We start from the raw sequence: 541,696 nt of genomic DNA on the forward strand, positions 1-541,696 counted from the left end.
AAGCAATGACCCAGGAAAGTTCTAAAGGATTAAACAAAATGGAGGAAGGTGAGGGTCCAGACAGAGACGAGCAGCATATCATCACATGTAACATGCAATGGCCAGTGGCATGAAGGGATGGAGGTAAACCAGGTTCCTTCAGGAACCAGGAGGCTGGAGTGGAGAGTGGGAGAAAGTGTTTGATGTTGAGAGAGGGTGTGAGAAGCATGCAGGTCCCTCAAGCATGGGGCATAGTTGGTCACTGAGGATTTTAAGGAGATGTGACGGCTTTGCATCTTGGGATCCAGATGATGTACATCCAGCACTGTACATCAGTGGGAGTCAAGTTCTTGACAGCAGAGAGAGAGAAAACCGTGACTGGGAAAGCAATGATGGCAACTTGATAAAATTACAGGCTAATGTGTGTTTGAGGTAATAAGTCTGGACAGGTATGAGTTTATTTGATGGATGTTAAAGGTAAGTATGACATCATTTGACAACAAACACAATATGGGCAGAGGAGAGCAGAGGCGTGGGCTGTCAAGGGAGACAATGAGGATTCTAATTCAGGGATGACAGATGTTTGCACTGTAAAAGTGCTGGTTATGTGGGTGCACCCCTCGCGGTCCTGAGTTCCTTGCTCGTGCTCTCTCTCCTTCTGCTCCTCCTTTGGATCGTGAGACTTCAGTCCAGTGCTCCAATGTTGGTCTCTGTCTCTGTCTTCTTTCATCGCCTGATGAAGGTTAATATTCAGGAGGATGCTTATATGTTTTTCTTTGGGCTCACCTTCTTATTTAGCTTCTCTAGAATCACGAATTATAGTCTCAATGTCCTTTATTTATGGCTAGAAACCAAATATGAGTGAGTACATCCCATGTTCCTCTTTTGGGGTCTGGCTTAACTCACTCAGGATAGTGCTTTCAATTTCCGTCCATTGGTATGCAAAATTCAAGAAGTCATTGTTTTTTACTGCTAAGTAGTACTCTAATATGTATATATTCCATACTTTCTTCATCCATTCTTCCATTGAAGGGCATCTAGGTTGTTTCCAGGTTCTGGCTATTACAAACAATGCTGCTATGAACATAGTTGAGCATATACTTTTGTTGTATGTTAGGGCATCTCTTGGGAATACACTGAGGCAATGGGGATGTTCTATCGGGAACTCACCAAGGCCAGCTGGCCTGGGTCTGAAAAAGCATGGGACAAAACCGGTCTCGCTGAACATAACGGACAATGAGGACTACTGAGAACTGAAGAACAATGGCAATGGGTTCTTGATCCTATTGCACGTAATGGCTTTGTGGGAGCCTAGGTAGTTTGGATGCTCACCTTACTAGACCTGGATGGAGGTGGGTGGTCCTTGGACCTCCCACAGGGCAGGGAAACCTGCTTGCTCTTTGGGCTGAGGAGGGAGGAAGACTTGATTGGGGGAGGGGGAGGGAATGGGAGGTGGTGGCGGGGAAGAGGCAGAAATCTTTAATAATTAAATAAATTAATTAATAAAAATAAGTGCTTGTTATGAAAACACGAGGAACTGAGTTCAAATCTCCAGCACTAATGTAAAAACCCAGACCTGGCTGAATACTTCTACAATTTTCATTAGGGAATGGAGACAGGCAGCCACCAGGAGCCCACTGAATGATGAGTCTAGGCAAAATAGCAGGCTCCTAGTTTAGTGGTAGATCCTGTCTCAAGGAAATAAAAAAAAAAGAGTCCAACAGCAGCAAACACTCCATAGCCTCCTTGGTCCTCCAAAGGAATGTACAATGGCACAGAGATGTACTCACGCAAAAGCATGCTTCACTTACACACACAAATTGCAATTCATGCCACACAGTAGATTATTAGGTCATTCTCTGATGCCAGAATCTTGGAATAAGACCACAAGTCAAGCAAAGGTCATGAACTCTTGTATGGTTCACCTAAATTTGACTGGTTTTGCAACTTACCATAGGACATATAATGCAGATTCTTAAATATGGAAGGCTAGAAGTCAAATGCAAGGTCTCAACCATATCGGAATAGATATGTAATTTGCTTATTAATTATAAAAAGTAGTCACTGGAACAAACACCTTGCTTGGACACAAAGAGACGGCAGCATCATGAATATGATGTGAATGGAACTAAATACTAATTCTGAGGATTACTAGTAATAAATTGCAGCAAAGAGGAGACTGCAAAGATGACCTAGAAAGAAATATTTCAGAGGCATAGTCAAATGTTTAGATATCTGTTGTAGAGTATGTATACTTCTGTTAATAAGTAGATTGTATAATGTAGAGAGATAGACAGAGAGCTACATAAATACACAGATATATAGAAAGAGAGAGATATGGACCATTAAGTCAGAAGACAGAGATTTCTATCCCATAATATCAAAACAGGAACATATGGCAGTAAGCCAAACACTGATATCAAATGCTGAGAACTTGTGTCTGGGAAAATGATTAAATCTGAAGAAAGAAGGGATGGCTGTGGCCCAGGATCCATAAGAATCACTTGGTAAGGAATGAAAGCATGGTCTCTTAACTCACTCAGTTACTGGATGTTTGCAGAGCCTTGTGGAGCATCACTCATTACCACATGCCATAGCTGCCCAGAGTGTACTCAAGTGTATCCAAAGCAGGTCCTCACTTCCTGGTAGTGTTCCTGAGGAAACTAATTCAACCATGATGGCATGGCGTATTGAGTGTGTCAACAGTAGCAGAAAAACTTCCCTGATGGCTTTAAGTACTAGAAGCCAGGGGATAAAAGTTTGAAAGAAAAGACTCTCTTCTCTCTCTCTCTCTCCCTCTCTCTCTCCCTCTCTCTCTCTCTCTCTCTCTCTCTCTCTCTCTCTCTCTCTCTCTCTCTCTCTCTCTCTCTCTCCCACATACAAGAAGAATATTACAAGCTATCTTGACTTGTGGCCTTATGAAAAGAATTGATACTAATTCCTGTGAAAACTTGTTACTCTTCTCCTACCAAGGTCAAAGTGGTTAAAAATTTTGATTCTGACAATCCCTGTACCCCTGTTCTCGCCTTTGGACAATTTTCTCTGAAGATATTGCTGATTGACCATCTGAAAGTTTCATTCCCACTGTCCATGATACTGCGATGACATCAGTCCTGGTTTGTTTGACCTAATACCACTTTGGCAGTAGGGGGAAGATTCTGACAAATGTTGAGAAGTCAGTACTAACAAAATCCCTTTTCTGTTTTTCTTTTTTTTGTTGTTGTTGTTTGTTTATTTATTTTTTAGTTGTTGAAAAAAATTTCCGCCTCCTCCCCATTTCCCATTTCCCTCCCCCTCCTCCCACAGAATGCCCCCTCCTTCCACTCCCCTCCCCCTCTCCCCACTCCTCTCCCCCCCCACACTCCATTCCCCCTCCTCTTGAGACTGAAGAGCAGTCCAGATTCCCTGCCCTGCGGGAAGACCAAGGTCCTCCTACTTCTATCCAGGTCCAGGAAGGTGATCGTCCAAACAGGTTAGGCTCCCACAAAGCCAGTTCATGTATTAGGATCGAAACCTAGTGCCATTGTCCTTGGCTTCTCATCAGCTCTCATTGTCTGCCATGTTCAGAGAGTCCAGTTTCATTCCATGCTTATTCAGCTGGCCTTGGTGAGCTACTAATAGATCAGTTCCACTGTCACAGTGGGTGGGTGCACCCCTCATGGTCCTGACTTCCTTGCTCATGTTCTCCCTCCTTCTGCTTCTCATTTGGACCCTGTTTTTCAAATTATAACAACTAAAAAGCGTGGATAGCTTTGGCTATCCACCAGGACTGAGATCCCAAGTTTAATTCTCTCTGTCCTAAGGTTCTTCACACAGGGGTGGAATTCTATGGAAAGTCAACAGACAGCTATTTCAAAGATTGAAAAGAAGAATACAAAATAAACCAATAAGGTGAAGCATTTTGTAAAAACTAATTTGGAAAAGAAATACATACTAGAATATACTTGCTTGTTTGTTGTTTGTTTATGTGCAGTATTTATTTATATATGGTGATGATCAAAACTGTTTAATGACAAAAGACTTAGATCAGCCGTTAGAGTTGTGCAGGAAGCTTAGTAACTTAAAAAACAAAATAGAAGAATCAAACTAAAGTCGTTGTCTATAAAATTGCATTTAAAAGATATTCAGTTTTAGTTCGTTTTGAGTATGTGCACATATGTCTACAGACAAATGTAGAGGTCAGAGGACAATGTGTGGAGACCGCTATCACCTCCTACCAAGTGGATCCTGAGATGGAGCTCATGTTCTCACACTTGGTAGCTAGTGCCCTTATCTGCTGTGTCACTTCATTGGCCCCATTTTAAAGATTTTAAGAACAGACACTTAAATAAACTTGACTTCTTTAATGTCTCTTTCCTAAAGTGTCTGACAACAAAACATGATAACATCTCGATTAACCATAAAATCTGATTTTTTAAATGTCTTCTTAGCAGAGAAGATCAATAACCTAATTTTTAAAAGAGGACTGGTTTCAAGCTTTATAAAAACAAACCAAAATTTGACTTTAGGAATTTCATCCTCCACAAAGTCTTTGCGACTTTGTTGGTTCTCCTGTCAAGTCAAAAGAACCTCCCGATATTGCCCTCAGCTCTCCTCTTCCATCTTGGAATACTCTAGTCTTTACCCAAGGGCAAAATGGTATTTTCCTCTGTGACAAAATCCCTATCGATTTTTAAAGAAATCCTCTTTTATTTTGAGCTATCATTTTAGTGAAAAATGCATCCTCTTCACATTCACATTCTATCCTACTTACTGACTTTTTTTTTATTTTACGTGCTCATGAGAAAGAACATCATAACAAGCAAATTTACCAAATGTTTTGAGAAAAAAGAAAATCCAAATCTCACTTAGAACATAATGCAACAAATTAATAATAACCCACAGTCAGCAGCACACCACAGCTGTTGTTATCCCTATGAAGAGCTTCTGGGTTTTAAGATTCTAACATATTTTCTCCCCCTGGGTCTCACATGACTCTGAGTGCTGTAGAATGTTGCACTTCTGCAACAGCAGGCCAAGATAGCAAAGATTCTGATGACCTTGTACAGGGAGGTGAGAAGGGAAAGAAACACCCAGAGAACCAAAAAAAAAAAAAAATTGTGTTAACCTTGTAGTTCCTCTGAAGACCTGGAGGAAACAGCAAACTCTTTTCTAGACCAAAGAAAAGAAAATAAATGTGTATCCAGTACAAGTACAAGATGGGCAGGAAGTTCACTTTTGGGCTCTGATCTGTAACATCAGGATATTGATTTTAAAAAATACTATATACAGCTATGCTAGACAAGGAAGCAGCTATGAAATCTTCAGACCTTCACTCTCATTTCTTTGTTCCAATTCTAATTCCCCAGTCTCAGCCCCAGCTCTGTAGCAGACTGCAAGATGTTACCTGTCTCCCCCGCTGCACCATTCCCAGAGCACTGAGCAGATCTGCGTGGCATACTGCTTTCCTTCCTCCTGTGGACTCCACTAGCCCATTCCCAAGCCCACTTTCATCCCTAAATGTCAGTTCACAAAACCAAGATACTCATTCTAGCTTGAACCTCCAGTGGCCACACCAGGCAGGATCTCAGAATTTCTTATCAGGCAACACACAGCCTCCACCTGGAGAGGGCGACAGGATGCAAGGAATGGAACAACCACTCGAAAAATACAAGATCACATATCAGTAGCTAGAATTACAGTCACCCAAAACTGGCCTAGAAGCCAGTGTAAAAGTAAAGACAATATGTGTCTACTAGAGTCTGACAACCCTACTAGAACAGGTCCTGAGAAATGCAATGTAACAGAAGCACAAGTCAAGGACTTAAAAATAGGTCTAATGAATATGTTAGAGGTCCTTAAAGAGGAAATGAGTAGATTGATTAAAGAAATCTATGAAAACATAGACAGTAAAAGGAAATGGAAAAAAGAAATCAAGACATGCAAGTGGAAATAGAATCAATAAGGAAACCCAAACTAAGGAAAAATTGGAACTAAGAGATTTAGGAACACAAAGAGGAAACTCAGAGGGCTGGAGAGATGGCTCAGTGGTTAAGAGCATTGCCTGCTCTTCCAGAGGTCCTGAGTTCAATTCCCAGCAACCACATGGTGGCTCACAACCATCTGTAAAGAGGTCTGGCGCCCTCTTCTGGCCTTCTGGCATACACACAGACAGAATATTGTATACATAATAAATAAATATTTAAAAAAAAAAGAGGAACCTCAGAGGCAAGCTTACTGACAGAATGCAAGAGAGGGAAAAGAATTTCTCTTTGAAGTCAAGACAGAAGAAATGGGTACTAGGTCGAAGAAACGCTAAATCTACAAGAATCTAGGCATAAAACATCCAGAAATCTGGAACTCTATAAAAACTCAAAATACATGAACTATAGGAACAGAGGAAGAAGCGGAAATCTAGGTCTGTGGTACAGACAATACTAACAACAAAATCATAGAAGAAAATTTCCCCAACCTAAAAAAGGAAGTCCCTATCAAGGTACAAGAAGCTTACAGAACAGCAAATAGACTGAACCAAGAAAGAAATTTTCATTGTCACATAATCAAAAGACTAAACATACAGAACTAAGAAAGAAAATTAAAAGTTGAAAGGGCAAAAGACCAAATAATAGATAACGACAGACCTATTAGGACAATGCCTAACTTCTCAATGAAGACTCTTCAAGGGAGAGCAGCCTGGACAGGTGGTCTACAAACTCTAAGACACCACAGATGCCAGCCCAAACTTCACTCAACAAAACATTCAGTCAGAATACATGAAGAAAGAATGACATTCCAGGAAAAAAAAATTAAGAATATCTATCTACAGAGTCAGACCTAAAAAGGGTCTAGAAAGAAAAATTCAACCTGAAAAGACTAACTACATTCAAGAAAATATAAGGAATAAATAATGTAAGATCAAAAGAAGGAGAAAAATAAAATGCCTGGCAGTGGTGGCACAAGCCTTCAATCCCAGCACTTAGGAGGCAGAGGAAGGTCAGGCTCCAAAGCCACAGAGAAACCTAGTCTTAGAGAAGCTAAATAAGAAGGTGAACCCAAAGAAAAACTTCATCAGGCGATGAAAGGAGACAGAGACAGAGACCCACATTGGAGCACCGGACTGAAATCTCAAGGTCCAAATCAGGAGCAGAAGGAGAGAGAGCACAAGCAAGAAACTCAGGACTGCGAGGGGTGCACCCACACACTGAGACAATGGGAATGTTCTATCGGGAACTCACCAAGGCCAGCTGGCCTGGGTCTGAAAAAGCATGGGATAAAACCGGACTCGCTGAACATAGCGGACAATGAGGACTACTGAGAACTCAAGAACAATGGCAATGTGTTTTTGATCCTAATGCACGTACTGGTTTTGTGGGAGCCTAGGCAGTTTGGATGCTCACCTTACTAGACCAGGATGGAAGTGGGTGGTCCTTGGACTTCCCACAGGGCAGGGAACCCTGATTGCTCTTTGGGCTGACGAGGGAGGGGGACTTGATTGGGGGAGGGGGAGGGAAATGGGAGGTGGTGGTGGGGAGGAGGCAGAAATCTTTAATAAATAAATAAATAAAACAAAAAAAGAACAAAGAAAAGAAAATTAAAATAAAACCCACACCACACCAACAAAGTAACTGAAATAAACAAGCATAAATCACTGATAATTCGCAAAATCAGTGGTCTCAATTACCCAGAAAAAGACAGAAATTGGCATCAAAGTCAGGGCTGAAATCAAAACAAAATAAATAAATAAATAAATAAATAAATAAGTATCTTCAACAAATAATGCTGGTCAAATTGTATGGCTGCATGATGAAGAATCCTAATAGTTCCATACGTATTACCATACACAAAACTCAGTTCAAATGGATCAAAGATCTCAACATAAGGCCAGACAACCTGAATCTGATAGAGAGAGCATAAGGAAGAGTCTTAAACTCATTGGCACAGGAAGACAAAAATACTGATAACACAGAAATTAAGAACAACAATTAATAAATGGAACCTCATAAAACTGAAAGGTTTCTTTTGGGCAAAGCACACCACCATTTAAACAAAGAGGAGGCCTACAGAATGAAAAAATGTTTTTTACATCTTCACTAAAGAGCATTAGCTCATATTAATCATATTAATCCAATTTCATAGAGACACAAAACATACTGACCATCAAGAAAACAAAGAACAAAAATTAAATATGAGCATAGATCTAAACAAAATTTACAAAAAGCAGAAATTCAAATGACTAAGAAGCATTAAAGAGTGTAAGAGTCAGAGGGGACAGAGGACACCAAGGAGCCAAGGCCTTCTAGACACAACAGGACTGGTGCACACATAAACTCAGAGACTGTGGCAGCGTGCAAAAGGGTCTGCATGAGTCAGCACCATGTAGGGTCATAGAGCTGAAAGAAGAGAACACAGGTCCCCATCTCTAACCTCAAAGCAACTCCTAATAGGTAGAAACTTGCGAATGAAATTAATTTTCTTCAAGGGAGTCAAGTGGGGAGACGATCCATTCTTAAGGCTAAGCTCATGTCCAGCAGTAGACAGCCAACAGAAACTCAAGGCATCTTTGGGGCTCTTTGTCTCATGGTGTTGAGTCAGAGCATTTTATTTCCTATTGTACAGGTCCTTAGCATATGTAATATGGCTTCTGGATTTGTATTTTATGGGATTCCTGTGTACATAAACATGTATATCTCTGCAGTTTGCTGAGCTGGTGATAGGAAAGGCAGCTGCTTACCACCCTAAAAGCAAACTGATTTATATGTCATCTCCAGCCAGCAGGCCTCATAGATACAGACCTCAGTCTAAGGCAGAAAGTCATCTCAGAGCTCACTCTAGCCCCACTACTACAGACCCTCTTGGAACACTGAATCTAGTTAGTGTCTACAAGAATCAACTCTGTAGTCCTTCAGGAATTTCCTGGGTTAGAGCGTTCACTCACACCGTGCAAGCCTTTAACAGTAATTTGTACATGGAAAGCTGCCAGTAACATGCATGTGTATATTTTCTTCAACAACATGGGATACAAAAGAACCTCCAATAAAAGAAACATAAAAGTGGCCATCGCCAGAGTTAAACTTCTGGGGATTAAAATATGGACAATTCTTAGATAGAAGTGAAAAACAGACATAAAAATAAAGAAAAATCCTAAGAAAACAAATGTCAGATTAGGAAACTAAAGTGGATGTAAATAAAATTGATCAAGTATGTAGTTTCAAAGAAATATTCATACTTAGAACCGAGCTTTAAAACAATCAGTTGGAAAGCTTCTCCAAGTATTGAGGAAAAAAGACAAACAACCAACAAAATAACAAGAAAAATTAAAACAAAAAACAACAACAAAAATGAAGAGGACGGAGATAACCATATTGCTGATAGAACACCTAGGTTTAAGTCCCTTTTTTTTTAAAGAATTATTTAATTATGTATACAGTGTTCTGTATACATACAAGTCAGAAGAGGGCACCAGATCTTATTACAGATGGTTGTGAGCCACCATGTGGTTGCCTGGGAATTGAACTTAGGTCCTCTGGAAGGACAGCCAGTGTTTTTAACCTCGAAGCCATCTCTCCAGCCCCAGGTTTGTCTTATTGACAAACATCCTATACTGCTTTAAGTTACACAATTTATTTCCTTTCTCTACGTAGCAACCTATAGAAATATATGGACAGGTAGCCAGGCAGCAGTAGTACATGGCTTTAAAACCCAGCACAAGGTTGGCAGATCTCTGCGAGTTTGAGGCCAGCCTGGTGTATAGGAGCTAGTTCTAGGCAGGCTCCAAAGCTACAGAGAATATCTATCTTGAAAAAACAAATGCCTATATATTTGTATAAACAGGTATAAAAATATTTGTTTTAAGTGTGCGTGGTAGGCCACTCAAAAGAATAAAAGTAAGCAATATTGGTGGATATTTTGAGAAATGTATTTTGAGAAAAAAATACATTTTCTAATTTTTAAAGAAAATGTCATAAAGCCAGAATTCTGCATCAAGTTCTTTAAGTTCGTTGAGAATGAAATAAGATATAATTTGTCATTAAAAACTAAGAAATTTCAGCAACTTCATATCTTCAATCGTATTTTTTAAAGGAAGTATGGAAATGGACAGGAGAATACTCAGGAAAAAAAAAACATACAAGATAAAAGATTCAGTGGAGCTATGCACATAGTTTAAATGCAGCAAGTCAATTTCCAGTGGTAGCCACAAGGATACAAACTCCATTTTCCAGTCAAACAAGAAGATTGCATCTATAATGAATAATATTTCCATAATTGGGTCAATAAAAATTGCTTAGTGGGTGAAGGTGCATGCCTGGAACACAGCCCTATGATCTGTGCTCCATCCTTGAGACCTGCAGGATACAGGAAGAGAAAACGTCCTGCAATTTGTCCTCTGATCCCCACAGGCACACTGTGCCTTTGAAAAATAAGTACGTAGGGGCTAGAAAGACAGATGACATGATAATCAAAACTGTGCACTGCTGTTGTAGAGAAACCGAGTTTTGTTCCTCAGCACAGATGCTGACAAGTGCCTGTAACTCCAGCTCGTGGGGATCCAATTCCTCTGACATTTGCACTAACATGCTCAGTTCCATATACCACACATACACACATACACACAAACACACACCATGCACACACACACCATGCACACACACACCATGCACACACACATCATACACACACACAAACACACACCATGCACACACACACACCATGCACACAATTTCAAAAAAATCTAAAAACTATATACTGGTTTTTCACTTTTAACTCACTCTGGAAACAAAGCACAAGAATTGTCACAAAATCCTTCAAAACATCCTAGATCTTGATTTACTGTAGACAGAGCAACCAAATCGAGAGGACTGTTAAAGGACACTAAAAGAAATGGGAGGAAGGATGCTGAATGTCTTCTCTTCCACAAAGTAGAGACAGTATCTAAAGATAATGTATCAAAATCAATTTCTAAAACTAAGTTGTTCAGCTGTCTTCCTGAAAAGAATTATATCAAGTCACTAAGCACTCTAAGGGACAGTCTCTTCCCTAGAAGCAATGCAGCTAATAAACGGTGAGGGGTGGGGGGGGAATCAGTAGTGTGCCACCATTTTACAACTCCCAGGGCAAGAACAGATCCTGATAACAATAGAACACATATAGAGGCCAATGTCTGCTCCCAGACGGATGTGAGTAACCTATCCACCCTTTCTCCCCCAGAAAGCCAACCCAGAATTTGATCAGAACTCTAGCCATAATGACAATTTACAGGTCATGAAGAGAACAGAGACATATTAATGACACTACAAAAATTGGAGGTGTCTACAGGACACTACACATGTAACTCCTCTCCTATAAATTATAGTGGGAGAGAAGAAATTCAAAAGGCATATCATCTAAACTCAGCATTGTCACAATTATATTTGTATTATGCTTGGAGAAATCTTGAATAAAATAATAAGAGGAAGAAAGTGGGGGAGAATGAGGAGAAGAGAGAATGGGAGGAGAGGAAGAGATGCAGAAAAGTAAAGGAAATCATGAGTATTGGAACAGAATGTTGGAGCTGCTGACAGAAGAGGTTTAGAGTCAGGTGATGGTGGTGCAGGCCTTTTAATCCCAGTCCTCAGCCTCAGGAGGCAGAGGCAAAAGAATCTCTGTGAGTTCAAGGATCTCCTGGTCTACAGAACAAGTTTCAGGATAGTCATGTTTCAAAACACCAAAAAAACAAAACAAAATAAAACAACAAACAACTTCCTAGTTATTGATTCCTCCCCAAGATCCCCATTATGACGAAGAGAGCTTAAGAGTCTGGGCCCCATGTCTTCTTCTTCCCTCCTAGCTCACCACTGGCTCACCACTATCTGCCCAGCTCTGGCTTCTGGGGTAGGCGGGTCCTAGTTCTGTCCCCTTCAGCCTCCAGCAGCCCCTCCTTCCAAACACAGCTAACCTCAAGAGCTGCCAGCCACTGGCCCTCCCAGAATCATATCCGCACCCCACCCCACCCCACCCCACCCCACCCCACCTCACCCCACACCATCCGCCAGGAAACCCAGACCCCCACACCAGGTACCTGGACCTGCTGCTTGCTGAGAGCAGCAGGACTGCTCTGCAGGAGCCCAGAAAGCACAATGGAGAGAGAGGATGGATGCTCCAGGGAGACCTGGGCTATGCTACCTCCTCAAAGAGGAAGCTTCCAAGCCACCCAGGCTGCCTTTTATGCCTGAAGAATAGTTTCAGTTTCCAGTCTCCGCCCAGAAGCCTAAAGTTTCGATTTCCACTCATTGACAATCCAATTGGAAAAGCCAACTTGGGAAATGTAGCTTTTAGCATCCTTCTATAAAGCCAGGACTGTCAGACTGGGTAAAGTGAGGCTTTGGGATTCTTGAAGTAAGTGTGGAGGGTACCCTGACAGATAAATCTGAGGATGTCTAGGCAAGGCAACAGTGGAGAGGCCAAAGAAGCAGAACACCAGGTGTGGTGGGTGCCCTCTGCCCCCACAGGTATGCTAAAGACATTAAAGCGGGAGCAGGAAGGAACTTGAGAACAGTTGAGTTTATTACTGAAGCCTGTGATTAATCTATGTGGGATCTTCTTCAACCAATAAACACCACTAAACAAACTGAAATTGGAATCTAGTTATTTTTATTTCTACCTTGATTTTTTTCCCTCCTTCTGTACCTTAGTCCTTCTCTCCCTCCCTCCCTCCCTGTAAGCTAATGTAGTAAGAAATACATAACTTACTTGCTAGTCACAAAACTAACACACTCTTACAACGAAGGAGGCTACTATGAGCTCAGTGATCTGAGGATATCCTTATATTTGTTAGATTGTTACCACAACTTTACAAGATGGATGAGTACTTTTGGGTTACTTTATAGATGAGACAAATGAGAAATAAAGTGATATAGAGGCAATAAATGGTGCCAAGATTCCAAACTTGACATAACTCAGAACTTTGTTTACAGGATTTGCAATTACCTGAACTGACAAATGCTTTTCATTCTAGAACTGAAATTTCTTCAAGCTAATAGAGCAATTATTTTATTTTTATTTATTTTTCGATTAAACTTGTATGCTGTTGCTATCCTTCCGAGTTTTCTTCGTGGACATTTGGGGGTAAGCAAGTGCTGTTCTATCCCATGGTTGTTTTGACTTTTAGTGACTTCAGATTTGTCAGGTGGGAACTTAATAAACGTTTATTCATCCCCTTTGATTTCCTGGTCCTAGTCTGCTTTTTGTTACTTTAATGACATGTCATAACCTGGGAAATCTAAAAGAAATTAACTGTATTTATAATAGTTTTGCAAACTTTGAAATCCAGTTTCACTGTGCCAGCATCTGCCAAAACGTAATACTGGGCAGGGGTTCACAACACTCCTAAGGCTGCAACCCCTAAATATAGTTCCTCATGGTGTGGTGATCCCCAACAATAAAATTATTTCCCTTTCTACTTTATAACTGCAGTTTTGCTACTGTTGTGATTAATAACTTAAACATATGATATGCAAGATATCTGATAGGAGCCGTGGGAGAGGGTTGTTTTACCCACAGGTTGAAAACTGCTGATGGTCAGGTGATTCACAATCCTTTAATTGCTACTAATCAATCTATGAAGGTGGAGCCTTTATAATCAACAGGCAATTCCATTGAAAACCTGTACTCCAACTTCAATACATTGCTGAATGTGTTTACAGCACATAATTCTGGGTGACACATTGAAATCATAACAAACCCCAAAGTATATAAACACCCCAAAGCTGATGGTTCCACTTGGTGTTAGGGTTTCTGGGGTTTCTATTTACTTTTCTCTGCCTCCATTATCTGCTCCCGTGCCACACCCTGTACTTTCTCCTGAGATTTGAGAACCACATGTTGCATTTCCACTTTACTTTATGCTTGTACTTTAGCCTCTTTGAATTCTTGAGTGTTTGTCTAGTCAGGGTGAACTTCCTTAGCTAACATTTCAACCTTCCTGTACTTAACAGAGTCAACCATTTGTGCAATATGTCTTCTCTCTATAACTACCTACATTTTGATACTCTGAATAAGTCATTTTTCAAAACCTGACTATTAAGGGAAATGACTGGATTTGTATGCCATCAAATTAATTATTCATAAATACCACAAACAAGTGGCTAAGAAAGCTTCCAGATTTGTGATCTGCAAAACATTTGTCCAGGGACATCTAGGATTTAGGCAATCGATGTCCCTCAAGAAGGTGTAGCACTTGGCTGACAAAGGTCCTATTTTGTATCAGAAATCCATGACCAAGTTCTGTTGTATTTCAGTGAGTCCTCAGAGCATTTCCATGACAGATTCTCTGAAAGCACTAACTGCAGTGCTCACTGGTTCCAGTTTAGTCATTTTTCATTACATTTGATTGGACGGGGCCTCATGTAAGGTGAACTGATTTACAATTAGTGTCAATAAAATATAATAAGATTTGCAAAGATGGAGCATAATTTCTCCAAGCTTAAAACAACTAGACAGTGCTTGACTTTTGTACTGTGGGTGCCAAGACAGACAACAGTTAGATCTTGAGGACGGCAGAAATGAAACTGCCCTTCTCGTCAGCAAATGACCCTCGGGGATGTACCTAGTGTGACAGGACCTTGCACCTATGTGTTGTGCTGGTTAGTTTTATATCAACTTGACACAATCTGAGAGGAGGGAACTTCAACTGAGAAAATGCCCCCAGAAGACCTGGCTCCAGGAAAACTTACAGGACATGTTCTAAATCAGAGATGGATGGGGGAGGGCCCAACCCATTATGGGTAGTGCCGCCCCTGGGCTGGAATTACTGGGTCTTATAAGAAAGCAGGCTGAGCAAGCCATGAGGAGGAGGCCAGTCAGTCAAACTCTTTCATCACCTCTGCATCAGCTCCTGTCTCCAGGTTCCTACTCTGACTGCCTTTGATAATAACTTGCTTTAAGACAAAGTGAAATAAACCCTTTTTCTCTCGAAGTTGTTTTGCTCAGACTGTTTCATCACAGCAGCTGAAACCACAGCTAAGACATGTGTGAAACTATAGACTCTATTAAGTGTGTTTGTAGATACTCATGTGTTCTCTAAGGGTGTTTCCAACTAATGCTGTTAAACGAGGCAGTCATTAGGGGCAATATCGATATGCGCGCATACAGAGAAGGGATACGATGATTTTGCCTGAGCATCCGTGTATGGTAACAGGTTGCTGAGTATCTGCTAAAGATGCTTTGTGTTCCTTCAAAGGTATCAGACCCCATCCTGGTTGGTTCCGGAAGACCAACTAGAAATGGCAAGTGAATGAAACAGGTGCAGAATCCCGAATACACAATGTTTATTAGGTGTATTACAGGGTTATTCCTCTGTCTTAGTGGGTTGGTAGGAGGTCTCTGAAGGTGAGCAAGCTCGGCTGTATACTAGGAGGAGGAAACTGAAGATGTGAATTTTGCACTCATCAATTGTTTGTCAACACCACTACTTGCACACACTGTCGACATTGCCACTCAGACCAGAGGAAGGTACTGTCATCCCTCTGAGCCTGAGCGAATCAGTGCTTTGCCATTCTCTTGGGTCTGAGACAGTGGTCTTTGATATGATTGTACCAATGTGAGCATAACACATTCACTCAAGACTCTATACCCATTTAATCAAGGCTTCCTTAGCTCCCTATACAGATAAGATAAACTGAAACAGAGATACAGTTAATAATGTGTTAGTCAAATCTACAATAGCAAGTTTCTCATAGTTTTGAAGGCCTTATAGTCAGCATCTGGCAAGAGATCGGATCATACAGAATATTTTAAGAACATTGAGTATTAGACATAAAGACTTGTGGTCCATGCTAAGTTAAAGTGGTAACAATGCATTGTGAAGAGCAACTGTTCTCTTCATATTTCAGAGCACGGCAAATTAAACCATTGAATAAAGATACTGTGAGGCCAACCACCTCTGATCACTAGATCTGTAATCCTTGAGCCTAAAAACATCCTACCATATTGTTTTGCATTTGCATGTTTTCTGACTCTGAACTGATTGTCATTTCAGGAGCTTATCCTGAGTGTGCTGTTATTAAAATAAAAAGATTGATATTATTTAATCTGCATCTGTAACAAGGTTGGGGAAAGTCAAGTAGTCACGTGTGTGGTTCAAATGAATATATTCCAACATCTTTTCTTCCACAGAGACCCCATGTTGTACAAAATTTGTGTGGATTCAACTTCAATATTCAACTTAAAAATCAGAAACAAAAGCCCCAGTATACTCGTATGTGTTCCTAAGGAGAGGCTGTTGTGTGGACACTTTATTTGCCTTCCTTTCTTCCTGCAGAAACAAATAAAATGCTTCCTTGTTTAAGAAGCAATGCATTTAAACTATGCCACCCAAGCGTGTGTAAAGTTAGAACAGTGACAGTGGGTCTGGAATGTTTCTGCCACAGGCTCTTCTGACACCTGTTGACCAGTTACTCAGAGGAAATCTTGGGGACTGAAGATGCTTACATTCTGTGGACATTCCTTCCCAAAATAGTTTTTATCAAATCACTATTCCCAAAGAAGCAGCAGGATGGGCTGACTCCCAACTGGAAGGCTCAGCAACTATCCCTCATGGATGGCATTGTCAGTGATTAAATCCTCTTTGGGTCCAACAGCTGATATTCCCCTTTGTTCTACTCTTCCTTTCTGCTTTTTTTTTTTTTTTTTTTTTTTTTTTTTTTGGTTTTTTGAGACAGGGTTTCTCTGTGGTTTTGGAGCCTGTCCTGGAACTAGCTCTTGTAGACCAGGCTGGTCTCGAACTCACAGAGATCCACCTGCCTCTGCCTCCCGAGTGCTGGGATTAAAGGCGTGTGCCACCACCGCCCGGCTCCTTTCTGCTTTTTTAAGGAATAGCAGTCCATCCATCCCAGGCCACTTCTTTGAAGCAGTCACCGAGTGACCACACAGCTGTCTGCAGTTGTCTGATAGAGACCACGATGTTCAAGCATTCCCTCATCAAGTCCATCCATGAGGTGGTAGAAAGCAAACTGAAAAAGAAGAAAACTGTCAGATTTAAGTTAAATAAGTATCAAAGCCTCTTCTAAATATCAATTTTTCTTTGTAGATTTATTCTTCTTCTCTACTAAAAAAGAAATAAAGAAAAAGAAAATCAAAGTATCTCATTCAATCATTCATTACTTTTATATCCACTCAATTCTAAATGTTAAAACTTCAGCCATATAAATGATGCCTCCCTGACCCTTCCCTAATCACCTGGTAGGTGACCATATGATTTTTTAAAGATATTTTTTATTTTCTTATTGCTTCATATTGTCTCCCTGTGTAAGACTACTCAGGATTTTACTTCTTATAATATAGGGGCCAGAGATGGATTCAGAACTGCTCTCTTTAACCTGATTAGGAGGCAGCAGCAGGGCAGCACTGAGTTGAACCCCAATAAAAATCAAAATTGCTGAAAATTCACTAAAATTGCACTAGTAGTCTTCTTCCCATCATTGGAATTACCAAGCCTCTTTGTGTGTGTCTTGGCCTGTGAGCTTCCAATAAATTATTCTCTCTCCACTTCCTATCTTGCTGTGGGGGTGCTGAAGAGTATGTCCCGTCTTGTCTGGCTTTTACATGGGTTCTGGGAACCTAAACTCTACAGAGGTCATGTTAATCCCACTGGACAAGGATAAGACCACTACCACAATGTGAGCCAAATTTGAATCAAGTTTGACTTTCGATGGGGTGTACCTGAGAGCTGGTTAGCCACTGCCTCCTAAGTCTGGGTCTCATTCATGGGGACCTTTTAAGGAGTAAAATCATGAGTAGTTGTAAAGCAGGTTTATAGAAGATAATGGAATAGTAAGTAAAGAAAATCCTCAAAAAACAAAGCAAAACAAACAAGCACTCAAAAAAAAAAAACCTAAATAACACCCATCAACCTATGGTCATATGTAATTAGGGAATTGGGAGAGAGATGTTAGATTCTTATTATATAGAAAATCACCCTCTCCATAGGTTTACCTGGTTATTGTCAGAACATGGTTCATGATTGAAACTGTGTGAAAATTTCTGAGAGACCATAAGAAAAGCCATCGTGTAAATGCACCACGTCTTCTCTGTTCATTCTTTGGCTATTTCCATGTTCTGGTTATTATGAATAAGGCTGCTATGAACACAGCTGAGCACAACTGGGGAGCCTACACGGGACCAAACAAGGCCCTCTGCATATAAGTAACAGTTGTTTAACCTAGTCTGTTTCTGGGGCCCCTGACAGGGTGACCAAGATCTATCCTGGTGCATGAGCTGGCTTATTAGAGCCCATTCCGTATGCTTGAATGTCTTGTTCATCCTTGATGTGGGGAGACAAGGGGGAGGGAGCTTCGTCCTCCCTTAACTGAATGTGCAAGTCTTTGTTGACTCCCCATGGAACACCTTACTTTTTGGAAGGAGGGTATAGAAGGCAGGGAGATATGAGAGGAGATGGGGGAAATGGAAGAAGGAGGAGGGGAAATGGTGGTTGCTATAAAAAATAAATAAAAAATGTTTTAAAAGAAGTGTATATCACTTAAAATAAATAAACAGAAAGAAAACTCCAAGTAAACAAGCAAGAGTCTTGTAATGTCTGTTCCATATAACTTGGGTTGTTTTTGGAAAGTGCTTCTGTGCTCCTTTCGGGTGTAAATAGGGTAGGGTTTGCTTTATAGTACCCATCATCATACTGTCGTTGTTCAAAGATGTTTCCAAGCATGAGTTGTCCTCCCAAGTGTGTGCAGATTAAACTCCTGTGAACCAGTCCTTGTAACTGTATACAACTCGAACTCACTCAAGTGAACTTTGCTCATATGATTTAGCCTAACCCTCAGAATATTCTCAGAATGTAAATTGTCTGGTTCCCTGAATACAGATGGCTATTGCATGAGACTTTAGTCTACCTCATCTTTAGGCTCCATTGTCCCAGGTTCAGGATAACTATATCAGTAACAGGGTAGAAAACAAAAGGAAATAAAATGATTCCTAATGATATTCTATTCTTCTTATAAATCAGTGCTTAGCCCAATCGTCATCAAAGAGGCTTCCCCCAGCAGTTGATGAGAACAGATGCAGAGACCCACAGACAAACATTAGGCAGAGAGAGGACCCAAGTTGGAGACCTCCATCAGCCCCCCCCCCCCCTTTGAGCTCAGGGAATCAGAAGGAAGGGAGGAAGAATTATAGGAGGGGTCAAAGACAGCAGAAGAACACAGCTCACAAAATCAACTAAACAGGGCTCAAGGGCATCACAGAGACTGAGGCTCCAGCCATGGAGCCTGCATGGGTTTGTATTGGGTTCTCTGCAAATATGTTATGGCTGCTAGCTTGGTGTTTTCATAGGGATGCTAACAGTGGGAATGAGGTTATCTCTGACTCTTTTGCCTGCTCTTGGGACTTTTCCGCCTACCATGTTACCTGGCCTAGTCCTGATATGAGGGTTGTACTTTGTCTTATTGTATCTTATTATGGTGTATTTGGTTGATATCTCCATGAGGCCTGCTCTTTTCTAAAGGGAACCAGAGAAGGCATAGATCTGGGGAAGAGTGGGAGGAGTATATGTTTTGGGGTGGGGACTGGAAGGAGTAGAGGGAGGGGAACATATAGTAGAGATGTATTGTATGAAAGAAGAATAAATAATGAATAAGAAAAAATAATTTTAAAAAATCCCCAAAAGTTAAAGAATGAACTCTTTTTGTCAAATATCCACTGATAAAATTATTGAAAATCTTTCCAAACTATTTCAATTGTAAATGAAGAGGAAAAAATTATTCAGTCAATAAATGTTTGTTCACATTTCCTAGAAACAGGGATTTCTTACCTAACACCAAAACCAGCTCAAATTCAAATTTAGAAAATGAAAAATTAATAAATCCAACTTTATGTAGTAATCTTTTCAGTTCTCCAGTCATTTACTAGGTGTCTTCAAATAAATCATTTAAAATAAAACAAAATACAACAACAAAAACCAATAGGCCAGAAAGATGACTTGATAGGTAAAAATACTTGAGACCAAGTCTGACAACTGAACTCAATCTACAAGTTCCACGTGGTAGAGGAAGAAAACTGACTCCTGCAAATTATGCTCTTACCACCAGTGTGCAAGCACAAATGGAAATATAATAAATTTTGAAGCAATAAGGACTCACATTTTTGTCTGTGGATGTGACTCAGATATAAAAGTGTTCCTAACACCACAAGGCCAAAGTTCAATATCAAATCACACTTCAACTGCTCAAGTAGAGGCAGAATAGCAGGTGCACCAAAGGCCAAACTAACCTCTAGAAGGCCACTCTCAATTAAACCAGGGGTTACACCAGGCCACAAAGATTAGAAAACCAAAGAGGAAACAGAAGTAAGCAACAAAACACCCATCCAACAAACACAAACTCAGAAATAGAGGACTAGAATTAATCATCTCAAACCTATATGTCTAAATGCCAGTGAAAAAATACAATTAATATCAGCCATAGTGATATAGTACACCAGAGCCCAACTATACTTCGACGGTAAGGTATGAACACCCCAACACGTTGAAGCACAAGAAAATGACTTTAAAAACAACTTTAGGAAGATGAGATAGGTCCTAAAAGAGGAAATGAAAAACTTCCCTAAGGAAATTGAGAAGACAAAAAAATAGAGGAAATTAACAAATCCCTTAAAATTGCCAAGAAAGGCAAGAAAAAAATGAACAAATAAGTGAAGAAAACTGTTCATGACAAGAAACTCTAAATAGAGACTAAAAGAAAACACCGCTGGGAGAATTCAGGAAATGTAAACTCTGAGTAAGCTACAGGAACCACAGACACAAGCATCACCAACAGAATACAAGAGGTGGAAGAGAAAAATCTCAGGAGTTGAAGATACAATAAAAAATAATTTTTTTTTTGGCCAAAGAAAATGTTAAATCTAAAAATAAAAAAATCTTAACACAAAACATCCAGGAAATCTGAGACACCATGAGATTATCAAACCTAAGAATAATTGGAATAGAAGAAAAAGAATCTCAGCTAGAAAACCTTGAAAATATATTTAACAAAATCATAGAAGAAAATTTACCTAACTTAAAGGAGGACATGCTTATAAAGGTACAAGATGTTTACAGAGCACCAAATAGTTTGGATCAGATAAAAATCAAAACACTAAACATGCAGAACAAAAAAATAATATTAGAAGTTGCAAGGGGAAAATACAAAGTAACATACAACAACAGACCTACAGCAACATGTCCTTAGACCCAAATTTTGAAATCAAGATACATTTAAAGTCTATATGTTTCCTTGGCTTAGCAGTCCCCAAAATCTAATGTCTCTCTGCAGTCAAAAAATTCAAAGAAAACATAATAATATACATAATTCAGACTCTCTGTGTATTTTTCATCCTTATGTGACTTATTTATCTTACTCCTTTTAATCTATGATTGTCTGCATTCTGTCTCTTTAAAGACTTTGTTTTATTTTTCAAAACTCATTTACTTCTTTTTATAATTGTCTATACTTATTTCTTCTCTCTTTCAAGCCTCTGTACATTTATCTAACATTGTGACCCATTTAGAGGTCTTTTCCATCTGAATTTGTCTTTAATGCATATCTGTAATCATTTTCTGACCAACAGCTCCTCTTCTTTTTCTTTTTTTAATGTGGGCATGGTTAGGATCGACTCTGTGGTCCTGCCTGTTGGCTCTGCCCCATCTAAAATGGCATGTTTGCTGCCTCTGAGAGCCATTCTCTCCACTCCAGATACAGGGTCACAGCAGGTCTGTGTCACCATTAAGCAATTTCTAGTACTCTGATCACAAACCCCATTTAAATTCTCCATAGCTAGACCTCCTGAAAAAGTCAGAGCCCAGTGTGCTGGCAAACCAAGAAGCCACCATTTTTAAAGAAGCTGAACAGTTTTTACTGCACCTCTCTTAAAGCAGTTGTAGCATCCTTCCTCACCGCAAGCCCAACTAGAAAAAAAATTTGTAGCTACCAAGAAACTGTGCTAAACTCTGTTCTTTTGTGTCTGACTAGAATTCCTTTTCAAGCTCTCTCAGGTTTTAAGTGGCTTTAGTTGGCCACGTTGGTGCACTAATTTGTTGTAAGGGGTCTCTTGCTTGTTTTCCAGGTCCCAGGAGCTCAAACCTGAAATAATCACACAGAAACTCTATTGCTTAATATAGTTTCACTGCTTTGCCCATTAGCTCTAGCTTCTTATTTGCTAACTCTTACATCTTAATTTAACCTATCTCCATTAATCTATGTATCACAAGGTTGTGGCCTACCAACAAAGTTTAAGCATGTCTGTCTTCAGTGGCAGCTCCATGGTTTCTCTCTGATTCCCAACATTCCTCTTTCTCCCAACATTCAGCCTAGCTTTCCCCATTTAACTAAGTTCTACCTTGCTATAGGCCAAACCAGTTTCTTTACTCATTAACCAATAAAAGCAACACATAGACAGAAGAACCTCCCTCACCAAAGTACTAACAGGAAAATTGACATTACTAAGTGTTTGTATAAAAAAATTAGAGATTCTCACGCTAAAGACTTAATAGCACACCCAAAAGCTCTAGAACCTAAAAAAAAAGCAAACACACCCAAGAGTAGCCAACAGGAAATAATCAAATTGAGGGCTGAAATCAATAAAATAGAAACAAAGAGAATGATACAAAGAAGCAATAAAACAACAAGTTGGTTCTTTGAGAAAATCAACAAGATAGACAAACACTTATCCAAACTAAAAGGCAGAGAGACAATATCCAAATTAACAAAATCAGAATCAAAAGGGGAGACATAAGAGTAGAAACTGAGTAAATCAAACAATCATTAGATCAAACTTTAGAAAAGTGTACTCCACAAAATTGGTAAATCTAAAAGAAATAGACAATTTTCTCAATAGACACCACTTACCAAAATAAAATCATGATCAGATAAACAATTTAAATAGACTTATAATAACCCCCAAGAAAATAAAAACGGTCATTAACAGTCTCCCAATAAAAAAGGCTTAAGGGTTACTTGTTTTAGGGCAGAATTCTACCAGACCTTAAAAAGAAGAGCTAATACCAATATTCCTTGAGTTATCCCACAAAATAGAAACAGAAGGAATGTTGTCAAATTCATTTTATGAGGCCACAGTCATCCTGGTACCTAAACTGCACAAAGACTCAACAAAAAAAAAAAAGAGAGAGAGAGAGACAATTACAGACCAATTTCCCTCATGAACATAAATGCAAAAATACTCAATAAAATATGGCAAACTGAATCCAAGAACACATCAAAAAGATCATTCACCATGATCAAATAGGCTTCCTCAAAGAGATGCAAGCATAGTTCAACATATCTGTTAATGTAATCCACCATATAAACAAACGGAAAGAAAAAACACACAATCATATCACTATTGCTAAAAAGCCTTTGACAAATTCCAACACCCCTTCAGTATAAAATTCTTGGAGATATCAGAAATACAAGTCACGTACTTAAATGTAATAAAGGCAATATATAGCAAGTAGATTGCCAACACCAAATTAAATGGAGATAAATTTAAAACAATTCCACTAAAACCCGCAACAAGAAAAGGCTGTCTACTCTCTCCCTATCTATCTAACATAGTATTTGAAATTCTAGCTAGAACAAAGAGACAACTTAAGAAGATTAAGTGGATACAAATTGGAAAGGAAGAAGTAAAAATATTACAATTTGTAAATAATATGATGGCATACATAAGCAACCCAAAAAATTCTACCAGGGATTCCTACAGCTGACGAACACCTTCACAGTAGTGGCCGAATACAAAGTTAATTTTTAAAAAAATCAGTAGCCCTCCTATATACAAATGATAGTCAGATTGAGAAAGAATTCAGGGAAACAACACCCTTCACAATAGCCTCAAATAATATAAAATACTCTGGTGTAACTCTAAACAATGAAGTAAAAGACCTGTATGACAAGAACGTCAAGTCTTTGAAGAAAGAAACTGTAGCAGAAGATATCGTTTGGAAAGGTCTCCCATGCTCATGGATCTGTAGGATCAGCATAGTAAAAATGGCCATCTTATCAAAAGTTATCTACGGAGTCAATGCAATCCCTAACAAAATTCCAAGATAATTCTTTACAGATCATGAAAGAACAATATTCAACTTCATATGGAAAAATATAAAAATCCAAGATAGCTAAAATAATCCTACACAATAAAAGAACTTCTGATGATATGACTATCCCTAATTTTAATATGTACTATAGAGCTATAGTAATAAAAAACATGGTATTGGCATTTAAAAAGGAGAGGAGGAGCAATGGAATCAAATCAAAGACACAAGCATAAATTATTCACACACCTATAGATACCTTATTTTTGACAAAGAAGCCAAAATTATACAATGGAAGTAAGAAAACATCTTCAACAAACAGTGCTGGTCTAACTGGGTGTTGGCATGTAGAAGAATACAGATAGATCCATATCTATCAACCTTCACAAAACTCAAGTCCTAAACTCAGATACAATGTACAAGATAAAAAAGAAAGTGGGGAATAGCCTTCAACACATAGGCACAGGAGGCAGCTTTCCGAATAGAATACCAGTAGTGCAGACACTAAGATTAACAATTAACAAATGGGACTTCAAGAAACTTATAAGTTTCTGCAAGACAAAGGACATTGTCTAGGACAAAATGACTGCCCACAGAATGGGAAAACATCTTTAGGAAACCCACATCAAAGGCTGATTTCTAGACTATATATAAAAAAAAAAACTCAAAGAATTGGACATAAAAAAAAAGCCAATTTAAAAATGGGGTACAGATCTAAACAGAAAATTCTAGGCAGAGTAACCTCAAATGGCTGACAATCACTTAAAGAAGTGTTCAGAATCCTTATTCATCTTGGAAATGAAAATCAAAATGACACTGAGAGTCCATTTTACAACTGCCAGAATGGCTAAGATCAAAAACACAAGTGACAACTTATACTGACGAGGATGTGCAGCAAGAGGAGTTCTTCTCCACTAGTGGTGGGAATGCCACTTGTAGAGCTACTTTGGAAATCAATATGTCAGGTTCTAGAAAATTATAAGTCACTATACCTCCAGACCAATCTATATGACTCCTGGGCCTGTGCCTGTTATAATGCGAATGGCAGGTTGCATCCCGCCACTCGGCTAGCTTAACCAATGAAATAATTACACAGAAACTGTATTCATTTCAACACTGCCTGGCCCATTACATCTAGCCTCTTATTGGCTAACTCTCACATCTTGATTAACCCATTTCTATTAATGTGTATCGTCACTTGACTGTGGCTTACCAGCATGAGTCTAACCAGCGTCTGTCTCAGGCAGGAGAATCATGACGTCTGCCACACTTCCCTTCTTCCCAGCATTCTGTTCTCTCTACTCTGCCCACCTAAGGGCTACCCTATCAAAAGGCCAAGGCAGCTTCTTTATTCAACCAATGAAATCAACACCAATACAGAAGGACCTCCTACACCATGTACCTAAAGGATACTCGACCATACCCCAAGAACACTTGCACAACTATGTTCAGAACAACTTTATTTGTAATAGTCAGAATCTGGAAACAATCTTAATGTCCCTTAACAAAATATTGGATAAAGAAAATAGGGTACATTTATACAATGGAGTATTACTCAGCTGTTAAATGGTATCAGAAAATTTGCTGGCAAATGCATGGAACTAGAAAAGATCATCCCAAGTGATGTAACCCAGACCCACAGAGACAAACATGGTATGTACCCACTCATAAGTTAATATTAACCATAAAGTAAGAGAACCAAGCTACAATATGCAGACCCAGAGAAGCTAAGTAACAAGGTGGACTCAAGGAAGTGATGTATGAATCTCACTGTGAAGGGGGAAAAGAATGGACATTGCTAGTTGAAGGGGAAGGGGCCGGAGAGGGGAAATGGAAATGGAAACAGAAAGGACCAGGTTGGGGGAAGACATAGAGAAGGAATACTATGAAAGATGACTGGAATCTGGGCATCTCTGGGATGAAGTAGAAATGCAGAACAATGGAAACTCCCAGGAATCTATGGGATGGTTCTAGCAAAGACTCCTAGCAATAGGAGATATGGAGCCTGGACCAGCCTTCTCCTGTAACCAGGCAAGACTTCCAGGGGAGGCACTAGGACACCAATACTGTCACAAACATTTTGACTTACATAATGTTTTGATGTAGAGATGACGTAGAAATTGTGCCCAGTTGGAGACCCATACCCTGAAAGGCAGCTCAACACTGAGGGTCAGGATCCATAGAGGAGAGATAAGCCATAGATCTAGGATAGAACCAAACACAAATGGCAAGAAAAAAAGTCAAAGATATGATTTCTAATGATATTCTACTATGCTCATATGCTGATATGCTCATAGATTGATTGATGCCTAGCCCAACTGTCATCAGAGAGGCTTCATCCAGCATCTAATAGAAACAGATGCAGAGACCCACAGCCAAACATTAAGCAGATCTAGGGGGAGTCCTGCAGAAGAAGGGGAGGAAGGATTTTAGGATTCAGTGGTGTTGAGGGTTTGACAAAAAAAATACCATAGAACAACCAACCTGGGTTCATAGGGACTCACACAGACTAACTGTCAACCACAGACCTTGCATGTGACTGACCCTCTGCATATATGTTATAGTTGTGTAACTTGGTTTTCTTGTGTGAGTCCTAAAAGTAGGAGCAGGGACTGCCTCTGACTCTGTTGCTGGTTTCTGAGACACATTCCTCCTACCCGGATTGTTTCATCCAGCCTTAGTAGGAGAGGAAGTGACTAGTCTCACTGCAACTTGATACACCATATCTAGCAGATATCCATGGGAGGCCTGACTTTATCTGAAAAAAAAAAAGAAACAATGGAGGAGGAGTCAATGTGGGGGAGGTACTGGGAAAAGGGGAAGGAGGGGAAACTTTGATTGGGACTTTAAATCAATGAATGAATACGTTTTAATTTGACCTGAGTAAATTTCTTCTAGAACACGTTGCATTTGCTTCTTTAAGCGACACATGTGGAGGTCTTCAGGAAATGCATACCTCATAACTTTAGTTGTATAAACCTTTTTTAAAAATCTTGCCCTGGTGTCTAACTACAGGCACACAGGAGCAGAGATGTAACTAGGATCACAGAAATGTAGCTGTGGATGTCATTCCGGGTCAGGACACCCTGAGTGGCTTTGCTGCTTTCCAGTTTCTCCATTAATAGCTCCTGGAAATAGGCAAGGCACATGACCCAAAATGGTGATCTCATCAAGTACTCCGCACTACTGTACTCACACTGCTTAAAGATAACTTGTCCACAGGCGCCCTAAGCAGAGCAAACCACTAAAGGAATCTACCATCTGACACAGTAGAACTCCCTGGACACGCTGAACTAAACCCGTCAGAATATAACTGAAAGACCTAAAGCTACAGTAGTGTTTGCCCTATCGATATTTTAGGCATGTCATTGAGAATGAACAGAGACTAGGGTAATATGTTTTATTTCATGGGGTATGTATCGGTTATTAAGAACATAACGGACAATGAGGACTACTGAGAACTGATGAACAATGGCAATGGGTTCTTGATCCTATTGCACGTAATGGCTTTGTGGGAGCCCAGGTAGTTTGGATGCTCACTTTAATAGACCTGGATGGAGGTAGGTGGTCCTTGGACCTCCCACAGGGCAGGGAAACCTGCTTGCTCTTTGGGCTGAGGAGGGAGGAAGACTTGATTGGGGGAGGGGGAGGGAATGGGAGGTGGTGGCGGGGAAGAGGCAGAAATCTTTAATAATTAAATAAATTAATTAATAAAAAAAAGAAGCAAAGAAAAGGCTACTTAATAAAATAGTGTTTGAGGACTTCGGAAGAATCACTTCTTTATGAGTTTTCTGTATCTTTAATCATCACAGTTCCACATCTGTGATGCCATCGCGATTCAGCCCTTCAGCCAGGCATTCAGTCCACAAACAATTCCGTATTAACCCTGGGTTGAACAGCATCAGGATTCACTTCTAGAATGATTTCTCTCACGCAGAGAATCTAGATTTATGTGCAATTTAAGACATGAAAGATGACTATGAGGTGAGATAAAGAACTCTATATATAGGAATGACAGTAGGTGACAACAGGAGAAAGAAGGACAAATACTGATGTCAAGTTTTCTTTCATATGCAGACTGCTACTGAGAGAGTGAAGGAAACCATTAAGAGGGAGGGAGGAGGGACAAGGGGCAGCAGGGGTGAACAAGAATAAGATAAAGTGATTTTTGAATTTGAGAATATCACATTAAACCCATTATTTTCCATTATAATGATAATAGCAAGAACAGCAACAAAGAACATTAGGTTCTGATATCAGGCCATCTGAATTTGTATCTTAGCCTGAAAGTGACTAATGACTCCTTTAGGGGAACTAAGATAACTTTCTTATGCCTTTCCTCATCCATAGACTAGGAATGATCACAATATATCTATTAGATAGTTGTTGTAATGATTAAACTAAAATATATACAAATAATTAATAATTGTCCATGATGTAGATAGCTTGACATGTTTTCATTCCACATATGCTTATGAAGCAGCATTTAGATATGCAGCAATCCAGAACTCAAAAACACACACACACACAAAGCTATTTATGATTTTAACAGGCAATGCAGAAGAAAACCTGCAAACAAAACATTATGACAGGTAGATGGCCAGGGTGTCATAGAAACCATAAGTGATAGGCAGTACATTATCAGACCAGAAGATGGGCTTCACGTGGAATTCACAGAGTGGTTTATGAACAAAGTTCTATGTCATCAGGCTCATGGAAGGTTAATGGAACCTGGGAATCTAGGGTTTGGCGTCTAGAAGAAAGTATTCGTGGGACAACATTCAGCACTTGGAAAGAAGAGTAAGCCTGGATTATGAGAGAGCCTGAATACCAAACTCAGAAGTCGAAATTTGCCTGTTTCCAATGAGGAGCCTTTGAAGCAGAAGCCAGAGAGGGTGAATATATATGATATATAATTATATGTAAAATATACATGATACATTATATTATATATTATATATAATCATAATCATATTATGATTAATGCATGAACAGAATTTTGAAGATAACACTCAAAGAAGACCAGCTCCTGGCTATATGCCTTTGAGGAGCTTGGAGACTTGGTCATGAAGATAGGGTAGAAAGAGGAGAGATAAGCAAGAGAGCTCCATGTGTCATTCCACAGTCACTGCCCATTCCCTACTGCAATCTAAATCTACTGGGTCAACAGGGGGTGGGGGATCAGACTTTCCTGTTAGTTAAAAGATGCTTCTTCCTTAAGAGCTCAGACCGTTGCTCCAAATTGAATCTCTGTCTCTATCTGGATCCATCGCCAGATGAAGGTTCTAAGGTGATATGCAAAATATTCATCAGTATAGGATAGGGTCATTTCAGGTTCCCTCTCCTCAGTTGCCCAAGGTACCAGCTGGGGACATCTCCCTGGACACCTGCGAGCCCCTCTAGAGTCAAGTCTCTTGCCAACCCCAAGATGGCTCCCTTAGTTAGGATAAATACTTCTCTGCTCCCGTATCCACCCTTCCTATATCCCAACCATCCCATTCCCCCAAGCTCCTCCCATCCTCCCCTTCTCACGTTTCTCACCCCATTTTCTCTTAGCCCCATGCCACCTCACCCGCAAGTTCCCAGTTTTTGCCCTGCAATCTTGTCTACTTCCCCTCTCCAGGCGGATGACTATACGATATTCTTTGGGTTCATTTTCTTATTTAGCTTCTCTAGGATCACAAATTATATGCTCAATGTCTTTTATTTATGGCTAGAAACCAATTATGAGTGAGTACATCCCATGTTCCTCTTTTTGGGTCTGGAATACCTCACTCAAAATAGTGTTTTCTATTTCCATCCATTTGCATGCAAAATTCGAGAAGTCATTGTTTTTTACCGCTGAGTAGTACTCTAATGTGTATATATTCCACACTTTCTTCATGAGCTCTTAAGGTCCAAATGAGGAGCAGAAGAAGGGAGAACATGAGCAAGGAAATCAGGACCACGAGTGTTGCACCCACCCACTGTGACAGTGGAACTGATTTATTGGGAGCCCACCAAAGCCAGCTGGACTGGGACTGAATAAGCATGGGTTGAAACTGGACTCTCTGAACATGGCGGACAATGAAGGCTGATGAGAATCCAAGGACAAGGGCACTAGGTTTCGATCCTAATACATGAACTGGTTTTGTGGGAGCTTAGCCTGTTTGGATGCTCACCTTCCTGGACCTAGATAGAAGTGGGAGGACCTTGGTCTTCCCGCAGGGCAGGGAATTTGGACTGCTCTTCAGTATTGAGAGGGAGGGGGAATGGAGTGAGGGGAGGAGAAGAGGATTGGGGATAGGGGGAGGGGCGTGGGGGGAGGAGGCAATATATGGGAGGAGGGGGAGGGAAATGGGAAACGGGGAACAGGTGGAAATTTCAATTAAAAAAGAATAAAAAAAAGATGCTTCTTCCTTAATCAGACCATTTTCTGGCAAGCGAATTCTGACAGGAGCAAAGGATGTCTATGTAGTGGTAGCTGCCTCATTAGTACCAGGGAAATGGAGCAGAGAAATGACGCTGAGAAGCATCTCTGTAGGGGAATAAAGGCTTTGAAAACAAAAGAAAAAGATAAACACACTAGAAAACTCAAATGAGATTTCTCCATCACTTCTTCTCATGGGTTGTTGTATGTTAAGATAAATAATACGATTTTCACCTTTGATGTTTGAGACAGGGTCTCATTATGTAGTCCTAGCTGGCCTGGAATCTCTATGTAGACTAAACCCTCCTTTTGCCCAGAGGTATACCTACCTATGCCTCTCAGTCTATTTCTCTTCTTAGTGGTATTTGACATATCCTATTTGAAAACTCTTTCTATTGTAGGCTTAACTCCTCCTCTTCCAGTTTCACCGATTCTTCTTCTTCCATCTGGACCCTAAAGGTTATTTTTACTGAGGTGGCAAAAATGCATGGTGAAATATGAACCTTGTGAAAAAAAATAGTATGGTTTAGGGGGTGCTCAGAAGAGTATAGCGTCCCGGGGAAATAAACATAGTGAACAGTGGCTTCTACCACCCCCCTCCCAAAGAAAAACCATTGTCCATGAGAAGCATGTCCAAAACAAAGACTTGAGTTTTTGCTTTGAAGTCTTCCATGAGACTCTGATAAGCAGACTGAAGAGAGGTTAGGAAAGGGAAAGAATAAATGGAAATATAAGTCAGCCAGTAAGTACAGCTGAATCAGGCCAGTACCCTCTAGAAACTGGTATGGTCCATGCACTTCATGATCCTTTTCCCTTGGAGAAGCACTGGGTTATTGACACATGCAAACCAACCAAGGTTTCTTAAGAGTGTGCAAATGTCAGTAATCCATTCCTTGGGTAACTCTGAGCAAGTGATGAAGGGAAGAATACCCAGGGGCAAGGCTCCAGCAGCAACCTGAGCATCTGTTGGATTTGCAGGAGGAGTAGGAAAACGTGAAGATATTCACAGACAACTGAGCAGCAGTCCATGATAGATAGATAGATAGATAGATAGATAGATAGATAGATAGATAGATAGATAGATGATAGATAAAATAAAGTTAGTTCTCAAAAATGATGCAAGATTGTAAGAAAGGGAAGAAAGTAGACAATCAACAGCTATTGTGCACTATTGTGCATCTGCTGCCACGATCAGAGGTTGTGCTTGATGAACGTACATCAAGAGGACAAGGATAGTCTGCTGATAATGGAAATACCAGGAGAAGAGATCCTAAACCAAGTTTTACAAGCTATGCTTAGTGTTAAGAAAACAGAAGTGTTATAAAGGATCTTAACTAAAAAGAAGGTACCCCCAAAAGAGATCTTTCAGATTAAGCCCATGCAGTAAGAACAGAACAGCTTTGCAAAAAACCTAAAATATAAATATAAAAAGCACTGAAGCAGACAAAGACTTGGTGGGCTCTAGGCAAGGTGTGCTGTGGATTACAGACGGTGGTCAACAGTAGTCATAGTTTCGGTTTTGAATGAGCGAGCTTACTGAGTATATAACAAACCAAAGTGTAAGTAGCAGATAGGTAGAAAGATGGAACATGTTATCAAAGTAAGAAGAGGAAGCATCCAGCAAAAGTCAACTGGAGGAATCCCTATAAAGCAAACAGGTAGAGTTCCCAACAGAAGAAGTCCTTAGGCAGAGCAGAGTGTCCACTGGGGTGAGTTTTGAAATGAAAATAACAAATAGTCCTAAGTAGAGATCTCATCATCTAACTGGGTGCTCACACATGAGATAGAAATAGTGACCGGAGTTCCCAGGTGACCTTTGCCTCCGTGACTGAGCCTCCCAAAGCTGAATGTCCTACAGCTGAACTTCCCACTCCTCTCACACGTCGTAATTTTTTAATTCCTTTGTGTGTGTGTGTGTGTGTGTGTGTGTGTGTGTGTGTGTATGCATGTGTATATAGGTCTCCATGCTTGTGTGTTTATCATGTGCATACAGTGCCTAATTAGGGAAGTCATAGAGGGTGCCCAATTTAGAACTGGAGTTAAAATTGTTTGTGAGAGTCCCGGTGTTGGTGGTGAGAATCAAGCTGGGTCCTCTGTGAGAGCAGCAAGTGCTCTTACTGCTGGGCCGTCTCTCTGGCCCCACGCCGGTGCTTCTATTGCGTGCAATAAGCAATGGTCACACCCGCTATAAACAATCTACCTTCTAACTGTTCTAAAGGCATAGCATTTTTACTGTTAGGCTTTTTCCCCCTCCCTGTCACAGAGTTGGGGGAACCGGTTCAGCCTCAGACCGAGAGGTGTAGAGGACACCTTGGGATGAACATAGTTGGGTTTGAAATGGGGACTGGCCGTAGCTTCACTTGCAAGGTTAGCTTCTCAGCACATATCACACATGGCCATTGGGCAACATATATTGATATACATTCCTGCGAATTGAGAATAGAAACAAAAAATGTAAAAGCTAGAGAGTTGACTTGAGAGTTAAGAGAACTCGATGCCCTTCCAGAGGACCTGGGTTCTGTACCAATACCAGACAGTTCCTGTAGCTCCAGCTCCAGGAGGGTCCAATGCCTCTAGCCTCCACAAGTACCTACATTTAAATGCACAGACCCAATCTAATACAGACACACACACATACATATACTTTAAAATAATTTTATATTTTATTTTTAACACATTCTAAATCATTGCAAGTGAAACGTGTCATGAAGCATGGCACCAACTAGAACAGAGAAGGTCAGGTGTCAGTAATCTTTAAAGAATAGTATTTCCTGATAAACCATAAGCTACCCTAAAAGGAATTGTGCCCACAAAATGAACCTGTAATCTCTATCCTCAGAGGAACAGGAATGAGTCTGCAGCAGGAAGAAGGATAAACTTTGATCTATCCTGACAAGCACACTATAGCATAATGAATAAAAATTACTGCATTGGTAAAATCCAGAAGGCCAACCTTGGGAAGAATTCTGTAAATGTGTAACCAGTATCAGAAGAGGAAATTTAGAGATTTCAGAGCTAGAAGTCAATGACTTTTTCTAAAACAGTAAACCAATAAATAAGATTGTAAGTATATAATATATGAGCAATCAAGAAATAAAATTATCAGAGCTGGAGAGATAGCTCAGTGGTTAAGAAATAAAATTATCAGTATATATTTGTATGATGATCCTCGGGAAAACTTAAAGCTCACATGCTTTTTAAAAGGGAAGTAGAGAAGAGTGTTTATTTTGGCTTATTGCCCTCTTTTCTGCTTGAAATAAAAAGTAATCATTTATGATATCATATACAAACAAATAACATCCAATGACTGCTAAATGAGACTGGTGTGTACCAATGAATCAAGTGTGGAAAGCATGTTGTACACCATCACAAAATCCATATGTCTAAAAGGTATATAATTTACATATGCACAGATGAGGGAAGATTGATGAACAGATATGGAGGTAGACAATGGACAAAATGACAATTTTTGGAGATATTTTAGATGATATGGATGTGTATAAATAGATGATAAACAATAAATATAAGGAGACAAACGTGATAGATAGATAGATGATAGATAGATAGATAGATAGATAGATAGATAGATAGATAGATAGATAGATAATTGATAGAGAGAAGATAAAAGTTAGAGAAAGAAATATTTTAAGGTCTCTCTTTGCAGCCCAAGCTAGCTTAGAACTCTCAATTCTCCACCCTCAGCATTTCTAGTGCTTGCATTACAGACTTACTGCACCACACCCAGCTCTTTTTATGCTTTTTTTCATAAAAAAAAATAAGAAAGGATGCACACCAGAGTACTGCCCATATCATTTTTTTAAATTTTCTTTTATTTTTGGGGCAGGGTTTCTCTGTGTAACAGCTCTGGCTTCCCAATATCTTTTGGATAGAGTTGGTCAGACAGGAGCCTGCAAAAACTCGTCTTCAATTATTTTTGCATGTGCAACAACTGTTGTTAACATGCCAACTTCTGATTCATTGGATGGCACACCACTGCTTGCAGGAAGTATATCTGAGTCCCCAAAGATCCGTGTTACATAGAAGTGATTCTCTGAATGGAGGCGGTAGCGGACCCCTTTTTCTCATTTTCTAGTCTGACCTATAAAGACAGACAGCTCCATTCTAGGCCTCAGCCTAAGGACACTCCTCACTGTACACACCCTGAAAAGTGCCTTGTAATTACCAGTTCACAAATGCATCCCCCATCCTCATTGGGAGCTCCGATCCTGGACACACACATGGGCACGGAGGGGAGAGAAGGGACCAAGTACAGCACTCAAGTAAGAGCTTCTGGGAGACACTGGACCTTGGACTCCAGAGGTCTGGGCACTGCCAGCACCTCAGCTTCTACACACATAGGAAGAACTTCGGTTTCGTTTCTCCTCCAAGGAGCCATCCTGGTTTCGCTTTCCCAGCGAGTAGGAGACAGAAGATCAATTCAGAGCAATTGTGCCTGACAATTTTAATGGGTATTAGATGCGCTGATGGGAATAGCACGGAGTGGAAGGGGAGAGTGTAGAACTCCAGAGAAGAGAAGAGCAGAAACTAATCCAGGATACCACCTATTGGGACATTCTAAGGTGAGATGAGTTTCCTTTTGTCTGAAAGGCATTGGGACACATAAAAACAGAGTAAAACAGGACACGGGCTTAAATTCATTTTTGTAAAAAACTCCCAACAGTAATTCCATGCAGTGTGATGATATGAAACACCGACCATCTGCCTCAAAGTGCTTCTTTTGAGAGGAAAACTGATCTCCGTTTTTCACTGCTCCTGCTAATGTTTTCATTTAGACTCCAGTTGTATAATCCCAGTGCAATATTCAATTTATAAAGAAAAATAATGTACACTATTACCAAATGCAAAGGGATATATACAGAACAGCAGCGGCCAGTAGAGCTTGAAGTGATAAATTTAGCCCTTATTCCCCAGAACGGCTCCTTGATTAAGAAATGACCCCGCCCAGTGACACTACAGTCACAGCCACAGATGTCAAACGAGCTCACTGGGTCTGCGATATTTCTGCCACAGCCTTTTTCGACACCTGTTGATCATTCAATCAGAGGAAACCTCAGAGCTGAAGATAAGCCAACTCTGTGGAAATTCCTTCCCAAAATAGCAAGAGCTGAGCAAATTGCTGGGCCTGCAAGTGGTGGTGGGTGGGGCTCAGGGCTGTTTGTGGCTCAGCAACTGTCTTTCATGGTTGGCATTTATTTCACTGTCTAAATCCTCCTTTGGTCCAACAGCTGATTTCCTCCTTTGTCCCCCTCTTCCTTTCTGATTTCCTAGGGAGTGACAGCCACATCCTTCAGCGGGGTACTTCTCTGGGAGCAGCTGCTGAAAAGCCCACACAGCTGTCTGCAGTTGTCTGACAGTGACCTCCGCACTCACAAGTTTGCTGTTCCCTTACCAAGTCCTTCCGTGAGCGGTGAAAAATGCAAACTTCAGAAGAAACAAAACACTGAGGTTTTGCCTTTAAGTCAAATGACTTGCTAAGGCCATTTCTAAACTTCTAGCTAGGCTTGCCTTTCTCCTCCAATGAATAAAACTGGAGAGAGGGGGCAGGAACTCATACAACTTAGGGAAGTCTTATTTTTAAAAAAAAAAAAAAGTCATATTTTATTAAGTTTCATACTCAGACCACAGTTTTTTCTTTGTCTTACTTTTTCTTTGTGATATAAACAGCTCCATAAAAAATTACATCTTATGGTTACTTAAAAATTCAGTGTGTTTACTAAGTCATTCCATAAATTACATGTGCATTGGGGGGGTGCTCTTATAAATAATGTAGAACTGCATATTTTCATATGACATGCCTCTTTTAATTAGGGCTATGTCCTCAGTAGATCTAGGATAGAGTAGGTCAAAGGATATGACATTTCAAAGGAAGCCAGATGAAGATGGATGTTCATATTGCAGACTGTAGTCCAGTGGTAATTTGCAAACCAGCAGTCAGGAGCCAAGTAGCAAGAGAGGGAACCTCATTTAAGCTATTTGAAATCAGCAAAGTTTGTTTTTAATCCCCAAACCAAAACTCGCAAAAGTCATAGTTTCTTTAAATAATTAGTCTCTACTTTACGGCCAAAGAACTTGAAGAATTATGATTCGCTAATCGGTTAACCCATGACAAACCATGGTTGGCATGATGTATACTTACTGAGTAGATGGACTCTTTTCTTGTCGTGCTTTCTTTAGTAAGCAATCAGATATGGATTTCAAAAAAAAAATAGGTGGGGGGATAGGTAGATTCCTCAAATTTTACTTTCCAGCAATAACAACTGGCAAAATAAGTTTTCTTATTAGATGGTAAATTAAAGCTATCCTTTACGTATCACTTTTTCTATTTTCAAATGCACTTTAAAAATATTTCATATTAATAAAGATATCATGCGGAGTAAGAAACAACAACACTCAAGATAAATTATGATGATATATCAAGAAGTAATTGCATGGTATGCACACTGCAGTAAAGTTTTCTATCCATTCTGACCCAGTTAATGCATTTTTTTCCTCAAACATGAACCACTGTGGAGACTCAGTGGACCGTATACCAGGAGAGGAATAGGAATTGTAATTATAGATACGTATACTTATTTTTGCAATCACTCCATTTCTCCCATAGAGCATTTGCTGAATAAAGTGAAATATAAATACAGTTCATTTTCAGATTGTATGTACTTACTTTTATTTATTTGTGTATGTGTCTTTGTGTGTGTGTGTGTGTGTGTGTGTGTGTGTGAGAGAGAGAGAGAGAGAGAGAGAGAGAGAGAACGTGCATTCACATATGCCTGTGCATACCTACGGAGGCCAAAAGAGGGCATTGGAGTCCCTAGAGGCAGAGACACACATAGCTGTGAGCCACTCAACCTGGGTGCTAAGAACTGAACTCTAGTCCTCTCCAAGTGTTAATGTGTGAACCAACTTTTCAGACCTCATGCCCAGTTCTTTAATCTACAATAAAAGAGAGATCAATGGAATTGCACAAAACAGAAAAAAGAAAAAAAAAAAAAACCTGCCATTTCAAGGGACTATTCACACATCAGCATCCAAAGGCATCTGTTGCTCCAGCCTACTTCAGGTATCCCTTTTACACAGTCTTCCTGTATATTTGGCTTTGGACATTCATCTGGAGGAAACTTTGTTTTGCTTTTTGTATTGCTTTTCTAACTCCACATGACCAAGTGCCTTTGGGATTGAGTCTATGCTGGTCGCAGAATATTTTTTTCTTATGAAAACCAACTTGTCCCCAAATCAATTCTTCCTGGGATAGGAATGGGATAGACTGCTCCATTACTTCTGGTCCTGCATCCCCATCTTATCTTCCACATTTGTTGAGACTTGCTTGGAGGAGCTGGAGACATGCCTCAATGACTAAAAGTACTCGCTGCTCCACAGAGGACCTGCGCTCAGTTCTCAGCCCTTGTATCGGAGGTTCACAACCACCTGTAACTCCGACTTCCAGCCTCTGAAGGCTCATGCACACATGTGCATATACACCCCCACACAGATACACATACAGACACATAAATAAAAGAAAATATGTTTTAAAAAAGACTTACATAGGGACTAGAGGGATGGCTAAAGATGGCTCACTGCCCGCTCTTCCAAAGGACCCATCATTAACTCTTAGCACTCATATGTCAACTCACAACTGTCTATAACTCCAGTTGTAGGGGATCTGACACCCTCATACAGACATGCATATAAGCAAAACCCCAATGTATATTAAATAAATAAATCTTAGAAAAAGACTTGTATATTCATTGGTACTATTTGTTGATGTTTTATGTCTAGGTACTATGGGACATGACATAAGCACATGATTAAATGTGTACATATGTACCATATACAATCATACAAACACATGTGCATATATACTTTAAAAATGTAATAAGTTAGAACCATTTCCTCGCCCTCCAAAATTATATTTCAAATGAAAATGGATGATGAATTTTGTTCAAAAACTTGTTAAAAATCTATAGAATTAGCCATATTACTTTTCCCTTTCAACTTATTAATGTATTGAATTAAAATCTTTATCATTGCATGGTAAGGCAACTTTTAAATTGGATAAATTTAAGTTGTAGCATATTTTAGTTTATTATACAACTTCTTTCTTCGGTTAATAATCCATCAAATATTACCTATTACTCTTCAAGACACTGCTGTGTGCCTTTACTATTTGATATTACTCAGCAAATGATGATGTGATTATAATAGAATACATCATTTTATTTTGGCCTCATTTTTCTTAAATGGTGTTTATTTTTCTTAAATTAAGTAAATTAATAGAGATTATTTTGACTCTCTATAGAACTTTTCTATATACTTACCCTATTTATACAAATTTGAAATGAGATTTCTGGTACTAGAAATATATCTTTGTGTTAGAGTGCTAGGTTCAATTCCCAGCTCTGAGGGGGGAAGCATAAAATACCCAACAGTGACCAATACTAACATGTGAACATAAAATATGGAATCTGTTCTCACTTTTCACATACAATTTTCGTTCTTTGTTTGTGCGTTTGTTTTTTTGTTTGTTTGTTTGTTTTACTTTTTCAAGACATGGTTTCTCTGTAGCTTTGGAGCCTGTCCTGGAACTTGCTCTTGTTGACCAGGCTGGTCTCGAACTCACAGAGATCCTCTTGCCTCTCCCTCCCAAATGCTGGGATTAAAAGCATGCCGTTCCACTGCCTGGCTCAATTCTGTTTTATTACTTTGGGGTTGGGTCCTTTTGCTTTAATCATTTTGTGCACATACACAAACTTTCAAGTGTCCTGTACCCAGAAGACTGCCCACACGATCAGGCTGCGTATGTGTGGTAGATTAACCAAGTCCTCAGGAAACCGAATCGATGGGCGACAACTCTGAAGTTCACTAACGAGCAGATGATGATAATCTCAATGGATGCCATACTTGATTCTGGGAAGTGCATCTAAGACAGATACAATGTCAGAGGAAGATGTCAAAAGACTGGCCAGCCTTGAAGGATTCATTTCTAGGCCAATTAATAGATCACTGACTACAACAGTTGTGCAAGAACCTCATGTCTCTATTTTTACTGTTTTTTTTTTGATAAGATTTATCCAATCATCTATTTCTGTTGCTGTTGTACCATGCCTGTTTACTGATGCAGTTTTCCTAGAATGAAGTGAGAAAAAAATGTGTGTTCAATAAAGAGCATAAATTGACCAACTCCTAGAGATGAGAGGAGACAAAAAGACACTAAGTGAGAAAATAGTACATTTCTCCCATGGTCTCTTTATTGACATCTTCTATGCTTTGCATCTCTGTACCAGAATCTTCTGTAAAGTCCCAGAGGAGCAGCGTCCTGCCTTCTCCGGGCATGAGAAGGAGCCTACTAGCTGTCTGAAGCAGGAATGGAAAATGGGCATCTAATGCAGATTCTCACAGACAATCCAGATCCTAGGTCCTGCGCCAATACTATTAACAATAATCGAGTTCTCGACTAACGTTATGTACAAGGGAAGGTCTGAAGCCTCCCACTGTTGGATTCCTCTGGGATCCCAGAGCAAACCACTCCTTTTCCATCACCACTTAGTTCCTTCTGTAAGTACTAAAGATTTGTAACTTGAACCGGTCCTCATACTTACCACTTTCCACCACTTTTAGGTTTCTTCTATCTTCTCCCTCTCCATTTCTGCCCTCTCCAGTTTTGTCTTTCCTTAGAGGATAAAAAGCATATTAAACAAGTGTTTACCTGTTTAATCAATGTTAAGGTTTGAACGTTTTGTTCCTTCCAAAATTCGTGTTGAAGCGGGCACCTCGGGCTGAGGAACTCTCCCTCCTATGATCCGTAAAAGCAATTATTCCTTTGTATGTTCATCTGGCAGGCATGCTGACTGGTGTACTGGGGTAAAAATCAAAAGTGTTAAAATGTATTTCCGATGCAACAATATTGACACTGTGACCTTTAGAAGCGAAATTTAGGGTTCTGACATTTTGGATAGGATTAGATGTCCTTATAAAAACACCCTTATCTTCCACTTTGTACTGTGTAATGAAGTGTCTCTGCCAGAGGACACAGAAATCAAGCGACAGCTTAGGAACAGTAAAAGGACCTTCACTGTCAATGACCTCCGCCTTCCCAGCCTTGAGAAGCAAAGTCAATTTCTGTTCTATGTAGATTATCCCATTTGTACTGCTCTCCGGCACCAGCAAAGGTAAGCTGAGACAGCTGGACTTTAGAAAGGGTACCACTCTTGTGCTATGAAGAGTAAGCTGTAAAATCACTAAGTGATGAATGGAACGGGACATGGGCTATGGAAGCAATGGTGTCAAGGATCAGAGCAGAACAAAAGCCAAACTCCTCAGGTATCAGGATTGGCCTTCTTCAGAAATGAAACTAGACCAAAGGTTATGGCAGCCAAATAAAGAATCCAATACTTTCTGAATTTCCCGGGACCTTTCATATGCCTCGACCCACACGCTAGTCGACAATCTTGGTTAGATCTTGCTCTAGAAGATGATCTTGGGTAAGAGAAGCTGTTGGCTCTCCCTGACTCACTTTGTTATTAGTGAGCGAACAATACAGCTTAGGTCATAGAGAGCTGCTGCACAATAGTGAACAAAGGGATTTGTGAAGTATTTTTCACAGTTAGGAAAGCTTCACACTTGTTTTAGACAAATGTTCACTCACCATTTGCTTGATTTTTCCAGGGAACTATTTGCTAAATGATCCTGATGTGTCAGCTCAGTGTCTATTGCTATACATTTGTTATATTTAGTCTCCATTTCATTACGCCTTGGACTATATCTTTAATACACACCGTAGGCACATGGCAATTTTTAATTATGGAGTAAGAAAGCAGTTATGATCTCCACTCAATTTGGCAGAAGTTTTAATTTTTAAATAGTTACTGGATTTCCTATTTTAGGAGAACCCACCACATGACAAACGTTAAACACACAAGGAGATTATCCTTGGAGTCTTCCTTCCACGTTCTACTTCTTTTATTGGGAATCATAAAATATACCAGCAAACAATTAAGAGCTTGTGAAAAGGCCAGGTGGTGACTTCTAGCTACAAAGTCAGAGTGTAATATGTTTAAATGCCAGGCTTATTGGATTCGTAACTACGGTTTCTTCTACACTAAGTAGCGTTAATTTCTAAGAACCCAATCTCAGATCTGGGGCTGCCTCCCAAGCCACTCCTGGGATTCCTGATTGTGGCATTCAGATGAAACATGAGTTCAGTTACCAAATATAGCCGAGTAGAGTAAGAGAAGGGACGAGTGTCTCAGGCCACAGTTGTCTCAGTACCACAGACCAGGCAGTCCTTAATGGACAGGCAAGACCAGCCTCCTCTCACCAGGGGAAGGAAGAAAAGCTCCTGTGAAATCCATCGCCTTGCGGAGGCTTCAAACTGACCAAGCATCAGAAAGGTCTGTACGGTCCCCTTAACGCACTTACTAGTAGGACAACATTTTCAGAACTTTTATAGTTGGAAATATTTCAGTAGCTTTGCCTGGCATTGTGTTACCATTTGGAAAATGTTTGGTTTTTCTTTTACAAGGATAAGAAATGTAACGTTAAATTTGTATTTTATTTCCCAAAGCAGGTAACACATAAACTTGGCTGGATTTCTCTTTGCCCACACTGTCACAATCTACCTTTTTGTTATAATGTTAGATGTGTTAAATCACTGTGATAAATTCCATAAGGGTTAAATATGTTTCTGAATGGAGTCAAATTTGTCAAGAGTGTACATATGTTATATTTAATAGTCAATGAAACTAGCTATCTTGACCCTCATCCATAGTTGAACCAAAATCTGATGGATTAAAATAATAGACTTTAGGTTTAAATAACATTCTGAATTATTAGTCATCTTCTGAGAGATTTTTTTAAAATAACTCACAGGACATAATCAAGTTAGTTGGAATAATAATACCAGGTAATACAAAATAATTTTAATATACATATGAATAAAATACTTCTGACTGTGGTCATCCACGGTGCATTCTGTCAGATATAAAGATTGGAACACAGTCCTGTATCATGCTGCTGTTAAGCTACGGAGAAAACTGTCTTGAATCCAAAATATGATGCCGGTCAGAATTATTTCAGGCTCAGATTACGTTTTAGCATTTTCTAAAAATACTGGCTACCTTCTAGCGTAAATACTATGGTCAAATGCAAAGTTTATTATCTGGCAATAGAAAACTATTCAAAATCTGTTCAATTGATGTGTATACCAAAATCAAGTCCTTTTTACATGATAAGGATACTGTTCAACTATTTCTCAAAGGAACTGAATAGTCTGCTCAAATGTTCAGAACTTTGAAGTCACTAACTGGAGAGGAGGTCTGGGGGTCCTATCCAACCACGACAGCTTTATAACATGTGGTTACACATCCCTAGTCCTATTGTTCTGGCATCCAGCATAGGTTGGGCCCCTTTATCTCTCTGTCTAAGCTTCTTTGTTCTGCAGCCTAAAGTAGATATTTAAATTGCCACTGATCACACTTGACAAGATAGTGAGGCTCCTGATTACCCTGGGGCCATTGTGACTTTTTGTTTTGTTTTATTTTATTTTGTTTTTCTTCTTCTTCCTAAAATGATGTGAAGAGGAAATATTTGTATTCACAAAATAGTGTGACATAATTCTTTAAGATATACCAACTGGTACACCTGCAAGGCCAAGACAAGGGTCCCCAGTGTTTCAACAGGGTGGTCAGGAGCCTTTGAAGGACACTGCAATTCTGAACTCCATCTAGGGATCAAGGACATGGAGAGTGAATTCCTGGGCCCTGGTGAAATTCAAGCAAAGAAAACAAACACTTAACAAAGCATTCTGACTATCATTTACAATTGGCAAATCATCATAGTGGAGAACATAGGAACATAGTAAATTCATCTCGAATTTAAATGAGAAATGGATGGATAAGAAATAAAATATATAGTTCTCAATAGGTTCAATATAAAGAAGATAAAATAAAGAGTGCAAGGGGGAACCCAAATCCTTCTATTAACATGTTATTTGTGTTGGAAATGATAGAACTGTCAGATTTTATCCCTGGAGTTAAAATAATGTCTTACTTTGGGAGGGAGATTGTATTTAAAACCATGAGGCAAATTTGAGATATCTTCCTGTCACGACAGTGTATCCAGTAATGAAGAAAATGAGCTTGTGTGTTTATTAAATGATTATACAGTTAAGGTCATTTTGCATCAGACAAGATCTTATGACTATTTTCCTATTTGGCTTTTTCCCTGCTGGGCTCTTTGCAACAAAAATATTACAGAAAGGAGGAGAGAGAAAAGAGAGACAAAAAATATAGGAAGAAGGAAATAAATAAGAAATTAGTCTAAGGATTCGCCATGGTTCTAACATAACAAAGATAAACCAGAGCTTTTGTTCTTAAGTGACCTTCAGAGATAGGTTTTATTAATAATGACAGCAACATTGAATTGTCTAATCAAAAATTACCATTTCTTTCTGGTGCTTACAAACAAATGAATGAGGAAGCTTACTTCAAATGTCAAAATCATTTACAATAGAATTTATTCCCTACGATTAAGACTTGAATTTTCCATCTCCATCCAAATGCCATCATAGAGCTAAGAAGAATTTATTGATTAGTTTTCATTCTCCCAAACCCCAGCTATTTATTCTTATGCTTATGCACATTTTATGTGATTATTGAAACATCTCTGTCCCTCTCTGAAGGCTCCAAAGCACCTGGTGACAGTAGACAAGACTAAATTATCTAGGAGTCAGTCAGTCTCTTTTCTAACATCGGCTATTCTTTCCGGATTCGAGCAACTCTCTGGCTTCTCTTGGATAACAGTCATTCTCCTCCTTAACTAAATTCCTGAGATAATTATGCATGCTGTCTCCAATGGGCAGAGAGGACTGTGCCGTTACATGCGAGTTCAGTGCTAAGTCTGCCATTTCCTAGAGCTACCTACATATTGGATCAAATATTCGGACTTTTTGTTTCAGCTTTGAGTAATAAAAATACTAAAGTAGAAAGATGATGCATATTCCACCAGTTGTCTATAGAGTTAGAAGATTTACTAGGAAATGTCTAACTCAGAAGCAGTCATGGGAAGCCGTGTTTCTATTGTTTGTTAAGGAAATCCTATTTGTTCTACTCTACACTGGCTGTGTGTGTCTAACTTGTCTTTCCGGCATTCTTTTAAATGTGAGATATGTTTTTTAAATCAACAGTCATTACTGCCTGTGCCAACAGAATTATTCCAGAAAGTTTTCTGCAAATACACACACACACATAATACATATAGTGTACATATATCATATAATATGTAATATATGTTCGTATATTTTACTCACAATACAGAGAATTCTCCCAAGTGTTGTGAATATAATTTTTAGATAAATTTGCACAAAGTCATCAACTCTAAAGTCCAGGGGTATTTAAAACTTACAGATGTGTCTAATTTTTCTGCTATTTGCATATTCATATATATAATATGCCATCCATGCATATGTACAAATATACTGCACATTCCAGATCTCAGAAATAAATGTTTTCCCAAATACTAGAACTGTAACACTAAGATTTCGTATGTTGGGATGTATGATTCATGTGCCAAATACAAAATCTTAAATATAAACACCATATGTTCTATATTTTGTAGCATAGTACAGTATATATACATAATTCCACAGACTTCTGCTGATAATGATTCAAAGAAAAAATGTGAGCCATAGAATTACCTATATAAATATTCTTCAAATTAAGTGCTATAATATTCACAAAATGAGTGGAAGATGCACAGGAAATTAATACCATATGTGATCCTAGGAGTTTACATTTGGAAGCAATATCTGTTAAGAATACGCAAGAAATCTGAGAACTTGCCTGCTCATATCAGAGGCAGAGGAGTGTCTTCAATACCTTGTGGTACTGGCTAGCCCTCCCAAGGCTCTGCAGCACCAAATGCTCGCTGAGAGCAGAAAATTGACAGCATGATTACACGTCAAAATTCACCTGCAAGTGCTTTGCCTGCGAAGCACTGTGAGGTGACAGCAGTAGCTACTGCATCTGTGGTACAGTTTGAGGGAGACTAAGCCTGAGCCCCACCTTTGCGATGGCAGTCACCACCCTTTCCTCCAACGGTGGTGTTTCCCATCCGTCATGGTCTACAGCTACTGCTGCTGAAACGGAAAAGCCCATTTTATCTTCTCGCATTTCATGTCAGTTACAGCTGTCTGCCATAAACACAGAGCATATTTGTCCAAAGTCAATCCAGAAAAACACATAAAAGCATATTTAAGTATAAGAAATTCAGAGCCTGGCAATTTTTTCTTAATTCACTTCTCTTGTGTCTTCTATTACAATGTTAGATCACGGTCATGTAGCTTAGTGGTGGGAGACTCAGTATGCCTGAATCCCTGCACCCCAATTCCCAAGATCAGCAGTGGGGAAACAGATAAAGGGATATTAGGATGTTACTCCTTCAGAAAGCCATTTCCTTAGCCTAGAAAGAGAAATGTCACTCATGGTAGGCACTTTATTAACTAGATAGTGAAGTATTAAACTCAAGATTTAATTCTAACTTTGCTAGTGTGCATGTCACATATATCACAAAGAGTTACCATTTTTACACAATTCTCACTGTCTCATACACACTGAATATCCTTAACGTGAAATGTTTAGAACCAGAAATAGCTCAGCTATTACATTTCTTTCAATTTTTGAAATAGTTGTGTATGCATAATGTGGCACTTGGGCGATGGACCACAAATCTAAATGCAAAACCATCTATGGGTTATATACACTTTGCATATGTAGCCTGAAAGTATGATCCTAACTACCATTTTAAACAATTTTATGCATACAACAGAATTGCACAGTGGGGAATTTTCTACTTGTGATGTCAGGTCAGCACTTAAAAGATTCTAGACTTTCCTACTATTTGGGGTTTCAGATTTACAGGTAGAACTGCTCAGCACACGCTGATTGCTGGAAAACAGAATGAGTAATTTTCTGCTTCTGAGGCTTCCTTGGATGTTGATAAGAATCATAAAAGTCAGTCATTAGAGATAAATGTTTAGTGTGCTATCTTATACATTTCTGAGTGAACGAGTGGTGTGCATCTTACATGCAAATGCCGGCAGTTCTGCCATAATCAAGCTCTGACAGTGACATAGGTGGATACATTTTTGTCTTTTCAAAATGTTGGACTTTAATAAACAACAATAAATTTACAAGTCAAACCAACTTCTTTGACTTAAACTGAGGAAGTACTCCTGTTTTGCATTGATGGTCATTATCAAACACAGGTACCCCAATCTTTTTTCCCTTAATCTTTGTTTCTCTGTTTACTTATTGGGAGGGAGGTCTTGTGTGTACCATGGCATACGTGTGAAAGACAGCGTAGCTTTCAAAAGTTGGGTCTCGTTTTCCGCCTTGCTAAGGCCTCCCTCGTTTCCTCTACTGCACTATGTATTCTAGGCTAGCTGAGCTGCAAGCTTTCTGATGATTCTCCAGGCTCTGTCTTCCATCTAGACACAGTGCGGGCATTGTAATGTGCAGCACTGCAGCCAGCTCTTTGTGTGATTTCCAGGGATCAAAGTCATCTAATTTGCACCGTTACCCTCTGCATCCCTCCCCCAGCCTCTCTGCTCCCCGGTGTTAATTGCTACAATACCTGTTAGATCACGTGTTATACTACATATGTGTTTATCTTTACATGTGCCCTGCAAAGTGTATATGACAAAATGACTCTTATAAGAGGCTAAAGAGGCTAACTGCTCAATGGAATAACACTGAAAGTCAAGGCAGAGAGCTGATACAGATGCGGTGAGAATTTTCTGTTGCAAACTAGATATGAACCACGGGCACAGAGATTTTAGACAGTGCAGTGTTGTCAGTGCGGGACTGGGTGACAGGCGACTTGAATGTCAGCTTCAAGTGTTCCATGTGTGTCAGAGGCAAGAGAAACTATTTGAATTGGAGTCTGGAAAGGAGTAAAGGTCTATTTCGGTGCTAATTTTCCTGAGTGAGGCAGCTCATTATGAGTGACCAGGACATGGGTTCACCTGCCATATCTCTGTCTTGCATATATCACATCTTTTACAGTCCCTGGATCTGTGGGAAGAGGGGCTTCTGTACGTATTGCTAGAGGAAGAAATACCATGCCAGCCTGCTGAGCTTCTCTTCCAATGAACATCTCCTGTGACTGGTGACAACAATCTTGGGCCAGGAGCTGACCTCAAAAACAGTCAGCCCACGGCAGTGTGGGACTTGGTCCCACCAGAGTGTTGTACTGCTTGCTTTTGGAAAACTGTTTCTTCAGGGATGAACATAGTTGAGTGGTTTTGATGGTAATGTATATGACACAAGAACTTGGACGTGGTCCATGTACAGGGAGACTGCCCAAAGCTGAACAGAATCTTATAGTGTCTGACCGCAGAGGTGTAACCACGGATACATCTGGATTTACCTTGAGATGAGGTGGAAAGGGGAAGCTCTTGAAGTACCAGTTACTCTATCTGGGTACTCCCCTGTTTCTTACTGAACTGTATTTCAGCAATGTATTAGGAAGCCTTTTGTTCTGAAACTGTGGCAACACACCCCTGAAAATTCTGGAGCTCGGTGCCATCCAGTGGTGAAACACAGAAGTAATTACAGAAGCATGGAAAATAAGCAGTTGACTTGGAATTTTTGGACAGACAAATGGCAGGTTAGGAAGACAGAAGTAAAGACATAGCATTCAGACAAAATTACATGACAATGTGCATCTTGAGGTTTTTAAAAGAAAACCTTTCTCTCACTGAATAATCAAAATAAAGCCAGAAAACACATAAAATGAGATACCAATCAGTAACCAGTAGGGGAGATGTCTCAACTAGTTAAAAGCAGCGTCTATGGAGCTCAGGGAGCTTGAAAAAAAATAGACAAATGTTCAATACTCTAAAAAAAACATAAAGTACAGAAGAATATTTTAAAACTCAAGTAGTAACTTTTTAGTTTTAAAATACACTCAGTAAAATTTGAAGGGCAAAGTGGCTTCCATGGCAGGGAGCTCAAACAGAAGTTAAAATAAATGGCATGAGGCAGGCTCCAAAACACTTATGATTAGAAAAAAGAAAAGTGGGGGGAGGGCGGGCAATAAGGACCCATGGCTTCAGGGACAATGTGAAGACAGCGATGATCAGTTCTGTGAGTTTAAAGAGGACTTGAGAACACCAAAGAGAGGAAATAGAAATAATAAAAGAACACTTCTCAAATGATACAAATACACACATGTAGTGGGAGCTGCGGGGCTGCGTTCCTGCCACCCAGCTCCCGGCCGCCTGGCTAGCTTATGCCCCAAAATAACAACACACAAACTGTATTCATATAAACACTACTTGGCCCATTTTCTATTAATGTGTGTAGCACCACAAGGTGGTGACTTACCAGGGAGATTCTAGCCTACGTCCATCTTAGGCTGGTGCCTCAGAGAGGAGAGCTATGGAGTCTGCTCTGGAGAGGGGAGGCATGGCGTCTGAGCTCACTTCCTCTTCCTCCCAGCATTCTGTTCTGTTTACTCCACCCACCTATGTTCTAACCTATCAGGCCAAGCAGTTTCTTTATTAATTAACCAATGACCTTCCTCCATCACACACATATACACATACACACATACACAGACACACACACACTCACACACATACACACACACACATATAGACATACACACACACACACACATACACAAAAGCCAGGGGTCACAGGTCAAATGTAACTCAATGAGTTCTACCCCAAGACATCTTATCATGAAGGTCTCAAGGATGAAAAGGACTGAAAAAAACAAGGCTATGAGAGAAGAGAAGCAAGTTAATTATGTGAGTGAGTGTGTCCCAGTTTACCTTGACAGCCGATTTCCGAACAGAAACCTAATAGTCTAGAACAAAGCAACAGCGTAAGATTCTTCAGTGCCAAAGAAAAAGCTATCAACAAAGAATTCACTACTCAGCAAAACTATTATTTAGGGGGTGCTAGAAAGATGGCTCAGAGGTTAAGAGTACTGTCAGCTCTTCTAGAGGAAAAGAGTTCAATTCCCAGCAACCTCATGGTGGCTTACAACCATTTGTAATGAGGTCTGGTGCCCTCTTCTGGCCTACAGGCATACATGCAGGCAGAACACTGTATAGATGATAAATTTTCCAAAAAAAAAAAAAACCCAACTATCCTTTAGGAATGAAAAAGGCATTTCCCGATAAACAAAAGCTGAGAATATATGTGTGGGTGGGTGTGTACAGATATATATACACAAGTATTCATATACATATATATGTACACAGACATATATATTCAAAACATGTATCCTCAAGGCACACTAAAGAATTTTAAATGGGAAGAAAAACGTGATAATGACTAACAAGAGGGAATAGGAAATTCACTGATAGAATAATTTTTCCTTTCTTTCTTTCTTTTTTTTTTTTTTTTTTTTTTTTGGTTTTTTGAGACAGGGTTTCTCTATAGCTTTGGAGCCTGTCCTGGAACTAGCTCTTGTAGACTAGGCTGGCCTCAAACTCACAGAGATCTGCCTGCCTCTGCCTCCTGAGTGCTGGGATTAAAGATGTGCACCACCACAGCCCAGCTTTAATAGAGTAATCTTAAAAATTTGGAATATGCTAATGTTGAAATGAGATACATAAGCCATCCCTAATATGGAGCCTAAAATATAATTAAAACAATAACTATGCTAATACATGACAGGCAACATAGAAACGTAAGGTGGGAACCAGAGGGATATATCAATCACAAAGCGCTTGCCTCAAAAGCTTGAGGACATGAGCTCAGATCCTCAGAACCTTTGTAAAACAGTAGGCCCAAGGCCAACACCTGGAATCTCTATAGGCAGAGTTTTCCTGTCCTGAATACCCTCTCCCAAATACATTCAGAGTCTTAATATTAATTGCAAATGCTTGGCCCATAGCTCAGCCTTGTTACTAGATAACTCCTACATTTTAAATTAAATTGTATTTCTTATCTTTGCTTTGCCATTGGTTTGGTACCTTTCCTGAGTTCAGCATGTCCCTCTTGTTTCTCTCTGCATCTCTGATGATTTTCCTGCCTCCGCCCTTCCTCCTCCCGGCATTCTCTCGGTGCCAGCCTGCCTCTCCCAATCTCTTCTTGCCCAGCTATGGGAAAATCTGTTTTTTATTAACAGTGAGAACAACACATTTTCCCAGTGTACAGAATTATTCCACAGCAAATCTCAGTGACTGGTAGTTAGCAAGGAGAGACAGATAGACCACTGGAAACTTGGGAGCCAGCTTGCCTGGCCTATGTGGTTCAGTTCCAAGCCAGTGAGAGACCTATCTCAAAGGGAAGGAAGTCCATAATCTACACCACACATGCTCATGCACACGCTCTCACATGCGCACACACACACATATACACACTGCTTAGCTTGCCAACAACCACAACACACATGGAGAAAAAATGCAAAATGGGACACTAAAATTCAAAATGTAGCAGAAATGAATAATATCAGGTAATCATTTTCTGTTACATGAATAAGGTCATGTAATCATTTATTGCCTCTTGTTCTTTATTTCTGTCTGTATCTCAATAAGCATCTTAGGCTACTGTTATTTAAAAAGAGGTCTCTATGAGCAAAATATTTTATGTAGTAGTATGTTCACTTGTATGTGGGAGCACAGTGAATGCTGGTGTGCCCTTGTGTTCATAGCATTGTGTGTGTGTGTGCTTGTGGTGTGTGGTGTATGTGTGTGTGTGTATACATGTGTGCATGTGTGTATGTGTATATATGTGTGTGTGTGGTATACATGTATATATGTGGGTATGTGTGTGTATGTGTGTATATGTACATATGTGTGTGCATGTGTATGTCTATGTGTGCAGTGTGTGTATGTGTGTATGTCTGTGTGTGTGTGTTTTGCTGTGTGTGTCTGTGAGGGGAGGGTCTGAAGCTGATGTGGATTGTCTTTCTCCATCTATATTGCTTTTATTGATTGAGACTGGGGTATCTTAACTGAACCCAGAACTCATTGATCAGCTAGTATAACAAACCAATTGCTTCAGGAATTACCCTATCTCTGGATCTTAAGTGCTGGCTTGTAGATGACAGTCACCAGACCTTCCCCAGGCACTTTTGACCTGGGTCCTGGGAGCCTAAACTCCTGTCCTCACATGTACATGGCAACTGCTCTATTCACTGAGCTCGCTCCTCGGTCCCAGAATGGCGTATTTGGTAAGAGTTGGGTGATGACAAAATTGAAGTTTATATTAGAAAAATTCCAAGAATCAAAGCACACTACCACAGTAACTACTGTGAGTACCGAGGAAGAATACGGAGGGGGGAGAAAGAAACTATGACAATATTAGTAAAGAAGTTTAGCCTGATTAAAACCTGAATCAATGCATGAATATATCAAATATTACTTGTATCCTTTAAATGGACATTTTTGTTTTGTTTTGGCTTGGTTTGGTTTTTAAGATAAAATTTCTCTGAGTAGCCCTGGCTGTTGCAGAGAACTCACTCTGTAGACCAGCTTGGCCTTGAACTCAGAGATCCACTTGCCTCTGCCTCCCAAGTGCTGGGATTAAAGACATGGGTGCCACCCATCACCCAGCAACATGTGTTGTAATAAGAGCGGCGGGGCTGGGCCCATTAGTTCCAGCCTCTTATTGGCTAGCTCTTACATATTGATCTAACCCATTTCTAATATTCTGTGTAGTACCACGAGCTGGCTTACCAGGGAGGATCTTAACCTGCGTCTGTCTGGAGTGGGAGAATCATGGCGGCTCCTGACTTGGCTTCTTTCTCCCAGCATTCTCTTCTGTTTACTCCACCCACCTAAGGGTTGGCCTATCAAATGGGCCTAGGCAGTTTCTTTATTATTTAACCAATGACCTTCCTCCATCAAACATGGACATTTTAATGTCTATATGTGACACTTGAAATGAGTTTTTAGGGTCAGGGAATGGCTCAGGGTTCCAAGCCTACCAACCTCAGTTTGATCTCCAGGAGCTACGTAGGGAAAGAAAGAACTGGCTCTCTGTAGCTGTCCTCTGACCTCCACACGTGCATACTATGGCACAAAAAAAGTAAATGGAGATAACATCTTAGAGAAGTTTTAAAATTCAGGGACAACGTAAAAGACCACTTAATGAAGAAGATACATTTGACACGCTACAGTGGGGCTCTGGTCCTGAGAGCAGGGGAGACAACAACAGAGCTCTGGTTTCCTGCCTTTGTGTCTCCCTCTTTCTCCCCACAATCCCCAAACAAAGCTCAAAACGTGTTTGCAATACCAGAGATTCCTGAGGTTTTCCTCATTGCAGACTGTGATCCAGTGTGGTAGGCGCTAGCCATGGGAAGACTCCAGTCCCATCCCTGCCTTCATGGTGTTCATCCCTCAGGGAGGAAAGGGTCTCCAACATCTCTATACATTTATTTGGAACTAGAGGTGTAACTCAGTGATAGGATGCTTGCCTAGCACACTCAAGCCCTAGACTCAATGCCTGGGCATGAAAGGAAAAAAAAGAAAGAAATATATACTCATAATAAGACAAATGCAATGATAAAATATGCTTCAATGTACCCAGAATCAAACCGTACTAACCAAAGAATTCTAGAAATTCTTCAAAGGAAACAGAATTTAAGCAAATCCTTTGAACAGGTGAACTGGGTAGAAAAGCAGAAGTGAGAGATAGAAGAGAGGGCATTTTAAGCAAAATGGATCGTGTATAAAAGTTCATGAAAATGTAAGTCTGTGGATTTTCAGGGTCCAGTCTTGATAGGTCCGTATGTTCCAGGGTAGAGATGTGTGGATTAGAAAAATTAGGTAGGAAGAACAGAGAAATGAAAAAAAACACAAAAACATGGAATAGTACTGGGAGGACAACTCAGTGAATATTGAATCCAACCGTGTTTATTGTTTATATGTGTGTGTGTATATATATACCAAAGGCTGGGAGAGAAGGCAAAAGACTGCTTTACCATGACACAGAGGACAACCATACAGTGACTTGCTTCAATGTTTGAGACATCAAGCCCACTATTTCCTGAGTTAAGCATTCTGATGTCCTGAGCAGAATATGCAGTGAATACACCTTAGCCCAAGTATCCTGTAGGCAGCCACTCCCTATGTCAAACCTCCTGTTTTAAAATGAAGTGGCAGGAATAGGCTTGAGTTCTCTGATCTTTGGTCAGGGTGAGGGAATCTACCTCTATGGGACATCCTTAATGTTCAAAACACCAAATAACCACACCCAAGGTGTCTGTGACCACACACCTGTTGTCAACAGCTTTGAAAGAGAAAAAAATAAGCTCAAACTCACTTACCTTTAGTCCAGGCGGAACAGGACTCACAATGTGGGCCCCCACAGTGGACTGCCCAAGGGATGGAGAGGCAGACTGGGCAGAAAGCAGGCTGTGCGAGGTTGATACAGCATGTGCTGGAGAATCTTCATCCTGCAGCTTGTTTGTCAGCACTTTTAACCCAGATAGGCTTTGAGGCTTCTCACACAGGCCAAGGAGTACCACAGGAACTGAAGGCATTGACAAGACAGGCTTTGTCAACATGGTTTCACTCATGATCTCTTTTCTCTGTTGCAAATTGCTTAACCCATTGCAGTAGCTGCCAGTTGTCCTGCTCCTATGTATGGTTATTTTTTTATATTTGCTTAATCCCTAATGCTGTACTGTTAAAAATCCCTGAAGAAGAACTTCCTGACACACGTCATCCTCCTTAGAGCTTCTGTGGCACCCGTACAGAACTGGCATCGACTCCATGTTCTACCATCTATGACAGGAAATGGAAGAGAGGACCTTGATGAGATGAGTAACGTGGACAGGGCCATTGAGCAGTCATTTTCCCTGTGGGGAAGAACCTAGAACTGCACATATTCCAAGAGATCAGAGAAGAATTATGGTTTGGGGGAGTTTTAGGAGAGATGACAGTTAAGATAAAGAGAACGAGAGTAGATGGAGAGAAGGAAGGCATTCCAGGCAACTTAAACCCCTAAAAAGGAAGCAGCTGGAGGAAGAAAAGGTCACAAGCTACAGAGGATCCCTCTTTTCCCCAAGACTCTGTGCTGCTCACTGAAGGAAAAATGCTTGACTGTTGCTTTTTGCTGTTTCTCTCCTCTCTTTACTGAACAAAAGTAACAGAGGTGGATTTTCTCAGATTGCCTCCTAGCCTGCCTCTCTCATCACAGCCCTGGATTGAAAAGAACATGTCTCAGCATCCAACAGAGGCCTGAGGGAATGAGGGAGACGTTTGCAGCCGTGTATCTCTCCTTTTGAAGACGCCCTTCTTATTCTGGGGTGTTGACTGACACAAAAAGTCCCTGAAGCACAATTTTCCAGGGAACTCGAGCCATCTGGAAATCTCTCTTGCTCTTCCATGTTGAGCGAGCATTTTCCTAGACCGTGTACATGCTCCAGCAGCAACAACAGTGCTGGAAATGAAATATGGAGCCGGTATGCAATCATGCTATTATTTCACTTTTCACTGTGTAAGCAGTTTTTAAATGGCACCTAATCCTGACAACTGCGGCCCATCAGGTGATGCCTCCTTAAAACCAAAACACGAGTCAGTAAGCAGGTGAGATCATGTGCGCCTGCAGCAAACACTCCCCATTTGACAATGAGAATCTGCTGCTTCTCATCATTCAGTTGGCTTTAAGCTTCCTTATATAATATTTCCCTGAAGCTTTAAAACGCATTACAGTATGCTCCTCTTATACTAAATTGTAAGGGGCTTAGTAATGGATGGAACTTGTTGTATTAATATGATACGTGTTTTATCTCGCCTGCAAAACTATAATGTAGTCTTGCTAAAGTACATGGTGAACACGGAGCTCTGGACTCTTGGTTCTCTTTTGAGAAGGATGTTGAGACAGAGGATCTCAGTGTGGATCCTTGGATAGCCTGGACTTTATCTGTAGTGCAGGCTGGGCTTGCACTTGCTGTGTTCCTCCTGCCACCGCCTCCCACCTCCCGGATGCGGGATTACAGGCATGCACAACCATGCAGGACTGAGTGTTGGCTCTCTTATGCAGATCTGCCTGTCTTCTTCTTTCAAACCTGGTGCTTGTTGTGAGAATCATAAGCAAAATAGTCTACACACTGATTCTTGGTGCAATGCCTGTTTCCAGGTGAGTGGTACACCATTAGTCATGACTATTATTAGTAAGGTCACCATTGACTGTTATTAGTCTTTATGTATGAATTCATTATGTAGCTAATGTTCTTAGTGGTGGACAATTTTTAAAAACAAAAATCTAGATAAACTTCTACCTTTTATGGAATATACATGCATGTGTGTGTGTGTGTGTGTATACACATGTATATGCCACTGTTTCAACTACTTAACACTGACACTATTCCAAAAAAGGCTGTATGTAACATAGCCCAAGACTACCTTCAGCAGAGTGAGTAAATTTAAGTGTTCTCAGCAAGAAGGAAAGAAAATAGAACTGCACAAGATGATAAGTCTATTATAATGCTTGGTCATTATAGGAATTCCACCATATATATCCCTGCCACATCTCCAATCCCACACTTTAAACAAAGGCGACTGTAACTGTCACATCATACACCTTGTTTTTATTAACTTAAAAAGAAATAGCACTATTATTTTAAAAATTGAAACCAAGATTCAGTTTAAAAAGCTCTCTCTCTAAGATATAGTATGGGGGGGGGGAGCAGGTCGCATCCCACCACCTGGCTAGCTTAGCCCCTGAAATAACAACACAGAAACTGTATTAATTTAAACACTGCCTTGGCTAACTCTCACATCTTGATTCAACACATTTCTAATAATCTGTATGTTACCATGAGGTCGTGACTTACGAGGAAAGATTTAGCATGTCTGACCTGGCAGCTTCATGGTGGGTGGCTCTCTGACTCTGCTCTTCTTCCCAGCATCCAGTTCTGTCTTCCCCACGTACCTAAGTTTCTGCCCTATCAAAAGGCCAAGACAGTTTTTTTTTTTATTCAACCAATAAAAGCAACATAAATTTAAAAGGACCTTTTACACCATTTCCCCTTTTTCTGTTTAAGCAAAAAAGAAAGGCTTTCACTTTAACGTAGTAAAATTACATATAACAAAACAGTTATCAAGCAAGAATTACAATTACAATATTTATATCTATTTTATCTTTTATCATAACAAAGGAAAACTATAATTATAACTAACCTTTCTTCAACTCTATCAAAGACTCCAGAAGGACATAATATTACCTAAGTAAACAAGAAGTAAGCAACTTCCAAAACTCTAGAAATGACAGAGACATCTCACTGTCTGGACAATCACCCAAAGTTTTTTTATACTGTTGGGGCATCCATCTTCAGCCTACTGGCCCATAGTATCCAGCAGACATTTTCATGAAGCAGGAAAATTCAAAGACAGTTCAGTCACCTTCTTCTGTATCCTGCAGAATGTATCACAGACTCTTTCATGAAACAGGAACCCTGAAGAATCATCTCACTTTAGGCAAGTTCAGTAGTCCTCTCTCTCTCTGTGGGTTCTTTGTGTCCAGTTTATGCATCAGTCCAGGCAAGAACATTTTCTTGCCCAGATGGCTAGCAAACTCTATAAGGAGACTCTTCGATGCCCGTCTTCCTCAGGAAGTAGATTGGTGCTGCCAGGAACAGAAGTGCCTCATTGTCATAAAAAAACCCTAAGTTATTAAAACATTAAATGAGGGTGTTTACGGCAACCTTTCAGGAGGATGTGGTCTATCATACCATATTGGTCTAGAATCAATTCACAGGGTCTCATCTTCTGTGAAAACAAAAGTACCTCTTTTCCAAAGCATCATATTCTTAGGCCCAAATTCTGAAGTTATGATACCGTTAGAACATATATGCTGGTTTAGCTTGGCAGACCACACAATGAAATGTCTCTCTGTACTTAGCTCCTTCACAATCAAAAAATTGAAAGAAAATACAATAATACACATAATCCAGAATCTCTGTGAATTATCCATTTTTATGTGGCTTAATTCTTTTTACTCTATTACTTTACTCTGTCTCTTTAAAGACTTTACCCATTTTTTAAACGACTAACTTTATTCCATGACTTTCTATACTCCTTTTATTTTCTTTCAAGCCTACATACATTTATTTAACACCGTGACCCATTTAGAGGTCTTTTATGTCTGAATCTGTCCTATTGTGAATCTGTAATTCTTTACTATCCAGGAGCACTCCTTAAAATACTAAGTGCTTCTTAAAAACTTATGTTGTACCATGTAGGGGTAATACAGTACCACCTGTTTCCTGCCCAATCTAAACCTTAACTGCGCTGTTATTATGATAATTATGATAGTCCTGCCTGAGTCAGTACAGTTCAGCAGGGCAGAGCAGAACCAGAGCTGCTCCTGTCTCAGAGCTATTTGGTGCCCCTGAGCCGCATACAGTTCCAAGAACACAGCAGTACACATTGCCATCAAGCAAGCTGTAGCATTTCACTCACAAAACCCCATCCAAATTCTCTGTCTCCTGCAAGAGACAGAGGTCGCACTAGGAACATAGCTCAGAAAGCCAACGTTTCAAAATTGTGCAGCTTTTTTTTTTCCACCTACAGGTAGGAGCCACAGTCAGCACTTTAACTCTGAGAATGAGCTTTTTATCTGAGTTACAGCCAAATCTGCCAGGCAGAGCACTGTGCAGCCTGGAAACATCTCTCTGTATGGTGGCAGAAATCCACCATGCTCTCCTGCTCATGTATGGGGGCCAGTAAACCTGATCCCGCTTCCTGCCCAGGCAGGGAGCGGTGAGCCACAGGCATGGTCTCAGCCACTTTCCTCCCAACCCTGAGTGGGCACACAAACACCCAGGCCCACAAAGGCTCCATATCCAGAGTTTACACTGGCTGCAGGGCCCAGGAAGCCACGTTTTAAAACAGTGCAGCTTTTTTTCCTGCTGATATTGCTGAGTCAGGAAGTCTCTCTGCTGCATGCCCCAGCAAACAGCAAAAAGCTGTGTTCAACTCAATTTTTTCTGTGTGTCTAGAATTTGTTTTCAAGCCCTCTCAGGTTTTATGTAAAGTTAGTCGACAACGTTGGAGCACCACTCTGTAGTATGGAGGCGGAGCAGGTCACATCTCACCACCTGGCTAGCTTAGCCCCCAAAATAACAACACAGAAACTGTATTAATTTAAACACTGCCTGGCCCATTAGATCTAACCTCTTCTTGGCTAGCTCTCACACCAGTTCTGTCTTCCCCGCCTACCTAAGTTTCTGCCCAATCAAAAGGCCAAGGCAGTTTTCTTTATTCAACCAATGAAAGTAACATAAATATAGAAGGGCCTCCTACACCACTAAGATAAGGAACAGCACCACCCTGCCCCATACCTCATCCTGAGCTCCTCTCTTCATTATTCCCACTGCACACTTACTTTATCCCACTGGGCCTGTAGACCCTTAGTCTTAAAATCAAACTTCTGCCCAGGAATCCCAATGCAATACCGATTTCTCAGTGGCTGTGCCCACTCTCCTTCCATGTCACCTGAATGTTAAGACCTGGGTCTTCTGTCCCTACACCTGTCCCTGGATTGCCGAGCTCTGTTAGAGAGAATATCCTGGTCACTCCAATTAATGACACCATAAATACATCACATCCAACTTCAGTTAAGACCCCACCCCTGCTAGTAAATCATCCTCCCAGGACCTCCTTCCTTTCCTGACCAATATTTCAAGAATCTCCTGTCCATGTAAATTCTCAACTGCATAGCAATTTCAAGCTAAGGGCCATTTTTTTAAGGTTACAATATACAGATATTCATTCTCTCATTCGCTCTCTCCAGTTCTCTCTCTTCTCTCCTTTCCTCTCCTCTCCAGTCTTCTCCTTTGAAGCTGAGTATCCCCTTTGTATTATAATCTTCTCAAATCTTTAAACACAATGGCATCTTCACTTCTTAACACACATGCTTCATGTACCCCTGCGAGCTCAACAATTCCATTAACATTTAAACACATTTAATGCTATATGCTAAAAAAAAAAAAAAAAAAAAAAAAAAAAAAAAAAGAGAGAGAGAGAGAGAGAGAGAGAGAGATACAAACACTTCTCCCTCCTCACTGGAGTCTACCTTTAGGTTCTGGGACTACCTTCTTGATGTCTTTTCTCTTCTCTATAAATCTCCAAGCCACTGAGGGCAGGTACAATCTGTACTTTCTATATTTTCTAGGAGTCTTGGCTTCAGTCACTGTTGCAGACACCCAAACTGTTTCTAGCACTGCTAATGTTCCCAGTTGCTATAGCCAAAAGGTCACTGTCTCTTCCAAGAGATACCTTCTTTTCCAGTTTCCAGGGTTCCCGGTTCTTCTGTTTTCTACAAGAGCTCTGGGGAATTTTTTTTCTTTCCTCTTTTTTTTCTTGACAGCATTTTTCATCCTATGACTGAAGGATTCCCAGTCAAGCTCTGTTCCTTCCCTGAGCTCTAGACCAGTATCTGATATTGTCTTTAAGGAAGACCAGAGACTCCTCAAGTACAAAAGGCTCAAATCAAAACAGAACTTGTTTCTTAAAATATATTTCTCTGCACACATCTTAAAATAATTTAATGAATTGACCCATGCTATTGTAAAAGCCTGCAATCCTGTGTGTATCATCTCTGTGCTCAGTCACCATGTGTCATTCTTTCGGCTTCATTTCTCCCATGAAACATTCTTTTCCTTCTAGATGGTATTATAATAGTTTATTTTTCTTTTATCATGTACTTGGTACATTAAATATATGTTTTTATTACTGAATCATATCTGCTGAATTTATGAAAGCAAAAGCTTGTCCTTTGCAAAGAAACATATGTGCATGTGTGTGTTCCTCGGCAGGTGTTGATGTTCACTAAACACATTTTAAATTAAACACAGATAGTTATATCTATGAAAACACCCAGTTCAAATCTCAAGTGTGTCACTTCAAGAATCAAAATTTTATTTTACTGATCTACATGGATTTTTATCTTACCTTGTTCTAGATGTGGCAGACAATCTCTTTTGGCCCTGAGTTCAATAACTTAAATAAAACCTTATTTTTTTTTTTACAGACCATAGCCATATTGGCTTCTCTTTCAAGGAAAAAGAAAATTTCAAACAAGTGAAAATACAATCAGTTTGGCCTTTGTACATGTCTTAGATCCTGTTCTACGGCTATCATGAAACACCATGACCAAGTGCAACTTGGGAAGGAAAACATTTATTCCTCTTACATTTTCAGGTGATAGCCCATCACTGCGGAAAGTCAGTACAGGAGCTCCAACAGGGCAGGGACCTGGAGGCAGGAGCTGATGCAGAGACTAAAGAGGAGTATTGCTTACTGGCTTGTTCCTCGTGGCTTGCTCAGCCTGCTTTCTTATAGAACCCACAGCCACTGATAGGCTCAACCCTCCCACATCAATTACTAATCTAGAAAATACTCTACAAGCTTGCCTACAGCTAGATCCTAGGGAGGCATTTTCTCAAATGAGGCTCTCTCCTCGCCCATAATTCTAATTACATGTATCGAAGATGCATAAACCTAAACAACACAGTACCCAAGCATACATTTAGCGCAATATTCCTCTCCCTTCCAATCTTCTTGAATTTTCTAAGTTCACACTGCTTTTGATATTGCTCCTCCTCACATTAAGAGCTGAGTGTGCCCAAATGTTATCAATAATACTCAATGATCGTATTTAGGAGCTTTGGGCTGAGCAAACCAACCTGCTTTCTCAGGACAAATGATAACTGGTTCTTAAATAGGTATTTAATAAATACTTTCAATAAAATACTGGGTGGGCTCTGCTGCTAGATATTTGATTCTACAAGGATGTTTATGCCTTGCATATCTATGCTTTGCATTATCTTTAGGCAATCTTATAAATCTAAACATTGTAGAAATCTGTTGGCAATGAAGATTACACTTGTTCACAGATACACATTTTTTATGGTGAAAATAGTACTGAATTGCTTTCTGTATGACTCCAAACATTGTATTTTATTGATCTGTAGACATTATCTAGTTGGAAGTCCACCAACAAATCTAAGTATTCATAATCACTTGCATATATCTAGTCTTCAGCACCTTCTTTGAAATGGTTGTAAACTCTTCATTGTCATATCATTAATTTGCTAAATAAAATCTTACATGCATCTTTGTTTTATATTTGATTATTTTGCCTGGATGTTAGTGAGCATCTGTTAGAATTGCATTGAATGAACACATATGAATGAAGATGACAGCACACAAAGAAAGGCTGAGATAGCTTATTAAGACATAAATAGGGGCTGGTGAGATGGCTCAGTGGTTAAGAGCACTGGCTGCTCTTCCAGAGGTCATGAGTTCAATTCCCAGCAACCACATGGTGGCTCACAACCACCTGTAATGAGATCTGGCGCCCTCTTCTAGCGCGTGGGCATAAGTTGTATACACAATAAATAAATTTTAAAAAAGACATAAATAAATACATTATAAATATAAAAACACTTGGTCTTTCTATTTATAGTTATTAAATGGATAAAAATTGAAATTACTCAATTGTCCTTTGTGGATGGGGCCATATGAGTAAAGTCAGTGTGCTGATTAACTTTGTCATCTTGACATAATCAGAGCAACCTCAATTGAGGAAATAACTCCATCAGATTGGCCTGTGGTCATTTTCTTGTTTTATGATTAATGTGAAAGACTTAGCCCACTGTGGGTGGAACTGGCAGGTGGTCCTGTACTGTATAAGAAAGTGAGCAGAGCAAGCCATGGAGAACAAGTCAGAAAGCAGAGTGCCTTCATGGTCTCTGCTTTAGTTCCTGTTTCCAGGTTCCTGCTTAAGGCTCTGCCCTGGTTTTCCACCATGATGGTTTTGACCCATTAGCCAAATAAACCTTTTCCTCCCCACGTTGTTTCTGCTCATAGGGATTATTAAGCTACAGAAATCAAATTAGGACAGTCAGAGTTACTAATATTATCAAGTACTTATCTGAAAGCATTGTTGAAATGAGCCCCCTGAGGAGGTATGTGATGAGGGAAGGGCCCAGAAAACAGCCCCCTACATGTGTACATGTGTAAGCTGTGTGCCTGCTGAAGACCTCATCTTCCTGGAATCATTAGTTAGTAGTTACTGTGATGCTTTGTGCTCCTTACAGGGTGTATGTTAACCTGGAATTACAAACCATGCCAGGCATTGTAACCCTCACCTGTAGGCCTCAGACCTGGCAATCGAGACAAGATTATGTGTTCAAAGCCAAGCTAGCTGCATAGCAAGATACTATCTTAAAAACCGAAAATAAATACTGGGCGGTGGTGGCGCACGCCTTTAACCCCAGCACTGGGGAGGCAGAGGCGGATGGATCTCTGTGAGTTTGAAGCCAACGTGGTCAACAAGGCTCCAAAGCTACAGAGAAATCCTGTCTCGGGGGGGGGGGGGCACTAAAATAAATAATTAATTAATCTTAAATTGTGAACACATGAATATTTGAGCTTTCTTTCCCTTTACAGAATAAAAAAGATTGTTTTATTGGCTTACCCTCGTGTTTCTTTCAATAGGTTGTTACTAGGGATATAAAACAAATCAGGATTATTAGCACTGATAAAGATTCTATGTTGTTTTTCAGAAAACAAGACCGCAGGTTTCCTGTGTCTCCCTCCAGCCCTCCTTCTACAAGCTACGTGTGTGAAGGCTGCTCAAAAATGTCAGAGACTTCCTCCCATGACTCCTTCTATGATTCCTTATCAGACATGCAGGAAGAGGGCAAAAGTGCTGACTTCTTCCCAGGGCTCTCTGCATTTCTCAGCCAGGAAGAAATAAACAAAAGTCTCGACCTGGCCCGCAGAGCTATAGACAACTCTGAAACTGAAGACTTTGACTCCGAAAAGGAGATCTCGCAGATTTTCAGCAAATCTCCTAAAAGCCTCTGCAAACCTCCTTCCCACGAGGAGACCAAATCCAGCGAGCAGACTCCCTCAGAAGGGCCTCAGCACAAGAGGACAGCACCTGCCCAGCCTCTGGCAGGGGAGCATACTGAAAAGATCGCTTCCCCAGCTTCAAGGAGAAAACCTGGGGTATCACCCCTGCTGGCCAGCCCCAGCTACATCCGGAGCCTCCGCAAGGCTGAAAAACGAGGTGCAAAAATTCCCAATCCAAGTGCAAAGCCCAAAGCTGCCCCACAAAGCAAAGACGGCTCCCAGAACCAACTTTGCGACAAGGCGGCTAGTTTCATTGAGGAGCTGACTTCCATATTTAGAGAGGCAGCCAAGCCAAGAAACAGAAGCCCAAACGGTGAGTCCTCATCACCAGACAGTGGGTATCTGTCTCCTAAAAATCAGCCTTCAACTCTGACGAGTCCCTCGGCCAGTCAGAGCCCCACTGGAGACCAGCTAGACCAACAGGAGATGGAAGCAGAGGTGAAGCTAGCCCAGGGCAGCCTTTGCTACCAGGCCCAACAAGCCCCAGAAGAGGCCTTGGCACACACCCACATCCCTCACCCACAGCCCCAGAAAGCCCGTCACTTGCCTTCTGCACCTCGTTTCATCCAGAAGCTGAGGAGCCAAGAAGTCGCTGAAGGAAGCAGAGTTTATTTGGAGTGTAGGGTCACCGGAAACCCAACGCCCCGAGTCAGGTAAGAACTCTTTTATTATGAAGGTCTAGTGATTTTTGTTGACTTCCGGTGCTACTTCAGGGAGAAGAAGAGCGGATTCTTGGATGGCTAGCCTTCTAGTTTCTGTAGTAGAATTTCCCAAAAACCTGCCAGACCAAAAGAAAAAAAAAAAAAAAAAAAAAACTTGCCAAGCAACCAGCACTACCAGGTACCAGGTGTCCCAAGTAGGACGCGTTGACGAGGCAATGAGAAGTACTAGCAGGCTGTTATAGAGGAGTCCATATTTTTCAGAACCTAGAGGGTGTAAAATGTGAAAATGATTTATCAAAAGTATGAATAAAAGTGTTTTTGGTCATGAGTCACTGAAGAAGGTAAAAATTATTCCAAAATTATAAGTTACTCAGAGGTGCAGAGTGGAAAGTATATGGACATCAAGCACAGATGAACCCCAAGTAGACATCAGTCCGAGGCATCGACCAAATTGCCGTATTAACTATGGACAAACACAACACCTCCATCTCCAAAGCGATGCAACCAGAGTAGGGAGACTTTCTGTAAGGAAGAACAATAAGCCAAGTCCAGAACACAGCTGCGCTTAGTCCTGGACACCAGAGCAGGGCTCAGTCAAAGATAGCAGTGCAGACCTAGGGTCAAAAAAGCCTCAACCATGACTGTTACGATTTCTATAAACTCTTCCTTCTAAATTATAGGATGTATACCTTCTCCTGTGCACGGAAAGTTTAGGAGAGGAACCTTCGACAATACTGCAGGGCTTGCAATCAGAAGTCTTCCTTGGACTTGTTCTGTCCTTTAAATGAGGACATTTGGTACTTAGTGTCTTTATCCTTGAGATGGAAAGTGTAATAAGAAATCACATTCTATTTTTTGATGATTGAATTAAACCATATGTAAAACAACAATGAATTACTATGACCTTGCGCCTCGTGTTACCAGATCTCTTTATTATATCTCGTTTCTTAATTGCAAGTCAGGATTAAACTATAAAAATAAGTATTCATTGATTTATTTGAATGTCTTTTGTATAATTTGTTTAACTTTATTTTATGTACATTGGTATGAAGGGATCAGATCCCCTGGGACTGGAGTTACAGACAGTTGTGAGCTGCCATGTGGGTGCTGGGATTTGAACCTAGGTCTTCTGGAAGAACAGCCAGTGCTCAAACCGTGTAAATGTGTAAAAACAAATTCAAATAATTTAATTTAGAAAATAATGAGGTAGACAAGGGTGTCAGCAAGTCAAGACAGACTTCATCCTTTGGGTCTTCCTGTGTGTGCTCATGCACAGATTGTCAGCTGCGATCCTTCCCTCACCACCATTGCTCAGAACTCAACATGAGTGCTGTTTCCCTGCTCCTCAGTGTCGATTTTTACTGGAATTTTTGATATATTTAAGAAACTGACAGCAGGGGGCAGTAGAAACCTTCTTAAAGCATTTACTGGGCTGTTCTGTAATCTGCATTTATGCATTTTCCAAAGCAATTTGTTTCTTTCAGATTCTAGTCGAGCTTTAAAAAAAAAAAACTATCGATTTTAGGAACAAATAATCGGTGAGAAATATATTCATATGCAATTCAAAACAGTGCTACTGGTTTTGAAACTATGTGGTTCAATTTACATGTATGCCCAAAAGAGCATCTTGCAACAGCAATATAGAGCAAATACATCACTTTTCAAAACTGACCAAAAGCACTCTACTTAGCACCAAAGAACTCAATCAAATAAGAAGGCCGTGATTTCATGTTAAAGTTTACTTGGTCGTTTGGTAACTCTCACAGTACAAGAAAATCATGCCTGGGATTCATGGGATGGGGGCTGGACTTTCTGGGTTTAGACATTAATTTAGTTAGTCGAACAGTATTATTAACGATTGTCTCATGCCATCCCCAGTGTACCAAAACCAACGACTAATGCTCATTAGATATGGCAAATTGTCTCCTGCAGTCATTAAATCTTGGTGCTTCATGGTCCATTGTCTAGTTAACTGAACATTTTGTATCTTTGAGAGTTCATTTTTGTTTTATTTATAAGGTGGGGTGTTTTGTTTTAATTTCTGTTCTATGAACCTTGGTCATCTTGATCGTGCATTTGGAAGCACACCAAACTCCAAGATCGTTAAACTTTATTGACCACAAAAGACATGCAATGGTCTTAGTGGAAAATCTTCTGTGAAGGCCATTGTGTATAAGGAAGAAAACCTTTAGTAAAAAGTGCTCGCACGGGGGCACTGGAGCTCGCCTCAACCTGAATCAGTCTGGGGACACTGACCTACATATTAATGAGACCTAATGGGTTGACAGAGCGTCTTCTCCAGGATCCAGAAGTAGCTGATTGTCTTGGGAAACGGAAGGGAGTGTCAAGCAGTCTGAAGCAATCAATGGGCAAAAGTCCAAAAGAGACTGATTGATGAATGCGCGGGCCCATTGTATTGAGAAGTTGGCAGGTATCCTGGGAAGGGACAGGGTGTGGCTGGGTGGCAGACCAGAGGAAAGTATGCACCCTTTGGCAGGTATGACAGCAGGTGCCAGAATGCAGAGGTTGGGGCTAGAGCTCAGTAAGAAACTGGACTTTTCAATCGTATAAGTAAATGAATAGTAAGACCACAGCTTCAGAAGGACATAGGAGTGCAAGGAATATCTATTCAGTTCTGAAGAAATGAGGCAGAAATTTAGTGCTGTATTTTACTGTAGTCAAGATAAGGAAACAGTTTGATACAATGACATAGCTAGCCTACAGACCTGCTAGAGAGCCTCATTAGAGACCCTAAAATAGGGCCTGAATAGAGACTGCTTCAAAACCCTGAGCTCGATGTGGCAGCAGTGCCTGTAATCCCAGCACTGGGAATCAGAGAACTCTTTTGAGTTCAAAGCCAGACTGACGTAAATAGTGAATTTCAGGCCAGTCGGGACTATATGGTAAAACTCTGTATTAGAATACAAAACAGAAGGAAAACCCTGAGAATTATCATCCTAATAAATTAGGTGAAGGAGCCCCAGCTAAGAGGGGTTAGGGGAACAACAGTGAGAAGCCAGGCTACTCGTAAACACTAACACCCTCCACCACCACACATGTCACAAATAAGACATGGAAGTGGTGCCCTTTCTCTCCTTTATTCTTCCACAGCCAGAAAAATCTCCACAAGTAAAGGAAAGAGAAAATATGTCTAAATTGTATTCAAATGCTATGTAAGTCATTTGTTAGCAATTTTAATTTAAAATTTTTAAAGATTTTATTTGTTTATATGTGGGTGATTATGGCTCAGTGTATTCGTCTGTGTGCATGTATGTGCGTGTGAGTGTGTGTGTGAGTGTGTGTGTGTGTGTGTGTTGCCCATAGAGGTCAAAAGAGGGCATTGAAGACTTCTGTGAGCATCTGATAGGTTCTGAATTCTGGTTCTCCTGATTGAGCAACAAGCACCCTTAACCTCTGAGCTGTTTCTCTGGCCTCATACAAGTTGAACTGTTACATCGTCGGTTTCTCCATTTACATCCTGTACTAATGTTCCTCCTTTTTCAGCCTTCACAGGAATGTAGGGACACGGCACCCAACACCAACCACTTTCCATGGTTCTCTGCTCTCAACTTTTGAGTGGATAAGTAACTCATGGAAGCAGGTTGTGGTCTGTGCTTATTATATAAACACTGGGAAGAAAGAGACAGAGCTCTCTGGAGTCTTAGGTCAGCCTGAGCTACATAGCAAAATATGGTCTCAAAACAAACACGATGACTTTTAGTATTCTCAAAGAGCATCCTCCTCTTTCTCCTCATCCTCTTTCTTCTTCTTCTGAAACAGGGCCACACTATGTAGCCTTGGTTGGCATGAAACTCACTATGTAGGACTACATAGGACAAGACTGGCCTCAAACTCACCGAGATCCTTCTCCTTCTGCTTCTGTAGTGCTGGAATTAAAGACATGAGCCACTGTGCCTGACCCACTTTCTGCTTTTAAAAATATGTTAAAGGACAATTGTATTTTTTAGACTGCTTAAATTTAAGAGGCCTAAGAAACAAAACTATACAATAATGCATCAAGTAATAAAAAATGGTTAATTAATCTCAGAGTCTGCAATGCAAGTCAGGTGGTGTTATTCCCTATCCTGTGGTCTGGGTCCACAGGAAGGCCTCACCACTAAATGGCAGTTTCTGGCTCACTGACAGCCTCAGAGGCAGAAGTGAGGGCAACTACCATGCTTAAAAATCAAGGAAAATCACAATAAAACATAGCATGGATCTTTATCTTAGGAAGAGAATTTGGATGGGGTACAAGCACATCTGTGGACTGTGATGGTTTGGGAAAATATGACAATAACACCATTAGCCAGTAGGTTGTAAATGTGAAGATACAGGTTGAGACAGCAATATATTATCAGATTAATAAAATAAAAATAACTGACAATTATATTTGCTGTTACTACAACATGAAACATAGTTACAAATAATTTGGAGCACAGTTTTGAAATAACCAGTGAGTTTAGGAAGTACATATAAAACCTCTATATAACATCTCTGTGGATGTTTAGTTATATCAACTATAAAATGTCCAAACTTCCTTTCTGGAAGTCAGGGGAAATTATTGCAGTCACCCTTGACCCCTCATGTTCTCACACCCCATCTCTGGTCCATCCAACAACCCAGTTCTTTCTCCCCTTCCAATCACCAAAGTCCGATTCTTCTCTCCATCGCTTCCAGTTCTCTAGCCCAAGCCGTCATCTTTCCTGGGATACTTGTATGGCCGGGTCTACATTGGTTCACCACCGTCACATGATACCCACCACAGCTCTTTTTAGTGGGGTTGTCATCACAGCGTTGCCTACAGTGACTTCATATCTCACAGGGATTGAATGCACTGGCCCGGCAGGTACAATAGAGCATCTCCTCTCTGATTTATCCCCTACTTCTGCCACCATGGGATCTTACCTCCCTCATTGCGGGCCTTTGTGCCTTCTGCTCCTGCTGCTAGGAATGCTCTTTCTTCATATTTTTTTCTGACATTGTCTTTAGGGTATGACCTATAACTATCCTATGTTAAAAGGGGGAGTGTCCTGCCCATACCACAAAAATCCACTCTCTGGTATTTTCCTCCATAAGCTCTTATGCCATACTATGGTTTCTAGTTTAATTTTTCTATACATTTTCTTCAATAGAATAAAAGAGAATCTTTGAGTCTCTGAGGTCTAAAACAGTATCTGGCATATACCAGGTGATCAACAAATATATTTTGAATAACTATAAATTCCACTCCTAGGCATACATCTGGAAGAAAATTTTGTCCATGTATTCCAAACATCATTGTTTTAATACAACTGAAAAAGCTAAAAAGCAAATGAATAAATTAAATTGTGATATATCTATAATGAATCAACTACAGGTGAATTTGTCAGATCTGAAACTCAAAAAAAAAAAATCAAGATTACACAAGTTAAAAAGAAGTTGTCTTAGGTAGGGTTTTATTGCTGTGAAAAAGATATCATGACCACAGCAGCTTTTATAAAGGAAGACATTTAATTGGGACTGGCTTACAGTTCAGGGGTTCAGTCAGTTATCTCATGGTAGGAAGCATGGCGGCCTGCAGGCAGATGTGATGCTGGACAGGTAGCTGGGAGTTCTACCTCTGAATCTGTAGGCATAAGACACTCTGGCCAGGCTGGAGCTTCTGAGACCTCAAGACTCACCCCCTAGGTACACACATACTCCAGCAGGCCTGATAGTACACTACCTCCTGAGTACCACTCCTTACGTGACTATGGGAGCCATTTGTATTCAAACCATGACAGAAGTACACAGTGGCTCAGTTAGCAGAGTACTTCATTAACAGTCACAAAACCCAGGATTGCTCCTCAGAAGTGGAAGAAAAACAAAAACAACAAGAACAACAACAAAAAATAACAACTATAATCCAGACACTAGGGCAGTGGAAGCAGGAAGGAGGCTTATAAATTCAAAGTCATCTTGGCTACAAAAGGAGACTGAGGCCAGCCTGGGCTTTATCAGTATATAAAACTAGCATTAATAGTGTTAATATTATTAACATTATTAATTAATAATAATGAATAAATATTTTCTTAAAGTTACTGCTTAAGACATCTTAGGCTTACTGAAGTAATAAGAACACAGAATAGTGTACAAGAATGTCGAATGCTACATTAAAGATGACTTTATCAACAGAGACAAAAAGAAAGAGGCTTCGCTTGTGTCTGCAATATTTTGTATTTAAGATGTGTGAGCCAAAATTTTTATGCATAAGGTTGAAAACCCCTGACTTTTATTTTCCTTTACTATCTATACTATTTATACACTGATACTGTGCATGATTTAGTCCAGAAAAACTACCCAAGAGAGCCAGGTGCATATAGTTCAGTGATAAAGTATCTATCTACACTACACATTCAAGGCCCTGGGTTCAATCTCAGTACCAGAAGAAAATCGTCAAGAAAATGTTTTGGTGTCTTGCAAAATGAATTGGAAAGACTGGATCATAGTCATTTTCCATTATAAATTATTTGTTAACCAATTTTCTTGGCTGCATTAGTCATATTTTGGGTCTTTTAAAACCGTATTACATGGGATAAAACCGGATTCGCTGAACATAGTGGACAATGAGGACTGCTGAGAAGTGAAGAACAATGGCACTGAGTTTTGATCCTACTGCACGTACTGGCTTTGTGGGAGCTTAGGCAGTTTGGATGCTCACCTTACTAGACCTGGATTGAGGTGGGTGGTCCTTGGACTTCCCACAGGGCAGGGAACCCTGATTGCTCTTAGGGCTGACGAGGGAGGGGGACTTGAATGGGGGAGGGGGAGGGAAATGGGAGGCGGTGGCGGGGAGGAGGCAGAAATCTTTAATAAAGAAATAAATTAATTAATTTAAAAAAATAAAACCATATTTTGTTTTTCTATTTTATCATGTTCCAATAAAATATTATGTATTCAGTCTCATGCCAAAGACATTTTATGGTATAGTCTACCCAGGTTATAGCTACAGAATTCAAAGAAAAAATCTACGTTAAGACATTTGCATTTATGTATGTGTATGTGCATATATATACACATACACACACATAACTTTTCACAACCAGCCAAATTAAATCTAAAGTCTGATAAGACTTACCCATCACCATCCCCGCAGTTCAAATGCTTCCCATTCATCCTGTCATTCGGATTAGAGCAGGCATAAACCAGGGCAGAATCCACAAGAAAACAAAAGCCGGTGTTGTGCCTCTTCTACCCAGTTAATCCTAAATTTCTTATTCCTTTGTCATTATTTTAAATCTTGTCTTCCTTCTCCATATATTTTCATCGATTGAAGATAATGAGGTCTTTCCGTGTTGCGGAAGTCAATAAATGTTCCACAGAGCATCAACTTACTGTTGAACTAGAAATCAAAAGATGTAAGCAACAGAATAGTGTCTTTCAGATGCAGAAATTGAGGCTTTTCTCTGCTTTCTTCACATACTGTTTCAGTGTCCAAAAGGTGCATGGTCTGCTTGCTGCTTTGTCCTCTCTCCTATCCCTCTGTTCTTTCTCAACCCACTTCTGTCTAAATACCTGCCCACCTGGAATTGTCCCTTTAGAACGCTGGCTAATTTCTCTATAAACAGAAGGCTCTCATTGATGAAATGGTTGAATCTTTCACTTTAGAGCTTAAGAAAATAGAATAACTTGGTACCACTGACCCCGGCCCCACCTCCACTGCTTGCCAGAACTGCTGTTGCTGCCTTTTCTAAGTCTTACTTCCTCTTCTTGGGCAGCACTAGAATATGTGACAAGCACATTCATGGAGTCCATGATAAGGCTGCTCAGGCTGCTATTTCAGTAAATCAAGAAGCAAGCTTCAGGGCCTGCAAGATGGCTCAGCAGTCATGGACATTTGATGTCAGGATTGATGAGATCTAAAGTAGTTCTGAGAACCCAGATGGTAAAGGGGAGAACCAATGGCTACAGTTTGTGCGCTGGCCATCATATGTACACTGTGGAAGATGCACAGGCATGCATTCCCAAATACACATACAACACTGATGATGGTGGTGGATGGATGGATAGATAGATAGATAATAGATAGATAGATAGATAGATAGATAGATAGATAGATAGATAGATAGATGGGAATATATGATAGATAGTTCCAAAAAAAATTAAATAAACGAAAGAGCAAGCTATGTCCAAGAAAAATAAGTATTATTGTAGTTGTGGTGGTTTGAAAGAAAATGGTCCCAAAGGGAGTGACACTGTTAGGAGGTGTGGCCTCGTTGGGGGAGTCTGTCACTGAAGGGGTGGGATCTGAGGTCATTTCTCAGCTCTACTCAGTGTGTCAGCCAACTTCTTGTTGCCCCTGAGTCAAGATGTAGCACTCTGAATTCCAACACCGTGTCTGCCTGCATGCTGCCATGCTCCCCATCATGATGATAATAGACTGAACCTCTGAAACTGTAAGCGAGCCACCCCAATTGAGTGTTTTCTTTATAAGACTTGTCATTGTCATGGTGCCTCTTCACAGCAATAGGAACCTGAACTAAGTTGTAGTCAAGAATTTGTTGGTGAGAACTGTCAGTGGTGTCGCTCATAAATAGTAGGAGCCAAATCGGGCATGGTCATCAATTTATCTCTCAGTGCTGAAGCTTCTCCATTTAACAAGAAAGCTAATAAGCAAACATTTTAATAAAATTACTTAAAAATAAGGCATTCATAGATAATCCCTTCAGAATTAGAAGTTGACTTCCAAAAAAATTAAAAAATTCATCGACTGTGGATTCTAAAGCAAGAGAGAAATGTGGCTGCACAAAGTATCAGATAGATCACTCAGTAAGTTGAAGGTTTCATTCCTCAGTGGACTTCCCAGCAATAGAAATGATGAACTGCATTGGACATGTAGACATATGTTAACACATATTAGCGTCTCACTTATAAAGTTATTTCTTATGGTTTCTTTTGGAACTGGAGAGACGACTCGGTGGTTGACAGTGCTTGCTGTATAATCATGAGGGCCAGAGTTTGGGTTCCAGAACCCTTATAACAAGTCAGGAGTCCTACCAACACCTGTAAGTCCCATTCTGATCGATTCAACACAGTCTTCTGGCCTCTGGGTATGTGCACAGTGCATGCTCACACATGTACACCCCATCCCACCCCACACCACACACACACACACAATTAATTTATTAATTGCATCTTTTTAAAGTGCTTGCTTTTACTGCTGTTGATTTGGTATAAACTCCCCCATATTCTGTCTGCTCAAAAATCATGGAACTTCTTTCCTTTGTTTCAAATCTCTGCACTGCTGTTCCCTTTTTACCACCATTCGATGCCGGAAAGAGGATGCTTCAACATCACAAGACAAACACATAGCTGGGAAGAAAGGCAAATGGGTGCAGAAAGGCATTTCTGTGCCTACTTTCCCAGAGTCCTAGATTGGAGTGTCAGGATCAGAATCCAGTCCTTCCCTGGGGCCATGTCCCCTGCTCCCTGTACATTGCTACTTTCTAGCAACTTTTGCCCTCTTGACCTTCTGTCTCTTAATGGCTGTGGGGGATGGGAATAAAGCGACGAAAAAGTGATTTCTTCCACTCACCCTCCCCCATGCTCCTAATGCCTCCCCATCCTCTCCCTAACCTCGGTGCTGTGAAGGTCTGTCATGGATTGTGACTTTCTGTCAACTTGGAAAGCTTTCCAAACCCAGGCCTCTTGACTATTGTGTTCTGGAGGCTCGTTAAATTGTTTCCCCAGCTTGTTTCATAGTACCTGTTAAATATTTACTAATGTCAATTGAAGGTGGTTTCCCAACACTTTAACCACTCCTTGTTTTTGTATTCCAATAATTTTAGCAGGAAAAAAAAACTCTAAAAAGAATGTGAGTAGCAAATACAGACTTCCCCCCAGCTAGAGAGATTGGCTTTGGTTTTGTACTGTCTCGCTAAGTATTATACCATGCTGCAAAGCGCTCAGAAGGAAGAAAAGGAGCCTTTGGATACTTACCCGCTTGAAACTACTGTTTAACAAGAAGCTGACTGTCAAGTTTCAGATGCCTTCACAGCCAGAGCTGCTCAAGCTTTCCAATCTTTCTGATTTAATTTCTTCGTGACCCTCTTCTTCATTTGCCTGGGGCGATACCTCACTTCAGAGCAGAGTTCGGTACAGGTATAATTACAGCAATTACAAGCTCTCCGTAAACACCGCATTCTTTTGTCTGTTAGGAGTTACCTTATAAATGTAACTGTGACAAACATAATGATGTCTAAAATCCGGTGTAGCTTACTACATAAAGCAAGATGCAAAACTCTTCTCCTTGGCATGTTCCAGTGACATGTAGCCATGGAAATACTTCTTTTCCTCTTGTTTTTAGGTCTTTGTGCCACAAAACAGTAATATATTTAATAATCTGCTGTGACGAGAGTGAACGACTAGCCACATAGTAGTTCAATGATAGAGAAACATAATTGCTCGCCTTCCCTGGGGAAAAGCTACTGAACACAGGTGGGAACTCACTTCCTTCTCTAGTTTATGAGTTCCAACAGCAAAAGCTGGCTACACATGGTCCCAGCAACCTGTTTCCACTGATGCTGCAACCTTCAGCCACAAAGCATGCATAAGGATACACTAGGAACTGAGGCATTTTCCCCTAAGGGGATAGAGAGCATTTAACCTTGGCTGCTGGAGTTGGAGAACTGTTTCTAGAGAGAAGGATAGAAGTTTGGGGAAAGGATCTCCCAGTAATAGAGGAGAGTCTTCCAAAAGGAAGGGTGAAGGAGAGAAAAGAAAAAAAAACAATAATAAAAAGAAAACTCATGTTGGAAGAAAATGGAATCTTTCTTTAATAGGAAGATCTTCAAAATCATTTTTACCAGCAAAGAGGTTGTCCCAGTTCATGTATATCCACAGAGATGGTTCCAACTGTTTTTCTGCAGAGAAGGCAATAGATGTGTAGTTAAAGGAAGTCTACGGAGATGAAGCGGGAAGCGCTTCTGATTCAGTATGATCTCTAAACAAACACAGGTAAAGATGAAAAGTTCTCCACAGCTTTTCATGAATTTGATTATGGTTAAGGAACCAGTAAAAGACACTCAGCTTTCTAGATAGATAATCATGTGATGACATTAGTCAAAAATGAGATCTGTTCAAGGTAAGATATAGTTAGATATAATTAATCCCATCTCGGGGCTTTGTCATCCCCTAGGGAACACCGCGGGACTGTGACCAGCAGAAACATAGAACATTGTCCCATCACTATTGGACACCACAGTGATGTCAGATGAAGACTAACATGTACCATAAACTGATAGGAAATTCTTCTTAGACCTTTGACCATCATCCTAACACCGTATCTTAAAATGACTCCTTTTATATTTCTTATGAACCTACTGTAGTTAAAACTTTATGAGGATGGTGATCCTTCTCCCAGCAATCTAAATGGATACAATAATATTAATAGGCAGTATTGCGTGAGTACTTACATATGTCAGACTATCATTTAAGTCTTCATATGCACCGGTTCACTAGTTTCTATAAACTAGATACCACGAAGTTATGGACTCTGAGATGTGTGTTTTGCTACAGCTAGCCTGTAGATAATCAAAGTGCATGTTAAAGAAGATATTTTATAAACACTGTCAAATAACAATCAGGATATGGCTTCAATGGCTTAGGCACAGACAAGCTTGCTCAGAACTGCCTTTGATCATTTTAGTTACTAGCCTGCTTGATGCTTATGTGGTTTGGAGCTGATGTACCGATGGAGGCTCACTAGACAAAGGCTTGTTTGTCAGTCTGTGGTGTTATTGTTGATGCCGTGGAACCTTTAGGAGGCGGATGGCAGTGGGAAGAAATTAGATCATTGGATGTGCTCTTGAAAAGTCTCTCTCTGGTTCCCACTCACCATGAACAGTTTGCTGTATTTATCGCCTCTATAATTTTTGGGAGAATCACTGCAAATCCAAAGTAACTATGGATCGAAATCTCTGAAACTCTGATCCCAAATATATGTTCCCTCCTTTAAAATTTATTGATCTCCGGAAATTTGTCACCATGAAATACAACTGACTAATACAGCACCGTATGTTGCTTTTGTATTTATTTCTCGACGGCATCCTACAGTAGTTGGAGTATGTTAGATTCGACCTTTATCTATGTTAAAGATAAATAGGACAGGAATAGTTTAAGGAAATTACCCAATTACCCAGTATTAGTAGAACCCATCCAGATTTCTTGCTTTGGATAGCTACCCGATACTGTCAAATAAAGCAGAGTGGCATGTACAGTGTTCTCAGAGGTTGGTACCCTGACAGAGTTTGGGTTAGCCCCCATTCACATTAGAAACATCTCATTGAGCTGTCGATTATTTCTCTAAAACCAATGCCTATGCATGGCTTCTTTCCATTACCCCAGACAACATCAAGAAAACCCAGAAAAGAAAAGGCACTATGATCTGTGATTTCATGGTCCTCCCAAGAAAACGTTACACTGTGTGCATTTCCAGCACACCTAGTAGTGTTGACATGGGGGGGGGGGCGCTCAGCATCTTTATGGTAGAATAAGCACTGTGGATACACCCTGAGAAAGCAGAGCAATAGAGCCGTGTGTCAGATCTCTTTCTCTCATAAACAGAGCAGTAATGCCAAGAACAGAATAAATATGATTTGTAATCCAGCATGGCACTATTTGACTCTTATGTTTCATTGCCAGCATTTTAATTAGGAATGTATTGGCATATGTTGGCCACAATCCTGCTATATGGAATTATATTGTGTGCCAAGGATAAGGGCAAATCATGGCTGCCTGGAATAGAGCAGGGAAGGACTACAGCAACAAGAACAGCATTTCGTTCAATGATTGTTAATGGAGTTTTGTTACAAAAGACCATTGCAAAATCCAACGCAAGATGGCAAATTTATGGAACAAATAATTTTAACCTTGAAGTGGTAGCTGTTGGAAGGAAGCGTCGAGATAAATGAAATCATTGGCTTTTCCACTCTGCAGGAGCTACCACATAAGAAGTCACTGAGCGTATCAAGTTAGCAGAAAGATCATCAGGGGTCATGTGGTAGTGGTCAGGCAAGCAAGGAGACTCTACAAATGCTGTCGTCTCCCTCTTGAATCAGTTTCACGTGCTAGAAATAGGCACTAATCCTTTGTACACACTCGGTTTTGTAATATCCCAATCAAATCACTTCTACCCTAGATTTTAGCATTTGGGTAAAATTTTAATGGAAGTAGATTGAGCCTATGTTGTAAGAGACTCATTTGTTTCACTATGTCTTAATGGAGCATGCCGATGAGCCATGTTCAAATTAGGAAGCCATCGGTCTGTTAATTATAGGAAAATAATAGTTTAAACAGCAGGTATTCCACAGAAGAGCAACTAGTTAGCATCGTCTGTGTGAGAGCTGTTGTGTTTGGATTGAGCTTTTTTTCCAAACCCTAACAGGCCTTTGAAAGACAAATAATGAATCCACTAACAAGGTGTATCTATTTCCCTCCAAATCAAAGCGACTTTATAACCACTATATCATCTATAATATATACCTGCAAGACTTAGGCTGCCAATTAAGAAAAACTTAATACACCCCTAGTCCCTTTCATCTGAGAGTCTTAAACTCCGAGCATTGATCCAGCTGATGTACCATTGCACAATATCTTTGGTTCTTTGGCATTTGAAGGCGTGTTCCTAATAAGGCCTAAGAACAGCTCTCTGCCTTCCAGCTGCTTCTTCCCACACACACCTCAGGTGTCCAGAGGACAAGGCTAGCCCTTAGCCGCTGGCGGTGTTCCCTGTGCCCAGCTTCTGGCCTCTGTGTGGGGTCTTCCTTAAATTCTCATCTGTCACACATGCTGTTCTTCTCTTTATTTTGATAGGTCTGGTTTTCGATTCTAACAAATCAGGAAAAGATTAAGCCCAACTAAAACCTGTCCTTCATTACAGTTGGCTCTGACTGAATGTTCAATTTTCTCACTCACGCCCTTGGAATTAGAATAAAATATGAGCCAATCTGAAAGAGGTGTTGGTTTTATCTTCCCTGTCCCTCATATTAGCATTGCAAACAAGTCCTGTTTTTTCTTTTGTCTTCTTGCCTTGCTTTCCTCTGCCAGGCCTGCTCACCCTCCAGGTAGGTTTATAGAAAGAAAACTTGGATTTCTTCTCATTATTCCAACATAACATATACCTGAACTGATTACCTGTGCTTTGTGCTCATGGGATTATGTAAAGCAGGGGTTAGGATTCTGGCACCTCAGTGTTTTCTCAGGGTCTCCCCTATATAGATATACTTCATCAGTCAGATGGAGCAAGTGGATCTCACATGGTCAGAGTGGTAAGGGGGGTGCAAGTCACAAGTTATACAACTATGGGCGACCAATGAAGGTTCCAAGGAGGGACTCAGAAAGACTCAAGGTGGAGGATTAGAAGCGATAGCGTGACAAACCATTCCAAGAAGAAATGAAAAAGGCTGAGTCGGAGATGTTGAGTGCTAGAGACCACGATGACATCTATATCCCAAGTGTTTCCAGACCAAACATGTAAGGAAAAGAAATGAACAAGCGAGAGCTTCCCCCTTTGCCAGCCAGTCCTGGCATTAGTCTGAGCTATTCCAGAACATGCGGTTATGTGGTCATGATAACAAACATTTAACACTGATGTGACAGCAATTATTCTGAAGGGCCATGAGTCAGTCTTGAAAAGATGCTAATAGGATTAGGGTAATGAATTTGGGATTGCTTCCTTATGACTCTGAAGATGGGTAGAGGAGGGGATGCAGACACTGTGGTGTGAAGATGTGAAGCCTTGTCATGTCTCTCTCCCTATGACATCATAACGCCTTTCATAATGGATCAGAAATGAAATTTAAAAAACACCCCTTGGATCAAGCTGATACAACGTTGTGTTAAGATTATTAAATCCGAATTCAGCCCCGTATTATTTAATAATGGGGACGTACCCTAAGAGACATATGTTTTTTGTCATTGTGTAAACATCTCAGTGTGTGTTTGCGAACCTCAGAAGACATAGGTCAGTGACTTAATATGGACCTGTTCTGCAGGGTCCAGAGAATGGCCTACAAAAGTTCTCAACTACGTATTGAGCTAAAGTGAAAGAATTTTTTGCCCATCTTTCCTTCTCTATTGGGACTCTGTGTCTACTGTTCTGCTTCTGCACTGCAATGAGTGGACTGAGATACAAAAATCAGCATCTCATTGACTTCTGTGTTTAAATCCCTTTATTCACATTTATGGGCTGAATAAACTTCACAAAAGAGTAGAAGAGACAGATGAGAAGTTCCCATCACAAAAATCCCTGGGGTGTAAGTGCACTCGAAGGCTAGGGAATCATAGGGTTTGCATGACATTTTCAGACATTAATGTCACATAAAACAGTAAGTGGCCACCATGACAGGTGGGATTTCACCAGATTTTTCTGCTCCTAACTTCAACCAGGTTCTGTTCGTCCCTCTCTCTCCAAATCCTCTGCTTCTCAACTTTCACCTTCCTCCGAATTTTCAGTAGAAATTTCAAATTGTTTGACCACTGATGGTTAAGGGGATGTTCCCCCTTCTAGAATCTTGGCATCAATTGACCCTAGATGTTTCCAGAAGAAAACACTTCTGGAAGAAATTCTTGTGCAAACTACCATCATATCTTTTAAACATTCTTCTAACGTGAGTCATGAATTAAAAGTACTGGCAAGTAACAATGTCATAATTTTTATTAGCAATTGCTTATACAGAAAGAGGATACATGTGTAGATAAATGTAATTGCAGAGCTCTATGATGAATTATCTTTCCTTTTTCTCATATTTGTTAGGGTCTTTGAAACAAGATCACCTTAAAGTAATTTAAAGAAATCTAAAGTGACTAGATGTAATTTTTAAACTAATGATGAATTCAGAGTAGATAACCAAGCCAAGAACTTTGTGATTATTTTGCTCAGATGAATCATGGGACTTCAAGATTTTGGAGAGAATGTACTGGAATTTATCCTAAGGCAGAGGAGTGTTATAGAACCAAAGTTCTGAGCTGGAGCAAAGCTTAAAAGTCAGTATGTAGGTAACTGTCAGGGAGGGACCATGGTGATGCCACCTACCTTTCTCTGTCCGAAGAGTGAACTGAATGTATGTTGGCCTATGTATGTTAACTCAAACTTGAGCTCACAGATGAAGCAAAAAGATTGGGGATACACTTCAGAAATACTCATTTAAACATTGATACAACTGCTGGAAGTCTGTCCCTAACGTCAATGGTCACACAAATCATTTAATGCTCATTCAAACATTCATGAGATGTTAGACCTGAGGCCGACAAGATTATATTGTTGAGGATGTGTCCAACACTTCATGATCTCTGGAGGAATGAATGCTTTTCCTTCCTTGGCAGTTTTGGTTTGGCTCTGACAGGTAAATCTTTCATCTGCAAGCCCTACTCTCATAACGAGACAACCACAGGGAAATATAACAGGCTTTATTTGGGGGCCACCAACCAGCTCCCAATTCATGATATGGAGACTGCTTATTAGTTATGAGTGTTTGGCCTTCGCTTAGCTCTTATTTTAATGTTTCTCTTGATCTATGTTTAGCCTTGGAGCTTTTTACCTTTCTTTCTGTATGTCCTATTGGAACTGCCTCTCATGTCTGACTGGCTGGTGACTACCTGGCTGTGACCTGTCCAGGGCCTGTCCCTTTCTTTCTCCCTCAATCTCTTCCCCCTTTCTTGTTCTTTTCCTTCACCTAGATTTCTCCTTCTACTTATTATCTCTGCCCACCAGCACCCACTATCCCTCTTCTGCTATTGAACTTTTTATTAGACCAATCAGGTGCCTTAGGCAAGGTAAAACCAATGAAACACATATTTACATAATTAAACAAATGCAGCACAAATGTAACCCATCTTAACATTATTAACAAAGGCAAAAACAAAGTTAACACGCCTTCACAGAGTTAAAGTAATATCCCACAACATAAACAAATGTAACACGTGTTTAAATAGATAAATAATATTCTACATCAGAAAAATATGCTATTTACTGCCACCAAGCGTGCAGAATGTGTTATTATACAAGCCATGCTAGGTCATCATGTATAAATGTGATGCAGACACCAAAGATCTTGAAGACTTAAAGGAAAGTAAGCAACTTAAAGGAAAGAGAAGAACTCTGCTTCTCCATATGTATCAAGATAAACAGGACAAATCTCAAGAGAAAAGGAAGAGAGTTCAAGAAAAAAAAATGTGAAAAGAAAAGTCACCTATCAAAATCCCATTTAAAAACAAGTAAAACCAGTGCTGATAAAAATAAGAATATGTAATTTAATGGGTGTAACAGGTCATAAAGAAATTTAAGGCAGAACTACAAAAAAACAACTAATTCCAAGTTTGGGAAATGGTTCAGCTGTAAAAGCACTTGCTGCTATAGATAATAGGACTTGGCTTTTTTCCCCTAGCATCCACAGAGAAAGCTGTCAGGAGTGCAGGCCTGTAACCCAGTGCTGGGGGAAGGGGTGGAGAGAGAGGATCATTGGGATTGCTGACAATCAGTCTAGGGAAAAAATGACAAGGTTCAGCTTCAGAGAGAGACCCTGTCTCAAAGGAATAAGACAGAATTTTAACAGAGCAGGACATGTGACATTCTTTGGCCTCTGTACACTGTACACATACATGAATACACACACACACTAAAAATTTTTAAAATTCAGAGGACAGTCTGGAAAAAAAATCAAAGAATATATTTAATTATTTCATATGGGGCACCATGTTCTCCTTAGCCAGTGGATCACACACACACACTCAAAGATGATAATGTGGGGAAAACAGAGACTGGAGGGAAGTTTGTGAGGTCACAGTCCAGAAGCAGAAAACAGAGCTACCGAGGAGGGGTGCTCTTACAGAGAAATATTTGACCACCGTTAGCCTTTGCCGGAGGACGACTGGAGTCCTCAGGAAGAAAATCATATCGATCAAACACTGCACGCAGTGAGTGTACAAAGACAGAGTTCTTGATTCCTCCTCCAGATGAATCAGCACCTGCCAAACTTCTAAAGAATCAACGCCTTTGTGTGGAGATAGCCAAGGATGGACGAGAGATTTGGAGAGTTCTATGGTGTTGCTGGTAGTTCTATGGTGTTGGTGGGATCTCACGGGGTAGAACGCTGACGATTTTGTAGACCTGGGAACAGCAAGGTGAGAACTGTTCTATCAGAACCAGTGTGCTCATTGCTCCTATTGAAAAACCTCAGCAAGTTTAGGCAAACAAAGGAAATTATGTCACCTCTTCAAGTATTCCTCACCTAATCTTTCCATGTGATATCTATATTAAAACATCTATGAAATGAAAGTTCCAACTTTTCACCCACTATTTCTTAAAGAGAAAGAAGATGGGCATATGAATGGCAAGGCTCTAAACATTCTCAGAGCAAAAGCAGGGATTTAGGACGCCAACCCAGGTTCGTGTTCTCTTATAAAAATGCAACTATTATAACTCCAAGAGAAGAGATCACATAAGCAAGATGGTGTGTAATTTCCACAATCATGTGAGGCACCTCAATGTCAGAGGTTTCGTCCGGGTTTTAACTTTCACTAGCTTGTCTTACAGAACAGGAGAGGTCAATAAAGCTACTCTGAATCTTGTCTTAAGTTTTAAACCTTCTGTTACACTTTCTTCAACCATTCTTTTTTAATAATATATTACCTTAGACCATGACTCTTTCCTGCTACTCGGGGCTCTCCCCAAAGACCTCATTGTGCATTTCTCTCATTGATTCATTTTGCCCTAAGAACGCAACAAAATAAAAGCAAGTTCCATACTTTAAAAGTCTTGTTTCCCTCTGCCTGTAATAAACACTCTGAGGGGTCTGCTTCTGCCTTAGCTGTACTCCTGCTTTCTAGAGACCTGAGGTCTTCTGTCACTCTGGATCTTTCACCACTGCTATCATTACCTTCTTGGATTACTTTTCACAGTATTTTAGAATTGTCATTTTTCTTCAGCTCGCCTATCGTCTTTCCTACAGACTTATATTGGGACGATACTGCCCTTGGAATTTTATGATGTTTAGGTGGAGAATGTGCAGCTGACTGAAGGGGTATTTCAGACATTAGAAATCAAAGTCTTCGCCCCTTGCCTTTTAAAGTGCTAAACCAGACACATATGTTTTACTCCACCCCTAAACAGCAACGTCTTCCCGATGGCGGAAGCTACAGCAATCATTCTACATAACTATCAGTTAGCACATCTAAGACGGCTCGATTTGTTCTCTTCTCATCTGCTACAGAGCAAATTGTTTAGCTGTGATGTTTTACGTCTCAAATTAACTTCCAATTAAAGGGCCTTTTAATTATTTTATATCAACCAGCCAAGAACAGAAATCCCCCATATTGAATCATCCTTACACTAATAATGACTCTCAAGGTTTGGCATTAACATTTATCTCAGATAGGCTTCCAAATCCATGATGATGATCCCGACTCTCCAAACATCTTGAGTCTGCAAATGTTGGCTGGAAATTTGTGAGAACAAGATTTTTTTTTCAAGAGCTACAATGTCTGCCTCCAGACCTGGCTCAAAATCAGACTTCAAAGGCAGATGAAATGAGTGGAGAATTTTTATCTAAATATTTCAACGCATCAAAATTGGGTGAAGGTTCATAGAAAGGAAGAGTTTATTTTCTTTCGAACCAGTTTATACCTATCTACATTTATGTTTAGCCTGTTATTACAGTAATAAATTGGACCCTTCATCCCTTAATGTGAGAATAACCATTCAAGGAACCTTCTGTGATACAGTTTATATTCTTGGTTGCTTTCCCTGTTTTAACACACCAGAATGGCAATACCAAAACAAGCTGTATTCTTATTGAAAGTGTTTTAATATATAGGAAGCATAACTAAATACTTACTGGTGTTTAAGTAGGGTATTATAGCTGAAGGGGGAAAAGCAAAACAAAGCAACAGCAACAAAAAGAAGCTGAGGAAAATGGACATAATTCTGGATAGTGTCTATGATTGCTCACAGTTCTCAAGATTAGAAATGCAGATTTAGTCAGTTATCCTAAGCACGTTAGCCATCACTTCTTGTTTATCTGCAGCATAGTGGAATGTTTCCAATCCATTACCATAAAAAGGAAAGAAAGAAAGAAAGAAAGAAAGAAAGAAAGAAAGAAAGAAAGAAAGAAAGAAGGAGGGAGGGAGGGAGGGAGGGAGGGAGGGAGGGAGGGAGGGAGGAAGGAAGGAAGGAAGGAAGGAAGGAAGGAAGGAAGGAAGGAAGGAAGGAAGGAAGGAAGGAAGGACAGACGGAGTGAGGGAAAGAGGGAGGGAGGGAGGGAGGGAGGGAGGGAGGGAGGGAGGGAGGGAGGGAGGGAGAGAAAAGAAGGAAGAAAGGAAAGAAGAAAGGAAATGGTGAAGGTTGGTGAGATAACTCAGCGGGAAAAGGGGCCTGCCAATAGGCCTGATGACCTGAGTTCAGTTTGCCAGCCCCACTAGTAAAAGGAGAAAACGGGCTCCTGAAATTTGGTGTCTTCATACAGACATGTAAACATATAAATAAACATAATAACTTTGAATTAAAAAATAAAACGGTGAGCATACCAAAAGAATCCAAAGACTTAACAGAATAAGGCGTTTCTGAATGTAAATGGGAAGGCCTGACAATGCAGGTTCAGACTCAGTTTGCTTTAAAGTTAGACAAACTTACAGAATTTATTTTAAACCCTACATTTTTCTTTAAAGAATGCCCTGCACCCATTTCATGTATCTCTCATCCCCACTCCCCAGAATGCAAGCAGCATGCAAAGTTGAACACATAATAAATCTTAGGGGTTTTTAATTGAATTTCAAATTACGCTGGGAATACTTTGGGAATACATCCAGGTCTTTGGGGGAAACTGTCTCCACACTGAACTTCCTTTCTGTCTTGGAAGTCATCGTCCAAGCCTTGGATGCTATGACCTCATGGTCACATTAGCCTGAATTTAAGTCTTTCCTCCACCCGTCCCTAGAAAGAAAATGGATCTTATGATCCTTGGAAAATAGTCTTTCACAGATTTGGGTAAATCTATAACATATAGTAAAGTTTGCTTATAGATTCATAATTTGACATTTGAAAAACCCAGCGAGTACCTGCTGCATGAGGAATTGATTTTATCATTATCTTCCACTTCCTATAATCCTCAGAGCAATGGAGGAAAGCGGATAGAGAAAATTCAAATAACATTTCCAGTGTGCTAGGTGGGAAATGGGGTGGTCTAAGTGCCCAACAAGTCAGGTTCTCCTAAAAGCCTAAAGATTATATAGAAACCTCACACTTCTTCCCTTCCCTTTCCTTGTTCTTTGGAGAGGTGGTGTGCAGCCAGATTGGCACACACACTAAACTCCCATCCTGACACACAGCTGCCTGTCCAGCTGCCTCACGGTTTCACCTAACCAATTCCCCTGAAACACAGCAATCACCCTCATAATCAGATGGCTCTAAATGACCTCTGTCATTTCTATTCATTTTTCCCAGTGGAGACACAGCTGCCAATGGACAGAGACAGTCAAGTTTACCATGTAGTCAGGGGTAAAGAGCACACTTTGCTCTGGAGAAGAATAGAGTTCACTTCCCAGGAGCCATGCGGGCATCTCAGGCATCTATAACTTCAGCTCTAGAGTAGCTAACACCCTCTGTCTGACATCCTCATGCACACATTCTCTCTCTCTCTCTCTTTCTCTCTCTCTCTCTCTCTCTCTCTCTCTCTATATATATATATATATATATATATATATATATATATATATATATCGTACATACACACATGTATATATGCACACGTGTATGTACACATGTGTATATATACACATATATATTAAAATTAAATTTAAAAAGTAAAAACTTAAAATCATGAACTGTGACCTGTTCTACTAACAGGTCATTGTCAGTACGTGGCTGGGGACAGGACCGGTCTCCGATTTGCTTTACTCAGCTTCCGTGGAGGCTTTGCAGAGTTCCTGACCACAGAGTTCCTGCAGCGATCGGATTCCTTCTCAGCTTTTCACATTCCCAGGCAGAGGCTCCAGAGATAACTGCAAGCAAGCTTAAAAGATCAGGAAGGCTTTTCCTTGGTGTGAAGGGCGATTATGTTTGATCTGTGTCTGCTGCAGTCATTTTCTTTCTCCAGGCTTCCTTCTCTGCTTTTGAAACCTAAAACTGCAGAGAGCCTCTCACACTGCTCAGGGCCCTAGGGACTGCCCTAAGTATGTTTTCATCCTGACACAGGCTTGCGCAGTGAAGGGTGTGCCAATGGTGACAATTCTACTTCAGTTAGACAGCCTGAGTTCTGCCTGGAAAGAGGAAAACTATTTGAAATTAGTTTCAATTCCTTCATCTATTTTCTTAAAAAAAAAATTCAGAAGATATGTTTGAGTATGTATGTGTATGCTGTTTTGTTTGTTTGTTTTTTCAATGTTTCTCTTTCTGGCTCTTTATTTTACTGATTAAAGAGTTAACTGGGCAATGGGAAGTGATTTTCTCTGCGTGAGAAAGCCTGCAGGTACATTCTCTCACACTGAACCAGAGCCCAAGGCACCCTCTCTGAACCAGAAGAGCTTTCAACAGAGAAGGATACCAGCCCACCTGCCTGCTGCTTGTGTTTTCTTCATCCCTGTGACAAACACCCCAGAAAAAGTTTCTAAAAGGAGCTCTAGCTGACATTTTCAGTGTTTTTAGCTCACGCTCCATTAGCTCTCTAGTTTCAGGACCTGAGGTGAGGCCAAGTCTCAAGGCAGAGAAGACTAGTGACAAACAGAGATGCTCACTGCATGGTAGACAGAGAACAGAGCCAGGCAGGAAGCCATGTGGCAGGAAGCATGATAAACCCCTCTGAAACGTTCTCCAACTCAACTCTACCTCATAATGACACTATCAGATATGAAATCCATCAGTGGGGTTAATTCAGTCATTAGATCAAGTCACCCCTCAGTGATGGGGTTTACCCACTGGGAGCCAAGCCTTCAGCAAGGGTTTGAGAGTTTCATAATCACACCATAGCACTGCTGGGATGAGAAAGGTTTTGCTTCACAGTGCTATCAAATTAGCAGCCAAGTGATGAAGCTTTTATCAGGTGTGACTTCTCATCCCACCCCTCCCTCCTCCTTCCTTCCCGCACCCCCCATACAAGAGCAAAATTATTCCAAGCTGCTGACTGCTTGTGCAGGGAATAGCTGCTTTCAGAATTCCTCCTGTCAAAGATGAGTGCACTGTCTCCCTGGCTAATGAGGGCAGTTCCTTCCAGTGAAATTTATTTTGGAAAGGAACAGTGGGAAATGTGACACAGTCGCTCTTCGGGGCCTGTGCAACTATGTGGCCTCCTTGTTACTTAGCATCCAGCAAGCTGGGGAGGGCGTTCCCTTTTTCTACTGGGCTCAAACTGAGAGGATATTCAGGGAGGTTACTGTCCTCCCTCATCTATTTCTGTTGTTTAGGGTTTATTTTTTTTCATTTTTAATCTTTTAAAATGTTTATTTGTTTATTTATTTATTACACCCCAGTCACAGTTTCTCCTCCCTTCTCTCCTCATAATCTCTCCCCCTACTCCTCCTCTGTTTCTGTTTAGAAAATGGCAGGACTCCCATGGATAGCAACAACACATGGCATAGCAAGTTACAAAAAGAGTAACCACTTTTCCTTGTGTTAAGGCTGGACGAGGCAACTCAGGATGATGACTAGGTTCCTAGGTTCTGGTACTCCAGGCAATGTCGGAGGTGGACTCACTGTCCCGGCATGGGCCTCCAGCTGAAGCTGTCATTTGTTGGCCACTCCCACAATTTCTTTTTTTTTTCTTTTTCTTTTTTATTGAAAAAAAATTTCCGCCTCCTCCCAGCCTCCCATTTCCCTCCCCCTCCTCCCCAGCTCCCAAGGTCCCAATGAGGAGCAGAAGGAGGGAGAACATGAACAAGGAAGTCAGGACCACGAGGGGTGCACCCACCCATCGAGACAGAGGGACTGATCTATTGGGAGCTCACCAAGGCCAGCTGGACTGGGACTGAAAAAGCATGGAATAAAACCGGACTCTCTGAACACGGCGGACAATGAGGGCTGATGAGAAGCCAAGGACAATGGCACTGGGTTTTGATCCTACTGCATGTTCTAGGGTTTATTTTTTTATTTGGTTTTTTCTCTCTCCTGTGAACTGTTCAGATGATGCCATTTCTAACAACAAAATTCAGACTCCTGACTAATAAAAATAATCCTTCTGATCTGACATAATCATATTAATCAAATTAAGCTAACTCAGAAAGATGGATATCATGTGCTATTCTCTCCTTTGTGGTTCCTAGATTTTGTACAGTCAAATAAAAACCTGTATTTGATATATGATGGAACAGTAGAAGTGAACAGTTGAGAAGAAAAAAGGGAATAGTTAGGAGAAAAAGGGAAGAGTAGAGTGGTATGAAATATAACTTGCATAATATATGTTGTGTACTTATAGGAAAATGCCCTACAGAATATGGTGTTGTCATTTTATAAATATATGGTGGTGGGGGACCTATCCCACAAGGGGAAACAGTCCCACGAGAAGTAGGTCACACCAGGCTTTGTTGGGTCCCTTGGAAGGGGAGAGACAGACAGATACACCATTCAGAGAGAGTTTGGGTATAGAGTTTATTTAGTGGGTTATGGAGGAGGAAGGGAAGGGGAGAAAAGGGGGAGAAGGGAGAGAGGCAGAAGCTGCCTCTCCAGAAGAAAGGTGGTGGAAGGGGAGTCTGTTCAGTCCCCTCAGCAGTAGTTGGAAGTGGGAAGAGTTTGTCTCTTAAAGGGACAGAGTACCCAGGTGACAGACCAAGCCAGCAGATAATAACACATGGTACCATGAATGTATGCTGTCTTAGTCAATATTCTATTGTTGTAGCTGTAACAATTCTTATAAAAGAAAGCATTTCATTGGGCCTGGCTTACATTCAGAGGTCTAATCCACTAACATCATGGGAGAACATATAGCAACATGCAGGCAGATGTGATGCTGGAGAAGTATTGAGGGTTCTACATCTTGACAGGCAGCAGAAAAAAAGAGAGAGACTCTGGGCCTGACTTTAGCATTTGAAATCCCAAAGACCTCCTCCAGTCACATGCCTCCTCCCACAAGGCCACACCGGTCACACTTCCCAATAGTGCCACTATGAATGAACCTACAGGGCACGTTTTCATTCAAACCACCACATTCACAAAGAAAAATGTTTTCAAAATCTTTTCTATGTTGTCTTCATGAAACCTATTTTATTGCAAAATAAATGTGACCAAGAACTGGATTCTCTCTCTCTCTCTCTCTCTCTCTCTCTCTCTCTCTCTCTCTCTCACACACACACACACACACACACACACACATCTCTCATCTCTCTCTCATACACACACACACATACACACATATGTACACACACACCTTAATACAGATACATTCTTTTATATCTAAGTATATGTCTAAGTCATATACTACCCATCCCAATTGTTGAAAAAAATTGATAGTGTCCACCACAATAAACTGACAATTATTGAACACCTACTAAATGTTAGCTCTGATCAGGAATGCAGGAGGAACAAAACAGAAAGAATATTCTGCCCTCTGGAGATGACATTTTAGTAGTAGGGGTGAGAGAAAGGAAGTGATGAATGTCTTGTATAGCATCTCTCTCCCATGGATGTGTTCAAACTCTTAGGTCTACATCTTAAAATCTCTTTACCATGGATGTGTTCAAACTCTTAGGTTTGCATCTTAACATCTCTCTCCCATGGATGTGTTCAAACTCTTAGGTTTGCATCTTAACTTCTCTCTCCCATGGATGTGTTCAAACTCTTAGGTTTACATCTTGAATTTGTCTAATAATCTCTCCCAGATTATACTGTTTCTACACAACATAATCACATAGGGAAACTGAGGCACAGGACATACACTATGCCCAGGATCCCCAATGGAATGACTCCCATGTCTGGAATAACTGTTTTGCATTTGGCCCTGGAATCTGTGTTTTCTTATTTAAAAGTATTGCCCTTCTGTTACCTGGCAAAGTTTTTATAAAATATCTAAGAGAATCATGAAACAAAAAGAATAATTTAGTTTATACTTGTTTATAGCATTTATATTTTTCTTGATAACTATTTTTCCACAATATATTTTGAGAATTCCAAGGGTGGTCACTGAAATATCTTACTGACTTTACAGGTGAGCTCATGAGTCCGTTCAAGCTAATTATCTGAGGGATTCTCATTGTTAGTCCAGGATCGTGTTTCTATGGCTAACCCTTTTGCTGAAGCTTGTTTGTGATAACTCCATGAAGTAGACAGCAAGCACCATGCATGTGCCTCTAGTGAGCAGCAGGCAGTGGAGAAGTTAGCCTTGTCCAGATGAACGCAAGGCTGACTGCAGATCCGGCTACTTTAGTCTCTAGATAATCAGCTTTGCAGCATCAATCCTGGTTTGGAGTGGCACTGTTTCCCCGGGAGCTTTTCTGTTTTCATCTCCTCTTGTTTTCAAAACGCAAATTTCATACACCTACTCTCTCTAAAGTCTGAGGCCCAGCCTTAAACAAACACTTCCTTGCTTTCTTTGACGAAAAGCAGAGACCTTCTCTTCCACTTCCGCTGGCTAAGGCTGAACGTAGGAAGCGAGATCTCTATCTTAATTTAAGCTTTTATTTATCATCCATTTACAATGTCTGATCTACATCCAGCCCACATGATACCATCCCATCAGTCTCTCCCTGGCTCAGAGATGACATTGTTGTGACTGCGGGTGTCTGTGGGTTAATCTAAGACAGCAGCTGAGATTATCCAATGGGAACTTTCCACAGCCGAGAAGAGTTTCCATCATGTATGTTTATGATGGAGATGAGATGGTAGAATGATGGCTTGTGCAACCATTTGCAGTAACTTAGCTATGCCAGTTTGCTTAAACAAGCGCTGAGGAGCTGCATTGCCAACCCTGCTTTTCCCAGTTTAACACCAGATAAAAATGCCACTCAGCTGCACAAATCCAACCTAAGAAGAACAGATCCTGTGAGGGAAGAAATTGTAGGGTGGCCCTCTTGCTAAACCCAGCATCTTAGTGGCTTTTCTAGGTATATGGCTGGTTCAAAACTGACTTTGGGCAAATGCTACACATAGTAATCTGAGAAACGTGGAATTCCTGGAGGATACCTGAAAGGAAGTAAATGAGGAGGGAAAATAAGAGGGAGGGGAAACTGCCAGCAAGATCAGAGCACTAAAAGCATATCAGAAGTTGTTCAAAAATCCCCAGGAGCAAGAATGGCTAACAAGAAAAACAAAATTTTTTAGAAAGGCGGATGTCTGCTTTTCAAGTTAAGATTTCTACTGTCCCTGCTCCGTAAACCTTCCTTGTCTCCTTGTATGCATAGCAAAATTCCTTAGCATATGGAAAACACATTCTCTGCAAATTAGAGGAAGAAGGTGAAGTAGCCATGTACACAGAATATCCATAAGGCACCGTTAATGTAGGGTACTCTCTGGTACCCCACTTGTCCACAGAGAATACATCCTAAGATTTCCCACAGGATACCTGAAGTGACAGGCAATATCAATCCTATATACACTACTTTTTCCACATATATAATTTGCCAATTATAAATTAAATTTATACATTAAATGCAAAAGGCAATTAATAACCATGACAATCTCCAGTAATTCAAAAAATATTTCCTAGTCCAAATCTTTCCCTGAATCTGTGTGGCTACCCCCTTGCAGTAAATGGCTCAGTGTCACTTTCAGGGGACCCTTGCTCAACACGGTCTCGATGCTCCCTGGTACTATGAGTTAGAGCAGGTCTTGTGTCTTCCACCCACAGATGTGATGCCTTTGCCATCCTGTGCCCTATCACATGCTGTAGCTGTAACTTTTTATGTCTTACTATCATTGGGTGTGAGCTGAAGCCCTTTTGATCTTGTACCTCGAGGCTGTCCGTAATGAGTAAGGGCTACTTGAACACAAGCGCTGCTGTCACACATCTAGCTGACCCCATCACTGAGGCTAATGGGGTTGACATAGACAGCGTGAACTCTTTGGATACATGATGATTTGTCTCACGGGTAGGATAGAATGAGAAAAGGATTTCATCACACTATGCAGAATAGCATGTGACTTAAAACTTATTTGACTTTTTTAATTTCTGGCATTTTTCTTAAAAATATCTTTGGAATCCTGTAGACCACAGCTAATCGAAATCACAGAGGGCAAAACCAACTGAAGCTAAGAGGTCCTGTGTGTACTGCTGGCCTGCGTTTTCAAATAGCATACCATAGGCCACATTTTATTTGATATAAGTAGAGCACAGCACATATAAAGGATGCCAAGCAGGCATTCCCAGGTCCACACATATGAAACTTCAGACAGGAAAACCTTGGATGAGGAGGAACTACTATCATTTTCATTCAATGAGCAGGGTCTTAGAGCCAGACGTTGTCATGAGAATTTAAGCCTCTGGAGATTCACTGAAGTATCTCACAGGCATTGCAGCTTCCACAGGTCTGGGAATTATTAGGTCTAGGATGATGGACACCCCAGCTGACAGATGGGGAATACTGGTGAGCTTTGTAAAAATCAAAGTGTAAGCGTGTTGTTGTCCCATTTAACATATGATGATTGCAGGACAGAACTGCTAATGGTTTACCTCCAGCACAGAGAGGAACAGGTGATCTCTCTCATCTCCTGAGATGCATTGTTCTTCCTGCAGCCCTGTGAAAGTCGTTTCAATTTGCATTTTGTAACTGCATCATTCAGTGCTGACTATCATCACAGACTGTGCTCTTCATATGAATAAACAATGCCCCTTTCCCTGTCCACTCCCAGTCTTTTTTTTTTTTTTTTTTGGTTTTTCGAGACAGGGTTTCTCTGTGGTTTTGGAGCCTGTCCTGGAACTAGCTCTTGTAGACCAGGCTGGTCTCGAACTCACAGAGATCCACCTGCCTCTGCCTCCCGAGTGTTGGGATTAAAGGCGTGCGCCACCACCGCCCGGCCTATCCACTCCCAGTCTTTACTTTACTTCAAACTGGTAGAAATGGGCAGCCACTAAGGGAGTCTTAAGCTTTGGGTGTGAAAGTGGTAGAATTCTTGAATGCTTTACGTATTTATTGTTAGGGAATTTAATTAAAAATAATAATGATGACAAACTAATTTATTCTCTACTCTTTATGGAGGGTGAAAACAAACCCAGAGACACATTTATGAAGACATTCAAAAGCCCCAGACAGTAATTCGAAATAATTTCATTTTGTTTTAATTAGGTTAGGAAGTGATTAGCCACATTCCATAACCTCTTGAAAGAACAGTAACAGCAGCAACAACCACAAAAGGCAGAGAATCATGGATGTAGAGCTGCCTATCAGGGGATGGGACCCCCAAGAGCAAACCCATATTTAATAAAGTAGAATTAACGGCGGTGTCCTTGGGACTAGTGGAAACATCTGACTGTAATATCGTGGTGTGATTGTAAAGAGGAAATAGGGAATGACAATGCCAATTCACAGATCACTCCAACTTTTTTGAAGTCATAAAAAATGAAATCAAACTGGGGGAGAAAAGACAGAGGAAACCCCAAGAGTTTTCTTTTAGACAGGGGAAGAAGAGGATAAATACAATCTAAGTATGAGGTAATATGTTTGAATAAGTCTGGCACTCTAGGATTATGAAGCCCTGGACCCTGCGAGCTTCATATACCACCCATTGGGTCTCTGGGCTCTGAATTCTAACCGGCCAGAAGAAACCAATCATGGCCTTGGTTTAAGTTTGCCTGGTTGGAAGCAGAATGGCAAGCACCCTCCTACTTGGTACAAACTCACAATGCACTTATAGTAAGAAGGATGCGGAGATCTTGAAAGATACATTAAATGGAAACATTCATTGTGTACTAGGCAGACAGCACCCTTATAGAGCGAGTTTCTGGTACAATTGGTTCATCTTAAAGATGTGAAAACCAGCCTCAGAGATGTTCAGGAACTCATCCAAGCTTATCCAGCAGGTAAAGAATTATCTACTTGACAGCCTGTGCCTTTCTGCCCATGTGAAGAAAGAAAGAACCACGTCTGAGAAAAACTCTCAGAGTCTTTGAGAAGATGATCCAGTCTGGAAAGAGAGAGCCTCATGATGCTGCAAAGGAAGTCTCCAGAAGACAGCCATGGACAAGGAGACCCGGTGTGCTGAGGGAGGAAGAAACTCACTTATGAGCATCATTAATGCGTGTGATGGAACAACTGAAAATGTTGAAAATGCACCCAACAGGTTACGTGTGTGAAAGAGCAGACAAGGGAAAAGCAGGCTACTTGAGAGAACGCCAGCGTTGACACCAAGGAAAAATGGCATCAGCCCATGCAAGAACTTTTGATGTTGCCGTATAAAGAAGACTCTATGTTTCTGCATAGCCGTTCCTAATGTGCACTTAAGTATGCTAACCCAGTGTGTTGCTGTTGTTTGTTTGGTTTGGTTTTAAGAGTTGGCCTGCTTCGTTTAGGGGGATTGTTCTTATTTTCCCGAATCCAATGTGGGCTTCCTTACACACCAAATTGCTTCCCTACTTGGGTATCTTGACTTGCCAAGTCAGAAGCCTAACATTTTGAGAATTCCCCGTTGAAGGAACTGCTATTATTTATGACAGTGGTAACTGGGACTACTGTTTATTTCCGTTATATCCTTTCCCCTCACTCCCAGCACAGTGCCTGGCACATGGTCCACCATCACTAGGTCTTTGGCCAATGCAGAAAACGGCCCAGCCTGCAGAGGAAGCCAACTGGCTCCTTTTTATGGGTATAGGAAACATCTGGCCATTGATCTTTGTGAAGCATTTGATGTGTGAGAGACTGTTGTTATTAGACCGTTTCTTCCACCTTGTGTTTGTTTTGTGTGACTTCTTCTTTCCATTAAGAACATAATGCTAATACTTTTATTTTTAATTATTAAAAACACAGGCTCACTTTTCACATTTTCCTTTCCCTATTATACTTCTTAGTCTTCAGGTCACACTCTAGGGGTGGCAGTAGTACCCATCACAGTGACGATAGTTTACATCTATTTTAATATGGAGATACCTGCAGAGTCATAAAGCCACAGCAAGAGACTCTCTGTTGCTACAGATGGTCAGGCCTCATAGGAATGACAGTTATTTATAAAAATTCTCTTTAATTTTTTAAAATAAAAGTAACAATATTATGAAGTAAGCCATAATGCTGACCTAGTAAGTACATTGAATTGCATACGGTTAAGTAAATTTTTATTTAAAAATTGATTAATTTTATTTTATATGTATGGCTGTTTTGCCTGCAAATATGTCTATATATTACATGCCTGCCTGGTGTTCGTGAAGACCAGGAGATGGTGTCTGATCCCCTGGAACTAGAGTTATACATGATTGTGAGCTGTCATGTGGCGCTGGAAACCAACCCCAGGTCTTCTGGAAGTGCAGTCAGTACTGATTACCACTGAGCCATCACTCCAGTCCATTTTATTAAAATGTAAAGGAATTTTAACTGAGAAGCAAGCAATTTAAACGTCCTCAAAATCCCATATGTAAAGAAACCTTTCTCCCATATTGCCTTCCTCTCTCTCAAGTAGAAAATTTGACTTGAGAAAAACACTGGAATTTAATCTTTGAGCTCCCTCAACATAAGCTACCAGCTTTCGGTTTATGTGAAGAGCTTTGGAGGTCTTTAAAGGATAAACACATCAAATTGCTATATTATTGATCAGTATGATTTCAGTGGAGTAAAATACACTTTGTACAATGTGGAAGAAAATGCACCAAAATGAAACAGCCTTTGCCTTTAAACAGCAGAGTTTTGAGAAACTCTCCTCCATGTCTGTATTTTAATTATTTAATAAGAAGTAAAACATTTATTATTTTAATTTGTTTTACTGAGACAGAGTCTGTTAATGAAGTTTGAAATAAAAATATGGAATATAAATCTACCTTTACTTAGGCCGTTTTCTACTTTTTTTTAAGAAATAAAATGTGTTTGTTTATGAGTTTCAAATACTATCAATATAAACTAAAAGGGCTTATGTTGACATGTTGGGAACACAATGTAGAATAAAGAACTATAGAAATCAAGGCCATCTGCAATCATTAGGGAGCTCCAAAGACTGAAAAAATCCACACCCACTTCCAGCTTTTCCTTATGTAGAGAGGGGAAGGATGCCTGGATTTGCCTACAGGGAGAGGCATGGGTGACGAGTGAGGGACCACTGTATGCAGCCCTAAGGGCTACTGGGGAAATGTGTTATTCTCTTGGTTTCTTCAAAAGCAGCTTTGAAGGTATTTCTTTGAGAAATCTGACTCAGGGTGATTATTAGAAGAATCTAAAATTAGCAGATCAATCATCCATGTCTCTGCATTGTCATACAATTAAACCAGAGGGTGAGGGAGTGGCCATAGTGACCAGCTGTTCCCTTTCTGAATGAACTTGCTTTGCCCAGTGTACCAGACTCAGACAAGAGAAGCAGCTCATTCCAAGGCAATTGCTTTAATCGTTTATTATCCAACTGTGTCTTGTAGCATCATGGCCTAGCTGGACATTTCATTCATTGTTTATCCAAAAGTTGTTATAAGGTATGGATCTTGTTTGGTTAATACTCAGATGCAAGTGGTCGCCTAAGGTGTATTTCAGCATGCTAAAAATCTATTTCATGTTTATAAAATGTATTTAGGAAAATCTTAAAAGATAACACTATGGATCAGGAAAATGCTTAACCTCTCAGTATATATATATATATATATATATATATATATATATATATATATTTAATTTTCAGCTGTATTTATGTGTGTGTGTGTGTGTGTGTGTGTGTGTGTGTAGAGGTATGTGTGACATTGCGTACATATGACAGTCAGGGGAAAACTTGAGAGTCAGTTCTCTCCTTCTTCCATGTGGGTCCCAGGGGTCAGACTCAAGCATCAGGTTTAGTGGGTAGTAAGTGCTTTTTCTGAGTGAACCTTCCTGTCGGCCCCTCAGCACAGTTCCTAACACACGCTGTGCACTTGCAAACAGTAGTTCGTGACATGAGTACCTTTCTAAATGGGAAACAGAATCAGGGAATAAAAACTGACTTTCCTTTTCTCCTTATAAGTCACAGTTTTATTTTTTGATTTTTCAAAAATGGGACTTTGGAAGTAAAATTCCAGATAATGAAACAGAATACAGGAAGGTATTTTCAAGTATGTGAATTAATACCTGAATTAAAAAATAAATTAATATCTGAATTTTTTTTAAAAATAGAAAAGACCAGAGATATGTCGCACTAAACCCAGCAACCTGAGTGCAGTGTCTGGTACCCATGTGATGGAAGGAGAAAACTGACTCCCACAAATTTTCCTCTGACCTCCACACCCATGCCGCATTTTATTTATTTTAATTTATTTTTTTTTAAAGCAAAAATACTCGTTCCCTATGCCAGGCTTAAGATCTTTATCTAATCCTGTTCTTTAAGCCATTCAGTCCTATTTCTGAGAAATATCAGTTAATATCTGTGTTAGTATTCTACTTTAAACTAACTTAGCAACAATAAAATAAAGAGAAAGTACAAAAGTTTATGCTGAGAAAGACACCAGGAGTGGTATCAAATCTTCAGGGCACCAGCCAGATTCCATCAAGCCAATGGTATGCTGAGGATTCCCTTGTGTCTGATATATGAAGCCTGAAGGAAGTGAGTCTGTCCCCGCTAAAGCTTGTGGCTCTGTTTATTCTCTGCGTGCCTACCATGTGCAGATTAGCCAACAGCCGAGCAGTGGGCCTGCAGTCTCTCCCTCCCGAGGAGCATCAAAACCCATTTGATTTGCCAGGTCCAGCACCTAGGAGGCAGAAGCAGGCAGATCTCTGTGACTTGGAAGCCCATAGTGAGTTCCAGGACAGCAGCAGAAGAACTCTGTCTTGAAAAAACAGTAAACAAACAGACCACTGACCATCCACTCATGTTCCCACTTACCATTCATTCAGTCTCTGCTCATCCTGTAGACTCCCACATATCCAAAGGCGTTCCAGTGGGTGTGAATCTATTCCAAGGCAAAAGTACCCTGTGCTCCTCGGGTGCCAGCATCTCTCTGTATAAATGCTTATTAGAATTGTTGTCATAACCTTTAACTCACTCTAGACATAAAGAAGTAGGACAACTCAAGGAGGAAACCAATCCCAGCCTATTGTCCTCCTCTGCTGTCCCCTTCAGGTAGCTAGGATATATTGATGTTTTCTTTCCTCCTTGCATGGTGTTGCTATAAGGTTAGCAGTTTTGTAAGGAAGCTGAGTTCTCTTCCGGGAACTTCACTGGAAGAGTGACAGCCTTACAGCATTGGCAGACATATGGGACCCTTGAAGGAGAAATAGAGAGTCAGATACAAAGAAGTTTCTGTCTTATCTTTGGGGTGCAGGGAGAGTTCATATCCCAAGGCTGGAAGGCACTGTATAAGAGTTAAGCTATAATTCAGGGTTAATTGGGGACCTGGGCATCAGTGGGGTTGAGCTAGTAGCTGCAAATGGAGAAAGAACAGAGGCCACACCACATTTTGCTGGCAACTTTATGGAGAGAGAGTACAAGGATGTGTGGTCTGATTTCTGGGAGAGGGAAGAACCCAGGGTCTGTGATCTAACAAGCAAAATCACCATACACACAAGAGCCTCTTGAATAAGATGCCCATGTGCACTGAAACTCAGTAGCAACCTTCTTTAATAATGAGAAGGTCTGGTCCCGTGTAATTTTAGAAATCTATCATTTTGAGATTGGTGCTCCTGCCTCCCTTCCCCCGGTGAGAACGTGGTGGAGGCTGTGAGCCAGCACAGGGCAAGGAGACTCATTCTTTTAGCCTCTTCCCTTCTGTCCACACATTTCCTGCTCGCAAGGAAGTGCGTTGGGGAAGAAAGGTGAGGGGACAGAATAGTGTTTGAGTGGGTGCCTTTGCTTTCTCTGAGCTCACGATGGCTCACGCTAGCTCGGTGTCTCATTGAGTGCTTTTGTAAGCTCCTTGGCGTCTCAGTCCTCAAGTGCCCCTTAGTCTGGCAGAAGCACTCTGAGTAGGCATTTGAGAGTCCTTTACCATTGGCAAGTCAGTTATTCCTTGCCAGCCTTTCCTTTCTAAGTCACTCTCTTCTTACCCCCTCCAAGGTGCCCTGTCGTGTCTACCCTAACAATTCTACATAATCCTACACTTAAATGTCATCTTCCCTGGCCCCATATAATGGAAATAAATGTTTATTCCTGGAAATTCGTGCTCTGACTTCCATCTGGAAATTTCTGAAATAGTTAGAATTTAGTCATAATTATTCTTCAGCTTTCTCAGGCACAGATCAGCCACCCACCATCTGTGTATGGCAAATGCAGATCTCTATACTTGGTCCTTCCCGCATCCTTAGGCTAGTAGCTGGGAGGCAGCACCCATTCCTCATTCCTTGCATGGGAGATCTTACTGGTGATAGGATGATGGCAAGCAATTCTTTTCACCAGTTTTTCTTCCCCGTTTTGTTTACGACCTCTGTTTCCATCCTGATTTCTCTAAAGGGCTCATGAGTCTCGAAACCAATTTTCATGACTTTTTAAATGCTCTCATCTGCGACTCTATTTCAAACCTTCATGGTTGCCTGGTCCCGACCATATTTGTGCTTCAGTTGACACAGAGGCCAGAGGAGCCCACACTCTAGCTAGCATCCTGTTACATAAGTGAAAATGGAATTCCTCTGGCATGGTATTTATTGTCACGATGCCAGGACCTCATCATAATCAACACTGCAAAGGAAATACCAAAGGAAGCAATAATGATGCGCCATTTGCTGGAAAGCCCTAGCTAAGGTGTGTCTTTGTTCTATGTTTACATAATGGCAAGGCTCACTTTATAATGTAACTTTCCACATGGCAATTGAAATAGCAGACTCGGAGGTTATTACAGGGCTAGGTCAGAACATATGAACTACCCATATGGTTTTATGTGCTTTAAAATACCTTCTTAGAGATCTGATGTGGTACTAGAAATTTCCCCTTTGACTCACAGGGAACTGCAAAGTCTTTATCAGAAATACTTTCCAGGGAAGAAAATAGCAACGTGCAGAAAGAACCCTGAGACTTTTCGGCATACCAAGCCTTTCACGCTACATTGGCTTTGATTTTGTCTGGTAGGGCTCTTAGCTTATGCAGTCTCTAAAGAGGAAAGCATGTGTAACAACTGGGCAGTGCCAATAGCAAGAGTACGGAGGGTAAATTTCAGTAGTTTTGCTGAAGGGGAAGCAAGCTGTCACTGAAAGTTTAGAGCATGTGATATTGACCCCACCTTTCTGATACATAAGGCAGGAACTATTTGTTCTTGAACTGGGTAAATGACAGCTGCACCTTGACACTGGATTTCACCACCCGAAGACAGACTTAAATCAAACTTCAAACACTGCTAAACTATTTCAAGATAACAAGTTCAAATATTCATATTTGAAATGGAAAAACATTATTGCAGTGCTGATATAGGAGCAACTTATGAGAAATATGGAGCCTCAGGGAGAAGGTAAAGTCTCTCACCCAACTGTCACTGAAACGTGCTTGTGTCTGTATAATAGCTAAACTGTACCACTTATTCATCTCACCACTGATTTCATAGGATTGCTTAAAGGAACCCTGTTTAGTGAAATGAAGGGAGTGTGATAACACAGGGGTAATTTCACAGCAAATGTGGACTGCAGCAGGTAATGAGGTCTGAATGATAAAACTTCTAGCTTGTGAAACAAAATAGTCAGATCTACAGAATCGAGCTCATGACCTCGAAGAGAAACGGCGCACATTCATTGAGGGCACGAGCTCTCCACACCGACAGCCATCACCTTACTCAATCCTTTAAGAATGGAGTGGCTCATTCAGGAACACCGCCAGCTAAGAAGGAAGCAGACCTTAGAAAGTGCTAGAAGGGAGCTCCGTGTTGACATTGCAATCCGAAACCACCCCTCAGCCGCTGGTATCAGGTTCACACATAATCTGAACCAGACAGGTTTCTTTTGAAACTTTGCTTAAAAGTAGCTTCAGTTGGAGCATGAACACTGCAAACAGCAGGAAAGTGATCATTCTCAGCAGTCCAAAGGAGTTTAGATACTTATTAAAATGAAGTGACTCCACCAGCCAACCACCTTCACAAATACTGTCAGCTCCATGGAGCCTATTTCTGGGATCATATTATTGGGGAACAAGATAAGAAACTCACTGATTCATTATGATGAATGTTTAACTACCTGTTCTTGTAAGCACTGGGTACTGTAGTAAGAATATGAGTTTATGGAAGATAGACCCAACTGCATTGCCCTAAAGATTTAACCTGTAAATAATTTTTTTTTTTTTACAAAAACTGAGTTTGTGTTTTCATTTGTTTTCATATTTGCCACTTGGATAACCTTCATGGAAACAAGTGTAGGTTTATTTAGTTTAAAAATACAAATGCACGCATACAGATATGCTGGTATAACTAAGGGGTTTTTCTATTAGTCATTGACTCTGCAAAGCAGAATGACCTAGAATAACAGAGGATGCACTTTCAGTGGAAACAGATAAAGCACATCTATCTTGAAGAGAAAACTGTCTTGCGTGCCTGCTACTATACCTGAAGCTAGGAAAATGACAGGCATATACAGCCCCATCCAAAGACCAGATCCCGCGCAGTCCTTTGCACTCAAGACCTCTCTGGATGGCGTGAAGACCACAGAGGCCCGTGGAGACCCTACGACAGCTACTATAAGGGGCTTCATTAGAACATCTCTGGAATTAAAGACAAAGCACACCTGAGAACTCCAGAAAACCGCACCTAAAACTGCTTGCCAATTTCCTTCCTTGAGTTTTCCTTCTGTTAACTATTTTAACATGTCTATTAAACTAATGTTCAGGGGTACAGACACCTCAAGGACCAAGGACAAACTGCATTTTTCAGCAGGAGAAGACACTTGCTCAGGAATTGCGTGGAGGAAAGAAAGAGTGGATTCATGCAAGTTTTCTTCTCCTTTCTGCACTACCTGCAAGCGAGCTCATGCTCATACACATGTCAGTACCCCACCATAAGTAAGCAAATAATAGTCTAAAATATTCATTGTCTGAGGCAATGTAAGTTCCAGGAGATCTAATACTCTCTTGTGTCCTTATTTGTCACCAGACACACTCATAGTGCGCAGACACACATGCAGGCAAAACACCAAAATACATTTCAATAGATAGATTAATTTAAAATTTCTTGACTGGGACTAGTGACAAAAATCCATCAAGGAATTAAAAGTTTGGGGAATGAGCCTTAGAATGCAAATAAATATAAACAACATCAGACTAGATAGAAATATGTAATACATATAGATGACATTAAATTCTCCAGGATCCAAGGACATGCATGTACTTATCAATCTTTAGTTCATATCTTCGTGGTTGGAGAAAAACTTCATTTCAGCTTGAGTTCTAGATCTTCAGTTTGATCACGAGTTGATGCAGTCTCACCACCTTGTTCCCTTTAAAAGCCCGTCTGTTTTCCTGAACTCATTTCTCCTTTGCCCTTGAGGACACCAGTTCTTTACGTTTTGGATTTTGGTTTTTGGTTTTTTGTTCTCTGATGAAGACCACAATCATCAGCGACTATTCCTACCTATGGTCTTTCCACAAATATCCCCCAAGTGCTTACTGTGAGTCAACCAGATATGTAGAGCCTGAGAGTAAGGCGGGAACACCCAGAGACTATTCCTGCCCTGCCTGCATAAATGATTCCACTCAGGTGGGGCGGGGCTGACAATATGAGCCATCTTTGACTGAGACCTGGAAGAGGCCAACAGATGGGTCAGGAGACAGGGCCAAGAAAGCACACAAGTGGGAGAACATGGACTGTTTCTTCAGGAAAAGTTGTCCAGAGCTAGGCAGTGGTGGCGCACACCTTTAATCCCACCACTCAGGAGGCAGAGGCAGGCAGATCTCTGTGGATTTGAGGACAGTCTGGTCTACAGAGTGATTTCTCTGACAGCCAGGGCTGTGACACAAGAAATCCTGTCTCAAAATAAACCAAAAAGAAAACAGAAAGAAGGAAGGAAGGAAGGAAGGAAGGAAGGAAGGAAGGAAGGAAGGAAGGAAGGAAGGAAGGAAGTTGTCCAGAGTGTCTGAAGCATGAGAAAATTTAGGATAAGAATGCACACCATGGTCACAGGACCAGGACAAGAACTCTGGGGCTTCAGTCAGGAGAGTCCATCTTCACTTCATCCCAGCTTACTATTTATTTTCAATCAGTTAAACACAGCGTCTCATGTACTCTAGGCCGACCTCACAGTTGCACTGCAGGAGGGTGATACTGACTGAATGGTCTTTTTCATCTCCACTCCCCAAGTGCTATAATCACAGCAGAGCACGGCCAGAGCGGGTCTGGAGATTCTGGAAGGGAACCCTGATTTGTGCGTGCTGGACGAGCCCTCTACCAGCTGAGCCCCAGCTCAGGCTCTGCAGCGCCCACTCCCTACACACACTCGGGAAAGACACGTCCTAGAAGCCAGATTCTGACGTTCCCAACATTTCTGCTTTGTGAGTGAGCAATGGATTTGAGCTGGTTGCTTCCCTAAAATATCCAAAAATAAAAAGGAAGGTTCGCAGAAGAATGTCTGGTTTTAATCAAAAGGAAAAGCTATCATAATCAAAAAGCTTTCTTTTCTGTATTTTTAAAAATGCACCATGAAATTTTATAGCCTTGAGAAAACCTTGTCCTCCGAATCTAGCCAACTAATACCCCTGTCTTTTGTAGGATGAAAGTGTTTCGTGCCACATAAATGTTTTATTTCCCTTCCTCAAAACTTCTATAGAACTTTCAACCCGAGACCATACTCAGGACAGAAAGTGGGTGTCCAAACTGCTAGAGTGTGAACTGGGTCAGAAAGTGCAGGAGGAAGACAGAGTCTTATACCATTCAGCTAATTGTGTTGGCCATCATCCAACAAAAAATTTTTTCTGGGATGGCTCCAGTCTAGTCCCTAAAAGGGAATACATTTTTAAAGGTATCAAATTCAGCTTATTCTCTTCTAGATTTGAACATTGTTATAAAGAATAAAAACTCTTCCTCTTTTCCATAGACATTTATCTACAAATCTCAGTCTTAAGTATTTAGGCTCGGGAAACAGAGTCCATGAAGATAGAAGCAATATTCTATTTAATAAGCCTATTAGTCATTGGTGTGTTTCTTCACAGAGTGATATGGAAATTATCAGTCCCATTCTTTTCTTGTAGAGCTAAGAAAAAAAAAACTGAGTATAGTTGTTAAACATTAGTCCCATGCCTGGCTATATTTTGTCACAATTCATGTGTGAAGAGGGATCTTCAGATAGGAACTGTCTCTATCAGATTGGCCAGTGACATTTTGATTGCTATTTGGTGTGGGAATGCCCAACCCACTGTGAGCAGTGTCACCCATGGTCTGGGGGTTCTGGATTGTAGAAGAAAATTTAGTGAGCATGCGCCAGAGAACACACCTGTAAGCTTTGTTCCCCTGTGGCTTCTGTTTCTGTTTCCACCTGAGCTCCTACCCTAATTTCCCTCAATGGATTGTGACCTGAGTAAATACAAGCTAAATGAATCCTCCTTTTCTTTAGTTTCTTCTGTTCATGATGTTTGCTACAAAAACAGACAGGAAACTAGAATAATTTATGTTTCTGTGTACACACGATATGGGGTATAGGTAACATAGGTTGTCCACACTCAACAGAGATGAACAAATACAGGGTGGCTAAGGATATGCACATAGCTGAGCCTTCAAGACTCATACAAACATCCTTTTCTTTATTGAGGAAGCAGGATAGAACGAGTGTGGTCTCATTCTGTAGCACTCTTGTAGTGGTGAGTGTAGAGTCCCTATCTTGGCCAGTGAGTGAACGCTGGAAGAGCCAAGTCTCATGACTAAGTTGAAGAAATGGAGTGATGTTCAGACAACAGAAACTTAACCTGTTGAGTCATTCATTCAGAATCACCTCAATTCTTTAAGACCATTTAAAAGGGAAGTGGGGGATACTCAAGCAATAGCCACTGGTTGCATGAGAAGTTCTATAACTCTATTGTCGTGAATGTGTTGTTTCATTTGTTTTGATTTCTAGTATTAGCCAATAACCAAATATAGACCAGAACATTAACTACCTAGTGACAAAGAAAAAATCTGGGGTACAGAGAAAGTTTGAGTCGTAGTTAATCATCTTAAAATGCAATGAATGACCACTAAAAACATTCTACTTGTTAAGCAGTTCCTGACATTTTTTGTACTGGTAGACACAGTTTGCTTATTATGGAAAATGTATTATTTCTTTTAATTTTTAAACTATATTTTACTTATTTATCGTGGGTGTAGTTGCATGCATGTCATGGCACCCATGTGAAAGTCAAAGATCATCTTCCAGGAGTCAGTTCTCTCCTTCCATCATGTGGACCCCAAGGACTAAAGTCGGATGGTTAAGACTTGCTAGGAAACATTTTACCCACTGAACCATCATGCAGCCCCTAAAATGTAACTAAAGATACATTGGATGTGCTTCTTTTCATGTCCAGAGTGTCATATCAAGCTCAGAATCCAAATTGCTCTCCATTCACACAATCCGAAAAAACACATCCACGTGAAGTACACATTGGAAAAATACGAGTGTTTCTCTAAATACAAAAGGGAAAACATCTGCCTTTGAATTAAAAAAAAAAAAAAAAAAAAAAAAAAAAAAAAAAAAAAAAAAAAAAACACTGCCTAAATTGGCATATGCTTTACATTATTCCTCTAGCGTTCTAGCTTGCATACACATGTGGACATTATGTGGGTTCACACAGAGCTTAGTGGTGGCTTGTGTGTATGTCTACCTATCGGACCCAAGCTACTTCCTTTTCAAATTTGCATGAGCTGTCTTAAAGCAAACCTCCATTTATTTGGCTATTTGGAGTATTTTAATTGAATCACATAATGGGATTTAGAATCACAGTCTGTATAAAGAAGACATTTAAATATGATCTTTATAGACTTACATTCTTGAAGAGGAGAGTCTAATTAAAATAATGATATAGTAAAAATCATGCCCCATTCTTCCTTTTGCGACCATGATTTAAATTCAGGTGGCAGTAGGGAAATATCGGCAGCCATTCTGCGGCTGTCATAAAGATCTCTTGGGTACCTGCTCTGGCAATTGCCTTATCAGCCAGCACAGCAACACAAACAATAGTGGATCCTTATCTGCAAACGCCAGGTTCAGGCTTATTAGTGGAGGGATTTGGCAGCCACCTCTGTCCGCATAGCAACTGGGTAAATATTGTTCCAGTGCCCCGAGTGACCAATGAGAATCCAGACAATGCTTTCGAATCTTCTCAATACAAGTAGTGTTAGTGTGAACAGCCTCTCTGTCACTCTCGTTCCTTTCTCATTTAATCTTTCCGCGGTCAAGAATGTGAGCTCATCTACAGACTGTAAATACTTGGGGACTTTTATGAAGGGAAAATATTACAAAGTTTGCTTCGAGAACAACTTAGGTAGGCATTTCTGTTTAATTACTAGCTATTTGATCATGTTGTGGGGCTTGAAGAGTGCTGTTGTGCTTGTATTATGTCCGTCATGGGTATCTCTGAATTCCAGTGTGTCAATCAACAATCATGATGTTTTTTTATTATTCTATAGAGACCTAGAATGACTAAAATTAAGCAGGAAGTAGATTCCTAATCACTTAATGAATGACCCAGGATCCTTGTTCCGAAATGCTGGCAGAAAATGTTCTGGAACGGGTTACCGTGATGTATAGTAAATCAGAATCAGACTTGACCCCACTCGTTTGTTATTGAAACTTTGCTGTGTGGACCTCAGCCTCCGTTAACTCCTCAGCTGCCTTAATGCTCTAATGTGGAAGGGACAGGGCTAAGAACTGTGACATGAGGGCGGTGGCAGAGAGGATGCTAGAAAAAAACTCTGAGATCAAGTAGCAGGGACCGCGTTCTCTTGCAGCTGCAAAGGAAGGGACGTGGATTTAAATCCACAGACTGTGGCCCTCACTGTCTTCTACTTGAGCTTTTCCCCTTGTTTATGACAGTGGCTGGTGTGTAAGCCATGGTGTTCTGTAGGGCCGGATATTGCTATTATTTAACAGGAACTTAGGTTTCAAATTACCTCTGCAGATGCAATAACCTTGGTTATTAACTAATTGCAAAACACTCGATTTAGCTTAACAAGTGCCATGCACTGCAAGCTTTACTAATGAGAGAGACAGAGAGAGAGACAGAGAGACAGAGAGAGACAAAGAGAGAGACAGAGACAGAGAGAGACAGAGACAGAGAAAAACAGAGAGGGAGAGAAAGAGACAGAGAGAGACAGAGACAGAAAGACACAGAGGGGGGAGGGAAAGGGAAAGAAAGAAATGTTAGAAACTGTCTGTCAGTGGATATGTTTCCTTTTAAACCAAATTGATACTGTTTTTGTAGATGTCTAATTGTGTTTTTAGCTCAAATGAAAACTCCCATAATTCAGACTCACTCTGGCCACCTAAGAATTCTGTCATAGAAGGAACATGCTTTCCCTCCCTTGTGAGTTTTCAAACTTGGCCACATGGTATTTTCAAATTGGCAGAATAATACCTTCTAGACAGGGCTTTAAGGCTCTGCTTAATTGAGTACAGCAGGTTAATAAAAGTGCCAGTATTCCTCAAAAATAAAAACCCAAGTGCTCTGTGGACCTGAAGCAAATGCTAAATATCAGATTAAGCTGCCAGTTGCAGTTTTTCATGTTTATCTTCTGAGATAGGAATAAAATTAAAGTGTGTTACCATAGCAGCATCTGTAACATTTTATGAGACAAAGGATCCTTTTTTCCACATGAAGATCCAAGCCAGAAGCATTATCCATTAAAGAAAGCAAATAAGGCTAGAGGGACATAATTTTTTTTACAGTTGTATTATGGAAATCCAAAAGTTCCAGCGTCCTGAGGTCAGATTGCGAAACGCAGATGTTCACATTCGCTTTTGGCCTGGATTGACACCGGTGGGTCGTTCCTGAATATTGATCAGCCCTCAGTCTTCAACACCCTAAAAGTGGGAACACTGCCTTCCCCTCCCCGCTATTTTTCTCAAAGCACATTTTAGGAATAGTGGCTATAACCCTATGCTTTGTGAGGTGCCTGCCCAGCTCCATTTTGTAATCTTGATTTGATTCTCTGGAGCTTATTTCTCTGGCTTCCCTACTTTGAAACTAATGGCAGGGTTCTTGCCATCTGAAGAAAGAGGCGCTGGGACGCTTTGAGGCTGCGAGTATCTCCCATCGTGCTCCTTTAAATCTCTCCTCCCTCATCTCCTCAGGGTGGTTGCTACCCCCTTCCTTCTCCTCAGCCTCTTGCTCAGTCTCTTTGCGTCTTTAGTCTACAGGGAACTGTGAACACTTGGTAAAAGACTCTTACGTGGATTTACTTATCATTTAAAAAAAAAAAAAAAAAAAAAAAACTTTCTCCCTAAATAGCACTCTGCATGTTGTCAATCAAATCTATCCATCTCAGTTGCCGTCTGGCTACCATTAACCTTGGACTTTCCTTGTCATAACTTATCAATCTATTAGCAGTTGATCAAAGAAGATTTTGGTGTCAGTTCTTGAACTTATCTAAACATCAGTCAAGTCCCCAAGTGTAAATTACTTTTACTAAGGTTTGACTTTTGAAAACTGCACAGACCATGCCACTGAGTTCTCTTTATGTGTTTTAACTATCAAATGAAAGATTCTAGTATTCCTTCACAAATTATTATTTTATTGGATTTTATTAATTATTTTTATCAGTGGGGGGAGGGTTGGTGTATGGGTATGCAAACCACAGTGCAAGTCAGAATTCTCTGTGAAGCTGCTACTTCCACCTCTGTGGAGCTCCAGGTATATCATAATGCTATGGTGGCAACCACCTCTACCCAATGGGCCATCTTCTTGAAGCAAGATTTTCCTATGTTTTCTAACACTGATTTTCCTGAGTGGAACACAAGATTAGCGCACAAATTTCATGCTGTGTGCACAGCAGTCTTCCTGAGTTGCTTGCTGACTGGATCACTAGACTTTAAGGTCCTAAAATTTCCTCTTCAGATTTCCTACCTGTCGGTAAATTAATGCTCTGGATAATTGCACTGCCTGTCAGCTGCTGTGTTCCAGTTCTTTTCCTTATTCCTTAGCTATATGCCCTTCAGTGCGAGCCTAAGTAAGTGTTTGGGACATACTGCCAAGGGAGAAAATGAGTGGATGGAGTAACGAGTCAGCAAATATTTGTACTCATACAGAAAACCTCCATATAATGCATTCATCAGGAGTTTCATTCTCAATAATCAAAATGTGGATTAAAGCCTGGTATCTATTGGTGGGTTAATGGGTAAACAAAAACAAAATATTGTATGTACATATCATGGAATAGCATTCAGTCTTACACATGAAGGATATTCTGGCATGACTCTGGCTGCAATGGTAAGTGAAATAAGCCAGCCACCGAAAGTAGAACTCATGTAAGAGTCCTCCTCTATGAAGTACTTGGAGTGGCCAGTTCTGAGGAAGAGCAATGATTGTGGGGTCGAGTTCGGGAATTAGTGGTGGTTACAGCAGTGCAGTGGTATAAACATGCAGAGTATCATTGAACTGCACATCTAAACACGGATAAAGTGGAAATTTTGCATTATGCACATTTACCACCATGAATCAAACTCTATCAAAAGAGATTATTCATTTTTTATGGGTCTATCAGTCAACTTGGGAATTTGGGCCTTTGTTCTACATGTAAATAAGCTAAAACCATGAGAAAAAAAAGGATATGCTCACTCCTGTGTGTGTGTGTGTGTGTGTGTGTGCGTGCTGCACATGTGAACACTTGTGTGAGAGAGAGCATTTTCTACCTGTATAGACCAGAGAAGGATGTTGGCTAACCTGCTTGACCATTTTTATTACCTGGATATAAAGTCTGTTGTCTATTTTTTTTTTCTGACCTGGAGCTCACCATTTCTGCTTGACAGACTAGCCAGGCAGTTCCTGTCTCAGCCACAAGTACTAGGACACACAAGCCACCTCTGACGTTTACATAGGTGCTGAAGACAGAATTTCAAATCTTTGTTCTCAGACGAACATTGTTCCTATCCACTGAGCCAACCACCCAGTCCCTCTACATCCTTCTTGATAGGGTCCCCAACACAGTGGACACCCTGGCTTTGCTTGCCAATAAAGTCTCTGATACTCCTTGACCCACCTTGTCAGTATCTCCATTGTAATTATCAACTTAGGCTGTCATTGTTCAACACGAGGCCCAACCCAGGCATTAGTTGTCATGGCAATCACATGTGGCTTTTAGGGTTAGAAAATAGGGGGACTAAGGCTTAGAGAAGATATAACTCTAATGGCATGCTGCCTTAGGTCAGAAAATGAGGGTATAAGCCAGGCGGTGGTGGCTCACGCCTTTAATCCCAGCACTCGGGAGGCAGAGGCAGGTGGATCTCTGTGAGTTCGAGGCCAGCCTGGTCTACAAGAGCTAGTTCCAGGACAGGCTCCAAAGCTACAAAGAAACCTCGTCTCAAAAAAACTTAAAATAAATAAATGAATAAAAAGAAAATGAGGGTATAGACACAAATCTTTCTCCATCCGAAGACTGGGATCTCACCTTCTTTTCTGCAGTAGCAAAAAGGAAAAAAAAATTACTAAGGGGACCCTCCATCACTTGATTTACTACAGGCTAATAAACCTGTCCAGCAGGAGTTGATGTTTCCCAGGCCTCTCACAGTTAGTATATTCAAAATTGAACACTGACTATGTCATCCAATGCCCAGCGTGTTCCTTATATGCTCTGTCTCTGTTTATGGTACCAGCAGCATCCTCCCCACTTACCTGTGGTCAGTGCCTAGAGGCCTTACATCCAGAGCCTACTTCGTCCACATATCCTACACTTTCTGACATCCCCCACTGCCCAACATTGATTCTGATCATCTTTTCTCACACGTCAGCCACCGCCTTCTAAATACTATTCTTCCTTGTGCTCTCTACATAATAAAATAAACCCATGGAGCCAACTTTCTCCCATACTGTCTATGAGGTAAAGCCTCATACTTCCCCACAAGGCCTCCTCTCCAACCTTGTTGTGCCCCCTCTCCTCATCTGGCCTACAGCTATACTCCATAGATGAACCACCTAGCTGGCTTCTCCTTGCATTCTATTTTTTCAGATTTCACAATAAGAGTCACTTCCAAACCCTTTTTCTTTCCAGCTCATTACCTTCTTTTCATGAATGTCTAGCCCTGGCCACGATGTGCAATCATTTCTTCACCTGCAGCTGTGCTGAGCAAGCCACTTCCTTCATTTCTTTAATTCCTTAACAACAGGGAGTTTAGTTGCTTTCCCAACTCAGGCCCTTTAATGCCTAAAATTAGTACCCAACAGACTGAACAAACAGCTAAGGGGATGGACAGCCATATGGTACTCAAACAGCCTTCTGGCTTTTATTGGTAGAGCAAAGGGTCATATGGTCATAACTAGAATTCTGGGGGATGAGTGCCATGATTAAAGGATGCAAAGAATTTGAAAGGCATACAGGAAGTGGGAAAGAAGCTAACTAAGGCTTGGAAGGTCAGAGAGAGTTTCTGGGGGAGAATCATTCCCATAGGGGGTTCAGTTTCCTAAGGATTGCTCATTTGAAGGGGAAAGGCCTACAGGCACCCTTGCTCAACAGTAGGAAGCCATGCAGGGCTGGGGTAAGGTGGCTGCCCCACTGTTGGGGTTGGAAATGCTGGAGACCGCTAGCATTCAGGATCACCCCCTCTCGTCTAACCTTGGAAAATAGCCTCTTAGGTTTGCGTCTTGAGGGTGAAAGGGGAAAAAGTGTCTGGGAAGTTTCTCTCTCTTCTGAAAGGTTTATCCGTAGCTTGCCAGGATAGCTGCATTTTTTGGACAATATGGGCCACATCTGGCTTTCAGACTCTCATTGAGATTGCCATGGTTCTTAATTAAGCATAATACTGGCATAAACAATATAGTCACGGAATGCTGGTGATAATAGGAAGGGCATGCTGGGAAGCATCAGGCATGGACTGTATAGTTTTAAAGGATGATTTTTATCAAAATGCGGAGCTGGAGGTTCTTTCCGTTATTTGTTTCTTTAGTTATTCTGAATCACTGGTGTCATTGCCGGAGCAGACGACGGGGCTGCGGTTGGTTAGAAACCGCTGTTTTCAGACGCGCCTCTTCTGCATTTTGGCCCTGTCCAGCCTCATTAACGGTAACTACTCACCGGCTTTTTTTCATTGCTTTTCTGTTCCTTGAATCCATCTTTCAGCTGTGTTAGCCAGTGTTTCTAACAAATGACTATAGCATGCCTGCAGCACGAGAGATACAGATCTACTTACTGTGTTATCTCACCAAGAGGCTCCTGGGGGGGATGGGGGAGAACCACCTTTTCACCGCTAGATTATTTGTATCCAGTAACATCTGATTCTCTCGTAAATGCTCAACAACCAGTAGAATGAATGAACGCAGGAGAGACAAACAATTCTCACCCTTTCACCCTGGATGTGAGGTGGAGGGTGTTAGTTTCAGAAACTTGTTAGGCAACACCCGGAACTAACTAATGGAATAATGAATGTTGCAGATGCTCTGAAGAATCAGGGCTGGGGGTGGAGTTAGAGTAAGAGATTAAAGGTAGAGACATTCCTCAGGCTTAGATTGTACCACTCTCTGCCTCCTTCAAAACTGAGGAATTATCATTAGCCAGCGTTTTGTTACCTGTTTCCTTAATTGTTATAGCTGTTATTATTTCAAATCTGGGATTAAAAGCTTATTAGCCCTTAAGACACTAGTTAAGGCTCATTAGTCATGTTAATGGCAAGCAGGTACCTGCCTGTGTCCCGTCTCTTTGCATTGCCTTATATGGTCCATGCTCGTCATCAGATGTGCAAAAAAAAAAAAAAAGTGGGCCGCGAAGGTGGCTTTCTCACCGGAGATATTGTCAAAACCCAGAGAAGCTGGGTTCCACCCTGCTGTCTCCTGTGGTTCTGATTGACTATCTCTGGGTTGAGCCTTTAGAATTTGTAAATTCAGAATTTTTAATGAGTTGTTACAGAGTCCTGCTGCCCAGTGAGCTGGTCCAAACTGCCTCACTAAATTAAAAGTGCCGGGGAAATTGCCTTGGCATCTTAAAATGCACATTCTGCTTCAGTGGGCCTGGCCTAGGTACTCATTTCTTTCTTCTTTTGTTGTTTCTGGGTATGTACTTGTGCGTGAGTGTGCACAGATCTATGTGCACATATGTGGGCATGCATGGAGGTTTTGAGGTACTGCATTCATGTCTCCTTTTGTGTTTCTGTGTGTACTTGTGTGTGGGTGTGCATGGGCATATGTGTACATGCGAGGGTATGCATGGATATACATGCACATGTGTGTGTGCATGCAAACATGTGCATACGTGTGCATATAAGCATGATTGTTCATGTGTATATGTGTGTGCGTGCATATATGTGCATGTGAGTGTGGATATGTGTATGTGCACTGTATGGGCGTGTGTGCATACATGTTCACATGAGTGTGGATGCTGGAGGTTGGTGTCAGGTGGCTTCCTCCACAGCCCTCCACTTCATTCACTGAAGCACGGTCTCTCGCTAAACTTGTAGCTTACTAATTTGATTATTTATCAAGCCTAACTTGCTGCAGGAATCCCTTGGATTCACCTTGCACACTCACCCTGTCTCTATATGTGGATGCTGGGCACCTCAACTCTGGTCCTCTTCCTCAAGCTGCAGACACTTTAGCCATGGAAACATCTTTCCAGCCCTGACATTCTACATTACTAAGAAGTTCCTAAGCAACGCCACTAATGTTGGTCTGATGGTCACCGTTGAGAAGTTCACCTCTCTGGTGAAATCTGAAATCACTGTAAATGCTTAAAACCATTGCTACCCTAAGGTCAGGCCCCAAGCTTCTTGTTCAGTCAACTATGGAGAGAGGCTAGAAATGCGTATTTTTTATGAGCTGTCCCATAAGCAATTAGTGCTACAACCATGTTACATGCTTAGAAAGAAACTGAAGTTGAGAGAACTAATTTGTAGGCTCTTCATGTGGATACTGAAAAACTAGAGAATACACAGGACAGTATCATTCTCTTTTTCTGTTTCAATTTCACTGTTTGAAAGATAAAATACATATATGTGTGTGTTTATGAAACCTTTTAGTAATTTGTGGGGTTTATATTTATATTGTCTGTGGCATATAACATGGCAGACAGAGCAGGGTGGTTCTTGTATTCTGCAAGATGTATTACATTAACTAATAAAAAACATAGAGAAACACAATGAAGCCCTATTTATGATTCAGAAATAATTTTTAATTGTTTAGTGTGTGTGTCTGTCTGTCTTTATGGAAGGTTGCGCAAGTGTGTTCATGTACTTCCATGTACCGTTCAGAACTTAAGCTCAGGTGTGATTTTCTGCAATACAGGAAACATGAACTTTATTTCTGAGATGCAATCTCTCGATAGCACTTGGAGCTGACATATTAAAGTAGAGCAGCAAGCCCCAGGGTCAGCCTCTTTTCTCCCCCAGTGCTGAGGTCACAAGAATGCACCACCCTTTTAAATGAGTCCTGGGGATCAAATTTGCACCCTCACGCTTGCGCACAGGCACTGTCTTCGCTGGGCTATCCATCTCCACAGCCCATGCCAAGTTTAGACTTTTTAAAAAGTAGACTGGAAAGATATAAAATGCATAAAAATTATGTGTGATTTTCTTCTTTTTCTGAGGAAGATACCTGTTTTGTTAGGAGTCAAGAGGGAATTTGATATGTGGTTGGGGGAGTGACTAATTTCATCCTGAAGAAAAAAAGAACGTGGGGGGAGCTCTTAAAGGAGCCTAGGCACGGAGGAGGAGTCTGCACTGGGGAGTAGATGGGGAGCGAGAGAGGACAACTGATCACACCACTTAAGGAAGCGAGAGAGAAGAGAAAGGACATATGGGAAGGATGTTTCTTCATGCAGAACAACACATACACACACACGCACACACACATACAAACATACACACACATGCACATAAACACACACACATATGCATGCACGCATGCACGTGCACACACCCACATACACACACGCACAAACACACATGCACACACACATACACACACACGCACACACGCGCGCGTGCACACACACACCATACTCTGATCATTTCCAAGAACTCACAGAAATCCAGGCTATTTTCCAGTGTTCTCTGACCTTAACATGTACTTAGTCTGGAGGCAGCACATACTGACTCAAGATGGCCTGGAATCCAACGACAACCCGTTAGCTTGACATTTATTTCCCCTCCATTATCTTCTGACGTCAGTGGTTCCCTTGAGCATATATCTTCTGTCCATTTCGGCCTTTGAAATAAATATCCAACTGGGAATCAAATGCCCTTCACAAAGTATTCCCAAAATGGGTGCTCTGAACTGCGAGAGTAGGGAGGCTGTTCGTGTAAGTGGTAGGTAAAGTGTGCGCGTAGAAATTCTTACTGCTAACAAACAAAAAAGAAAGTGGGGGCTTTGACTCTTTTATATCAAAGATCTCCAGACTCATTCAGTCAGGAAACAGGGAAGCCAACTAGTAACTGCCAGTGAGTGGAGGTATCGGTGCATGCCAGTAATCCTAGCACTGCAGAGTCTGCGGCAGGAGGCTCAAGACAAGCCTCAACTACATAGTGAGACCCTGTCTCCAAAAGCCATATTTAACCCCAAATTCAGCCTTGGAACAGTTTTACAGACAGTTTCAGTTGCTGCCTTGTGTAGTAGTTCAATGGCAAGTTTTTCTCATTTCTAGTCATTTTCTACTACAACTTGGAAAGAGGGTTTTCATAGCAAAAGAAAAAAGCATGTGGGGACCAGAAGAGGGGATCAAGGAGAAAATCTAAAATTAAACCCCAGCTGTGTACTGTAGCCTTAGGCAGACCTTTCTTTCAATCCCTAGGAAGTCCCATTAAGTCTCCAGCAGAGTGGGTCACCATAATGGGTAATAGCTCAGGGCTTCCTTCTACCCTGTAAAGTCCAGCAACTGGGAAGGTACACAGTCTCCCCAAACCTAGGCTGCACCTTCATCTGATGCAATAAGAAAGCTCTTCCCTACAGGGCATGGTGAAGAGTAAGGGGACAAGGATAACCAAAGGCAGCTGTCATCATTAAAGCATCTGCTGGCCAAGCTTCAGAGTATGAATGTTTGAGAAAGTTTACTTGGAAAGCACGGGAATTCCGAGATATTGCAATAATGCCACTGACATTTTGCAGTATATGTGTACACGTGTAGATACAACTCAGATCTCGATGTTGGCAATTATTCATATTTTACTGAGCAGTGAAAGATGGGGAAGGGCTTGGCGGGTGATGTGTCTACTGCACAAGTGTGAGAACCTGTGTGCAGGTACTGAATGCTCACATCGCGAGAACCTGAGGGCATGCGCCAGATGTTCACTGCTCACGTAAAAAGCTGGGCAGGGCAGCATGCACCTGTCACCCCAGCAGAGAAAGGCTGGTGTTGGTGCTCCCTAGCCAGCACATCTAGCCTTAATAAGAAATTCCAGGTTCAGTGATGGACTCTGCCTTACAGAATAAAGTAGAAGGTGGTGAGTTGGCAAGATGGCTCAGTGGGTAAAGGTACTTCTGCCCAAGCCCGGCGATCCCAAGTTTGGTTTACGGAACCTATTGTGAGAGGAGAGTAAAGACTCTTGATAGATGACCTCTGACCTTCACATATATAGCATGGCACAGACGTGCCCACACTCAGATACACGGGTCTTACACACTCTCATGTGCATTCACATATACTCACAATAATATTAATAGTAATAAAATAATAGAATAGTAATAGAAGAGGAAGAAGAGAGAGAGGGTGAGGGGGATGGGGAAGGAAGTTGTTTAAAAGAAAGCTGTGTGTGGTTTTAAAGAGAGCTGGATGTTGTGCCGCACGCACGCCTTTAATCCCAGCACTTTGGAGGCAGAGGCAGGCTGCTCTTTGAGAGTGCAAGACCAGCCTGATCTATATGGAGGGGTAAATTGTCCTTATATATGGATAATAGCATCTTCCTATTTCTGTTGAGAGTGCCATGGGTATTTTGAATGGGATTGTACTGACTGTCGATTTAGGTAGGACGGTCACTTTCACATTAGCCCTACCAATCTTTGAGCAAAGGAGGTCTTTTCATTCAGTATCTTTCTCAATTGATTTCTCTAGAGATTAAAATTTTGCTTGGAGAGACATTTCATCATCTCGGTTGTTTATTCCCAGGCTCTTCTTGTTTCCATGATCTCATTTACAGCATGTTTGTTGTTGGGATATAAAAATGCTATGGGTTAATTTTGTACCCTGCTGCCTTGTTGAAAGTTTGAGTCATTTCTAGTAGTTTTCTGGTGGAATTTTTGGATCCTCACATACAAAGACTGTATAATCTGCAAATAAGGGTAACCTGACTTCTTTTGGTTGTGTATTCTTATGGTTTTTCTCCTCTTGTCTTATGGCTCGAGCTACTGCTTCAAGCACTATATTGGAAAGGCGTGGGATTATGAGCCATCCTTTCTTATTTTAAACTTTAAATTTGAATTTAAGCTTAAAAATTAATTTTTTTTTATTTTCAAGACAGGGTTTCTCTGTAGTTTTTAGTGCCTTTCCTGGTACTAGCTCCTGTAGACCAGGCTGGCCTCGAACTCACGGATATCCACCTGCCTCTGCCTCCCGAGTGCTGGGATTAAAGCATGTGCCACCACCACCCGGCTAAAAATTAAAATTTAAAAAGTTTGCTTTGATTTTTTTCTACATTTAGGATGATGTTGGCCATGGATTTGTCAAGTAAACCCTTTAGTGCAGGGAGGTGCTTTCCCTTCTGTATTCTCTCCAGAAACTTCCATCACAAAGACTTATTGGCTTTTGTGAAAAGCCTTTATGGCATCTACTGAGGTGATAAAGTGATTTTTGCCTCTAACTCTGCTTATATGGTTTATTACATTTATTAATTTACATCTATTTAACCATTCTTACATGTCCAAGACAAAACCAACCTGATACTGGTGGATGATCAATTTGATGTAGGCCTATGCTATCTTTGTAAGTATTTTATTAATAACTTTTCTCATCTGTGTCTATCAGGGATATCGACTTGTAGTTGTTGTAATTGTTGTATCTTTACACTGGCTTCATAAAGGGAACTGGGAAGCACACTTCTGTTTCTTTCCTTAAAAAATGTAATATGAGAAGTATTGGGTATAGACCTTCTTTGAAAATCAAGAATAACTCTTCTGTGAATCTATCTGAACCTGGCATATTTTTCAGTTGTAAATCTCTTATGTTTTACTGTACATCAATCTTTGTTTTCTACATGTGCATGTACAGTGCACCCCCACACATCTACTCTCCCTCTACACACACACACACGATAGGAAAGAACTAGACTAATATTTCTAAAATAAATATTTAGAGAAAAATAATTACAACAATAGATTTTGTTTATAACTTTATAGAAAAAATAATCTTTGTTGCCTTAGTGGCAACAAGCATAGTGCAAAATTTCTTCCTAACTAATATATTAAGAATAGTGCTAAGAATATGTTCAGAATTCTATTTTGACAGATGTATATGTTTAAAGCACACAATGTGATTTTTCTGATATATCTGTTAATTCTGACATGATTGCCATGGTCAAGTTATTAACATAATCATTACATACCACAACTATGACTTTCATTGTGTGGTAAGAACATGTAAGAGTTATTCTCTTTGCAGGTTCCAAGTGCACAGCCCAGTGCTGTTGACCACGGCCACCATTTTGTGTATTAGATCTCTGGAAATTTTTCATCCTGGTTATTTGAAATGTTGTCCTTTTTGACCAACATTTCCTCATCATCCTTATCTCTCTGGTAACCACCATTCTCCTCTCTGCTTTTATCAGTTTGACATTTTCAAATTGCATGCATTAGTCAGATATCACAGTACTTGTCCTTGATTATTTCCCTAGGCATACTGACCAATCTAGGAGGCTGCAAATGACCATCTTCTCTCTTTTTACACAGTGTGTATAATAAACTGCTTCTCAGTCTAACATGAGATTGCATCCCAATAAACCCGTCATAAATTGAAAGTATCCTAAGTCAAACATTCAGCTAATATACCTGGACCACAGAAGGCCACAGCTCAGCAATAAAAAGACCTATGGTATATGGGCTGTTTATTCATGTGCTTGAGAGACGGCCCGAGTGCTGCAGCTTGTTGCTGCTGCCAGACACCAAGGGAGAGTGCTGTCATATGTCACAATGCCAGGGAAAGATCAAAATTCAAGCTTCAAAGAATGATTAATACCGAGTGCATGTTGTTTATGCAAATTTATAAGGTCAAAAAGGGATAAGTGAAACCACTGTAATTCAGGAACATATGTATTCTCTTGTGTGTGTAAAATCATACCTCCCGTAATGATAGGGTGTATGTTCTGAGACCTGTGCCATTCAGTGATTTCATCATCTTCTGAACACCAACAGTTGTGTGTGCACAAAATAAGACTGTGATAAAGTCACTAGGAAATATAATCTTACAGGACCACCGCTGGAGTGCAACATACACACTTCTGTAAATATAGCTCATTTTCTTTATATATCCATTCACAGGAACTTTGGTCATTTTCAGATCATTGCTACTGTGAATGCTTCTGCATGAGCATGTGATCTTGGATAGTCTTCAGAATACTGCTTTCATTTCCTTATGAATCCTGGGTCTTTATATACCCAAAAAGAGAACTATGAGATGATGTGGTAATCCTGTTCTGAATATTTAAAGACCTTCCACACTGTTATCCCTGATCTGCTTACATTGCTGTCAACACTGGACAGGGTTCCTTTGTGCCCATGCAATCACCAACACATGCCTTGCTTCTCTGATCACCCCAGAGGTGGTAGGGAGGGTGATGTGTCCTTGTCACATTTATCAACATTTTTATGATAATTGGTGAAGTCGGGCACTTATACACATTTTGGGCATTTGTTCATCTTTTTGGAGAAATGACTACTTAAATCCTTTGTTTATATTTTAGATTTGGAGTTGGTTTTTTGTCTTATATTTTATCTGGTTTTTATTGATTTTTACTTTCTTGATATTGAGTTGTTTAGAAGTCTTCATATGTTACAAATATTAATTTATTAACAAATATATGGTTTATAAATATTGTCTTCTTATTGTTTAGGCTGTCTCTTGTTGTTGGAGGCTGCTTGTTTGCTCCTAGTTGCCCAAACCATAAAATAATCATACAGAAACTGTATTATTTAATTCGCTGCTTGGCCAATCACTTAAGCATATTTCTGGCTAACTCATATCTTAAATTAACCCATTTCTATTAATCTGTGTATCTCCATGTGTCTGTGGCTTACAGGCAAGGTTTCAGCGAATCTGTCTCCAGCGGTGGCTACATGGCTTCTCCCTGACTTCACCTACTTTCTCTCTATATATCTTTTCCAGCCTGTCTATGTTCTGTTAAGTCATTGGCCAAAAGCAGCTTCTTTATTAATTAATCAACAAAAGCAACATATAGACAAAAGACTTCCCACACCGGTCTCTCACTCTTATAGACTCTTTTCCTTCTTTTCCAGAAGATTTTAATTTATTGCAATCCCTTTTTTTTCTACTTGCGATGTTGTTGTCTATGCTTTCTGACTCATAAGAAAATCATTACCCAGGTGGCATATATCCTCAAAAGGATATATGGAGGTGCAAATATGAGCAAAGTACAATGATCATATGTGCAAACACTAAATCAATTGGTGAAGCAATCATTGTCTAGACAACCATCAGTTGTCTGGTTTTAACCTATAGTTTCCTTTTAATGGTGTTATTCTTCCGTATCTTACATCATACCAGTAATCCATTTGACGTGGCATTTTGTATTTTGTGCAAAGCAAGTGTCTTTTATTCTTTTGAATGTGGGTGGATATCCAGTGTTCCAAGCACCATTTGTTAAAACAGTGTCCTTTCCGCGTGTGCAGTCTTCATCCTTTGGCAGCATGGGGGCTGTCACTCCTGGCTCTGCACATCTATCTCCATGCCTGCACCATGTTCTTTGAGTTATTGCAGATTTGTAGTACATTGTAAGTTAAGTAGTTTCAGTACATCTACTTTTATTATTCTTGATCAAACTTGTTTGTACAGGACCTTTATGGCTTTAAGGAAATTCAATTTGGTCATATTGGACCTGTAGAAATGTATTAAGTAGTTTGAACATTTTAATAATCTTGTGTTTTCAAATCCACTTATTTGTGTCTTCTTCAATTTCTTTTAATTATTGTTTTATATTTTTCTACTTTTCATGTTTTTGTTCTTTGGTTTTTTTTCTTTTGTTTTGTTTTTCAAGATAAGGTTTCTCTTTGTAGCTTTGGCTATCCTGGAACTCACTATTTCACCTCTGTAGACCAGGCTGCCCTTGAACTCAGAGATCACCTGCCTCTGTCTCCGGAGTTCTGAGATTAAAGGTGTGCTCCACCATCGCCTGGCTCATTTTATATTTTTCAGTGTATAGATCTTTGACCATTGTTAAATTTATTTGTAAGTATTTTATTCATTTGAATGTTTTTGTGAATGATTTTATTAATCCTTTAGACAACTTATTGCTAACATAAAGAAGCAAAACTGGTTTTTATGTGTTAATTTTATTTACTGAAACTTTTCTATATGTATTGGTTCTGTCTATATGAGTCTGTGTGTGCTCATGTGTGCATGTTTATATGTATTTGTAATTGTGTGCACATACATGTATATGCAAACATGTGTGCTCATTGTGTGGTCATGTGTGATCATGTATGTAGACATCTATATACAGTCTTTAGAGTTGTAATCTCACAGATTGAATAATACGTTAGATCACATCACCTGAAAATAGATGACTTTCTGAGTGGAGAAGCTTATATTAATTTTTTTTGTCTGATTTCTGTAGCTAAGACTTCCAACACAGTGCTTGACAAAAGTGGCCATAGTGGTCAAAATTACTTTTTTGTCCCAGTCTTGGATGAAAATACTTTCAGCTTATTATTAAATGTTAGTTGTGAGCTTGGCTTGCATTCCCTTCATTGTGTTAAAGTGCAGTCCTCGTATACCTGATGTGAATGTCATTATCACAAAATGTTAAATTTTGTCAAGTGCCTTTTCTACATTCAGTGAGAAGATTATATGGTTTTTGGTCTTCATTATACCACTGTAGTATGTGACATGAATTGATTTTTAAGTTGAGTTGCTCTTAACTAATAAACCAATACTATTTAATTGTGCACTGTTGAATTTGGCTTGATCATATTTTGTTTATGAAAATTTGTCATATTCATTTTTGCCATAAACCTAAGCTAGTTTCTGGTGCCTGAAAGACTCCCTCATTTCACTTGAACAAAATCATACTTCTTGATCAAAGTACTTTAACTTTCAGTAATGCTGTAAGAAACTGGGGCCAACAAATGATATTAATAACTCTATATTATACACATTAGTATGCATTTTTATGTTGATAAGACTATAACTCTCTTCTTTGTATTTTGACCCTATGGTAAGCTGTCCTAACTGGACAAGCAGGACACAAAAGAGAGTGACTGTCAAATCTTATCAAGACAAGGCAAGACAGTCTTTCAGAAATCCTGCTTCATAGAAAAGTCTGTAGAATATTCTAGGCCTTGAGGCTGAAGATAGATGCCCTAATGTTGTAGAAGAACCTTGGGTTGTTGTCCAGGCAGCCAGCTGTTTTGGTCATTTCTCACATTTTTAATGGTATTTTCAGGCAAGCTGTATTTATTAAAACACAAATAAATATCACTATACTTCCTCTGTTGGTCTAAAATAAAAAAGAAGACTATAACTAATATAAGAACAATGATATACAATAAGTACAATAACTATATACAATACATACAGGTAATAAGCACATCAATAAGGTCTAATCCATTTGCATTTGACAAATTCAGAGAAAATACTCTTTTATCTATCCTACCTTGGTGAGTCCAAAATCTTGTACCTACCTAATTTACTTTCTATCATAACTTGCATTACCATCCCAAACTATCTTTTGATATCTCTCAATCATACACACTTTACACTTCTTTAGTGAATTTCTTTTCTAAGTATCACAAACAAGGAAAACTGTAACCATAACTATCTAGTCTTCAACTCCCTTAGAGACCTGGAAAGGAAATACTATCAACGGAGTAAGCAGGAAGTGCAAGCAAGTGACTTCCAACAAATGTGAGAAATGGCAGAAACAGCTGGCTGCCTGGAGTATTTTGATCAGGATATGCTGTGAATGAATGAAACAAGATTTCCTTTAAAGTTATTTTAAGAGGGGACAGAAGTGAGCAGAAGATGCTGCACCTGAAGAGTTGCCTCCTAGATCAGTTCTCAGACTGACTGGGTGCTCAGATCTCCTGAGGCTCTTGTTAGAAGCAGACTCAGAGGAGATGCAGACTGGGGCTCAATGCACATTCCTCAGGCTCTCCGCAGTGACCGATGCTGCTCTCCGCAGTGACAGATGCCACTACTGCTCGTCTGCACACCTTGAGTTGTGTGATCATAGATTACATGAGCTGCCACATTTTGTCCACCAAGCTAATTTCCTTTTCTGATTTCACCCCAGAATATCTACAATCCTCCTATCCATCTAAATGTGTTAAGAGAACCATGACAGAATTCACTTGAAATATTTTCCTAAATAAGACTGTGTTGGTTAAACGTTCCTCTGTTATTGAGGCATCTGTGTGATCTGTTCATCTTTTGCCACAAATGTGTTTTGTTACATTTCTACTTTGATCCAGGGGTCACAGAGACCTCATTAGTTTACCAAACCTATTCTTTATGTCTATGGTCTTCAACTTCTCTTTGCCCAAAGCTTTCGTAGTCAAAGGCAGTGTGGTTCCCACAGCTGAGGAGGACCATAATTTCCATCTTTACTCCACCAGTCCCAGTAAGCACACAATTTTTGGAGCCTCAGGATTTTCATCACTGAAATAAGAAGTGTGAAATGCTGTGTGTGGGAGTCTAGGAAGTAACGAGAAGACATGTAGCATGGCTAACAATGTGTCTGGCACAAAGTTAGTGCCAATAAATATCAGATTCCATGATCATCTCGCTGATCTTGTTCCAATCCTGTGTGGTTTTCCAGAATCCAAGGCTATTGCATGCCAAATTGACATAGCATCCTGCTGTAGCCTGCACAGGGCCCAAGACCCTCAACTTTTTCCCTCCTTGATCAAGTTTAATTTAAAGTAATTAAAATCAATAAATTCTGGTTGTTGCAAAGCATCAACCTCCTCCTGATGAGCATATTATTTGTGTAGTGAAGATTGCATGGGAACACCACCACTCACAGAACTAATGTGTCATGGGAGAGGGGCCACTCTATTGTATTGGTCTTTAAACGTACATAATTTTAAGGAAATATTTTTCATGAATCATTTTATTGAACTTCAACCAAAAGCAATTATTTTTTAATTTGGATTTTTTGCTTAATCCTTCATTATGATGTGTGTTAACACTCTTAATTTGTGTGATTTGCATAATGAGAAATGGTGTCCATGTACGTGTTGCCTTTAAAACATCTAAAGAATTGTTTGCTGCTTAATCACCAAGCATGTCAGACGCATTGTTTCAGTGTCCTCTATTGCAATCTGTGGTTTGTGTCTGCCATCCAAAAATGAGGGGACTTCAGTTTCAGCCAGCTGTGTTTCTGAATCTGAGCATTCAAATGTGAACCATGTGTCATAGGAGAACCTCTGGTGGCTGAGAACATGGATAGACTTGAAGATGATCGTTTAATAGGTAGTTGTTATATAACGTGTCTTCATTTTTTCCTTAACAAACCCATATTCTAGGCCAGGTTCTAAGAGTACAGTGTTGAGGGAAATACTCCTGCAGCAAAATACCCATGGAAATGTACAAAGGAAATGCAGGTTGATCTGGTGTGCATGCTGAAACACCCTTCAACCATTAGCTATGCTATACTAGTCCCAGTAAGATCATAAACAGATTTCTATGATAAATATTCAACTTAGCTAAGGTGAACAAAAGAAGATAGGTGCTTTTTTTAAAAAAAAATACATTTCTATTGGTGTCAACAAAGCATGAACAAAATAGAAGAGAAATGGGTGAGGGCAGAGGAGGGAAAGGAGGGGAGACAGGAAGAGAGGGGCAACTGAGGTAGAGATGTAAAATAAATGAAAATATTTAGTTAATAAAAAGAAAAAGTACATCCCTATTTATCAATACATTCCAAGTTTATTCAGAGGCCTCTTATTAAATGTGTATGAAACACAGAACTTGCTGTCTATGATGCATAATTAAAATAATAGTTTTGAGTCCATAACATGTGACCATTTTCCAAGTAATCCATGGCCACCATCTTGCTTGGTTATCACAGTATCCTGTTACTGACATGGTTGGGCATGTGTTTACATATGCATGTCGGTACAGGAGGAAAAAGGGACCTGAGACAGTATTGATGCAGTTAGCAGATGAGGACATCAGCGATGTGACATCAAATCATGTCTTCAGCTGTACTGTGGTTGACTTCTGCTCTCCGCAAGAGACTTGATTTCTGCTGTCCCAACAATGAGATTTGAAATTGCTCCCCCTCTCCGTTAACCCAACATCACAAAGATTCCTTGTGAACAACCAGTAAAAGCCCTTGCATAGCTTACCTGCAACGTAATAATTACACACAACAGAACTCTTCAATGAAAGTGGAAAGACTGCAAGCCTGGGAACCGTGTTCCTAGTTCAGCATGTGACACTAGGCACGCAGAGCCGTAGGGACCAAGCTGTGGTTTTTCTGAGACACCAGCTGAGGGAACATGTGAACACAGGCCTGCTGAACCACTCCTTAGCCTGGGGCGGAACTGGTGGCCTATGCACTCTAGTAATCCAAGTTTTCAGAGCGATGCTAAAGGGCATTGTAAAGAAGTCCCCTCTGGGTTCCTGATAGTGGATTTGCCATTTTCTCATGGCGGCATATCATTTGAAAGCGCTGGCTGTAGCATCTTTCTGCTGAAAGTTCAGGAAGACATCCTTGACTAGATAAATCCCTTTCCCTGGAGCTCAGTGCTGTCATGTCCGTGTAGATCTCTCTATATAAAAACTATCGTGTAAGTACTGGCTTGTTGACTTCTGTTCTATCATTTTCTCTGAGACTCTTTAAAAATGAGTTAGTCAGAGTTTTAAGCACTTGAACTAAGCTACAGTGTAGCCCGTCATTTCTCCTGATTCTCAAGAGACTGTGGTTATGGGGAATGGGGTGGTGGTGCGGGGGAGGCTTTCAACCCAAATAGGGCCCATCACGGTATTATTTTCAACCCTGGAAGAAAAGAAAGCTGAGATCCTTCTCTACCCACTGATTTTAATATTCTCCAAAGTCATGGTAAACCATTAGGGGCTGGAAATGGCCCAGACTTGCACAACTCTTGCCTTAAGAACACAGAGAATATGTATATGAGCGTCACAGCTGAGGCCCAGATTGAGATTTCTTTCCCTAGCATAGTCCAGAGTTGACCATTGCCTGCTACTCTTGATCTCCTAAGAATTTAGGAAAGAGAATAGAGGCTCAAATCTCTACATTTACTTGACATCTAGTAAAACTGAGATAGCCAGAGATTTATGGGTTTGCCAAGCTAAAAATGTAACCTGAATCAATTTCAAGATATGGATTAAAATACAATCCCAACCAAACACCCCAATGATCCTAACAGTCGTTTATTGATTCCTAGGGTTTTTGCTTCCTGGGATCAAGGAACAGGCCTAATTTAAACACCAGGGGCTGTTAAAAATTCTTCCTATTATTATAAGAATTAGTTACCACTAATTCTCTTGTGGCATTTTAAAATGTTTCTTCCTAGATTTCCTTAAGAAAAATCAAACGTTGCCTCAAGGCAAAGACCAGGAGCAACTTGTCCCCTGAGGCGATTGTTTATCAAATCTGTAACAACACAGCCATGGAGTGATTGGTTATCAACATCGATGACAGAGACAGAGCATCTCATCGCCATGCCCCAAGGCATTTGTCAATGTTTAGGGACATTCTGGTTGTCAATATCTGGAGAAACTACTGGTATGTAGCAGGCGGACAACAGCAAGGCGACTATAGATACCACACTGGACTGGAAACTCCACCATCACTCAGTCCCAACCGCAGACGGAGACTGTTCACCTCAGATGTCAGGAGCGCTGCAGTTAGGAGACACTGGTATGTCCTTATGAGCTGCAATACATTAAGTTTGCAGATACCAGCAGCTGGAAAGGTATCGAGGTTATAGGAATCTGGGGGTTACAGGTGAGATTTATATGGTAGAATGTGCACCTAACATGTTCAAAGCCCTGGGTTCGGTTCTTTCCTGAACCAGGTATTCCTTGGTTGGAATGCTTGCCTGAGGTGGGGGCAAGAACAACAGAGTTGCAAGATTATCCTGAACTTCATAAGGTGCCTGTACTACGTGAGCACCATCTAAAAGGGATGGTGGTACACAAGCAACTGCATTCAAACTGCAATGCTCTCCTCCTTTGACTTGGTTTGCTAGGATACATCAAGTTGCTTTTGCTCTTGAAGGAAAGCAACCGCTTACATCATTCAGTAGCAGCCCTGCTTGGCTACAGCAGCAGACGGCTCACCAGATTTCTCTAGAAAGACTGTCCAGCATAGGCTTTGCCAGGAACTCAAAAGCTTCAAGAGGCTCCAGAGCCCAGGGGTTAGGTGTCACAGCGGTTATGAAGGAAAGCGATGCCAACATCTCCCGACTTTGCCATCTTTTTCCAACCATATTGCCCCAGGAATGGTTAAGGCTATCCCCTGGCAGCAGCTTTTTTCTGTACTCCATCATTCATGTATGCCAATTCTCTTAGCCAGCTCTCCTGAGGAGTAAGAATTTCCCTGTCTCCCCCGTCCCAAACAAGAGCTTACAACACTGCCTGGTAAAGTTCTCAAGAGCGAAGGCACATCTTCCAGATGACCTAGCAACGCTCCCATGACTCATTAAGTAGAGAACACAGAAAGGACACATAGGCTGGGGTCAAGTGGTCAGTTCAGATGGCAAGGGGGAAAGAATTGTAGGTGGGAGATAAGACCCCCAGGACTGTCCTGGGAGGCTCATTTTTGATGCCTCTTCCAGGACCAGTCATTTAGACAGAAATAGAATTGAGTCATCCCTAAGGTGAATCTGATGCTGACAGAATTGGGTCGGTCTCCATGTGGTCTGGGAATGCCTGTGGAGTATCCATTCCTATCAACAGTGATCTCAGACACTTGCACAATTCTGAGTCATCGATTTGCTTTTCTTCCCTACTGAGTCTGTGCCCAGATTCCTCCCAGGACATTGGTATCCCTGGGAGTTTAGATTTGCAGAAAAATCCCTGTGGGGTTAAATTCCTGGAGCTACAAACAGAATCATGATGCTGAGAGTTCACAGAAAGTCAGAGCATCCTAAAGCCAGCTACCCAGGCAACCCCAGGTGGGATGTCTGCTGATGTTAAGGGAAGAAAGAAAGAACTTTAGAAACATTTGGGGCAGGCTCTAGTTACAATATAAAGAAATAACTTGAGAAACTTTTGGGGCAGCCATACAATACTTCTCAAGTTACTTCACAAAATTGTTTTTTGAGCATAAAAACTGGAAGCCATGTTTTGAGAATAGCATGCTATAATTCTACCAGAAATTTCTTCAAGTAAAATGATTTTCCTTCAGCCAATTTTTTTCCTTCAGGCATTCCCTTCCACAAAACACAAAATCTTCAACCTAAAGCAAGGTGACTATTGTAATTTTCTGCCACTTCATCTGCTCCTTAACAATGAGATTTTGCATTTGGGCCAAAATTCAAACTTAAAGCAAAGGTTTCTTGAAACAACTGTAGGCGACGGGATGTTTCTAGTGGAACAGGCAACTGTGAAGCAGAAGAGTCCTGTTCCATAAAAGCTCACCTCAACTGGCAAAGTCTGGATTCCTTTTACAGGGCTTAACTGTGCCAGGATTTGTTATTCCTGATTGAAAGTGTGATAAAGGAGTTATCGGGCTGATCCCCTGTCTGATCTGAGGGGAACAGCTGCGCTCCACTGCAGGTAGAGTTCTCACTTCTCAGCTTATCCCCTCTGGGCCAGACAGGTGTGCCCTAAACTCAGACTAGATAGGAGAACTCTAAGGAAAGCCCAGGTGTTGTCCCACTCCAGGATGAGATCAGAAATTGGCCCAAATCCCTCTGAGTCAGAATTCTGAGTCACCACTTTTTTTTTAAAGCTATTCCGTATCCATTTCCTCCTGTGACTACTGATGCATCTGGTCTTCAACAAGGGCCTTGCAGCCTTGAGACCTTTCCTAAGAGTATCTCAATCCTCTGGACCCACTGACACCTCCCACCAGTGTGTGGGGTGGGGGGCTGTAAAGCCCATATCTTTGTTTTCAAAAGCTGGAGAGAAGGAGAACCAAGTTGTAATATCTACTGCAGAGATGAGAGCCTGCTATGGTGACAAAAGGAAAGGCTGAAGGTTCTGAAGGACCAGAGGTCTGCAACTAAATTCTCCTGAGATCCAGACACCATCTGAGACACTTGAAACCATGATGATAAAGCCTGCTAGGCCTCTGTACAGCGCCAAGTATTCAAAAGGCTAAAGTTCTTGAAGGAGTCTGAGAATCCCAGCCAGCACTTTTTCTCTGACCATCCATTTTCCTTCTTTTAAGCATCTATGATCTGCTTTGTGCCATGTCAACCTGAATCTAAAACCAGCCCTTCATTGGGTTTTACAAGGAAGACTATTTAAGGTCTGGGAGAATTTGCCAGATCCTCCAAAACTGGCACACTTAACTCTGAATTCTTTCCCCAAGTTGACCAGCAGTCTTAACTGCTCCATAAAAGTCCTAATGTCAGCTGGTCTCCAATGAATATCTAAGTATTTTTTTCCAACCAAAAAAAAAAAAAAAATGCTTTTCCTCGGAAAAAAATTCCAAGACCAGTTAATACCATGCCATTAGAGTAACATGAGAAATCCATTAGGGTAGAACTTTCTTTGTGTATAATAATAGAACAATAACATGCTTTTATTTATATCATTTGTCAAATGTTTGGTGTATTTTAAGTAGCAGGCCATATGGCTTTGAATTTTGTTATTCTAGTAAAAATAGAGTCTTTGTGATAACACTGCAGTGCTATGGCCTGTGTGTATAGACCAGCTGAACTTCTAAGTCATGTCTGTGCTGTGCATTAGTCTTGGTAACAGCTAACCTGATGTACACTAAGCAAGTCTATGCTTTGCCTCAAATGGACAGAACATTATGGAGGAGAGAATGAATTGGAATAGGTGGGGAAGAGCACGTGTGTTTACACAGAAGGAGACTCTATGAAGTGTGTGCTGTCTATCCATCTATCGTCTTTACCTGTCCATTTTCTTGCCAGGAAAGATACCGCAACAGTCCCCTTCCACACACGGGCATCAGAAATATTTCAGTAACACATCAAGTGAGTAACAAGGTGGACACAAAGCAAGGGTAGGTTCCCAACCCGGTGACCCAGATAAAAAGGAGATCATAACACTTTCCGAAACCTTTGGTTGTAGGAATCAGAGGAATGGAAATATAATCAAGCTGGCGTATAGGAGATATTCAATAAAAAGAAAAAAAAACTAAACAGTCACCAACTTTATTACTATACCATCTCCCTAAATACCACAGCAAACTGAGCTTCAAGGACACTTCACCTACATCCCCAAGAATAAGCTTGGAAATTCACTGAACTTAGTTTTAATGTATTATTAATTCTATTTGTATATAACATTATTATAGTCTTTAAACTGTGCCTGACAAGTTCACCTTAGGCAGAATTTTTGCTGAAAATTCCTTACTTGAAATCTTTTATTTCATTTCCTAAAAGAATATCTTAATGAGACTCCCCTTTTATTTTTTTTGATGATGACTGAATACGCAATTGATAATTAGCTTCTGATACTGAAAGTTTTCTTTGGAGAAAGGGGAACAAGAGAAGCCTTTAAAGTAATTAAAGTCACTTGTTTGAGAAGGGATTTCCAACATATGGGTGTAAACTAAGAAATGAGAAGGTTGCTCTTGTGATATTAAAAATTTTGTATGGACTCAAAAAGTTCATGAGGGGAGTTTTTATTAACATATAACAAACACATATAAAAGAACTGAGTTTTCAGGGGGGAATATCATCAAATCAGAAGAAATTCTACCTTGAATAAGAAGTGTTTTCATTTTTAGTCTCAAAAGAATACTGGTTAAGTTGTATTAAAATGTGCCTTTAAAAGCAATTGTTAAGAACTAATATAAAAATTAACAATGAATCTGCTTCTAACGTTCAAGAATTCTCAAATCTGCAGATCAAGTTTTAGAAAGTAAATCAAGGTAAAGTGTCATACTTGATTTTTTTATTTGATACTAACTCTTCTTTATTATGATTTATTGCTTAGATTCCATATCGCTCTTTCAAAGGTAGCAACTTGAAGTATTAAATTAAGAAAAAAAAACTCCTCTTAGCCTGATCTGTCTAAAAGCCAAGATAAAAAAAATAGTGTCATGATATTTCATGGGGCAACATGTCCTATAGGACCAAACTTGAAGAGGAACCTAGGTCATTTTCCTGACAGATATGTGCTATACAATTCTGAAGAGGCCAACATGTCTAGGACCATGATAATTGCCTGAATCAGGCTTTGCTTCTGAGATTTACATGAGAACAAAATGCAGTTGGCCCCCTTCCTTTGAAAAAAATATCAACTCTACAAAAAAATGTTAGGATAAACCAAATGAATTACCACCAGGATTGAAATGACTATCTCACCGTCTCCCTTATCATTTTCTCTTTTATTGATCGCTATTGGGTTTTTGAAAATCACTATAGGATATTTTAAAGTGTTTGAGGTTAATCTTACCTCTTATTTTCATGTGGATCCCCTGTCCATTCTTCTAAGTTTTCACCTTTCCTTCTAAGCTTTAACACACACACACACACACACACAGTTAAAGGCTACTCTTTGTAGCCTCTCTCTAATTAAAGAGAGTAAGAGAAATCCTCTATGCTCTGGCTCTTTTCTTTCTATTCAACGTGTCTGCTCAACTCAAAATAGACATTTATTTAATGAAGAGATTACCAGTTACCAGGATAAAAGGGAAGACATGGTGCTGACGAAATTATGGTCAGTCAATAACTTGGCTTTGAAATCTAGATCAATAACAGAAATATCAAGCTTTCCTACTCTTAAGATTGTAACCATTAAATTTTAAGGTATCAACAGACATCATTCTTTTTACTTTTAGATAGTACTATGTGATTGAGAAAACATTTTATAAGCAAACTTACTGGAAGTTGATAAAGGAAAAATATTCTGAGAATTTCAGAGCTTTGCACATTAATCTCATCAAAGACCTCACAGTTAACATCACAGTTGTCAATCATGACAAGGAAAACTCTTGACACAAATTAGAAGAAGCAGAAGTTAAAAGGGGAAAAAATCAGTTCTTTGCTTATTTTGAAATTTGATTTTTATCAGAAAACTTTATACATGTATATAAAGTAGCTTGATCTTATCCATTCCCCACATTCTCCCTCCACCCTTTCCTGTTCCCGCCAACATATCTCCCATCTTGCTCCCAATTTCATATGTTTAATTAACTTACGTTCATAAGTTCAGTTTGGTCTTTTGATATGTATGCATATGCTGTTATATACTGTGGCACGGGCAGCCTTTCTATGGCTGCCTCCCCCCCCCCCTGAAATTGACTCGGTTATTCGTTTTTGTAAAGAACAGCGCAGCATTTGACAAAGGAAAGAGAAGGTAAAGAAATAATCATACAAATAGAAATAAAGAAGACTTGTGAAATTCACCTATGGGTTACTAGTGAGGTCCTGAGTGAAGGAACAAAGATGGATAACGACACCGCATGTGAAAGCTTAGCAAAAGTATGGAGACAATTTGAAGACTAGTCCCCAGATGCATTAGTTATTTTTTTTCTCATACATGTGAGAATCACTCTCAGAAGGAACCAGTGGAGGAATGAATGATCTACTTTGCGTCACTTGGAGAGGGTACAGTCCTATGATGGGCAGCAGAGAGTATCCTGATGGTGACAGGGAGAGCATGAGAAGAATGGCCACATTGCCATCACAGACAGGAAGCAGAGAGCTCATACTGGAAGTATAGCCTGACTAGAACTCTCAAATGCCAGACCCCAGTGACTCCCTTCCACTGGCTATTGTTCTATGACACCACTTCTACAACCTCTGAAAACAGCACCATCAAGCTAGAGCCAAATATTCAAATACATGAACCTGGGATTGAAAAATTATGTTCAAACCATCCCAGTAGCTGGTGCTGCCATTCCTAACTAGACAGAGGAAGTAGAGATGGTGTTTGCAAAGTTCCCTCAAAATAACAAGAATAATGAAATGCCTGAGGGAAGGCAAAGTCCTATAAAATATTTGTAAATGTAATGTTGTAACATAAGAATAAGAGAGAGAGAAAAAACTTTGTGTAGAGTTAAATAAAGGCATTAGTAATACTAGAAAAGCCATATATGTATAGTCAGACTACCTTGACTTGAACTCTAGGTCTGGTAAATGATCTTGGAGAAGAAGAAACAGGAGAGGAGGAGGGAGAGGAAGAAGAAGAGGAGGAGGAGGAAGGAAAAAGAGAAGGAGAAGAAGAAGAAGAAGAAGAGGAAGAGGAAGAGGAAGAGGAAGAGGAAGAAGAGGAGGAGGAGGAGGAGGAGGAAGAAGGAGGAGGAAAAAGAGAAAAAGGAGGAAGACTGGCTTCTAGTCCTCAATTGAAATATTTTAAATACAGTGCACAACCAATAACAATACATTCAATAACTGACCTTTTTTTTTTTTTTGAAGTTTCTGAAATCCACTAGTCAGGCCTTACAGCTGTTGTCCACAGTGATATCCCTCTGGTGTGTGAACCTGAACAGCGTTTTGCTTTAACAATAGTGTGTTCAGGAAATATATGTAACTCTATATAGAAGTATCAGAAATGCAAAACATGAATCCCAAGAAAGAAAAATCTTCACAGTGAGGCTTCCATTCCAAATGAATAAGTTGTCTATTTTACAACTTGGGGTCAAACACATTTAAGCAAGTTATGATGGGCTTTTTTCCCAAGGCAATGATAAATGAGCAAAAGACTATAAAATGGGAGTACTGACTAGGTCATTCAAGACCCAAGATGCGTGTCTACCTGTCACTGACCTCCGTCAGTGGGCAAGGCCTCAAGTTGTTTGCCTTTCCTATTGAATCAAAAGCTTGGTCTCTGTCACAACGCCAAATATTATGTTAACAATGCAGCATTAGTGTGCATGTCTAAAACTCAAGAGCCAGACGGTTTTAGCTTCCTCTCCATTGCTGTGTTGTGGAATGTATAAATGAGACACCATTGCATAGCACAATGATTTATGGAGAAGATCTTGGCTACATAATGAGCAGATGGGAGGATGCCAGAAGCACATGGGATACTGGTCCCTCCGGGATCTGCTTTCCTCCAGCAGATCGCATCATTCGCTATAAATGCCTAAGCTACTTTGAAGCTTTTGTCCAAAATGCTTATTATGTATAATTATGTGAGCAAGTGTTTATTAAAGTGTGCGCACTGTCATTTTAGAGCCCAACTCCTGCCTCTCTATAAATGTTAGCAGTTTTCACTTTGTAAAGTGTGTTTATACAGAGCAAATGTGTGAACTCTCAGCAAGGCAAGGCGGTGTCTTTCCAGCATGCAGTAACAGCACGCCCAGATTTTGAAAGGAAACGTGGCCAAGGACTCGGTTGTGAAGGTGCCAGATCCAAGGAACCCGAGGATAAGACTGGGTCCCACTGTAAATTAATTGTGCTTACCCAATGGAATACACTACTTTCAGTAACCATCAAAGCCATTCATGCTGCCCTCCTGATATCGTAGGTCTACCTCTAATAGGTGTTTTTTAGTACTTTGGAAACACGCTATTTTCTTCTTCGTTTCAATCATGATGGGCTCTGTGCATACTTCCAAACAGCTCTGTAACATACCTACCATGGGACAAACTCTATGTGAGCTCTGTGTATTTCAAGGTGAACAAAGCAAGTTCCTACCTACAAGAAATCCACGGTTTAAATGGAGAAGTAAGCCCAGAAATCTGTATACTTGAGTGCTGTGGAAATGCTGTAAAGTGCCCCGAAAACACTGAGGAGGTGTCCTTGAGGCTCCAAACATGGGCTTTGTTGGGGTAACATTTGTAGTGGGTCTTAAAGGTGAGGAGCAGCTGCAAGGAAAGTAAGTGCCTAAAGGGGGGAGTGAAGCAAATGTGTTCCTACACGTGTCGTCTTCAGGGGATGGCTTCAGTCATTCATCGAGATGCACCCAGCACTCCGTGCCCGGGACGGCGCTAAGCACAGGGCAAGTCCTCCCAGGACATAGCATGGCTAGTTTGTCTTTCCTCCCCGAGTCTCTTCTAACGTTAAAAATGCCAGTCTTGTCGATTGACCTTATTCTCTTACCCTTTCCAAATACAGAATAACTTGATTCTGAAATAGAAAGAGAAAATAGCGAAAATAATAATTTAAAAAGGTATTTCACTGTTCCTCTGACTTGGAGATGGTGAGCCAAAGGGTTCAGAATTTTGATATTTCTTAAATTACATTTATCTTATTTAAATTAGGTAATGGAGTCAACTCTCGTGTAGCATCAATCTATTTTACATAAACCTTTTACTTTTTGCAAAAATCCTGCCATGACCAGGTATGATAGCAGATGCCTATAACCCCATCCATCAGGAAGCTGAGGCAGGGGGCTTCAAAACTACTCTGAGCACCACAGCTAGAATCTGACTCATAAATCAAACAAATAACCAAAAACCTGTCTGTGAATTTGTAAATTTAAAGAAGTTATGGTTTCAAAATAAAGAGAAATATATTTCATAATCAAAATGAACTGAATAACAAATGACTGGGGACAGTATTTCAAAGACAATTCACAGGCAGAAGATAAATGCTATTAACTAGAACTGTCTCAGATAAATTGTATATGTGTGAGTGAGCGTGCATATATGTATGCATGTGTGTGCATGTGTGGGAGTGTACATGCGTGTGTGCGTGCGTGTGTGTATGCTTAAGCTAACTGATAGGCAAACATAATGAGAGGAAGAGCTACAGAAATAATCACATGAAAAATTTTCAGTGTGATTCCTAATTAAGGAAATATAACTAAAACAGCTAAGATATGCCATGCATTATCAGATTGGCAAGTACAGAAAATGTTTTACTACTACCCAGTGTTGGCAAGAATGTGTGCAAAGAGACACCCTCATAAACTCGCTCAGGCCTGGACCTGACTTCTGTGCCTGAAACTCATGCAATTTTACAGACTTATTTTTTGAGAAGGTGCAAGATTAAGTGTTATCATTCTATTTTGAATCTTTATTTAGATTGGGGAAAAGTATATTTAATTATAAATATTTTAAAGATGACAAATATCCCCAAACACTTTTCAAAAATTCAGAAAAATATCATAATTTGTAATAGCAAGCCATAATCCATGAATATAGTCTCTACTGTCTTTTCTCTGTCTTTTGTAGCATGCCTCCTGATTATCACCATACTCTATGACAATTTTACATAGAGCAGAAACCAAAGTCATTTTTCTCTTGTTTACATCATGATTTTACTTTTCTTAATTGAGAAAACTTTTCTTTCACAAGTCCTTGATGTGCCATCTAATTTTCTAGAACAGCTGATAATTCATAGAAACCTCTAATGGGCTCTTTTCCCACATGATGTCACAGTTCACAGGGTTGCAGACCTTGTACAGAAGGGACACCCCAATGTCAAAGACCGTGGATTGATAGTGCCTTTGTCACTGACGTCCTCTTTCATGAACTTTGTGTTATTGTTGCCCCAACGGTATTTCCTGACAAATAACAAGAAATTCAATTATTTTCAATGTACGTATATAGTTTGTTCTTAAGAAATGTTATTATTCAGTAATCCGGAACCCTGTTCAATACTTTTTATCTAAAATATATTATGTCTTTGATTTACTACTTTTGGAATGAGTTGAATTTGTTTGTTGGTTTGTTTTGTAATTCTTTTTTTTTTATCCAAGTAACTTCTATGGATTTTACTGGCCGTCCTTATTGCCTTTTATACTCTACCAACTTTTTGTTTTAATTTTGCTTTGATCAGTTTTTTTGAGGGTGAATTCCTATGTCTGTTTCAGGAGTTAGCCATTTCTCACTTATTATACCAAAACCTTCTGGGAGGTTTTTATGTAATTCTCATTTCAGATTCCCTAACCCTGATTCCCAGCATACCCAACAGCTGCTCCAACCTCACTTGACATATGACGTGTAATACACTGTAGAAGAACAAAGACTTAGCCATCACTGCTGATAATAGTTACAAATATTTTTTAATCAATTTTATAAAAATATTAGAAATGTTTATATATTCGAGCTGCAAGGTCTTAAAAACCATGAAAGTGAAAAGATTAAACTCATAGTTAATTAGCTCACTGGAAATTATCTCAACACATTTGTATGATGATAACTGAAAGTCTAAGGATACATGATTCTAAGTTCTGCTAGATACAGAATTTAGAATCAAGTGTCCTCTAATCCAACACTTAGTTTCTTACTACCCACTGTACAAGCAGATTCTCATGAATGAGCAAAGCTTTACGTACAAGAATATCCCGTGAAGTATTACTTTTAATAAAGCAAACACACAGAGAATTAACAGAGAATCAACACAATTAGTTATGGATATTTACCCTATAATATACTGAATAGTTATTTAAAAGAGTAAATTGCATTTATGTCACTATAAAAGATACCTAATTTATATTTTAAAGGGAAAAGAGTACATTGTAAAATAGTATGCATAATTCAACCATTGTTGAAATCACATAGAAAATTTTTAGAGTTATGTACTATACCATATAAATTTTAGGTTACATAGAGAGAGAATGTTTTGAGCAAAATAAATGAATTCACACAAATGGTATAACGTGCATAGTATGCAATGTCTTCCAGTGGCTGATTTTAGAGAATGAACAGAAATAAAAGAAGGTTTCTACTTACAAAACTGTTTGGTGTTTATGCTGCCCCTCTCTTTGTGGATAAAAATACCTTTATAATTATAGAAATATAACTTCTGTCCAAAAGTAATTTCGATAACTTCCTGTATATAATTTTTTCACCTATCTTTTTTAAAACAGAAAGAGGGACACTTGTAGAGAATCTCAGCTTGCAAGTCTCCTGCGTCACCTTCAGTTCATTTTTCTTTTCCAGCATCAGGGTCAAACCTGTGCCCGTAACTTTATGGCAAAAGTCAAGTCAGAGCCAACTGGGCTTCCTTGGACGGCACTTGCCAATGATGGCTGGATGACCAGGATGGTCTCACAGTGCTTTGCTTAGATACAACCTCGCTGTCACAAGGACAGGTGTTGCAATTAAATGGCGAATACAGGAAAGGTCTGGCCTGCAAGTTATTCTAGAAAGATCAGAGGCTTCTAGCTGCCCTGGAAGAGGGATAGGTGTGGCCTTGAGTATTTGAAGGAACATTTCCCTTCAAAAGAGAAAAGAAATCCTATAGAAGACCAGATCTCTGTGATGCAATGTCAGCCTTGCCTGGGGAGAAGGGGATGTGTAGGCTTGCCTGTGAGCCGTCTTTAGCATAATTTTCTTAATGATGCAAGGAGGTTAAGAAATCAATGATTTATCACTATTTCCTTGTTTCTCAATAATTTCTCTTCTGCAAGTCTGGATTTGCCTTGCGATTTTTGTTTTGTTTTAATAATCTTGGTTACAGCATGGGTCTAAAATTACTAGTATTTTGAAAAACTAATTCTTTTAAAAGAGCCTGTGAATACTCTTCCTGCAGGCACAGTACATGACACGTCACATTACATAGAGAGTGAAAAAGTCATCTCTCCCATCCCAGGAGAAAGAGAGAGAGAGGAGAGAGAGACAGAGAGAGAGAGAGAGAGAGAGAGAGAGAGAGAGAGGCAGGAGAGACACACATAGAAAGACAGAGAGATATAGTTTGTACTACAAGGACCTCTGAGTCTAGTGATAAACAGATAAATTAGTAAATAGCACCCGAAGTGGCAGCTATCGCAATGAACCAGTATTCTGGTCTTCAGGAACAAAGATAAATGGGGACATCAAAAACTTTCTGTAAGCTGTGAAGCTTGTACTATGTTCCTTTGGCTAGGTGAAGTCAAACGGGAAGGGAACCCATGTAGAAGTGTACTGGGCAGAAAATGCATTTGCTTCTGTTCAGTGGGCAGAGTCCTGGCTATGTGGCTCAGCTATCTTCAACCTGACTTTCCTGTGCTCCATGTCCAAATTGTTTGTTAGGTATTTCAAACCCAGTATGGAAAATACAAGCTATTAACCTTGACAAAGAGGGGAGTATAAGCATCTAGGAACTTCAAAAAGATGATTCTTGGAAGGCGACTTTGGAGCAAAGCATACCCCACCAAGGCATTAAAATTATATAGTCATACCCCAGACATAGATTAGCCACCCTAAAGAGAAATCTGTTGCTATCAAGTGTGTGTTTATCTTTAATTTATGGACTGACTGTGAAGGCCCTTGAAAGATCCTGAGCAAGCCATGCCATCTGGAAACTCACAGTGTTTATCAACATTTTAATAGACCAGTTAAACATTCTTGACCCACTAGTTAGAATTCAAAGTGTCTCAGGATTTATTTTCCCAAGAAAAAATTTTTAAAAGTTTCCTTGTTGCTTATTTACCCCTCTAGAGACTTTTATTTTGTAAGTTTGTGTTCTAAAGTCTTGTTTAAGCTGCTGTTTTGCTCCTAAATGACTTTCAAAATAACCCAAGGTCCTGAATGTGAAAATGAAGGCAGTTAATTATGAACACACAACGTGATATTCTAAAGTATATCATCCAAACTCAAGGGAACAATTGTTTTTCACAAAGGCCAAACCAAACCAAAGAAACAACAAAAGAACCCCGGTCTTTTCCATATATTGGGCTCAAGAAAATGAGGACTTTTCATAGCTTACAAAACATACAATCTTTTCTGTGACTTGGGTACAATGGTTTCAGTTTGTTTCGTATGTTTTGCTTGGGTTGTTTCTCATGGTTTTTATGTAACCCTCAGGTTATAGTTGGTTTTTAGGAGGTGGTAGGGACAAGTGTAACTCCTCCTTTATAAATGAGACCATTTAAAAAACATAAGTGATTTGACTGAGCTTGCTAGTGCATGTCTAAAATCTTAGGTCTTGTGGGATTTGAGGCCAATCTGGGTATCATAATGAGTTCTAAGCCAGCTTGGGTTACAACATGAGACCATATTGCAATCAATCCATCACTAAATTAAGCCTCTACCCAGGGGAAAAAGTTAAACTAGGCCATGTTTTCCACATTACTCCAAATGTCCACAGGGCAGAAAAGAGATCTGTGGTCAAAGCAGATAAGGAAGGCTGGTTTTCAAGAAGAAGAACAACAAAATCGCAAAACTAAAAAGTTATTATTTTCATTGCAGACATCCCATAGTCTAGACATGTGCTTTGCATGTCTCCGCTAGTCTACAGCAGTCCTCAAACACGCATATAAAACCTTCCCGTATCCAGAAATATCTCATGGCCTGAGTTCATAGGATAGGCTCCTTATCATATCATAATTCAAAAGAATGACTCCAAAAATGATCTCTTAAAAACCTAGTTTATGAGAGCTGTCATGAAATCCAAGAGAGAGAAGAAAGCAGCATTCCTGGCGCATTCTAGCAGAACTGAAGGGTCAGACAGGCGCGTCAGGGGTATGCATCAGCCGACGACACTGATCTAATTGCCCTCTTCATCAAGCCCCGCTGTCAGATACAGAACACACCATGCTTCCTTCCCCTACATTTTCCTTCACTTTTGCTTCAAACGAGGAAGGAGGCTCAACACACGAACATTCTCAGTTCACCTTACACCCAACACCCGGAGATGTCTAAAAACGTCTCATAGGCTGAAAATTTAACCCAACTGTGTTGGTTTGAATAAGAATGGCCGCCGTAGATCCTTGGTTTTGGATGCTTGGCCCATAGAAAGCGGCACTATTGGGAGGTGTGGCCTTGTTCGATTAGGAAGTGTGTCACTGTGGGGACAGGCTTTGAAATCTCATATGTATGTTCAAGCTATACCCAATACCTAGTCTCCCCTTCTGTTTCCTGTGGATCAAGATGTAGAACTCTCAGCTCTTTCTCCATCACCATATTCACCTGCACGCCACCATGTCCTGCCATGATGATAACGAACTAAACCTCCAAAACTGTAAGCCAGCCCAATTAAATGTTTTCCTTTACAAGAGTTACCGTGATCATGGCGTCTCTTCACAGCCATAGAAACCCTAACCAAGACACCAACCATTGCATCATCCCACCAGTCTGCAAAAGTGATGTCATATGGACCTATTGTGAACTCTGGACATAATGCATAAAACATAGTTGCTTAAGCTACTGGAGAAAACAGCGTATTTTATACAGTTTAAAATTATTATGTTGCAATATCATTATTAATATTCATATTTGTGAATATCAATTTACCATGAATAGTAATAACCATGTGATTTAAGAGCAAAGGAGAAAAACCCACCATCTGAGCATTCCTACTGTTAGTGATTGGAAGGGAGTTTACTAAGGACACACCCCCATCTGACAATGCCATTGGTGCTAACAAATCTGAAGTTCCAGCTCAGTGCTGAGACTCTGAGAGAATGCCTGAAATACTCAGTCCTATTTAATGTGGTGGATAAATTGAGGAGGGGAAATTCCAGCATTTTCTATTGACAGAATTTTCTGTTGTTTCTCCAAGTCAAGCTTTAGTATAGCATCACTCACAGGCTAGCCAATATATATCTACTAACTAGGTCAAATGAGAAAGAAGCCACCACAATGTGAGTTAACCTTTATTCTTAGTCAAAACCCAGGTACTCTGAAGACTTCTTTGAAAAAAAAAGTGTTTCTGTTGTTAATATATCTCCAGTTCAGAACAGGTACAGATCTTAAATGAGCTATTTCTATGTGCATTTGGTGGCACATAGTTAAATCCCAATACTTTAGAGAGAAGGCAAGAAGATTACTGCAAGTTCAAGGCCATCTTGGGCTTCACATTGAGACTCTTTCTCAAAAAAAAAAAAATAAGAAAAAAATTCATGTGGTAGTTTGAATGAGAATTACCTCCCCCATAGGTTTATATTTTTGAATACTTGATCCCAAGTTGGTGAAACTATTTGGGAAGGTTTAGGATATGTGGCCTTGTTAGAGGAGATGTGTCACAGGATAGATTCTGAGGCCTCAAGAGTCTCCTGCCATCCACAATACCCTCTTCTGTCTCCTGTTGCCAGTTCAAGATGTGAGCTTTTAGTGGCTGCAGGGATTCTCAGACCTGAATTCCTGAGAAATAAATTTTTTAATTGAAGATACCTAGAGCTAGGAAGATGGCTCATTTGATAAAGTGCTTGCCCCACACTCAAGCATGGCGAACTGCATGGTTCACTAACACCAATGTTTAAAAAGAAAAATAAGCCAAACATGGCAGCCCCTACCTGTAATCCCAGTACTGGGAAAGCAAAGATAAGAGGATCACTGAGGTGCGCTGGTCAATCAGCCTAGCCTAGTAGTTATTCAGTGAGAGGCTCTGCCTCAAAAAATAAGATGGAGAATGATAAAAAAAAAAAAGATGTAGGACCTCAACCTCTGACCTACACATGCACACACACACACACACACACACACACGCATACCCGTACCCCATACTTGACCTAATAAATGGATTTCTTGGAATGTAACATGTATATTTGTTCAAAATTTTCTACATGGCTCTAAATAAATGCCAAAGCTATTGTTCCATCCATGGCTAGCTGAGTAACTAGTCTCTGATAAATGAGCGGGAGAGGAAAATCATGAATACCTCCCTCCCCGGTGACCACCATGGAGTCAGTTGCATAAGACGGTTTCAAAGGCCACGAGAAGGCAGGTCAATGTGGAGACAGGGAACATGAAGCCATGATCCCCATGTCAGTCAGTAGCATTCAGGGAAAAGACCCGTAGACTGGGCAAAGGAGTCTGGACCAAGGTTCAGCTTGGCCCAGCTGTCTGGAGATTGAACTTCAAACATGAAGGTCCTCAGAAGACTGCTTTGACCTCTGGTCTCACTACAGTCCCTTACTGTGTCACCACCACCACTGCCCAATAAATAAGTAAAATCGTTTTTCCTCATAAAATTTGTACACAGTATAATAAATAGTTTTATAAAAAAAGACTGCGTGTCACCAGAAGAATTTGCTGTTCATATTTTGGCAATCTGACTTTGTGCTAGGCACACACAATCATGCATTTAGATGTTTTGTGGAGTCTGTCTAATTTTAGTAGGAAAAAAGTTCTATTTTTTAACTTAAAGAGTCAAATACATGTTAATTTCTATAACCACTGCTCAAGTGTCTTCCATAACGATGTATTAACTTATTACTCTTATAACTGGATGATCCTTCTCCATGAGTTTGGTTATAAAATAAAATATAAGTGATTCTCATCTTTGCCACTGTGAGATATATAGAAATATATAGAAATACATCATTGTTTTAACGCATAGTATTGTTTGGTTTGGGATAGGTTTTTTGCTTTGTTTTGTTTATTTGTTTGCTTTGTTTGGCTCTGTTTGGGCAGCGCTGTGTACTGAACCCAGGGCCAGAAGCATGCTGGGCAAGCATTCTACCACTGAGACATGCTCTCGGCTCCATATCCCTTTCATTATCAGGAGATAGGACAATGCTTTGAGGTGGTCTTTCCTTTTAAAGTGATTAATTCTTTTTTTTTTAAATATTTATTTATTTATTTATTATGTATACAATATTCTGCCTCCATGTATGCCTGAAGGCCAGAAGAGGGCACCAGACCTCTTTACAGATGGTTGTGAGCCACCATGTGGTTGCTGGGAATTGAACTCAGGACCTTTGGAAGAGCAGGCAATGCTCTTAACCACTGAGCCATCTCTCCAGCCCCCTAAAGTGATTAATTCTTATAGCAACTTTATTGGAATTAACTCACTCAATTGGGGAAAATACTAAGAATTGAACTCTGGGCCTCAAGAACTAATTTTTAAACAGTCCAGTGTTTTACATATATTTAGTTCATATTTCCATTGAGAAAGATTGACCCCATGGTCAATCTTTTTTAATTTTAATTGCATTTGGAATGATACTACTCTAAGATAACATTTGAGGGTATGTGGGAAATTAATGCATGAAAAGAAGATTTGGCTCATTCATTAAAATTACAAACGTAAGACCCTGTATTATCTAAGACATTTTTCTAATTTTATCTTATTTCTGGTCTGAGAGATTACTCATAGATTCTGTTTTACTGCTTGTATTCCTAAAGATTTGGGAAATAAAAAGATCAGAGGTGCCAAACGATTGAATGAAAGTTAAGGAGAAACATAGGAATCATAGCTGAACGGATTAAACTAACCTGTGATAAGGGCCTAATATTCAACAAAAGGCACAGGAGCTGGGAGGCGGGGAGTTAAAATGGAAGCGGCTGACAGATGTTTGCCGAGATCTGTCTGAGAAAAGACAAAGCCTAATAACACGAGAGAGTAAACGGAAGGACAGAGAGTGCAGAGTGTAAATCATGTCCCTGGGAGGCTGAAAGATAGTTGTCTCCTCCGTATCCTTTGGGGAGTCAGCCTGTCTCCCCTTTTATTTCCACCATATTTAATGTGGTTTATTTTAAAATAAACAGCAGCAGAGGGACGGGGAAAGCACAAGACACATAGTGACTGGAACCGCAGTTGGCTGATGGCTGTTCTGACTCAGCATTCGCTGGACCCGGCACTCGGCGAGCCGAGTTCTGTAAGAACTGACTAATCAGCCGCAGCAGGCCCTTGGCCGGCCAAAGCCGAAGAGATGCATCGCTGGGTCTGATCTGATAATAGACCATATTTCCTAAGGGCTAGACACTGTTCTGAGCGCATTGTCTGTATGTTTGACTCATCTGATGAAGACAAATCTGCAAAGCTGGTAAAAATTAGTATTGCCACTTAACAATCGAGAAAACAAAAAGTGAAAAATGGAACTTCCCTCAGACACCAGAGCTCTGGTAATTCAGAGCCAAATGATGCAGAGGTTGAATCATGTGATTGTTTATTTCTCGATAATGCTAATTATCTGTGAGTACTTGTTTTCGGTGCTTAAATTTGGCCCCAAGAAACAGAAAATCAACCGGACTCTGACCTTTGGGGAACAGTCTAGGCAATGCAGAGCCTATAATATGTGGTCTGGATGGAGATTCTCGGAAAGGCAAGGACAGGCCGTGAGTGTGGCTAGCTCTGGGGACTGGGTCCCAGGAAATCCTACAGATTCAAAATCTACATATACTCAGTTCTCAAATAGAAAACATATACTTTGCTTAGAGCCTATACAGATACCCTGTATACTTCAGGACTGTGTGAGCTTTGGGCACCTATATTTCTGTTTCGGCACATCCTCAGCATCCTTGAGCATGTACAGCCTGTCATGGGGCTATATGGCTGTGTGATCACCCTAGAGATTACTTAAAGACCCTAATACCATATGACTGCTATGCGAATTGCTGGTTTACCATAGTGGTTAGGGAGCAATGAAAAGGAAACGGATCTATCATATGATCGGTACAGATACAATGTGTTTTGAGATTTTTTTTGTTTTGTTTTGATCTCCAGTTGGTTGAATCAGGGCCATGTAGGACTGAAGGATACAGAGAGCTGATGGCACCCTTTATAACTAACGGGGTCGCCAGTCTTGGAGAGGCACACACAGGAAGCCTGCCCACAGTGCCCACGGCAAGCTCACCACGTATTTATGGGCACTTCACCTGCATCTCAAGATGGCTTTTAGTTTCTTCAGGATTACTGCAACTGTCGTGAAATACTCCAGAGTCAGCCTGGGTAAGGCTGAAAGAGCATAAGCAAGGTTAGGAGGATGAGTACCCACAGTCCTGAAATATAAAATGTAAGCACTGGTTTCTTGTCCTAAATCTAAGAATGACCTCTCGTAAGAGATATCAGGTGTTCTTTATATTTAGCAATTCTTATTATAGATATTCTCTCCTCCATTCCTCCAACCCCCAATTGTCTTCATTCTTCCCTCATATCTAAAGCTATTTGCTGTTGTTGCTTTTGGTTTTCTCCTTTATTTGTTTGTTTGGTCAATATCCCCAACTTATATTAATTCCCCTGGCATGTTTAGTGTCCTTCATTTGTGTTTTCCACAATTATTCTGATCATCTGAACAGCTGTGGGATATTAGAAGACAAGGGAGGATAAAAGATGGAACTAGCTTTGCCTCGCCAAGTTTTGTCTTCCTGAAGTCATTACAGTTTTCACACAAAAAGAGAGACATCCTCTTGGAACACCTGAGGTTTGGTCAAGGCTGTGCCAGCGCCGCCCCCCCCCCCCCCCCCCCGCTTCCTTCCTGTCTCCTACTGAGTAGAGGTCTCTCCAAGGAGCTTAGAGTATTTTTCTCCATTGAACTGGGGAATCTAGGATTATGGTGAAGTTAAAAAACACTCGGCAGCAGGCTTCAGACTGCCTCCAACCAGGCTCTGCAGCTCAGACCAAACTGTATCCGAGCCAAAACTATGTCCATGTGTGAATAACAGGCAGGGTGATTTAATGGGACTTGAGTCCGCAGGGGTTTGTGTTTTCCTGTAATACGAAGCCTGACCTTAGGGAGACGGTGCTGGTGTTAGCTCTTCAGTTGATCTTTCAGAGCAGTGGTCCAGGAATCCATGTACAATGGGGTTCAGGAGTGGGAGCTAATTATGTCAACTTCTTGGTCTCTGCAGAAGTGATCATGCATTAATGGCATTCTTTTAATCAGGGGGCACGGAGTGACCTTCTTTACCACAACATATAAGGCTGTATGTGACTCTGCTTTTCAAAATCTTGCTCACTTTCAGGTTTATTGTCAAATTTGCCTCCTACAGACTTATGTCTAGAGTTTGATCCCTGGTAGAACAACTGACTAGTGTAAAGAATCATGGGGCCTAATCTTACCTGCCAGGAACTCTAGCTGGACTGTTGGTCCCCAGTGACCAGGCCCTTGCTGAACTGGTCTGACCATCAGCAAACTGAGTAAATTATTTTCTCTCTGAAGTCTATGTTAAAATCCTTATTTAGACTCTGGTACTTGCTTCTGTGTCTGAGAGTTGATGCTGTTGGCGGTTTCCCTTCCTTCCCATGACTTCCACCAACAACGAAAATCGAGGCCATTCCACCACTTTGCTGGGACATGTAAGCTTCCTAAGAATTTCTGTTATAAATCACTCCATCACCATCTTGAATTGGTTGCCTGAGATCTTCTGAGCTGAATTCTGTCCCACCTTGCCAGGTGGACAGATGCCAGAGTTCCTACAGCCCCAGTACAGCAGCTAACTGCCTCCTTGTTAGCGCATGCTGAAACAAACAGCAAAACTCATAACAAAAATCCATCAACGTAAGATCCTATCAATCTTTCCATTTGACAGGTGCATGTTTTACAAGACCGTCAGTTTTTGTATCACCAAAACTGAGGTCTTTCAAGTCTTATTCCATGACCAAGTTCTAACAGCAAATTCTGTGCGTTGAATTTAATTTCTCATGTGTTCTGTTTTGAGGTTCTGCATGTCCAGCACCATTTTAAAGCATGATTCACCAGATAGACTTTTCTGGTTTGGGGTAGTTTATGTAGACTTCTCCAGCTGTTTGAAGGCTGCTGGTTTTTCTCTCATCATAAGCCCTCACTGGCTGCGTTCTCCATGAATGCAGTTAGTTCCACAAGTTTGAGTATATTGGACACATTCCGCTTTCCATCTTTCCCCAAAGAGATGCAGGTGTAAGACCTAAGGTGCTTTTGAAATCTGAGTTTGCGCATCCTGTCACATCCACAAATTATCCCTCCAGCTCCCTCTAGAGAAGTGACTTGCCATCATCTCCCTGTGATGGTTTTCATGATCCATCTGTCCCCAACACATGGATTCTCCTACAGCGGTAATCCTGGTTTTAGAGAACTCTCCACATGTTCTCCTGATTTGAGCTTGACCCTCCAATAGCCTTGAAAAGCCTCTGTCAAATGGTCCCCAACTCCATATGTCACACAGATGAACGCTAATCAAAGTACTTCTTGGTGACATTATAGCCCAGTGATTTTCTCCAAACTGTGGATGTGCATTGCTCTTTGGGTACAAAATCTAACCTCAATATAAGGTAAATCAAACAAGACAATTCATACCTGCTTTCCAGTATATCTCAATATGGCAGACCAGCCAAGAGAAACAGAGATATGTCTCCAAAAATAGCTCTTAATAGCTCTCTGATTTATTATATAATGGTCCATATTGTGCTGAGTAGAAGGGTCTTCCTGCCAATATTCTAACACTCTCAAATAAGTAGCAACACAGAACTGTCCCTGGGTGAGAGTGAGGAAGGGAAACCAGTCCTCCTGGAGCATGGGTGTCTCTGAAACCATAAAGTTCAAAAGCTCTCTAGAGTGTCCCCTCGCTGTGTTCAGAACTGTCTCCGTTACAAGAAACCTAGTGTTTCTTATAACACTAGAAAGCTAGAGTGGCGCTGCCAAGTCCACCTTCTGGATGCCTTTTCCTTGTTGCCTTTCTTCTGTAGCAAGTAGAGAAAGTGAAAATATTCCTGGAGCTGGCATGTGAGGAAAACTGAGCTTTGGATGGTGTTCTTCTAGATGCCCTTGTTCATTTCTGTATCTCAGAAACAGATGTCACAGTGCCTTGTAGGCCACCACACAGCCTGGTCATGAGGACACATAGACAATGAGTGGTCAGTACTGCAGTCAGGAACACTTTGGACAAACTCAAATGAATTGGCCATGTGAGTTCTTTGTTACTAATGAACGGTGACAGGGAAATGTTCCTGAAGTGTCTGGCCTGCCTTAGCCCCCATACTTTTCATAGCTATGCCTCATCAACAGACATAGACCAGAGTCTTTTTCAGACCTGTCTCATCTTTGCATGCTGCCCCCAACCCTCAGCATTCCCTACTGGCACCACCCTTTCCTCATCTTCTGTATGTGTGTCGACACTCACTAATCGTGCTGAATCCCGTATTCCAGATAACAGCACCAGAAACAGATGCAGGTCTCAGGCCCTGGCTGAAAGGGCGAGGTTGGGAAATACACAGATTTATATTTGAGAGGAAAGTCATGGAGAGATGAGTGCTGCCTCCTTTGGCTGCTGTGCGGGGTGAGCTCAGCACTATACTTTCAGATATGGGGTAATTAGCAATAATGAGTCGCTGGGATCACCCCCAAGTTCTCTGAAGACCTGGAGTGTGCCCCAATCATTTTGGCTTTGAAGACTAGTGTTCATTATGGATAAAAGTGAGAGAATTATATTATACTAATTCATGGGTACATATCCAAAGATAATCTAAAAAGATGGTAGTGATACCACATAAGTAATATGTGCATAATAAAAAATAATGATAGGTCATAAATAATAATGGGTACCGGAGAGTCATGCCAACAACTGTGTAAAAAACCTGCACTGTAGAACTCTACATGTGTGCAATGGCCCTAACATAGCACTGCTATCCTTCTGCTGAGAGCTGAGGATTCATTAAAATGTTGGCAAATTTGGTATCAGCTGATCTCTCTCTCTCTCTCTCTCTCTCTCTCTCTCTGTGTGTGTGTGTGTGTGTGTGTGTGTGTGTGTGTGTGTGTGTGTGTGTCATAAGCAATGACCATCATATGTAACTCTGTCTGTTTAGATGGCACCTTAACTCTGGCAAAGAATCTACAGTCCCTTTACCTCTTGCCTTACTTCTGGTCTTCTCATCAACACATATCGGTCTTCTTTGGTACGTCTTAAATATTAAGAACTGTCTTGGAATTCTTACAAAGATGCTGAGAACTCTACGGCTCATATTTTTAAAACAACAATAATACTGTATTATTGGAAGATTTCACGGCCTAACTGTTATGCTCTGGGAAAGCTCTCCAAAGTCCCAAATCGCTGCCTATAAATGAAAAGAAGGGGAAAAACAGCTACCCCGACTGAGTGTGTTCTGCCAAAGATTCCCTTTTATCTGAAATGTGCTCGTGTGTGTGTCGCCCATGTTTGAAATAACTCTCTCCGGTTAGGAAAATCATAAAGCAGCCATAAACAAATGGGACTCTGAGGACAAGCCCGCGAAAGCATCATTTGCACTTCAACAAGTGTTTGTGAAATGGTCTCATTTCGTCTTTGTTTTTGGGCGAGAAGCTCCTGCTGCTGGTCCACAGGTCCAGGCACAGTTGTAGCCGTGTTCTGTGTGTTTTTGACCACTAACATTTTAAGAAACCATAAGAATGGATCTTAGAGCCGGAAAGAAAAAAAGCAGCAGCAGCCAGAGCACACTGACATGAGAACAATTGCAGTAACAAAGGTTTGTCTTGTTTCCGAAAATGCATGTTCCTCCATCACCGTCCAGAGAAAACCCCATTTGTCCCGTGCGGGAAAACGGCATGTCAATGAGCCATATGAATTGCCCAAAAACAAATACAGAATAAAGGGCAAGAGCAACCATGTTGGCAAGAGGCTGCAGGTATTTAAAACAATGGGTTTTGGATTCTCATATTGCGGGGAGCAGAGCCAATAAGCAGTAGTGCGTGGATGTGGTGGGCTGATTGATTAGGAGCCCATGATTAAAGGGAGAGAGGAAGACCATGAACTGCTATCTGTCGGGCTTGGCTTGGAGCCCTTGCAATGCAGCTTTTGGATACTTCTGCCCGTATCTCCTGTGAAAGATGCTTAGTGTGTTGGGGTAGGTGGAGGACTTTTCCAAAGCTTACTTTAGAACATTCCTATAAAGAAAAGCACAGAGGATGGAAGTTATATCCCTACTTCAGGTTCTAGCCCTCTTTGTCACAAACACGATATAAATAAATACGCACTGGCTTTCTCTTCCCCCAAGGCTACATGTGGCATTTACCACAGAGGGCTTGAGTATCAGGGAAGGGAAAATGATTTATCTTCATTATTGTCTCTCCACACATGCGTTTTGTAATCATGAAGACATTTCTCCTCACAGCTTCCCAAGGAGAATAGGCAGAGCCTGGGGGCTCAGTGTCAGAATCTGGCCCGGGTCCATTTGGTGGCAAAAGGAATTCTTAAGTACTGACATTACATTTCAACAGGGCATGAAGAAGAGATTTACATTCCTTCTTGGATTAAGTTTTGCTCTTTATAGTCAATCTCTTTCCATAATCAAAAGCACGTGTCCCACACCTTGCCAGCTCTGCCAATGGAACACTGCCTGAGAGAAAGCATGGGAATAGCCCTCAGGGCAGAGCTTTGAGAGGTCTTGGGTCTGAAAGACCAATTTCTGCAATGCCAGACTGAGGTGGACTTGGGATTCTTTCAGTACTATGGCTGAGGTATCATTCTAGAAAGCAACAGATGTCAACTTTCCTGAATCCCATCGGTGGCTCTCTTAGAAAAACAGACCTGCCAAAACCTGCAGCTTTTAATAACCATTGCCTTGTGGTCAAAGGGAAGAATCTACAGATAATTTATGGGGTCTTTGGCATCATCTTATGGATAAAGAAGTTTATTGCTAGCTGGAGAAAGTAGTTTATTCTCTCTCTCTCTCTCTCTCTCTCTCTCTCTCTCTCTCTCTCTCTCTCTCTCCTTCCTCCCTCCAACTCCCTCTCTTCTCCTTCCCAATCTCACCCTCCCTCTTTCCGCCACCACTTAGATCTCTGTTCTTGGCTTTCATTTTCAAGACTGCTATAGTATTTTTTATACCTAATTCATACATACTTTTTGTGGCTTTGAGTTTAAACTGGGTTGTATTTCAAGAAGTCAACTTTAATTTTGTGACAAAGGAAGCCGTACTCGGCCTGGGAAGGTAGCTCAGTTTCTCCAATGCTTGCTAGCATACAAAAAGCCATAGACTTGCTCTTCACTGCTGCATAATCCGGGAGTAATAGTGTATGCCTATGGTCTCAGCAGCTGGAAACAGAAGAACCGGAAGTCTAAAGTCGTCCACAGTTACACAGCAAGTTTGAGGCCGAATTAGACTACACGTGATGCTGTCTTATAAATAAGAAAAGAATCTGTCCTCAGAGATCCCCCTTCAGTATATACCCCCTCCCCTATCTTTTTCTCACTCTTGACTGGCTGTGCATATGTTTGAGATGGCTAAGCCCTTCTCTCATTTCAGGTCTTAAGGCCTTAAAAAAAACATCTATACTGGGAAATTTTGGAGAATAAACTCTAAATTCTAAAACTGTAAGAAAATTCATGCAGAAGAGGGCAGTTAGTTCACTGAATTAAATGACTCTTCTGTGACATTCAACCTTTAATTGCAAGGGAGAAGTAACCTACGTCTTTTTCAGTCAAGGGACTCCACTGTGAATCCTGGGAAAGGAGGCCTCTTTTCAGGTAATTCTTAAAACCCTAAGTCTGGGATAAGAAGTTCAATGGAATGGTCAACAAATTGCCCAAGTACTTCAAAACTCAGGGCCCTGCAGTATAAAATGGGAATACTACAGAACTCTCTTATAAGGTTATTATTATTATTATACCACACATATACACACACACGACATGCTATATACTACACACACACATACACATGTTACATACGTGGTAGTTTGAATGTAATTGGCCCCCATAATCTCATAGGGAGGTAGCACCATTAAGAGATGTGGAGTAGGTCGGTCTTGTTGGAGGAAGTGTGTCTCTGTGGAGGGGGGCTTTGAGGTCTCATGTATGCTCAAGATACCGCCCAGTGTCTCAGACAACCACTTCCTTTTGCCTGCAAGATGTAGCATTCTCAGATACTTCTACTTCTCCAGGACTATGTGTGACTGCATGCCACCATGTCCCACCATGAAGATGATGGACTGAACCTCTGAACTCTGAGAGAGACACCTTAATGAAATGTTTTCTTTTTTAAGAGTTGCTGTGGTCATGGTGTCTCTTCACAGCTATATAAACCCTAAGATATCGCATATGTATGTGTATGTGTGTATGTGTATACTTATTATATATTGTGGCTTATTAGTAGTAATTTCTCTCGATAAGTGATAACTGCTGTGATTTTACTTCTGGAAATAATAAGCATCAGGAAGCATGGTCACATTGCTTACTCTATTTGCTTTATTATTGCCTGACTTCTGACGATAAAGGGGGGAACAGGAAGGCTTAAATAGGATTTTTAAATCCCTGTTATTGCTTTGCAATGAAATCAGCATTGAAGTTCTATATCTTTCTTAATGAAGAAGAAAACATAGCACTCATGAGATCATAGAAGAGAAAGGATGAAAGGTGTGTGGCAGTGGATCATTCCAGTCCAAGAAATTCTGGTTGCTCTCAATCAAGTCTCTTTCATTCCATGTCTCAGTTTCCCTTTCTGTAAGATGAGGGTCACAACAACTACCCAGATGGGACAAGTAGGTGAAATACCATGCCAATGGACTTTGGAAACAGTGAAGAACAGTGTGAGCCTAGAACATATGGAAATACCATGTGCATTCTGGGAGCCAGTAGGAGATTCTCAGGAACTTCTGCTCTGTACCAGTTCATCCCTACTTTGGGAGGCGCTAGGGACAGAAACTGCTGACTTTCCTCCCAGGGACATAAGGTTTATTCTTTTATAGACAACGTACCATGAAAACACATCAAAGTGTCTTAATTAATCCTTCCCTTTCAGACTGAGTCTCTATTTAACCCTTTCAGTGTACAAAAAGTGTGTGGAAAAGTCAGCCACCTTCAGATATTAGGAATAAATGCAAAATCTCTTCTACGTGGCTATGCATGACATGGGGGTTAGCCTCATTCCATTCCTGTTGAAGCTCTTGGATGACATCAGAGGTCAAAAATGCCACTTGTCACCTCTGCAAAACCATAAGAATGAATCTTGTCTTCCAAAGAAAATACTAGCCACAGTAAAAATATGTACTTATTTATTTATTCACGAGCTTCCTTCCAGCTTAAGACATCACTTGCATCATCTGATAGGTTGTTCTAAATCCTCCTGAGCATTTGATTTTTCACATAGATGTTTTCTTACATTTATGGATGGGTTTCCAGAAGGCAATAACAATCACCTTTTTATTCAATACCTAACATTTCTGAATGGTCAGTATGCTATGTGTAGCTTTTAGGGATATGGACGCCTACCCAAGAGTATCCTGAGCCTTTGTTTTTGAACATCTATTATATGCCAGGTGTACACAAGGCACTGAGCTATGGGTGCGGGTGCAATCAGAGCTTTTTAAGCACCCTGCAGCAAAGGGAGCACATAACAGAAACACATGTATTCGATAGATGATGAAGAATCACAACCTAAAGGTGGAAGAAAACTATCCAAGGACACAGACAAGGAACACTGATTTCAAGGATGAGTCTAGAGAGTTACAAAGGGCCTGGTTAGTAAAGGGGCTGATACGAATGAGGAGCTGAAAGAAACCCTGTAGGCTGACGGGAAGGGAGTTGGCGGAGTAAGCATAGGACAAATCCTACATGTCTTGTTTGACATTTCAATGACTCTAACTCTTAATCTAATTGCAGCAGGCAGCCACTTAGTCGTTTTCGGATGGGACATGACCTAATCCAGTCTGCACATGAACATGCTGCTGTGGAGAAGATCAGTCAGGAGGCTTTTCCGTTGTCTGGGTTGGAAAGTCTGGTGGCTTAGGGTGGGCTGCTATCAGCAGAGATGGGATGAACTGTTCTTCACACTGTGTGGAGAGTCTTTCATCAGAACCCCTGGAGAGAGCTGGCTTCTTACAACAAGGAGATCAAGCTGGTGGAGGAGCAGCTAAGAACAACTTCCAAGAACTTGGGTCCGCTTGGGTTCTTGCCTTTCGCAAACCTTCTAAACCACCAGACTTAACTGTCACCAAACTTAATCTTAAACAGAAACACGATTCCCTATAATGAGAAACATGGTTCTCCTAACCAAAGGAGGTAGAGTATGTTCCTTAAGACCTTTCCAGTAGGCGTGATGAAACTACACAAATCCATCCACTCATTTTCTCAACCCAGAGCACAAATGTTTAAGATCAGTGCACAGCGTGCTGACATGGAACAGAACAAATGAACCGAATGCAAGCCACAAACCACGCTGGCTCCATCCTAGCGATGCAGTCAACAGACTTGATTAATGATATTTATTTCATTTTTACTTTAATGATATGTTATGGTTTGACTCTGGAATGTTCCCCTCAGGCGCATGCCTTGAAAATTTGATCCCCAACTGATGGCACTGTTTTGCAAGGCTGTGGAATTTTTTAAAAACAAAAGGCCCTACTCTTTTGTCATCTTCTCTCCTTCCAGTTGCCCCCATCACCATGAAGGTGAAGCTGAGCATTTGCAGCAGGTCCAAGATCTACACTAGATACCTGTGGCACCACACTAGGACCCATGGGAAGGTTTTCCAGGTTCTTAATGCAAAATGCAAGTACACTCTCCTTGCCAGGAGAGATCCTCAGCAGACAAACTGGACTGTCCTCTACCGATGAAAGCACACAGAAAGGGCAGCCACAGAAATTTCAAAAGAAAATAACCCCGTGCACAGTCAGTTCCAACAGGCATCGCAGGTACATCCCTTGCTGAAATAATGGCCAAGAGGAATCAGAAACAAGATGTTAGAAAAGCTGTCACACTTTCAGGTTGTCAGGGCTCTCCAGGAAGCAGAAAGGGCTAATCAGGACTTTAAGAAGACAGCCATGGCTGCTGCTGAGTCTCCCACAGAGGCAGGACCTAAACAAAGACTGTGAAGTCTGTGAAGGTCAGTGCTCCCCTAGTTGGTAGGAAACACTAACTTGGTAGATCAGATTCAAAACAAAAATTCAACTGAATTCAAAAATTCAGAAGAGGCATAAGTGGAAGCAGAAGCGGAAGGGGAAGGAAAGGGAAAGGAGAGAAAAGAATGAAGAAAGAAATAAAGGGGAAAAATAGGGCAGTAGGGGCAGACCTCTGAAGGTGATAGCCTAGCCTTACCTGGTCTACTCTCAGCTTCCTAATCAGCTGGCATATGAGCAAGCCATATAGAGACTATAACATACCATAATCTTTTCTTTTTGTGGTTGTTCTGTTAGATGTTTTGTCAAAACAATGAGAAAATAACTACTACATAACGTGTTTAAAAAAAAAAAAAAGAACATTGCCTTGGGTGGGAGTATGGCTGTCCGGGCAAACTTGTCACACAAGCGAGAGGACCAGAGCCCATCTAAAAAGCTGGAGACGCGGATCAAGTCTCTGCAGTCCTAGGGCCCCTATGGAGAGAGGGGAACTGTAGCTAGACAAATCCCCCAGAAGCTTATGGATCAGTTCGCCTGGTGTGAACAGTGGAAAGGAAGTAGAGACCCTGTCTCAGAACAAGAGAAAAGTGAGTATGGACTCCCTCGGCTGTCCTCTGATCTCTGCTTGTGTGTTACAGCAACCACCCACCTGCAGTCACACACGCAAATGTGCAAGCCAGCACCCCCCCACACACACACACTCACAGTCTTATAGTGGAAAGAAAAAAAGTAAAACCCAAACATAAAGATGTTCAAATTAGACGACTCAATTAAAAGACTAAATCAGAATAAAAGAATATAATGCTTTGCTATGCTGAGATCTGGGTCCCATGTGGAGGCTGACTCAAGCAAGACTTCCTGGAGAACAGTCTGTTTTACATCTAGTCTGCGACACATCCTTGCATACCCTGTCAGTCACACACTTGTCCAGAGAAGATCCTAGGTTTGAGATTAAGACATCATTGAATTTCTGGATAACTTGTGGCACAGTCTATGGAAAATCTATGGGTGATTATAACTCAACATGTGTGATTTCGCTCTCAACTCTTTTTAAGCGGGATAATAGAAATCCTCTAGGTTAGCAAGTCTCAAAGTGGGCTCTTAAGTTCATGAATTAATTACTTTTCTTATTGCTGTGATAAAATTCCTGTCAAAATAAGCTCCTAGTTCAAGGCTACCGTCTGACATGGTGATGCAGGCACGGTGACAGGAGTGTGAGGCAGCTGGTCCCAATACACGGGCAGGCCGAGAGTAGAAAGAGAGGAGGACACGCGTGTGCCACGTGACTCCCTCAGCTTCGTTTGTTCTGGAATCCTGGCCTATTGGAACTTGCTTCCCACATCCTAGAGGATCTTCTCTCCTCAGTTAACCCTTTTTGGAAACATTCTCATAGACACACCCTATAGATGTGTCTCCATGCTGAGTCTAAATCTCGACAAGATGGCAGTGAAGCTTGAATATCACAGTCCATTTCCATCAAAGAACTTAGAATATTTGACTGACGTACAGATGCCTTAGTCCAACCCTGGTCCTCTGAATCTGTGCTGGGCTTACCAGGGAATCAGCATTTTGTCTAGACCCATTTAATTCTGATGCATGCAACCACATTTCCAGACCAGCCGATGCACATCTGATTCTTCAATGGCCTCAAGCATATATGTTTTGCTTCAGTTTTATATATGGTTTGCTTCAGTCTTTCTTGCTGGCAGCTACTGAATACCCTTTGAAAAGGAAGTCGAGATTTCTCCCACAGAACCCCCGAGGGGCAGGCTCAGTAAACAGTGAGAAGTGGCCAACATGAAGCAACACCTTTCAGGGCATACAGTATTCCCTATTGCCATCGCCTTACAGACCTTTGTCTGAAGTTTGCATGTAGGGAGAGGGTGAATGTTGCCAGCCTCTAGGTGTGGATCTCTATCTGAGAGCAACTGCATCACCCAAAGAGCTCCTTTCTCCTTCCACCCCAACCCCAGCCTGGCCTTCAGAGTTGGTACTAAAAAGTTTTGTCTTGTTTACTTACTTTTTTGCTATTCTGTTTATGGAAACTTATGGCTTTCTATCTGGAATTCGGGTCCAATTTCAGCAATTATGCAAAGACCATATTTCCATATTTCCTTGTTTTGATGTGTAAATCCCTCTCCCAAATACTTAAGAATCCCATGACAAGTGGTGAAAGGAATTTTTACTACATAGCTCAATTGCTGGTTACCAACCTCTCTCCTGGCAAGTGTGACCCCAGGGTTCCATCACTCCATTAGGTGGCAGATGAACTGCTCAGACTGTGAAGTCCAGCGACCTGTGACCCACCTTTGCTTCCCAGAAGCTTCCTCCTAGATTTATTGAGGATGAGATGCTATGTAAATCCATCACAAAAGTCCCGGGCCTCCAGGAAAGGGTGATGCTTCAGGTCTGGGAACACATGCTTCATCTGTTTGACTTATATGGGCACCCTAGGGTTTTTATTTGTGCCAAAAAGTGGAAGCCAAGCTTTCATTGTAAACAGATGGAGCTGCAAGCAAGGGAAGCAGAAAATTCTTACAGCTACTCTCCGGCACTAGAGACTCAAAGGAGAGTCTGCTTCAAAAGCAAATGAACGAAACAAATGGGAATGAAGATGATGATAGTAAACACTCTCCCTCTCCCTCAATCCCATAGTGCCTAGGTATATACACACACACACACACACACACACGTCTGCTCTCTATTCTTTCCTTCATTCCTTCCCCATGCTCTTCTCAATGCCAAATTCTACATTCCTTCAGTGATGAAACTATAAATATAAAACGAACAAACTCAGTCCCAAATCACAAGGGGGGGCTTCTCTTTCCATGACTACAACATAGGCATTTGTCCATCAGTTGGGGGATTTTTTATGAAGCCTTGAAGAATGTTCAGCATTCCAGTCTTGCTCAGACCCACTAACTGGCACAATTCAGATGTTGAGTTTCTGGACAACCTGAGAATTTCATTGTAGAAGAAAATGTGGCCCTAAAGCATCTCCACTTGAAATTTTTCTACATATTTTTCCTGTTTCTTTTCCCCACTTCTTTCAGTAGAAAAGACATGTGGGCACTCACTCCTCTTATGTTTCCTTTAACTGGAAGCAACAGGAAGTTGATTATGATCTTCTAGTCTCTAGACCACAAAGAGAGCCAGCGTTATTAGCTGTAATTTGGTCCATGCTTAAGTTTCTCCATCAAGTAGCATCCTGTTACATAACCACTTTATGCTTCTGAACCCCAATGCCACCGATACCAATCTCTTGACTGATCATCCTCTGGGGCCTATGTTTGAAAATGAGTCACTCTGACGCTCCGGCATGCACTTTTTGCATGGTTGGAGGAAGGGGGCCCCAGAGGTGGGGCAGTCACCCCTGCCTTGGGGCAGGACCACACTCAAACTGTCCAAAGAGATCTCTTTATTTATGAAGCTTCTACAGAAAGGGGATTCTGTGACCTCCAGAAGTCAAGCATCCAGCGTTTCAGTGATGCTAGCGTTTCCTGAGGAAAGCAGAGCTCATTAATTGCACACTTCTTTGGTACACTGTCCTCTCTGAGCCTTAGAAAATGCATCTCTCTGCATCAAGGCTTCTTTGTGGGAGAACAGAAAGCTAAGTTGCATGTTTACTCATGTAAAGATAATGAGCAAACACCTATTTTCAAAAGTTTCTCTCCGTCTGCCCCAGCTGTACAGTGGGAACAACTCTCTCTTGGGCTTACAGTAATGCTGGAAGGAGCAGAAGAGCTCAAATCAAATGTATCCTCACCGAAATAACCATTCCATGCTGTTGTTGTTGTTGTTGTTGTTGTTGTTGTTGTTCTTCTTCTTCTTCTTCTTCTTCTTCTTCTTCTTCTTCTTCTTCTTCTTCTTCTTCTTCTTCTTCTTCTGTGTGTGTGTGTGTGTGTGTTGTGCGTGCTTCTGGTTATCCATCTGTATGGTAGGTGGGCACATGTGGACACACAGGAGCAGGTGCCCACGACTGTGCGTGTGGAGGCCAGGGGTTGACAGTGAGCATCTTTCTCATTGGCTCTCCAGTCAAGGTTCCCTAATTTTAACCAATTCACACAAACTAGATTAGCTGGCCATCTTGCTGTGGGGATTATAGATAGGCCTCCATACCTGCCTAGATGCTGGGAATCCAAAATCTTGCTCTCAACATGGGTATGGCAAGCTCTTTGTCACCTGTCCCTGGAAGTAGCTTTTAAATTTGCATCATTATAGAACTAATTGGAACTTCTGAAAAAAAAATACCATAAATACACAAACTTATGTACATGAGATGATAGTTTAGTATTCATGCAAGCAGATTGTATGTTAGGAGCTCAGGCTGTACCCGTAAACATTCCTCTTCATACAACTGGGGCTAATACTCTGAGGATCCATGGCAGAAGGCTGGAAATACAGCACAGTGCAGGGGGCCAGAACGGCAGCCATGGACCCTAAGTTCAAAAACCAAGGGGGAAGGGAGGGGGAGAGCAGAGGAGAGGAAGGGAAAGGACGCGAGGGAGAGAGGGCTAGAGCAGAGCAATGCAGAGCTTATCAGTGTGAAGGGATGAGGGAGACATGGTGGGCAAAAACATCGTGCTAGAATCAAGTTAGGACATCAGAGGAGGTCGATGGAGGCCAGCAGAGAAACAGGATGAGAAGAGGTGCTGGGTGGTGCTGCATGGGAAGAGTGGTTAATACACTTTCATTAAATAACATGGCAGCCACCCTGTAAAATAAAAATTACAGAGATTATGAGAGAAAGCTTTCGGTCAATGGTGTATCTGTGAACTTCCAAAATATATATAACTAGAACATAATAAACTATAAGACACTTGTTATGAAATTTATCCTACACATAATTAGTTTTTAACTGACCAAAGAAACATACACAGAATTGACCATACCCCCTCCCTTTCCTATTTTGTTTTATGGCACTGGAATGTAGATCCAGGTCGTCTCTCCTGGTAGGATATACATCCTCTCCCATGCTAGGCAAGCATTCCACTACTGAGCTGAAGTCCCGGCAAAACTTCATTCTTTGATCACAAGGCAGAAATAAAAATGATTGAAGTTCCAGTTGTGAGCTGTGCGGCAGTTAAAAACACTTGTGCCACCAGGCCTACCTGATGACTCAAGTTCAATACCAGAGCCCACATGGTGCAAAGGATTCTTTGATCTCTATGTGTGCACCATGGTGTATACAATGACATTCGCATACAACAAATAGATAAATAACTCTCTGAATTAAAGAAAAAATTTAATTGCCAAAACAAGTGTAAAAACGCCAAATAAATTGCTAGCAAACAACACCTGTCAGCACATTAAATATTAAATCTCCTTAGTCATGTAGTTTTATGATAATAACACAGGGATAGCTCATTATTAGGAAATCTGTTACTACCCTCTAATTAACATATTTAAATGGAAAGGTTTTGTGATAGCTTCTAAGGACAGCCTCCCAAAGCATTTGGGCAAAAGATAATTACCATTTGACTACCAAAACAATACCTTTTTAGTAAAATCAGATCAAATTAATATGTCTGTCCTTAATACGATAGTTTATCATTCTATGTCCATCATGAATGGGGAAAATAATCTCTGTAATATAATGCTGAGCTCACGTTCAAGAGGCCCTGAGTTAAATCCAGAGCACAGCATAAACCAGTTCTGATGGCACATGTCTATAATCCCGGCACTTAGGAGGGGAAAGAGTTTCCAGTTATCTTTGGCTATATAGCGAGTTCAAGAGGAGCCTGGTATCCACAATGCACTGTCTCAAAAAAAAATGCCATATACAAAATATTTTCAGAGCCCTACTAGATATTAAAACAAACAGCCTCGATATTTTAAAATAGTGTCGATATGACAACTAAGAAAAAGAATGGAAGTCCAGTAATACTACCTGCCTCAGGGTAAACACAGCATCTCACATATGAGGAGTTGTTGAGGCAAAGCACGGCCATCAAAGCATCCATTCAGACTTGGCTCTGTGACCAATGCACAGAGCAAGAAGCACATCAGTAGAATTTGAGGAAGCTATTTCCAAATCATGGAATCTAATAAGCACTTAGTATCTATAATATATAAAGACCATCTGTAGTTCAACAACAAAAAGACAATCCACTTGAAATATAGACCTAAGTATAGAGCTTTCTATAGATAGGACTCAAGTAAGACACAAATGAAAAGGTGCCCGCTATCAAAATTAAACAAATGAAACTCCAAACCACAGTGTTTGAGTTCTGAGCTCTGGGTTCCACTGAGAGACTTAGCCTCAATATATAAGGTAGAGAGCAATTGGGAAAGTCTCCAGATATCAACTTCTGGTGTCCACACATACATGATACAAGTGAACGCATATGTATAGGCAATCATATCACACAAACAAAAATAAATAAATAAAAGGATAAGAGTCAAAAATTCTTACGCTGCTTGCAGTTCCTATATAGTCTGGATTGCCCAGTGCCTCAGTATCTCATACCCAGTGGCATAGTCAACAACAAAAGCACAGAGAGCAAGTGGCCATGAGGATCTGGAGAATCAGAACTCGCATCTACTGCTGGTGGGAATGGAAGATAGTACAACTATGAAAAATCCTTAAAAGATTAAAAAATAAAATTAAAATGCCACATCCCGCTCACAGGAACCAAAAGCAGGATCTTGAAGAATCATTTGCTCATCCATGTTCGCAGCAGGATTATTAACAATAGCCAAGAGCACTTGATTCAGATGTGTACCAACAGATGCACAAATAAAGACTGTGTATGCTTGTGTGGAATATTATTTAACCACGAAGAAGAAGTAGTCAGTCGTGTGCTATATGTCCAGTACATATGAACTTTGAGGGCATTGCACTATGACAAAACCTGTCACAGGATGAAAAATGCTGTATGGTTCACCTCTATATAGTCTATAAAGCAGTTAAATTTACTAAATCAGAGGCAAAAACTGTGACTGAAGGCTGGAAGGGGGTGGATTATGAGTTGTTCAATTGATGTGAAGATTCAGTTTGAAAGGCAGTATTGTCCAGGAAAAATATTGGTCAATATTATGGACATTGTATAAAGCTTCATGCTGAAAAATGATTGAGGTGACAAATTGTCTGATGCGGGTTTTTAAGTGTAAATGAAATATTTTTTCATTGTTTCTGTGAAAAGTGGTAGTAGGATATGGTCATTATTTGAAATAAAATAAAACAGAGTCCCTTCTTAATACCTTATAAACTAAGCAGGGATAAAGTACATACTGTCTTAGTTTCCATCACTGTGAAGAGAGGCCATGACCACAACGACTATTTTAAAGGAAAACATTTACTTGGGGTGGCTTGTAGTTCAGGAGTTTAGTCCATTGTCAGCATGGTGTGAAGTGTGGAAGAATGTAGGCAGACATGGTGCTGGAGAAGGAGCTGAGATTTCCACATCCAGATTGGAAAGCAGCAAAAAGAGGGGGGTCATATTGGGCATGGCTTCAGCATCTGAAACCCTCAAAGTCCATCCCCAGTGATACTTCTCATCCAACAAGGCCACACCTACTCCAACAGGGGTACACCTTCTAGAAAAGCCATTCTCTGTGGACCTATGGGGGTCATTTTCATTCAAACCACCCCACATACTAAAATATTTCAGTGTTAAAGATGAAACATGAGGACTGGAGAGACAGCTTGGCATGGAAGTGTGTTATCCTCCAGCCTGATGGCCTGAGGACCTGAATTCCATTCCCCAAACCCATATAGTAGAAGTTATCCTTTGACCTGCATACTAGACCCCTGATACCATGCACCCACATCCCCACACATGTAAGAAATTAATTTATTAGTTAATTAATCAATGACAAGAATATAGATAGGAAGGATCTTTCTAACTGTGTGTATGTTTTTAAATGGGTAAATAATTCAAAAACTGTAGAATAATTCAAACTTAGAACTATCACAGGATATTATCAACCAAGTCTATAGACAGGAGGTAAAATAGCTCTCATAAGACAGAGTGATATCTCCTTAATGACATTTGGTTATTAGAAACTGCAGAGAAATATTCGAAGACTACAGAAGAAAATGGGAAGGGCACATCAATAGGCCACTAGGCCACTACAAAACAAAAAAACAAAACAACAAAAAAAAAATATATGGTACAAAGAAAGCTATATGGGTGCCAAGTGTATGAAAAGTTACTCAGACTCACTCAAAATCAAAAATGCAAATCAGAATTATCCTGAGACATCACTTTTCACCTATCAGATTGACCAGAGTCCAGAAGTTTAATTGCATACTCTGTTGGGAAGGCTACAGCACTCTTGAAGATGGCAAGAATATTACTAATGGGAGTGTAAATTGGTTCTGCCCTCTGAAGGGCAATTTGGCTGCATCTATCAAAATCTGAAATGGAAAATGTAGTAATCCCATTTGTGGGAATCAGTACCACAGATTTACTTGCACAAGTGTAAAATATCATCCATGGGTGTCTACCACATTGTCTAATGTTTGGAAACAACTCAGATGTCTATCATTGGGATCCTTACTAAATACATCGTACTGCATTTATAAAAGGAAATATGCAACATTAAACATGAACATGTTCTCTAGGCAGTGTGTGTGTGTGTGTGTCTGTATGTGTGTCATGCTGAAGACTCTCCAATGTCTCCCTAGTGCTCTAAGAAAAAATCAAGGGGCTACGGAACTAGCTTGCTGGGTAAAGAGTTTGCAACTCAACCACAAGGTCCAGAATTCAGATCTCCAGGATCCATGAGTAGATGCCAGGTGGGAGTGGAAGCCAGCTTGTAATCAAAGTGCCCCAGAGGTAGGCAAAGGAGTCCCAGATCAAACAGGCCAGCTAGACCATTAATCACAGAGTTATGGGTTCTGGGAAGAGACTCAATACAGAAGGGAGAGAATAGTCGGAGAAGACTCCAGACACCAACCTGTCCTCCACACATACATCCTCACATATATACATGCATACATGACACATGCACATACACATGCAAAAAGTTAAAAGAATAAAAGTTAAAGTTTTCTTTTTTTATTGGTTTTTATTGAGCTCTACATTTTTTCTCTGCTCTCCTCTCTTCCTCTCCCCTCCCCTTCAACCCTCTCCCAAGGTCCCCATGCCCCAGATTCACTCAGGAGATCTTGTCTTTTTCTACTTCCCATGTAGATTAAGATTATGTATGTCTCCCTTAGGATCCTTACTGTTGTCTAGGTTCTCTGGGATTGTGAATTGTAGGCTGGTTTTCTTTGCTTTATGTTTAAAAACCACTTATGAGTGAATACATTGTCTTTCTGTGTCTGGGTTACTCCACTCAAAATGATGTTTCCTAGCTCCATCCATTTTCCTGCAAAATTCAAGATGTCATTATTTTTTTCTGCTGTATAGTACTCCATTGTGTAAGTGTACCACATTTTCCTTATCCATTCTTCAGGTGAGGGGCATTTAGATTGTCTCCAGGTTCTGGCTATGACAAACAATGCTGCTATGAACACAGTTGAGCACATGTCCTTTGTGGCATGATTGAGCATCCTTTGGATATATACCCAAAAGTGGTATTACTGGGTCTTGAGGAAGGTTATTTTCTAATTTTCTGAGAAATTGCCACACTGACATCCAAAGGGGCTGTACCAGCTTGAATTCCCACCAGCAATGAAGAAATGTTCCCTTTACCCCCACAACCTCTCCAGCATAAGTTGTCATCAGTCAAAACTTTCTTGCGCTAGCTTTCACAACCCTCTGAATTGCCCACTGTCTGTCTGACTTCCAGTGGCATTCTGCTTCAAGTTTCCTGCTCCACCACCCTCTCCACTGTCCTCCACCTGTAGTCTACATACCACCCCTCAGACCTGTGCACTACCTGACCCCTCCTTCACCAAACAATCCTGAAGCTCACCTATTCACCGCCATCATGTCTTTGCTCAAAGGTCACTTTCTCAGCTAAGCGACATTCACCATGCCATCCCAAATCATAAATCTCCCACATTCTAGACCTCCTCATAATCTTGCTATACTTTTCTCAGATGCTCCTATTATGCTTTAGTATAATATATTATTTCCTTGCAGATGTTCGTGCTGGCTAGTTTAATGTCAGCTTGACACAGGCCCGAGTCATTGGAGAAATGGGAACCTCAATTGAAAAATGCCTCTGTAAGATCAGGCTGTAGGCAAGCCTGTGGTTCTCAACCTTTGTAATGTTGCATCACTTTAAATACAGTTCCTCATGTCGTGATGACCCCCTACTATAAAATTATTTTGCTACTACCTCATAAATATAATTTTTCTGCTGTTATGAGTCAGAATGCAAATATCTGATATGCAGGAAGCTGATGGGTTGAGAACCACTGCCGGAGGGCACTTTCTTTTTCTCTTTATTTACTCTTATCTCATATAATAGATCCTGACCAAAGCCTCCTCTCCCTCGACTCCTCCCAGTTCCCACACACACCTCCCCTCATCCCCAGATCCACTGCTCCTCTGTTTCCCTTCAATGAAGAGCAGACCTCCCAGGGATATCAACAGAACACAGTATAATAAAATGCAGTAAGAGCCTGGCAGTGGTGGTGCACACCTTTAATCCCAGCACTCAGGAGGCAGAGGAAGGCAGATCTCTGTGAGTTCGAGGACAGCCTGGTCTACAAAAGTGAGTTCCAGGACAGGCTCCAAAACTACAGAGACACTTTGTCTCAAAAACAAACAAACAAACAAAAAGGATGCACTCCCACTATTGGGAGTCCCATAAACACCCCAAGCTAGACAACCTCAACGTCTATCCAGAGGACCCAGCACAGACCTGTGCAGGCTCCATGATTGCTGCTTCAGTTTCTAAGTCTCCATGAGCCCTCCTTAGTTGATGCTGTCGACTGGGTTCTCCTGGTGTCCTGGAGCCCTCTGGCTCCTACAATTCTTCCTCTCCCTCTTCTGTGATGCTCCCCAGCTCCAAGGGGGAAGGAACCCAATGGAGATCTCTTTCAGCCTAGTGTTTGTCTGTGGGTCTCTGCATCTGCTCCCATTAGCTGCTGGAGGAAGTCTCTCTGATGGCGATTGGGCTAGGTGCCAATCTATGAGTAGTGTAGATGTCCTTAGAAATCATTTCATTGCTTTGTTGTTGTTGCTGTTTTAGTTTAGGCATGTCTAATTCTATCCTAGGTCTCTGGGTCCACCCATTTCTGGTTTCTGGCCATCCAGGCAGTGTGGAGCTTGGGTTCCCTCTCGTAGTGTGGGCCTCAAGTTAGACCACTCATTGATTGGCCACTCCCACAAGCTCTGAGCCACCATGGCCCCAGCACTTCCTGTAGGCAGGGCAGCTTGTAGGTCGAAGGTTTTGTGGCTGGGTTGGTGTTCCCGTCCCACCCCTGAAGCCTTAGCTGCTTACAGAAGATGGCTGGTTCAGGCTCCGTATCTTCCTTGGTTACAGAAGAAGGCTGGTTCAGGCTCCGTATCCTCCCTGGTTACAGAAGATGGCTGGTTCAGGCTCTGTATCCCCCATCACAGAAGATGGCTGGTTCAGGCTCTGTATCCCCCATCACAGAAGATTGCTGGTTCAGGTTCCCTATCCCCCATCACAGAAGATGGCTGGTTCAGGCTCTGTATCCCCCATCACAGAAGATTGCTGGTTCAGGTTCCCTATCCCCCATCACAGAAGATGGCTGGTCCAGGCTCTGTATCCCCCATCACAGAAGATGGCTGGTCCAGGCTCCCTATCCTCCATCACAGAAGATGGCTGGTCCAGGCTCCATACCCTCCATTACTAGAAGTCCTCACTTGTGTCTCCCTCACAGGGTCCAGGGAATTTCCACATCACCCTCCAATTCTAGTAGTCTTTCCTTCCACCCCTCCCTCCCTGAGTCCACACAGATTGCCTCTATTCCCATCCCTCCCACCCCCAGTCTACATGCAAATCTATTATAATTCCCTTCCCAGAGAGATCCCCAGAGCCCTCCTTGTTACCAGCCTCTCTGGATCTGTGGATTATAGCATGGTTACATGCTACTTAACAGCTAATATCCACTTGCACATGAATACATACCATATTTATCTTTCTGGATCTGAGTTGCCTCACTCAGGATGATTTTTTTTTCTAGTTTTATCCATCTGGTAGAACATTTTCTTAATTAGTGATTGGTGAGGGAGGAATCAGCTCATTGTGGGTAATGCCATCCCTGGGCTAGCGGTCCTAGAAAGCAGGCTCAGCCAGTAAGCAGGATTCCTCCACGGCCTCTGCCTCAGTTCCTGCCTTTGGGTCCCTGCTCTGTTTGAGTTCCTGTACCGAGTTCCTTAATTGATGAACAGCGATATGGAAGTGTAAGCCAAATAAACACTTTCCTCCCCAAATTGTGATGCTTCATCACAGCAACAGTGACCCTGACAAAGACAATGTCTATCATGTGTTTTATGTCCCTCCCCCAGATACAGATGCCATAGAGGGACAAAAGCCAATTTCTCCAATTCCTTGTCACTAACATATACAGAAGTAGGTGGGTACTAGATGCTGAGCTAGGTTTATTTTGAACTGAATGGTGGCGGGGAGACAGAGAAGCATATAATAGAAAAGAATCGATAGTAAAAAGGGGGGATAAAGTCCAGTAATAATTCTGAATATTTTATTTTCCAAAGAAAACGGAAAGTGTTTTCTGTATCCATGTACTTAAAGAAATTGGGAGGCCTACAGGGAAAACGAATATTACCATTAACCCACTGAAGGGTGTAGGCAAGAGTGCAGTGCCTTTGTTTTTGTTTAAATTATATGAATTGTTGCTTATTCAAAAAAACGGTTTTTTCAGTCTTTGGAGACTGGGTCTCTATGTAGTCCTGGTTGCCCTAGAACTTGCTATGTGATCAGGCTAGCCTTGAACTCACAGAGATCCACCTGCCTCTGCCTCCAGAGTGCTGGACTAATCATGTGCTTCCCCTGCTGGTTATTCATTTCTTTTGTAAGAAGCCATTATCTTAGCAGTAGCTGTGAAGAGAGCTCAGGACTTCGTAGTTTGAGCAGCTCCCCGCCCCTCCTTGAACCACACAGGAAGAAATTTGTCACCCTCTCTTTCCTGGTCTGGGAAACTCTGAAGAATGTTTAGCAGTGACAACACTTCCAATTGAAGCTTAAACAATTGGCTGATTGTGGAGATCAAGGGCAGAACTTCCACGAACATTGGGCACCTGATAGCTGCACCCAAAGGTAGCTCCTTGGGTCCAGAAAATGGGGAACCGATTCCACCCAACTTTCGTTCTCATCCACACTCACACAAGGGAGCCCAGAAAGGCCCCCATCTTTGAGACTGCATTTCAGAAGCCTAAAATGTTTACCTTTTCAGCAAGTGTGGACTCAGGGGCTACTCAAGTTTCTCTGTTTAGGGGAACCACGTGCCAAGATCCCTTTGTTTTAGCCTGTGCCTTCAATCAGCAGAATGGCTTCTGACTCACAGAAGAAAGGCTCTTCTTCTGACTCCTCCCAGAGATGAGAGAGGAACAAATGAAACTCAAAACTCCTCTGTTCCCTCTGCTGCCGTTCAGAGGAACAACATTTGACTCTGTAACCCCATGAAAACTGACGTGCAGAGACAAAAAGTAAAAAGATATGCGAGAAGAGACTGGACTTGCCAAACCCGGAATATCTTCCCATTGGAAGCAACCTCAACCTTATTAGCTCGGCAATGATTCCCAAAAGAAGGGGAAAATTTAATAAGGAAGGGGAAAATATCCAATATTTCATGAGCCATCCCGTCCTCAGGATAATAAATGTGAGCTAGAGATGGACCAGCGCTCTTTCGATGTGTTTACTTCCAAACATGCCTCTTGTTATCTCTGCTTGGACCTCTCAGGATGACTCTATTTTTGGAGCCCATGCTCTGATAAGGCTCCTAATTGACTTCAAGAATCTGTCATGCCTTTGACATTTTATGGACTCTATTTAAATTAATAGCTTCATTGGTCCCTCATGGGTTTCTTCTCCAAGTTACCAAATCCAATCCTGGGTTTCTGTGTCTCGGGCAGGCTAATTCTGGAATGCAAAGATGGGAAATACAGCCCATGGTGAGGTCAGCGCTCCCAGTGTCTTAAGGCAAGTCTGCCAGGGGGTGAGAGCTGGCAGGTAGGAAGGCTTTAAGAGGTCCCTCGAGTTTTCCTATTGCTTCTCGGTCATGGCCATCTGGACAGTGACTGAGTCACTGCGACACGATGCAGCGGGGGCACAACTGCAAGAGAACTGCACATGTCCACTCAGTGCATCGCAACTTGGATGCTGAGGAAAAGAGTTGATTAATGGCAGGCTTGTTCAACATCAAAAGAGAACAAAGACCAGATTTATTTTCCGCATTCCCTTTCATAAGGGCTCCTTGTGTGACATGGTGATTAATTTATAGACTGGCAGGAGAGATTTAACTTAGGAGGAGGGACATCCACGTGATCGTCATGGACGGGGATATAAAGGAGGTGAAGGTGAGAATTGGTGTCGCCTAATTGCTCTCCCAGGTGTGTAAAGACTTGCCATCCGTGTGAAATGAGCTGAGGTGTCTAGGAAGGGCTTCAAGCTGAGGCTGAGCTGGCTGGTGGCTTCGGAACTTGTCTGGGACTGGCACTAGCTTGTCACTTCAGTGGTGGTTGATTGTGATCCTCCCACCCCTGGCTAAACAAAAACCTTTGGACGTGTAAGCAGGGCAGGATAGAGGGGCGTTATTTCTGGACATTAACAACATTCCTGCCCAGGACACACCCTCGCTCTCTCCCCCTCCCCAGCAGCGGCTGGATCCTTTTCTACCTCTCTCTCTTCCTCTCGCTCACTCGCTCACACCCGGCGCACACGCGCCCCTCTGCAGACGCGGTTCACTCGCGCGGCTGCAGTCCAGCTGCCTGGCTCGGACGGCGGGACTGGGGAGACCACGTCCTCACTGTGACTCCACCACAGGCTGCTGGGAGCCCAGCACTAGGCGACCCCGCTGCCTGTGTGTTCCTCTGCTCCGATATCTCAAGTCCTCAAATTGCACGAGGAGAGCGAGCGGGATCCGAAGGAGCCCAGAGGAGCTGCTTCGGCGGGTGTGCAGAGAGTGTTCGGTGCCCAACTGGTAAGTGGCAGCGTTTGATCCGTGCAGAGCCGCGAAGTTGCACAAGGTTCCCCGATCCTTTAAAACCCTTACAGAGAGCAGGCAGAGAGTCCTACTCCACCAGACTTCTCTGTTGTTAGGGTTGGGTGGGGGAGGGGAGAAGGGCGTGAGGTTACATCTCTGCCCTCTTTGTCCACCCCCACCCCGGTCTTAACGTGCTACTTTCTTCCACTGCACGCCCCTGAAGCAAAACTTTGGGATGGGTTTTCATCTAATTTCTCATCTGCGGCACCCCTGCCTGCACCAGAAGGAAACTTTGACAAGGCGAGCCGCTTCTGACAGCCTGAACCACTCGGTGGCTGAATGAGTTCTAGCTGGAAACGCTTTATCTCAGGGAAAGTTTGAGGTTGATCTTTTTGTTTGGAGAGTTTTTATTGTTGTTTTTCCGGTTCTTTTTTTTCCCCCTCTTAGAAAACTCGGGCGGTTTTCACCTCTGCTGTCCTTCAGTGTCCTATAAGTTGTTTGTTTTCTTGGGTCTCGCTCGATTGCAGTCCTTTGTCTAACAAAATCTACAGCTCCTTTCCCAGCTCCCCTTTTCTCTTGGAAGCCCTTTGGACTGAGTCCCTCTCTCATTAGTTAGCATGCAGTTGGCTGTGGCTCTAGGAACAAGTGGCAAGCAGAATACAATAGCGAGGAGTGCATTCCTGATGACTTCTCTACCATGGAAAGACTGGGAGCAGAAGACGGAACTCCCCCATGTCCTGCTCCCCCCCGGCCCGGTCCCCTGTGCCCCCATCTGATGCATTACTTGACAAGGATTCCATTTGGGGGGAGTTCTAGAAATGACCGATTCTAGAAGCAACCAGTATTTCTTTGGGGGAGATGTCCCACAGTGTGCCTACACCAAAAGCCTGTATTCAGATTCTGGTGCTTGATGAGCCCAATTCAGAAGTCACCTCAAATTCAGAAGTGGTAGGCTTCCGATGAAGGGGAAGGGTAGTACTGTCTTGTGCAGAAGGCAGAAAGAGGGAGGGCCATCTGAGAAAGGAGCTGTTCTCCAAGGATAGCTGGTTTTTGCTCCCCCCTTCTATGATTGACAGAATCATCAGGATACTGGAATGTAGCTTAACATCCTAGCAAGTTCACGTGGAATTCCTAACCGCGGGATGAAAACAGACTTTGAATAGCCCTTCCTAACACTTCCAAGTAGAGCTCAGCTAAATGCATGTTTATTTCTGCTGCTGATAAATCCATGGGAAATCTCTGCTGAACCCAGCAATTAGAAAGAGAGGGAGGGAGAGTCCTAGGCTTATAACAGTATAAGTAATAGCAAACAGGTTATTTTCAGTAGCCTGGGAGTCTTGCATTTTTCTCCCCACCATTGTTTTAGAGCTTACAGAAAGATATGACCAGCATGCATTTGGGCTGTTCCCACCCCCAGCTGAAATGAACAGTTATTCCCCAGTGTATCTGATGAAAAAGACGGTTGCCACACACACATTACCGGGATGTAAAATAACATGTCTCAGAAAAGATTATAGCTAGCAGACATAGATGTCTACAGTTGCTGTACAGTTTTTTTTTTCTTTGTCGCCTAAGGTATGAGACCTACTTTGAACATTACAGTGTTTACGTTTGCAGCTTGATATTTTGGTTTTATGATTTTGCTGGGTCCCCTGCTCCTTTCACCACAAATCTCCTTTTACTAGAATCAGCAGTGACGATTCTAGAGGGTGAAAACTGGGAAGTTTGGGGGCCATTTAGACATATCCTTCTTGTCTCCTAGCTCTTCAGGGTCTCCTTTTAAATGCTCGCTCTAGCAATTGCTGTAAGATGATAGCTGGGTACTCAAAAATAGTGCTTTTATTTGGAACATGTTTTCCCCTCAAGCCTTCATCATGCTGTGCCAATGAGTGTTGGACTTCGTTTCCCAGAAGTGCCTACAGGCACACCCAATGCATTCACCGTCTCTTCAAAGACTGTATACTTAACTCTTTGGAGAGTTCCTTTAAAAAATAAAAATAAACAAACAAAAGATCCAGTTGCACTTGCAAAGCAAAAGGCTGGATCCTCAGATGTGACAGCAGATGGCAATCGCAAGAGTTTTGTTTGTGCCTGGGACCGCTTAGCTAGGTGTCTCGTCAATTAGTCATGAATTGAATAATTGATTTCTAGCACCTTGGGCCTCTCCTAACTCTGCAACTACACACACAAAGACAGATACTGCAGAGGGTCGAGCTCTCTTGGAAATTCAGTCAAGCATCATCAGCCGATTTCACAGTTTCACATGCTCTATGATACCTGGACGTAACTTCAGGATCTCCTGGCTGCCCCATCTCCAGGACAGCCTCAGTGGGTGACCTTCCTACTAGCTGGTCAGCTCTGAAATTGGTGGGGCTGATGGATACAATGGGTTTCTGTAAATGTAATTAAATGTCCCTCTGTCTGCCTGCCTGTGGTATTTGTGAGTGTTTTCTTAAGGAAAGCGGTTCTTGGGCTCTATTTGCCCACCGTGGCTTGTGTCACGTTGCACTGCCTACCATTCTGCAGCCCTTGCAGTTGTGTGTGTGTGTGTGTGTGTGTGTGTGTTGTGTTTTCTGGAATGATTGAGCCATGATGTCATGTGCTATCTCAGTGCAGAACTTTCAAGGCTCTTGCTGGGGTCTGTGCGCCTTGGGGGGCAGGGGTGGGGTGGAAGCTCCCTCTGAGCGCACTTGGTAGCGACTCCCCGTCTGCTCCAGCACATTCCATTGCCTGGAGACCAAAGCCACCAAATGATTTGCGGTCAGGGTGATTTGGGACTGGTTAGAGATGATTTAAAAGGAAGGTTATGGGCACATGAAGTGTAGGGTAAGAAAATATATTTTACTACTTTATTGAGACCACATGGCTCCGACTTCAACTTCTTTTTAACATGGAAACTGTTGAGTGAACTGGCTCGCAGTGGTCCCTCCCCCGTTTCATTTTTTTTTCCCCCATTTTTATGGCAAAAAGCAGTCCTCCCTATTTATCGTAATCTTGACCCTCCTCTTTCTGGAAACTGGAAAAACTTTTCATGCTCAAGAAAACGGTGGGAAATGGATCAAATGGTGGCACTCTTGGGATCACTGGTGAAGAAGTGGCCCCGCTCTTCTCAATCAGTTGAAGAAGGATGTCCAACACTGAGCTGAGAAGAGCATCAGTGACACAAGAAGCCAGTGCCAGCTTGAACAAAGGGTCACAAAATGTCAGTTCAGGAGGTACATAATACTTGATAAGTGGAAGAAATGATTTGGGGTAACCTCCTGAGGTTTCAATATATCCTGTGATTGATAATGGAGTCAAACAAAGCGTACAATCTTTCCTAATGCACAGATAATGGTGAATGAGCTCAGAGACCAGTGTGCTCTTCTCGTCAGTGGTCTTTGGAAACATACCACCCTTGGACCCATGGTTCACTTGTGAGATCAATCTACCACCACCTTCTACCTCAGCAGATCACTGTAGGTTGGCACTGTCAACCGCCTCTCGCCACCAAACAAGTCAGCAAATCTCTATCTGTTATTGCTTCATTCTGTGGCTTACACCCATCCTATCACAACCAAAGTATGTGTGTGCCGCAACCTGGGAGTCCAAAGGCTACTCAAAAGCCATCTCTCAAGTTCTGGTCTGATGTTACAGATCTGCTTAGAGAAGCTATGCCGCTTCGGAAGTTGGCTCCAGAACATGACCTGACTGCTAGCCGCTGTCAGCTTGGCATCTGAGAGCCATCACTATGATATTATGGAAGGGTGCTTGCATGTCGCTAACAAGACATCATAGTTGCGGCTCTGCAGCTCTGCAGTCCATCAAAGTCAATCTGAATTCCCACGACTGGAGCATAGAGAGGTCAGACTAGTGTGGTGGCTTATGAGAAAACCTAACCACGGAAGGGGTGGACGAGGAGACAGTACCGGATGATGGAAATCAAATGGCCCTGGAATTGAAGATGCTGGTTTTGTTTGTAACCTTGGAGAAATCAAATAAAAATGCAACACATGGGCCAGGCTCAGACTGTGTTTTGTCAATTATTGTGCTCTTCATAGATGGTGTATCCTCAGGCTGATATTAGACAGTAAACAAAATAGGTAACTGTAGTTATGGGGGTTACTGATGTTTTCAAGGTCACACGGCAAGTCTGTGCTGGAATTTGATCCCAAATTCATAACTTTTAAAACTTCAAATCCCATCTTTTTTTTTTTCCACTGTAGCAGGCAGCCCCCACAACTCTTAACCTCTATGGACCTCACTCTCCTCATTTGCAAAAATGAGACATTTGGCTCACAATAGGGTAGACCATTCCAAGTTCCAATTCTGTGTCTGATGAATCACTGGCTGGAAAGGACTTTAAGAAATCACTTAGTCATATTCCTCACTTTCCAGAAGAACTCTATCTATTTTGAAAGGAAAATACAGATTCATTTTTTACATCCCAATGCAGAAAGGGGGCTGGCCCGGGAAGAGTGTCTGAGCACACACTGCGGTGAGAAAGGGAGAGAGAAATGAGAAATTTCAGTGCCCAGTGGGACCTCTGGGCTTGCTTGCTTTGAAGTTTAGGTCTTGCCTTAATAGAAATGGATGTTGAGGGACTAAGGACCTAACATGCCCGAAGCCCTGGGCTCCATAAACCAGGTGTGGTGTATGCACCTATAATCTTAGCATTTAGGGGGTGGAAGAAGGTCAGATATCCAAGGTCATCCTCGGCTATATGGAGAATTCAAGACCAGCCTGAGATGCACACATTACTGTCTTAAGATAATAATAATAATAATAATTAGCACTGTGTCAAGATTTACAGTAAAAGTGTCACTAGCCTACTTTGCTGGGTAGGAAGGAATTGTCTTAAGAGATAAGAAAAAGAGTTAGGAGCCATACTATTGCTCGGGGCTCCTGGAGGAGGCCATGAAACAGCAGTGGGAACGTTGCTATTTAAAGAAGCAAGCCTAACCCTCTTTATCTGGAGGGAGTGGCAAGCAGACTACCGTGCTCCCCTGGCTCTTGGTTGGTTTGTGGGTGGTACAGGCACAGTGGCAATGAGAAGGGGTTCCGGTCTGGTCTGCTGCCTATGAGCAGAGGAGTTGGAACCTTAAATTTTCTTTTTTGTCTGCCAGCATTGTTTTGGTGACAAAACTACCCACTAGATTCCACCAACCACTTTGGAAAATGGCCAGCAATCAGACTTAGCCTCACCTTGCTCAGCTACCTTGGCTATAATTTTTAAAACATTAATCACTTGTCCATGTTTCATTTCCAGGAAGTTGATGTTGTAACCAAGACAGTGACTTTGGAGAGAGTTGTGAGGAACTGTTACAAGTCTTCAGCTTACTTAGATCAGGCTCAACTGCTTGCCTGCGAAATGGACAAACTGTGCCCATGTAAATGTGATACTCCTTAGAAATTAACCCTGGAACACAGGTCAATGGACTATGTAAAAATTAGTTTGCATCATTAGGAATAGTCCAGATTCAGGCCCTTCCTTTAAACTGTGAAATCACTGCTAATCTCCTCTTACTTTGTCTCAAGTGCATTTGCCACCAGAGCTCAGTTTTCTTCATGTTTGCTATGAGTCAGGCACATAAGCTGCCTTAATCTTCAAAAAATGTTACACAGTAGATGTTTCCATTTTAGTATCCTGAGTGAGAACCTGTGTTCCTGCTCATTGGGTGCTGTTTCTCGTTGTGTTACACACAGAGGAAAGATTAACAAGGTCCCCTGAACTTCTCTCAGAAGCTCCTCCGTCCTAATGACATCATCTCAAAGGTAAAAGACTTCAACATATGAGCTCGGCAGTCACACCAACACTCACACCCATCAGTGTGTTCCGGAATGAGCCCATAGTCTCTTCTATCCCAATCCTCATTCCTAGCTGGCTTCCTGGTGCCCCTCACACTCCACTCTGGCTCCCACATCCCTGTCTCTGGAATAGCCTGCAATCTCTCTTTTGCCTCTCTCAAAGACATACTCCTTCATAAGACCTTGTAGCTCTCCGCAATTTACCCACCTCATGACATCAACCCATGAAACGGGTGTCATATTATTTATGGCACACTGGAATCAGTGCCAAATCCCCCAGGACATTTATTATTTTCTTTGCTATGGTCAGACAACTTTGGCATGTTAACTACAGCTGCCATGCTGCTCTCACTTGGCACAAAGCATGAATATGCAGAATTGTGAAAGACCGTGGACTTCACCTGGTCAGTTATATTTATTTCACACCTGAAGAAACTGACTTACAAGGTAGCTGATTCCTAGCCCCAAACCACAACTCTGTCTCAGACCAGGGGTAGGTTCCAAATCCAGTTGCTATTGCTTCTCAAATAATCCCAATCTATCATTTTTTTCTTGATCTCCATATTCTGCTCTAATAAGCCCCTGCTAGAGTTTGAATGTAGAATATTCACCACTGGCTTGACTTTTGAGGACTTGGTCCCCAACATGTGGTACTGTTTTAAAGACACCAAGAGCCCTTAGGATATGCAGGGTACCTGGTAGAAGTGGGTCCATGGAAGGTTCTGCTTACTCCTGGTCACAGCCCCACCCCTTTACACCCTGGCCCACGGTCATGTGAGCAGCAACTCTGTTCCTCCTGCCTCAGCAGGATATGTTCTGCACCGTCTCCCACTACAACGGACAGAAACCACAAGTCAAAATCAATCTTCGCTCTCGTGTATTGTTTCCAATACATATTTTGGTTACAACAATGCAATCGCTGAATGCATATTATCTGACAAGCGTTTGGAAAGGTGTTTGTCTCTCTTTGTATGAGCAAAATCAGAGGACAGATTTGAGGAGAAAGATTTTTGTTTTGCTACACATGTAACCCCTCTGCTAGACGTAAGCATGGTTCTTCCTCAAGAACATCTGGCAATTGTCAACTTTAACTCCTGGAATAGAAGAGTCTGGTCACCGTAGCTTTCTTCTCTTTAGATTAAATAACCCTGGCTCCTTTTGCTTTCCAATGGTGTTTCTTCTCCAGAATGTTCATCATCTTTATTTCTATCTGTTGAACTAAGTCCAAGGAGGTCTGAAATTGGGAAGTCTAGCACTGGACAAAGAAGGCCCATAAAGGTATTACAAAGTGACAATGACCTCACGGTTTCTTCACACTGTGCTTCAGTCAGGGCAGCCAATGCTCACATTCGTGTCTGGTTCTGGCCGGACTTTGTGGGCTCGTTTTCAGCTTCTTATCCTTGTTTGGCGAGACACTGCTTATGTGTTCGTGATAATGCTCATTTCCTCCAGGATCATCAAGAACTGTTCCTCTTGAGTTGTTTTTTGCTTTGTCTCCCACTGTTTCTGTAATTCATCAACTCAGTGGGGATTCTAATATGACTCGGTTTGCCCTTCTATTTCTTAATTGTTAACAACAGCTACTGTCATGGGTAGACGGCAGAAGTTTGCAAGACTCCACGGTGGCCCAGAAACCTAATAATTGCACTTACAAATGGCATCTACCTTCCTTCTCTTCAACAATCCATGCACAGACATTTACTGTCCCCAGGTTTGAGGTGAAGAATTCAAAGTCATGAAGTAAAGTGACTCACAAGACTACACAGAGACAGAATGTGTGCTGTCATTACATTCCTAATACGTTTCTGGATTCCCATTTTCTAAAATTTTAGAAATTCAAAATACAAACAACCCCCTCCGCCCCCCCAAAAACACCCAATACCCAACAAAGTGAGATACTTACCAATAATACAGATTCTAGGCCCAATTCTTCAAGACGCACTGATCTATTAGCCTGAGTGGAACTCTGAAATATACAGTTCGTTTTATTTTATCTCTCTTTTTGCAAAGTAATGGGTACAGCTTCGTTAACCAGTATTTGAGAAGGTCTCTCTTCACATGAGCCCAGGCCTGCCTCGAGGTTGCTATGTAGCAATGACCTTGAACTTCTAATCCTTCTAACTTCCAGAGTGCTGGGTACATTATGTACTGCCATGATGGTAGTATGCAATATTGTGGATCAACCCCAACGTTTCCTACATCCTAGACAAGCACTCTACCAAGCAAGCTTATTTAGCCTGGAGCAGCATCTCAGCTTGGATCTGCATTTTGTCAAGCTCTTTAGAAGGTCTGGAAGAGCCAGTACACATAATTGAGAATCCCTTTTCCAGACCATACCCATTAAATATAACAGATTTGCCTCTGTACATGACAATCAGCAGGGGAAAAAATTCTGAATCCAGACAGGAAGGTTCCCTGGCTCCTCTGCATCCATGGCTATTAATCTCAGAGCCAGTCACCTGCTTTTGGTCCCTATTGCTTTTTCTCTTTCTATGTGTATATGTGAGTATGTGTGTGTGTTGCATATGTTTGTGTATGCATGTTTTCAGGCACAGGTGTACATGTGTGTGAGAGAGTTCGTGTGTGTGAACATTGGGAACCACAGGTGGATGATAGAATTATTTTCAATTGTTCCTTTTCTTACTCATTGAGGTAGAGTCTCTCAGTCAAGCCTGGAGCTCATCTATATGGCTAGTCTCGCTAACCACCTTGCTCTAGGGATCCCGTCTCCACCTTCCCGTGTTGAAATTACAGATGATTTGCCACACTTCAGTAGATTCTGGTCAATACGCTTGCATGGCAAGTGTTTAAACTGCTGACGGCCCTATCCCTGTTAGTCTTACCAACATGTCTTACATCTCGCTCTTGAGTCCTCTGCCTTGACTTCCCATTTGGGATGTAGATAAATAATAGTACCCGATTCTGTCCACTGTAGGTCCAGATCAGAAGACATTTCCAACCGTGCCTTAGAGTAGACCCTAATTCTGAATGATGAGCAGTCTGGTGGCCTTCATGAAGCCTTTCATTGGTATCCTTTGAAGTGTACACACACACCCTGTCCTAGTCGGGCATCCATTACTGTGATTAAACCCTGCCCTACTCAGAGCTGCTATTGCTGTGATGAAACACCACGACTAGAGCAAGTTGGGGAGGAAAGAGTTTATTTGGCTTTACTTCCACAGCACTGTTCATCACTGAAGGGAATCAGGACACGAATGCAAACAGGGCAGAAACCTGGAGACAAAAGCTGATACGGAGGCCATCGCGGGGTTTGATCTTCCTGACTTATTCAGTCTGCTTTCTTATAGAACCCAGGACCGCTCAGCCAGGGATGGCACCAACTACAGTACGCTGGGCACTCCCCATAAATCACTTAGAAAATGCCCTACAAGCTTGCCTCTTATGGAGGTATTTTCTCAGTTGAGCATCCCTTCTTTCAGATGTTCCTAGCCTGTGTCAAGTTGACATAAAGCTAGCCAGCATGCCAACCTTAGCATCCCTTACAAAGCATGAAGAAAGCTGCATAACCAATTCCCTCAAAGGGGAAGCCTTACCCCTCAGCTAAGCTCAGAATCCATTGTTCTTTACAATCCAGGTGCTTTCGTAGACAAATAGAAGACTAAGGTCTGGACAGTGTCGTGAGCATTACCTGGGTACCAACCATACACCAGTCACTGTGCAGACTCCTCTCATGAACTCTGTCTGTTTACCTCCTTGCTGATAAGGTGCACATTTAAGGTGGTTCTCTGTGATGCTCTCAAGGCACCTAGAAACCAGGTGTCTGGTGAAATATGAAAGATGACAGAGACCCACTATCTATCAGAGAAACGTGGGTCTTCCCAGCACAAAAACAAGAAGTGTCAGGCCACAGTCATTTATTGGTGTTTCATAGGAGAAGAGAAGCCAGGCTGTGGTGGTGCACACCTTTAATCCCAGCACTCAGGAGGCAGAGACAGGTGTATCTCTGTGAGTTCGAGGCCAGCCTGGTCTGCAAAGTGAGTTTCAGGGCTACCAGGGCTACACACACACACACACACATACCCGGGGGGGGGGGAGTAATTATCTGAGCTCAAAGTAAACAAACAGTGTTTGAAAATTTATATGGAAACACATTTGAACAGAAACACAGTTTCTGTTGTCAAGCCCCATGGGTGCCATTTTTGCATTCCTTTTCTCAAGTGTGGGGTGTCTGTTTACAGCACACTTGACACTTCCTGTTCTTCGTCAGAAATATCCAGATTGTGACAGTTGGTCAGGAGACAAAATTACGCTTTGACAGCAATATCACTGTCAAGAGTCACCCTCTCTCCTCGTCTCTATTATCTTGTGACATCCCAAAGAGAAATTTCCTAGAATAAGTGTCCTGAGAGGTTGTCAGATGTGTACCTTGACTTGACAGCTTTGCAGGAAGACAGAAAAGTGCTTGGGACTGAAGAGAACGGTGTGTTTTGAGCCTTGTGAGGATCAGCCTCAGAGTCTCAGAATACTGTTAATGTACAAAACCTTAAGAGTGCTTGTTTGGTTGGTGTGTGTGTGTGTGTGTGTGTGTATGTGTGTGTGTTTGTTTGTATTGTTTTGTCTTTTTGTTGCTGGTTTTTTGTTTTGTTTTGTTTTGATTTTTTGCTTGTTTTGTTTTTTCAAGACAGGGTTTCTCTGTGTAGCTTTGGAGCTGTCCTGGAACTTGTTCCTTATAGACCAGACTGGACTCAAACTCACAGAGATCCTCCTACCTCTGCCTCCCAAGTGTTGGGATTAAAGGCTTGCCCCACCATCACCTGGCCTGTTGTTGTTTTTAAAGACACAGTTACCTGTTGAATTGTAACTTGAAAGGCTATGAAACAATACTAATGCTAAATGGCTTATTAAAGAATCTCAGGGCATTAGGAAAATTCTACAGACAGGTAGACAGGTAGAGTGTAGAATTTCCCTAATGCCCTGAGATTCAACCAAAAAAAGGAAGGAAGGAAAGAAGGAAGGAAAAAAAGAGAAGAAAAGAAGAAGCTGGTTTACTAACCACAATGGAAGAATTTCATTTGGGTGGAATTCTTATCTGGATTGCATTGTCTGACTTGAGGATAGTATACAGGAAATAATGGGTCTTTTTTCTTTCTTTCTTTTGGTTTTTCTATTAAGCTACAGGGAACTTACCATCCCAAAACTGGCCTTGTAGTGTTAACAGTTATTGTACCCAGCTGGCCATGGTGGCCTGCTGTAAGGTCTTGCTACTGCTGCTAAGGATAATGTGAGGAACGCAGTATGGCCTGCGTGACTTCCTTATGTCACTAGCATGCATGCGCACCAGGCTACACATTGAGGCACCCAATATGTCCTGGCAGTGTACTCCGAAATGTTATCTGCTGAAAAAGACAAAAGTCTTCTGTGTCAACAAGCCTGGCTAGGAGTTCAGGCGTGGTAAAACTGTCCGAAGCATCGAACTGAAACCACTGCTTAGTTCCAGTACAGCAGTTCTCAGAGGTCCAGCAAAACCTTGAAAGTAGAAGCACAGATTGCCAGTCCAGTTTCGCATGAAGATTTTCGCTTCACGGATGTTGGTTAGCCTGTACTGTGCTCTGATGGGGAGTGTCTTCATACTTAATTCCTTCTTTGTTCTACTAATCCGAGGACAGAAGCACTTGGTATCCCCATTTCCTGATTAAGAAACTGAAGCGAAGGGAGGCTTGAGCGACTCACTCTCCCAAGCTTCCATAGGAGGAAATGACAGAACTAGGGTCTCAGCCTAGGTGTGTCTGAGGCCAAAGCCTGTGCTTCCTGGATGTCATTCTTCTTTCCAAACCGTCTGGTGTCTGCAGAGAGTGGAAGAGTTGCTCAATAGTCCCATTGGCTTCAAATGTCAGACGGGTGCTCGTTAAGTATCTGTTCAAGTGTTTGTGGTGCGCTGACTTCATCCCAAAGGGTTGTAGGCTTGAATCCCACAGTAAACAAATAAGGTAGAATCAGCATCCTGCTTTCCTGGTACCCTAGTGTTGTCACCAATACTCATCCCTGTGGTCCAAAGACTGACTTGGTTTCTGTTTGACTCTGATGAGTGAACAGAGTCAAAAAGTCATGCGGCCATTGTAAGAAAAAGGATTCAGTAATGGAAGCCCAGGAGTGTGGGTCTAGACCTGGACCCCATCCTACTTGGTAACTCAACTTGTGGCCTCTGTACTTGTTTCTCGTTTTTGTATCTACATTGTTCCTTTCAGTAAAGTGGGGTGCCATCTGGTTTGCATGTACTTGGGAAGTAGATTTTCTCTCTACTTTTCCAACACTGAAATTACTTAGCCTTTCTGACCCTCAGTATCCCAATCAGGGAAATGAAGCCATAGTCTCCTTCCAAGAGTCAGTATAAAGATTAAGTAGGATAGTGCCTATGGCAGTAGTACAGTAGTCTGAATTGTTAGCTTCATCCTTTAAAAACTAATTGTGTTTCTCTTAATTCTCAGTTCATCTCACTCATTTGTGCTTAATGCACAGATATGATTCTGGATCTGTGAATCAAGTCACTGTATCCCAAGTGTCCCCTGGTAGGGGGCCCTACTGAGTAATGGACAAGACTTCAGTCTCTTTAAGTAGACTGGTTGATAAGAGTGGATGGCTCTGTTTCACCACTCCTGATGGGACTTCGAGTTGTTACTGAATTTCATTGGGTCTCTTCTTTAAAATGGGTGTGAATAATCTGTCTTTCTTCGAGTCTGGGGAGGGTTGACTTCACTCATAGCCAACTAGTGCTTAGGAAATGCATGGCACACAGAGCCAGCACTCGATAAATAGTAGAAGCTGTTGTTCAGCCGTCCATCATGGATGTCAGATTGTCTGTGATCGTAGTGGCTTCTTCCAAGCTCTCTAAAATAACGGGATAAGGTTAGCTTGCAGACGGGGGCCTTGTGGGAGGCTGAGTGCCGACCCCATCTGCACCATTCTCTAACCAGCCCGGGCAAGGGGCCGTAATGAGAATTATTGAAGTAACATATGGAAAACTCTTTTAGTTAGCTCCTGGGAGAGAGTAACGGCACTAAGTAAATATAAGGAATTATTAAAAACTAGGAGACGACCTCACAGGGATGCTGAGCTTTGTATGTTATTTGCTGTTTTAAGAAGGAACGGGCAAGAAGCCAACTTTATCACCAGGTGACAAAGTGGCCTGCTGGCTGCTGTTCAAGGGACGGCAATGTGTTCCCTCACCTCGCCAGATGTAGGCCCTCTGGTCTCCAGTTGTGTTCAGGGCAGCTCACTGCCCACAAAGAAGGGTCCAGATCTCCCATTAGCTGCTCTGTCTGCCCCCTGCTTTCATCTCACCCCCCAGACTCTCCTTTGAGTAGCACTGTCGGAGGCAATGCTAAGCATTCTGGGACAGAAACCACCAAGTAGAACTCCCGTGGGTGCCAGTGCATATGACTTAGAGGCCACCAGCAATCACAGGAGGATTCCCATGTTAGACTGGAACAAGCCCCAGGCCTCTCTGCCAAGCCTTGACAAGTACGTGGAGTGACTGAGTTCTGTAATTTTGGAGCTAGCAGCCCCTATTTACAGCTTTACCACCCACCCCTGAAGCATTCCACTCTCCAGAATCAGTCCACACACTGCAGTGAAATACACTAAAGTAGTCTCCAGCCATCACTTGTGAAGTGGCGGGCAGGACGCATCCAAGAATGGATCAAGATGGGGCACAGTGCCAGCGCATGCGAGTGGCCTCTGCCTTCCCCTGCGATATCAGGGGCATCGAATTTCATTGCACAGTTCCAAGCAACAAGGATAGAAACAGCCTTTTTCTCGTTGCCTTGAAAGAAATAGCATCTTTACCAAGAAATCCGGTGGTATGAAGTGCTAGGAGCTAAGCGTAATCGCTATTTAAGTCTTATCAGTCAAGAATTAGCACTTCGTGACACAGAAACTTTCTGCTTCTCTGGTAAGAATACAATTTTTAAACTACTGATGGCTTCTCCAAATCCTGATGTAACCAGATTCCAAAACTTGAATGCAAGTATTTTAATAGTATATATTAATAGTATATAAAACTGGTATTTGTGTGCAAGCATCATGAAACTATAGGATGATTTTTGCTTGTTTGTTTTTGTTTCCCAACAAATTTAGCCAGAACAGTTTGGAACAAAAAAATAAAATTGAAAAGTCCACCAATCCAAAGATAGTAATTATCTCCCTTCCTTTTTTTAAAAGTTTCAAAGATGCTGTGTTACTCATTAAAGATGTATAAATGTTAGAATTAAATTAAATAAATAATAGTTTCTCTTAAATTTTTATAAGGACCAGGCTAGTTTAATTCATTAGAATCATCCATCTGATTGCATTTAATCACAATACAAAATGCATGAGAAAAACTAATTCATTTATTATAGTCTAATGTATTTTTCTTGCTCATTTGGCTTCTGTAGAAGAGATCAGGATTAATGCTTATTATTTTTAAGGAAATGGCTTTCCTAAGGCTGCTGGAAGCATAACATAAACCATAACAGTACAACCCGGAAATAAATCTACAAACAACATAACCCCTTACCCAGTGGACAACAGGCACTATACATTTAGAAGGACAACTGTCCCTGGCAGGCTTTTGTTGTTTAAGCCCCTCCTTATAATCATTTGATTGCAGTGTAGACCTCAGGTGAGAGAACTCCTGGACAGGGGCTGTAACTTGACTGAGTGCTGGCCTGGCACGCACAAGGCACAGCCTCCAACCTGGAAACGGTGATGCACACCTGAATCTCAGCACTTGGGAAGTGAGGAAGAAGGATCAGATGGCCTTTAACTATATAGTGTAGTTGAGGCTAACCTGGGCTAGATGAGACCCTGGAAGAGGAGGAGGAGGAGGAGGAGGAGGAGAGGGAACTTGCATGCATTTGCCTTTTAAAAACATCCTTAGCCTTTCCCTGCTTATTGACTTTAATCTATACTGTACACTGGAACAAGACCATGTCATTGTGTGCCTTCTCCCGTCAACCCTCTGGAGGCCACTGAACCAACCTCATAAGCTCTTTTCATCTTCCTTCCTGCTCACTAGAGATCCCTGGATTGTTGATACGGAGGAAGAGACCGAGCCCTCCCCAGTAGCTGATAGAGAGTTGTTCATCACGACATAGCAAGTTCAAGTTCAGCATGTAAATTTCCCCATATTCATTAGAAACAGCTGGCTTACCACTTAGAGTGAAAAAAAATTAGAAACCCATGTTATAAAGAAGAAAATGAACCTTCTTATTGTGGAGAAACACTTGAATGCAATATTGTCACAAGGGAACGTGGTTTTGGTCCTTGCAAGTACATTAAGGTGAGGGAATGCCCCCAGGAAAGGAAACAGATACCATTTGCCTGAAGGGAAGAGACTGGTCAGTTATTACTCAGTCTAAGGAGGGACTGGGCAAATCTTTATACAGGTAGGTAATGCTGTTGCTTATTGCCGGCCGGTCTCTTGGTATGCATCTAGAGCCCTGAGCATCTGCATTCAGAATGTCCTCATGCATATTCATGAGAATTCTGTCAGATGCTGATGTCATGATTTTTTAATAGAGATTTAGGGAAACAAATCAGGATTGCAGTGTTTAAATGAGCTCACCATATTTCATAGCTCCTTAACCCTGACACCTGTCAGCTCTGGACGGCACCTTGTTCTCTTCAAGGCCGTGGGAGGGAAGAACTAGAAACTTGGGGTTGCTTGTGTGTCTTCCCTGTGCAGTCACCCCACTGGAGGACATGCTGCTGTGAGCACACTCCTTGTGCTCTCCTGCATCTTCAAGGTTTCCTTTGGTTTCATAACTAGCTTCTCTTTGTCAAGCAGATTGTTAAGGTCCATTCCCAGGCTGCTCGGGAGGATGGGAGTGAGATTCCTCTGTCCTCTGTGAGATTCATTTTAGGGAGAAAAGGCTGGGGCAGTGTTCCTGGGACACTGACTCCACACAGAGCCAACCACTTTTTCCAAAGTCGTTGCTTAGTTGTTGAGGACACAAGAGAATTCTGCTCTAAAGTGCTACATTCTACAAGGCCTCATTTATGACCTAGTGTGGCATTTTGCACATTCTCTGCAGCAGGATATGCTTTCTTTTTTTAAAATCCCTTTGAGGGGCTGGAGAGATGGCTCAGCAGTTAAGAGCACACTCACATGGCAGCTCATAACTGTCTGTAACTCCAGTTCCTGGGGATCTGATGCCTTCACACCAATGCAAATTAAATAAATTTTAAAAAGTCTCTAAGAATCTGTAGATCAGACCCTTGGGTTGTGTATGTAAGTGTGTGGAATGCTGTCTTCAGTCGGGTCCTGTGTGATTCGTACAGTGACTATGTGCAGTGACTTGCATGACAAGGGAAAGCTTCATGGGCAGAATACAATATTATAAATACATTAATATACCACGTCATCGGGGTGATAGTGGAAATAACACAGAAAACTAATATTTCCATACCTCCAAAGTCAGGGACATACCTTCTTAACATGTTTTCTGTGTTTCTTCCGTTAGCCAAGATAAACATAGCCACAGCTAGATCACGTGACTCTGTAAACTTGATCAAGCTCACACCAAACATTAAGCACACATGGTCCTCTTTAATTCTCATTACCATTGGATGGATCTGCAGATAAAAAACGTGGCTTTGAGAGAACACAGCAGGGATGGAGGGGGCTCAGTTGGTCAAATACCTGCTGTGCAAGCCTGGGGATCTGAGTTTGAATCCCAGGACTCCCTCAAAGCTAGGTGTGGTAGTGCCCACCTGCAGTCCTAGAACTTCGGCATCACGATAGAAGCAATCACACCCACACTCACAGGAATGCACATACACAAACGTGCAAAGCTTTTAAAGAAGAGATCGCAAGAGTTATAAAAGGTCGAAAAAGTATGTTTCTTGGGCAGTGAGAAAGTTCAGCCCGTTAAGGCAGTTGCCAACAACCTGACGACCCAAGCTCATTCCCTGAAACCCACGTGATAAGAACAGCCTCTCTAGCTGTCCTCTGACTGTAGCGCGCGTGTGTGAGTAGTGTTAAAATTATTATTTGTCTTTCTTTTTGTGTCTTTGTGTCCTGTGAGTATCTCAAAGCCTTACTTTCTGGAAATGAAACAAATGACATAAGTTCTTGGAGCTGCATTCTTCTCTGAAGAGCTTACAGGGACCCCAAATCCATGTAAGCCAGCAGCAGTTTTCACATATTTTAAATATGTTCATTTCCCTCGTGTAGGGCCACACAGCTCCCAAGCAGAAACCTATGTCCCCCCCCCCCCGCCACCACCTACATGAGGAGCACAGGCTGGGTTTGTGTTACCGTATTACAAAGTCCAGTAATATATCTTTATTGCCTTCTTTATGGAAAGGAGCCCTGAATATCCTATCTTCCTTTGTGCTTTGCTCTTTTAAAGTCATTACATGTATTCATTTGTTGGGAGTGGGTTTGTGCATCCATCGCACAAAGCAGGTGTGGATTCAGAGCCCAGATTGCAGAGGGCAGATCTCTCCCTTTACCGTATAAGTCCTAGGGATCCAACTCGGGTCCTCAGACTTGGCAGTAAGCACCTTCACCTACTGAGCCATCTCAGTGCCTTCCCCCTTTCCCATGGCCTTTTTACACGTGGCCTGTGTGTTCTGATGGTTCCAATGCGCTTACGAATGCCTTTCTAATCAGTAGATATATGGGCCAAAGTTTGGAAAATCAGATCCTATGCACAAGGGTGGGAAGGCCTTTGGAGGGTCGTGTTTGAACTTCGCTAATTGTGATCGGAAGACTGATGCAAACGGCAAAGAATGAAGTCCATATTTGCTGATTTAGGAATGAAGCCGTAACTCTTGGTTATATGATCGCTGAAAAGTTATTGTGCAGGGATCAATAAACCCCTTTCAAGAACGGCGTTAGGAGGCTGTTCCATCATCTCCTCCACACACCAGCTACAATTACATTATTAGGCCCCAGCAAGCTGGGCCGAGTCATTTCTGCAGCTCTTCACGTTGCAGTAAATGACCTGGCAACAGATTTAACGTTTTCTCTGTAATGTTCAATGCTAACTCTTTAGTCACTGGCCAGAACAATTTCTAATCCCACCAGAATTTTAGAGGTATTAAAGGCTTTGGCTCCAATTCACTCAGAAAACATAATGATGTTTCCCAGGGAAAAGATGAGGGGGAAGGGGAGGTATTGCCACTCTCCTTGGTGACGGGTGTCTCAGAGTCAGAGCCCCAGGAGGTAAACCTGGGTGTGATGGCTCCGCCTGCACCTGCATCTCACACTAGAAAGGTGTGAGCCAGAGTGAGCGGAGTGAACGAGCAAGCATTTGAAGGCGGCGGGCCTCCACAGCGCTTCCCAGGCCAAACTGGACTACAAAAATGCCAACCTTGCCTCTTACTCAGAAGGGTTTGCACAGATCCCAACAAGTGGACTTTCGACCTCCACACACACTCAAATACACACAAAATAAAGAAACAAACTGAGGCTGGAGAGATGGCTCAACAGTAAAGAGCATGGGCCGCACTACTCTTCTGGAGGTCCGGAGTTCAATTCCAAGCAACCATACGGTGGCTCACAGTCATCTCTACTGGGACCTAATGCCCTCTTCTGGTGTGCAGGTGTACATGCAGACAAAGTACTCGTGCATCAAACAAAACTAGGTACGTGTCAAGTAACAAAACAAAGTGCAGTAACAAAGAAGACCAGTCATCTGGTGACAGAGACTGTAATGCCAGCCCTTAAAAAGTGGAGATGGGGGCTGGAGAGATGGCTCAGAGGTTAAGAGCATTGCTTGCTCTTCCAAAGGTCCTGAGTTCAATTCCCAGCAACCACATAGTGGCTTACAACCATCTGTAATGGGGTCTGGTGCCCTCTTCTGGCCTGCAGGCATACACACAGACATAATAAATAAATAAATAAATAAATAAATAAATAAATATTAAAAAAAAAAGAAATAGTGTGAGTCCAAACACAATAAAATTAAAAAAAAAAAAAAAAGTGGAGATGGGCGCATCACGGGCCCCTCTCGACAAGCAGTCAGCCTAGCCCGTTGTGAGTTCTAGGCCAAGGAGAGACATTGTCTCAAAAAAAAAAAAAAAAAAAAAAGGTAAGAGGCTCCTAAGAACCAATCCCAGGGCTATCCTATGACTTCTACACACTTGCACAGATGGAAACAAACACACACAAGCACACAAAATCTTACACCACCCATGATCATAAATTAGCTAGAAGCACTTTCCCAACGGTGTACCACTAGTGTTCTTGACTTCTCAGCACTGAGAATAGATGGTGCCCGGGACTGGGTGGCGGTAGATATGATATACCTGATGTTTCTATTTAGAAGGGTCTGGGATTCCAAAGTTGAGAGACAGCTTTCCACACAGACACTGTAACCACAGTAGCAAGTTCGTCCTGTAGAGAAAAAGCACGCTTGTGTCTCATAGACACACTTACGAGTGACGGCTCCACTGTCTTTGGTTGATGTATATGAGAAGAATATTTACGGAAAATCTAAAACAGATATCGGCAAATGGGTGAAATGCGGGCCAGAAAGCTATCGAAACACATGGGCAAAATACATTTCTCTGAATTATTCTCTGGTCTGACAGCGGCGTTTTGCAAGTTTCTTTAATGCTCTCAGGTGTGCTGTTAAAAAATTAAATTACACCTCGCTGGATCTGAACGTAGCATGTGATTTCCTAGCAGAAGGATTTGTAAACGCTAGGGGCTCTGTGTTCATGAGTTGAAGCTAAATATGGGCCCCAGGAACAAAAATGGAAACACACATACAGACAGTGTTCTTACTGAAAATTATTAAATACAGAAGTCTTTTTTTTTTGGAAAACAGTCTGGGTGTCACGTGTTAATTTATGTGTTAGATTGTTTTTTCCAAACTATGAAATCACTTTTAAAGATATATTTTCACAACATAATCTGTTTATTAAAGGGAAAATAATGAGGTGTGTGTATTGAATTGTGTGTGTTGGATGTGTGGGTATGTGTGCATGTGTGTGTATGTGCGGGTTGAATGTAAGTTCCATTCAACAACTAACACATTTCCAATAAACAACCTTATTAATGGGTCCCTGGAAATCTGCTTCACTATCTTGATTAAACAAGGACAATCTATGAATGGGGTACATCATAATTTAGAAAGCTCTGGTATTTCTGAGTATCCAGCCCACCAGGCATTTGATGCGTCATACAAATTTAATACATCTGTCATCAACCATCTACCACAAGAAAGGGAACAGCATAGTATCTGAAGCAATTCTCCACCTAACTCTTAAATTCTCTCTCTACAGCATCCCTGGCAATTATCTCCCACCTTCAGCTCTCCAGTAACTCACTAACTTATTCCACATAATTCCAATCCGTTTCATCTTTGGCCATATAGAATAATTTGAGCCATTAAAAATCTGAGGGATTTTCTAGATCTTTGAAAATCAACCTAATAGTTTTTAAAATTAATTTATCTATGTATTTTATATGTGTGTGAGTGTAAACACTCAAGTGCCATAGGCTGTACATAGAAGTCAAGAGGACGGTTTGACAGAAGCAATCGTCTCCCTTCATCTTGTTTCTGAGGCAGGATCCCTCTTCTTTCTGCCACTGCTCTAAGCAAGCACAGCTCTGACCACTTCTCCTAACCCCACATCCCACTGAGCCTTGGGGATGCTGGGGTTCCAGGCTCAGCCACGCAGCCAGCTTTTTGTGTGGGTTCCAGGGCTCACACTCAGGTTGTCAAGCTTTTACGTGCTAAGCCATCTCTCTGCCTGACCCGAGAAACAATTTTAAGATCAAGTCCCAATAATCCACCAACAGTGGGACAATGCAACCCTAAAGTTTTGGGGAGTCTGGGGTCAGGCTTGGGCGAAGATATTAAGCAACGGCTCATATGTGTGTAACATGCATGTGCACCAGCAGACACTCACAACACACTGCCTTCCGCTTTTATCTAGTACCAAGTGAGATGCTTTGAAATTTTCCCTGAAGTGGAACTCATCAAAATGATAAGATCATAAGAAAATGCTTTCTCCTCATAGACGCAAACTTGAAACTCCAGGAGAGACGTGGCGGGTGCAGAGACCAGAGATGTTCAGCTTTGCATTTAACTTAGCGTCCTCCTTCCCAGGACCAACTCTAGGGACTTACATTGTCCTTTGCTGCAAAACAAACAGGCACAGATACTATCATCAGTCACATTTTAAAATACCCGAACGCATCTATGTTATTTGCTATCCAAGTACAGGAATATCATAATTTCTTTCAGGAAATGGACACCATATGTCAAGGCCGTTCCCCCAGCCCCCACTCTCTCAGTATCACACAGGACTCAAAGATGCTGTAATCTATGGTAAGAGTCACTTGTGTATTTTTTTTTAATTAGTGACTATATTTATTCCTTTATTTTTGCCCTTTGCCAAGTCCATATATGCTTCTAAAGCCAATTTTTACAGTTCGTATATTGTAACATCCCTGGACCTCTGGGACACATAACATGGAAACACTCTATGGTGGTGCCCTGCCAGGTAAAGGCAGGCGTTCTCATGGAGTCACAAAGGAGAATACTTTCATCATGACATAATTTAAAAAAACACACATCTTTTTTTTCCCCAAAGACAAAATTTTAAGTCTGCTTTTGATCGTAATCCAAAGTCTCACATTTAAAATATCTGACCAATTAGAATGAAATGTCAGCCTGAGGTGGTTTGCCCGGAGCAAGCAACTGAAAGTGAAAATGCCATTTTATTCGTTATTCAAATGGCCAGCTACACCAAGGTATAATTAATTCCGACTTCCTGTTCTTCCTCACACACCTGAGGCTCCTCCCTGCTCCGGCAGTAGCTACACCCGGGAGATCTGAAGAGATGCACTGGGGAGGCAGCTTTCTTGGAAAACGCCTCACCTGTCTACAAATTTGAAAGTATGTACTTGATCCAAATGGCGGGTAAGGAGACAGATGTGGTGTGGAGAATGACCTGAATGACCGGCGTGGCTAGAACCACAGGAACAGCTTTTGCAAGGTGTCTGAGAATCTATTAGGGAGTTGCTTCAAGGACTGTGTTAGATGTTTAATCGAGATAGTTGGGTACATAGGTATGTGGTACTATGGTGTGTGTGCATGTGTATGTGTGTGCATGTGTGTGTGTGTGTGTGTGAGTGTGTGTGTGTGTGAGTGTGTGTGTGTGTTGTTGCTGCATGCGTTTTATGAAGCCATTTGCTATCCCAGGCAGAAGAGATGCTGCAGAGCCCCTGAGTGCTGTCTGTTAGCACTTCCTTCTACCCCTTATTTTCCCTCTTGAGTTGAAAGCATGCTCTCCTCAGCGGTTACCTCATTTATTATGGCTCTCCTTGGAAAGCGACCTGCTCTACATATGGACTTGTAGAAGGAGCACAAAATAAGAACACAGGGAAACAGACAGGAGAGAGGGAGGCTCTGAAAGAAGTTAGCTGGAGAAATAAAAGCCTTCGCTTGGAAGGAAACCATTCTGGACATAGAGTTTCTGACTGCAGGGCTGGTTTAATTGTGCATGCTCGGCTTGCCTTAGGTGCTTGTTCTGTGGTTCCTGAGACACCTGACTGACCACACTGGAATGACATTAGACTAGTGTAGACCCAGTATACTGTGAGAGGAGGCCATGGCCTCTCGCCAGTCTCTGACAGGACAGTCACCAATCTAAGCAGCGGAAGAAGCCACTGTCCTTGCTCCTTCCCTCATCTGGTTGAAGCCTCCACCAACTGAAGCTCACTTAGAGACATGAAAGGTAGGAAGAAAGACCCCTTGAGAGGCGAAAGGACTGCTTTTGAAAAGCAGTGTCAATGGTCCTTGCTTCTTGGCCCTTAATGCTTATTCTGCTTCTTCTTCCCTTACCCCTGGTCGTGAGCAGCTAGCAGCAGCACCATTCATGCGAGAAACTAAGCTAGAAGAATTTAAGACAGAAGCACCCTTAACTTTGATTGTGGAGAAAGATGTTCTCTCACGCGGGAAAGAAGTTGGGCTCACTGCTGTTGCTTATCGTTAGACATAGACCATACTTGGGCTTTTTGAGGGTTCAGAAGTGAACTGCATTTTGGTTTCTTGCAATTCCAGCACTGGAGACATCAAGTCGAACCACTGTCCCTCTCCCAGTTTTGGCTTTGGGCTCTTAAGCTTTCGTAATTCTGAGGTAATCGCTGTATTTCAATGGACAAGTTCCAAGAGCGCAAATGATTGACAGCAGCGTCTAATAAAACATCTCCCATTTTATCCCCTGCGGAATGTCGTCCAAATTACAACAATAGCTAATAAGTACCTGCCATAGCTACAGCAAGAGAATAGCTGACTCTGCACCTCGTGCAGTGTTTATGCGTGCGATGTCTCATTCCCAGGCTCTGTAATCCATTCCTTCCCCGCTTTGAAGGCTTGGAAGCATTTTGTACAAATTTTCAGTGTAGGTGGCTTTGAAGCACAGCCTGTTGGGTCATGCCAACTTATTTGTGTGCTCGCATAGAGAAGCGGTGGGAATGAACCGATTTTTAAGATAACAGGTGTAGCTCGAAAAGTCTGTGATGGAATGACATGGGGGTTGAGAACCTTACACATCCTCCACCGCACACCCTTATATTTAAAACTTATGCCAGTATATTTAAAAAACTAAATACCATTATCACAGTGTAAGAGGGGATCTTAGCTATTGCTCAGTTTATTTGCCAAAATGTGTCTCACACTGCCCTGGTCCTTCAACGTAATTCTCAAAACACATGTTCCTCAGGCAAAGGTGATTGAGAATGACGCCTGCGTATTTCCCTCCTAGAGAGATTGCACACTGGCACCGTTCCAGCTCTAGAAAATCCCCGAGTGGAAATAGATGTGTAGTTTTTGTTGAATCCAGTGTTTTGTAAATCTCGCTGGCCAGAGGACTTTCCAGCATCATCTGTTAACCCGTAGCAAAACCAGTTTCTTGGGGCCCAGTGGAGGACACACTAGTCAAATTCATTGCTCAGGATTCACAAGGTGTTAAAGTCAACCCCCAAACTGGAGAACCACAGGATCACAGTAGCCTGAGTGGCTCCACAGGACAGACACGGTAAGAGAACTAAGGCGGCTAACACCCATACCAGGGCCTATCTACCGCACCACTGGTATGGAAAATGTTAAGAGCAATCTAAGATTTTTAACAGCTTCTGGCAGCATAAATATTTGGTGTAGATTTAACTTGAGTATTTTTATAGTTGTTTTGTAAGGACAGCAATGAAATAACTCTGTGTTCATAATCTGCAGCCACAAAACCCATTATTCATGGGCAAAACAAAATAAAATCTTCTCCAAGTTTCATCTTATCTCGGTTGCTCCAATCCTCTTTTGTTGTTGTTTGTTTGTTTGTTTTGTTTTGTTTTCAGTTTTTTCTTTTTCCCCCTAAGGAGATAAAGTGAATATTGAGGAAAAGAATCGCCAGTCATGACTTTTGAGGTTCATAATCTATCTTATCTGATTTTCCTGGGCCTTGAATTTCAAAAAGCCAGTTTGTTTATTGGTCCTTTTTGGACGGTCAGGTTAAAGTACATCTGTTGACCACAATGATTTAGCTATTGGCCTTCAAGCTAAGCAATCATGAAATTATAGCCATAGTAAATTTAAACAAGAACTCATTTCAGTCCGGTCAGCCCATAAATCCACATAGCAGAATAAACAGGGTACAACTTGTGGTTAATATGAGCACATGTAAAAAATTAAGAAATCTTTGGTGACAAGACAAAAATTACTCCATAAAAATTAATTGGTGTTTAACTGAGGTTGTACAAAATGCAGAGCTTACATGTGGCAATGGCCTAACAGCGAGGTCAGGCATAAACAAAGCCTGTGCGGGGCCTAACTTGCTTCTTGGTTTTGTGGGTCTCCAGTTCATGGCAGAGCCCTACCATTCCCGAAGGTGAACAGGCCACCTGGACATTATAAGCTGAGCTGGTTATGATTTCCTGCATCTTTCTGAGGTTTCCCGTCCCCTTATTTTATTTCCATTATAATGATGATGGAGAAGCGGTTGCTGTAGTTTTCTACAGACATGGGCTTCAACAAAGCAGGTGGAGCTAGAGAGAACGCAGCGCCCCCTGAGGTTAGCATCGACATGCCTTGGAAGAGAAATTATTTCAGGAACCAATGAAGTCGCAAAGAAAGAGAATTTGAAAAAGAAAAAAATCCAGAGAGACATCTTTTCCAAATAACTTTCCTTTCCCATGAACCCAAAGAAAGTGGCGCAAATGAAAACATAAACTCCCAACTGTTTTCAGAAGGTTTTATTCAGTACGCATCTTCTTGTTTCCATTAACTGGTTTGATTCTTTGATTCTTACCACTTTGTTTAGCAGCATTGGAGAGCCTTAGCTAAGATTCACTAGTGAAGCTTTTTGCCTTCTGTGAATCAAATTTGTTTCATCTTAAAAGCCATGTGTTTAATTTGTGGCACACAAAATATTTTTGAGATGCGTAGTTGTGGTTCCATAAAATAAAAATGGTCAGAAGAAACGGCTGCTCATAAAATCGATATTTCTTGCTAAATGGTATAGCATTAGAATGGGATTACCCATCAACTCATAGCCAAGTGATGCGGTATGCAAGTTTAAAGTGTAAACCATTGGAGGTTACAACCAGGAAGTGTCTATTTCGCTTTATTGGTGTGTTTGCTGGTTCCTCTCATTTTATCAGTTAGTTTATCCTCATGAAAGTCAATCTTCCAAGCTCTGTTTAGGAGCATCTGAGTGTTCTGAGCATTTGCTCCAACATGACACTCTGAACCCCCAGTGCCAGTTGCCAGAGCAAAAAAAGGAAGACTATTTATGGAGGTAAATGTTTAAATTGTCTTCTCCACCCAAGAATGGAGAAGACGAGCGGTTTTCAGGGACAGCCACTTGCTCAGAAGCAGCTGCAGCCCCCTGACTTTATTCCACCTCTCACCCTCTCTGACCTCTACCTGAGCACAAGCCCAGAGCTGTAGAAAGATAGTTTTGAGTTCACAGAAAACCAGTTGTCCCCTAAACCTCACTTTGCGATGCAGAAAGTAAATAATGAAATAGGTGAAATAGGAAACTGTCCTATGTAAAACATCTTAGATTTCAGTCCAACCATTTCGTGCTGCTGCCATCATATGAACCTTGGGTGTTGGGCATAGTCGCAATTTTAGGTTAGAATGTGTGGAAGATCCTAGGTACCAAGGGACACTGTGCAGCAGAAAGGAAATATATACATAAAAACTTCACTCAGAACCCAACACAGAATAGAATAAATATTGAATACACTTTCTATAAACCTTTAATGCTCCAGTTCTTTTTCCTCCTACGTTCCCTTGTGATTAAAAGAGAGCATTGTGAATTGTGTCCCCGTTATCCTCTCCAGAAAGTTGGTCTTGACCAAAACCCTCTCTCCAAAGCAGGATTTTCATCTGTAAGTATAAATCCATAACCATTTTTTGGAAAGAATTTTGAAGGTGTTTGTGTGTCCTTACAACCTAGAAGGAACCCAGACTCCTTAAATGCTGCGTTTTGTTTGTTTGTTTGTTTTACGCCTTTAGCTGTCATTTCCACTCTGTTGGCCTTTAGGCAGGTTAGTAGATACCAGCGGTTCCTAGGCATTTCTCAATGGAAGTGCAGGTAAATAAGCCCCTTGGTGAACAAATAAAGAGCTGGCAGGCAAACTACTGAATAAATAAATGACTATGACTATAGAACCTAACGCTAAACATTTTATTTCCAATAATGAAAAGTTATTCTCACATCCTGTGCATGGCCTTGGAGTCTGACAACCCCTCACCAGGTTAGCTCCTACATTCACACCCCTTTATTCTTTTGCAGGGGGATTTAGCACACATACTAATTTTTCAAGGTTGGCTTCTCCAGTTCCTTTGGGCTTTCTATTGTGCACCAGTTGGGCCAGAGCTTAGAAAGTTGAAATCAGGAAACTTTGTTAAAACACGTTTATATTCAGAGTTGAAAACTTGATGAAAGGTGGGGATAAGGGCAAGGAGGGAAATGGAGATTATCTAGATTTAATTGTCCATGATCCTCTTTCTCATTACTGTAGATAAATGAGAGTCACTTGTAACTAAAAATACAACCACAATAAATGAGACTAGCGTAAGTTCGTATATGCAATGAGTTCCTACCTGCAGTGAGGTCTTACATACATAGCACACAATGTGTAATAGTTATTTGACATATATTAACTTTTCCTGTAATTTGACTATATTACTTTCAAATATTCTCATTTAAAAACAACTATATCACCACTTTCCTGCAACTACAAGATTTTACTTATATATTTTAATGATTTTTCTTTATTTAAAGAAAATTTTCAGTGTGGCCAGGCATGTTGGGGACATCTGTAACCTCAGAAACAAGGAGCCTGAGACCAGCCTGGGCTACCCACAAAACTGTGTCTCAAAAGCAGAGTGGGTGGTTCCGTGGGTAAATGTGCCTGGTGCACAACCATGAGGACCTGGGTTTGAATCTGTGCACTTGTGTGAAAAGCTGGCGCAGCAGAATGCAGCTGTGATACCCATGCTGCAGCCATGGAGACAGACAGATCCGCAAAGCTCATTGGCCAACCAGTGTAGCCAATCAGCCTGCTACAGATTCAGGGAGAGACCCTGCCTCAGAAACTAGAGAGCTGTAGGAAAGATGCCCAGTGTTAACCTCTAGTCTATATGAGCAGGCATTTGCACAAGGACAAGGACATATATGAACACATGTACAACATACACAAGAAAAGGATTTGTGGGCTGAAGAGAACGTCTGAGTGTGGTTGAAGCTGGCAATGCCAAGACTCTAGTTTTCCAATGTGCCATCTAGTATGTTACTCACTAGATAAATGAACTCTTAGAATGCAAGTTTGGAAGAAGAAAAAAGTAGTATTTTAACCCAGTTGACTCTCGGTTAGCTGCATGTTTCCATCCACCTCCCCCTCACTCAGTCCCCCACGTTGGCCTTACCTCATCACGAACAGAGTGGGCTTTGAAGATCCAGAGGAATGGGAGGCCATGCTCTCTAGAATGAGACCACGCTTAGGATGGCAGGCATGTGTCACTCTAAGCTTTGACTTCATGTGCTTTGTAGTCTGCCCAAACAGCTTTGCTGGGGCTTCTGATCCCTTACATCATACTGATTGATTAGTGATGTCTGCCAAAGAACGGGCGGAGGAGGTGTGGCAATGTCACCGCTGCAGCAGTGTCTTTCAAGGTAGTTTACTACGCCAGCATTGGTTTTCTTAAACTCCTCTAGCAATGAGAATTTAATGTGGGAGAAAACTTAGGAGGTCAGCATTTGGTCAACAGACCCGGCTTTCACCTCCTCTCTACATACTGAATGTGCTGAGTCTTTGCCAGGAAGCTGTTAGAATTATGACTTTGTGCAAACTTAACTAAACAAACATGGCTATAGCACACATCCCATCTAATGTGGGTTGTCAGGATGTCAAAAATCAAAGGTTCTTTTAGCTCAGCAAAGAAGGTCGTTTACGTCTGCTACAAGCTACATGAAGCCTGGACAAGGCTGGTCTCCTTTCCCAATGCATGCACGCACGCACTAACTACACTGTTTTAAGTTTATGCTTGTAAAGTACACTTCAGATTGACTTGGTCAGAGTGCATGAACTTCTTGACATAAACATTCTAAAGCAAAATCTAGGACATTGGTATGATTTAAACTATCCGTTTAGACCTTTCATCTTTTATATACTTGTTATTTTATTAATGGGCTAAGTTTTGAAATGTCAGCTATTGTGAGGTCAACCAGCCAGGAACTTATAGCGGTTAGAAGGTAGTTTATTACTAAGGAAGCTGAGGTAGGAGATCTCTTGGTTAAAGGCCAGCCAGGGCAGTATAGTGAGACCCTGTAGGAAAGAAGTGAGAAGGGAGAGGGGAGAGAAGGAGATCATTCATACTTAGTTCACAAAAGGAGGATACAACACCATGCCACAGGAAGAAGAACCAAGTCAACTCCAAGGCCAAAAGAGGACAGAGAAACTGTGGGTAGAAGCCACTGTGACAGTTTCTATAGTAAGGATGGAAATCAGTGGCAGGATGAGTTAGTGGGTTCCTAGGAACAGGGTCCTTCCCTACTTTTCAGTGTAAGCCCCATGGAAAGGAAACTGGAACAGGTGCTCTTGGTTGGCTCATTTGCATATTAAAGACAAGCTTGCAGGCCAGTTTCAGATCTCTAGGTACTGGTTGACCCTAGGAAGGACAGTCTCTCCATAGCCATAAGACTCCAGATGCCATAGCAACAGAAGCACAGAAAATAGAATATGTGCATAATACACTCTGCACACCGAACATTCTGCCACTGAAGCCCAGTGAATATGTTTAAAAGACCAAATCATAAACCCAGAAGAAACTTGCATTTAATATGATAGGAAAACACAGGAATAACTGATTTCAATATGAGTGTGAGGGAGGGCACGTGCCTGTGGCATCAGCACTTGGGAAGCAGAGAGGGGAAGATCAGGAGCCAGTCTTGGAAAGGACTGAACTGAGAGATTAAGTTGAGGCTAGCCTGGACTACAACAGAGCCTGTCTCAAAGCTCTCACCTCCTAAAAAATAGTGTGTGTGTGTGTGTGTGTGTGTGTGCATGTCTGTGTTTGTGTGTAATATCACATGCCTTTAATATTAAATACTAAGTACAATAGTCTTGATGAACACAAGGTATTAAGTCTATTCTGTGGCAAAGACACACCTATCTGGCTCTGACATCTTTGACATATGAACTATATTCTCTTTAAGGTATATTTCAGGTATTGTGTATTGTGCTTGGCAGATTTTTTCTTTTACTCTTACACTTATCATTATTACCTTATAATTAGTCTTTTAAAACTATAAGTTCTGTGGAACCTAGTATTCTAGAAAACCATCCTATAATACGCACATGGGATTTTAGTAGGTATTGATGAGAATCCCATGGTTTGTTAAATTTAGGAAATGCTAGATCAGACAACATTATGGAGGATTTTTCTGAAGGCCTTCTCAGAGCATTTGACAAGAAACATGGATAGCAAATTTTGAAGGTTGAGTGAGTATAGAGTAATGTGTGACCCGTGACTGTGCTGGACACTGTGGATCAAAAAGAAATTGTTCTAATTTCATTTAATTTTGCAGTCAAGAAGAAGTTTGTGTAAGGAAGGTGGATAAGAACTGGGAGGGAGAATAAATTAATCCAGGCATAGTGACTTAGTCCTCTTATCCTGACACACTCAGCAGGCTGAAGCAGGACGATCACTCTAAGTTCCAGGCCAACCTGAACTATTTATTTATTTATTTATTTATTTATTTAAGACCCTATCTCAAAAAATAATCATCAAAGAAAGGGAGCTAAGAGGGCATATGGTCAAAATATGTTGTAATATATTCTGAAAGTACACATTATACATATTATGAAATTACAATGTAGTATGAAATTATCCAATAAAACCCATTATTTTATACTAATAAAAAAGTATTCCATTTTCTAGGTAGAAAAAAATGAGATATAAATATATTAAACTTTGGATATTGATAGAAGAAATAACACAGAAGATATAAAAACATAGGAGTAGGTGGGGCTGCAGAGATTTCTCTGCGGTTTGGAGCATTTGTTGCTCTTGCAGAGGACAATTCCCCGCTGTGCATGGTGCCTTACAACCATTCATGACTCCAGTTCCAGGGGATCTGACATTCCTTTCTGGCCACCGTACGCACCAAGCATGCATGTGGTACATACATACATGCAGGCTAAACACTCATACATATAAAATAAAAAAATCTTTTCAAAAGTAGTAGTGATCAGTTGTCAAATAAGTGAATGATATTCAGAGGTTTAAAGGACCCATGGGAAGAGCAGAACTGTGAATGTACCTACATGCCAGAGACCTGAGATGTGAAGTACAGTGACTTTAGGATGGAGAATCAGGACAAGTTAGCATGACCAGCGCATCTTAGATCCAGACTTAAAGGTGCATTCACACGGAAACACTCAGGGACCCTCAGTGATGGAGTAGACTTAGGAAGAGGGTCATGATTCTGTGTGTCTAACAAACTCCCAGGTAGTGCTGTGGCAGGTGTCCCCAGGTCTACAGTATGAGAAACTATAATTAGGCACCAATAGACATTTCCTAGAAAGTAAAGAACATGAGTTTCAGCACTGTAGAGTCAAGTGCAACTCCTTCCTGACTCCACTGTCATATAACAAACGCAGCCACAAGGAAATGTGTGATTGGATGAAAAATTAAAAGAAAAAAATATCTTGACTACAAAGTTTTAGGTTATTGTCATTTTCAGTATCTTCTGATTTTCCCTCTCAGCCAGCTCTAAAGTGTGAAAGGTAAGATTTGGGGGCAGCCATGCTAAAACAGGCTTACAGGCCCTCCATGTGCAGAGTTAGAGGGTGAGGTTCTGCACGCACACACTCCTGTAGCTGTCAAAGGCCTCCTGTTGAGGCCCATCCATCCCATGGACATCATCATCGTCTTCTTAAAGCTCCCCTACCTTCCCACTTTTTTTTTTCCCTTAATGCTATGTTTATTTCTTTTTCTTGGAAACCAAAACCAACTAATGCCAAAACAGATAGACAAACTCTACAATTAGTTTCAGAGTTTATCAAACATGGTTCCATGCTTTTCTCATAAACAACACTCAATAGTTCTATGCTCAGTGGAGGTTTCGTATGCAAGCTTCTGGGTGTTGTTTGTCACAAGAATTAATGCAGAGGACCAGAAAAGAATTCCAAAGACGAAAAGGTGTGGGTAAAAATGATCAGAGAGTAACCCTTGAGGGCTATGTAGCAGTGAGCCCCTGGAATATTAGACAGAAACAGAAGTTTATCATAAAACAAAACAATAGAAAATAAAACTAAGGGAAAGTCACTATGAAGCCATCAATAACAGATCAAAAATATGTAGATCCATATTAATTTGAAAACCAAGTTAGTGAAGCAGATCAAAAGTTTTGAACAGATCAAAAGTTCAAGGAGTAACTAGTGGAAGAAATTCAGGAGAATTATTAGTCTGATGACAGACACGGAATTTACCATTGATCAGAAATAGAACTAGTGTGATCAACGAGAGCCAACACCACACTAATGCACTAATGCTTGTAGGTAGCAAGCTGGACTACGGTTGTAAAAAGAGAAAAGGAAGGGGATGTGACGTGGCTTTAATCTGGATGAATCTCTAAGACTTCATGCAAACAAGAACAATCACACAGTGCCCCAGAATTAAGAAAGACTGCCCCAAAATGATATGAGCCTCACTACATAAAATGGTGCGTGGTGTCGGCTCATTCTGTTCTATTTTTTAATTCCCACAGCCATGACTGTTACGTAAGTATCAGTGTGTGGCTTTTGATATGGCCTCTGAGTTTGTGCTCTGAGAGTTCACAAGAACTTTGCTTCACTAACTTGGTTTTCAAATTAAATATGGACCTACATCCCGTAACTCCAGATAAAAAAAAATTAGTCCCCAGTGTTGTCATATTTTCATAGTTTTATAGACAATCAGACTCAGAACAGATTTCTTAGTGTTATTAAGAGCTGAACTAAAATCATACTTCCAGAATCTCCGGGCTTCTTAGTTTAAACAAGCATGTTTCCGTGGTTCTTTAGGAATGCATCACACTAGCAGGTTTGAGGGAAAGGTGTTTGTTGCTTTGTCTGCTTCGTTTTATGTAAAAGCAGCCAGATGCTACTGAGTGTGAGGAGGTAGGGAAATAGAAGAAAGACCATGGGAAGGAGCCTGCGTAATCAGCCGCAGCCTCCTGCCGCACCATCTTGGCCTAGAACAGAAGTGCCGGCTGGCAAGAATGAATTGCAGCTCACTTCTCTTTCTCTCTCCATTGTGGAAAACAAAAAAGCCAGCTTGAAACTGCTATGAAAATCAGGAGTGTGAAGGCATTCGATCCTGGGCTGCTCAGCGCTCAGAGGTCTTGCTAGTCAATTCACATTGCTTTAATGACCGTATTTCCTGAGCACTGCAGATAGTTTGAACATAAAGTTTATATTCCTTTTATGCTCTTCCTTAGATAAGAGTAATAGGTAAGACTGTAATGATCATGGAAGTCCTACATTATAAAACATGTTATAAGACGCTTTGGGTTTTAGTTCCTTAAGATTATAATCAAAACAGTCTTTACAAATTCAACAAGGTCACTTATTTTGAGGCTACTATAATGTGCAAGATGCCTGACAAAGAACATCTTCGTGGGGCAGGTGTGTCTAGTCATTGATTTCACGGTCTAGGTTTACCGAGCAAACATCTTCCGGCATAGCATGAGAGCCTTGCTTCCTTAGCACGCGGCTGCTGCCTTGTTCTGTGCCTCACCCACCCTGCTGTCATCTGTTTGTCCTGCAGATGGTTCTGTGAGGGGAAGGAGCTGTTCAACAGTCCTGACATTCAGATCCAGGGCGACGGTGCGGAACTCCACACCTTGGTCATTGCTGAGGCCTTTGAGGACGACACAGGTCGCTACTCGTGTCTGGCTACAAACCCCAGCGGCTCAGACACCACCTCCGCAGAGGTGTTCATCGAAGGCAAGTCGGGTGTGGCGGGGTGAAGTGGGAGTGGTCCTCTGGCTGTCTTCCAGGCATCCCTGCAGTCCCGTGGGTGTAATTTCCCAGGGCAAACAGCACTGTGGTGGTGTGGGTCAAGCCCAACCTCATTTCTCCCGAACAACTCTTGAATTACATTTCGTTCTCACCTGACTGGTTCTGACACCTAGGCAGGCATCAGGTGGTTCCTTTTCATCTCTGCCACATTTACCGTGAATTTATTGACAACATAAAGCCCCCAATTTAGTTCTTCTCTCCTCAAGTAAATGAAGTATGAAAATGTAATTGAAACACTGTGTCATCCAAGGTTATAAAAGATTTAGGGAGTTATTTACTCATGGGAATTAGAAGAGATGAGTTTTTTGAAATGTTTTCATTTTTACTAAATTTGAGCACTGTGCTTTTTTGTTGTTGTTGTTGTTGTTGTTAAGACTCCCTTATTTCCACTAATTAAGTAAGAACATGAATGAATTGGTACGGATGATTTCAAAAACGGATGCTGTAAGAGCAGTTTGAGAGAATGGAATAATTCTATTGTCCAGTCATTAATCGTTTTTTTTATAAATAAAACCATGCCTTGTGAAATTGGAAAACTTGATTACCAAAATATCATAGTTTAAATAATATTTTTGGATCAGTACCAATAGTTCTAAATAATTGGAAGTGCTTTAAGCACCACACTTCTCAGATTGCCTTTAAATCCACGATTTCATGACTATCCCATAAATCAGTTGCTTCTTAAAATAATAGCTACAGTTTCAAACAAGCATGGAAATACTTGAGGTCTCTCCTATGTTGATCTTCAGTTTTCAGCTATTTTGTCTAATTCCATTATCAGTCTTCATTGCTAAAGCTAAAGGAAACAAGGTCTGAACTCTTGTCTAGAGCTCCTTCAAGAACCAGCAAAAGAGTTTTAAAAGCAACAGTAAGGCTGACTACAAACTGGTGCCTTTGCTTTTGAAAGGACTTTCCACTTTGCATGAGTGTTTGCGGGGACTTCTGGCAACCTTGTCCTCTTAAGGAAAGCAAACAGTGTGTGGCTGATGCCTATGACCTGTCTTGTAAAGCACACGCGTGCGCGCACGCACACATACATACACACACACACACACGCACACATGCACACACATACACACACAGGCATGCAGATAAATTTCTTTAAGCTTCACTGTCAGTCCTTGGAGGCATTTCTCCAATTTTCCATTTTACAAATGAGAAACAGACCCAGAAAAGTTGAGAGGGTTCCTCCAATTTAAAGGGCTCGCTCTTAGCCACGCCACCGTAAATATTTATAAGTGCTTCATTAATGAAAAATTAATGACAAAGAGAATTCTTCTTTCATAATGAGTTATTAGCAGGTGTCACTAATGAGCGGGGCGTTATAGTGAACTTCTCGTGGCATTTTAGAGCACAACAAGGGAACTGAAAGAAATCTGCTTGCATGTTCTGATCTCTGTTTGTTCCAAACTCTTTAAAATGTGATGCCTGGTTTGCTTGGAGACTTGCTAGAAATAAATTAATTTTTTTCCTATGTGCAATTTTCCCAGGATACTCACTATACTCTCTGGTCACCAGTTTTTGTGCGTTTAGATAGTGTGTGACCTTAGGTAAATTGCAGGAGGATAAAGGAGCTGGGTAAAACAAGGTAAACAGCCAGTAAGATTCATCTTCCTAAGAATAGCATAAACTGCTACAGAAACTGGCTTAACATTGACTTGTTAAATGAGGATAAATATTAAAGTTTCAAGTGAAGTTTTCAGTATATATTTATCCCTGAGAACAGTGACATGAAATCGGAGCCAAACACAGACACGTTCTTTGTCTCACCAAGAGTCTCAGAAAGAAATGTTTGCAGGGCAGTGGTGGCGCATGCCTTTAATCCCAGCACTCGGGAGGCAGAGGCAGGCGGATCTCTGTGAGCTCGAGACCAGCCTGGTCTACAAGAGCTAGTTCCAGGACAGGCTCCAAAACCACAGAGAAACCCTGTCTCGAAAAACCAAAAAAAAAAAAAAAAAAAATGTTTGTTTTGCCTTCACTGATTCCAGCACTGATTAGATGCAGGCCTTGCTAACTCCACAGGAACAAGGAACTGCTAGAGGGCTACGAGAAGTAGAGAAGTTGTGGCGTTTTTAGTATCAACAAAATCTTTCTATGAATATTTCAAAATCTATTAGCTGGAAATTATCTATGTCCCACTGATTGGGCCCACAGAACAGCAGACTAGGTAGATAGGTCCACTTGCTGCCAAGCCTGAATCTATATAGCAGAAGAGAAGGGAAACCCAAGAGTTTTCCCGCAAGCTCCACACACGTGCTACGGCATGTGAGCACATGAATAGTGATAGCAACATTAACAACAGAATAGTAAAATTATGGGTCTATAGTTAAGGAAACAAATTTAAGAGATTAAATAATGAATGTGTGTGTGTGCGCGCGCGCGAGCAAGTATGTGCTTCCATGCTCACCTGTGAGTCAGAGATTCAAACCCAAACAAATATGCCTCTTCTTCACTGCTCCAGAAAAAAATGAAGAAGAAATTCTTATTATCCCTGGGGCTGCTATGATCCCTGCCTAGCTCTACTTTCACAGATTTTCAGGACAAAGTACTTTTGTTGGCCGTCCTTACTTGTATGTTTAATAACTGTTATGAAACAGGTACTGGTCCCAACCTGAAGCTCATATTAATGAATACATAGCTATTCTGAAGCTCACACTCAAGAAGGAGGAGGAGAAGGGAGCGAAGGAGGGAGGGAGGAAGGGAGGGAAGGAAGGAGGGGGGAGGAGGGAAGGAAAGATGGAAGGAAGGAAGAAGGAAGAACAAGAACAAAAAGAATGAGGAGGAGAATGAGGAGCAGGAGAATAAGAAGGACCCAAGTCCTCAAAACTCCAAGCCTTAGCAAGACTGAAGGAAATAAGAATAACTGATAGGATGGCAGGGTGAAAAGCCACTCTGGAGAGGTGACATTTGACCTAAAGCCAGAAGAGAAGAGCAGAAAAACTGGGGAAAATCCAGGGAGAGGGAACAAAGATCCTGGGTGGGGAAAACCCGAAGGACAGAAGGAACCAAGGGAAATCCAAGACCACTGGACATCATCAGTCAGGTGACAGGGACAAATGTGACTTAGAGGGGAAAGAGTTTGCTGTAGCTCAAAATTCCAGGTTTCATCCCATTATTCCAGAAAGTCAAGGTAGCCAGAACTTGAAGCAGCTAGGCACATGACATCATAGTTAAAAGCAGAGAGAAATGGATGTTTGCAAGTTTTTTATTGTTTAATTTTCTCTTTACACTTAGGTGGTCTAAGATCCCCTGGCTAGGGAATAGTGCCACCCACAGTGGGCTAGGTCTTGTCACATCTATTAGCATAATCAAGACAATACCCCACAGACCTGTCTTCCCACCCACTGTCTGCCAGATGATATATTGTATCAGTTTGACAATTCAAACTAGCCATCACCTGAGGAGAAGGGAGTCGCATCAGGAAGGAGGGACTTGTCAGCAGCGTCCACTCTGCTGAGGAATCAGATGACGTCCAGGAGCAAGCCACTGCCTTTAGCAATGCTGGGCATGGTTGGTGATTGTAACAAGAGGCACGTGGGGGCAGAGTGTCAAAAGTTGAAATGAATTTGAAAAGTTTACCACCTATGGAATCTGTAGCAAATATTGGGTGCTTGTTCGGGAAGTTTTGCCAAGTTACCAGCAGGAACATTGTCAGTATCTATCTGGAAAGAAGTAAGATGCCACAAAGGACAGTTTGTTGGCAGTCTGCTTACAGGCAGGAGTTCCTGGAATATGTTCATATGCCATAGAAAAGACACAGTACAGGGAGAATTAGATTATGCCGAAGAGAGGGCGAGTAAGATATAAGTCTTTAAATGGGAGGAGAATGTAGCACCCCTGTGTGCAGGATGGGGAAGAGATACCCTCCTGGGCTAGAAAGGAAAGGAATAGCTCAGGGATATGTAAATAGGAAAAATAAACAGCATGTGAAATAAATTCATCGCAACTTTCCGCCTCTCCCTCCTCTTGCCATTGTAAAATGGATTGGTATAGCTTTAAGAACTCCGAAGAAAGCAGGGTGGTAGCTCTTAACAGGGATGAAAGAAACTGGATTGAACTTGACCTTGTGGGCTTGACGAATGTGCATCTGGAGGAGAGGACGGGAAGTCAGTGCTGAAGACAGGGAGGTTGGGCAGGAATGCAGAAGACAGACACGAGCAAGCAGGTACTGCCTGACATTAGTCTCTGCTCACTCAGTGCTAAGTAACCAGGTTGCTGAGATTTTGAAGTAAGCCAAGATGTGGCGTGGGCAAGGGTTTCTTCTGCTCCTCCGAGGTCAACCCCAAATGCCAAACCACTGTGGTGCACCCATGTCTGACATCAAATAGATTTCCAGCCATACGTTCCTTCTGCTAGATTTGAAAATTTATGAAGAGAACATGAAAAAGCCTAAGAATACATTAGGCTGTTCTTCATATTATATTCTTCATTTTTATTAATTTTTTTCATTTATTTTACATACCAACCACAGTTACCCCTCTTTCTTCTCTTCCAGTTCCCTCCCACACCTCTTGTCTTCTCCCCAACCACTCCTCCTCCATTCAGAAAGGGACAGAACTCCCATGGGAGTCAACAAAACATAGCATATCAAGTTGAGTCAGGAACAAGCTCTCCGCACCTGCATCAAGGCTGGGTGACTTGTCCCAGCACGGGGAATAGGTTCCAAAAATACCAGCTCATGTGTCTTGATCCCCTTGACCATGACCAACCAAATCCCTCGTGTTTCCATTCCCCCAACCCCTCACATACCCCTCCTATTACCCCCACCTATAGTTTATCCAAGAGATCTCATTTATTTCCCCTTCCCAGGGAAGTCCATGCATCCCTCTTCGGGTTTCCCAGTTCCCTAGCTTCTCTGGGGCTGTGGATTGTAGCCTGGTTATCCTTTGCTTTACATCTAGAATCCACTTATGAGTGAGTATGTACCATGTTTGTACATCCACGTACATACTCACTTGGGATGATGTTTTTTTCTACTTCCATCCATTTGCCTGCAGATTTCATGATGTCATCATTTTCTTTTTTACCAGCTGAGTAATACTCCTTTGCATAAATATACCACATTTTCTTTATCCATTCTTCAGTTTAGAGGCATCTAGGTTATTTCCAGGTTCTCGCTATTACAAATAACACTGCCATAGATTGATATTGCTAAGTCTTGGGATATATTGATTCCCAATTTTCTGAGAAATTGGTAGACTGACTTCCAAAGTGGCTATACAAGTTTGCATCCCACTAGCAAGGAAGAATGTTCCCCTAAATTCATATCCTCTCCAACATATGCTGTCAGTGTTTTTTATTTTAACCATTCTTACAGGTGTAAGATGATATCCAAGAGTTGTTTTGATTTGCAGTTCCCTGATAGCTGAGGATATTGAGCAATTCTTTTTTTATTTATTTTTTATTAATTAATTTATTTAATTATTAAAGATTTCTGCCTCTTCCCTGCCACCGCCTCCCATTCCTCCCCTCCCCCAATCAAGTCTTCCTCCCTCCTCAGCCCAAAGAGCAAGCAGGTTTCCCTGCCCTGTGGGATGTCCAAGGACCACCCACCTCCATCCTGGTCTATTAAGGTGAGCATCCAAACTGCCTAGGCTCCCACAAAGCCATTACGTGCAATAGGATCAAGAACCCATTGCCATTGTTCTTCAGTTCTCAGTAGTCCTCATTGTCCATTATGTTCAGCGAGACCGGTTTTGTCCCATGCTTTTTCAGACCCCAGCCAGCTGGCCTTGGTGAGTTCCCGATAAGTAAATATATCTCAATCATTTGAGATTCTTCTGCTGAGATATCCGTTTAGATTTGTACCCCATTTTTAATTGGATTATTTAGTATTTTGATATTTTCTTGACTTCTTTTTATATTTTGGAGGCAGCCTCTGTCAGGTGTGGGGTTGGTGAAGATCCCATTCTGTATGCTGCCCTTTTGTCTTATTGACAGGGTCCTTTGCCTTACAGAAGCTTTTCAGTTTCAGGAGGTCCCATTTATTAATTGTCGATCTCAGTGTCTGTGCTTCTGGTGTCATATTCAGGAAGTTGTCTCCTATGCCCATACATGTAGATGGAAACTGCTTGTTCATTTCCCAGCTGCCCAGGCCTGAATAATCAATCACACAGAAACTATATTAATTGCAACACTGCTTGGCCTGTTAGCTCAGGCTTCTTGTTACCTAACTTTCACTTCTTAAATTAACCCATTTCTATTAATCTGTGTTTTGCCATGAGGTTGTGGCTTACTGGGTAAGGTTGTGTTTTGTTGTCTTTCTCCTTCGGCATCTACATGGCATCTCTTTGACTCCGCCTGCTTTCTCTCGTTCTGATTTCCTGCCTGACTATATTCTGTCCTGCCATAGGCCCAAATCAGCTTCTTTTTTAACCAATGATAATAAAACACATTCACAACATACAGAGGGGAATCCCACATCACATGCAGTCAGGGTTACCTCCCACTTTCTCTTCTATTTGGTTCAGTTTATCTGTATTTATGTTGAGGTCTTTGATCCAATTGCCCTTGAATTTTGTGCAGGACAATATAAATGAAACTATTTTCATTCTTCTGCTCATGAACATCCAGTCAAGCCAACACCATTTGTTGAAGATGCTTTATTTTTTCCATTGTGTAATTTTGGCTTCCTTGTCAAAAATCAGGTGTTCATAGGTGTGTGGATTTACATCAGGGTCTTCGATTCAATTCCATAGATTTGCTTGTCTATTTTTATGCCAGTACCATGCTGTTTTTATTACTATATCTCTAAAGCATGAAGTCAGGGATGGTGATGCCTCCAGAAATTCCTTTTTTTTTTTTTTGTAAATCACATTTTTATTACTGGCCTGCTGGACACAGGTGCGGGTGTAAGTATCATTACCCCAGAATCTTGACATCCGTATTGGCCTCTTCAGAATGTAAATGTTCAGCTCCTGGGAATTGGAACCCTATCTCGAGTAAGGCAGAGCATGAGATGGGTTGAATGTATAGGACTAGAGGGACAAATGGGAAATTTAAGGCCATATGTAGCCAATATTGCAATGAATTTATGGGGTCGTGACCTATTACAACAATGGAATACCCAAATTAACATTCCTGCTACTTCTAGAGCCTATATTTCTGAGAATAATATTAAAAGATATTACAATTGGAGAAAGCCGGCCATTCGGGCTGTACAAGAACAAGCAATTGATGTCCCTTCAGAGATACCAACAGCCTTGCCTCTAAAATGGTTGACTGAGAAACCAATATGGACAAAGCAATGGCCTTTAGCTGAGGAAAGGTTACAGGCTTTAGAACAGTTGGTAAAAGAGCAATTAGATGCTGGGCATACAGAAGAATCTACCAGCCCTTGGAATTCTCCTGTATTTGTGGTTAAGAAAAAATCAGGTAAATGGAGAATGGTGACAGATCTCAGGGCTATCAACAAGGTTATTCAACCTATGGGCCCTCTGCAATCTGGAATTCCTTTGCCCTCTTTATTGCCAAAAGGATGGCCTCTCATAGTTAAGATGGCTCGGAGGTTAAGAGCATTGCCTGCTCTTCCAAAGGTCCTGAGTTCAATTCCCAGCAACCACATGGTGGCTGACAACCATCTGTAATGGGGTCTGGTGCCCTCTTCTGGTCTGCAGGCATACATACAGACAGAATATTGTATACATAATAAATAAATAAATAAATATTTTTTTAAAAAAAAAAGTACCTCCTCGAAGGTTGAGAATTATTATAAGTAGGCACTGTGAAGGCAAATTTTTTTCTATCTTGTTTTTGTAAAGGTATAGTGAAAAATCAATCCTTTAAATCAATAACTAACAGAAATTCCTTTTTTGTACAGGATTGTTTTAGCCGTCCTGTTTTTTCTTTTTGTTATTGTTGTTGTTGTTGTTGGGTTTTTTTTTTTTTTTGTCTTTATACATGAAGTTGAGTATTGTTCTTTCAAGAGCTAGAAAGTTGGCTCCCCTATTAAAGGCTAGGCTTACAACCAAAAATATATTATATGTTTTAGAATAATTTTTCCTAACATTTTATGAAAAGCCAGTAGTTTGCCCTACCTTTAACAGTGGCTGTGTGCTTTGAAATTAGATCATTATCAGAATCTAAGCGGTTGGACCTGGAGTGGTGCCTGGCACGTGGTGCTGGCTGCGCTGAAGATCACAAAAATAGTATTTGCCTAAAAAATAAATCTAAAGCATGTACGCGTGCACACACACACACACATGAAAATATAAAATAAAATTATGCATAGCCTAACTAAAACAGCCCTGTGATTTTTCTCTGTGTGTATGCTTGTGTTGCCGGGAACTGAAGCAAGGGCTTCCCACAGGCTAAGCATACACTGTACCACTAACTCAATAGTCACTTCTGGTATGTTGCCTTTTTTTAAACAGCGTTCACACCTGGTCTGTTTGTATTTAGTTTGAATTATTCTCTCCCAAGCATTTACTCACACCATAAACATCCCTTTTTCTAAACAGCGGATAGCACACAGGGGCCCAACTTGAGGGGGGTGGGGGAGAGGGAGGAATTGCCCTGAGGAGAGGGAAGGGAAGTGACTGACACCTTGAGGATTTGGTCTGTTCTGTCCTGCCACAGCTGTGTTGACACCTGAGACAGAAGGTGACATTGGTATTCCACAGGGGCTGGGCAGGTACAGAAAGCACTGCACAGCACTGTTATTTTCACGTTTTAACTGTCTTTCTCAGAATATCAAATCCGGGGTCCTCCGTGTGCTAGTCGGGTATTCTGCATCAGTGCTATAGCCCAGTCCAAGAAAATCTGTCTGTCTGTCTGTCTGTCTGTCTCTCTCTCTCTCTCTCTCTCTCTCTCTGTGTCTGTCTGTCTGTGTTTTATTTAAGACAAGATTTCCTTTAGCAGTCCCTGCTGGCGTTGAACTCACTAGGATCCTCCTGTGCTAGGATTCAAGTCCAGTCCTAGATCCCAATGCCTGGCTCCTAGAATAAGTCTTTTGTTGTTGGTCCTGAAGTAGGATTGTTGTTGTTATTGCTGTTATTGTTATTGTTCTAGAGACAGGGTCAGACTAGATGAAGCTAGTCTAGGACTCAACTCCTTAAGTAGTCCAGATTAACCTTAAATTGATGGTTATCCTCCCGCCTCAGTCTCTCAAGTGCTGGAAATAGAGGTGTAAGCCTCCACACCCAGGAAGAAGGACTTATTATTAGCGCCAGCAAGATGGCTCAACAGGTAAAGGTATTTGCCTCAAAAAGCTGGCAATATGAGTTCGATCGCCAGAACCTACATAAAAGAGCGGATGTGGAGAGCTGACCCTGTAGGGTTGTCCCCTGATCTGCATGTGAGTACTGATATTTGTGCTACACACACACACAATTATTTTAAAAAAGAATGACTTAAAATACAAATCATCAGAGGAGAATTACCATATACTAGGAATGTTTGGAGTCAGGTGAGAATAGCCACTTGTCTCCCATATTTCTGGCCACTCTGCGTCTATAGCCTCAGGACTTTGCTCCCCGCACAGCCAATTTTATGATTCCAATTAAGCTGGTATCTCAGAATAGCCCAGCCCATACTGATAACAGTCTTTCTTGCTACTTCCTGCTTAGCCCTTCCCACCTCCGCATGGCGGTGAAAGCTTCCTTCTTTTTGAAAGCCTGCTTCTTCTGCTCCCGTGCGTGTGCTTTGTCTGCTTTTTCTGTGTAAACCCCGGCCCCAATCCCCCTCTTCTAGCTAATCCTGCAATTTGGTCCCCATTGCCACCCTCAGTGTCCTGCCAACGAACTATAGGCCCTTCAGCTCTAGCCTCAAAACCTGCCCCGCGTATCTAACTGGTCTCAACTGCTGCTTCTCCCGCTTGCAGCCACAGGCTCCACTCCCTGTCCCCAAACACGTCCTGCAATTCCCTAACTTCTTGTACTCCTTCCAGCAGAGGCTAAAGGCCAGCTCTGGGCAAGCGTGGAACTACCGCGCTGGGGAATACAGATATGCACAACTTGAAGGTCATGGTCGTGAGTGGAAGGCAATTCAGAATAAGAGTGTAGGGCCATCACCACCTCAGGGAACTTACCTACCAGCTTGGTTCTTCCATTTTCCTGCCTATAAGTTGAATACAGCTTACTTTTGGGGGAAGTTCTAATGGTGTCTAATAGTCCAATAATGCTATGGCAGAGTCGATATTAAATATTCACAGTTTGGTACTTCCTTTCTTAGCCTCAGTTCTCAGAGGACCGGTAATTCGCCTGCAGAAAGGACAGAACAGGTGCTATGCAGGGTGTAAACAAGAGCCCTGAGAATCCCAAGGAGATGATGACCTTAAAAGACAGAATAGCATGTGCGTGTCAGAGGAAAGTGAGTTGCCAAAGTGCAGACGCAAACAAGGAAACTGAAACCTGGCAAGGCAGACCTCCCTCTCCCTCCCCTTCATCCTTTGGAGCCTTCCTTGCTCCCTGCTTGGGCCCACAAGCCCACTCCATTCCTCTCATTGCCCACACCCCTCTCCTGCTTTGTCTTTTCCTGATTTTGCCATATAAGGCATTTAGTTCTCACTCCACTCTCTGCTCACAAGAACCAGACTCTCCAAGGGTTTGTGTACATGCTGAATTTCTCTGAGACCACAGCCTAGCTCCCTAAGCAGTGTTCCCCCTAAGCATACATTTAATTCTGGGGATCAGAATCTGGTGACTTGCAAATGCTGAAACTTCTGGCAAAGAAATCGTGAAATCGGTTGCATGTCAGATAGGAGGACTTCTCATGTAGACTGAGGCATCTTCTTGTGCCTTAACAGGGAAGGTGTATGCTAGAAAAAATTAATCTCAGGTAAGAGAAGGATGGATTAGGGAGGGAAAGAAGTGGAAAGACATGAGCCTTCGTGGCAGTCCAGGAGCCAGGTGAACAACGCCCACACTGAAATAGGAAGGGACAGAACAAACATTCCAACAGAGTTACCTCAGCATGACTCTTTCAAGGTCAACAAAAGACCTGAGAGACTTAAGCCAAGGCAGGGGAGGGAATTCAAGTGGCCGTCCAAGAGAACTGGGTGTTCATAGATATTCTATATGCACTGATGAGCAAAAGTACTGTGTGCAAAGTTTATTGACTATGAACCATTTGTCTGCCTGTGTACACGAATGTATGTGTGTCAATATGTCCATATATTAAACGGAAGACATATGCCAAGTATATATCAAATTGTGTTGAGGAGGTCACGCACTAATCTTACCTAATTTACATAATTCTGTGCCTCGTGATCATTTTTTAAATATATTTTCATTAATTATTTGACAACTCTGTACATGCATGAAATCTATTTTGGTCATATAAGCATGTACTGTAAGATAATTTGAATACCCCAAATGAAATTTTTTTTATAAAAGAAACATCAGAAATTTAAGTCTGTTGCTTACAATCTTCTGATACCAAATAGGTACACACTGAAATTTGAAGGTGGTGAGATGTTTTAGTACACTGGCAGAGACGCTTGGACTCAGGTTTGAGTTCAACCCCTGGATCCAATAAGATGTCAAGACACAACTAATTCTGAAAGTTGTCCTCTGACCTCCACGTGTGCAGGTACATGTGCAATGCACATGAGCACACATGTGTAAACTCAGACACACACACTCATGATAAGAATAACTATTTAAATATTTTGAGTGCAAGGGCTAGAGAGATGGCTCGTTGGAGAAGAATGCTTGCTGTGTAGATATCAGGACCTGAGTCTGTGTCTACTACCCATGTAAAACACCATAAATGGCTGCATGTATCAGCAACCCTAGCATTGAGGGGTGGAGACAAGTGGCCTGACGTGTTGAGAGCAGCCTGCTTATCTGAAACAGTGAGCATCCAGGCCAGGAAGAAACCCTGTCTCGAGGCACTAAGGCAGACAGCAGCAGAAGGGGAGTCACAACATCCGTCTCTGGTCTCCACACTCACTCATGGACATGAATGCACACACACACACACACACACACACACACACACTCATGTGCATGGACATGACTGTACTCACACTCACACAAAACAAATTTTTAAAAATCAGGTACAGTTTACCGATACCCGAAAATAAAACAAGTTGACCCTTAATTCAGGAACGAGATGAGTTTGGGAGGATGTGTTCCAAAATCAGAGAGTGTATTAATTGAGTAGTGAAGCCATTATCACACACAAAGAGTCAGGAGGCTACGTCTGATTAATGGGTGGTGAAGACATCAGCAGCCTCCACCACGTGATCTCCCAGGGTTAAAGGTTAAAACCACGGGCATTTTTCCACAAAGACACTCACATTTGTCTCGTAGCTTTCTAGCCACGTGAAAGGATGGCCAAGATGGCCAAAGTGATAAAAACGGAGCTAATAATAAACCCAGCACGGCAAGCACAGTGGTCTCAAGCAAGCTATTAATAGTACTTTTCAAAGATTATTTTCTGAAGAAACAATAAAAAGTGATTCGACAGCGAATCGCCCTCGATTTCCATCGGTATTTGGAGCACAAATGAGACTCGGCATGTTAGTATTTCCAGACGAAGACCATTATTATTCGGAATTCTTCCAGATGCTGATACCGCCCGCGATCTAACTGTGTCGTGATTTTTAATGTCTTCCCAGGAGCCAGTTCAACGGACTCTGACAGTGAAAGCTTACCTTTCCTATCAAAAGCTGGAGCTATGCCACAGTGAGTGTCTTTGAGTCCCCCGATAGTCCCTGTGACAAGGAAGGGTAGCAGCTGCTGGGGTTTGAAGCCAGGTGTGCTGGGCTGGGAGAGGTCGAGCTATGCACGTCAGAGATTGAGCGCTTGCCACTAGGGCACGATTTTTGATGTCACGTGAGCTGAAATGGTGGGAGTCTGTATTTCATCATGAGTATGCCAAAATCAGGCCAGCCGCTGCGTTAGCTTCGGAGGCAGACAGGTCACACTGAAGGTAAAACCAGTTAGGCTACTGAGAAGGTGTGAATGAGGATCGGCAATGCCTTAATTAGGCCAGAAAGTGGTTTTCTTTCATGCAAAGATCTTTTGCTAGTTAGATCCGAAAAGGCCAGAATTTGTTTATCCCTGCAGAGACATGGGTTACTAATGAAATGTTACTGTCCCCTTTTTTTGCCAAAGCATATTCAAGTCTACCTGAGTTTGGGAGAAAGCTCTATTAATGCTGAGATGTGCTAACAAGTGTTTCAATTTCCTAGTAAATACATAACAATTCTATGCAATAAAAACCAATCCCCCTGATTAGATCCCTACACATTAATGCACTACTTTACTGTATTGTAAGACTATTGCAATAATAAAATAGTCATATATAGTTCGAAAAGTCAGGTCCATTCAGCATCAGATAGTCACAGATATTAAATGAGCTTCTGCTGTGTCCACTTTGCCTGTTCTGATTTAACTTAGAATTCAAATCAAGACCTACACCCTCTAGGCCAACATGAGCCTGGAATTTGACTCCTCTAAATCCTTCCCTTCCACCGCACTAAAACTCTGAGCACGAAGACAAAAATTCCAAGCTCCTCTCAACAAAATTAGAAGCCAGCACAAAGGACAGCTGCTAGCCCTAAAATAAACACTAAAACCGAGTCAACTATAGGACCCTAACCATAAAGATGTCAAATATTTGCCTACTGATAAAGACTCGAGAGCTTTCCCTGTTTTTATTTTCTCTTGAGATTTTTTTTAAGGATAATACCTTAAAAATCTTTATGAGTGTAAGATGCCTCTGGCTACTTTTCTTTCATCTGTGTGTTTATTACAATCTATTCTGTCTATGCACTGACCCTGACCATGCAACTCTTTTAGCTATCTCTTTTAACAAATTCCAACTTCTGAAACAAATTTTAATAGAAACAGACTGAGTCTACAAAAAAAAGGAAAATGAAAAAGGAAGAGAGAGAGAGAGAGAGAGAGAGAGAGAGAGAGAGAGAGAGAGTAAACCCAGGCCTTTTGTAAGATTGTTTTAAAGAAAAATTGCTGATTAAAAAAAAACCAACTAACTAACTAACACGTGATTCTTCATTTTCCAGAGCTCAAAAGAAAACAACTTCTGTTTCCTTGACGATAGGATCCTCATCCCCCAAGACAGGAGTGACCACAGCTGTGATTCAGCCCTTATCTGTGCCTGTGCAACAGGTAATTGTGCCTCCAGCCTGCAAGGAGCTGAGTTCGGGAGCAGGCTGCGTTCTTTTAGGCGTAGTATTCAGTTCTAACTGACACACTCCCTTGAAGTATTTTCTAAGTAAAAACAGTGGTCGAAGGAAGGAAGCCCCATGGCTAACGGTCTCATTTTAGTTCATGAAGAAGAGTCTGTAATCAAAAGCACACAGTACGTCAACAGCTGCATTCGTATAGCCCTGAGAGGATAATGGTATCTGCCTTAGCCCTGTGTGGACTCCAGTGTGCCTGTCCTCTCTGTTCTTTCATCCAGTTAGCCTGTCTCATTAGCTTATCTAGAGAGACCAGGAAAGTTCACACACCAACAGGAACTCTTTCAGCCTCTTCAGCCTCTGAAGGCCAAACAGTATGCCTTAGTAAAAGACAATTCCAATTCTTTGACTTCACTATGCTGTTTTAAAATACTGGTTTAAGGTCAGCGCGAGACGGCTGGGAAGTAACTGTAAGGAACTGAATTTGCAAACATCATCAGCATGATTATTTAAAAAAATAAAATAAAATAGATGTAAATAATTGATGTGACATAAATCTTTAAGTGCAACACTTGTAGAAGGCTTTTCTGACACTCTTGATAGATACATCCATCCCTAGTGAAGAGCATTGTCTCCTGTGTATCCCCATGTTTTCCATCAGCTTTTATTACCCATAATATTCCCCATAATCACTACAGTAACTACTGCATGCCATTCATACTTTGTAACATGTAGAAGATGGAATCAGTAGAGAAAAGACGTGTGTCTTCATAAACTTGAGAAGAATCCACAAGGAGAAGTGACCCAGAAATGGCAGATACAGTAAATAGTTCCTTCAAACAACTGAACCAGGGTCACGTTTGTAAAACTATCTCTGATCAAATAAATCCACAGGTAGTTTTTGTTCAAGAGGTTGACTTCTAAATATTGACATGAAACTGTTTGATTTTAAGCACTGTGCTAGACACTTTACAGTAGAGAGAAGTTATCAGCCCCATTCCTTCCCAGTTTACACACTAGTTTGGGGGAGAACTTAAGATACTTCCTAACACGGCTGAACGTACTGTGAAATACAGAAAAAAAAAGATATACATTGACATACAGACGCAAGCACTAACTCGCATGTGCACAGTGTGTTTCACATGGTTTTATTTCTACAGGAACACTGAGTTATACGTCCTAGTTTGCTGCTGTGAGGTGGAGGTGCCCATCATTTCTTCCCGGCAGGCAATGAGACAGAAAGTTTAACACTGGGGAGTCGGAGAGCCTGGGTTCGAATCCCAGCTCTTACTAAAGGGACTTTTGAGCAAACAGCATAACATCTCTGGGCCTAATTCCTTCATCTGCAGAATAGAGACTGTAGTACCAGCGGTCTCTCATTGGTGGTATGAAGTCTATGAACTGGTCTTCGTATGACGTTAAAACGATATCTGTCATGGATATAGAATGTCTATATGTTCTTTGGATGTCAAAGACTGTGAAAAGTGAGACACAGACCTCCCAAATGACAAGCCATAAAAAGTCTTTCAGTGAATAAGGTCTGTCACGGCTGTAGTATCCTCATGGCACTGTAGTGTCCGGGGTGTATTAAGACACATAGTATCAGATCGCTATCGATTTACAAGTGAATAAATCCAGATTACTTGCAAGTAAGCAATTTAATGCACACAAAAATTGTCATTCACTACTTTTTATTTTCCATTCACAACTCTGGAACCTTTTCCTTCCCCTGAGATGAACACTATTCAGTAATCTTTTCGGGGCCTTGGGCTTCTGATACATCAGTCAGTGAGTTTCATTTCTTTCCCTCATATTTTCTATTCTCCTTTATTCAAAGTGTTCACGTGAAAAATAAGATCGGCAGATGTTTCCATAATTTACTTTTCCCTTCATTGCCCAATCACTTATCCTTTTGATTCAATGAATCCAGACTGTATTTTAAAATAAAATATAGCATCTGTGAGAACTTCTAAACAGACCCCTGTGGAAGTCCCACACACAGAAATCCATTTGGTAATAGCATTTAAAAGCTCTCAGATTCCCCCAGGAGCCGGGGAACTCTTACCTCCAATACCCTTTTGAACAGAGAAGAGTAACAGATGTGAAATGAGGGAGCAGAACAATGTCTGTGCTGTAAGAGTAGACTCGCGGGTGATGTATGGTGCTACCTTCATACACGCGGTTCATTCAAGTGGAGCAATCCCCATAATGAAAGGTTTCTTTAGCCCATCTTTTCAAAGATTTATACATCGAGAATCCGATCCATGTGTCTCTCCTCTTTCAGGTTCACAGTCCGACTTCATATCTCTGCCGACCTGATGGAGCCACCATGGGCTGTCTTCTTCCTGTTTTCACTAAGGTCTGACATCTGGAACTCTCATTCTCCATGTTTGCTTTAGTTCTTAAATTTCGTTCACATGTGACTCTATGTAGCAGCCTTTAAGATTTGAAATGAAGATATTAATAGGCAGGTCATCGTGGTTACCTTAGGGGATAGGTAGGTATTCGTTGAATAATGACTGTGTGGCTATTTTCTTATGCAAGGTTTGAGAAAGATGACTGTGAGCAGGTAAAGCCAGATGTCTGATCTAATAGGAAAGCCAAGAGAGGTATAAATAACAAGATAGAATTTGGTATTTAAATCTTTTATTTCTTTATAGCTGGGCTTGGTAGCATATGACTGTAGTCCCAAAAGTTGGAGGCAGAGGTGGGAGGATATTTAGGAATTTGAGGCCAGGGTTGGTCTGTACAATGAATCCCAAGAATTAATTCATCTTCTTTTTTTACTCCCAATGAAATCTCTTAAAAGATCTAGGAAGCTTTATAGAAAAAAAATACAAGCAAGCAAACAAATAAACAAAAAAAACCTAATTTTCCATTTGGTTTAAGTTGGTAATTTACATTGCCATGTTGAGTGAGCCTCATGTCGTTGGGTGGCTGCGGGGTTAGAAACCAGTCCACACAGATTCTCTTTCTTTCTTTTTGTTTTTAGAGAAAAGTCTAAAGCTTAATTGAAAGGCATTTTAAAAGGTCAAATAAGAGGAAAGACAGGCCGTTTTCATGTCAAAAGACTAATGAAGTCATTAGTTCTCAGATATATCTAATGCAAATTTAGCTGAATTCCCAACAAGTTTCTTGTTTCTATCCATTTGTTTGATATAGAATTTAGCAACCTGGTTCTAAGAGTTACATTATAAAAATAAAAATATATGTATATATAGAGAGAGAGCTACAAATAGGGTCCGACTGAGGAAATAAAAAGGGCAGTGTTAGGGAAGAAGCAAATTTATCTTAGAAAATGTCAAGGCTTCCTAAATGTATGATAGTTATAATAAAAGTTGAGCACTCCTAATCTGAAATGTTTTAAAAACTAAAACTTAAAACATTGACTGCAGTCTTTAGTGGAAAATCCTATAGGTGACAAGACTCAGTCAATACACAGTTGTACTAAAACCACTGTCTAAATTTTTCTTGGAACATGCATGTGTGGTATTTAGAAAACATTAAGGAATTTCATGTTTGCTTGTGTCCAGTCTTAGTGTGCTTTCTGTTGTTGTGATAAACAACATGATCAAAAACAACCTGGGGAGGAAAAGGTTTATTTGGCCTTCATTTCCAGGTCTTGATTGAGGGAAGTGAGGGCAAAGACTCAAAGCAGAAATCAAGGGATTATTTCTGCTTACTGACTAGCTCCCTAGCTTCTGCTCAGACAGTTTTCTTATACAGTCCAAGACCCCTTGCAGGGAGGATGGTATCACCCACCGTGGCCTGTATCCCATCCTGCGTCAATTAGTAATCAAGAATGCCACACTAGCCTGCCCACAGGACCCTCTGAAGGAGGCAATCCCTCAACCGAAACTCATTGAGGTAATTCTAGGCCATGCCAAGTTGATAGCAGATGCTAACTGGGAAAGGTCCTGTGCCCAAGATAGCCCCATGCATTGCAAACATCCCAATAAAAAAAAAATCCAAAACACGTTCAGACAAAGGCGCAAATTTCATCAAGTTGTCGAGGAGACAGAACAGTACCCACAGAGATATTCCAGTAACTGCAGGCGCAGAGAGATCACTTAGGGACACAATGAATCCTTCAGTAGGGTTCAAAGGAATTTTCTTTTTAAATTGGACTCCACACTTATCACAAGAATAAATCCCAAGTAAGCTGTAGATAAGTGAGTAAACAAATCTATAAAACTTCTGGGAGGATGCCTGAGTGATCCACTCCTGTCATCCCTGCCCTCAGGAGGCTGCAAAGGGTTGCTGTGAGTTCAAAGCCAGCAAGGGTTATGCTCTGAGTTCCAGGTGAAGCTAGATTGTGGAGTGTGAACCTTCATCAAGAAAGAAAGAGACAGGGAGAAGGAATGTCTATCAGGGGACAGCAAAGGCAGCTTTATTATCTTCGTGTAGGGAATGCTTTTATTTTGACGTCTAAGCCTGACTTCGTGAATTCCAAGCTTAATACAAACTTCTTCCAGAGCTCCCCTATCTCCAGTGAGCACAGAGAACACATTCGAATGGCTGGGAGCCCCTCCAAAAACATCTAGCAACAATAAAAGCAAAGGAAGTCTTTTAAGTCCCTAAGAAACCTAAGTCTGTAACGTCAGTGGCATTTTCCTCAGATACTCTGAGCACGGACCACTTAGACATGAGGCCTTCACAGCCAATATGAAGTGTAAGAGTTTTCACGGCCAACACATCAGGGGCATCTCTGGAAGATCGTGTTCCATCATGCTTGAGTTGGGGGAAACCGAGGCCAAACATGCCTCTTTTCTGCCCTTATCTTTGCTGTGTTTTATTTTGTTTTCTTGGAGACATCACTACATAGCCCAGGCTAGCCTCCTACTCACACTCTTCCTGCCTCAATTTTCTCAATGCTGGGGCTCCAAACATGCACCGCCGTGCCCAGCCTTCACATGACTCCTATGCCCATGCTGGGGGCACAGGAGAAGGAAACATGGATGTGTCCTTTGTTGTCCCTCACCACAAGGTCAAAGGGTCCTGGCATCCATAATGTGGCCCATTCCTCCTGGACACCAAGAGGGTCCTCACCTCAAAATCTAGAACTGAAACCTCAATTCCTCCCTTGTTGTACAACTGCTAGAGCACAGACACTGTCAACGGTCATTCTTTCACCACCACCTCCACCACCACCTCCACTACCACCTCCACCACCTCTACCACCACCTCCACCATCTCCACCATCTCCACCTCCACCTCCACCACCTCTACCACCACCTTCACCATCTCCACCTCCACCTCCACGTCCACCTCCACCACCACCTTCACCACCACCACCACCACCTCCACCACCACCTCCACCACCACCACCACCTCCACCACCTCCACCACCACCTCCATCTCCATCTCCACCACCTCCACCACCACCACCTCCACCACCACCTTCACCTCCACCACCACCACCTCCACCACCACCTCCACCACCACCTCCACCACCACCTCCACCACCACCTCCATCTCCATCTCCACCACCTCCACCACCTCCACCACCACCTCCACCACCACCTCCACCACCACCTCCATCTCCATCTCCATCTCTACCACCTCCACCACCTCCACCTCCACCACCACCACCTCCACCACCACCTCCATCTCCACCTCCACCACCACCTCCACCTCCACCATTACCACCACCTCCACCTCCACCACCACCTCCACCACCTCCACCATCATCACCACCTACACCTCCACCACCTCCACTACCACCTCTACCACCTCCACCATCACCTCCACCACCTCCACCATCATCACCACCTACACCTCCACCACCTCCACCTCCACCATCATTACCACGTCCACCACCACTACCTCCACCACCTCCACCACTACCACCACCTTCACCTCCACCTCCACCACCTCCACCACCACCACCACCTCCACCACCACCTCCATCTCCACCTCCACCTCCACCTCCACCACCACCTCCACGTCCATCTCCACTACCTCCACCTCCACCACCTCCACCACCACCTCCACCACCACCACCACCTCCACCTCCACCTCCACCACCACCTCCACCTCCACCACCACCTCCACCACCACCTCCATCTCCACCTCCACCACCACCTCCACCACCTCCACTACCACCTCCACCACCTCCACCATCACCTCCACCACCTCCACCATCATCACCACCTACACCTCCACCACCTCCACCTCCACCATCATTACCACGTCCACCACCACTACCTCCACCACCTCCACCACTACCACCACCTTCACCTCCACCTCCACCACCACCTCCACCACCACCACCTCCACGCAAATCAGATCACAAAGTGTTCTAAGTACTAAAACATGACTAAAAACTAGTTTCTACTGTATTTTGGTTTTTAAAAAATCAAAGAGATAGTGTGTGAAAGTAGTGTGCGCATCTCTGCCCTCTGCCCTGGTATGTGGTGTAATGTGCCTGCATTCTGCCCTTCCCTTTGTATGCTTTTTCCTTTTCCCACTAGGCAGCTTCTCTCTGGCTTGCAGCATCCTCTTTAGACCAGGATTAGTGGATCAGGTTTAGACGATGATCCTGTATCAGCTCCTGACTCGGATGACCCTTGGACTCATTGCCCTGATTCTTTCCTCTGGCATTCCTCTTGTGCATGGCGGTGACAGGGCATGACAAGGTGGACTTTTCCTGTCCGGGGAGTGCATCCACCTATATCCTCATGTTCCTCTAAAGATTCCCAACACACTGTATGCATGGGAATACTACAGGAGCCTGCTTGGCTCCCACAGCAGAGTTGGTAAAGACTGTGAGACTGTGGGCAACCAGGATGTTCACGGCTACTCCAGAGGACTTTTCTTTCCTCGGACCCTTCCGAGGAATCACAATGCCAAGTCAGCATTATCTGTGATGAAAGGTCTTTATATGGATCCTGAAGCATCCAGCGTTCCCAGATGTGACTCCGAATGATGATGCAGATGACTAAGCAAGCCGCTGAACCTCTGAACATTGATCCTCATTATTTTGAGGGTTTCTACCTATGCTCCTGAAGGTTGTCTCAATGAGTTACTGGGCTTGATCATCCATCATACACATGGGGGTGTGTGTACATTTGTACATGCATGTGTATGTGTGTGTGTGTTGTTACAGGAGAGGCTAAACTGTAAGGAAAATCTAGGAGCAACTAGATTTCTGACTTTGTCTCCAGGCATCCACTCATTTGCTACACTCTTGTTTTCAAACACGACAACAGGAAAAAAATAGCCACATAATTTTAGGAATAAATCTAATCTCCTTTGATGCCTAAAAGCCCAAACAGGAAAAATATTTGGGTGTCATGTACCAGAAATGGCTTCCTGGAACCATTTCATAGATTGGCCCATAGAAGCTGGACCTCACACTGTGCTTTTGAAACACTAAATTAACTCATCTCTTACTACAATCATAAACTACAAAACATTTACTTAAGAGCCAGAGACTGTCTAGGGCCAGCAAGATGTCTCATCTGATAAAGGCACTTTCACCAAGCCTGAGTTCATTCCCTGGGACCCACAGGGTAGAAGGAGAGAACCAGCTCCTGAGAATTGTCCTCTGGCGTGTGTGTACCACGATCCCACACACAGTGAACAAACAAATACAGTAAAAAATGAAGAAAGACATTTAAAGCCATCCATTTTCCACAATTACGAATATAAATGGAGAAAGGAAGGCAATCATTAGTTGATTTTTTTTTTTTGAGAGTCTCACCTAGCTCAGGCTAGTCTCAATATAGCTAAGGATGACTTTAAATTTCTGATTGTCCAGTATCTACTTCTGTCTGAGTTGTTAGGATTAAAATCATGAGCAACTACCCCTAGATGTTTTGGTGCTGGGATTTCATGCATAGTGAGTAAGCTCTCTACCACCTAAGCTACATCTCCAACACCAGTAGTTGATAACCTTAAACTTTTCATATATATTTCTTATTATTTCATATATATATATATATATATATATATATATATATATATATATATTCTTGTTCACTGCCAAATAAGATATTTTCCTTCCACCTTTATAATTCATTGGCAACCACAATAGGCTTTTAGAATAGCCACAGCGCTTTAACACATATCCTAAGGACATATACTGAAGCATTTTTTCTCCATTTGCTGTAAGATTTGCGACTAGCTATTATTACTCCCCAGACCTTTAAAACAAAACAAAACAAACCTGTTCAAAGTCTACACACTTCCTAATGAATTCTGTGTGCTCTAGCTTGTTTATAACTACTTTTTTAAAATCATGACTTAATTATTCCAAAACACACACACACACTTCCTAAGTTATCTAATGGTCTAGTCAAATTCTCAAATGATCTGAAAGTATCAATAGCCCCCATTACTAGTTAATCTTGGAGGAGGGACATAGAGCCAAGGCATATGTAAGGGAATTTTTTTTAACATTCTGGCATTTAATAACAAGCATCAAAACTTCACTTCTTTGCATCCATCCCATTAAATTAATTTATCTTTGGCATCATAAGCATTTATTAGTGTGCGTTTGGAGAGGGTAAGGCAATGATGCAGTTACAAGGGAAGCAGAAACGAAGGTCAATAAGGAAGACAAGCAGCCAGTTTTATCATTTGACTCAAAATCTTGAAAATGCCAAACTGCTTAACTTCATAAACTGGACGTAGAAAACTGGCCAGGCAGAGGTGGGGGGTCCATGGATGGGTGGGTACCTGCCGAAACACTTGAGTGCCTTTTTTTCTCTTATCTGGTTTCTCTAAGCAACTGCAGTCATTTGGAATAGAATTGTCTGCAAGCCTTGCATTCCACCAGTTTACCATTAAATGTAGCCAGAGGAAAGTGGCAGCTGTTACATCAAATGCCACAAATAATAAGGGTCGGTGCAAATCTGCAAACAGGGGCCGGACAGGCCTTATGGTAAACTGTCCGAATCTCACGGCCGGGAGATCTTGAAAAGCTGGCGGCCGGTGGTACTCATCCTCACCTGAGTTCATGCTGATTATTTTCTGACAACCCTCTCACCGTGGAGGTTTTGTTACCTCTGTGTTTGGGGTTTTGTCTAAGGTTTGGCGTCTTTCTCCTCTGTTGTGAGACTGTTTACAGAGGTGGGAAGTCTGAGGTGGGCCGTTTGCTTCTTGAATTTCAGGAACTACAGAACATAGTAGCCTCCGAGGGCCAGGTGGTGGTTCTGGAATGCCGGGTCAGAGGAGCACCCCCGATGCAGGTCCAGTGGTTCCGGCAAGGGAGTGAAATCCACGACTCTCCAGACTTCAGAATTCTCCAGAAAAGTAAGAAGAGGTGTCGGTTCTCCCGAATTTAGTTTGATTTCCTCTGGTTTCACAAGAACTGGGAAAGACTTAGATGAGCTGTTTTATATTCTCTAAGCTGGATGAGACTAATATAGTCTGTAACGTGCAGGGTGTAAATGAATCTGCGTAACTCAGCCCCTCTCTTTCCCCTCCCCTGTTTCTCACAACACCTTGTAAATGTGGGATCCAGCGGACCACTGTGATTGTCCAGCTACAGATGAAAACACCCGTGTGAATGCCGATTTTCTAGTTCCAGCCTTCTGTACCGACTTCGTTCTACGACTGCTGTTGACCACACAGTGTTATGCTGTATATCAACAGGACTGCCTAAAAGAAAATGCCGATTTCCTTAAAATAATGCCTTCAAACTGCCCCTTCCTTGCTTGTTATATGGCAAGACACTGCCCGCATTAAAGAGGCCAGGAGTAGATGCTCTTTTTTTTGTTCAAGGTGTTTGTAGAGTTGACAGTTAATGATGGAACTTTTCCCACAACTCCTTCCAAAATGTTACTTGTGAAATAAACCAAAGAATTAGTCTACCTCATTTTTATGGGGCAAAACCCACAGTGGCCCCTTTGAAGTGGACGAAATCTATCTATCTTTCCTTTAGAACAAAAATTCCCACATACTCGCTTATCTGGCAAATCATTTTAAGAGACTCGGAAGTTGGAAGTCTGTCTGGAACTACAGTGTCTTACACTTCCTAGGGCCCAGTGTTTCTGTATTATGGAAATGTAAACCGAGTGGCTGCCGGCTTAACCCTGTCCTGTGCAGAGGTGGCCCTCACCACGTCCACACACACGGCCTAGCCAAAAGCCATGGGAGCAAAGCGGTAGGTTAATTAACCCCAGACCCTGTTCTAATGCTTGTTCCATTTTTTTTTTTTCTTTTCTCATGCTAACAGAACCTAGATCGGCATCTGAGCCCGGTAAGCATTTTCTCCTGCTGGGGGTAATGTATCTCTGGGGTTTCAGTAGGTCTTTGTTTCTATTTTAAAACCACACACCACATAGAGCGATGTTTTTGCAATTCCTTAGAAACATAAAACCGGCTTCAAAACAATGTCTTCTTTATCATGGGGTCTGTGCACTGCAATCCTCGTCATCTTTATTAGTAAAACATGCTGCTCAGACCAGAAAGCTGGGCTTGTTGACTAGGCTTCTTCAAATACAGCGTTTTATACTCAGAAGGCTAAACTAGACTTGTGACTCAAAAGAAAACCTTTCTAAAATACCAGTAGAAAAGATAAATTTATTGCAGGTGTTTACTGACCAAAACACACTGCAAGACAGTCCCGCAGCTCAGAAAGTACCCAAGAGCCCAAAGACTTGACAGAGTGAGCCCTCAGGCATCTCTCATCTGTGTGTGTGTGTGTGTGTGTGTGTGTGTGTGTGTGTGAATGTCTGTGTGTGTGCGCGCGCTAGAGCTGTAAACTTTTACTGTTCCACAAGCATGAAGAATGTCACCATGCCCTAGGATCGCTCTTCATTACTGGGTCATCTGACCTCACCCAAGTGCTCTGTGATCCAGGAGTGTGGGGGATGACTGTTCTCTGCCTTTGACCTCTTGTATATTTATGACTTCCCATGAACCCAAAAATTGTACGTCCAGGTATTTCATAGTACGCCCCCCACCTGAAGATTGTTTTCTTTTGTATTTTTCCCATCAGAAAAGACATGGTTCCACTATTTCTTCACAAAGGTTAAAAAAACATGGCATTTTCCTGTTTCTCCTGTTTACGCTTCTGCTACAGCAGCAAGCAGATCCTGCCAAATGTGCCTTGGGAATCATGGCCCTACCCTGACCTTTGCCTGGGAATTCCAAGGTCCCTGTTGGCTCTAGCAGGTCATGGTACTAGGCTCTGCCCCTGAGCCTGTCACATCTGAGTATCAGGTCATTAAAAGCAAAGTTAAAAGGATGCTTCTTAACGTCCTTCGGAAATGACTGGAATTGATCTGGTGGCTTCTGAGTTACAACTAGAGCATTCGTTGTACGAGTCACCACATCAAACACCGCAGCCACTTTCCAGGCTGTGGAAACAGACCACTTTATGCTTTGTTTGTGATAGGTCTTTGTATACGCGTGAATAATCCTAGGTCCCCAACGTACGGAATGTCTACGTCTATGGATAAATCCTTTGTATGAGCACATATGGAAATCATATAGGTGGTAAGGGTGCATCTTTTGCATTTACTGTTTCAAATAGTAGCAGGTAGCTAGATGATGGATGAACAGACATATTTTTATAAAGGGCAAACTGGATATTTCATTTGGTCACTGTGTACATGTGCAAGTTATTTCTTTCAGTGGTTTAAATACAAATGCACTAAAATCCTGGGCTAAAATTTCCAAAATTGGGATGGGTTTGAGCTTATTTTGGTATTGTACTTCGTACTTGGGATAATATATACAGCTTTCTCTGTTGTCTTCATCTACTGAGGTTCATGATGATTTTATCAGATATCTCCTATAACCAAGGTTGGAAAATCATAAGTTAGCTACCATCTTAATTTTCAGATTATTCGTTTGCTATTGCATGGTTTAGTTTTGAGTACATGTGTCTTTGAGTATTGAAAACATTCAGAGTAAGGTTGGGAGGTGAAGTGCCTGTTGTGGTAAATGTGAGGACCTGAGCTCTAATCTCGTGAATCCGTGCAAAAAGAAAAAGGTGGACATGGTAACAGTAACTCCAATGATGGGCAGAGCAGGAAAAAAAAAAAAAAAGCATGGAGTCCTGAACTTCATTGATCAACTAGCCTAGCCAAGTTCATGAGATTTATATTCAGGGAGAGATTCTATCTCAAAAAGTAAAGGAAGGCAGAGGGCTCGTTGATCCTGGTTTGGCTCCTAGCAACCACATGGTGGCTCATACCATTTATAGCTTCTACTCCAGGGGTTACAATGCCCTCTGCTGGTTCCTGCAGTCATTCTACACACGTGGTGCAAGCAAAACACTAAGACATATAAAATTAAGATAAATAAATCTTTAAAAAGATATTAATAAATAGATAGTGTGAAGAGAAATCAAGGAAAGACACCCAATGCCAAGTTCTGTTTTCTACAACATGCACACACAGGTGCACACACCACACTAACAAACTCATAGATGCACACACACGCACACATCAAAAAGGAAAAAACATTCCCAATATAGTGAGGACGGTATTGGGTGAGGAAGGTAACGACAACAGCCCCCACCCTGCCTCCATTCTCTCCCCACTCCTACTGTTTACAGTCTTTGTGTCCCAGTTACGGCTTGTTTTGCTTTTAGCAAATATACGTTTGATCATGAGCTACTTAATAAAATTTGTTCTGGATGCTCCAGACCTGTTGGATTCACTTAAATGTCTTCTGGGTGAGCACAGAGATGTCATGGCTGAAAGCTGAAGGCACAGAAGGCACTCCTCCTCCGAAAATCACCCGAGCAGTGTATACAAGATTTTCCTTACCATGTTTGCTGAATTCCCTTATTTTTCTCTTCCCTTTAATTATGTCTGAAAGTATTTTAAGAAACCAGAACCCCCCATCACAACCAAAATAACAAGGAAGTGTACCTTGGCAGAGAAATCTTTCAAGGAAATATGTCACTATAAGAAAATAATGTAGGCAGGATCTATTAGAAAGAAGACGAACTCTCCTCACCATCGTACTTATCATACCTACTAGAGTAGCTCCTTTCATTTTCCCAAAGGGACGATAACACACTCCACTTTGGGAAGCCCATACTTGACATACAGTGTTAAATAAAATCTGTGGTCATAGTTTTTAACATAAATTTGAAAAATTAACACAAGACTGTGACTGCTTGTGCGAGTTGAATGGACCATAAACCCAAACGAGCCTATTTGTGTTTAAACAAAGTGTAGTGTGCCTAACAAAAGTAGGTGTGATTTATTTCCTAATTTCCAAACGTTTCCCTGGTGGTGACCTTGAAATTTCCATATTGAGAGAGAGAGAGAGAGCACTTGCGTGTGGGGGGAAGCGTGTGTGTATATTCAGACAACTTACTTCTCTTACATGACCTGACTGATTCCTAGATCTAAGCAGCCACTGGTATATTCATCTACATAGAATGGATGTGGGGTCTGGCTTCTCTGATATCTGAGTTTTAGCCGCCGTTAGATTGAAACAGAGAAACACACGTGGCTACAGCGCATCCGAGGCAAGAGATAAATTTTACAGGACTCGGTCGGTGATGGTTTCCAAGTGCTGAAACATAAATAGCCTTTGAAATTTGGGACAATATCTAAACAGATTTTTATTGCTCTCTTGTCTCTTCCTCTGACATAGTTCCTCTGTCCTGGTCTCTCGTCTGTCTGTCTCTGTCTACATCCTTTTTTCCCTCCCTTTCTCATTCCCCACCAGCTCCCCCGTTCTTCTTATCTATTTTTCATGTTCAGCCTCCTTATTACTGATGGGTAAGATGCTTCAAGGCTCTGAAAATAAAGTGGAAATTCCCTAGGATCTAGATATGGGCCCATTAGGATTCGATGTTTAGATAAAGAAGGGACTAGCTGGGTCCTTCCCCCGTGCCTTGTGCAGCTGGAGCAGGCTTTCCTCGTCACGACTGCTCTGCGCTGGTCTAATGTGTTTTGCACTCCCCTCTCTGTCTAGACAGGAGTCGGCTTCATCACAAATCTTTTCAGACTATTTTGTGAATTAATAGCGAGTCAGCTTACTTAGGAACAACATTGGTTTGTCATACTACCTGCCTTGCCTCCTTTTTTTGACATTCTAACTCTACCCTGACTGAATCCTTCAAAGACTAATCTGGTGTAAGAGGATGAAGATTCATTCGCAGAGGTTAATTCTCGGGCTGTTACTCAGCTGTCTGGAAATAGCCACAAACTGTCTTGGATGGCTTCTATTGCATTGTCTGATGGTCTAATTAGACATTTGAAACCAAAGCCACAAAAAAGTGAGTTGGGAAACACACACACAGAAAGAATGGGGGGTGCGCGCGCGCGCACACACACACACACACACACGGTTCTCCTTTCTTTTAAAAGATTTATGTGAATGTATCTATGTACATGTATTATGCACATGTGTATGCAGGAGTCCAGAAGGGACCATAGGTTGCCCTGAAGGTGTAGTTTCAGGCTGTTGTGAGCTGCCTGATGTAGGTGCTAAGGACTGAACCCCAGTCCTCTCTAAGAGAAGCATAGGCTCTTAACCACGGAGATACCTCTCCCATCCCCTTTTTAGAAAGTTAAGACTTCTCATCCCTCTTGCCAGTGTGACTCTCTACTTAGCTATGTGACCTTTCCTGAGTCTTTGTCCATATGCTGACTCTGTGCTTAAGAATGTCAGGGAGACTCCACTGGCTGGATGTCCTGAGGGCTGAGTCGGGAAAGAACAGCTATGTAGATGCTTGTTCTCAGGCCAGTGGGGTGTGCACACGGAAGATTAAGTTTTAGGTGAGAAAAAGTACCTGTGTGGACAAAACTAGCCTGAAACTTTTGCATCCCTCACTCTGTGACAGAGCACCCAGGGTGACTCTCCACACGGTCAGAGATGTGTCACAGGCTTGAAATACATGATGTCCGGCAGATATAATGCACCGACTAGCTAAAATTATTCATAGTTTTAACACTGGGTCACCATTCTTTTTGATAGGTATGTGACAAAAACCACTGACTTCTGAAAACCTGTATGGAAATGAGCCTTTCTATAGCCAGTCTCATACAAAGGGGTTATACAGCCTCCAGCAAATGCTCACACCCATTAAAAAGGCAACTGTGGTTATTGAAGAACAAGGGGGTAATTTTTCTTTTAATGCATGTATGTTTTGCCAGCAGTAATTAAGTTGTCCTGATGTAAGTTATAACGTTCCATGGGAATAACTACCTAACTCGTGGAGCTGTTAGGCTTATCTGTAGGCTTAAATAACTCTAAGAATATGCTAATATACATAAAGTCTCATAGCCCAAGACTTTAATCTTTGAGAGGAAAGGGGAAGTTTGAAAGTACTTTTGAGTGTGCACTGAAAAAAAGATTTTAAAAAAAGCTGAGGAGTGAGATTATAAGTTCTAGGCCAGACTAAAGTAGAGGGAGGAAGGAAGGAAGGAAGGAAGGAAGGAAGGAAGGAAGGAAGGAAGGAAGGAAGGAAGGACGGAAGGAAGGACGGAAGGAAGGAAGGAAGGAAGGAAGGAAGGAAGGAAGGAAGGAAGGAAGGAAGGAAGGAAGGAAGGAAGGAAGGGAGTTGAGGAAGTGGCTCGTTCATCAATAAAATGCCCCCATGTTGCACAAGCCTGAAGTCCTGAGTTTGGATCCCTAGAACCACATAAAAATATAGCCATCATGGCACACCTGTTACCCTGCTGCTAGGAAGGCAGAGAGAGATAAATCCTTATGTCTCATTGACCAGATAGCCTAGTCGAGTGGACGTGCTTTGGGTTGAGTGAGAGACTTTATGTTTAAAAATTGAGATAAAGAACTATTGAGCAAAGTCTGGGCATTGCCCTCTGGCCGATATATGCAGGAGAGGAAGAAAGGGGGATGGAGAAAGGGAAGGAAGGGGAAGGAGGAGAGAAGGAAGGGGAAGGAGGAAGGAAGGAGGAGGGAAGGAAGGGGAAGGAGGGCAGACCTCAACCTCTTCTTTTAGTCACCTTCTCGAATATTTGCTTGTGGGCTTTGCCTTTCTCGGCAGAGACAAAAAGACCCTTCTGTGGACAATTTAAACACCTCAAGAGGAAAAAAGTAGACAATGGTGTGGGATATTTTCTCCAAAGGTTGATACCTAAATTAAACAACAGGGAAAGGTAAAATTTCTAGTCAGCTCAAGGAGGGAGGAAAGGAGGGAAGGAGGGAGGAAGGGAGGAGGGAGAAAGAGAGAAAAATCATAAACAGAAGTTGAGGGAATAGCCCAAGGAGCACAGAAAAAAGAAATCTAACAGCAGGGTAGAAAGATAGAGAAGGCAGAGAAGCTGAAAGAGACACTATAGAATTGAGATTCCAGGAAGAGAACAGCATTATCAAATAAGTGACTCAGAACCTTCCCCTGATGCTCGGGCAGTAAAGCACTTTTTGCACAAGCCTGAATTCTGGCCTAGTTCAGATTCCCCAGCACCCACATAGCAGCCAGGCTTGGCAGTGCCTGTCTGTAACCTCAAGGCTGGGCAGTGGAGGAGCTAGGTGAATGCCTGGGGTTCGTTGGCCAGCCCATCTAGCCAATCAGAGACCTGTAGATTCAGTGAAAGACCATGTCTCAAAAAATAAGTGAAGAGCAACTGAGGAGGATGTCTAATGTCCACCCCTGACCCCAATATATACCAGCACATGCAAAAGCATGCACACACACACACACACACACACACACTACATGTATACACAGATTCTCTAAGTTTTAAGCCATTCACTTCTAGACTGAAAATGCACACCAAGTGTGCAATATGTGGAATGAATTCAGAGCTGTGCATATCTCTGGGGAGTTCAGAATATCCAGGATAATAGACCACTGAATGAACACATTCCCAGGGACCTCGGAGAGGCTCAGGCCTTCTCAGCAGCCACATTAGACACCAAGAGACCATGAAGCAAAGGCTGCAAATGCAAAAATTACCTCAAACTGGGAATTATCCCCAGAGCTCCAGGTCTGTGTGAAGATCTAGTAAAAATACTTCCAGATTTGCAAGGTCTCAGAAGTGTTCTTCCACAGTCTCTCAAGGATGGTGTTCTCCACCACAACCAGAGAGCTGAACCAGAAAGAGCAAAATGCAGATGTGCAGAACAGGAAGCGGTGATCAAAGGGAACCTCCATCAGTGTACCAGCTGTGCACCACGAAGGAGGGCAGGTCCCCAGTCGCAGATTGCAGGGTGTGCGTCAGGAGCAAAACCCACTGTGGCTGTCTGCACTACGAACTCCACTCCCTGGCTCCTTCCCATCTTTTGCCTTGATAACGGGCTGGCTGGATGGCAGAGCCAGTTTTCCCGGTTTTGTTGTCCTGATCTCTCATCCATAGACTGACACCTGGAGCAGCAGGAGAGACTTGCGTAGCCCCAAAGAAGTTGTGCATTTTTGTCCTAGTCCTGAGATCTGGTATTTGGCCATGTTGAATTGAGAAACATGAAATTTGATGGTGCCGAGTCCATCCAAAGTAACTGTTAGGCGTCCAGTTCTTGTCCACGCTTAGTCCCACTGGATGAGTATCACATTTTCCAAGATTCAGAATGTTGCCTGGATCTTGTACCTTTGTGGCTTTTTTGATTGTTTTTTTGTTTGTTTGTTTGTTTGTTTTGTTTTGTTTTGAAACATTCAGGAAAGATGATATTAGTTTATGGCCTAAGATAGTAGTGAAGGGTTTTGTTTATTTTTTTTTAACAGTGACAAGGTGGGACTTACTGTCCAGTTCTTTAAATGACATAAATATATACTTGATACCCATTTTTTAAAGGATGCATATATAGACCATCAAAGGAAATATTATCTTAAGATAAAGAGGATTAAGTTGGGAAAAATCTACAAGTCAATTTTAATGTGCTAACTTTTTGTTTTATTTCCTCCATTTGATAAATACACAGGGGTCCATTTCATTAGCAATCCTTACCCTGCACATTTTCAATGTCCCTCTCTCTATGTGTAGAACTGACTGTCTTTAAAGATCCTTAGAATGTACTGATACCTGCACTGATTTTAACCTCACTGGATTTCTTCTTCATTGAGTTTAGCCAGAGCCTTTTTTTAAAATTAGTTGTGTTTGCCAAACCATGTAGTTTGAAAAGTAAAAGCTGTTAGTGACTCCAGATAAAATTTTAAAAGGCTATAAATGGAGATATGTATGAAACAGTACCTGGGAACTGCCAGGGGATCAAATGGCTTCACCCTTGCTGCCTCTTCATTTGTATGAGTTTCTGTAAATTTTGGCTTTTTTTGTCTGTGTTTCACCAAGTGTTAAATACATCCAAGAACCTTGAGTGATATTCAGGGCTGCCTTCTGCTGCAGTTGAGCAATTTTTAGGTAATTTAAAAAAGTATTTATTGCCAGTAAAAATAATTTCTGACTTAGTAATTTATTATATGCCTTCAAATCACAACCTCAGGAAGTCAAATTTGGGGAAACTGGGTTTAAAAAGGATCACAGTTAAAGTTATTAACAACCATGGACTTCTCCATTTATACTGGAGACGGTTTTCTGGTACAGACCAGCGAGCCTCTAATCCCTTCACTCGACATGACCGACATTTTCTGACTTCAGTTCTTACCAGAATTTCTTTTACAGATGCTGTAGGGTTGAGTTGCAATCAGATAAAAATTTCATGTTACAACCTGGGGCATCTCGTTTCCGTGTGGCTTGCTTTATATTTAATGATGTCCAAATTATGCAAGCTACAAACTTGTCCCCACTGGGAGACTCTTTCAAAAGGAAGCCAAGAAAGGAACCTTGGGTACATGGAATTGGCCAAATGTTAAAATCATTGCGGTGTCACAAAATGACATCCCAATGCTATTCGGGTTTTGTTTTCTAAGTCATAACTTTTCTAGATATCTAGTTGGTTGCAACATATGCAGGTCTGTATCTTATTTTATACACAGTATTTCTGAAAATTCATATAAAATAAGTCCTGTTTGATCATATTGGACTTTTAAAGGAAATTTGTAAGAAAATCAACCCATTTGTTTTGTTTGTTTGTTTGTTTGTTTTATGGAGCAAATATCCTTCTTTCTATCTACATGAACCTATGCATTTATTAAAAATCAGTTCTGAGGAGGCTGCCATGTACTGAGTGTTGGAAACATGAGCCATAAACAAAACAAAAGAAGGTAATAAAGCAATACTGGATAAATTATTTCACTTTAGTTATAACATGTTCTCACTGGAAACCTGCCCTCCTAAAATCTCAGTAGGGAAAACTCCGACCAAGTCTAATTTTTAATGGAGGGAAGTGGATTCTAGGACAGACCTTAAGGATAAAAGAAAAGCAGACTCGAAAAGTGCTGCTTAAGGACAAGAACTGAACGAGCAGGAGGCGAAACATCAAACCCCAGACCAGCCTGGCAGAAGCAGGACCTCGACTGCCACATTCCAGGTCTTGACCTCATATTCAAATCACACAAGGACCAGGAAGTCATGTGGATTTCTTCCTCCTTAGCTACCCGGCTAGGAAGAGGCAGTTGTGTATACAACCTCATGTTTCCTTAAGGAGGTGTAACTTAGAAGAGCCCAAAGTCTGAGAAGGGATGCAGAAGAAGCATCACCTTTGTTAGGAGTCATCAGGACACTGAGAGATGGTTCATGGGGTGAGCACTTGCTTCACAAACATGAGGGCCTGAGTTTGTGCTCGAAGGATCCACATAAGAAGCTGGATGTGGTCGTGCACACACCTATAACTTCAGCACTGTGAGCACTGTGATTGGCAGGGCAGAAGCCATGCTTCAGATTACTGTGCCCAACAGCTCCAGTTTCAGTGAGACACTCGATCTCAATGGAACAAGGAAGAGGACAGGGATAGAGCTGAATACCTGGAGTCCTTTTCTAGCCTCTATGCACACACATGGGTGACCTTATTTCTGTGTGTGTGCACGTGCACACTTACACGCACATGCATGTGCTCGCTTGCGCGCGCGCGCTCACACACACACACACACAGAGCTGCTGGAAGCCCATATCTCAGAGGTAGCCACTGCCTGAGGATGTTTTCCACAAATTCAAAGGGATACCTGCTCATTTTTTCTAATGCCAGTATATTCAAATTATAATGTACTCATGACTGATTCAAGGGATCTGATGTCTGATCAGGGGGCATTCAGCTATCTCCTTGTGCATTTGAGAACCATGAGTTTATTAGAATATTGAGAAAGCTAATTTTAAGCATCAAGAAACTCTGTTTCCAGACTTAACATTTTCATTGTCTTCCTTTGCACCAGGCTTCCTATATCATTAACGTGGAAAACACACACATAACAACAACAACAACAGCTATAGAGGCTTTGTACTTTAGAACCAGGCAGTGCACCTGGTGCCTGGCCGGTAGCCTACCCTGAGAATTTGGACTGCAATACTAATTAGCCATATTCTAGAGATCAAACGTGAAGGAAGTAGAGTTTTGGACTAGTTATCCAAAATCTCTTAGAACACAAATGTTCTAGGTTTTCTTTATCTTTATATGCTTATGCTCATAACCGCATACATTCAATTAAAAGAAGACAAAACAGAAATAAGAAAACAAAGCAAAACTGCCAGGCCTTGTACCTTTCCAGTAGTTTCTCACTTCCAGCATGGCAAGTTGTACTGATGTGGAGGCCCCAGCTTGAATTATTGCCACACTTTCTATCTGCTTCACCTGGAACACCAAGACTGCCCAATGTTATAAAACCCACAAGGCAACCTCACAACCTCTGCCATTCTATTGTCTTCTTTCTATTCACTGACCTTTTTAATCAAATGATTGTATCCTTTGAATATGTCAGAAACCCAAGTCTCAAGCTCTCCCCTTAGTATCTCAAACATTCAGGACTGATGGATATTAAGTAGCATGGGAATGGGGCTCAGGGTTATGGAACAGTGTTTATTTACTTTCACATTTTACAATTTTTTTGGGGAGGGGGGGTGAGTGAGACCACAGTTGTGAACTTCAGAGCACACTTGAAGAGATGGTTTTCTTTTTCTTTCATGTGGGTTAAAGGATTGAATGCATGTCGTCGGGCTTTCCACCAGGCGCCTTTACACTCTGAGCCATCTTGTCAACCTCAGGAGGCATTGCTTTTCAACCACTTCTCTAATCATGGTTCCAAATGAGTCATCAAAGTGGATGGTGACCTTCTTTCATTTTTCAGTGCTGGGAATCGAACCCAGACCCTTGTTCATGCTGAGTAAAAGTGCTCTACCATGGAGCTGCATTCCCAGCCTTCCTCTGCAACTCCCATGTTTTAAAATAAGCAAAGCCAGGTATAGTAGTTCATACCTATAATCGCAGAACTAGCAAAACTGAGGAAGCAGGGCCATGGCTTCAGCTACATAGAAAACCCATCTCAACAATACAAAAGGAAAAATGAATGAAGGACATGGCCAATGAGATGACTTGGTTGGTAGAGGTTCATGCTGTCAGGACTGACAACTGTATTTGGTTCCTAGACTCCACAGTATGAAAGAAGGAATCGACTCTAGAAAGTTGTCCTCTGACACCCACATATGACCTGTGGTGTGGGTGTGGTGTGGGTGTGCACACACATACAAGCACACACAAACACACACACAGTCACACACAATAAATACAATAAAATTTTTCAGACAAAAAGTAGGTGAATTAAAAAAAATAGTAGTGTACCTGTTTAGAGTTTTCTGTATATTTGCTATCACTATGTGTGTGTGGTCATGTTCATACGTGTGTGTGTGTTTGTGTCTGTGTGTGTGTGTGTGTGTATTTGTGTACATTGTTTGCATACACCCATGTGACCAGGTCGAACACAAAGTGTTTCGCCTTCTGTTCATTCTAATAAATGTTTGAAATTCACTCTTTTAGAACTTACCTCAATGCAAAAAGCATCTGGCAAGCATATTTTTAAGAAGTCCCTCGGCTCCATCCCAAGCCTGGCCTTGATCTCCTGTTCCTCCTGCTATACTTCCCAAACATTGAGATTATACATGTGCCCAACATATAAATTCACAATATTTAAATATACAGAGAGTACTTTTTAAAAAGAAAAAAGAAAGATAATTCAGGAAACCTTGTTTAGATTTGTCTTTATGGACTGAGTTAGAAGAATTGTAAAGCTACTAAAAACTATGGAGAAAAGAATGAAAAGAATCTTGTCCTTGTGATTATGGAATAATTATAGAGTATCTAATATCTGGAAGGATTTAAAAGGTATTACATGGTCAACCTGCAGTTTGATTTCTCCAGCCATCTGAAACAAATATAAAAGCTGAAATGTTTTCTTTTTCTCGTTTCTATTTTTAAATTGCCTAAAATTTTTAATTCTTTCCTATTTCCACCTTATATTTAAATGACTATTTGTCTTTAGCAAACTGGAGCTTTCTGCTAAGTCTTCCCACTTGCACCTGCCTTGCCTACCTTTAAAGGTGGCCCAGCTTTGAGGGAAGGGAGAAGGGCACTGGGCCTGTAGACTCTGGAGTTGAGATCCATCTAGAGATTGTCTACCTCAAGTTCTTCCTTTCATGCTGCTGTATCTCACCCCCTGAACATTACAAAGAACTTGAGGCTAGAAACCCTGCAGCACACTCGGCAACTAACTGGGTGGACTGTGAGCGTCTAGGCTCTGTGATGGAAGAGGTTCCAGGCTTTCTCTCGGAAGTCTTTCTTCATATCATACAACACTTTGTTATTCAGGCTGTTGGTTCTTTTAATCTATTTCTTCCCTCTTGCTGAAATTGCAACTCATTTTCTCTTACTCTTCAAAAAGAAGAAGAGGTGGAGGAGAAGGAGAAGAGCAAGAAGAACAAAAAGAACAAGAAGAGGAAGAGGAAGAAGAAGAGGAGGAGAAAGGGGAGGAAGAACAACAAAAAGAACAAGAAGAAGAGCAAGAAGAAAACTGCCTAAGCATCTTCACTAGAAGAATTTCTTTATATTTTGGAGAATCTCACTTGTTTACCTTGCTTAGTATTTAAATAGATAAGCAACAGACATCCATTACTCTCCTCTTTTGTCTACAAATGCACCATGTGTGTGCCTAGTGCTCACAGAAGCCAGAAGGGAGCACTGAGTCCCCTGAAGCCAGAGTTACAGGTTGTGAGCTGTGTGGGTGCTGGGACTGGAGTTTGGAACTCGGAAGAGAAGCGCTGGTCCTAACCACTGCACCATTTCTCCAGCCCCTACTCTGATCTTTTCATCTTCTTTACCGAAGCAAAAGAAAGAAGTTCATGACAGGAAATACGCTTTCTTTAAGTGCACAGTGGGCCACTGTGACACAGCCCTGCGTGGCAGATCCTTCAGCACTTCCTCCCGGACATGTTGGCAACCTGCTCCACTCCAAGCAGCAGCTTCCCATGTCCTGGCCACAGCAGCCACTCAACTCCTGTAGGAGGTTTGACCTGTTTACACACCATATGAATGGAAACCTGTGATGCTTGCGCTGTCGCTTTTTTCTACATTTGACTAATGATGTCAGTTCCCCACTGCCCTATTTAAGCTCTGTCATTGATTCAGCTTGTGCTGTACAGTGAATCTAGTTTGGCACACCCCGTCCCGCCTTGACATCAAATTGAATACTACTGTTAAAAGAATTAAGTTGTGTCGTTTTGTAGCTTGGAGATTTACGTATGTTTCACTGTGGTAGCAGCATGGTCGCCATGAGCTTTGCCTGTTGCTGAAATTTCAACAGCTCTTAGTCAACAGTGGTCCCCGGATCTGCCCAGGAGCAGAGGAATTTCACATCAAGGAATGGTGCATTTCCAGCTCTAAGGAAAATCTCCAGCAGCCTGCTAGCCGAACTGTCATCAGCATCATCGGATCGTCGGGAGTGGGGGGTGGCATAAGTGTCGGGAATGGAACAAATGCAGGATTGGAGGACAGCTATAATGCTCGCAGATGGCCACAGACCTCGGCACTTGATAACAAAAAATAAAAAACAAAAGAAAAAGGTGTACACTGAATTCTGAAATACTACCTCAAAAAATATTTTGGTAATATTTATATGTTTATAAAGCTGTCATAATTATTCTGTAGAGCTAAATACAATAAATTCTTTGTGTTTACCCCTGGAGACATATTAAGGAGCATTAGCTATAGAAATAGTCAGACTGTAAAAAGAGATTGAACATTTGTTTGAGATTGTTTATCTTAGTACTTGCTGCTTGTGTGTGTGCATGTGTGCGTGTGTGTAACTACTTTAATAAACAAAAAGAATTCTTGTGAGGTAACACTTTGACCATAGTCAATACTTCCCCACTGTGTTTGACAGATATGTTTTGAGACAGACTGGCTCCCATTCATTGGTGCTGGTTTAATTGAAGAAAGAGTCACTAAACCCTGAGGAGTTGGGGAAACTAGAGGAGGTTGGGGCTCACTTCTCGTGACTTCTCTGATAGTTTCCCTCTAACAGATTGTCTTGGTCATTTTGCTTCCAGAGGAGATCTGCACCCTTGTCATTGCTGAGAGCTTTCCTGAAGATGCGGGCATCTTTACCTGCTCAGCCAGAAATGACTATGGATCAGTGACAAGCACTGCGCAGCTTCTCGTCACCTCAGGTACGTGGGCATCAAAAGCACCTGGTTCCTCCTACTCAGTCTTTGTGCAAGTAGTTCCCCAAGACAGGCAGCCACTGTCCCAGGGGCAGAGCTCAGCTCCTAGGAATGTTCGTGACCCCTCCAAGGTCCTCCTAACAATAGAATGTCTCATCTTGGAGGCACGGAGCTGCGGAGGTGGTGATGACAAACACAGTAACTAGTACTCACTGTTGGGCCAATTTTTTTAAAAATCGTGCAATTGTGGTTTCAGAAACAATGGAAGTGATAATCTTCATGCTAAGCTAGGATTCCTCACCTCAGAACGCCACCTTTAAGTGAGGGGAGCAGTCACAGTCTTCAGCAGTGAAAAAACCTGCAGAAACCTGCCCAAATGTGTCACTCTGTAAATCATAGTGGGAACTTCTGAGAAAGGAATACAAGCTAGTAAAACAGAGAGAAACTGTAAAGACGTTAGAAATCAAATTTCCCCTCACTATATATCCATGTGAGTAAGTAGCTCTGACACGAAAGATAAAATATTGTACTGCTTAATCCAGTGCTCAAAAATACACAGACATCCAAACTCTGAAACAAATCACTAGGGAAAACCATAAGAAGAAACAGATCTTTACTTTTATTTGTATGTCTAGGTGAGTTTTCTACTTATGGACTTTACCTCGGCTTGTATTAGCTTTCTCATCTTTCAAGCCCATTGTATAGAAAGTTTAAACTGATCATTTTGACGAAGCCGAGAGGCATAACGAAACACACAGCAGGACATCAGTAAGTGGATGGCTATCCAATGGCCCTGGTTTCTAGAAGAGCAAGAACTTGGGGGCTAGGTGGCAGCAGAGGCACAACCAGAACAAGCTTGGGGAATGTCAAGGCTTTTGTATGCTCAGTAAAATAAGTAGGGAAAGGAAGGCTAGCCTTACTGGGACCTGGTTGACGTGCACGACCATGGTGAGCATCAGTTGGGAACCACACATTGCTGTCTTCGGAGTCCCATAGGAGGCAGCATCACGGCATGTCAGTTTCCAGTCAGCTTGAAGAGTGTCGCATCAAATGACCACAGCCAACTCCAAACAGTAACAGCAAAAACGAGACTCGGTTTGAGCAGTAAAACCTGATAATGCAATATCTTTCATGACTGTGTGCCAAACATAACCAATAAATTGCTTGGTTCTCTGTGTACCTCAATAATCACTGGTTGGTGCATTCTGAAAGGTCTGCCAGGCTCTTAGAAAACTGAGTGATTCAGAAAGGGTATGACCTCAAGATACTTCCAGTCTATTGAGAGACATTTTCAAACCTGTTGTCTACCACGCTGTCATCGAGACAACATAATTTCCTAACTGGCATGGAAATTTTTATGTACTCATGAGAATTTCAAGAATTTTGCTTGGGCTCAGAACTTCTCTTCCCCAGCTTCAGAAAGGATGCGCATAAACCCTTCTGAACTTAAGGGCTGTCAGTGAGGATGGGTCTGATGTCCAATGGGAGATCAGAAGATAAAGCATTAAGATCGATATTGTACGCAATGTCATGTTTAATGACACCTTATCTTACACTCTTAAGGCGATTTGTTAATGAATTAGCAGTTAGTTTTTCTATAGGTGTGTTCAGTAGGGGAATGAGACAATAGTCACCCCTCAGAACAAGGCCACCAGGCGACATGCTCCCTCATCCCATGACAGCAGGGTAGCTCTTCCTCCCTAATGACATGCAAGGGTACCTACCAGGTCTGTGAGTATGAAATCATTTGTTGAACAGGTAGCATCTTACTACTTTCTTCCTCTTTTGTCCCCTTCTTTAGCCAACTCTGAGAACTGTAGCTATGACTCAATGGGAGAACCCAACAGTGATCATGACCACCACTTCCCACCTCCCCCTCCAATCCTGGAGACAGGTTCCTATGAGCTGTCGTCGCAGAAACCACCCGAAACCCAGCAGGTGAACAGCCCCGACTTAGGGCTTAACATGGCGGCCCTTCAAATGCAATTCAACTCGGCAGAGAGGGAAACCAATGGAGTTCATCCCGGCCACGGAGTCAACGGACTGATTAATGGCAAAGCTTACAGCAATAAATCTCCTCCGACACCAGCTGCCCTGCTTTCGCCCACTAAGGAACCACCACCTCTGCTTGCCAAACCCAAACTGTGAGTATTTATGCATGGTTTTATAATACTTTCCATATTCCTGTGCAATTTCCTTTCTGGTTAGAAAAAAAAAAGCATTCTCCTAGACTGGTCTGCAGGCAAGCTGTCCTTGACTGAGGTGAGCTGGCTGGCAAGTGAGGTCCTTCAAAAATACGAAGTAAAGGAGATAAATACGAAGCATGGTTAAATCTCTTTGCTGTAACTGGTGGTGGCTGTGAAAGCATCTGTAGGGATGCTGACTTCCAGTTTGTGGTACGGTACAACTGCTCTCCAGACAAAACGGAGAAGCGAACTCCTTTCTAACTGGAGGACTCAGTCAGAAGCACTGACGAGAACAGCAGGAGGAAGCAGGGAAGAGGGGGAACCCAGTGGTTATCCTGACCAGGAAGGTAAACCAGAGACAGGCTTGTCACGTGGAGGACAGCCCATGACAACGCAGTCCCTGCAACTGCATGTTTCCACTACTCACATTTGATTTCTATTATTTTCTCAGGGTGATAAATCTTGCATGAACTGTTTCCAATGGCACCATGCAGCGAAGCATTGTCATGAATGGGGCCATTACAGTGTTGAGAGAGAGAAATAGAATTAAAAAGATTCTCTATCATAGCAGAACAGTTCTTAATTGTTCCCTGACATAGGTCAGTGGAAACACATACATTCTCTCCTGGTTCACAACTCCATGAGAATGAAACCGCTCCATCTAGGAAAGGCTCTGGATTTCTTATGATGTCTTTTGTCTTAGGAGTTCTTTGGTTCCTTAGCATGCTTACATTCTTCAACCTGTTATCGGCTTGTGTGTTAGCCATATTAGAATTGATTAGAAATGTGAACTGGAATGACACCTTACTCTTACACATCACTTCATTGTTTATCAAGGGATTTCACGGACCTCAGCCCAATGCAAACCAACTCTAAGAACACTTTAACAAATGGGGAGGTGGCTTTATAGGAAGAAACTTCTGGCGAATCATATAAGATGACTTCAGAAATCCACCCATTGCTTCCCAGTCTGTCATTTTGCATTGTACTGGCTCCCATGTTCTAGGTGGTAGAGCTACTGATCAGGTTTATGTATAGCAGTATGAGAGACCTACATTCTCATAGAGAAGATAAAGTGAGGTTACAAAAAGAAGAAAGGCATCCATAAAAGAGATTTACATTCTTACAGCACAGCCATAAAATTAATTGCTCCTACTGACTTGCTTCATGTTTGCATTTTAATTATGTATTTCTAGTGCTTTTACTGAAACAGGGACCACTTCTCTGGGGAAGGGCAGATGTGTTTAATGAGGAGGTCTTGACTGTGCTCTTGATCCACTGAAGTGTTTCTCTCCTAATAGCCATCATAAATTCAGCATAAATCACAGGAGAGTAAACACGGGGCGCTGTTAGCCGGCATTTACAGCCCTCCTTATCTCTGGCATTTCAGCAGCCCCTCAGCTTTCAGCTGTGTCACTGTGCTTGTGTGCATGGCGGAGGCCTTGTCTACACAAAAACAAATAATGCTGCGGTTATTAAAAGGTGCAGGAGCTTAAGAACAAGTTTCAAAGGTGATGACATAATTTGCTTAAATTGCACCTTTTCAGAGGAAAACAGGAAGAAAAGACCATAAACTCAACTTAGTGACAGTTTGTTTTACTCCCTCTTTGCACCACATAAGTCTGTTACTGGGTCTTTTCTCCATAACAACAACAACAACAAAAATGCCTGGAGATTCAAAAGAAATGTATAGCTCACAGAGAAAATTGTGGATTCTCTGTATGTCATAAAATCATCCTCCAAAGCCATGGCTCTGCCTGGAATTTTTAAGAAGAAATTTTGGAGAGGACTTTTTAACTAGCAAACTCTGCAAGTGATTGACAGAGCATCTAGAGAAGTGTGATCTTGTGTGTCCTTGTGCTTAACTCCTGGATTCAACTGAATGATTCAGAAATCACGATGTGATTTCAGCTTCTATTCCTCTCCTTTTCTGTCTTCCTCTTCTGCCTTGTGGATAGGAGGTACAATCTACATGTGCACTGCCTGCAAAATGAGGGGGAGTTAGTGAAGGGTGACCCTTACACCCAGAAACAAGTGGGTCAACAGATAAAATTCTTACTTTCCACTGGAGTTCCAAAAATACACACATGGCCATAAAAGTCCATGCCCTTTAGATAATGAAATGGTTGAAAAGATTTTTTTCCATGTTAACTCAACAGCTCTCTTTGCTCCTCTTCTTCCTGTTTGCTCTTCCTCTAGTCTCTGAAGAAAAAAAAAAAAGCAGGATTGGTGTTTCCTATGTTGAAGTAAAATGAATTCAGGTTGAGTCAGTCTCTCTGTGTAGTTTTATTTATTGTGTTTGCTTCTGTCTTTCTTGCTCTACCTACACGCACCCTTAGACACCCAATTGTCTCTGAAAATCTTGTCTCAAGGGAGGGAGGGACATATCCTAAATACTCTTTCACAGCAAGTGTTCTCATTGGCTCTATCAACTTGACATAGCCTAGATTCATCAAAGAAAGAAATTGCCTGGATCACGTTGGCCTATCAATATGTCTGTAAGGGATTATCTTGAATTCTCATTGCCTTAAGAGGCTGATACCATCCACTGAGCAGGAAGTCCTGGGTCTAGACGAAAGCCAGCTAAGCATGAGCCAGAGAGAACCAGCAAGCAGCTTTTTCTATCATTTCTGCTCCATACTCCTGCTTGAGTTCCAACCCTGACCTGTAAACCTGTTCTCCTAAGGAGTGTCTGGTCATGGTGTTTGTCTCAGAAACAGACTACAACAGGAAGGTTGCTAGGACTTTAAGGCTGAGTAACCGAAGCTACGTCTAAGCAACAGTCAGCAATTTCTTAAAATAGTAAATCGTCCCTTTGCTGCATATACAGGAATTGGAGATGGTGTGTGTGAGAGGCAGAGGGAAAGAGAGGCCAGTGTCACTCTACCAGCTTTCTATGTTTGGAAGCGCCTTATGGGACCCCCACACTCCTAGGCACATGTTGAAGCACAAGTTGCTCCTCTGCCTGGAATGTTCTATGCTTGGACTGTGATAAAAGCTGGCCTCTTCTGGGCTACCAAATCCCAACTTGATGCTATCCCTTTCCCCAGCCACCTAATCTAAAGCAGCCACACAACCACTCTCCCCTTCAACCCATACCCGGTACATAATTACCTCTGATGGTTACTTACTTGTTATTGACTTTATATATTGCTATCCCTCTGGGAACAGAGACCTTCACTGTCTTTATTGGGTCTCCTGTAGTAGATGTCCATACGTATTTTTGAATGAATGAAGCAAGAGTAAAGTAACAAAGAAGAGAAAGAGCTCCCACCTGTAGAGCAACTTCATGTGCTCTGCTGAATTTTCCCCTGAATACTTCCAGGACTTCATCTTCAAAGCCCACCAGTTCCAGTGTTGCCCTCCTTTATAAGACGATTCCAATTGATGTTGCTTGTCTCTACACCTGGTGATAATAAATGCATATGAAGAACTCAGCCGTAGTCCCACCTGAAGACCTAGAGCTGCCCCTCACTTAATGGAGTACTTGACTGTCATGCACTAAGCCTGAATTCCATCCACAGCACCAGCATAAAACTGGGCAAAAAGAGCCGAGCGATGGTGGCTCATGCCTTTAATCCCAGCACTGCAGAGACAGAACTCTGTAAGTTCAAGACCAGCCTGGTCTACAGAGAGAGTGCTAGGACACGCTCCAAAACTACACAGAGAAACCCTGTCTCAAAAAACAAAACAAAACAAAAAAACTGGGCAAAAAGGTCTGTGCCTGCAATCACAGCACTTAGTGGGGAGAGGCAGGAGGATCAAAAGCTCAAGATCACCTGCAGCTACGTAGTGAGTTCGAGGCTAGCTTGGGCTAGATCTGACTACATGAGACCTTATCTTGAAAAATAAATAGAGCTACCTGCTATGCATATCTGAGTTCACACCTCCATGCAAAATGCCAGACATGTCGATACTCTCCTGTAACCATAGAAATGCAGAGGGGAATGGAGACAGGTGGATCCCTGATGCTCATTGGCCAGAAAGCATGGCTGAATAAATGAGCTTTGGGTTCCCTGTAAGACCGTGTCTCAAAAATAAATACGGAGAGCAATCAGGAAAAAACTCCCACCATCTACCTACTCCTCTGGCCTCTACATATAGGTCCACACATATGACACATCCATATTAACATGTACATAACACAACAGGGGGCACAGGGTAAAAATAAACACATATCCCACAGCAGAGAATCACAGTATAAAGAAAATCGTCCAGTTGCTTAGCTCCCCTCCTCCATTTCTCCAGAGCCCCCGTTTGACCCAGGCCTTGCTTTAACACTGTCGAGAAACGGAACGTCTGAAATGAGTAGTGGGACAGGTCCAGTCTCCAGCAGACGCTTGCCGTGGGAGTTGCCCTTTCAAGGTGTGTGCGCTTGCCGTGTTAACACCCCCATCAGATCGCAGACTCTGATGAAGGCTTGCAGCCTTCGGTGCTACTCCCTTCCTGTCCTGTTTATGTTGGACCAAAACTCCAACTCCAATGTGTAGCTTGGGCGGCACAGCTTAAAAAGCTGAACATTTTTCCATCCTTTAACTCCTGCTAGTTAAAGTTCAAGATCTCACTCTATCACCCTTTAATGAGAGAATGGAAATGGTTTCCAGATTCTGTTTCACATACGCTTTACCTGGTAGGTTCAAAAGCAAAAGAGGCCATGAAAGGCAAGGAGAATGAAGGAAAGCAAAAGCAACGTAGGGGGAAGGGTGTGTCGCCTGTAATTGTCAGGTGACAGTGAAAAGATGCTTAAATACTCACAAATATATATATATATATATATATATATATATATATATATATATATATATATATATATTGGTTTTTCAAGGCAGGGTTTCTCCATAGCTTTGGAGCCTGTCCCGGAACTAGCTCTTGTACACCAGGCTGGCCTCAAACTCACAGAGACCCATCTGCTTCTGCCTCCTGAGTGCTGGGATTAAAGGCATGTGCCACCACCGCCTGGCCACAGATACACTTTAAACTCATAAAACTTTCATTCCCTCACTATTTTGAGTGCCTAAAAAATTCTGGGAAATTCTAGACTCAAATATGAGAGAGGTAATAGCATTACCTTTCAATAATCTACAGCCTAGTGATTGCCAGGATGATTTTGGGAAGAACTTCACCCCCCCACACACACACTTAGAGAGAGAGAGAGAGAGAGAGAGAGAGAGAGAGAGAGAGAGAGAGAGAGAATCTTTTAACATGACACAAATTTTCTTTAAGGAAAAAAAAAATCTGTGAATTTGATTTAGTGCAATCCAAATAACCTTTACTTTTTGGTGTTTTCAAGGTGAATCATTTTACCTTTGACTTTGAAGATTTAATGTGCACTGCTTAAGCAATTTTTGTTGTCTTCAAAGAATAGTCAAAGAATGACATAGTAACAGTAAAAATACGAAGCGTAGAACCAAAGGGTCCTTCAGAATAATGTAAGAGGGGAGATGGGGCAGAAACACTAGACGCAGAAATGAGACTCTTGTGTTTTTATAAAATCACACATACACAGTCACCCGACAGGACCAGGAGTGAATGCAGCAGAGATGGTGGCCCCCACAAAGACTGGTGGGTCTCTAGAAATAGATGGTGACCCCAGGTAGACTAGAAGGCATCTGGATATAGATTGTGGCCCCAGGTAGACTGGTGGGCATCTAGACATAGATGGTGGCCCCATGTAGACTGGCGGTCATCTGGACATAGATGGTGGTCCTGGGTAGACTAGCAGGCATCTGGACATAGATGGTGGCCCCATGTAGACTGGCGTTCATCTGGACATAGATGGTGGTCCCAGGTAGACACATAGCCTCTTATAAACACCCTGTGGTGACAGCTTTACATTAACGGTGTTAGTGTTGGATCTCCTCTAAAACAACCCCTCCCTGAGGTGGGAAGTCTAATCAAGGAACTTCCTGAAGTATGAACTTTTAACTGAGAAATAACATTTTGATATAGTCTTTCTCCTAATTTTTTCATGGAAATACTGGCTCCCACTCAGCATCACATTCTTAGCACACAGATCATGCTGCTCCGCTAGGCGAGACTCTTGCTGATTTCAGTGTTTAAGTGAATTTCCATGAACCAGAATGCTTATTTTGTAGCTCAAAATCCTACTTGGTGTGTATTGTATAAATGGGAACACTTGCAGGGCTTCTGTGTTCGAAGTACTACTCTAACACTCCCTCCCAAAAAACACAACATGTTCAGTCTCAAATATTTGATGCTTAGCATGAAAGAACACAGGATAATAATATTTAGTCAACATTCCCATTTCATCTTGAGTTCCCTTGAGAATTATGAAGTTGAAAATATAGTCCCTTCCTGATGAAGACCATTTTAAAGGGGAGACAGATACAATAAAGCTACACAGAAATATGGTCAAGCATTGGGTGGGACAGTGCCTTAGCAATTCAGAGCACTTGTTGCTGCTGCTCACAGCTATTCATAGCTCTAGATCCAGGCGATCTGGCCACTTTGGGCACCAGGCACACTCAGGGTACATATGCACACATGCGGGCAAAAGTTCACGTACAAAAATTGAATAATAAGTCTGTTGAATTACGAAGACTAAATTAGGCTAGTGAGGACAACAAGTAAAGTTGAAGAATAGAGGTGAGGGAATCCTTATTTCCCAGCAATGATGACACCATATTTGAGAGTAATGGAAACCCACATTAGATTCGGTGCAAACTTTTAGTGGCTTTATATCAGCCAGCCTTAGCATTTAGAGGGCAAGAACTGAGAGTGTGTATAGCTGGCAAGCCTGGAACTATAAGGATACTGCTATATTTAATTTGAATATCATTTTAAAATATCATTAAAAACATCATACTTGCAGTGCACAGTGTCAAAGAAGACCCAAAGTGGAAGGGCAAAGTCTCCCAAAAAGAAAGAGACTGAGGTACCAAGATAGTGAATGCTGTACAAGGAACAAAAATGTCTCCGGACCAAGTCAGATTAGAAATTATGGAGGAATAACCCATGATGACCAAAGAAGGGACCAGCAAAGTTCACACTCTGAGATAAGCACCTTCCAACTGATAAGAGCGTTTAAGACACATCAGTTTGAGTGGGTAGTTCAAGTGGAAATGGAGGTCGCGGGCGTAGGGGAAATAGTCCAGCAGATCAAGGTGCTAGAGAGAACACTGGCATGGATGCTGGCCAAAGACAATGGTACAAGCCGAAAGGCTGAATAGCAAAGTCATTGAGAAAAGTGAGGAAATGGCCAAGGCCGCTGGTGACAGCAGGAAAGGGAATGATTACAGGTGGAGTGCAGGCCTTCACAGGAGAAGCAGACACTGAGTGATGGTCCCAAATCATTCTAAGAGGCTGTGGGGAGCCCCGGGCAGGCAGAAACCTCCGGCTCAGGGCAACATAAGGGCTAGTAGCAACCCTGGGGAAAGCTTGGTTTCAATGGAGACAAAGCAGACTAGAAGCAGTCCAGACAGACATCCCAAGTGCAATGGAAGGCTCTAAAGAAAAGGCTCCAAAGGATGGCGTAGAATGAAGAACAGTAAGAAAGAAGAGAGAGAATCATGGGGATGGGAGTTGTTCCTGGGGGGTGTGCCAGGCACAATTTCGCAGTTACCTTCCCTCAAACAATGAATGACTAAGACTGTCCCCAGTGAGGCACTCCTAGAGTCTTAGCCAAGAGAATTTCCACTTCTTTTGCACACCTATTTATTACATTCATTACATTTCAGTACCATGAACCATCTTGACATGACTGACCTCTTCTGTCCAAGCAAGATCCTTGGTTGAGCTTTTAGCAAATGAGCTTATTTCCTATTTTTGGCTATTTTAAGATAATTATTCTTGCCGGGCGGTGGTGGCGCACGCCTTTAATCCCAGTGCTCGGGAGGCAGAGGCAGGCGGATCTCTGTGAGTTTGAGGCCAGCCTGGTCTACAAGAGCTAGTTCCAGGACAGGAACCAAAAGCTACGGAGGAACCCTGTCTCGAAAAATAAAAAACAATAAAAAAATAAAAAAAGATAATTATTCTTAATTAATTTCTCCCTACTTCATATTTATTGAATTCCTTTCCGTGTCTATAACTGTTACTATGAGAATTCATTCCTGTATGCTGTAGACTGAACTCTATTAGGTTGCTATTTATTTTTTTTTTAATTCTGTGAACATGTAAGTTTTTCATTTAAGCTAATATATCATCCAGTGGTGAGAACATTAGTAACAGTCGCGTTTGTTTTAGTTGGTTCCTATTACGTGTGTAAAAGCAGTTTGTTTCCTGAGCGAGCCCATGAATGACAGTTTCCTTCCTTGACTGAACTTAGAATTACATGAACCTTGTGGGTAACACTGGGATTGATATATATATGTTTATATATACATATATGCATATATGTATATATATTCTTTCATTTGATTTTAAAGAATAATGCGCATATTAAACCTATTTGATGAAATATATAAGTCTCATGAAACAGAGTTACTGGACAGGTCCCATTTAAATTTAAGCATTCATTTGCTTCATTACTCAAAAGGAAACTATAAATCATTTGCAACCAGAAGTTCAGTCGTTGTTGCTAGAGCATGTCGGGTTCATGCCTTCTGACCATTGTGAGGCTGCATGCAGGTGAGAAGGCTCTGAAGGATGTGTCCTGCATCCTCTAGGATAGCTCTAAACAGCCTCCTGATTTGGTACCTTCACTGAAACACTGACCAATGTCTGTTACACATCTTGCTGCATCTCCACAATGTTCTTCTGATCCATTGTTATTTAAATGCAGTGATGTACGCATCCACAGTAGGTGGTTCTCAAGGACTGTGCACCCCCGAATGATGTTAGTGAGGCAAATGAATGACTTACACAGTCTCCAAATAGAGTAGGTGCAGTGATATGGTATTCGCTTTGCTCAAACAAGTTTATAAATAGGTCCGATCCGGGTAATCACATGCCTCAGCTTCAGTTTGAAAAGTACTGCTTTCCTGGCGTCACCATGAAATGTGAAGGCTGGGAGAAACTTTTGGAAAGACCACAAATATGTTCTTGCCCTTGTTTCTGTCTTGGTTGAAACAGTTCATATGCCATCTGGTTTCAAGGATAAACCATAATGCTCGATAATGTCTGTAGCAAAAGTGTGTGTGTGTGTGTGTGCGCGCGCGCGCGCGCGCAAAGCCAGAAAAGGTGGCTTCCTTACAAAGCCACAGTATGAAATAAATAATGTCTTTGTCCTGTGCAACTTCTAAAATGAAGTTTATAGTTTAAACTTTCAGATAGTTTTAACTTGTGGGTAAATTCAGGCCTCATATGATTGTGTTTCCGTGTCTGCTCCTTCCTTTCCTTAATAGCCATTGCATTACATTATTTTGGTTAAATAAGCAATCTCTCAGTGAAATATGAAATAGTCATGTTTATTTCACCCTTCTTATTATTCTATCACAAAGCAATTTTACACATCAAGAAAATTATTTGTGATAGACCTTTCTGGAATAATAGTGAGAGCTTTTACCCCCTATTTTTTCTACTTATTCTATCCTTGAAAGCAGGATTTTATTTGGTAACTGTTGTTATAAAGACTTTCTGGATGTCTGTGGTAAAAACTCTGGAGACTGAGGCTGGGGTCTTGCTAGGGATTCAAGGACAGTCTGGACCACGTAGCAAGTTCCAGATCAAAGAATTTATGATGCTAAATATTGCTTCACTTAAGAGAAATAATTATTTTCCCAAAAAGTGGCAGAGATGGGTTTGTAAAAAGCATCCTGGAAGTTTTTTCAAAAAGTGGCAGAGATGGGTTTGTAAAAAGCATCCTGGAAGTTCCCCTAGTAGAGAATTTGGTTTATCCTTAGGGCCAATGCCCCATTTCACCATGACATCAGCTGGGGGGTGGGGGCTGCAGTCACTCTGGTCTGTGTGGCCTAAAGCCCCGATGATGATGTGCGATCTTACACCTTGCTGTGGTGCTGACTGATTGTGTCAAGACTGGGTTCCAATAACAACTGGAAGTGAAGTGGAATGAAGCACTCCTTCAACCGTTGTCCTAAGTTCCTGGTCATTTTAGAGACAGCAACTGTGAACAGCAGCTGGATTTAGGCCGGAGTTCTGCCGGGTGCAACACTGAGAGCAAGTGGTGTGCTTTCGCTTTTATTTTAGCTTCTTTGTCAAAAATCGGGCGTTCGTGGACGTGTGAATAGATATTCCAGTCTTCAGTTCAGTCCCATTGGTCCTCCTGTCTGTTCTTATGCCAATACCAGGCTGTTTTCAGTACTGTAGCTCTGTAGTAGCGTTTAAAGTCAGGGATTGTGATGCCTCCAGAAGTTCTTTTATTGTACAGGATTTTTGGCTATCCTAGGTTTTTTGTTTTTTCCATGTGAAGTATTGTTCTTTTGAGATCTGTGAAGAATTTTGCTGGGATTTTGATGGGCATTGCATTGAATCTGTAGATTGCTTTTGGTAAGATTGCCATTTTTACCAAGTTAATTCTATCAACCCAAGAGCACGGGCAATCTTTCCATTTTCTGGTGTCTTCTTCAATTTCTTTCTTCAAAGTTTTAAAGTTCTTGTCATACGGGTCTTTCACTTGTTTGGTTAGCATTACCCCAAAGTTTTTTATGTTATGCGTGGCTATTGTCAAAGGTGATGTTTCTCTGATTTCTTTTTCAGCCTGTTTATCATTTCTATAAAGGAGGAATACCGATTTTTTTTTTTTAGTTAATCTTGTATCCTGCTACATTACTGAAGGTGTTTATGAGTTGTAGGAGTTCCCTGGTAGAATTTTGGGGGATAACTTAGCAAACTCTCATATCACCAGCATATAGTGAGAGTTTGACTTCTTTTTTAATTTGTATCAACTTGATCTCCTTTCCTCTCTTATTGCTCTAGCCAGAACTTCAAGTATTGTATAGATTGAATAGATATGAAGAAAGTGGACAACCTTGTCTTGTTCCTGATTTTAGTGGAATCGCTTTGAGTTTCTCTCCATTTAGTTTGATGTTGGTTGTTGACTTGCTGTTTATTGCCTTTGTTATGTTTAGGTTTGTTCCTTGTATCCCTGCTCTCTCTAAGACTTTTATCATGATGAGGTGTTAAATTTTGTCAAAGGCTTATTTAGCATCTAATGAGATCATCATGTGGTTTTTATTTTTCAGTTTGTTGATATGATGTATTACACTGACAGATTCTTGTATGTTTAACCATCCCTGCATCTCTGGGATGAAGCCTACTTGGTCATTGTGGATGATTTTTCTGATGTGTTCTTGGATTCAGTTTGTCATTATTTTATTGAGTATTTTTGCATCAATGTTCATGAGTGAGATTAGTCCGTGATTCCCTTTTTTAGTAGTGCCTTTGTGTGGTTTGGGTTTCAGGGTAACTGTAGCCTCATAAAAAGAGTTTGGCAATGTACCTTCAGGTTCTGTCATGTGGGACAATTTTAGGAGTGTTGATATTAGTTCTTCTTTGAAAATCTTGTAGAATTCTGCACCAAAAGCATCTGGTTCTGGACTGTTTTTGGTTGGGAGACTGTTGGTGACTGTTTCTATTTCCTAAGCGGTTATAGGTTATAGGTCTATTTAATTTGTTTATCTGGTCTTGATTTAATTTTGGTAAGTGGTATTTATGCAGAAAATTGTTCATTTCCTTTAAGTTTTCCAATTTTGTGGAGTACAGGTTTTTGAAGTATGACCTGATGATTCTCTGGATTTCCTCCATGTCTGTTGTTATGTCCCCCTTTTCATTTCTGATGTTGTTAATTTGGATATTCTCCCCCGCCTTTTGATTAGTTTAAATAAAGGTTTGTCTATTTTGTTGATTTTCTTTATCTCATAGATTCTTTGTATTTTTTTCTTTGTTTCTATTTTGTTGTTTTCAGCTCTCAGTTTGATTATTTTTTGTCATCTAGTCCTCCTGGGTCAGTTTGCTTCTTTTAGTTCTAGAGATTTCAAATGTTCTTTTAACTCGCTAGTGTGGGATTTTTCCAGCTTTTTTATGTAGGCCTTTGGTGCTCTGAATTTCCTCTTAACACTGTTTCCATTGTGTCCCATAAGTTTGGGTATGTTGTGTGGTCATTTTCACTGAATTTGAGGACATCTTTAATCAGAGAATATTGACTTTCCACCCTAACTCATCTGAAAAATGTCTTTTTTTTTAATCGACATCTCAGCTGGGTTGTGAATTACAGGTTTTCCCTACCAATGTTGAGGGAATTACTTCTGGTTCTATCTTCTTGTGCTACTATAGCAAAGCATCTATATGGGTTCATCTAGCTTCTGTTCTTTGCTGTATGACTTTTTCTTTGTTCTTTTCTGGAAGGAAGAAACTCTCTTGTCGTCTTCTGTCTGTAGTAGGGACTGAATCTAGGCCCTCCCACATGCTCTAGTCGGCTGTACATCCCCTTTCCCCTTTCATTTCTCATCTTCAGACCGAGTCTCACTAGGTTGGCCAGTTTGGATTTATAGATCTATGGGTCTATAGCCCAGACAGACCTCTGGTGATCCATCCTCCTGCCTCAAACATTACAGACCTGTGTGACCAGAGTTCTTCTATTTTAACAATTTGTTTTCTAATATCTCTATTTGAAACTTATAATAAGGTAATGTTAAAACTCTTAAGTCGCCCCGGTAGTGGCAGAGGTGCACGCCTTAATCCCAGCAGTCTAGAGGCAGAGGCAGGCAGATCTCTGTGAGTTCAAGGCCAGCCTGGTCTACATAGTGAGTTCCAGGACACTCAGGGCTACACAAAGAAACCCTGTCTCAAAAGAAACAAACAAACCTCTCAAATGGAGCTGAAGAAATTGTTCAGCCAGTAATCTGTTTGTGCACAAACTCAGGGACCTGAGCTCAGCCCCCATAACCTAAGTGAGAAAGCCAAGAAGAGGCACATGCTGTAGTCAACCAATCTAATTCATAATCATATGAATAATTATTATTCTCTCCTCCCTCCCTCTCTCTCTGTCCCATTCTCTCTCTGCCTCTCACTTCCTCTCTCCCCTTCCCCTCTTTCTTTCTCTCTCTAATTTTCTTATGACATTTACTTATTTCTCTCTCTCTCTCTCTCTCTCTCTCTCTCTCTCTCTCTCTCTCTCTCTCTCTCTCTGTCTCTCTCTCTGTGTGTGTGTGTGTGTAAGGGGGTGAGGGGTTGCCCTTCAGCCACGGCGTACATGTGGTAGTCAGAGGACAACTTGTAGGAGTCTGTCTTCTCCTTCCACTGTACAGGTCTCAGAGCTCAAACTCAGGTTGACAGGCTTGGCAAGCAAACACCGTTACTCTCCAAATCACCTTACCAGCCCTTCGCTGGTTTGCATGTTTCTAATTTGGGTGGCTTTCTTCGCTCCAGTCTTCGAATTCCATAATCCCCCTGCTGAGCTCCAGTGATATTTTCATGTATTTAATTTACAAATTTTCCTTCTCATTCCATTTTTTCTGCCACTCTGTCATTTTCACGGCTACAGTGTAGGGTATCCCTTTATCTCATTACAGATAAAAATCCCTGGGATTTTTTTTTTTCTTTAGAAGACAGGCAGTTGTGCTGTGGTCATTTTGCCCCCTTTTCTACCCTCTCCCTTGTATAATCTCTATTCCTTGAAGTTCCTTTTTCTCTGTGTTTATTTAAAGAAAATACCATGTTCAAAGCTTTCCAAAACCATTCCATGACCTTTGGCACCAAAATCCTGACAGGAACTACATGCTTCACTGGAATTCGTGACCTGGTCATGTGTACACTAGGAAAGGCAAAGGGTGGGGCTTGATAGACAGCATTTGGAAGCTCATCCATAGAAAGGGGTCAGCTTTCATCGTTTAGCATGAAAATTAAATGCACATCCATTTAATGCTTTTCCTTTTTTTTCTTTTTTCTTTTTCTTTTTTTTTTTTTTTTTTTTTTTTTGTTTGTGAGAGAATCTCTCATATCAGGACTAGTCTTGAACTAACTGTGTAACTGAGGATAATACTGAATTTCTGGTGGTTCTGAGTTCGCTTCCCAGTGCTGTGTGTGATTTCAGACATGCATTACCATGGACAACTTATGTGGCTATCAAACCCAAGGCTTGGTACACCCTAGGCCAGCATTCTGCCAACTGAGTAACATCCATATGCTGTTGTGCCAAACGATTCCAAAGTTGTCTGTCTGTGCAGCTCCATGATGTGAATTTGCTGCCTCCTCAAACAGTAGAAGACGGACAGCTGACTAACTGCCAGGCATGGGGAATAGGGCTGGTTCTTCCCCAAACTGTCAGCTAATCCTCTTGGCTTCAGCCCCATCCCTTTTCTCCACAGTGGGGGGTACCCAGAGATCAAGGTTTTCCTTGCTCAAATTAGTGTCAGTGTTGCCTTGCCCTCTGGGCACTCCTGGATCTCCTCTTTCCTCTCCTCCATTGGGAGTTCAACCACACACTCTTAATCCCAGGGAGCATATGTGTTTTCGGTACTCTCTTTCTTTTAGGTATTAAAGAAGAAATAAAAGCAAACATATGCACTCAATCCACTGTTTAGGTATGAGTCCATTTATGTCTTTAGGATTTGTTTTAGATTCCTTCCAGCCAAAGACAACAGTGTAGGACAGAAACAGACTCCCACCATCTCCAGAAGTGACCTTGGGTAAACTGCTCACTAATCCCAAGACGTGGTGTCTTGGTCAGCAAGAGGGATTTGCAACAGTGCCAACTTCACAGGATTGTGGTCAAATGAAATAATGTACAGCACAGGACATGCCACAGGGCCAGACAATGTTTGTGTTATTACAAGAATGTTGACAATGAATCCTTTGTTGCTTGGGCATAAATCAGGGTTTGGGGCTAGACAACTTATAACCTTTGCAAAAAGCCGCCAGTGAGTTCTTCCCGTGTTGTACTTTTTTTTTCTCTCACTATCTTAAAGTGAGGAAGGGAGAAAATGAATAGAAAATCATTTACCAAGTAGGGGAAAGTTCTTTTTCTTTTAATTCAAATCAGTCACCCTAGAGTTACTGGAAATTATGCAGATACCTGAGAAGTCTAGTAAATGAAATATGGAAAGGGGGACATGCTGGCATTGGGCTGCAGAAGGTGAGTTGGAAAGCTGATAGACAGTGTATTCTCATGTATAAGTTTAGATATGAAGTCATGCAGAAAACAGTTAACATACTACGAGGAAAAAAGATTTGGTGAGGCACGCCGCACTAAAGACTGACCATTAGTACTTGCTGGTCTGCACTCTTTGCAAGGCTGGGGCTCTCCAAGCGTTTTAAAAACCGGACTAGACACCCTTAGGATGATTCATCCAATTTTGCTGCATCTCATCCCGCAACAGAGCGGCAAAGCAGTATCCAAGATGACATACTTTGTCTCATCCAAATCGCTGGTGTTAGAGAAACTCTTCCGCTGTGTTGTGCCCACGGAGAGATGGCTTGCAAGTAAAGAGCTTTGCCTAGAAAGCTGTGTGGCCTGAGTTTGATTTCTGGAGCCCATGTAAAGGGGAAGAAGAAGATGGATTCTCATGGATTCTGTAAAGTCCTGCGATCTCCATAAGCATTCTTTGGCATGCCTAAGTGCATGCATGTGCGCGCGCGCGCACATACACACACAAAGTAAAAAAAAAAAAAAACAAAAACAGCCTTAAGAAAGTTGGGTATGGCTTCTTTTTCTTCTGGAAAACACAAAATGGTGGATGACGCTGGTGCAGCGGGAGGGCCCGGAGGACCCGGAGACCCAGGATTAGGAGGCCGTGGCGGCTTCCGCGGAAGATTGAGCAGAGGTCTGAGAGGTCTGAGGGTCCGCGACCGTGGTCGAGGCCGAGGACGAGGCCGCGGGGCTCGCGGAGGTAAAGCTGAAGACAAGGAATGGATTCTCGTCACCAAGCTGGGCCGCCTGGTTAAGGACATGAAAATCAAGTCCCTAGAGGAGATCTACCTGTTCTCCCTGCCCATTAAGGAGTCTGATATTATTGACTTTTTCCTGGGAGCTTCCCTAAAGGATGAGGTTCTGAATATCATGCCCGTGCAGAAGCAGACTAGGCCAGGCCAGCGGACCAGGTTCAAGGCTTTTGTCACTATTGGGGACTACAATGGTCACGCAGGTCTCCGTGTCAAGTGCTCCAAGGAGATAGCCACTGCCATCCGAGGGGCCATCATCTTGGCCAAGCTTTCCGTTGTCCCTGTGCGGAGAGGCTACTGGGGGAACAAGATTGGCAAGCCCTACTCTGTTCCATGCAGTGACAGGTCGCTGTGGTTCTGTGCTGGTGCATCTTATCCCTGCCCCCAGAGGCACTGGCATAGTTTCCGCTCCTGTGTCCAAGAAGCTACTGATGATGGCCGGCATTGATGACTACTACATATCAGTCAGGGGCTGCACTGCCACCCTGGGCAACTTTGCCAAGGCCACCTTTGATGACATCTCTAAGACCTACAGCTACCTGACCCCCGACCTCTGGAAAGAGACTGTGTTCACCAAGTCTCCTTATCAGGAATTCACTGACCATCTTGGGAAAACCCACACCAGAGTCTCTGTTCAGAGGACCCAGGCTCCAGCTGTGGCCACCACATAAGGGTTTTTATACAAGGAAAATAAAAGTGAATTAAGTCTGTGAAAGAAAGAAAGAAAGAAAGAAAGAAAGAAAGAAAGAAAGAAAGAAAGAAAGAAAGAAAGAAAGAAAGAAGAAAGAAAGAAGAAAGAAAGAAAGAAAGAAAGAAAGAAAGAAAGAAAGAAAGAAAGAAAGAAAGAAAGTTGGGTATGGTGCTAATTCCTATAATTCCAGCACCTGAGACACTGAAACAGGTGAATTATCATGAGTCCCAGGACAACCTGGGTGAAGAGCAAGAGATTGCTCTAAAAACAAAATAAAGAACAAAACTTAAAAAACTTTTTCTTGTAATAATTTTGACGTTCCCACTTTTTATTTTCCTCACATATATTAAGATAATCAACTGATTTATATTTAGCTATAAAAAGTGTTTTTTTTTTTTATTCCCCAGTGCTAGGCTTGGAACTCAGGACCTGTGTGTGCTCAGCAAGCACTGAGCTACAGGCCAAAATCTGAAAATAAAATTTTAAAGGTGGTCCAAAAATGACTTGAATTATTATAGCAGAATAAATTAACACATTCTATACATATTGCTTGAGGTGAGTGACCTCAGCCTGAAGCCACCTGAACAACGAAGCCCAGCTGTCATTTATTTATTTACTGAGAAACAAGTCATCCCTCTGTTTCTACTTGTCCCCATGTCAAATAGCATCACTGAGGGCAGAAAATGCAGGGTCAGCAGGACTTCGTTTTGAAGAGGAAAAGTGATCACAATGTTCTTTTGGGACACAAGTGGTGGATTTGGGGGAGCTTGGAAGAGCATGGGGCAGTTAGAGATAGTTGCAGAAATCAAAATGACATCCTTGCGTCGTTCTTTCCCTCTCCTCTTCGCCCTCATTTTCTTACTGAAGTTCAGATGACCAAGGGCAATGAATGTCTTAACCTGACTTAATCTGTGTTTTAGCTTAGCGTTAAAACAACAGTAAACGAAGCTAGGCTTAAGGACGACAGGATCACAATCTTGTCTGACAGATGAGATGGCGGGGTGTATGCTTGGTTATCAAAATCCTCATGTAGCACGGGGTTTCAGGCTGGTGAATATTCACAATGTGGAGGAAAGTGTGGTCCACAGTGTATAATCTCAGTTACCAGAATGTGTGTACACTTGTGGGATCTTGAAGCACACATCAAGCTGAGCTGCTTGCCAATGGCTAACTTTGCTCCTGGCTTCTTGTGTTTTGTTTCCTGGCATGCACATATTAAGAAACAAATAAAAGCTTTTTTAAAAAAAAAAAACAAAAAAACAAAAAACAAAACAAAACAAAAAAAAACAGAAACAAAAAACTAAGCTTGATGGCTCACACTTGTGGGCCCAGCAGTAAAGATGCTGAGGCAGTTACTTTGTCGACTCCCATGGGAGGCCTTACTCATTCTGAATGGAGAGGGAGGAGGAGTGGATGGGGGGGGGGTTCAAGGGAGGTGGAGGGAGGGAACAGGAAGAGAGGAGGGAAGGGAAGCTCTGGTTGGTATGTCAAATAACTAAATTAATTAGTTATTTTTTTTAAAAAGAGGCTGAGACAGAAGATTATCCAGTCTGGAAGTCAGCCTGGGCTACATAGCAAAACTCTGTCGGACACAATAAATTAGTTAATTAATTAATACACGAATATATAAATACATCAACAAGCAAACAAACTAGTGTGGTTGTTCACACCTGCATCCCCAGCAGTTGGGAGGCTGAGGCAAAAAGATCTCTGTTAGTTCCAGGCCAGCCTTACCTAAAGAGGACAACTGTCTCAAAACAAATGCAAAAGAAAAAAAAAAAAGATGTATAAACCATAGGTATAAAATGAGAGTATATGCATTTCAATTTTAATTTTATTTTATGTGTATGGATGTTTGCTTACCACCTGTGTGCCTAGTTCCTTCAGAGGCCAGCAAAGGGCATCAGATCTCCTGAAATCAGACTTTATAGAAGGTTGTAAGCTACCATGCGGGTGATGATGTGGAATACAGGTCCTCTGGAAGAGCAGCCAGTGCTCTTAACCACCGAGTCATGTCTCCAGCCCAAGAGCATATTCTGAAGTTGTGATTCCACACACACTCTCACAGAAAGTCCTATTAACCATCCAACTAACCTCATTGTCTTCCCTGAAAATTTGAGAAGTGTCGAAAATTACCACCAGTATGATGAGTAGAATATGCTCTTCTTAATTATAAAATATTAGCTTGACATAGATGTTAGCAATCAAGGAAAAGTAAAATGTTTTAAACAGTGACATCAACAAAACTATGAACCATAATGACCTATTATGTGGTCCCAGAGTTCTAAAATCATGAGCTCTGGAGATATCTTGCAAACCTGTACTGAGGAGCCTGGCTGGATGACTCAGCAGTTAAGAACACTGACCATTCTTCTAAAGAACCAGCATTGGAGTCCTAGTACCCTACCCACATGGCAGTTCACACTGTCTGCAACTTCAGTTCCAGGTGGTCTGGCCCCCTCTTCTAGCCTCCTCAGGTACCAGGCACACACAGGGGATGCACAGACAAAAAGGCAGGCGAAACTCCCAAACACGTAAAATAACAAAATAATGGCAGAGCCCTCAGAAGGTTCGCAGCATCAGCAGGGTCTTAGCCGTGGTCTCTCCGTGTTACCTGTACTGCTTTTGTCTTCAGAGGGCCGGGATGTAGGGTGTTCAGAGGGCTGGAATGTGGGGTGTACTGGAAGAATAGTACCATTTGTGATGTCGTTGTTGCCTGCTCTCTCTATTCCAGCTTGAATGTCTTTCAATTTGGAGCTTTGTCAAGGTCCAAGGATGCCATTTTCTCACACTGTTCCACGTGTCACTACCCTCTGCAGCCGATCAGCTTCTGTAGATGTTTCTAAATGTCAACTTTCCAAGAGGGAAGAATTCTATTAAAACAGAGAAGCAACAGTATTAAAAAACAAATGCTATCACCATCCTATTAAGCACCAAATTAAAAAGACATGTCAGGGAGAGGAAACAGGAGTGACAGGAACATTCTGGTTAAACAACGAGGATAGAGATGTTCTGGTGTCTGTCTCTAGCGTGATAACAGAACGTTTCTTGGAAGTCAAGATGATTTTTCTTGAACATCAAAGAGAGAGCTGAAGAGCTCTTGCAGTGTGGCATGTAGGCCCACTGCCTCGAAACTACATCTTTCTTCCACATGATCAGCACAGACCCTGAGTGAGTTCAAAAGATGGGGTCAAGGTAGCTATTGCATTTTCTTTTACAGAGAGCCCATTGCTCAGCCAGCACTCTCCTTTCTCTCTCCCCTCTCCTCCTCAGGGTCCAGGTTCTCACTCTATCAGTTTCATCGAGTGTGCACAACCCAGTACGTCCACCCAGGCTGCTGTGGGGAAGGAAGGATGGTGAATTGCCCCATGACCACAGGGGATTGAGTCCATGTACTTCTCAGAGTCTAAAACCTACAAAGGTTCGGGGCCTTGTAAACATGTAAGGGTATGGTGTCCACATATGCCCTCTGTGCATCCTCCTGTCTGGTTTCCTGCCTCTCCAGATGCCTTCCAGCACTGAGGAGGGCTCGGCTGCTTTGTAAGTGGGCGCTAGTGGTGTTATTTAGGGACTAATCACCATTAGCACGGCCTCTAGTTGTCCGATTCAGGTATGGCTACTTTCCCCCCAGGTAGTTTTGATCTATGCTTTGCTGAATATGAAGATGACCCTGCAAGTGCAGAAGTCTGACTCCATCTAGGGAGCTCGTTCACTTTCCTGTGGGGAAACATCAAGAGAGAGAGAGAAAACAAAGAAGGCCCTTCCTCTCTCTCTATTCAGATGAACCACTGTGAAAGCACAATGACAATTCAAAGAATATGTATGGTTCTTGTGCTTTCTGCCATTCTGTTCTCTTCCGCTAAGCATCATGTTTCTACTGGGCTGGGCCTGAATCATGGTGCTATATATACTGTCTGTAGCTTAGGCTAGCCCCACACTCATGATCCTCTTCCTTCAGCCTCCAGAATACTGTGACCGTGTATGAGTAACAGCACATCCTGCCCCCGTTCAGACCTTAAAACTCCTCTTCTGTAGTTGTGAAGCTCTGCCTCTCACTTCCTTCCCTAGAGCAGGGTGCCTTCCCTGCCCAGTGAGCAGCGCTGATGAAGAGAACCCCCTTCTGGAATCTCTGGGAGCAGGGGTCTGGGAACTGTAACTTTCAGGTTGGGGTTTGGCCCCTAACTGCTGCTGCAAGTGTGTCATCTAGGAAAGTGGGGAACAGTTGCATCCATTTTAATCTGACTTTCTCCTCCTGTCCTCTGCTGCCTCCCAGGTTTGTAATCCACTTTTATAAGCGCCCTGTGAATATCAGAGCCCCTGCTATGCGTAGCAGGTATTCTGCAGCTTAACCCAGCATTTATGAGAAGGAAGCAAGAGAGTAAGGCCAGGGCGTTATCCCCTGATATGGAATGAGTCCTGCCATGGGACGTCTACTCTGAACACACCTTTACTTTGATTTAAGTCTGCTTTGATGTTTCCATCCTTAAAAATGGTTTCATTTTGTGAGCACGAAATGTGAGGGGCGATTAACCCGCCTCAGTTTTGCTATGCGTTAAGTCTGAAGGTAAATATCACACACACACACACACACACACACACACACACACACACACACACACACACGGTGAATGTGTATGGTTAGCTGTGCTTGCTCTAGTAGTCCAGAGATGTCAGGGAGCTTTCGAGGTCTCATGGTCTTTCTTTCTCGGTTATAAAGTGACTGTAGTCTCTCAGATACCACGATTTTCCACCACTCTTCCAAGCAAGGAGGACGAGGGCAGAGACAGTTGATTTTGTCAGGTTCTGTTCGTTTTAAGCAGAGAGCCCCTCATCTGTTTTGGACCATAACGAAATCCTAGGACCAATTTTAGTTCTCAGAAAGGCTGGGGAAGTTGGTCTCTGGCAAAGCAGAATGAAACCACCGTGACTAGCAGCAACCAGTCGTAACTCATTCCTGGGCTTGCGAAGGAGCTTTGTCTTATTTTATCTGTAAAAATCAGGACTAAACTTGGGTGGAGCCAGACGGCTGTGAGAGAGAGCTCACCAACGGTGGAACGGTATCTGCCACAACATGTTTAAAAACAGCCAGAGAGATCGGCCCTCAAGTGTGTACTTCCAATTGCATGTGACCTCAGTGTCAAAAATGTGCTGACAAGTGAGATGGAGAGACAGGGAGAGAAAAACAGAGCATTGGGAGAAAGCACAGTGGGGGAGGGGTGCTGATGAGCAGGACCCGGCAGAGACAGGAAGCAAGACTCTTCATCCACTTGTGTACCACACACGGAAGAATGTCTGTGTGTATTCCGTCTAAATGCTCAGACTTTATAAGGAGACCACCGGTATTTGTGATGGCTGGCTTTAATTGCCAACTTCTCAACCTAAAATCACCTGGGAAAAAAAGCCTCAATGAAGGACTGTCTGCATTGGATTGGCCCCATGGGCATGTCTGTGAGGAGGTGTCTTAATGAACTGATGTGGGAAGACCCAGCCCACAGTGGGTGGCAGCATTCCCTTGGTGAGAGTGGGGATAAAGAGGTCCTGCATAAGAATGGAGAAATCCAGCAGGGCATGGGCAAGTGAATGCTTCTGCATCCATTTCTCTCATGCGTGAAAGCTTCTTGATGTTCCTACACAATTTCCCCACCACCATGATGAGCTATAACCTGGAAGGATATGCTAAAACAAGTCCTTTTTCATCCGTGTTTTGTTGGTTGGTTAGTTGGTTGTTTCTTTGTTTTGCCCAGGGCATTTTATCACATCTGAAGCCAATCTAGGGCAGTGCCGTCTGTCACACAACTGGGATGTGCAAACTGGTGAGTGCCTTTGCTGCACAGCCCTTTGTGCATGCCAACCGAAGAGCCATGTTTTGTTCCACCTCTCTTAAATTTACAGACTCCATCTGACCCCCAGAATGAGCAGGGCTCAAACATGGAGCATGCTCCTCACAAAACCTCAAAAGTATGCAACGGAAGCCAACGAACAACAAGCTCTGATCTCTGGCACAGCTCAGAGTCTCTTCCTGTGACACATATTTGGAATCAGCATTTTTTAAAAGTAAAATTATATACAAGTTACAATATGTTTGAGTGCCAGATGGAGAAGACATCTGGAGAGGGGGAAAGTAAGGCAAACACACTTTCCAGACGAAGGAGGAAATGCGGTCGCATGAGTGATGAAGGGCGGAAAACATTTCCGCAGTGGACAGCATGCCAGGCTCTTAATGAGGGACACAAATGGCAGGTGCCAAAGGTATTGTGCAAGACAATGTTCTTAACAAGGTGTGCTGAAGAGAAAGAAAACAAAACAAAAATAAAGAAAGGAAAGTGGGGGGGGGAGAATGTAACTTTGCCTTCTTCCATGGCCTTCTTCGCCATTCCTTAGATTTGAGTTCTTTCCACCAAGGTGTGACCAGTCTGTCAATTCCTGGATGTATGCCTAGCTTTACAGAGTCTGTGTGGCAGGATTCTGTATTCTAGAGTGTGTGGTGAGCCTGGGTTAATCAGATCAAGATGGACTAAAAGAAATCGGGAATTTCTTAGCAGGCCAAGTGCTTGACTTGTATGCTGCGTCAATTCCAAGCATAGCATAATCTAGTCATGGTGGTTTGTACCTGTAAACCTAGTTCTTAGCCCCAAGCGTAGTATGATCTAGTCATGGTAGTGTGTACCTCAGAAGAGGGAGGCAAGAGGATCAGAATACAAGGTAACATAACAGCAGAGAAATTAAGGCCAGTGTGAGCTACACCTTGTCTTAAAAAAAAAAAAAAAAAAAAAAAAAGGCGGGGAAGAAGAAAAGAAAAAGAGCCCAGCCACATAGCACAGGGGATAAAGGAACTTGCCACTAAACGTAGCAACTTCGGAGTTACGTGGAAGAAGGAGACCAACTCCTACAAATTGTTCTCTGATGTCCTCTCAGGAACTGTCACACACACTACACACAGTGAAAACAATTAAGGAAAAGAAATGAATTTAGGACTAACTCCACCCCATCCCCAACCCGGCCAAGAAGCATGGCTCCTTGGCTGTTTAGTTGTCTCACTTCAAAGCCCAAGGACAGGATGAACCTCTGCCAGCTGTGGCTTCAAGCTGTTGAGAACATGCGGAGCTGCTGGTGGAGAGGAGCAGCTGCTTCCCCCATCTGTCCCCGGAGCACTTTCTGAGCTGTGCAGTCTCAGGACAGGGCTCTAGGCCTTGAGTTCCAGGCATGGGAGGAATCTGAGCAAGCTTTCATTTTAAAGTCACGATACCTTTGTGATTTCTCCTCCAGCTTCAAGGCCATTTTACTTGGCATTTTGCATTGATTTGTGGTCAGAAACTAGTTTGGAGAAAAACCTTAAAACTTTTTATTATAGTCGGGGTTTGGAATCAATTATGCTTCAAGTCATTTTCTATAACCAAGATCTTATGCAAAAAAAAAAAAAAAACTACCACCACCACACTTAAACTGGGCATGGTGGCTCAGACTTGTGATGCTAGCACTAAAAAAGGCAAGGCAGGATTACCACAAACTCAAGGCCAGCCTTGGCTACATAGGAGTTCTAGACCAGGCTGAGCAGCAATCTAACATGTTTTCTCAAAGACAGGAACACACAAAAATCAGTTGATCTTGGCTTGGTGGTAAGGCATTGAAGAAAGTGTGATACCGGGAGAGTCCACATACATGGCGTATACTGTAATGAAAAATCATGTCATCTAGGCTTGGTGGTAAGGAGCTAAAGAATGCATGGTACCTGGAGACTCCACATCCATGGTGTATACAGTAATGAAATGTAGCAAGTGTCACCAATGGTCTCTTTATTTTGTATGTTTAATGCTTTTTTCTATGTTTCCTTTGCTTCTGGCTTCTCCAGCTCTAACCTGGGGCATCTCGTTCTCAAGGATTCCCAATCTTCTTTAAACTCACATACACCTACCTTCCCTGGTGGCAAACAAATTGCTTTGATCTTCAGTGTTTTGTTTCTATTGTCCTTTATTTTTTTCTGCCTGAGAATTTCATATAGATGTGTATTGCCTTTTGAATCATTCCCACCTGCTCCTCTCCTGAAGTTCCTCCCCGATCTCTCATTGCTTTCCCTCTCAGGTTCATGCACTCTCTCTTTTTTAAGACCTACTGACTTCGCTTAGTGATTCCTACATGTGCACTGGTGTGGAACCATTGAGTGAGCATGGGGAGCCTTTCAGGAGCTACTTCGGAGTGGGGGAACCTTATTCTCACTCCCCCAGAAGCCAGTAGCCATCAGCTCCCCCTAACTTCTCAGCTACTGGTAGGAGTTATGAGTCACTCACCCCCTACCTATACTAGGATGCTGATTGACTTGACCTTGGGCGGCTCTTACACAGACAGTCACTGCTGCTGCTCCTGTACAACGGCTCCGCCAAGACCTGCAGATAGTCTCGTGGCACACGGACATTACTTCCTCTGACCTTTAAGATTCAGAGATGATCCTAAGCCATCTTGGTGGGGATACAATGTATGATATCACTGTCCCATTTTTATGCTATCAGGTTTTACGGTTTCGATATGATCGGTACATAAAAGGGTACAGTTGGCTCATGTGTCAAATGCTTGATTCCTCAGTTGGGGGAGCTATCAAGAGGAATAATTTATCATCTATTGATAAACTCATAGCTGATAGTCTATTAGAAACAGGGCTGTAGGCTAAGGAAGAGGGTCCGTGATGCATGCCTCTAAAGGACATGCCTGCATCCAGATCCTTTCTTTCTCTTCATCTCTTGCCCTCCACGAAAGAGCAGCTTTTCTCATTCGTGCCCTTTCACCCTGATAATCCTGTCTCACCACAGGCCCCAAAGCACCAAAGCCTACCAACCATAGGAGAGTGCTTTTGAGGCTCTGAGCCAAAGTCAATCTGTCCACTGTCAACCCCTTCTCAAGTATCTTATAACAGAAATGCAGAGGTGGCTGGGAGCTAGCTTCTGGCACTTTTATAGGAACTATGCAAGTGTGTTGCATTAAGCAGCTGACTCTTAGTGCAACACACTCTTCTCTCTTCTCCCCTTTGTTCAAGCTCAAGACATTTCTTTCTATGGCCTCTTCCTCATTTCAAAGAGGGGATTGTTTCGGTCTAAAGCCGCCCGTGATTAGGTGGTTACATGGAGGCTGCCTATGTAAACAGGCAGGAGGCTCATTCTTGCTTCCTCTGACATTCCATGCCAAATGCCATGGGAACATGGGGGGAGATGGTGCCTGCTGTTTAGAACCAATTACAGAAAAAACATTTGCTTTTATAACTTTCATGATGGTTTCAAACACTGGGAAACATAAAAGACGAACTAGAGAAGAAAGTTCATGGCAGGTTCTTCTTCTCCTGTGTGGTCACTTTTCGACCACGAGTCTATAATGTCCGTGTGTCAGTGTGCTTTTGAAGAGAGCAGACTTGTGTAATTGCTTCTCTTTGATCCAATATTTTAATTCTTTAAAGTGCTCTTGTGTGTCAGAATCTCGGACCAAGCATTCCACATTGACAGTCTAACCACAGATGCCTGTTCTCTAGTTAGCTAGGACTTTCGCATCATGCTACATGGTTACCTTTGCTTTGCTGGCTGAACTGACATGTTATTTCTTACCCAATCTATCAAGTACTTTCAGGGTAATTGAAAATTAGACTGCCAGAAAAGACCACAAAAACGAGAGTCAGAGTTGGTGGTGTGTGATGTTCTTTTGGAACATGGAAAACGTTAATTTAAAACAGTTCAGCTGCTTAAGTCAAAAGAGACTATTGGGTTGTGTTTTTAAAAAAGAAGAGAAAGACAAGAAGAAAAAGAAAGAGATGAGGAGGAAAGAGAAACTGAAAAAAGAAGACTCCCAAGAATGTTCTTTGATTTGGATAACTTCTCTTATATTAATTAGATGAAATGATATAAATCTTCCTATTCTGGAATCTCATGAACTTATGCTCAGGGTATAATAGCAACTTCAAAATGAATTTTAAAAAATGGGCTGAATATCATTAAAGATTGAATTATTCAGTGACATCAATTTTCCATTTTGCTACTCTGTTTCACTAACTTTTGTCTTATAGAACTGCAGAAATCTTACTCACCCCAAATGGTATCTAAAGGAAATGACCCACATGAAATAGAGAACAATGCTGAGAGTGCAATGGGCTTGGTTAACTTCATGCTAAGTTGTATGCTTTCCCCATTGTCTTCAGGAGTTATTGTTCTATATCTCTGATTTCCATACAGCCAAATCCAACTTGAGGCAGCAGATAGCAGAGATACCCTTGGTGCTTCTATCTTGTATCCAAAAAAGCAAAATTAGAGGTAAAAGGAAAACGGACAGTATAGAAAGTTACTGGGTTTTTTTCCAAGCTTTATTTATTTTTAATTAATTAATTTATTTATTTATTAAAGATTTCTGCCTCCTCCCTGCCACCACCTCCCATTTCCCTCCCCCTCCCCCAATCAAGTCCCCCTCCATCGTCAGCCTGAAGAGCAATCAGGGTTCCCTGCCCTGTGGGAAGTCCAAGGACCACCCACCTCCATTCCGGTCTAGTAAGGTGAGCATCCAAACTGCCTAGGCTCTTTTGTGAGGCAGAGTCTTCCTGTGGCCCAGGCTGACCTAGAACTCACCATTTAGTCCTGGAAATCTTAAACTCTTATCTCTGCCTCCAAAATGCATGAGCCACAACTCCTGACTTAGGGTATTATTCTTCCCTGTCTTCATTTCTATAATTTGAGCTTTTTGGCATCTGACCTTGTGAAAAGTTCAAGTTCTGAATAAGATTCCATTCTTATATTTGTTGTGGTGTGTGTGTTATAATATATCATGCTTGGAAGCCAGCTAGATCAGTGGAGAAAAGCATCACTCATGGTGACCTAAGTTCTATCCCAAGAACCTACATGGTAGAGAGAACCAGCTCCTGCAAGTTGTCCTCTGATATCTACACATGGATCGTCTCTCTCTCTCTCTCTCTCTCTCTCTCTCTCTCTCTCTCTCACACACACACACACACACACACACACCAAAAAAAAAAAAAAAAAGGAAATTCAAGCACCCTTTACCCTTTCAACTGAGGTTTCATGGTCCCAGAAAGCTCAACTCAGACAAATTTTGGCAACAGAACGGAAACGTGGTGAAGGAGAAGGGTGGTAGGAACTGGACTCAGATGACAGCTGACTTTATTTTTCCACTGGACAGAGCACAAAAGTCTTGTGTCCTAAGAGCAGGGCTTAGAGGGTCATAGCTGCTTTTCAAAATGCTGTGGCTACATTAGGAAAATCTTGGTGAGTTTCCAAAGTGGACCACGAGGAGATTGTCTAAGTTTTCATTGTGTAGGAGCCTAATCTACGGGGCTACTGTGGGTGCATCCCAAGGAAGCAAGTAGATGGCCTTGGGCATACATTTTTAGAACTCTTAAGTTTTCATGCAGAGGGAAGGACTTCCTCTGTCCCAGCCTAATACAGTTACCATCTTTCCACCTTGTTCAATGTCTACACCCAGAATCTCTAAAATAAATCCATCCTCTTTATCCAGCCTGGGATTCAGACTGGTTCCCTTCTCCCAGATCCTGTTTACAATCCTCAGAGATGACTTTAACTCTTCTTCCTCTCGCTCAATGTGTAAGCCAAGTTTTGTTCAAAAAAAAAAAAGAATAAAAATATTCGACACCAATTTCCTGAAACAGAAACCATGCATTTTAAAGTCAGATTTAGAGCCAGGTGTGGTGGCACAGACCTTTGGTCCCAGCACTCAGGAGATAGAGACAAGTGGAGCTCTATGTGTTCAAGGTCAACCTCATCTACAAAGTGAGTTTCAGAACAACTAGGGCTGCACAGAGAAAAACTGTCTCTAAAGAACCAAAATAAATAAATAAATAAGTCAGATTTGGTTAAAGTATTACATTAGCATTAAGAATTCCTATTATTACCTTAAAAGTAATTCAGCTGACTTATCACTCAAATGCATGATGATATAGTGATTTGAATAAGAATGGCCCAAATAGACTCATATATTTGAATGCTTAGTGAACAGAGAATGGAACTGTTTGGAAGGATTAGAAGGATGGGATGGTGTTCTGTAGTGGGAGCTGCAGGCTGTGTTCCTGCCGCTCCAGCTCCTGGTAGCCTGGCTAGCTTATGCCCCAAAATAACAACACACATACTCTATTCATTTAAACACTGCTTGACCCATTTCTGTTCATGTGTGTAGCACCCCAAGGTGCGCTTACCGGGAAGATTTTAGCCTACGTCCATCCTGGGTCAGAGCTTCATCGCATCTGCTCTGGAGAGGAGAGCATGGCGGCTGTCTCTCAGAGGAGCTGCCCTGCATCTGAGCTCACTTTCTCTTCCTCCCAGCATTCTGTTCTGTTTACTCCACCCACCTATGTTCTAACCTATGAGGGCCAAGCAGTTTCTTTATTTTTAACCAATGACCTTCCTCCATCAGTGTTCTTAGAGTACTTACAGTCTTACTGGAGGAAGTGTGTCACGAGGAGTGGACTTTGAGGTTTCAAAAGCCCCTGCCACGCCCCTACCCCCTGCTTTTGGACCAGGATATAGCTCTCAGCTACTGCTCCAACACCATGAGTGTCACCATGCTCCTATCACCCCCCATGATGATAATGAACAAACCCTCTGACGCTGTAGGCAAGCCCCCGCTTTCTTGTATAAGCACTGCTTTGTCTCTTCACAGCAATAGAATGGTGAGTAAGACAAAATCTTGAGGAAAAGAGCAGTTTCTGTCCTGTTCCACACTCAACTCAAGTTCTATTTTCACCCTAAGGTCATGATGTCAATGAAACAGAACACTGTTTCCCAGCCATTGTTTCAGGAACTCAATAGTAGAGTTTCTGAGTACTTTTCAGTATTTAAAAATACCCAGTATCTTGCATAGGTCAACTGAAATGACTAGAGGTCTTACCTTTAGCTGCAATCATATATATAAATTCATATATATGTTGTTAAGTTCTTATTGTCAGTCTTAGTGTATATTTAGCACTAAATTAAAAGACAATTTTAATAATCAGGGCTACTTGAAACAATAAAGCATACTTTGGTGACCTTATTCTGCCCTCTTTCTTTTCTATGATTCAAATTTGTTTTCTGAAATCTTATCTTTCTTTTCTATTTTTTCTCCTCTATTCTCCTTTATCTCAAACAGTTCCTGTCTACATCTAAGTTTAGACATCAGACTCAGCTTTCCAGGAGGAATAACTAGAAGAGACTCTCCTCTGGGTCTTTTCTTGGCCCTAAGGACTTTCTCCACATTAACCTTCATGAAAATGCTCTATAATGGCTACAAGACTGCAGGATCTCCCACTGCAGGCCTGTCTCTGTCCTAGCTATTGTCCCAGTGTCTGGCAAAGAATAGTACATAGTTGACATGTACCATTGTCAGACTCAGAGGCATTTAACCATTTGGATGCTTGGTTTTACCACTAGGTTTGAACCAAGGCTGAAAGCTAGAGGGATATTATACCATTGTACCCATGAAGACATCATCATTTTAAATATCCGACAATAAGAACAGGGGCTGGACTAGAAATATCTTTTAGTTCAATTATATCTGAGATTTCTTTTAAAATGTAGGCATTTATATATTCTCATAAATATATAAAGACTTGAATGGTGACCTTTTAAAAAAATTCTCATTTAGTTCTTGATGAGAAATCTATTGTTTACTCAATAACCAATAGTTTGACATGTACTAATTAGCTTTTTTTTTATCATTGTGACTAAATAAATCAAATAAATGGAAAAGAGATTCTCATACTCATCTAAATGAATTTCAGAGGCTTGGTGCATAATCACTTGGCTCCATGTTTCTTGTCCATATGAGAGGCAATACAGTATGGAAGATGCATATAGTGGAAAGGGACTGTTTATGTCCTGGCAATCAGCAAGCAAAGGAAGACAGAAAGTATTCCCCCCCCCCCCCCCAGCAAGATGCAGCTTTCAGAGACACCCTCCAGTGAGTGATGTATGTCTTCCAACCAGGCCTCACCTCTAATAATTTATTCAGTATGAGTTCACCAGTAGATTAACCTAATGGTATCCTCATGATCCAATTACCAGCCAGTGACTGGATCCGCCAGCTGGAGATGATCCCTTCAACACATGAGCCTCTGGGATGGAGAGGTGGTTTGACATATGAGCACTAATGGGCAGCGCCACCATTCTAGGTCTGTGCGCCGCTCACTGGTAAACTTGGGACTTCGAAGATATTTATCCCCTTCTCTGCTCTCCTAGGAGGTTTTTCTAGGTTGCTGACCTGGTCTTTTAACTTGCTGCTCTTGTTTATTTTCTGATTGTTTTGTTTGGTTAGGTCTGGCATGGCGCTTAAAAATAAGAGCTTGCTTGCTTGCAGTCTGACTTTCACTGCTATTCGGTTTTGCAATCTTTTCAAAACATCCTTCAGGAGCCTGCCATTTATCCATCTGTGGACATCTCCCAGGCCTTTCCAAACAAGCATAACATAAATGAGGGGTATTTACAAGTTTCCAAACTGTACCAGATGGGAATTTGCTTCTCCGGCCTGAGAGGTCTTTGCTCTAGCCGGAGCATACCACAAGCCTAAGAGCTCTCTTAGGTATACTCTATCTTTGCATCTGAGCTGAGGGAAGAGGACTAGCAGACCTATGTCAGATGTCACAGCCTGTCCCCTCACCAGAGCTCTGAACTCAGAGGATAGTACTCAGGGCAGTTACCTTAGACATCGGATATTTCCCTTAGTCAGAAAATTGTTTCCTTTCCAAATAATCAGGAGAAAGACCGACCTCCAGGGTGAGTGAGATGATTAATTCCTATGTGTGATTGACAGCCCTGTATACCAGGTGAGAGGGCTGCAGAGCAAAGGCTCCTGGAGGCCTGATTTTCCCTGTTCTGAGCACTGCTTGCTTTTAGTAACTGGGATGAGTGGGACCAAAGGAACCCTGAGAGGGCAAATGTTTTTCTGGCACTCACCTATAGAACAAGGGTCAACCTCTGAAATGTTTCAGGCCCATTATCTCCTGAGTATAAAACAGAATAAGACAGACACAGGATTAGGTACTAGCGAGACACAGAAGTCTTTTAACGGTGGCTCAAAGAATTATATTTAAAGTTGAAGGGTATCTCGGAGGTTTCATGGTCTAGACTCCCTATTACTTCTGAGTGAGAGGACAACATAGCACTTGTATGATGTCAGATGGCAGATGTCTTCTAGGGGTAATGAAGGGGCAAGCTGTCGTCTTTGGGGCCAGGCACTTTTAATCCTGGCTCTGTCATCTTTCATTTGGCTATGACATTGAATATATCATTTACTGTCTATAAGCTTCAGTGTTGTCATCTAGGAAATGAGAATGATGATAGAATACGTGGGGTGGTGAAATGATTACATTAAATAAGTTTGGGGAAGGCACTTAGACTGTCTAGCACTCGATCAGTACCTAAAATGTTTATCAATTATAGATATTCATCATCGTGATGTTGTCATTAATATTGCCATCACCACCACTGTCATTATTAAAGCCAGGACGCGCATTTCCTGGTTCAACACATCATTTGTTATTCATCTTTGAATCACCTTTCCATATTATTAATGCTACACTGGAAACTCCATAGTTAAAGTATGATTAGTCCATCACGAGTTACAGACTGTGAGATGATGTCCTTTAAATGTTTTCTGAAAAGTAAAGATGTAGCACTTTAAAAGAGAATGTCTCATAAAGTGTATGGTAATTTTGTTTCTATACAGTTGAATTTCCATTATATTCTAGTGGTTTCCTACAAAACATATTTTCTTCTGTGTTAACATGTATGACTAAAAAAGAGTTCTTTCTTACTTATTATTTTCATTCCCTTTTCACTTCAATATAGTTGTAGTAAATTTTTACAACTGAAGATATACTACTTATAAATGGCCATTTTATTTTATTGTTTTGGTTCTCTCTACGCCTTTAAGTATAAAATTTGTATTCATAAATTTTTGAGTGGATTAAATAATCAGATTATCCTGGTCAAAATGTTCTTTTTGTCAGAGAAAGGATTTAAAATTAGCCGTGGTAGTGAAAGCTAAGATTAAATATTCCCGTGACACAAAAACATAAGACTTGAGGGGCAAGAACAGTGACTCATCCATTTCAGTGCTACCACTGTGCTTAGCACATAACACAGTCAGCAAATGTTTCAGTGAACAACAAGTCTGTCCCCACTCTACTCAGTGGATGGGTATGGTAGCATTTCTTTTTCTAAAACATAAAAATGTGTTAATTCAGGTTTTATGAAAGTTGTTTTTATTATAATATATATCAATTAATTTTTTGAGATGGAGTTTCATGTAGCTCAGGCTGTCCTCACATTCACTGAATAACCTAGAAAGATCTTGCACTTCTGATCCTCTTACCTCTACTACCTGAGTTCTGGGATTGCAGGTATGACCAACACACTTGGTGGTTTGCTTGATGATGAGGATTGAAGCTGATGTCTTACGTATACAAGGCAGGCATTGCATTAACTGTACCATAACCTGAGTTCCCAGAATTATTACTACTTTTAATTGCAGAGACATTCCCTTCCAAAGTAAGAACCATAAGAAACAAATTGACAACAACATCAAAAAGCCATTATATGTGAGCAATAACAATGTGGAAAGAGGAGCATTGTGAAGATCCTTCTGGAAAATGGAAACAAGAAGAAAGATAGAGGCAGCATTAGTGTAACTATTTAAAATTAAACTCTCTCAGGTTTTACATGGATCCAGTTTACCACGTTGGGCGCCACTCTGTAGTGTGAGGAGCGGCGGGCTGCTTCCTGCCACCGGGCTAGCTTTACCCAAAATAATTACACGGAAACTGTATTCTTTTAAACACTGCTTGGCCATTAGTTCCAGCCTCGTATTGGCTAACTCTCACATCTTGACTAACCCATTTCTAATAATCTGTGTAGCACCACGAGGTGGAGTCTTACCATGAAGGATTCTAGCCTGCTTCCATCTCGGAGAGGGGAGCTATGGCGACTGACTGAATCTGCTTCTTTCTCCCAGCATTCTGTTCTGTCTACTCCACCCACCTAAGGGCTGACCTATCAAAGGTCAAGCAGTTTCTTTATTAATTAACCAATGAAAGCAACAGATAGATAAATGACCCTCCTCCATCAGAGATATAACTAAAAATTATATTGGAATACAGTCTAAGGAAAGGAACTTGACATTTTTCTAGGTGATAAGTCTCCATGAGATAAATTTCAAGAGAAATTAATTTATACCTGAAGCCTTAAAATACCAGAACTAAAATGGAGTTCATCTGATAAATGGAGACATGGAACTAAGCTCTAAAATTAAATGTATTTCAAATTAAGGTAGACTCACACAGTACATCAATCTACAGGGAGAAGGAGGCACATAATGCTTAGTAACAGATGGTTTTCTAATCGTAGGCTACACTGTCCTTAGCTGGCCAAATGGGCAGCTAATGTCCCCGCTCAGATGAGTATGTGAGCAGACTGCTTGTCTGGGACACTACTCTGAGATCAAAGCTTTGAATGAAGCTATCCAACATTCAGCTTATGCATCAATTTTCACTCTTGTAGAAAAGCATACCCACTTCCACCAAAAGTACAAAGACCAAGGAAGGACAAGTGATGATGGAAGTTTCTGTCCTGCCCAGTCCCACAGTCATTTAGTCCCAAATAAACACAGGAAGGCTTATATTAATTATAAACTGTTTATCCTATTGCCCAGGCTTATTACTAAGTAGCTCTTATAACTTAAATTAGCCCATAATTCTTGTCTATGTTTAGCCATGGGCCTTGATGACTTTTCTCAGTAAGGCACTATCATCTTACTTCCTGTGTCTGACTTGTGACTGTGTCTCTGCGTTTCCTCTTCCCAGAATTCTCCTAGTCCGGTCATCCCACCTGTACTTCTTGCTTAGCTATTGGCCAATCAGGATTTTATTAAACCAGTATGAGTGACAACTCTTTACAACATACAAGATTATCCCACAGCAAACAAGAGAGTATATAGCCAATTCCACCTACAATTGTTATCCACAACTTACACATGAAAATATAACTATCTCCAGAGTCAGACTTCAAATACTGACGCTGAAGGTGTAGTTCGGTGGAAGAATTACTTGCTAGCATGATTGAAGCCCTGGGTTCCATCCCTGGCACTATGAAGAAAAAGGCAGACACGCTTTGAAAGATTGACAGCTTATGCTTATTTGAGATGGAAATTGTCCAAAGGAATTCAGTTTATATGGTCACCATGTACAGGGAAGACAGGAAACCTTGGTTGTATATAGAGAAAGAGACCCAATAGGAAAGTAAGGTAACTTATGCTGGCTCAGCATACCAGGAAAGAAAGGCTTGAGCCAGAAACAGGGTTAGGCTCTAACTCTCAAGAATAGCACCCACCCACCCAGTGACTCATTTCATCCAGCTGGGCACAATCTCCTAAAGGCTCCACTGCCTCCCCAAACAGTACCACCAGCTATAGACCAAGTGTTCAAACAGATAAGCCTATCGGAGACCTTTCTCGTTCAAATCACAGCAGCCTAGTCAAGTGAGTGACCTCTGTCACCTTCATATTCTTTTGTTCAGAAACAAGATACAGATTCTTCCGACACTTAAGGATAGGGGATAATACAAAGGTGTGGCTTGTGGTTTAGGTCATGTTCACTGAATACAACAATTATCGTCATTATTATATTCACAAAACTAACCATAATTTATTTAGGGTATTTTTCTTTTAAAACAAAGCACACACACACTAAGATTTACCTTAGAAAAATTATAACCCTAGCAAAACAAGATCAAGACTGGGTTTTTTCTAACTACAAGGGTTGCTCCAGGAGATTAAGAAGAGGAGCCTCCATCCTGGTCCAGGTTTGACATAGGCCCATTATTCCTAGCCTCTTCTGTCCATCCCTTAGACTGAGAGGGGAACAGCAGACAGGGGAGGAGGAGGCTTGCTTCAAGGCCTCACCCAGACAACTTTGAAGTCTTTCCTGGGGCTTCTAGCTGAAACTCTCCACTTCTCTAATGCCCATAGTACTACTGTGATTTTCTGATCTACTTTATATTCGCCTGGGTAAATGATTAACCACTCTACCTAGATGTTAAGTTTCTCCTATGTGGATCTTTTTTCTTTTTCTTTTTTTTTTTTATGGTGAAAAAGTGTATATTTAGAATTAGCCAGCTGGGCTCAGTTTAGATGATTCCAATTTTGTTGGCAACATCCAGAGCATCATAATCAGGAGCCAACCGAACATATGCCTTCTTCTCTCTGTCAGGCCTTATGAGGGTGTTGACTTTGACCACATTGATGTCATAGAGTTTCTTCACAGCCTGTTTGATCTGGTGCTTGTTGGCCTTGACATCCACAATGAACACAAGCGTGTTGTTGTCTTCTATCTTCTTCATGGCTGACTCGGTGGTCAGGGGGAATTTGATGATGGCATAGTGGTCAAGCTTGTTCCTCCTGGGCGCGCTCTTCCAGGGGTATTTAGGCTGCCTTCGTAGCCGCAGGGTCTTGGGCTGCCAAAAGGTGGGCGATGTGCGGATCTTCTTCTTTTTGTGGCTGTGGACGCCTTTCAGCACTGCCTTCTTGGCTTTCAAGGCCTTCGCTTTAGCTTCGGCTTTGGGAGGGGCAGGAGCTTCCTTCTTCACTTTCAGCGCCATCTTGACGTGGATTTTTTTTTTCTATAGAATTAAAACATCTGTCAACCCTGACAGTGAGAAAGACTTCCTAAATATATGCCCATTGCATTGATTAAATCTAAAATATTATTAAGGCTGGTTGCTATTAGATGTTGGATATACATGTTACTGAAACCTACTCTATGTAGATGACCAAGTGAGGGAAACAATAGTTTATTGTGACAACTTTGAACTAGGTACCCTGGGTTCCAATCCCCAAATCCCCAGTTGATAGCTTTACGGTTTCTTTACCTCTCTTTCCTTAATAGTCACTTCATAAATATTAAGCCTCATTATCATCAAGCTGGAAGTACGAAATCTTCTTATCATGGTCCATACCAGGGCAAAGACTGTCCAATTTAGACGTGGCTCAAGAACGTCAGCATGCCCATGGTTCATGTTCTTTTGACAGCATAGTCACTTACTAGCAAACACAGACTAAATAAATATTGCATCACGCTGACTACTTACAAATAGTCTCCATCTTTGCTTTCAATATTAGTGGCTAGAATACTGGAGAAAGAGTGGGTTGGTTAACAGGACATGAGGAATTCCTTTGGAATTAGTGGTATGGAAAGGTCATTCCATGTTAACCAACTGAAGGAGGTGGAATCAGCAAATTTCCCCAAGCACAGCATTAAGAATCACACAGAACATGTGGAGTCCATTCGGTGGACCAGGACAGGATGTTATTAGGACCAGAATCCTGCCCAACACTAGGCTGCCTACCTTATGCAAGAATCCCAAAGTCAGGTTCACGCCTATTAGTTTCTGACAATATGCTGGTGTTTTCACTCCCTATGGTAATCTAACATTTCTTTTTTTTTTTTTTTTTTTTTTTTTTATTTTCGAGACAGGGTTTCTCCATAGCTTTTTGATTCCTGTCCTGGAACTAGATCTTGTAGACCAGGCTGGCCTCAAACTCACAGAGATCTGCCTGCCTCTGCCTCCCGAGTGCTGGGATTAAAGGCGTGTGCCACCACCGCCCGGTTAATCTAACATTTCTTAATAAGAAAGCAAATGTGACTGCTTTTCCAAACTAGGATGGAGAGAGAGAAAGAAAGAAAGAGAGAGAGGACTTTGGGTTTGTAGGTTTTGTTCTGGGATCTGAGATTATGTATGATTTTGCTTCTGTTTTAATTTTTTTGAAAGATAACCCTATTTAAACACTTCTCAATGATTCTGTGGTGTAGATAAGCTAGAACTCACAACTATATGTTTTGCTTTCTATTATTATTTTGTTGTTCTATTTTTTTTGCCCCTTATACTGAGCTGGTAATACCAGACATGTTCTTATAACCAAACCCCAGAACTCTCTAGGTAGAGGCAGGAAGATCAGAAGACAAAGACCCTCCTCGGCTATGTAGTGAATTTGAGGCAGCCAGGGATACAGGAGAGTCTGTCTCTAAATAACTAAGTGATGGACTTACACTAATAAAAGCTAGTTTTTAGTGACAACAAAATTTAAGGTATTTCTTTTTTTTTTTTTTTTTTTTTGGTTTTTCGAGACAGGGTTTCTCTGTAGCTTTGGTGCCTGTCCTTGTAGACCAGGCTGGCCTCGAACTCACAGAGATCCGCCTGCCTCTGCCTCCCGAGTGCTGGGATTAAAGGCAATTTAAGGTATTTCTAATGTATTGTTGTATCCAATATTTACAATATTAAAAAAATGCTCATTATACCCTGCTCCCCATACCGGGTTTCCCTGTCCAGCCTTCATATGAGGGGAGATGCTTAGTCTTATTGCAACTTGATATATTTTGTTGATATCCATGGGAGACCTTCCCTTTTCTGAATAAAAATGGAGGAGGAGTGGATGGGGTGGAGACAGAGGAACAGGGTGTGACAGGACAGGGAACTTGGTAGAAACAGAGGAGCAGATCATGGCAGGAGAACACTGTGGAGACAAAGGACCCCAGCGTGCAGCTGTGACTGAGAACAAAACAGGAGCCTTGAAGGCCAGGGAAAGGACCTTGGTGCTTAGTGCAAGTGAGAGAAAGCCATAGGAAAATTCCAAGCAACAGAGTCATACAATCTAATTTAAATTTTAAAAATATCCAACTGTGGCTGCTTGGAGACTAGGCTGGAGACAGTAAAACCAAGTAAAATAAAATAAAAGCGTAAGGCCACGTCACAGATTTTTTCACTCAGGCAGGAAATTGGAGGGATTTGTGAGGATGGAAGTAGTTGGTGCAGGCCTTAAGAAGTCCTGGGATTTCACATGGTCCTGAATGACACCCCAGGTTTGGGCCCAGGAGTTGAGAGATGGATGCTGCCATTTCTAGACATGGCAGACACTAGGAAAGAACAAGTTGAAAGGGGGAGAAAGAAACCAAAGCATTGACTTGGCCATGCTGATTTCCCAATGTTTTTATGGATTTTTCACTTGAGGTGACACTCGAAAATGCAAATCACAGAGATGCTGAGGGACTGTGATCCGTGGCACAGCTATCAGCCAAAGGCCACCCACTGTCTAAGAAACTGGCTGTCAGTACAGTGAAGATTCTAGACGCCTGGTGTTCAGAGGTCAGAAAAGGGATACAAGATAGATAGATAGATAGATAGATAGATAGATAGATAGATAGATAGATAGATAGATACATACATACATACATACATACATACATACATACATACATAGATACATAGATAGATACATAGATACATAGATAGATACATAGATGATAGATAGATAGATAGATAGATAGATAGATAGATAGATACATACATACATACATACATACATACATACATACATACATAGATACATAGATAGATACATAGATACATAGATAGATACATAGATAGATACATAGATGATAGATAGATAGATAGATAGATAGATAGATAGATAGATAGATAGATAGATGGATGGATAAACAGGAACAGCGAATGCTCTTCCATTTTTGGCAGGATGGAGCTCTAGGTTGGCACTGGCAAGAGATTGCTGAGGAGTGGGGAGCAGTCTAAGAAAAGTGCTGTGAGTAGAGTTGAGGGCAGAAGCTAGGAAAGCGGACATGGTCAAGGCAAATGTCAACACATCTTCTAAGGAACATCTGCCAGAGAAATGCAGAACAATGAAACGTGTGTCTTGATTTCCTCAGGTTTTGCTGTCTGCAATATGAGAGGTTTGAGATTACTTCTGCCCCTAAAGAACTGTTTCCAAGTCCCTAGATCTCTCGGGGTAGATACCTGGAAGTCCACATTGCCAAAAGAAATGTTCAATGGGTTCTGAGTCGCCAATGTCCAGAAACAGTAGGGTCATCTCATATCGAATCATGCAGGTGTCATTTCTAGATATATGCCTAGGTAATAATCGGGACTGATGATAGAAACCTTTGAAAATAGTTTGATATATCCTGAGAGAAACTTGCATTCATTTCCTGGTTAAGTTCTAGGCTCTTTTTGCTCATAGAAACAACAAGCCTCAGGGTAGAGGGATTTGTGCATAGGTAATTTGACCTAAAAGCCTCTGCATTTTTCTCTGGCCAGACAGACCACTACCAGATGCAAACACATCCGGCTTATATAGTTACTTATCAGAGTAATGACAAGGGGAAATTAGAGATTCATCATACAGTAACAGCTATCATCCGACTACTGTGGAATTCAAGAGATCCTTTCACACAAACAAGCTCCCTTAACCACTCACCATTTAAACATGCTCTTCCACGCACAAATGTGTTCGTTATCTGATGGTTTGAACATGGGTGGCTCAGACGTGGGATGGCCCCGTTCTGCCTACACCTTAGATTAAAACATTGGAGATGCCTATTTTTAATCTCGTAAGCTCCTGCTTAGGAGAAGCCGGATCTGACGGACACAGTTATTGACATACAAAGCTGCTGCCAAAAGGCTTTTCCCATGGAGAGTACAATGAGTGTGAAACCGGACCCACCTCCTGCTCTTGTTTCCTTTCATGGATCCCCGTGTCACAGTGAGCCTCGGGCCAGGCAGCCTCCTGAGGCAGCCACGCTCGGGTGTGTGCACGCCATACGTTGCACTCAGAGGCCCGTCTTGCATCTCGGGTGTGTAAGCCCTTCGGCGTGAATCATGCTCCCTTGGAGAAGCAGGACCTTCTCCCTGTGGATATGAGTTTGTTGGTATTTTAGTCTGCTTGGAAACAGGCTGAGAAACATTAAACCCAGCTTTTCTGAGGTTAGTCCAAATTATTTTTTTTTAGAAAAGAAGAAAAAAAATATTATGTCTCCTAAGGAAACTTGTAACCACGAACAGTAAATTTAAAATGTTTGAAAATGGGTTTTTCCCCTCCCACATTCCCCACTTGTGCATAGTTTAAATCCCTAGTTTGTCTCAGAAAAAAAAATACATGCTAGACTACAGCTCAGTGAGCTAGGCCTATACAAATAGATTTCTTACATCAGAGGCTTAAAATGGTATTTATTTCATTCCACTGACTCTACCAATTTTACACTTTCTCCAGTCCCCCAGTTCAATAATTCGCTAGATATTTGTGTAAATTACTTTTTAAAGTACGCACGAGAACCCAGGCACTGAAAAATACCTTTGTTCATAATATACAAACTCAACTTTCTCTACCTGAACACATAGGCTTCAACTCACAGAATAAAGGTAACCGAGTCACTCCCTGCTGCTAACCTACGCTTTTCTAGGCTAACTCAATCTCTATGATATTTTCTTATGGAGTTTCCTAGGACCCCACCCATCCTCACCTTTCCTCCTCAGGAACCTCACTGAGAAGAAAGCTATAAAGTACCACAGGTCCTGGGGTCTCTGGGCCTCCAGAGATGCCTCTTTCCTCAGCAGTGGCCTCTGCAGATCGTCTTCATGGTGGGAACCCTTTGTACTCACACTGCCTTCCATCTCAGCTCAGGCCTGCAGAGGCTGTGGCCTCCTCCTCTCTCAGCTAATGGAACATCTATTCCCTTCGGTGCCTTCCTCATTAGAGCTCGGGTGATGAGCAGTGGGGAGAGGCACAGAGCCAAGACACACGAATGATCTTTGCCTTTGGCCGGAGGCTCAGTGACCTACTTCCAAGTGCCCGACTATACTACGGGCTTTCTCTGATTTCGGATTTCCCCTGACCTGCCCCAACTTTCCAAGGTCCCCTTTATTCCTTCTTCCCTCCTGTCCTTGTGAGGCATGGAACGCACCAAGAGGCAACACATGATGGTTAGAATCAGTTATCCACCGATCTCCTAGGAGACCCAGCCTCCAGGCATTATCTTGACAGGGTTAACGGAAGTGGGAAGACCCACTGTAGAGGCCGGTGAAGTCAGGCCCTGGATGGGAACCGGGACTTTATAAAAAGGAGCAAATGTGCTGACATGAGCACTCTGCACCCTCTGCTTCTTGACTGTGCGTCCTACGTGACAAGCTGCCACCTCGAGCTCCTATTGTCACGATTTTTCCTATGAACCCTGATAAGTTCTTTCTCCTCTACATTGCCTCTGTCGGGATATTGTATTACAGCAGCGGGAAAAGCAGGTTAACTGGGACAAAAGCAGCATCACCTGTGCTGTGCTCCAATCCCTCCTAGTCTCCCAGCAAGGTGTTTCCCTGGGCCATGCTTTTCGCTGCTTCTCTCTGAGGAGGAAAGCTGCCCTTGAGTCCCACCTGGAATCTGGCTCACACGTCAACATTTGTAGCAACTTTTTGGGCTTCAAAACACTCAAATACCAAGAAAAGACTGTTCTATTTTCTCTCTCGAATGTCTAGCTGTTAATATTGGACTCCAGAACATTCGTGCCTGGCTTCTTGTTTTGTTTTTTGTTTTTGTTTTTTTTTCTCAACTGTTGAAGATCTATTTTAGAATTCAGAGGAGAGCGCATGCTTTCCTTGAGACCCACTGGACTCTGTTCTTTCTGAGAAATGGGGATGGCTCGTACCCAGTAGCAGAAAGCTATAGTATGATGGCTCACCCCTGTAACTTAGTACACACCTCCCTGAGGGAGGGTACTGATGCAAGGGCATTGCAATGAATTCTAGGCAAGCCTACAAAATACAAGTGCATGTTTTCTTCTGAGTCATTCTTTTATTTTGTTTTGGTTTTTGTCTTAAGACAGGGTTTTACTGTGTAGCACAGGCTAGACTATCGTTCATTATATAGCCCAAATCAGCCCCCAGTTTGCTGTAGTGCCTGGTGCCTAGTACCACTTTGCTCTCCTGCCTCAGAATCCTGGCCGGGATTACAAGCAGGTACCAACAACAACAACAGCATCACTATCACCACCACCACCTCCACCACCACCACATTTACTACTTCTCTGCCATTCTTTTAGCTAAGAGATGAATTAAGTTAAGAAAATTTAAGTCTGACCCCAAGACAACAAGGCCTCACAGGTTCTTTTTCTGAATTGTTCTTAAGCAGTTGGTACAGTAGGCGGGGCTGTGCTAGAAAAAAGAATGTTTTCACTTTTTCACCCAGAAAAGTTTCCCAGAGCGCATTTCCTTGAAATGTGCCCATCTTGTGATGCTCTCCAAAACCGTTCTCTTTGCTTCCCAAGCAAGGGCATTTCTCCAGATGGAACTCTCGTAGATGGATCCCTTGTGTTCCTGGGTTCTCTCTGAGGATACTCCTGAACCTCTGCTTTATTTCCTACACAAAGCTTTCCCTCAGATAAAAAAATTGCAGTGAGAGGATTTGTGTGAATTTCAAAGATCCAATACCGTATCTGGAAGTTTTTTAAGGTGCCTAGAAAATGACCTGAGGAATTAATTGACTCCTTGTCAGTAAAAGAATGTGGTGTTCTTTCTGCTTCTGTCATTGTGGACCCAAAGAGAAGTCTAGTCATTATTTCCTCATGAACCAGCTTTAACTTCATTCTTTGTAGTATTCCCTTACTCTACTCCTAATCCAGAAATCTCATATCCTTATATATATATATCATAAACATCATCAACTATATGCTAGCTACTTATCAAAAGTCCATTTATAATAATAATAAACATTGTGAGATGCCCTCAGAGTCAAATGTACATGCAGATTAATTAAATAAATGATCTCTTCTCCGGTGGTAGAGTGCTTGCCAGGTTCTATCCCCAGACCAAAGCGATGGAAGCAGACGACTATTATTCCGACACTCAGGAGGTAGAGGCAAGAACATCAAAGTTTCCGGCCATCATCAATCACACACAGAGTCTGAGACTAGCCTGAGCCACATGAAACTCTATTTGGAAAATAAAACTTGCCTCATAGTCTGATTTTTTAAATATATTAAGAGCTTGTATGCTGTTAAACTTAGAAGAGATAAAAATGCTTTTTCCTCTGGCTCCTCCTCTTTAAAATGGTTGCACTGTCTGTCCTGAAGTTATGACATAGACCGGACTGGCTAGGAAATCTATGAGATCCACCTGCCTCTGCCTGGGATTAAAAGAGTACACCATCACACCTGGCAAAAATGTCAGTCTTTATATGAACAGTTTGCTGTAGCTGTAATCTCAGAGGTTGAAATGAATCACTAAATAGTTTTAATATGTGAGATGATTTCTATGTCTTATAATGAATATACAGAACGTTTTTAATTTATACCAAGTACTCTTTTGATGTTCTCCATTTCTTGGTCCTTTAACTATCTCAATATCCCTGCAAAGCAGTTAATATTATCTTCTTTTCTCCTATAAGGAAACCGAGACTCAGAGTCATGACTTGGCCCAGGTCACACGTAGAACAAGATCTGAAGCCCCTTCTGCCTCTCAGGCCATCCTGTATCCAGTCTTAAGTATATGAGACAGAGTCGAACACACTTGTAATTCTAACACTTGGAAGACAGAAGTGGTAGGAGGATCAGGAGCCCAGGCTATATGAGCCCTTATCTAATAAATAAATAAATAAATAAATAAATAAATAAATAAATAAATAAATCTTAGAGGGAAAATAAAAAGGAGACAAAACCAAAACTACTTCATTGGAATTCAATCCCTGAGCTTTTACATGTACAATTTATTAGACCTATGATTTAAAACATAAATAAAATAAAGCAGCCCTTTCAGAACTATCAGCTCCCCAATAATCACAAGGAGACTTATTAGTAATTATGAAAGCTTGGCTGATAGTGTAGGCCTGTTTCTAACTAGCTCTAATAAATTAACCCATTTCTATTCATTTACTTTCTGCTTCGTGGCTTTATCATCTTATCTCCATCCTGCCCATCGTGCTTGCTCTGCATCTCTGACATCTCCACCTTCCTCTTCCCAGCATCCTCTCTACCCTGAAAATCCTGCCAAGTTATTGATTGATTAGCTTTTTATTAAACTAATCAGAGTGACACATCTTCACAGTGGACAAAAAGATTATTCCACAACACAGCCCACTATCTGAAGCTGGAGGGTATTCAGTAAACGGAACAATGGTGGAGAAGAGAGAGGGAAGATAAGGGAGTAAAGGTGAAATATTAGTGGTAGTCATCTTGGAAGGCACAGAACACGCATGGCCTTGGGGACCAAAGATCAAGCACGTCCACTTAAGTGGGGAAGGAAAGGAAGCTGAGACAAGAATACTCAAGAAATTTGTCTAAAGAGGGTTTCACGTTACGCATGTCAAATGGGTTCTTGGGAGCACAAGATAAGCTCAAAATGAAGACAGTATATTATATCGCAGCCCCATCTACTTATGGATTTGGTCCTAGACTCATTTAATCACATGTTCACTGACAGTTAAATTCAGAGCCAGTGTGCAGGGGAGACCCAGGTTCTGATTGTGCAGGGTTTACTTACCGCACACCACTGATGCTAATCTCTCCTCGAAGGACAGTAGCCAGAAAACAGCTTTTCATTAATGAATTCATCAGTTCCAGTTCACTGGTAATGATGGAAATCCTGTCCTGCACACTCTTTCAAGTGTAGATTCAGGATCTGGATATGCAGCTGGTGAGGTAAGCAATTCGGCCCTTTTCCTATGATTGTGTGCCAAATAAATGGCTGGGTTACCAATGGTTGTTTTCTTTCTTTCTTTCTTTCTTTCTTTCTTTCTTTCTTTCTTTCTTTCTTTAAGCATGGTATGTGGGGGTGGAGAGAAGGAAGAGGGAGTGAGTCTTCTCCTGGCATAGACCAAAATGAATGAAAATACTTTAAGTGTTATTATAATCTGCTCTGTGACAAATTCCAGGTGGCATTCTGCCACAGCGTGGGGCACACCCGTATGGACTCAGGCCCTTTCTGGGAGGATATCACAGTTCCTAATAAGAAGGGCAGGGACCCAAGCTGAAAGTTAGATTCTCGTCCATCCAGCACCCCCCTGACTCCTGCCAAGTGTGAAATATGGGGACAGGAGGCACAACAGAATGCCAGCCATAACCATGATGCCATCTTTAGAAACTGGGTATTTCCTCCACCTTCTTCCTTTACCAGCCATTGTTCCCAATTCCCAGACTTCTGTTTCATAACGAGTGCTACTTGGCACAACTCTAATTTTGAGACCATTTCCTGAAACTCAAATCGTGGCAACACAGACTGGAAAGCAGGCTGTGCATCTACATCTTAAAACAACACCGTGTCCCTCACAGACATTCCCTACGTGCACCCTCCGCAGGGAGCCTGCTAGCCTAGGATTGCACAGACCAAGCCAGAGGCCTGGAAGAGGAAGTACCAGACTGGGGCCTCAGAACTAGCTCAGCTCTTGTCCTTGCACTGACTGACTGAAGGGTCCTAGAAATCATTGCCTTATGGCTCAAAGGTGAGTTGCCTTCATCAGCCATGAGGTTGTTTAATATGAGCTTCCGTCACTTCTAACCATAACAGTGTACCTTACAATTTGTTTTGTTGTTGACCTTGTTTCTGTATCCAGCCCAAAGTAGCCTTCCTGAAGCTGTCAATCATTGGGGCTAACCCTGACTTAGAAAACTAGAGTGGGTAACCTTCTTTCTCGCCAGTGCTATAGCTTATTATATGACTTGAAAGTGGCTGGGGTGGCCCCATAAATGATCTCTTCTTCAGTATAAATTCCTCAAGGAAGCATTAAGTTCTCTTTCCTTGACTTGGCTTTGAGACATTTCATTCTGACAGACTTTCTCCAAGGAAGCTCTTGAAATCTTGGTCTGATGGGTACAGCACATCAGAATGAGCCTGTACAAGGAACACAGGGACCGAAAAAACTGGCCCAGGAGCTTGCCCTTAATCGAGACCCTGTGTTTCTTTCTTACTATTTATTTTTATAATGACATTCTTGTAGTGTGTCTGTGTCTATGCACACACGTGCCACAGTGTGCATGTGGAGATCAGATGTGAGCTTGCAGGAAATGGTTCTCTCTTCCAAGCATGTGAATTCCAGGGATTGAACACAGGTCTTCAGGCAGCAAGCACCTTTTCTGGCTGAGCCATCTTGCTTGTCCCTTCTTGTACTTAGAGTGGTGTTTATTTTGTTCTTTGGGCTACCACCAATGTCTTCAGCATAGACTGTGTTCCCAATCCGCTTGAGTTACAGGGTCCTTTCTCATGAACTTCTCTTCTTTGCATTCACCGTCAATAATTTCCACTCTTTCATTGTACGAGTAACAGCTCATATTCATAAAAAAATGAAAAATAGTCCCCAAAATTACAGGACCCAGAAATGCCCTAACTTACATATGTTTTGCAGAAGCCTTCAATCCTTGGCAAGTCTCTCTTTATTGCAACCATCTCTCTAGCCTGGTCATCACCCATTGGCCATCTTCACTCAGTATGTTTCCTGCTTCTATATTTCCCCAAATCTAGACTCATCACTATCTTCCTCATTTGCCTTTTGAAGAAGTCTTCTTCACTGTTCAGGCCACCGTCCAAATGTCACCTCTTCCAGAGGCTTTGTCTGATTTCTCTTATTACAGTCTCTCATTGTCATCTAGGTCTTCTGTCTCTGCTGACTTGGTGCATTCTTGGGTTGGTTGGGTTTTGTTTGCTTGTTTGTCAGAGTCTCACTGTGTAGCCCTCGTTGGTCTCAAGCTCCTCCTATCCTCCTGCCTCCTCCCCTTCCTAAATGCCGGAATGACAGGCACGAGCCACCGTGAGTGACGCTATTGATCTTTGACACTGCTCTTTTACAAAACATGAAGTTCTAATTCTTAGGATATGCCTGACCAAGATCAAGTCCTCGCCTAAGAGTTCTAGTCGAAGGACAAGCCGTACTTCCTCAAAACAATGGCGTGCAAAAGCTGTGTTGAGGAGGAAGAGTTAAGACAGTCCCTTTCCCTGCGATAAATCCTCCTAAAGCTCTTAGTAATAGCCCTGTGTCTGCTATACATTGCTCCAAGGCATGACAGCAGGTCAGCTTTAAGGCCAGAGGAAGAAGCAGAGCCATGCTCTATTTGGTCTCAGGAAAACCAGCTTCTTAACAGTTTCTTACACTGCTTGTGTTCATGACTCATGTGCTTCCAGTCTGTTTATTAAATTGTTCTCATTATGCATATGTAATGTAGACTCCATTATGTTTGGAGAGTATTGACTAAATTAGTGTAAATCTGGCCAGAGCAGTTCATTTGGATGGTGTGCGCTTGGTCTGAATATGCTGGGGACTTTTCCAGTGAAGAATATCTGTTTAACCCAGTCAACCATTAAAAAACAAATTATGCTCTGTGCTTCTATAAATCAGATTTTTCAAGCCCACTTCATCTCAGGGGAGTGTGACTGTGCACATGGCTGCCCACAAACAGTGACAGTGAAAAATTGGCTTTGTCTGCTGTGCTCCCATCTTGACCGAGAGGAAAACCAACTGGGAATCTCGGGCTCCAGTCTCTCACAGGGCAGGGCTTATAAGGTTAAGAGTAGCAGTTTCTGGGAAGCCTGGGAAGCCAGCCTAGGTCTGTGAGAGGCAGGCCTGGCTGGCCTCCGCACACAGCCCAGAGCACAACCGTGGGCTGGCGTTAACCTTCTGAACTCCCGCTGCAGGCTGCAATCCTGCCTTCTACTCGATCACGGCTCCCAGGACAGATTCTGCTCCAGACTGTCTGTGGAGCTTAGGGAACCCTGAAAGGAAGCCTTTCAAGTCTGCTTCTCTTGAGAAAGCTAAACCTGCAAAACTTGGCCAGACACCACACTGGGTCTCCCTCTGTGGTGACTCAGAAATCTCAAGGAGAGGAGGAAAATGGAGAAGAATAACATTGACGGGGCCGAAGGGCAAGAGGGACGAGATTTGTATTTCCATTGAGTGGGGGATGTCTTTTCATTTCAAAGCCTGATGTAAAAAAAACGCACTGGCTTTTAGGTATCCTCAGACCAGGAACATAAACACTGCTGCTGAAATATTTCATCTCTCCCAAATGAGGCCCTGTGCAAATTTCCTTCTATGTGCAGAGCTTTCTGCACCAGCCCTACAGAGTGCAGGCAGACATCCAGAATCTGCTCTTGCTGGACACCAGTGAAGCAGTCCTTCAAGTTGAGTGAAGAGACTTCAGCAGGGTCTGGAGGGAAGACCTTGGGAAGTCCAAGATGAGTTGGGGGCAAAGGAGAAACTGAGTCACAGAAGGCCAATATTTTCTAATGACCCCTTTCCCTTGCTAACAACACAGTCTCCTAAAACAATTGTTTAAAGCTATGCCCCGTCCCTAATGCTCCGGCTTTTGTTGCCCATCAGGCTACTGGGCTCAGCTTCTGACATCTCTAGCTAGTGAAGGTGGAGTCTACATCCTTTCAGCAGAGGCTCCACCCCCAACTTCCCTTTGAGTGGGGGGGGGGGCATAGCGACTCCAATCCGTACTCAGCAAGCTGCTGTCTCTGCACAGACCATCACAAAGAGGACTCAGACAGAAGCATGGCTTGGTCAATAAACAGCCAGGTCTAAGCTTAGCTTCTCACTTCCTCGTGTTCTCATAGCTTTCAAATCTTTCCTAGGCTTTCCAGGCTTCTTTCAACAAAGTGGAACCTTATAGGTTTTTCAAAGTCAGTATTCAAAGTCAGTCTTGCCAGATCTGTAGCTCCATTGGCACGGTGCCTGCCCAGCATAACCACAGTCCTGGATTTGATCTCCAGCATTAGACAAAACTGGGCATGGTGGCACACTACTGTAATCTCGGCATACAGTTTGGTGAAGGCAGGAGAAGCAAGAGTTCAAGGGTAGAGCCAGGCAATGGTGGCACACGCTTTTAATTCCAGCACTCGGGACGCAGAGGCAAGTGATTTCTGTGAGTTTGAGGCCAGCCTGGTCTACAAGAGCTAGTTCCAGGATAGAATCCAAAGCTAAAGAGAAACCCTGACTCAAAAAACAAACAAACAAAAAAAAAAAAAAAAAAAAAAAAAAAGAGTTCAAGACTAGCTTCAGCTACATAGTGATAGAAAAGAATAAAATTAACCCTGAACCAAGCAGGTTCCCCTTAAGAACCCAAAGTTGTACTAAAAAACCCTATTTACTATAAACTTCCTACACAGCCAGAGGTAAGGAACCAATCAACAAGTTCCTAAAAATCAGAATATAGTTTTTGAAATCTCCAATACAAATAGAAATTCATCCAAAGTTTTTAAAGTTATTCCAAAAGTACATATTTTGTGCTGGAAAGATGGCTCAGCACTTATGAGCCCCTGCTGTTCTTCCAGAGGACCTGAGTTCAGAAGCCAGCACCCATGGGAGACTTCATACAGTCACCTGTAACTCCAGCCCCATGGGAGCTAACACCCTCTTCAAAGGGCACCCCACACAGATAACATACCGTCACTCATACTGACAAGCACATATCCATAGAATATATACTTGAGAAGCAAATACGTGTTTCACTGTCTTTGTCATACACAGCCAGCATATACCTTTGGTGGGTATCCCTAGATCTAGCGTGCGAAACACTCCCAAACAATAATTTGTGAGTACCCCTGCTATAGAAGGATTCTAGCCTGTTGCAGCAGGACACACTAAACATCTCAATGCATTTTGAGGGCAGAATTAAAACAAGGGACAAGAACATGTATTTGCTCTTCCCCTAAACTTTAAACATTCACGGTTGTTCCAAACCTGGAAGGTATGCACCTATACACATACATAGGGTAGGGGAAGCTATGTCCTCCTGACCCAAGGATTGCTGGCCTAACACTGGCCCTCTTTGGAACCAACAGTGGATGTATGCAGTGTACAGATAGTTCTGTAATTGAGATTGTCTCTATCCAGCAGTCTGCTGATGAGAGTTGGGGTGTATTTGTTCTTAGCCGTCACCTGTCAAATATGCCCAACTGTGGCATTCTTTACATTGGATTCCCTCAGGGCCACCCACCCACCTTGCCTCTGCCGCCCTCCTTGGTCACACTTCTGGTGGTCCTTGTCTGAAGGGTGGGCCTAGAAGTTTTAAAGTTTCGCTGCTCAGCAATCTGGAGAGCCACCCACGGCACCTGGGAGATAGGTAAGGAACCGAGCATGCCATCGTCATGTACTGATCACTAGAGAACACCCAAGATGACATTAAAGATTATACCAGGGGTGGGAAAATATGCTTTCATAAGCAGAAACCTGTTTTCCGGTAAAAACCGAAACCACGCTTTGAATAACAATGAGCACAGACATGCCCATCAATTTATGGCTGATTAGCATATAGAATCCCCTCCACTAAACAGATTGGCTAGTATGTCAAGCATATGATCTCATCACGGTCCAGAGGGTAATGGTTTTAAGCATGCTGGGAGTGTAAGGACAGAGATGCCACTGACTGCTGGGCTTCACTCTCTTCACCTCTAGCTTCATATACAGCGCCAAGCTATCGCTGATCAATTCCAAGTGACACTTAGCTTTCTCTCTCTCTCCCAATCTTCAAATGATCAGTTTTTATTTCTGTCTTGGTTATAGTGTGCGTGCGTGCGTGCGTGTGTGTGTGTGTACATGGATGTGCATGCAATGTGTATGATTGTAAATGTGGTTTTGGATGTGGAGAGGGGTGTTAGGCTGCAGGTGGGTTGTGTGTGTATGTGTGTGTGTGTGTGTGTGTGTGTGTGTGTAGGCCAAAGGCTGATATGGGGTGTCTTCCTACACACTCAGCACTTTACTTTCTGAGTCAGGATCTCTCGCTGAACCCAGAATTCACTGTTTCAGCTTGCTAGCTAGCCAGCCAGCTTGCCACGGGAGTCCTTGTCCTGCCTACTGAGTGCTGCAATTACAGGCAAGATGCTGTTCCCCCAACCCCAGCTTTTGCTTGACCTCTGGGGATCTGAACTCCAGTCTCCAGACCTGCGTAGCAAGGACTTTATCCATTGAGCTGTCTCCCTGGCCCTAGTGGTATGCCATTTGCATGTATCTCCAAGTCTCTCACGTTATAAAATGGTACCAGAAAGTCACTAACGTTCCTCCACACAATCATAAAGTGATGGTGCCCAAGACATAGTGCCAGGGTACCACACTGAGTTTGGGGCTGAGCTCTGATCATTTCTGTAGACACTGTTAAGTGGGAAGCTGGTGTATGGAGACAGTCTCTAGCCTATGAGTAATACTCGTGCACAGTTCAAACTGTGTACTCTGCATAGTATACATGCCCTGGTTCTGTAAACATGCCTGGTACCCATGCAACGTGCAAGTGGAAAAATACATCCCATCTACCTGTTCCATGGCTTCATCTCTGGAATTTGTACTGGATAAATAAACACAAGAGGAAGTGTACTGGAGTATAGCTCACTGATGGAAGACTTGCCTAGCATACACAAGAACCTGGAGTCTGCCTCACAAACCACACACGCACACAGCAGAAGTATCACTAAGTGCCATGGAGAAAAGACAAAAGAACAAGGAAGAGAAGAGGGTGAGCAAGGGAAAGAAGGAGAGGAGAGGTGGAAGGAGAGAGCTACTCTGTTCGCATCCCCGTGTGGGGTATGTCCCCAGCCTACATCATCCTGAAGTCCAGTGTTTCAGAATGAGGCCACCATCGTGGCTCCATGCCATCTTACCCTTCTACCAGTGACACTCTCCCACAAGTTCAGAGTGCAAGAGGATTCTCTTTAAATATTAGTACCATGAAGTTGGGATTGTTTGGACTCTGAGAACTGGAAGCTGGTTCCTTCCAATGGAGCCCACCCCTATCCACTCAAGTCCTAGGGACAGCAAAACTCAAGACTGAAAAATACACTCCAAATCTGTGACTGGCAAGGATTTCTATGCAATCCAAGCTCGGATACAATGAAGTCTCTTTAAAAACTGGATGTCTTTATTTGACCACTAAGACTCAATAGCAGGATCTGAAGTGTACAGATTTAACATGCCAGCAATAATTACAGGGGTGCCCATGGCCTGTCTGGCATGGTAGTTAGCACTAGGTGGGCATTGCCTCCCTTAAGTCTCACGGTATTTCGCATCGTGGGAGATCCATGAGGAAGACCACAGACACACAACTGGGGTAAATTCCAGAGGCTGTGCTGTAAACCATTCTTACGTACTAATCCCAGACTTCATCTTCAGACACCTCCTGAGGTTGTCTGTGTGTAACTTCACCTCTCGCCCTTGACGGCAGTGATATCTTCCATGCCCCACCTCCTCCTGCTGCCCACCTCCCTGGCTGCTCTCCCGCGTGTTCTGAAAGGTCATAGGTACACACCCAACTCGAGATAGTATTTAGTCAGCTTCCCTTCTCATTCTCACATTTAGGAAGTGTGCCTTAAATGCTCCGGACATTTCTGGAGTCTATTTATTAAAACTTCATTTTCAATTGAACCACGTATCATTTCAATTTCCCTTTCCTCAGCATTGTATAGCTCTGAGGACAAGAGTTGGAAATGTGCCTATCACTAGCTGAGTCACATTTTTTTTAATGTGCCCTCCTCAAGCCATTGTTTTCTTTCTTATTTTGAGAAAAAAAAATATTTAAAGTAAACCACATGAAAGAACAAGAACACATATGAAGAATTCATATATATGCATATGTAATGAAGGAATGTAAGACAAGGGCCCTACATCACCACCCAGCTCAAGAACGAGAACTTTGACCCATGTCCCAGAAACCCCGTGACCCTGGCCTTGCCATTGTTAGCATTAATCTTACTTCCAGTCCTCACATCCTTGGTAAGGTTCCCCTTGGGCTGCAAATCCACTCAAGGCCATGCAAGGCTTCCTGCCAGCAACCAGGCTCAACCTCTGAGCCAAACCCTCGGGATCCTGTGGAATATTTTCATTACAGGTGTATTGTCATCTCTTTCGAAAGGTTGAGTGACATACAACCCGCAGCACATATTTCGTGTAGATAGTCGCATGAGGTTTGTATGGATGCAGCCTTGGAAAGCATACGCATCATCTCCAATATTCCCGCAGATCTCTGTCATCCTCGCCCTCCCCCACATCCCTTTCTATCCTATCGCTATATGCCTATTTACATTTTTTCTAGAGATTTATGAAAAGGGAATCACAAGGCATGTGCTTCTTTTCCTGTCTTCCTTTTTCACTCAGCATAATGATTTTGATCTTGAGTTGTGTGTGTGTAAGCATTTCATTTTTTTTCTTACGTGTGTGCATTGTGTGTGAATGCACGTGTGTTCAGGAGCACATGAATGTGCGTGTATGAAGAGACCAATGGTCACCATTAATTGACTCTATCACTGAGAAGGGTCTGTCACCAAACCAGGAGCTCACTGTTAGCTGCGCTAGCTAGCTAGAGAGTGCCTAGATCTACCCCCGCCACCTCCACATGCTAGGGCTAAAGATTGACAACATCACACCCGTCTTTCCCACAGGCTAAGTTCAGGGATCTGAACTCTGGTCTCTGGGCTTTCTCATGCTTGACCAACTGAGTCATCTCTTCAGACCCTCTTTCTCAGTGAACTTAGTTTTATTTATAGTATCTTATTGCCAAGTTTTGTTTTATCCATTCAGCTATTATTTAAACTGCCGTCGATTTAACTTTTGTCTTATTGTCACAGGTAAAGCCATTTGATTGACTTAGCCTTTTTCTCCAGGATAAAAAAACAAAACAGGAGTGGTATGCCTAGCTAAGTCCACAGGAGCAAAACTTTTAAAAAGAAATTTTCACTGCCAGGGTTGTCTCACTTCAGTTTTTCACAAACATTGCTTGAGATCTCCCGTTATTATGTGTCAAAACCAACATTGGTACCATCAGTTTTTCTTACAATCTAGGCATTTTAAGGCGTGGGTAATGAGATTGTGTTACAGTTGAATTTGCGCTTTCCCGATGCCTGTGAGGTAAACATCTCCTTTGGGTGCTTCGGCCCCCCTCCCCATCCCTATGTGTTTTCCTTAACCAACCGCCCTTGGTAGCCCTTGCCTGGTTTTTAGCTGAATTGTTTGCCTTCTCCCTACTGAGTGTCTTGTTATATTACTTCTAGATTTTAGGTGTGAGTCCTTCATCCACCCTGTGCTTTCCAAACGTTGTCTCGGAATCAGGAGGTTTTCTTTCAGTTTCTGAAACTGGACTTAGAGACAGTTGTGGACCATTGGGTGGCTGCTGGGCACTGAGCCTGAGTCCTTAGAAGAGCAGGCAGAGCTATTAACCTCTGAGCCACCTCTCCGGCCCCACTGCCCCCACTCCACCCCAGGTTTTCACAGTGGTTGATCTCCTACCGTTGTTCAGAGGTTGGGTCTATTTTCAGTGAACGTTTTTCTGTGGTCTGAGATGCTGATTGAAGTTCTTGGTACATATAGTTTGTTTTTCTTTATGTATCAGGTTGTTCTAGAACTGTTCCTTTTAAAGCCTCGTTTCTCCTTTAATTCTAACTGTGAGGAATCCGTTGCCAGCATAGGAGCCCTACCCCCTAGGTCTTATTCCATTGGTCTGTTTGTCTTTTTTTTTTTTTTTTTTTTTTTTTGATGCTTATATTTTACAGTTTGGGTCATCATGGCTTTATAGTGCAAATTAAAATCAAACAGTGTGAGATACTGAGCTTTGCTCTGTTTCAACATTATTTTGGCTTCTGTGGATCTTTTTGTATTGCTGCAGAGTTTTAGAACTGGCTTATCAGTTTCCACCAGAAATGTGCTGAATCTACATATCAGTTTGTTGACATCGGTATGTTTAAAGGAGGAGAAGCGATGTGTTTAAAGCTGCGAGTGTTCTCCCTTGTGAATTAAGGATACCTCTCCATTTAGTCAACTCTTAGAGTTGTTTCCACTCTGCTCATAGTTACTCTGTAGCCGTCATCTGCATCTTGTGTTGGACTGAGCTATTTCTTTAATCATTTATAGGCGTGTAATACAAAGTTATGGTGTTGGAAATGAGTTTTCAAGTCTAAGTTTCTGCCTGGTGATGGCACCACATACCTTAGTTAGTCCCACCAATCAGGAGGCAGAGACAGGAGAGCAAGGCTACCCTAGATGACAGGCCTGGACTGCATGGTCCTGTCTCAAAAACAAAACAAAACAAAAAAAAGTAAATAAATAAATTTCAGTTTCTGGTTGTGTCATACCTTGTGTTTAAGACTATAATTAAGGCGGGCTGTGAGCGGAATCTCAGCGAGCCTCAGTCTCTGCTGCATCCCCTTGCCTATCGCCATGGCCGCCTACAAGCTGGTCCTCATCCGGCACGGCGAGAGTGCCTGGAACCTGGAGAACCGCTTCAGCGGCTGGTACGACGCCGACCTGAGCCTGGCGGGCCACGAGGAGGCGAAGCGCGGCGGACAGGCTTTGCGAGATGCTGGCTATGAATTCGACATCTGCTTCACCTCCGTGCAGAAGAGAGCAATCCGGACCCTCTGGACAGTCCTGGATGCCATTGACCAGATGTGGCTGCCAGTGGTGAGGACCTGGCGCCTCAATGAGCGACACTATGGGGGTCTGACTGGTCTCAATAAAGCAGAAACTGCTGCTAAGCATGGTGAGGCACAGGTAAAGATCTGGAGGCGATCTTACGATGTCCCACCACCGCCAATGGAGCCTGACCATCCCTTCTACAGCAACATCAGTAAGGATCGCAGGTATGCAGACCTTACTGAGGACCAGCTGCCGTCCTGTGAAAGCCTGAAGGACACTATTGCCAGAGCACTGCCCTTCTGGAATGAAGAGATTGTCCCTCAGATCAAAGAGGGGAAGAGAGTCCTGATTGCGGCCCATGGCAACAGCCTTCGGGGGATCGTCAAGCATCTGGAGGGTCTCTCAGAAGAGGCCATCATGGAGCTGAACCTGCCAACTGGCATTCCCATTGTCTATGAATTGGACAAGAACTTGAAGCCCGTTAAACCCATGCAGTTCCTGGGAGATGAAGAGACCGTGCGGAAAGCCATGGAAGCTGTGGCCGCGCAGGGCAAGGCCAAGAAGTGAAGGCGCTCAGACAGATTTCTGCCCCGAGACCCTCCTCCCTGCCTGTCTGCCTCCTGCGCCCTTCCCAGCACCCGTCACGTCACTGACTCCATGTTTAGGATCTTAAGTTTAAGTTGTAGCTGCAGATGGGGACCCGTGGCTCCCATTTTTAGTATTTTATCCCCTGCACCCACTCCCTTCATAGAATCTAGTCAGAGTAACATCTCTAGGGTGCAGGTTCTTGGTCCACATCCAGGGACAGTTCCTCTTCCCAGGAGAATTGAGAGGTAGTAATTACAGGTTTCTTAGTCCTTTGTTTACAAGGGTCTGCTTTAGGAGGTCAGGGAGGAACCATGCTGTGGCCTGACCAGTGAGAAGCCTGTCCTGCACTCTTCTGCAGTTAGGTAACTGGGGCTGTAGTCACTTCCTCTCTGAGCCTAAAGGAGCTGCTGGCCCCCGAAGGTTGGGATCAATCCTGTCAAGTCTATGTGTTACATTTACTTTTACAAAAACAGAAGTACATACATATTTATCAGTACACAAAAACCCCTCTGAGGTTTCTAGTGGTGATTGAAATAGTCTATGTGGTCACCAGAAAATAAGCCATTCCTCATATCAAGTGGGATAAACTCCTTGTCCTCAAGGGACAGGAGTGTCTCTTACTGTGTGTTAGGACCCCTCTGCCTTGTCTTGTAGAGGTGAAGTGCCCCTTGATCATGTCCACGGTTTTGTCTTTCGCTGTCTGAATCATGTTCCAGCTGCTTGACCCTACCGTGTGGGTCCAGAACTTGTTTTGGGCATACTAAATCTTCTTTTCCAGATCAGTATAATAAAGGAGTGATGTGCAATAAAAAAAAAAAAAAAAAAAAAAAAAAAAAGACTATAATTAATTTGCATGCATATTGATTCTGTAATATGTTACTTTGTTAAACTACGTCCCTGATTCTAGCCACCTTCTGTTGGCTTTTCTACATACACAATGGTGTTGGCACAAAGCCTTGCTTCCTTTTTTCCAAACTAGAATGCTGCCATCATTTTTATTGCCATATTACAGTGGTCAGAACCTTCTGGAAAATGTTGGCCATCAGTGTTAAAAGCAGACACCCTTGCCTTCTGAGGAGGAGGCCTTCGGTCTTTCACTATTAAGTTTATTTAATGTTAGCTGAGTATTTTCACAGGCCCCCTTTATCAGTTAATAAAGCTTGACTCTATTTCTACTTCACTTGGGATTTGGGGTTTTTATTTTTGTTGGGATTCTGGATTTAGTCATAACCTTTCCCCAACCTTTATTGAGATAATCATATAGGTTTCAAGAACACAGTGAGTTACAACAGTTGATTTTTTCAGATGTTAAAATTGAAATTCACCGTGTAGCTCAGACTTACATCAAATGCACAGAAATCCTCCTGCCTCCACTTTCCAAGCACTAGAATAACAAGTGTGCTGCACCATCCCCAGAAATCTCTATGTTTTTAGGTGAGTCCCACATCAACACCATGTAGTAACCATCATATACTTTATTGTATCTGATTCGATAAAATTTTATCTTCATGCTAAGCTGAAGAGAATATTTGCTATGGTTTTGAGGTCTTATAGCCTGGCTTCACTTCCTATTCTGTTTCCTGACAGTTGATGCCTGTCGCAAGCTTGCCTCATGCCCCTGCTGTCATCCTTGCCTATCCTGCCTCGCCTGTCATGATGGACTGTATCTCATCCTGACCAACAAGCCAAAATAGAGCCCCCTCTCTCTTTGCTGTTGTCGCGGTATTTAATCACAGCAATAGAAAAGTAACAAGAGTGGCATTAACCTAACAGCGTATTTCCTTTTTTTCTCCTTATACATTTAAAAAAGTCCTTGCTTCTACACAAATTCAATAGTACCTTGTTTCCTCTGAGACAATGCCTCATCACAGAAGCCCAGATGTTGCCGCACTGTGCACAGCTGGGGACTTGAGGACTCTGATCCTGCACCACTGACTAAGAAGCACTCAACGTGGAGCCTTGTCTCTTCTCTGAGTCACTGTCCCAGCACTGTAATTCAGAGATGCAGCTGGGTTGGAGGGACAGCAAACGCCCCTCTTATGGCTTACAGAGCTCTCAAGGTATTTCCTAATCAGTCCTGAAGAACTCAGAGGGGGCCGCTAGACGAGCCATTGTGGGTCTGGTGGACGGACTTTGAGAGGGCGTGGTGAGGGATATACAAGGAAAAGGAAACGGGGAAGATGGATGTTAAGAGAACTTTCTGCCTGGCCAATATTTCCTGAATGTGTTTTGGTAGATACGTCTCCACATGCTGTGATCTCTGGGTTGTTTGGTTTGTGTTGTGTTTCGCTGTAAAAGGTGATAAGTGAGATCGTCTCTGTTTCTGTCTTACTGAATGGGAGTCTGGGCACTTTCGAACAGACACGTCACCCAACCGTCTCTTAAAGAGCATCCTAATCTCTAAGGATACGATACAAGTTATAACTCTGCCGTAGCTTATGACAGATGAATGAAGCACCTAGTGTAATCAATATAGTCATTGTATTTATCCTACTTATGGGACTTAGAGTACAAACATAAAACAGCAAAGTAGAAGCTAACGTGTCTGTCTGTGCTTGGGTGGTGTACCGTGGCTCACAGCAATGGTTTATGTTGCTGAATTCCCTAAGGACTGAGCTGTCTTTGGTGATGTTTGGGTTTTTGGTGCTAGCACATTGGTAGATACACATAATAAATATTTATATGACAGTTTTTGCCTAGCAGTGAAGCACTATTTTAAATGTCTCAAAATAGAAGATCATCTATTCCACACTCCCTGTCAAAGATTATCTACATTTTACAGATGAGAAACTGAGTTCAGAAAGATGAAATGATGGCTAGCCACGCTCACATGACTCATTGAGGAAATCAGGACCTGCTCCCAACACTTGAAAAATACACTGACATTCAGTTTTTCAGTCATTCATTTTATTGGCACTGGGAGACATTGTGAAAACATCCAGCATGAAGTAACGGGATCGTGTGAATTTTTCTAAAGTCAAACACCAGGCATCAGACTGTCTTCTTTTCCTAATCTCCTGTGGATTGTGGGTTCCACAGTGACTGATCCATACTATCACAGTACCCCAAATTACATTTCAGGGCTAAAATACTTACTTTTTTTTCTTGTTGTAGTAATCCAAAACAAAGAATTCTCTCTCTCTCTCTCTCTCTCTCTCTCTCTCTCTCTCTCTCTCTCTCTCTCTCTCTCTCTCTCCCTCACACACACACACACACACACACATTTGCACAAACACTGAGAGAAAAAGAGACTCTTATTCTTCTCACAAACACATCAGATTTTGTGACTTCTTTGCCATCCAGAGCACCACATAGAAAACTCTGCTGTGCCAAAGTCTACCTTCCCTTGCTGCAGCAACTGCAATCCTATAGGAGCTTCTGTGATGTCTATAACCAGCGGCTTGTCTCCAGAATGATCCCCTACAGTGTTCTCAACACAGAACCTCTCAGTCTCAGTAGATATCGTCTCCATTCAGCCTTGGTCATTGTCCCTTTGCGTCCCTTTGCTCCTTGCTTTCTAACGTAATTCTTGTCATGCCTCTTTTTCTTGACGTGTAGCCACTGTACACTTTTCATATTGTTTCGTTAATGCCTGTTATCATTTCCTCATTGCTGTGGAGTAGAGGTAGATTAAAAACTTTCCTGCCAATCCCACCCATGCTGTTGGGAGAAAACTTGAGGTGTGCTGCCTACAGCGATGATTCCTGAAAACTCACATCCATCTGGCTTAGTCTCAGCCTTGTGAAAACTCTGAAGCTAAATAAATATTTTACCAATTTTTTCTTCTACCCAATCTAGCTACCCCATTGTAGTCTCTGAGATTCTTTTCCCCCTGCACAAAATGAGCCAGTATTCTCTCTTACCCTACCGCCTTCTTTTCCCTACTGCAGGTAGTCATTGGATAGACCTGGTAGTTACCTGTGGAAAGTGTCCACAGTCAGAGGCTATATATTGAAAGTGTACAAGCCTGCATGGATATGGTTTTTAAAGAGCCAAGAAATGGATTTGTATTATAAGTACTCAAAATGAATTCTATTTAAATACCAAAATCATATTAACATACCTAAAAAGGAGCCACAGATCTTTTCCCACACCCTCTAGAGTGTGTGTGTGTGTGTGTGTGTGTGTGTGTGTGATGAAAAGCCCATAAAATGTGATGTTTTGACAGTGACAGTTAGCCCTTAGGGCCTTAAACAATATCAGAATGGAATAAAATGAATAAAACCACTGGTTTGTGATTGTTAGATGCTGTGATACTTAGTGGGAGTTTGAGGTGGGTTTCCTTCTCTCTATCTGATACATTTTTAAGTCAAAACTACAGAGAATACAAGGTCAAGCATTGGACAAGACTCAGCCTCCAGCACAAATGTGTAGAGAATAGGGAATGGAGGACATTCGAGCAGAGACCTGAAGAGACTAGGAAAAATGGAAACAAAGATGTTCAGAGGACAAAGTAATATTTAAAGGAAAACAAGAGAACACAACTGGCCATGGCAAGGTGAGGCAGCTCTGCCTCTTCTCCCAGATGTTGGGCATTATTAGAGGCTCTGGAAAATACGACAATGAGGACTTTAAACGTTACTATCTAATTGGTCTAGGGAGATGGGTTTATTGGTGAAGTGTCTGCCTTGAAATCCTGAGGACCTGAGATTCCCAGCACCATGTAAAAAGTCAGACTAGCCAAATAGGTGAGCCCCTGGTTCAGGGAAGAAATTCTGTCTCAAAAGATAACGTGAGGCTGGATATAGCTCATTTGTAGAAGGCTGGCTTAGCATGCATGAAGCCCCAAATTAGTACCCAGTATTAAATAAAACAGGTTCGATGGTATGTGGCTGTGATCCCAGCACATATACAGAATCACGAGAATCAGGTCACGGTCATCTTTGACCCTGTTCAAAGACACCCTGGGCTACCCTAAATCATGTCTCAACAAAAAAAAAAAAAACAGAGCTGAGAAGCAATAAAGGAAACGTTACCAATGGCTACATCTGAACTGTGTGCGTGTGCTCACACACGTACACGGAGATGTGCACACGCAAAAAATAAAAATCTCCAAGTTAATATTTGTACTTAAGACAGTTCCTAGTACATAATAAATGTCACACACGTATGAATCAAAGAAACACAAGTGGGAAGATACTTCCCAGAAGTCAACAGCAATGACAGCCCACAGAACTCAGCACAGTCTCTGCACAGTGTTGCCGGCAGTGGCTCAAACTCCCAGTCCTGTGAAAGTAGCAGGGACTTGGGTTGGAGTATAAGACAGATTTGGGAGCCACCAGTCCCAGAAGCAACCATCAAAGCGTTGAGGAGGAGACTCAGATAAAAGGAGAGCCAGGCAGTCCATTCTGAATGTCCCTGCACCTGCTTTTAAGGCAAGCAGGTGGCGACTTGGGGACAGTAGGTTTCTTCCGCTCCTACTTTCTTAGAAGTGCTCTCACGTGCAAGTTTCCTAGCAGTACAGGGTGTGAAGCTGTTAAGTGTGCAGTAGTCTTTTCCAGCAGATGTCCCTCATCCCAAGCAGACCCCGCAGAGCCGCAAACAATAGGGCCCTGTGAGCTCTGGTCTGTCTGCTCAGGACACCTATGGGGATTTCTCTTCCGACTCTGAGAAGCAGCTTCCCGGAGACTTGGCAGGCGAACCAGGCTGAACTCAGGGATATTTGGGTTGTGGGTACATTCCAGAGCCAAAGGCTCTCCCAGACATTTCTCTTTAAATGAAGCCCTGGCTTTTCCTTCTTCCCTTTCCTTTTCTTTTCCTTTTTGGTCATGAAAGATCATTACATGTGAAGCCTAATGGGGCCCTGACTATGTTTCATTAACTTTTAATTTAGGCTGTTAGTGTGGAATTAGTTAGCAGACAGGCAAATCAATCGGCTCGCCAGTGGGATTCCGGTTTAACAAGGAGAGTCCCGTAGGTGTTCGATGTTAGGGGTATGTGTGTGTGAACGTGCAGGCTAAGGAATGTTGCTGTTTGCTCCCAATGCTACAGCTGGTTGAAGCTCCTGCTTTCCTTCCTGCTGCCAAGTTAAGTCCCTGGCAAGAACAGAGTGTGCACTGCCCATCCTATCTCCTCTGCAGAACGCGAGTGTGAGTCACGCGGTATGTCCAAGGAAAATTCCTTCTTCGTGTCGATGAACTCAAAGACTTTCAGAATTCAACCAAACTAAGTGACTCTGAGCACGGTGAACAATCTGAACATTTGCTCCTTGGCTAGAGGTTGCCTGCCATTCTGGGAAGCTGTAAGACTTCAGAAATTCTCCAAGACATCTCAAAGGACCTCTGTCTGCTTCAGGCTTGAAGTCACGTCCCTCCTCGTTCCTAGATTCTACCCCCGTATTAGAAGTGCTCTCACGTGCGAGTACAGGGTGTGAAGCTGTTAATTTAAATCAGGAGACTCAGTTAATAACTTCAGTTTCAAATCTAAATCTGGTCATCTCAAAGGAAGATGGCAGCACAACAGGGCAGCCCAGCGGTTAGCTGTTATTAAGTTGGCCTCCTAGGGATTTACAGCGCATTACAGGGCTGATTTGTGGAGAAGTGGTTCAAGTAGCATCAGAAAGCCACATAGAGACGCGACGGGAGGGAGACGGGTGCTATTAGAACCAACAGTAATTTTTTTTTTTTTTTTAAGTAAGGAATCCGTGTGCAGCTCTTAACACAGGATCCCCAGGAAGCATGCTTGGTTTATTTAACTTTATTTTTTTATGTGCATTGGTGTGAAGGTGTCAGATCCCCTGAAAGTGGATTTTTCAGACAGTTGTGAGCTACCATGTGGGTGCTGGGAATTGAACCCTGGGTCCTCTGGAAGGGCAGTCAGTGCTCTTAACCACTGAACTGTCTCTCCAGCCCCCCATCAGTCATGTTTTAGGAAATGAAATGCCATGGGCGAGCACCAGTTGTTTGAGAAAGAAACCTACGGGTGGAGCAATGTGTTCACCGCAGCATTTTGATAGCCCAGAGTACACTGTGGCGTACAACCCAGCTGTAGTTTAATCTTAGAATAATACCTAATAGCACACTCAGGAAGATGCAGGACCAGCAAAAAGACGGATGGATCAATAACACCATGATAGCCCCATTATCCTGAGGCAGGGATTTTAGGCACGTATTTAGACTCACTTAGAGGATGAGGCCACCTAGCATGTGATAGAGCACACTGTCATCTCAATCCAGAGCAGAGCGCTCTCTCTCTCTCTCTCTCTCTCTCTCTCTCTCTCTCTCTCTCTCTCTCTCTAAGACTGCCACACTGGACCACATAAACCCAGCATCTCCACTCTATCAAGATACTGCTGCTGTGTACTTAGCTGATGAGAACACAATAAATAAGGAGGCATTTTCACACTTTTCTGATTTATTAAGAATTAGGACTTTTATTAAAAGTGTATTCCCTTCGGTTCCCCCTGCTTGTTCTATGCTCTCTAGGAAATCAGATCTAGAGAACTCCAGCACATTTTAGCACCTGCTCCAGAGAGCAGGCATCAAAGGGCCAAGTCAATCCATTTACACCCTTCCATATGTTTATATAAGCTTGGTTAAATATTAATTTTGAATGGTTGTAAATGACACTCGAGGTTTGCAACAGCAGCAAAAAGCCCTTTTAGCTTAACTTTGGACATGTTCAGCAGTGTTAAGCTGTTAAACTGTAACTAACCTGACATTCCTATCAGATTATCAACTTTCACAGGGTTTGTGGCCATGCCCTACAATGTCAAGAACCTCAGTGAACTTGACAACACAGATTGCTACTTCCATCGATAGAAGGTTCAAATGACTTAGTTCTAATTTTTATTTGAGTGGAAACCTGTCTGTCTCAGAAAGTAGAAGGCTCTGGATTCCACTGTGGATTGGCATCTCAGCCTGATTGAGAGTAAGAGTGGTAAATACAATGGTCTTCAGATACCAAAAGATTTATCCCGCTCTCTACTTACCTCATGCCTTATACTGGATACAGAGCAGAGGCTAGACCCTTTCCAGTTTCCTCAGAGCACCTTATAACACTTTATAGCCTTATAACCTTTGACCCGTTCCCTAATGAACTGAGGAAAACTAAGAGTTGATGGAGGAAGTGGCAAGATGGTTCAGTAGGTCCAGAAACCTGACTGGAATTCAGTCAGGTTCCCTGAGCTCCCTGAAACTCACTCACAAAACCGTAGAGAGGTTGTCTCCCTCCACACAAGTACCCTGACACTTAAATGTTTCCCCAACACACACACACACACTTTTTTTTTAGTTGAAAACAATTTTTTTCATCCAATATATTTTGATCATGCTTTTCCCACCCTCCAATCCTCCCAGATCCTGCCCCTTCCTACCCGCCAACTCCATGCCCTTTCTTTATCTCTCTCTTCAGAAAACAGGTAAACAAAAGAAACAAACCAAACAACTAAGCAAAGAACAAACATAAACATAAAAACATAAAATCAGAAACTATAACATGCAAGCAAAAGGCCAATAAGATGAAAAACGTTCCCAAAGCAATATGAGACAAAAAGTCTACCAAAACGCCATTGAGTTCTTTTTATGTCGGCTGTCTACTGAGGGGCCTTAACTGTGATTAGCATGCCCAGTGAGGCTCCACTAGAGAAGCTAATTTTTCCTTCGCAAGTAGGTGTCAATTGCAGATAACTTCTTGGTTATGAGTTGGGAAGCTCATGTCCACTACCCCCTCTCAGCACTGGGACTTGTCTGTCTTGCATCCGTGCAGGCCCTGTGCATGCTGTCCCCATCTCTGTGATTTCAAATGTGCATCTGTCTGTGTCTGGAGGACAGTTTCCTTGAAGTCATCTACAGGTACTTCTGGCTCTTACAGTCTTTTTGCCTCCCCTCCCACATAGGTCCCTGAGGGTAGAGGTTTGATGAAGAAATCATATTTAGGACTGAGTGTTCCAAGAGTGTTTCTCACTCTCTCACATTGTCCAATTGTGGGTCCCTGTATTTGTTCTTATCTACTGCAGGAGGAAGCTTCCCTGATGATGACTGAGCAAGGCACTGTTCTTTGGGTACAGCAGAATGCTAAGAGTCTTTGAATTGCAATGCTCCTTTAGGAGAACAACAGTATTTGGTTTTCTCCGAAACCCATGGCCTATCTGGTCTCAGTAACTTGGATACCTGAACAATGTTGTGCATGGGTTCCATCTCATTTAAATCCAATTAGAGAATGGTTGGTTAGTCCTATGAAGTTTGTGCCACTATTGTAGCAGCATGTCATGTGGAGAAGTCACCATTGTAGATCACAGGATTTGTAGCTGGACTGATGTGTTTACCTTCCTCTCTGGTGGTATGCAGAGTAAATGCTTTTGTCACAAACACTGGTCAGGAGGGGTGAAGGCTCTAGGTAGATACCGGTTCTGCTCTCCATATTCAGTGAGAGACATAAGTATTGTCTTTAGCAATAGGACCTCACCATCAGTTTGTCGAGAGTAACTAATAGCCTTGACAATAGCCAACGATGTTGGATGGTTTCTGTGGGGCCCCCTTCACTGGCTTGACTAGATGCAATGCATTCCTGGTACTGGGGCTTTCAGTTGATGGTGAGCGATGTCTAGTTGAGGTGTTGTCTTCCCCATTATTTTGTGACTCCATTTAGAATTCTTTCGTTGTGTGTGTGTGTGTGTGTGTGTGTGTGTGTGTAAACTTCTTCAGTAGCAGGTTTCCATATGACCCCTCAAATGGCCCTTAACACACACACACACACACACACACACACACACATACACACACACACTTTTAAAAAAAAAAAGAACTAACAGAAAAATACTGCTATGTTAAAAGAAAAAATGTGCTTAGTCAACAGCCTCCACTCCTATGTCTGAGTTTGTCTTTTGGTTCTAACTTTCTTCACATAGGCCAAAGTTTGGTATCCTTAAGGGCTCGAAGCCCTGTCACTCCAAGAAGCTTTCTTTCCTATTTTAACTTAAACCTCCAATTCTTTAAAGGTTCTACAAAACTATCACAGAGAGTTGAGGATGTGCCTCCATGGTGGAGGGTTTGCCTAGCACGGGTAAAGCCTGTGGTTTGGTCACCAGTTTTGCCAAAAGGACTCCAGACAAAAGATAAGGATGCCCTAGTTTCCTGAGACTGTGGTGACAAATTCTAAGTCATTTATTTCTTTTTTATTTTATGTTCATTGTTGTTTTTCTTCCATGTATGTCTGTGTGAGGGTGTCAGAACCCCTGGAACTGGAACTGAAGGCAGCTATAAGCTGCCATGTGGGTGCTGAGAATTGGACCCAGGTCCTCTGGCAGAGAAGCCAGTGCTCATAACTGCCAAGCCATCTCTGAAGCCCCGACAAATTCTAAAGTAGAGCACATGGTCACAGAATTCTACCTCAAGTCTGTCTGCATGCACCACTAAAGAATGGTCAATCTTCCTAATACAAAGCTTATATTGAAGGCATACCTTTAAATTACATATATATGATTATAAGTAAATGTACCTGCATATCTTATATATGCATATGTCAAGAATTAAAGCAGATCTTGGAAATGGAAGCCAGTGTTTTGACTCTGGTTGAGTTTTACACTTTGACTCTGGGTTGCTTAGACACCACAGGAGACTGCCTGGGCCTCAACGTTGGCTCCGCCAGCCACTGTCTGTGAAACTTTGCCTATAGATGATTTAACTTCCTCTGGGTATCAGTCTCCCCGTCCGTAAAAAGCAAATAGCAAAGCGATTACATCATGGAGTTTATTGGAAGGATTAGATGTGTAATGTGTTCAGTAAACGACTTTGTAGAACCCAGAGAATCCGCAGTCCCATAGGAACACCATGTTTCCTCCCTCCTCAGCAAACTCCTGCCTTGTGGTCTCTTCTTTCCCTGTGCTGGGTGGAATTCCAGCCAATCTCATCACTTTGCAGAAGTACAAAGAGAGAGGTTTTCCCATCAGAAACTCATCATTATAGTAATTAAAAGTCTGCCCGGTATAGTAATCTAAACTCGGTATAGTATAAAGCCTTTCCCACCCTACCCATCCTGTATCCTAGGACCTGGCTGTGACATCTGTGGAGTGAGCAGCAGAGTTGCCTCTATCCCCCCCCCCCACTTCCTGCCCCTCCTTCTAGCTGCAAGCCACTGTTCTGGCCGGCTTCTCTAGATCCCAGATTGCATTCTCAATTGGGGATCCTTACCAGTCAGGCTGTCTGCCCCCTGGATGGAATTCCTTACAATGGTGCTGGCAGTTCCATCCCAGAGTCACTTGGCTTGGAAGGTCACCCCCTCCCATGCATCCTTAAGTTTCAGAGACTCAGACCCACCCACCCACCCCCAAAGAGGTCCTCTGGAGCCCCTCCCACTTAAGTGAGGGTGAAGGCAAAGTGATCCACCTCTCCTCTAGGGCAGGTAGCCAATAAGAGAGTCCCTCAGGTGGCCTCAGCCCATCTCATTCATTAGCCTGAGGCCAGCCTAGCAGAGCTGGTTTTCTGTCTGGACAGCCTGCAAGCCCATCTTTGACTCATTTGGTGATTTAGTACTTTCCTTCCTGGTGTGGGGTATTTCGTGCCTATTTTATCATTCCAACACCATGGGAAATCAGCCAAATGGAGGCAGAAGGAACTGGAGCCTACCATTCTGTAAGAAACATGAAGGCGTTGGGAATAGTGAAGCCCAGTAAATATGAGCTGTCCTTCGCTGTGTTGGCCTAGCCCCATTTTGTATAAACTGTTCAACATGCTGTAACAAACCGCCACTGAGAAAATGCCTTTATAAATAATAGAAATGTATTTCCCGTAATTTCAGAGATTAAGTGTTTTAAGATTAAGGTTCCAACTTCAGTGACCGGTAAGGGCCTGTTTCCTGCTCACAGAAGTCTGTGCCTTACTCTGGTCCTCACGGGAACCTCACAACCTCTCTACCCAAGTCCATAGTAATAAACTGAAAAGGCAAAAACATCTCCTAAAACCACCACACTGGGACTCGTGATTTCAGTGCATGAATTTTTAAAGGGGCACAGATGTCTAGTCTGTACCTGTTCCCACAGTTTCTAACTATATATAGAGTATCATTGTATGCAATCTAGTTTATCACAATGTTTTTTATAACCCACTGTTGAAAACCACTTTAAAAGCTCTCAGAAGAGAGTTTTGTTTTGTGACCGTGTCTTAATACAGAGTCAAAGTTAACCTTGAACTCACTATGTAGCCCAGACTGACTTAGAACTTGTAATCCTCCTATATTAGCCTCCCAAATGCTAGGAGTAGAGGCATGTACTGCTTCACCGGACCTTGAAATGACATTTTTTAAATTGTGAAACTTTTTTTTAAAAAGAACAGAAAAATCAAGAATATATTTATCATAATACTTATCTCTTTTAAAACTTTTATTCTAAAAGACATAAGTATATATTTGTTGTGATTTTAAAAATATATTTCTTAGTTTAAAATATTGTCTTGGGGCTGGAAAGATTGCACAGGGGGATCACAGAGGACTTCTTAGGGGGCTAAGATCACTCACTGCTCTCCCAGAAGACCTGAGTTTGGTTTCCAGCACCCACATCAGGCAACTCACAACTGCCTGTGACTCCAGATCAGGGGATCTGTTATTCTCTTTTTACCTGTTCAGATACCTGCACTCACAAGTGCACATGTGCACATACATGTGTATGCACATGCGCAATGTGCTTGTGCATGTGTGTGCGCGCACACACACACACGCATGATTTGTCTATAGCATCTGATGTTCGCAGTTGCCCCTTACAGTAATCAGATGTGAAAGTCAGAATGCTTTTGCTGGGACAAGTTCCTATGAGAGTGAGCACTAAGAAAAAGAGGACATTGTGTTCCTCCTGGCCTCTGCAGTGAACACAGCCCATCTGTGGTTAATAATGGGCTGCTCGGTGTAGTATCTCCCAAAATGTGAGAAACGTAGATGAGTTTCATACAGCCACTGAGATCCTTGAGAACCCAACACAAAAGCCGCCATGAGTGCTGACTGGTCTTGGCACTTGGTCTGGCTGTTGTCCTGGTCCTGTGATATCCCACCCGTTGATCTGTGTTAGCATGCCCCATGTGCACCGTGTTCAGATGTTAAGGCACACGAGGCTGGAGGGCAGCCACCCAGCTCTCCGCTTAGCCCAGGAGCTGAGCTGTAGCATCAGTCGGATATACGTGAGGAGCCAGGTGTGGTGTCCTGTACCGCCAATCCACCACTTGGAAGGCTAAAACAGGAAGATCACAAGTTCAGGGCCAGCTGTATCATCACCACTGTGTCACTAACAAAATGCAAGGAAATAAATAGAAATCAAGTAGTAAATGAGGGGCTACTTTATGTCATGAAATCCACCAACAGGAAAGTATTCCAGTGGCCTTTCTCTCATGAATTTTATTTATTTTTTATGAGATAATTTTTTTAAAATGCCAATGCAATTAGGTGTTTGAAGAAAAGCCTCAACACATTCACATGCAAAGAGAGCGTAGAAATCCCCGCGAAGCGCAGTTTGAGCAAGCATTTTACCCAATCACCTTTTTATTGAAATGGTAAATGTGTGATAGAAAGCACACGCGGCTTTCTCTTTCTCACAATGCCAGGTCACATGACAGACAGCTACAGGGGTAAAGTATGTGTTGTTGGTTTTACCTGTGCTTCCAGCAGCTGCAGTTAACCTGCACCAAATGAACTGCCTGCCCATGCCACAAAAGCAGTGGCCAGTGCTTACCAGGAGAAGTTCAACTTGTTTGCTTTCCTGAGGAGCTGGGCAAATCCACCATCTCCCTTTCTATTAATAAAATGAAATAAAACACCTAACACCCAAATCTAGTGTGTCCGCTTGCTTATAAAATTCAGACCCATACAAATCTTCAAATACTTGGACATTTTTGCCTCTCATAAAAATTCTTATCTTGGAAACACACACATACATACATACACACACATACACCCACACACACATGCACCCACACACTTACACACATACATACACAGCCAGGAGGAGGAAAGGGGAGAAGGGGAGAGGTAGGAAGGAGAAAGAGAAGCAAAGAGGATAAAACTTAAGTGGCTTTCAAATATCTTTGAATGACCGTATGCTTGGTTTGAAACCTCTCCACACCTCGTTCCCTCTGTTTTTGCCGTCTTCTGTTCTTCCCCCAATACTGTGAGCAGAATCTCCGTGACTCAGCGGAAGGCTGTGCATTTAGACATCGAGCCGTGTAAACAAAGCTACTCAGTCTTTCGTCATCCTCCTGCCTCCAGGAAGTTGTTGGATTCCTAGTAAGGGAGATATCAGTTTGTGCTGAGATCACTTTGGGTTGCTTCCTAGTCAGTGGAATCTTAGGCATTTTCTTACTGTGGAAGAGCATTATGGAAATGAAACTGGCTTTCAAGGAACCAGACTTGGGTTCTAATTTTGTTTTCTCAGCCCTGTTCTGTAAAGATGGCGTGCAATGAGTGCCAATACCACAGCTAGAATTACCAGTCTGCATGACAAAGTTTAAAGAAAAAAAAATTAGTTTAAAAAAAAGTCGAAGAGTAGATCAGTGGCCCAAACTCTGACGCAGCTGCCATCAGAGGTCTGTTTTGTCCTCACTGTCACGCTGATTTCTGCCATAACCCTCTCTTCTTCATCTCAACACCCTCTCATTCCGCTGCCCACTTACTAATTACTCAGCGTATTGCTCCTATGTATGACTCACGCTTGAAGCAAATCTCTCAGGAAATTTTGCAATTGGTTGAGTTATACTGAAAGTCTCTGATCCCAATCAGGTTGTTTTCCTCAAGTTCTGTCGTCAGGGCAGGAGCAGGACCACTCCTGTGATGGGTACCGAGTTCAGAGCTGCCTCATCTCTATGAAAGGGTCACACGCTCGCCTCTCGGCCCCTCCCTCACCAGAACCTATCACATACGGAAATGTATACTATACTCACACAGCCTTAACATCATTACTTCTGCCACATCCTTCCCACCACAAGCCTTGGCTTGTCTAATGATCCCATCATGAAGAAAGGGGAAAGCTGTTCTTCTGAAAATAATACCATTTAAAGAAACTAAATGATGAAAGATGGAGTCTCCGTTGAAATGCTGGCTTCCTGCTTCCAAATTCGCGGGTGTCATTGTCAAAATAAAGTCATTTTTTATTTTTGCACCATCTTAATATCACAAGTGAAAGCTTCTTGTGACTCGGCCTGAGGCACCTGCCTAGCTTTCTTCCTGCTTCCCGTGGACTTGTCTATAGGCAGGTGATGGAGGTGGGTCATCTTTCTATCTGTTGTTCCATTGGTTAAGTAATAAAGAAACTGCCTTGGCCCCTTTAATAGGACAGAAAATTAGGTAGGCGGAGTAAACAGAGAGAATGCTGGGAGAAAGAAGCCGAGTAAGGAGTCGCCATGATTCTCCCACTCCAGACAGACGCAGGTTAAGATCTTCCCTGGTAAGCCAGCTCGTGGTACTACACAGAATATTAGAAATGGGTTAGATCAATATGTAAGAGCTAGCCAATAAGAGGTTGGAACTAATGGGCCAGGCAGTGATTAAAAGAATACAGTTTCCGTGTAATTATTTCGGGGCATAAGCTAGCCATGCGGGCGGCCGGGTGCCGGGGACACAGCCCCGCCGCTCCTATTTACAACAGGCAGGCACTGATACAGAAACACTGCAAGGTAGTCTATACACAGGTGGTACCAAGTAACTTTTAAAACCTTAGCTAGTGACCTATTAAGTGCTGAATATCAAACCCGGGGCCTTGTTCATGCTAGATAAATGAAAATAAGCAATAAAATGGAAGGACATGACTGCTTCTAGGTACACAGAAGAGAAGGGTTATTGTCGCTATGAGAGAGACAATAGTCAGAGGCATCTGGAAGGATCTAAAGAGAGCAGGATCCTAAGCAGGGTCATGTGAAGAGTGGGGTTGAAGAGAGCCAGGAGACCAGGAGACCAAGCAATCAGGAGGATAAAAGGTAGATAGGAAAGAGCCAGGTAACCAAAATGGCTGGATTATATAAGGAAGGGCAGCTAGGGGGGGGAAGGACAGCCATGCCCCCAGGCTAAAGAAATTTAGGGGAGGGGCCTGTGTACCAGTCATACCCCGTGGCAGATAGAGCATAGGGGATGCTGGGAGAACATGGCGACCATGGTTTGATATGTTAGACACCCGTTTGTCCTGGGCCTGAGACCTAGCACTAAGCGCTTGCTCTCCCACTCATCCATACAGCCCAAGCCCCACTGAGAGATTCTGAAATGTTTTAGGGTAGAACCATCATATATGCACTAAGTATGTCCTATGACAAACACAGTTAAGTGTCTCAGGGTTTCTATTGCTGTGAAAAGATACCAGGACCACGGCAACTGTTATACAGCATTTTATTGGGGTAGCTTCATTTACAGTTTCAGAGGTCCAGTCCATCATCATCATGACGACAGGGAGCCTGGCAGCAGCAGATGTGGTGCCGGAGCTGAGAGTGCGGCATTTTACAGACAAGAGGAAGCCAGCTGTCCCATCTGAGGGACGCTTGAGCAAAAGGAACCCCAAATTCCACCCCCACAGTGACACACTTCCTCCAGCAAGGCCGCACCTCTTAATAGTGTTACACCCTTTGAGGCCATTTTCTTTCAAACACCACAGTAAGTGTCTCCTGAAATAATTTAATTTTGTGTATGTGTGTGTCTGTGTATGTTTTTGATAGACGTGGATATATGTGTGTGTATCATGTATGTGTGGTATGTGGTGTAGGCAGGGCTTGCAGTCACTTGACTGTGTGGGCACATACCCATGTGCACATATGTGGAAAGCAGGCTGGGATATGGGGAGACTTCCTCTTCTCTCTCTCTCTGCCTTATTGCCTTGAGACAGGATCTCTTCCTAAACCAGAACCTTTCCACTTAGGCTGGGCTGATGGGCTAGCAAGCTCCAGGGCCCGACTGCTGCCTGCCCACAGTGGGGCTGCAGCCTGTGTAGTCATGCTGGACTTTTACATGAAATCTCAGCACATGAACTCAGACTCTCATGCTTGCAGAGCAAGTGTTCTTATCTGTCTTTCCTCCTCAGGCCAAATCTTAACTTTTTAAATATATATTTAAATAAATGCAAATATGCATTGAAGTATAGAGAGAGACGCTTCTATGACTTTTCTGCCTCACGTGCACTACTTAAGGTTACTTACTGTTGTCTAAGATTCATTAAACTTTAAATAAACTAATTCACGTATTAAAGAGCGAGACACAGCAGGAAGAAAACACCTTGTCCTTTGTATCTTCCAAGATTGTCCACTGGAAAGACATCAAAGTCTCTTAAGTTGAAAATTTTCTGTTGTTTTGAGACAAGGTCTTATTATATAGCCCTGGTTGGCCTGGAATTCACTATATAGCTCAAGCTGGCCCTGAACTCACAGAGTTCCTTCTGCCTCCTGCCTCTGCCTCCTGAGTGCTAGCTAGGATTAAAAGTGTGGACATTCAGGGCCTAAAGTTGAAAACATCTCTCTCTCTCTCTCTGTCTCTCTCTGTCTGTCTCTGTCTCTGTCTCTGTCTCTCTCTCTCTCTCTCTCTCTCTCTCATACAATATACCCCAACCATAGTTTCCCCTCACTCCTCTCTTCCCAGCTCCACTCTGCCCCGTCACTCTCCCTGTTTCCCTTCAGAAAAGAACATGCCTCCAAGAGACAAGAGCCAAACACAAAAAACAATATACAGTAAGACAAGAGAAAAGCCTTTTCTTACACAGATTCTTTGCCATACTTAAAGAATGTCCACTCATCATGAACATACAGGCAAATAGTCCTCACCACGTTGGCCATCATATCTTTTATCCAGATCACGAACTGGAAGCAGTGTTCGAGTCCTGGCCCTTACGGAAGGCTGAGTGCCCTGTTTGTTGTTTTATGGACTATAATAATTCTTGTGCTCCTTAAGCAACCAGTATCTTGTGATTGTGGCAAAGAAACACGTGTAAAATGTTGAAATCAGAACTTCTGTTTGATGCATGGGCTTTAGGGAAAACATGCACAATAAATTTTAGGTGTCTGGCACTTTTTACCTAATAAAGACAAGGGTAATTCACCTTAAACATTTTATTATTTTCCTGAGGCAGAATGTTTAAATACTATATTCCCTACAGATAGCCACTATAACTGTTTCCCGTGTCGCTTTCCAGAAACAGTCCATGAACTTATGATAGTTTGTGTCATGTGTGCATGTGTGCGGTCTGCTGTTGTACAGAAGACCCCTGGAGCATTCCCTAGATGAGGCTCGTAACACAACAATATTCTTACCTCTTAACGGAATTAACAAATAATATTTTGTTGTCTCTATACAAAAATGCATGAAAATCAATTTGCCTCTTATTAGGAGCAAGCTTCATATCTGTAAACAAAAGGAAAATGGAAAAGATTGGCTTTTAAAAATCCCCCTTTCACAAAAGCTCTTGCTAAATTTTCTGTCTGTTCCGTGTGTCATTCTTGCCCAGGGCCCATGACAATGATATGACAGTCACATGACAGTCGCATTGCTTCAGTTTTAGAGAATGCACTGTTAAAGTGAGCAGGACTTCGGCTTTAAAAGGGAATTCCGTCCTGGTCCCATATACAAAACCGATTCCAGGCAATGATGAAGACATAAAAGGGTTTGGTAATTCAAATACACTCGAATAGAGAACTTCTAATTATCTTGAGGGGCTGTAAGGAGAGAAAGGCCATGAGTGAACAGAAAATATCTGCTATGCATGCATTCAGCACTGTCCAGAATAGAGATGACAACCAGGGAAAGAGCGCCCACCCATCTGTAAGAAAAAGCCAATTTCAGAGAAGGAAAAAGACAGAGCAGCCACTTCACCAAAGAGGAAATTCAGATTGCCAGTAAACATGAAAAGATGTCTAGCCTTCTTAGTAATAAAGGAAATATGAATTAAAGCAGCAGAGATACCACTGCCCACCCACCTGTTTGGCAAAAGCTACAGTCTGACTACATGAAGTTCTGGCAAGGATGTGGAGAACAGGATATTTCATACAGGGCTTGTGGGAGTATAAATTGGTAAAGACCACACTGGGAAACATTTCGACATCATTTGATAAGCCCGGATGTTCTGTGAACCCTGTGACCCAGAGCTCTGACTTGTAAGCATCCCCCTCAAAGATGCGCTTCCACGCGTGCTGCCAGACGCACAGATACGGGATGCAGAAGGCAGCCCTGCACAGCTGCCTGTGGTGGTGGGTCAGCAGGAGACAGAGCAAGCAGTTGTCGAGTCTATGACATCCAACAAATAGAATATATGGGCTAAAGCTAGGCAGAGAAACGCAGATCTTACAAACACAATGTAGAAGAGAGAACGCACAACAGATGCAAAAGGGTTCTGTTTATATAAAGTTTAAATGAAGCAAGAGAGGAGGCAGTGGATTTTTCTCAGAGATGTATATCGTAAAGGTGATGACTCAGCAAATCTAGTAGATGACAATCTCCCTGGGTCAGGATTGTGGTTACCCCAGGGCCTTCAAGGCAGGCCCTCACAGGACACCAGGCAGCGGTTACCAGCTGAGTGTTTGCTTTATAACTCTTTGGCAAGTTGTAAATACTTTTGAAGTCATACAGATGAATTTTACAATAATTATTATAAGAGACAAAGACAGGCCTGCCCCCCAAATACCCCAGGTACAGCCGGCTGTCCAAGGACAGTCATAAAAAGAGCTGGCACGGTTCTCCTTGGCCACACCCGGTCGTGTCTGCAGAGGCTTCCTGAGGTCTTAGGTAAACCAGTTGTTCATGCCCCACCCCACAAAAACAATCCCAGCCTCAGAAGTGGTCCTTCGGAGCCAGTGAAGACTCGCCTGACAGAGGTCAAGAGCAGCAGGGTAGGATCTTCGGGAGCTTGGCACTGTTGTGCTCCCAGGTAGCCAAGCTGATCCAGGAGGAAGAAGAGCAGACACACAGACACAGGCCAGAGCCACAGCCAATTTACACCTTGTGCATTTGCCGTTTATGAGCCGTGCCCAATCACTCATAAAACGTCTACGTATTCTCCAGTAATGAGAAAAGCAATCCCTCCCTCATTTAACAGAGCACCAAGTCTGGTCAAGATCCACACACAGCAAGAGTTCAGGGTCTCACCAACAACTCCTACTCAATAGCCACAAGGACCTAAAAGAAACAGCTCCCTGACCTATCCAAGCACTTTGGGACTCAAGCTGCGCAACAAAGGGCTTCTTTATGCCCATTGAAAACTGTCCCAGGAATTTAAAAGATTTCCTTGTTGGCACTCCCGTGGGCTGTGACAGAAAGGGCTTCAAGGGCAACTTCGGGACTTCGTATTGTGTGAGAGCACCCTGTTGACTTTGGCATGGGGAGAGGTCTTGGGTGCAGAAAGGCATCCCAAACCTACTGTCAGCGGAAGCTAATTTGCACTCCAGCAAGAGTGAGGGTAGCCTGTTGGGAGTTGTTTTTTCCCATAGACGAGGGATTCATGGGAATGCTGTCCAGGCATGTCTCAGGTGTTATATACTGTCATGTTTCTCCTCTCCATTTATGATACAAAGCTTTTACAGTGGTAAACAGGCTGGACTTTCAGTGCAGGAACAATGAATGTGTGTTAATGATATTCAAATTGCTATCCTTCGCCATCAGCCCCTAGGAAATGTCCCCATATGTTTATGCCAAGGTTGGTCTGAGCCACACAGTGAAGGCTTTATTAGCTGTGCGCTGTCTGGAGGTGTTCACGGATCAAGTGCGGATTTGTCCCGGGTTTCTTTGGACCTGACAGTCCAGAAGACAGGGTGTTAGAAATCTTTCGGAACAATCTTCACATTGTGAAGAAGGCTGGTTACAGGGCGGCCTTTCTTAAAGCCCATGGTGGCTTTTTTAAAGCAATTTCCACCATTATAGATTGAGTCCCTCCTCATTGTAAAATTCTATGGCTCTGGTAATATTTATTTCTCTCTCACAATGACGACAAATATGGGTGCCAGGCACACAACCAATGTTCCCCTCTGCAGCAGCCCTGGGCACCAGCAGATAAACAGCAGTCTTCTGGGGCATATGAGCGCACCTGAACTGTTATTACATAAGCATTAATGTTTCCAGTGGTTGTAAGTCAGTAAATTCTGTATTTATGATCCTCAGCAACAAATCTCTGTCAATGACTAAAAGAAATTATTCTTTTCATTGTGGGAGCTGAGTACTCCCGATAAAGGTGGCTAGGGTATAACTTCTCTTTTTACTCTAGTTTCACAAAAACCAGTGCATTAGCCACAAATTTTGAGGGAAGTCGAATTCACCTGATTGTGTATTTAAAGTTGCTCTTGACTGTGTCTGCAAGGGCTTCCTAGTCCGCAGGCCAGCTCAGTAACGGGATGCCAAGCAGCCTTCTGGGAGAAAGAACATGAGAACAGATGAAGGCTTTCTTAGAGACAGAAGGAGACCTCCTCACTGGTACTCACTGGAAGGAAATACAAAGATGAGAATAGGGAGAAAATGGAAGTATTTAAGGAATTTTCCCTTAATTCTTTGTGCTTATTTATTCTCTTAAAGCTTTTGCCCCGGAGCCTTCTTTCCCTTTCCTTAGCCTAATCCAATGTTTAAATTTGCCTGGATTTCTTTTGGGGTGTTCAAACTACTTTCCACGGTCCTAAGTATGCAGAGTTCTTGCCCAACTTCACGCCGCTAGGCCCGGTGTTTTCCAAACTTGAAATCCCCTTGCCCCTACCCCAGTTCCTCTCATGTCTCTTACCCCCCCCCCCCAATTCTTCTGCAAACCTGAATGCTTTTCTCTTCCCTGGCACATAGGCAATTGTTTGGGCTCTGTTACTTGGGTTTTTGAAGGTTTTGTTCACTTGTTTGCCTATTTTAAAGATGTTTTTATTTTTATATGTATGTGTGTGAGTGCTTGCACATGGGTACCCTTGGAGGCCAGAAGTGTTGGATTACCCGAAGCTGGACTTACAGGTTGTGAGCCACCTGATATGGGTATTGGGAACTCATCTGGGTCCTCTGTGAGAGCAACAAGTGACCTTGACCACTGAGCCGTCTCTCCAGCCCCTAGCCTATCTCTTTATCTCCTCATAGGTTTTTCCACTCAGCACTTCATCATTATGGGTTATGTTTTATCACTGCATCCCTGGCATGTGAGATCCTGCCAAACAGGGATTTATTGTTTGTAGCCCCTTCATCAGGACTCAAGTCAAGTACAACATAATAGATCATCAATAAAAGTTAACCATACAGCCTTTTGTCATCCAATCATCTTTAACACACAAAATCAGAGAGCAGTCACTTGCTATTTTTTGCTCCAGAATTTGAGTAAATAAATTACTGTGTGTGGTCTTCTCCCAACTGTAAGGATTAGTCATTTAACATGAATGATTCTTGTCAAGCAGCAATTAGATTAGAGGAACATTGTATGTGCGTAGGTGTGAGGGTGCACGGTGTGGCGTGTGTAGTATACATGTGTTGCATGTATGGGAGTGAGCAACTGCCTTCCTTTCTCGCTGCCTTATTCTCTAGAGACAGGCTCTCTCGCTGAGCCAGAAGCTTGCTATTAGGCGATGAACTTACAGGATTCACTTTATCTAAACTGGTAAAGATGTAGTTACAAGCATTCCCAAGCAGGCAATTTTGCATGGATGCTGGGGATTCAAACTTAAGTTGTCCTACCTGCACAGAACACATTCTTACCCACTGAGCCATCTGCCAGCTCTCAGAATATTTTCTTAAAGCAAGACATTCATATTTTCTTGGAGCTTATATCATCTATTTCAGTTAACATTGTGTGTGTGTGTGTGTGTTTGTACTGTGGTGTGTTTTGTGTGTTATGTGTGTGTATGTATATGTATGTTCCATTTGTGTGTATTTGTGTGTCTCTGTGTGTTTGTATATCTGTGTGTTTATGTGTGTGTTATGCTTGTGTGTGATATTTCTGTGTGTGTTGTGTTTATGTGTATAGTGTGTTTGTGTTTGGTATGCTTGTGTATGTGTCTGTGTATGTTGTGTGTGTCTGTGTGTATGTGTTTGTTCTGCTTGTGTGTGTTTGTGTATGTTTGTGTTTGTGGATCTATGTGTGATTATATGTGTGTTGTGTTTGTGTGTGTGTTGTGTTTATGTGTTTGGTGTGTTTGTGTGTTTGAATGTGTGTGTGCACGTGTGGGGTGTTTCTGCGTGGTATGTTTGTGTGTGTCTGTGTGTGTTGTGTGTATGTTGTGTTTGTGTGTGTTTGTGTAGTTTGTGTGTTTGTTTATATATTTGTGTTGTGACAGTTACTTGTTATCCTGACAGGGTCTAGACTCACTTGGGAGGTTAACCTTTGAAGGAGTAGCTAACTAGGTTAGCTGATGTGGGAATTGTAACTGTCGATGCCAGTATTTACTGGACAGTGGAATTCTGGAGTGTATAAAATGAAGAAAGTAAGCCGAGCACTAGTTTGGATTCTTCTCTTTCTGTTTCCTGATTGTGGGTGTGGTATGGCCAGCTACTTCATGGTCCTGCTTCCCTGGTTTCCTGAAATGATGGCTATGACCTTAAACAGTGAGCTAAAACAAACCCTTCTCCTTTAGTGCGTTTTTCTCAGAGCCCATTATCACAGGATGGAAAAGGAAACCAGCATATAAAAGTGTATACATTTTTACAGCGACATTGACAGTTCCGCTTCTTCTTTCAACAAATGCTGTGTGTGCACCTGAAGCACACACCTGTGTGTGACCGCTTGGCATTAGTGGTCACGCTCACAGTGCTACTCCCTCACACACCTCCTCTCTCAGGAATCATCAAGGAAGTACCTGGTGGCTTTCAGAAACAAAAGGCATTTGTAGTTGTTTCTCTTTTAGTTTTACTTGCTCCCCTGAACATCAAGATGACTTCTTCTGTAATTCCCCACGGCGACCATGGATGGAATGGCTTAAAAGAGGTCTGTCTTTACACCAAACAGCCCTTTCGTGAAGACGCTCAAAGCCCTGTTCTCACCTAACCCCTGGGGTTTGTCTTGTGTCTCTTGTTCTGACATCACTCATCAGCAGAGGGTTCTTCTGCTCCATTTAGACACAAATCAGGAATATGCACGTTGTTGTTCCCTTGGTGTTTCAACTACAAACACTGAGTAACAGTAGCCCTTAACTCTTAGAATTACAACTCTGAGCCTCATATGCTGGAGGCCATCAGCTCTAAGGTTACTGCTCAGCTCTAAGCCTCTCCCGGTGGTTCCTGGCTGGCCAGAACTAGTAGTCCTGGTGTCTCTTTAGAACTCACCGGAGTCCAGGCCTATCCTGCCCAGTCTTTGACTTTCTGCAGTCTCAGCACCCAGCCACGCTCAGGAAGTCTTCAGCAGCACTCTAGCTGTGGCCTGCCACTCAAGCAGCAAGCTCCGCCCCCTCGACCCCTGCTAGGAAAAACAAAACAAAAGAACTTCTTCAGAGGCAGCCTCTGAATATCTTTTCAGGTTAGTTTTGGTGGAGTAAAGCAGTCAGTGTAAAGAAGAAAGGGTAGAAGTTGGCAAAAGAATGCAAGAGAAATAACTGGGAGATGCAGTTACACAAGCCAGGCTTTACAAATGTTTAGTGCTCACCAGGCATAATGGTACAGAGGCAGGAGGATTGCTGTGAGTCTGAGATCGTTCTCATCTACATCGTGCTCCAGAACAGTCAGAACTCCATAGAGAGATTCTGTCGAAAAAAAAAAAAAAGAAGCAGCATCCAGATGTGATGGCGCATGCGTGCAAGTCCAGCACTAAGAAGGCAAAGGCAGGGGGATGACCCAAAGATTAGGGCCAGACTGGTCAAAATTACAAATTGCAGGCCAGTCAGGACTACGTAAGCAGACTATGTCTCCAATGAAAACAAAATAAAAAATGTTAAAGGTGATGAAATAATATATATATATATATATATAGATATATATATAGCGACTCATGATAAGAAAAGCTGGCTCCGCAGCTCCTTCAGGAGGCTTACTAGACGATAAGCAGGAAGCCGGCGGCACAAGGCAAAGCATCAGACGCGAATTCACACATTCACATCCGAAGGCCTGAAACATGAAGGTGTAAGGTGAGGCTGGTTTGAGGACCAGTGGAATCTCTGCCAATAATTGGTTTTGTGAAACTCTTCTTGTTCTATTAGATTGACTATGCAAAGACTAGAGCCAGGTACCAAGAAAGTGGTCATCAAACTATTAGCTAGTCAGGAAAGGATTCCCCCCACCGTTTGTCCCAACCTGGTCTCCTTGGAAACAGGTCAATGCAGATCATTGTCAGGGATACATGGAATCTGCTCCAACTCTCTCCTTCCTGTCGGCCATTTCACAAAGGTGGTGTAGGTGGGTCTAGGGCCATGGATGTAGGCAGATCTTGGAGTTCACCACATAGTCTGTCAGTTACAGTCGGCCTGCATAGATAGACAACGAGGGCGTCACCTCTGGACAGAGAGCTTGGCAGGCATTTTGGATGGAATGGCAATCTGGAGTATATCAGATATTGGGAGACTGTACCAACACAGTGCAGTTAATGTTTTCAGTTCCTCACTCTTGCCAGCTCGCCGCTCTACAAAGATTTCCCATCTCCAGGGACATTGCTGCAACCTTTCCTAATAACAGTGAAAAATACTTAATGTGAAGACATGTTTGATTCTCAGTTAGGATTCCTTGTTGAGTATTTAGGTTCAGAGTCAAATCTGAGGAATTAGCTTCCAATTACATTCATTTACGTGATTTTTTTTAAATGGAATGTGTGAGCGTGTGTGTGTGTGAGAGAGAGAGAGAGAGAGAGAATGTGTGTGTGTGTGTGTGTAAGAGAGAGAGAATGTGTGTGTGTGTATCGATTTTTCACATTTGAAGCAAATGAGGGAGCATATGGCAACCATTTTCTCTCTTTTTCCCCCCATCAAAACCTGCAGTATGAATTAGAAAATTGGAGACTTTCTAAACAGGCATTGAAATTAGAACGAGATCTAAAAGTCATACTGTTTCCCAACCCCCAACCTCTTCCCCCCTTCCTCTCCCTTCCTCCCTCCCTCCCTTTTCCATCTTCTGGTATGGGTTCCCACCCCACCTAGTCTTACCAGCCCAGATGTTGGACTCTAAAAACTGCTACTCCCAGCAGCGAGAAACTTCCTCAAGGGCTAATGGACATTTGGAACAAAAGCATAGAAATATACGTCGTCTCTGGGGCTCTTTAAGTGTGTGGATTCTTTTTCTTTTGTTCAAGTCAATCATTGTGAAAACATTGATTAATTATGGTGTATTTCTGACCTCATGTTTGAAGATGCAAGAACTACTTCCCTCCCTGCTCCCAAATAATTGTGACTCTAAAACTTAAGTCCATAGAAGCTAACGCGATGGTACAAAGACATTATTACGGATTTTTACCAGAATCATAGATTTTTATACTGTCTTCTCAGTATATACGGCATGTCAAACACTTTTCTAAGAACCCAGGGAATATAAAAAGAATATATGAGACTCTTCTGTTTCTGAGTAAAGCAGTAGTAACCTGCAGAAAACAAGATTACAGTCAGGGACTTTCAAAAGCTCTTGTCGCGGTTGAATGGCGTGGGTAAAAGAACTGAGAACTGCTCCCCTCCGTTCCATCCTGGAGATCCACCTCTCCGCCAACTTCACAGTGTCCTTCGGGGTTACCCTAAACCCAGAGCAAGGAGAGAATGGGGGATGGTCAGGAACAGGTACAGAAAAAAACAGAAACAGCATACGCTCTGAATTCAGAAGGGGCAGCATGCTATGGAAGAGAAACAATAAATATGATGTTTATTTTCAGGCTGTCCTCCTGGGTTTTGTTAGCATTCTTATTTATTCCCAAAGATTGACACCCTGAGCATATAAGTGGTGACTGTGCTCAATATTTCTGGCTTAGAATATATATATATATATATATATATATATATATATATATATACAGATCTGAGACTGTGTTTCATTATTAGGCTAGACCTTAGTTTGTTGTGTAGCCCAGGCTCACCTTGAATTCTTGTTTCTTGTTTCTCTGGTCTTAGCTGGATTGCAGGCAAGCACCCCCACATCCAGATAGAACAGCATCGTTTTCTTTTAGCAGATTTGTTTAATGTTCCTATGATAGAGGGCAATAAAATAGTGCTCACAAGTACCCCACTTCCTAAGACTGGGAAGATGGCTCAGGGGTAGCTTGTCTGATGTACAAGCGTGAGGACCTCAGTTCAGAGCCACAGAGCCCACTGGTGAGGTACACCCCAGCACTCCTGCCGCGAGCTAGGAAGCAGAGACAGGAGAATTCTCTGGAGTCCACGGGTTAGCTGCAACAGGTGAATGAATACTAAAGAGACGCTGTCTCCAACAGATGGAAGGCTGGAGTACTTCACACACGCACGGGGGCGGGGCGGGTAAAAATTCACAAGTTTCATATGTTAAAAAAAATGTAAACAAATTGATCCTATAAGCCACATTGTAAAACACACTGAGAGTCACTGAGGTTACAACCAATAAAAATAACTGAAAGTGTATATGTGCGTGTGTCTATCTGTGAATGTGTGTATGCATGTGTGTCTGTTGTGTGCATGTGTGTGTATCTGTGTGTATGCATGTGTGTGTGCATGTGTGTGTGTGTGTGTGTGTGTGTCTGTGTTTGTGTGTGTGGTACTGAGATGAAACAGGGTCTCACTGTGTACGCCCTAGCTGACCTGGAACTCACTATGTAGACCAGGCTGGACTCAAACACACAGAACTGAGCTTGCCTCTGCTTTCTGGGTGCTGGGATTAAAGGCACAGATAGTATATTTCTGCAGTGCCTACACCCTAGAAAGATTTGAGTCTTCTCCCAACAAGAGCTCATCCAAGCCTGTTTAAAAGTGCCCTAAATAAGGAAGGGCAACAAGGCAACACACTTTGAGGATCTGTAAGGCAAATACTTCTTCCATGCTTCCACATGGGTTCCCAAGCTGAATACAAAGAAGCAAGGCTGACTGAATGGTATCAGGACAGGGAGAAACGCACTGTGGGTGTGGTTCAACCTGCTTCGTGTAAGGACCAGCCTGGAAGCATCTACCCCCACGCTTGGCAATTAACAAGGCTTCAGCAATTAACACAATGGGCAAAGGAAGGCAAAGATCATTATTGGTGGCCAAATAAGAAATAATACCAAGTTCTAGGATATCCTGTATGTTTACATTACTAGCCTCTGGAAGGGAGCTCCATTTTTTTTTTCCTGACCGAACATCGGGAACAAACTGTGGATCACATAAGGATACCTTCTTTTGGGAAAGCTGCTCTTTTTCAACTTCTCAGTCAAGTTAGACAAGAGCTAATTGCAAAAGGATTAAAACTCCTCGAAAACGGCTTCGTTTGGCCTCTTGTTCCAGGTTCCCCTTTGCAGTGTGGAGGATGTGTTTATTTGACATAATAAATACCACTGTCCACTTTGTTCCAAGAACCAAAGGCTGTGTGCTCGCTGCGAGGAATTTCTCGGTTGTTTATAAGTAGGGAAACACGGCTCTGCTTTATTGGAGGGAGCTGTGGCAGCTTCTTTCTTAAATAGGGAATGTGGAGAGGGGAGCTTTTTCCATGCACAGCCCAGTCGAGAAGCCAGAGGATTCTTCCACGCTCCAAATGCCTGGCTGTTTTCAGCTCTGGAGAGCAAGGAGGACAGCCTTCACTGGAAGTGTGTACTCTTCACTTAGGAACACAGACCTTTACTTTGTGTGTTGGCAGAGCCACTCAGGCCTGTGCCGCATATTTTCTTAAAGTATTAGTTGGAGCATTTGACGTGGAGAGAGTCAAAAAGCAAACCAAATCACACCGTCAGCCAAAGCGAGGTGCCAGAACGCTGGCATTAACCATTAATTAAGAAGCCTGGGTTGAGGAGAAGGATTGAGGGCTTGGGGTTTATTTTAGGGCTTCTTGGGGGTTGCTGTTTTTTAATCCGTACTTTATTGAAGGAGGAAAGCAGTTGTGTGAAACACATGCTTTGTGGTGAATATGAGTGACCGCGGCGTGATAATCCTCCCAAACTCTCTCCCCTCTGATTTGCAAAGGTACTCCTTAAATGGACATAACTGATGTCTGATTGGCTAACGAACTTCAGAGAAGGCTGAGTCAGAGCAAACAGTTGAAGCCAGCTTCGTGTGTGTGTGTGTGTGTGTGTGTGTGTGTGTGTGTGAAGGGGGAGCAGTGGGCAAGGGGCGGGGTAAAGGCAGGCTGCAAGCTTAGCAGAATGTTTGAACAAGACAAAGAGCAGTTCCAGAGACCAAATAAGGAAGTGCAGGCTGAAGTATTTCAGAATAGAAGTGTGTCCCTGAGAGGAGGCTATCCGGGAGACTGAAATAAGCGGGGCAGAATGGCAAAGGAATTGTTTTTTTTTTTTCCCCTCTTACACAAGGTCGACAGTAAAGGCATCTCTGGTCTTTAAGCAGGAATGAAGCACACAGATTGCATCTAGCTTTGAGTGTGGGCCTTTCGTAGACAAGCATCTGCAGACACGTTTGGAAGCTCTTAGGGGCTGCTGGAGTAATAAGCATTGTCTTGTAAAAATGCACACATACAAACCCAAACCAAGGTGAATGTTGGAAGACTCAATCACCCTCTCTAGCTGTAATTAATGAAACATTTTAGCTAAAAATGAAGGACGTCTCTAAGAACTGACAAAAATATCTTGAAAGCCACTTTCGAATCTGCCCTAAGCACTGGCGTATCCTCAGCACCCTTTCAAACCATTCTAGACGGCTAGGAAATGAGTCAAATATCCATTACTGACTACCCATTCCTTACTGTGTCTAGTTTAAATATGAAAATTCTTACTGAAGTTGCGGAAAGAATTCTCCATTATATGGCTTCAAAATACCTTCTCCCAGACTTCCCAAAGTAGCATTGCTAGGAGCAATAGGGATAAGCCCTGTTTTTATTTTGCTATTTTTTTTTCTACACTATCATTTAGACAGGACATGGTCTGGGAAGAAGAATTTAAAATACACCTAAACATAATAAAAAATACTGTTTGATTTGTTCTGTTTTGCTGTCCTGTGCTGCAAACCCGACATTAAGGAATTACTTTTCTGTTAAGGAAGAAACCTAGTTACACGGGCACAGCGACTGATAAATACAAGGCATCTGTCCTGAGTCAGATTTTTAAAATCTTCAGTGACTCTAAATCTATTATCAGCTTTAAATTAGGCCAGTGAACAAATCCATCCTTCCCTTCCCACACCAGACACGCAGTCGGACCACCCACACTTGCATCAGGAAGCGCTAGACCACTGTCTCATGGTAACCAGAGAGTTTGGGCCCAGAACAGACACTAGAACAATAAACACTGTCTCAGCACCGGGAAGATGGACCACTACCTTTAGATGGCTGTAGCGTGCAGAGGGCACCCTGGTTGCGAACATAGACCCGCTTCCATTTCAACGGCAGTTCACTCAGTGCCATTTGGATTTACATCTGTAAAACACAAGGCTCCTGTTTATCATCACGGTCAGGGAACTGGACATGGAGATGAGACAGAATCGTCTTCAAATTATCTACTTTAAATGGCCAGCTGCACCAAAGACATGCTTCATAAACCGACTCAGTTTTTTAAAAACAAACAACAGCTGGCAGGAAGCTGAAGAGAGAGCCTGGCAGTTAAGAGCTCTGACTGCTCTCCTAAAGGACCTGGGTTCAACAACCGCTACAGCCATCCGAACTCCAGCTCTGGGGGAATCCAACGCCCTCTTCTGGCCTCTGTGGGCACTGCATGCATATGGTGCACAAAATGCATACGCATAAAATAACAAATTTTAAAAAAATTAAAAAACTAGTAATAGAAGTCAATAAAAACCATGTGAAGTCACACTTACAGAATTTGTCTGAGAAAATAATTCAAAAGAGGAAAAATGTATATGCCTAAAAATGTTTAATGTAACACATACAAGTTTTTGAAAATGAAGAGGCCAAAATATAGAAGCCCTAAAATAAAATAACTTCTTGTTTTAATTAGTGGAGTGTTAATACAGCAACTAAGATTCGTGTTGATTAATATTATGAAGGCAAAGATATTTATGATTGGTGGTAAAATTCCCAGAGGTTGTCTTGTAAAGTTATACTGCCAGAATCTGTGCTTTGAAGATTGGGAAATGACTAAGGGATGAGAAAGCCATGGTGCTAGTTTGTTATGCGTGGAATATATTTTTGCAGTCCTTTTTGAATGATTTTACAATATATACACTTTTTTTCAAAGAAAATGAAAAGGCTAATAGACAAGAAACAATTTCCTGAGTAAGAAACATCCCTAACTTCAGAGTTTATCTGTCCAGAAAATATAATCCGAAAAGTTATGGTTAAATGATATTAAAATGGACTATCACTCATAGAATGGCTCTGTCCCCTGACCTGGTGTCAGACACCTTCAAAGCTATCTGGAGACTGAGAGAAAAAACAGACACAAAGCTTCAGAGGTTAAGGGATGTGTCTCTGTGATTCCCCCAGCACAGCTCTGAACCATATAGACTATTGAAGATGGGCAGAATAACTTCAAGACTAAGTATATCTGAAGGCCCTTCCTTATACTCTTTGACCCTGAGATCCCAAAATTCTACACTCCGTTCTCGAACAGATCTGTGTATTTAATCTTAAAATGAAAAATTGTGTGTGTATGTGTGTGTGTATATATATATATATATACTATACATATATAGTAAAAATAAAAATTAAATATTTTCAAAAAATATATTATTTACTATTATTGTTGAGTTTGGGTAATTCCTTTGCTATGGAAGATATAAAGACTTACAGATGATTGTGAACAATTTTATGTAAATCAACCCATTGGAATCATTCCACTTAAAGGGAAAATTGAGGCTCAAAATGGTACATGAGTTATTAACATACCCAGGTGTCAAAAAGCAGAGGAGAAACATAGAAAATATATGTTTATCTTTTGGGGACTTCCTGTGATGGATTATAACAACTAGTAGGGTGTTTTGTATAAGCTCCACCAGTTTTTCACAGTGCAGACTTGAAAGGTGAGACCCAGACCTGTGCTGGGGAGATGACTTAGTTGTGTGTGAAGACCTTCCAGAGTGTAAAGGTCTGAGTTGTTAAGTACCCACCCACCTCCACTTACCCCCCCCCAGCAAGTGCCCATAATTCCAGTGCTGGGGCTAAAGACAAAAGAATCTCTGCTAGTGAGCCAGTGTTGCCTAGAGCTGTCTCAGCAGTTAAAAGCGCTTGCTACTCTTCCAGAGAACCTGAGCTGAGTGAGTTCCCAGCACCAACCTCCTGTAGCTCCAGCTCCAAGAGATCTGAATCTCTCTTCTGTCCTCTAAGGGAACCCACACACAGATATAGACATACACACACATAAATAAAATTCCAAAGAAATACTTTACATGCGGATGGTTCAGTTAAGCTTTAAGTTTCACATATATACCAAAGAATAAGGTAGAGCACACTAGAGAAAACAATGTTGACCATCCTCATACCCCAACGTATGCTCATCACACACACACATAGACAATGAGAGAGAAGGAAAGAAGGAAACAAAGCAGTTAGCTAAGACCCGGGAGCAGCACTGTGAGGGATTGCACAGTGAGTTCAAGGCAGAGCGCTGCCTTTGCTGAATACAGTATTTAAATCCCTAATGGGTATTTTCTCTTACCGCCTGCTCCCTGCCCTACCCTTCTGTGGTGAACTTAAACAGCACTTCCACCCATCTTATCTTGACAAACCAAGAATTTGAAGGTGCTCTAGGTGGCCCATATCATTGCCTTAGACCAGGCCTCACCTTTCCTTGTTCACTTCACCCATTATTTAGAATATCAACGCCATGATGGCAATGTCGTGTGTCCAGTAACATCAGCAGGAATGGTGATGCACCCTGTCCTCTCCCACGTTTCCTTCCATCCTGGCGGCAATCTGTGAAGCCTGCAGAAGGACAGCACCTGTTTTAAGCTCAGGCGAATACGGACGCACAGAGAGGTTAAACAACTTGCATAGGGTCAAACACCTGGCAAGGGGTGACATTAGGATTCAGGTCCAAAGCTTGCACTGGTCACATGAATTGAATTTATGCAGGACATGAAAGTGTCTGAGTAGATTATAAGTCTCCCAAGAAGAGCCAGCAGCCTGAGGAAGAAACTCTACTTTGAGAAAATAAAATTATGGATTTCTTTCAAGAATTCAGGTAGCAAAAAAGAAAGAAAGAAAGAAAGAAAGAAAGAAAGAAAGAAAGAAAGAAAGAAAATCAAATGCTTTGTATCTGCACACAGACTAAAATGTCCCTAGTATTTTAGAGTGTTATTAACCATGCTATTCTCAAATGATGCTTCATAAAATCTTTTAATATGAAAAAAAAAGAATTCAGGTAGCCAAGTGATAATGTGTCAGTCTTAACATGAAAATGATTATTTCAGGAGAGTTCCAAAAAGTATGCATACGTAAAAACTGAGAAGACAGACAGTAAAATTTTGTGATCTATACACATCAGAGGAGAAATCTATTGCTACCATGTTCATTAATCAAATACGGATCTTAGCAAGAATTATATAACTAATGTTTCTGTACTCTGGGGCTGATGTATGAGTTCTGCCACACCAAGAGGAAAAGGACTTGGCCAATCAAATGCTCTTCTTGTCCACAATGGCCAAACGACAAATGCAGAGGCCACAACACTGTACCCATAATTCTGGAGTGTGTCACTTAGGATGGAGGTAAAGGCGCAGCTCGCAGCTCTACTGTGGGTCTGTCAGTCTTGCTCCACAGTATTAAGAATAAGAAAATCATTTGAAGAAATTGCCTTAGCTTCTTATCTAGCCATCCAAGTTAAGCTACCCATTTCAAGATTTTTGTTTCAACTAAATAATGCTACAGGTGGAAATAAAAATCCAAAGTCTTCTGTCTTCCATCTAGTGAATTGAGTTGATTATGTACTTATTTGCTATCCCTTTCAACTCACTTTATAACCATGTGACTTAAGGGGGTTTGGTCACTCCACCCCTTGGGTAAAATGTTTTGAATATATATATATATATATATGTGTGTGTGTGTGTGTGTGTGTGTGTGTGTGTGTGTGTATGTGTGTGTATGTATATGCATATGTATGTATATTAATATGTACATATTTTAAATCTTCACAAAGAAAATTTCAAAAGATGAAATGAATATAAATAATACAAAGGCTTAGCACTTTCCCACAGCTCTCCATGGACTGTTCTTGAAGACCATTGCTCTGTCTAATACTGCAACACCCACTTGAAGAGCTGCTATGGAATCTTATCCTAGTCAGAAGGGGTTGGCCTTAAACCTGACCTTAGGTTCATTACTCTGGAAACAATGCTAGGGGCTACACTATCTCTCCCTTCCATTGAACAGATGACACACGAAAACGAGGGACTTGTCCCCAAGACACCATTTATTTCCCAGACGGTCAAGACTTCATTGTCATTACACTTTGATTCTGAGTTTGTAGGTAACAAATCACGTATTAAGTTTAGAAATTATTTTTACCAAATAAAGAGTTTGTTTTATTATGTTCAGTGCTGGAATGCTCTCATTTTGTAGCAAGTAAGTTGAAAGTGAGAAAGGAATCTTTGAGTACTTAAAGAGCAAACGTGGAGCTGTGTTCAGAGGAGGGTGATGGTACCGGGTCCATGCCAGGTTCGGGGAGAGGCGGTTGGTGATGAGTGGGCGACCCAGGAAAGCATCACGAGCTGGAGGCTAAGTACACTCACACATCCCCTTGTTGTGGCATTCGGTCTGATGCTCACTCATTCCTCAGGCTCGACGTTCTAGCTTCGCAGGGTTTGGGGGATTTCAGTTCAGCCTTTTATGGGTATCCCGATGAATTAACCATTGTGCCTCACCTACGCTCCAGTAACTCACTTTCAGTGGGCAGTTTTATCTTCCCAGATGTGCAGATTGTTCACGGGGGCGTTGTGAGTAATTAACTCATAAAAGAAATGTCCGAATGAATGAACAACTGCAAAGCACCTGTTGTTCACAGCTGATTTTGTCTCCTCGCTTAGATTAGAAAGGGCCTGAGAACAGAAGACCGTGTTTTCTTCTTTGAAAACCGTGTGGCACCTCCTGGTTTAGCTTCTCATAGAACACAATGCTGAATAGAGAATAGGCGGTATAGCTTGTCTTCACGCCCAGTGAAAGAAAGGCATCAAAGGTCAGGCAAACATCAGAAACCTGAGATTGGGAGCTGCACTGTGCTTCACGGACCTTAGGTGACTTCGGTCTTGTAGATCCTTTTTCTACTGAAATATTAGAATTTTATGTTCTAAACTATATTAATATGAAAATGAATATAATCATTAGAATGGTGTAATGGCGTTGCTGTTATATTCATTGATACTTTTTACCCTCTGAATTTAAAAATGATCGATCTTCTGAAAAAAAGTGTAATAGGCTCTCATCACTGTATCTACTATACCGAATGTATTTGCCTGTATTTCCTAAGATGATAGACATGGCCACTTCACACTACCCCAGCTGACTTCGTTTATTTTCACACATAATGCAGCAAGAATGCTGTGACTTCTTTTCTGTCACTTCTTCCTTTTGTTTTCCCTAATGTTTCTTCCTTTACTATTGACCAGAGATGTCCCTGTCTCAAGTGACGCTGCTCAGCCTAGGAAAACCAGTGGGAACCCCTTAACCAGAGATTGCTCACATAATCTTGATAATGGCCCATGTGACCTTATCAAAAAGTCAGTCTTCTAGGATGTTGAAAGTCTGCTTATGTTCTCTAAAATACAGTCAACTCGAAAGGATCATCAGATTTTTTTCCTTGTTGGGTTACAGAGCTTTATGGAGCGTCATACAGAGACACATAAACAAGGGAACAATGACACCAAAGTTATGTCAAGCTTCTGCTTGCTCCACCCACAGTGAAGTTGGAACAAGAATGTCCCCTCCCCCAAGCTGATGAGCGAATTGCAGTGATCTGCTAAAACAGGCAAGGTCAATTAAAGTCACCTCTGATCAGGCCTTCCTCAAAAACTGAAAATAATTTGCAGAGAGTCCAGCTTTCAAAGAGTCAGGACCCAATGAGGTCTTGATTGAAGATTACTGTCATTTCTTTTGTCTCAGGTTGAAAACGTGGCTCTCCAGGTCTCACTTCATCACATCTGTTGAGAGTCCACAGTTTTCAAATACGGTCTTCTAACTCATTTTTCTCCATCTCTGGCTTTTTCTCTTTGTCACACACAGATCAATTTTCCACTAAGATCAATTACATACTAAAAAATAAATGGCCTTTGGGGAATATTCACAGTCCACTACTTTCCTTTAGCATACCAGAGCACAAACTTAACTTGCATAATCTTGTAATAGAATCCCATAGATAGACTCAGTTTCCTCAAAAATGATTTAACTCTGCTAAGGCTACTGAAAGCAAAATATAATATACTGATGCAAAAATAATGATCTTTTTGGAACAATGCAAATACTCATTATGTTTGTGGAAATCTTAGGTAGGATTAGATTTTCTTTTCTTGAAATTCTTGTACTTCTTTGTATCAGCAATGGCCTAGTGTACCTCACTTAATGGACTCATAATGGAAAAAGAACAATGCTATTAGTTAGCTGTTTATTAGCTGTATAAACAATATATCAAATAAGTCCATTCCTTTCATTATGGGTGTATCAAATATTTCCTCTTTTAAGTCTTATGGTCTATATTCAGGTAATTTTCCATTCTAAAATATATCCATTATATTTACATTTTAGAAAAAAGTTCATTAAAATATTGATTTTAGTTATCACAAAATATTTGTCATAAAAATGCAACCCTCATATTTTTAAATTCCTTTTCTACATCAAAGTTTAAATTTGTATATCTTATTTTGCAAAACACAGTCAACAAAATAGTCTTAATATTTCTCTTAGCAGCCGGGCGGTGGTGGCGCACGCCTTTAATCCCAGCACTCGGGAGGCAGAGGCAGGCGGATCTCTGTGAGTTCGAGGCCAGCCTGGTCTACAAAGGGAGTTCCAGGACAGGCTCCAAAGCTACAGAGAAACCCTGTCTCGAAAAACCAAAAAAAAAAAAAAAAAAAAAAAATTTCTCTTAGTAGATGAAAACCTTTATCAGAACTTTATCAGAAACTAATTGCAGACCAACCACATCACTATGTGTTTCCCTAAGGAAAAAAAAAATAGCATATTTCCAATAATACAGTCCCATTACTTTTTCCCAAAAGATTAGTTTATTGATTAAGAGAATGAACACCAAGTCTAGACTACAAAGGCATTTAGTTTTCTTGGTGTTGCTCTAATGGTAAAACACAGGAAAGTATTTGACTTATAAAGAAAAGAGATTAATTTCAGTTACAGAGGTTAGGTTATTTGAGGCCAGGGCATCTGATGCAAACCATCTTGCTAGATCTCAGGATGTCAGGATGTCAGCATGGCACAAAGTAGAAGAACAGAGGAGAATGCGTGCTTCCATTCATGCGTGCATGCATCTGTGTGTGGACGGGGCACGGTATTTTATAAGGAGTCTGTTTCCACTCCTGGGACCTCATGACCTTATCCTCATGACCTAAGCCAGGGGGCTTTGAGTTGAGTTTCCAATACATGCTCTTTGTGTGTGTGTGTGTGTTTGTGTGTGTGTAGGAGCAGGGAGGACACACATCCAAACCACTACAGGCTTAAAAGAAGACAGGTTTACCCAAGCCAGAGAAAAGGAACGGATCCCTTTCTTCCCACAGACACATGCGCTGTCGGAGTCCCTGTTCTCTCTCACCTCAGGAGCGCTCACACCCATACCAGCTCCTTTATGGAAGCGTTTTGCTGTCTGTTTCTGGGAGAAGCAATGGAACGGTCTGGGTGTTCTCTAAGTGCCCAAAGGAATTTCTGTGATGTAAGATTCCATGTGATGGTATCGTCGGAGGTAATTGCAGCAAGAGAAACAACCGAGAAAGCTGGACAGCACCTAGCATGTAAGCAGGTACTGCCACCAGAACAACAGAGTGTGTTATGGGAACCTCATTATTCATATTGGTCTTTCATCAGCCACAGATAGAGTTTTAATTGTGTAGGATCACGTCCAACTAGCAAGTCGCCTGCTTTAGCACTTACTCGGGAGAGTCACATAAAAAGGCAAATCCCTGCGTTTTAACCAAACCTCTTCAATAGTGCCGTAGAATCTGTGGGCGAACCCGTTGGAATCGGAATAACACATTGGTTTTGGAAGTGGGCTCTCAGTTGTGAGTCAGACCCCTCCGTGGTCTAAGCAGGACACAATTAGGAGCTGTTGCAACTATTTCAGGTCAAGTAGATAGTGTGGCCCACGATTAAACTTTATCATGATTAATTTTCGATTTACTAACAGAGGTGGTACTATCCTAGGATGGTTAATGAACTTTCTATGATTATGGACTTTTCATTTGAGTGTTATAGTTCCTGGAATTTGGACTCTGGAAGTCATGATATATGCATAGGCGAATACTTACAAAGCGATTGGCGTTGTGCTTTTTGAAGTTGTCCTGGCTGGTTTTGCGTTTCAAAAACTTGACACAAGCAGAGTCAGATCAGAGGAAGGGGCCTCAGTTGAGGAAATGCCTCCTTGAGGCCCAGCTGTAAGGCATTTTCTCATTAAGTGATCAATGGCAGAGAGCGCAGCCCATGGTGGGTGGTGCCAACCTTATGCTATTGGTCCTGGGTTCTATAAGAAGGTGGGCTGATCAAGCCATGGGAAGCAAGCCAGTAAGCAGCATCCTCCACTGCCTGTGAATCAGTTCCTGCCTACGGGATCCTGCCCTGTTTAATTGAGTTCCTGTGCTGACTTCCTTCAGTGATGGACAACAACGCTGAAGTGTCAACCAAATAAACCCTTTCCTCCCCAACGTGGTTTGTCGCAGCCATAGTGACTAAGACAGAAGTGAAACTCAGGATTATTTCTTTATTGCTCTGTTCCCTTACTAAATATTCAGCTTTGTTTTTGTTTTTTTTTTAAAAAAAAAAAAAGCTTTTAAGGGGATAGAGAAGCCAGTACTAGGTCGGTAGTAGATCCTCAGTGTCGTAATTAGCCCCTCTCACCCTCACCCTCCGTCTAGAGCTCGAAGGATGGGTGGGAAGGTTGCTGTGACAACTGTCTTCTGGACATGACAGACATGCTGTCCATGAGCTTGGAGCTGCTGTGGTCACCTGCACAAGACCTGTAGAAAACAAGTCAGTCAGCCTTCTAGGGGGTATTGACAGTCCTTTGCCTCCTGCAGAAATCAAGCCAGTCAGCCTTCTAGGGGGTATCGACAGTTCTTAGCCTCGGAGTGGTGGAAAATCGGCTTTCTCCAGGGCTGTGGCCACTGGTAGGCTCCCCATGTTTCAGTGGATGGTCCCACACCTACACGTGAATAGGCAGTACTGATTGAACTCAGTGGGTCAAATAAAGAAGTCATAAAAGAGGGAGGGAGATGAGGTGGAAGGGATATAGGAGTTTGGCAGTGAGGAGGGGAGTGGATGAGATGAAAATACATTATGTATGAAATTAATAATTAAAAATGTAAAATGAAACAATCAGTCAACAGTCAATCCAGTAGAAAATAGCAAACCAACCCTCCCTAAACGGCTAGATTTTAAGCAGAGCCCTGCTCCCAAAAACACCCTAACCTGCTAGGTCCCGTGAATGCAGTGTGTTAGACCCACACTGGCCAGCAGCTCCTGGCCTGCACTTCCACTTTACAAGTGGGGCAACAGAACTCCATGAATGCAAGGCCATGGTTGAAACAGCCCAGGAATGGCCTCACCTCATCCAGCTCCAAATCTCTTCTCGCTCTGCAGTCCCATCCTGACTGGTCTCTTCAGTTCTCTGGGGGCACGGTGGAGGCTCAGGTTTTCTTTACTGTCACGAACTCCATCTCCTCTTTGTGTGTCTGCATGGCCTTCCTTTATGCTCCATCCGGCAGACCTTCTGCTGTTGCCATCCCTCTGCTATGGCGCTCTGGGCCAGCTGAGATGTAGGCCCTGCTATGGCGCTCTGGGCCAGCTGGGATGTAGGCCCATCCACGCAAGCAGCTTGTCATCCACGCAAGCAGCTCTTTCCTTGTTCTTAGCTTGTTCTCACTTTGCTAAAAGTAAAAACCATGTACAAAGCAAAGAGCCAGAAAGGTGCTTGGCCCACGGACTAGATTGATTTGTTTTATGCTGAAGTATGAAATATCCGTGGACATTTTCCTGGTCACCCCCCCCCCAAAGTCTGAATTAATGATTCACTATGCATAGGGCTCAGTCTATTCAGAAGAGTCACAGTTTTTTAGATTTTTGTTTGTTTGCTTTACTTTTTTTTGCAGTAATTAGTAGCTGTTAATATGTAAATGAATGTGATTCATATACAATACTATATTTAATTGCAGAATTCAAATTCCAAGTGGCCAAAGATTATTTAAGTGTTATTTTTTTATGAATTGGAAGGATAGATAGCTGAATTTTAACTTAATTTCTCATTAGTAATATTAGTTGGTGTATGCGCTCCAGTGCACATGAGTTACCACATATGAAGGTCAAAAAACAACACTCATGAGTTGACTCTTTCCTTTCACCGTGGGTCCTGGGAACTGAACTCGGGTTGTCAGGCTTGTATGGCAAGTGTTTTTACCCGCTGAGTCATCGCACCAGCCCCAAAGCAGATCTTAAGCAGTCTACACTCAGAAATAGTTCCTAAAAACAACATGAGCCGGAACCAGCAACAGCTAAAAAGCTGTATTCAACCCACAATTTTCTTAGCCTTTTCCAGATTGCGGCCTTTGCTTGCTAGGCCTGAGAGAGGCAGTAGCTACAGATAAGAGCAGCCGTCCAGTCAAGATGTGGGCGCTAAATGATACCAAAGCCCCAGAAGTGAATGGAAAGCAATCATTAGGCTGAATCAGTAGCCGATGTCTGCTTTCCCATCATCCACTACGCTGCAGTGTGGTCACCTAGAAGCCTAAAGCCCAAGACAATCTCAAACTTTGCTAATTTTCTTTAAAACTGTATTTTTAGCAAGAAAAAAAAATAAAACCTGTCTTGTGAAAACACAGGTAATGACCCTGAGTCTTAAGTTGGAAAAGCTTGGTTAGGCCACGTAGACCCGTGTTCCTGGTTTCTTTAGTAGATGATGATAACGAGACATTTTCTCGGTATGCTGGCAGTACCCACTTCCATAGACGATTATTGCATGGATTTGGAGGCAGTACTTGCCTGCAGGGTTAGTGCGTGTGTATGAGATGGGAAAGGAGCAAGGGCTAGAGAGTTGGCTTATGAGTCATGAGCATATACTGCTCGGGCAGAGGTTCAGAGTTTGTTCGCGGCTTCACATCTGGAAGCTCACAACAGCCTGGAACTCCAGCTCCAGACAATCTAATTCCTGATTCCTTCCTCTGGCTTTGATGGGTTCCTGCACACACACGCGCCCCCCCCACATACACACACACACACACAACACACACACACACAGCAAACAATGAAACTTCACAGAAGGAAAAGAGCAGTTTGCTATCAGGACCAAGAGTGTCTTATTAAGTGGATGCCGTTTGTTGTGAGCTCCTCTATTCTTTAACCGCCTTGTTTACTGTTATGGTTTGAGGGTATCACGAAAAGGAGAAGGAAGAGTGAGGCAAGGAGTCCCTTCACCCGTCCCCCTCCTCCTCCGACAACTGGAAATTAGGCAGAAAGCCATATCTCAAATCAGATCTGCACACGAGTCCTAGATCTGTGAGCCGAAACAGGCTGAGCAGGGAGCCAAACCACCCATCCTCAGGCTGATGTGTCTCCAAACATCTCAAGTGAGGCCAGAGGAAATATCACAAGGCTGCTCTGGGCAGAGAAGTTCGTGGTCTATTTCAGAGAGAGGTTTGTGGAGCTTGATCTCCACAGGACAGGACAGGAATGGGAATTCTTTCAAACCTGGTGGAAATTCTCCTCGGGATATCTGTTGATGGTAGTCTCAGTGGGTTTGGGACGTGGCAGAGGCTATGGTTGATACGTATCCACACTCCCAGAGTTCTACCGAAAAGTTTTGATCAAACTCTTCATCGCTTTGCATCACTACCTTAAATCATGTTGGAGTTCAGAAGTCAAAACTGAAAATGGTCCAGAGAGATGGTAAAGGCCCTTGTCACCAAACCTGAGTACAATCTAGGCAGTCTGTCTGTCCTGAGTACAATCTAGGCAGTCTGTCTGTCCTGCCCTTGTCACCACACCAGAAGAACACAGAGGGTTACTGACACATGTCTATTCCTTCTGCTTTTATACAAAAAAAAAAAAAAAAAAATCACAATACCGAAGGACTGGTGTTTAAAGAGCCATCTGATGAATCTAATACTTACAGAAATATGAAAGAATTCAAGTTCTATGGTTTATGGCCATAAGGCCCAACTCATTTGAGAGCCCTTTCCTCGTTGATACAGTGCAGCCATAGACCCTTCTATTTCCATGCACAGTCACCACTGCTGGTCCCGACAGCCGTTTGACAGGACAATTGGGAGACAGCAATTCAAAAAGAAAGGCCAAGTAACGGGGTGAAATGCTTCATTTCCACTCTTAGGAGCATTTTCCTCAGGATAGTAGGGACGCTGACCTATCACCTTCTTTGTGATGAAAAATAATAAGCAATGTATCGTGCTGGAAATGATGACAAATGCATATTGTTAGCTTTTAAAAGATAGGCTACAGGATCATATGTAAACGATGATCTAATCTGTGTTTTAAATATATGCTTAAATACACATGCAAAAGTCTGGAAAAGTTTTACTCTGGGGGTTAACACTGTTTATCTCTGGGGGCAAATTACAGAGCGGCATTCGTTTTTGATTTATTGTTTGAGTATTTTACAGGCATCATTTTTCATTTAAAGATCAATAAAAGATATTTGGGAGGGGCAAGATAAGTGAAGGGAAGCATCTGCCTTAAGACTGTGAACCCAGGGCTGTCAATGGCTTGGTGGGTAAGCACTCTGGCTTTGCCAGGAGACCCAGGATCCATTCCCAACATCAGGCAGGACGACAATGCCAACCCCAGGGGATCTGACCCCTTCATTTAGCCTCTGTGGGGTACCCACATGAACACACCCACAGTAAAGTCTTTAAAAAATAGACCAGGAGTCTAAAAACCTATTGCAGACACACTATTGAAGGTGCAGGTAAAATTATCGGACCATTTAAACCAGTGGTCTAATTGATAATCACTAATATTTCTTTAGTGGCTATTTTATTTCTTTTTTTTGCAAAACATTACACAATTTTTTATTATCAAATGAGAAAATCTCATTTGTTACATCGTCACATTGCTAGTCAAAGAAATGCTGCAGTGATGAAGAAAGTCAATGTTGGATCAACCAAAGTCCTCATTTCTACAACATTCATTTGCAAAGAAATAATGTTCAACACAGCCCAACACAACATTCTTGGTTTTCTTCATATTGAAGTCCCCCCCCCAAAATCATCTTCTAATGGGGTAGTTCACTACATAAATTATAGTTCTTCATTTTTACAATTCACCCAAAACTGCATGAGAGCTGTATCACTTTAGTGGCTATTTTAGAGAAACTGCCAGGACCCGAGAGCCAGGCCTCTTAGTTGGACTCCGGCAGCCAAGGACCTGATGCCCTGGGCAGTAACCCTTGCATTCAGTACATGCTAAGTATGTTTTTTCATTCAGTCAGTCATTTTACTGAGACCTTATTGTGTGTAAAAGATTTGGTTCCAAGCCTCAAGAAAACACACATTCTGGCAGGAAAAACGGGGCAGAAATAACTCTGATAGGAGGACTGGCCAGATATTAGAGTAATACAGAAATAACTGTGCTGGGACTGCTGGCCAGATATTAGAGGGCCACGCACAGAGCCAGGCTTGTTCTTAGCTAAGGTGCTAAAAGGGAAATTTGGTAATCTGGATTTATGGATAAACCCATAATCTGTCACAGGTTTAATAGAAGCAATTAACTCTGAGCCAGCAAGATGGGGCAGTGGGTAAAGGCACTAACCATCAGTCTTGCGTACCTGACTTGGATCTTCTAAACCCGCGTGGTGGAAGGAGAGAACAGATTTCCACAAGTTGCCCTGTGACCCCTTACACACACACACACACACACACACACACACTATAAATAAATAAATGAATGAAAATAATTGAGTTATCAGTGTGTCTTATTTCTTCCTTTTTAAAACATTTCACGATAGAAATCCCCACACAGAAGTTTAAAACAAGTGACTACGGTCCTCCAGTAGTTTATGACAAAAGGCAGGGATGCAGGGAGTGGGGGTAGGAGGCTGGCCAGAGAGAGGCAATTATTTACAAGACCATGTTAAAAGGGAGTCTGAGAAACGTTTACCCAGAAGGCTCTCAGATTCAGTGATTCTTCAGTACATGGAACCCAGTAAGCTACTTAATGGAATCCACAGTACCCCTTTTCTTCTTTAGAAAAGAACTGTCCTGCGTGCCTTTTTATTTAAACGCTGCAAATTTTGAGCCTGCCAGTCTGCCCCAGGGTTGGCCTCTTTCTAACCCCGCCTCCAACCCCAGTGGGATCCATTTGGGAGCTTCTATCCTTAGTTTTCATTCCCTTCTCTGAGCGTGCCCTGGGATGGGATTTCCAGGGCATCTCCTTTCCATCTGCAAAGGAAAAATCAGACTTCAAAACTGTGAGACAAACGTCCACGATGTGCAGCCAACACTTCAGTTGACTCAGGTTAAATTCTTCGCCGTTATCAGTTCTTCGAGTTGGAGTCACAGAAGCCCAGTGTATAACCTGGCTTCTGCTAAGAAGGGTCTTGTGTGGAGAAAGAGGCAAAAGGCGGGACAAGGATGAAAGGGGGCGGGTACCCTAACCTGGGGGCTGCTTCCCAGGACCTCAGCCACGCCTCCCTGCCTTGATCCAGCTGGCCGAGCCGGGCGGTCGCGACCGGACTCTTATTTTGAAGGGCGGCGGGCAGAAGCCCTGGGAGGCTCACTGAGTCACTGAGCGGCGTGGCGCTATAAAGCAGGGGTACCTGCCCGGCGCAGCCGGAGGAGCCCTTTGCCCCCACCTTGCTTCTTTGGGACCTGAGATCGGAGAGTGCCAGACAGAGCAGGGAGACTCAAGGTAGGCGTGTGAGTCCCAGCCCCGTGGCTGCTGGGAAAAGTTTGAATTAAAGAGCTGACATTGCGGGGCTGCGGGACAATCCTTGAGCGAGCTGGGGCAGGCTGGGTACACTGAGCAGGGGTCGTTCCTCCCTAGAACCCCTCCTCCCTGTTCGCCGAGTCTGAGCCCTGACCCTGGAGCTGAGCTCCAGACAGGACTTTTCCATCCTTTCCAAGGGGTCGGGACTGAAGAAGATTCGTTGGCACCCCGGAAGACCCCCTCCCTCCCCCGCCACACTCTTCTCAAGCTTCCCTTACACCCCCCCCCCCCTTTAATCGAGGTACCACTTGGAGCAGGCAGGGCTAGCGGAACTGCCAGAGATTTGGGGGTGGGAGCTAGGAGGGGGCGATGACCTCATCCTCTGGCTGTCGGTTTGGTCTTGGAGGAGGGGTCCACCCTTCCCAAGCCCCTCCTCTCCTCTGGGTCTTCTCTCTCTCTCTCTCTCTCTCTCTCTCTCTCTCTCTCTCTCTCTCTCTCTCTCTCTCTCTCTCTCTGTGTTTCTTGTATGTGTGTCTGTCTGTCTCTTTGTGTGTGTCTCTATATGTGTTTCTTTTTCTCTATGTCTGTCTGTGTCTGTTTCTGTCTCTATCTGTGCCTGTCTCTGTCTCTCTCTGTCTCTGCCTTTCTCTCTGTCTGTGTGTGTGCGTGTGCCTTGTCTCTCTCTCTCTGTGTGTGTGTGTGTGTGTGTGTGTGTGTGTGTGTGTGTGTCCGTCCGCGCGCGCGGGCGGGCGGGCGGGCGACTCTGTCTTTCTGTCTCTCTTTCTCCACTCCCTCTTCTCTCTCATCTACGTGCACATTCCCACCAAGTCGATGCGGAATCTAGAGGATTTGTGCCGCTGTGCGGTGGGTGTCAGGCAGCTAGTAATTGCGACTTTCAGGCTAGCTAATGAGTGGCCAGCAGCTCCGCCTACGCGGTCCCCCTGGCAATGCTTTGTTAGCTGGTTAGCTTCTCCAGACCTGTGAACCGCCAGATTCTCTCCTCTGGGGCGATGTGTGCAGAAACCTGGCGCTCCAGATCTTGAGAAAGAGGGCTGGGGGTTGGCTTCCCCGCCCTTTGCCCTATTTAACACTTCTGCGACTCTGTCTGGCCCGCTGAGTTGTCCAGATTCCAGAAGGTGATCTGGTCACACTGAGTCCAGGTGTAGGATTGGGACTTTTTCTCTATCCCTGGGAACTGACTAAAAGAGTTTGGGTCTCTAGACAAGACTCACCTTTCTGCGTGCTCAGCTGGGTCTTGTACTAGTAGCAGGCCGGGACAAGCCAAGCCCACTGACTGTTTTTAGGAGAAACTCGGGGTAAATACATACTCCTCAGACCTCGGGGTCCGCTAGAGCTGGAGCGCACCCCCTGCCCCCAAAGTTTGGTATGTGGCTACAGATCAGCTAGAGGAAGGTAGAAAGAGCAGACCTCCAGCGTCGGAAGCAGGATTACTAAACAGAGTGAGGCTTTCCTGAGGAAGTGTCCTCTTCAGATTAGGGACAGGTCTCACCAGCTGAGTCTGCCTTCTAGATTTGTGTGACTAAGGCTTCTCCCAAACGACCATCTCCAGAGATAAGCACACAGAGTGTCCAGCTGCTGGGTTCCTTCGGTGGGGAACCAGCAGACAGTATGTCTTCCTCCTGACCTCTTCGTCTCTCCTACCAAAAGTTGTATTTTATTTCTGTCCCTCAAGATTTGAGGGGCTTGAGTTTAATGACAGAAGTTGGAAAATATATATATATATATTTTTTTATAGGCTGTTGGTGTTGGTTGATACAGGAGAAGGTGAAACACATGTGTTCCTGAGCTGCTGAATGATAATTTAGAGAGGTCTTTAAGTGACTGGCCTCGGGCAAATAAACCTACAAGAGGGCACAAGAGCTGGAGAAGAGTTTTTTTTTCTTCAACTAACTCCTGTGCCTTACTCTTTTTGTACTGACCCACTGTGTACCTATAGATACATATATAAGTATAATATAATGTATGTTGTTGTCTTTAGTACAAGCAGAGTGAGTTAGTCATCTAGTAACAAAACATGCTGACATCCTAACCATCTCTGTGGTTCTGTGAAAGCCTGAGATGCCGAGGGAAGAGCCTGGATAGGTGATTGGAATACTGTAGCTTTGTTTTCTGTGATTGTTGAAAGCCATGGGATTCTGATAGCTGGCGTGGGACATTAGCTCACCTGCTTTGCATGATGTAATAGCTACTTGCTCCATCTGTCCCAGGTAAGGACAATGACTTAGACAATGGATAGATGTCCTCCTTAAAGAAACACTGGGATTGCCACAGAATGCCTTAGGGGCACTATATACAGTTGCCACTTGATCTTTAAAACTTAGAACATGGCACAATAAAAACAATGGCGCTTTAGTCTACTGCATTGGGTATTTCAGTGTTCACTGTGCTGGCTTCTCATGTCTAAGCCTGGTGCTTTAAAACCTTTGTTCCTTGGTTCCTTGTTTTTCAGGGTTGTAGCTTTTCCCTTTCCCCTCAATATAGGTTCTTCCCCACCTTGCAATAAACCTTTGGCTACTTACATGAAGAATTTCCTGGAAATTATTGGAGTTCATTTCCCTCAAAGAACCAAAGTTATTAGGAATTTTACCAAGCAATTATTTATTATCTAAAGAATTAATCATTGCTCTGTCTTCAAGTTTTTTCACTGTCATTGCAAACTGTAAAGCTCTGTATAACACTGTCACCTCTTTGGGGTGTATATGCATATCAGAAATTTTGTATCAAAACTTATTGGACTTTTTCCAATGCTTGTCCCAAAAGGACATGTAAATATTGGGTGGCCAAAGTTCACTGTACTTCACAAATTATGTGCCATTTAGTATCTTGCCAATTACTCCTCCTCCTCCTCTTCCTCCTCCTCCTCCTCCTCCACCTCCTCCTCCTCCACCTCCTCCTCCACCTCCTCCTCCTCCATCTCCTCCTCCTCCACCTCCTCCTCCTTCACCATCCTCCTCTTCCACCTCCTCCTCCTCCACCTCCTCCTCCTCCTCCTTCTCCACCTCCTCCACCTCCTCTTCCTCCACCACCTCCTCCTCCTCCTCTTCCTCCTTCTTCTAATAAATGGTAAAGAAAGCTTAACCAGAAACACTTTAAAGAAATGCTAGTTAAAAGAGCATTAAATGCTCTTTTGAAAGTGCACTCCTGTGAGTCCATTCTCTTGCAACTTCTAGGGATTTATCCCAGGGAAGCTCTCTCTCTCTCTCTCTCTCTCTCTCTCTCTCTCTCTCTCTCTCTCTGTGTGTGTGTGTGTGTGTGTGTGTGTGTGTGAAGAGAGAGAGAGAGAGAGAGAGAGAGAGAGAGAGAGAGGCTAAAGAATCAGAAGTAGTTTCATCCAAAGAGAATGAGTGGATAGGAAGCAATGGGCCTTTATTGCCGAGAAGGCGTTGGGACAGACTGAATGACGGAGGCCAGACGTGTCAGGGAGGAAGACGCACTCTGGGGGAGTTGTCTGCCTACCGTGTGGACTCTTCAGGAAAGATTTTTTTTTTCCTTGAGCCGACTTGTTGGTTACATGCTTTAGGGTTAACCGTGATTGGTCACGTGAGCCATTCTAGGCAGGTGAATGGCTTAGCACTTGTAGATTTTGGATCCTGACCACGAGGAAGCAAACTGAAAATGCAGACTGGTTAGCTGGTGTCAGGTTGAGGCTCCCCACTCGGTGCATGTCAGCTCAATAGCTGGAGCATCATCGCTGCACTACCATGGCAGGTGAAACTGGTGGTTCTCACACTGTCACTGGGACCATTGGAAGGCTCGCTGGCTCGCTGGATGGAAATGATTTCCTCCTGAGGGAAAGGAAGGCTGCCATTGGCAGAGAAGGTGCATCAGCCAGAAGAAATGAGGAGTGACCATTTTTCTGGCTTCTGTTGGCAGAAATTTTGCCTTTTTTAGCACTTGGGAGGCAGAGGCAGGTGGATCTCTGTGAGTTCAAAACCAGCCTGGTCTACAAGAGCTAGTTTCAGGACAGGTTCCAAAACCACAGAGAAACCCTGTCTCGAAAAACCAAAAAAAAAAAAAGAAAAAAAGAAAAAAAAGAAAAAAGAACAAGTGTTAAAAATAGACTCTCATAAGAAGGCACACAAAGCCAAGCGAAAGGAATAAATGTTGGAGTTTCACCAGGAAAAGAGAGAAAAAGCTAATCTCTGTTTTGTTTTGTTTTGTTTAAAAAAAAAAAACAACAACTCACAGGGTTGAGGAAGTGACTCAGTTGGTGAAATGCTTGCTCTGCGAGCAAGAGGACCTGAGTTCCATCCTCAGAACCCACATTTGTAGCCCCAGAGCTGAGGATGCAGAGACCAGCAGGCATCATAGTGATGGCAAATTCAAGTGAGAGACCCTGCCACCAAAAGGAAAGAAAAGCAAACAAAAGAAAGAAAAGATAAAGATGGATGGATGGGTGGATGGGTAAGTGGGTGGGTGGGTGGATGGATGGGTGGATGGAATGGATGGATGGATGGATGGATGGATGGATGGATGGATGGATGAGTGGGTGGATGGATGGATGGATGGATGGATGGATGGATGGATGGATGGATGGGTTTGTTTTCTCATATGTAAACCCACGATACAAATATGTGCCTGTATCTCTCTCTCTCTCTCTCTCTCTCTCTCTCTCTCTCTCTCTCTCACACACACACACACACACACACACACACACACACACATACACACAATGAAGAACTGCCAGGCCTCAAAATTGCTGAGAATGTATAATTTTTTAACTATGTATCATACAGCGGTTAGGCTCACAGGCCAGTCCAGCAAGACTGCTGAAGTAATCTGCATCATCAATAGACTCATAGGACCACCAGGTCACTGTGTGTAACACAGGTGAATGCACTCAGATTCAACTTGAACACTTGGGAGCTTTTAGTCCCAGCAACAATGGCACAAGGGATCCTCCTTTTGTTTTTCCCTTTAAACCCTGGAGGAAATGTAGAGAGGTGGATTTTCTTTCATCCTCCCTTTTGCTAAGAGAGACTCCACCTGGATCCACAGAGCTGAGGGGAAGGGGATCTTGCCAGAAGATGGTTTTGTAGCCACAGAGGGAAGAAGACCAGAAGAGGATGCCAGTTAGGAAAAGGAGGAGCCTGCTAATCGCCCATCACCTATGGGACCGGCTGGGATGATTTAGCCATGTGTGCTACCTGATGACTGGGCATCATTTCCTTACTAAGCCACAAGAGGCTTATGGGAGAACACAGACCTAGGCGCTAACATGGGTTAGTTGTGTTTGACAGTTTTAAGCCAGGACTAGGTTTTAAATTGGATCTGAACTAGTAGAAGGAAAGGAAATGCATGGGGGCTTTTCCTGCTCCTCCTCTTCCTCCTCCTTCTCTTCCTTCTCCCATTCCTTCTCTGCCTCTTTCTCCTTCTTATCAATCTGCCATATGCCTAAACTAGTGCCAGTTTGAATTGCAGATTGTAAAAACAAATATATATATATTTGTAACTAAGCATAAAATATGGGTTACTTATTGGACACTTTATACCAGAAACTGTGCTGAAATCGCTACTCGTTTATGTCATTTAGTCGCCATCATAATCCCATGTGTTCTGTACTTTGAGTGCTCCCACCTCAGAAATGATGAGGAGGGAGATCTGGAGCAGTTTAGTCATTTTCCCCAGGGTCACACAAATCAGAAAGGGCAGTACCGGGCCTTCGTAAATCAACAAAATATTGTTGTGTAAGTTCTGTGTCCCAGGCACTGTGAGAATAAAGCGATGTTCCAACTGGAAAATATGCAAAACTCCCTGTCCTTCTGGGGCTTAAATTCCAGGGGTAAGTGACAAACTATAAACACCTTACAGCTTCAGATGCTGCGAGAAGCAGAGCTGTGGGGGAGGCTGAGGGATGTCATTTTGGGATGCGATTCAGTGAGACAGAAAACACAGGCCTCCTAGTGGTCCAGAGCCAACAGAATCCAGAACACTCACAGTATTGTTTCTCTCAGTAAACCATTTTGTTTTGTACCACACAATGTTTGGTTACATGCCGTCTTCATCAGTCACTGCCAATCCTCCAGCAAGTGACCAGGAAGTGCCGAGGTAGAACTCACAAAGGGCTTGACTTTGTCTGTCCAGAGGTCAGGAGAGATGGAGGCAGTTGCTGGAGGGACGTTCTGGAGAAGGTAGGGATCTTCTGTGCAGCAGGAGATCGAGTTAGCCTTAGCGTAAAAGGCAAAGGAAGTTCCTCTGTGGGAGTGGACAGAAGGCTGAGTCTTAAGGCAATGGTTGAGGACTGGGTGGGAGTAGGGGTAGGAGTTCTCCCAGTTTCTGTTTTCTTTGTGAAATGGAGAACTCACTCACCAGCTGAGATTGGGGTGGGCAGGGAGTGTAGGGGACAGGATGAGAAGAGACATGTATAGCAGTCACCTGGGAGAGGGGAAGACTGCCTTTAACTGGTGAGACAGACACTGGGGTCATCCCCAGTTCAAAGTCTTACTCTTAAGGTCTGTAATGTATTGGAGCTCATAATTCTTTCTTGAGTTCTCTTGAGGAGAGGAACCCTTATACTTGTCAGTGTATGCCACTTTCTTATAGCAGACCCTGCCGTTAATGTCTGTTGCGTGTTCGCGAGTGATGGCTGTAATAAGCCCCTCATACATTTGTCCACAAATGATACTTAGAACTATCTAGCCTAGGACAGAGCATGGTGGCGTGAGCCTCTCATCCTTGTACTGTGGAGGCTGATATTTGAGTTCTAGACCAGGCTGGTCGATATAGTGAGTTCCAGGCCAGCCAGGGCTACCCAATGAGATCCTGTCTGAAAACCAAAAGCACACCCTTCTATCCCTTTTGTTACTTTGTTCTCTGTCTTGAATGCTGATTCATTTTCTTTCTATAACAACATGAGTACCAAGGTGTTGTGTTACCACCTATTTCTCTAACATAGCTCTATTTCCCTATGGCTGAGTATCAATCTTGAGAGAATTCTGTTTGTTTGTTTGTTTTTGAGATGGGGGTCTCACTTGGTTCAGTCTGGTTTCAAACTCCCACACTGAAATGATCCTTCTGCCTCCAGTAGCTGAGACTGTGTGAGAAACACTATAGCCAACTGCAGTGAGAGAGTTCGTAGTTTTGTGTTGGTTTGTATTCTGGGGCGGGCTGCCTAAATTGAAGCCCATTCCTTCTTGTACTGTGCCTTTGTTAAGGTCAGCAAAGATGCCTTCTACTTGAATCACTTCTTGTTAGCCAGCACAGCACTGGGGCACAATGCACGTGGTCAGCTGGGAAACCAGGAAACCAAGGGTGGGGGGAGGGGGAGGTGTTAGAATGAGCCAGGAAATAGATAGCTGTTATCTCCACCTAGTCAGAGACAAAGGAATTGATTACAGTAGATAATGTCCCAGGAGAGTTAAAATGGGAAGGGGAGTGGCTAAGGAAATGGCTCAGTCAGTGAGGTGCTTGCCACACAGCACAGAGATCTAAGTTTGGATTCCCCAGCACCCAATAAAAGCTAGGTGTGGCAGCAGGCACCTGTAATACCAGCCCTGGGAAGGCAGAGACAGGCAGATCCCTGGAGCTCACTTGCTGCTAGTCTGCCTGTTTAGATAAACTCCAGGTAGAGTGTAATTGAGAAAGACAGCTAATATCGACTTCTGGTTTCCATAGATTGCACACACGCATGCACGCACACATGCGTACACACCAGGACAGACTGTTCCGTTGGCATTTAAAGAACAAAGGGTAATGCATCAGGGTGAATACAAAGCTTTGCTAAGCAGAGGGTGGATGGAACTGCCTTCCACAGAGATGCGACCAGGAAGAGGGAATCTGGAAAAACAACAACAACAAAAACAAAGGCCAGCCTGGCCAGGGAGAGGGAATCTGAAAAGAAAAAAAAAAAGGCCATTAATCCCAGCACTCGGGAGGCAGAGGCAGGTGGATCTCTGTGAGTTAGAGGCCAGCCTGGTCCACAAGAGCTAGTTCCAGGACAGGCTTCAAAGCTACACAGAGAAACCCTGTCTCGGAAATCAAAAATAAATAAATAATAATAAATAAATTAAGTCTTTGGGAAAAAGCATGATTTGCACCCAAAGAGCATTAGCTCTGCCTTGGAAGACTGAGTAAAGCCAACCTCACTTATGTGACTAAGCTGGCCGCTAATCACAAAATCTGACCAGTGACCAAATACTGCAGGAAAGCGTATACCAGTCAAACCACAAATGAATTGCTTTAAAACTGGAGCTAGAAAACAAGTTGTGGCTTTTCTTGGTAAAGCCTCATTTTCTACTTGTCTCCATATAAAAAACGGTTGCGTTTGTACGGAAGGTGGCATGTGGACTTTACAAAAGATTAATTTTGGTTCCTATTTCGAGAGAAAAATGAATCCACATGTACACTGTCCTTCTCACACACCACACACTCTGTTATGTAACATAGAACGTTCCCTGAGAACATACTGTCCACACCAGAAACTATAAATCCATCCAGGAAAGATGACTACAAGATACTCGGAGATGGCGCATAAGGGTTTGGACTTTGATTTTCCAAAGGGAAGTATTTATTTGCAAGAGGGAGTGGCATATAAAAATTTGTGTATCTCTTTGAAGGGCAGAAAAAGCATCCAGGGATAATGAGGCAGGGATCCAAACCCATGCATTCCTTGGCCCTTCTTTATATACAGCTAGCAGACGCTGTCAGTTTGCAACCATGGAGAGTTATACCATTTAATATCAGTTCATCTTCTGCCTATTCCAGAACTGTCCGTGGTGTGCCGTTCATGCTCCGTGAAACTACTTGATGTGTGGAGTTTCCAGGCCTTTGCTACAGCTTATTCTTTGCCTAGGGGCACAAAATAAATGCCATGATGACTCAATTTTAAAAAATATTTATTAGTTTTTTATTAAAAGATTTTTAAGGAGCTCAGCATTTACAAGTGCATGCTGGCTACTGTTGCCGAGGACCTGAATGAGTTCCTAGCACCCACATGGGGAGTGGGGCTCACATCTGCCTGTAACTTGAGCTCCCAGGGCGTCCAATGGCCTTGGGCGTCTGTACTCACGTGGTGTGCATTCACACAGAGACAAACATACTCATAATTTAAAAATAAAGTAATTCCTTAAAAATGATTTTCCAAAGCCTAAATTTAGACTCATCAGAAATAGATAAACTTGGAGATGTTCAACACCCAGTTCTGTACGTGAAGGCCAAGTTCTCATCCACTTCAAGACACTAGGACCTTTGCCACTTCCCGGTGGGGATGCTGTGTTTGCTTTCCCAGTCTCTAGGCATCCTCCAAGAGGCTTGGTGACGTTACCACTTGAAAATGTGCACCAAGGATGACGGTAGAGTTTTCCAGAAGTTTCAGCTCATGTGTCAAAGCTGGCTAAGTCAAATCAAGAGCACCCATTACAAGTTCAGGGAGGCTTTGAAGGGTAAATGTTAAGTATCTAAAACCCCGAGTGCCGTTTTCTTGGTAGAGAAATTCTAAAGGAGGAATCGGTTGGGTTATGGAGGAGACCACATGGTGGTACTTCTGTAACTTGGTCACCTGCCCTGGGACAGCTGAGAAAGAAATAGAACAGCCCAATGGTATTGAGTAAAATATTGGCCACTGAGTAGTGCCCCTGCCTAGCCACTGCATCTAGCCTGTGCTTTTCTTTAATGTCTGAGCTCCCAGGTTGAGTTGGATGTGGCTTCTACAGCCTATCCTGGAGCTCCTTTTTCCTTTATGAGTCAGTTTTGTTCAATTCTGTACTTTAATTTTGTCTACTCACTAAATCAAATACAAATATGAACATAAAAGAGAACAAGATTCACATTGGCATTTTAAAATATTTGCCCAGGGGCTGGAGAGATGGCTCAGAGGGTAAGAGCACTGGCTGCTCTTCCAGAGGACCTGAGTTCAGTTCCCAGCAAACACATGGTGGCTCACAGCCATCTGCAATGAGACCTGGTGCCTTCCTTGCCAGTAGTACATTGTATGCTTAATAAATAAATAAATAAATAAATAAATCTTTAAAAAAAAATAAAAATAAAATAAAATATTTGCCCAATGTAAGTGTGGCTCTTGCTTTGATTTTATTGCAACCTCCTTCTTCAGTGTGGAGTTAGGAGACATTTCGAAAAGCAAACGGACAGTGAATGGCTTCGTATCCTGTGGAGTTCAAACTTTATTGGTTTACTGTGTGTTAAGTAAACAAAGTCATTAAAATAGCATCCATAGAAAGAGATTTCTATATTGCCAGTCATTTGAGGAATTAACGAAGAACAGGATAAAGTATATCTTGAATCAAAGTCCGGGCCCACAGTTGACTGTGCTGTGAGGATCTTCTCATTTTAAGTGGCACATGTCTGTCCGTCCTTCCTTTTATTCCCTGCGCTTTCGGGGTGATTTTAGATACAGCACCCCTTCTTCAGCGTTCATTTAGAGAAAAATAATTTCACTTTCACTGGTAGCAGGCATTTAACTAAAATCACAAATTAGGAAGGTACTGGTGACTTGATAGCTCTCAGCAGTCTGGTGAAATGGCGGAGCCTTTTAAAAAAGAAAGCAGAGTCTGAACATCTGGGGTCACTTTCTGGTATGGTGAGAACACACTGGGTGTTTTCCTCTGGTTCCCAGGGCTCTGCATCTTGGTCTATATGCCTCAAGCTAAGAATGCAGGAAGATTTAAACATGTGGCAATAGCTTGCAGCTTACATGCCATTTTCTGAACTAGCTGCAGAAAAGGTTCCATCCCAGCCCTGTCTTCTGCTGACAGACTGTAGGTTCTGTCTAAGTCATCCATAGTCACATACCAGACTCTCCACGTGGCCTCTGGGCCTTTGCTTCTCTTCGAATAAAAAGAGAGATGAGCAGAAAATATCGAGGGCACTGTGAGGGTGTTCCCAGCCAGTCCCCTCTGATCTCCTTCCAACTCTCCATGCTCTCAGGGAGTTTGCGGTGAAAACATTTAGCAAGTTGATGGTTCTGTGGGATTTGATTTTCTAGTCTCAGAGTAATTAATATGAATCCCAGACTTGAGTGAGCACCACATTCTTGCTCAAATTATAAGCTCATGCATAATCAGTAAAGCTGTATTAGAAACCAAAACTTCTCCAGACTCCCAAGTGCCTTTTTCCCCCACCCTCATGATGACAGAGGTGGTCCTACAGATGTGTGGTTGAGTGTGTACCACGGCACACATAGGCTGGGGAAGCATCGCCATGCCACCTAGCCTAAGAGCCTGAAAACATGGTTATGATGGTTTTGCCAAAAAAGGATTATTAAATGCAAAAAGGTTTGCCAATTAGTGGATCATAAAATATCACTACGAGACCAATCTGCAAACCTACTAGAATGTTCATGCTACCTTATACTTCAGGAAACAGTCTCTCTGGATATACTAGAAGTGTGGCATGGTCAGGAAATGAGGACCATCTTTTTCACGGGAAAAAGTTTGCTTTGTAAAAGTAAAACCATTTCATAAAAGCAGGGTTTCATAAAACTACCTGCTAAGAGTTTCTCTTTGCTGTTTAGTTTGCGGTTAGGGAATCCTGATATTTTTTTTAAGTGTGTAAAATTTATATTAGACTTCCCTTGATCTCAGTCAGATAGCTGTTAGAATTTAGGATGAGCAGACTTGAGATACCTGGCAATATCCTGCTCACGCCATGCCTTTATTCCACACAATGATGCTGCACGGAAGTCCTGGCCATGGTGTGGGGGTTTTGGCTTTAGGAAATGCATTTGCTATTTTAATAGGCAGCAAGGTTCATCACATGAATTTAAGGCCTTCCATATTAGGTTTTTTGGATCACATGAGGTATTTGGGGGAGGGAGGATTAATTGAATGCAGAGGCTTCTTTAGGGCAAGCACAGTGAGGAATTCAGTCAAATGAAGTCATCCAAGAGTAGCAAGACCAGGCAGAAAACCCTGGCAGCACTTTACCCATACCAAGCCGCCTGAGCCGCTTCCTGGGCTGCAAACAATATTACGGAAATTACACTTCCCTGCCAAACTTACCACACCTTGCCAAAGCTTGGTTCTTTCGTGATGCCTCAAGAGGCATGACAGCTGTTTAGCCTATCTTCCAAGAAGCCTTGTGAAGGACAACAAGGAATGGTCACAGATGAGTGGAGCGTGTGGTTACTCTTCCTTTGCATGTAAAAGGATGCTTCTGCCGTACACAACATACCATGAATGATTACCCGCCATGAAGCAGCGTGTGAGGCTGTGCAAATCACAGAACTGGGACAAAGAGTTTATCTTTTGCTTCGTTTTGTTGTGTTTAAACTGAGATTAAATACTTAAGCATCGTGATTGACTAGGTCTAGAAACAGAGCTCGCACTTGACTAAGTTTTCTCCACTCATGAATTTTGCTCTGCTTATTCCTTAGATATTAATAATGCTGCTAACTTCTGTATGATGTACACTCTATCAGTACTTCCAACAGCCCTGTGAAATCTTTGTTTATCCTGTTAAATAGGTATGCGTGTGCTTAAAGGAGAAAATGGGCCTGCAGATGTTAAAGAATCTGATGTTTTCAGAGCAGTCCCAAGAGTTTCTCAGGCCAAATTCCCATCTTTCAAAATCCATATGCCCTCGGTGAGCAGGAGTCTATGAGTTCTGCTGATAAATTTCACTCATGGTATCTAAGACTTACTAGATATATATAACATGGAAAAAAATAAAGTTGCGCAACAGGAAATTAGCCTGTGACAAGCCATAGCACCTCTTCCCTGCCAATTGCTTAACAGGTAAGGATGAATTCCAAATCATGAAACATTACAGTGTAATATAGTCAGATTTTTCCAGGGCTTTACAAAGCAAGCAAAAAAAAAAAAAAAAAGCAGCACCTTTGATTGACTAGCGAGCATACGTCCAGTGCACTGTGTGATTAAGGCATACCTGGATGAGTAAGATACTGTCTGGCGCCTAGTTGGGAGAAGCAGACCCGGGAGCAGAAGGAAATGATGAAATAATGAGCTATCTAGAAAGTCTTCAGCTTGGGGTACAGAAGCTTCAGGAGAGAACTGAGAGCCAATCACAGAGAAGTTTTGTTGAAGGTCAGAGCTGGGTGGAGCTAGGCCAATTGCCTGAGGTGGTTGAAGAGTTGTGTGTCAGGGGTGGAGGGCTTGTGCAGAGGACACAGCTGGAGAGGACCCAGACAGGAGGGAGACTTGGATATTCCGCTGCTATGCTCAGTGTCATGGGACCATGACAATGGGAGTTTCTGCTTCCCTAAAGAGATAGAGTAAAAACTGGTGAAAACGTTGCCTGTCTACCTCATGGCAAAAACGTTGCCTGTCTATCCCCTGGATGCTTTAACAATGAAGTGTGGGTCTCCTCGTCTTTCCTGACAACTCCCATCTTTTCTATAACTTCATCTGGTGTGATGTCCTGGGAGACAGGTGGTACTGAGTTTAGAGAGCCTCAAAAATCACAAAAATCCTTTCAATGAAAGCTTTATGCTAACATTAAGGATCTCGTCATATGAAGAGTTTGGTTGGTCGTGACCCAGGAAACACAAGGAAGCGGTGGTTTTAAGTATTAACATAGTGTTTCAAGGGGCTTGGGAGGACTCTGTGTTCAGTGAGCCTTTTGCCAGTTTTTGTACCATTGACAAATGTCCTTTTTAGTTGTTCATGAAAATCTCGGATACTCCAGAGATTTCGGATTAGTGTGGCCTAAGTGAATGAGGCAGCATCTCTCATAGTTTGGCACAGAACACAGTTGTTTTTTCTCTGATCTGAATTTACACACTACTACTGTGACATGAACTCTTAAAATACACCATGCAGCTGGGAGCATAGCTCAGTAGAGGACTTGTTGGGACTGATCTGCGTATTGAATTTGATCAGACTCCTAGTGCACACACACACACACACACACACACACACACCAAAACAAACCGCCATTGTGAACTGAGTGTTCCAACCAAGGAATTAAAAGGTCTGCATTTTGATAGGACATCCTGTCAAAACTGGCCATCTCTTCCTTAGACAATAATTGGCATAGCCCACCTTTCCCTGCTCACCAACAAAATTCACTCTCTTCTGTCTATTTCGTTATTAGCTTGCACTTTTGTTCCATCTGCTACCCACTACTCAATGCACACTGTCTGCATCCTTAGAGGCAAGCCCCAGGACAGGAACACTCTGGAGGGATTGTACAAATGCACCGTATACAGGGAAGTCAAGGCTCCAACTGGCCTGCCAATCTCTCAGCTTCCTTTTATTGCTTGGGTGATTAAGAGCCAGCTCTGTCCATTTGGTAATTTAAGCAGCTCAGGCATCTTGTGATGATTACAAACTTCAGAACTTGACACCCAAAGAATCAGTGTCAAAACCCGGCAACATGTGACCAGCCAAGAGTCCCATGTGAGAAAAGCATGGATTTATTTATTGATTTCTTTATTTTTCCATTCTCCTTGTGTATCTTAGACACCTCGTACGTGAGGCAGACAGATCCACTGCACAGCTGGTAATTCTGGTGAGCAGTCCACAGGTATCCGGCAGCTCACCCCGTAGAAGCCACCCTTTAAAGAGCCTGCTGTGACAAACGGAAGAACTTACTGTAGTAACTATAGGGACTGAATCCTACCTGGACTCGGGTAAATAATCCTGCTCAGGTAAAAGCAGTGATGGTCCTCTAATTGCAAGTTCATGTCCATTACCAGGGCATCCTGAAAGTCATGACCCTCACAGTGTGGCTGCGGCCCTCACAGCTGCACCTCAGCAGCCCCATCTTAGGAAGACAGAGCCACTGGCATCCAGCGCATCCATTTCTTACCTACCCCTACTGGAAATCAGCAGTGCTTTCATTTGTTTTCAGAAAAACATTTTTCTGTTGTTGTTGGTGGTGGTGGTGGTTGGACCGCTAGCCTCCAAATCATGACATGAGGAGTTATTAATTTTGAATGCTCAGCCTCAGCTTAAGCTTGTTTCTAGCAATTTTTTTTAACTTAAATTCTCCCATTTCTATGGATCTGTGTGCTGCCCCAAGGCTCCTTTACCTCTACGCACTGTTCATCTTACTTTTTTGTGTCCTCCATGTCTGTCTGTCTGACCCCTGGCTAGCTCGTCCCCCTTTTCTTTCTGCCCACCAGCACCACCTATCCATCCTCTGCCTAGCTATTGACCGTTCAGCTTTTTATTAGACCAATCAGGTGCCTTAGGCAGGCAAGGCGAAAGAACAACACATCTTAACATAGTCAAACAAATGCAGCATCAACCAAAGGTCACCTCTTGCTCCTCTGGACTCAGTTTCTTTGCAAGTAAAATGAATATTTAGGCTGAATTCTAGCTCTAAGATTCTGAAGAACTGGTGCATCAAAGTGAGTGATATCCTGAACTAGATGTGGCGCTAGTGTTCAAGGGGCAGAGGCAGGCAGAGCTCTGGGACTTCTAGGTCAGCTTGGTCTACATAGTAAGTTCTAAGCCAGTCAGGGGTACATAGTAAAACTTTGCCTTAAAAACAAAAACATGTCAACAACAACAAAAAGGACCATCATGAATAACGCTGACTGGGAAGCATAGAATTAAACTCAGTTTTGTTAATTAAACATCTTAGAAGTCCTGGAACTTAGTTTCTTTCTGATAGTTTTCCTTTAAAAAATAAAAGATTTGTGTGTGTGTGTGGGGGGGTGCCATGTTTTCAAGTGCCTATGGGAGCCAGAAGATGGAATCAGTTCCTCTGATGCTGGAGTTACATGCAGTGGTGAGCTACTATGGGGTGTTGGAAACCAGCTTCAGGTTCTCTGGAAGAGTAGCAAACACTCTTAACCACTGGACGATCTCCCTAGTTCCCTGCCTGGTTTATATTTCTCAACATGAATAAATAAAACAGCATTGGAAGTTCAAGTACAAAAATGACAATTCTTTCCTAGAATTGCCAGTCCTTACACAATTCCACTTCTCGGGAAGGGTGACCAAGGACTGAGTAGTCTCCCCACCCTCCCTGAGACACAGTGAAGACTAAGAAGTTCACAGTCTCTGAGCTCATAATCATGCACAGAGCCAGCGGCTGTGCTTAAGGGTTCTCGAGCTGCAGGGAAGCTGTCGGGACCAGGCACACTGATGTGGGTTGTCAACTGCTGGAGAAGCAGGGCTGTTGTCAAGGGCTATCATGCACTGCCTTGCAACCCAGCAAGAGTGGTATGCAAATTCAGGCAGGGATCAACTTTTCAACAGCTTTCCTTTATGGACCCCTGATGCACAAATAATTGGAAGAAAATGTAAAGTCACTCAGCATGAGAGAGGAGTAAACACCAAAAGCAAGAAGTCGGGGATGATTGGTTGCCGAACCTAGAATCACACTATCTGCAGTTCTGCATCTAGGCACTGATAGAATTTACACCTTGAATCTGGAATGTACTTTGAGTAATGCCTTAAATAGTAGAAAGTCTTAGATGAGCAAGACGTATTTCATACCAAATGATTAATAAATGACACTCTACCGGCATCAAAAGTTGCCTGGAGCTCTTTATTTCAGAAAGAAATCAGCAATTCAAGACACACATTCTCTGTGCTACTTTCTGCCGTCAGTGTGTAGGTTCAAGCAGACACAAATGTGCACATGCCCTCAAATGTGCAGGGAGAGCATGAAGTGCAGCTAATGGAGCCGGAAAGAAGTCACTGGAAACTCTTCCTGGAGGCTGTGAGAATTTTTTCCCTTCAGGCAAAACACTCTTACCAAGAGGGAGTCTCCCATCTGAACATAAATGAGCCCTACCCCATTGGGACATTCCTAAACACAGTTACATTCCAACTGGGTGCAACAGTTGACTTTTGTCTGAGCTTTCTTTGGCAAGTGATAACATCGGAGGAAGAGATAAGACTGCCCCTTGGAGAACTGAGCTGTGACAGGCTCCAGACCGCTGCATGCCCATTGTGTAAGCGCCAGCTTTCAGATTCAGGCTTGTGTGGGGTGCTTGGGGCATTCGCTATCTGCTTCTCAAAGATGCCAGGTCAGATTTTCTTCATTGTCTCAACACCATCTGCAGAAAGTATTCTGTATAATACTCGGTTGGCTTAGTTGTGGATTCTAAAGGGGAAAGGAAAAGAGTGAATATATTAGCATGTGGCAATTTGTGTATGTGCGTGTGCGCGCATGTGTGCATGTGTGTGTGCGTGTGCGTGTGTGCGTGTGTGTGTGTATTCTGCATGTATATGTGAAGGCCAGTGCAGGTACATAGAGGACAGAGGGGGACCTTGTTTCTTCCTCTGTCACTTTCCACTGGACACTTTAGAGACAAGCTCTCTCGCTTCCAGAATCCTCCTGGCTCCGTCTCTCAGTGTTGAGACTGTGGTGTGCTTACGCTGCTACTCCCATCTTTTCACTTGGGTGCTGGGCATCCAGATGGAGGTCCTGGTGCTTTTACAACGAGGACTTTATCCAGTGAGCTACTGCCCCAGCCCCAACATGTGACAGTGTCGGTAGAAACTGTATTCATTGAAGGAACCGGATAAAACCTAGTGGGTGCTTTCAAAAATCTGAAGTCATTTTTCTATGAAGTCTGACATCTTGAGAATGTTTCTAGGACAAACAAAACTGTATTTGTATTTTATCAATACTGAGAGAAAATGAAAGGAAGCTAAAATTTCTGGACAGCCAAATTCAGCACTGTATTTTATACATATAACTTGGAGCATCATCAGCAGTAGCTGCTCTGTACCCGGCCTTAAAGAGGACAGCAAAGCTTGAGCCGGTATCTGGAAATACTGAGATTCAGACACGTAACCGGTTGGATGAGATGACCAATGTAAAGCCAGCCCATTTCTTTTCCCTTTCCCTGTCCTTACTCTCATGCCGCCCACAGGATGGGGGAAAAGCGCCTATGCTGTTTTGTTACCGCTGCTGGTCAGTCTGTGAAATCTCCTGTCATAAAATACAGCACATCAACTTCTAACCTGTTGCTCAATGGACTTGTTTGATTACAAAAAAAAAAAAAAAAAAAAAAGCAATAAATTCCCCAATCCTCCCTCATTCTTGAAGAATACCAAGAAACAAAGGATTTGATGACACACAGGCGAAGCTGGGTCTGCCCATAAAGCCAGGGGACATACTTCGCCTGGTTCCTGAGAATGAAGTCATCTGCCAGACCCTGAGTGTGGGGTGCACTTGTCTCTCCCTTCCTAAGGGAGGGAGGGCTGTCCTCCGCCACCCAGCTCCTGGAAGGAGGGAACAAACGTTCTCTCTCCACTCCTGCCGCCCAGCAAAAGCTAAGCCAAGAGGAGCTTAGTTCCTTGATTCTCAAGGGGTCTAAGCATATGTCTGAGCCTCCTCCCCCCAAACTGTCCCGAAGTTCCTCTAAAGGTGGCATTTCCCCACATTCCCAGCAGATTTGAAAAGCTTGGAAAAACCCGGACCACTGCTGGGAAAGCCCGTCCCCTTTTGTCACATATAATTACTTACATTGTAATTTCTCATCATATTCTAAAGTATCCTAGGTCTGGTTCTGGAGCAGCTGTGGGCATGAGGTATGCGTGATACCTGTGTAATCGGCGGGTTCCCAGACCCTGTGCTCCTGGCAGACAGAAGCCTTTTGCCGAGTGCCTGAATATGGCCCGCATTGTATGCCTGAGGCACGGAGCGCGTCAGCTGGGCAGCCAGGCCCCATCCTACATCAGATGTACCCTCTCCTACTGTACCTCCCTCTGCCTCCATCTCAGTGGGATCACTCTTCCTTTCCTATAAGTCTGAAGCTTGCCCACTGTACCTGCATTTGTTTAGCAACTGTGGACCCACGGTCTGACTTTCATTTTCTCTGCCTCTGGAACCTCTCCCTTTCCCACTAAATCAGAAGCGACCTACATATGTAAGATGAAAGAAAGGCAAAAATAAAGGCAGCTGGTAAGCTGCTTTCCCCTTTGTTCAATTTTCTATAGGTTTTTTTTTGTTGTTGTTGTTGTGCTCACCGCAAATTGGTTTCTATTGAAAACTTCAGCAGAGTGCTTCAGTGAGTGACTTATCAAAAACCACTGATGGAGAGCTTCGGAAATGAGACTCCCTTCCCCGCATCTGACAAGCACACCGTCGGCATCAGTAGCAACAACTAACAAGTAGCTGTTGTCCAACAAACAAATAAAATAATGCTGAGCCAGCCCGACACTCAAATTCTCTTGGAAATGCGGTGCTAAGGCTTCCCGGAAAATGAGGCAACAGCTCGCTGTTAGGGACAAAGAAGGAGAGGACTGCACAGCACAGGGGCCTCTGGAGCCCGTGCCAGCTTTCTCACAAGAATGCAGCTTTGCTGACAGTGAAGCGGTCCCCAGAACAAGAGGGGCAGGAAGGCTGGGGAAATGGATTGACTAAGGACATGGCACACTCCGGCCTCTGACCAGGAAAACTGCTGCACAGTTTTGCACAGGCGGCACTTTTAATGGCAACTAGGTTTTTAGCACAGAGCCTAAGCCTCTTATATAGGGAAAGCTCCATCCATATTCTAAGTTCACTGAAGAGGGATGAGCAAGAAGGACAGATGCAAATACACTGTGAAAGGGGGGAGGAGGGGTCTGCCTCCAAAGCACGCAGTATGTGTGAGAGGTCTTCCTTGTTCTTTGGTCTGGAAATTTAGGTTATTTCACAACACTTATTAAGTTCTGCCTTGAGTGATGATAACAGATTTATTCTGTTTTGTGGGCTTTTAGATAATCATATTAAGTGCCTATCTGCTTCCCACTTAGGTTTTTGTAGGTACTAGACAATGGGACGCCTACCTGCTGACCTCACCAGATTGTAGGGCTTTGTGCAGAAAGTTCCGTTCCTTTTGCCTCAGTTGGTTTTGGTTATGCTAATTGTTCACCATTCGGCTTTGCAGAAAAAAAGTGTAATTGGCTTTGGGAATCTATAAAATTGGTTTGCAGGAGTCTAGGCATCTTGGGAAATCAGAAGGAGCTGTAGGTCAAAAGAGGAGGGTCATATTCAGGTAAACACCTGTCAGAGAAGTGGTATGGCTACATTTGAGAGCATCTCTCCATGTAATTTTTTTCTTTGTGTTGGAATAATTGCTGGTGTTTTCCATGAATGAACCAAGATTCACCTCAACTTCCCCCACAGAACTCTTAGCCTTAAAAAACAAAAATCTCAAATGGGCCGGGCTGCATACCTTTTAATCCCAACACTCAGGAGGTAGAAGCAGATGGATCTCTTTGAGTTCAAGGCTAACCTGGTCTTCAGAGTGAGTTCCAGCACAATCAAGGCTACATTGAGAAACCCTGTCTCAAAACCCAAAAGCAAAATGAAACAAAAATCTCATATGGGTTATTTTTATAGGTGGCCAGAATAAAGCCCAAGAAGAGCTACACTCAAATACACTCAATGTGTAAGAATGCCCATGTCCACTTGTGTTTTCTATTAGTAACGCCTCTTCCTTGTTCTCATTTTACTGAAGGTCAGTATGTGTGGAACCATCACAGAAAGACAAAAATGTACAGAGTGTGCCTTTGGGGCAGACACATGAAATGTGTGCAGGGACTTTGGAGGACACTCTTGAGGCACCGGAAGTGAGGTCTGCATGGGCAGCTGGAGAGTGAGTGGGAGAGAGAGCGAGGGTTTACACTGGGAGGCTCGAGTATGGACGAGTAGTTCTGATACTAAGAGGGAAACCAGGCAATGGAAGAGGCCATAGCCAGGCACCAAGCCGTGTGTGCCAGGTTCAAGAATGTGGAATTTATCTTAGCAGCTAGCAATCCTGGACAAGGAAGTCAGGGAAACACGTGACCAGATGTGGAGTTTGAAACTCTGTGATACCTGGAGGATGTGGTTTGGGAGACATATAGGGGGCGGGAAGTCAGGACTTATCATCTAGAAGAGGAGGTGAGAATCTTTGGGAACCTGTAGGGTTCTGGCAGGAACAGGATGAGGCAATGAGACCCCAGCGGCTGCTAACAGAATGTGTCTCCGTGCCAAGGTCTGCTCCCCTGTAGTCTCTGTGGCAGCTGGATTGGACCACTGCTCTCCTGCTACGTAAATGAGAAAACTGAGATAGAGAAGGAACACTGGTCCAGAAGCACACAGCAAGCAGAGTAGATCCGTGCTCCAAATTAACAAGACAAGAATGTGGGAGAGAGGAGTGACCACTGCTTCATGCTTGTTCATCCATCCTTTCCTGGACCCATTGTTAAACTTACATATCAGTGAACAAAAGCAACGTGGATCCTTCCCACATGGAGGGCGCAGCCGAGTAGAGAAAACAAGCAATAGCCAGAGCATTGTGTAGCTTAGGAAAGCTGGTTGGGGGTGCGATGGTGGAATGTCTAGAATCCTTAGACAGAAATGTTCATGTCCTAGATCTTGTAGAAGTCTTGAGTCAACATGAGGTGGGGGATATTATTGACTAAGCAAAGAGAAGTTTCTCAGGTGTTCTCAGAGGTTCCACAGACACCCTTAATGAGCTGGCCAGACTTGGACCTTGTGCCAGTTCTATAGAGGGAAAGACTGATGGCCAGCTCTGTCTGTATCTCAAGAGAGCCAGAGTTTGGGGTTCCAGCAGCTCCTGCTGTCCTTTGGGGCTGGGGTGGTATTAAATGGCTCAAGCATCTTTAGGTCAAGCCATGGCTCCCCGTTCTCAACTATATATAGTTGAGAACTTACGTAAGAGTGCTATTTTAAAAAGACCAGAGAGAAGAAAAGAGAATGCCAGCTGAATTTTTTCCACCAAAGCTCATTTTTAACAGATGTGTTTTTTCGGTTTCGACGATGACAGTGAATCAGGCGACAGAGTCCCTGGGGCCAGAGGGAGGAAAGTTGGTTACTAGCATTAATCTGGGCTGTGTGTGGTAGATACGCGGTACCCAGCTTACCTATTAGTTACCTATCCCTTCCCACCTAATGATATTCCCGTTTCTCTGCTATCTGTGGGAAGAAGTCATGACGAAGAGTGTAAGCCTTGCTGAAATGATCCAGACTGAACCCTGCAGTGTAATTGGGCAGTGCTGAAAAGGAATGTTCCGAGTTCAGCAGACTAGGAAATTAGCACGCAAGCATTAAACCTGTCTCACCATAAATGTCTTGAATTATAATTAGAAACTTTTTGACGAAGCTTTATTATTTAGTTTAATCTCCTATACAGCCTAGAACCCGTGGATGCAAACATTTTGTTAATTTTGTAAGTCAGTTTATTTCAATGTTGATCTTGCCATGCATGAATGCTGCCATGACTACAAATTCCTTTTTTGCCAGGACAGTGGGTTTGTCCCATAGTCCTCTCTGGCATACCATTTGTCCCAAAGTAAATGGCAAACCTCTGGATAAGAAATTATATATGTATGTGGATGGTCATCAGCACATCAATAGCCAAGGCTCGCTGAAGGCTTGCTTGAGCGTTGTTCTTTACACTTAATTACCTATTTCATCCTCTTAGCCTACGAGGTAGGTGCTGTTGTGACCTCGAATTTAAAGAAGAGGAAACAGATTCAGAAGGTTAAGTGAGGGAGAACATAGCAGGGTGTAACTTTAAGTGTATTATGTCTCACTTCGGAACCAACACACCCAGAAAGTATATCATTACTTTTCATTGCTAAGTCAGCAAGAAGTATCTGGATAAAACTCCCCAGATACGAGAGGGACCAGCTAGAAATGGAAAATTCATTGGGTCCTTGAGTGGATTCCTTGTCTCAGTTTCCAAGTGCAGAAGCCCTTGGCAGGAAACAGTGAAAACTATCCACCACTCAACTTTATTGGCGCAGGAGATTCAGATGTGTATATATATATATATATATATATATATATATATATATATGTGTGTGTGTGTGTGTGTGTGTGTGTGTGTGTAATATATTTAGCAATAGTTGTAGTAATTTTAAAATATATATAATTTTCAAGTGTGTGTGTGTGTATATATATGTGTGTGTGTGTGTTAGAAATATTCAGTGATCAATTTGTAAGTATCAACCCCAGAACTGCTGGAATCATTTTGCTTCTGTCCAGGCCAGTGTTCCTCCCTTTCACAGCCCTCAGCTGACAGTCACTCCTCGCCCACCATGCATTTGTGAACAGTGAAGTTAACCTGGTTTTGCCACCAGCAAACACAGAGCATGAGAAGTTGTTTCTTGACAAATTGCTCTGAATGTAGCATTAACTCTGTCAACACCATTGTACCATTGTAGCCTTCAGATGTAGGACTTCGCTTTCAGCTTGCTTACTCTTTATGGCCATAGCTTTTACATCGCGAGGAAAGGTAAGTGATGTGCAGGAAGACTTAGCAATATGGAAAACAACTTTATACCCCAGAAGGGAAATGTTTAAAGAATACTATGATTGATTTTTATTTTACACACATATTGTCTTCATAACCATCACTGCTCATATCAAGGAACCTCCATCGGTTAGTGTATTAATATTTTACAACTTCAGAGCAAAACCTGCTAGCCAAGAGTTGGTCAACAAAAAACCTCAAGGCTTCTTCGGGGCTTCTTCATCCTACTTTACCCTCATAATGTATCAACGGCATACAGAAATCTTAGCTGTGTGCATGTGTGCACAGGTGCCCATGCAGGCCAGAGGAGATGGAACTCTTGAGTTGGAGCTGTGGGTGGTTGTGAGCCACCTGATGTGGGTGCAGGGAAACAACCTCTGGTCCTCTTGAAGAGCAATACACGCTCATAACCACTGAGCCATCCCTCCAGCTGCATGGAATCTCTGATAACAACTAGTATTCGGATTATAATATGTCAAGAACCTAAGTATTTCTGCTTTCTCCTCTCTGTGTGCACGGTGATACACACAAATATCAAAAACAGAAAGGAGGGGCCAGCAAGATGGCTCAGTGGGTAAAGCAGCCTTCTGCTAAGAATGAAAACTTGAATTAAAAACCCAGGACCCGTATGGTGGGAAGTAAGATGTCTGCTAACATCTCAACGCTGTCTTCCAACCTCCCTATACATGCTTTAGCGAGTGTGTCATCAGACAGACAGACATGCACACACACGGGGAGAGAGAGAAAGAGAGAGAGAGAGAGGCTAACTAAAGTGTAATGAAAATATTTAAACACAGAAAGCAAAAATTTGAAGAAAATGAATGTGCTTTCCTAGATACACCTTTTCCTAAGGGATTAAGTGCACTCTGTTAATGCTTTCCACAGTATTACTGTTGTTAGAAACATTGTCACGGGGCTGGGATGCCGCTCAGGAGTAGAGTGTTTGCCTAGCATGCTAGAAGCTCTGGTTTGATCCCTCACACTGAGTGGGTGTGGTGGTACCCACTTTCCATCTCGGCACTTGAGTGGAAAAAGGAGGAACAGAAGCCCAAGGGTATCCTCAGCTACTTAGCCAGCCCATTCAAGGTCAGCCTAGGCTACCTGAGACCCTGTTTCAAGACAAAATGAAAATACACGTTTCATGACACATTTCTCCTTCTGTGAAGCAACCCTTGTGTGATCATGGCTCACTCTCTAGAGTCGCTCACTGAGAATTAAACGCTGATTGTTTAGGGCAAGATTTCAGGTTGTAAGTAGTTTCCCTAATATGAAAAAACAATGTGCTATTCATGGAGACGGCCCGGTTCCCTTCGCTGTTTTGTTTGTGTTAGCTGAATTCCAGGGAAAGGCGCTGCTGCGCGTGTGGGCCGCTCAGTGGGTCTGAGCTAAATTCGTGATGCTGGGAGGCATGTTTTCCAGACTCACACACTCGGCGTATTCGCGGCGGTTTTTCCAGGCTTCTCTGAGTTTTATCAAACACAGGCAATGCTTTTGTTAAAAAGCCTACCTTTGGCTTTGAGTATGAAGAGTACAGTGTAATCTTTAACTGGGTGAGTTGTCCCTGAGATCGAAAGATCTGTGCATAGCATAACTGGCCATACCTTACTAGAGACTGTTGTCATTCATTTTCCTGAGGGGTGTTACCAAAAATCAATAACAGCTATTGCCTGTGGCCTTCCAGGAGTGAGCTGATGTGTGTTTAACAACCGCGGCCACGCACTGTCTGGCACTGCCCAGTCTAAGTCTGCCCCCTCCCCCTTAGCTCAGTATGAATGTAAAGCTAGGCTCTAAGTCTTGGCTATTACTGGTTTTGTGTCTTCCTAGATTCTAAACAGCTTTAATATATTAGATGGGTGAAGGGCATGATCTGTAGGTAAAACAAACAAAAAAACCCTAGCTTTGTAACTGGTCAAAATTAAAGACACAGCAAGGCTAAGAAACCTTCTAGGAACACAGTCCAGTAGAAAGATAAGGTCCCCAAATGTGGGCTATGTGTAGAGTCTCAATCTTCTGGTAGTCTCATTCAAACAGTAAAAGAAGCAAGTGGGAAACATCAAGGTGGCTCAGGAGGGTAAGGTGTGTGCTGCCAAACATGATGACCCACGTTTAATCGCTGGGATCTACATGGCAGAATGAGAGAACCAACTCCCCTCAGCACAAAACCCACAAGTTCTTCTGTGACTTCTCACCCACACTCGCACACACAAGTAAATAAATGTAAATTTTTAACAAAACGAAAGAAGTGATACTAATTTTGATGATATAGTTTATGAGCCCAGTATACTCAAAACGTATAAGCTGAGAATGTAAATAATATGAACATTAGTGATGAGACCATTCGGCGTTCCGCTTTTCAACTCAATTATCAAAATCTGGTGCTTGTTTTGAATTTATATCATATCTCAACCTGGAGTAATACAGTTCAAGGGTTCAGTAACCACAGGCAGCCAGCTGCTGGCATGTTTTCGCAGAGCAGGTCTGGAGATGTTAGATGGAGTCTAGACAAACCTTTGTGCTCCAAGTCAGTGTAACAGAACTAGGATTCGAAATTCTTGGTGGTCATCTCCTTCTTCCCCGTTTGTGTTACAAACCTGGAGAGAGCAATAAGAACCCATCCTGGGGCTAGATATGAAGTCCCCCTCCAATGGGGAGAAACCTGTTTGGTATCTCATGGAACAAGCCCCCTTGAGATCCTAGCCCACAAAAAAGGTCTTAAGACACCTTTGACTGTTAGAGTGATTAACGATATTCTCATTAATCTTTAAAAGAGAATGTCATTATTTAAAGACTTAAAACCCAAGAAAATAGAAGAGACTAAAGAAATTGGTTTCTGTGCCTGCCCTGCCCCCCTGGCAACAACTTTATTTCAGGGATACAGTAGCCCAGGTAGCTGAAATATAAAGATGCCCTCAGAAGCACAGTGAGACAGATAACTTAGGAAAGGATTGCTCTGTGTGTGTGTGTGTGTGTGTGTTTAAACTGAGCTAAACAGGTGTGTGTGTGTGTGTGTGTGTTTAAACTGAGCTGAACAGATTCTCAAAAGCAACTATCCATTTAATATCTGTTCTTGTTTAAGTAAAACATCGAAGGTAATTTTTTCCAAAGAATTTGGTCTCTGGTATCTGAGTGTCCAGTCAATGCTGTCACAAGCATGTCACTGAATGAGCCAATAATCATGCTCCTCATGGAAAGCCATATAGAAGACTCTGGGTATAAAAAGCACAGGGCTGGGGCTGGAGAGATGGCTCAGTGGTTAAGAGCATTGCCTGCTCTTCCAGGGGTCCTGAGTTCAATTCCCAGCAACAACATGGTGGCTCACAACCATCTGTAGGGAGGTCTGGCGACCTCTTCTGGCCTTCAGGCATACAGACAGAATATTGTATACATAATAAATAAATAAATATTTAAAAAAAAAAACACAGGGCTACCCTAGGGTATGGCGGGGTGGGCACTCATCCATGAGGGTGCATATGGAGGCCTGTGTGATGAGGCTGTGCAGCTGGAATATAAAATACTGGACGATCGTCTCTGTGTCACCCTAAAGCACGGGCATGTCCTTGCGTGACTGGCGTGGAACACAGCTCTCCTTGGGCTGTAGACTGTGCCACTGCATTCATCTTAGAACACAGAACATAGACTTTAAATATTTGATTAAACCTGCCAGGGGGTAGGGGGGGAGTTACCTCCGCGGCTTCATGAAAACTGGCACGAACAGATGCTGTCCCCATTCTAAAGCTGAGGGATGGAGTTGACCCAGAGTCCTCCCTTTCACCCACACCTTATGGGACTGCCATGCACATTTGAAAGAAAAAGCCACATCCGTTCATCTGCTTATCCTACGCCCCTAGAGGAAGTAATGCACAGATTCGAAGTTTACAGTCTCATAGAAACCTCCAACAAGATCCATGGCTAACATGTAAAGTAAGTGTCACTCGACAGCTATCTATACTTACCATGTATGGCGTTTCCCTTTGAAAGGCATTTCAAGTCTTGCAGTATTTTTATGGTTTTGGAATTAGTCATAAACACCATAGTCTGGAAAATTCCATTTGACAGAATGCTAGATTAGCGACTCTGGACTACGGACTATGTACGGCCATATGTCAGCATGCTGGAAAAGGCAGGATGCCTTGTCAGATTTCTCTAGGTCTTGTTTTTTTCTTGAGAGTAATTAGGCTAAATAATTGGATTGTTTTACCTCAGAATGATGGTAGCTGTGTTAGCCATTTCTTGGGGAGAAACCTCATTTGTTACAGCTCTTCTCAAGAAACATTTGGCTAGATTTCATTTACTGCTAAAAATTGGATCTGCCTCCTGAGGGAAAAGGCCGGCCACGTCTGTCAGTCCTGCACCTCACCCTTTGGCTTCTGAGGAATGTCAGCGTTAGCTGGTCAGAAGCTAAGGGGAAAAGCCATTGCAAGTTTATCGTTCCTTCCCAGGCCACAAATTTCTTAATTCGTGCTGGTAAGCTGCATCTCCTGAGCATGCCAAGTGCATTTCTTAAAAATTTTTTCTTGGTTGGACCAGGAGTCTGGTGACTGGGCAGAGCCTTCGTTCATACCACAGAACCTTTGACTTGTATGTCTTGGCTATTAACATTTAAACTAGCAACGGCTGACCTTTAATGGAAAATAGATCACTCCAAGTCCCCAGAGCCAACTGTGCATTCCTCTCACTCATTTACCCCTGCAACACTGAAGTACACATGAGATCTTATTGGCAGTGTCTTCCGTATTCAGATAAGTTATTTAATAAGCTCCTCCGAGATAGGCCTGCATTCATGGAAAACTGAAAAGAATCCTCCTTTTAAAATCCTGTTCTCCTGAGTATGTGAAAATCCACAGTCTTCCTAGAGTCTGCCATAGTTAGTGACACAATCCCTCAAGAGACCGGATGGCAGAAGAGTACCAGTAGCAAGACTCCACTGTCTCGTCTTGACGGCTAGACAGTGCTTTCTAATAACTTGGAAGGGATTTTTAAAGTATTTCATGTAAAAAGCCATACAGATTTCTGTGTCACAGATCATGAAGATCTTTAGACCAGAGTGGTGTAAAAAGCCACACAGCTCACCATAGTGATGTCTGCAGAAGAGAGTCGTGTCCACCCCCCCCACCCCGTAGCTCAATAGCAGGGATGCAAAAAAAAAAAAAAAAAAAAAAAAAAAAGGCTGCCTATGCATTCACAGCCAACGCCAGCTTTTGTAAGAGCAAAATTCTCGCTGCTTAGTACACCATTTTCTCTGCTTCTTGTTCTACAGCAGGCCTTCTTTTTGAAGAGGTGTGTGAAGGAGGGTACTACTAGGTGTACACAAACATCCACACTCTCACACGCTAATGACAGGAGTTAGCCATCTTTTGATCCTCAGGCATTTTGATCCACATCTGACTTGCAAAATCTGAGCACAGAACCGTCCCCCATCCATCACATCTTCCTGCTCCTCACATTTTGGGATCTGCAGGGTCCAGCTACAGACACTGTCTAGTCGGTAGAGAACACGAGAGAAAAAGGATCTCAAAACTGAAGGGAGAAACGGGGGGGAGGGGATTTAATTTCCTGCTTGCAGAAAGCAAACTCTGTCGGGTTGCTTTAAACATTCTTATCATTTCCCCAACAGAAGTTTTTAAAGTCCAGTCTGTGAGACGTAACTGTTTGAGTAGGTAGGGTGTCTTTAGGACACAGCCAGGGTATGTCTATATATAGCTGTTGTGAGTGTCGTTGCGATGTGGGCATAGTGATATGGATACCAAGGGCCATCCTCTCAGGAGGAAACCCAGGCTAGAGAGGTCCCCTGTGGCTGAAGTGATGTCACTCATGCTCTGGGTCAGAGAAGATGGGACTTTGGTTAGGAGCCCCATCACACCGTAGTCCCGAGACAGATCTCTCCTGTTTCCCAGCTGTGTGAGCCTAGACACCTGAAGCTGCGCCTCGGGTCCTGGAAAGGCATGATTATATACTAGCTCATCTCCTTCTGTTTTTGTAAGACTGGATAAACTTAGAGAAATGAAGAACTTAATGCTGGTGTACATAGTTAAGGCTCATTAAAACTGTTGCTAATGATTAATTGTTGCTAGCACTCAGTACTGGCGATATGCTTGTTGGTGATAGTAATAATGATAGTAATAATACCGGTGGTTAATGAGGGTTTCCAAGGAGCCCCCCCCCAACACACACCCAAGTGTCGTCAGACACGGGGAGGGGATAAGTGAATCTCTTCTTCGGTTTCCAGGGTGTTTAGTTGCTAGGACAACAGCACAGTGTCTTTTCTCCTGGTGCAACTGTCTTTACCACAGAAATTTCTGGGATTGTAAGGGGACTTTTCTTTTTTCTTCTATTTTTTTTTCCTGGTTTCTCTGTGTAGCCCTGGCTGTCCTGGAACCAGCTCTGTAGACCAGGCTGGCCTCAAACTCACAAAGATCCACCTGCCTTTACCTCTCAAGCACTGGGATTAAGGGTCTGTGCCACCATCGCCTAGCGAGGGGACTTTCCTTAACCCAGCATTTTCTTCTGATGGAAAGAGAAATTACTCAAGCTCCCAGGGGTCAGCCAGTCTTCTGAGGTCTGGATCTCCAGGTTCATCTTCCCTGAGTATCTACCTTCAACAGTTGAGTTCCAGAAGTGACTAGAGGAGTACCACAGAAAGAGCCTCTCCCAGCCCCATTGGGAGATGACCCATAAGATCAAGTCTCCTTAAACAGAGTGTCCTGAGTCCTCTAAGCCAAAGACAGCCATGGACCCTCACCTATCACCTTTAGGTGCTTCTAGAACAGTCAAGGCTTATACAACTGTGCATTGAACCAATCCAGAAGCTTCTAAGAGGGATGGTCAAGACTCATCTAGAAGAGGAAGTGGCTAAGGAACAGGACAGTGTCACTCAGGGAGGGTTCAACTGCCTCCAGGCTGAGACGCTGTCAGGAGCAATGTGAGAAACCAAGTCAGGAATGTGAAGAACTCACAGAGATTCTGGTCCCAGCAGTGTGCCCGGATTGTGGTTTCCTATCAAGGGGACATTGCCGTAACCTGAGAAATCCCCATTTGAAAGAATGTGATGATGACCCCGTTGGTGGGTGAGGAGATCTGACTAACAACCCCCACACACACATCTGGTGGGCAGAGCATGGTTCTAGAAAAAAAATAGTTTATATATTAGGAAAACCACATTAAAAAGTCTCATGTGAGGATGATAAATGGCTTCTGCACAAAATCAGGCATCTATAAAGACCTATGTTATAGAAGGTGGTCCCTGTCAGTGCTCTTCCCACTTAGACTGCCCCTCCTCACCACCCATAGTTTTAGAGTAGACTGGGGTCTCCTTGAAGGAAATGACAAGATGGAAGCATCAAAATCTATCCCTATCTCTGGTTGTGCTGTTCCTGAAGCCGCATCTGTGGGCAAGGTGGGACAGACACAGCCATTCATGCAAGCAAAGATCTTCACAAAATGAAAAATGACAAGACATCTTATTCTGACGTGGACACTCATTGCCATAGACAAAGCCAGCCTGGCAGAGTCAGAGGACCTGTCAATGGACACAGTCCAGAGCTGCCAAAGATGCCCCCGGGGGCTGGACCCCAGCTGATGCATGAGAGACTGGCTTGCAGCAATGTGGCTCAGAGGCTTCAGGGAAGACATCTGGACTGGAAAGAGTAGGCCATGTCTCACACATGGGAGACAGGGGAGAAAACCTCTCAGCCCTTCACAATGAGCCAGCAGAAAACGTGTGGATACATACATACACGTGGTACAGATATGAGTTCAAGTAATACAGAAAGTTCTCTGACGGCTGACACTGAGAGGTGCCTGGAGGCAGTATCCCTTCTCCGAGGACCTGGAACAGCTAACCATAAAAGTCAGTTGACTTTGAGTCTAAGTTTATATCATGGAGCAGGCCGTGCTTGCAGACTGTGGGCCCTACCTAAGCCTTAGACAAAGCTTAGGAGAACCAGGGCCCTCCAGTGAAGACAGGACAGCTTCTTGACAGAAGCAGGGACATTTGGCCACTAAAGGGATCAGCAGGGAGCAGCCACAGCAGGGGCCCTGAGTCCCCACAAGTATCTTAAGCAAGTGCCGGAATAAAAATGTTTCTACAAAGCTCCCAAATGAGTATGACCTCTTGAAATAGGCAAGCTTAGCAGAGGGCATACAGGGCTGAGGGCATCCGAATGCAGAGAGAAGAGCCACTGTGTTCAAGACAGACCATTTGAGGAGACATAGGGGAGCAAGCCCTCCTCAGTCATGATGGTGAAGGCATTGTAGAAGTCAAGCCAAGAAGTTTGTTTGTTTGTTTGTTTGTTTATTTTGGAATCACTCTGTCCTGGCGGATACTAAAATGACAAGAAAGGTCGCCATCAAAGGACAGTTCCCCCATCATTGATGCAGGCCCCGGGGATGCAATAATAATAATAATAATAATAATAATCCATGGCTGTGCAATAAGAAAATTGGTTTGGGGGACCATTAGGGTAAGTGTTTTAAAATTGGAAAAGAAAAGAAAGAGCAGAAGGAAAAATCATTTGCATATGAAATTTAAAGATAAATTATTCTGAACATTATGTGGATTTCGATATTAATAATGTATCTCGGTTTTAACATCCTTATCCTCTCTGCCTGTTACCTACCCACTTGGATTCTTTGCGTGAGACTGGGCTTCCTTTCTGCTAATAGACTCCCCCATGGCACATTTTATTTTAGCATAAGTCTCTTAGAAAAAGAGACTTTTTCTTTTTCTTTTTCAGGCAGCAATTGTGTCTTGGGCATCCTCATCAACAATGCTGCCCATTCTACCCCCGGCTGAGGTCCTCACTACTGCCTGGTTCAGGACATGTTATTGTGTCTTTATGTTTATCATGCCCGTGGCATGATATACCCAGAGGGGAGCCATATCTTCTTTCTATACAGGAACCAACTTTGACATTTCGTTATTTAGAGACAGTGGGAAATGGGGCCTGTGAAGGAAAAGAGTCACGTAGGGATGACTGAAGTTCTCAGCAAGACCCAAAAAGATCCCGGAGTCACTTCTCAAAGCAAGTACAAACACAATTCATTTTTGACTGATAACCAAATAAAATGGAAAATGGGCACGGGTACAGCCTGCCACTGCCTGGAACACGATGGAGTGCCTCGCAGATGCCAAATTAGGAACTCTGTTGCCAGGTTCACAAACACACTTCTTTGGGGATGGAAGTTTCTTATTTTGGACACTACAAAGCCAAAATTGTAACTACTGTTATTACAGAAGTGCCAATACTTAGGTTATATTTTCATAAATACAAATATGTGAATTCTGTTCCTTCTGTTACAAGGCATATTTCCTTCTCCTGGTCGTCTCTTCACGGGGATTTAGTGGCATTTGTGTATAACTCACTGTCATGATAAGGAAGCCCAAAAGAACACTAGCCTGGCCCAGGGAGGCCTGCCTGATGGGTGGGAGATGCCACTGATGCCGCTCCTGACAGGGCCTTGGATCAGCCTGCAGGAGGGAAAAAGAACGTGAGACAGTGTTAGGTGGGGCTCCAGGACGACATGGGCTTTGAAGTAGGCATCGGAGACTCAAGACCCCCTCAGTAGACTGAGAGAAGCAGGCAGAGGCAGGACTCTACCAATAGAGAAACGCAGGGGAAAGATGAAGGAGGAAGAAACCAAGGAGATTGACCTGGGGGAATGAAAATATGTTGCCAAACTAGCACTGAAAATGAGGTTTTAGGACCATCTGGCATGGGCTGCTGGGATGATGGATGTCAGGTGTTGTTAGGAGGAGAAATTAGTTTAAGGTGAGAGACACTCTGTTTGGGACATGCTAAGTTAGAAGTTTTGTAGAAGTGGGTACCAGAACTCTTTTCCAAGTCAAAGGTCAGGGAATGAGAGAGAAGCTGGGTCTACACAAAGAGGAGCATGTCCAGGCTGTGGTCTTTGGCCATGAGCATCCCAGTCCAGTCATGGATGCTGCCCACCATGCTTGAGCGTGAAGATGGTTTGTTGCAGTGTCAAAAAACTCCTTGAATCTTGGGAGATACCAGATTTAGAGTACACAGGAAAGATCCAGAAAGGGAATCAAACCAGGGTCAGAAACAGGAAACCGAGGATGGTTTGCTGGTGGCCACAGGGGACAAGAGTGCATCAAGACAGGGGCGGTTGAGTCACTTGCCACAGATCCACCAGGAAGGCAGTGGGACCGCAAGATGCCGAACAGCACGGCATGGTCTTTATACCCAGTATGACAGCATGTTGTGAACTTTGGAAAGATTCGCTTCGATGCTGGGCGTCCCAGAGTCCTTTCAGGGCGAGCATCACAGCAGAACCTTATCCGACACTAATCCCGACACAGGCAGCCTAGAAGAAGGAATGGCTGACTTGGGTTCAGGGTTGGATAAGGCTCTGCTCTGATGATCTCCCTGGAAAGACTCTGGGACTTACAGCGTGTGCGTGTGTGCCTGCGTGCGTGCGTGCGTGCGTGCGTGCGTGTGTGTGTGTGTGTGTGTGTGTAAAAGAGAGAGATGTGTTCGTGCCTCTGCTATACACACTAATAAATGCCAAGTTTGGATTGATATCCTTGTTCAGTAGTTCTCTTAAAATGAGTTTCTTTACAGTGATTAAATCTTTTTTTAAAAAGATTTATTTGTTTTTTATGTAAACAGTGTTCTGCCTGCTTATATGCTTGTGCACCAGAAGAGGGCGCCAGATCTCATTATAGATGCTTTGAGCCACCATATGGTTGCTGGGAATTGAACTCAGGTCCTCTGGAAGAGCAGTCAGTGTTCTTAACCTCTGAGTCATCTCTCCAGCCCGCTACAGCGATTAAATCTTAAAGGGCTCACGAGGCCATGATATAAGGTCTCAAAGTTTAGTAGGATCTTATCTTACGTTATGAATTTCCACTTTAAACTTAAAAACCAGCCCCAGGATGGATACAAGAATACAAATGCCCATGGTATCACTGGGGTGAAAGTGCTGGAACATTCCTATTCTGCTGACTCTGTGTTCTCACTTGTAAATAATTTCTGTGGTAGTTAGTGGCTTCATCTCTAAGATTGCCTCTGTAGAAAGAGACAGCTGTGTGTGGCTCAGTGCCATTCAGCTCGACGGAACAGATACATCTGGGGACTTTAATTAAGTTCGGTAAATATTGATTTAGTAGTTTGTCTGTGAGTAGCGGTGAAGGTGCTGTCAAGAAGAAATTAGAAAGGGAGCCTAGGGAAGAGGGAGAGCTGCTGTTTCGTAAAGACATTAGAGTGAGCAGGTAACGGTGATTTGTTTTCAAAGATGTGACCCTTGACCCTCAGTAGTAAGCCATTCTTACAAACACTGGCTGTACACCCTTGTTTTGAGTCTGTTCAGTTTAGCTGAAATGGAAACCACAGAAGATATGGTAGAAGCCTCTACAGTGGAAAGTTCGAGAAATACTAACCATCCCCAAATACGCCAAATGCTTTGTTTCACTGTAAGATGTCGGGTTAGTTACTCCCCCTTCCACCCCAAGTCTTCAAAACCTCCTGGAAATTTTATGCTTAAGATCTGAAGGGTCCTCCACATGTTTCTCACAGGGAGTTTTCTTTGGTGTTTCAGTTAGACATGAGATCATTGATTCTGCCCGAAGCATCGACCAAAAAGGTTAGCAAACAGACTTGTCCAAAAGTGTACTTTGTCTGTGCTATGAGTTAATAGCATGCATTTTCAACTGGGCACAGCTCATGATCCTTTAATGTCCACTAAATTAGCACAGCTTTTATAGGAACCAAGAACTAATATCTTCCTGCTGTGTCCACGGGCCTTTGAAGCAGCAGAAATGAAAATCATGTCAGGCATTTCTCCGTGATGCCTAGTTAAACGTCCAGAACTTGACCCTGCATTCCTTCCCCAAAGAGGCTGAACGTCAGTGTTCCACGTGGTTTGATCCATTAGGTTTCCCTGTGACAGCAGGCATCATCTAAGCCCATCCTGAGTCTTGTCTGCTCTTCCAGGCTACAAACCCTGATCACTGGGTGAGGTTGTAAGCATTTTGGAGCAGACTCTGCAGCCTTCACTGGGGCCCCATGGCCATTTCCCCCTGTCAAGCATTGGCTCTGCACAGATCTGCATGAGAATTCTCCACCTCTCTGAGGCCAGTTGTGGGATTCAGCTCTGATGAACAATCTCATCCGTACTTGACAGACCACAGCTCCCCAACTTCTTGGTCCATATTCCTTGTGTCAAAGGAGAAATAAAGTCACCAAAAATTCCCAGGAAGATTATAAAGTAGAAGCAATTTCTCTCTCTCTCTCTCTCTCTCTCTCTCTCTCTCTCTCTCTCTCTCTCCTCCCCCCCCTTCTCTCCCTCTTCGTCTCCCCCTCTCTCTTCTCCTGCCTGTCTCCCTTTCTTCCCCCTCTTCCCCCCCTCTCTCTCCCTCTCTCTCTTTCTCTCTCCTTCTCTCCCTCTTCCTCTCCCCTCTCCCTCTTCTCCTCCCGCCTCTCTATCTCCCTCCCTTCCCCCCTCCCCTCTCTCTCTTTCTCTCCAGGGAATGACTTCAAACAGAGATCAACTTTATTAATTGAGACACAAGGCTACTGTCTTTCTGTTGTGGAGCCAAACATGACTCTTATTCTAGGTGCAAAGGACAGATCTCTCTAAAAGCAGCTCCAGTCGTGTGCAGAGTGTGGCCAGGCCTCTTCTCCCTTGAACCATCCTGTGTAAATTAATTGTGTTCAGTTCTGGCTCTGGATGGAGACAACAAAATTTGTAAAAGTTGCAAAATGAATTAAAGATCAAAGAATGGGACTTTGTATAGGAACCTATGTTATTTGGCAACACATGAAATACATACATACTTATTTCCAAGAAGGGGTCACTTTTAACTTGACTTTACCATTCTCTTATGTGGTATTTTGTACAAAGCCCACATCTTTGTGCCTGTTCTCACTCTCATTCTTAGGGAAATGTGTTTGAATTTGTAATTGTTTTTGAACTCATAACCCCCCTATACGGCCAAGTAATATGATCTCATTTGGCTCTTTTTTTCTCTTTTTAAAATTAATTTTGAAGTTAACATTCAAACTGGTGGATTTCATTATAGCATTTTCATACACATATGTAATTGGTCTTTTGTGATTTACATATTAATTATGTAAATGAACTTTCTCAGGATTGTGATTTTTAGGCCTTTTACAATCAGCAACAAAGAGTCAGCACTAAGCAAACCAAGCTGCTATGTGTTTTTAATTGAATGAGACCATAGATTGCGGCATAAGTAACTGAATAAAAACAAAATTAGTGAAACACTGGCATAGTAAGGTTTTAGAAAGAATTTAATCAACCCCTGAATTGAGGCCTCCTGGGCTTTATATTGCACTCCTTGTAAGTTCTCAAAATTAATGCCTTCACCTTTCACATCTCTGGATACTTAGCTAATTTCACCGGAGGGGAAAAAAAATAGATTTGGGGGATGCCCAGGGCTCTGAGTCAAAACTCTGCCTTCACTGTGAAATTCCCGAAAATTTTCCAGCCGTCCACGAACCTCTTCCTTGTGCCACATGAACTCCAAAGGGCAAAGCGCTGTACTCAGAATGTTCGTTGTCATCCCTGAAGTCGCTGAGGCGGTCCTGCGCAGTCCTCGCTGGGTGTTATGGGAGGGCGGAGGCTGCACTCCATGTCTGTGAACAGCAGGACCAGGGAGATGCTCGGCAGCTCCTCACCTTGCAATGGCTTCTGGGCCCTCCAGTCAAAAATGACAGGAAATAATGTAAGAAATATCTTTATTCCTAAAGCACACCTGTTCTCCGTCCGTGTTATCTGAAGGGTCTCTTGGTGGCAATGAATACTACATCTTTATCAGTGCGGACAGGGTACAGATTAATTCTCCCCACTCAGACCCAGACACTGATCCCAGGAGACATACTGGGAATTTCCAATTAACTTAAAAGTTGTTTTCCAGAAATTTCTTTTCTTATCGTTTATCTTGAGCTTGGTCATCAGTCCTCCAGAGAACAGAATGATAGTTAGTGCAGGTGCTTGTCTTTTAGCAAATCTCTATACTGAGTACTTGGAAAAAAACAGCCAGCATGGGATTCTGCGAACCAGCCAGCCTCTGTCATCAAAACACCTGCAACTGTCAAAGTCTAATGGTCCTAGATGCTGTCCCTGCAAGGAGCCGTCAAAGTGAAGAACGGCACTGGGAGGAATCTATGACCCCAGTTTTTTGTTTTTGTTTTTGTTTTAATTACATCGAAGGTCAAGGTTCTTTCTCGTGCTGGCGTGCCTGCTGAGGTGAATGAATCAAAGGGCAGACCCGGATTCTGAACTCTCTCTAACCTGAGGCACGTTGCCCTTCTTCTTCTCCTGTTTGTAAATGGCCCGTGACAGGCGCTTCACAGAAACTCTGGGCGGTTTTGTTTTCTGCAGTATTGAAACTTGGAGAACAGTAGGGTGTGTTAAGAGCGGGGAAATTCTTAGACTTTTTGAATTGGGGGTGTGGTGAGAAAAGGAGAAAAAAAGGAAGTGGGGGAGAATCTGATGGATGAGTTGTGTCTAACCAAAGATTGGAGATTAGGACATTGAAAAGCGTGCTTGTGACTAAGGCTTTTAGGAGCTCAGAGCCAGGATTTCTTGCACAAGGAGGATTTCCAGAAGGTTTATTGTAGCTTCATTTTCAGAGAAAAACCAGCAGGATAAAGAGGTGGAGAGACCAGACAAGCCAATTTTTTTTGTAATGACAAACAACTTGTGTGTGATTTCCAAAGAGCATGGATGGATGTAGCTTTATGGTGTCTTTGACTCTCTTTGCCTTCTCATCTCTGTGACAATCAACTTCCATAGATGCAACCAGATAAAAGTGGAGACGGCACACATTTTGTTATCTCAGGATTCTGCCATTTAAATACAACTGTTGCTCCAGCACGAATCAAATCAGACGATTCATAGTCTGTGTTTTGGTGTCCTGTTTCTGCCTCTGTTTCTCTAACATTGTGCTCTTAACCACAGGCTGAGGCACTGGAAAATGGGAGAATAACAATCCTGGTGAGGGTCTTCATTTCTCTTCTAACATATAATGGGACCCAAACCACGAGATTATTCTGAGCAGTGTGCAGGCAACTCTACGGCATTTCGGGTTAACACAGCTTGTAGTTCTTCCTATTTTTTTTTTTTTCAAATAGACTATCGTAGCAGAAAATTAATGGCAGCAGGGACTTGAGGCAGCTTGTCTCTCTGTGTTCACAGTCAGGAAGCAGGGACTATCTAGTTCTTCCTTGAGCAAGACTGGTTTTATGGAAAGAATCAAAACCAATGTAGGTGATTCCAGGGAGCCATTCCATCCTCCTTGATAGAAGGTCTGTGGTCTCCAGAACAGTCTCAGCACCACCCAACTATTTGCTGATGCAGGCCACACTTAAATTGTCTTCAGAGACATCTGTTTCTCCTGCTATGGGGAAGAGCGGGAAGAGCGAGGCTGGCAGCCTAGGAAGCAGGCTTTGGGGAAAGCCACCAGGGGCAGCATCCTCCACAGCTGCAAGGAGCCAGGGAAGGCAGGTGTGGGAAGGGCTTGGAGGAAATCAGAGGGAGAGTGGCTGCCTGCACAATGGTTTCTGGAGCCGGTGGGTGGCTTTTACAAGTTCTATTCCTAGTCTGCTCCTAAACTCATGAAGTGGGATCACATGTGCCCCACAGTCTACCAAACCACAGGGCCATCTGGAATCTCATGGGAGTGGCCAGTCTCAGTAGCGGCTGGGCTGCTTTTAAAGCACTCAAATTAAGTTCAGGGGGATCCCACGAAGTCCTTTGTTATTAAACATCTTTGATGCCTAGCACAGATTAAGAATTGAGAACCATCCTCTCTTCGCTGCTTTCAGTTCTCCAGAAAGGATTTCTTTGCCTTTCCGTGAATGTAGGTGTCATCTTTCCACTGGATTATTGTCAAAGATGCAGGAAGGATGTTAGAACTTGCGATGCTCCTCCATGTAATGACACCTGATAGCAAACCTTCAGCTCTTTTGCCTGCCCCTTCCATTCCTTTTAGTGCTTTGAGTTTCTTGAGCCTTCGTTTAGCTTGGGGACAAATAAACAAACAAAAGTCATTTGGCAAATATTTTCTTTAATGTGTGTAGTGTGTTTGCATGGTGAATATATGTTTCTGTGCAACATGTATGTGTGTATGTGTACACTAGGGGTTGACATCTGGTGTCTTCTTCCTCCATTGCCCTCCGCCTTTAACGTGGAGACCAGTTCTTCCACACAGTCCAGAGCTCACTGCTTCTCCTGGTACTTTGTTATCCTGCCTTGGGGACCCCTGTCAAAGCCTTCTGAGTGCTGAGATTACAGGTGTGCCCAGCTGTAGACAGAAGTTTCAGTCCTGCAAGCTGCTCCCAACTGAACGGAGTCTTAATATTAATTACAAATGCTCAGCTAGTAGCTCAGGCTTGTTACTAGCTAACTCTTACATTTGAATTAACCCTTATTTCTTACCTAGGCTCCGCCACCTGGCTCTGTACCTTTTCTCAGTTCAGAATGCCCATCTTGTTTCTCTCTGCTCACAACTCCCTGGCTCCGCCTTTCTTCTTCCCAGCATTTTCAGTTTGGCTCTTCCACCTAACCTTATCCTGTCCAGCTATTGGCCAGTCAGCCTTACAGTGACATATACTCACACATTGTAAAGGAATATTGCACACTCAACTTTGATGTGGGCTCTGAACTCTAAAGTTCATGATTGATGCAGCAAAGTGTTTATCCACGAGCTACCTGCTCCCCCTTTCCCCCACTTTTTTCAGAGTTTGAAATAAAGTGCACAACTTTGCCTTCTCACGGAACTTGACCTGATTGTTCAGGCCCTGGTTCTTCTGAAGTTCCTGTGGCCAACCATGGGCGGCTGTGTTTGCCTGGCTGAACAAAATAAAGCAGGTGTACAGATAATCCAAACAAGAACGAAAGCCTTCTGGGTGAAAGAGTGGGGTTCTAGCTGCTCAGTAACTTCTATTTTTAAAAAACTGAAAATTCGTCTGGAAAGACGGCTCAGCACCTAGGAGGCGCACAGGTACACGTGCCGGCAAAAACACCCACTCGCCCACAAAATGCATCACTACAGCTAAGGAGAGCTTTGAACCCTTGATCTTTCCAACTTCTTGGATTACGGGTATGAGTCAGCATGCCCAGCTTTGTTTTGTTTTTAGAGCCGGGTTCTTGCTCTGTAGCCCAGGATGCCCTCAAATCTTCAATCATCCTGCCTCAGTTTCCCCATCATGAGACACCACTCCTTTGCATCCAGTTTGAAGTGAAAACCTCAGCTTGCCATAGTATGAGTATTGACTTGGTAGCAATGAAGGACGCAACGCGACTGACTGGGATCTATAGAAATAGCTTCAAGTGGTTTTTGTTCTTAATTTTAGCTTTCTTGTACTAATGAAATTTCCCCTCCAAATTTATCTACAAATAGCTCATCTACATTTTTTTCTTAATGCTTCTTCTGGTTCTGTTACAACACGGCTGTTGAAAATCATACAACAGCTTTAATCATAGTCAGCGAAGTAGAGTCTTTTAAATTATATGTATATGGAGTGGGTGGGTTTGCGCAGATAAGTGCAGTGCCCTTGGAGGCCAGAAGAGGGCGACGGATCCCCTGGGCCTGGTTACAGGCCTTTGGGAGTATTGGTCTGGGAACCTAACCTCGCCCAGAGTAGTGCTTACTCTGGATCAGAGCTCAAAGCCATCCCCGAAGCCCCTTCCATTGGGCTGAAATGAGCCGTTGTCATTATCATTGCCCGCTCTGTCCAGAGCGGATCAACCAACCCCTTCACTATAGTGACTTGTGCCATATTCAGGGTCCACCTCGTGTCAGGCACCCGTGAGATACTGGGTATGGGGTGGGGTGTCGCTCCTCCTGGGATGCGCCCCCTCTCTGAAAATGTCGCTTTTCTCTCTGTGTGTCCCCAGGGATCCTCTGAAGCTTCAGCAGCTGCAGAACCAAGTGCGCTTGGAGCAGGAAGCAGGCGCCTGGCCCCCGGCGCCCCCGGGTCTCCCTTGCAACAGCAGCAGCAGCAGCGGCAGCAGCGCGCCCCCGTCACCGCCCTTCCCGCCGCCGCCCGCCTTCCCCGAGCTCGCGGCCTGCGTGTCGCCAGTGCCCGCGGAGCCCATGAGCACGCTGGCCTCCCGCGCCGCCACCATGCAGTCCTCCGGCTCCTTCAACTATGCTCGCCCCAAGCAGTTCATCGCGGCTCAGAACCTGGGTCCAGCGTCGGGGTTGGCCACACCCACCTCCAGCCCCAGTTCGTCCAGCCTGCCTTCGCCTCTGTCCCCCACGCCCAGGCCCTTCGGCCGTGCGCCCGGGCCACCCTTCGTGGAACCGGAGGCCATGTGGGGACCGTCCTCGCCGTCGCCACCACCGCCGCCACCGCCTGTCTTCAGCCCCTCCGCCGCCTTCCCGGTGCCCGACGTGTTCCCGCTGCCGCCACCACCTCCGCCACCGCTGCCCAGCTCCTCGCATTGCGCCTCACCGGCCCGCTTCGGCCCTGGTCAGACACCAGCAGCCTTCCTCAGTGCTCTGCTGCCCTCGCAGCCGCCACCAGTCGCTGTCAATGCCCTGGGGCTGCCCAAGGGCGTCACCCCCGCGTAAGTGACACCTGCACGCCTCCCGCACCCCGGGACTTCACTTGCACACACTTCTCATGACAGTGAGCACCCCCACACACCCACCTCCACCCAAGCCTGTGTGCCCAGGAGTCCCAAGTAGCATCTGACATCCCTCCCTTTCCATCACCCTGGTCTTCAGACATCACATCCAGCAATCAAGTGGCAATCCATCTCCATTACCCAAATTCTGTCCCTTCTGAATGCAACTGCTTAAAATTCTCAAATGCAAAGTGTCCACAGTGCTCTCCGTAATGAAGAAGATGGCCTTCGCTGCCATTTATGCAGCGTACAGGTCACATTACTTCATTGGGCACGTTACTAAGATATGTCCCGATGCCCCACAAACATAACATGATTCCACAGTCACTAAACTGAGACGGAATCCCAGTCTGCCTGACTGTCAAGTCGATCCCCTCACCTCCAAACTGAACTCAGCTCAGCGTCGCATACACTAGATGGGGTTTGGTTGAGTTTATACTTAGTGTTTTAGAAAGACTAAGCATAATTAAGAAACAACACTTTAAATACATCTAGTGAGAAGGGAAAACCGTACATGCCTGCCGTAGTTACTTTTTTTATTGCCTGCTGTGATAAAACACCATGACCAAGGCAACATACAAAAACAAAAAATGTAATCTGGGCCGCACGTTTCCTGACTGTTAAGAGTCTATGACCTTCATGGTGCCCAGGGCAAGCAGGTAGGCATGATGCTGGAGGCATAGCTGAGAGCTTACATTTGATCCACAAGCAGGAGGCATGGAGACAGAGATTTGAACCCTCGAAGCCCATCCCTTGTGACACACCTCCTCCAACAAGGCCACACCTCCTAATCCTTCCCGAACAGTTCCACCAACTGGGGACCAAGCATTCAAATACATGAGCCTGTGGGGGCCATTCTCATTGAAGCTACCACAATGGCCTTGTATATTAACGTGGACAAATAAGGGAGCATGAACTCAAGGGGGAAATTACATCGTGGTTTAGCCACCAGGCATCGGATCATCTGCCTCTTCTCTCAGCTTTTTTATTGCAGATTATCTAAAATCTACTGCTCCTAATCTCATCCTGATGACCTTAAAATTCTTTAAATTTGTACAAGATAAGTTATTTACAAAAGCACAGTAAAACCTTCAAACCAGATACCACGCAGGTACTGACAGATTTGCTGGAAGATAAAGTGAGTAAAAGCAACATTAGCTCTTCTTTCCCAGTATATTTCAAAAACAAGAAAGTGTGGGGCTGGGGGGCGTAGCTCTGTCAGCAGAAGGCTCACTTAATGTGGAGGAAGCCCTGGGTCCAGTCCCCAGCACTCCTGTGATCCCACCATTCTAGTAGAGGCAAAGCAATCGCAAGTTTAAGGTCATCCTCCTTTAAACACTAAGTTGGAATCCAGTCTGGGATCCCTGAGACCCTCTCTCCAAAAGCAGGGCTCAGAATGGTGCCGGTGAGAAAGATGGCTCAGTTAGGAAAGGGACTTATCCCTAAACACAAAGTCCTGAATTCAGCCCGGGAATCCACATGGCAGAAGGAGATAACTGACTCCTGTGAGGCGTCCTCTGATCGCCACATGTGTGTCTTATGTGAAGGGACACACAGAAACAGACAAAAATGGAAAATAGAATATTAAAAGAGAGAATATCAGCCAAGAGCAAGCTAGAACCTGTGTCTCTACTCTTCCTACTGAAATCATACTGAAGAGTTTGCCAGACACCCAGAAACAAAAGAGGAATAAAAGAATTTATATTTATTCGTAGTTAAATCTTCCCCTGGTTGGGATGCAGTTACATCACAATACTCAGCCACTGCTGTAGCTGGCCTTAACCTGGGGGTGGTGGGGGCTTGCTTTGTTGGGCACTTTCTAAATGTTGATTACATGAATTCCATGTTTGAAATCTGGCTTCTTCTCAATTCCCAACTGAAAATAGTATAGTCAAAATAAGTATGGAAGTCAAAAAATAGATTCCTATAGTAATGATTCCATAATGGGCTTCTGTTCAAAGTTGAGTCAGAGTTGGCCTGAGGAAAACTTTCTCCCCGTTTTCTGGTTTGAGCCTTTATTTTGCTGGTAGAAAATAAGCATTAGCTACTACAAAGAGGCCAGCCATCGATTCAAGAAGCGTGAGGATGCAGACAGTTCCATCAACAAAACGCCACCAAATCCTGCATCCAGGAAGTTAACCAGGTACCATATAAATAATCGTTCCTAATACCGCTCACACACAATTGGATCAGATTCGTCTTTCAAATGCATTTTGTGGCCAAGACCTTAATCACCTTAAGTGGAGACAGTGGTCCATCCCGAGCCTCGGTTTTGACATTCTCTAAGAATGGCAGTTCTGAGGGCTTGCATTCAGTAAGAGGAGCTCTTGTTCATTCTCACCGGCTGCCATGTGTCACAATTACTTTTTGGAGCCAGTGTGTAATTATCACCACAGAAGAGTCCAGACATTCTTAACATTTCTTTGAAAGTGAATGGAGCAGCCACACTGATTTGCGCCTGTGGAAACTGTACAGGGAGTTGCTAAACTCTGTGCCACCCAGAAGCAGTGCCACACTAGGTCACGGGTCCTCAGCTCCACACCAGACCAATAAGCCATGATGTGGCAGCCTTCTTGTCCTAAACAAACTTCCCCTCCCGTGAAGAAGCCAGTCTTTGGGTTTGGTGGACAGGTAGCGTGTTTTCCTCTGACGTGGGTGTTTCAGTCTCCGGGGGCTCTCTGTCCGTCAGTGCCAGGTCTGGAGATTGGAGCAGATCAACTCCATCCCTAAGATCAGACAGGCGCCTTGGCTTTTGCTCACCCTCAGTGTTAGCCTCTGTCTCATAAGGGGTGTGGCTTAGCCACAGTGCTCCAGCCTCTCCTACTTGGTTTCTGAGACAGCATCCGCTCTCTTGGGGCATCTTCCTCTTAAATACTAGGATGGCACCATATGCCACCAAGTCCATTACAATGAATCGGTCAAACCCTCTCCCCCCCACCCCATCTCTCCCAATCCCTCTCCTTCCTTCTCCCTGCTCTCTCTCTGTCTCTCTCCCTCCACCTCCCACCTCTTGTCTCTGGCTTTTTTAAGCCAAGGTCTCATGTAGTCTACCCTGGCCTCAAACCAATTAAGTAACCAGAGTCCCCTTGAACTCCTGATCTCCCTGTCTCTGTCTCCCAAGTGCTGAGATTAAAGGCATGTGCCACCATGCCCAGAGTGTGATATCTCTCAGTTTCCTCTTTTTTACGGCTAGAGCTTTGGGTTGAAATATCACCCCACGTTTGTCAGAAATAAGAGCATGTGCCTGCATATCTTTCTTGTGGATGCACTAAGAGCACTCACCCAGCTCTGAAAGGCCCTCCAGTGCCCTCCTCTTCCCTGGTTTATGGGAGACAGGCAGTGGGGACACTCTCATAGCGCTCTGTGCAGGAAGTGAGGGATTTCCCGGCGTCTGGAATAAGCCTGAGCAGAGAGAGCTTGCTGTGACCTAGTCTCTAGTAGTGTGATTCAGACTGAAGAAATGCAGTCCTCTGGGTCTTAAGGAGACGACTGATTGTGATAGACTCAGTTTACAGTTAAGTTTTAGATCTATGAGCATTTTAACTTGTTTTTCAAGTCAAACCATTGGTTAAATAGTAACCAATAAAAATAGAACTCAGCAGACAAAGGGGCATTGGACCTGGCAGGCATCTTATTATTCAGTCTTCCTGAGACAAATAGGTGGGTGCCTTGTCATTCCCCACTGAAGGAGTTGGAAGCATCCCCTGGGGTCCTGTCACTAGATACCCACAGAAAGATGTTTCCTATCCTGGGCCTGTGTTTCCCGGCAGCTTCACAGGCCTCCTGTGCCTCTGCGCAGGTAGGCAGTGGCTCTGTGAAAATGTCTTTGACCAGGGGTAGCTCAAGCTGATACAGGCAGGAAGGACACATTACCATATAGTGTGCTGTGTGCACCCTTCTCAGTTCTTTCCTTACAGAAGATAAGGAGAAGCTAACCGTTGCCCTTTAAGTAAGAGCTTATGGTACTCAGTTTTCTATGCTTTAGCCATTTTAAGTATGGAAGTAAACTTCAGTTTAAAAATCGTACTGATAAAAAAAAATACAATCTTTAACCAGACAGTGGTGATGCACATCATTAATCCCAGCACTCAGGAGGCAGAGACAGGTGGATCTCTGTGAGTTTGAGGCCAGCTTGGTCTGGAGAGAGAGAGAGAGAGAGAGAGAGAGAGAGAGAGAGAGAGAGAGAGAGAGAGAGAGTTCCAGGACAGTCAGGGATACCCAGAGAAACCCTGTCTCAAAAAACTAAAGACAAACAAACAAACAAACAAAAAGCCTATCTTTTTTACATATTCTTGAATGATGACACCCTCGAACAGAAAGGATCACAGAGTGCCTGCTCATCCAAGCCCTGAAATGGTTGTGGAACTGAGTTACCCTCAGGCCACTCAGCTTCTGTAGAGGAAAGGGTTTAGAGTGGCTGGAAAGACAGAAAGACTGGAGCTCCAGCTGTCGGACTCTGCAGAGCTGTTTCGGCGTCTGCCAGAACTGACCTGAAGGGGAGACATGTGGTGATGACGTGACCCAGAAGAGCTTACCTTCCAGGTGTTCTTCACATGCGCTAAATGCCTTTGCCCCAACCGCACCAACACTGTTTAAAATGACAAGTGGCTTACTGTCAAAGCCAGAGGGGACAGTCCTGTGGACAGCTGGGCCTCGTGTATACACGGAAGTACTTAGCAGGGAAGCCTGTTCCAAGTTGTTAACTGGCTCAGGTTTGCCTCTGAGTGCGGGATTTTGTGAAGAGGTCTAATCTGAGTACAGTTTACTTTGAATAAGCATTTTTGTTTAGTTGTACAAATCACCTGAAGAGAGAATACCCCCCTCCCCCGCCCTTGTCAGCAGCTGCCTGTTTGCTCCCTAATGAACTGGCTCTTCTTCGCTTGTCAAAAGCAGGGAGGGCCCCCTGAGGAAGCACCCACAGCCCCGTCACTTCAGGCCCCAGCAGGGCATTCAAAAGCTTTGCTCTGGAAACAGGACCACTTTTCTTTGCCTGTGTCTCCCCTTCCCAAACGCTTCGTTTTGATTTCTGACGCCAGTCTTACACATTACCCCAAACCTTCCCTGCAGTTTCTAACTTGCTCTCCTGAAATAGTTTCTGAATTATTCCAATGAGCTCTCCCTCCCACCCCAATTTTTTTAAATGTTCCAACCATGTATGAGGAATGATATCTTCTCCATGTCTTCCCCCGTGGTTCACAGTGGCTGTCGGTTGCCCCTTGAGGCTCATTCTGACCGGAGGGTCTACGCACCGCCTACCCAGATGTCCATAGGTCTCCACACAGGCGGTAACTTTGTGACCCTTACACTCTGAGCCACGGCACCTGACCGCGCTAATGTAAGCCACCTGTCTATACACCTGACAGTCTTTGGTTCTTACCACCCCGTGAAATGTCCTTCCCTTCGTTCTTTTTCTTTCCTGTACTGAAATGATAAATACTTAAGTGGACGAGACCACACCAAGGTAGATGACTCCACTGTGGAAATGTTCCAGAGCAGCTATTCTAAGTCCCTCCAAAAAAGCCGAGCTCGCTGCAAAACGCTTTCCAACCAGCAGGAGCCACTCTAGGAAAGACGGTGTTCTCCGGCCCAGACAGTCGGAGCAGGCTGTGTTTCTCTTATTTTCATTGTCTCTTCTGTTCTTCACATTCACTGTCTTATGCCTTTGGTCTTTCCCTCTTTTTTTCTTTTAGTTTTCCAGTTCTTCGGTTTTTTTCGAGACAGGATTTCTCTGTGTAACAGTCCTGCCTGTCCTGGGAACTCGCTTTGTAGACCAGGCTCACCTCGCCTTAAACTCCCAGAGCTCGACCTGCCTCTGCCTCTCAAGTGCTGGGAATAAAGACGAGCGCCACCAGCCCCAGCTTCACCTTTGGTTCTTACTTGTGCCTAAAACCCAGCACCACAAGGGAGTCTTCTGTACGCAGAAGCTGCTCAGCCACGGCTGCGCAGTGTAGTTAGACTGCTCAGACTGAGAAACTGGGACACCGCACGCATGCGCAGTTCATGCGCCAGCGCTTGTCGGTCCTCAGTTTTGTCTTTCAGGTGACTTCAGAAGCCAACTGTTCTGTTTCTGGGGCTGTGGCAAAAGCGGCACAAAGCTTTCTTCCAAAATTGTGTAATGTTTACTTGTCCCGAGCTTGGCTGTTTACATGTCATTTGACTTCGGATGGTTCGGCACTGGTATGCCTGACTGAGAAGGAAAAAAAGAGGAAGACAGAAGTGAAGATAAATAATACATATGTTCAGTCATTGCAGAAACATCTGGGGTGAGCAAAAGAGCCACAGCGGGAAAGAGACCATTCAAGAATACAGATAATCATAGGGTAGACGCACGAAGAACACAAACATGGACATTACCAGAGGGATAGCCTCGGGCACTTTTTTCCAAGGGGACCTTAATGTGAAATCTGGAAGCAGTCTGTAGAGGGAACCCAGAAAACTATGAGCATTTTTGTTAAATGATTGCATGATACTAAAAGCGGAATTCTAATTCATAATTCATATGACCCTACTGGTGCCTTAAGCAAGTTTGCCGCCTACTTTTCTGCCTCTTCAGATCTCCCTAAATCTCAAGATCACTTTTCAGGGAACAGAACAAAAGTTAAAGATGTCAAAGATTTTGTTTCTTTAATGTTTAACTCTGGCGTGCTGGGGCAATGTGACTGAACTAGAACGACCTGGAAACGGGTTTTATTAGCTGAGATATTTTCCTCTGTATCAGAAGACTAGGTTACAAGTAGATGAAATAATTACATGGGGTTTGCTGACTTACAAAACAAAGCCGGGATGGGGCATTCTGTTTCTACCAATGAGAGAAAAGGGGCATGTCTCCCTGTGTCTCCTTTAGAGATGGGAACATATGACCTTCTCACCCACTTCCATTAATCTCCGTGGCCAAGGCGCGGCGCCTGCCTTTATTAAACTACTAATACCTAGAAGAATGGAAAAAAAGCAAACAAACAAACAAAATCTCAAACTGACTTAGAACCAGCCTTGCGTCAGGATAGGAAAGCTCCTCTCTCAACACTCAGGGTTAACACCCAACTGAATGAGAAACATTCAAAAAGGCATCAAAGAATCCTGGACCACAGAGAAGAACGGCAGCTGGGACAACTAGGTGCACAGCCCCCGGGATAGACAGCATCAACGGCCATAGGGTGTGGAGCACTTATAGGAACCCCACATTTTTCTGCTTGCTTTTTTCGGGTTTCTTTTTCCCCCAAGTTTAAACAGGAAAATAAGAAACAAAAGCTAGTAAATCCATTGCTTCTTACCATAGTAAACAATGTCGTCAGGGAGTGATGTGTTGACACGTTTGCAGTAAGCGTTTTTTTTTTTTTTTTTTTGGTTTTTCGAGACAGGGTTTCTCTGTAGCTTTGGAGCCTGTCCTGGAACTCCCTTTGTAGACCAGGCTGGCCTCGAACTCACAGAGATCCGCCTGCCTCTGCCTCCCAAGCCGAGTGCTGGGATTAAAGGCGTGCGCCACCACCACCCGGCTGCAGTAAGCTTTTTGTTTTGTTTTTATTTGGGGTTTTGTTTTTTTTTTTTTGTTTTTTTGTTTGTTTGTTTTGAGACAGGGTTTCTCTGTGTAGCTTTGATGCCTGTCCTGGAACTAGCGCTTGTAGACCAGGCTGGCCTCAAACTCACAGAGATCTAACTGACTCTGCCTCCTGAGTGCTGGCATTAAAGGCGTGCGCCAACACCATCCAACATAAGCTTTTGTATCATTTAGAAATATCCTGTTGTAATATACGTAAGTTAAGCTATATATCATTTATATGTACTGATAATGTATTAGTAATAAACCCAAGCATTCATTTCTTGACCTTTGAAAGCCCTGTGTGACCTTTCACTGGCTGCATACACTACCCTACCTGTCCCCTGAGCTAACCAATACCCTGAATTCCTGAGCTGGTCACCCCTATTTTACAACATGTGTGTGTTTCCCTGGGTTTGCTTATCCAGCCTTCGCATGTGTCGGAAGCACCCAGAGCGGCTGCTGATTCTACTGAATCAGGTCTGGAAGAGGTTGCAGATCCATTACTAACAGCTCCTCAGGGTCATGGTGACCCTTTGGCCCTTATGCTCAGAGAGCCACCGCCCTACACCAAACTAGCTTTTGCCTTGTTGTAAACGGAAGTACTAAATGCGTTTTTCTGTAACTTGCTTTTTTTTTTAATCTCAAAATTCAACTGTGTTGAATAAGGTGGCAATAGGTCATTCATTTTCCCTTTGCTTCGCATTCAGGTTCTCTGATTTCTGCCCACTGAGGCTATCAGGGCGGAGGCAGAGAAATAGAAAGCAGTTTGCAGAAGACACCAGCAGGCGTCCACACCTCCCCAGCATGCAGCTTTGGTGCCCCCTGGCGCACAGTTCAGGAATTGCTGCAGCCCTCGGAAGGAAGTGTTGCCTAGAATGTGACCTATTTATTGTAGGCGTTCGGATTTACGGTTTACCAGCCATGCTAAGACATGCAGGCCAGCCAGAGCCCTCTTGTGTAAAATCGCACCAAAGATCTTATAACTCAGACTTACATTAGTCAAACAAGTGGATGAGTGGAGATGGGAGGGGAAGTCACAAATGTTACTCAGGTCAAATAACCCTAATGTAAAAACTGAGTTTTTGAACTCCCAAATACACACTGTTTGGGGCATTCACGTGATATTGTACGTGAAAACTCCCACACATGTTTTCCTGTGATGGGTCACACTACATACGGGCACACTAAGGATTCTGTGTAGAACGCCCTCTGGTTCTATGTAAAAAATGTATAAGACACAACATGAAGGATTTTCACTTTTTAACACAGAGTGTTGTATAGTCTGGGCTGGCTTTGAACTTGCTATGTAGCTGAGAATGACTTTGAACCCCTGCCTCTCTTGCCTCCCCCTCCCAAGTGCTCGGATGACAGGCATTACACCCAGTTTAATCCCTGTGCTGAGTATAGAACCCAGGTTTTGGGGCGTGCTAGGCAAGCACTCTACCAATTGAGCAGCATCCCCAAAATCATGACCCCAGGTATTTCTGACAAATGATGGATAACTTACAATAAGGCAAGTCCTGTCATTGAACACAGTGACTTATGAAGGACCAGAAATTTTTTTTAAAAAATCATGAGAGGAATTTGCCCTTTTCAAGCCCTCTTAACCTTCATGTTTCATTGATTTGTATTCATTTTATAGGTACTTAATAAGCAACTTTAAGAAATTTGACAAGATCTAGGTCCAGTCTGTTTAAACCTGAGAGCAAGCCACGTCACCTTTCCACTTCACGTTCCTACCCCCTAGGATTGAAACACAGGCATTCCATCGGTGGCACTTACCTCGCCATTGAAGATGCCTCTTGGGTATCTGAACCTTCTCCAAGAACTGGTTTCAGTTGGTGCTTCCAGAACTCCTGAAAGCATCTTCCGTGGTTCTCTTGATAGGGATGACTTATGCGCTTTAAAGAGATAAATTGTGAATGGCATCTTGCTACATTGTACTTTCGTTGTTGAACTCCTTTGACTTGGACTCCTGTTGACTGTACCCGTTCTGCTTTCCTTGCGCAGGGGATTTCCCAAGAAGGCCAGCAGAACTGCTAGAATAACCTCCGATGAGGAGATCCAAGGCACAAAGGATGCTGTCATTCAAGACCTGGAGCGGAAACTTCGCTTCAAGGAGGACCTTCTGAACAATGGCCAGCCGGTACTGATGGAAGAGGGACTTACTCGGAATCTTAGCTCCCTGCTCCCCAAATCCCTTCCCCTGGTTCATAAGACTTGCCCACCAGGCTGTTATCAGCATCCCTCATAGTGAGTAGGAGAGAAAAGGAAGTAGGAAGGGCAGCTACTAGGGTTGAAACCACATGATTAATGGTGCCATATAAGCTGTTCACATCCACAGAGATTCCACCTTAGCTCGGGAGGAAACAGGAAGGTGATCTGGGATCACAGGCACCCGGAGCAGTGAACTGGAATGAAAGGCTTCCACCCAGAATAACCTGTGCTAGTGAAACCATTGCCAAGGTGGAACCGTACCCTCCCTGACTGAAGAGACTCTGGTCCACCACCTTGAGTAATGCCTGTCCCACCATCTTGATCAGAGCTTTAAAGCGACACTTCCAAGCTTGACAACACAGACTACTTAGCGACTGTGTGCATAAACTACTTAGATATCCCATAGCTGTGTTGCTTTGCTTAATTACCCTTTTCTTATCATCTTGGGGTTTTCAAGGGCTCAGGAAAGCTAGCAAATCAGGCAGCCTAAACCTAAGAGATGGGTCTTTTTTGACTAACCATGAAATACTAGAAAAATAAACTTGGCTTTTCAGCAGAAGGAACTGCTGGATAAAGTCCTCTCAGACGCCTTTTCAGAACAGAAAACGCCTTAGCTTTCTGGGATTTTTAATCGTGAAATGTGGATAAAAATGTGGATGGGCCTCGTTTAATTGGCAGGCTGGAGAACAGAGGAAAGTTAAACGCTGGTTTCAATGATTAAGTGTTCTCAATCTAAGAAAGATTAAGCTTCTCGTGAGCTTTGTGGTGCTCACTTGCCTGGGCTCTGGGCTCTGCAAAGAGGGAATCATGGCCCCTGACAAGCGCTCACACAGTCTGGATGCTTTCCCTGGCTCTGTCAACAAAGCCTTCGGGAGATTCAAACAGATGCTTATGGGAATTGTTTTCTAGCCAGGTGAGGGCATCTCTCCAAATCCCCCTAGGACACACTACTTTTTTTTATTTAAATATTCCTTAGGAATGGGGCTTCTCTTGGATAAAAAGTAAAACTTTTATAAGCTACAACTATATATTGGTATGTATACTTCTTACTTGACTTCCATATATTTTATGATTCTTGTATGTACACATTATTTATATTGATCTGTTTAGCAATAACTAAGCCATCACAGTCAGTTTCATCAATCCCGCATTCGCTAGTTTTGGGCAAGAAAAGCGAGGTTCCTCTTTTCAAAAAGGGAATTCTCAAATGAGTTGTTCATAGCATTACATAATACTCTGTTACTTATTTTGGCTTCTCCGGACAAGGGTTTGCATTTCCACACGGCACAGTGACATAGAAACAAAACTGTGAAGTGAAATTGGCTCTCAGGGTAACGGGGACATCTTGGTGAGGGAGTAGGTACCAGTTGCTAGTTCTGCCTGTGCGGAACAGGCCTCCTACCCACGACAGTGTTCTCCACCATAGCGCTTGGGAGACTTTGTAAGAGAGCAGAGATCTAAACCTCCATTTGAAAACTGACCTCCCTCGGGTTAAGAGAATTGATAAAATCACTTTGCATAATCCCTGGACCGAATCGCTCCCTGCAAGATTCACACACCCTCTTTGTGTCCCCTGCCGTTTCTTTAGCAAATGAAATCATTTCAATCTTAGTGCTATTTGGCATTTGATCTGTTTCACTTCCCAGTTTCAGCTGGGACCAGAACCAGCAATTACTGGAAACTGTAAATCTGTCCAACATATTTTTCTGATTAGAGAATGTTGAATACTGTTTGTGTTGACATTCAGAAATTTGAGGGCTCGTCTAAAATAATGCTTGTACTTTTATATATTTCTAGATCCTACCCTACTAATTATTCCTTTTTTCCAATCAATCCCTTGTTTGAAAGTACCCCTAAAGGGATCAGTGAACTCTCAAAGTTTCCCCAAGATCTGTAATTCTAAGGCGCATAGAAACAATGTGCAAGTACAAGGGTCACAAGGCAGCTGGCATGTCACACACAGGAGCAGACAGCAGACAGCTAGAGGGAGCAGCAGTATGGCCTTCCAGTGGGCAGACAGTGTACATCTGAGAAGTCACGAATGCTGGATGCTGGATGCTGGCTCGTCCTTACTCCAGCCATGAGTAGTCATTCTCTGCAGATTGTATTTGCTTCAAGCTGCTTACAATGCACAGTGGCCGAGGCAGTGTCCTTCCAGGGGAGCTGGCCTCAGACTACTGCCATGTGCTCCTGCTGATTGAGTGAATTCTGTGTCACATGGAGTGGAGACTGACCGGCGGGATTGTTTCTACCATCAAAACCTGCTTTTCCTTGCAGTGTCCCGTGTGTTGCCCTTTTAGCAACTCTCTTCCTGTCGCTGGCTGGAACCAACATGGATGTTTCGAAACCTGTGGAAGTCTTTGAGAACATCTCCTTTAAGCCTTCTTCTGCTGTTCTAAAATCACCTTTTTTTCTCTGGTTTTTTTTTTCTAAAGATAAGGACAACACAGACATCCTATGTGTGTTCAGCCTGGTGGCTTATCCTTCACTTGGATCTATGTCCTATCAGCTGGGAGCTGCCAGGATTAGGCCACATGAAGCAGAAGCAGGAGAGAAGGTCCTGGGAAGGCCATTCCTTCCTGAATGAAGCCAGGAAAAGAAACAGACTCTTTGAGATAGGGCTATGAAGCCAAGGAGAGACTAGCTAGTGACAGAAAAGTGTCAAAACCGAGTCTATGTTTTTATTCTTTTTCTATTAGCAACGCATAAACGCGATGTTCCCCTAATTCGGCGTTTCTGTGGCTTGTTTTGCAGAGGCTAACGTATGAGGAAAGAATGGCTCGCCGCCTGCTCGGTGCTGACAGTGCAAATGTCTTCAGCGTCCAAGAGCCAGAAGACACGGCAGCCAATCAGGTACCAGGCTGCTCTGAACTTCCTGGGAAATAATCGCCATTCTGCCTACTCTCCCCACACTCTTTCTGGACTCCGCTCTTGAGATCAGTTGTGTGGGAAGTAGTAGGCACATGGCAGGAAAGCAGGGTTGCTGTCCCGTCAGCCTCGCAGGTGGTGCTCACTGGGCAGATGCCTGACACCGCCGTGATGGATGACCAGAGCATGCCCACTGCTTGGTACCTGGTGTTGATCCCCATACTTTCCTTCCCGGTATCTTCATGCTTCCCAAACTGTCCTATGCTTTAATGCAAAATGGCTTTGTATGGAAAAACCATTTCACTCACGGCCTTTGAAGTAAGCTAATAAATGTCCCCATTATGTTCTTTTTTTTTTTGTTTTGTTTTTTTTTTTTTGTTTGTTTTTCGAGACAGGGTTTCTCTGTGGTTTTGGAGCCTGTCCTGGAACTAGCTCTTATAGACCAGGCTGGCCTCGAACTCACAGAGATTCACCTGCCTCTGCCTCCCAAGTGCTGGGATTAAAGGCATGCGCCACCACCGCCCGGCCCCCATTATGTTCTTAATGTCAGCCAAAATTAGGCCCCCTTTGCTCATAAAAGAGAACCTCTGCCGTCTTTCATGTAGGTGATCATAAAACACTAACCAGCAGAGATCTAAAGGCCTATCTTACGCCCCTGCTACTACCAAAGAAAAGGTCGTCTTGTGGAGCTGGTGTAACCTACTTTATAATTCTATTAATCCAATTGGAGTGTTTAAAACTTTTATTTATTTATTTATTTTGATTTTCGAGACAGGGTTTCTCCATAGCTTTTGGAGCCTGTCCTGGAACTAGCTCTTGTAGCCCAGGCTGGTCTCGAACTCACAGAGATCCGCCTGCCTCTGCCTCCCAAGTGCTGGGATTAAAGGCGTGCGCCACCACTGCCCGGCTGGAGTGTTTAGATGTAAGCTCAAATGAAAAGCAAACCAGAGGCCCAAGAAAGTGTTAAAGCAAGTCTAAAGGATCAAGTGGCCTCTTCTCCCTGTCCTTGAGAACAGATTGCCCCTCAGAAGCCTCAAGCTCAGTATCACCACCACCACCGTCCCATTCAAGGGGGTCTGGAAATCCCGCCGCATCTGCCTGCCACTCCTCACTTCTTCTCTTCTGCCTTTCAGGACGCTGGGGCTCCTCGGCCTTCTGTAGGGAGTCCTCTGGATGGTCAAAAGGTTAAGCTCTGCCCTTCTCCTCTGTCCGGTCTCCCGCTGTACCTACCTTCTGTGCTTCCTTTGTATCTGTGTGTCTGCCTTTACTGTCTTTAATTATACATACTGTGGCCGGTACCAATTTGTTATGGAGTAGCAAACAATGAACCTATTTCCTGCAGAGTCCCCTTTCTTACCCTTTAGCGGCAAACTTGACTTTTAATTTCTAGCCTGAGTGAATTCACTAAACTTTGAGGCATGAAGAGTTTTTCATTCATCAGACACCTTTCTGGGAGGGGGAGATGATACATTTGATGGGGATTAAATGACATGAAACAGCTCGCAACGTGTGGCTTTCATCACGTTATTCTGACTGCTGGGTTCTTTTCCTCACACCAGTAAACTCTTTTCTGAAGGTTGGGGAACGTTTTAAAGGGAGAAGCATAATTAAAATATCTCAGAGACAAGGGTGGCTATGGACACCTGCAGTCTGAGGATTTGGAAAGTTGAGGCAGCAAGATGGCTAAAGTTAGCTTAGGCTACATAGCAAGAGCCTGTCTCAAAAAAAAAGGCCTGCTACTCAATAAGGGAATATGCAATGGTTGGCTACTCTGTGTTCATGAGATTTGCATGCAAGCAGGGAACTGCAGGCTCCACCCTGAACACTACCACATATGATAGAGTCTGGGTGTTGCTTTTGTTTTAAACCCAAGTTGTGGCTGTACTGTATCAATCTTGCCTTTGTTTAAGAGATGGGCTCCTAATAGCCGCAGATTTTAGAGGAAGCCCCAGTGTAATGTGTGTATTGTGTGTTCAGAGAGGAGCGAAAACAGAAACACATGGTGCTGTCCCTTATTTACTTGACAGAATTCTGCGCACTATTGCAGCTGCTTGCCCCATGCATGGGTAGCCTTCCAGAGGGGCATGGGCCAAGGTTGGCTTTTACCTAATAGAAGAGACCAGTAAGTTTCCTTCTTAGGAATTTAGGATGGATAGCCTTCCTTACCCCTTCCCAAGAAAGGTAGTGGGTGCTTTCTTGTTTATTTATGATTTTTGTTTCATTTTGGGAATCAGACTTGAAGATGATTTTAAATATCACACAAACTCAATCCCAGATGCTCTCTGCTTCCCAAAGAATTCGAATTGAGCTCAGACAGACCATAGTTCACTGTAACGCCCGACCTCCCCCGTGTTCTGTTAGCTTTTGTTAGCGAGGGAGCTGCTGCCTAGGAGATGCTGACTTGGGCTTTCCATGTTCGGCCTAGGAGTACAAAGTGTCCAGCTGCGAACAGAGACTGATAAGTGAGATAGAATACCGGCTGGAGCGCTCTCCGGTGGACGAGTCTGGCGACGAGGTGCAGTACCCGGAAGTGCCTGCCGAAAGTGCCGCAGCACCCTTCTTCGAGATGAAGCTGAAACATTACAAGATCTTTGAGGGGATGCCTGTGACTTTCACGTGTCGAGTGGCTGGGAATCCAAAGCCAAAGGTAAGTAAGCGACATCATTTTTTTAAGCATTGCTGTAAGAAAATACCTGAGCAACGCATGAGGAAGATTTCTCTAGTTGTACCTTTGCTTCATCAGAAATAATCAAATCACTAAAAATGCATGATTGGGGGGATTGATGCCTTATATAATGTAATTTTAGATCTGAAAGTCAATCCAATTCTGGTGGTTACTGCATAATACAGTTTTTGTAGCTTGGATCCAACTTTAAAAAACATAGGAGTTACAGAAAGCCAGGCATGGTGGTGTACGCCCTTAATCCCAGTACTGGGGAAGCAAGGCAGGTGGATCTCCAAGTTCGAGGCCAGCCGGAGCTACAGAGCGCGGCCCTTTCTCTCCGGGGGAATGGGTGAGTTAGAAAAGCTATGGTAATAAGAGGATAATAATGGGTGTATTTATTCAGGACTGAACGTGTCCAGTCTTCCTAACTCAAGGGTGGACGGCGTTTCATTACTGTCTAGGTGAACACACTCCGCAACAGCTTGCACCGTGCAACAGCTTGCACCGTGCCATCCTCCTATAGTCTGTGGCCCTGTCATTAGGTTTGCTCTCTTTCTTCCCCTGGGCCTCCCGGGCTCTTCACCTCACGCCCAACCCAAACAGGTTCTGTCTCCTAGCTAGACAACCACACCACTACCCTGTAAAAATTGGAACTTTAGACAAATTTTTTTTATTTTACTAAGATTAATTTTTATCTAATTATTTTTAACATATAGTTTTCAATCAGTCCAACTTACATACTTAAAAATATTGTGCCTTTCAAATATACTGTGTTCCTTTTAAAGATACTGGGGAGAGTTAAGAAAGATGGGCCATTTGCATCTTCACCCAGAAGTACACAGTGGCCTTGCAGCCATCATCCGACTGTGTGTGCTCCCTCCCGGGTACACTTTTTTTTACCCACAACTCACCAGAAACAGTCATTTTTATTCTATAAAGCAAGCTTCTCACCTTTATCCTACAAGTAAAACATTTGAATTGCCAATGCATTTACAAAGAAAATAAAATTGCATATAGTGCCACTTCATGGAGCCAATCACTGCCAAGGCTGGAAATAGGTAGATAAACACGTATTACTTCATGTGAATGATATGAATGTAAATAACAGTTTCAATGAGGAAAAAAAGGTAAATTTTTCATGCATATATTTATTAAACAAAAATTGAGGTACGGCAGGGTGGAGAGATGGCTTAGTAGCTTGGAGCATTTACTGCTCTTTTGGAGGATCTGGGTTTGGTTCCCAACACCCACAACAGGTTGCTCACAACCCAACTGGAGCTTCAGGAGACCTGATACCCCTTGTGGCCTCTACAAGTGCACACATGTGTGCACATGCATACATGTGCATGCACGTGAGTGCGTGCGCGCGCACACGCAAACACACAAACATACACATGTATGTACAGCTTTTAAAAACTAAAATGAAATTGGATATGCTCTTGATTTCCTTCTTTTATTGCTCAAAATTCAATCTCCCATGAGATGCTTGGTTTGGCATTTTTAGCAGTGCCCGCTGCAGACCAGGCACGGTGACATATGGGAACCGTAAGGGGCCAGGCACAGCCGTTATCCTTGTTTTCTTCCGCAGATCTACTGGTTTAAAGATGGGAAGCAGATCTCTCCGAAGAGCGATCACTATATCATTCAGAGAGACCTCGATGGGACCTGCTCTCTCCACACCACAGCCTCCACCCTCGATGATGATGGCAACTACACCATCATGGCTGCCAACCCTCAGGTGAGAACAACGGGGGCTGGGCTGCGTCTGTGGCTGGGGTTCAGCCTGTGATTAGGCAGAGGAACCTGTGAAACGGTTTTCTACATCTTTTATCCCTCTCTCTCTCTCTCTCTCTCTCTCTCTCTCTCTCTCTCTCTTTCCCACTGATAGAACGTTTGTCTTGCAAGCGTTTATTCCATCAAGAATTCCTGTAGATGATGCCGGCCCATGTGTCCATTGCTTTCACTAACACCATCAAGTGGATTTTATATGATCCCCTCTTCCTGGGGCTATGGAGTTGCAGGGGAGGGACGGCAAGGTTTGGAGATAGAAAATAAGCCTGTAAAAGAATAAACTGTATAATTTCAATAGAGTTAAGTGCAAGACAACAAAGAAGAGGAGCAGGATACAGACCAAGTGGTGCCCTGTACATATATACTAGACAAACCCAAACTATTTGAAAACAACTGCAAGTACAACATCAACGGAAATCTTGGTCCGGAACCGAAGTTCCTAGTAGACTTCCCCCAACAGCACCTATGTGTAGATTTAGGGTTTGTTTGTATCAGAATGGTTGATCTTCTATTGCTCAAAGATTTAGGGTTGGAAAAGCAGTTGCCTTCTTAAATTTAATGACTAGTTGCCAGGCATCACACTCCCAATCAAACCTGTCGCTTCCTTCTCACTGAGGATCGTACAGCACTATGCTGGGAACCGGGAACAAAGACGAAATGAACAAGGGTTATTCTGTATGTGTAACAAGGTTCCCGTAAGTCCACAGAAGTATATCAGTCATATATTTAAAAGAAGGGGACTAAAATCAACAAATTTATTATATGATTAATGAAGAAAGTCATATTTTAAAATTCCAGTCCATTTATCTCATTCCATACTTCGTTGCTTTCAAAATACTGAGTTAGGATGTATTCTAGTGTAAGATCATACCATGATGAATGTACCCCATCCCTCTCTACCTCTGAGCTAATCAGAGGCTGCCAGGCTAGTACTAAATGGGAAAAGGTGATATTTTAACAAAACTTGAAGACTTGAGGGTTCTTTTTTTTTTAAATATTTATTTATTTATTTATTATGTATACAATATTCTGTCTGTGTGTATGCCTGCAGGCCAGAAGAGGACACCAGACCTCATTACAGATGGTTGTGAGCCACCATGTGGTTGCTGGGAATTGAACTCAGTACCTTTGGAAGAGCAGTCAGTGCTCTTAACTGCTGAGCCATCTCTCCAGCCCCAACTTGAGGGTTCTTGATGAGATTTTTTTCCTATCCAAATACGAGTCTCTCTATAAAGATATCTGTGTGCACTGTCAAAATTAGACTGAGACAGCTTATCCAGATAATTGGGTTACTGAAGAGCACAGCAGCCTCTTTGCCTGGAACATGTCTATATTAATGCACCTTCTTGAGGCTCTGATTTTGTTACTCATGACCACGTGACTACCATCCTAAAAAAACAGAATGAAAATTATTCTTAAAAGGAGGTGCAGTGATGGCTCAGAGAGTAAGTCACCTGCTGTGTGAGCATGAGGACCTGAGGCTCCAGCACCCACATATCACAGCTGGGTTGTGATGGTACCCAATACTGGCATGGCAGACATAGGCAGATCTTCGGGGCTTACTGTCTAGAAATGCTAGCACAATTGGTGAGCTCCAGACTCAGAGAGAGACCCTGTCTCTTAGGTGGAGAGTGATTGGGGAAGACATCTAATGTTGAGTAACCTCTGGCCTCCACAGGCACACATGTGCATGCACCTGCACACACATGTAAACTCACACACACACACACACACACACACACAGAGGCATAAAAGATACATCCTAATAATTACATTCCTATTTGATGTATTTGGAAGGAAAAGAAGAACTAGAACTTGCCCCCTCCTTTTTCTGGTTTTCAGTATATTTCCTTGACTATTAACACATTTCAACTGTCAGTTTTCTGACTACTTAAAAACAAATGCTGGAGAATCACCGAAACCCAGAATCTTTCAGTTGGATTTTCTCTAGTGAGGTTAGGTCTTACTGCGGGGCAGAATTATCGGTGCTGTTCAGCACTTGCCAGAACCAGTCCCTGCTATTAATTTCAGTGTATTTTCCTGGCGTGTTTGAAATTGTTAGTGGAATAAACTATTTTATGAGACCAAAGAATGCAGATGCAAAACTGCAATTGAATCTGCTTCTAGCCCTCTTCCAAAGTGTGTGTGTGCACGGAAGAACTTTAAACACGGGACAGCAGAGCACAGACAGGACTTCACACACCAGCCAGCCCCAAGGGTCAGTATGTCTGGCTATAGAAACTGTTTTGACAAACTGTACCGCAGTCACTAGTTAAAGGGAGACACTAAAGACGAGATCAGTACATACCGCATGCCTATAATATCAGATTACACTCATAAATACATGTAATTACATTTTCTAGTTAAAAAAATATAATCTTACCCAAAGACTGTGTATAAACCAGAGCCCCCCACTCCTCTGAGTTGTAAACAAAGGAACAGAGTGAAGGAAGGAACGTGGAAGAAAGACACAACACAGATGGTGTCTGTGAGGAGCCAGGGCTGTGCTCCAGCCCCCGGCGGCTCTGAGCACATGTCAGCTCTACCACACATTACTTACAGCCTTGCGGAATCAGTTCAGCTCTCCATTTCCTCCTACGGAAAACACAGATCATAACATGGATTTACGTAGTGCCTGTAAAAAGCATTTGGTTTATTTGACATACAGAGTACCTTCTATATGTTACCATTACTCTGATTCACATACACAGATTCATCCATTATAGACTATAGCTGGACCCTTAGCAGATCCTGTGGAACCAAGATGTCAAAGGCCAGACCTATGAGAGCTAGTCGGCCCCACATTACTGTTGGGAAGCGAGCAAGTCAGTTGCGATTGGGTTTGAAAAGTTGCTGTGTGGTCTTCTGACCTCCTGCCATTCTCTTTATCACCCGCGGGGAAGAAGGGGGGCATCAGATGCAGCTGTACCACAACCACCACTGTGTGGGCCAGAGACAGGACCGCACCCACAGCACAGCTGATGCTGGGGGCCACACATGAACTGGGAAGCTGCTCTGCTCTCGGCAAACCCAGAGCCAAGAGAAAGTCGGAAAGAATAATTACTGTCCTCACTCTAAGTCCCAGCACCTCTGCCTTGTGAAGCCCAGGCTAAACCCTCATGATTAGCCTCTTTAGTTCCTGCCTCCTGCCTCCGGGAGAAAATACAGAGATGTTAGCAGTGGACCAGATGACATCAGCAAGCCAGAATCCCAGCTCTCCCTCTCCTCCTGTGATTTAAGCAAAGGATGATTAGAGAATTCTCTGGGTCGACCAGGAGGAGCAAAATACTCAAAAAACCCAAGTATTGCATTCTTAGACCACTGTGTACAGATCCAAATCTCAAACTGCCCAAACTGTTTTCATTACAAGACAGATCTAAGAATGAAGACGAAGCATGGGAATCTCGGGGTCCAGCTGAGAGGCAGAGCCCTTAGCCAGCTGCCTAAGAGACCAGGACTCCATCTCCACGGCCACAGAGCAGGGTGGGCGGGCTCCAGAAGGCAGTCTGCGGAAACCCTCCAAGTGGGCATTTGGGAACAGCTTGTGTTGATGTTTACATCCCATCAGCATCGCTGGGAAAGGATTCAGGAATTTGTGATACTCGCTAGCCCAAGTGTCTGGTCATGGTCCTAGGTTGATTTAAATTCCAAAAGTAAAACCTTTTTATTCATCCTGACTCATTAGGATCTGGTGCATCCTGTCCAAATATGCCAGATGTAGGTTTTGTGACATAAGTGTGTGTCACACACACACACATACACACACACACATATATATATGTATGGATTAATCTTCCTATACATGAAGAAAAAGTGGCATTGATATTAGAACAAGTGGCAGGCCCTTTCTCTGCCTACACTTTGGCAGACCTGATCTCCTGTGGCTCTGGACACATGGTGTTAAAAGTAATTAATCAGCCACCATCGCAGCCTTAGGACATGTGGTATTGCATATGGAGCTGTTGCCATGTTCTTGTACTATGTGCATTTGAAATAATTTAAAAGAGGAATGCCCAGTGTAGACACAGCTAGGAAATCAAAACAGAAAGCTAACTCAAAAGAAAGTTCACTCTCTGAGACATCAAGTATAGCTGACTGAAAACTGCAGGCAGCTCTCTAAAGCCCTGATGGCCTTGAGTTTCTTCAACTGTTCTTTTCTCATTGTGAAAGCTTGGGAGGGAGACAGGTCATAGTCTGTGGCCTACATGATGTGAAATGACCAGGAGGGAGAGGACAGGATCAGAGTGGAAATGAATTCAGTAACATGGCATAGAGGGTGGGGTTTTCCTGCACAGGGCAAATGACTACAGAAAGCGGGCAGGAAAGAAGGTGTAGGCTCTCATCAAGATATTTTAAAACAGGATATGTTTCCACCTCGATGAATCTTTGGTGAATAAGAAACATGCTAAATACTGTTAGCAACCTCCAAATTTTACCTGGGACAGAACACACAGCTCCGAACCCATGTCGACTGGGTCATGTGTTATACTCTACATGTCCAACCCCAGCAATTCTTCAGAGACCAGAGCGATCACAGGGCTTAGCCTGACTGCACAGCACTACACCAGACATTGCCAGTTTGCAGATCACAGAAACGGTTGTTTCTGACTCTAATCCTGTCTTTAAGATACAGCTGAATCTAAACACGGGTGTTTGGCTGTGTTTTGTTGCGTTGCTAAGTTACCTATGATGCGTTTGGGTTTGGGAGGGCTGTTTTGCAGCTGGCTGTTTCCTCCAATGGTATGATGTACACAAGTGGCAGGGGCTTGTGTGCCGTGAGTTAGGCTCATAAACTATGAAACATAAATGTTATTTTCATATCATGTAAACATTGGGCTCGAGTGATGAGTTATCAAATAACCTCCACAGGCTAGACGTCCCATGCAGAATCACTGTAACAATTCAAACTTCATGCTTGTAGTGTGACTTTAAACTCTGAATCCCTCCCCCGCCCCGAAATAGACTTAACACAGGGCTGAGTTAAATACAGAAAGTTAGTGTGTTGATTGTGTTTATGCTGGGATGCGGTTCCCAGGCTTAGTCTGGGCTTTACTTAAGAATTCACTTGATTACCATTCCATGAGTTAATAGAGCAGATGGGAATCAGAAAGTTAAAACCAAGTACAGTTGCGTGTAGTTGCTCATGATTTCGTGATTCCTAGGGTCGGTTGGAATATTTAGAGGATTAAAATCCTCAGTGGTGATTCCGAATGAGCACCCTCTTAGTAAAGTGTTCAGACTTCACACCTGTCCTTTCTCCTGGTGTGCACAGGTGGAACTCTCTCCTGGTGTGCACAGGTGGAGCTCTCTCCTGCTGTGCACAGATGGAACTATCTTCTGGTGCACACAGGTGGAACTCTCTCCTGGTGTGCACAGATGGAACTCTCTCCTGGTGTGCACAGGTGGAACTCTCTCCTGCTGTGCACAGATGGAACTATCTCCTGGTGCACACAGGTGGAACTCTCTCCTGCTGTGCACAGATGGAACTCTCTCCTGGTGTGCACAGGTGGAACTCTCTCCTGGTGTGCACAGATGGAACTATCTCCTGGTGCACACAGGTGGAACTCTCTCCTGCTGTGCACAGATGGAACTATCTCCTGGTGTGCACAGGTGGAACTCTCTTCTGGTGTGTACAGATGGAACTATCTCCTGGTGCACACAGGCAGAACTTTCTCCTGGTTCACACAGGCAGAACTTTCTCCTGGAATGCACAGGCAGAACTTTCTCCTGGAATGCACAGGCAGAACTTTCTCCTGGAGTGCACAGGCAGATCTTTCTCCTGGTGTGCACAGATGGAACTATCTTCTGTGGTGTGCACAGGTGGAACTCTCTCCGGGTTACACAGGCGGAACTTTCTTCTGGTGCACACAGGCAGCATCTTTGCAATGATTCCACTGAATTCTAGACTTTATTTTTAAAGAAAGATTTAAAAGTATATGACTTCTTAGTCTGGATGCTTTCTAAAATATTCTTGTACTGGTTAGCAACACATCGCAATATTTTTATTACATTATCTACTGACCTAGTATGGTGTGTGTGTGTGTGTGTGTGTGTAGGTACACACTTGCCACAGTGTGTGTGGAGTTCAGAGGATGGCTTGTGGGAATCAGTTTCTCCTCCCACCGCATGGGTCCCAGCGATCAAGGTTATTGGATTGGTAGCAATCGGCTTACCCCTGAGCCATATCACTGTGAGATACAGTGATATATTTAGCCAGTAACAACAAAGTAATCAGACATATAATCCTACCTCTTGAAGACCAAGCCCTCCCCATTTATACGTAGAAGGGAACATTAATATATAAATAGAAAGATCATAAATGGTAACCTCCTTTAGCATCTAATCCTTGCCGCATCCTCGTGAGGTGTGCATATGTGTATTCATTCGTCTATCCTTATCTTGCCCAAAGTTGTAGAAGAAAACCAGAACTCAAATTGATGTTAAGGGGATTTTTTTTTTTTTTTTTTTTTTGGTTTTTCGAGACAGGGTTTCTCTGTGGCTTTGGAGCCTGTCCTGGAACTAGCTCTGTAGACCAGGCTGGTCTCGAACTCACAGAGATCCGCCTGTCTCTGCCTCCCGAGTGCTGGGATTAAAGGCGTGCGCCACCACCGCCCGGCTAAGGGGATTTTTTTAAAGCAATTCACATTTGCTTTCCTAAATTCAGTGTTAAAGTTTGAATTTAATTTATACTCCATGATCTTCTGACTGCATAAATGATTGGTTAATATAAACTTTTCATGTGTCCTGGGCTTATGCCACAGGAAGGATGTATTAATTTCTATGCATCCCACCATTAGAAACACAGATACAGAATCCACATCCCATGTCAGTATACTTAAAGCTGTCAATGAAACACAAAACATGCTCTTTCTTGTTCTCAGTCTCAAAGGGAGATCTTAGATTCTATGTGTTCATCTGATAAAGCATTTACCATGATTTACCAGTGGAATAATTAATGGAGAGGGATCTCCTAAGCAAGTCACAGGTAGATTTTCCCAGAGTGAGTGCCGATTTAGGTTTCGATGAGATTAACTTCCTGATTCCTAGCTACTCTAGAGAGTCTCAGATGTTTGCTGAGACACCATGAGCACCTGTGTGTAGCCTGGGCTTCAGGTACAGTGAGTCTAAGATCTAATGGGGAAACAGTCCTCCTCCTAATTCTTTCCTCAGCTCTCCTCAGCGGTTTTTGGGAAAGGCGGTGTCTGGGCTCCGACTCTGAACAAGCATTGAGTGCTAGAGACACTCACTGTCTAGTGGGAGGACCCTCTGGCATTTCCTTGTCATCCACCCCTTTGTACATACTAAGAACTCTTCTCTGGTCTGCCTTGCATCCAGTGTGTCTGCCTTTTCTGAGTGGCTGAATCCCTGGAGAAGTCATGCTTGGGAAGACCAGAGACCAAGGTTGACTGGATTCCTGCCCTCTGGCAAATCCTACTAGGGTTTCTGGCTATGATATCCTACCTTCTTTCTTCTAATGCAATCTGCCCTGCCCACTCTCAGCCGGAACACCAGCCCCCAACACACTGCCGCATTCCTGTCTATATTGGCGTCTTACTACAAGGGTTTCTCATCCACCCCAAGCTGGAATTCATGAAGCCTAATTATTAATGGCATTTCTGCTTCTCATGTCCCCTCTCTTGCTGTTTCTTTTTTGCTTCTGAAGTTAGAGACAATTCATTCTGAAAAGTGGGAGAGGAACTCATCGATGTTGCTGCTTGTTAGTAATAGCTGAAACCTCCAGAGCAAGATCTGGTGTCTTATTCTTGTCATCTGGGTCCCCTAAGTATCACATGTGTCTACTTACAATTTATTGTAACTTAAGAAATAAATGCAACTTTTCATTAGTTGGGGCTTTACCTTGTGAGCCACATGTTCTGGGTATCCAGTCCCTCCTGGTTTTAAATCGCACACCTGTTTATTTTCAGAGACCACCATGGCATGTCGTCGAGACACTCACCTTGTCTGTGCAGACTTCCTACAGGATGCTCATTTTTTATCATGCAGGCATCCCTTAGTACATGGCTTGAGCAAAGCAATAATACTAACTGCTAATGGCAGTATTGCCGAGAAGACCTGATATAAAACTAAAATCATTTAATTCTGATCTCAGAATTGGCCACAATAAATACATGTTCGAATGTTTGACTATGAAAATGGAGGATCACAAGAGAAAAACAGTCTCCCATTGTATTTTAGAATTTGGCTTCATGTGCTAGGGAAACCTCACTTTGCGGATTTATGAAGGGTGTTATTTTGAATGCCATCCTAGAGAAAATAGACTTCTGTCACTGGAGTTCTTCAGCAAATGGTTTCACTGGCCCTTCTATTTAGTTACTAGTGGTACACGACTAAGAAATAATGTCTTAGGGATAATGAGACACAGTACTTGCCCCTGTATGATGGTCAGCGGTTGCATGCATAGCACATAATGTCTTCTCCTGATGTCTCTAACAGGGCCGTGTCAGTTGTACAGGACGGCTAATGGTACAGGCTGTCAACCAAAGAGGCCGCAGTCCCCGCTCTCCCTCGGGCCAGCCTCATGCCAGAAGGTATTTCCGATGCTCATTCCTGGGTTCCCTAGGCGTTTCTTCTCATTCAGTTATTGCTGCAAACCACTGTCCCACAGTCAGGGTGAACACACTGACAGCGAACACAGACTTGAAGTGTGTGGTGTTTTTATTATGCCCTTTGCAGCTGAGGAATGGCAGGAAACAAATACTTGCCACCGTGTGTCCAAACTTTTCAGATACATGATCTTTAGTTTGCTAAATAGGACATAATTTATTGAAAAAAAAAATGTGATAATCAAGATTCAAGATTCAGGGCCTTTACATGGCGCATGAACATGACAATACTAGCAAAGAGAACACAAATGTTCAAACACAGGTCTAAACCAACATCCCGTGTGTGGGCTGATAATCGTGCGCTGTGACCTCTATTCTTAATCGGCTAGTTTGGTAAGCGTACGTTTTAAATCACTCAGTTCAAAACATAACACAATGAGACCATAAATCCTATATGTAGGACTTGTCATGAGATCCTCGCATCTGGAAAATGTCTACACCCAGGTCTATGCCAAACCCTGGAGCAATGATGGCAGGCAGGCAATGGACGCCATTTCTGAATAATAGTTTTAAATCTTAAGAGGAATATGATAAGGCAGCAAGCCCATCATACTTGGCTGTGATTCAGACACAGCCTCCTAAAATAGCCCGGAGCCCCACGTGCTCCACCCTTGGTGGAGAGATAAGCACGCAAAGTACGTAATCTGCAAATGAGTGGTGGCCGCATCACCCAGGGACTGTACCACGGAGCCCTCGCTTCCCACAAGGGCTGAGCATGCGCAGACATTGCTCTGCGTTCCCTGTGGCAGCCCCAGCTCCCAGGAGCCTGTTCTGCCTGTGGCTGTAAACACGTCACTCTGTGTCCTTCTCCTCTCCTTCTCTTCAATATGTAGAATGCACCTAAACTTTTCCACATATCAGCAGCTCCACAAGGCATTGTCGTCCACTATATCTGCGCACGCCTGGGAAACTTACAAAGTTTGACTTACAAAGTAGTCAGCACCACCCCCGTTTAAAGCAGAAAATAAAGCCTTTAGGCATACAGACAAACTAATGAAAAATTAAACGTGCCTAAAAATGTAATTTATTTTCTCAAGGAACATGAAAAAGAATTTTGATGAGAAATAATTATAATCTTATAAAGTAAGAAATTATAATTATAATAAAGTAAGATATTATAATTAGGTACAAAATTTAAATCATAGTGAAAAGTTAATACTCATTTCTATTGGGAAATGTTTGATTTTTAAAAGTGGAGAAAAATAAAAGCTGCTGTTACTTTAATATAAAGCTGGGCAGTTGTGGTGCCCATCTTTAATCCCACTTGGGAGTTAGAGGCATGTGGAGCTCTTGAAAATCTTGTTTGCTCCAAACAAAGCTAGCCTGGACACTCTCTGTAGAGTGAGTTTAAGAATAGCCAGGGATATATAGATGTCTCAAGAAACAAACAAAAATTTAAAAAAAAAAACAAGCAAACAAACAAAACAACAAAAAAATCTAACATAAAGCTTTAAAAATTTCTGATTAGGAAAAAAATTCTCAAATATGGTAACCCATTTTGGGTTTCTCCATTTCCCTTTTCTGACTTAGTAGACTGCTGATTGGAGACTATTATATTAATCATAAACTTCCAAATGAAACAAGGTTTCCTCGTGGCATTTTCTGCGCGTAAATGCTGGGGGTTGAGCTTAAACCAGTTTACCTCTTCTGGAAGTAATTACCGTTTATGTCCTATTGATCCACCTGTCGCGTCTCTCGTCTCAAGGCCTCGCTCTCGATCAAGGGACAGTGGAGATGAAAACGAGCCCATTCAGGAGCGATTCTTCAGACCTCACTTCCTGCAGGCTCCTGGAGATCTGACCGTCCAAGAAGGCAAGCTCTGCAGGATGGACTGCAAGGTAAGTGCGTCCGTGTGTCCGCGCCTGAGGCATTTCCCTCTGTCTTTCCCGTGGAGTCCAGGATAACCCCAGCTCAGGAGAAACGGACTCTGTGTTTACATACAGTTATCATTATGATTTTCTATCCTTTTAAACTTTCATTAAATATGTTCTTTACTCTGACCTAAACTCCAGGAAATCACTAAGTCTTACTCCCCTCCCCTCCCACCTCACCCCATTTTATAGCAACAATAAATGTGACGAATCTCCCATGCATCCCAGTCATCCGTGATCTTCACGATTACGCTGCGCTATGAAGTTACTCGCCTTTTTATCCCTCCCTTTGCTGCATTACTGTCTTTCGTACATTATTGGTTAATGTTATTTAAATTAGTTTACATACTAACAGATTTCCTTAAGGCATTTTCATACATATTTAGTTTGGGTTGGTTTCTAGTTTCCTGCTCCTCCCCTCACCTACTTTGCCTCCCTATTCCCTCCTCTATCAGTACCCGCCCCGACCCCCGCCACCCCGTACAGGTACAGAGTTCACCGGGCATTTCTTAATCTTCAGAGCTTAAATGTGAATAGTTTTTTAAATTATTTGGGCGCCATCTTCTGGTTATCCCTGGAATTGCAGGACATGAAAACTAGTGTTTGGTAGAGAGGTTTGAAAACGTTGCTGCTAAGATAGGTTTCCTGGATGCACTGTGCGCTCACCATGGCTAGTCTGAGGCAAAATAAATAAATAGATGGTAGATAGATGATAGATATAGATAGATAGATAGATAGATAGATAGATAGATAGATAGATAGATAGATAGATAGATAGATAGATAGATGATAGATAGATGATAGATAGATGATAGATAAATAAATAAATAATAAAATAAATGCATACAGGTATTTCTAAAAATAGGCTATAGCTGTGGTCTTAGTTCCAAAAACATCGCTGAAGATGCAAGAGTAGAAATTATGATTCCTTTATCAGTGAGAGAAAGACGGTGAGTTGGAGAGATTTGCCAAGGACCATAAGGCATTTCTGCAGTAGAAAAGGGAGCATCAGGTGTCTCCTCATTCTTAGCCCGGCTTTACTCAATCCTAGTAATTTATTTTGAAGTAACCTAATTTCTTAGGTCACTCCTTTTTTGGTGGGTAAGAACATACAGAAAAGAATAAATGAATTCCTTAAAATAATATGTTTTCTAATGTAGTGCCTCTTACATTATAAAACACAAGTAAATTTCAAAGCATTACTTTATTTTTAATCAAAACCTAACAAATTCAGGGGGCCAGGTATAGTGGCGCACGCCTTTAATCCCAGCACTCAGGACGCAGAGGCAGGTTGATCTCTGTGGGTTCGAGACCAGCCTGCTCTATGTAATGGGTTCCAGGATAGCCAGGGCTACATAGTGCGACCCTATCACAAATAAATAATGAATAAATAAAAGTTCCCAAGTTCACACCTGAAGGTCCTGGAAACATAACTCAGCCAGCAAAGTGTCTGGTGTTCATGTGTGAGGACTTGAATTCAGATCTCTCCCGACACAACATGAAAAGCCGGTGTCCTGTGATCCACCGCCTGTGGGGTAGTAGCCGCAGTTAACACCCAAGGCTCGTTTGCTGGCGATCTGGTTAGTCAGTGAGCCCTGAGTTCAGCAGGACACCCTATCTCAAAATGAGGTGAAGAACTGTAGACCAGACGTTGACCTCTGACCTCTGACATGCGCACAGGCATCCGCATGAAAATGCGCACACTACACACAAGAAGTTATATGTTAGAGCTACTATGTGATCTCGCTGGATATAGATCCACAGAAAATGCAATCACAAGCCAGAGACCATGCAGTATCCAAAATACAGATTCGGGTCAAGTGTCCACCGACAAGCAGATCGAAAGAAGAAACTGCATCGTGGGTGAAAGCGTGTTGATCCGACGGGACATTGTGTTAAGTGAAATGACCCAGGTACAGAAAGAAAAACACTTCATGACCTCGCTTATCTGCTGCGATCCTATACCATTTGCTATGAAATAAAACTCGAGGACAAAATACAAATATAAGAACCTGAGACAAACATAACATATCGACGAGAACCCCCTTCTCCGCCTGCCTCCCGACTCACCCAGAGCCTGAGCCGCCTTCCCGCCCGCCTCCTCCTCGCTGGAGGCCACTCCTTCTCTAGTTGGGGAACTCTCTGACCCATTCCGACCAGCTGAATGCGAACCCCGCCCCTCGAGCCAATGTCTGACTTCACTGAGAAAATTCACAGACCTCAGGACAAAATTCCTGCAACAGAATCTAAGGAAGCTCAGCCGTGGAGGGATTAAATGATGCTGACCGAGAGCTGGCCAAGCAGGAGACAGAAGTTCAGACACCTATTGCTCACCGTGGTGGCTACTGACAACCCTTCAAACACATGAGGGCTGCGGACAGGAGGATGTAAATGCTCTTGCCACAGAAAAGAAATGCTCCGCCCCTGAGACAGTGAACGCGCTGCTCTGCTCAAAGAAACTATTCCACAGTGCACACATATTCTAGGGAGCATCGGTGTACAATACACACAAATGGAAAATTTCATTTTCCGCTTTCTAAATAAGTAAATTTTTAATATTGAAAGAACTTATAAATATAACCAATATGATGGTATTTCTATCAACAAAGAAAATGATAGCATCCTAAGATTGTTATTAATTTCGTGTTTACAAATGGAACTGTGGGCCAGGTTGTGGCGGCACACACCCTTATTCCCAGTGCTCAAGTGGTAGGGGCAGGTGGATTTTTGAGAATCCCAGGCTAACCTAATCTACACAGGGAAACACAAGTCAGTCAGCATTACACAGTCAGGTATTAAAAATGATTATTAAAAAATGTGTATTTTTTAAATGTATACTGAATTACTTAGAAGCAAAATTACATCAAGTCTGAGATTAATTTTAAAATATCAGCAAGTAGCAAGAGTGGGTGTGGTGAGTTGATACATATCACTCTAGTAGCCATGTTTTATTGCTCTAAACAGCAGCATAAATGTCCTTTAATCACAGCCTTTGAGAGGATATTGAGAACTAAAATAATCACTCCTTGAACTCACTTTCATGATTTGAGAATCCACTTAAAGACAGTGCGAAAGTCTCCGGGTGTGGTGGCGCAAGCCTCGACCCCAGCACTAAGAACACAGAAGCAGGAGAACCACACGGTCAAAGTCATCCCTGGCTACATAGTCACCAGTCTGGGCCACGTGAAACCCTGCCTCAAACACAAAAGGAGAACCAAACGTCTAACTGTATCAGTGAGCACTGCCCACTGCTGCCTACTTCAGAGTATGAGGCGTGTGCTCTTCTCACTGCATCTCCAAGTGAATCAAGAGCATGGCTCCTCAGACTGCAGCCAGCTTGGGATGATCTTCGTCTCTTGATGCTGTTCTCAGCACACACTGGGAGCGCTGGGGTGAGAGAATGGGACTCGCTCCCTTTGCCTGCACATGAACAACCCCGCCCTCCGGAACCGCGCCTCTGTGCACTGCTCTGAAAGGTCGCAGTCAGAGACTTCCTGCGTGTCTGTGATCAAGTGGGAGCGAGCTATATAAACTCCTAAGACCTGGAGCCCAGATGGGAAAATGCACTGCTTTGTTCTGTGCGACTTCTGTGTCTTCCCCTATGTGTGGAGAGCTGGGGGTGGCAACGGACAGCGTATACTGCGTCAACAACCACTTCCTAGTTCCGCTCTTTCTGAAATCCCGTTCTCTTAACTTATTATTGAATTGCACTTTCCCCCTTACATTCTCCAGACTTCGACAGCACGTATAGCAGATACTTGTTTGGTAGTAGGAATAAACACGTGCCATAGGGCAGGATGGAATGTGAGAGTTCTCTGACAGATTTGGACAAAGGAATTATTTTATAATCCCATAGATGTCTCTTTGCGGGGAAGAGTACCTGATTTCCCACTAATAAAGCCGGAAGGAGGGATGTCAGAAGATCTTCCTTATCTTCTACATTAAAATCCAGGGAAACACCATAAAAAGCTGGCAGATGGCCGCAGGCCTTCGCAACATGTTATTCGCAATTAAATGTGTTTTTATCCAACCCCTGGCCACACCGCTGCCAGGGTCTTAAGATTTTAGGATATTTCCATTGTGGTGCTCATTTGTCTATGGCTTTCTGGGCAATTTCAATTTGCTCTTGTTATTCAGTTTCAAGGGTTATAAAATACTAATAGGTTTGTGTACTGCAGGACGCATTAGCTAGCTTCGCTGTAGGGATAAGCCCCGCCCATTAGGGGGCGTGTTTGCCTCGGGCTAATGCTTACATATAAATTTGCCGGGCCTGCTCTCAGCCGCCCCTTCTTCTGCTTTCCTGTTCTCCGCGGGAACCTGTGGTTCTGTAAGTCTATTTCCCCATTAAAGTTGTATATATTTTTACAATCTGTCTGCATTCATTTACGCCGTTACACTTCACCGTGGCGACGGCCACTCCTTGGTTGGAGCTTTGGCGCTGAGTGTTATAATGGTTGCACATCTTCTGTTTCCAGAGAGCTCAGAGCCCAGTGCTGACACCACCTGGGAATTTTTATAGTCTTGGGTGAGGTAAGATGATGACAGAAATATGTTTTAATCCCTGTTTCACTTATCTCTGGATTGTTCTATAGGAAATGTTTGGTTGTGAGTCTCTCTCTGCGTGATTATGGAAACCATGGGAAGGTTTTAAACAAAAGTGTAACAAGACAAAGCCATTGTTTGTGCTACCTAGTGTTCCGCTGGTACGGAAGGAAGGCGTGGCAGACAGACAAGCTTCTGGAACTTTGTAGAGAGTCCAACAAAGGCTGTTTCTAACACACCATACAGTGTTTCAAAACTCAAGGGGAATTGATGCTGGATGCATAACTCTTGCTAATTTGGTTGTTTTAGTATCCGAGAAATTTTACGTGTATTTCCTTTCTGGTTTAGGTCAGTGGATTACCAACCCCGGATCTCAGCTGGCAACTAGACGGGAAGCCCATACGCCCTGACAGCGCTCACAAGATGCTGGTCCGTGAGAATGGGGTGCACTCCCTTATTATAGAGCCAGTCACATCCCGGGATGCCGGCATCTACACATGCATTGCCACCAACAGAGCCGGACAGAACTCTTTTAACCTGGAGCTTGTGGTTGCTGGTAGGTGGCCTGTGACTCCGTCCTCACTGCCAGAACAAGTCAAAGGACACGGAAACTATCCTCCATCATTAGCTAATGTAGAAAATAAGCCAAAAGTCTGACACGATAGATTTGTCACCAAATACAATGGTAGCATGTCGTGAGGCTTAGTCAATAGGAAGCATCCAGTTGTCTTACTTAGCATAGCCACTATTATTCATCTTTTCTCTCTCCCATCACCTAGCAAAGAAGGGAAATGGATCTGGGCAGTTCACCTTTTCATGGCTGGGATAGGCCTAGTGTTCCACGGGGAAGGAGTGACTGTCAGACAGGCTTCCAGAACTTCATATAGAGAGTTCAACGGACGGGTTTTAACAGGCCACACAGCGGTTTTAAAACTCAAAAACATTTAAACAATGTTGTCATCTCCACTCAATTCAGTATCAAGTTAAACTCAAGCTTGCCTTCTAAGCAGTACTGTAGGTTCTTTGTGTTCAGGAGGTTAGACTCTTTGACAAACCTTCATGGAAAGATTTCTACTGCCCGGAGGAGTAAGGCAGAAGGAAGGATTATGACGGCCTGACCTCCGGCTATCACGAAGCTTGTCAAAGCACAGTTAAAGCTTGATTGACATCTATGTTAGCTTGGCCAGGCCTTGAATCAGCCCTGTGTGATAATCACGGCTTCCTGGGGTCCCCCTTAGAGAGCTAAGATTAGACTCAAGACAGCTTCTTGCAAACACTCCATGAACCACCCAGCTTCTCCAGTAGAGAGGCAACGAGAATAAAACTGAGAGATTTTGCCTATAAAATCCAGATTCTAATAGCAGAACCAACTTGTTTTTCAAAAACAAGTTTTACAAAAATCTGGTAAATGTATGGAAAATGCTGTCATTTTAACCAGGCTTATAAATGTGCACATTATTCTACCTGCCAACATGGTAGGTTTGGCTTCATTATTTCTCTAAGTTCAAATTAAACGGTTCGTTTTTATCCTATTAAATATACCCATTAGTCCTATTTGTCCATCAGACGTGAGGGTCCCAGAAACAGACATGGGGACACGCCTCAGCGCTCATGTAGAGCAGGCAGTACACACTATCATGGATCGAGGTCTTCACCAGCAGATATCAGTTTGCGTCCTGCTAGCTGTGTTTAAAACCAGCCTGAGAATCCCCACCGCGCACTGGTGACAGCATGCACTATCTGGAGGAGCACACTGTGCACGACCCCGCCTGTGCAGGACTCCATCCGCATTTTTCCAGTTTAATCCTTAAAAGTGCTGTGACACCTTATGGTCCCCACTAGTGGAGATGCTGAGACATCTCTGGTCGTCAGTGGTGACACAGCTCGCAAGACGCGAACTAGTCTCTGATGGCAAAGACCTGGACTCACGTTAGTGTGCAGGAAGATGCGTATCTTTAGATTCATTGTTAGGAGCTCAGGTGAAATTGAACCTGATTCTTTCTCTGAAATTGTTTCCACCAGGGATGCAAGAAATCCATTTCCTCTTGGCTTGTAATGTTCAGGATATTACTAACAATAAGTCCTTTTCGTTTTGTTTATCAAGACAGGGTTTCTCTATGTAACATCCCTGGCTGTCCTGGGACTCACTTTGTAGACCAGGCTGGCCTTGAACTCACAAAGATCTGCCTGCCTCTGACTCCAGAGTACTGGGATTAAAGGCATATGCCCACGCTGCCCGAAAAGTCCTGACTTGTAAAGGACTAAGTAAAATAAAAATCCTATAAGATAATCATAAAGTTGTGTTCAAGGAACACAGGTTAGAATTTGTTAATTACACCCTACACATCCTTAGTTTACAAATAACTGTCTAAAATTGCCAAATTTAGATAAACATGCATTTTCCGCATGCATTTCCCCCCATCCTTTAAACCCTGTGTGGTATGTCTCATTGCTTTATGAGTTCTAAATCTTGTCTTTCACGTGATCATTTCAGGCTGCAGCCAGCGAATTCTAGTCCTGAACCACTAGGTGGCAGCAGTAGATAAAGGACTGCGCGCTCAGGCTGCTTTAACTAGGAGCAAAGCTCTCGCAGGCGCCAGCAATGACGCTGAGTCTCTGAGGCCTGTCAGGAGGGCATTCTGAGGAGCAGATGTCCGGGTTACTGTGCGGGCCTATCAGTCTTGAATTAATTGAGGGAATGTATGAGTGGAACGAAGCGTACAGACCTTTGCTTGGGGAGAGGGCTCACCTCTTAGCCATGTGGAGTGAAAAATGGTGTCACAAAAGAACGGCTCCATCTTTCTAACGCCTCTGAGTTTCTCGCGGTGACCCTTCTGTGTGCCGCTAACAGATAATTCATCTCATGTTCTCTTAGCTAAAGAAGCACACAAGGCCCCCGTGTTTATTGAGAAGCTGCAAAACACAGGGGTAGCTGATGGGTACCCAGTGAGGCTGGAATGCCGAGTTTTGGGGGTACCACCACCTCAGATATTTTGGAAGAAAGAAAACGAATCGCTCACCCACAGCACTGAGCGAGTAAGGTAAGACGACAAGTGGCTTCGTCTACCCACAACTTGTGTAGCCGTAGGGCCAGATGAATCGCTGGCTAATGCATGTGAGTCGGTGTGGAAAAGCATGCTACTGTGGACATGCAAGACAAGAGTCACCCTTCGTCCAAATGTAGGTTTAAGCTTTTGGAAGGTAGCAATGTTGCTATGTGGTGAGCATGTTCTGACTTACTAATTGCATATTTGGAAGGTGTATATCAAAAAGAAGAGATAGATTCATTTGCTCCAGTGGCAACAGCCTCGTCTGTAGCTTTATAAAGGTTAGGCCCTCCTCGAGGAATAGTGCATAGATTTATTCCCTCTCTTGAGGTCTGCCCCACTCCCCCATTAACTTAATGGGGCTAGCTGCCTCCCCAGAATAAGTATGATCCTATTATCCGCTGCTCACACAATTCTGTTTCTAATGACCTAATTAAAAATGATGTTTCATGTCCAAAGCCACTTTTGAAAAATCTAGAGCTCTAATGACTTTATGTTTTTCTGCAGCATGCACCAAGATAATCACGGCTACATCTGCCTGCTCATTCAGGGAGCCACAAAAGAAGATGCTGGGTGGTACACTGTATCCGCCAAGAACGAGGCGGGCATTGTGTCCTGCACTGCCAGGCTGGACGTCTACAGTGAGTGCCGCCTCGTTTCTTCTCGCTGCATTTCCCACGCTGAACGATTAAGAACTGGATGTCAGAATGACATATCACATTATTACTCTAGGCTTTATGTTCTAAGTTTATACTCCGGCATTTTATTTGCCAAAAAAAAAATTTTTTTCATGTTATTCTTTCTCTTTCTGTTTATAGTTTCCCGACATTAATAGCGAAACCCCTCCGGGAGAACAAGCCCCCAAGTATCGCCAGGGTCTTTGATTGATTAGCGAGATGTGCATGTTGGTTTCTCAGGCTGCCTAGTCGGCTGTGGCTTTCTCACTTGAGCATTTGTAGGGCTAACAGTGGGCAAAGGCGTATGTCTTTGTCAGTTTTCTTATTCCTGTTGTCTGTGACTGCCTCTTAACATCTCTGCCTGAGTCACAAGCCTCTCGCGGTGTCCTGCTGCAGTCTTAACGTGTGTTCCTTCATTCTGGAATGTGGACTTACATAGCTAAGTGCTTCTCTCATTAATACATCTCAGGCAGCTCAGCAATAGATCCTTGAATGTGTATGTGTGTGTACATGCATCCTAAATTTAAAGAACCACAGCTCAATTGAAAGACTAGAACAACAGCATCATATGATCAGTTGATATAAGAAAAACCACATTTTAAAACCATTTCAAAACAAATTCCAACATTTTACTTCTGCTTAAGAAAGTAATAGTCCTTTGAAAGCATCCCAAATGCCTGATTCTTTTCAATTTATTAATGTTAAAAATCTATCTAGAATACCTAACTATAATTATTATTAAAAGAGAGGAAGATGGGTCAGATATGAGGAGCTTATCAACTGTCTGAAATTTCCCAGCACCGCAGATGCAGAAAGAACAACAGGCCTGGCTCTGTCTGTGGCCACACATAGACAGTGACTTGTGAATCCTGTAAGGGAAATGCAGAAGGACCTCTAAGTTATCCCATCTCCACCGGGGCTGCATTCATTCTTTTACAAAGAATATATTTATGAGGCCCTGGAGAGATAGTTCGGCAGCTCAGAGCACTTCCTGTTCTAGCATCTCCTGGCTTCCCAAGCACCAGGTACACACTCAGTGCACATGCACACACACAGGCAACACACTTAAACACACTCTGCACATGCACACACACAGGCAACACACTTAAACACACTCTGCACATGCACTCACACAGGCAACACACTTAAACACACTCTGCACATGCACACACACAGGCAACACACTTAAACACACTCTGCACATGCACTCACACAGGCAACACACTTAAACACACTCCATGCATGTGCACACACGAAGGCAAAACAGTCACATATATAGAAAACAAAATCTTTTTAAAGGAAAATATGTGTGGACCCAATATATAGCAAAAGACATCAGTTTTGTGAGTGTGCTTTTGTGTTTAGAGATAGGTTGTTTCTCTGAAACCCAGGCTGACCTGTAACTCGTTGTGCAATGCAAGCTGACCTCAAATTTGCAATAATCTCCTGCCTCAGCCTCCCAAGGACTGAGATTGCCAGTGTAAGCCACCAGGCTCTGCTAAAAGCCATTCTGCATTTATTTAAACTTCTAAGGCATTTCCAAGCAATCTTTGCTAAAAAAAAATCTTCATTTGATGTCTTTCTTTGTAGCCCAGTGGCAGCAGCAGCCACAGACCACCAAGCCAAAAAAGGTACGGCCCTCGGCCAGTCGCTACGCAGCACTTTCGGACCAGGGACTAGACATCAAAGCCGCTTTCCAACCTGAAGCAAGCCCATCTCACCTGGCACTGAACAGCGGCTTGGTAGAAAGTGAGGACCTGTGACTGGCACCCCGTTGAAGCTGAAAACTGAACGCCATTGCTTTGACCAACATACTCCTCTGTCACATTATGTAAAAGACAGAAGTATACTTTTGACTTTAAGAAATTTAAAAAAAAAAACACCAAAATCATATTTTTCTTACTTGATAGAGAATCTAAGTAGGTGATGCTTATAGAAACGTACACATTGCACAGAAAACTCACAGCTGTTGTCCAGGTTAGAACTTACAGAACTGTTGTGATTCAAATGGTCTGAAATGCCAAAATGCCGAAAGAAATCAACTATTCAAAGGTAACCGCGATTTAAGTTACCTACAAGTGCCTTCAAACACAAGCGATAGGTGCTATCGTGTGGCGGCGTGGAATGTTAGATGCCACAGGGATTCTAAGGTGCAGGGTCTATAGATGGCTACCGTGAACCACGTGCAATAGGGAAGGGTGGGAATGAGAACCGTACCGAAATCCGAGCGACGCCTTGTCTTTGCAAACTGCTTGTGTCAAATCAGAAAGGAATTCCTTGCCCTCAGTTTTATCCGTATCACTTTTCTTTTTAAGCTACTTCACTATGAAGCTTCCTTACAATCCGTATTAACTAAAAGACTAAGTCAAACTTAAACAATTGAAAGTGTTCTCTAGAAAGTCTAGATGTATCACAGTTCATTCCACAAGAGGCATCGGAACCACCCAAATGACCAAGGCAGGATGTATTCGGAGGGAAGGGGTTTGGAAGGCAGAGAAAGAATGAAGGAAGGAATTGCTACCCACACAGAGATCTCAGATCCAGGTTAGAGGAAAGCATAGAGAGTGGGCCAGGCTCCTCTTTGGTTTTTTTTCTAAACCTTAAAATCATAGATTCAAAAACACTGCCGTTAGCCAGTCAAGGACTCTAGGGGAGTCATCTGGAAGTCTGGAGCGGGTGTGTGGTGAGGACTTCCATGTAGCTGAGTGTGTAGTTGATGACATTAGTGTGTAGAGTAAGTTGGACATGGTTGAGATTGCAGGGGTGGCATGAACGAGAAGTAGCCTATAGGGTCTAGTCTGTCTGAGGGAAATGGAGACTTTAGGGACAAAAATAAGCTCGTGCTACGATGAGTTTCTTTTCCGTTGGCACTAAGAGGTGGTGAACAGAAACTTCTAGTTCCCTTCGCTTCCCTGATGCCATGGAACCTAGCCTAAGAAGGGCCAGGCTCGGAGCACCTAAAGGCCAAGCTGCAAAGACCGCTTTTTGATTCTGCATCAGCTAAATGGAGTCGATTCTGACCAGACTTGATGACTTTTAAGTCGGAACCAATATTTTTCTTTTTTAAATGAGAGAAAATAATTTGGCCTGATAGTATGAAACATGAGGCTTTAATGGTACTTTGCTATGGAAAGAAAGCACTGTGTTCCTCATGCAAAACCTATCTATTGTTCATTATTTATAAAGTGTCGAACGCTCTTAGCTCATTTACTCAACCCATGCACCGTACTTCAAGCGATCTTGTGTCTGTGACCACCCCATGTATCCCGTATTACTGTTCCACATGCACAGCCTTCTCCTTCTGTAAGGACACCAACAAACCGAGCTTTAGCAGGCTTGGGCACTGCGTGGCAGATGTTCTATACAGTGTGGCACAAGACTCCGCCCACACACACATTGCTAATGGGGGATTTAAGTAACCATGCAGGGTCTTATGGACCTATCTCTGTTGTAGAATTGTGACCTATATTATATCATAATTGCCAAATTTTTCTGAATGTGACTTTTTTTTTTTGCTAATTTGCTGGGCTTGGGATTAACTAGCATTCTTTTGCCACCTTTTATGTTGTATTTATGAAAAAAAAACATTAAAAAAAAACAAAGTACTACCATACTTTGGATTGTTGTGCTGTTGTAATGTGGACTTAACATCAATAAATAAATATTTAACAAACAGTGGTTGATCCTTTGCGACACTGCACTCGCTCTGTGGCTGCTGGACTGAATTGGTAGAGTCAGAAGCATCCCGTCTCACTGTCAGAGCTGGCGAGATCAGACGTTGGGCACGAGATGGCAAGGTCCCAATTCACTGGGTAAGAAGAGTTGACATCAGTGTGTCACTGGCTGCAGCCTCACCTGATGCCCAAGTAGTTAAGACAGAATTCAGAAGTTCCTTGACGTTATGGGACAGAGGACCCACTTAGTCTGCCAGCCAGTGGTTGCTCTCCTCTCCTAACGGCCACGGCTATTTCTTCCCCTCCATCTTCAAAGCCAGAAGGGAGAATTCCCTTCATGAAGACCCTCTCATGCTTTGATTCTGGTACGGAGAGTCCATTCCCCTTTTAAAGTGCGTCTGAATAGATCAAGCCAGCCCACACAATCTCCTTTCTAAACAGCACTTAGTGTAGAAGCTTAACTGTACCTTCAAATCCCTTTGATAGGGGTGTGGAGCTGGCTCACCACATAAATATTTGCCGAATACAAATGAAAACCTGAGTTCATATCTGCAGCACCTACCTAAAAACCTGGCCAATGACATCTGTACCCTCAGTGCTGAGTGGGTAGCAATAGGCCGGTTCCTGGGGCTCACTGGTCGGCCAGGTTCAGGGATCTTGTCTCACAAGATAGAAGCGGCTGAGGAAGACATACTGAAGTCAATTTCCGGCCTCCACATGTACCTGCCTGGGCAATTGTACCCATGCTGTGTGTACGCCATACACACACATAAAAGAAAAAAGCAACCTCTTCCAAATAACACCGAGATTCAGGCTTAATTGCATAGGAGAGGAGTGTAGGGCAGCTTACTGATTCTCAAAATAGTTCAGCAAGCAAATAAAACCAGAAGTACCAGTTATTCACCTGGGTTGTTCAAGGCACGTGACATATTGGGATTTCACCTATATGTCTGGCATTTCGTTTTTACAGATTCAGATTTATTCTTTAAGAAGCCTGTAGATCAGTTCTTAAAGTAGTTCTCGCTAGACTGGCTATCAGGAACTTACTAGAAATGCAAGTTCTTCAGTGGTCCCCAACTCTTCTGAACCAGAAATCTGAATTTTGAGGTCAGACAGATGACTCAGCAGGTAGACACTTGCCAACAAGCCTGATGATCTGTGTCCAGTCTCCGAGACCCACATGGTAGGCGAGACTGGCAGAAATATTTAAATAAGCACACATACAAATGTTTAAAAAGTTAGAAATCTCGGTTGTTCTCAAGCCTTCCAGTTCCAAGTCATCATCTGAGGAGGGTTGGTCCCTCATTCCTTCCCAGCTTAGCTGACTCTCAGAACTATGGTGCTGCAAAAGACATGTCACTGGCCTATCTGGAAAGAAAGAACACACTCTAAAGAGACACTTGTACTTCACTATTTGTACATCAGACTATTGAAAGAATGGACCTTTAAGAAATTTAAATTTCCCCAGGAATATTCTGCTGTGACAAGAAATGGCTGAAGGCATAGGGGCGGCCAGAGGAAGAACTTGTCTCCAGGAGAAAAACTTTACAACTTGTCAGGTGACCTTGCAGGAGAGACTTGGCGCTAAAACAAGGGTAGGCAGGGGACCATATCTTGGGCACTGCTTAGTTGTGTATCCTCTGCTTTGTCTTTAAATATACTCCTGAGTTAGGACCCCAAAGATAGACTTGAGGAAGGGTTAGTTATGGTACATTTCTTTAATTTCCCCAACTACTCGGGAGTTTATCAAGTTCAAGAGCAGCCTGGGCAACACTAGGAGATCCTAACGGAAAAATAACAGAAACGGAAGCCCAACAACTTGCAGCAAAGTAGACCCAATCACCTCAAGTACTTCTTGAGGCCTTTCTCATATTGGCCAGAGTGAAACCAGGAATCCACCACATATCAGTGACATTGAACCCAACAGTTTGCCCATTTCAACAAGGTCATCAGATACCTAGACCGTCATCGAGAAAGAGGTCAAATATTTAAGAAATATTTGACTTGGTATGGTAATTTATCCTCCCAACTCACTGATATGATGAGGAGGTAACTCTCCTACATCCTCTTTCCAGGCCCTACAGGAAGGATGTTATAAATGCTGCAGTAGAAATGAGATCACTACATCACTATGGAAGCAGGATGAGCCACTCCAAAGATGATCACTCTTTGGCTGTACTCCGAAGAAGGGACTTTGGCTTTGTTCTCTACAGCAAGGGAATGCTGATGGAATTTTAACCTGGCCTATAGCTTCAACCCCACAGGGAGCATATGACAGATGGGTAAGGGCTGCTTTTGTTGGACAATTATGTCATACAGTTTTCCAATCATCTCTGTGAAGCCTTATAAATTTACTACTAATACTAAGGGAATTAACACAAATGAGCTTTAAAGGAAGCCCCAAACCCAGCATCATAAGGTACAAGTGACATTTGATAAAGGAGAGAAATGGGATTATGTCACTCTTACGATATGTAAAGTCTTGGCTGCATATCTGAGAGTTTGCTTGCATTTTAGGATCTGCCCATATTCTCCAGATTGTGCTGATCTATCCCACAATCACCTCTCCTTCACCTGCCTCCAGCTGGAAGTGTCAGGGAAGCCACCATCCCTACCCCTTTCCCTGTAACAAGGGGTGGAATAGTGACAGAGGGAAGATAAAATGTGACCTGGCTGATCCATAACTTCCTTCATCCCAGTGCTCAAGCTAAAAGGACCTGAGCACTAGCGTTGAGATGGGCTACGGGAATCCTAGTTGTCATCTTCTAAGTCCTGCTGGTTTGCCGAATCAAAATTCTTTTCCTTGCCCCAACTGTCTGTCCTCAATTCACTGGGACCTTATCAATTCGTTAAGTAAACGGACAGGCTTGTTCACACACACAGTACTGAGAGCATCCTATTTAGATTACTGGTCCAAGAATTCCAAGTTACATTAGAGGTAATTATTCAAACTTAAGACACGTGTGCAGCCGGGCGGTGGTGGCGCACGCCTTTAATCCCAGCACTCGGGAGGCAGAGGCAGGCGGATCTCTGTGAGTTCGAGACCAGCCTGGTCTACAAGAGCTAGTTCCAGGACAGGCTCCAAAATCACAGAGAAACCCTGTCTTGAAAAACAAAAACAAAAAACAACAACAACAACAAAAAAGACACGTGTATACCTGGTGTGCATTGTACAGAACAGTAAGGTAGAGCTATCAGGAAACTGCAGGACATTTGATTACATAACAAATGAAGACATAAATGTCAGCTATTAAACACTTTATTTAGGAATGTTTGTCAAGCAGGAGAGTAGAATAATTTCATAATTCACACTTTTTCCTATTCACAAAGCTTGGGGAAAATGCTCCAGTAACAATGGGTATCAACTCTTGAATACACAAAGCAGTTTTTCTTCCCTCCTTATTCTGGGTAAGAGATGCGTGTAGATCAACTTAGCTTTTCTGCATAAATTATCCCCCTAAAGTAATTTGCAACATATAATTCTATCTGTAAAAAGTTTACACAACCCCTTGTAAATAGAATATGAATGAAAACATGAAAAAAGCACACATTTTAAAACTGAGCATGAAAACTGAAAACGTTGGCTCTGGCCACCAACCTTTTCCTTCAAATGTTCAGCATGGGCTGGACCATGAGCTGCGGGGAGGAGGAAAACAGCCAGAGCTGAGTCTTCAGCCCAAGAATTCACTGAAGTTCTTGGGCCTCGGAATTCAAGTGTTCAGTTGAAATTTCTACCAAGTCAGTGAGGACAGGAGGAGAGGAGCCAGGAGCGGAGCCATGATGATTTATTTCCCCTTTCCCACAGCTCTCCACGTTTCAGTCTGACACAGAAGGGAAGAGCAGCTTATTTTAAAGTGCAAACATACACTCAAGGGTAAGCCTATTGGTAACCTAGTTTTCAGTGCTGTTTTTGGATTTTGCTCACATAGCCCACGCTAGTCTCAAGCTCACTATGTAGCTAAAAACAACCTTCATCTTCTGTTCCCCTCCCACCCCATGTATGAGTGTCCTCATATCCAGGCGAGTGTCCCCATATCCAGGCGAGTGTCCCCATATCCAGGCGAGTGCCACCAGAGCCAGGCGAGTGTCCTCATACCCAGGCGAGTGCCACCAGAGCCAGGCGAGTGTCACCATAGCCAGGCAAGTGTCACCATACCCAGGCGAGTGTCCTCATACCCAGGCGAGTGTCCGCATACCCAGGCGAGTGTCCGCATACCCAGGCGAGTGTCCCCATATCCAGGCGAGTGTCACCATATCCAGGCGAGTGCCACCAGAGCCAGGCGAGTGTCCTCATACCCAGGCGAGTGCCACCAGAGCCAGGCGAGTGTCACCATAGCCAGGCAAGTGTCACCATACCCAGGTGAGTGTCACCATACTTGGCTTCTTCCTCATTGCTTTCCTCTTGTTTACACAACAAACCAGCTTCGCTGATGTCTTCAGAACATGGTGTGTTCAGCAAAGGGAACTGAGGCCTGTACAAGTATAGGTGGCCAAAGACACATGGGACAGAGCATGAGGAAGCTACCCACTCTCTATGCACAAAGCCTTCTACCATGGGCACCACCTGGGAGACATCCTGAGTGTCGCATTACCTAACATGCCTAGAAATGCTGCTAGTCCTCCAACTGCCCCACCTTGCATTTAGCAGGCTGTTCCTTCAGTAGTACTAACTGCACTCACATCAGATGTTCTCCTAAACCAGAGGCTGTGGCTGGAACCTATGGGTAGAGCACTAACTTAGTAGGCAGGCCCAAAGCCCAAAGGTCAAGCCCCAGGACCGAAAAAACAGAATGCTAAAAAATTAAGTAAAGAAACTATGTCAGGGATAAAGGACTCCATATTTAGCACACAGCTTTTGATTTATTTTGAATTATTTAGTACTATTATTTAGCACTATTATTCTGAATTTATTAGTACATCCTATTCATATTTTTTATTTGACTATATATAATCAAAAATCCATTTAGACAATGATCTACTTGAAAACAGCAATTAGATAACTCCTGGATTCCTGGGTTTGGTTCTGTTCTAGTTTGAAGCACTAAGGATTGAACCTGGGATCTTGCTTCTACTGGGCAAGTGCTCTGCCACATCCCCAGACCTTGAACTATGTAACCTAGCATGTCCTTAAACTTGTTATGTCCTTGCCTCAGCTGACCAAGTATCTGAGATTATGAGCACCTTGGTAAAAACATTACTTTTTAAAATAAAATATTAAAAGTATTTGGAAGATGGTAAATAAAAAAAATCAACATGAATCTAGTATATAAAAATAGTTCTTTATTGCCCACAAGAGTTCAAGGCAGAAGGAATGCTATCTCTATTGCATTCAGCTATATGTCTTCATTTCTACTCTCCAGCAAAAATTGGTCTCTAATAAGACCAATGCTTCCCAAGCTGAGGAGGAGGCTCACATTGTGATATCCTGCCTCAAAATGCACCATACAACATAAAAGGTGAGCCTTGGCAAGACTTCTAAGTACTGTGCTGGTCTGAATGTAATGTCCTTAAGGGTTCATGTCTGAACACTCAGTTCCTTGTTGGTGGCACTGTTAGGGAAAGCTATGGAACCTTTAGGAAGTGCAGTCTTGCTGGAGGAAGTATGTCTCTCAGGGGTAAGCTTTGAGATTTTACAGCCTGGCTCCACTTCCTGTGTCCCCTCTGCTTCCTGTGTATGGATGAAATGTGACCAGCTAGCTTCCTGCTCCGACCACCATGCTTTCCCTGACTGCTGTCAGCCTTCCTTGCCATGATGAACTCCATCTCTCTGGAACCATAAGCATCAAGAGACCCTTTCTCCGATAAGTTGCTTTTGATCATGATGTTTTACCACAGCAACAAAAAGTAACGAATAAAAAATTGATCTCAATCTTCTGCAAATACTCTTATTTAGCAACAGCACAAAATTGGTGTCTTAGAAACCCAGCAGATACAATTAAACTGTATCACAACAGAATCTTCTATAGATTAATACTGACGCATTACAAAACGTCTATGTACTAAAATTTCTATGATCTCTAAAAAGAGAGAATTCATACCTTTTAGACTACAACTGGTCACTCATTGTTCTTTTGAAACATGTTCATATAAAGATAGAACCATTTTAGTATCAAATGTCACCCATATAGATATGATTGCCTAATTAATAAAAAAAAGTGCACTTGACCCTAATCAACAACCATCACAACAGAATCATCTCTGATTAGATGGTGAGTTGTAATCCTCCATCCACAACCAGAACGTGTCCTGTGATGTACGGAGACTCTAGGAGAAACACAACCGCATGAGCCACGTCGAGAGCATCTCCAAACCTCCCGAGAAGGATGTTTTTCTTCAAATGTTCTTCTTTCAAGTGTTTTGTCATATCTGTGTGAATAAATCCTAAAAGAGAAATGTCAATTCAGTTGAGAGTATGGACACTAAAGAAGGCTGTCCATCTTTTATAAAGAGAATTTGACATTATTAATAAACATTGTTTAGGAAATACAGAATATTGTTAGCAATTAATTAAGTGTACAATTTTATTCACTTTAACTCAGCGAACAGTTACTGAACACAAAAAAAATGCCTAACTCCCAAGTCCATGACTCAAGTCTTGGCAAAAATAAAGATAACACTGTGAAATGTAACAGGCAGATACAAACACGAGTGAAATACAGCAACCATAATCTATGGGAGAGGGAGTAACTGCTACATACTCGTTGTAATGCAATAAAATCTGGTGACTCCCTTATAATGCTATAAATAAAATGCTACAAAAATGACTTTCACATAGGTGGGGGAGAAAGTGAGAAAGAGTGTTGAGAGATAGTGTCAAAAAGATGGTCCTATGAACTAATTTTGCAATCCTAATAAGAATTAATCCATTCCATTTACTAAACCAAGGTAATTGATGACAGGATAGCCCGGGATTCCAAAGTCCATATAAGAAAAAAAGTCTTATGGTCATATCTAATCCTGATAAAAAATGTATGCAAAAGATGAAATTTTTAACTCAATATTGGTATATACACAATGGAGTGTGCAGAAAGCAAGTTTCTGCAGAGTGAAATATTAGATATTCAGTGATTCACAATGGTTGTATGTATGAATATATACACACACCAGGATCAACTACAGGTTTAAGACAGTGGTTCTCAGACGAGCAAGGCATGTACTCACTCATGAGTGGATATTAGATAAGCAAAAGATAACCAGCCTACAGTCAGCAAACCCAGAGAAACTAGGTAACAAGGAAAACCCTAAAAGAAACATACATGTTTTCCACTGGGAAGGGAAAATAGACAAGATCTCCTGAGAAAATTGGGAGCATGGGAATGGGGGAAAGGGAGGACAAAAAGGGAGGAGAAAGGGAGAAAAGGAGGGGGGATGAGAATTTGAGGGATGGTCTAGATGGGGGAAGGACAGAGAGGGAGAGCAAGGAACGAGGTATCTTGATTGAGGGAGCCATTATGGGGCTAGGAAGAAATCTAGCACTAGAAAAAGTCCCAGGAATCTACAAGGATGATCCTAGCTAGGACCCTAAGCAATAGTGGAGAGGGTCCCTGGCCTTGCCCTGTAGTCAGATTGATGAATATCTTAAATGTCATCATAGAACCTTCATCCAGCAACTGATGGAAGCAGAGACAGAGATCCACAGTGGAGCACTGGGCTGAGCTCCCGAAGTCCAGTCGAAAAGAGGAAGAAGTGAGAATACGAGCAAAGGGGTCAAGCCCATGATGGGACACCCACTGAAACAGCTGACCCGAGCTAATGGGAGCTCACCAACTCTTGCCTGACAGTGGGGGAACCAGCATAGGACCAAACCAGGCCTCGGAATGTGGGGGACAGTTGTATGGCTGGGGCAGACCGTGGGGCCTCTGGCAGCAGAACCAGGATTTATCCTCACTGCTGGTTCTGGCTTTTGGAACCCATTCTCTTTGGAGGGACACCTTGCTCAACCTAGAAATAATGGGGAGGTCCTTGGTCCTTCCTCAAAGCAAGGTGTAGACTTTGGTGACTTTCCATGGGAAGACTTACCCTCTCTAAGGAGTGGATGGGAGTGGAATGGGCGGTGAGGTGGAGGAAGCAGAAGGAGTGGAGGGAGTGGGAACTTGGATTGGTATGTAAAATGAGAAAAAAAAAATCTTTTTTAAAATAAATAATTATTTTTAAAAAGACAGTGGTTCTCAATCTTTGGGTAGCGACCCCTTTGGGGGTTAGATGACATTTCTGTAGGGGGTGCATGTCAGATACTCTGTATATCAGATTTTTACATTACAATTCATAATAGTAGCAAAATTACAGTTATGAAGTAGCAATGGAATAATTTTATGGTTGGGGTCACCACAGCATGAGGAACTGTATTAAAGGGTGGCACTGTCAGGAAGGTTGAGAAGCACTGCCTTAAGAGATTCCTACAAGATATACATAGATCACTAATAAAATCTTACCACATAGTATTTTGTTCACTAATACTAGAAAAAAATTGAGACATGGTCTCACCTGGTAGATCATTCTAGCCTAAAACTCACATAAATCCACTGGCCCCTGCCTTTTGAGTGCTAGGACTGAAGGTGTATGCCACCATGCCCAACTTCAATCACTAGTTTTTTAAAGAAAGAAAGGAGGGAGGGAGGGAGGGAGGGAGGGAGGGAGGGAGGGAGGGAGGGAAGGAAGGAAGAAAGAAAGAAAAAAGAAAAGAAAAGAAAGAAAAAGCAAATACTAATCTTCATGAGAGCACCAGGTAAAAGTTCAGGGTGACAAAAGTCTACGAACTGCCAGACAAGCCACAGGAAGCGAAAATTCACCATACACTCACACACACACTCACACACACACTCACACACACACACTCACACACATACACTCACACACATACACTCACACACATACTCACACACACACACACTCACACACATACACTCACACACATACACTCACACACACTCACACCCATACACTCACACCCATACACTCACACACATACTCACACACACACACTCACACACACACACTCACACACAAAAAAGTTTTCAAATTGACTTTTTGATTAGTTAAAGCTAAATCATTTATAAATTAGATTATAAATCAACTTTAATATACTATCATTTACAAGTGATATGTTGATAACTGAGCTAAATACCGGAATCTTCTGCTAGTTTATTGTGTAATACCAGATCATTACATTTACTTTGGGTTTTCACTTATGAAAACTTAAATGTTTTCTTTAAAGTCCTGTGAGAAACAACTGTAGTTTTTTTCTCTCTCTCATAAAATCTAAGACAGTGAGAGGTTACTCATGAAATCTGGAAACAAATTGAGAGGTATTTCAACAGGGAGCCAGTTGACAACATCCACAGCATAAAATAATGTTGGTATCAATGACATAAATGAAGATTTCACATCTGTAATCTTAAAAGTAGGCTACACATGAATTGCATGTATAAATAAGGTGAAACATACATGCCAAAGCGCTAACATTATCATCTGATCACTGCTGGACATCAAAGTGACGTTGTTACCAGAATTGTACACCCGATCATGATTTTCTTTGTACTTTTCCTTTTAAGCTGTCCACACAGATATATATATAAAATCTCTGCACCCAGATAGAATTATTGAAAAAATATGAACATTATGAGTTACAGATGGTCTATAATGAAGGCCAGAAATTACAACACGGATGCTGTATCACTTGTGTTTGCCTGTGAGGCTATACTGTGAAACACAACCTCCTCTACGATGAACTCTCAGCACACTTATTTGAAAACTCAGCAGCAGTTCCTTTCATCTTCAAACACAGCATGGGGAGGAAAGGATGAAGGCAGCAGCTGGCACAGGCCTCTGCGGACTTCCAACTGGCGAGCAAACCTGCTGTTTTGAGACAGGGTTTCATTGTGTAGCCGTGGCTGTCCGGGAACTCCTGTCATCAAGGCTCGTCTCAGACTCACAGAGACCCACCTGCCCTGCCTCCTGAGTGCTGGGAATGGGCCACCACACATGGCCCAAAGATGGAACTTAGTTCTTCAGTAAGGAGCCAGAATCCAGCAGAATCCAATTCTCTCAAGAACCCGAGAGTTATTGAGATCCAATGCTGTGTTAGCCTGCTTCTTTTCAAGGGTGCCCCAGAGAAAATGAACCCTATAATCACTTCAGATTATAAAAATTGAGTGAAATCACTAATGTTAATGCTAAAAACTTCATGTTACTTTTCCTAACTAAGACTCAGGGGACATTGCAGAAGAGGGGCGGGAAGACTGTAAGTCAGTGGACCAGGATGTCTGCTATGAAATAGGTTTTTCCTGCATATGACAGGGAGGCTGAACCCATGAAATCTCAACAATACTGTCACCTAAACAAGACCTGCACAATGACAATGTCAGCTGACACGGCAGCTTGGAAGGGGAATCTCATGAGGCCTGACCCCGAGATGAAGAGCTGCAGCCAATTAATGACTGCTGACAAAAGGAGACTCAATCTCCTCGAAGGATGAGCCCCCAGTAGGTTAGCTGATCCCAGGCAGTCAGCCCGAAATACATACGCACAGAAAGCACACTAAAAGGACTTAGCATCACACAAGTATTTGTGTACCAATAACAATTGAAGAAGAGATTGTGAACATGAGAGGGGGTTGGGAGAGAAGCAAGAGGAGCTGGAGTGGAGAGGGAGGGACAGAAATGACAGAAATACTGATTCATGAATAATCTCAACTTTTTTTAATTAAAAAAGGAAAATCTCTGGTAGGGTCTCAAAGAATTCATGATTCAATTGTCTTTTACTCTAAAATTCTAACAAAATTGGCATAAAGTGTTTCATACTAACTTAGTAAACTCAGCAGAAAAATGATGCAATTTAATCTAAAAAGCAAACAAAAATAAGCCACAAGAAATTACAGTAGCCATGGTTTAGGGACACTCTTGTCAGTATAGGTTAGCAACTTTCAGGCCAACTTCCAGCTGGTTCTGGTGGGATTTGCTGTGGAGAGGGCACCACTGGATTCAGGTTCACGAATCAAGATTCTGTCCCCTGCTCTGTGGTGCTGCACAGCTCTGAGTGAAGGAAGCTGTGCACGAACACAGAGCTGACTGTGTATCACAGGAGGAACAAACCAATCAAAGATGGCAGGTCCCCTGAGGGCTCCTCTGGCTGTGCATGGCTGGCTTTTGAATAAGCATCATCATGACTGGAAGGTAAGGAAACTGAGGGAAAAAAAGCCCTCATTTCTTACATAATTTCTTACACACAAATAGGTGTGTGGTCATTTGCTACATAAAGGGGGTCTCCTCCACAGCTCCAGCTTGGAAAATAAGGGTATCGGTTGTCAGGGGGACCGTCCACAGCCTCTCTGCAGACCTATGGACACATACCAGGAGCTAAACATCTCACAGAGAGCTGTTGGCCATCGCTGAACTGCAATGAAGTCTAAACGTAACGAGGGTGTGAAGGGAAGGGAAGGGCTTGTGAGATGGCTCAGTGGATAAAGGCACTTGCTGCAAAAGTCTGATGACCTGAGTCCAATCCCCAGATCCAAAGATGGAAAGAACAGACCCCTGACGCTGTCCTCTGTCACCTCCAGTGCACATGTGGCCTAAATAAGAAACGCTTTCTTTTGTTTGCTTAAGGGAGGGAAGAATTTGCCCTGACATACCAGTTTTTCCTCTTGGGTTGTGTGCAATGTGACAATGAGTGATATCCCTAGGGATCCTTCTCTTCTCTGCGCGGTGTCGTTTTAGTTAGTAGACTTTATCTTAGAGCACTTTAGGTGCACAGAACTATTGCACAAAGGCTCCAGAGCTGACCACACTGCCCTCACCCTGTGCTCCCTTCATTTCCCTACTGTTAATACCCTACCTGAGCGTGGTTTCTGTGCTACAACTCATGACACATTACTAGGAAAAATCTGCATAATACAAGGGGGGGGTCACCCTTCAGCTATGTAATAGACTTGAGCAAACGCTACTGCCACATCATCACCATGACAGTACTGAGCACAATGGTTATTCTGACCCACCTACCTGCAGCTCTTCAAACTTCATATACCTGCTCCAGGTCATCAGAAATGGAACAAGAAATGCTAGGCTAGTCTCTTATTTGGGCTGTGCCAAATGTCAATGATATCCTATGACAATGCTCTTGAACCATGTCTCTCTCAGACATAAATTCACAGCCCAAAGCACTACCTACAATTACTCTCAGATATGGACCCCATATATCACAGAGCCGAGAGGAGGTATCAGTGGCCCCTGAACATCCATACACTTATCATTATGTTGTCTTACTTTCCAGAGCCCCAAAAGACTGTCCCCATATCATTCATATTTGTAAAGGCTCTGAACTCCCCATGTGTTCACAGACTTAAATGGCTACAAAACCCATAAACCAGCAGCAGATGGCACTGTCCAGCAGAAGGTGCTGCTGCAGTGCTTCACTGAACACTGATCGCCCAGCCGGTGACAAAGCCACCATCCCTCAGATCAAGAAACAGTGACTGAAGCGACATGCACTCTAGCAGCTTAGGACAAAGACACTACACTTCACTACTGGACATACAATGACACACCCAGCATCCAGCAAAGAGTTTGGGAAGGCGGTGTCTGGGGTCACACTCAGGGCCCAGTGCATGCTGGGCAAAAGCTTGAGCCACATCTCAAAGCCAACTTCTAAAATATGAACTGTTTAGAGTCTGGGATACTCTGGCTCCTAAAAACAAGCACGTAGTTCTTGTCCAGTGAGAATTTATATTTTATAATCTCAGAAGAAAGTACATTTCATTGATTCATGCTGAGTAGTAATTGACTATAGTCAATCTATCAAATAGTACATCTAATATCAATCATTGATTTCCAATTAGCAAGATTCATCTATGATAACAACTTTACTTAATAAGCCAAGCAGTAAAGACCAAAGTGTAGAACAAGACCTTTGAAGAACAGTCAGATTTAGCACAGAGCGGCAGTCTAATTCATCATTCGCCTTGTTCCCTGGTTTTCTGCTACATTTGTTTTTCAACTGTTTTCCGACGGAACCTCCACTTGAAGTAAACAACATAAAAAGAAACAAACTAGAGGTCTGAGGGTTGGGAAGATGGCTCGGTGAAGAAAGTGGTTCCATACTAGCATAAGCCCTCAGTCTGGAAACCCTGGATCCACATCACAGCCAGGCATGGCAACACGAAGGACCAGCACTGGGAAGACAAACAGATCACAGTCTCAGTAAGCTTCGACAGTGAGCTTCAGGTTCAGGGAGAGATTCTGTCTCAACAAATATAGTGGAGAAGTGATTGACTGGCCTCCACACGTGAATGCATGGGTAAGTACAACCTAAGTACACATTTGCTAGCTCTGTTCAAAGATCTAGTGAAGAAGCTGATAGATCTTAATCCATGTGGGATGCTCTTCTGTATATGTGTTGCTTTTATTGGTTAATAAATAAAGCTGCTTTGGCCTATGGCAGGGCATAATATAGCCAGGATGAAAGGGGGGGGGCATAGTCAAAGAGACACCATGTAGCTGCTGAAGGATGCTCAGAACCTTTACCGGTAGGCCACAGCCTCGTGGCAACACACAGATTAATAGAAATTGGTTAATTCAAGATGTAAGAGCTAGTTAGAAAAATGCCTGAGTCATTAGCCAAACAGTGTTGTAATTAATATAGTTTCTGTGTGATTATTCGGGTCTGGGCAGCTGGGAAACGAAAGAGAAGTCTGTGCTTATACTTAATATCAAAATTAAGTCAATAAATAATCTATAGAATTGATTAAATCTTATTTCAATCTAGGCTATGCACAAGCACACACATACACACACACACACACACAAAATATAATACTACAAAGGCTACCCTATTAAGTGGGCACATTTTAGCAATAGATTCTATCCCCAATATGAATCGCACTGGGAAAATAAGATCTTCTCTAAGGCACTTCCATAACAGTCTTAAAATTTCTCCTTTGTATACAAGCTGGATTTCCACCATTCATCCCATTGCCTTGACAACTAATCCACAACAGACATTCTTCAGCACCTCCCCAGTGTGGTACACATCTATTCTACCTTCAGCACTTGACATTGCATTGATTTGTTCACTTATGTCTTTCCAGCTGTACTCCGCATCCTGCAGCAGAAATACTCATTTTTGCTACTCCTGGACCTAGCACAGCCCTGGCACAGAGGAAGCCACCCTAGGACATCCACTGCATGAGTCTGTGTGGATTGGGAAGGTGGTGGACCTTCTCTCAGCCAGTGAGCGTTTACAGCACCAGAAAATAGAATTAACTCATTACTCATACCACTGCAGCCCCAGAGAGAGAGGGAGAAATCATGCCACTCCACACACGAATCACCACCTGTAATGGCAGTAGATGGCTAGCTCAGCCAGCACTGACAGTGACAGCCTGCACAAAGCATACGGACGCAGAGAGCCAGGCCTACATAATAACAATGCAGCTTTCCACGGACAGCTTTTGTTCGGGGCCCCTTTCCTTCTCCTTCATAGAGGACGTAACCGAGCTGCAATAACTTTCTAAGTGCGCGTGGATTTGGACTGCCTGAACTTAGCTAGCCTGTGACTGAACAGTGAACTGGGATGAAAGTGTGCAAGGCAGAAAACAGGTTCACAGAACATCCTGAAAAACACCCACTGGCTCAATATTAGTGCCAACTCTCAGGTCCAAGCTGGAGCCGTGAGGGAGTTATAAGCGAAAGGTGGAAGAGGTCTACAGTAGTAAACCTCTTAAGTAATTAAAATTGCAAGACAAAGATACCACATCTAGGTATGGCTTAGCAGTGACACATAGATCTAAATTAAGACATCTTTTTATTAGCAAATGACAAATAATGTATAAATAAACAAAAGGGGGATAATAAGTAAATAAAAACATAATAAGACAATGGAGAATCCCAGATCATTAAGAGAAAAGACAGTAGCAGAAAGATAAAAAGACATAAATATTATAATTCTAAAGGAAACCTTGGGGACATTATCTTTCAGTTCTCCATGAAACAGCCAGGTAGCTTTAGGTAGATTATGTTGAACCCCTGGTGACAATTTTCTAAATTGTCAGCGTGGCTGGAATAAGCCTGGTGTGGTAGAGCAAGCCTACAATCCCAGTACTAGAGAGTATAGTGAAGACCTTGTCTCAAAACACAAGATGCTCTCCAAGGTTCTCTTACCATAACGAATTCCTTAGCTTGTGCAGAATTTAAGAGTAAAGAATCTTATGTAAAGCATGAGGAAAACATCTTTAGTCGCTAGCTTATTATCTCTTTCCACAATGATTTTAGAGAGACACTACCCAAATGTCAATTACTGACGACCAATTTGCCCATCAACCACATTACGGTTATTGTAGAGTCTTCACTGACCTGGTGCAACCACATTTACTCTGATTTTCTTCCGTGCAACCTCTTTAGCAAGCGAGCGTGAAAACCCAATGAGCCCTCCTTTGGTAGCGCTGTACACGGACTGGCCCACATTGCCTTTGAAACCAATAACACTCCCTGCAAGAAAAGAGGAAATGAAGTAAGTGTAAACCAACTGGTTTGTACTTTGAAAAGTCACATAATGCACAGTCCACAGACGGAAAGGGAAACCCACCTTCCTTCGTTCTTTGCTAAAATGAGTAACTCTAAGCATTGTCTGTCCTTCCACAAGTAACAGGTAAAGGGGTCAACCTGACCGTGACACACACGGCAAAGAGGAAAGGAAAGAAAATGATGCCAAACCACCAGGGACAGGGAGGGGGCTTACATGATCTGTTCTGTAGGTGAGAGGCTGGAAGAGGTTAAACAGGAATGCTGGGTGGGCAGGTTGATAGCATGAATGAGAAAAGTGCCAATAGGCTCGGGCATTTGAACACTTGGCCCCGGCTGGTGCTGCTGTTTAGGGAGTTTAGGAGGTGTGGCCTCGCTGGAAGTGTGTGATGGGGGAGGGGCAGGATTTAGGAGTATGTAGCTTCACCCCACTTCTAATTCCCTCTCTACTTCATGCTTGTGGTTGAGATATTATCACCTTTCAGCTTCCTGCTTCTGCCATCATGCCTGCCTCTTGTCTTCCCACCAAGATGGACTCGTATCCCTCAGGGACCATAGGCCAAAATAAACTCTCTTTCATGAGTATTCTGGGCCATGGTGTTTATCACAGCAACAGAAAGGTAACAAGCACAGGCAGAAATAAGTTAAAGCCGGATGATGTAAAATAAAGGCTGATTAATTTATGAGTCTATTGTAGATATGAACAAGATCCACTTTCACCTCCAAGAATGAATCCAGTACATTTAAACTATTGTCAATCAATACTGACTATACGAACTTCCTAATAGTGAAATTTTACAATTTTGTTTATATTTACCTTGTACTTGCTACTAAAGATTACTCAGTGACCTTGTCTAATAAATATGTAAGAATATGTATAATTCAAATATAAATTTATGCAAATACATACAATTTATGCAAAAAAACAGAAGTAGGGAAGTAATTTTCTACACCACTGGCCTGTGCTTACAATACAAAAATAAACAGGAACCTAACACTAACACAAAATTGAAATTATTTTAGAAAAAGAGAATGCTCTACTTTTTCTTATACTAAAGAAACCCAATGTTAAAATGTTTACTTGTATTAACCATTGCCTGATGACAGTAACTGGCCCCTGCCAGATGCCACTGCAGGGTGGTTTCCCAGTGGTGCGAGCATCCCCGAGTACACTGACATGAACTGTGATGCCCACTTCTTCGCACCATGGGGCATCTCCTACTGTTCCCAAGACACAAGCCTGTGTAACATGAATGCACAGACCCGCAAACAATGGCAGGTGTATGTGTCCCTAAGCATGAAGAAGAACAGTAAAAGTTATCTACAGAACCACTGCCATCTTTCTGTCCTGCACCAACTGGGCTGTCGCGAGCCCATCACCAAATGTGGTTCCTCGGTAGAGAGAGGAAGAAAACTAAGCAGCACAGGAAGAAAGAAAACCCTCAGGGTAAGGAAAGCGGTGGACAGGATAAGAGGTGTGTGGAAGAAATACAGAAAAAAAGTGACGTTCCAGGCATGACAGAAAGGTCCAACAAGGAGCTTTCACTCCAGCACCTAGGTCACACTCTGGTTTCATCTGGTCCAAGTAATGACTTGTAAAATACCAAGTCTACAGGTTCAGCCCTTCCTGTGGTACTTTTCTATAGGATAAGTATGTACATTTCATCTTAGCAACATTCTAACATTTTGAGGATTTAGGTTTCCGAAACTTATCTAAAACGTAGGTGTTTTAACAGATTTGCCCCGTGAGGTCGAAGCACAGTCTTGGGCCAGTGTGGCAGTTCTTAAGAACCCAGAATCTGAAGTGGCCATGTCAGAAGGCCACAGGTCACCAGTTTCTCCTAGGAGAGATCTCTAACGAGCACTGTGACCCTTGTGCAGCTATTTAAGGCATTGCTTCTCATTTAAAAATAAAAAGCAGACGGTCTGCTGCAAACCTTAAGTACTAAACTGAAATCAAATTCCATGTCATTCTGTACTTTCCGCCCTCAACCCACAATACCTCTTCCTTGTGATTCCAGCAAACTGAATGGCCAAGTGCTAATGTTCCTTAAACCTTGACACCAGAGAGGTCAGTGATCCATGCAACTGCTATAAGTAATTATTATTTACCCTCCATGTCTACAAGTTTTCTTTTTAATTTTAAAAATTAGGTTGGATTTCTTTGCAACTTTTAAAAATAAAATTTCTACCTCCTCCTTCATCCAACCCTCCCAGTGGCCCCTCACAGTCCCAAATTAAGACTCTTCTTCTCTTTATTATTGTTACATATATATAAATGCATAAAAACAATCTGCTGAGTCTTTCTAGTGTTGCTTGTATGTAAGGGTATCAGGCCTGACCACTTGGTACTGATAACCAATTAGGGGGTTCACCCTTGGGGAAGGCTACTTCTGTTCTCAGCAGCCCTTACTTTCCTGTAGTTCTTTCTTTAGGGGTAGGACAGGACCCCTTGAGTTTTCCCCTTAACAGTGTCTACTGTGGTGCTTTGAAAGAAAATGGCCCCCAAAACGGGTGCCACTATTAGGTGTGTACTTGTTAGAATAGGTGTGGCCTTGATGGAGAAGTGTCACACTGTGCAGGTGGGCTTTGAGGTTTCATATATGCTAAGTCACACCCAATAAGACAAACCACTTCCTGTTGCCTATGAGCAAAGACATAAGATTTCTCAATACCTTCTCCAGTACCACGTCTGCCTGCACACCACCAGGCTCCCTACCACAATATACTGAACCTCTAAAACTATATAAGTCGCCATCTCAATTAAATGTTTTCCTTATAAGAGTTGTCATGTGCATGGTGTCTCTTCACAGCAACAGAAACCCTAACTAAGACATCTACTGATAGATCACTGTCCAGGTCTTGTGTAGGCAGCCATATTGTTGAGGTATCATATGTGTAGCATCTTGGTTTTTCTAGAAAATACAATCACACAGTACATCATCTGGCCCTTTGGCTCTGACAATCATTATAGGTTTGACAAAAAAGAAAAAGAAAAGAAAGAAAACGGGATGCCTGATTTGTCTTAAAAACTGAAACTGCCGACATAATTGGTACAGCATTCATATACAGCAAGACTTGCAGATGTGCGCAGCTGTGGCCTCTCCCGCGCCATACAGTCTTAGAACACTGAATCTAGACGTCATTTTTTAATACTTGTCTAAGTCACCATTTAACGCCTAGCTGACGCCTGTGGAGAAGTACATCTGTGAGCTTTGTCTCATTCATTCATCGGTTAAATATGTTTCCCATAGATACCAAAACGATACACTTCGCTGTTGATCAAGTAAATCAGTGGATTGAGTACTCTGATGTTTATATGCCATAATTAGAAACCCACGAAGGTGAGCACTCACCTACATTAACAATGGATCCACCCTGCTGAATCATCGTCTTCATGGCCGCCTTGCACGTCAGCATGGAGCCCAAGAGGTTAGTGTGAAGCTGAGATATCATGTCTTCAGTTTTTGCTCTCACTAGGAGACTATCTCTACAAGAAGGAAACAGCAGAACATGAACAAGCAGAACAAAACATTCACGTCTAGGGGCTGGAGAACTGGCTCAGGGGTAAGAGTTCCAACTGCTCTTTCAGTAGAGCTGGGTTCAGTTCCCAGCACCCACATCAGGAAGCTCACAACCACCTTGTAACTCCAGCCCCTGGATATTCACCATCCACTGCAGGCCTCCACGGGCAACTGCATCCATGTGCATGGTCCCAGACACACAACAGTTTAAAATAGCAAAAGAAGATCTTTTTAAAAATCAAGTTAAAACATAATTACCATCCTGATTTAAGATATAGTATAAGCTGTGCTTTCTAGCTAAGTGCTGGCCTGTTCCCATTGTGCCCCATCTCTGCCTCCTATACATAGATCAAGACAGGAGTCTGCAGCCTTGCTACCACCATGGCTTCACTCCGTCAACATGACTCCAACACTCTGAAACCATACCTCAGTGTAACACTCCATTGCCTTGGTCATGGTATTTTGTCACAGCAGTGGAAAAGTAACCAAGACATGGCCTAATAAGAAAAATCTTGTTTTAAAAAGACATAAGAAATTTACCTCAATGTTTGACCAACCTGTTAATGCCAGCTGCATTTACCAGGAAATTGACAGGACCCAAATGTTTCTCCATCTCTTCAAACGTATGCTGAACATCCTCCTCTTTAGCAACATCACAGCTAAATGCCAAGTGGTTTCCTATGAAAAAAAGTTAAATCAGAATTGCCTGTAAATCTCCACTTGAATTTCGAACTTACTTGCAATATGATTAGACTATAAGGCGAGCCCGTGTTGATCCTAGAGATGAAGGCATGTCGTGGGTTCCTGTCCCATGGACCACCTAAGGAAAGGGACACAGTGGGCAGAGGTGAAGAAGAAATAATGAGGTCTTATTTCTTCCTTCTTCTTGTGTTTGCTTTTACTCCGAGACAAGGTCTTACTGTACTGCCTCGGCAGGCCTCAGAATTCAGCCCGACAAACGCTAGGATTACAGGGGGCCCGTGAGATAAACTATCACAGAAAACTAACCAGAACTTTGGGGTTTCCTTGCCGAGCACAGTAGTACCAGGCTGTCCACGGTGTGCGACTTGCTGGATTCACAAGTGGAAGGCTATCCTGGGTAAGTGAGAACCTCAAATCCTTCAGAAGTAAGCTTGGAACGTTTAAAAGTAAAAATATTAGGGGTCAGCAAGTTCACTGGGTAAGGGTAGTTTCCAGTAAGCCTGCTATGTGAATTCATGGTGGAAGGAGAGAGCAGGCTGTCCTCTGCCTTCCCCACATGCGCCATAGCATATACATACCCACCCACCTAAATAAAAGACATGCAATTTTAAAACCTGCAATAAAATCTGGGCATGCCTGCAGTCCCAGCACTGAGACAGGAGATTGCAGCTGTAAGTTTATGGCCAGCCTGGGCAGGAGAGGTGGCTCAGAAGAACTCTGAGTTTGATCCTTATTACCATACACAAGCAATTATACTTCAAAGGAAAAGTATTTTCTATTTAACAGGTTACCATGTTAACACACATGCCCCTTAGTTTATGATAGGGGTACACCTTTCTGGGTAGCCAAGATGCATGGAGGAGATCCCAAAGGAAGCACACGAAGTAACAGTTGTCTAGAAAACTGGAAGCAGGGCTGATTGGGTGCCGAAGCTTGTGTTCACACCCAGATGAACGGCTAGAACATGGTGCCCGCCTGTGTTCCCAGCACTGAGGAGGCAGAGACTAGATCTGAATCCAAGGGAAGCCTAGACTGCATAGTGAGACCCAGTGTCAGAGGAAGCAGGGAAGCCTGGAGGTAGACATCACACAGCAGGGTCAAAGGGTGCTTTGTACTAAAGATGTCACAGCAAAGTAAGGTCATCTCAACAACAAGGCAATTGAGGCACAAGAATCCCAAGTTCAAAGCCAGTCTGAGTTACATTATTATTATCAAGACTGTTTCCATATAAGTACATAAATATAGCAGGCACTGGCTACACCTTCAGACCTGTAATACCCAATGCTTTCCTAATAGGGACATGTATTTTTCTCCATTCTACTAACAACTTCCATGTTGTCTTCTCACAATCATCGAGACTTAAACTCGCAATTGAATGACTATTAATAATCGGGGGAGGGGGGCTGGAATTTGAATGCAATTAAAAGAATCTGACGAAACAAATTAATAACTTATTAAAGTGTTTGGTCAACTTGGGAAAGCAACGCTGATCTATCGACAGGCTGCTAGTCAGGTTTCTCTTTGAAATACTGTTGTGTGCCTTCGTGCAGGGCAAGAAGAGCTCTCTGGAAAATGCAATCTCTACCCGGCAGCCTGACCTTCGTGACTTCACCAAGGACGGTTCTCTCCTACCAGAGGTCCGAGCAAGGCGGCTGTCAAATGTCCGTACTGGCCGTGGGGAGATAGCTACTTCTCAGGGGTCCTCGAGATCTGCCTGGGGTGGGCAAGAGCCCCACTGAGGACTTGGTCATGGGTCACGAGCGATCTTGGGCGCAGACTGATCTACAGGGCCAGTGACCGGGAGCTCGTGGACTCAGGCTCGACGGCTGGCACCGCGGCCGCACGGAGGGGGCACTTCTTCAGGTACCTACCGCCGAGCTCGCCGGCGGCGGCTTTGGCCACTTCCAGGTTTCTGGCGACGATCGCCAGACGGTAGCCCTTCTGTGCCATTAGCTGGGCTACAGCCCTGCCGATCCCCCTGGAGCCTCCGAAAACCGCACAAACTTTGTCCATCTCGGACCCCGGACAGAACGTTTAATAAAAGACACAGCTCCGGGGGAAAAGGAGTAAAAACTCCCTTCTGACAGCAACCCAAGCCACAGAATAAGGCGCGAAGAGTTAGACGTCAGCGCGCACGGACTCGTCGGTGTTGCATTGCATGCTGGGTTTTGTAGTCCTCGCTTAAGAGACCCGCGACTGTGCCTGTGAGCTTTGCAACCTGCCTCTTCCCATGCTGGGCTAGTCAGTTGGCACTATGGTTCAGGGGCCAAAGGTCCTTTGCTCACAGATAATAGGGTTGCCAAAACCGTGGACTTTCCACTCCGTAGCTAGCAGCCACGTTATGTCCTTTTGGGTATGGAACTGTCCTGAGTCACCCACGTTTTTTGCTGCAGATAAAACCTGTTGGAGAAATATGAAGTGGTTCCCCAAGTTACTACGTCTTGCACTGTAACATTATTACTATGAGGGTGGATGTCCTGTGGAAGAACACTAACGGGATGTGGTGCTGTAGGCCTGTACTCCCAACACTCAGAAGGTTGAGGCAGAGGGCTCAGTGAAAGTTCAAGGCCAGTTTGTTCTACAAAGTGAAAACCTGTCTCAAAGAACACAACAAAGAAAGAACACCGTGTAGAGGGGTTCATGAAATGTGTGTGCTCTTGTTTGTGAGACAGAACCTGCTATGTTACCTAGGCTGGGCCAGCACTCACTGTATAACCCAGTCTGGTCCCAGACTCCCAATGATCCTCCTCCTTCAGCCTCCAGTGTGCTGGGAGCACAGGCATGGACCACCACACCCTTTAACTGAATGATCTAAATAGTGTGACGATCAGAGAGCAAGCTTAGATCATTATTGACAATATTGGGTTTCTGTCCTCCTAAATAACATGTTCTGAGTGCTTTCAAAAGCAAAAAGACAGCAGGGTAGTGGTGGTGGGTGCACACAGCACTTCTGAAAGCAGAGGCAGGAAGATCTCTGTGACTTTGAGGCCAACCTGATCTTCAAAGCAAGTTACAAGGCAACCAGAGCTACACAGAGAAACCCTTTCTTGAAAACAAAACAAATCAAAACAAAAAACAAACAAAAAAGGCAGTTGGGCGTGGTGTAACACACCTTTAATCCCAGCATTAGGGGGTCAGAGTCAAGTGAATCTCTGAGTTCAAGGCCAGCTGGGTGTACAGAGGAAGTTCAGGACAGCCAGGACACAGGGAAGCCCTATCTCAACATCCCACACCCCTAAAATAAATAATAATAAACAAATAAAGTAATCATTTGTTACCATTCTAGTGTAAAAGGAAACATTTCTTTTTTTATTAAGAAAGTTTATTTTTACCCTCTTTACTCTCCTTCCCTCCATTCTTTTTTATTATTGATTTTTATTGAGCTCTACATTTTTCTTTGCTCCTCTCCCTGCTTCTCCCCTCCCCACTCCAACCCTCCCCCGAAGTCCCCATGCTCCCAATTTACTCAAGAGATCTTGTCTTTTTCTACTTCCCATGTGGATAGGATCCATTTATGTCTCTCCTAGGGTCCTCATCGTTGCCTAGGTTCTCTGGGATTATGATTTGTGGGCTGATTTTTCTTCGCTTTATGTTTAAAAACCACCTTTGATTGAGTACATGTGATAATTGTCTTTTGTGTCTGGTTACCTCACTCAAAATGATGTTTTCTAACTCCATTTGCCTGCAAAATTCAAGATGTCATTATTTTTTTCTGCTGTATAGTACTCCATTGTGTAAATGTACCACATTTTTCTTATTCATTCTTTGGTCGAGGGCCATTTAGGTTGTTTCCAGGTTCTGGCTATGACAAACAAAGCTGCTATGAACATAGTTGAGCACATGTGCTTGAGGTATGATTGAGCATCTTTTTCGACTTCCTAAATATAACCCCAGTAGCATAGATACTGAGAGAAACAATTAATAAATGGGACCTCCTGAAACTGAAAAGCTTCTATAAAGCAAAGGACGTGGTCAACAAAACGACAGTCTACAGAATGGGAAAAGATTTTCACTAACCCCACATCAGACAGAGGTCTGATCTCCAAAATATACAAAGAACTCAAGAAATTGGTCATCAAAAGAAAAAATCATCCAATAAAAAAAATGGATTACAGACCTAAACAGAGAACTCTCAACAGAGGAATCTAAAATGGCTGAAAGACACTTAAGGAAATGTTCAACATCCTTAGTCATCAGAGAAATGCAAATCAAAACAACTCTGAGATTCTATCTTACACCTGTAAGAATGGCCCAGATCAAAAACACTGATAACAACTTATGCTGGAGAGGTTGTGGGGAAAAGGGAACATACCTGCATTGCTGGTGGGAATGCAAACTGGTACAGCCCCTCTGGATGTCAGTGTGGCAATTTCTCAGAAAATTAGGAGACAATCTTTCTCAAGACCCAGGAAACGTTTCTTGACAGAGTATTAGTGAACTAGATTCAGAAAATATAAGCCACAGTCCTACGGTTAAAAAAAATTACACAACCAGGGGCAACAGGACTAATTCACATAAAACACTAGTGAGTTGAATTATTTAGAGAAGTACAGAGCTGTACTAACACCAGAAGTCAGTGGGGAATGAAGGCGTGGGAAGCTCGATCTGTGTGCTGATCTGAAAACAGGAAGGAAAATTACTTTATAAAAGTTGAATGTTAATTTTAAAGTTTTCATTTTTCTTTCACCTAAATATAAACAGGATTTGAAATGGCTGAAGAATACATGAGTTGGTTATCAATTGTTCTATTTTATTGTGTTCTTATTGAGATAGGGTCTTGTCATGTAATCCAGGGGGGCCTCAGACACATGGTAGTCTTGCCCGAGCCTGGTAAGTCCTGGGGTCTCAAGCATACCCCCAACACTCCAGGATTGAGATATATATACATATATATATATATATATGGTTGTTCTTTTCAGAATTTCATACATGCATACAACATTGGTCATTCCCTCCTAATGTTCCCTGCTCCAACTCCTCCTAAAGACCACTCAATGTTCCCTCCTTAACTTCATAAATATGTATGCATATATACATTTCCATAAAATATTTATGTAATTTATATCATGAGATGGACCAGCTTAGCTGGGGCACTGGGACCGATAGGACAGGGTCTCAGAAAAAGGTGGGAAAGGAGTCGGAAAATGACAGACACAAGACTCAAAGGAATTGCACCTGAATGCATCTTTACTAGGCATGAGACTCGTCCCTTATACAGAAAAGATTGCTTAACAGTGTGTATTGTTTTTTCATGCAGTGCAGATTATTCTTAGAGTCATTATACAAGATACATGAGAATAGATTTTCATCAGACAGATGTCCCTGGTGTGAGTCTGCGGTTGGTCATGTAGACATGGCTTGGCATTAGTTTCGATATGAATCTTTATCTGGGCTATGAGTTCATGGCATTTTGAGATAAGGGTAAGCAGTTGTGGTTAACAGTCACGTAGTCTACAGTCTTTTTACGTTTCTGCAATCTGTGCAGAAGAACTTCTTTCCTTCTCCACATTTCTAACTCCTTTTCAAACCTTCTCCAAAACCAGTCTCAAGACATTACAGGCATTTATCTCTTTCTTTTGTCCTTATCCCATCTTTGCTGAATCTGTCTTTTGTTTATTAAGTTTGCCTTTGGTCTTTATTTACCAAGCACCAGATTAAACCTAGAAACCTTTTTGCCTTGAATGTTAACCCATCTTCCCCCATTAGCATCATATTCTCCTGTGTATGGCAGTGGCTCATCAGTAGACTGGAAACTTAAACACACTATCTTCCCTTCCAGAAGAAACCAGACTCTATTCCCTAAAACATAAGCAGGTAGTACCAAGAGTGCAAGGGCTCCAATGCAGGAAACACAGCACACACACCTTCTCTGTGGGCACTCTTCCTTGAAGCTTGTGCCACAGCCTACATAAGAGATCACGCAGACTCCGCAGGAGGTGGCGTGACAATATCATATATTACATGTATCTTCCAAGGAGTCCTGTGTATGCTGTTCATATAAGAGTGGTGTAGGATCATCCACTGGAGCATGCTCAAACTACCAAGGATCACATCTCTAAAGAAAATTAGCTCTCCCTTCCCTGGCAATTGTCAACCATTTCTCAGCTGGGAGGACAGTCATGTGTCCTCCCCAACCGTGCTGGAATGTTGGCTGTGTTAGTCTTATGAAAGTCTTATGCAGGCAACCATAGCTACTGTGAATGTAGGGATCCTGTATTGTCCAGAGGACACTGTTTTGCCCCGTTTTCCTGGATCTCTGGCCTTACAATCATTCTCCCCCTCCTCTAATCTATTGGTATAAGGATATGCACTCAGCATGCATTTCTGATGCTATGTCCATGTAGCAAAATAAAAGTAATAAGTTTGGCTCTAGAGTCTATGAGCTTCCTAGCCACAAGATTTATAGTGCCAGTTTTGGGTTTTCTCTAGTGGAGGAGGCCTCAAATCAAAATGAGACAGCTGTTGGTTACCCCATAACATTGATGCCACTATTGAACCCATGTTTTTGCCAGGTTAGTCCTTATTACAGCTTTCTAGGGTCATATCAAGACTATTGATGAGTGTACTCTTGAATCATCCTACATAGCACCGTTTTATCCTATGACCAGCTAACCAACAGAGAAAAAGGTTCCTGGCCAGTACTGACTTGATTTCTTCGAGTCCTGTGGCCAAAGAGTGTGCCGTCTTCAGCAGTATGGTCACACTGTCACCTTCTGATGGATAGCCAAGAACAATGGCAACAGCCTGAACTGTCTTGAGGGTCTCTGGGCTCCCCTTGACCAACAACTTTAGGGGAGATGTCTCACAGCATCACTGGGTTTTTACTTGTTAGCCTATGTTTTCTGGGAGGAGTACTGCCCCTCTATGTGGGACATGGAGTTAATTATTTTAAAAGGCAAAATTGGTCAAGACTTGGTGACGAAGGTCTATAATCCCTACAGTCCCTGGAGAACTGAGGCATGGGGTTTGAGACTCCAAAACTTACTCGGATTACAGAATGAGGTCAAGAATAACCTGAGCAATTTAGTAAAACATGGATTGGACAAAAATTAAAAGGCGGAAGATGGGTGGAGGGCCTTCAAGTTGCCTCAGAGGGTAAAGGCGTCTGCTGTAGAAGCCTGATAAGCTGGCGTCCATCCCAAAACCCCCACAAAGATTGATGGAGAGAACCAACTCCATAAGATTGTCCTCTGACCCCCACAAGTGCACCATGGCACAAGAACCCCATACACATCATGCACACAATAAATAAACATTTTTAGAATGGAGGGGCCGATCATGTGCAAGGGCCTTGGTTCAGTCTCCAGTACTACAAAAAGTCCAGTAAAAAAAATTAACCTGCCTCAATTGCCCCTTCTTCCCAAAGGTCAGAGTCATAAAGCAAGGCCATAAGAAAATCTGATGCAAATAAAGTCATGGCTTAAGAATACTTTTAGTACTGAATATATAGCTCAACGGAAGACCAGCCCTGAGGAAAATAGCCAATTCTAGTCAGCACTAAAGAGGTGCATGTGTTACTCTGAGTTTCCTAGTAACCACAAAACAATGGGAATAGAACTACATATTACTAATATTACATGGAGTAATTTCTTTGTGTGATGTGTGTAGTACTGGAGACTAAATCCAGAGACTCATGCTTGAAGGAGAGTGAACTTGGCCATGCAGTATTATCTGTGAGAAACAGACGTGGTAGTTGTGTAGCAAGTTGGTCAGAGTATATCCCTCTTCAAGAGTCCTCCCAAAGGGCATGTGATGCTAAATAGTGCTCTTTATGATGGAGAGGAGACTGCAAAGGTATCTTCACAGCATCTATTATAATATATTAAAAGCAGATACAGTAAGAAATTCAACCCCATAACCCCAAAATCAGAAACAAGAACAGCAGGATCATGAGTTCGAGTTCCACCGGAGCTACAAAGGAAAACTCTGGTTCAAAAGCGGAATGAATTCCTAGGTGATGTGAAGGTTTGTGGGGACCCATTTAAAGCCCCTTTTGCACAATTTGCCCACAAGTGATCTTGGAAAGGAAAAAGTTAATTGATCGAACCATCAAAACAGTGGTCATATCCTTGGCATCTGGCATCGTATCCAAAGTAAAGAAGTTCAGTCTTTCCCAACAGTTTTGTGCACTTCATAAGCAAATCTGGGGTGACGTTCTTCCATGCAGAGCTATTTTAACAAACGCATGTGGCTTTGGAGCTGTGCCACCCGCCATAAAGATCATTACATGTGACGTGGGGTGACATCCAGCATCCTCCAGACCTTCCACTTTCTCCCTGTGCACACAGACAGGCTGAGCTTTTCCATCAACACATCCGTCAGTTTAAACCCCCAAGGTTAGTATTTATTTTTCCCTCTAAATACAAAGTCATTATCACCCCTTGGAAGGACTCCCCCATCACAACCTGTCAGCCTTCTGCTGAAAGGATTACCGAGTGAGAAAGCTTCGCCCTAGTCCCCTGGTAACAAAGTCAGGGCCTGTAAATTAAACTGGGTCTCCCCGTACAGCAGGACAATGAAGAAAACCACCATGGGATTGCACACTCCATCTCAGCGCACATGTCACTTTCCCGGTATGATTTTCATCATATTCTATACTTTCGTTTCATTTAAACCCACATAGGATGTATTCCCTCTGGGCTCTAATAATCAAAAGGGAAAATCCCTATAGAGAAGGTCTGTTCTACAATTTTTAGAACATTCTTTATATTATTTTCCTGGTTACAAAGTGAATATAATTTCATGGCATAAAAAAATAATTTTCAAAGTAAGAATGCATCAAAAGTGTGCATTTTAAATATGAAAGTTGTATGGTGTGTGAATGTGTTCCAGTAGAAGAGTTTGTTACAAATATGTTTCTGATTGAAAGCCTCTCAGTTTGGTATATGAAGTGTGAGGCTACAGTTAATTGTGAGTGGGTTTTGCTTTCATGAGTATTTCTTACAACAAAGGAAGGTTTATAAAGCCTAAGATCCCAAATGGAAAGTAAATTTTGTTTTGTTTTGTTTCTATGTGTCTGGGGTAGTGGTGGTGAGGTAGGGTCTCATGTAGCCCAGGCTAGTCTCAAACGTACTCTGTAACTAAGGAAGGCCAGGAATGTAGTAAGGAGGAGGGCACTTGTTGGTTCCTGGCCACTTAGCCCCAAAATAACCACACAAATACTGTATTAATTAAATCACTGTTTGGCCCATTAGCTCTACCTTCTTATTGGCTAACTCTACAACTGAATTTAACTTATTTCTAGTAATTTTTGTATAGCCATGTGGTTGTAGCTTACCTGGTAATGATCCGACCCGTTCCAGCAGGGCTACATGGCTTCTCTCTGACTCCACCTCCTTTCTCCCAGCATTCAGTTTAGTTTTCCCCGCCTACCTAAGTTCTGCCCTGTTATAGGTCCAAAGCAGTTTCTTTGTGAATACCAATCATATTCACAACATTCAGGGGAAAATCCTACATCACAGGAATCCTAACCTTCTTCTCTCTGCCTTTCAAGTGCAGGACTTACAGGTGCACGCCACTGTATCAAAGCTCTTCATTCCGTTTTTTGAAACAACTTTTCACTATTTAGCCCAGGCTGACCTCAGACTTAATAGGCACCCAGGCTGCTTGCTAACTCAAAATGTTGCAGCCTCCTGAGTGCTGAGATTATAGACATGCACCATTGTACCAAGCCAGAAATTTTATTTATAAGAATTCACACCACGATGTTATGACCGTTGCAAAAAATTTAAAAAGTCAACTGAGCAGTGGTGGTGGCGCACGCCTTTAATCCCAGCACTCAGGAGGCAGAAGCAGGCAGATCTCTGGGTTCAAGGCCAACCTTGTCTACAGAGTGAGTTCCAGGACAACCAGGGCTACACAGAGAAACCCTATCTACCCTATCTCTGACTTCGTGTTCATTGATAATCCTCTCAACACCAAGGGCATTCAAGTGGGAAGTCCATAACCGAATTTTTCCCTTTGCTGCCAGGTCTTCAGTTTCCCAGAAATCTTTGGGAGATGGTGAGCAATCTGTTTGGCCCACACTGTGTGAACAACCTAACAACCCAATGCAGCCCATGTTCTTATTTTCAGAAGGAAAATCCAAAAACTGCCTCTGTGTGGCTGCACAGAGCTCACAGTATTGATGATTACAAAGCAAGCTAGATTTTCTTGTTGCCATCCCTCATTCTTCCAGATCGGGAGGTCCTACAGCAACTGCTCTTTCTCCATTTACAAGGTTTCCATCATTTTGGTGTGTGGGGATGACCCCTGAGAACTTTATTCTGTCAATTGAATTAATATTCATATCTAAGAGGCTGCCGTGAGGGTTACCGGTTACCTATGGCAACTCTGAAGCTTATTCCTACCATCTCTTCCTTACTCTACATGGAGCCAGAGATCCTGCTGACCCCTGTCTGCCCATCAGTCCAGCTCCATCCTCTCCTCCCTGGCCCACCTTTGTACAGGCCCTGAAAGAAAAGACAGAGCCCCCTCCATGAGCCAGCCTTGACAATAGTCCCCACACAGCACCACCAGGGGGCTCTGTCTAAACTGCAAAGCCAGTCTCACTTACTGGTCCTGATAAAATCCTGAAATAGCTCCTAGGGTATGAAACACAGTCCTCCCTGGGAGTGACCAGCATCCTGTCCTCCAGTCTGCCTGCACCACCACCTCCACAACCACACAGCCTCTCTCTCTAGTCCCACCCGCGGCTTCACAGACACTTGACATTCTCTGTAGTAACAAGCTAAGTCACACATCCAAGCTTTGGCAAGCACTGTTGTCTCAATCTCTCCAATGCTGCCTCTTCCCCTAGTAGCAACCAGTTTATCATCCAAGATTCGGCTCAACACATCTTTTTTGCCACGGACACTCTTATGTTCGAAACTGAGACGTCCCCTTACAGGCCTATGTTTTCAACATCTCATGTCCCAGCTGGTGGCAGGGTTTTGGGGGAGACTGTAGAACTTCAGAGATGTGGGGGCTCCGTTGGAGGAAGTGAGTCACCAGGACTAAGATTTGAAAGTCACACCCGCTTCTGGTTTGGGATCAGCTTCCTTTGCATCACGATCCCTACGAGAAGTAAACCCACCACTTCACACCCACACAACGGACCAGGATCCTCTGCTTCGTCACCTGTGATGAAGATCTGTCACTCTTTGTAGTCATAAAACAATGCATACCTCAGGCTTTTCTGTCAGGTGCATTTAATCGCAGCGACATGGAAAGTAATAAATGTGCATAATATTCCCAGTCCACGGGAGATAATAGCAATATGCTTTTTTTAAAATTCATTTTACATACCATCCACAGTTCCCCCTCCCTCCCCCATTCCCACCCCCAACCACTCCTCAGAGATGATAAGCCCACCCAGGGGTGTCAACTGAGCCCAGTATGTCGAGTTGAGGCAAGACCAAGGCCCTCCTCCCCTCTGCATCAAGGCTGAGTATGGTATCCCACCATAGGAAATGGGCTCCAAAAAGCCAGTTCATGCACCAGGGACAGATTCTGGTCCCACTGCCAGAGGTTCCACAAACAGACCAAGCCACACAACTGTCACTAGTTAGGTCCCAAGCAGGCTCCTTAACTGTCAGTCCCGAATCCATAAGCTCCCACTAGCTAGCAATGCATTTTTTTTTATTTTTAATCTTTCTCATGATGCTGGAAGTGTCTGCAAGTCTATTTTGTGGAAACACCTTGACTTTAGATCCTAGAGAGATCCCCTGGGTTTCCAGCGGGAGCTTTTACCTAAGACGATAAAGAACTCTCTTCACTTAGCTGAATGTAGAAACTCTATTCATGTTTGTTTTCCTAGTGGAGTGCACTTCCTAGGGTTCCTGGAGTTATTAATGGATGAATAAGTGAGTGACTGGAATAAGTCATTCAGAAAGAATGCATTGCAATAGACAAGAACCCCTGATGGATACTGTTATGATTTAAACGAACCTGGCTGTTATTTTCATTGGGAAAACAATTTGGCAAGGAAGTCAGACCCTAAACAATCATGAAATTACTATTTAATTACAAATGGCGGAGGGGGGCTATAGAGAGTACAGACTGCTATGGCATAACTTGGGGCTTAGGTCAGAAAATTTTCTTGGAGAACATAATGTTCATAAACTAAATTACTAATAGAAACACATCACGAAAGAACGGCAACTCCGATTCCCACCCTACGCTAATGTCCCATTGCTCTGTCAAAACACCCTCTAGAAACGACCTGAGGATGGAACCATTTGTCTTGGCTCGCGGTTTCGGGGGATTTCATGGTGGGCAAAGCATGGTACCCAGATCACAGGGCAATCAGCTCGCAAGATTAATCAGGTAGCAGAGAAGTGAGAGCCAGGGACCAGGCGTTGATCTTTAAAGATCACACCTGTCATTTCGCTTCAACCCGCCAAGCCCCTTCACCCCTCAAAATGTTTTCACCTACTGGGATAAATGTATTAAAACCCAAACCTGTGGGACACATCAGATTCAAACCAGAATATTAGCTTCACCGATAGACATAGTGACTAAAATCCAAATAAAATATTTCCCTTTGAGCTCGCCGGTCAAGAGCTCTTGTTTCTCTTGTAGAGGACCCTGGGTTTGGTCCCAAGAACCCACACCATAACTTCAGTACCAGGAGGACCTGACACCTTCTTCTAGCGTCTATGGACACCTACATTCATGTGAAACTAGCAAACACACTCATCAGGCACTACACATGAAATGAAATTTTTTAAAAAAAATCATAAAGACAAAACAACTTCATTTTGAGGTGTGTATATGAGTGAGTGTGTGTGTGTGTGCATGCATGCGTGTGCATGTGTGTGTGTTCTGCCAGACTTCTGAACCACAGATGTTGGGTACTCAGGCACTGTCCATCTTGGTTTTTGAGACAGGATCTCTTAAGCAGAAACTAACCAATTCAACTAGGCAGGCTGGCTGGCAGCCAGCCCCGAAGAGACACGGGCCTCTGTTTCCCCAGGGCTGGGATTACAAGTACAGACCACCACACCGGCTTTTGTGTGACTGGGGATCAAATCAAATCCTCATGCTTGCGCAGCAAATGCTTACTTGACTGGGCAATCTCCTCAGCCACTGAACATTCGCTTTGAATGATTGTTAACTGCTGCTGAGGTTTCGTGTGTTTTGTTCCTAGACGCCAGGAAAGGCGATGCAAAAGCATAATACCTGACATGTTGTGAACGTTTTGTCACCTGCCCAAATTTTTCCACCACAGTGTGGCCTATCTGCCAGGTCATGCATAAGGAAACTCAATATTCCCAAAACTTGCTCTGTAGCTGGCTAGCCCTCTGACCTCACCCGCCTGCCCATTCAAGCCCATTTCTCTGCTTCCCTGTCTCCTCCCAGATCTGCCTTTCCTGTTTCAATTTTATATAGTTCTCAACTCACCTGCTGTGCATCTCAAAGCAAAGAGAGCCTCCCCAATTCTGTAGGCGCTCTTACTGACAGGCTATGTCCAAGACTCCAGTGTAGCTCAGGACACCGCACCACTGTGGTGGCCTCTGAATGACAGCCTTGGCCATGCCCAGTCTCCGTATCTCGAAAGCTTATCTGACAAAGCCAGAGTCAATACCACAAGGTTTAACCTGTGAGACTGGACAGCAGTGTAATGGCTTTTGCAATTCTAGGTGGCACCTATGTGACCATGGGGATATTTGACCATGACTGTTTTGTTTCTCGTCTGTCTTTCAGAGACTCAGCCCTCAGTTTGGTTTTGCAGCCTAGAAAACCTGGATCCTGTTCAAGTTTGTTTTTCTGATGGAATGGTAAACACTGAGCAAAACCAACTTGAGAGATTGCCTCGATGAGACAGCATTTTCTTGACTGTTGATTGATGCTGGAGGAGTCAGCTTATTGTGGGCTCTGCCACCCCTGGGCAGGGAGTCCTGGGCTACATAAGAAAGGTCGCTGAACATGAGCCCGGGAACAAGCCAGCAAGCTGAGTCCCTCTTGGTTTCTCCTTCAAGTTCTTTCCTTGAATTCCACCCTTGATTCCCCCACATACAACCCATGATGGAATACAGAATGTGAGCCAAAAAGTCCCTTTCTTCCTCAAGCTGCTTTGGGTCAAGTGTTTATCACAGCCAGGGAAAAGTGACTGATCCCTGTGCAAACCACAATCAAGTAAGTCTCTATATGTCAACACTGAAGCTAGAAAAAACAAAACAAAACAAAACAAACCTCGCCTGATACCCTGACCCCCACCATTGATCCCCCAAGATTGACATGTTGAAGTCCTGACCTCCACTGTGACCTTATGTGGAGTAGGGGCTTTTAGAGAAGTCTTTAAGCGTAATGAAGCCCTAGGCGTGGAGCCTGGAGTATAACTGTTTCCTCCAGGTTCCTTGACATGACCGTTGCCATCTTGAAGCAGAATAGCTTCGACAACATACAGGAAGTCATGGCACTGAAATCAACAGCTAGGTCTGTGGTCATAGTCATGGGGCTACTCACATCTCCTCTTGGGGAAGGGGGTCACAGCTCTTTAGGAGACCCTCTTCCGGGTTTCAAATTCCCTTTCCCTCCTGTCCAAAACGTTTCATAACATTTCAAGTAAAAAGTGACTGGGGATAGGGCTTTTTTTTTGGGGGGGGGGGTGCACCTGCCTAGAATCAGAAGCGACCCAAACAAAGTCATGTATTCACCAAGGTGGATCTAATTGGATCTTTCTATAGTCTGTCCACCGCTCTCCTATTTGGGGTAAATAAATCTATTTATGTCTCCCCAGACAAGACACATGATGAGCTCCTGATTCAATCAGACTGTGTTCTTGTCAGGAGGGTTAAGGGACACAAAGGGCAATGTTTACAGGAACATGCTCTGCGTTGCTCCTGCCCTTCCCCGCACCCTCTCTCTCCCCCTGCCTCTCTCCTGCCCTTCCCCCTGCCTCTCTCCCCTCAGTGCACAGAGGAAAGGCCTTGTGAGGATGCAGGGAAGGCAGCTGTCTGGAAGCCAGGAGGAGAGGCCTCTCTAGAAACTGACATTCGTGACACCTTGATACAAACTTCCAGCCTCTGGCGCTGTGACAAATGACAAATTAAATGACAAGTCTCTGTCATTTCAGACACCCTGCCTGATTATTTTCTTATGGCATTTGGAGCACATAATGCAATATGACTGCCCAGTTTTTCTTTGCCACAAGCAAACTGAATAAAAAAGAAAAGGAAAAAGGCGAAATTTGTTAGGTCAGCCACAGGGGTGCAGGCCTGTAATCTCCAAAGCCTGGAGACAAGGGCAGGAGGGTTGTGCATTCAAGGCTTGACTTTGTCACTCCGCCCTTGCTGATTCTTCAGCTGGGAGTGTGGAGACCAGGGACCACGCCCTTCCCTTGCTGACTCTCTCGGACACCTTGACTCATCAGTCTCTACCCTGACATTTTACAAAGACTTGTGCATTTGAGAAGACTCTGAAGCTTTTTCAGAGTAAATAATGAAGGACTAAATCACCAAGGGGTCAAGGGTTAAACCGAAGAGACGGTAAACTCTCGGTGAATGTTTATTGAGCATCCACAGGTATACAGGTGTGTCCATAAAAAAAATCTTACCGCAACCATGCATTATTATATTACAGACATACATGTGCTATCATAACTCTTGTATTTACACACACATACTTGTGTGTGCTGGGTGTTTATGGTGTAGGGTGGGCAAAAGCAAGGCCTTGCTGGGTTACCAGCTACTCAAATAACTATGCCTCAATCACAGCCTTACTTCGTGTTTAATCTTCACAGCAAACAAAAAAACTCCACAGAAGACCGTTGCTACTCTTGTGTTTGACAACAAGGAAATCAAAGCAGAGATGCTAGACAGCCCAAGATCACAGGCAAAACTAGGATTTCTTCCTGGTCTAGTCAGCAAGCCCGCCCTTTTATCTGGGGAAAAAAAATGTGGCCTGGGTTCTGTTCTAGAGAAGATCACATCCAGGAGCTCTGAAAATGTACCCACAAGCCCCAAGCTGCAAAGAGCCGTGAGGCAGGTACCACTATAGCCAGGATACTCTGGTTGCAGAAAAGAAACGCACTAAAGCCATTTGGATGCTGGGGGCTTTGTCACATAAAATGCCATTGAAAAGAAGTAAAGGGGATCCCCGTGGGAACTGCGACTTGTGGTTGGCTGCTCTCTCTGAGGCCACAAGATCCTCCCCTTCCACTCCCCTCTACCCCAAACTTTTCCCTCCGGCGACCCCATTTTCTCTGTTTATGCGGGCATGAGTCCATGGTGGAAATGATCACCTTTCGGCCTCAAGTTCACTTCCTGTGACCAAACCCCGACCGGCTTTGCTCAAGACCAAGGATTGGACCGTGCCTCTGCCTGTTGGCAGATGAGCTCCTCGCTGAGTGCGGGTGCTGAGGGCTGCTGAGCCAGCTGCTCCGAGACTGTAACTAAACGTTATGGCCCGGCCGTGATGGCTGCCGGGGTTCAGAAAAAAGGTCAATGACTGGGGAGACGCTGGGCGGATCTGTCACAGCAGGTCATGTGAGTGCCCATATCAGCCTCCCAGGGATACTGTGTCCAGAACAAGCCAGTTTTAATGTCCATAAAATGTCTCTCATTTTAAAGTACCTACGTTCCATGGTATCTGTGAATGTTCCAGGAGTCAATGATGGTTCATTACCAGCACACAGCATAAATGTCTGCAGAAACAGGGACAGCAATGTCAGGGGGTACAATAGATGAGTTGTCATGTCAGAGGGGGTACAGTAGAGATGAGCGTTGTCCAAGTGAAATAGGTGTCAGGGACATGATTCATCAGTAAAGTGCTTGATGTACAAACATAGGGACCTGGGTTTGGACCCTCGTCTGAAGCCTCACGGATGGGGAAGCTAAGACAGATGGCTGGAGGATGCCTGGAACTCACTGGCCAGTCAGTCTAGCTGAATTAATGAGCTACAGGCTCAGTGAGAGAACTTGTCTCAAAAAATATGAAGGAGACTGAATAAAATACCCCCAGCTCTTGGGAGACAGAGAAAGGTGAATCTCTGTGAGATCAAGGCCAGCCTGGTCTACAAAGTGAGTTCCAGGACAGTCGGGGCTACACAGAGAAATCCTGTCTTGAAAAGCAAACAAAAGACACCCAACAGCTATCTGCAGCCTTCACACAGATGTACGTACATATATACATAGATATGAACACACATACACACAACCACATGCTTTCAATATGTTTCTGAAAAGAGAGTATGAAGCCAGGCAGTGGTGGTGCACGCCTTTAATCCCAGCACTCAGGAGGCAGAGGCAGGCAGATCTCTGTGAGTTCGAGGCCAGCCTGGTCTGCAAGAGCTAATTCCAGGACAGGCTCCAAAGTTACACAGAGAAACTTGGTCTTGAAAAACAAAAACAAACACAAACAAACAAACAAACAAAAAAGGAATCTAAATTTCAGTTTTCCATTTTTTACTTATTGATTAGACCTTCGCATATATAGTCTATCCTAACTCAGTAACTAAGCACATGATGGGTAAGTTTCTCAGAGGGAATTAATATTTATAAAATCAATACTTGTTTCTCTTGTGTGAGTGTGTGTGTGTGCACGTGTGTGTGTGAGCGTGTATGCATGTGTGTGAGTGTGTGTATGTATGTGTGTGTGAGTGTGTGTATGTGTGCATGTGTGTGTGAGCATGTATGTATGTGTGAGTGTGTGTGTGTGTATGTGTGCATGTGTGGTGAGCATGTATGTATGTGTGTGAGTGTGTATGTGTGCATGTGTGTGTGAGCATGTATGTATGTGTGAGTGTGTGTATGTGTGCATGTGTGTGAGCATGTATGTATGTGTGTGTGAGTGTGTGTATGTGTGTGTGTGCATGTGTGTGTGCATGTGTGTGAGCATGTGTGTGAGCGTGTATGTATGTGTGTGAGTGTGCATGTATGTGTGCATGTGTGTGAGCGTGTATGTATATGTGTGTACATGTGCGTGTGCATGCACATGCGTGCTGCTCTGCTACCATGAATCACAGCCTTATTTCCCTTTCTAGCCCCAGTCTCCATATGCATGCAGTCATGAGAGATATAGGGAAGCCATGGATAAAGGATTGAATCATACAGAAATGGATATGCGGGATACTGAACCTCCACGAGGTGCCTCACAGATCTCAGTTACCACAGCGAAATGGGAGCACTCTATAACTAACAGAAATAGCAAGACAGCATCCGAAAGATGCCGGAATATTTTTGTCAGGCACCAAGAAATACAGGTATCTTTAGTTACACTACACAATCCAAGAATACTCTCAGTAACAAAATCACTCACTTAATTTAGAAAATGGATGCTAATTTTTTTAGCCTTTTAAATTAATTCTTATTTTATTTCATGTGCACAGGTGTTTCACCTACAAGTATGTGTGTACCACTTGCATGCAGTACCCACAGAGACCATAAGAGGGCACTGGATCCCCTGGAGCTGGAGTTCAGATATTTCTAAACTGTTGTTAGGATGAGCCGAGGTCTTCTGGAAGTGCAGTCATTGCTCTTAACTGCTGAGCCACCATCACTCCAGCCCCCTATACTTAACATTTTTAAAATACATTGCAATATGGGCATGACAGCTTCTTGGGAGGTGGCACTGTTGCTTCAAGCCATAAGTTTGGGACAAGCCTGTACAACATAGAAAACCCCATCTCAAAGAATGCCTACAATAAAAATATATCACAGTCACGGGTCCACATGCATGAGAGGAAACCTACGCCTAAAACTATATTGGACCAGCTATTTTCAAGTTTCTTTATTGTTAATATTGGATTAGTACTTCTTTGCTAAGATGGAAGGTCAACTGGTGTTTGTGAGAACCCAGGCCACCGTGCTTGACTGGAGAAAAAATAAAGCTGAAAAAAACTGGATTGCATCACCTACTTCATGAGCACAAGGAAAGATCTCCATCTCCTTCATTTCTGGGGACCGCAATGGGATAGTTTGGGATCGCTCATGGAGAGCACACAGATGCAGGAGGGAGATTTTTCAGGACGTGCATGCCATCACTTTGTTCAGGCCTGGGAGAATCAGGATGAAGATCAGACACTCCTCTCTCGCTGCCTAGACTCTAGTGTAGAAGGTAGATGCTGAAGAAGTACCTTGAATGATGTGAGCGTGGAGCTCAGTCTGTGTTAAGAAGACAATAAAGCAGGGAGAGACAATGTCTTATTATTTTACACATTGGTGAAACGAAGTACCGACCAACTTAAGGAGGGAAGGGCTTATTCTGACCTACAGAATATTCCAGGGAATGCAGTCCATGTTAGTGGGGAAGGCATGGCAGCAGGACCATGAGGCCAGCAGTTACACTTACCTACAGCCCAGAGGCAGAGGGAGTGAACAAGAAGGACAGGGTTGTAAAACCTTACGGTCCACTCCCCAGTGACATACTTCCTCCAGCAAGTGTCCATCTCTTCCCAAACAGTGCCACCAGGTGGAGATCTATTATTTCAAACATGTGACCGTACGTGTGGCATTTCAAATTCAGACCAGAAGAGGCAAAAAGGCTTCGTGGAAATAGTTGAGAAAGCAAGCTGGAAGGCTAGAAAGTTGGTTGTGTGCACAGAAATGCTATCTTGATTGTTTTTTTCCTAGATAGTTTTAGGAGGTGGACACAGAGGTGAAGTCATTGACAAGGAAAAGCTAAGGTAAAAGAGAGGCTGGTGCCCAGAAGGAAGATCAATCACATGCAGTTAGCTGGCAACCAAGCTGGTTCAGATGAGAGAGTACAATGATCATGGGCCTGATAATGATGTTGCTATCGAATCGTGGAAAGTGTCTTGGATGAGGGCTGGTGAGAGAGTACAGTGGACAGAGCGCTTGCCTTGCAAGCATGAGGACCTCAGTTTGATCTCCAAAAGCCAGGTTTACAAAAGGTGTGGTGGTGGTGGCGAGCTTTTATAATACGAGCACTGGGGTGCCAGAGGCAGAGGTCCCGTGCTCGCTGGTCAGCTGGCCTAGTCTATTTCTTGGGACACAGGACAATGAGAGTCACTATCTTAAAAAAAAAAACAAAAACAAAAACCATAGTGGACAGCAACTGAAGATGGTCTCTTAAATTATCTTCTGCCGTTCTGCCGTCTGCACATGTACACACACACGTTGTACCTACACAACAAGCACACGCACATGTAGGGATACACACACACATTATACACATTTACACACTAAATATCTAAGGTGAGGCACAGGACACTCAGAGAGAGAGAGAGAGAGAGAGAGAGAGAGAGAGAGAGAGAGAGAGAGAGAGAGAAGATTTTTTTTTTTAAAGTTTAAAAGTATTATTCGAGGGGGCTCAGCAGTTAGAACACTGGCTGTTCTTCCAGAGGTCCTGAGTTCAATTCCCAGCAACCACATGGTGGCTCACAACCATCCATTCTGAGATCTGGTGCCCTCTTCTGGCCCGCAGGCATGCATGCAGGCAGAACCTTGTATATATAATAAGTAAATCTTTTTTTTTAAAAAGTATTACATATATATTAAATTGACTAGAAAGCATAGTGTTACACACTCTGCAGGATATAAAGTAGGGTTCAAATGGGAGAACTACAAGGAATGACAGTTACTAAGTACCAAGTGCCATTGTGGGAGATTTCTGTTTTACCTGACATTTTTTTCCACTTTTCTGGAGGTCTGGTAAGGCTGCCAAAGACTTAACACAATCTCCCACCCCTTAAAAACCAGGTCACCTAACCCAGAACAACAAACCTCTTTCTTGTGGGAATATAAACCTTCCAGAAATCAAAAGTGGGTGAAAACACGTTTAGTTATCCACAGGGGATTGTGCCTGAAACACGGTTAGGACTTCCTGCCACGGTGAAGCCAGAGTCCCCAGGTCTGAAATACAGCTGTTTGACCTCTGCCTGGATTCTGTAAAGAACCCGTGATCATTCTAACAAATGTGCTTTTCTCCCCACCAGACTGGTAGGACTGATTTCTACCACTTATCACCCAAGGGCTCTGATCTAGCTGTGTGCTGTGTGTTTTATAGGACAGCTCATTGAAAGTGAGACAATGGCCTTGAATAGAAGCATTGGGGTCCCTATTGACACACAAGGCAAGCGAAGCTCACTGGGGTAAAATAACTTCTCATTCATGCTGGCGGGTGAGAAGATTGGCCAATACACCCAGGCTCTGTCCTGGTACCACGGCTATGCTTCTTCCATCTGTGAACAGGGATGAGGGCAGCCTCTGCAACGCCAATAACCCTAACCCTCCACTTGGACTCCGTTATTATGTACTTACTGACAGATATGATCTAGATTATCTTAATGAATCAGCATCTCACCACTTCATAAAATCCAGGTAGTCTGTTCTGTTTGTTTGTATTAAAATTTGTTTTATGCCACCATAGAACAATGTAACTGTATGTTGTCTCACAATGCTTGTAAATCTGACTCCAAGAGCATGATCCACAGCCATATTATTAAATAAATCTAAAAACACACAAATCAATGAATATGTATTATTTATGTAGTGAGCTGAACCAAGTATCGTATAAAGAATAAAGTATAAGATGTGTTGGGCTGGAGTTGGAGCTCGGCTGGGAGACGACCTCCCTACGTAATCCTAGGCTACACGGCAATTGGAGGCCAGCCTGAATTTTTTTTTTTTTTTAATGAAAACTTTCTTGGAGACACTTTGTAGTTTGGAAAGACCAGTAATGAGGAACACAATGGTAGAGTTAAACATTGAAGTGTGAACAGAATATGTGCTTTACTGTGACATTGAGGATTTTTCCTCACAATTTAGCGATTTGTGTATTTTATGCATAGATGTTTTGTCTGCATGTACATCTGCACACCAGAAAGAGGGCATTGGACCTCATGAGACTAAAGATGGTTGTGAGCCACCATGTGGGTGCTGGGGATTGAACTCGGGACCTCTGGAAGAGCAGCCTGTACTCTTAACCTCTGAGCCATCTCTCCAGCCTGATGAAATCAAGTGTTAAGAGCAGAGACCATTAGGTTGGCAATATGGTCCACTGTATTGCTTGTTGTCAAACCAGAGTACCTGTCACTGGGCCCACATGGTAGGAGAGACCCAACTCCCGCCAGTTACCTTCCAATGTCCACATGCTACACCATGGTATCTGCATACCCACTTACATGTACACACACACATGTGTGGACACACATCACATAACACACATGTACACATATCACATGCGTGTGTACACATATCACACATACCACACACAACACACACATGTACACACATCACACACATACCACCCCCATGCACATATACACATCACACACAGACACACATCACACATAACATACACATGCACATATACACATCACACACAGACACACATCACACATGACACACATGTACACGCATCACACACATGTACACACATCACACATGTACACACATCACAATACCATACACATGCACATATACACATCACACACAGGCACACATCATACATAACACACATGTACACGCATCACACACATGTACACACATCACACATGTACACACATCACAATACCATACACATGCACATATACACATCACACACAGACACACATCACACATGACACACATGTACACGCATCACACACATGTACACACATCACACACATGTACACACATCACAATACCATACACATGCACATATACACATCACACACAGGCACACATCATACATAACACACATGTACACACATCACATACATATGTACACACATGACACACACACCACAAATAAAACTCTACGAAAGCCTGAGAAGGAAAGTGCTGTGACCCAGGAGAATAGGCAGCGGAAGGACAATATGCTTGTCTCTGTCTCTAAGAAAAATGTCTGGTGTCTAAGTAACAAGCTTAAATAAGAAAAGGTCTCTGTGATACATGGCTGACACACTGTATATCTTCATCCTAGGGGAGAACATCCGGAAGTAGACTACGTAGATTTATCGAACACAATTTCCAAGCGGTCACTGTAGCAACCATGACATTTTCCGCTTCCGCTGGCCGAATGGGTGACAACTTACATCACTAACCCTAAATTGTTGTTTTTTTAAAGCAGTGTCGTCTCGTGCTAGAAATCTCTCTGGAGGGTTTGGTGCCTTCTCTGAGGTTGGTTATCAGAGATTTATATTCTGAAATGCCCAACTGCATTTTTAATCTATCATTAGAGCAGGTTATCAGAACCAGAAATGACAAGATTTAGCACTTGGGTCCCCATTCTCCATGCCTGAGTCGCACAGCGAGAGCTGCAATGCACTTCGCCCTTTAGAACAAACATGACGTATGAACAAATGGGTTTTCCTTCTCGCTGAATAATTATGGGTTCCTTCTTACTAAAAACAAGTTATTTTTAATTCTTATGAAGAAGACTATGATTAATTATACAAAATTGCACTTGCCTTTAATTGAATAAATTTCCTCCTTTCCTGAGCATTGGTGAGAGATTATATATTATTAAGTAGCTTGAGAATCCAGCGAGGAAAATCTCTTTCTAGAACTGAATGGAGCTGGTGATAGAGACTGCAGAACTATATACAAGCACTTTGCATTGGCTTTCTGTGGTAGAAGGACCCACAGAAAATGGCCACTGGGCCACAGTGCCATGCAGTTCTGATTCTGTGTTGCTGGAGTTCAGGCCTGTTGTCTACATCTTACCTATAAGCATACTTTTCTAGGAAAGCATGGAACGAAAGCTAAGAGATGCTTGCTATTCACGCATGGTGGGCTGAGGCTTTGTAGGGACAGACCCTGAATCAGGGCATCTCAGTTTCTATACTGTAGACAGTCTTAGCGACACAAGGTCTTTGTAGGTGTCTTGAACTGTGCAAGGTAGGGATGTACCAGCATCTTCCTGCTGAATGATAGCTGTGTACATGATCCTGGTATAGGAGCCTGACATTGTCAAATGTCCACCAGTGAACCAAGCTGCTTCTGGCTAAGAACCACTGCCCTGGATTATAGCATTCTCTTCTGGTTCAATCTAGAAGACATTGTGCTAAATTCTGCTGGTTACTTCCCAAACCTGTAACCCTGTCTGATAATAGAAGCTCTAATTAGCAGGAGGGTTTCCTAGAAGACTGACCATGGTTCCCAGCTTCCCTTGCAGCTAACTGGAGTGATGCTGCAAAGGTTAGGTTAATAAAAATTAATTGAAAATTTTGACATTAGCCTGGAGGTGGTGGCACATGCCTTTAATCCCAGCACTCAGGAGGCAGAGACAGGTGGATTTCTGAGTTTGAGGCCGTCCTGGTTTACAGAGTGAGTTCCAGGACAGGCTCCAAAGTTAGAGAAACCCTGTCTCAAAGAAACTTGAAAAAAACTTATGGCTATAGCCTACTGATCATATCCATAAAAGTCAAGGAGTCTCATTCTGCTTCCTCACGTTCTGCTGTGTAGGGGTAAATGTGATGGTGAGAGATTGTGTGGGTCTATTTTTCTGTGACTCTAGAAAAAGGCCCAAGGCTGCTAGCTAGCGGTCAATATCATAATGAGAGAGGCTGTTAGTCTATTTTCTGTCACCATAATAAAACACCTGAGGCTGAGAAGCTTCAAAGTGATACTGATTTCTGATCAGCTCTGGCGACACTCTGGTGGCAGATGGTACCACAGGGCAGATCCTGTATAAGAGTGAGGGATAAGAAACCAGACAGTACGGGTAGGACCACCTTATTACCTAGCCAGTATCCTACAACAGTGCATTAATCCCCTTTACACCTTAGAGCCCAAGGGTGGGTATTCTCCCAATGAGTACTGAGTCCTCCATGGACTCTGACTCTAACAGGGACCATCAAGAGATGAGGACATTGTCAGTGTTACAGTACCTTGCCCAGCATGTCTGTGGCCCTGGGTTCAGGCCCTAGTACCACACTCGGCTGTTTTCTTCAAGATTTATGTCAACACTTTGGGGATCCTGCCTCTAACACATGCGCCTTTGGGGACAAAGTGAAACTATGCCCAAATCACAGAACAGCTCCACCTACTATATGAGACCCAGGGATGGGAGACACACGGTGAGTGTGGTAGAGCCATTGCATAAAGGGTTGCTGGGTGTTTGATATATAGAGGTAACATATATATTCTGAGCCCTGATAGAAAAATAACTTGCCTCTTTCATATGCCATTTTATATTGGGGTTTCTATTATAGTAACAAACTTGTTTCTGGACCAACCAGAATTCTAAGCTCTTCTCTCTATAGTCTTCCACCCATGAGGGTCTGTATTGCTCTGTTTTCTGTGTCTGTAACAAACACTTAAGGTGAAGTACTTTATTTTAAAAAAGGTTTACTTAACACACTACTGGAGGGTCAAGAGTAGGACACCAGCAGCTGCTTTTCTCTAGTACACCTTGCCTGGCTGCATCACAACATGGTGAAAAGGATGTTTATCCATCTTTATTGGACCTGGAATTACCCAGAGACATCTCTGGGCGTACCTGTGAGAGTATTGCCAGAGAGAGTTAACAGGGAGGGCAGAGCACTATGAATGTGAGTCACAGGGTCCCATCAGCTCTGGTCCTGAACTGAATGAGAGAAGAGAAAAGGAAAAGACCCAGAAGCACCAGCATTTACTCTCTCTGCTTCCTGACCATGCAAGCAATACAACTAGCTGCCTTGTGCCCTGACGCCTATGCCTTCTCTGCCATGATGAACTGTATCCACTCAAACTGTGAACCAAATTAAACCCTTCCTTCCTTGAGTGGTCAGGTATTTTTCACAGCAGTTGGAAATAGTAACTGTAGAGTGTTTCTTTACCCTGTGTGAATATATGTTTCTGTGCCTGGTTTAATAAAGAAGCTGACTGACCAGTAGCTGGACAGGATAAGTTCAGGTGGAAGAACCAGACTAAGGACACTGGGAAGAAGGATGGAGTCAGAGGAGTTGTCAGGGAAAGAAAATAAGAGGTGCAAAATGAAAGAGAGGTAACATCACATGGCAGAGAGTAGATTAATATAAATGGGTTAATTTAAGTTGGAAGAGTTAGCTAGTAATAAGCCTGAGCTACTGGCTGAGTGTTTATAATTAATATTAAGTCTCCATGTCGGTTATTTGGGAACTGATGGGCAGGAAAGAAAAACCCATATACTGGTAACTAATCCAGTGAGTGATTTCACGGTGGGACAGAATAAAAGGGAAAGACCACACGGTAAGAGTGGAAGGCAGAACAATTCAGGACTAAGGCTTACTCTTTCTGTATAACAACAACTTCTCTTGTAGAAACTAACCAGGATCCCATAATAACTACAGCAGTTCCTCCCAAGAGCAGCATTTCCCAGAGACCTAATCACCATTCACTGGGCCCCAGTTTGTGAAGAGTCTTCCACTTGAACATGCCACTCTGAAGACCAAACCTCTAGCATGTGAGTCTTTGAAGGATACCCTTATATCACAATACAAACCAATGTAAGACCACAGTAGGTGTTCTGGGAAATGTGGTAAAGCCCAACAACTATGAGTTCTTAGTGTCATTTTTCGTCTTTATATAACCAAAGCCATGTCTCAATTCCTACTGTAGGAATGTGGGCATGATTCCTGGGCCATGATGATTCCATCATCCTTGAACCAAGGGACTATTGGTAATGAATGGATCTGCCTAGGAAGGGGAAATGGAATGGATAGTTATGGAGTGATGAGAGGGCGGCTAGAACATGAGGATCAAATGGGGAGGGAGAGAGAAGAGGAGTAAAGGAGGGAGCACAGGGAGGGACAGCTAAAACCAAGGGTCATTTGAGGAGTTGTATGACAATCTAATACAATAGGACCTTCGTGAGTTAGCTCGCGCATGCGTGCATGTGTGTGTGTGTGTGTGTGTGTGTGTGTGTGCGTGTGTCTGTAAAGGAGATCTAAATGGAATTGCCAAATAATGGGGAAAACAGAGCCCCAACTGGACACGTCTCTCCACTGAATGAAGCTCTCAGTGCCAGGAATAAGTTATATCTTATTGAGTTGTTGGCTAAAGAAGCCCCACAGGAACTCCCAAATAACAAAGGTTATTGTCCAAGGCTATTGGTTGCTCTCCACAAACTGATGATGAGGCCCTATTGCTAAAGACACCTACACAATTTATTGGACACAGAGAAGCTGAGCTGATGCCTACCTAGAGTCTTCACCCCTACAGGTGTGCTTGGTACCAGAAGGTACTCTATCGTGATATTTTATTTGAGTTTTAATAAATAAGGCTTGTCTGAAGATCAGAGTGCAAAACTAGCCACACCAGTCAGCCATACAGAGCAGGTAGTGGTGACACACACCTTTAGTCCCAGCAGCCACACTAGCTAGCCACAGAGGCCAGGTGGTGGTGGCGCACACCTTTAATCTCAGCACTAGGGCAGGATGAGACAGGAACTTGTTTTCTTTTCAGGCTGAAGATGTTGTAGAGGTAAGAGCTCTCTAGTGGTTGGCTGCTTTGCTTCTCTGATCTTTAGCTTGAACCCCAATATCTATCTCTGGGTTTTTATTATTCATGCTACAGTTCTCTGCATGCTATGAAAGAAAAAAAAAGGGAACTAACTCAGTTACAAACCCTGCGATCTACAACAGTGTCCTGTTTGCAAGATGCACTAATACAAAGCTTGTGGGAATAATCGACCAATATCTGATTGGACTTAAGGTCCACTTTATGAGAGAGAACCCATCTCTAAGTCCACTTGGGTGGCCTAGAATCCAAGACCAAATATGCCAGGGACCGAGGGGAAAATCAAATATTGTCCTACTAAAGGAACACAGCAATAAAATGACTCCTAATGATGTTCTCCTATCCTCATAGATCCGTGCATTGCTCAGACATTAGAGAAGCTTCCTTCAGGTCAGGCAGTGGTGGTGCACGCTTTAATCCCAGCACTCGGGAGGCAGAAGCAGGTATATCTCTGTGAGTTCAAGGCCAGCCTGGTCTACAGAGTGAGTTTCAGGACAGGCACCAAAACTACACAGAGAAACCTGGTCTTGAAAGAAAAACAAAAAAAAAAATAGGGAAGGAAGGAAAGGAAGGAAGGAAGGAAGGAAGGAAGGAAGGAAGGAAGGAAGGAAGGAAGAAAGGAAGGAAGGAAGGGAAAAAGAAAAACTCCCTCCTACAGCAAATGGGAACAAATACCCCACAGACAGACAATATGCGGAGAGTGAGAGACCCTGGAACATTTAGTCCTAAGAGGGATGCCTCCATCACATCCATCCCCCTGAAGAAGAAGAAGAAGTGGAAAGAGTGTAAGAGCCAGAGGGATGGAGGCCACCACGGCAACACAGCTCTCTCAACACAGCAGGACCGATGCACATCTGAACTCAGAGACTGTGGCAGCATGCACGGCGCCTGCACCAGACAGGGGCCGCCCATAGAGTTGCTCCTGCCTCTACCTCCCTAGGGCTGAGAATGGAAGCAGACACAAGCCCAGTCCCTAAGCAGACACTATCTCCAACTCTTTACCACTTGGAAATGAAAAATTAGTTTGCTCCAACAGTTTCAGTGGGGATAAAAACTGCTCTTAAGGGATGGCCCCATGCTCAGCAGTAGATGGTCAACCCAAAATGAACTCAAGGGCTTCTCTGGAGGTCCTTTGTCTCATAATATTTTGTCAGGGCATTTTTTTTTAACCTTTCAGGTTCTTTGAGTGTAAATATATTATGGCTTCTGGTTTTGTGTTTTTATGGGATTCTTGTGTTTGTGAATGTGTGTGTTTCTGCATCTAGATGGGTTTCTTATGTTTTTCTTTGGCTCTTTTTCTTCTGTCTGTTTTACCCTATCCATTTGTCTCTTTTAGTTTAATTTAATTTAATTTTATTATTAGTCTGTATATGCCTGTTTATTTATTAAACAGAGAAAGAAGGGGTGTGGGTTCAGACAGAAGGGGAGGAGGGGAGGAGCTGGGAAGAGTTGGGGGAGGGAGACTGTAATCAGAACATACTTTATGAAAAAAAAATCTGCTTTCAATGAAAGAAAAGTACAAAAAAAAGATAACTTTTCGGGAACACCCTCAAACTCCAACATATACTGTCTGCTCTCATCTACCTAACATCCTTGAAATTTTAGAAATGTGGAAATGGACTCAGAAAATAAAACACAGAAAACCCAATAAAGCGGAGCACAATGGTATGCACTCTACAGCTCATCAGGAGACTCAGAACCTTCATTCCAGGCTCAGCTACTGGAGCGCCTGCCTCAACTAACAGAGAACTATGGAGGCAGAGAAGTGAGCAGTGGTGGCTGGGGTCAGGAACAGGGGAGGCTCTGTGACTAGAAAGGGACAGAGCCGGGGACTGTGTATTGATGATCCTGGTCTGAACACCGGTGTGGTGGTAACAGATCTGTGTGGGACCAGTTCGTGTAGAAGTAGCACAGGAGGTATAGCTTGGCAGGAGAGCCTTTGCTGAGCATCCCTGAGGCCCTGAGTTCAGCCTCTGAAAAAGACTCACAGAACTATAAGCACACATCCACAAATGAGTATGGAGAAAAACTACTGGCACTGAGCGAATGTCTCTGGTTCCATAACACCGCTAGCCTGGGACAATGTACTGGCTGAATACGTTGCGTTCCTGGCTGATTATATCGTGCTGTGGTTATATAAGGTGCCACAATTGGAGAAGAGCACACAGAACTCGCAGTTTCTGGGAGACGATAATTGCTTCACAATAAAAGGTTTTGTTTTGCTGTTTCTCGACTCAGTCTTAATGATCCAACAAAGAAACAACGGATGATCCAGGCTTCCTTGTCTGACTGGGATCTTCATTCATTATTTTAAAATGCTCTCACACAGGTGGGGGCTAGTGTTAAAAATCAGGATATCACTATAATGAGCAAAGACTCAGCTATTGAGCTCCAACCTAAAGCATTTTAATTCTGATGCATATTTAACCATGTTCAAATTAATGTACTTTAACAAGAAGGGAGGAAGGAGGGGAGGGAAGGAGGGAAGGTGGGAGACACGGAAGGAAGGAGGGAGGGAGAAAGGGAAGAAAGGAGGAAGGAAGGGAGGAAGGAAGGGAGGACTGTTTGCATAAAAGTATAATTATCCTTTGGACTTAGAAATAAACGATCAGAACAACAAAATATTTTCATGAATGTTTAGTTAGGAAATTGAACTAAGGAGTCTGATTCAAGAATTGATCATTGTTGAATTAACAAAGCGCATAGAAATATAATATAGATATAAAAATTTAAATCACTAATGTTCTTCTTGGAAAGTCCTTATTCAATTGTTCTTTTTTCTTTGCTTGTTTAGGGATAAGATGTCCCTAGGTAGCCCAGGCTGGTCTCAAACATGAGCTCCTCCTGTTTCAGCTTCCTGTGTTGGGATCACAGTCATCTGCCAATTATTTTTCATAGACCAAAGATAGACTCTCACTCACCGCATAATCAGTCATTTGTCAAAAAGATGAAATTAACAAGCTGGGCTTATTAAAGAAGCTGTACAAACACTGCATGCATTTTTCTGGGAAGACAAATTGTTCATACTGAAAGGAGAGCAGGAAGAGCCCGGGAAGTTCTTAAAGTCACTCTCTATCCACTGTGCTTGTCACAGCTTTCCCAGCTGAGCAGCCGGTCGTGATTCGATCACAGTCCCTGCCTCCATCACAGGGGACAGAAATTTTTTTTTTCAGTCAGTCACTTTATCATTTATAGAAGTAGTTATTTGTTACAAGCACAATTTTAGCATCAAATAAAAGTGGAAACTTTAAAAACAATTACTGTGACCAAAGCAGACATGCTATATAAATACTGTATAGAATTATCTTGGGAAGAACATAAAAGAAGAAGCAGATAAGCTGGCCTTAGGCACCTAGTGTATTGAGGCTTTATGGCCACTGCTCATTTAAAGGAACTAAGGTGGACATGGTAGGGAGCTCTTGTCCCACGGCACTGGGGCAGAGGGATAAAAAGCCAGGGGATTTCAAGTTCAAGTCCAGCCTGGGCTATACAGCAAGGTCGTATCTCAAAAATAAATATATAGAAAGAGGAGAGAGAGACCGGGAAGCAAGAAAGGAGGTAGGGAGAGAGGGAGGGAAAAAGGGAGGGGGAGAAAGAAAAAGTAAGCACAACAGGGAAGGAGTGACCCCTGGTTCTGACAAGGCTCTGACATGTCATGAACTGGTACATTGCTCTGTGTTTTGTCTGGGACCTTTCAGTTTGCAAAGGTGGGGACATTGACTTATTCTGGAAACATTAACTGGATTTTATACCAATTGAAAAGTCACGTGTATCTTCCCTCTGAGTGTAGCCAACCAATATCAGGTGCACATTAAAACTGCAACAGTGTTGACTGCTGAATGAATACTGAACAGGTGAAAGGTAACATTTATTTCTTGTTTCCTGTTGCATTTAAAAGTATTAACTTGGTTGTATCGCATCCTTACATTCACTTGGCAATGGTACTTCTCCCAGAATTTAAGAAAAAAAGAAGTGAAATGTTAGATGCTATGTCTCATTTATTTGAAATTATTTCCTAAGATTAAACCTTTTGAGAAGAGGAGCACACTGTTTTGGGGAGGCGATTGTTTATTGGGTACCACATTTGCAGAAGTGCATTAAAGGAAAAACAGGCTGAATGATGGCATCAATTTAAAAGCCCAAGGTATCCAACTGTGAGCAGAGACTGGATCAGGATAGACTGTAATTGTGACCATATTTCACAATGTACAAACTGGTCAATTCCTTTATCTTTAAGAGTGGCTGCGGGAAAATGTCAAGGCTCCAGTTTTATGCTTTTCCCTCCACCAGCTCTTCCCTCTTTTGCTGTGTGACTCACATCCAATAGCATGTGACTCACATCCTATACTAACGCCCGGGTGATGAGAAAGCCTGGGAGGACATCAATTCCCAGGACTCAATTTTCTCTATCAGATTGTTGCAAATAAATCTTATTTTATATCTCAGCTCATAACCTACAGAGGAAATGCTTTCCTGAGTCTCCGTGTTCTATTGCTGTGTTTAATGCCACGGCTGAGGACTTGATCATCCAGCTCTCAAACAGACACCAGGGATCGCGATGCGGCCGCCCTTCCCCCACCCTGGGCTCCCAGTGTTAACCACACATAAAGGTAGTAAATCTCCATCATAATTGTCTAGATATAGCCAATCAGCTGGCTTAATGAGATGGGAAGTAGGTGGCTGGGGAGAAAGGATGACATTTTGAAAAGACAATTCGCATCAAACTGTAATTTATCCTTCGCAGCACATTTAATTTTTATAGAAAGTTCTCAGAAGCAAAGACGCCATTCTGAAGATGTTCGGCTCAGCTTACCGGCTCTGAATCACTTCACCTCCTCAACAGCAGCACACAGAAACATTCCTAAAATATTTAAAATATTTTCTGTTATCTACCTCATTGCTGAGGGATTTGCCAGTTTGGGGGGGGGGGCGGTGAACACATTTTCTTGGAAATAACAGAGGTTCCATCCCGCCTCAAGCCTGGAAGTTGCACCCCCATCTCCCTCTAATAAGACATTGAAGGGACCGGACTCTACCTCCTTCCAGGTCCCACTGGGGATTCTCACATGCTTGGCATCCAGGCAGACCAGACTCTGCCTATGGCTGTGCTTAAGTTCAGATACAAAGGCAAATCCGCCCAGTGGTTTCTGTAAGTGGTTTCTGCAGGTGTCTCTAGGGACCAGGCAGGGGTGGTTCACCCTAAAAAGGACACAAGGAAGGCTGCAAGCCAGACTCACAGCAGCCAGGCTTGATCCTTGATTTGTGGGAGCGGACTGTAGATCAGGACTGAAGAGAAAACAAAGCTGAAATTACACACGCGTCTGTTAGTTCTCCCTTAGTGAGACCGAAATGCCTTGCGCATGCTCTCTTTTAACTTGAACCACTTACAGCCTAAAGTCCCAATCACAGAGGCTTTGGGTTCTCGTGCGTGGAGAAGGGTTTCTTGGTGTTTCCTCGCTTTTCCTTCTCCTTCATCCTAACTTACTCTTGTGCTGCTGGAGATCAAACCTAAGACATTGTGTATATTTCTCTAGTGTTATTCCACGTAGCTACCTCCCCTCCAGCGCTCGGTCATTTTGAGAAAGGAGCCCGCTGCTTAGCTCAGGCTGATCTCAACTGAAGATCTTTCTGCCTCAGCTTCTGGGGTCCAGAGATTGCAGGTGTCGCACCACCATGTCCAGCTCAGCTCAGCCTATACTTACCCATCTTCCCTTCCTCTCTTTCTCCTTTCCTCTCGCACCCCACCCACCCCTCTGCGTGTCCAGCTTCACAGCGATTTAAATCGCTCTCGATCTAAATCGAAGTCCTAAAACCGGTGCCGCCCATCAATCTTTTGAGTCAGAATTTCGCAGTTAAAGTCAGAACTTCTGCTGTGTTGTCGAGAAGGTTCACACAGGTTAACTGCTCAGACCCGAGACCATGGTTCACTGCTCAAATGCCTGATCTATGAAAGGGCCAGTGTTCCACCCACCAGGACCGGGGCTCTGTTTGATGGCACTAGGAATAAGGATGCTCCCTGAAGTCTTGGAGAATTTGTTTCTTTTCCCCTTCTAAAAATATTTTGTATGTGTAAACTCATGCACACACCACATTGAAATCCAGCATTGTTGGTGTTGGGAATTGAACTCGGATCCTCTGGAAGAGCAGCAGCCCCTTTAACTCTGGGGCCTCAACAGTTCTGCAACAATCTCCCCTGTGGTGGAGCAGCCCTCTGCTCTTGTCCTGACAGGAATTCGTTATGCGACCCGTATGTAAAAGCAAAGAACCTTTATTTTAAGCAAGTTCGCAAACTCATTCTCTCCGCATGTCCAACGTATTGGAATAAATGGAAAGCCCCAAGCTCAGTTAGAATAGGGCTTTATAGTAGTAAAGGTGGGGGTGAGTGGTTTCTGAGGTTCAGGACCCCTGATTGGCTGACTTTTGTCTAGGGGTGTCCTGGTGAAGTGTACTGGCAAGTGATCCTATCGACAGTGGTTGGAATGTTCGGCATTTCCTTTGAATGGTCTGTTCTTGGGTGGTGGTCAGGTAATCTCAGCCTGTGGTGCTTCCTGCAACCAGGTATAACTCAGGGTAAACTACTGAGACTCAGACCTTCATTTAAATTTATTGATGGCCGAGTCCTATCCTGGCAGATGATATAATGGTTGCAAGTAAAGAACTTCCTTCGGGTGACTTGCCCATACTTAGCTTATCAAGTCTGGCTCCCACAGACTGGAATTCTCCTTAAACTGGAATGCCCTTTGCTCATTGTTTTAACTTTCATACTGCAGGTAAGGAATAGGTAGAGTAATAGTGACCGCATCAGGTCACTCTGGGTGGTCTCCTCTATGTCCCTGTTTAGTAGATTTTATGATTAGTCCAAGATGACACCTTGAAGTAGAGGCACACATATGCTAAATATGTGCCCAGGAAGGCACAGCTGGACGGAAGTGGATCTTAGGCAGGGCTTCCATGTAGACGCATTCCCATACTACATCAGTAGAAGGGGCGCATGCAGGATTTAGTGTGGAAGGCTCGAAGAACTGTGCAGACTGTTCTGACATACAAAAATCACTTCTCAGCCTGAGACTGCAGCTTGTGCCTGTGATCTCAGCACTGGGGAGGTAGAGAGCCAAGGACAACCACTTATTCAAGGCCAGCCTGGTCAACACGGAAATTCCCAGTCAGCCAGGGCTCACAGTGCAATCCTGTCTCAAAACCCAAAATACCTAAACCATTTAACAGGGAGTGGAGACGGGGTACTTTTTCAGAGTTAACCATGTCTTCAACCAAGGTGATGATTGACAAAACTATGAAGCCTTAAATGCACACTTTAAAGTGATTAACGGTTAATTTTAAGTGATGTAAATTTCCCCTCAGAAAAAAAGTAGTCTTGGTATCTTCGATCTCTCCCTATGCTTTGATAGTAATCAATTTAACTCCTCCCTTAGAGAGGGACAATCATGCTGTGTCCAAGCTCACAGCTTCAAAGAATGCTTTTGGGGTTGGAGATTAAGCACTTGCCTGCCACACACCAAGGCCCGGGGTTCCGCTCCAGCACCACAACAGACTGAGGAAACCTTCTGAGGCAGGCTACAAAGCACAGGGAGAGGCTGCTGCAAAGGGCCTAGGGTGGCCACCGTGGCATAGCTGTAGTACAGACCGGCAGAATAGCCTCCACCAGGCGCCCCACTGCCGTAGATTGCCCCAATCTGCTGGATCTTTCCTGCTGTGATGGGCTGAAATCTTCTAAAACTGTGAACCCTTTCCTCTGTGAGATCCACCTTTCCTCCCTTCCAGTGTTCCTTCCAATTACTGTGGTCAGAACAAAGCAGAAGCACCTGAGCTCTGGAGGGTGACCGAGAGTAGTCACCTTGAGCTAAGGACAGTGGTTTATGCTTGCTTCACTGGGCCTGCCTTCTACCCCTTCATTCAGTTTTTGTCCTATATTAGGCAAAGTCACCCCACTTTGGGCTCTGAGGACCTTCATCTAGCCAACACAGGATGCTTGGCTCCCACCCATGGGTTGGAAAGATGACTTCCTCCAAAGTCATTCTCTTCCAGAGGAATTTTCATAATGGCTGCTAAAAATATGCACAATACTACAAACTTAATTCCAAATGTTCTTAAAAATCTTTTACCTCAAAGAAAGACTGTGCCACCAACTCCTCGTGGGAAAATTTCTTGCCCCGTCACAGGGGAAATACCTTCCCCACACCTACTTCCCTTCCTCCTCCTACACCAGGCGCAGGACATATCTGCTTCTCCTGCTTCTCCGGCTCCTTGATTAACTCTCTGCCAGATTGTCCTTCATCAGCTTAATAACGCCCATCCTGTCACAAACACAGCTCATCTTCTCAGCAGGCAAGATGAGAAAATTGCTGTGCCCTCCCTCACCGCTCTGTGTCCCATTGCTTGTCTAAGAGCCCTTTGCATACACACACCACACCCCCAGCCCAGCTCCTCCTGTTTCCCCTCAGGCATCACAGACATCCAGGCATAGACACCTTCTCCCAATGTTCACCTTGCCCCAAGAGCCAATCAGTAAAGAGATTGGGGGGCCGGAGGTTCTCCTTTCCTACCAACCTCAGGAGATGTGGCAACAGTGATTGTTTACCTATTGTGGGAAAAGATCTGACAGGGATCAGTGTTAAGGAGGAGGAGTTGATTTTTACCCATAGTCTAAGGGGACACCACATATCATATGAGGTAAACATGGGGGCAGGGGTGTGAGGTGGCTGCTCACTTTGTTAGGCTCCAGGAAGCAAAGAAGGAACAGGAAGTGAGGTCGGGCTATAAACTCCCAAGAACCTCCAAGGCACCTACTTCCTCCAGGGAGGCTCCATCTTCTAAAGATCCCATGACCTCTCTAAACAGCAGCTACCAGCTAGGGACCAAGTGTTCGAACGCTTGAGCCCCATGGGGGCACATTTCATTCTCAAACCACAAAAACAACATCGTTCTTGCCTCTGCTATATTTGAGAAGGTTTTTATGTTTGTTTTGTTTTATCGGGTGTGTGTGTGTTTTAATAGAAAAATCCACCACCCCATCAAGTGTATCATTCATGAATCTTCAAACAGTAATGTCTTCCAAGATGTCCGATATTACACTCCTCATGGCTCCAAGTTTGGACTCCTACGGTATGGATTTTCCCCTCACACACCTTCTTGGAGAGAAGACAAGAAGGGCTGAATGGAAAGGAGGGTCTCTTAAGAGACAGCAGTTCTTCTCACCTGCTAGAGTCCAGTCAAAGCCCAGAAGCACGCGGTTCTCCTTTTCAGATAGCTAATTGTTCCAGACCCAGAGGGACCTCCATAGAATCAATTTCTTCGGAGACCTCATTTCTTATTTGGAGTAGTCTTCTTCTTTCTTTTTAATTTTTTCAGGGGAGTTTGGCCCGTTTAATCCCATCTAATTCTTTGTCAGAGTTGAATTGTCCATATGGACTATTTTAAATGAACCATACATGTTTTTAGGTAAACATTGACATTGTGCGGCGAGTTTAACTTGAGTTGTGCCTACATAATGTCCAAAACAAACTAAATTTGCCATGGTGAAGAGGGCAGGGGAGACCCCAGGCAAGCACTCTACCACTGAGCTATGTACTACGTTTTAATTTCATGGTTTTTTTTATTATAATTTTTTTGAGAGAGAGTGTGTCTCTACATACAGCCCTGACTGTTCTAGAACTCCATATGTGGACTAAGTTGGACTCAAACTCACAGAGAGCTCCACCCAGCTCTTCCTCCTGAGGGCAGGCGTTAAGCTGATATTTTTTTTTATTAATTAATTAATTTAATTATTAAAGATTTCTGCCTCTTCCCCGCCACCACCTCCCATTCCCTCCCCCTCCCCCAATCAAGTCTTCCTTCCTCCTCAGCCCAAAGAGCAAGCAGGTTTCTCTGCCCTGTGGGAGGTCCAAGGACCACCCACCTCCATCCAGGTCTAGTAAGGTGAGCATCCAAACTACCTGGGCTCCCACAAAGCCATTACGTGCACTAGGATCAAGAACCCATTGCCATTGTTCTTGAGTTCTCAGTAGTCCTCATTGTCCGCTATGTTCAGCCAGACAGGTTTTGAGGACACTTTAGCTGCCTAACGGACAGAGATGAGAACTGAATGAGAGGATGGGGATAGAAATGCTCAGCAGAGCCAATGCTTGCAGGAATGTTTTAATTATTGACACACAGAGAAAGGGCGCTGTGTCAGGGGTACTCCAGGAAGCAGGGTTTTAGAATTTGAGCCTTTCAGACTACACAAAGATAAAAGAAGGGAAAAGGAGAAGGGAGAGGCACTGGGACTAGACCAGTGACTGGTTTGCTCATCACCCAGACAACTGAGTGGCTAAAGTTTTGGTTAGTGAGTTTTGTTAGTTTACTTACACCTGTCAAAGGATGTCACGTGAAGTCCCAGAAATCCCTGCAAGCAACTTCTGAGTTCACTTCCCACCCACCCCGCAAAACTAAGCAGAAACAAGGTTCCTATGGTTTTGTGTATGTGTCCGGGTGTGTGTGTGTGTGGGGGGGGGGGTTCTGCTAACTCCTGATGGCTGTTACACAAGTCATGCAAAGCAATGAGCGGCAGAAGGCAGAAGCGTCCAGAAAGCCAGCTAAGAAGAACGGGTAGCATAGACTGCCATAAAGAGACTCTGGGAAAATAAATCTCTTGGCTCCTGGGGACACTCTAGTTTATTACGTTAGGAGTTCTGTAATGGCAGCTTCTCACTCATGAATTATGAATGAATGAATTTTCAACTTTTTTACCCCAATAACAAATGGTAAGAACTTGATTTTTCAATACGTTCTCAGGGGGACTTCCTGGAGATCTGTACTGTGGTCCTCAGTGAAACTTGGCTGTGAACTTCCATTCTGCCCAATGGTACGCTTGATGGGATGGGGTAACAACTCAAAACAAGGCTTTCATTTACTTCAATTTATTTACTATCAATATTATTTATTATTTATTATCATTTATTTCAACCATGTCCTGGGCTGATAGTCTGGCTCTAGCTCACATACACCAACCTGCAGGATGGACCAGCGAGTCCATTTTGAAGTTGCTGGCATGAAATACTCTCTGCTAATTCATCTTCCCCATCCTATCGCCTGACCCCACACCAAGACATGCCCCAAACACGTCTCCACACACTCACTCACGGTGCACGGTGCTCACTCACAGTGCACACGCAAGAACCACACGAAAGAGGTAACAGCTTAAAAAATTCAAAATTCCCCTTCGAAACCTTCTGGTGGGTTTTCAAATGCAAACCACTGTCACGGCCGTTCCATGGAGACCAATCTGTGGGATGCGATGATAACGGGTCTTTAAACATCCCGCCGAGAGCAGAAATGCCCTTCTAACTGCACCTCAGACTGCACACGCACCTCCCCGCCCCCCCGAAAAGGAAGGTGCCTGTATCTGCCAGTGTGGTTTGAGAAAGATTAATAGGCTCATGCTTCCCAAGTCTCTTTAAGCCTCTCTGTAGGATGGCGCCAGCAAAGAACAAAGTCCCATTTTCTTTCGGGCAGAATAATTAAAACAAAATCTCCCAAGCCCCATCTCCATGTACGTCTCTCAAGCTGATCACGCAGTGATTTTTCAAGAACAGAGCGGCCCTGCATCATTTATTTATAATCGCTTTTCCTTGTTACAGTGGGGCATTCCCTCACACCACCTCTAGGCTCTGGAGGATCCTTCGTATTCATTAGGGAAGGGAAACAGTCTTTCTAGCAAATAAGCGATTTGATTGCTTCAGGAATAGGCCTATAATTGCTGCAGGGCTGGGATATGTTAGTGTTAATAAGATTAAAAAAAAAAAGGACTTTCTCCAAATCAGAGGGGATTCAGTCTCTTCTTCCAGAGACTGTAATTAAAAGGGTGACAGTGGTTTCCTGTGCCACAAGATAGGGTGAGCACCAGACTGCAGACACCAAGTCAGAGATACTGCTTGTGTCTCAGAGTAGAGCGACCATTAGAATATTAAAAAGCGGCCCTACAATGGGAATGTAGCTTAGGTGGTGACATGTTTGCCTGGCACATTTAAGGCCCTGAGTTTGATCCCTGGGACAAAGCAGGGTGTGACAGTGTGTGCAAGTGGTCTTAGCACTTGGGAGGTTGAGGCAGGAGGGTCAGAAGTTTAAGGTCATCTTTGGTTATTTATTGAATTTGAGGACAGCCTGGAATACTTAACCGCCTTCTCAAACAAAGAAAAGGGAGAGGAGAAGAGAAGAGAGGAGAGGAAATGGAAGGGAAGGGGAGGGGAGGGGAGAGAGGGAGAGGGAACACTGTTCCATAAAGATGGTTCAGATCCAAATCTCCTACTCGTGGATACAATGGGACGATCAGGGTCTTCCAGTTTTACTAATATCTACATCCCAAGTAGTGCAAGGGTCTTAACTATGGCACCCAACAAGCTTTTAGAATTTAATTTGTATAAGCAGAGACTACATGAGAATCTACCCAGCTGAACACATTCAAGAGCATTACAGACTTTAAATTGGACGTTAACAATTTCACGCCCTGTGAGCCATGAGACAGTCTTCCGTCCATCCTTCTGTCTTTTGCTCATCACATCGGTTCACTGCATGGACAGTGCTGGCTTCCTGTTCCAAGCCCCCTGAGCAGCCAGTCTTGCTGTCAGCTTGGTTTATTTTTGCTTTATTTATGGGCTTACTTTTTTTTTCTTTTTTTTTTTTTTTTTTTGAGACAAGGTCTCACTGCATACTCAGGCTGACCATGAACTCACCCTTGCCACCTTTATCACTCGTCTTAATGTTGTCTGTCGTTTGGGGGGCTGCTGTTTGCACAGTCCTCCTAGTTATAGCTACACACAAGCAGAGATGGAAGGGTATCACCTCTCCTGTTGCTAACCATTCAAGAAGCAGGAGCACCATCCATTCATTAGAAGAGATGCAGTGGTGGAGGTTCTGTTTGGCTACACTTAGAGAGTTTTCCTGAGGGACACCATACGGGAACCGACCAGACATGGGTTATGCAGGACACTGTATTGGGACACTCCAGCCATGGGTTATCCAGGGCAGTTTAGTTTTGAAATTGTCCTTCAAACAAAAATTTCTCCTGTCTGTACCTATGGGGAGCTCTTTCTGAGTAGGACAAAAAAGTCCATTTGACACTGAATAAGCTGTCCTGCGTCTGTGGGATGAACAGAACTGCCCTTTAGATACAAATGGGTTATGGTGTGTTCTAGAAGCAGTTGTCTTTGACTCTTTCCACCGCAGTGACGAGAGTGTCATTTTTATTTGCACACTCCTTTCTGACCCTGATGATCAACAACATCTCCTGGAGAGACATGACAAGATACATCATAAAGTCATGTTCAGACTCTAGGGACAAGTGACCGGAACCAGCCGATCCCTTTGTGAGCGCACATGGAGCTTGATATAAAGATACAGCAGTGTTGTGGGCAAGAGTGCTGTCAGATCTTATGGGCTGGAGATGAGAATATCCCAGAATATTTATGTGTAAAATGGAGAAAGGGAAAGGGGGATCTCATTATATAGCCCAGGCTAGTCTGAAACTATAGAGTTTCCTGCCTTCCTGTCAAGTGTTCTGGGACCACAGGTGTGCACATCACACTCAAACCAAGGGGCTCTTTTTAAAAAAAAATTATTTGTTTTTTAAAATTTAATGTGTATCAGTGTTTGCCTGCATGTATGCCTGGTGCCTGTCTTAGGGATTTTATTGCTGTGATAAGACACCATGACCATGGCAATTCTTACGAAAGAAAAATTTGATTGAAGCTGTGCCTTATAGTTTCAAAGTCCCTTATAATTATGGCAGGACATGGCAGTGTGTAGGCAGACATGGTGCTGGGAAAGGAGCCGAGAATCAACTTCCTGCAGTCAACAGGAAGTGAACTGTCACACCAGGTGTAGCTTGAGCATAGGAGACCTCCACACTTCCTCCAGCAAAATGACCTCCAGCAAAGCTATACCTACTCCAACAATCCCTCCTAATAGTGCCATTCCCTTTGAAAGTATGGAGGCCAATTACATTCAGATGAGATAAAAAGAGGACTTGGATCCCCTGAAACTGAATTTTAAGCTGATTTATGGCCATCAGCTGCCCTGTAGGTACTGGGAACAGAACCTGGGTCCTTCTGCAAGATCTGCAAGATCAGGGAGTACTCTTAATTTCTGAGCCCCTCCAGCACCCCAGCCTCCACTCTCATGCCCACTTCAACCAAGAGGCCAACTTGGTCAGTCTCCTCCCCTTTCTTTGGATCTCCATTTCTGATTCTAGAACTCAGATGACTCTGCTTGTCAGCAAAACTGGACATGCTGAACGATAGCTAATGGGTTCAGCTGTGTACACATGGGTAAAGACAGGCTGGCTCCTCTCTCTCTCTCTCTCTCTCTCTCTCTCTCTCTCTCTCTCTCTCTGTTATGTAGCACTGGCATGGAACTCTACATACATTAACCCAACCTCAAACTCATAGAGATCCTCCTGCCTCTGAGCCCCAGGTTCTAAGATTAGAGACATGAATAGCAGTGCTCAGCTGGCTCCAGTTTTCCTTTGGGGGAAAGATTCTGGTTTGCTCTGGTAGAGTCAAGAATTCACCCCTTGTCCAATCGTCTGAAGCTAGAAAAGTGAGCTAGGTAATATAGAAGACAACTTGTATGAACTGCTGGGTGGCACCAAGAGTCCCTATTGCAGTCACCATTCCTTGAAAGCCAGATAAATGCAGACTAAACGATTTATCAATGTTGTGTGATGGACCGGTTTTATATGTGCTTCCAGATATAGTAACCAATTTACACCACAAGAGATGGAGGGCCCTCAAAGTAGGAGGAAGCTGCAGGGCATAAATGGTAATGTTGTCTTTGGCTGGTACCCATGCACTCATTTATCTGAGCTAACTAGTCCTGAATGCCCAGGTGGATCATGTAATAAGATTCATGAATAATAAAGAGATCATTGCCTCAGCTGGCTAGTTACAAGCAAATCTCCGCTAGTTTCAGGGAATACTTAGCAAGCTCATTAGCACCCATTACCATCCCACAAGAACGATTGAGCCTGGAGTTGACAACGACACCAGAGAGAGGCTGCTTCAGCACAGCCAGAGAAGGCAGGTGCTAGAGACGCTTGCCTGAAAGAATGTGCCGGACTCCTCGGGCTTTATATTTAGGATCTCGGTGCCTGGCCCCTTGGCTCCTTTGCTTTCTCCGGCAAATACCAACAGACTGTATTAGCTACGTTCCTTGAACTACGACCAATTATCTAAGCAGAAACAACTTAAAGGAGAAGGAGTTTATTTTGGCTTACAGTACAAACAGAATAGGCATTGAAGTGGAGTGGGCATGGCGGCAAGAGGATGGGGTGGGTGGCTGGTCATGTTGTGCCTAACACCAGGAAAAAGCCAATAAACAAGAAGTGGGGCTGAGCAATAAAGCCTCAAGGTTCCCTTCTTCCACCAAGGCACCACTTCTAAAGATTCTAGAAACTTCCAAAACAGCACCATCAACCGGGCATCTAGTGTTCAAACATTTGAGCCTCCGGGGGACATTCACATTCAAACCACAATACAGGTCAGCTGATGGTACATCCAAATGACCAAGTCACCCGGCTTCAGAAACAAAGGTAGCCACAGCTTCTTGTGGAGGTGGGAACCCCGGTGCCCTGGAGACACAGTTCCCAACAGCTCTATTTCAACACACATCCAGCATACAGAAAACTCATGGTCCCTTCCTTTCCTGCCAACTTGCACACAACCCGAAGGCATCTTTTTCTGGCTACCATCTCAGCTTTCTAATTGGGACTCTGTTCTCCACAGTGTGTGTGTGTGTGTGTGTGTGTGTGTGTTTAAATGCAAGTTGTCAGACAAATAGCAACAAATGCTGGCAAGGATGCTGATGGAGCGAATCCGTCACACAACGCTGCTGGGAATGCAAACTAACCCAGCACTGTGGAAGTCAGTGTAGGGGTTCCTAAAGTGACTAGATAGATAGATAGATAGATAGATAGATAGATAGATAGATAGATAAATGAAAATAGATCTTTCAGCTGTGCCACTCCTGGGTGCGTCCGGGTAACACAGAGATACATTGACACATCAGGTTTTGTTGCAGCACAATTCACAATAGCTGAGCTATGAACACATCACACTCATACACACACACACACACACACACACACACACAAACATGGCCGAGGGGGTCTTTTATCGGCCATAAAGAAGAACAAAATTATTTCAGTTGCATAAAATGAATGCAACTGGACATGCTTATAGTAAGAAAATTAGTCTGTCTGTCTCAGACAAACATCGTATGTTTTCTCTCACATGCTTTGATAGAGACATAAAATCATTATATATACAGGACATAAAAGCAGCTGCAAAAATGTCTAGGGGAACAAAGAGGACTACAGTGGGGGTTGAGGGGTGAGGAAGGGAAGGCTGGCAGTATGGAGAATGTGCACAATGAGAAATGTATGCACGTATGAAGATGTCTTTATGTAATACAATGCCTTATATGGTAACGATGAAAAATGGAAAATTCTAAAACTACAAAGTAAATTGGAAGTAATACCCTGACACTACCTTTTCTAGAAAGTTCCACAGCTAAGCACCACGCTTATTAACAATAATTCCAAATTTCCACGACTGTCGTCCAGAACCTGAGTGATCTGGCTATGCCTGCCCTTCCCCCCACTTTCCACTGGTCTCTGCCTTTCAACCTGTGAAGCCTACCTGCTGTCAAGGCCTTGGTGTGTGGGTGGTGCTGGGATCCAGCTCAGAACCTCAAGCATGCTAAGAAGAGCTCTACAACATCCCCATGCTTGTGCACTTCCACCCCAGCCTGTCATGAGCCTGGTGCCTTTCATTACTTATGTCTCATATCTAAGGTCTAGGCAGAGACGCCTTCCCTGGCATTTCCGCCACAGTAAAACTATCTAGTTCTCGTTTCCTTCTGGTCTCCCACGCTTGTGTCTTGTAACACTCACAATTATAATATTAATATATTCTTTTTTGTTCTTTTTCTTTGGTGAAGCAAAAAGGCATTTATTTGAGATCTTGGAATTATAAAAGGGAGCACAGACTCCAATAGAAACCTCATTCTGGTAATGAGGGGTTTACAGGGCAGGACAGAAAATATAAGTGAATTACCTAAATTGCTTATCTGGAACTAGGATGGAGGCCATTTGCTCTATAGCTCGGCAGTGGACAAATGTCTGGCTCAACCCCCACTGCAGTTGTAGGAAAGGCTTTGGTGTGTAGGAAAGGAGAGACCCAACAGGCCCAACTGCTCCTGAGTGATCAAGAAAAAGATTATTTCTGTGGAATGAAGAACCCTGGTGGAATGTGTTGTACCGAGGCAGGCCCCGCATTCACCGTGCTGTATTCTTGCTAAAAATGCTTCACTTCCATCCAATCTGGAGAAAACAGATGAGCCCAGAGCCACAGGTGTCCCCTTAGCATACAGCTCATTGCACGTTCTCCACGAGTGGATATAAATACTGATAACAAAAAAGTAAAGGAAAAGCATCCAGTATGGCCAAGACATTTAATTATAGCAATCTATTAGTGAAAATGTGTAATAATATATTCATGGTTTTGTATAAAATGTGAGGTAGTGGTTCTCTGCCATACTTGAGTCTTTCAGATGATGAGAGTGAGCTTTACCCAAAGAAAGATATTGTATCACCTTGGTGAGACTGTGCTATCTGGATCATGGGGTGTTCACATAGGAGGCTGAAACTAGAGGGTCAAGAGTTCGATGCTAGCTTGGACTTTCGAAATAAAAACGAAAGAAAGAAAGAAAGAAAGAAAGAAAGAAAGAAAGAAGGAAGGAAGGAAGGAAGGAAGGAAGGAAGGAAGGAAGGAAGGAAGGAAAGAAAGAAAGAAAGAAAGAAAGAAAGAAAGAAAGAAAGAAAGAGAAAGAAAGAAAGAAAAGAAGAAAGAAAGGAAAAGGAAGGAAGGAAGGAAGGAAGGAAGGAAGGAAGGAAGGAAGGAAGGAAGGAAGGAAGAAGGAAGGAAGGCAGGCAGTGAGATGGCTTGGTGGGTACTGACAAGCCTGACAACCTGAGTTTGACCCCCAGGCCCCACACGATAGTAAGAGAGACCTAGGTCCCCAAGTTGTCCTCTGACTACCATACACATGTTATGGCACGCCTGCACTCACACACACACACACACACACACACACACATACACATGCACACACACACCACTGCACCTGTGGAAGTCAAAACATCACCACCTTGACCCATGAGGAATGTTTCTGGCAAGACTACAGCCTGCCTTAATCAACCATGCCCCGAAGAAGCAGAGGAGCTCTGGCTACTCACGATGTCTGAAAACATTCACTATGCTTAAGCTTCTGTAACTGAGTCAGGCCTCACTTGCCTCAGCACTGGAGGGGCTACCATCTTACATCTGGAAAGGCTCGTTCACCCACAGCCCTGGAGGTTAATGGATGGCTGAAACTCCTTCAACATCGAACCCTTTGTAGTTAGGATCCTGACCATGAATTCTGTTTGTTAGCCACCATTTAGGAGGTGATGCCTCACTGAAGAAAGTAAGTCACTGGAGGTAGGCCTTACGCTTTAGAGCAGTGGTTCTCAACCTGTGGGTCGTGACCCTCTTGGGGGGGTCAAACGACCCTTTCATGAGGGTCACTTAGAGACCACCAGAAATATCAGGCATTTACATTACGATTCATAACAGTAGCAAAATTACAGTTATGAGGTAGCAATGAAAGTAATTTTATGGTTAGGGTCCCCACAACTTTAGGAACTGTATTAAACGTTTACAGCACCTAGAAGGTTGAGGGACCACTGATGAAAAGCCTGCCTGAACTTCATGCTCACACTCTCATTTCTGAGTGCAGAAGCAATGTGACCAGTGAGGCATTGCTAGCACGTGTCCTCCCCACCGTGATGGACTGTGTGCCTCAGGAACTGTGAGCCACAGTAGGCAACCTTCCCTCTTCAGCCACCTTTGTCAGGACACTATCCCAGCAATGAAAAAGAACTAAGGTAAGAAGAAGATCAAAGAATTTGTGAGTATATTTAACAACGAGCATAAGAACTTCCTTTCCTTGAGCTGGTGAGATGGCTCAGTGGGGAACAGGACAGCCGTGTAAGCCTGAAGACCCGAGTGTGATTCCCAGAATTCTCAGTGGAAAAAGAAAATCGATTCCTGGATGTTATCCTCAAATTTCTACACTTACACTGAGGCATATGAATGCCCACAACAATACTTGCATATCACACATTGATGATGATGATGATGATAAGTAAATAAATGAGTTAACTAAATTTTAAAAAAAGTAAGTTATGAGCCGGGCGATGGTGGCGCACGCCTTTAATCCCAGCACTCAGGAGGCAGAGGCAGGCGGATCTCTGTGAGTTCGAGACCAGCCTGGTCTACAGAGCTAGTTCCAGGACAGGCTCCAAAGCCACAGAGAAACCCTGTCTCGAAAAACCAAAAAAAAAAAAAAAAAAGTAAGTTATTGCTGGCACAAGTAAGGCCAAGATCGCTACTCCAAAGCTATTAGAGAAGCTCAGCTGTACATCCAAGATCCAGACTCCTCCAGTCTTTCTTCCTTGACTTTCTGGTCCTTGCTTATGTTCACATGGCAGCTGCTGATCTCCAGGCATTGTGTCTGCATTCTAGGCAGGAAGAAGGTAGGACATTGTTTGTTCCTTACTCCCCACTCTCTTATAACCCAGGCTGACTTTCTGTCAGATTTAAATGCCCAAAATTGTCCCACATGGTTCTGTCAGGAGCTCAGTTGAACCAGAAGAGGAGCTGAGCTGTCAGGGTGGGAGAAACCAATTAAGGTAACAAAGAGTCAAAGACCATAGCTATGTAGTCTTTTATCTGTTACTGTGACAGAGGAGCTGCTCCCTCATTTCTATTCCCCCATTGGATGCTGCATCTTCTGGGTTAGCATGGGTTGCAGTCAGGTAGGTCTGTATAGATGAGGGTCCTGGATTGTGCCTTCTGGACCAGACTGAGAAGCAGTCCTCAGGTCCACTGAGGAGAGGCATACCAGGGAGGGCAGGTTCAACTGTGGCCAGACCTGAGGAACTCACATGGGGGTCCAGTCAGGAGTTGTACTCCTCATTTCCACCTGGACAAAGAGGAGGTTGACCACAATGAGACTGGTAAATTCAGGTTCTGTGTTGACTGAAGTTTCTGGTTTCTGTCCCACCTGGCCTCACAGTCCCAAAGAAATACATAGAGGTCTACATTAATTATAAACTGGCTGGCCAAGTAGCTCAGGTTTCTTATTCTTTCTTTCTTTCTTTCTTTCTTTCTTTCTTTCTTTCTTTCTTTCTTTCTTTCTTTCTTTCTTTCTTTCTTTCCTTCTTCTTCTTTTTCTTTTCTTTTTTTTCTTTTTTTCTTTTTTTGGTTTCTCGAGACAGGGTTTCTCTGTAGCTTTGGAGCCTGTCCTGGAACTAGCTCTTGTAGACCAGGCTGGCCTCGAACTCACAGAGATCCGCCTGCCTCTGCCTCCCGAGTGCTGGGATTAAAGGTGTGCATCACCACAGCCCGGCTTTTCTTATATCTTATAACTTTTTTTTTTATTCTTTTTTAATTAAAATTTCCACCTGCTCCCCGTTTCTCATTTCCCTCCCCTCCTCCCAAATATTGCCCTCTCCCCCCACTTCCCTCCCCCTATCCCCATTCCTCTTCTCCTCCCCCCACTCCATTCCCCCTCCCTCTCGATACTGAAGAGCAGTCCAAATTCCCTGCCCTGCGGGAAGACCAAGGTCCTTCTATCTACGTCCAGAAAGGTGAGCGTCCAAACAGGCTAAGCTCCCACAAAGCCAGTTCATGTATTAGGATCGAAACTTAGTGCCATTGTCCTTGGCTTCTCATCAGCCTTCATTGACAGCCATGCTCAGAGAGTCCGGAATCGACCCATGCTTATTCAGTCCCAGACCAGCTGGCCTTGGTGGGCTCCCAATAAATCAGTTCCACTGTCACAGTGGGTGGGTGCATCCCTCATGGTCCTGATTTTTTGCTCATGTTCTCCCTCCTTCTGCTCCTCATTTGGACCTTAAGAGCTCAGACCGTTGCTCCAAATTGAGACTCTGTCTCTACCTCGATCCATTGCCAGATGAAGGTTCTAAGGTGATATGCAAGATATTCATCAGTATAGGATAGGGTCATTTCAGGTTCCCTCTCCTTAGTTGCCCAAGGTACCAGCTGGGGACATATTTCTGGACACCTGCGAACCCCTCAAGAGTCAAGTCTCTTGCCAACCCTAAGATGGCTCCCTTAGATAGGATATATACTTCGCTGCTCCCGTATCCATCCTTCCTATATCCCAACCATCCCAATCCCCCGAGCTCCTCCCATCCTCCCCTTCTCATGTTTCTCATCCCATTTCCCCTTTGCCCCATGCCACCTCACCCGCAAGTTCCCAGTTTTTGCCCTGCAATCTTGTCTACTTCCCCCTCTCCATGCAGATGACTATATGATTTTCTTTGGGTTCACTTTCTTATTTAACTTCTATAGGATCACACATTATATGCTTAATGTCTTTTATTTATGGCTAGAAACCGATTATGAGTGAGTACATCCCATGTTCTTCTTTTTGGGTCTGGGATACCTCACTCAGGATAGTGTTTTCTATTTCCATCCATTTGCACGCAAAATTCGAGAAGTCATTGTTTTTTACTGTTGAGTAGTACTCTAATATGTATATATTCCACACTTTCTTCATCCATTCCTCCATTGAAGGGCATCTAGGTTGTTTCCAGGTTTTGGCTATTACAAACAATGCTGCTATGAACATAGTTGAACAGATACTTTTGTCATTTGATGTGGCATCTCTTGGGTATATTCCCAATAGTGGTATTACTGGATCTAGGGGTAGGTTGATCCCAAATTTCCTGAGGAATCGCCACACTGATTTCCAAAGTGGTTGCACAAGTTTGCATTCCCACCAGCAATGAATGAGTGTGCCTCTTTCTCCACAACCTCGCCAGCAAAGGCTATCATTGGTGTTTTTGATTTTAGCCATTCTGACAGGTGTAAGATGGTATCTCAAAGTTGTTTTAATTTGCATTTCCCTTATCGCTAAGGAGGTTGAGCATGACCTTAAGTGTCTTTTGGCCATTTGAATTTCTTCTGTTGAGAATTCTCTGTTCAGATCAGTGCCCCATTTTTTTATTGGGTTCATTAGCATTTTAAAGTTTAGTTTCTTGAGTTCTTTATATATTTTGGTGATCAGACCTTTGTCTGTTGCAGGGTTGGTGAAGATCTTCTCCCAGTCAGTGGGTTGCCTTTTTGTCTTAGTTACAGTGTCCTTTGCTTTACAGAAGCTACTCAGTTTCAGGAGGTCCCATTTATTCAATGTTGTCCTTAATGTCTGTGCTGCTGGGGATAAACGTAGGAAGTGATCTCCTGTACCCATATGTTGTAGAGTACTTCCAACTTTTTCTTCTATCAGGTTCAGTGTGTTCAGACTAATATTGAGGTCTTTAATCCATTTGGACTTGAGTTTTGTGTATGGTGATAGATATGGTTCTATTTTCATTCTTCTACACGTTGACAACCAGTTCTGCCAGCACCATTTGTTGAAGATGCTCTCTTTTTTCCATTGAATACTTTTAGCTCCTTTATCAAAAATTAGGTGTTCATAAGTTTGTGGGTTAAAATCAGCGTCTTCTACTCGGTTCCATTGATCGACTTCTCTGTTTTTATGCCAATACCAAGCTGTTTTCAATACTGAGGCTCTGTAATAGAGTTTGAGGTCAGGGATGGTAATGCCTCCAGACGATCCTTTATTACATAAGATTGTTTTGGCTATCCTGGGTTTTTTGTTTCTCCATATAAAGTTGATTATTGTCCTCTCAAGATCTGTGAAGAATTTTGATGGGACCTTGATGGGGATTGCATTGAATCTATAAATTGCCCTTGGTAGAATTGCCATTTTTACTATGTTGATCCTCCCTATCCAAGAGCAAGGGAGATCCTTCCATTTTCTAGTATCCTCCTCAATTTCTTTCTTCATTGACTTAAAGTTCTTGTCAAATAGATCCTTTACTTCCTTGGTTAGGGTTACCCCAAGATATTTTATGCTATTTGTGGCTATCGTGAAGGGTGATGCTTCTCTGATTTCCATCTCTGCTTCCTTATCCTTTGTGTATAGGAGGGCAACTGATTTTTTGGAATTGATCTTGTATCCTGCAATGCTACTAAAGGTGTTTATCAGCTGAAGGAGTTCTTTGCTGGAGTTTTTGGGGTCGCTTATGTACACTATCATATCGTCTGCAAATAATGAAAGTTTAACTTCTTCCTTTCCGATTTGAATCCCTTTGATCCCCTTATGTTGTCTTATTGCTATTGCTAGAATTTCAAGCACTATATTAAAGAGGTATGGAGAGAGTGGACAACCTTGTCGTGTTCCTGATTTTAGTGGAATAGCTTTGAGTTTCTCTCCATTTAATTTGATGTTAGCTGACGGCTTGCTATAAATAGCTTTTATTATAGTTAGGAAGGACCCTTGTATTCCTAATCTCTCTAAGACCTTTATCATAAAGGGATGTTGAATTTTGTCAAATGCTTTTTCAGCATCTAATGAAATGATCATATGGTTTTTTACTTTCAGTTTATTTGTATGATGGATTACATTGATAGATTTTCGTATGTTGAACCAGCCCTGCATCTCTGGGATGAAGCCTACTTGATCATAATGGATAATTTTTCTAATGTGTTCTTGGATTCGGTTTGCCAGTATTTTATTGAGTATTTTTGCGTCGATGTTCATGAGTGAGACTGGCCTGTAGTTCTCTTTCTTGGTTGTGTCTTTGTGTGGTTTTGGTATCAGAGTAACTTCAGCTTCATAAAAGGAATTTGGCAATGACTTCTCTGTTTCAATATTGTGAAATACATTAAGGAGTATAGGTATTAGGTCTTCTTGGAAGTTCTGGTAGAATTCTGCATTGAAGCCCTCTGGACCTGGGCTTTTTTTGGTGGGGAGGTTTTTTATAACAACTTCTAATTCTTCGCGACTAACAGGTCTATTTAGAATGTTCACCTGGTCCTGGTTTAACTTTGGTATATGGTACTTATCTAAAAAAGTGTCCATTTCTATAACATTTTCCAATTTTGTGGCATACAGGTTTTTGTAATAAGATCTAATGATTCTCTGAATTTCCTCTGAGTCTGTGGTTATGTCTCCCTTTTCGTTTCTGATTTTGTTAATTTGCGTATTCTCTCTCCGCTGTTTGATTAGTTTGGATAGGGGTTTATCAATCTTATTGATTTTCTCCATGAACCAGCTTTTTGTTTCATTGATTCTTTGGATTGTTTTCTGTGTTTCTATTTTGTTGATTTCAGCCCTCAATTTGATTATTTCCAGTCTTCTACTTCTCCTAAGTGAGTCTGCTTCTTTTTTTTCTAAAGCTTTCAGGTGGGCTATTAAGTCTCCAATGTGTGCTTTCTCCGTTTTCTTTAAGTGGGCACTTAATGCTATGAACTTTCCTTTAGCACTGCTTTCATAGTGTCCCATAGGTTTGAGTATGTTGAGTCTTCGTTTTCATTGAATTCAAGAAAGACTTTAATTTCTTTCTTTATTTCTTCCTTGATCCAGGTGTGGTTCAGTAGTTGACTGTCCAGTTTCCATGAGTTCATAGGCTTTCTGGGGATAGCATTGTTGTTGAATTCTAACTTTAATCCATGGTGATCTGATAAGACACAGGTGGTTACCGATATTTTTTTGTAACTGTGTAAGTTTGCTTTGTTTCCGAGTATGTGGTCTATTTTCGAGAAGGTTCCATGAGCTGCAGAGAAGAGGTATATTCTTTCCTATTTGGGTGGAATGTTCTATAGATGTCTGTTAAGTCCATTTGATTCATTACCTCCCTTAATCCTCTTATTTCTCTGTTAGGTTTCTGTCTGATTGACCTGTCCATTGGTGAGAGAGGAGTGTTGAAATCTCCTACTATTAGTGTGTGTGGTTTGATGACTGCCTTGAGTTTTAGTAACGTTTCTTTTACATAAGTGGGTGCTTTTATATTAGGGGCATATATATTCAGGATTGAGATTTCATCCTTGTGAATTGTTCCTGTTATGAGTAAAAAATGTCCATCTCCATCTCTTTTGATTGATTTTAGTTTGAAGTCAACTTTCTTAGAAATTAGTATGGCCACACCTGCTTGTTTCTTAGGTCCGTTTGCTTGATAAACCTTTTCCCAGCCCTTTACTCTGAGTAGATGTCTGTCTTTGTGGTTGAGGTGTGTTTCTTGTAAGCAGCAGAATGTTGGATCCTGTTTTCGTATCCAATCTCTTAGCCTGTGCCTCTTTATAGGTGAGTTGAGTCCATTGATATTAAGTGATATTAATGACCAGTGGTTGTTAACTCCAGTCATTTTTCCTTTCTTTCTTTCTTTCCTTTGGTAGTAGAGTTTGTGTGTTTCCCTTCTTCAAGTTGTGCTGGTGAAGGGTCATTAGATGTCTGAGTTATTGTGGGCATTGTTGGACTCCTTGGTTTGTGATTTTCCTTCAATTACTTTCTGAAGGGCTGGATTTGTGGCTACGTATTGTTTAAATTTGTTTTTATCCTGGAAAACTTTGTTTTCTCCATTTATAGTGAACGAAAGCTTGGCTGGGTATAGTAGTCTGGGCTTGCATCCATGGTCTCGTAGTTTCTGCAGTATATCTATCCAGGACCTTCTGGCTTTCATGGTTTCCATAGAGAAATCAGGTGTAAGTCTGATAGGTTTACCTTTATAGGTAACTTGACCTTTTTCCTTTGCAGCTCTTAATATTCTTTCTTTATTCTGTATGTTTTGTGTTTTGATTATTATATGACGAGGAGATGTTTTTTTTTGATCCAGTCGATTTGGTGTTCTGTATGCTTCTTGGACCTTCAAAGGAATATCTTTCTTAAGGTTGGGAAAGTTTTCTTCTATAATTTTATTAAATATATTTTCTGGACCATTGAGCTGTACTTCTTCTCCTTCTTCTATCCCTATTATTCTTAGGTTTGGTCTTTTTATTGTGTCCCAGATTTCCTGAATGTTTTGTGATGAGAATTTGTTGGTTATGCTGTTTTCTTTGATGAGAGTGTTTATTTTCTCTATGGTATCTTCAGTGTCTGAGATTCTTTCTTCTATCTCTTGTAATCTGTTGGTGGTACTTGTCTCTGTAGTTCCTGTTCGTTTATTCAAATTTTCCATCTCCATCCTTCCCTCGGTTTGTGTTTTCTTTATTACTTCCACTTCATTCTTCAAGTCTTGAACCGTTTCCCTTACCTGTTTGATTACTTTTTCTTGTTTCTCTTGGTTTTTTTGGGTATCTTTGAGATATTTATTCATTTCCTCTACCTTTTTGTTTGTAATCTCTAATTGGTTGTGGCAGTTTTTCACCTCCTGTTTAAGGTCCTCTATTATTTTCATAGAATTCACTTTTGAGTCGAATTCTTCTAGTTCTTCTGGATTAGGGTGTAGACTTCTCATTTCGGGATTCCTGGATCCTGGTGATGTCACGTTGCCTTTCAAGTTGTTGGGGAAATTCTTGCATTGGCGCCTGCCCATCTTTTCCTTCAGATGGAGCCAGGAGAGGCCTGATGTCTTGGACCAGTCTTTGCTGTGACTAACTCTCTAGGTGTATCTCCTCAGTGTAGGGGCAGGAACCGTTCCCTTCCAGATGAACTCCTCAACACCAAAACATGGATGCGTGGTATTCCAATGACCCGCGTAAAGAAGGCCGAATGCAAGGGGTCGGGCGGGGTCCAATAGAACACAGGCGACACTGCAGTACAAGCTGGAGGTGCCTGTGCTCCCTTTCGGGGGTTGCTGAGGCCTGCCCGCTAGGCAGGCACTCACTGCTCTGGTTGGGTAGCCTTAGTGTAGGGGCGTTTGTGCTCTCTACCGGGACCGTCCGCCCCAGGATTGCACACACTCACCCGTCCCGATGAAACTTCTTGGCACCTACACAGGAACTCCTGGATGCACCAATGAGCCAGGGACTAAGGGAAGTAGGGCGCAGGCAGAGCAGGTCCAGCAGATCCCAGCAGAGACTGCAGCCCCAGCAGCGGGGGCCCGCTTTCCCTGGCGGGGACCTTGAGGCCTGCCCTCTAGTCAGGGACTCACTGCTCTGGGTTGGTAGCCTTAGTGAAATGGCAGGAAACTGTTCCACAGCTAAGGACCTTGCAGACAAGGCAGGCTTGGGGGTGGGGGTGGGGGCAGGTGTGTCTATATCTTATAACTTATATTAGCTCATAATACTTGTCTGTGTTAGCCATGTAGCTTGGTACCTTTTTTGGTGAGGCAGTAACATCTTGCTTGCTCTGTGTCTGGATTCCTCTCTGTCTGGGTGATGACTGCAGACTGAAACTTGCCTCTTCCCATAATTCTCATTGCCATGCCTCTACTTTCTGGCTGGTTGTTGTCACCCTGCCTATACTTTCTGCCTGGCTATTGACCAATCAGCATTTTATTAAAAATTATACAGGACAGGATAAAACACCATTGTCCCACAGAACTTCTCCCTCTCTTTTTTAAAAACAAGACTCTGAATCTAATATACTTTGTTTAGCTTTTCTCCTGACCATTATCCATAACAACTTGTAACCAACATTTTAAGCAAAGGAAAATATCCATAATCCATATTTTTAGAAATTTGGGCATAGTTTTCCAGGCTACTTGCTACTGATTGGTGGCACTTGGTATAGGAGGGTCATCTGTCTATGTGTTACTTTCATTGGTTAATAAAGAAACTGCCTTGGCCTTTTGATAGGTCAGCCCTTAGGTGGGTGGAGTAGACAGAACAGAATTCTGGGGGGAAGAAAGCAGAGTCAGGCAGACGCCATGAAGCTCCAGCCTGAGATGGACGTAGGTTAGAATCTTCCTGGTAAGCCATGACCCCGTGGTGATACACAAATTACTGGATATGGGCTAAAGCAAGATGTGAGAATTAGCCAATACGAGGCTGGAACTAATGGGCCAGGCAGTGTTTAAATGAATACAGTTTCCGTGTAATTATTTTGAGTGGAAACTAGCCAGGCAGCCAGGTGCCAGGAATGCAGCCCGCTGCTCCTTTTACTACAGGCGCTGATAATCTTATGGGGACCTAAAGAAAATTTAGAATTATGATCAAGTCCTGACTTGAGTATCCTATGAGGCTTGGTCATCTCAGCCAGCAGTCTTGAAACTGTTCTGGATGTAAAACTCAGAATCTGGGCCATCTGCTCCTATGGGAGATTTCTCAGGGGTCTTCCTTGATTGAACCCAATTTTTCTTAGCTCAGAATGAATCCACAGCCTCTCATTTCCTGTGAAAACAAAAGCAAAACTTCTCCAAAGTAACATACTTTCGACTTTAATTTTTGAAGTCAAAATATTTTCAAAATACCTATCTTGGATTAATTCACCAGCATTTATAAACAAATATCTTTTAGCAGCTGTTGCTCCTTCCTCAGCATTCAAACAATTCAAAGAGAACATAATAACATACAGTATTCAGATTCTCTGTGTGTTTTCCATCTTTATGTGCCTTTATTTTAAACTCTATTTCTTTTATTTTTATTTTTAGTTTTTGGCTTTTTGAGACAGGGTTTCCCTGTGTATCTTTGTCCTGGAACTCACTCTATGACAAGGCTGTTCTTGAACTCACTGAGATCCTCCTGCCTCTGCCTCCCAAGTGCTGGGATTAAAGGTGTGTGTTACCACACCTTGAACTCATAGAGATCTGTCTGCCTCTGCCTCCCAAGTGTTGGGATTAAAGGTGTGAGCCACCACACCCAACTACTCTCTTCTTTATTTTTTATTTTAAGGACTTTATCCTTTTTTCCCCAAGCCTACATATATTTTTAAACACACTGTAGATTGTTTAGAGGCTTTTTTGCCTGAAACTATCCTTACTGTATCTCTCTTTTTGTAACCACATGAGTCTTTAATTTGCTAAGTGACGTGACTAGAATTAAAGCCATGGCTTTGACAGCTGGATCCAGCCCATTCCTTTGCTTTCCTAGATTCTAGCCTCATGGCAGAGGTACTAGCTATAGCCATGTTTATTGCCACAACTCTATGGCCTTTCAAGGTCCCTGCCACCATCAAAAAGCATGTGGTCAGCTTTTCATCAACACCATTTAAGTGTTTTGTGGCAGAACATCTTAAAAGAGCTGCAAGGTTTTGCAGCTAAAGCTGAGTCAGTAAGTCTCTCTTAAATGAGAGCGCTTACCTCTAGGAAAGAGAGAAAACCCAAAAAATTGCTGTTACCACCAAGAAACCATGTTATTAATGCTGTTATTTTGTGTCTAGAATTACTTCCCAAGCTCTCTCAGGCTTTAGGTAGATGCATTTGTCCACACATTGAACACCATTTGTTGACCGAGTTTTCTGTCCCACCTGGTCCTGCCCATCAGGCAGCCGTTCAGTCACAAAGAAATATACAGAGGTCTATAGTAATTATAAACTGATTGGCCTAATAGCTCAGGCTTCTTATTAACCTCTTAGAACTTATATTAGCCAATAATTCTTGTCTGTGTTAGCTACGTGGCTTGGTACCTTTTTCGGTGAGGCAGTCACATCTTGCTTGCTCTTTGTTTGGCTTTCTCTGTGTCTCAGTGATGACTGCAGACTGAAACTTTCCTCTTCCAATAATTCTCATTGCCACACCTCTACTTCTTGCATGATCGCCCCACCTATACTTCCTGCCTGGCTACTGGCCAATCAGAATTTTATTAAAAGTAATACAAGTGACAGGATAAAAGACCATTGTCGCACAGCAGTTCTGGAGCATGAACCTAGCTTTATACATCCTAGGTAATGGCTTTGTAACTGAGTTACAACCCTGGTCTTTGTTCTTTTGTGGTTGTTATATTGGTTTTGGTTTTTCAGACAAGATCTCATATAGCCTAGACTGGCCTAGAACTCCTTATAGCTGAGAATGACTTCCTCCTGCATCCTCCTTCCAAGTAAGTGCTGGGATTACAGGTGTGGACCATCATGAACAGTTTATGAAGGACTAAGGCTGGAACCCAGGGCTCCGTGCATGCTAGGCATAGACACTACCAACCGAGCCACATCCAAAACCCTGACTTTTGTTTTTGTTTGTTTGTTTTTGAGACAGAGTCCTTTTAGGTAGCCCAGGATGCCTTTGAACTGCAGAGTCTCCCACCTCTGCCACCCAGTGCTGGGATTACAAAAATGCAGCACCCAGTGAGGATGTTTCTTTCATGATGACAATAAAATGGCCAATGCAAAGAGTTGCAGAGCAAGTGATGAGATGGGCAGTGGCTGTTGATCATCACAGGCTCCAAGGAGCAAGTTCAGCTTTGTTACAGATGTTTAAATGCTTGGTAATTCAAGTATAAGTATTAAATATAGTTTATGATATATATATATACATACATATATATATATATATACATATATATGTATATATGTATGTATAAATATAAATGATATCAAGTAGGTGTTAGAGTAGAAAAATTTGAGCAAGGAAAAATTCAAGAGTGGACAAAGATGTGTCCTCTGACACCCACAAGGATGGGAAGTGAGGTTGGTGACTTGGAACACCAGTTCTTCACACTGAAGGCAAATGGGTTTGGTTTTTGAAGAAGTTAAACTCTCCCACTTTTTCAACTGAGAAGAACACAAAGGTGTCTCTCCCAACAAAGAGCCAATTATTCACTGTACCCTTACAAAGAGAACAGAGGGCCTAAGTCAGCCTCACAATATCTCAAGGACCAATGCAGCAGCCCCTTCTGGAACATATCCAAGCTTATACATATGTGTCCAAAGTGATAAAACTAAACCTCAGTCAATTAGAAATATACAAATATAACTGATGCTTGCTTAACCAATTAACTTTGAGATGACCTAATTGTTCCTAAAACTGCCTTTAGCTATGCTTAAAAGGAGCCCACACGTTCCTCTCAGGGTCATTGCCATTTTGTACAGATAAGTGACCCCCCACATGCACAATGGTATAATAAACGCTCTTATTGATTGTGTATGTGGATGGTGGTTTTTTATGGGACTTCTTCAGGACCTTAACAAGTTCTCATGTAACTGCTATGACAGGAAATGATCTGGTGTCCTAACACTTCAGTCATTCCTGCCTGCCTTGAATAAGCGCATCACCACAACGTAGATTGGGGGAAGTTGTAGGCAGGAACAGATTGGCACACTTGTTGATATGAGTGATTTATAATCCGAGATGGCCTTGGCAGCTACTCGGACTTTTTGTGGCTCTGTGTGGTCAGTTATCACTCACTCATTAGCTTTCAGCATTGCAGGGTCATGCCCATGAAAAGAAAGGAAGAATCGAGAGAGAGGATGGGAGGAGACAGACAGAAAGACAGACAGACAAATAAGAAGGAAGGTAGGAAGGAAGGAGAGAAGGAAGGAAGGAAGGAAGGAAGGAAGGAAGGAAGGAAGGAAGGAAGGAAGAGAGGAGAGGGAAAGGAAGGAGAAAGAAAGAAGAAAGGAAAGAAGAAAGTTGGAATGGAGACAGAATTAAACATGATTAATAAAAACCCAGAGACAGAAACTGGGATTCAGTCTGAAGGTCAGAACAGTAAAACAGACAGCCACTGTCTCTTACCTCTACCTCAGTCCAAAAATGGCATTCCTACCTCCAGGAATCTCAGAACAAGACTAAAACGAAGAGCTGTCTCTTCCTGTTTTATAATCCTCTCTAGTTCTGGGATTAAAGGCATGCTCCTCTACCGCCTGGTTTCTAAGGCAAGCTAGTGTGGCTACTGGGATTAAAGGTGTGTGTCATCATTGCCTGGTCTGTGAGGCTGGCCAGTGTGGCTGTTTTACTTTTCTGATCCTTAGGCAAGCTTTATTTATTAAAATACAAATAAAGTGCCACTACAAGGGGAGGAGAAAGGAGAGACAGAAGAAAGGAAAGAAGGAAAGAGAAAAATGGGAAGGAATAAAGAGGAGGAGAGAGGAGCAGGGAAGAAATAAAAAGAAAATGAGGAACAACAAAGCAAACAAAAAGTCTCCCTGCTCAGCTCATTTCTTTAACACTTAGCTTTTTCTGTCAAAGTTAGAAACGAATTTAGCAATTTCTTGGCAGCCAATTAAAATTCCTGGCAAGTTATTGTCTGACCCTCGGGTCAAAACCAAGTTCCCTGTAAGGCTCAGGGGAGCCTCTCTCCTGAGTGTCTTGGAGGTGAGGAGAATTCCCATCCTGTTCTTTAATTCTCATCCCTATGCAGGGGGCAGGAAGCAATGTTCCCGGGGCTTGGCTTGTGAAGGCTAGACTTGCTTCTTAACTCTCCCCTCGGTTCTTCCTTCGCTCTGGAAAGAAGGTCCTGGGCACAGCTGGCAGAACACGGCGTCCTTCACCATTCTGTGTGCCGCGTGGGTCAGGACGAGACATGAAGAAGGGGATGAAGGTTATCTGTCTGCTGCAGCTCTGATCATTTGATGGAGCTGAGGGAGACGAGACTCGGACAGCACTGCCAGCTGTTTCAGAGGCGTGGAAACACGCCAAGGCTGATGTCTTCCTTTCCATGAGGCAGTGGAACAGCTGTCTGGTGTAGGATCCATGAGTGAATCCACACAGACAGTAGACTCTTTCGCAGCGTTCGGAATTTTCCATTCTTGCAGGGTTAGCAAACACTCAAATTCCTAGTGATTGACAAACCTTCTTCTGTTGACACTGGATTCTGAGAAAAGAAAATAATCCTTGACCTTAAGTTGTTAAGAGGGTTGGACACAGGCATAGCATCTCTCTCTGTCTGTATTTATATGTGTGCTTTCTAATATGAAACATCTGTGAAGACAGAACATGATTCTGATACTGCGCTGTCGGTGGAACAGAAGGTGAGGGACGCATTATAAGGAAATGCAAATGTTGCTCGCTAGTTAGCCCAGGGAAGGGGGACTGATGTTAACCTGATCTTCGCAGTTGCTAAAAACCTGACAAGGGAAATCTGAATTTGAACCAGCTGCTGAGACCCCGTTGGCTATTCATGTGTGACCAGGTAGAGAGGCAAGCTTTAATTTTCTCCTTGTCAGTTTTCAACAGGGAGGCTGTCAATCCAGCAAGCGTTGCTACAGAACAGATCAGGGAAGGGCAAAAGTCAGCCTCGGGATGACACCCAGCTCAGGACAGCTGTGCCATCACCCTTCCATCTCGTCTCAGCCGGCCCTGCTCCCGTTAGTTGTTCTTTACAGTCCTGGCTGGCAGCATGCCCCCTGAGCCTTCACACACTGCATTTCCAGTTAGGAAATAAAAAATGGCATCATGTTCCTGGCAGTTTCTTTCTTTAGTGGTGAGGGCCGGACCCCAGGACTGGCGCAGGCTGAGCGAGTGCTCTGGCACCTAGTTTTAGCCTCAACTCAGATACTAGCAATCTTAACCAGCGCCACTGAGAACTCCTCTTCCTGAGTCTCTATCTGGCACAAAGAGGGGATTCTAGGGTCCCCAGTCACAGATCTAGTGCTTGGTTCAGGTTAAATTAGCGAAAATTCATAACTACGGTGTTAAGTGCTGTCAAATCATCTGTAAGATGGTAACAGTCACAGACATGTCTCAACCCTACAGTGTTTAGAAACTGTGATACATATCCATTCATTCAGTAAATGTTTATTGCTATAAATTGCCATAATATTCTTGCTGTAAGAATATGAAATGAGCTTTAGAGATAAAGAGGTGCTGGGGCAAAGGTTATGACCCATGTGAGAGAGAGCAGCTAGGAAATTCTCCAGGGAATTGAGCTGAGCCCTGAATGACGGGTGGTGAGGCGAGCAAGGACAGAGTGAGAAGAGATCCAGGCTTACTGTAGACCAGAGAAAGCTTCTGGAGAACTCACACATACAAGCAGGACCACACCCTTCTGAACCGATGGCTATAGGAAGTTGTCAGAGAATTATCAGCTGAGTCATGATTAAAAAAACAGCAACAACTTTGGTTGCGGGGCTAATGGAAACTACAGAGCCCCAAAGCAAGCAAGGGCTGCAAGGTGTTACAGCAGCCTCATAATATCGCTCTTCACGAAAGAGCTTAGAATCTACCCAGGTTCATGGGGAGATTCCAGTTGAGGGTTTTAGCCGGATGGTTTTCCTTACATTACTGGGATTCCACTGATTCCAAATTTGAGAGCTCTGGAAAAATTAATCTTGTCCTATCTGTCTTGAGTGTATCATTTGGAAGCACTAGGAGACGTGCGATAAATGTCTGACAAGTGGCAAAATGAGGCGAAGCTGTGGAGAATTTATTTGTGAAAAACAGCTCTTGTTACACTTTGTGTTTGTGCTGTACCCCCGGCTCTCGGGGCAGAGCCCTACCCAGCATGTTACCATGACAGTCGAGGGCAGGATGGCGGCTCAGGAGTTAAATTATTTGTCAGGAAAGCCTGACGACCTGAGTCTGATCTCTGGGACATTAAAAGTAAAAAACAACAGAAACAAAAGCTGGGTGCACACATCTGTAACACCAGCACTCTTATTGCGAGTGGAATGTTCAGAGAGAAGAGTCACCCACAAGCTTGTGGGTCAGCCACCCTGACTACAAAGAGCTTCAGAGATGAGAGACATCTTGCCTTTAAAACAAAGTGGAAAGCAAACTTTGAACCCCAAAAGTTGTCTCCTGACTTCCACTCGCACTTTGATACAGGCTTGTCTGTGCACACACGCACACACGCACATGCAAGAAATGCTAAAGGCTAATGAGCATTACAGTTCAAACTACAATGCTACAATCCATCTTCAGCAGCACCTGGAAGTGGCCTTAGGGATCGGAGGGCAATTTGTGACATCTGCCTCCCTCACTGATCATCAGGGTTGGCAGTATAGCTTTGGACTAGCCTGGAGGCTTACAGACTGCTTAGTGGGAAGGGCAGGGACTGGCCACCATCTCATCCAACCTGAGCATGGGCCTCTAAGGCCTACTGCTGTTCTTAGCTCCAGGAACTGCCTGCCACTGACTGCCACAAGCCCCTTCTAGCTCGTCTCCTGCCCCTTCCACCGCTTCCCACCCTCGGCTCTCATCCCCTAGAGAAACCCTGCAGACCAATTGCTCGCACGCAGAGCCTTCCCTGTGGACCCCAGGCCACCATCCTACTTCCCAGCTGCGTTTTCCTCTACCCTACTTCCCACCCTGCACCAAGGCAGGGGAGCCCTTTGTGGGGAGCAATCAAGCCCTAAATCACTATTTATATTTCTTGGAGTAAACTTAATGCTGAGAAAAGGTTGTGGAATGACCGCCCCGGGGACCAAGGCCCATCTGGAAACATGAATAATGTGAAATTTATCCCTCCGTGGATCCCCCTCAAGACCAATTACTATATCATCCTTTCCGAGCATTTCTGCCAATTTTTTATGGGGTCACCAGAAAGTTACATGTAAGGCGAAGGCTGCACAGATTTATACAGGGGTCGTTACCGGGAGGGCAGAAGAATGCAGGAGGAGACTACAGGAAACCGTGATTCTCCACAGATGGGGATGTGTGCAAATGAGGCTCTTGACTTCAGGAAGTGAAATGGATTTATTCATTTATCAAATGGCTACTGTGTGAGATAGTCTTCTAGGCTCTGGGGAGAAAGTGATGGAAGGCATGGGAACACTGCCATGGAGTTGGCGTTTCAGTGGCATGGGAAGATAGGCTCTAAAGGGTCCATTTTGGGGAAAAAAATGTTGCCAAAAGTCAGCGTGTCTCTTAGCCCTACTTGTAGATATGTGGAGAAACCGAGGTCTTTCTGTCAGCATAGCTGAAGAGGTGTGCTACCCCTGTTTCTTAAGAGTGTTGGAAGGATGGCACTGCACTCATTGTTTGGAGACTTCCAGAATAAGAAGAGGAGCCACATGGATGTGTTCCCTCAGACTTCTCAAGCTGCAAAAGTTCAAGTGAGTGGTATTTGGCAAGAGGCCCTGGGATGAAGCGGTCCCCTGACAATGTGCATAGGGATGTGAGCCAGCCTGGGACTAACTCAGCTGCAGCGCTTTGACTAGGTGATGAGCACACATTATCATAAAATTGTAGAACGGTTGTAATTCACCACCTCGTGGCCAGAAATGATCGGCTGCTTAGGGAGGATGTCAACAAGGGGTCACCTTCTTCAGTGTCGGTAGTGCTAACAGTTTTGTTTCCAAGGACTCGGCAAACGTGTCCGTTACACAACGATCCCAGAATCTCCCCATAGAAATTAAGAGTGAGAGGGTCTGGGATATGGTCCAGGTATTTCTGTTTCTCCACTGTTTGTCCCTGCCGATTCCGCGTCAGGTGGAGCCACGAAAGGTTGGCTAGCGGGCGGAGCATACAGACCTCGACTTCCCTCCCTCTTATGGCAGGAGTGTCTTGGCCAGGATCTCTTCCTTGGAAGGGAAGGAGAGCAGGAAACCGATTGGAGCGATTTCCATGACTGATTATAGTGTCTTCCTTTCCTCTCGTGCATTCAAGCAAACATAATTCAGCAACTGCAGTGGACAAGGTCCAGTCTCCCTCCAGAGGGATGTCACAACCTTCCTCTTGCCCCCGAGCATAGGAATTGTGATACTCATGGAGCTGACCAGCCTGAGTGCTCCTGACCCTAGACCGCGCCAGGGACTTGTTCAAACGCCTTCTTGTTTATTCTCCTCAAATTTTCCTTCCTTGGTCCCCTCGAGTATAAATCAATTTTCTCATTGCTGTGACCAAATGCTTGACAAGAAGCAATGTAAGGGAGATAAGGCTTATTCTGCCTGACAATTTAAGAAGAGATACAGCCTAGCGTGGAAGGGGAGGTACGGCAGTTCAAGCGTGAGGCAGCTGGCCACACTGCATCAGCACTCAGGAAGAAGAGAAGTCAACGCTGGTGCTCAGCTTGCTTTCCCCGATTATGCAATGTGTCACCCCAGTCCACAGGACAGTGCCACTGACCCTTCCCTCCTTAGCCAAACTTTTCCAGAAACACCATCATAGACGTAGGTGCATGTCCCACGTGATCCTATATCCCATCAAGGTGATAATTAAGATAGCTCATCACCAAGTACTTCCTGCCTTCTCTGAGCCCCTGCCCTGGGCTGGAGTTGCAGATGTGAACCTCTGTGCCTGGCTTTTCGCATGGTTTCTGGGCATCTGAACTCGGGTCTTCGGGTTCTATGGCAGGCACTTTTCCAAGTGAGTCAATATTTTCTCCACCTCACTCTTGCTTTTCCACCAGGCCGCGTGTGTTCATCTCCCCATCTCCCTGATTAGCACCCACATCTCTCCCTCCCAATGGTCCTCTTTTTCCTAGGTCTTATTTGTTGTCCTCTTTCTTCTATCAGAGTGTATGTTCCATAAGGGCAAGAGTTTCTCTCTGTGTTCTCTGCTATAACCCTGGATCCTGGAACAGTGTCTGCATACAGAAGGCTTTCAGTACCATTCATTTAAGCAAATAGATGTGTTAAAGAATAAAGAAACCAATGAGTGAACGGAAACTCCTTGTCTGATCTCCCTGTCTGATTCATTATCTCAAGAGAATGTACCACCCTCAATTTTGTTCTACAGTGTATACATTTGTTCTCCTACTGTCTGCTCAACAGCAAACTGTTAATGTCATATGTGGGTGTCTGTCATTTTTCCATGTTTTCCTCATCACCATGAAGAGCATCTTGCCCTTACACTTTACAAATATTTGTTGAATAAGTGGAATTTGTGCTAACAGAGTTAGCATCTTTGCAAGTAAGGAAGCCTACAGCCGGTTAAGATTGCCTACCTTTTGCACAGTCGTTTATTCGAGCAGAATGCGGCAGGGTCATGATTAGAATTTAGACCTGTATGACTTGGAGCCTCTGCTCACACAGCATTCCACCTGTGCAGCGAAGAAGGTATTAGAAGTGGGTACCAAAGCATGGGTGGGGTCTGAGAAACACAGTTTCCTCCGCTCTCAAGTTCTTCCCCTCTTCTTTACCTAGCTGTCAGAAAGACTAGGTCATGCCTAGGAAGCCGGTTTGGAATGCCCACCTGCCTGGAGCTGGGGCCATTGGCTCTGTTTATCCTGGCATGTCAACTGCCTGCTTCCTCTTGCTTTCTCTACTGCTGCATGGGGTTTGGAAGGTTTGGGTGAGCAAGCACTATTGCTGTTTTGCTCTCTGTTCTGCCATAGGCTGTATCTTTTGATCCAGCTTGTGTTAAGTAGCCAATGAAGACTAGTTACTTTACTGGATGAGGGGACCAAAGATTCAGACTGAGGAACTAACTGAACAAGAATCTGGGCATGATTGGGTGCAGATGCCTGTAATCCCAGCATGTGGCAGGCGAATTGCCATGAGTTTGAGGCCAACTTGGAAGGCAGAGTGAGATCCTGTGTTTAAGTGAGTGTTGCGGGCAAGCTCGGAGGAGTAAAATAAACAGAGCTCTGTGGCCACGGTACGTGAGTTGACAGTGTGTCTGAAAAGGTGGACATGCAGAGATTGCAGAAGACAACAATATGATATTCCACAGTAAAAAAAGGGGAACCAAAGAGTTTATGCTGAGTAGGATCACATAAAACCCTCCCTTGACATTTTTCAGATGTCGCTATAGGTTAGAAGAAGGTAAAAGGGCAAAATCTGCTGCAATCGTCAAACCCAAATGCTGTAAAATGTCCCAACTTGAATAGTGGCTGTGGAATTAGAACTAGAAGCTACAAGAAACATTGTTAGGCACAACTCCAGAATTTAGGGAATTACGGGATCTCAAAAGCAAATGAGACAAGAGAATTGAGACAGCTCCAGGGCTTTGAATGAGAGTAGCTGGAAGAATCATGCATGGTAGATGGGGTGGGAATCATGGGGGTGGTGAGAGGAATTGGAAAGAGGAGATAATTGGATGGAAAGAGAAGGCGTTCGGCCCCAGGCATTTCAAGCTTGAACCGTTTACAGTACATTTAGGTGGAGATGAACTGAAGTGGAAATCCATGCCTAAGAACCAAGAGAGCTACCTCCTAATAAACCCCTGCGTAGCCTCTGCAGCAGTGGTGAACTGATGCTTAGCTTCCCAGGAGTTCAGCTCTTCTGAGCACTAAAATTCTTTGAGCGATGCTTGAAAAGTTGTTTCATCAAAATAAAATGAATAGTATCTTCTTCTTCTCTGGAGCAAACTTTCAAGTAGGTTGTGGTACAACTTTCCTGCTGCATTCGGAGACCCAGAGCTCTTAAATTGGGTTGGAATGCGTACTCATCCTACGACCATTTGGCAATGTGGCAGAGCAAGATTCGCAATGGCAGTTTGAGAAGATTTGTCCAAAGAATGAATGAACATTTTATTGGCAATCTTGCGGTTGAGCAGAGGTCTGGGACTCAGGTGCGGCTCTAGTCATTTTCTGTGGCTGTGATCAACATAATGACCGAGAGCAGCTTCGGAGAGAAAATCATTTATTTCAGCTTATAGGCTACACAGTTTATCATTCAGCGAACCCAGGATAGGAACTCAAGGTGAAAAACCTGGAGGCAGAAGTGAGGTTGGGACTTTGGAAGTACATTGGTCTCTGGCTTGCTCTCAGGTTATGTTCGGCTAGTCCATCTTATACAGTCCAGGCCCAACTGCCTAGGGATGGTACCATCACAGAGGGCTGGGCCTTCCAGCATCTGTCAGCAATTGAGAACATGTCCCATAGACATGTTCACAGGCAATCTATTCTTCAAATGAGGTTCCCTCTCTCCAGTTATGTTAAGTTGACAACCAAGATTAGCCATCACCAGTGTTATACAAAAATCCACAGTTGTCATCATCTGAAGACTCGAAGAAGCCAGAAACCAACTGGAATTGGATTGTTGGTGCTTTTCCCTTCACTAAGAGCAGATATGCAAGGATTTCGTTCTGGCAGTTATAAAAACACAGTGAGGCAAACAGTTAATTTTTTTAAAACTACGGATGATGGGTGGTTGATATTGTCTTACTCTCTATGCTCTCTGTGTGCTGGGAATACAGTTATCCCATATCATTGTTTAAAAGCTTTCCAAACAAGATGTGCAAAACAGAGCAAAGATTCTGAGGCTTAGACATGTCTGGGAAGATGACCCGAGGAAGCAATGGTGCGACCCGGCCTTCAGAGTTCCTGTCCTCTCCAAGAACAAAAGGCCATGGGGGACCAGAGGGCATGGGATAGAGGGGGGGGGTAAACTCTTTTATCAGGATGTGTATTGCATAATGTCTATAATAGTCCTGTGGAGGTCAATCCCAGCTCAGGAAGTCTCAAGCCCCCACTGGCTTCCAGAGTTACTTGTTACTCAAACACGGCAACAGAGGAGCCTTGTCTCTGTGCAGTTCACACTGCACCTCTGAGCTCAGGCTCGGTCCTCTGGACAGGGTCATTATAGTTTTTTATATATAGTGCTTTTCTGAGCAGTCATCTTGTAACCAGTAACTGGGTTCATTATTGTGACAAAATACTCACTAAAAAGCGTTTATGAAAGGAAACCGTCTTGGTCATTGTTCTATTGCTGTGAAGAGACACCATGGCCAAGGCAACGCCAATAAAATAAAGTATCCAGCTGGGGGCTTGCTTGTGGTTTCAGATGAACTATGAGCATAAAAGCAGGATGCAGATAGGCAAGGTGCTAGAGTAGTAGCTCAGACCTTTATGTTCTGACTGGGAGGCAGGAGAGAGAAAGAGAGAGACACAGAGAGAGAGACAGAGAGACAGAGACAGAGAGAGAAGAGAGAGAGAAGCACATCTCAGTGACTCTCTTCCTCTAACAAGGCCACACCTACTCCAGCAAGGCCACGCCTCCAAATGCTTCCAAAACTGGGAAGCAAACATTCAAACAGAGGAGCCCAGGGAGCCCATTCTCATTTAAACCATCACAGAATGTTTTATTTTTTACTCAGTTTGAGGGTACAGTCTATCATAGTGTGGAGGCCATGGTGGCCGAAACATGAGTCAGTTAGCCGCATGTGTCCAGTCAGGAAGTGGAGAACCTTGGATCCTGGTGCTCAACACTCTTCTTCCTTTGTATTCAGTCTAACCCACCAGTTAGGGTGAGTCTCCCCACCTCAGTTAACATCCTCTCAGACATGCCCACAGGTGTATCATGTGGGTGATTCAAGATCCTGTCAAGTTGTCAACTAGTATTGTCTATCACACATAGCAAAGCATGCTGGGATTCTCAGGGAACCAACGTTTCCCCATAACACTGGGGAAGGTAGAAAATGGCTCAGATGATAAGTAAGTCCTCTAGAATATTTGTACCCTCCATTGTCTTTGTCTGGGCAACTGAGAGCATCTTCTGTGGGTTCAAAGCATTCTCTGTAGGACCTGTGCTGTTGGAAATTAGCACTTCCTGAAGCCAGCAACAATCCCTTCTTTCTACTTGGTCCTTCCTTCATGGGCCTTTGTCAAAAATGTCCAGTAAAACTCAGCCACACCAACACAGGTGTGGTGATCTGAAAGAAAGTGGCCACCAAAGGGAGTGGTGACCTGGTTGGAGGAAGTATGTCACTGTGGGGATGGGCTTTGAGGTCCCTTTTGCTCAAGTTTCCCTCGGTGTGACAATCAGTTGACTTCCTGTTGCTTCTGAGTCAAGATATAAGGACTCTCAGCTCCAGCACCACATCTGCCTGCATGCTGCCATGCTTCCTGCCATGATGGTAACAGACTAAACCTCCAAACTGTAAGAGATCCACCTCAATGAAATGTTTCCCTTATAAGAGTTGCCGTGATCACGATGTCTCTTTACAGCAATAAAAACCCCAACGGAGACTCCAGGTGAGACACATACTGATAACAATCTTCCAATGAACTGCTTTTTACACTGAATTCCCAATTTAAAGAGAGGTCTGGGGCTGGAGAGATGGCTCAGAGGTTAAGAGCATTGTCTCCTCTTCCAAAGGTCCTGAGTTCAATTACCAGCAACCACATGGTGGCTCACAACCATCTGTAATGGGGTCTGGTGCCCTCTTCTGGCCTGCAGGCATACACACAGACAGAATATTGTATACATAATAAATAAATAAATATTTTAAAAAACAGAGGTCTGTGCCCAGGGAACACATATGCTTCTTGGACATCTACTAGGAGACAGTCTTGTGGAAGAAGGGGACTGGGTTATTTTTTTCAATTCAGAACCTAAGGAAATGCTCTTAGCTTTCAAGGAGCAAATGCAAGCTTGCCTCTGAATTCTAAAGGTTCCATCTAGTTCACAGCTCAGCACCCCCTGAGACAGAGTCCTCCCCAGGATCCCCACAAAGGGCTCCTTTGGGCTCTCCACCAGTCCCCATGTAGAGGAAGTAGATGCTTTATCTTGGGGCTTTGTGTGTCTTCTCTGATCCAGGTTTCGCTAGATCACTGTCTCCTCTGTCACAAGTCTCCGTTCTTTCTGCCAGCCCCGATCAACCCCTTCTTCAGCCAACGTGCTGATCTGCCAGTCTTGGCACCCTTTCCCCGAGGCACAATCAGGAACAGTTTCAGGGTTGTCAGGCTCTTCTTCCTGTGCCTGTCACTTCCCTCATGAACACAAGCTGCTTTGCAGCCTGGTCACATTCATGGCGCCATTACAGCGACAGGTCGGACGTATGGTGCTGATCAAATTTGCTGTACCAAGTTGCCAGCACTTTCTGGAACAAATAAAAATTTAACATTCAGCTCTCGGAGCACCCTTGAAACCAGACCTCCTAAAGTCTGCTTCATTTCACTGAAGCATCTGAGTCCCAAATTTCACTCAGGGAGATTCGTGATCAGAGATTTTAAAAGCCCATATGGGCTGTAGCTCTTGTTTTCTGCTTCCTGGGACCCTGAGGAGAACATCGCCTCCTGGGGTCTTAGGCTTTTCCCGTCGTCATTGTTGAATTCTCATTTCTATTGAAGGGCCTTGGAAAGTTACCAATACATATTTCTTCTGTAGCTCTTGCTCATCACTTTTTTGTGTATTTTCCTTCATGTTAAACATGGATAATGTCTAAGAACAGATATTATCTTCTTGTCTATGGCAAATAATGTGTCCATCACAGCGTACAAATGACCTAGTGTTCCATTATCATGACTGACAATGCCAGCATAGAGTCAATGCATGGGTTTATACACACACACACACACACACACACACACACACATTTGTGGTTTTTTTTGGGGGTGGGGGACAGGGTTTCTTTGTGTAGCCTTGGCTGCCCTAGGACTAACTCTGTACACCAGGTTGGCCTTGAACTCACAGAGATCCCCCTACCTCTGTCTTCCAAGTGCTGGGATTAAAGGTGTGCACCACCACTGCCCAACACAGATTAATATCAATTGTCAATATAGCAGGCTCAGTTTCTATGGGGTGTTGTTGTTTATTTGGGAGATCAGGGCATAGGAACAAAGCCTGGCTGTGCAGTTAGCAGCACGGGAAATGACTTTCTCGTGAATATTATTAGTTTCGCTGCAAGGAAGAGGATGGCCGTGCCTCCTGATACACCCTGTAAATGTACTAGATCTTACAGAGTGTGAGGAAAATCCACAGGATGTGTTCTGTTTTTTAACCCCAAAATATTTGACGAGTTTGAGCTTTCAGATTTAAAACTGTGGGATACTGTCACCACCCTGTCCTCAATGAGGTCACCAAAAGTCACGAATACAAATGCTAAAGTTCAAAACAAAAGCCAGGAGGTTTGGGAGTAATGACTCTGCTTATCTTCTCATCCATTTCTTGTCCCAATAACACATAGTATTATAATAATGGTGTTCTAAGGACAAAACGAGGATGTGGCATAATTAATGTTAGAACCCAGCAACACAAAGAAAGGAAGAAACCGCAGTTGACAGACACCAGCGTCATTATGTGCAGATACCTCTTGCTTTCAAAGCCCTGGCCTTGACCTGTTAGGTGTTTCTCACAGACTTTGTCTGGCCTGTTAAAAATCCTAGCTAACATTTTCAAGTGTTACAGGACTTGCGAATGGCACGATCTGTTTGGTATCTAATAAAACCCAGAGGCTTTCTAAATGAAATCAACACCCCTTTGCTGGGGTTTTATCTTGCGTGGTGGGGCACAAAAAGTCCCAGCCCTTCCAACACAAGCTTCTGCCAGCATCAGCTAATACAAAGTGAATGTATGGGCCCAGCCACAGAGCGCTGCTCAGAGGCTGCTTGCTAAGCCACACTCATGGATGCCTCATCAGCATCCTAAACTCCCTCCCTGGGCTCCCAGCTCTAAAGTTATATGACTCCAGTTACTTTGGCAGCAATTCAAAGGGAAGAGAGAATAGGGAGGAAGGGGGGCGGTAATCATGCATCATTCCTAAAATCCAGGTGGCATTAAAGGGAATGACACTTGAAACAGTCACAACAAACGGAAGGTCAGTGATGGGACTAGCTGTGTATTGTAGCCACTCAGGCTCACTGCTCCACAGTGACTTCTCATGCATCCTAATGGCTTTGATATTAATTAACAACGAGCTCATTAAGGAACATATCCCAGATCTGTGTATCCTTATCTGCTCCCTTCTGCATAGAAGGGAGAAAAGCACATTCACATTGGCTCTGTGTATTTTTTTTTTTAACCTCTTTAATGGTCCCTTCGGTAGTCATAAAGCCATTGACTGTTTCTTAAGACAGTCATTGTTGAGTCAAGATCTCCCAGGGCCCACGTCCTTTCCTGGTAGCAACCGTGAAACACATTAACTTTCCCAGGCAATGTAAAATACACCCTAAAGAGTAACAACTGTAATTCCTCCACTAAATGCCACATTTCAGCCATGGCGGCCTCTCGGTGGGTGTGCTCTCCTCCGTGTTCTAGCACTGAATCCAGGAGTGAGTGTCACTGTGCTTATATGTGTCAGAGTGCACCCTTTGTTCATGGACCAATCACAAAGCACCAAGTCTGAGCAGTCATTCAAAGAAGAAAAAAAAAAAAACACAGAAGAAACACAGAGCGACATTAGCATCCAGAGTCCAGGGAGCAGTCACCTGACCTGAGTTTCTTAACACCGTCATGGTGAGGTGAAGTTAAGGGACTGCGGACAATGTGCTGTGAGATCTGATTTCTGATTGCAGAAATGTCCCTGTGTGGAGTTGTTGCCAGTCATCCCCATTCAGCAAATGGCGTCCAGGGAGGGTCCCAGGTCCTGTTACCGCTCACCCTGCATAGTGGCGTGAAAGTCAGCCTGTATCACAGTATAAATGTATAACAGCTTTGTGCACCTCAGTCATCGGCTCTAAACCTAAAGCAGCTTGAAAGGTGGAGTCAAAGGCAGTCTGGGGAACGTTCTTTCAAATGTTACAGCTTGCAGTAAAAAGAACTTGATGAAATTATTCCAAAGCCAGAAACAGCCCTAGAATTTTGAATGACATCACCAAGCCAAACTTTACAACTTTATATAAGCGCATTTCAGCCAACGCTGTAGAAGGGGAAGATACAATGATTCTTCAATATGGAGTTACAAGATTTTCTTCTTCATAAAGATGACCAAACAAAGTGGATGAGAGAGTCTAACAGCTATACGGCATGTAATTAATTCATAAAACAATCTGGTTTATGATGTTGTGTTGTACTTTTATAATATATAATTTGCTTGGATTTCTTTACTCAGTATGTCATAACTAAGTTTATACATAATTCTTCATTCTTCTAGTTAAAGGCCCCTACCCCTATGGCCTGTGTAAATTTCAGATTTCCAGAACCTGGGTCCACCTCCACCTCCCCAGTTTATGGAAAGTTCTAGGTAGGCTGTTGAAAGCAAAATGCTCTCCATGTTTGCTGAACTAAGCACAATTCCTTTTCCCTCATTCAAAATAAGACCCTCTTGGGGCTAGGGAGATGGTTCAGTCATTAAAACACCTCCAACACAAGTATAAAAACCAAGAGAAACCCGCGGAATGTGGCAGCCTCCCTGAATGTCTAGCCTACAAAGGCAGAGACAGGGCATCCCCGAGCCAACTAGCCAGAGAGGCACATCATGTCAGTGGGGTTTGACTGAAACCCCCAAGTCAATGAAGGTGGAAGAGTGACAGATGATGATTCCAGCATCAATGTTCATGCACACTTCTACACATGTGCTCGCACACATGCAAACATACAACACAAACATGCACAAAGTATGTCCACATGACAACTAGAAACAGGAGAAAATCCTGTCTCTAGATTTCAGTCACTCTGTGATGTGCCCTCACCCCTTGCCTCTGCTTTTATCAAGACTTAAAAGTCCTCTAGGGCAGCATCCCCCTGAATAATTTTTCTACTGTCATCGGAATCCAAAACGGTGTGAGATGTCTATGAACCCCTACAAAGACCCAAACTGGCAGACCTGTGCCTAGGGGAGGAACAGAAGGTAGCTGCTAGGAAGGAGGGGACCGTTCTCTGGTGAGCACACTGCGGAAACACCTCTGTTGAAGGCTCCAGAGGGAGAGCAAATTTCAAAGTCATTATGAGTAATGACCTTGCACCAGACGGAGTCATCATCTCCACCAGAGGTATCTACAAAACACCACAGCAGAGCTGGGCGGTGGTGGTGCACGCCTTTAACCCCAGCACTCAGGAGACAGAGGCAGAGGCAGGTGGATCTCTGTGAGTTCAAGGCCAGCCTGGTTACAAAGTGAGTTCCAGAACAGGCTCTAAAGCTTCATGGAGAAACCCTGTCTCAAAAAACCAAAACCAAACCAAACCAAACCAACCAAACCAAACCAAACCAAACAAAAACACAGTAGAGACCACATGAGACTAGACCAAGGCAGATTTGGAGAGCTGAAAGGCCCTTACCCCTGAGATATGAAGCCTTTGTGCCTGACTACAGAACAAAGCATGACCTCTGTGTTCAAAGATCTGCCAGCTGGCACACGTGAGAAGAGAGCTCACTCGGCCTGAGTTTCCATACGAGTTTGGGGAAGTCTGTGTAGCCTTTGTGAGACTTTCTTCATGGGTGGTTTGACAATAGTGGACTATTAACAAGCATAGCAAGTACATTTGACCTCCAACCGGAGATGTCTGCTTTTTCTTACTTAAGCCACACCAGTACTAGGACCAACTAGACTGATGTCATCTTGACTTAGAGTCAAATATTTTGATCTTCCTTTGTTTGGAGTAGAGGCATAAAAATTATCGAATATTAAAATAATGTTCAAATTTTAATCAGAATCTCTTTTCTTTCCCAAAGTCATTGACTCTGCCTCCAGTGGCCCCATGGCTGTCCACTCCCGAAGGAAAAGGCTAGAACAAAGCTGTCAGTGGAGGCTCCTAACTGAAGGGCAATCTCGAATTATCTGAAGTCAGAGTGCCTTTAAAGAGCTAGTCATATGTGTGTGAGAGAGGGGCTTTTGTTTTCAATTCCAAAAGGGCTTCATCTTAAGATGTTAGTAAAATCTTGGGTGGACCAGAGCACTGAGTGTATAGACATTAATGTCTAAGGGATGCAGATCATAAGATCATTTCTCCTTCACTTTCCTGACTAGAGGTAGAGGGGGCTGAATACCAAAGGCGAGGAAGACCAGAGGAAGAAAGAAGGAGCTATGGAGATATATGTATATGCATGCACATACACACATATACACACATACACATACATATATATGCATACATACATACACAAACATATACACATACATAGACACATACACAAACACATACATACATACACACATACACAATACATACAGACACACACACATACACACACATATACACACATACACACATACACAATACATACAGACACATATATACACACACAAACACATACACACACATATACACACATACACACATACACAATACATACAGACACATATATACACACACAAACACATACACACACATATACACACATACACACATACACAATACATACAGACACATATACACATACAAACACATACACACATACATACAGACACATATACACACATACATACAGACATATAAACACTCACATACACACACGCTGCTATTACATATTACATAGCGTATATTGTATTACACTGCTATTACATATTTCATAGTATATATGTATACATAGTACACAATGAGCATGTATCTACGGGGGAACTAAGGACCTACCTCCAGAGCTGAAATCCTGATGGCAGAGGTAGAAGGAAGGGAGTAGAGCGGAAAGGACTTTGGACTTGTTTCCTTTTAAATCCTCTTATGCTCTCTTGTAGAACATGGAGGAGTGGAAGGACATCCTGGGGACTGGCTGGGAAGGGCCCTGAACAACCATGGTCACTTGTGTTTCTGTTGCCTTTTTTTCCTGTATGGAAAACTTGGGGAAAAAAATCACTGCGAACCTTTGAGAGGCGTGGGAAGCACCGAGAACAAAAGCCAGAGCAAGGTGGGGCTGGGACGACAGGGAGCAGCCACCCATCTGCTGAGAGCGAAGATGATGTAGAGAGAGATGAAGGCAACAGGGACAAAGACCAACATCCACGGCCAAGGTGAGCAGGAGAACAAGAAATGAGGGGTTCAGCTCCGGCGCTCACCCAGAGGAGAGGGTAGCCCTGGCTCACGCAGAGAGAATAGGGGGAAGGAACCTGAGCAAGTTAAAATCCCAAACTGACCTAGGAATTCCAAGAGGCTTTTAAGTCAGAAGGGATCAGCTATCCTAACGGGTCAACCTTGAGTTCCTCCCCGTTCCATCCCACTGATAACCTAGAAGCAGGCAGCATTGCGGTAAGCATCATCTAGAAGTGCCATCAGCAATGGTTAAGAGCACCTCACAGACAGACACTCCTCACCCCTGTCCCCTACACACACACACACACACACACACACACACACACACACACACCAGGCTGGACCTAGCCCTGCAGGTGTTTCTCTTTGTTTGGCCTCTGAATTATTTATTTCCGGATATGTGGGTAAGAGGCTCAGGCAAGGGCTCTCCAAGTGCCCAGGAGAAAAATGCCCTTCTGTCTCTCTGCAGTAATTTCACTGGTTCCTCTTTCCCCTCTCTAGGAGGAAACCACAGCCCACAGGCCTGTGGTTCGAGACTCGGGAGGAACTGAAATAAAATCCTCACAAGCCCTGTAGGTAAAATGGGGATGCTCTTCAAGTCCTCTTATGCATCGGGTGTAGCACAAGTGTTCAATAAGGAACGAATGAGAGGTTATGGGTTGTCTGGTTGGATTGTCCCGAAGGAACAGCTTGTTGGCTAATGTGGACGTCCAGAAAACTCTCTGCTCCCTGGGAGAGCAGCCATAACCCTGCTCCGAATCCTTTCTTAAAAGGGGATTAAATTACTAGCAATTTATTTCTTGGTTATTGTGGCCCATGCTCACGGAGTCCAAAGCAAACAAGCCCAGGAAGACACCCTGGTGGCTGCTTCCAAGGCTTCCCACTGTCACACGATCTCCCCGCCTTTGAACTTTCTGTGTATGTTCCTATTCAATCTTTATCAGCCTTGACCCAGGCAGGAAACATTTCAATGCTTTTCACATTTTAGACTTTTTAAATAATAACTGCTCTCAGGAGGCTGAAGCAGAAGGATGAGACATTTAAGGCTAGCCTGGGCTACATATGGAGACACTGTCTTAACAGATAAAAAAGTTGAAGAATGTTTCCAAAGCTATCTTTCTTACCTCGAAACACCTTATATTTTTATGAAGAACATAGAATCTCCAAGCTTCTCCATGCACAGCTTGGCGTCCCTTCACCAGCACCCTTGGATACTGACTTTCTAATTTCACCTTTGACCTGTTTCCACAATGATACCTGGCTCTTTGATACCTGGCGGAGCCATCTTCAGACTGCTCGGATGAAAGTTTTCTATTGAAGACTATAATTTGCTTCTGCCGGCCTATTTTTCGTGCGAAAGACTATCAGTAATTAGAAACCCCTATCTTGGTTGCTGCTGCTCTTGACCCTGGGGTCAAAGCCAGGACCCTGTATACAAGGACATACCCAGTCTCTGCCACTGAAACACGCTCTTGATTCTCTGCTTGTGGAACGAAGTCCTGTTGTCCACATTGGCCTTGAATCCCTAGACTCAAGAGATCCTCCTGGTTGGCCTCCCAAGTCACTGAGACCACAGGTACCTCCACCGCCTCCCTCTCTTCAAGACTCCGCTCCAGCAGAGATCCCCCAGTTCCTTCATTCCTCCTGTCCTGGCTGAGCAGCCATCTTGATGATCCCTGGGCAGATCCAAGCCTCTAGGATGCCTGCTAGGTTGCAGTGCCGTGAAATTGGCACAGGGTTCAACTGTGCCCTCTCGAATGCAGATCAAGGCAGAAGGCTTTGTTCTAAACACTACATATGTGGTAAGCAGCCTAGGATTTAATTACCCTTCTTGGCAACCACATTAAACTACGCCTTGTTTCTTAGCAGCAACTACATGGCCGAGGAGATGGATTTTATAACCCCGGAGCCTGCCGTTTCCCACTGATGTTTTGTTTTATTTCTGGGTTGTTGTTTTTTCCTAGGCTGTAGATGGTCCCCAGTGCTCTATGCATGCTAAGAAAGAACTCTACACGTCTCCCCACTCTCCCCCAACCAGGGCTCATTGGTTCAGCATTTTAAAGATCTTTGGGAATTTTTGATTTTGTTCTCGAATGCTTTGTCATTTCCCATTAGCTCTGTGTAACCTGAAGATACAATAAGCCTAGTGTGGGTCTTTAGTCAAGCTAATGATCTTTTTAAAATCATATTTATGTAGCATGAAAACACAAAGTCATATCGTGTGAATGAAAACCTGGTATTTAAAAAGACCGATTAGTAAACAGTGTTTGGCTGCAAGTCTTTAAATAGCTATCAACCAGCTCAACACCCCACTGTTCTTGTGGCCCCACAGGTACTGAACACCCTTTCTACTTGGGAGAGTTAGCAGCCTTAGGAGCCCTTTAGAAAGCAGAGTAACAGTAGCAATTGGCCTTGGTTGAGGAAAACAAAAAAAATAAGGCAAACTTGGTTGGGTATGGAATCAGGGTTGGATCTGGAAAGAGTCAGAGGAGAGAGGGTGCACATGATCGAAACGTGTACAAAATTCTTAAAGAACTAATGCTTTTTAAAACAAAACAGAAAATGTCGTACCAAGATAGAGAAAAATGTCAGCCAGGGCTCTCCCAGCGCCCCTGGAGCTAACATTTAGCTGTGTCTTCTGGGGTCAGCCAAAAAGAGGCTACGTGAGCTCTGAGTCCGGAGGAAGAGAAGCACACACAACTGGGGGCTTAACAGAGTCCGCTTTGGTAGTGTGGTGATGGCTGGGTGCCATTTGGAGGCTATCAGCATCAGTGGCGTCAGCTGGGCACACTGTGATGCTGTTTGGGTGGGGTTCCAATTCGTGATAAGCCTGGCTGCCTCCCCCATTTGGAGGGTATGTAAAATCCCCTACTATTTAACTTGAGATTGCTTCTGTTACTCTTGACGTAAATGCAAGTGACAGTTCCCTGCTCCACCTCATCCCCAATGCGCTGGCGTGGCCATATCAGATTCCCTCCAGAAATGTAAACACGCCACGCAGATCCACTCCACTAGCTTCTCAGCGGGATAATTATGTCAGCAAAGATGAAATAACTGGCCTCTCCTCTTTTCTTTGGCATTTTGTTTTAAGACAGGGTTTTATTCTGTGCCTGGACTGGTCTCAAACTTGTAATCCTCCTGCCTCTGTCCCCCACATCGCTTGGCTTACCAGTGTGCACCACTTCACCCAGCATTTATAGCGTTCTCTTTGAGAAACTCGCTAAGGACTACCAACATCATGTTCACTAGCCCATGTTCCCTAGACTCTGCTCCTTTTTCCATTTGAAACACAAAATAAAGACACTGAGATGCATTTCAGTTAATAGAGTGCTTGCCTAGAATACAAGAAGTTCTGGGTCTGATGGCTGTCACTACGGGAAACCTATGATGACATACAATTGTAATCCCAGCACGTGACTAGTAAAAGTAGGAGTATCATGAGTTCAAGGTCATCCTCAACTATGTGATGTCATTTGAGGTCACCATGTCTCAAAAACATAAAATTAGAATGACCTTCCTCCCATTTATTGTGGCTCTGCCATTTCATAATTCCTCAGACATTACCCTAATGATTCCCCACACACAGGTTATTAATAATATCTGCAAATTCCCTCAACATCCTGGAATTTCTTTCTAGGGAGATATTCCCATATAATCATCCTATATGTTTGATTTGTACTTTCTGGTCTGAAGGATGTTTCTCTCTGAGAAGGCAGAAGTAACACTGCGTGCCTGGGAAGAGGGAGGTAACCATAAACAACTTGTTCTAAAATGTCAGTGTTTGCACCCAGCTCCTACAAAAGAGCTCTGCTCCAAGCCAGAGTTTCCCTCAGGAGAAGACAGAGACTGAAACTGTATGTAAGCCCAAACTAGATGCCTTCCCTTGTAAGAGTCACTGTGGCCATTTATCTCTTCATAGCAATAGAACACTGACTAAGACTCCCCACCTTTAGGGCAGAAGACCTCTGAGATGCCGCTGTCCATTCAAATGTATTACAAACAAAAGCCAACAAATTTCTAAACCTCCGGCCTCTACCTCCCAAGTGCTAGGATTATAGGCATGTGCCGCCATGCTGAGTCTATATGACGGAACCCAGGGCTATATGCACACAGGGCAAGCACTCTGCCAAGTGAGGTGCATCCTTAGCCCCCCAAGTGTATTTTTTAACATGGGTAATTACAAACGAGAAAGAGCAGGTGTTCCCAAATACTCCCCCAGCAGTGTTCCTCAAGACCTTCATCACCTGCTTGAAGAGGAGCGGAGTTCAGGCACTTGAGCTGGCACCCAGCCTGTGCCAGGGCACCACCCTCCCCGCCACGTCAGACAGTTTCCCAGCACTGTGCTAAAACGGTTGAGGTAAACAATGTAACTGAATAAAGGTTTATTTGGGCACAAAGTTTCTGAGGTTCCAATCTGTGGTTATCAGCTAGTTGCATTGCTTTTTAAAAAATATACATATATATTTTTAAGTTTATTTCTTATGTGTATGAAAGCTTTGCCTGCATGTACTACACATGTCCCTGTGTCCATGGAGTTATGGATAACTGTAAGCTATATGGTTCTGGGAACTGAACCTGGGTCCTCTTCAAGAGCCATCTTCAAAAAGCCACCAGTACTTTTTGACATATGGCCAAGTGGGAGCTTCCTTCAGGAAAGTCATGGGAGAGAAAGGCTGTTGATTTTATGGTGATCAATGGCAGCCAGGAAGTAGAAGGGACAGGAAGGAAACAAAGACAAAATATATCCTTTTAAGGCATATTCTCAGTGACTGACTTCAACCAACTCAGCCCCCACCTCCTAACAACCCGATCAATTTGAACCAGTCAGTAGATAATTCGTTCATCGATTAGGTCAGTACCCTTATGACCTGGTCACCTCCCGTCAGTACCAGTAACTTGGAGCCAAGCCTTCAACACACGAGCTTTTAGAAGGGGCATTTGGTACCCAAATCACAGTTCTAGCTAACAAAGGTTACTTCCTGGAATTCTTTGTTTGCCCCTCTCTTTGTCAGGATTGTGGGTAATTAATTAACCCAGGGCAGAAGAAATAGATCAAAAATGGGTTGCTGATGGGAGCTTTTGAATATCACCAGATAATCCACCCCCAAGTCTCCTAACCCAGAACAAAGGTGGACCCATGATGGAAATTATGGTCTTCAAACATGTGTGCAAATTTCATGGCCTTGACTTGCTAACTTTGGGGATCAACAAAGGGTTTTTAACCCCAAGAACAGGACATCTCTGTTTCCTGCAAGGAGAAACCAATAGTTCCAGTAGTTTTTCCATTTTTCAGGGGGGAAAAAGTGAGCAAACACACATACAACCACATTTTCAAAAGTTACCCCATGTTCTTGATCTTGGGAAATCACCATCAGAGTTAACAGATACCACCACTAGCCTCCCCCCACCCATAGTCAGCAATGTGTGCTCCCCCCTCTCCCCACCAGCCCCACAGAATCAACAGCATGTGCTCCATTTTCTCCCTCCCTCCCTCCCTCCCTCCCTCCCTCCCTCCCTCCCTCCCTCTCTGTAGCCAGATGCCCAGAAGGAGAGATGTAATGTAGGAAGCAGAGAAAATTATTTATTAGAGATGGAAAAAATCACATAGATAGAGGGACTGGCCAAGATTCCGATCCAAAAAGAAAATGGGGTATTTGTAAGTGTTCGCAGCTTCAAGTGTCTGCTCGCATGGTATGCAAGTTCTCTGCACACAGCCTAGAACAGTGCCATTGAGCAGGGTGAAAATCGCCTGTTTTCAGAAATGTATTTCACATCCACAGGAAAAAAATCAATGTAAGGAAAAATCATTGTCAAATTTATGCATCAAACAACGTGCGGTATTCTCTGTGTGGGGGGGGATTTAATATGATTTTAAAGACATCCTTTTAAGATGTCAACTCCTTGTGACCTGCAAGCAGGATTCACACATCATTGCACAACCACATTCTGGGAAGAACACAGAAATTGCATTTCAATGTTGATTGGGCCTACAAGATCCTTGCATTCTTTTCCTGAAGAGAAATAGCAGTGCTTTGTTTATGTTTTTATTTTTTCTTTAAACAGAAGAAATTAAGAATAAGAGGGTCAAGGTTGCTGCCAAGAACTGCTTGGCTTGCTTCTGTGATATGCTGCATGAAATCTCTCAGGAACGAAGCATCCCATTGAGGGATTCGGTGAAGAGAGCAGGAAGTGGGAAGCCCTTTTTCATTCTCTCTGCTGCAGGGTTTCCCACCGAAGCCTTCTGGTGTGTAGCTAGTTCATCTTGATCCTCTCTTCTTGCCCTGGCTTCCCAGAGAAGACACTCTGATGGTCTTGATCTTCATATTGCTGAATCGATGAAACCATTTCAAACAGTTACTGCTGTCTACTTACTCAGGCACACACACACACACAAACACACACACACACGTGTGTGTGTGTGTTTCTGCAGAGCCAAAAGGGGCATCAAATCCCCTGAAACTGGAGTTGCAGGCAGTTGCGGGTTGCCCGTGTGGACTCTAAGACCTGGACTTGGATCCTCTGGAAGAACAACGAGCACTCTTAACCACTGAGCCCCTTTCCTCTTCACCGAGACTGGATCTAACGTAGCCAAGCTGTCCTCACACGCCATATGTAGCTGAGGATGACCTAAGCTTCCGACCCTCCTGCTTCCACCTCCTAAGTGCTGGCATGCCAAGCGTGTACCACCGCTCCCAGGAGACTGCACCCAGGGCCTCGTACGTGTGAGACAAGATCTCTACCCACTGAGCAGCCCGCCATCCTCAACACAGCCTTTTATTGTAAACTTAGCAGTTCAGATTCGCCCAATTGGTATTTAGCACTCACCCCACATGAATTCAAATTTCATCTGCTTGGCTTTATACAAGACATTTAGTTTTAGCCCATGGCATCATTTCTACCACAGTATTTCTAAAATAAAACCCACGCCAGAAGCACATTTCTTATACAACCCATGTGATGACTATTTCAAAGGCCCCATTATTACCACAGTCTTTTGAAAAGACATTGAATATTACACTGATTTATGTTTTGTTTTGGTTTGGTTTGGCTTGGTAGACATGATCTCACTGCATTGCCCAGGCTGTCATTGTACTCATGCTATTCCCGCCTCAGTCTTGGAAATATTGGGGTGACAGGTGTGGACCCGAATACTCAATTTGTGTTTAATCTCCTCTTGGCTCAGCCACCACTCAGCACCCTACTGGGGCTCATTCCTAAACATGCGTCTTCTACCTTTATCCGCCAGTTCGTCCCTGCGTCATAGCTTCTGCATTTCCTTGGCCCTTGGCCTCAGGAGGTGGTCTCTATCAGTCTCTGCTTCCACAGGCCAGTCCTCCACTGTGTTCTCTATATGACATCTGCCCCAGCATCAAGACCAAACTTCTGCTTGGCAGCAGGCATGGCAAGCATGGTGCTGAGAAGCAGCTGAGATTTCTACACCTTAATCTGAGGGAAAAGAGAAGAGCATGGTGCTGGGCCTGGCGTGGGCTTCTGAGACCTCAAAGGCTACCACCTCCAGTGACACACTTCCTCCAATAAGACCTCCTGATCCTTTTAATTCTTTAATAAGAGTTCCATACTCTGGTGACTTGAAGTTATGGGAATAACACACTGTTTCTAGCATAATGCTTTGAGTTTGTATTGCCTCTCTAGCATATTATAATCTGAAGGGCAGGGACAATGTCATCCATTTTTGGTTATCCCTTCTTGAGGGCCTATTGATTCAACCCAATCCATATCTATTTTTACTTTTACATCTTTATGTTTATATTCTAATAAACCATCTACAATCATTTGTAAAATTAAGAAGTATTTCTGAGCAAGGAGGATGTTTTAACAATTATGACTCAGTTTGATCTTGGGGGCTCATGTAGTGGAAGAAGAGACTCAAATCCAAAAAATTTGTTGGGGTACAGCCTCGATGGGGTTTGCACATTCCAGAGTAGGGATGTGAGGATTAGAAATATTAGGCAAGAGGAACAGTGATATGAAAGAAAAAAAAAAGAGAGACACAGAATAGAACCAGGAGAGCAAGCCAGTGAATACTGAATTTACCTGCATTTATTTTCCATATGGTTATATACTCCAGTCCAAAAGGGGGGGGGCAAAAGACTGCTTTACCATGATACAAAGAACAGAGCAATTACCTCCTCCAATAACTGAAACATTAAGCAACTACATCCTGAGTTAAGGATTCTATTGTTTGGGCAGGACATGAAGAGATCACTCTTTAGACCAAGAGTCCTATAGGCAGCCACTCCCTGGGTCAAACCTCCTATCATATCCTTGAAGAAGCAGGAATAGGCTTGAATTCTTTGATGTTTGGTCAAGGTGGAATGGACCCACTTCTGTGGGCCCCCACACAAGTTGTCCTCTCCCCCCCCCCTCTTGCACTCTTGCTTTCTCACCCAATCCCGCTCTCTTGCTCTCTCAGATACACGCACATGTGTGTGCACACACAGACACACACACTATCACACTCATATGAATGCACATATATACACATACTATCCACAAATGTCACGAAAATATTTCAATTATTTCTCCAGTGTCTTTCACAGCACCTTACTGTTCGCCAAACAAACAGTGCCACCAGAGAACCCAGTCAACACGTGTGAAATATAGTGATGCACATGAGGATTTATATCAGGCAAATAAAACATATGTTTAAGCTCTGTAGAAATCTGCATGCAGCTGGGGCTGGTTGCACACACTTTTAATCTCAGCACTTGGGAGGCAGAGGCGGCCAGGTCTTGGTGAGTTTGAGGCTGGCTTGGAACTGGGCCCAGACTGGAAGGACTTAGGTAGGTATCCTCTCAGTATTGGCTGTGGGAGAGAGCTGAGACAGGAGAATCAAGAGTTCAAGGCAAGTCAGGAACAAGGCAAGACCTTGTCTCAAAAAGAACCCCAAACCACAAATCCACCCACCTACCCACCATCACCATCTTTTTGCACGAAGAACTTAAGGAGAACAGCTGGGAGTGTCCCGTTCTGAATACGGACTCTTATTTATGCATGATTCCACGGCACATCAAGTTCCGTTACCGAAAATGACTACCAAGGAGAATGCGGGGCTGGGGAATGGGGTGAGGCAGGCTGCACAGAGAGCTGAATGAAGATGGTGACTTAAAGGGTAGCAATAAGGGAAGAAGGAATGCAGAATACCAAATATTTTAAGGAGAAAAGAAAAACCTCCATTGTCTGGCGTATGTAACAGTGCAAGACCAAAGGCTCTGGGTCTGAATCCAAAGCTGTGGGTCCACTCTCTTTAGATCTAAGTCTCTGGTTGAACTCAGCAGGTAGAAGAGACTCCAGTACAGCCCCATTCCTCCCACCATCCCCTGTCACTCACTCCCGTTTCTTTTTCGGGCCCCCATGATACTATGCCAATCCCACAATCTGTTTCAGGCAAAGAAATCACAGGAAAGAATCGCTTCAGCTTAAAGGGTAGGAACTCAATTCTGACTTTGATTTCTGCAAACCATCACCACATCACAGGAGTCCACAATTGCTACCCCGGTAGAAGAAGCTGTAGTGTGGCTATCTATGGAGACTGACTGCCCTCTTGCTTGTGTTGGCTGAGCAGGAAGGGGGAGGCAGCCCGCTGGACAAACCCGGGCCAACAGCGGAGCTCTGCTTTCTCCTTGTACAGAGGAATGAAGGACTCTGCTTTTCTTTTCTCAGGCTTGGGTCCTTTGCAGGTTGCTATTTTTCATGGGCTTGGCTGCTCGAACCCCCTGGGGGGCCAGTTTAATAAATGAGGTGCTTTCACGCACTAGGTTCCTAAATTCCTTTCTTTATCCATCTCTCTCTGCTGTAAGAGAGGGTTTCCACAGCCGAGGCGGCCTTTTGTGACACAGGGCCTCCAAAGCCAGCAGTTGCTCTTGCATAAAAGACCAGAAACCTTGGTGGCACGATTAGTGCTTATCAAAACCATAAAAAGAGTTTTTACTCATAGGGTCCCTGCTACCACACCAATCCCAAGTGTGAAATTAGAGTCACTTTTTTTGTTCTTGATTTGTGTGTGTGTGTGTCTGTGCATGTGTGTGCGCTGGGGACTGAATGGAGGGCCAGGAGCATACTAAGTCCATACTGTGCCACAGAGCCACGGCAGAGCTCAGACAATCCTTAACTGGAGTTTTGCAAAACCTTGGTAGGAAAAGAAAACTAAAGAGGAATTACAAATGAAACCACAGGGGATGGCTGAATTAGCTTGTATTAAAGAGTGAGCTGGTGGCAAGATATCAGTCTTTGCAGTGTTTCTGCCATAAGGGAGTTGGTCGAATGTACGTGTGTGATATAATTTATAAGAAAATTGGTTTTACTTAAAAGGACATTCTGGCTTCATGTTGTAGCAACCTTGAGTGCTTGAGACAAGGAGGGAGGGAGGGAGAGAAAGAGAGGTAATTCCATTAAACTTTCAATTCCCACTGGTAGGAGAATTGAACTAGATGGGACTGGAAGATAAGGCTCAGTGGCCTGTCTTCACTCCCCTGACCTTGTTCGAGGGGTCAGGGACTAAGAAGCTGAGGCTCTGTGCCAGAGATGTCAGCCCATGTTTAATTAGAGGCCTGAAGTGCCATTGTTCCCCTCTGTGAGCCCCAGTCTCAATTTGTGGAGAAAATATCCATGCTGTTCACAGTGGGCAGATCATGTGATCATCACCCTGGCAGCCTAGGGGCAGGGTGTCACATGCTCATTCTGTGGCTCTTCAGTGGACGAAAGATCAGAGCAGATGTGAAACTCAGAACAGACTGGAAGAGATATGACTGACATGGAGAACTTCACGTGTGTGTTCTCTGGGACAACCACTCAGACACACCCAAGGCTTTAATAGTAGAACTACCTATTTATTCCTCTGCCCCAAATTTTTAAAATCACAATTAATTTACTAATGTGTGGGTAGGGGAATATACCACTTCACATGTGTGGGGGTCAGAGGATGATGTACAGGACTGTGTTCTCTCCTTCCACCGCGGTGGGCCAGGGCACTGAACTCAGGTCATAAGGTTTGGTAGCAAGTGCCCTGCCTTGCTGAGCCATAGTGCCAGCCCTCCCACTTTGCTCCCTGAATGGTGTTTCTTTGCTTGCTTGTGGAGCATATGGGTAGGAGGAAACTCTTCAAAATAAAACTATCTCCGGGCTGAGGTGAGTGTTCAGTATTGAATATGTTTCTAACATGTGAGAGGTGGAAGTTTCCTCCCATCAACACACATGCACACATACGCATGCGCACACATACACACAATACACATACACACACAAAGAATAATGCCAAAATTTCAGTGTCTTCACATATTGGGCAGGGTTTCTCACATCAACTTCTGTAACCCTTAATGCATCCATTGGTGGGGTGAGGAATTCACTTCACTTGAGTGACCCGGAAAAAGACCTGAGTTCAAGGTGAAAATTTGAAAATGCCTAAGTTGCTCCTTGCTAAAAGTGACTGCATACAGGGTGCATTTTGCTTTTCTGCTTCCTAAGAATCTCAGAAAGAGTTTTATAACTAATTAGTGTATCTCAAAGGCAGAGGCAGGAGGATTCCAAGTCTGAGACCAGCCTGAGATAGACTCGTCTCATAATAAAATTGAAAGGGCTGGGGTGCAGCTCAGTGGTAGGGTGCTTATGTAGCACGTGCAAGACTCTGGGTGCAGTTCCCCAGACCACAAACATGCAAGTGAGCTGTGTTCACTAGAACTGCACTCATCCACATCTGTAAGGAGCCCCATTGTGGCTATTTAAATCTGAATTAGTTAAATAAAGTCTCGTTAGAAATAGCATTCCATAGTCCCAGTACTTACATTAAAGCTTGCACAGCCACGAGTGGCATCTCGAACATAAAAAGGGTATATTTAACAGCTTTTTTAAAATCATTGGATAATCAGGTTGTTTCCAATATTTTACTAATATATATATAATACTGTAGGTGGGTCATTACTTTAATCCCAGCACTTTTGAGCCCCAGGAACAGGATTGTAAATTCCAAGCTAGCCTAGTGTCTTTGTTAGGGTTTCTATTGCTGTGAAGAGACACCATGGCCATGGCAACTCTTATTTATTTATTTATTTATTTATTTATTTATTTATTTATTAAAGATTTCTGCCTCCTCCCCGCCACCGCCTCCCATTTCCCTCCCCCTCCCCCAATCAAGTCCCCCCTCCCTCATCAGCCCAGAGAGCAGTCAGGGTTCCCTGCCCTGTGGGACATGGCAACTCTTAAAAATAAAAACATTTAATTGAGGTGGCAGCTTACAGTTTCAGATGTAAAGTCCATTATCGTCACAGTGGGACATGGTGGTGTGCAGGCGTACATGGTACTGGAGAGGCAGCTGAGAGTTCTATGTCTTGCAGGCAGCAGGAAGTAAACTGAGACACTGGGTGTGGCTTGAGCATACACGAGACCTTAAAGCTCGCCTCCAAAGTGACACACTTTCTCCAACAAGGCCACACCCATTCAAACAAAGCCATGCCTCTTAATAGTGTCTCTCCCTTTGGGAGCCATTACAAACTACTACATCACTGACCCCCCAAGGATGTGCAGTCATATCATAATGCAAAAAAAAAAATGCATTCAGTTTGACTTTAAAAGTTCCCATAGTCTATCACAGTCTCAAATTTATTTAATAGTCAAAAGTCTCTTCTGAGATTCAAGCAATCTCACCCTAGTCTTTGGACTATCTAATCTCAGGTTCTTGGTCATCCAATTTGTGTTGGGTACAGGGCCCGACTTGTGGAGTGGGCCTTAAGTCAAATCAGGTATTGGTTGGTTACTCCCGCAAGGCAGGCAGACGTGGTGCTGGAGAGGCAGCTGGGAGTTCTACGTCTTGCAGGCAACAAGAAGTAAACTGAGACAATGGGTGTGGTGTGAGCACATAAAACCGCAAAAGCCTGCCTCCTGCCTCTACAAGGCCATACTCACTCCAACAAAGCCACAGCTCCTAATACTGCCACTTCCTTTGGGGTCATTTTCTTTCAAACCACCACACCTGGGCTACTGAGCAAGAGACCCTGTCTCCAAAACAAATGAGAAGACTTCTGAATATGTGGTGTCATTTCATGCTTAATGAATAAGTGCATCAGGACCCTAGATTCCTAAAAGGGGTTAAGACATTTGTAATTTTCATACTGAGTACCTTTTATTTTGCCAATATAATGATTTCAACTTTTTAAAAAGTCCACATTTTATATGTGAAAAGTAAATGTCTCCCATTTTTAATGTATACTTATACAAGGAATGAACCTTTTAATGTTTTATGTTATTCTCTCTCTGGTTTGGGAGGTCCTTCTGTCTATGTGTTTCTTTTATTGGTTAATGAATAAAGACACTGACTTGGCTTATAGTCAAGAGTCAGAGAGAAGCCATGTAGCCCTGCCAGAGGCAGACACTGACACTTTAGCTGGTAAGCCACAGCCATGTGGTGATACACAGATTAATAGAAATGGGTTAATTTAATATGTAAGAGTTGGCCAATAAGAAGCTAGAGCTAATGGGCCAAGCAGTGTTTTAAATAATATAGTTTCTGTGTGGTTATTTTTGTTCTGGGCGGCCGGGACAAACAAGCGGCCTTCCTCCTACATCTCGCGCTCTCTCTGGCTTCCTGATAGATATTTTTCTCTTTTTATTGTAAATAGCTTTTCTTCTCACATAATATATCCCGATTTTGGTTTCTACTCCCTGTATTCCTCTCAGTTTCTCCGCACCTCTTCTCCCATTTGAATCTACTGCCTTTCAGGCTCTCATTAAAAATAAGCAGGCTTCCAAGGGATAATGATAAAATAAAACAGGATATTAAAAAAAAAATCTAACACAACAGAATTGTACAAAACAAACAACCAGAAGGAAAAGAGCCCAAGAAGGCACAAGAAACCTTTTGTCACACTCAGGAATCCCATAAAAACACTATTTAAGAAGCCATAATGTGCCGGGCGGTGGTGGCGCACGCCTTTAATCCCAGCACTTGGGAGGCAGAGGCAGGCGGATATCTGTGAGTTCGAGACCAGCCTGGTCTACAAGAGCTAGTTCCAGGACAGGCTCCAAAACCACAGAGAAACCCTGTCTCAAAAGACCAAAAAAAAAAAAAAAGAAGCCATAATGTATATGCAAATGACCTGGTCCAGGCCTGTGAGCTCATATGAGCTTTGCTCATGTTAGTGTAGAGGGCCTTTTTCTCCTGGTCTTCCATCCTCTCTGCATCCTCTTCCATTGGGTTCCCTGAGCCCTAGTGGAAGGATTTCATGGAGACATTCCATTAGGGGTGAATATTCTAATGTCTCTGCATAATATCTAGCTATGGGTTATAGTTGGGGTTTTTTTTTTTTTTAAACTCTGCCACCCAGCTCCCAAATAAGTACACAGAGACTTACTCTTAGATATGAATGCCCAGTAGATATGAATGCCCAGTCTTGGCTTGGCTTGTTTCTAGTCAGCTTTTCTGTCTTAAATTATCCTGTTTCTATTTAACTACATTTTGCCTGTGGGCTTTTTACCTTCCTTTATTCTATCTTTCTTTCTTTCTTACTCCATGGTTGGCTGTGTGATTGGGTGGCAGGCATCTTCCTGTCCTCCTTTCTTTGATCCTCACTCTTCTCTCTTCTTCTTTCTCTCTCCTCTTATTTATTCTTTCTGCCTGGCAGCCCCTCTCCTGCCTAAGTGTTGACCATTCAGCTCTTTATTAGATCAATTAGGTGTTTTAGACAAGAACAGTAACGCAGCTTCACAGAGGGAAACAAACGCAACACAAAAGAATGTAACACATCTTTGCATCATTAAAAACTATTTCACAGCATAGATGAATGTAACACATCTTAGACTAATATTCCATAACAGTGGGTCTCTGTATTTGTTCCCATTTGCATCTATAATGATGACTGAGTAAGACATTGATTTATAAGTATGGCAGAATGTCATTAGGAGTCATTTTATTCCTATGTTATTTTTTAGAATAGTAGTATTTGGTTTCACTCTAGTCTTTGGACTATCTAGTCTCAGGTTCTTAGTCACCCAATTAGTGTTCTGTATGGGGTCTGACTTGTGGAGTGGGCCTTAAGTCAAATCAGGTATTGGTTGGTTACTCCTGCAAGCTTTGGCTGCCCTTGCAAGAACATATCCTGCAGGCGGGACACCATTGTAGAGCAAATGGTTTGTGGCTGGGTCAGTGTTCACATTTCTCTTTGGTAGCCTGCAGAGTACCTTCCTGTACCAAAGACACTGGAATGTAGGGGTGAAGGTTCTATGCAGTCACCAGCTCAACTTCTCCATGTTCAATGAGTTGTGTGGGTGTCTTATTAAGCAACAGGCCCTTGCTGTCCATTTGTGGAGAGCAACCTATAGTCTTGGCAAGAGTCTGGTTTGTTTGGAGATTCCCATGGGACTTCTTTAGCCAACAACACAATTAGATGTATCCCATTCCTTGTACTGGAAGATTCATCTGGTAACAAGAGATGGCTAGTTGGTACTTTATCTCCGTTATTTGGTGACTTCATTTAGATCACTTTCACATGTGCACTTATTCTAGAAATCATCTACTGTATAAAGTTCCCATACTACCCCTCAAATGGCCTTAATTTTAGCTGTCTCTCCCTATATCATCACCCTCTAGTTCCCACCCCATCTATTCATAACTGTCCTTTCTATTTACCTTTGGTAGGGATATCTATCTTCCCCTACCCTGCTACCAGACCCTTACTCTATAACCAACCTCCGTGGTTCCATGGATTTGTAGGTTATCATTGACATAACAGCTAATTTCTACATATAAGCAAACACATACCATATTTGTCTTTCTGGGTCTGGGTCACCTGACTCAGGATGATTTTTTTTCTAGTTCCATCCATTTATCTATAGATTTCATAATTACATTTTAAACAGCTAAGTAATATGCCATTGTGCAAATGTACCACATTTTCTTTATCCCTGTATCTGCTGAGGGACATCCAATTTTGGGTATTTATGAATTGAGCAAGTGTCTCTGGGAATGGGGGTAGAGAGTGAGGTGAGGCCGAAGCAAGTGGTCAGCTACAAAGCTGGGGATGAGACTAGGGGTTTGGGCTTCAAGGAATGGGTGGATGAAGTAGTTAAGATCTGCCCTCAGCCTATCTGCTTTGCCTGCCGGAGTGGCCTGTGGGTTCCCAGGGAGTGCCTGCTGGAGTTGGCCCAGAATAAAGTGGTGACTGGGGGAAGGGATGTTAGGAGACCTATGTCATCCACTGGAGCTGTGGGCAGGGAGGGAAGGAAGGGAGGCCTCAGCACACGCTGCAGAGCTCAAGATGAGACTGGGGGATGGCTCCGGTGGAGCGCAGTGGTGAAGAGCTGCAGCTCACTCGCCTGTTTGCCTGGCTGGAGTTTCATCTTATTCGAGTTCTCCTTGCTGAGCTAGACCCTGGCTGTCTTCTAACCGGCAGTCCTCCTGCCTCCTGAGACCACAGGCAGGTGCCACCAGAATCCAGCTAATTTATTTTTGATGAACTTCCACTTTCTGGGAACAATAGACTGGTGGTGGAAAGAGACCAGAGCACAGTGGCTCTCACTCAAGACTAGTCTCATATACAGCCCAGCTAGAGAGAAATAATTTAGGTTGCATTAAGCCTGCAGCTTCGTCGTGATCTTGTATTGTTTCCTCCATCACTGGGGAATGGAAGGCAGGGCCTCTGGTGTGACAGATGAGTGTCACTTCACTGAGTGGCAGAGGAGACTTAACTGGGGTGAGACTTAGCTTTCAAGTTCATTCTTTATCATCTCAGTACGTGAGTAGCTTCCACGTTGAAGAGTACTTTGTAGTTTACATGCATTTATAATTTCTCTCTGTTATAATGTTGTGGGTAAAGCGGCTTGCTGTCGAGCTTGATGAGTTCAATCCCTGGGACTCATGGAGGGAACTGATCTCCACATGGACACTGTTGGGTGTGCAGGTACACAACAGACTCTCTCTCCCTCTACTGTTGCTGGTGCAGGACAGAGACATGATCTCTCTCCCTTGCACTGCTGGGTTTGTAGATAGAAACTGCTCCTTTCTAAGGGATGAACAGTTCCAAAATATAACCAGGGGCCTGTGGGAACAAGCCTCGATATACGATCTAACCCACCCACACTAGCACTGGGCCTCCTCTACCCACGGGTGCCCCAGCATTCCTCAGCCTTCATTGCCCAGGGCCAGGTGCCAGGCATCGGGAGACCACCCCAACAGCCTAAAGCTGCTGAAATTACACAAACTGTTCATCCTGTCCAACTTGGATTTCCTGCGAGAATCCAATAGAAGCAACGGCCTAAATGTTTCCTTTGTTCCTATCGTCTGCCTCCTGACCACTCCGAGTTATTTTATTTGTTCGTATTTAATTTTTTTTTATTAATGGCCTGGAGTGTTAAACCCTGCTTCCTGAATTCTCTAGAGCCTGTGAGTATAATAATCAGGGCTTTCCTGAATATCTCTTGGTTCTACTTGTAGCTCTGTCTAAACAATCCCTCATAAAAATATAAAATGTGGCTCAAGATAGTCGCTGAACTACAGTCTCCTTGGCTACATGGTATGCTTAAAGGAAGGGTAAGCACCACGTACACAAAATGGCAAAGGGTTTGTGGCTCCCCCAAGAATAATCTAGCAGAAGTTTCTTTTATCACTTTACTTATATCTCAGCAAGAACCCAGCAGAGTCCCAGGCATGGCGCCATGTGTCTGGAATCTTGGCACTGGGGAGGCTGAGGTAGAAGAATCTTGCCTTTGAGGTCAACCTGGGCTACACATCCATACTATGCCTGGTACAATGACAATCCAAGCTAGGAATACAGACAGCTGTATCTAATCTGGAGGACTGGAAAATGAACTGTCAAACTAGCCCCAGATGATAAAAGACAAGCGACAAAGGCAGGTTTTGTTACAGGTCGTTGTTCTGATCTATATGAGCCCTTTACATGTAAAAGCAATATCTTGTTATCCGCTCCAGGAATTACAGCGGCGGTTCTCAGCCCTCCTGATGTCCCCACCCTTTAATACACCCCCTCACCTTGTGGTGGCCCCCAACCATAAAATTATTTTTGTTGCTACTTCTTAACTGTAATTTTGCTACTGTTATGAATCATGACGTAAATATATGTTTTCTGATGGTCTTTAGCAATCCCTGTGGAAGGGGCTTTCAACCCCCAAAGGGGCCGCGGCGCACAGGTTGAAAACTGCTGAAGTACATCCCCCCTACCCATCATTGTTTTGACTTTGGTTATAGGGCTTTACAGCGTCGATACTTCAAATGTTCTCTTGTTGAACTGACCAGTGCTTTTCTTCTATAGACACTGGGTTTGAGTCCTATTTAGGAAGGCTTTCTCACTTCACTTCTTCTTTCTCTTTCCCTTTCTTATTCCCTGACAAGCATCCCAATCTTGAAAGATTCAACTCCAAGGTCAGCAACCTCTTGAAACCAAATATTTTCTCTAAGGCGAAGGCAAGAGCAGTGGTATCGCAGCTGGGATAATCCCCTTATCTTTGGAGACTTAACGGTACCATGATACTACTTAGTCTGACCCTGTACAAATATAGGGAATGGGGACTCAAAGATTAATGTCATCTGCAGTTACCTTCCACATCATTACCAGACTCCTGACCCTTGTGTGAGACGAGAAGCCACACTGAGCAAGTTCTGCACGGTGTCCTGAAACAGAAATCTAAGCTAAATCAGGGTGTTTGGACGTGTGAACAACGCAGGTGTCAGGGGTGCCAACTTCATCATGGAGTCAAAAACCTACCTATACCTCTCTAAAAACTCAGCTAGTGGACTGGGAGCCTCGCTGCGGACACCAGCGGTTGGTTAGCACAAGTCTTCCACGTCTTATACTGGGAAAAACACGTGCGAACGCTGTGGGCCATTACTGCTGACTGCTGCTCACTTCCTGGCAAGAGGAAGGTTCCCGTGTGGATCGCGTGCTCACAAGGGGGTTTAAGCAGGTGCCTCCCCTCCTAGGTTCTCAGCAACAGCACCAGCAGGCGGCTGCAGGATCACTGCCGGTCCTTTTGTGCAGTTATGATTTATGCTGTGTCTTATGTCTACGAGCATGTTTTTTTTTTTCCTGTCTGTGTTTCTTCATTTCAGCTGCTGCAGATAATGCTTCAAGCAGTCTGTGTTTGTGTAAGTTTTGATAAATTTTTAACTTTTAAAATAACAGATCCGTGTGTATTTTACGGCAGTGAATGAAAGACTGTTATCTACAGACA

At 42.9% G+C, this 541,696-nt stretch overlaps 4 protein-coding genes and 1 pseudogene across 7 annotated transcripts; 3 read left to right on the top strand and 2 right to left on the bottom strand.

Moving 5' to 3' along the window:
* The first annotated feature begins 63,035 nt into the window (after window positions 1-63,035).
* Window positions 63,036-427,165, top strand: Palld (palladin, cytoskeletal associated protein). 4 transcript variants are annotated; one of them, XM_057752403.1, is made up of 22 exons: window positions 63,036-63,971; window positions 203,783-203,961; window positions 216,599-216,665; window positions 218,009-218,114; window positions 220,413-220,487; window positions 227,245-227,386; window positions 228,312-228,335; window positions 242,434-242,553; window positions 244,349-244,691; window positions 386,945-387,619; window positions 397,227-397,362; window positions 400,188-400,286; window positions 401,435-401,485; window positions 402,727-402,948; window positions 404,555-404,704; window positions 413,212-413,306; window positions 415,087-415,219; window positions 420,143-420,350; window positions 422,670-422,835; window positions 423,349-423,482; window positions 423,660-423,706; window positions 425,109-425,157. In XM_057752403.1, exons 1-21 carry the CDS (start codon window positions 63,043-63,045, stop codon window positions 423,671-423,673), a joined length of 4,068 nt encoding a protein of 1,355 aa, XP_057608386.1. In that variant the 5' UTR covers window positions 63,036-63,042; the 3' UTR covers window positions 423,674-423,706; window positions 425,109-425,157. The 4 variants fall into 4 exon arrangements, with proteins under 4 accessions (XP_057608386.1, XP_057608384.1, XP_057608385.1 ...); XM_057752401.1 differs by lacking the exon at window positions 423,660-423,706 and having other exon boundaries at window positions 425,109-427,165; XM_057752402.1 differs by lacking the exons at window positions 401,435-401,485; window positions 423,660-423,706 and having other exon boundaries at window positions 425,109-427,165.
* LOC130862682 (40S ribosomal protein S2-like) lies at window positions 260,317-261,199 on the top strand (annotated as a pseudogene).
* LOC130862684 (60S ribosomal protein L23a-like) lies at window positions 280,371-280,841 on the bottom strand. Its single transcript, XM_057752407.1, has one exon. It carries the CDS (start codon window positions 280,839-280,841, stop codon window positions 280,371-280,373), a length of 471 nt encoding a protein of 156 aa, XP_057608390.1.
* Window positions 300,143-301,791, top strand: LOC130862683 (phosphoglycerate mutase 1-like). Its single transcript, XM_057752405.1, has one exon. The coding sequence runs from the start codon at window positions 300,199-300,201 to the stop codon at window positions 300,961-300,963; it is 765 nt and encodes a 254-aa protein (XP_057608388.1). The 5' UTR covers window positions 300,143-300,198; the 3' UTR covers window positions 300,964-301,791.
* A 3,316-nt stretch (window positions 427,166-430,481) lies between the features above and the next one.
* Window positions 430,482-449,018, bottom strand: Cbr4 (carbonyl reductase 4). The gene is made up of 5 exons (XM_057753182.1): window positions 448,802-449,018; window positions 446,786-446,906; window positions 446,061-446,194; window positions 442,537-442,671; window positions 430,482-433,573 (listed from the first exon to the last, which is right to left on the bottom strand). Exons 1-5 carry the CDS (start codon window positions 448,941-448,943, stop codon window positions 433,395-433,397), a joined length of 711 nt encoding a protein of 236 aa, XP_057609165.1. The 5' UTR covers window positions 448,944-449,018; the 3' UTR covers window positions 430,482-433,394.
* Window positions 449,019-541,696: the final 92,678 nt, after the last annotated feature.

Source organism: Chionomys nivalis, chromosome 20, assembly GCF_950005125.1.
Source record: "Chionomys nivalis chromosome 20, mChiNiv1.1, whole genome shotgun sequence".
In the NCBI taxonomy this organism is placed as follows: domain Eukaryota; kingdom Metazoa; phylum Chordata; class Mammalia; order Rodentia; family Cricetidae; genus Chionomys; species Chionomys nivalis.

Excerpts from the sequence above, each read along its gene's own strand:
- Palld (XM_057752401.1), top strand. The coding sequence starts at position 63,043 with ATGTCAGAGACTTCCTCCCATGACTCCTTCTATGATTCCTTATCAGAC. Across the intron at positions 216,666-218,008 it reads AAAGCTGGAGCTATGCCACA|AGCTCAAAAGAAAACAACTT; the intron begins GTGAGTGTCTTT and ends TTCATTTTCCAG. Across the intron at positions 244,692-386,944 it reads CTGCTTGCCAAACCCAAACT|GGATCCTCTGAAGCTTCAGC; the intron begins GTGAGTATTTAT and ends GTGTGTCCCCAG.
- LOC130862684 (XM_057752407.1), bottom strand. The coding sequence starts at position 280,841 with ATGGCGCTGAAAGTGAAGAAGGAAGCTCCTGCCCCTCCCAAAGCCGAA.
- LOC130862683 (XM_057752405.1), top strand. The coding sequence starts at position 300,199 with ATGGCCGCCTACAAGCTGGTCCTCATCCGGCACGGCGAGAGTGCCTGG.
- Cbr4 (XM_057753182.1), bottom strand. The coding sequence starts at position 448,943 with ATGGACAAAGTTTGTGCGGTTTTCGGAGGCTCCAGGGGGATCGGCAGG. Across the intron at positions 446,195-446,785 it reads AATGCAGCTGGCATTAACAG|AGATAGTCTCCTAGTGAGAG; the intron begins GTTGGTCAAACA and ends TCCTTCTTGTAG. Across the intron at positions 433,574-442,536 it reads AGTAAATGTGGTTGCACCAG|GATTTATTCACACAGATATG; the intron begins GTCAGTGAAGAC and ends TTTCTCTTTTAG.